The 490,531-nt window shown below is 45.5% G+C and overlaps 2 protein-coding genes across 9 annotated transcripts; both read right to left on the reverse strand.

Annotated features, from left to right (window-relative positions):
* Nucleotides 1-201,795: 201,795 nt before the first annotated feature.
* On the reverse strand, nt 201,796-215,304 carry LOC119170376 (uncharacterized). Of its 4 annotated transcripts, XR_012894398.1 has the most exons (9): nt 215,196-215,303; nt 214,147-214,276; nt 213,842-214,017; nt 212,893-213,049; nt 211,080-211,252; nt 210,355-210,387; nt 209,676-209,762; nt 208,320-209,537; nt 206,576-207,729 (listed from the first exon to the last, which is right to left on the reverse strand). XR_012894398.1 is itself a non-coding variant. In XM_075890311.1 (8 exons), coding segments are annotated over exons 3-8 (483 nt in total). In that variant the 5' UTR covers nt 213,844-214,017; nt 214,147-214,276; nt 215,196-215,303; the 3' UTR covers nt 206,576-209,506. The 4 variants fall into 4 exon arrangements, 2 of the variants coding, with proteins under 2 accessions (XP_075746426.1, XP_075746459.1); XM_075890311.1 differs by having other exon boundaries at nt 206,576-209,537; XR_012894401.1 differs by adding exons at nt 201,796-203,582; nt 203,873-203,986 and having other exon boundaries at nt 204,042-209,537; nt 209,676-211,252; nt 212,893-214,017; nt 215,196-215,304.
* An 18,058-nt stretch (nt 215,305-233,362) lies between these two features.
* LOC119178135 (tRNA (uracil-5-)-methyltransferase homolog B) lies at nt 233,363-461,209 on the reverse strand. Of its 5 annotated transcripts, none has more exons than XM_075890797.1 (15): nt 461,018-461,067; nt 457,702-457,848; nt 446,480-446,557; nt 446,094-446,148; nt 436,765-436,887; nt 410,418-410,517; nt 373,737-373,810; nt 338,033-338,179; nt 324,267-324,361; nt 320,589-320,706; nt 317,198-317,294; nt 303,258-303,359; nt 270,608-270,724; nt 246,182-246,281; nt 233,363-233,512 (listed from the first exon to the last, which is right to left on the reverse strand). In XM_075890797.1, the coding sequence occupies exons 4-15, from the start codon at nt 446,094-446,096 to the stop codon at nt 233,389-233,391; spliced, it is 1,200 nt and encodes a 399-aa protein (XP_075746912.1). In that variant the 5' UTR covers nt 446,097-446,148; nt 446,480-446,557; nt 457,702-457,848; nt 461,018-461,067; the 3' UTR covers nt 233,363-233,388. The 5 variants fall into 5 exon arrangements, with proteins under 5 accessions (XP_075746912.1, XP_075746860.1, XP_037285195.1 ...); XM_075890745.1 differs by lacking the exon at nt 461,018-461,067 and adding an exon at nt 460,578-460,594; XM_037429298.2 differs by lacking the exon at nt 446,480-446,557 and having other exon boundaries at nt 461,018-461,209.
* Nucleotides 461,210-490,531: the final 29,322 nt, after the last annotated feature.

Here is a 490,531-nt window from a genome sequence, read left to right on the forward strand (position 1 = left end):
GTAGAGTGGGGAGCAAGTGCAGACATGGAGGGCAAACGCTGCTGGCGGGGTCTGCTGCGTACCACCTCGGCTTAACAAAGAGGTGCGGCCACGGGCTGCATAGCCGGCACATGGGGAACAGGCATGGCTACAGGCTGCTGGTGGGCAGCGACGGGAACAGCCTGAGCTACCTCTTCGGCTATAACGTCGCGGTGTGGGGAGGGCAGACGAGAGGACGACGGCTGCGTCGTGAAGAGAATCAACGACAGCCGCCGAGCTACTTCTTCACGCACAAAGTCTTTGATCTCTTGCAGGGTTGTTGAGTAATCAGGAACAGAAGTAAGACTAGATAGTGAGTCAGCGTGTGAGGAAAATGGCCGAGTCTGGACGCGCTGCTTCCTCAACTCGTCGACACTTTGACATAAAGTCACAAGTTCCGCAACGGTGGCAGGATTGCGCTCCAGGATCATCTCAAGTGCACCATGATTTATTCCTCTGAGGATGTGTTGAATCTTCTCCGACTCAGGCATGATGGTGTTAACATGGTTGCAAAGACCAATAATGTTTTCGTTGTAACTGGTGAACGATTCAGATGACTTCTGTGCGCGAGTCCGCAAGCGTTGTTCGGCTCTGGACTTGCCGACAGCGGGTCGGCCGAAAACGTCAGCAAACGACGTTTTTAAGATGGAACACGTCGTAATGTCGTTTTTGTGGTTGTTATCCCACATTTCGGCCACGTCAGTGAGGTGAAAGATTACTTTAGTCAACTTGTCCGCGTCATTTCACTTGTTGTTTGCGCTCACCAGTTCGTAGTTAGCGAACCAGTCTTCCACGTCGGTCTCATCAGCTCCGCTAAGGACCTTGGGCTCTCGCAAACGAAGAACGCCGGGGTTGCTGGGGGATGGAGTGGAAGAGCCAGCTTGCGCGTTGTTGGTAGCCATGATGGGAGGTGGCGTTCGGTTGCGCAGCTCCAGGTTTAGGTGACAGCGAATGACAGTACCCAGTTCAGGCGACGGGAAATGTCAGCACCCTCCACCAATCGAAAAGGGGTTGATTGGCGACTGTTGCGACGGAGGTCCTAACGATGAACCACGATCGGGAAAGAGCAACGGTCAAGCAGATGCCGGTGATGATCAGCACGAGCCGAGTGAGAGAATCCCAGCACCCAGTACCCAAGAGCTGGCGATGTTGCTTGCCAACGATGCGTTTTCTTCTTTACAATTTATATATATATATATATATATATATATATATATATATATATATATATATATATATATATATATATATATATATATATATATATATATATATATGTATATATATATATATGTATATATATATATATATATATATATATATATATATATATATATATATATATATATATATATATATATATATATATATATATATATATATATATATAGACAAGAGACTTCATGCTGGGATTCAACTGTTTATTTGGGCGAACCTGTGCCCGGTAAACGGAAAGTCTGATTACAGTCGCAGTCTTGCACAGATAGCAGTGACAAGCGCAAGATAGCAGTGATCAACTACCGACAAGCGGCGAAATGCGTCGGCATTTATATTCTTGCCATAAAATGTTCAAGTGTTATTGCTGGCGGTGACGCAGGCTCTCGAATAATCTGTACAGTTCGCGGAGTGGACGTGATCTTATCGAAGTGATCTACTACAGTCCTGAAGCTTCTCGAAAACTGCAGGTGCAGTTTTAATGCATTGGAGCGATATCAAAACTTGAGAAATGAAATGTGGCATTGCCCCTCTCTGAAGAAGGCATCGTCCCTGATGCTTTACCTAAAGATATGTGGGGTTTAACGTCCCAAAACCACCATATGATTATGAGAGACGCCGTACTGGAGGGCTCCGGAAATTTCGACCACCTGGTGTTCTTTAACGTGCACCCAAATCTGAGCACACGGGCCTACAACATTTCCGCCTCCATCAGAAATGCTTTAACTAAAGATGAAGGTACAACAATAATGCAAGAAAGTACAATGAATAAATCACAATACAGCAATAACACAAAAAACACTGTTTCAGTTTGTAAACGCGCATGAAACGGCTTGAGGCGCGTGACATGGACGACTTCAGGTCGCGATCGGCGTCATTGAGAGTTTGTGATGCCGTCGGGGACAACCTCGTAATCAAGTGGGCCGAGACGTCGAACCACCCTGTATGGCCCGAAATACCGTCACAAAAGCTCTTCACTGAGTCCACGTAGGCGTATCAGCGTCCACACCCAAACACATTCACCGGGCTGGTATTCCATGAAGCGTCGTCGAAGATTGTAACGGCTGTCGGTCGTCTGTTGATTCTTGATACGGAGACGCGCGAGTTGTCGGGCTTCTTCGGCGTGTTGAAAGTACTCGCTCACATCGAGGTTTTTTTCGTCGGGGATGTTGGGTAACATTGCATCGAGCGTCGTTGCTGGGCTCCTCCCGTAGACCAATTTGTAAAGAGATATCTGCGTTGTCTCCTGCCCCGTCGTGTTGTTTGCGAAGCTCTCGTACAGAAAAATGGCGTCCCCCGTCTTGCGTTCGACATCGACGTACATTGCCAGCATGTCGGCGATCGTCTTGTTTAGCCACTCGGTGAGGCCGTTGGTCTGTGGATGGTACGCTGTCGTCCAGCGGTGGTTTGTCTGGCTGTATGCCAAGATCACTTGAGTTAGGTCAGCAGTAAATGCCGTTCCTCTGTCGGTGATGAGAACTTCCGGGGCACCGTGACGTAGGATGATATTTTCGAAGAACTTACCTACCTCAGATGCACTGCCTTTGGGCAGGGCTTTTGTCGGGGCGTAGTGAGTGAGGCAGTTGGTAGCTACCACGATCTACTTGTTTCCGAAAGCCGACGTCGGGAACGGCCCCAGTAGGTACATACCAATCTGTTGGAATGGTCGGCGAGGTGGTTCATTAGCTGCAGAAGTCCCGCTGGACTTGTCGGCGGTGTCTGGTGTCGCTGACAGTCCCGGCATATCCTCACATAACAAGTGACATCGGTGGTAAGACGTGGCTAGTAGTACCTTTCTTGTATCCTCGCGAGCGTGCGGGAAACACCGAGGTGTGCTGCTGTCGGACCGTCGTGTAGGACCTGCAGCAGTTCTGGTCGCAGAGCTGAAGGCACCATACTTGGCTCGAAGCGGTGAAAAGTTTTTCTTTTGGAGCAGACAATTTCGTGGGAAGAACGACGCAAGTGCGCGCTTGAATACCTTCGGCACTTTGGCGGTCCTGCTTTTCAGGTATTCAATTAAGGCCATAAGTTCCAAGTCGGCCCGCTATCGATCAGCGAAGTCGTCGGCAGTTGTCGTTCCCAAGAAGTAGTCGTCATCCGGGTCGTCGGGCGGTGGTTGGTCGACGGGCGCACAAGAAAGACAGTCGGCGTCGAACTGTTTCTTGCCGGACTTTCTTGCTGGACGACGGTAATGTCATATTCTTGAAGTCTGAGGCTCTATCGTGCAAGGAAACCTGAAGCTAGGTCCTTCAAGGTAGCTAGCCAACACAAGGCGTGGTGGTCACTCACAACTTAGAAGGGCCTGCCGTAGAGGTAGGAGTGAAATTTTGACGTAGCACAGATGGTGGCGAGGCACTCCTTTTCTGTTGTGGAATAATTGGCTTCTGCTTTGGATAGTGATCGGCGGGCGTAACCCTTTCAAGTCCGTGAGCCGTCCGCACAAGAAGGGCGCCGAGACCTATGCTACTCGCGTCAATGTGTATTTCTGTCACAGCGATTTTGTTGAAATGGGCAAGTAACGGAGACGTCTGGAAGCGTTGTTTAAGCTCCTGGAAAGCGTGTTCCTGCAGTGTTTTCCACTTGAACTCTACGTCGGCCTTGGTAAGATTAGTAAGGGGATCGGCGATGCGGGCGAAGTTTTTCACGAACCGGCTATATTAGGCATACAGGCACAGAAGTTGGCGCACCGCCTTTTTGCCAATGGGTGGCGGGAAGTCGGCGATGGCGGCTGTTTTTCGTGGATCCAGACAAACTCCAGGCTTCCTAATCACGTGCCCAAGGAACAAGAGCTCCTCGTACGCAAATCTGCACTTTCAGTGCGAGTCCGGACGTCTTGATGGCTTGAAGTGCTGACCCAAGGCACCGAAGATGCTCATCGAAACTCGAGGAAAACACGACGACGTCGTCCAAGTACACAAGGCAAGCCTGCCCCTTCAATCCTGCTAGTACTGTATTCATAACGCGTTGAAAAGTTGCAGGCGCTGAGCAAAGACCGAAGGGCCTCACCTTAAACTCGAAGAAGCCGTCCGGTGTTATAAACGCCGTCTTCTCTCGGTCTCTTTTGTCGACTTCAATTTGCCAATAGCCAGTCTTGAGGTTCATTGACGAAAAGTACTTGGCGTTATGGAGCCGATCCAGTGCGTCGTCAATTTGTGCGAGAGGATACACGTCCTTTTTTGTGATTTTGTTCAGGCGGAGATAATCGACGCAGAAACGTACGGTTCATTCTTTTTTCTTCACTTACACCACGGGGGACACCCATGGACTCTTCGATGACTGGATGATATCGTCCCGTAGCATTTCATCCACTTGTGTCTTTACGGCCTCGCGTTCTCGCGTCGAAACCCTGTACGGACCCTGACGGGGTGGTCTGGCATTTTCCTCGGTTATGATGAGATGTTTTGTGATTGGCGTCTGCCGAACTTTTGACAACGTTGAAGAGCAATCTTCGTATTGCAGCAGCAGAGTCGTGAGCTTTTCTTGCTTATGGTTTGGAAGGCTGGGATTGACCTTGAATGCTGAGGGAGGGGCTTGGTTTCTCTGAGCAGGTTCCGAAGAATCAGTGATGGTAAAAGCACTGGTGACTTCTACGATTTTTTCGATGTATGCGACCATCGTTTTTTCGTTCACGTGTTGGTATTAATTGCTGAAATTTGCGAGCATAACCGTTGCTTTGCCTCCCCCCAGCTCTGCAATTCCTCTTGCGACGCAAATATTGCGTTCGACCAACCAATGCTGACTGCCTTCAACGACGCCTTCCAAGTAAGGTCATTTAGAGGCGCTGACTGAAATAATGACGCTGGAGCGAGGCGGAATGGTGACTTGTTCTTCCAGCAGATTCAAAGCATGGTTTCCTGACGGCGTGCGCGGCGGTAGTGCTTATTTTGTGGATAACGTTATCGACTTTGTTCTTAGGTTGATTACAGCACCATGGAGGCATAAGAAGTTTATGGAAAGGATGACATCTCTCGAGCGACGCTGTAAGTCTGCAGGATAAATACGGCCATTAATGGTGACTCTCGCTGTGCAGATTCCTGCAGGCGTTATGAGATGAGCTCCGGTTTTGCGGATTTCGGGGCCTTCCCAAGCTGTCCTAACTTTCTTCAACTTCGCAGCGAACGGCCCACTGATGCCGGAATAGTCAGTTTTAGTATCGACGACAGCGGTCACACTCTGGCCGTCGATCAGAACGTCGAGGTCGCTAGTTCGCCGTCTCGCGTTACAGTTAGGGCGTGGCGTCGGGTCACGGCTGCGTCGTCTTGTTCCACTGCTTCCATGTTGCGTCGTCGGGTTACCTTCCGTAAGTGAGGTTTCGCCGTCAGGACTTTGCCTGGTTGGCGTCGTGTTCGGAAAGCTCCGTCACCGCGTCGTCGTCGTCGTCGGATCTCCGGTAGTTTGTCGCACAGCAACGGCACCTTCATCGGTTGCTGCCCTTAGTTTCCGGGCCAGGACACCGGGCCAGGTTACCAACCCCGCGTTGGGCCAGAGTACTGCCGGAGGTGCGACGGCATGCGGCGGCTGGGCGATGTGAACGGGAAGGACTTCATGGTGTCCACTGAGCTCCTGGCAGGTAGTCGGCGATGTCACGTGGCCTTTCCCCTGGTTGCGGACGTGGTGCATTGACGGTGAAGCCACGCAGTCCCGTCTGTCGGTACTGGCAACGACGGTAAGTGTTCCCGGCCTCGCCGCAGCGGTAGCAGAGCGGGCGGTTGTCAGGTGCACGCCAAACGTCGGTTTTCTTCGGCGCACTGCACTGGCCCGCTGGCGAACGGTAGGACGTCGGTGAGGGTGGTGGCGGCAGTGGTGTCTGGCTGCGGAAGTGCGATGGGATGGCGTTTTGGCATGGACGGGGAAGAGTTTCGTAGCACACTGCAGCGGCGTAGCTCATAGCTTCCGGCTTGGGCAGCAGTGCTTAGAAAATTTGAAGTGACTGCCGAACTTCCTCTCACACAATGTCGGCCATGGAATCCACTTGAGGCTGCGCCGAAGGCAACAGCTTGCGCAGCTCTTTCCGCACGATCACTCGCATCGTTTCACGCAGGTCTTCGGAGTCAATGGCTTGAGCAGCAGTGCCGTCTGGAGTCAGGTGACGGTTATACTGTCTGGTGCGCATGTCTAGGGTCTTTTCGATAGTTGTCACTTCGACTACAAATTCTTGGACGCTTTTCGGTGGATTTCTCATCGGTCCCGCGAAGAGCTCCTGTTTGACCCATTGCATGAGGAAACGAACTTTCTTATCCTCAGGGATGCCTGGGTCAGCGTGGCGGGATAGACGGGTCATTTCTTCTGTGACAATGGCAACATTTTCGTTTGGTAGCTGAACCCGGGGCTCTAGTAAAGCAGCGGCCCTCTCTTTTCGAGCGACGCTCGCCAACGTTTGCAAGAATGCGCCGCCGAAGACCTCACACATTTGAAGCGCGGATTCTTAATTTTCGAGCCAGGTCCTTGCGTTGTCTTCTAGGTAGAAGTACACAGGATGGAGCTTTTCTTCATTGTCCCAGTGGTTGAGGGCGGCCTGGCGGTCGTGTGCTTCTAGCCAGGTCTCCGGGTCTTCGAAGAATGATCCACGGAAAGTTGGTGCTTTCCTGAGTTGAAGCATGACGATCGCGGACTGGGACGCTGCGGTTGTCATTGTCGCTGCAGTCGAAATCATGGCCTTGCTCTTCCGCGCCTTGTCTTGCAGGGGCCCATACTCAGGTTTTAGACCTTGCTGTCGGCGGCGTGTTCTCTGCTCCTGGCTGGCGTCGGTGTCTTCTCCGCGACGTAGGCTGGGTTAACGGCTTGACGGTGGCGTCTGGTACATGAACGAACCAGCACCTCTACCAGATGTCACAGGGTCATGACGTGGCCAACGACAGGAGACTTTATCTTGGAATTCAACTGTTTACTTGGGCGAACCTGTGCCCGGTAAACGGAAAGTTTGATTACAGTCCTAGCCTTTCACAGATAGCAGTGAACGGAGCGTCGGCCGTCAATCAACTACCGACAAGCGGCGAGCTGAGTCGGCATTTATGCTCTTGCCATCGAATGTTCTAGCGTTATCGCTGGTGGTGACGCAGGTTCTGGAATAATCTGTACAGTTCGCGGAGTGGCCGTGATCTCATCGAAATGATCTACTACAGTCCTGAAGCTTTTTGAAAACTGCAGGCGCAGTTTGAGCTGAGAATAGTGTAATGTATTTGGGCGGTAACAAAACTTGAGAAATAGAACGTGGCAATATATATATATATATATATATATATATATATATATATATATATATATATATATATATATATATATATATATATATATATATATATATATATATATATATTGAATTAACTTGCAGATAGCACATAAGAAAAGGATCGTATTTACTAACGTTTCGGCCGTGGCACGGCCTTCGTCAGAGTAAGTAGGTATGATACAATGCAGCCGCTTTTATAGGCTCACGTGATGAACTCTCGGTATAGCAGCTAGGACAATCAAAGTAAAAAAATGGTAATCTGTCAGAACCTTGTGTTGACATGACTGACATGTGACGGGTGCATGAATATACAAGTCTCAAATTTCCTTGCGCATCGACACGCGGGGCACAGTATGGTTGGCTGGACATGCAAAAGAGCTCTGAAGTAAAGAAACCACGGTTGACTAATATACATTTTATTATACACAAAAATATTTTACTAATCTAAGAAGTCATGTTGTTATAGTGCGAGGCAGGTGAGCTTTCCTACGTTTTCATTGATACCTGAACGAATGGTGTTAAATTTATGGATCAAGAAGGATTCCCTCACTTCCCTATCGTGATTTGTCTTGAAACCGGACTGAATAATAGTGGCCCTAATTTTGTCGAAACCATGGCCAGGCATACTGACGTGCTTCGACAGCGGTACATTAGGGAGGCTTACGGCATGTGCACGGTGATTATTAAAACGAATTCTGAAACTTGTCTCTGTTTGACCTATGTACTGAGCTCCGCATGTTGAACACTCGAGAAGATAGATGACGTTTATACTATCACACGTGTAGTTCCCATTTATCTTTAAAGAAAAACTGGACGATGTACTTAAAACTGTTTTAGATGTCGTCATGTGCGCGCACACTTTGCAACGTGGTTTGTTGCAGGGATGACAGCCTTCATAATGTGAACACGTGGTATTAGATGAGGTTAGTAAATCACGAAGGTTCCGCGACCGTCGGTAGACCACGCGTGGTTGTTCTGTAAAGATTCCTTTGAGCCACTCGCTCTGTATTAATATGTTGAAATGTTTCTTTAAGATATGGTTCACATTTGGAGCTGAGGCCGCATGTGTCAAAATTAGATTAGTCCGCGAACAGTCTTTGGGTCTTTTGTTAGTACTCAGCAGGTCTGAACCCGCCGCGGTTGTCTAGTGGCTAAGGTACTCGGCTGCTGACCCGCAGGTCGCGGGTTCAAATCCCGGCTGCGGCGGCTGCATTTCCGATGGAGGCGGAAATGTCGAGGCCCGTGTGCTCAGATTTGGGTGCACGTTAAAGAACCCCAGGTGGTCAAAATTTCCAGAGCCCTTCACTACAGCGTCTCTCATAATCATATGGTGGTTTTGGGACGTTAAACACAACAAATCAATCAGCAGGTCTGAACGGTCAAGCTCTTCTGCACGTTTGATGGCCTCTGTGATTATGCTGGCCGGATAGCTCTGTTTTTCGAGCGCACTCCGAAGTTGTTCGCAGTGGCGGGAAAATTCGCTGCTATCAGAGCGTATTCTTTTAAAACGGACTGCTTGGCTGTAGGGAATACTAGTTTTGTTGTGTTTCACGTGACTACTGCTAAAGTGAAGATACTGCTGCCTATCCGTGGGTCTTCTGTAAAGATTAGTTATCAGCTTCCCGTTACGTAGAGTGACCATGAAATCAAGGAAGTTTATGTTCACAGGTGAATATGAGTGCGAAAAAGAAATCGCCGGATGGGCGTTGTTAAGATCTGCTATGAAAGAAAGAAGTTGCGATTCACTATGGTGCCAGATTAGGAAAATGTCGTCAATGAACCGCTTATAGTAAAATGGCTTATATTCACAATTTGCAAGAAGTTTGTTTTCAAGGAGTCCCATAAATATGTTTGCGTAGTTTGGTCCGATTCTTGTGCCCATAGATGTACCGCTAACTTGAACATAATGTGTCCCATCAAATTCGAAATTGTTAAGTTCAAGATGGAGCTTAAGCAACGTAGCTAACGTAGATGCAGAAACTGGTTTGTTGGCGTCGCAATCGTTGTACGCGCAGATAACTGCCTCGATGCCATCTGAGTGAGGGATATTAGTATATAGTGACGTGACATCTAACGAAACGAGAAACGAATTTTGAGGAACCTGTTGGTCAACAATATCTGATAGAAAGTGATTGGTATCTTTAATGTAAGAAGAAAAGCTGGACGGAATGGTGTTGATGAGGCTGTCTACATAACGGGAAAGGTTCTCGGTCACTGTTCCAATACCAGAAATTATCGGTCTACCGGGATTATCTCTCTTATGAATTTTGGGAAGAAGGTAAAACCTGCCAGCTACTGGGCTCAACGGTATTAGGGATTTCAGAGTGCCATAGCTCATTTCTTTATCATTAAAGAGCGCAGTCAAAGTATCACGAACAATATCTTTGAACTCGTTTGTTGGGTCATGATCTTACCGCTTGTAATATGATGCATCACTGAGCTGCCTATGGCCTTCGCTGATATATTTGCTTCTGTCCATTACAACAATGGCACCTCCTTTATCTGCAGGTTTTATAATTATGTCATTACGACTAGCGAGGGATTCAATTGCTTGTTGCTCTCTGTCAGTAAGGTTGCGGTGCAATGGTGTACGTTCTTTATATGCCTGCATGACATCGCGTTGTACAGCTCTGATATAAAGGTCCAGACATTTGTCTCTTTGGGAGGGGGGTGTCCAATGCTTGTAAGATGGCAATGATGAGCTATCGGTATGGTGAGCCGAGGACTGATCATAAAAGTACTCACGGAGGCGCATGTTACGTTCGAAATTGTGAAGATCCTTCACCAACTGAAATTCACTATAGCCTCCTGTTGCAGGGCAAAAATTAAGTTCTCGAGATAACACACTACGTTCCTCAATTGATAGATCTTAACATGACAAATTTATAATGTTATCCTGTCCAGAAGATTTACTTTCCAGCTCGGGCTGGCGCATTTCAGCTGTAGTTTGAATTCGTCGGGAGCATTCCTTTTTTCCTAAGTTGTCACGCGCGACCTTCTTTGACATTTTAGCATCCAGCTCGGCTAACTTCTGTGACCGATATAATTCGAGAGTTTTTAATTCTTCAGTCGTAAACTGAGAGGATTGCACAAGCTGTTTTTCCTGATTCCGCAAACCTTTTTCTGATGATTCATAATGGCTAATAAGTATGCTGGTTAGTTCAACAGACGCCCGATTTAAGGTGTTGTGCCACCTTGACAGATTTTTCAGCACCCAGTCATCCTACAACACAGTCAAACTCAAGAAACAACACCGCGCCGACAGCAACCTTTATCCTGACGAGCAAGCCTTCCGTAGGAGAGAACGTCACCTCGAAAGCATCACGCGCCCACATGAACAAGTTGCAATCTACACAGCCTACGTCTTGCCTACCACCGCCTGCGGTCGTTGCATCACTTTCGCCGTCTCAACCACGCTACGGACTCCGGAACAGGGGCACAACCACGAGAGGAACGAACTGACTAACACAACGCCAGCTGGGTGAGAGTACTTTATCTGTTGGCTCAATGAACTTTTTAAGGACCAGGAAGGTTATAGAAAAACGTACTCGTTGTGAATCGCACATTTCTATGCTTAGAATGTATGTCGCGGCAACAAGTGCTCCTGAAGGTTTACAACTAAAAGTGCAGCCGGCCACATCAGAGATGTCAAAGAAAAACACCTTAAATCGGGCGTCTGTTGAACTAACCAGCATACTTATTAGCCATTATGAATCATCAGAAAAAGGTCTGCGGAATCAGGAAAAACAGCTTGTGCAATCATCTCAGTTTACGACTGAAGAATTAAAAACTCTCGAATTATATCGGTCACAGAAGTTAGCCGAGCTGGATGCTAAAATGTCAAAGAAGGTCGCGCGTGACAACTTAGGAAAAAAGGAATGCTCCCGACGAATTCAAACTACAGCTGAAATGCGCCAGCCCGAGCTGGAAAGTAAATCTTCTGGACAGGATAACATTATAAATTTGTCATGTTAAGATCTATCAATTGAGGAACGTAGTGTGTTATCTCGAGAACTTAATTTTTGCCCTGCAACAGGAGGCTATAGTGAATTTCAGTTGGTGAAGGATCTTCACAATTTCGAACGTAACATGCGCCTCCGTGAGTACTTTTATGATCAGTCCTCGGCTCACCATACCGATAGCTCATCATTGCCATCTTACAAGCATTGGACACCCCCCTCCCAAAGAGACAAATGTCTGGACCTTTATATCAGAGCTGTACAACGCGATGTCATGCAGGCATATAAAGAACGTACACCATTGCACCGCAACCTTACTGACAGAGAGCAACAAGCAATTGAATCCCTCGCTAGTCGTAATGACATAATTATAAAACCTGCAGATAAAGGAGGTGCCATTGTTGTAATGGACAGAAGCAAATATATCAGCGAAGGCCATAGGCAGCTCAGTGATGCATCATATTACAAGCGGCAAGATCATGACCCAACAAACGAGTTCAAAGATATTGTTCGTGATACTTTGACTGCGCTCTTTAATAATAAAGAAATGAGCTATGGCACTCTGAAATCCCTAATACCATTGAGTCCAGTAGCTGCCAGGTTTTACCTTCTTCCCAAAATTTATAAGAGAGATAATCCCGGTAGACCGATGATTTCTGGTATTGGAACAGTGACTGAGAACCTTTCCCGTTATGTAGACAGCCTCATCAACACCATTCCGTCCAGCTTTTCTTCTTACATTAAAGATACCAATCACTTTCTATCAGATATTGTTGACCTACAGGTTCCTCAAAATTCGTTTCTCGTTACGTTAGATGTCACGTCACTATATGCTAATATCCCTCACTCAGATGGCATCGAGGCAGTTATCTGCGCGTACAACGATTGCGACGCCAACAAACCAGTTTCTGCATCTACGTTAGCTACGTTGCTTAAGCTCATTCTTGAACTTAACAATTTCGAATTTGATGGGACACATTATGTTCAAGTTAGCGGTACATCTATGGGCCCAAGAATCGGACCAAACTACGCAAACATATTTATGGGACTCCTTGAAAACAAATTTCTTGCAAATTGTGAATATAAGCCATTTTACTATAAGCGGTTCATTGACGACATTTTCCTAATCTGGCACCATAGTGAATCGCAACTTCTTTCTTTCATAGCAGATCTTAACAACGCCTATCCGGCGATTTCTTTTTCGCACTCATATTCACCTGTGAACATAAACTTCCTTGATGTCATGGTCACTCTACGTAACGGGAAGCTGATAACTAATCTTTGCAGAAAACCCACGGATAGGCAGCAGTATCTTCACTTTAGCAGTAGTCACGTGAAACACAACAAAACTAGTATTCCCTACAGCCAAGTAGTCCGTTTTAAAAGAATATGCTCTGATAGCAGCGAATTTTCCCGCCACTGCGAACAACTTCGGAGCGCGCTCGAAAAACAGAGCTATCCGGCCAGCATAATCACAGACGCCATCAAACGTGCAGAAGAGCTTGACCGTTCAGACCTGCTGAGTACTAACAAAAGACCCAAATACTGTTCGCGGACTAATCTAGTTTTGACACATGCGGCCTCAGCTCCAAATGTGAACCATATCTTAAAGAAACATTTCAACATATTAATACAGAGCGAGTGGCTCAAAGGAATCTTTACAGAACAACGACGCGTGGTCTACCGGCGGTCGTGGAACCTTCGTGATTTACTAACCTCATCTAAAACCACGTGTTCACATCATGAAGGCTGTCATCCCTGCAACAAACCACGTTGCAATGTGTGCGCGCACATGACGACATCTAAAACAGTTTTAGGTACATCGTCCAGTTTTTTTTAAGATAAATGGAACTGCACGTGTGATAGTATAAACGTCATCTATCTTCTCGAGTGTTCAACATGCGGAGCTCAGTACATAGGTCAAACAGAGACAAGTTTCAGAATTCGTTTTAATAATCACCGTGCACATGCCGTAAGCCTCCCTAATCTACCGCTGTCGAAGCACGTCAGTATGCCTGGCCATGGTTTCGACAAAATTAGGGCCAGTATTATCAAGTCCGGTTTCAAGACAAATCACGATAGGGAAGTGAGGGAATCCTTCCTAATCAATGAATTTAACACCATTCGTTCAGGTATCAATGAAAACGTAGGAAAGCTCACCTGCCTCGCACTATAACAACACGACTTCTTAGATTAGTAAAATATTTTAGTGTATAATAAAATGTATATTAGTCAACCGTGGTTTCTTTACTTCAGAGCTCTTTTGCATGTCCTGCCAACCATACTGTGCCCCGCGTGTCGATGCGCAAGGAAATTTGAGACTTGTATATTCATGCACCCGTCACATGTCAGTCATGTCAACACAAGGTTCTGACAGATTACCATTTTTTTACTTTGATTGTCGTAGCTGTTATACCGAGAGTTCATCACGTGAGCCTATAAAAGCGGCTGCATTGTATCATACCTACTTACTCTGACGAAGGCCGTGCCACGGCCGAAACGTTAGTAAATAAGATCCTTTTCTTATGTGCTATCTGCAAGTTAATTCAATATAGAAAATACCCGGACCTGTCGTGCCTTCCCTTCAAGTTCTATATATATATATATATATATTGTGTGTGTGTGTGTGTGTGTGTGTGTGTGTGTGTGTGTGTGTGTGTGTGTGTTTGACGCTATGATGAATGGGAGACGTGGCCTGCCTCATACGCATAGTTTACTCTACTCTCACTTCTTCCTCTGCCTCCACCAACCATCATTTCATACGTCACACAGTTCCCCCTCTCCCCGAAAGAAGGCATGGTTTACGAAAGACAAAGTAAACAAGAAGAGGTTAAAAAGTCACAAATGTCAAAATTCACAATTAGTTCTATGCTCCAGGGGAGTTCCGTAAACTTTCAAAGACAAGGGGAGAGCGCAGCAGTCCTGGTAACGCAGGAGTTCTGGTGGGCGAGGCTGGTGGTTGCGTCCTGGATAAGACGAAAATGTTTGGACGGGGAGATAGCGGTAATCACAACTGGCATTCTTGTGAAGAACGAACGAGGTTGAACATCTTGCAGAATCAACAGTTCCGATCTTGTTGGCATCGAATTCTTCGGCGTGGGTGATACACAGGGCGTGCAGGCAGCTTACGTGCGCGCTGATCAAAGTTGATTGGGCGCTGCCTGTGTTCCTGCCGAGTACAAGGGCTGCTTTTGTGGCTTTTGGAGGCTTTTCTATAGCAATGTCGCAGATGTTTTGATCGAACGTGCATTTTTAATCTCTGTTGGATAATGTATCCACGACGATGGGCATTTTTAAAATGTTCTTTTAGCCTTAAAAGTGGTTTTGATGAAGTTTTCTTTCGTCGTTGACAATGTTGAAGTACACGTTGATGTGGTTGTTTCTTGGTTTTGTCGGCTCGCTTGTGGTGTGACATTGATCGTGCTGTGTCAGGATTCTTAGCAAGTCCTCCGCAGGCTTCTACGACGCGAACCAATGCAGATGTTTCCGGCACAAAACAAAGTGGGGGTTTCGTGCACTTGAATCTTCTGTATTCATAAACCGTTCATTGTTGGTGGTTGCCTAAAGAGTACTTGTGTCATCACAAGTACTCTTCAGGTGGGGGCACGACACCGTTGAAGGGATGGGACGCTTACCGCTGCTGTATTTCGAGGTTGCGTTCCTCAGCGCTTGGTCGACTTGGCTTCTCGTATGGTGGCCGTGCAGTCTTGGCCATGAAGTTCCGCTCCCGCTTCTAAGCGTGCAGGGATGGTCAGAACTGGTTCTTTCGGCTACCGGCGGCCCGCGACACAGTTCTCTCGTGAACGCCATCGCAGAATATGACTCCGGATACAGCGGCCTGCCAAACAACACCTCGGTTACGTTCCTCGGCGACCTGCCTTCGAGGGTTCTCGAACATTGGCCGCGCTGCCTTGATTAGGCAGTTTCGTTTCTGAAAGTGCAAAGATGTCCACTTTTAGTTCCCTCGGTTACTGGCAGCTTGCAACATGGTTCACTCCCAGATGCTCTCGCAAGCCATGACGTAGGATATATAAGCCAGCCATGCTCCAATTCGGTTGGGCACGACACCGTTGAAGGGATGGGACGCTTACCGCTGCTGTATTTCGAGGTTGCGTTCCTCAGCGCTTGGTCGACTTGGCTTCTCGTATGGTGGCCGTGCAGTCTTGGCCATGAAGTTCCGCTCCCGCTTCTAAGCGTGCAGGGATGGTCAGAGCTGGTTCTTTCGGCTACCGGCGGCCCGCGACACAGTTCTCTCGTGAACGCCATCGCAGAATATGACTCCGGATACAGCGGCCTGCCAGACAACACCTCGGTTACGTTCCTCGGTGACCTGCCTTCGAGGGTTCTCGAACATTGGCCGCGCTGCCTTGATCAGGCAGTCTCGTTTCTGAAAGTGCAAAGATGGCCACTTTTGGTTCCCTCGGTTACTGGCAGCTGGTAACATGGTTCACTCCCAGATGCCCTCGCAAGCCATGACGTAGGATATATAAGCCAGCCATGCTCCAATTCGGTTGGGTGCGACGCCGTTGAAGAAATGGGACGCTTACGGCTGCTGTATTTCTAGCTTGGTTACTTCAAAGATGCTTCCTGTTTAAAAAGTAGCAATTACTGCCTTGTTGCGGTGTCGTGCCCTCCTGACCTGCGTGATAAGATATTCCGTACATTGCTGTTTCTTTCATGTCTGCGCCGGAAGTTTGCATCGTTGTTGTTGTTGATTTCAGGTGACATTGAATCTAATCCCGGCCCTGGCGTCGAGGAAACACTCGCAATTGTTCTTGACACAGTTCGTAAGCTAGAAGTGGGTCAGAGTACAATAATTGGTGAAATTAAGGGGCTAAAAGAAAAACAGGATGCCACTGATAAAGAAATCAAAAGCTTGACCATGAGAGTGGTCACTCTGGAAGCAAAGCTGGTTTCTAATGCCCCTCGGTCATCCAACTTTGCTGATGGTGCTAATGGTTCTACTTCTGATCCCCTTCAAGCAGTAGTATCAAGGTGTGATGAAGCGGAAAGTTGAATGCGACGGTTCAACTTTTGTTATTTGGAATTCCCGATGAGGACAAAGAAAGCTGAGAAACTTCTGAAAGTAAAATTATCGCCGTATGCTCAGATAAGTTAGCGATCACCACTACCAGTTCTCAATATGAACGTGTGCACCGGCTGGGTAAATTTGCTTCAAACAATTGTAGGCCGACAATTGCTAAGTTTACGTTTCTTTAAGGACAAACAAGCAATCCTCGCTGGTGCACATCGGCTGAAAAATACTGGCTTCTCTATTAGAGAAGATTTTTTACAAGCAACACGGCAAGCGCGGAGAAAACTGCTTCAGTTTGCTAGGGAACACAATGGTCCTTTCAAACTAAATGTTGACAAACTTCGTATCGATAATACTACATATATCTATGACACTTGTTCTGACACCGTGGTAACCGCTAGAAAGCTAGTTGCCGATGTAAGCAGTGCTAATTTTCAGCAGCCGTCTACTTCATGTTCTCCTTCACTTTCTGTATCATTTAGTAATATTCGCAGTTTGTTACCGAAACGTGTCTTGCTTGATTCCTATCTCAAGGACAGTAAATCAGATATTCTATTGCTAACCGAGACTTGGCTTCACGCTGACGTATGCGACACTGAGCTATATCATGCTTCAAATCAGTACTCCATTTATCGCTATGACCGGGCACATAAAAGGGGTGGCGGCGTGCTGTTAGCCATCAAACGAACTATATCTTCTTTCCTTGTCGATACTGACACTCCCCTTGATATAGTCTGGGTCACCTGTCCTACCTTAGCTGGAAAATTTTTGATGGGCGTATGCGATCGCCCTCCGTCCTCTGACTGCCTTTTCGTGTCTGAGCTTCACAGAAGTATTTCCGGGGCTCTTGACCTGTTTCCCACCAGAAAAATTTACTTCTTCGGTGATTTTAACTTTCCTGATATTAATTGGTCTCGCACGTGTTCTTCGAACAGTACGTCAAGCGAAATCATCGAACTATGTCTTGACTCTAATTTCACCCAGCTTGTCTCAGAGCCCACTCGCGATACAAATATTTTAGATCTTATTCTGACAACAGAGACACATACCATAAGTACAATTGTGCAATTAGATGGTTTTAGCGATTACAACCTTCTACAGTATTCAATTAATATTCCACTAAAGTTTCCGGGTGTCCAGAACAAGGTAATCAGGGATTATAGCAAGGCAAATTACAATCTAATGAACTCTGAACTTGATGTCTTCCTACACAATACATTTCTTCCCTCATTCACCAACAGGTCTGTTCAGAATAACTGGAATTCCTTTAGAAACATTATAGCGCTCCTCATAGATAAATATATTCCGCTAATAACAATCTCTAACGACAAATCCAACCCATGGTTTAGTCAATCGCTTAGATCACTCAGAAACAAAAAGAAAAGGCTATATGCTTCAACTAAAAGGTTATTATCTTCTAAGTCATAATGTATGTATAAAGACTGTTTAAAATCTTATTGTCTTGCGATTAGCGAAGCGAAAAAGAAATATTTTTCTGCCGACCTGTCTTCATTTTTACTGACTAACCTTAAAAAGTTTTGGCGTGCCATTTCGCCTGACCATGGCAGTGACATTGTTACATTACATAACACCGATAATGTTCCTGTCTCTGCATCTGAGTGTGCTTCAACCTTCAATTCGTTTTTTTTTTTGCTCGGTTTTTACTAATGAAGACTTTTCTTCGGTTCCCTGTGTCTCCAATCATGAGTACTGCTTCAGGTCTCCTATTATTGTTACTGTTGAAGGCATACCTAAACTTATACAAGGTCTAAAGCTGTATACATCGTGTGGTGTTGACAATATTAATTCCAAGGTACTTAAAATTACATCCGCTTCCTCCAGTCAAATTTTATGCCACATTTTTCAACAGTCTTTATCTTCTGGTCAACTCCCCACTGACTGGAATATAGCAAAGGTTATCCCGATATTCAAGGATGGTAACAAACACACACCTGGTAACTACCGCCCCATTTCGCTAACATGCATCTGTTGCAAGCTGCTTGAACACATCATCACCTCTCATATATACAGCCATCTTGAGTCAATTAACTTCTTTCTAAATCAGCATGGTTTTCAGAAAGCGTTATCTTGTGATACTCAGCTATTAGAATTTACGTATGATTTAATAACGGCATGAATAGTAATAAAATTGTCGACTGCATCTTTTTAGACTATGCGAAAGCATTTGACAGAGTTGCCCAGTGTCGCCTAATAGCTAAGCTGTCTCCAATTAAACTCGACTCATCAACATTATCTTGGCTTAGAAATTTTTTGTCCAATCAACAGCAGCTTACATTTGTCAATAACTTCAGCTCGTCTACTTCATTTGTTTCATCAGGTGTGCCCCAGGGCAGTGTAATATGCCCTCTTCTTTTTCTGATTTACATTAACGATTTGATTTTTTTCTTTATTATATATTAATAATTTGCCTTGTAACATTTCTTCCTCAATTTGTCTTTTCGTGATGACTGCGTAGTGTACAGAACTATTAACTCTGAAAAAGACCACGTACATTTACAAAAGGACCTCGACTTGAAAAATCAGTGGTGTGACCGTTGGCATATGACGCTTAACACATCTAAGTGCTGCGTACTTTCTTTCACCCATAGGAAATCGGTTTTTAACTTTTCTTACTCTATCTGTTCAGCTGTAATTCCCCGTTCATCTACATACAAATACCTTGGTGTCCATCTTCGTACTAATCTTGCCTGGTGTACTCACATCGACAAGATATGCGCGAAAGCAAACAGAACTCTGGAATTCTTGCGCCGGAATCTGCATCATTCCCCATCTACCATTCGGCAGCAGGCCTACCAAACGTTTGTACGTCCTCAGCTGGAATACGCTTCATCGATCTGGTCTCCGCATCAACAATACCTAATAGATAAACTGGAATCCATCCAAAATCGTGCAGCCCACTTCATCACTTCAATGTATAACCGCCACTTCAGCATCACCCAAATCAAACACGATATTGCCCTTACTAACTTGGATTCCCGCCGCTCTGTCACCCGTCTATGCCTCCTCCATAAGTACTACTACAACTCGTGGACCAGTCGTCTATCGCTTGACATTCCTTCGCGTACATCTAGTCGACTTCACAATCATCTCAGTTTCAGACGCATCTTCGGCAACACACAGTCATTCAATATTTCTGCATTGCCACGCGCCATCGCAGTTTGGAATAGCTTTCCGGATGAAATTGTTTCTTTGAGAGATCCGGCCAAACTTCGTGAGCTACTGCAAATTTATATGTTCTCTTCATTTTGTATAAAGATGCTTTATTTTTTTCATTTTGTATTTTGCTGCATTTGCTTATAGTGTTTGTTCTTCTCCCTTCCATTGTACAATTTTCTTTGTTTTCTTCGATATATTTCTTTTTATGCTTTATGTATTGTGACTTTTTCTTTAACCCCCTACTCAATGCTCCTCTGGGGCCTGTAGGCTAACATGAATAAATAAATAAAAGAAGTCGCACCTGCGCTTTTGTTTTTATTGTTGTCAGTGAGATTGTATATTGGATTCACGTCACTTTGATCTTGTGACTGATGAACACTAGACGCTTCTGCAGAAGACTTTCCTTCACAAGATGCTGACTGTGAATGCTTCGGTCTTTGTGGAACTGCTGAGCTGAATGCCAAGTCAGTTTGCAAAGTACGCATGCGGCATGAAGTATTAAATGCATCGCGGTCATCAATAGTGAATACAATTGTTTTATGCAGCGGAGAGTTAAGCATTGGAGATATTTCCGCGGATGAGGAACCAGGTCGAAGGTTGGGAAAACGAACGCGTGGTCTTTCCGTGAGCATGTGGCTAACTTCACCTGACGGGAATCGTAAATTCATGCTCTGTGCTCGAATGCGTGAAGTCTGCTTATGACTGCGATGCCTGAGTTTGAATGCACTGAGAGTGCGTATGCTAATCGAGTCTTCATTATGGTTTTGAAACCAGATGATCATTTTTTCTTTTATCTTTTGCTCGTCATTCTTGAATATGTGGGTGAGGTAAAATTTAAATGCCTCACTGGTGACGTAGTCGCTGAAGTTCGTAACCATTTCCCGTTCCGACCAAGATGCAGCGGTAGCATGGAGCTCGAACAGGTCGAACCAGCGCTGTACAGGTCCATCGTCCACTGCTCCGGTGTATTTGTGGATGGGAAGGTCAGTCGATTGTTCTGCCATGATGCCGGTAACTGCTTGCACCTGAGATCACCTCTTCTGTGGTCGATATTCAGTTGAGGCGTATAGTTGGTGGCTTCATGAATGATGCGTGGCTGATGAGCGGCGGCCAGATCTTCATCGTGCCGACTCATGTGATGCTATGATGAATGGCAGACGTGGCCTGGCTCATACGCCATGTTTATTCTATTCTCACTTCTTCTTCCTCTGCCTCTACCAACCATCGCTTCATATATATATATATATATATATATATATATATATATATATATATATATATATATATATATATATATATATATATATATATATATATAAATTGTGAAGAAGAAAGAGCGTCGTTGGCAAGCAACATCGCCACCGCTTGGGTACTGGGTGCTGGGCTTCGCTCGCTCGGCTCGTGCTGATCATCGCCGCCATCTGCTTGACCGTTGCTCTTGCACGATCGTGTTTCTTCGTAGAACCACCGTCGCAACAGTCGTCAATAAACCCTTTTTCAATTGGTGGAAGGTGCTGACATTCCCCGTCGCCTGAACCTGGGTGCTGCCATTCGCCGTCGCCTGAACCTGGAGCTGCGCAACCGAACGCTACCTCCCATCATGGCTACCAACAACGCGCAACCTGGCTCTTCCACTCCATCCCCCAGCAACCCCGGCGTTCTTCGTTTGCGAGAGCCTAAGGTCTTTAGCGGAGCTGATGAGACCGACGTGGAAGACTGGTTCGCTAACTATGAACTGGTGAGCGCTAACAACAAGTGGGATGACGCGGACAAATTGACTTACGTCATATTTTACCTCACTGACGTGGCCGAAATGTGGTATAACAACCACAAAAACGACATCACGACGTGGTCCATCTTTAAAACCTTGTTTGCTGACGTTTTTGGCCGACCCGCAGTCCGCAAGTCCAGAGCCGAACAACGCTTGCGGACTCGCGCACAAAAGCCAACAGAATCTTTCACCAGCTACATCGAAGACATTATTCGTCTTTGCAACCGTGTCAACACCACCATGCCCGAGTCGGAGAATATTAAACACATCCTCAACAGGATAAATGACGGTGCATATCAGCTGCTCCTTGCCCGTAATCCTGCCACCGTTGCGGAACTTGTCACTTTGTGTCAAAGTTTCGACGAGTTGAGCAAGCAGCGCGCCCTGACTCGCCCATTTTCCTCACACGCCGACTCACTCTCCAGTCTCACTTCTGTTCCCGACCACTCACCAACCCTGCCAGAGATTAAAGACTTTGTGCGTGAAGAAGTAGCTCGGCAACTGTCGTTGATTCCCTTCACGCAGCAGCCGCCATCCTCTCGTCTGCCCTCACCACTCCGCGACGTTATTGCAGAAGAGGTAGCTCAGGCTGTTCCCGTCGCTGCCCACCAGCAGCCTGTGGCCATGCCTGTTGCCCATGCGCCGGCTATGCAGCCCGTGGCCGCGCCCCTTACGTATGCCCAGGTGGTACGTAGCAGACCCCGCCAGCAGCATTTGCCACCCATGTCTTCAGTCGCTCCCCAATCCGCCCCATTTTCGACACCTTGGGCCGCACCACGAGTCAGCAATTCCTGGCGCACTCCTGACAATCGCCCGATCTGCTACGCCTGCGGTACTCCAGGACACGTGGCACGATATTGTCGCCGCCGCTTCCAACCACTCCGCGACGCTACTCGGCCGTTACCGTATGACCCACAGCCCATGAACATACCTGCTCCCTATCCCTCACCGCAGTATGGATGCACTAACTTTCCTGAGTCTCGGTCACACCAGCATCAAACTCACTCTCCCCGCTCCCCATCTCCTCGCAGGCGATCACTGTCCCCAATGCGTCCTAGACCCGCTTCCTCCAACCGGGAAAACTGAACGCCGCAGTTCCAGAGGCAAGAACTGCGCCGTCGTCGAAATGCTCAAGTCCTCGCACTTCACCAGCTAACGTCGTCGCTATATCTGTCGATGGTGTTTCTACCTTTGCCCTCGTCGACACAGGTGCTGCCGTTTCTGTTATAGCCGCCCAGCTCTGCCGCTCCCTACGCAAAGTGACCACGCCGCTCTCTGGACTATCGCTTCGTACAGCTAGCGCACAACAAGTTCGACCTCTTGGCACCTGTACGGCCCGCATATTCATCCAACGCTCTATGTACGTTGTCGAGTTCATCGTCCTTTCGGTGTGCTCGCATGACGTTATCCTCGGGTGGGACTTTCTGTCAAATCATCATGCCATCATCGACTGCGCACGCGCTGAAGTTCAATTTTCGCACCTGTGTGACGAACCTTTGCACGAAACCCTTGAGCGGTCGCCAAAACTTGTCGTGCGTGAGGACACTGAAATTCCGCCAGCCTCTCTTGCCGTTGTCCCGGTTTGCTGCGATGACTATAACGATGCTACAGTAATGTTTACACCTTCCGACATTTTCATGAGCCGCAGAGCCGTTTCCTTGCCTTTCGCTACACTCGACGTCACTGCGGGCCGAAGCAATATTTTCGTCCACAACCCCCTTTCTGCACCGCTTACGCTACTTGCCGGCGAATGTCTCGGTCGAGTGGAGTACCTCGATTCCTGTTTATTCCTTAACATGCCAGACGAATCGTGCAGTAGCGCCTCGACCGAACTTCATGCCCTTTCCCCACTGGAGTGCTCATCGAGTGACACCTTCTCGAGTTCCATCGCCGATACCTTAAGTGCCCATGAACGCGCCGAGCGTCTTAATCTCCTCCAGCACTTCGCGAATTCATTCGACGTTTCTCAGCCGCAGTTCGATAACACACACAGACGAAAGGTCTGTTCAAACAAAAGTCCAACTTCAGTGCTCGATCCGCTACACAGGCACGGCTGTCAGCAGCGTCACGCTACGTTGCGAGTGAACGAAAATACCGGTGAAGACAAATTTAACGAAATTGAATGTATTAGCAAGTAGGCAAACTGCGCGAGGCGCACCTAACGCGAAGCAATATGCTGTGTTGTCACTCGATGCATCAACCCCAGTTACCACGGTAGTGTTACCGCCCAAAACGAAAAAGAACCGAAACGAGCGACATGGACACCACGCCCTTGTTTTCCGTTCTCAGTCTTTTTGTGCAATAAGAAAAAAAAAGACAGTAAATGAACTACCAACATGCCCAAGCATATGCGTCTTCCCCATCTGACGACACTTTCCCCATCTGACGACATGCGCCGGCGTGGACGTGACATCGTCCACGTCGCCCGCCTTAAGCCATATTATAGCCCTCTGCCTCCAGACTCTTAGGTCGCCAGGATGGCTCTTTTTCGGCGGGGGCAAATTGTGAAGAAGAAAGAGCGTCGTTGGCAAGCAACATCGCCACCGCTTGGGTACTGGGTGCTGGGCTTCGCTCGCTCGGCTCGTGCTGATCATCGCCGCCATCTGCTTGACCGTTGCTCTTGCACGATCGTGTTTCTTCGTAGAACCACCGTCGCAACAGTCGTCAATAAACCCTTTTTCAATATATATATATATATATATATATATATATATATATATATATATATATATATATATATATATATATATATATATATATATATATATATATATATATATATATATATATATATATATATATATATATATATACCAAGCAGGAACCTGCTCGGTTCCTCTTCGCGGCAAGTTTTTTCACTCACTTTTCTTTCTTTACATTTACATTACAATTCGGTCTAATAACTTATACATTCTTTGGCATTATTGCCTGTTATATCTCATTATTATTGTGTCAAAATACGAAAAAAACGAGCCCTTAAGTATACACCTCTTTCCCTTATTCATTGACGGGGTCTCGTACTGGCAGACTTGGTGCCGTTAGGTTGTATATGAGGGACTATTGGTCAGCTGCCAGCTCGTAATACGTTGACGTGCTACGTGACGCCAAACAGGTTCTTAAAGAGTGCGCCACACTCGCCGCCCTGGCTACAGTTGGGGCTGCCTCACACTCTCACGTTTAATCTTCCATGTAAACCTATTAAAGTGCGGCAGCTGGGGCTAGTTGGTATGGCATGACGATAGTTATAGCGTGAGAACTAAACGACGACACAGAGACAAGAAGGACACGAGCGCTCGTGTCCTTCGTTTCTTTCTTGTCTCTGTGTCGTCGTTTTGTTCTCGTGCTATAACTATCGTCATGTCAATAAAGTAACTGGGGAGATAGCCCCCGTGGTAGCTCAGTGGTAGAGCATAGAACGCGTTCTTCGAAGGTCGCCGGTTCGGTTCCCGCGCACGAAATGTTATCTTTCCACCCACGTTTCTTTCTTCACTTTTACATTACAATTGGGTCTAATAACTTCCCCAATACATTACTTGGCATTATTATTATTGTTGTCTGTTAGATCTCCTTATTATTATGTCCAATTAGGGAAAAACAAGCCCTTAAGTATACACTTCTTTCCTATATATATCTACATACCTATATATTGTTATGACCGTCGTCAGTAGTCCCCATGCTGTCGCTGAGAAGCGTAGCCGGGCAGCGCTCCCACGCCTGGAACCCCAGTTTTCTCGAAACCAGCGTCCAGAGCTGACGGGGGAGCGGCGCTCTTTTAATCCTCAAACAAGTAGCCGACTGGCCGGCTGCCTACGCCCGCCAGGTAATGTCCCTGCTAGCCGGAGCATGAGACGTCATGGTGTTACGACGCCGTAAGCCGTTCCAGAGAGGACAACAAGGACAGCGTCTTCCTTGGAAGAAACGGCCGCCACAAATTGCCCTGCTAATTGAACGGACAGATCGGCGGACCGTTTGAATTCTGCGGTCAGGAGCTCGGGACCCTTCGACCAGTGGCACACACACGATGAGGAAGAGCCCCTCTGGCGCCACCTTGCAGTGCAGTGATCACGACTCAATATTCGATGTTCACGTGGGCCGTGCATGCTCCTACCCCTCGCCTGTTGTGTGTGTGTGATTGGTGTTCCACTCAAGAAGGAGGAGCCCGACGGGGCTTATAACGACGCCACAGAGTGCGGGACGTGGCTCTGAACTGTGTAATGGTTCAACCCCCATGTCCGTGGTTTGTAAACTCTTAACCTTTATATGCTGTAAATATGTGTAAATAGTGCCATAAACCTGTTTGTTTTTTTCGTATCCTCATCTTGTGAGCGTTCGTTTCCTCAACCCGAAGCTACACCACGCTACCACAAGAGACCGGGTAGACACCGGTCCACTACAACGGGTGCTCAGTGCTGGTATTCGAAGCAACTACGCGTCGAACAGCGCTGAGATCCGCAACAACTGGTTGGCAGCGGTGGAATCCACCACAACTGGTGGCAGCGGTGGGATACGAAGCTACAAGTGACAACAACAGTCGGCCCAAGGAAACCAGCTGGCTCGAGACATGGATCACGTAAGGGTGAGTGCTTGGCTTTTTTTTTTGAGTGAACCAGGTTCTAAAAAAGGGTAAATTTTAGAACTGGTAGTTAACTTTGCCGAAAGACTCAGTTTCGCCTTTTCGGGAAGTTTTTTGGAAGTAGCGAGCACTCAGTACGATCATGGACTTACGGGAGCTGCAGAAGTCAGACTTGTTGCTGTTGTGTGAGGAATTGGGGATTGATACAAAGGGTTTGGCACGAAAACCCATGATCACTCAAGCAATTAATGATTTGGGGTCTGATGATGAGCAACTAAGCGAAGAATGGGACCTCATCTTTGAAGTAAAGTTAAGAGCAGCTCAGATTGAAGGAAAGGGAGAAGACGAAAAACTAGACCTCGAGTTGGAGTTTTTCTAACAAGACTATGAGTTGAGTATAAGGTTGGGAACCCAGCGAGGAGTACTTCTTCTCGAAGATGAGGCAGAGTTCAAGATGTCTAGGTACATGCAGCCATATGAAGTATCATGGGATATGGGCCTGTATCTTAGACTGTTTGAACGAAAGTGTAGGCAACTGTCCAGTGAGCGAGACACGTGGTCTCAGAAGCTACTCACGGTTCTGCCCTGCGAGGCAGTGGATGTTGTTGCGCGACTCAGTGAGCAGCACGCGAACAACCACGAAGTTGTTAAAGCAGAGCTAATCAGGAGATTCGGAACTTCTGTTAGCAAAAAGAAAGAAAGACTCAGACCGGAGTTTGAAAACGAGGCGCGTCACAAATCACCGGAAGTTGAGGTGCGTCATGAAGCGTTTGAAACAGAGATCGCGCCAGTAAAGGGCCTGCGTATTCTAGAATCCATCAAGGTAGAGTATGCTGAGAACGAGGCCTTGGCGGGTCTGGAGGTAGGGACGATGTCGAAAGACGCTCCTTGCGTGGATGAGGAAGGTGCCAGCAGCCCTAACGGGCCCAGTAAGAAGCGGGAAACCTTTTTCGAGCCTCGAAAGGACGCTTCGATATCGTCAAATGTAGGCATGGTTAGCGGAGTGGCTGATGAGAGTAAGAACGCCATGCTTCAGCAGTGCAGCAATACCATCGAGGTGGTTTGCAAGCATCGCAGAAAAGGGACGAAGCGAAAGCATTCGGCTCTGCGTAAGCCTAGGGCAGATCTCACTCCATCTCGAGAAAGATGAAAAGCTAGGCCATTAATCCGTTTCAAGAAACGTCAATGGTGGCGTTCATGGAAGCACAAGTGGCGAGCCAGGCGTAGAGGGAGAAAAGGAGGTACGCCACCCCAACGCAGCGCACGGTTCAGTTCGACAACTTCGGGAAAGCGGCCTTTGCCGAAGGGTCAGAGTCGAAGGGGCAGAGTGGCTAAATACCGCGTAGGGGAGAACACAAAAGGAAAATGGCGCAGGTTTCACCCCTGCTTCTGGCGTCCCTTTCACACTCCTGAGGAAAGCCGGCCGAAGTGCAGAATGAGGCGTGACAATAGGACACAGCCTAGCATTCATGCGTTTTGTAGCCTCTGGCGTGTTCGAAAACCACCGGGACCGCGACCCCATCGTGTGCGATTCAGGCGAAACTGGTGTTGAAAAGTGGGCACGGTCAGTTTTAGTAATTGTTGCACGCGCGCGCTAAGTATGGTTCTTCAGTACAACATTGGAGATTTATGTTTGAGTCGTTTTAATTCTGTGTAGGTTACAAAATTCGGTTTAGAGTTTTCAGAAGGAAAACCGCCGAAGTAAAAGTCAAAGTGCTTTATTCATTTGTACGAAATACCGAGAAGGTAGAAACTGAACAAATTCCGTTTTTCTAGTGTTCTATAGGTTTAATGTAATGTCATATGCCTTCACTGCCATGGGGATTTGGCGTGAATGAGCATTTGAAGAAGAGATGTTAGCATAGGCTGAAGCATTTTGTAAAATGATTAAGCTTGGCGCGACACAGTGGAGTTGTCGTTGCGCGCTATGAGAATAATTGAAAACGCTCAGAAGAACTTAGTGCTTTTTTTAATCAAAGGCATTAGCAAAGGCAAGTAACTAACTGAACAAACCTGCTAGAAGGCGGTGTTTGTTACTTTTTTGTTGTTGTCTTCTTTGAAGAATGAATGATCGAGTGATCATGAGCAGATCATCAGGCTTTCTCTTACCATTGAGGTAGACGTTAGGTCACAGCTTAGCTTAAGCTTTCGGGAGGCTGGTGAGCTTCATGTCTCAGTAGTAGACGGTTATTGGCGGCCATGGACGAAGACGGACGTTAGGACAATTATAGCGCTCGCTGAATTCGAGTTTATTCATCGTTCGCGTACTTGAGCAATCCTCTCCGCAGGACAGAACCGATGAAAGTAGTCAGTGATTAAAAGGAGGAGGCAGCCTTCTTAAGTGAAGAGGTGATACTGATCGTAATCCGGTTTTGAGAGCTTTTGTTTACCACCAAGAATTAACGGTTCAGTGTTATGCGAGAGATCGAGGCCTAGGTGCCGTTCTATGTCAGGACGACAGTGGTAACAAGCAAAGCTGCGCTTTACTTGAGCCAGAAACTGGGCTCTCGTGAGATAACGTACTGCGCTTCAGGAAAGGAGTGCGCTTGCCTTGTGTTGGCCATTCATAGTTGCAGTTATCTCGGAGGTGCTAAATTTAAATTAGAGACAGACCATTGTCCCCTTACGTGGCTGCAAACCATGACATCGAAGAACAGTCGACTTGTGAGGTGGAGCTTGATTCTTCAAAAATATCATTTTGACATTAGGTATAAGGTCAAATTAAAGGGAAACGCTCACGCGCTCAGCCGCTCTTTCTAAACCATTCTGGGGTGCTCTTGATGTATTAAAATAGGTATTTTAGTTTTTTTGCTGCATCTTATTATGTGAATGTTTAAGGTCGCACGTTTGATTTCTCAGCACAAGTGAGTCCTGAGAATTTTGAGTGTGAGCCTTTTGTTAAAAGCTAGAGAAGAAAATTGGTCTGCCATCCCTCTTTTGGCTTGGTTTGTTCGAAGGGGGCCCAGTGCTTGCATGTGCATGTGGTCGAGTTTCAGAGATGCTGTCGAAGATTTCGGCAATTACCCAGACCATGCCACTAGCGAAGGCCATATTCCTGGCATTCAACTACGGACCCTTTCGTCGTCCCTGCGAGCAGCAGCGGTGACTGCTACCCTCCGTGACTCATCTGGCGAGGGGGAAGCTGTTATGACCGTCGTCAGTAGTCGCCATGCTGTCGCTGAGAAGCGTAGCCGGGCAGCGCTCCCACGCCTGGAACCCCAGTTCTCTCGGAACCAGCTTCCAGAGCTGACGGGGAAGCGGTGCTCTTTTAATCCTCAAACGAGTAGCCGACTGGCCGGCTGCCTACGCCCGCCAGGTATTGTCCCGGCTAGCCGGAGGAAGAGACGTCGTGGTCCCACGACGCCGTATGCCGTTCCAGAGAGTACAACAAAGACAGCGTCTTCCTTGGAAGAAACCGCGGCCGCCGCCACAAATTGCCCTGCTAATTGAGCGGACAGATCGGCGGACCGTTTGAAGTCTGCTGTCAGGAGCTCGGGACCCCTCGACCAGCGGCACACACACGATGAGGAAGAGCCCCTCTGGCGCCACCTTGCAGTGCAGTGGTCACGACTCAATATTGGATGTTCACGTGGGCCGTGCATGCTCGTACCCCTCGCCTGTTGTGTGTGTGTGATTGGTGTTCCACTCAAGAAGGAGGAGCCCGACAGGGCTTATAACGACGCCACAGAGTGCAAGACGTGGCTCTGAACTGTGTAACGGTTCAAGCACCATGCCCGTGGTTTGTGAACTCCTAACCTTTCTATGCTGCAAATAAGTGTAAATAGTGCCATAAACCTGTTTTTTTCCGTATCCCCATCTTGTGAGCGTTCGTTTCCTCAACCCGAAGCTACACCACGATACCACAAGAGACCGGGCAGAGCCGGGATCCGCAACAATACATATATATTCCGGGAACAAATTAGGTAAGTTGCCACCTTGCCTCTCCACTCGTGGTGAAGCAGTTAGTACGCCACTGGATGCGCACCCACAGGACACGTAGCGTCTCGAAAGTGTCTCTCATTGTGTGATTTTCTGTTGTGTGCTCTCTTATTACCAGTACAAACAGTACGCTGCAAACTGTCATCTGCTAAATGACGTCTCTCGCATACAGCGCTGCTGTAGCGGATTCAAGTTTTGTGTTTCACACGTTCTGCTGGCCCGTAGTGAGGCATAAAACTCGAGTGGTGTTTGACGAAACTTTCCTTCCACCATCACGGTACCAGTGCACATCTGCCGAAGATGCCATTATTTATGGTGACCACCATCTCATCCAATATTGTTGATCTTCCTCAACCTGCCAACTACAATTGGGATCATTTCTGTTTGATAGAGCATTTCGTACATTATTGTCATTTTACCTTTGTTTTTTCATTAAAGGCCATGCATATGTAGCCCCTATTTTGTGAAATATATGATCAAATGGGGAGTTACGCCAAAAATGTCATTTTTTGCAACAAGCAGCTATTAATCCACTGCCGGAAAACTCGTTTGCTCGAGCGAGCGATATTTATTGCAGAAGTCTTGGTTCCACAGAGCGCCAATTAAGTGAGGTGGGACCTAGAGGGGTTTTCGCATGGAGGAAAGGAATCCTTGGTCTTTGTACAAAGCTAACAGGCTAGGGGGACGCAAAAAACCACGTGCACGTCAACAAGTCTTTTCAACGAGGTTTTGTGGGCACTCCTGGGATCTCCTCGCCTGCGTTATAAATATGCGTGACCCCTTCGAAAAACGCCGCTGAAGCTCGAACACCAGCCTTGGTAATCCCGTACAAGTCTCCCCACGTTCCGTAGAAATGGTTCGCCAGGAGTTAGCGGCAGCCAGCACAAAACTCGTGACGCCGGGGGTGGTTGTTTGTTTACCTGAATAACGAAGGTATATTTAGTACGCCGTGGGGCGGCACGTGATTCGAAATTGATTTTAAATAAGTTCCGGGCGACAATATTTGTACTTTGTAGATGATGTCTGTGTCTACACAAATCTATCTGACAGGTTATCTCGCTTCCAAAATTTTGTTTCAGTATTCCCTTTAAGGGAAAGAAATGGCGCTGGTATGATGATACAGTGGTCTCACAAACAAACGAGACTCAAGCACTGCTCTCCAACCCACCGCTGGATGGATTGATATGGTTGTACTTTTTAGATTGGGTGGCGGACGCCACCTAGCCATAATACTTACTGAACCAGAAACTAGATTTATATTTTTTCCTTTAGGTAGTGAAGTTAAAGACTGGTACTTTGCAGTAAAGGACTTAATTTTCACTAATGCCTGGATTGTAGTCACCAATCAGATAACCTCCTCCTAGTTATATTTCTACCCGCTTAAACTCTATTTTGCCCTCCCTGTCTCTAAACCCCAGTGCTTTTAAAAACTCTGCGCCCTCCTCCTGAACTATGGGGTGAGCCCCATTGGCGCAACGGTGGGGGGGGGGGGTTAGAGGGTTGTAACCCCTCCCCAAAGGCCGACCTAACCCTCCTTTTATATGCCCTAATGTGCTTGTCGCCATGTCACCAACGTCAGTGGTGCACCGAAGGGGGTGGGAATCAGCGGTGTTGATTACCCCCACCAGAAGTCAACCCCCCCCCTCCCGTAAGTGCAGCCTTCCTTTCAAGTTGCTGTTTCAATCCAAGAAGAACCCAATGAAAACGAAATATCCGTCGGACATCTGAAACATTTCCGAACATCCGCGGACATCAATGGACTTGTGAAGGATAGCAAATGGACACCCATTACGATTTGAGTTAAATATGTCTCACAAGAGGTATCCTAAACATATCCTGTCTCAGACATCCGTAAAAAATGTAGTTACGTACACATTTTGTGTCCTCATTCTCCTTCTGACTGCGGCTTGGCGCCCATCGCACACTAAATGAAACTAGCTACATTTTGCTTCGCTCATAAATGATCATCGAGAGAAGTAAAAAAATCAGAAAAATATAGTTATTGTAAAATTCAATAAACAATAATGACGAGGTATATTTTAAGCAAACAAATTACGCATTTAGTTGAAAGTTCACGTCTTCAAAGCGAGTAATCTGTGTGCGTTAATGAATCACAAAAGCTCCGATCAGCTTTGTTTGTTTAAATACCACGTCGTCAGGCCCGTAACTAGGGGGAGGGTTGAGGGGGTTCTGACCCCCCCCCCCGAAATTTTTTTGATGCTTTAACTTTTCGGGTGATACTAAAATATTTACATGCCTTCACAGCGACCACCAGCTGCCAAAGTTACACTGCAACTTTCCTGGCATTGCTTCCCTCTTCCTTTCTTCAAACCTACCCTTTTACCAGAACACCTCAGCGCTCCCTCCCCCGCACGCGCACGTGCCCTATTTGTACAGCTTTGCACTTCGCGCTCGCGTTCCTTCGAGTCCTTTTTTTTCGTCTTTCACACCGTAGCAGCTCCTTTATTGATTCCAGATGCTTTCCTTGTGCAATGCCGCTGGAGAAGTTATCCGTCTGTGCAGACCGCATGTCTCGGCTTTGGGTTCTTACGAAAAGCGCGTCTACTTCTGTGAAGGTAAACAGTTCGACAGCAACGGCAACACCAACACGACGTGCGCAAATTTGCCAGGGAACGAAACCCCTAAGCGGAAAAACTCAGCGTCGCATTCCAAGGACGCAGGCTGCAGGGCAAACATTTCTCAAACTGTAGTCCTCGCCACCGAAACGAATCATCGAAGATGACATCTACTGAAAGACTGGCATATCCGAGCAACTTCGAACAACCATAACCACACGCAAGGAAATCTACCTCTTCTGTGCACAGAAGGTATATGCGCCTCCCTACAAAGCGCACAAAGCGAGGATACAGCTGGCACACAATCCGGCACCAGCGGTCAACTTTCACAGGAAAAAAAAAAACGCCGCCAAGCTGGGCTGCGCGCGGGAGTACAGAGGCTGGCGTCAGAGCCTACAAAGTACATTTTCGGGGGGTGACGGCTATTTAATTAGCGCAGCCCAGAGAGAATTATGCAGGCGCCCAGAGAGCCGTCTGTGAAAAGGTGACTTTTTCACAGGAACGGAGCAACACCTCCTTTCTGGACTGTATCACGGGAGTGCAAATGTCTCGGCAATGCATTCTTGGGGGTTCACGTATATTAAGGGGAGTATGCAGTGCCCATGTAGTCTTCTGTGAAAAAGTCTTTAAGTAGCGTTAATCCAGTTTGCTGCAGTTGGAGTACAATAATGGGCCTGCATTCACACCAGCTGTAGCAGCGTTCAAAAAACACATGCACCACGCGGTAGCCGGCACGTTCATCACACTTCTACATTCTAGCCACTGTAAAGAGGATAAGAGAGGAAGAAAACATCGCCCACCGTTCACGCCAGGCAGTCGAAACAGTCGCAAACGTCTTTTTGGAGCCACTGGCCACTTCTGTGTGCGTGCACAGGATTGCGGCAGCAAAATGAAAAGACTCTGCAACAACGAAGCATAGGAGTCTTGCGTCTTACTTCAAGAAAGTTCGAACCGATGAAGCGGACGGAGAAGAACCGCCTCCTTCGAAGGATAAAACTTCCCCCTCCTCAGCACTGGTGGAGAGCCAAGCGCGTCCGAACTTCTGTAGCGACTCACGAGAATGCACCGGTTTATATGAATCACCTGAGAACGAACACAAGCAGGACACACATGCCCGCCGGGAAATGATGGTGGCCGCAGTGCAACTCCAAGTGATCTTTGTTTTACAGTCAACGCTGGGCAAAGTGACGCCTTTACCACTGGGAAATACCCAATGAAGGTGAGTGGCATGGCACCTACACATTCTGGTTCGCCTCCACTCTGTGCGACGAGTGCGAATATTTTCGACTTGGGACTGTTTGTCTCGAAAAGCAATAATTTAAATGATCCAGAGACGATGGAGAAGCTGCTGCTCAATTCGTGGACCCCTTCGGCTAACTATGATTATCCAGCCACAGGGAAAAGGAATCTGAAGTTCCAACCTCACTGAGTAGATTGTTACCCATGGCTTGTTTATTCAGAGAAGCTTCAAGGAGCATTATGCAAATATTGCGTAGTCTTCGCAAGCAAGTGTACAGGAAAAGGGGAGCACCAGCGCTTGGGCTGTTTTGTAACTAAGGAGTTTACCAATTACAAGAAAGCCATGGACGCCTTTAAGAGCCACGCATCCAGCAGTTATCACGCCATGTCAACAACGCAATCGGAGAACTTTTTAGCAGTCCGGTCCCACTCAGAGCATGACATCTTAACACAACTTGACCACGGCCTTAAAAAGCAGGCGGAAGAAAACCGCAAGAACTTGCTGCCAATAATAGAAACAATCATTTTCTGTGGCAGGCAAGAAGTACCGCTTCACGGCACAGATGACTCTGGTCCGATAAATATGTCTGACGTGCTGCCATTCAAGAATGATGGAAATTTCCGTGCACTGCTTAGAATGAGAGCAAAATGTGGAGATGCCGCCTTGAGAGCTCACGTGGAAACATCTCCAGCGAATGCGGTGTACACGAGCCCAAAAATCGAAACTGAGTTGATCACCCTCTGTGGTAAAATAATACAAAGAAAGATAGTGGAAAACGTCAACTCAGGTTCGTGTTTTTTTTCAGTTATAGCTGACAAGGTCACTGATATATCTCGCACCGCCCACATTTCTCTATGTGTAAGGTACGTTGGACACGACACGTCGGGAGTGCCTATTCTGAAAGAAGATTTTGTAGATTTCGTTCCCGTGTACAATCTCACTGTCAAGGCGCTGGCGAGCACAATCTTGAACAGTTTTAGAGGTCATGGCTTTGACCTGAACCTACTTTGCGGGCAAGGATATGACGGCGTGGCATCAGTGAGCGGCCACCTTAACGGTGTTCAAGCCTTCATTCGTCAAACAGTGCCCAAAGCGTTTTACGTGCATTGTAGCGCCCACTCGTTGAACCCTGCTCTGCTTCACGCATGCAAACCCCCCAGCATCCGCACCTGTTTGGGAACTGTATCCTCAACCTGTACGTTTGTGAGAGCCTCACCACAGAGGACGAACCAACTGCGAGACAAAGTACAAGATTTAACACAAGAAAAAAGAAAATCAGTTCTCTTTTTTTGCCAAACAAGGTGGGTAGAGAGTCACGATGCACTTCAGCGTTTTCTTGAACTGTACGTGCCTGTTGTACAATTCCTCGAATATTTGGAAGAAGAGGCCGCGTCATCTGACACTTCATCAAAAGCTTCTCAACTGCTCAATGCCATTACAAAGCCCGAGTTTGTCGTTTCGCTTCAGATCTGTAGCGACCTTTTCTCTTTGACACTGCCACTTTGCAAGTTTCTTCAAAAAATTGACTGTGACTTGGCTCAAGCGTGCGATCACGTAAAGAATGTTATAGACGTTCTTTCCACAAAAAGGGCTAGTGCGGAAACGGAATTTATTAAGATTTTTTTGAAGTCGCTCTCTTTGCGGAAGATCACAAATGTAGAGATGGCCCTACCACGCATCACTGAAAGGCAGATGCAAAGAAGCAACGTATCTTCTGCTACTCCCGAAGAGTACTACCGGAGGAATGTGTATTTGCCTTTGCTGGCTGACTTCGAAAATCAATTAAGAGACCGGTTCGATGCCCATAAGAAGGTCGTGGTTGGCCTTAACATGCTGCGGCCGAAATTCTGCGCATCGGCTAGCCTTTCTAATATTGATGATGCAGTGCAGTTTTACCTTGGCGACATTCCCTCGGCTAATGTCATCGAGGCAGAGTTCACACTGTGGGTAAACAAACGCTGCCAGAATAAAGAAAAGAATCGCCCAGCTTGTGCTTTACAGGTCTTAGAGATGTGCAACCGCGACTTTTTTTCGAACATCCACAGCCTACTTTCTATCCTGGCGACTTTACCCGTGTCGACGTCGACCCCGGAACGGACTTTTTCCACACTGAGAAGGCTGAAGAGCTACCTTCGAAATCATATGAACAATGACGGATTGACCGGACTAGCACTGCTCAGCATTCATCGAGAACTTCAAGTGACCCCAGAACAAGTCCTCACTGAGTTTTGCAAGTTGCCGAGAAGGAAAAACTTCCTCGTTTAAACTTCCCTCTATGTTTCAAGAGTCGATTAAAAGCTAAACCCAGCTAGCCCAAGCTTCAACCCTTCTATCCTTTCGCAATTACGAGGAAACTATCCAGCAAGCAGAATGTGCGAACGGTAACAAGACGATCGGAATGTCAAGTGACTTGTTTGTTTGCTTGCATACATGCTGTCACGGGCTGCCATTTTGCGACCCAGCGAAAGGGCAAATTAACGGGCGCCACACTGCCCCGCTGACCGGTAGAACCGTTCGCTCATGAAAAGACTGGCCTTTAGTGCAGGGAAGTACTGAATGGGGTGTTCTTCTTCAAACGTTAGTCGCCGATGTTTGATCCTTTGTACCTACGGCGGCGTCGGCAGGGTCGTCAAAGGCCGCGATGCACCCCGAACTAGCTGTAGACTGCAAGACGCACCGGCTGAAACCAAGGAAACTGACCATTCGCACGGGCAAAACTGCTTGTGGACAAGCCGTATGAGAGAACCCCAACAGGTTGTCACTCTCGCTCAGTTGAGGACCCTCTCCTAATTAAAAAGGGATGTGGTCAATATATTTTAAGGGTGGAGTTTCTAACAATGAAACGCGCATAATTGGACCCATATAGATGTCTCTTTTCCCCCAGGACGAGAATGAGGGGACACGGAGGTTGATTTAAGAGCAGGATTTCGCCTTGCTAAGCAGTCTAGTTGCTGACCAACATGGTGTAGAAGGAGATCAAGAAGTATCCCTTAAGTGGTTGTGACTCCGTGTTGGCTGGCCACCTAAACGTAGCCATTCGTCTAGTTGTGACGCGAAATTAACGTCTGTAACGTAGGCATCGGTACCTGAATCTCGAGTAAGCTCAACCTGCCCGAGATCGGCTTCAAGCACTAGCCTCCCGGAAACACCAGCGCTGCAGCACCGCCGACATCGTAGTTGTGCCAGAACTCTCTCTGACTTCTCGCATCCGATCGTCGTGGACTCAACGCTTCCGGTCATCACAGGTATCCTTTCACCTGTTTATACCTTCGGACTTTCTCATCTGTAGTTTTATTGTTGGTTAGTTTTGTGTAGTTTGTAATAATTCTCTCTTGTAAGCTGATTTATTGATTTTATATGTATTTTGTTAGTTGGTATTAATATTCTACTAGATTCCTCTGCAATATTCCTAGATTCCTCTGCAGTGCTGCAATATCACTAGTGTTTTGTTTTTCCCCACATACGTCTCTGATCTCTTCACTGTCTCTGCTTACGTACGGAACGACCTAACCTGCTGTCATTCCCGTCACCGACTTCGCGCTGGCGACACTACAGTGGCAGCTTGTAACACATACATACCGTTTTTGTACCGCGGTTACATTGTGTTACTTCATCAGGAGCCGTTGGTCGCGGTGTCCCCGGCTTTGGTGGTGCTATTGTCCAAACTTATTTTCTTGCTTTAACCAGAATTCGAGGTTGACATACTAATTTCTTTATTTGGGTACAAATAATTGAAAAGTGCCATCGAATTATTACAAGTAAGCGGTGTACTTGTTTTATTCACGAAAATAAGCCAGTATAAATCTTAAAAATGGCAGCCGTTCTACACGCAAACCCCCCCCCCCCCTTCCCGAAAAAATTCCTGGGTACGGCCCTGACGTCATTCATGGAAGAACGAAGGAATAACTTAGGCGAAGCTTTATCCTATCTCAATGTATTCTGAGAAGTGTGGCAAAAGTGACGTCAAATTTATGGAATAAACAAACCGGTATAGGGCAAACAAAGCAGCAGACGCTGCGCGACGTGCCCTCAGCGCTGGTTCGCTTCTGCGCGGACTTAGAGCCCCGGCGTAAACTTAACGCGTATTGTGTGGTTTGCATGCAGAAAATGTTGCGAGCACACCTTCTCGAAACTCTTCGTGCGTGGCAGGCCCGAGCGCGGCGTGCTGAAATAATTCGTGGAGGGTTTTTATGCAACAGTACAGAAAGCACCGGTACGTGTCGTAATCAAAGTCATTCAGCCCCTGCATCATAGTAATCGAACTCACCCGGCAGTGACTTACGCGTTCTAATCGCCATAAGGCCTTTTTCCTATTCTCTCTCTTAGCCATTTCCCGATCTTCGGGCCGATTAGCAGTTCTTCGCTCGTATATAATGTCAGTGTGGCAATGCACGATTTTGAGAGCTTGCTTCGCAGCTATTCTGTGCAACGCCAGCCTAGTACTTGACTTACTTCACGTCGGTAAGAAGGCACAACTGTATTGTACATGCGATCGCGCACGTAAAGTTTGTAATTCCAGAGCACGTGCACACATTATAACACGCAGCGAGCGCGCCGTACAATACATACACATTTAGGCGATAACAAGAACAGTTTATTGCCCTTCCGTATGAACAACACAACTGGAAAAAACGCGACGCGATGCATACAACACTAAAACGAAAGGTCGCTCGTGTTCCAGCTCCGTTGACGCGATGAGTAAAAAACCAACGTAGCGTACAGCTGAGAGCTGCACATGCAAATACCATGCATTATTGATTGACAGGGAAGCGAACATACGTGAAAAGTACCACCAGGTACATCCGGCGGTGCACGCGATTCGCACCGAGAATACACTGCAGCTGGGCATCGCACAGCTTTCCTAAAACACACAAAAGAAGCAGCACCCATGCATTGACTCGCTGCCAATAGAGAACACCTACCACTCATAAAGTTCTACCACAAAACACCTATACACTATCATTTGGTTCTACCACAGAACACCTGTTCTACCACTCAGCCAGCGCCGCTTCGAAGGCTGCTGCGGCGGCTGCTCGCCGGAAATCGCGAAGTACTTATCGTCTTTACGGCTAGGAGGTAGTGCGGGTAGTACTCAAGGAGGTTTTATACTATGTCTTATAGAGTGGAGATGCTCCCCGATAAGTGATGCCGGTCGCCGCCATATTCGAAAAGGAAAGACTCGGAAGCAGACGACAAAGTGCGCTTCGTAGCTCCGCCCTCGCAGTGGCCTTTAGAGACTGTGACATGCTTTTGTAAAGCAGTTAGAGATTTTACAAGGCCATGGTGACTTCGTGTGTCACTTATGGCTGCACAAATAGCATCAAGACGACGCCTGGGATCACTTTTCACGTGTAAGTATTCTCGCTTCGTTCCCTGACGATCATTTGTTTTTTTTTCGCATATGCTGTTAAATTAGGAACAATATGAAAGGTGCGCATGCGTGTATTACCTGCGTATAGCTATATGGAAAGTAACTAGAAGCTTTAAATGCTCGCTGACACAACGTTGTTCATGAGTTTTAAGTTTATGGACAAAGCACTTGCGGTCTCTGGCTGTACGTATCAAACATTGGAACGAGTATAGGACGTCTGAATGCCCTTTGAATTCCAAGTTTTCTGGTGTTGTCTTACAAGGCAAGACTGACGGTGTACATGCATATTTTTGGCGAGTGAATATCGAATTCGGTGCATGTTTATTGAGAAATTCGCAAACATAGTAGAGAATAATTCCATGCCATGATTATCCGTGTTACTGGTTTCCGGGAGACAGTGCGCTGCGTTCTGCCTGGGAACGTGCTGTTCGAAGAAATAGTTGGAGGACTATGCACGGTGACCACCTCTGTTCTATTCACTTCGGAGAATGCTGCTTCGAAAGAACGGGGCAGACAATGACCAGACTGCGGCCTGAAAGTGCACCTTCGATTTTTCCTGCTTTCTGAGCGCTTCTGTAAAAACCTGTTTGTTTCTACCTCCTTGACGTAGCTTCAATATATTGTAGTCACAAAATTAAGTGATTGCATCTAAAACAAGATGACCCACCTTTCTGTTTTATCTTGCCGACGAAACCAAAATCAAAACGCCGATAGACGAGGTTGCCAAAATGAGTGAGTGCCGTTATATCAAACATCGAGCTACCTAGTTTCTAGGCTCTGAAGGCTGCGCCTTGTTGCCATGACAACACACATTGCCAACGGAAGTTGATAAATATTATGCATAACTAGCGCCACTGCAATCGTTCTTATAAACGGTTCATTTGGGGTGCGTCTTCTGGAGTTTTTCGGTTGCACGCGACATCGGTGCTTCGGTTTTGGTTCGACCTGTATATTGGTTAGAATTTGATAACGCTAGAAAAATTATTGGTGACTCCCAGTTTACTTAATTACCTCTCTTTTCTAACTTTAGCTTTAATTAATTCAACTTCCTTATATACTGTCTGGTAATCTACCGACACACACATACACCAGCCCATATATGAAAGAGGTGAGCAAGTGTCACGTTCCCCGAGGTCATGAGTATCTGCAGGTACATTTCTTAAAACCCCAATATATACTACAACCCTTTTGTAGCGCAATAGTGCGCCAGCAAGCTTGATATGCGAAGCATCCCTTGACAACACATTGATCTGAAAGCGTGCAGCTGACAATATTTGCATGAAATAATTTGTTTAATAGACAAGTAGCGGCATTTCTTCGTTGCTGCAACCTAAAAGTGGTTTCCATCTCTTTTTCTTTCATATCGTAGAACTGCAAACCAATGCGCCCAACACGCGCATTCAATTGCGATCTATGGCGGTTCCGCCCTGTTTTTCCTCCAGCAATATGACCGCGGGCGGCTTCACTTGCTCCTGTTGGCGGTGGCCGGGACTGCACTCCCTCCTTGGTAGCACTATTCTACAGTGTACTAGAAGGGGGCAGTGGAATGAATGAGGCGGCTGCACCGCATCTCGCCTAGAGTGTACTAAAAGTATTGAATGGCGTGACCGCGCCTCGCCGCGTGATCCCTTCCGCGTTGCTTGTTGCTGTGGCGCTGCAATCGAGTAGTACTGAAAAAGCCGCGTGCCGCAAGCAGGAACTGCTATGTGGTTCGGCTCCCCCATCGCGCTTTCTTGATGCAGATTTCTTCGTACCTGCCCGTAATTTATGTCTAGCACATGATACCATAGCCTTTGAAGTATGACACGCCAATCTACTGAATTCGGGCTCCAAAAAAAGCCCTTGTGAGAGATCGACAATAATTCAGAAAGTGCATGTCTTATACTGATTTCTTCTCTCTTAACTCTTTCTTTGTTGGTTAGGCATCTACAATATTCAGAATAACTGAGCTGATTTATTGGGAGTTAGAAGTGCTCAGAAAGCTGCGAGAATCAAAAGGAATTACTGTGTCAAACACGCGCAGAACCAGGAAGTCATAAGTAAAGAAGGGAGAGGAAGGAAATCTAAACCCTCTACACCACGAAATATTTTCGTAATTTAACTTTCGAGGGTATACTAAAATATTTACACGCATTCACAGCGACCACCAATAGCCAATACTTGTCGTTCTGCTGCTCCCCCCCTCCAATCCAAACAAAACAGAACAAAATAATTCTGGGTAGCCTTGCGCCGAACGTTTACAGTTGGCGAAGCTGATTATAGCGTGTCTTTGTACAAATGCGCGTGGTAAATTTCACCTTTTAGACAGCATGACGTCTTAAAACTGGTTCAAGTCTAACGTAATCCGCCTAGAAATGAATCTGTGCTAAGGGGCATTGCATGAATATGTTTAATGAGGCGGTGACGTTTCACTGAAATGCGTGTACCTATAATATATATATATATATATATATATATATATATATATATATATATATATATATATATATATATATATATATATATATATATATATATATATATATATATATATATATATATATATATTGTATCAAAGCATAGTGGCGCCAGTTCTGTGCCAGCGTGAAAGAAGACGTTGACGTCCGTGTGTGGCTCGTGCTTGCCTGGTTCCTGCCTGTACCAGCTTGTTGCGGCTAACGTTTCTGGAATAATAACCTGTGTTTTTACGCAACCTTGCTCGTTGCATTTGGTGGAAACGTGCTGGGTAACGTCCTGGAGCTCCGCAGCCGTAAGCTACCATCTCAGTCCACGATGACCGAGCGCGTCGATCCCCCACAAGGCTCTTCCACGCTGCCACCCGTCATGTGTTCTGGTGTACTTCGTCTGCGTGACCCACCAGTATACAACGGCACTGAAGATCAAGATGTCGAGGACTGGCTGGCAGAGTACGAGCATGCCAGCGCGATTAACAAGTGGGATGACCCTGCGAAGCTGATTCACGTCATCTTCTACTTGACGGATTTGGCCAACCTATGGTTCACCAACCACCAAGCCGACATCCCCACCTGGTCGGTTTTCAAAGAGGCCGTCACCTCGTTTTTCGGTCGTCCAGCCATGCGTAAGCTTCGCGCTGAACTGGGACTGCGGGGACGATTCCAGCGAAATGGTGAGAGCTTCACGAGCTGCATTGAGGATGTGATCAGCCTCTGTAGGCGAGTTGATGCCAGGATGACGGAGGCTGACAGAATAAAGAACATAATGAAAGGCATTGATGACAACGCTTTTCATATGCTTGTGGCCAAAGACCCACAGACCGTCACGGCCTTGATTCAGTTATGTCAAAGTTTCGATGAGCTGCGCAAGCAACGAGTTTCTACACGTCGCGCTAATACGCAGACAGCTGATATTTCGGCCTTGGAGTGCAAAAACAGTGGCTCCGACTACAGCGTGTTAATGCCTCAAATTCAACAGTACATCCGGGAGGAAGTGCTTGACAGCTCTCTCTTGTCGCCACCATCAACGAGACCCCCACAACACTGGACCACTCACTTCGCCGTGCTATTCAGACGCAAGTTGCCGAGGCTCTCCCTTCGCCCACATCCCCAATATCAGTGGCTGCACTGCTGACTTATGCAGAAGCCGTCCGCCGACCTTCTGCCCAACCGCCGCTCCCTTCATACAGTCCAGCCACTAACTACTACAGGTCACCAGTTTCAGTTTATCCGGTAAATCGGCCCATTCCACCAGCTCGAGCACCTGTCAACTCTTGGCGTACTCCGGATAACCGGCCCGTCTGCTACAACTGTGGTATTCCAGGACATGTCGCGCGCTACTGTCGTCGCCGTGGATTCTATTTTAATGATGTGCGGCATTCCGGCAACATACCTCGGCCATCAGAATCGCATGTGACACCTGATTCACATGACCCCCGCTCACGTCGACCAGACTTCAGCCGACGTCGATCTCCTTCACCCCGTCTTCGGTCTCCTTCCCCCATGCTTCGCCGTTCCAACCACGCCCAGGAGGAAAACTAACAGTCGCAGTTCCTGAGGCAAGAGCTGCGTTACCGACGAAATTTCCAAGGCCTCATCTATCGCCCCCTAACGAGATTGCGGTGTTTGTGGACGGTTTCGCCACAACTGCTCTTGTCGACACAGGTGCCGCTATTTGTATAATCAGTGAAGTGTTATGCCGCAAACTGAACAAAGTGATGACTCCACTGGTTGAAATTGTTTTACGCACGGCGAGTTCGCAACATGTCCAACCTTCTGCCACATGCACTGCTCGTGTTGTGATTCAAGGAGTGCTTTACCTCGTTGAATTTGTCGTCCTTCCGCATGCGTCTCATGAAATCATCCTGGGATGGAACTTTCTTTCCGCTAATCATGCGGTTGTCGACTGTGCTCGTGCTCAACTCGTTTTGTTTCCATTCAGCACGACATTCATAGATCTCCCTCGCTCACCCAAAAAGGTGATCGTTGCCGCTGACGTCGTCATTTCTGCTTTTTCGGTCACCGCGGTATCTCTTTTGTGCAACTCCGTTTCCGATTCAACTGCCCTATTTATGCCGTCACAAGAATGCGCTCGTCGCCGGAACCTTGTCGTCCCGTTTGCCGTCATAACACTTGCCGATAGCTCCAGTGCCGTGTACGTGTGCAATCCGTTCCCTTGTCCCGCTACCTTATTGCATGGCGAATGCATTGGGAGTCTTGACACTTATGATGACATCTTTCCTTTCGATGCCCGTTCTGGTACGACACCGATGTCCGTGGATGCTGTCACAGCTGGCACCGCGCCCTCACTACCTGACGAAGACGTTCTGTTGCGCAGCGTAGACACCGGCCTTACGCAAGACCAGCGCAATCAGCTCATTCAACTACTTGACCGTTTCCGCGCCTCCTTCGACCACGGACAACCTCTGTTGGGACGCACGTCAGTTGTCGCTCACCATATCGACACCGGTAATCATACTCCACTTCGTCAGCGCCCCTACCGCGTCTCGCAGGCCGAGCGTGACGTCATCACTCAACACGTCGACGAGATGCTGCAACGTGGTGTTATTCAGCACTCACACAGTCCTTGGGCTTCGCCAGTGGTCCTCGTGCGAAAAAAGGATGGCTCCATCAGGTTTTGCGTGGATTATCGTCGACTAAACAACATCACACGCAAGGATGTTTATCCCCTGCCACGCATTGATGACGCCTTGGATCGCCTTCAAGGTGCGGAGTTTTTCTCTTTACTGGATCTGCGCTCTGGATATTGTCAAGTACCAATGGCTGAACCAGACCGTCCAAAAACGGCGTTTGTGACCCCTGACGGCTTATATGAATTTAATGTAATGCCCTTCGGTCTTTGCAATGCGCCTGCGACTTTTGAAAGAATGATGGACAGTGTCCTCAGGGGACTTAAATGGCACATCTGTCTTTGCTATTTAGACGACATAGTTGTATTCTCGGCGAATTTCGAAACTCATCTTTCCCGTCTGGAACAAGTTCTCCAGTGCCTTACGGCAGCCGGGTTGCAACTTAACTTCAAGAAATGTCGTTTTGGCGCCCGCAAACTCACAATTTTCGGCCACGTCATTTCAAAAGAAGAAATATCGCCAGATCCTGCCAAACTGCGTGCCGTTGCCGAGTACCCCAAGCCTACTATCCTAAAGGAGCTTCGTAGTTTCATAGGCTTTTGTTCCTATTTTCGGCGTTTCATTCGCAATTTTGCCTCTATAATTGCCCCTCTGACTCAGCTTCTCTCCCGTAGCACGGACCTCTCTGGCTGGAATTTCCACTGCGATGAGGCATTCACGGCACTACGCCGGCTACTCATCTCTCCGCCAGTTCTCCGCCACTTCGATCCCAATGCACCCACTGAAATTCACACGGATGCAAGCGGTGTCGGCCTCGGTGCCATCCTCGCTCAACGCAAGGATGGCTGCGACGAGTACGTTGTCGCCTATACCAGCCGTACACTAACGAAGGCAGAGTCCAACTATTCCGTCACGGAAAAGGAGTGCTTGGCTATCATTTGGGCTATAGGAAAATTTCGCACCTACCTTTACGGACGCCAGTTTGATGTTGTCACAGACCACCATGCCTTATGCTGGTTAGCGTCCATGAAAGATCCTACTGGCCGCCTCGCTCGTTGGGCTTTACGCCTTCAGGAATACGATATATGTGTTGTTTATCGCTCAGGACGCAGACATTCAGACGCCGATGCACTATCCCGTTCTCCACTGCATCCTGACCTTGCCTGCTTATCAACTGCCATTTGCGATTCGTCATCGTTGAGCATCACTGACATGCCATCCGAACAGCGCAAGGATCCTTGGATCAATTCTTTGCTCGACGTCCTCTCTCACAGTTCGTTAGAAACGACTTCACGCTCCCTCTCTCGTCAAGCAAGACACTTTGCTGTCCGTGAAGGCTTGTTGTATCGCCGCAATTACGTGACGGACGGCCGTAGGTGGCTCCTTGTCATCCCTCGTCATTTGCGTTCGGACATCTGCGCTGCCTTTCACGATGACCGCCAGTGTGGCCACGCTGGAGTATTTAAGACTTACTCTCGCCTTCGTCTAAGATACTACTGGCGCGGCATGTATCGGCACGTTCGCCAGTACGTTCGGTCATGCACCACGTGCCAACGACGCAAGACGCCTTCTCACAGCACTGCTGGCCCTTTGCAACCCTTAACCTGCCCAGCGAGACCATTCGACCGCGTCGGAATTGATATTTATGGTCCTCTACCCAACTCTCTTCGAGGCAACCAGTATTATCGTCGCCGTGGATCATTTAACACGCTACGCTGAAACATCTGTGCTGCATGCTACCACTGCGAAAGACGTTGCGTCCTTTCTTCTTCACCATCTCATTTTGCGACACGGTGCACCTCGTGAATTACTCAGTGACCGTGGACGCGTGTTTCTCTCGAACGCCGTCGACGAACTACTCAAGGCATGTCGCACTGTCCATAGGAAATCCTTGGCATACCATCCCCAAACCAATGGCATGACAGAACGCTTTAACCGTACCCTTGGAGATATGCTTGCCATGTACGCCTCTGACGACCACACTAATTGGGACCAAGTGCTCCCTTTTGTCACGAACGCGTACAACTCTGCGCCACAGACAACTACTGGCTTTTCTCCTTTCTTCATTCTGTACGAACGTGAGCCATCATGCTCCATGGACACCATTCTCCCTTACAGGCCTGATGTTTCCGAAGCGACGCCTGTTTCCGAAGCAGCTGCTTATGCCGAAGAGTGTCGTCAACTCGCTCGCTCATTTATCGCACAAGACCAATCGCGCCAGAAAACTGACCACGATTCCTCTGCGTCTACTGTACACTATAACCCAAGAATGCTGGTTTGGCTCTGGGTCCCGTCTACCCCTCCCGGTCTTTACCCGAAGCTTTCGTCGAAATACCATGGCCCCTACCGTGTGGTGGGGCAAACATCTCCTGTCAACTATGAAGTTGAGCCCATTGATCCACCCTCGGACCAACGCTGCCGTGGGCGTGAAACAGTACACGTATCACGCCTCAAACCGTGCTATGACCCCCTTGTCGTGTCCTTTCCCTAGGTCGCTAGGTTGGCTCCTTTCTGCGCGGGGAGTAATTGTACCAAAGCATAGTGGCGCCAGCTCTGTGCCAGCGTGAAAGAAGACGTTGACGTCCGTGTGTGGCTCGTGCTTGCCTGGTTCCTGCCTGTACCAGCTTGTTGCGGCTAACGTTTCTGGAATAATAACCTGTGTTTTTACGCAACCTTGCTCGTTGCAATATATATATATGTATATATATATATATATGACGTATGAAGTGATGGTAGATATAGAAGCCGAGGAGGAAGAAGTGAAGAATAGAATAAACATGGAGTATGAGCCAGGCCACGTCGCTCACTCATCGTAGCATCACATGAGTCGACAGGATGAAGACCTCGCAACCACTTCATCGCCCGGCCATCATCATCGAAGACCTCAGCAAGACGCAGTGACCGAACGCCGACCACCAAGACCACCAAGCATCATGACAGCAGCATCAGAAGACCTTGACATCCCAAAGTACACCGGATCAGCGGACGACGGACTCGTACAGGACTGGTTCAACCTGTTCGAGCTCCATGCCGCCGCTGCATCATAGTCGGAACGGGAGATGGTTACAAACTTCGGCGACTACGTGACTGGTGAGGCATTCAAATTTTACCTTACCCACATCTTCGACAACGATGAATCGTGGCAGAAGATCAAAGAAGAGATGATCACTCGTTTTAACGACTATGACCAAGACCTACTTATTGCCAACCATCTGGAGAAAACCGCACACTATCGTCAATTCCCTAAGCAGTCCTCAAGCATTCGAAATCCCAACATGAATCGACAACTGCCACAAGAAGAAGTGGCACATGAGTTTACTTTCAGAAGACCATGCGCGTTTTGAGAAAAAACTAACCATCAAGCGCGCCTCCCTCCTGCACGAAAGCCGGCATTTCGCAAATCCTCACTCCAGCCTATGACGCGAGACGTTGTCCACCGACCTCATGCTCTTAATTATTCATCTCGCATATGCGGTCCACCACGCGGTTTTCCATCATGTGGTTGTTCAAGCGCTCCTATTGCTCACCATTCGCCTCTTAAGGACGCCGTGACCTCGGTAGACGACCTAACGCTTCACGAAAATACCCTGTCAAGCCATGCTCCTTCCGGACATGTTTATTCATCACAGTGCGGTGCACACACACTGGACAGTCGAAGCAAAGCAGAAGGCTCAGACGCATCGAACGTCGCAAGCTACCAGGTGCAAGAACCACTCTCAGTGAACTGCGAAGAAGCCCCTGAAGAGCTTCGTGTCGTCTCTGTGGCACCACCGACTTGCCAAAATCTGCAGTTAAAACCTGGTATTGCCACGTCACCTGTGGTATCCCCATACAGTGCTTACAGCTCCAAGAATTGAAAAAATGCAGAAGTAATACATACACCAAACCTCGCACGCAGCTGTCTGCCCGAAGCGTCCATACTGGAACACCTTACCGAATTCTTTGCAGAGCATAATGATTGCACATTGCCAACTATGCCCGATAAAAAAGACACCAGCTCACCACGCATCAGCTGTCTACAGGACGCGTCAAACTTCGAAGGAAATGAATGCCCGATTCCAGAAGGGGCGCCACTACAGCCTTCTCCTGAGCAGCACCAGCAAAGCAAGCAAAACGAAGTTCACCAACTCAGAAAACAACGAGAGAGACTACAACGAGGGCATCGGCGAACGCCAATTTCAATGGAAGCGCGTTCACCATTTGAAGAACATCGAAAAATAAGATCTCCAAACCAACAAGACGTCAGACACTTTCGGACAAAGAAAAGTCGCCAGAAACGCTTCCAGCGTCTGCTACTCCGCCGACTGCAACACAACAGAAAGCGCCGAGAAAGACGTGGAAGCACTGCTTGCAAACCGCAAGCACTCAGACACTCCATCACAGTCTGTCGAGAAGCGCGCAAGCAAGAAGCATCTGGATTGCACCTTTCACGGCAAAAAATACAGCCCCGACGACATCCGAGCTGCCGATGCAACAAGGCGTTCCAACCTTGGTCAGCCCGAACAAGAGTTCTAGCAGTACTGTCAGTATCCACGTGTATCCCGCTCTGTCCGGAACGCAACAGTCAGCCTCGCCCACCAGAGTTGTTATAGAGTTCACCGGACTGCTCCCTCGGGCTTGAAGATTTAAAGCGACAGTGGAACTCTGTCGGGACGTGATACTGCGAATTTGCACATTGTCTGTTTATTGGATTCTTCAATTTTTCGTAGGTTATAAACGGTGCCATCTTTCGGGGGGAGGGAGAATCGTGTGACGTATGAAGTGATGGTAGATAGAAGCCGAGGAGGAAGAAGTGAAGAATAGAATAAACATGGGGTATGAGCCAGGCCACGTCGCCCACTCATCGTAGCGTCATATATATATATATATATATATATATATATATATATATATATATATATATATATATATATATATATATATATATATATATATATATATATATATATATATATATATATTGTGGGCACTTGTTACTTGCATCGTCCTCATCCCTGCATGATCACAATCACCATCATCCGCTTGTCTCTTTGTCCTCATTGCCACTCTGGTTCATCATCATCGTCATCGTCTGTGTGCTGGCTCTGCCCGTTCGTTTTGCGAGGTCTTTCCTCAATTAAACGCTGTCGCAACCCAGACTACCAAGACTTCATACGTGGTGGAGGTGGATTTTCGGTCCTCTTACCTCCCGCAGCCCGCTCTACCCGCTGGAGCTTCGTTCAGGCCGTCGATTGCGCCCACTGTCAGGCAGCATGTCCCAGACCGAGCCTACCGGCGCTCATGTCATCAACCACGCACCGACGCAAGCTGCCCCTCCTATTTACATACACGGACATCAGCGGGAACCCCCGCTCTTCGCTGGTCGTCGTGGAGAAGACGTAGAAGATTGGCTCGACGACTACGACCGCGTAAGTGTCGCTAATCGGTGGGACGAGGCCGCCAAACTGCGTTATGTCCCATTTTATCTGACCGGAGTCGCAAAGACATGGTATTTTAACCACGTCATTGACTTACCCGACTGGGCTACCTTCCAGCAGCAGCTGCGACACGTTTTTGGCACCCCGGACGTTCGATCCGCCGTCGCGAAGAGGACACTTGATACTCGCCGACAACATCGCGGTGAATCGTATACTTCATACATCGAGGATGTCCTCGCACTCTGCCGGCGTGTCAATAAATCCATGCCGGAATCGGACAAAGTGTGCCACATATTGAAAGGCATTGGGCCTGTTGCCTTTAATGCACTCGCTGTGCAAAACCCAGCTACCATCGCTGATGTCGTGACGACATGCCAGCGCCTTGATGCGCTGTACTCCGTTCGCCTCCAACCAGACATTGGCGACCACCACTCCACGTCAGATGGCCACCTGCGCGACCTTATCCGGGACATTATACGCGAAGAATTGCGGTCCATGGGCTTCACACCTCCTACACCACGACCTACACAGCCTTCGGGGATGCCCTTACGTGACATCATCAGGGAGGAACTTACAACGCTGACCGGCGTTGCGCCTGTACAGCCACATGCTTCACGCCCCATAACCACGTACCCTGAAGTTGCTGCCGTGCCTCCCAGCGACGCCCACACGACATTGCCGCGTCCATCCTACGCGTCAGTTGCTGCCGCTCCCCCGGTCAACTACCATTCCGTACCCCCTGACCCTCCGGCCCACCTGACCGCGCTATCTACAGGTGCCCCGAATGTCTTCTATTCCCCACCGTGGCGCTCGTCTCGCCCTGTTTGCTACTACTGTGGCTATCGCGGCCACATATCTCGTTTCTGCCGAAAGCGCCAGCAAGATGAGCGTCGGAACGACGTGCGTGAACGGGATTTGTACGCCGGGGCGTCTTATCAAGGTCGGCGTTATTCGTCTCCCCCGCACCGTTCTCCATCTCCTCCTGCATCGACTGCACCACGAAACAGCCGAAACACGAGACGCCGCTCGCCTTCGCCCTTCCGCCGTTCCACTTCTCCACTTCGGCCCGCCTCATTCACCTCTGAAATTCATTCGGAAAACTAAGTGATGCAGTTTGTGGAGGAAAAACTGCATTCGGAATCAGAACTGAAATTCCTCCATCGGGCCCGTGTAACATGGTTTCTGTGGAAGTGGAAGGAGTGCGAGTCGATGCTTTGGTGGACACAGGTGCGACATTGTCTGTGATACGTGCTGATTTGTGTGAACATTTAAGGAAAGTAATGACGCCTTACGATGGCCCCACATTAGTTGCTGCCCAGGGGAACGTCATTCGCCCTTCCGCGTTTTGTACTGTGCGTGTTTTCATCGACGGCATTCGCCATCATGTCCAGTTTGCTGTCCTGTCCCGCTGCTCTCACCAACTAATTTTAGGGTGGGATTTTCTATCATCTGCTTCCGCGGCGATTTGTTGTGGAGAACGCGTCGTTCACCTTGCTGACACGGACTACATGCTTGACGACGACAATCAGAAGCCACTTCGTCTGGTCGCTGCGAAAGACATCGAACTGCCGCCACTACAAGAGCAAATTGTCAGCATTACGTCCAATGACATCTATCACGGGGATGTATTGGTCTCACCGTCACCACTTTGCGTTCGCAAAGGTATAGTTCTTCCGTCCGGTGTCGTTCGTTTTTGCAATGGCTCGGCACTTGTCACCGCTGTCAACTCTACACCGGAGAAGATCTTACTGCCACAGGGCACTACTGTGGCCCATGTTGCTGACTTCGAGCCTGTATTTGTCACGCCACTTCAGGTCATCACATCCAAAGAACCTTGCCTCGGTGAGCATGTTTCTTCCTCCGCCTTTACCACAGCTATCAGCAGCGAACTGACATATTCACAGAGGCAGCAGCTGCTCGCATTGTTACAGAAACATGCAAATTCATTCGACATTTGCTCGTCTAAGCTGGGCCGCACTAATACTACAGCACATCGAATTCAAACTGTTGGGACATCTATCGTACACCGCCGACCCTACCGCGTGTCTCTAACTGAAAGAAAAATTATAGAAGAAAACGTTGCGGACATGCTTAAACGGGAAGTCATCCGTCCTTCATCTAGCCCTTGGTCGTCTCCCATTGTTTTGGTCCGCAAAAAGGATGGCTCTGTGCGTTTTTGCGTGGACTACCGGGCGCTCAATAAGATCACACGCAAGGACGTGTACCCTATGCCACGCATTGACGACGCCCTTGATTCCCTACAAGGCGCGGAATTCTTTTCAAGCATCGACTTGCGTTCTGGGTACTGGCAGATTCCCATGCATGAAGACGATAAGCATAAAACGGCGTTTGCAACCCCCGACGGGCTATATGAATTCAACGTGATGCCTTTCGGGCTCTGCAACGCACCCGCGACTTTTGAGCGCATGATAGATACCGTGCTGCGCGGTCTGAAATGGAAAAGTTGCTTGTGCTACCTGGACGACATTATTATCTTTTCGTCAACGTTTCCTGAGCACCTAGAACGACTGGATCAAGTTCTGACGTGCCTTGCCGGCGCCGGGCTTCAAATAAACACTAAGAAATGCTCTTTCGCTAGCAAATCTATCAAGGTCTTAGGACATGTCGTTAGTAAAGATGGCATCCGGCCCGACCCTGACAAGATTTCTGCAGTCCTTCACTTTCCGCGTCCCGAAAAACCAAAGGAGCTTCGCAGTTTCCTTGGCCTCGCCTCCTATTTTCGCCGGTTTATACAGAACTTCGCTTCTATTGCTGCTCCATTACACCAACTACTCGTTTCGAACGTCCCCTTTCTGTGGTCTCAAGAATGTGAAACGGCATTCGAGCTGTTGAAGCGGTCACTCACGTCTGAACCTCTGCTCTGCCACTTTGACGAAGCCGCACCGACTATCCTTCATACCGACGCTAGCGGCCTTGGTATAGGAGCCGTTCTTCTACAACGCGACAAGTCTTCCCTAGAGAAAGTTGTTGCATATGCCAGTCGCGTACTCACCCCTGCTGAAAAGAACTACACTATAACTGAGCAAGAGTGTCTGGCTGTGGTTTGGTCGGTCCAGAAGTTCCGTCCCTATCTCCACGGCCGTCACTTCACAATCGTTACGGACCACCATGCCTTATGCTGGCTTTCTACACTGAAAAACTTGTCCGGACGCTTGGGTCGGTGGATACTACGCTTGCAGGAGTACGACTTTGACATAACTTACAAGTCAGGCAGAAAACATCGAGACGCCGATGCTTTATCTCGTTGCCCGCTTCCGACCACCCATATAAGCGTTGGTGAGAACTCAAACGCCACATCTACCAAAGTTCATACGCTCGCATCAATAATGCAACCCTTTTCGGACGAACAGGCAACATTTATCTCCCACCAGCGGTCCGATTCATACTGCAGACGCATGATGGACCACCTTTCGGGAGTTTCTCATCCACCAAACGCGCGACTCCGTCGTCAACTCCTGCACTTTAAGCTGGACAATGGGGTTCTCTACCGCCACGTCTACCACCCTGACGGTCAGCGCTGGGTTCCTGTACTGCCACGCTCTCTTCGACTTCAGGTGCTCGAAGCCTTCCACGACGACTTGACTGCTGGTCATCTTGGTTTTAAAAAAACTCTTGACCGCATTCGATGTCGTTATTACTGGCCTGGCCTTTCTTCTAGTGTAGCGCGGTACGTCGGTTCCTGCTACCCATGCCAGCGTCGTAAACTCCCCACGTCTGCACCTGCTGGACCTCTACAGCCACTTCCGTGCCCGTCAATGCCTTTCGAGGTTGTAGGTGTTGACCTTTACGGGCCTCTCCCCGTCACATCTGCTGGCAAACGATGGATAGTGACCGCCGTGGACCACCTGACACGATACGCTGAGACTTCCTCTGTTATTACAGGCTCAGCTGTGGAAGTTGCAGACTTTATTCTTCACGCAATAATACTGCGTCATGGGGCTCCTCGTGTACTGCTTAGTGATCGCGGCAAAGTGTTCCTGTCACAAATGGTAAATGAAGTACTCCGCGCTTCTGGAACTACTCACAAGACTGCTTCAAGCTACCACCCTCAGACAAATGGTCTTACAGAAAGATTTCACCGAACCCTTGCAGACATGATAGCCGTTTACGTCCAACCCGACCACAAAAACTGGGATACTCTTTTACCATTCCTGACATTCGCTTACAACACCGCCGTTCAGCGAACAACTTGCTACTCACCGTTTTATCTCGTGTATGGACGCACCCCGACTACCTTTCTCGACGTCTCCTTCTTTAGCAGCCATGGGGATTCGTGTCAGTCTTCTAGCGAAGAATACATTTCCCGCCTGGCTCAGTCTCGCCATCAGGCTCGCATCAATACTGAAGCGAGACAGCACGAGCGGAAGATCACCTATGACGAATCCCACCGCGTTGTGTTTTTCCAACCTGGTGACGAGGTGCTGCTTTTGACACCTATTCGCACTCCTGGTCTCTGTGACAAATTCCAACCACGCTTCATCGGGCCATACATTGTTTTAGAACAGACTTCGCCGGTTAATTATCGTGTGACACCACTCGTCGCCCCAACAGACCGCCGTTACCGCAGCACAGAGATTGTCCACGTTTGTCGCATGAAACCTTTCACGCGACGTTCCCTGTCACTTTGACTTATGGCGGCCAGGGTGTCCGCTTCCAAGTGGGGGGAATTAGTGTGGGCATTTGTTACTTGCATCGTCCTCATCCCTGCATGATCACAATCACCATCATCCGCTTGTCTCTTTGTCCTCATTGCCACTCTGGTTCATCATCATCGTCATCGTCTGTGTGCTGGCTCTGCCCGTTCGTTTTGCGAGGTCTTTCCTCAATTAAACGCTGTCGCAACCCAGACTACCAAGACTTCATAATATATATATATATATATATATATATATATATATATATTTTGTATATATGCTAGTAGCTATATATATATATATATATATATATATATATATATATATATATATATATAAGGGAAAGAAGTGTATACCTAAGGGCTCGTTTTTCCGTGTTTTAACACAATAATAATGAGATCTAACAGACAGTAATGCCAAGTAGTGTACAGGGTAAGTTATTAGAACCAGTTGAATGTTAATAATAAGAAAAAAAGTGGATGAAAAAAATAACCAACCATGAGCAGGAACCGAACCTACGACCTTCGAATAACGCGTTCGATGCTCTAACCACTGAGCTACCACAGCGGCCTTCCCTCCATCCACTTTTTTGGGGAGGTTTATATGTGAATCTAGAAGTAAGAGTGACAGTCAGCGCCATCTATAAGCTAAGCGACGAGTGTGAAAACACTCTTTTATGCGCATGTTTTGGCGTCACGTAGCACGTGAACTTATTATGAGTGGGCAGCTGATTAGTAGTCCCTCGTATACAACCTAATGACATCAAGTCTGCCTATACGAGACCCTCGTTTGATGAAATAAGGGAAAGAAGTGTATACCTAAGGGCTCGTTTTTCCTTGTTTCAACACAATATTAATGAAATCTAACAGACAGTAATGCCAAGTAATGTACAGGGGAAGTTATTAGAACCAATGCAATGTAAATAAGAAGAAACAAAAGGGGATGAAAAATAACCAGCCGTGAGCAGGAACCGAACCCACGACCTTTGAATAATGCGTTCGATGCTCTAACCACTGAGCTACCACAGCGGCCTTCCCGCCATCCACTTTTTTTGTTTATATGTGAGTTTAGAAGTAGGAGTGACAGTCAGCGCCATCTATAAGCCAAGCGACGAGTGTGAAAACACTCTTTTATGCGCATGTTTTGGTGCCACGTAGCACGTGAACTTATTGTGAGCGGGCAGCTGAATAATAGTTCCTCGTATACTACCTAACGAGACCAAGTCTGCCAGTACGAGACCCTCGTTTAATGAAATAAGGGAAAGAAGTGTATACCTAAGGGCTCATTTTTCCGTGTTTTAACACAATAATAATGAGATCTAGCAGACAGTAATGCCAAGTAATGTACAGGGGAAGTTATTAGAACCAATGGAATGTAAATGAGATGAAAGAAAAGTGGATGAAAAAATAACCAGCCGTGAGCAGGAAACAAACCTACGACCTTTCACCTCCTGCTCACGGCTGGTTATTTTTTCATCCACTTTTCTTTCTTACTATTTACATTCCATTGGTTCTAATAACTTCCCCTGTACATTACTTGGCATTACTGTTTGTTATATCTCATATACATATATATATATATATATATATATATATATATATATATATATATATATATATATATATATATATATATATATATACAGAAGAATAACTTTGGTTGCCGCAAGGTTATAAATATGAAAGTAGATGCGCTTTCACATAACAACTGTTTATTGTGCCGACCGTTCGACGGGAACTCGGTCTTTTTCAAGGCATAATACTATTTACACATGTTCCGTGTCTTCTTATAGCCTTTCGAGACAGGAGGAAAGGGGTCAAAAGAAAAGTAAAAAAAGGAAAAAAAGAAAGAAAAGAGAGAGAAAAAAAAAGAAGAAACAGCGAAACGGGAGGACAAACATTAAATAAAATATAGAAAATCTAGGAGAAAAAGAAAGCGCGACACGGCGTAATTAGAAAGGGGCAGCATTTCAACAGAGTAGGGCAGAGGTAGACGAGCAATGTCATCATTGTCAACAATACCTCCCCCGCACCCACTCTTCCCCATGTGAGCAGTGAGCCGCCGTTCTTGTTGGTGGAGGTGCGGGGTACCAGATGTCAGTGACGTGGCCGAAGACAGGAGACTTCGTGTTGGGATTTACCTGTTTATTTGGGCGAACCTGTGCCTGGTAAACGGAAAGTCCAATTACAGCAGCACTCTTGCACAGATAGCAGTCTCGGACTGATAGCGGCAAACGGAGCGTCGGCCTTCGATCAACAACTGGCAAGCGGCGAAGTGCGTCGGCATTTATACTCTTGCCGTCGAATGTTCTAGCGTTATCGCTGGCGGTGGCGTAGGTTCCAGAACAATCTGTGCCGTTCGCACAGTGGGCGTGATCTTATCGAAATGATCTACTACAGTCCGAAACCTTCTCGAAAACTGCAGGCGTGGTTTGCGCTGAGAATCGTGTGGTGTTTTGGGACGGTAACAAAAACTTGGGAAATGGAACGTGGCAATATGCCCGGTGATTACTTCCTCAATTTGTTTAGTAGCTATTTCAATTTGCCTTTCTGAATAAATTTTTTCTGTAGTTGCTCATCTTGTCTCCTTTGCGCTTTCACGGCTCTTCTAAAATTTAGCTGATACGTTTGTGATCGCTACCCAGACTTCTGGAGCCACATTCATCGATGTGCATTCCCCTGAGCCTATCATACATGCTATGTGACATCAGTACATAATCTATCGTCGACTGCAGCCTTTCTACCTCCCATGTTATTTGCCCTTCACACTTCTCAGTACTGTTGCAAATGATCAAATCATGCTTTTCATACATTTCCATGATTATTTTGCTTGTTGGGTCAGTATACCCATCTATACCTTCTATGTACACATTCATATCTTCTAGTATATTTACCTCGCACTCATCTTTTAATTCCTCACTGTCATTTGATATACACTCCACCATTGCCTGGTTTTTCTCTATGGCCTTTGCTCCCGTCCACAAGTACACCAAACCAAGGAGTGTCTTCAGCCCAGCTACTTTCATTCTTAACCATAAATGTTCCATGCATTCCTGCTTGACTCTTTGCCAACCCATACTTTTATGTATGAATGCACCAATTCCATCCCCCCTTTTTGCTGCCTTCTGTTCTATTGCAATATTCCCATACGTAGTCTGGATTGCAAGGTGGTTGCTCCATGTCCCGAAGATGCGTCTCCACAATCTCATATACCATCAGCTCCTCCTGCTTCAACTGCATTTCTATCTCTTCCCACTTCAACCTAATTTTGCAACCCTGCATGTTAATATAACCTACACCCTAAAAAAATGAGCGAATAAAAAGGGTGTCTTTTTGTCCCACAACAATAAACGTCATCTATATTACACCCTTGCGCTATTGCCCCGCGCCGGGTACATTTCGGTCACGATCTACATGCCCATTATCAGGGTTACATTGCATTCTCGATAGGAACGTGGCCAGCGCCGAGGTTTCAAGAAAGGAAGCGCACGCAAGCCTGATGACAATTATTGTTCTGGGACAAAAAGACACCCTTTTTACACAATACTTTTTAGAGTGTATGTCTGACTTCGCTCGGCCCTTCTGCTTACGTCGCTTTATCCTCCCACGGACTCCGTGTGGCTTGATTATTTATGCCCCTTCAGAACCATCTTTGGCTACACTGGTGGCCTCAGGGCTCTGGGTCCCCCTAAAAAGCTGTGGCTTGAAGACCCATCATATTACTGACCCTCCTGCCCATCGCACCACTATAGTGAACGCCATCCTGTGCAAAGTGTGAGCGCCGGGCTCCTACACGTCTTAGTTAACTGCCATTACGCTGTATCCGAGTTGCCGGCTCATAATCTTGATCACACAGTTCGCCTCCACTACCCTTCTTTCAATACCACGAGACTGCCCCAGACCTCTGCTACTGTGCATATGGTCACATGCACACTCCTAGAGGCTTCTCGGAGCTTGCGCATCCCATCCTCCAACTGTCTCTGAAGGTTACGATCCTTGCCTTTCAACACATCATTGAGCCCAGCATGAATAATGACTCTCTACAATAATGCTGTTCTCTACAACCTCCTGAGCTTTGGCCAGTGCATCCACCATGCGCTTCCCTGACTGAGCCGCCACCCTGGTTCTCCCACCTTCCTTCACTGTATTGAAGACGCCATCTCTAACCCAGGCCACGCTAGAGTCCCCCATTATTAGGACCCTTCTACACTCCAATCGCTGGCTTTCTTTTCGTGATGGGGCCCCTGTTTCTTTCACCTGCCGTCTGTCCTGTGTTCCTGCCCTGCTCGAAGACTGCCATGCCACCGAGCTGTACGTTCTCGGAGCCTCCGTGATGTGGCCAGACACTGCAGCCCCCTGACCTCTCCTCTTGCCTGTTCCTTTCCGCCTGGTGCCTTCTTCACTACCCACGCCTTCCGTCTAACACCGCTCGCGGCCGGGGCAAAGGGCCATTAGCTCCTTTACCCGCTGCTCGAGCTCAGTCTGCCCTTCCCGTTCTTCCCGCTACAGCCGGATGACTGTAGCGCCATGGTGAGCCATGGCACGAACTAATAGGAGTAGCCCCCTCGCCCCCCCCCCCGCTAGGTGGTTTTCTAACGACCCGCGCGGACTAGGTATACGAAATCGTGCGAACATCCCTAGGCACTTTAGTCCCTAGTGGTGTGCCCGCGCTGGCTAAAGCGGTGCGGGTATGTAAAGGCGCTACTGGCTATGTTAAGTGTCTTTCAGCTCTTCCTCTACTTTGGTGTTATGCGGCGGTTTGTATTATTGCGATATTATTCTTTGAGAATATGGTGATGCGTGAGTGCTGACTGTTCTGTCTGGACGTTAGTTCAGAATGCGTGGTGCGCTCTGAGGCACTTTCGTGAACGCTGCCACACGGGTACTTGCTGCATGTGGTCGCGCTGCACTGTATTTGATCCGGACCATGTAGCGGTGACTAATACTGGTTTTCCTTGAGAAATTTTGATCGCACGCAACAACTTTGTCACTGCTGCGCTGCACAACATCGAGTTTGGCGCAGATGCCCTGACCGCGATCACAAGTGTCTGTGTGACACCGGTGGTATGAATATCGCATCACTTCCACTACCCGCACAGGTAGTCGAAGTAGCATAAAGAAAAAAAAGAGCTGTGACCTCGAGATCCCCTGTCAGTGATCACACGTGAATGCTTATACCAAGTTATACCGTTCAAATCTATACACTTTTGTGGCCTCTACTTTTTTGGCTGCTGCTTACATGGCAATGCAAGAAAACAGCAGTCTATTATTTACATCAAAATTACGCAGAAACGGTGCATCATTATTAGGTAAGTCTCTAGAAAAGATTAAACGTCTGCAAAGAAGCCCATGTACACGTTCGGTCTTGCAAACAAGCTTATTGCTCCCGCTTTTGGCAAATTTTGTTGTTAGGGTTCTGCTGACATGAGCCACAGTGGACCACCACTTTTTACAGATATTGTATGATTGGTGTGTTAAGTGGTCACTTGTAAATTGCGATCTGCATAAAAAGCGAGTGTTTTGCCTACAGTGAAACTTTGGCATGATCACTTTTTGCTTATCACCTAAATCTTAACCTCGTCGTACATTGAAGGTGTCATCATCATCAGCCTGACTACGCCCACTGCAGGGCAAAAGCATACCCCGTGATCTGCCAATCAACCCGGTCTTATGCTTTTAGTTTCCATGTTATACCTGCAAACTTTTTAATCTCATTGACTCACCTAACTTTCTGTCTCCCCTTCGTGCGTTTGTTTTCTCTGGGAATCCAGTCAGTTACCCTTTATGAGCGGGTATCCTCCCTACGTGCAACGTGCCCGGCCCATGTTCATTTCTTCTTCTTGATTACAACTATGATATCCTTGACAGCCATTTGTTCCATAATCCACTCTGCTCTCTTCTTGTCTTTTAAGGTTACATATATCATTTTCCTTTCCTTCGCTCACTGGGTCATCCTCAATTTAAGCTCAACCTTCTTTGTAAGCCCCCAGGTTTCTGCTCCGTAGGTAAATACTGGCGAAATTCAGTTGTTTTATACCTTCCTCTTGAGGGTTAGTGGCAAATTACCATTCATGATTGGAGACTGCTTGCTGAATGTGATCAACCCCATCTTTATTTTTCTAGTTACTTCACTCTCATTCTTCGGCTTCGCAGTTAATACCTGTCCTAAGTAGGCATATTCCTTTACAACATCCAGCACCTCTCCACCTATCGCAAAGTGCTGTTTTCTGCCGAGACTGTAGCACGTTACTTTAGTTTTGTGCACATTAATTTTCAAACCTACTTTTATGCTTTCCATCTTCAGTTCTGTAATCGCGAGCTGTAATTCATCTCCTAAGTTACTCATCGAGGCAATGTCATCAGTGAATCACAGGTTACTAAGTTACCTTCTATTAACTGTTTTTCTTAATTCTTCCCAAGCTATGGTCCTGAAAACCTCCTGTAAACACGATTGATTGATATGTGGGGTTTAACGTCCCAAAACCACCATATGGTTATGAGAGACGCCGTAGTGGAGGGCTCCGGAAATTTCGACCACCTGGAGTTCTTTAACGTGCACCCAAATCTGAGCACACGGGCCTACAACATTTCTGCCTCCATCGGAAATGCAGCCGCCGCAGCCGGGATTCGAACCCGCGACCTGCGGGTCAACAGCCGAGTACCTTAGCCACTAGACCACCGCGGCGGGGCACCCTGTAAACACGAGATGAATAGCACTGGAGAGATTGTATTTCCCTGCCTTACACCCTTCTTTATTGGTATTCTGCCGCTTTCTTCACGGTGGCTGTGCATCTACTGTAGATTTCTTCCAGTATGTTTATATAGCATACTTCGATGCCCTGATTCAGTAGTGCCTGCATTACAGCTGATGTCTCGACTGAGTCAAACACCTTCAGAAACTCAGTGAATGTGACGTATAGGTGTTGATTGTATGTGAAAGTGTTGTTTGATATGTTTATGACACGCGATAACGTTAACATTATGGTACATTCCACAGTAGAGTTAAGTGCGGCGTATATCGGTTTGTGCATCTACTTTTCATGATATAGCAGTAATTTATTTTGGGCAAAAAATATCAGTTATGGTCTTGTTGCTTTTTTCCACTTCATAATGTAAATTATTTATGAAAATATCACATCTCATACATTAATAAAAGGACCAGGGCAGTGGAGGGCCTGGACACTTTGATCACGCAGTATTATATTGCAATTTTCAACTGCAAATCAAAGACCACTGCTTGGCATATTTAACGCATAATAAATTTTAATGTTGCAACATTTGTCTGTGTAAATTTTTGGTACTTAAAACATGCTCAGTTGATCAACAACAGCTGGTTCATTAGATTTTAAATAGCACCCAAATGGCACTCCATGCCTACTGATTACGCACAGCGTAATAGTATTTATCTAAAATATGTGGTGAGTATGTACCAAACAACAGCTGCAGCACTTTAAGCAAGTTATTTGCAGGTAAGTAAAAGCTGGAAGCACTTGATCACAGCACTATTCGAAGTCTGTCACTATGTACAGATCTTTTGTACTTGCATAAGTTTCTGTGCATGCAGGCTGATGCACAGCAAAGCAGAAGGAAGCTACGTTGCTCTCCATTAAAAGCACAATAAGATAATTCGATTTACCTCTTGCAGCCATACATTTTAACTAGTAAGTTTGTCTGGTTAGAGTTATTTGAGGAGGTGAAAGTACTTATGATCTTTAGATGCTATAACACCCCCTGAGGAGGCTTTGGTGGTCGAAAAGAAAATGCTTTTTTAGCAAAAAAAAAACAAGGCAAGGCTTCTCTTGATTGTGAATAAAAAAAGCCTTTGCTAGTCTTTGGCTTTTTTACTAGTCTTTGGCTTAGTCTTTGACCTCCTTCGCTAACACCGAGGTAGGTCAACTGTTTTTCTAGGTCTTAAGCTCTTTTGCTGACCTCCGAAAAATGTTATATTAAGGTCTATTTTTACTCTTTATATATCTTCTTTCCTATCCTTTCATAAGAAACTGCTAATACCTGAACATTAGATGTCTAGAAATTGAAAAACTTCTGAAGTCAAGATTGTCACAAATTATTCGAATTTTCTTCAGCGCGTCAGGATGGTGTCATAACATAGTGAACTTCACTGTAATGAATAGAGTATTTTCGCTTTAATTGAACAGGCACTGTTTTAATTGCCATGTATTCGCACAGATTGTCAAACACAGATGTCAAATGACCTAATAACAAATGCCTCAACTTAGTAAACAGGAAACTTGTATAATTCAAATGTGGTGTTTCATTGCATCTCATGAAGAGGGTAACATCATTCAGTAAAGCATTGCTGATGATCTCCATAAACATAGAACTAATTGAATTTAGGTAATTAGTATTGAGGTTCCACTTTGTTGCATGTACACATAGTAACACCATATTTATCTTCTTCTTCATGCCTGCGCATTTCATCCAAAGGCATGACGCTGCATTTCTACAGGTTGGTTATTCATATCGTACTGTAAGGGGTAAAGCGTTCAAAAAACTGGCGTCAGATCCCACTCGCCGTGTGCGTACGATTGCTGTTGACCTAATAAGTTGTATCGGGTGTTACTGTGAATGCATTGCGGCCATTATCAAAACGTGTTTAATGTGCTGTGGTGATACTGGGGAAAACCCTGGACCTCTCTCAGCTGAGCAGGAACAGAAAATGAGGCTATCGTGCAGATACAGTCATTGATTCAAACACAGACAGACATTCTTAACGAAATTCGTTCGCTTCGGTCTGACCAGCAGGCGATTGAATCAAAAGTTACGGAACTGGCTGCCAAGGTGGAACGCGCAGAAACGCGTGCCTCGCATTTACCGCCCTTAAAAGCGTCAATTTAAAATATGTCCACACGTGTTGAAACAACCATTTCATCACTGGCGGCATTGCACGATGGCCAAGATGATTTAGATAATCGATCGGTACTATAACAACTTGATAATTTATGGCCTTTTGAACACGGTAAACAAATCTTGGGCAGAATTCGAAGAAAAAGTCATTTCTTTTTTTTTCTGATAAACTAGATATCTCAATCAGTCAACATCCATTGAAAGAGTGCATCGATTGTGGAAGTACCAAGTAGAATCAACACGACCGCTGATTGTCAAATTCTTGTCATTCAAAGATAAACAACGAGTGCTTGCGGCTACTTCAAAGCTGAGGGAAACAAATTTTCCTATCAGCCAAGATTATTCGAAAAATGTCAGGATTGCTCGAAAGAAATTGGCTCAGTTTGCCCGTGACCACGGTGGTTCTTTTAAATTGAATTTCAATAAACTAATTATGGGACATGAAGTGCTTTTCTATGACAGTAAAAGTGGTTCTGTAATCCGGGCGGGCCAATAGTCATCACGAAATGCTCTCGAAAAGCGACTGCGCCAAGTAAACGACTTAAAGGTTATTGTTATAAACTGTCGCGGTATTAAAAACAAAAAAGAGCAGTTTGATTCGCTGTTAAATCTGGTTACCCCTGAAGTAGTGATTGGTACTGAATCTTCGTTGGACAGCACTAAAACTAACAACGAGATATTCACGTCAAATTACACAGTGTACCGCAAGGACCGTAACTCACGTGGTGGTGGTGTTTTCGTCATGGTTCACAGTAGTCTGAATTGTAGTCGTATTGAGGTTGAAAGTGCGTCATGTGAGACAGCCTGGTGCAAAGTCACCCTAGCTAATGGCACTTCGATAGCATTTGGGTCGTTTTACAGACCACCTGCTTCCAATACTCCTCAATGTATATTCGACCTAAATAACATACTACTGCCCTTAGATGCAACGTATACCGTTCTTGAAGGAGATTTCAACTTAACAAATAATGACTGGCTCAGTCAACAGCCGAAAATAACCACTTCGTTACCTATTTACTCTGCATTTTGTGCAATGATTAGTGCACATACCCTGTTCCAATTTGTACAAACTCGCACGAGAATAGCCCCAAATAGTGCAAATGTGCTAGACTTGTTGTTTTGTCCTGAACGCACTCTCATTAGTTCTGTTAATTTATTACCCGGTAAGCGACCATGAAATTGTTTTTGCACACATGTCTTGTGTTCTAAAGCGTTGCCATGTTCCTCCTTCGATACAGGTGCTCGAATATGATAGAGCTGATTATGCCTCACTATCACGGGAGCTTGACAAATGTCTGCCTTTTTTCAAACAGCACATTTCTGTTCTTGACATAGAATCTGCATGGAACCTATTGAAAACCAAACTTTTATCGCTCATAAAGTCATTCGTTCCGTCTCGAGTAATCACATCGAAGCGTCAGGCAGATAAACCATGGATTAGTTGAAATATTCGCGCATTGATAAATAAATAACATCGCCTGTATCGCAGGTACTGCAAATCGCCGAATCCAGACCTTTTCAGCAAGATGAAGGAACTCGGTAAAAATATAGCAAGAGAAATGCACGAGGCAGAAAGCGCGTATCTAGATGCAATGGGCGAAAAATTAAAAGCTAACCCAAAAAAAGTCTGGGAAAACGTCAGAACCAAGCGAACAACGAAGGATCTTAGTCCAGATATTATAGATGGCAATAATTATGCCGGTGACCTTAAATGAAAGGCTGAAAAGTTCAGTAACTACTTCGAATCTGTATTCGTACAGTCGATGCCCCAGGCCAGTGGCCTGAAAACTGTTTTGAACTTACCACAAATGAGTGATATATCCTTTCGCGAGCAGGGAATAATAACGCTACTACGAAAAGTGAATGTGAAGTCAGCCCCCGGACACGATCACATTTCAACTTATGTATTAAAGAATTGTGCTGCATCGTTTGCCCCTTCTGTAACGATTCTCTATCAAGAGTCATTTGATTCCGGTGCTTTACCGCTTGACTGGAAAATGCTAATGTAATTCCTATATTCAAAAGCGGCAATAACACACAGAGTAGAAACTACAGACCTATTTCACTAACTAGTGTTTCATGCAAGGTACTAGAGCATATCATTTACTCTAACCTAATGACTCATCTCCAAGAAAACAATTTTTTCACTTCAGTACAGCATGGTTTTAGGAGAGATTTCTCATGCGACACTCGATTGAGTTTTCTCATGATATAGCTCTGTCGATTAATAATGGCAAACAGATGGACTGTAGTTTCTTAGACTTCCAAAAAGCCTTCGACTCGGTAGCACACAATCTATAACTTGTAAAACTGTCGGCACTTAATATTGCTACGGCTCTTTTCCAGTGGATCGAGGCTTACCTTATTGACTGAAAACAGTGTGTTGTTCTTAACGGAACGACCTCCTTACATAAAATGGTCTTGTCAGGTGTTCCTCACAGATCTGTACTCGGGCCTCTCCTTTTTTTTATATTTATCAATGATATAGGCGAAGGAATATCAAGCCGTCTCAGATTAAATGCCGATGACTGTTGTCTTTACCGTGAAATCAATACTTTGAATGACAGTGTACAGCTACAAAGTGACCTCGACAAGGTACTACTATGGTGCAACACGTGGAATATGACGCTAAATTTTTCTAAATGTAACATTGTCAAGTTTTCTACAAAACGTCATACTTTGAATACGAAATACTATCTTGATGGCAAAAGCCTCACGATTGTACCCAGCTACAAATATTTAGGGGTTTTACACAAAAATGACTTTTCCTTTAAGAACCATATTGATTACGTAGCAGCGAAGGCTAGTCGGGTCCTGAACTTCCTAAGGCGGAACTTCAAGCAAGCTCCCCCTAAGTTAAAAGAAATTCTTTACTTTTCGAATGTTCGCACTATATTAGAATATGGATGTTCCGCTTGGGACTCCGGTACAAAGACATGTACCGGGGTCAATGTACATGTACCGGGGTTGACGAATTAGAGCGCATTCAAAAGCGTGCAGCACGATTTGTATCATCAAACTATGATTTCAGAAAAAGCTCTTCCGATATACGGGACAATCTTGGATGGCCGTCTTTGCAGGACAGGCGGAAATACATGCGCCTGAAACTGTTCCAAAAATTTTTTATAGGTGCAACAGGCTTAAGGAAAGAAACCTACATACTTGATCCTACCTATAGATCTGCCCGCGTAGACCATTCCTTGAAGGTTAGGAAATATAGTGTCGGATCAACCTATATAAACATTCTTTTTTTCCGAGGACAGCCCATGGCTGGAATTGTCTCTCGAATGAAGTTGTACCGTCGTTGCCGACTTCCTTTGATGAAGCCCTCGCAGAATGTTTGTTTAACTAGGTTGCACAAGACATGTGTGAGATATTTTGAACTTTAGCTCACCATTTACAGCTTCTGTCAAGTTGTGTTTTCTATTCTGTCTTTCTTATGAGGTTATGTATCTATAAAGGTAATTTATGTTTAAAAGTTAACTTTGATATGATGTTTTGTTGCTTTTTCGTGTTGTACAACCTGCATCAACTTCTTAGTAACGTGATGTTTAGTCTTTTTAAAATGTTATTTATGTTTAGAGTGCTGATGTTATATTTATTCTTACATAATGTTTGTTGCTTTTCATGTTGTTTAAACCACCTGTATTTTTTTCTTTTTGTTTCCCCCCTACAATAATGCCCAGTTGGGCGCAGTAGGTATCTGAATAAATAAATAAATAAATTTTAAACAATTGAACAACCCCGAAAGATGTATTATTATTGCCTCTTTTTGTCGTATTTCATTCCGACTTAGCATAGTGTTTGATGCTAGATGCCAAAAGATATTATTTGTCACATCTCCCATTCACCACACAGAGGTTTCTTTTTAAGCTATTGCTTAAGGCAGTGAGGTTATTCAGCATTGTACTGTAGAGCATATGAGATATACTGTTTGTTTGTACAGGACACTATACTATCGGTCGCATTTATATGCTTTTTTGGTCTACACATGTAGTTTTATAAATCGTCAGTGTAAATGCGACTGCTTTCATTTAAATATGAAGTAGTGCACTAAAAGAAAGAAAGTCTGCATCTCTATTCTTACCCTAAGGTAAATGAAAATGGTTCCGTGCCGTTAGGGGTGGATCCAGCCAATCATTTTAGGGGGAGGGGGGTTACTTAAAGTAACACCGGAGAGAAGTGCATGGTCATTACTTTTTTTGTTTTTTACTCGCTCAAAAACTCTATCATAGCATAAATACTATTAGTGTGTGCTCAAAGGAATCCCACCCATTTGTCCTAAATGCTGATAATAGGTGGACGGCAAGCACTGAAGAGAGGGTGAGGGGGTACTGACAGGATCTGGGAACAAGGCGATTACCTCTGGCACCCCCCTTCTAGATCCGCCACTGCGTCTATAACAGAATTGCTTCCAAACCTCAGGAGTCACATTATAATAGTTGTAATATGTTCTAGTGCCCTAGTTCAATTCACTCAGAGATATTATAAGGTCAAAATAATTAGGATTTCACTTGAAACAGTGCATTCTATAACGAGATTTTAGTTTTGCGACACGAAACCGTAGAACTTAATTTTATTATTTTTCTCTAAACCAGCATAGATGTACAATGCTCGCAAAACGCTGCTTCCAGTCTTTTTTTCATGTAAATGTGTGGTTCATCACAATTCATGGCATTATTTAGCAGTGTGATTTTTCAAAGCCTTCTCTACTGCCATGACCTTTTTTTCAAATTATACAAACCAGAAGACAAGTTCACCAGGAAACATTTACTGCATCGGAGGATGTTTGAAACCGTTGGTTATGTGTTCAAGTTGGCCCATACATACATCTTTTGCATATCAATAAAATTCTTCATCTTCCTTAGGCAAACTAATTCTAAATAATTGTGCATCAGTCATGCGGCTATACTGTCAAAGAAATAATGCTCAGGACAAATTGAAATCTTTAATAAAATGCACTGACAAGAAAATGTAAAGCTAGGCGTCTCTCATAATCATATGGTGGTTTTGAGACGTAAAACCCCACATATCACTAAAAATTATAAGGTAACCTTGTCTGAAAAAGTTACTTTGGTATTTACTACACGCCGCAAGGATCAATATGGATTCTCTGCACTTAGAGACAAGTGCAAATCTAGAAAAAAAGTGCACCATGAAACCAAACGAAAGAGCAGATAAACATTAATGCCACTGAGCACTTTTACCAAATATCCTATCCAAGATTGCAGCAAAATAAGCACCTGAAAACATATGCGCTAGTAATAACAACAGAACGCTCAGCTTGAGTTTTTTTATGCAGGAAAAATAAAGGAATTATGAAAACAACCCCGTGTTGAATGATGAAGCCAAGACAATGCTTTATTAGCAGTTTTTAAAATGCCTAACTTCTCGTTCGTTTTAATATTGTTCCTCACATAGCTCGTTGTGCACTTGGCTCTCGTTTAGTCCTTGGAATGTCCATTGAATGGCGGTGCTTCTATATGGGGAATATATGATAAAAAGATGCGAGATGGTGGGACTTGGAGTGTTGAATAGATGGACGAACGGACACACAGACAGATGCATGGATGGACACATGAACGGACGCAGGGGCGGATGCATGAAAGAACGCAGGGACGGGCGCACGAACAGGCGCATGGACGGTCACACAGACGGACGCATGGACGGACGAATGCTTTGCCCCACTCTCCATCATTCACTCCGTGGATATGCTGCCATTTTTCTAATAACAAGCACTTTTCCGTGACTGAAACACATCAACTGCTCTAAAACAAAATAATAATACGTGCATCATATTGCCACGTTCCATTTCACAAGTTTTTGTTATCGTTACGAAACACCACACGATTCTCGGCGCAAACCGCGCCTGCAGGTTTCGAGAAGGTTCCGGACTGTAGTAGATCATTTCGATAAGATCACGCCCACTGTGCGAACGGTACAGATTGTTCTGGAACCTACGCCACCGCCAGCGATAACGCTAGAACATTCGACGGCAAGGGTATAAATGCCGACGCGCTTCGCCGCTTGTCACTTGTTGATAAAAGGCCGATGCTCCGTTCGCCGCTATCCGTCTGAGACTGCTATCTGTGCGAGACTGCTGCTGTAATTGGACTTTCTCTTTACCGGGCACAGGTTCGCCCAAATAAACAGTTAAATCCCAACAAGAAGTCTCCTGTCTTCGGCCACGTCACGACCCCGTGACATTTGGTGGAGGTGCTGCTTCGTTCACGTACCGGACGCCCCCATCAAGCCGTGAACCCAGCCCACGTCGCGGAGAAGACACCGACGCCAACCAGGAGCAGCGAACAAGCCGCCGACAGCAAGGGCTACCACCGGAGTACAGGCTTCTACACGACAAGGCGCGGAAGACCAAGGCCATGACCGCGACTGCAGCGACAATGACAACCGCAGCGTCCCAGCCCACGATGGTCATGCATCAGCCCAGGGAACCACCAATTTTCCATGGGTCATCGTTCGAAGACCCGGAGTCCTGGCTAGAAACATACGACCGTGTGGCCGCCCTCAACCACTGGGACCATGACGAAAAGCTGCGTCGTGTGTTCTTCTATTTAGAAGACACCGCAAGGACCTGGCTCGAAAATCGGGAGTCCACGCTCCAAACGTGGGATGTTTTCTGCGTCGCATTCCTGCAAACGTTCGCGAGCGTCGCTCGAAAAGAGAGGGCCGCTGCTTTATTAGAGACCCGGGTTCAGCTACCAAATGAAAATGTCGCCATTTTCACAGAAGAAATGACCCGACTATTCCGTCACGCTGACCCAGACATGCCTGAGGAGAAAAAAGTTCGTTTCCTCATGCGAGGGGTCAGACAGGAGCTCTTCGCGGGGCCGATGAGAAACCCACCAAAAACCGTCAAAGAATTTGTAGCCGAAGCGACCACTATTGAAAAGACCCTGGACATGCGCACCAGACAGTATAATCGTCGCCTGACTGCAGACTGCGCTGCTGCTCAAGCCAGTAACTCCGCAGACCTGCGTGAAACGATCCGAGCGATCGTGCGGAAAGAGCTGCGCAAGCTGTTGCCTTCGGCGCAGCCTCAAGTGGATTCAATCGCCGACATTGTGCGAGAAGAAGTTCGGCAATCGCTTCGAATTCCCCACGCACCGCTGCCCGAGCCGGAAGCTATGAGCTACGCCGCTGAACCGCGCCACAACGCTCCTCCCCGTTCACGCCAAAACGCCGCCCCATCGCACTTCCGTCGACAGACGCCACCACTGCCACCACCCCCACTGACGTCATACCGTTCGCAAGCGGCCCAGCGCAGTGCACCGAGGAAGACTGACGTCTGGCGCACCCCTGACCATCGCCCGCTCTGCTACCACTGCGGCGAGGCCGGACACACATACCGCCGTTGCCAGTACCGATAGATGGGATTGCGTGGCTTCGCCGTCAATGCACCGCGCCCACAGCCAGGAGAACGACCACGTGACATCGCCGACTACCTGACAGGAACTCGGTGGACACCATGAAGCCCTTCGCGTTCGCCGTCGCCCAGCCGCTGCACGTCACCGCACCACCGACAGTACTCTGGCCCAACGCGGGGCCGGTCTCCTAGCCCGTATCCGGGAAACTAAGGGCAGCAACCGGTGGAGGTGCGGTTGCTGTGCGACGAACTACCGAAGATCCTCCGACGACGACGACGCCGCGACGGAGCTTTTTGAACACAACACCAACCAGGCAAAGCCCTGAAGGCAAAAGCTCACTTACCGAAGGCGGCCGGACGACGCAACATGGAAGCAGCGGAACAAGCCGACGCAGCCGTGACCCGACGCCACACCCTAACTGTAATGCGAGACGGCGAACTAGCGACCTCGACGTTCTTATCGACGGCCACAGTGTGACTGCTCTCGTCGATACTGGAGCCGACTATTCTGTCATCAGTGGGTCGTTCGCCGCGAAGTTAAAGAAAGTTAGGACAGCTTGGAAAGGCCCTGAAATCCGCACAGCCGGAGGTCATCTCGTAACGCCTGCAGGAATCTGCACAGCGAGAGTCACCATTAACGGCCATATTTTTCTTACAGACTTCGTAGTCCTACAGCGTTGCTCGAGAGATGTCATCCTTGGCATGGACTTCTTATGCCTCCATGGTGCTGTCATCAACCTAAAAACAAGGTCGATAACGTTATCCACAGAAGAAGCACTACCACCGCGCACGCTGTCAGGACACCATGCCTTCAATGTGCTGGAAGAACAAGTCACCATTCCACCTCGCTCAAGCGTCATTATTTCAGTCGGCGCTCCTAAATCACCTGACTTGGAAGGCGTCGTTGAAGGCAGTCAGCATCTGTTGGTCACCCGAAATATTTGCGTCGCAAGAGGAATTGCAGAGCTGCGGGGAAGCAAAGCAACGGTTATGCTCACGAATTTCAGCAATGAGTACAAACATGTGAACAAAGGAACAACGATCGCATACATCGAAGAAATTGTCGAAGCCACCAGTGCTTTCGCCCTCGCCGATTCTGCGGAACCTGCTCAGAGGAACCAAGCCCCTCCCATAGCTTTCGACGTCAATCCCAGACTTCCGAACGATAAGCAAGAACAGCTCAAGGCCCTGCTCCTGCAATACGAAGATTGCTTTTCGTCGTCATCGAAAATTCGGCAGACCCCAATCACAAAACATCGAATCATAACCGAAGAAAATGCCAGACCACTCCGTCAGAGTCCTTACAGGGTTTCGACGCGAGAACGTGAGGCAATGAAGAGACAAGTTGATGAAATGCTGCGAGATGACATTATCCAGCCGTCCAAGAGTCCGTGGGCATCCCCCGTGGTGTTAGTGAAGAAAAAGGATGGGACCCTACGTTTCTGCGTCGACTATCGCCGCCTGAACAAAATCACAAGAAAGGACGTGTATCCTCTCCCACGAATAGACGACGCACTTGATCGGCTCCATAACGCCAAGTACTTCTCGTCAATGGACCTCAAGACTGGCTATTGGCAAATCGAAGTCGACGAAAGAGACCGAGAGAAGACGGCGTTTATAACACCGGACGGCCTCTTCGAGTTTAAGGTGATGCCCTTCGGCCTTTGCTCAGCGCCTGCAACTTTTCAACACGTTATGGATACAGTACTGGCAGGATTGAAGTGGCAGACTTGCCTTGTGTACTTGGACGACGTCGTTGTGTTTTCCTCGAGTTTCGACGAGCATCTTCGGCGCCTTGAAGCTGTACTTCAAGCCATCAAGACGTCCGGACTCACACTGAAGCCAGAAAAGTGCAGATTTGCGTATGAGGAGCTCTTGTTTCTGGGGCACGTTATCAGCAAGTCTGGAGTTCGTCCCGATTCACGGAAAACAGCCGCCATCGCCGACTTCCCGCCGCCCACTGACAAGAAGGCCGTGCGCCGATTTCTGGGCCTGTGCGCCTATTATAGGCGGTTCGTGAAAAACTTCTCCCGCATCGCCGATCCTCTCACTAACCTTACCAAGGCCGACTTGGAGTTCAAGTGGGAAACGCCACAGGAACACGCTTTCCTGGAGCTTAAACATCGCCTCCAGACGCCTCCGTTACTTTCCCATTTCGACGAATTCGCCGAGACCGAAATACATACTGACGCAAGCAGCGTAGGTCTTGGCGCCGTTCTTGTGCAGACGGCTGACGGACTTGAAAGGGTTATTAGTTACGCCAGCCGATCGCTATCCAAAGCAGAAGCAAATTATTCCACAACAGAAAAGGAGTGCCTCGCCATCATCTGGGCTACGTCGAAATTTCGCCCCTACCTCTATGGCAGGCCCTTCAAAGTTGTGAGCGACCACCACGCCTTGTGTTGGCTAGCCACCTTGAAGGACCCTTCAGGTCGCCTCGCATGATGGAGCCTGAGACTTCAAGAATATGACATTACTGTCATTTACAAGTCCGGCAAAAAAACACTCCGACGCTGACTGTCTCTCTCGTGCACCTGTCGACCAACCGCTACCCGATGACTCGGATGACGACTACTTCTTGGGAACGATTACTACCGACGACTTCGCTGATCGACAGCGGGCCGACCCGGAACTTAAAGCCCTAGTAGAATACCTCGAAGGCAGGACCGCCGAAGTCCCGAAGGTATTCAAGCGCACACTTGCGTCGTTCTTTCTACGAAACGGTCTTCTACAAAAGAAAAACTTTTCACCGCTTCGAGCTAAGTACCTCCTTGTGGTGCCTTCAGCTCTGCGACCACAACTCCTGCAGGCCCTGCACGACGATCCGACGGCAGGGCACCTCGGTGTTTCCCGCACGCTCGCGAGGATACAAGAAAGGTACTACTGGCCACGTCTTACCACCGACGTCACTCGTTATGTGAGGACATGCCGGGACTGTCAGCGACGCAAGACACCGCCGACAAGGCCAGCGGGACTTCTGCAGCCAATTGATCCACCTTGCCGACCTTTCCAGCAGATTGGTATGGACCTACTGAGGCCGTTCCCGACGTCGGCTTTCGGAAACAAGTGGATCGTGGTAGCTACAGACTACCTCACCCGCTACGCCGAGACAAAAGCCCTGCCAAAAGACAGTGCATCCGAGGTAGCTAAGTTCTTCGTCGAAAATATCGACCTACGTCACGGCGCCCCGGAGGTCCTTATCACCGACAGAGGAACGGCATTCACTGCCGACTTAATTCAAGCAATCTTGGCATACAGCCAAACAAACCACCGCCGGACGACAGCGTACCACCCACAGACCAACGGCCTCACCGAGCGGCTTAACAAGACGATCGCCGACATGCTGTCAATGTACGTCGATGTAGAACACAAGACGTGGGACGCCATTCTTCCGTATGTGACCTTCGCATACAACACGGCGGTGCAGGAGACGACGCAGATATCTCCATACAAATTGGTCTACGGAAGGAGCCCGGCAACGACGCTCGATGCCATGTTACCCAACGTCACCGACGAAGAAAACCTCGATGTGAGCGAGTACCTTCAACGCGCCGAAGAAGCCCGACAACTTGCACGTCTCCGTATTAAGAATCAACAGACGACCGACAGCCACCGTTACAACCTTCGACGACGCTTCGTGGAATACCAGCCCGGTGAACGTGTTTGGGTGTGGACGCCGATACGCCGACATGGACTAAGTGAAAAGCTTCTGCGACGGTACTTCGGACCGTACAAGGTGGTTCGACGTCTCGGCCCACTTGATTACGAGGTTGTCCCCGACGGCATCACGAACTCTCAACGACGCCGATCGCGACCTGAAGTCGTCCATGTCGCGCGCCTCAAGCCGTTTCATGCACGTTAACAAACTGAAACAGTGTTTTTTATTATTGTTGTATTGTAATTTATTCATTGTACTTTCTTGCATTATTATTGTACCTTCATCTTTAGTTAAGGCATCGGGACGATGCCTTTTTTCAGAGGGGGGCAATGCCACGTTCCATTTCACAAGTTTTTGTTATCGTTACGAAACACCACACGATTCTCGGCGCAAACCACGCCTGCAGGTTTCGAGAAGGTTCCGGACTGTAGTAGATCATTTCGATAAGATCACGCCCACTGTGCGAACGGTACAGATTGTTCTGGAACCTACGCCACCGCCAGCGATAACGCTAGAACATTCGACGGCAAGGGTATATATGCCGACGCGCTTCGCCGCTTGTCAATTGTTGATCGAAGGCCGACGCTCCGTTCGCCGCTATCAGTCTGAGACTGCTATCTGTGCGAGACTGCTGCTGTAATTGGACTTTCTGTTTACCGGGCACAGGTTCGCCCAAATAAACAGTTAAATCCCAACAAGAAGTCTCCTGTCTTCGGCCACGTCACGACCCCGTGACAATATGTAGCAGAGTACTTCATTCGGAAGAAGCACCTTTCCGTGACTGTATTACAGCTGTTTTCTTATGAAGAAGTCTCCTACAAAAATCTTACGTTACATGTAAACGCAACCCTCCGTTCCAAGAACAGTGTATACGTAGGTCCTAATGATAGCAATAAACGTAAAACCGACACTGTTGCTGACTAATTTGATGTCATTTCAAGTCAATATTATATTTTGTGGGATGTACTGACCAGTGGTGCATCAAGAGGGCGAGCAGTAGGGGCGATTGCCTTCTTGAAGCTGTTGCCTGTACCCCCCACCCCCACCCCGTCGTTTTTCACTAGCGGAAATGCTGTGAGCCAGAATGTGTGGTTTTTATGCTGTGGTGGAGTTCTAGCGAATTCAGTAAATAAATATCAAAACTCCTCCTTCTCCATTTCTGTTCCAAGCGAATTACCAGGGGAAGATCAGCAAGGGTGAAGCGCTTGCTGATCTTCCCCTTGGGCTGACAGACCACAATATATACACATACTTGCATGAAGTGAAATAATGCACCGTGCTTGCGAAAGACACCACGCTAAAATAAAGGGCTGATGTTTGCACCTGGAATATAGATCGACAATAGTGTAGTGCATCCGGGTTGAAGGTAAACTATATATTCTTTAAAGGCAATTTTATATATCAATATCATATGCATCGCTAATATATTCACAGGTATTTTACCACTCACCATATGTGGACTCAATACATGCGGTTTATATACATATTGCACTGTTCATGTGATACCGTAGGCTTATGCGAATACTCGAGCATGACAAATGTTCAAATGAATATTAATGCATTTGAATTAATTTTGATTACAATATAGATTATAAAAAATTAGGTGCCCGAAATTACGTGCAACACATGTACATGTAATCCCCTGCAAAAAGAAGTTTCACTGCAGTATATAAGTGCTATGCCATGAAAACTTCTTGGCAGAAATAATTCGCACTACTGCAAAGCATTACTTTTATAGGGTAAATTGACATATTGCCCTCTAATCAATTTTTCGTTTTCAACTTTAAAAGATTGTTGTGCTGACTTATATGCTCTAAGTATAACAAATGTTAAAATGTAAAATATTGTACTAGTTATCACTTGCAATCTGCAGAAAGTCGATTTATGCTAGCACTATTTAAGGTTAATTGCACTTCCTTTGAACCAAAAAGACTAACATTTGCACGCGCCTTGTTTCACTTGAAAATAATATTGTGCAAGTTGGTTGGATGATGATGAACATGGCCATTTTTTATATGTGAAATACACTATTTGAATTCGATTTAAAAATATTCTAGCTAAATTACTATTCACTTTGATCTTAAAATTCGCTACTCGCAGAAGCCTACTATGATGTGCGAATTTGTAAATAAAGTACAACGAGGCTTGTTTTTCTGACCTGAACATATGTTCAAGCTCGGACAATGAATATACACATCTGTTTTTGTTTACCCAATACTTAACTGTGTATTCGATTCGCTATGCTGTAATTTAACCTGTAACGTAATGCAACTGACTACGTGCAATATTTAAAAAAAATATGGTAGTGCATGCTTTGCTTGAACTCTGTCTTGCGTTTCTTCAGCAGTTAAGTGGAAGCAGCTGCTGGTTCTGGTCAATAAACATTGCGACTCTGCTAGCTGGTCAAATGTTGCAGCATGTCTCTGTGAAAAGCGAATCTTTCTGCGGCATGCATTGCCCCAGATAACAGTGTCATTTCAAGTTCAGCACGTAGATTACAGTAAAGCAATAAAACGCCTCCTGTGGTAACATAGCCTGATATTTCTCAGCCGAACTCATAGCATTCACTATCCTTCCTACAAAGAGTGAGACAGTCCATAGACTGAAGTGTGCATACATACTAGTTCTTGCCAAATAAACTCTGAACATCCAGCCATTCTGAACATATACAGGTGGAATTTATTTCGCAAATTGCACCATGTCTAATGGTTTACCTGAAAAAAAACACAACAAACAAAAAATATTAGGACACGTCAACTAATGAAAGAAGGCAATCTTTTCCAAAACAAAATACTATTGCATATGCCTAGCAATAACAAATGAAACACATAAAGCGGCTCTAATGCATCCACAGTACAACCAAACTCGTCGAAGAATAAAAGACATGTATACCTAAAATGTCTGGACGAGTGAACAAAATTATCATTCAAAACAAAAAAGCTGATTGACTTCTGCGTGGATGCCACAAAAGGGAGACACTGAAGGGTGACCACGTTAAGCTTGATTGCTACACTGTCCTTTAGAGATCATAAATATGTAACTCCTAAAAGTACTTACAAAAAACTTCACTTCCTGTTTTTTCTGTAGCAATAAGTACAGTAAACCCTCGTAATAACGAAGTCAGCGGAACGGCGACAAAATTCAATATAAGCAGTGATTTGATATAAACTGCCTGATAAAAGGTAAGCAAGTACAGCCAAATTAGCTATGACAACTTCCCAGATGTGGTATCACGTGAAACATATCATTATTCACACACATAAAAGTCATTCAGCTATCTTTTCCGGGTGCTTTGGCTTGGCGCGAGGATTGCCTGCTGAGTTTATTGAGGCAAATTATGAAGTCATGGTCGCCGCTCGAGCCCTACACTCTATTTTGTAACAGACGAAGGCTCTTTTGCGTTTGTGCCATTGTTGGTATTTCACGGAGCTGTTAGTCTAGCGGCTCATCTTCCTCATCAGGGCTTCCAAGCAAGTTGACTATTTCGGCCGGCTAGTCGACTGGGGCTTTGCTGCCTTTCCCAGTATCAGCAAAGGAAATTTGTCCTCCCCTATCTTGTTAGCACCCAACAGCACTGTAATGCGTTCTTTTCTTTGTTTACATCCTGATAAAATTTCACCCTGTGTAGGGTGCACGCGCTTTTGAAATAGCTTGTAAAAGAATGCGGCCTCGTCCAAGTTGTAAATGTCTCTATCTGCGTACTGCTCAAGTAGGGTGCTCAACCGACGCTTGCGTCATCTGTCCACGACATCGTGGTCCACGGCTGCACCTTCACCAATGATCAATTTTAAGACACATCGTGCCACCTTTGAAATGTTCAAGCCAGCCCTTGCTGCACTTTAAAGCTTGCTTTCCCATTCAGGTGTCTAGGGCTTTGGATTCTGCAGTCTATACAGACCCATTTACAGGAAGGGTTGCACTTCTAATGCTTTTATACTATTCGAGAAGACTATTTCCATTTCATAGTACATAGAATCATGGTTGCACTTTCATTTCCTGAAAAATTCTCAAAGCTGTCCAGTACAGGATCCTTATTTAGAACAGTTGATATTGTTGCGGTGGTATTTCGAATTGTCTTGCGATTTCAGACCTTTGCCGGCCTTTTTTCTCGCATCTGACGTATCAGTTGAACTTTCTTCTCCAATGTCAGACACTTCCGAAACGGGCACCGGCGGTGCCAGTTTTATTCGGCTTGATTGCTCAATGTGTTCGCTCAAAAACAGGCAGCTTGATTTTGCCAAACTTTGTCTTACTGTACAATCAATGTTTCGAACATTTTGGATCATAACGCCTGCAAGTTGGAGCTGTTAAGCTGTACAGACCCCAGCTTCTGAGGATTCAGAAAATCTAGGCCCAAGAATGAATCTGCGGCTGAAGAGGCTCCATTTTTTATAACAGAGACATGACTTCACTTTACACAAAACAATTCGGAAAATTATTCCAGTACTCACTACACATGCAAGGTGTCAGGAGCTTTTCACATCGTGTCTCAGTCTTCAACTACATGAAATGTAATCCAGGCAATAAATCAAAAACAAAACCAGTGCTGACAATAAAGTGGAACCCCAATTATAGGATTTTCAGGGGATCACTCAAAACCGTCGTATAATTCGGATGTCATAAAACCAGATTTGATGATTTGTGGGGTTTAACGTCCCAAAACCATGTCATAAAACCAGAAAACCAAGAATACAGAGGGTGACACTGATCCTTACCAAAAAGAAAAAAGGGCACAGATTGCCTGAATAAGCCTACGGCATGACCTTGTGGCTCTGCAAGGAACGTACATTAAACCAGTTTTGCCAGTCGGAGCTAACGACATCATTACTTAGTTGAAGAAGGTGCAAGGAAATCTTTATTCTCAACCATAAAAAATATAGAATCTATCGGGCATATTTCCACCGATAAAGTCCGAGAAATGCCTGCATATGAAAATAAAGCTGAAACGGGGTTGCCAACTGCTTCTTGTCAGAAGAGTCAGGCAGAGTGTCATCTCTGTCAAATAATGGTGACGGACCATGAGTTCTAGTAGAAATATCATCAGCTGAGAAAATCTGTTGTTCTGTTGTTTTGCATCTCTAGTTAATTTACATATAGTCTCGTTTTACAACATATGGCAGTAATCACTCTAGACTAATTTCCGCAAAAAGCGATGAAACCAGAGGGCTCCCAGTTCAAATCATTATCGTACACATTGAGTTGGTCGAATTATCAGGAGTCTTTCCCGATAGAATAATACACAGGGCTGTGCCGGGACTAGGGTATCAGTTCCAAGTCGACGTTAGTTTGAATTAACAAGCCTTTATTGTATGAATCCTAATGCCACTCTGCTTTTGTACAACGGGAGGGGTGGCACACCAGGCAAATCTGAAAAAAAATTTCTTTCTTTTAATAAAGGGCAACTTGTGCAGAACATTTGTCTTCTTTCAATAAAAACTTCTTATGGTAAATCTCCTCACATTTCTGAATAACTTTGAATTATTCATGCAAACAATATTAAATAGCAAAGTATACACGCACAATAAGACTACAGAAGATCAGCAAATAACACCAGCAAAAGTCGGCTTACAGCATCAGTTCTTCAGCGCATGCAACTGCTGCACAAACTTCATTATCCTGTTGTCCACAGTGGTCCTTGATTTGCGGCCCTTAGAAAATTTACTGCCCCTTTCCGGGTTCATGTTAAACATCTTTCTGGAAGGTATGTAAATAAGTTAGCTGGTGATTTAGTTTGGTTACATGTAACATCAGTTCATACAATATAAAGTCACTAACGCGTTTCTTTCTGGTTTTGCAGCATCTCAAAGATGCTTTATTTTTTTTTAATTTTGAAGTGCTCATAATTTGTGATTTATAAAGATTCAATAGGCAATATTTAAAATGTAAAGTGCCATCTGTCAAGGCCATAAGCTCTATGCATGGGCACAAAATTGGAACCAGTTGCATGTCACTGCATCTCAGATGCTAGCTGCTGATTTTTTTTCTTTTCGTTTTGCAATAACTTCCCTACAGTTTGAGCACTATTCAGGTAACGAGGCAAGTGTGACAGTACCTAGAACAAAGTAACTTTGATTTTATTACCATATTATAGTCGAAAGATGTGGTGGGACTGCATGAAAAAAGAAGCTTAGCAAAAACTAGGCTTCTTTGTCTAAGCTTTCTTTTTTGTGTACCACAGTTAAACTATAATGAACATTTACCAGCCTGCTCAATTCGCCATGCTGCTTAGTAGTAGACAGCGGTAGTTGTCTATAAAAAAATATGATAGAGACCCCTGGCAATAATGTAGGATGACGTTGAGTACAGTTACCTCAAAGTAAACAGAAATGTTAAAGAGAACTAAAGCTTAAATGGAACAACTGCATGTAACATGATTAGTTTCGAACTTAGCTTTCAACCTTGTTGATCTCAATAAATGTAACTCCTACTTGATATAACATTTTTTTTCTGGTTCCTTCAAGTTCTGTTTAACATAGGCCTAATATATTCTTGTCTCAATGAAGTCTGTGGTTGACATTAACACTTTTATTGATATATTTCAAAATACAGGTATACAATGAAGTATTACTTGACTACCCACAAAGGCGAAGAACTCCCCACAAAACTAAGCCTCACAGACAAAAGCAACAATTCGGCATTTTGCTTTGCACCACAAGAAATTTCAAGCAGTGCCTAGCACAGTGATTATTCTCATTACAAACTAAAATTATTTAAATGTTGAAATGTGATCAACAGCACTTCTTCAAGTGCCAAATAACCATAATTTGTAGTCATGCATTATCAGACGCAAGAAATTGTATAATGTCCATAAAAATTTCTTTGGCCTTAATGTCTGTTGCATTTATTTCATTCCGTCTTACAAAAAATGAGCTCCTCGAAAAAATTCCCCTTCATTTGTTGTTTTCTATAAATGACTTGAAGCAGCACAAAAAAACAATGAGGGCAATAAGGGAACAAACCCAAAAGGACTAGTGCTAAACTGCCAACTGAATCGTTAGTGAAAGTTGATCCCTTATGTCTACGTCAGAACAACCCCTTGTCACAAAAAATTTCCAACATTATTCAAAGATAGAAGGCATAGGTATTGTTGTACTACCAGGTGGTTTTGAACAAAACGTCTATTATAATCATCCGGTACTGACAAATCTATCTTAAGCTTTAGCAAGATATTAGGCTTTCAAGATTCCTTATCAGATTTCAGAATTTCAAGAGTTACATGTTCCAAATTCTCAATATGTTTGTGAGAGACACTTTAGTGTACGGCTGCAGAAATTTGAACCACCTGAGGACCTTTAGTAGGCCCCTAAATCTAAGCAAATGAGCCTCCAGCATTATCGCCTTCATTTAAAATACAGCTTCCATGGCTGGAATTGGATCTCACAACCTGTAGGTCAGCAGTATAGCACCATAATCACTAGACCACTGTGGTGGATCAAGACACCGAGACTGATTGCATCATCAGCACATCTCACCTCTGAAGAAATTCCAGTGTTATCGTGACAGGGTCTGCATAAGCTAAGTTGAAAATGTAGTAGCTCAGAAGTAAAATACAGGTAGCCTCTGAAAAGTCCACAGCCTCGGTGAAAAGAAGCTGCTGTTTGCAGGCCACAAAGCATTCATTCTTCAAAATGCTTCCTGTGAAAAGATGGCAAACAAGCCAACGGATCGAAATCACTTCATTATTAATATAATCAATGCAATCTGAAACTTATAGCTGCTTTATCAAAAGGTTCCCACTAGATTTACTGCATCCAAAGCACTTGATCACAACATATGAATTAGGTTTCAAGCCAAGTGCAATTTTCTCATATGGCTGAATAGAACTTGTGTCACTGCAGATGGCTTACAGTTCCCAACAGAGAACTGAATGTTTGCACAATATACTAACATGATAGAGGCCCCTAAGAATAAAATAAGGTAATATTGAGTACAGTTAACTCCCAGTAAACAGAAAGTAAAACACTTGACTAAGAGGTCTTCCCACTTAACCATATAACTTCCTATTTAACTTCCGAAAATTGTACAAAATTGTAAAGATTTTACAATACACATCAATATGTCTATGCAATTCTGATTTTCAAATTATTATCATGCTGATTTCTGGAATTCACACAAAAATTTGAAAAGAAAAACTGCTGTTGAGTGCGGCTTTCACTCAATGAATGACGTGGTAATGGGTCACAGCATACTGAAACCTGAAGCTTTTTCATTATGCAATACATGGTAACACACTGAAAAGTGCTAAGAAGTTTATTGCGCAAATGGTCGGTTATCAGTGTTCACGCAATGCCACACATGTGCACTGCTCACGACATCACCGTCACTGCTGCTCTTGTCATCATCAGAAGCAATATGCCGGGTAAACGCATTGTCCGAGTCGCTGTCGACAACGAATATCAAAATGCCACTAATGCTGGCACTGGCATTCTTCTTGCAAAACAGCATTATGAAATGACTGTTGCCGAGATTAAAACACGCGTGAAAGGCACTAAACGTGGTTTTTGATAGACAACAACCACTGTGTACAGCTGAAAACTGCAAGCAAAGTAATTGACATCTGTGACGTGTCTTCGGCAGCGGTACATAATCACGTGATGAGTACCGTTTGAGGTCGGTGGAATAAAGGGGACCTGAAACCCTTTTTGAACATGGTCTCAAAACGCTGCCGATTCCTGACAACACGCGAGCTAAATAAGATAGCGTGGCACATGGCGTGGCACAATAAATAGCGTGGCACAATAAATTATCAAATTTAGCTAAACATTGCTCTCTCTTCTCAGCAAATGATGAAGCAAGCTCGAAAAGCACTCGTAGAAGGCCTTTTACCAGACATTGGGTGATTTGAACATGGCGCGCTCAGTCATTACAGGGATCGCCGCGGGAGGCCGTGACTTGTCCACGTGTGCACACGCGATCCCACTGAAAAAGCTGCGGTCAAAGAAAAAAGAAGTTCTCAATATCACGAGGCGTGAGTGGCGTATATTTATTGACCACGCCACCCCACCCCACCCCCACCCCCTGCTTAGCTTTCGGCGCTTTTGTCCGGACGAGAGAACAGAGAATGCGATTTCAGAGTGCATCAAACTTTTGTTCTTCTGCTCGTTCAGGAAGGACTCTTGAAATTCTTGCGGCATTGAATTCATGAAACAACAAAATCTTTTCGTGAATCTATATCATGGTTACTTCGAAAAAGTGTTTCAAGGCCCCTTTAAGTGTGACTTAAAAAATGACCAATTATACTGACTACATCAACTGATTGGTGAGGGCTTTTGGCTCTTAATTTCCAAAAATGCTGCTAAGCAGAATACAGACTCCCTCCCTCAGCAGCAGTGAAACTGATTTTAATGAGTCAGAGCTGTAACTGTGCCACAACCACGTTTGAAAAGATGACGAAGGGCTAATATAATGTGCAGCACATTCCCTTGCATTAACGCAGCTAAGCCTACAGATTCCCTCCCTCAGCAGCATTGAAACTGATTTTAATGAGTCACAGCTGTAACTGTGCCACAACCACGTTTCAAAAGATGACGAAGGGCTAATACAATGTGCAGCACATTCTCTTGCATTAACGCAGCTAAGCTTGCAACACTATACCTATTGGGAAACAGTGATCAAGTCTTCCTGCAGTCATAGCAGCAGCTGTTTTCTTGTGAGTGCAGCAAGCTGCACAGGAGATTCAAAAATCTGTTTCATTACTCACTGATGAACACTGTGGAGAGTACTTAGAGAGCTGATTTAGGTAGGTTCTTGTATGACTTTAGAGCTTTATGTGAAAAGCACCTCCACTTTTTCATAACTTGCATTGAAAGGCTCTACAGTGACAGATGCCCACCACAGATTTAGTTTAGATGGCTGTCATTTGCATAGCTGCATAGAAACAACTTTTGGCATAGATAGTGTCAAACGTCACATCTTTATATAAGCAGTCAATTGGACATGTGGTTTGCTACAAATGGGTACCACAGAGTAGTTAAGTGCACACAAATTCAATACGGTTTGTTAATGCAAATCGCTCCACCTTCTCCTCATGATGACAACTTGCAGCAGACAATGTACTACGTTGTCATTTCAACCAATCTTCTCACTTAAGCTAGCTAACGTGATGCAATGAATGTGCAGGCTGCTTGTGGTTATCACTGACAGGGTTTTCCACCACCAGAGCACATTAAAAGCTGTACTCACAAGTTAATCAAAATAAAAACAAAGAGTACCTGTTCAATACGCAAGACAAAAACACTTGTATCCTTTATATTCCTTGAGCACAGCCAGCAGAAACCCTAACCTAAGGAAAGAAACTCTTGTACATGGTCAGAAAAAGGAGCACATTATACTCTTTTCTGACATCGCAGTCATTCCTGCTCTCCTTACTATAAAGGGAGAAGATGTGGTGATAACATGTGAGGCAAATTCAATGCAAGTTAGGTGACGTAATTATTCGGACATATATAGCAATGCAATGTAAGCTCATATTTGAACATACCAAGTGCAATTATAGTAGGGGTGTGTGACAGTTCAAGGAGTTTTTTTGCGATGCTGGTTCCTTCCTGGAAAATAAAGAGGAGTACACTTGACCAATGTTAGGAGTACGTTTCCTCAAAAACGCATCTCAACATTTTGGACATTGCACTTGAGCAGATATAAAAGCGAAGCTGCTTATACCCGTCTTATATATTTGATCCTGCGGTGAAACTACCGGCATTATGAACAGGTAAGTTTACCACCAAATCAGCGCAATTCCCACTACTCGCTGCTACGTCCCACGTCATAGAAATGAGGTGTAGTGGTGTGCTGATGTACCTGTGGGCTCATACCCCCCCCCCCCCCTTAGATTAAGCCAACAGTACAAAAACGTCAAATTCACCCCTCAGCACGCTACGATTTATTGGTTATGACGAACCAGTCATCGCATCAGGGACGGCCGGCTAAGTTGGGTGGTGTTTTCAAACCAGAGGCATCTTAATTCTTTCATCTGTTTGTCATTATACTGAGTGCAGAAGTGACCCTATCATGACTGGAGACTGGCAGTGCAGCCATCGGCTGAGCTCTCTCAAGTGGTGCTCGTTGACGAAAACGTTGTGTGCGTCCCACAAGAGCGCGGGAACACTCCCACGTGCACTTCAAAGAACGCGTACCGGAGTCCAAGTGACACGCGGTCCGCGTCGCACACGAACGCTGTGACACGGAGTAGGCATTTCAAGAGAAGCGCGTGCACTGACAGAGGGGGATAAAAAGCGCGTCACATGTTTTATATGCAAGGAAGCTGCCGCGTAGCGTTCACCGCATCAAACGCTTGACAGTATCAGCAGCACCATCACAGTCTCGAGTTGAACTCGGGCCTTCTCAGAATCGTTTGTATCCGAGTTCACTCATCCATCAGTTTGATTGACAGAAGCCCGCGGCGAGTATCGAATCCGCCCACCACTTTTGCTTTTGCCGAGGAGCAGGGCTCACGTTGCAACGCCAGCGAGCGCATGGTTCATCTACCAGCTGTACTGCACAGACTATGCACACACGCACGCAGATGTAAAGGAAGCCACGTCGCTGCTATAAGGGAGGTATATAATAGCGCACCGCGAGCCCTTGCGGTGCGGTAGCTGTCCCTGCACATGCTTTGAAATGCGGGCCGCCGTTCGAGTTCGCGGCCCGCCTGCAGAAAATCCGAAATAGCGCGCGGCGACCGTGGCCCATGAGGCCCGCGAATTGCTGTGTGTAGCTTCCGTGCATTTGGGTTTCCGGTCGGGGTGAAAGTTTCCTCAGGAAGAGCAAACGCTATTCCGAAACTCATATGGCGCCCGCAACTAAAGCAACGCCCGCAGCACCTGCAAACGTTATTTTAAACCTCCCTATGATCTCATACTCCATTCAACCGCACTCACGACATATCCAATCACAGCCGCGTTGCCGCCAAGACGCGAGCACCCCTGGTGACCACTTTGTTTTAAATTTATTCGAAATACTTGATGGAACCGAAAGAATCAGCACGGGAGCGTTGCGTGAGCAGCCTAGCTGCCTTCGAGATTGAAAATTTGCATGCTGCAGGTGGAGCGAAAGAACCTGTGTGAAAGAGGACATACGCCCACGAACACGCCAGTGGGAGGCGCGTGTTGAGTTGGCACAATTACAGCACGACAATGACGCTAACGCACGGCACTGTTAAAATGTTGAGTGAGTAGTGGCGCTAACGTGCTCGCACGCGTTGTTTCCTTGATAACCACCGCAAATGTCCCACGTGTGTTTCTAACGCCATGCGCATTCGTGTAGCCATTTCTATCAACACGGCTATCACGCACTCCGCACTGTCATCGTGTCACAGCTACCGCAAGCGAGCTCGGAGCCAACTCGGCTGCCCGAGAAGCTCGGGCCATGCTGCATTGCACCCCAGGCCTGAAAAATTGGCGCACGCGTTCTGGGACGCGAAGCAGATCCATGGTGATCCTTTCCGTTCCCCGGTTGACTAATCACGGCGAGTTTCAACAGCTATGCCGTTCAGTATATTCAATAAAGAAAGGAGGGGGGACACGCGGGCAGGTGAGCATTAACATCATTTTATGCACCAGTATTCGCCTGTGAACAGATGTGATTCCGCAAGCAAAGGGAATTAAAGGGTGAGGAGGGATTGTCTATTTTGTTGAGAAACGGGATGGACAAGTTTAAGGGCAAACAAATATCATCGTTGACAACCCACTAACCATCGCGCGACCACGCGCGACCGTACATTGCAATACGTGGATGCTATAGCAAAAACTTTCTGAGAAACGAAACATAGAGAATGCTAGGTAAAGCAAAAAAGAAAATACACTTTATCCCCGAAAGGTGCCAGCACTTACTCGCTCTGCATGGACGAATACGGAGTTTTTCAAAAAGAAATGCAGTGCTGTAAACAAATAGCAACGACCACTTGCTATTGGCCTATTGGTCCTCTAAGGATATAACCTTTTCTGAACGTCTTAACGTCGTTCCATGGGGCACACCACAATAGCAGCCGCAATTGCAGACGAGGAGCTTCACACACACACACACACACACACACACACACACACACACACACAAAAGGCTCATTACAATCGGATAACATTTCAGTACAAGCCAGTGGTCGGATCAGAACGGGTTGTCAGGTTGGAAATGACGCCACCCACTACGTGATATTACACCTTTAATTATCTACCTGAAAGCATCACACACAGAAACTCGAAGAAATATGAGACAGCAGTTAGCAGATGAAAAAAACAACACAAGGTGTTTACATCAGAAGGTTTACAATGGGGTTGCGTGAAACCCATTATTGATAAAAACAAACAAGCAAACAAACGCCTTTTGTTTGATACAAACAAACAAGCAAACAAACACTACCTCCCATAACAACTGCTCCTTCCTATTTTTGGTGTGCATCGCCGCATGACAATTTTTTCATTGCAGCGAAGTTGACTTGTATTGCCTTTTCTCCGCGAAATGGCTAAAAAAACTCTGTTGTGGTTATCTACGGCATATGCACGCTGAAATATTTTTTCAATGTTCGCACATTTCAAGGCCAAACGTAGCTAGAAACAGGTGGAATTTGGCAGCAGACCACTCAACACATTGGCAAGCTGCTAAGATCGAATTGGCAACCTGAATTAATCCATAGCAGAGAGAAAGAAAAGGCACCTATTTCGCGCAGTATGTTGTGTTAGTTTATGACCTTTCAATCAATTCAAGGGGTCCTCATCACTTCCACTGGTTCACCAGGGCTCCAGGAAATATTCCGTGACTACGTGCACTGCCAGCAAAGCATACGCGTGTAACACGCGAAAATATAGCTCGAGGCATTTAGCCACATGTCACAACGGACAGTATAGTAGGCGTGCGCACGAAGGGCTCTAAGTCAGCCCCATACATAGACGTATAATGGGGAAGAGGGGTACTGCGACAAACCTCCCTCCCCGAAGGAGAAGCCTGCGCACACCTATAGATACAGCAACACGTACTTTTCTCTCAAGAAACACGTGTTTACGTCACTCAATGCACAGCGCCAGCTTGAACTGATAAACTCTGACCATTCTCAGCACAATACAAATACACAACGATGAGGCCACACGACACGTTCAGCTCAAACGTTAACAACCACCAACATGAAAAGTTAAGAACTCAACGGTTGACAATGTATAGTTTCGAATTGTTGTTGCCCAAAAGATAAACCTCCTAGCGCCGCTCTGGTCAGAGCAGTAAACAGTTTGGCAACAGGAACCTTATTTCACGCCATTCTATTACGGGCATTATGATTTTAATAAAGATAATACGCTTTGCTGATTCATTGCTAATTGATCGGGAGTGCTGCGCCTTGAGCCTTACTTAGATCACATACACGTTTCGCGTGCCTGTTATGTGGAATATCAATAGCAAAAGCCAAACTGAAGCACACGCACCTGCGGTAAAATTTCCAGTGAGTCCTGTCCTGAAGATCGTCAAACGTCGCTGCAGTCTCTTGCCTGAACGACGAAAACCTACACTCGAATAGATCGGACCGTGCGCCGAGGAGAGCCCGCACAACACGACCGAGACGAAAGGCGGGAAACGTTGATCACGTGACTTGGAGTCCGCCGCGACGCCCGCGCCATCTAATCCAGCGCCGGTGCCCGGTTGTTGAAGCGCTTGAAGTGGCTGTGCGCTGCCGCAAACGCGCGTTTTGCGCAAGAGGAGGATATGGTTCAGGGCAAAGCGTGTACTACCGCGCGCTGACGACGTTATCTCTGCGACATACTTTGTACCTTGACAGCGTCACGCCGTAAACTTGGTAGGCGTCATTATTACGTCGCGCTGTACGGCAACCACATCTTCGTCAACAACTGCTTTAAGTGCTCATTTTTTCGCAAGGTTACAAATGCATGGAATCAACTGTCCAACGATGTGGTGTTGCAGCCATCTCTGAATTTATTCATCTCCCATATTGTGCAACTAGCTTATTTTACTTTTCGTTGTGTTGATAACTGTATTTGAGGTGTTGCTTCAATTTTATATATACCTGCATATATTCTGTACCACACGTAGTTTGTTTTTCATTGTTTTGTTCGCCCTATTAGTTGTATCAAATATTTGTATTCCATCCTGCGAACATTCCTTAATGGGGTTGCAGTATTATAACTAAATAAGTAAGTAAATAATAATCACTCGCGCTGACTCAACACTTCCAGGAACAAGTGGAACGAAAAAAAGTGCCCATCTCACAATCTCCAAACAGTTTTCATTTGCAATTACGTGTTTTTAAATACTAAAGACAGGCGAACGTCAGTGCGGTACGTGCTTCCAATTTTGCTCCTTGTGGTAGGCGAGATCGTAAGGCGCGAATGCCCGCGACAGAACTGCAGTTAACAGAACGCCAGGTGATTGCGTTGTTTATCACATTGAACTTATTTTATTGTCCCAGGTGTTTAAGATTGTTTTCGCATAGCAATGCGTGCATCTGTGACCAACACACATTGCAGATCTTTTCTCATTCTTCATATACGCATCCAACTGTTTCACTTTTACTATTTATTTATTTTATTGATTCCAATATTTTTGCTGTACAAGATCGCTAAATCGAACTGCTTTTTAAAGCGTAGTGACGTTATATTCGCACAACATCGAAGCTGGCCGCGGCGGCCGCACTGAATTTCGTCTCGATAGAGGAGCTTGTGTAGGGTGAAATGTCAGTGTGCGTGGCAGAACACCAGGTGGACTAAAATTATGAAGCCGTTCACTACGACGTGACTCATAGCCATACAGTGGTCCCATGGACAGCCTTCCTGATTCTGACGAAACTTATACGCGCAGGTTTTTGGCTCAGAACAATGATTTCGAAAATAGTTTTAGAAAAAAAATATTGTTGATCGAAATGAAATGTATACAAATTGTGTCCACATAAACAAACAGCAAAAAATACTTTACTTCCAAGATCTTAAATTCTGAACTTGGAGAGTGCCTGACAAAATAGGATACAGTTCTTAATCACGATAAATATTCCCATGAAAGAAAAAGTGAAAATCTGTATTCATTTTGTTTTCCTTTGCTATCAAACGAGATAACCAGTAAAATACAGTAAACTTTAAAAAATACTACAATCATAAGATATAAGCCCGTACAATAAGCTTTTAACCGTTAATAATTGAGTAACATGAGCGAGAGTAAGATGTTCATTCAACTTTGAAGTTCGGCTTAGCGGCAGCGCAGAATGGGGTTGATTGTAGGTGTTCTCTTCGCGTGGCATTCTTACACTGCAATGAAACCACTTTCACAGAGAGTGGTAATACACGCTTATTCTATCTCTGGGAATACTGTGATGTTCTTTTGAGTATTCCTTGTGCACGAATATTTGCACATGTCTACTTCACTGCAAATAATACACGCAGACAGTCTGGCAGTATGTCAACACGACAGCTAAATATTATTTATTTCGCTGCTCTCGAGCGTGACATATTAAGGTAAATTTGTTGTATTGTGTCGCGTAATGTATGCGCATCGTCTGCGTTCTACCCGCGGTCCAAACCGTGTGATGAGGGAGGATATCAATTTGGACTTTATACGGAACATGACGGCGACGGCGACGCTGGTGGCAAGAACACGTCAAGAGTGGTCATATAATTGTTATTGCAATAAAAGTAGTCTGTAATGGTCTTTGGTTGGAAATTACTTTAACAGTGCAACCAACCTTATAACCACATTTAAAAATTACCCGCTACAACCAATATATCCGTGTTTGAATATACAACATATGTCCGTTGCCCTTTACGGCTATTTACGACATGTTTTCATAAAATAACAGGTGTCCGTGAGTATTACACCAGTATTTGCCGTGCGTTTGAAGGACATTTTTACAGTGTAGATATTTTTTTAAGTATTATTGATTCCATCTTCCATACCTATTGTGTCCAGTATTCCCCACAAGTCCTCTTGAACATCGCTATTGTACGCTCCCCTGATATTCAAGAATGCTAGTCACAGGGGCCTGTCTCCCTTTTTTGCTATTTCAATGCACTGTGTCAGTGAGAACAGATTTTCCTCCAAACTTTTTTGTTTCCGAAACCCATTTTGCAGTTCCCACAGCACCCCCTCCTACTCTATTCATACCTGCAATTTTTCCTTTATAATTTGCATCACCAGCCTGTAAACCACTAATGTCACTGTTATAGGCCGGTAGTTGTTTATGTCAGCTTTGTCCCCCTTTCTTTTATAGATCATGCTCATCTTGCTAAGTGTCCATCCATCAGGGACTTCCCCATTGATTATTGTTTTGCTCGCTGCCTCTCTCAGTCTGTTTAGCCTGCGGACCCAATTCCTTTATCAGCATAATTGGGATGCAGTCAGGGCCTGTTGATGTACTACCAGGAACCCTTCTCAGCCTTTTCCCACTCTCGTCACGAAAAGGGAGTCACTGCGCCACTTGATCTATCTTTGTCAATTGAGGTGCATAAGGCACTTCTTCGTTGAAAGTTTTCTGTCACCCTTGTTCCTATATACTAAATAGCTACCTCCCCTTCAAGCCTAACGCCTTGAGCTGTAGTTATAAACCTCTGCTCTAGGCTTGTCTTATTAGTTAGTGATTTTAGATGGTTCCAGAGTTTTGCAGCTGCCTTTTTATCCTGTTTATATACTTCTGCTAGCCACTGAGCCCCCTGTCTTCTAATCTTTTCACTGATCAGAAGGGATGCCAGCTTAAAAAGATGTCCCATTTTCTTTCAACATCATCTGTCGGTTCACCGTGCTGCTTAGCATGTCTGTGTCTTCTAGAGGCTTCCTGACATTTTGCTATGGCTCTCTTAACTTCCTCATCCCAGCAACTCTTGGGTTTGTCTCCTTTTCGGGGTGATTTGTCACGTGCCTTAGCAAGCTCTAACTCAGTCTAATTAAATTCGTGTATGTCCACGCTGTTTTATTATCCTCAGTGATTACTTACTCAATTTGTTTAGTAGCTATTTCTATTTGCCTCTCCGAATAAACATTTTGCTGTTGTTGCTCATCTTGTTTTCTTCCCACTTTCATTGCTGTATCAAAACTTCGCTTGATAAGTTGGTGATCACTACCCTGACTTCTGTAGCCATATTCACCTATGTGCTTTCCCCTGAGCCTTTCATACATTCTATGTGACATCAGCGCATAATCTATTGTCGACTACAGCCTTCCTACCTCCCATTTTATTTGCCCTTCACACTTCCCTGTACTGTTACAAATGATCAAGTAATGCCTTTCACACATATCCATGATCTTTTTGCCTGAAAGCAGCGTAGTAGCTTTCAGCGCCACGAGTAGCTGGTCAGACCCGGAAATGTCTTCAGCATAACTAAAATGACAAAATTTTTCTTTATGTTGCTGGGATTTGAACACGCACCCTAACGCTCCGAAAGCAAATATCTTTGCCACTAGGCTACACACCTATGCTTCCTTAAAGGGAATACATGTACAGTCTAACTAAACCATGTGTTTGTGCACCTTTCGTGCAATACAAATGCAGAAATACATTTTCTAGTCAGGCTTTACTAATTTTTGCGGTAAAGCATTAAACGTCCCCAGCGGGAGACGATGATGAAGAGCGAATATAAAAAATTACCGAAATCAATGAAGTTTCTTCTTTGAAATATTTGATGCTGAACTTGGCTTTCGATTTTCTTTCTGAGGCCGCTATTGCATGCCTTGAGAAAAAAGCAGAAGCGAGCATGGGTACGTCATCTAGCGGTTGGTCAGACCTTTTCTTGCTCTGCCACACTGGTTTTGTCAACTGCGCTAAAGAGTGAACCCCTTGCCTGGGTAAGGTATCGTCCCTCTCGTTGGCGTGGGGCTGCAAGAATTGTTGCGTCTGTGCGCCAAGTGGATGCAACGCTCTTGTCCGGGTAGGACCATTCACCCAAACCAAAGAGATTCCGTCCTAAGCCTCAGGGCGGGAACCCTACCAGAGTGAACGTAACTAGATGATGAAGGGTCGCTGAGTGTTACATACTCTGGGACATGGCGCTTTCAGGTGCCAAGCTCCCCTTCCTTTCTAACTACGGTAGGCTCGAGTGACCACTCTTTATGTAGTATATTTCTCCATGGTACATCGTAGTTTTTCCAGTTATAACTAATCCAGTTCTCCAAATATGTTTTGTTCATGCTGTGTGTGACACAGTAAACGAGCTTCTTGCTGGATCCTGTCAGTGACCACAAGGCAGAACAGTGCGACGAGGGAGTACAGTCGGTTTTTGCACACGCAAGAAAAACCACCGCCAGACTGGTACGAATGCTTGACTAGCAGTATTGCAATGACTTTTTTTAATGTGCGCATTTTGACAATCGTGATGCCAGGCGAATCAGGTGCGGTGCGCAGAACTTCCTGAAAAGTGAGAGTTCTCCCGGCGAGGTGTCCCGAAGAAGCACATTTTGGTTACTTTATGCCACGTTTTATATATAGGTGGCTGTAACTGGTCAAGCCTGAAATGTGCTTGAAGGTGCGTTGATTATACCCTCCAGCTGCTCTGTATAAGTGCATACGCACAAGTATTTGTAGCAACTGGCATGCACTAAACGCGGATTAGACGCACTCCTGGCGTTTCAACAAAAACCAACAAATCAACTCGCTTCGCAGATCTGCATCGACTTACGTCGACGGAGCTGCCCGAAAGCGTTCGCGTTAATAGTTCTATATATAGCTACACTTCAGGGTGTGCTTCATTTCGGATTGCACGGCTAAGTTGAAGAGAGTGAAACGGTTTTGTGTTATTTTACTGCTACGCAGCATTGCTCAGAAACTCGGTTGTTGCATTGAACGAGCCCCGCGAAACAATATTGGCCGACTTGGTGCCAACTGAAACGCTCCTCCTCTTCAGTTTATGTCCTGGCTACGATTTCGTCTTTCGTCACGGCGAGAATCCGGCTGGAGCCATATGCACATGCGTACTTGTTTTGAACCTTTTGCATAATAAATAGCACCACCAGCGATTTGCAAGAACACGTTTAAGGAACGCACCAATTACAGATGCGGATGGTAGAGAAAAGAAGGCGTAAGCGAGAGAGTGAAGAGAACCGCATCGAGAACAATGAGTGACGCTACCTTAGAAACTTGTTTCATCTAGGGACCTTAGTACCTCCATAGGAATTATAGAAAGTACTACCGTCCTAATCTGTAAGGATCTGTACTTTGTGTACTACCAGCCTAATCTGTAAAAGCAAGAGAGAAAGAAAGTTAACATTCACTCGTATAGACCGCTAACCACATCTGTGTTGTACAGCTCGGTTGGAGATGCAGGCAGTAAAATTAAAAATAGAACGTGGGCAGAGTAAAATGATATTTTGGAAGAACTTCAGAATAAATTGCGAATTGACAGGCGGCTAGACGATAACCTGTTTGATCTTACTCAGTGTACAGAAATATCTAAAACATTCACAGCATATTCCTGGAGTGATTGATGAAGAGTGGGGAGAAGGGTTTTATCTGTGAATGGTGAATCGTCTGTCTATCCATCTGTCTGCTTGTCCGCGCGTCCGTCTATTCATTCGTCCACACCTGCTGAGTGAGTCATCAAACTAGGCGCTCATGTACCACGGCGAGCTAGGAGGAACAGAACCACGGCCTGCCCGTCCATCTGTCTGTTTGTCCGTTCGTTCGTTCATCCGCACTTGCTGTGTGAGTCATCAAACTAGGCGGTCACGTAGCACAATGAGGGACAGACCCATGGCTTGTCCATCCGCCCATCTGTCCACCTATCTGTCCGTCTGTCCACACCTGCTGAGTGAGTCATCAAACTAGGCAGTCACGTACCACAACGAGCTATGAGGGACAGACCCACGGCTTTGGTAGTGTCGCTGTTAATAGAAAACAAGCCCTTATACTTAGCTTATCTGAACATCAATGTGGGGCATATGACAACGTTAATTAGGAAATTTTGTGTGATATAATTAAAAAAGTGGGCATAAGTGACGACCGTATACGTGCAGCTTTTGATAGATATATACGGAGCAAATACAGTTTGCGTAGAATTGGAAAAGGTAGGAATAATTCAAGATAAACTGGTGCGTGCAAATTAAATACAAGGTCACAGAAAATACGGGACAGGGATAAATGCGAACTTTCAGCTGAATTTTATTATTCGTCAACCATTAAATATATACTTACGAAAAGAACATAGTCACGTAACATGGTCACATGGTCAAAACCCAAAGAGCTTACAAGAAGCCGCGTAGAAACTTATGCTCACTATCAAATAAAAAAATGGACATGTCGCCAAAACAAACATTGTCTTTTACAGAAATATAAAAGGCTTCCAACAGTTTGCGTGCTGTGTTATCACTGCTACAAATTGAAATCTTAATCTCTCTGAAAATCGGTGAGCACCTCCAAGCTTGGCCATGCGCAGGCAAATAGGCCTTCCTGTTATTTCTAAGTGAAAGCTCACGCTTGTCCCTGTCTTATCTTTTCTGTGTCATTGTCTTCAATTTGCGCACACCAGTTTACCCTAAAATCTGAACCAACTTACCCAGCTGCAAGTTTTACAGTAGCAACGATAGCGTTAAAATTAGCAAGAGGCAGAGACAAGGACGTCCTCTGTCCCCACCGTTATTTATGCTGTACATGGTGCGGATGGAAAAAGGGCAAGAAGGTAGCAACATGGGCTTTAATCTGTCAACCAAACAGGCTGGCGCGATAGGTGAGCAGAAGCTTGTGGAGGAGCCAACATCTTTTGCGAGGTTGTTTGCACCTCATAACGCACATGTGTGGCGCAGAAGCCGCATTTAGGAGTCACAACTATTGAGCGGCTGGTGGCGTTGTGCTTGTGAGCGTTTATCGCCAACATCATCATCTTCATGGTTAAACAACGTTAGCACCAGCGGTCACGCCTGCTGGTAAGCCTTGGTGGTGGCGCGCAAGAAATAAGTTGGTCTCTGTTGACGTGGGCAGCATAAGTGGTAGTATATAGAGTAGTTCTGTGGCGTGGGGCGGTAGCGCGGACGGTTGCCTCCAGCGGTGGCTCTGCCGTAGACGGCTTTGCGGGCCGTCTGCAATGGGCCCACGTGATGGGTCAGGCGTTAGCGACACGGCCTTGTTTGACATGTTGTTTAGTGTTGTTTAATATTGTGTAAAGATGTCTTAGCGTGTTGATAACGATTGATGTTATAATAACTCTGCTGACGATATCGTCGATCAAAAAGTAGGTAAATAAAGGTGTGTTGTCTGGTTTGGATGGACCGCGTCGGCTGTGTCCGTTCGCGCAAGAGCATGGCACTCGCCACATCTAGACCCCGCAAGCTTCCAGGTCTTTTTTATGCTGATGATATTGTCCTATTTGTGAACGGTCAAGACATACAGCGGCCATCAGATTTATGGGGAAGGGAAGGCGAGGCTCTAGGACTAAAATTTCCTGCAATAAAGTGTGAATTTATGGTATTCAATGATTAAAAAGACAATACAGGGACAAGAAATACTGAGAAAAAGCGAGTAAAAGTGACTTGAAGTATGGGCGAATAAGGGAGATAGATCTATATATACAGGAAAAAAACATCGGCAGCAAAGGAAAAAGGAAGGCTGCAATAACGAAGCACAGAGCGTCATGGCAATACAGCAGGTACGAAGTCCTTCTAGGTATGCGGAAAGGGGTAATGGTTTCGGGGCTCACATTTGGTAACTCAGTGGCGTGCATGAAGTCAGAGGTGCAATCAAGAATGAATGAAATCAAAAGCACAGTGAGACGGCTCGCGTCGGGCGCTCACGGGGAGACGACGAATGAGGTGGTAAAGGGGGATATAAGATGGACAGGCTTTAAAGTAAGGAAAGCTCAGAGCAAAATGAGATTTGAGGAGAGGCTTAGTTAAACGAAGGAGAGTAGAAGGGCAGTGAAGGCGTTCAGGTATTTGCATAGAAAGAGCATGGACACAAAGTAGAGAAAAAGAACTAGGAAGCTGACCAGTAAACATACTGCTGGAAGTGTGTGTGATATATGGCAAACCATAAAACGCAAAATAAGCTCTTTCATGTCTAATAAACGTCTTGCATGGCTAATCGAAAGGGCTATGAGATGTCTTGGTCAAGGCATTTTATAGCGGCATACGGCAATCTGACCGTCGGATAGTTTTGCTAATGTCCCACTAGTTGTAATCTAAAAAAAAGTCTTGCAAGACAAGCTTTAGATGTTTTCGTTTTCTTGCTGTAGTAGCATTAGAAATGTAGAACAAGTCAGTGCAACATATTAGGAGGGCGTCAACTTGGGCTAGTTTGTTTCCAATACTTCTAAACTGTTGCACGTGAAAGATGTAGACAGGAACACAGAAAAGCCTGTCTGCATTGCTGTCTACGCCTTTCACGTGCAAAGGTTTACGAGTATGGCAAACCAACAAGTCCAAGTCAGCACCCTTCCAACTTGTTATAATGACTTCTTTTGCCTTTTCATTGCTGTGCTTCTCTCTGTGTTCCTGCACAAGAATTTGAGTAAGCTATTATGACATCTTTGGTTAGCAGCCTGATTACTACCACACAAAATAAAAGAAATAAGGAACCGGAAGCTCTTAACTGTCATTTTACTCGCATCTCGGTCAGCTGTCGCGCTGGTGACCAAGAAATTCAGCTATGTACTTGTATATTTACCCTATACTCACGGATCTACAGGCAAGCTTCTATTGAGCTGATAATAAATCTGATAGGCACATAATTGACACACTTCAGAATTCACTTTCACGTAATGGAACGAGCAGACATGCTCAAATGCAATAATTAATTCATGCTGTGTAATTAGGCTTTATTATAAATGAAGTAGAAATAAATTTTGCACGAAATTCAATTGATGGGGTGACAGCATAAATAATCTGAGCACGTAGCCCCAAATATTCAGCTTCTCTATCAATGTGCTCCAGGACTTGGGTTGCTACAGAGTCGGGCCTTGTAATGGACTCCATGTGCTGTGATTAAAAGTAGCAGTGAAGAAAAACTGCACTCAAGGAAAAGCAAGCAAACGAAATAAATTTTACATGTAAGTGTGGTAAGGCTTTTCAATAACAAGATATATGCTATTGTTCTAATATCTAATAAATTTATCTCTACCTTAAGCAATCCTGTGATCATGTGCTCCATGATGATGCCTAGAGAGAGAGAATAAAATGAGGTAAAGGCAGAGAGGTTAACCAGAAATCAGAGAATCCAGTTTGCTACCCTGCACTAAGGGAAGGGAGAATGGAGAAGAAAGATGGGAAAGAAAGTGAAGAGCGAAATAGACGCACAAAAAATTGTGAGCTGGGGTGCTATATCCTATACAATAAAGCCACTACAACGCAAAAGGTTCAATAAGGCCTTCACTGATTTTCTGTGCGAAGACAAATCATGTTGCCTTTCAAGCACTGATTATTCTGACAAAGGTCTGTCGTCATGGTGAGCTAATGCAGCAGCTAGCTGCCGCCTTTGCACGCCGTAAAGTAGGCAGTGACAAAGAACGAGCTCCATAGTTTCATCGCTGCTGCAATGACTGCAAGATATTTCAAATAAGAAGACCAGATACATCATGAAAATTCACTGTGTATTCAAAGTGGCAGACAAGATCATCAAATTTGTACTGATCGAGACACGCAGGCGTAGTTTTCAAAAAATACGAGCACGATTTATTTATTTATTTATTTATTTATTTATTTATTTATTTATTTATTTATTTATTCATTCATTCAATACTGCAAACTCGAGGTCCAATTAGGGTGGTAATACACATATGTGACGTATAAAGTGACACATACATATAAAATAATTGCGAAACAAATTAATAAAGGGCGAAGAAGGTTGTTTGGTAGGTTATTTCATTCATCACATGTATTAGTTAGACAGTTTCATTCACATATGCTTCTTGGAAGTACAAATACTTCAGTAGGTCTGTGCGAGCAAAATATGGGATCAAGGCCTTTGGGTGGTGGTGTCGGAAGGGCCGGCTACTAAGGGGTGTCAAATACGGGGATGGGTCTAGAGCTATTTTTTTGTTCAAAAGTTGATCAAGAAATTCTAATCTAGCTTTTTGTCTTCGCACCCGCAGTAAGGGAATGTTGTTGGCTAGCATTAAATCTGAGGGTGAGTCTACCTTGTAGTACTTCTTGAATATAAATCGAACAGGTTTTCTTTGAATACGCTCAAGAGTGTATACATTACGTTTTGTAAAAGGATCCCATACTATGCTCGCGTACTCTAGTTTTGGCCGCACAAGGGCTGTGTAACAAAGTAGTTTAACATTCGTGGGAGCACTTTGAAGTTTATGTTTAAGAAGACATAGTTTACGATTTAAGCACAAGATTGAACTACCCTTTTTTAAAGTGAGTGTGCAGAGTTATTAAGCACCTGTTTGAAAAATGCAGAGCCGCTGTTGTCTGGGTTGTGGACGGTGGACACTTCATACAAACTATTTCTGTGCAAACCATTTCTGTTGTCTTCCCTACCAAGCTTCCTTTGTACTGTTTCTCCACGAAAATGAAAATTCTCACTGACAATCATCATAGTACTCCAACATGTCAACATCACATCAGAGGAAATGTGTAACAGGCACTCATATGGAACGGCAGTGCAAACATTTAAGCTCTGGCTTACCATAATGCAGAAAAATGGCACCTAGGTAGCAACGCGTCAATAAAGAGAAAACGTTTATATAGAAAAAATGTAACAGTCGTTTCTTTGTCTAATGCAATACGCCCAGACATGGCACACTCATACGAGTCTTGCAACACATCACTTGAGGAGCCAAGCACAGTCCTCTTATGCGAGCTCAACTTGTAGAGGCAACTCTAATAATATCATATGATGCGACACCAACACGCGGACAAGAAGTCGATTCCGGTGTAGGCTTTCTGACCATATTGGCCGAACCTTGCTGGACGTTCCGGGGAGCGTGAAAGTCACATAACGGGCTCTACGACAACATTGAGTGTACGTCGCTTTTGTCGTCGAAATAAACCTTCCATAATTCTTTTAGATGCGAAGCAGCTTTTTGACTAGCCTGTGTAACACTGTTCCTCCGAATACGAACGCGCCGCGAGCCGCAGGTGCTGGCGTCGGGCTAAGAAGGTCGAGCCGCTGCGGTGTGTTGACGTCACTTTCTCCCTTGACTGCCACACGCTCGCCGCGACGCCCGCAGCTGCCGCCTCGTCTGTTCACTCGCAACACTGGCGTTACAATAAAAAGCAGTACTAGTTCCATGCAAGGGAAGAAAAAGCAACCATTTTAATCGAGTATAACTCAGGAGCGTATAATGTGGCACGCTTCAAACTTTGCTTGTTGATCGGGCTGCCATTTTTTTTTCTTCGCCAGTGCCCTCCATACATACAGCCTGCAAACTTCGAAGTACAGTAAGTTTTATGCACATGCGATTCTCTTGCAGAGGCATCGCAATTATAAGTGCTCTAATATAGACAGCGCGAATCTACAGCAAAAAAGCCCATTTGAGAATATATCCGTCAAAGCATTGACTTTGCCTCTCGTACATCTTGGCCCAACATTCCCGAATGAGTGCAAGGTTATATGAAAGCGCAAAAATATTTTTTCTCGCCACATGCGAGTTTCGCCAACAGTGCAGCATCCTTTTGATAGATTCTATGAGCGTCCCCTTTATAACGAGACGGCAACATGTGTGCTACCAGGCTCGCAAGAAAAAAAGAATGAAGATAAATCTTCCTTTTTGTATTGGTCTAATGCCTTATCCACTTCAATAAAATTGATCTTATTGTAACGAAGAAAAATATGAACTTAAGTTTTATCTCTCTGCTTTTTCAGACAGAATGACCCCATTTTCCCACTATTTCTGTCCTTTATCTCAACTTTTCTGCCACCAGTACTCTAACCGTCTCTTATTGTTTCTATCCCGGACGTGTTCAGCTTTTTATGTTTGTCCCTGAAACCCAAGGCCTCATGTAGGCTTGTATCGACACGTTTACCTGGGTGGGTATCGTCGCATTGAATAAGAGCATGTTCCATTCTTTTACTCCCCCACAGCATGTACGTTCTTCTTCTTCTTTATTGAATCTCATTTTATGAATACGCGTTCTGGGGCAACCTGACCTCGCTTCAAACAGTAAAGCACTTCCCCTTGAATTAGCGTAAAACCTCTCCGGCCTTAATTCATTTCGGCCGTTTTGATAGTTACTGAGAGCCGACTTCATTTTCATCGTTGTAATCGAATAAATCCTCTCCGCCTCTCTGACTTCTCACCTAATGCTTTTTGTTGCCGTGTCGCCAACAATGCCACCCATATATTTCCTGGTCAGCCTCCTAGTTCTTTTTCTCCACTTTGTGTCCACGGTCGTTTTATACAAATACCTGAACACCTTCCCAGTCCATCTACTCTCCTTCATTTCCCTAAGCCTCTCTTCAAACTTCATTTCGCTCTGAGCTTCCCTTAATTCAAAGCCTGTCCATCTTATATCCCCCTTTACCACCTCATTCGTCGTCTCCCCGTGAGCGCCCGACGCGAGCCGTCTCACTGTGCTTTTGGTTTACATTCATTCTTGATTGCACGTCTGACTTCGTGCGCACCCCTGAGTTCCCAAATGTAAGCTATGAAACCATTACGCCTTTCCACATACCTCAAAACACTTTCTAGTAATTGTATCCCCATAACGCTCTGTGCTTCGTTATTGCAGCATTTCTTTTTCCCCTGCCGATGTTTTTTTTCCTGTGTATATAGATCTATCTCCCTCATTTAACCATACTTCAAGGTACTTGTACGCGCTTACCCTTAGTATTTATTGGTTCATTATTGTTTTCGCAATCATTAAATACCATAAATCCACATATTATTGCATAAAATCCTAGCCCTAGAGCTTCGCCTTCTCTTCCACATACATCTGCCAGCCGCTGTATATTGTTTCGACTGTTCGCATATAAGATAATATCATCAGCATAAAATAGACCTGGAAGCTTCTGCTCACCTATCGCGTCAGCCTGTTTGTGTGACAGATTAAACCTAATGTTGCTACTTTTTAGCCCTTTTTCCATCCGCAACATCTACAGCATGAATAATAGAGGGGACAAAGGGTTGTTAATTTCAGCGCTGTCGTTGCTACTGATTCTTTCCCATTTAATGCAAACTGTATTTTCTCGGTATAATTTTCTCAAAAGCTGAATGCAGTCATCCCTCACACCCACTTGCTTCAATATATCACACAAAATTTCCTGATTAAAGTTATCAAAAGCCCCAACAATGTCCAGATAAGCTACGTATAGGCCTCTTTTCTAACTTAGCCATTTCTATACACAAAGTAAGATTGATTGATTGATTGATTGATCTGTGGGCTTTAACGTCCCAAAATCACCATTTGAATATGAGAGACGCCGTAGTGGAGGGCTCCGGAAATTGTGATGACCTCGGGTTCTTTAACGTGTGCTCAAATCTGAGCACACGGGCATACAGAATTTCGCCTCCATCAGAAATGCAGCCCCCACAGCCGGGATTCCATCCCGCGACCTGCGAATCAGCAGCCGATTACCTTAGCCACTAGACCACCACGGCGGGGCAAGAGTAAGAACAAACGGTTATCGTCTAACCACCTGTCGATTTGGAATTCAGAAGTTCTCCCGAAATATCATTTTGCTCTGCCCAAGTTTCTATTTTTAATTTTACTGTCGGCATCGCAAACCTGTATAGAACGGATGTAATGGCTAGCGGTCTGTACGAGAAAATGTTACCCTTTTCTTTCTTCACTTTATAGATTAAGTTCATTCTACTTTTCCGCCAAGTGTCTGGTATTCCCTTCTTCTGTAAGCTCTTTTCTACGGACTTCAGCAGTGCTTCTTTAGTGCTATGTCCTTGTTCGTAATGAGGCATACGGGAACCCCATCTCCGCCCGGAGTAGTGCGCTTGGGAATTTTTTCTTCGGCCATCTTCCAATTGAAATTCTGAAGTACTACCTCTTCCTCAGTTGCAGTCTTTTTCATACCGTATATACTCGCATAATGATCACAGTTTTTTTTTTTAAAAATTGACTCCAACTTCAGGATGCGATCATTACGCGGGGTAAATTTTCCGTGAAATATATTCAGACCACCGGAAACGCAAAAATGTCGCTAATCAGAATGGTTATGGTAGCTATCATGAACATAGCCAAAAATAAAAGTAAATTAACGCTTACCTTTGTAATAAAATGCACGCATTATGCAGGAGCTACATGCATGGCACACTGCCCTTCTATTTTTTACCTCTCTCACCCCCTAACGTTCAATCAAACTCCGAAGCATCACTGGCGTCAGTATCGTCGCCGCACGATTCCCTGTCGTAACCAGCCGTGTCGGCACTGTCCCACAGAGGGTCATCTTCCGTTCCGTCGAGCTCGTTGGAAATGCCAGTGACAGTCCATTCCGCCGCATGGAGCGTGTCGTCCAGCCGGAACTGGTGCGGAAGTCCTTTGTGGCTATTCCCAGCCTCCGAGAAACTGTGCATGCCTGCGTCCGTATCATGTCTGATGACACTGCATAACCGTCCTTGCGCATGTCCTTCACGTATTCGAGGACTGCCTTTTTAATGTCGGAGAACTTGCCAGAAAAAAAAACACTGCTGTGGGATGAACACAGGTCGACCAACCGGCGGCCGCCAGTGTAACAGTGCGGGATGTCAAAACAAGCATGGCGGCTGACGGAGCAAAGCACTCCTTAGATAGAGTAGAGTGTACTAGAACAAGGGGAGTGCCCGGAACGTCCGCAGCACCAATGCAGTAAAAGTGAAGCCCAAAGAGGGTCAATCCACTTGTGGCGCTGCGATCGCTAGTGTGTAATGTGTCATCGTTTTAGGAGCTGCGCGCAGTTCCACCGAAGTGGTCAAGGGGTAGAACGCTTGCTTCCCACTAAAAAGACCCAGGTTCAAATCGCAGATGTGGACAATAGACTTTTTTCTTAATTTTCCTTGCAGAGATGTATTGGTTGGTTTTTTTTTTAAATCTGGTTGCAATGGCTACATATTGCTACAAAAAATCCCACGAAATATGAATTAAAAAACTTGACAGTGAGCGCATTTATTTTTAGCGCCACCACACGGGATTCAACGAAAACTTGAAAGCATGGCTTCCGAAATTTTAGCGAATAAGAGAGAGAGTGTGTGTTGTCACTCGCCTGCGGTCACTGCCCGCTGGCTTGCAAAAAAAGAAAAACTGAATGTAAACGATCCTCGGTCGGCGGGCATGAAATTGCATTGGGATACACATGTACTTTTCTTGTACAACTGATCTGTGTGAACGTATACGTTTTATCTTTTAAAAGCATATTTAGCGGTGCACACTTTTTGCATACGACCGATTGTCTCTAGCGTTCATTTTAGAGATGGCGTGGCACGCAACAGTGCTTAAGACGGGACGCAAACTAGTGAGAATGACAGAGATTTCATGATCGTTCCAGTAGCGTACCAGCCAGGCCTGCCCATTAGAGTTGTGGAGGTAGCCTCCCGGAATCGGGTTTGCTGTCAATGGCACAATGGTGATTGCTGTGCGCGCGGCTGCTGACGAGCAGACCAACGTCGCATTTTGATGTCGTGGAAATGATAGAGGCCCGCGTTCTAGGATGTTGGCGCTAACAACCACCGGTGGTCATAATTTGCGGAGTGCTATACTGAATAGGGCAAGGCTCATGCGGTATATAGTTTTACCACGCAAAACCTTTGTTGTTGTTGTTGTTGTGGTTGTTGTTGTTGTTGTTGTTGTTGTTGTTGTTGTTGTTGTTGTTGTTGTTGTTGTTGTTGTTGTTGTTGTTGTTGTTGTTGTTGTTGTTGTTGTTGTTGTTGTTGTTGTTGTTGTTGTTGTTGTTGTTGTTGTTGTTGTTGTTGTTGTTGTTGTTGAAAGTGCGTTGGTTCTTTTCAGACGTGCAGCCTAAAATGGAGACATGAAATGATCCGTAGTTGCATGGAAACTACGGGAGTTTTCCTCGTCAGCCGTAAATGTGAGGTCTCGTAATCCTAAGTAGCATACTATGCTAAAGGCAAGCTAGTGGTCGGGGTTTGTTTTGCCTTTTTAGTGACGCATGTAAAAGACACGTAGCAAGCACATAGTAACGATTCATTCGTTCAACGCTTAACCACATAAGTTGTGTTCAACTGGCAGAGTCGTAGGTTTACTGCAAACAATGAATGAAAATTCTCTGTGAAAAGGTATATTTTCAGCCATGTGCCCCGTATATATGTCATGCTCGGGGGCCCGAACCTCTGACAGATCACTTTCTCTATTTTGTTTACTATCAGCGGCACATTTTTAGATACCGATTACTAGAAAATAAGTTGCTCTAAGCCACGTCACCAACCACCTATCGCGTTTTGTTGTCTGACAAGTACTTGAGCGCTTTATAAATATTTACACCGTGTACTCAGGAAGCAGTCCTTATATGTGGATATTAACTGTGATACAAAGAATGGCGATGCGTGATGAATATAGTGTTATTTTAAACCAAATTATGAAAGTTAATCGTCACCCGATTTTACTTCAAGAGGCGGTTGTATTTCAAAAAATCCTATGTTTGATGTGTTTTCAGATACAAGATTGTTTGCATATGGCGTGCTTCACCGACTTAGCGAGAAGTAGCAATAATTGATGACGTGGATGCCTTATCTGTGCACACAGCAGGCTAGTGAAATGTCAAACAGCCCTTGGCAGTTTCTAGACCACTCATGAAGATGTAATGATCAAGGATATCAAAGGCATTCGATGTTTAAGGAGCTATATAGCACAAACATCAAACATGCTCGCCGCATGCGACCAGCGGTGCGCCCAAAAATGTCGCGTCAGATAATTATTTCCTGTTTTCTCAATAAGTATGCATGATACGACTCAGACAATACTGGTCGCAAGATATCTCATGGTGCCACCATTTGCTGAAGCATAACCGAGAAAAAAAACTATATTGTCACTACGTCGAAACAGAGGTCTTGCGGCAGAAACTGAGACACCAGAAGCAGGTAGGTTCTTTTAATAGAACGCTCAAGAGAGTTCTTCTTTTTCATCCATTTCATTGTATTTTATGGCACATGCACAACTGTCATTGTCTTTCTTTTTGACAAGCACGTGACATTTGCCTCCCTCCGAAAGAGCCATCGTCCCGATGCGCAACCTAGGCGCTCTACCAGGCGTATGAAGTGGTCGCGTCAACTGGATAAATACGGTTTCATACGCACGACGTGTACGACTTCGGGTAAATGATTTTGACGCTTGGAACTACAGTCAGTGTCAAGAACAACTTCATAGTTCACGTCGTTCAAGCGTCGCGTGACGCTGTATGGGCCAAAGTATCGTCTTAGCAGTTTTTCCGACAGTCCACGTCGACGTATCGGAATCCAGACCCAGACCTTGTCGCCTGGTGTGTAGCTAATAAACTTGTGTCGGGGGTCGTACCGTTGTGCATCTTGATGCTGTTGATGACAGATGCGCACACGCGCGAGCTGTCTGGCTTCCTCGGCGCACTGAGTGAACTCTTCGGCGTCCACATGGATGTCGTAACACTCATGCGGCAACATGGCGTCCAACGTTGTCGTGACTTCGCGACCATAGATCAGACTGAACGGCGTCATTCCAGTGGTTTCTTGTCGAGCGGTATTATAGGCAAAGGTCACGTACGGCAATATCTGATCCCAGTTTTTATGCTCTGTGTCAACGTACATGCTGATCATGTCTGTGAGGGTCCTATTGAGGCGCTCTGTCAGTCCGTTTGTCTGCGGATGGTAAGCAGTTGTTTTCCGGTGAGCTGTACCGCTGAGTCTGAGAACCGACTCCAAAAGTTCTGCGGTGAAGGCGGGTCCTCTGTCTGTGATCACTGCTATCGGAGCGCCATGCCGAAGGACGATGTTTTCAATGAAGAACTGAGCGGCCTCTGCTGCTGTGCCGCGCTGCATAGCTTTAGTCTCCGCATATCGCGAGAGGTAATCGGTGGCCACGATTATCCATCTGTTACCTGCTGTGGAAGTTGGAAAGGGGCCCAGGAAATCCATTCCAATCAGAGTGAACGGCTTCGCTGGTGCTAGGACTGGATGTAAAAGACCGGCTGGCTTGCTAGGAGGTGCTTTGCGTCTTTGGCAGTCGGTGCAAGTTCGCACGTGATGGTTAACATCAGCGGGTAACTTTGGCAAGTAGTACTTGCATCGCAGTCGGCACAATGTTCGGGTGTAGCCTAGATGACCAGAAGTTCCTTCATCATGGCACGCTTCCATAATTTCTTTTCGAAGAGAGGCAGGCACGACGAGCAAGTGCGGGTTGCCGGTTGGTGAGAAGTTTCTCTTATAGAGAACATCGTTTCGCAAGCAAAAAGATGGCAGTCCTCAGGCAAATAACCGCGGCACGTCCTTACGTCGTCCTTCTAAATATTCAATGAGTGGTAGCAGCTCGGGGTCACTGCGCTGCTCCTGTGCAATAGTGGCCGTGTTGACGACTCCCAAGAATGCCACGTCGATGTTTTCGTCATCACGACCGACAGTCTCCACTGGCGACCGTGAGAGACAGTCGGCGTCGGTGTGCCGCTTCCCAGATTTATAGACGATGGTCATGTCGAACTCTTGAAGTCTTAGGCTCCAGCGTGCCAAACGGCCAGATGGATCTTTAAGGTTGGTGAGCCAGCACAAAGGGTGATGGTCGCTAACAACCTTGAAGGAGCGGCCGTACAAATATGGACGAAATTTGATGACCGCCCACACCACGGCGAGACACTCCTTCTCGGTAGTCGAGTAGTTCTCCTCCGTGCGAGAGAGAGTTCTGCTGGCGTAGGCTATTACTCTTTCACAGCCGTCTTGCCACTGCACCAGAACGGCACCCAGACCTACATTGCTGGCGTCAGTGTGAAGCGCTGTAGGGGCTTCCTGGTCGAAGTGCGCGAGGACTGGAGGTGTTTGCAGGCGTTGTCGTAGTTCATTGAACGCCATTTGCTGTTGTTCACCCCAAAAGAAGGTGACGTCCTCACGCGTGAGTCGTGTCAATGGCGCCGCAATAGACGAAAAGTCCTCAATAAATCGCCGGTAATAGGCACACAACCCTAAAAAGCGTCTCACGGCCTTTTTGTCGCATGGTGCAGGAAATTGCGCTACAGCGTCTATTTTGGCCGGGTCAGGTCGAACACCCTCGTGACTGACAACGTGGCCTAAGAAGTTGAGTTTTTTAAAACCAAAATGACATTTTTCCGGTTTTAAAGTAAGGCCGGCCGAACGTATGGCTTGGAGGACGGTGAATAAACGGCTGAGATGTTCCTCGAATGTTGCTGAAAATACAATAACATCGTCGAGATAGACCAAGCATGTTTGCCACTTCAGGCCTGATAGTACGGTGTCCATGAGACGTTGAAAAGTGGCTGGCGCCGAGCACAACCCAAAAGGAAGCACCTTAAATTCGTAGAGGCCGTCGGGCGTCACGAAGGCCGTTTTTTCACGATCTCTCTCGTCGACCTCTATCTGCCAGTAGCCGCTTCGGAGGTCCATTGAAGAGAAATAGCGCGCATGACGCAGCCGATCGAGTGAATCGTCTATGCGGCGCAGTGGATAGACGTCTTTCTTCGTGACTTGGTTCAACTTGCGATAATCAATACAGAAGCGCAAGCTGCCGTCTTTTTTCTTGACCAAAACCACGGGGGACGCCCAAGGACTTTTCGAAGGTTGTATGACGTCATCCACGAGCATCTTGTGTACTTGCTTCTGAATCTCCTCGCGCTCTTTCGGAGACACGCGGTAGGGGTTTTGCCGAATTGGTCGCGTGTTTTCTTCAGTAATGATGCGGTGCTTGGTCAATGGTGTTTGCTGTACCTTTGACGTACGCGAAAAGCAGTCTTCGAATTGGTGTACAAGTTTAAGCAAGCGCTTCCTATCAGAGGGCGGTAGCGTAGAGCAGATGTCCACCGACAAAGTTGTCGAGGCGGGGACAGCCGCGTCATCTGGTTGCAGGGTAAAACAATCCCCGGCTTGGTCTACATCGTCGTAGTAGGCAATTGCGGTACCCTTCTGGATTTGACGGCGCTCGTTGCTGAAGTTTGTGAGCAGCAATTCCGCCTGTCCACCAGTAAGCGCCAGGACGCCCCTCGCGATGGAAATGCATTGCGTGAACAAAAGAGTGACTATGTGCTCCGCTATCACATCTTTATAGCAAGGACACCCACTGGACACCGACACAAGGCAGCAGGATCTCGATGGGAGTGTCACATCGTCGGCTATTCGCAAACGGCCGCGTGGTTCCTCACTGCTGTTGTCGGCATAAGGATGAGCGCAAAACGTCACCATACGTTGAGGGATGTTGATAACAGCGCCATGATCTTGAAGAAAATCCATTCCTAAAATAAACTCTTTACAGCAGTCTGGCAACAGGACGAAAGTGGCCACGAAGCTAGAATCTCCGATGCGAAGTCTAGTGGTGCATTTACCCGTGGGTGTCATCAGCTGACCACCAGCACTCCTTATGTGCGGCCCTGTCCACGGTGTCTTGACCTTTCTGAGGCGGTCGGCGAGCTCTTGTCGCATGATTGAGAAGTCGGCGTCAGTGTCGACCAGTGCTGTAACGTGATGTCCGTCAATGAGAACGCTCAGATCGGCACGTACAACTTCTTCAGCATTATTATTCGTCGTCGTATTCATCGTCGTTGTCGTCATCCCTTCTTGCGATGATTGGGGGAACTTTTCAGTGTGTCGACGATTGGCAACCTTGCCCCCCGAGGTCGCATCAGTTAGTTTCCCCGGCGCGGGCTAGGCGAACGGCCTCTGGTGACGTCCGCGTAGCTCTGAGGGAAGTCACGGTGACGCGCAGGTGATGGAGATTGCCAGCGACGCGGTGGGTTTGCTTGAGCAGGCGATAGTTGATCGGCATCGTGGGCACGACGGTCTTCGGAGCGGAAAGAAGCGGGACGAGAAAAGTTCCCGAACCCAGAATCGCCGTGACGGCAATAGCGGGCAATGTGACCGGGTTCTCCGCAGCGGTAGCAAATAGGTCGACGGTCGGCCATGCGCCACAAGTCAGTTCGGCGAACTGGTGGTCGTCTCGTAGAATCTCGTTGCCGCCAAGGTACGGCAGTGGGTTGTGGCTGGAAGGGCGTCGCCACAAATGTCGGTGGACTACGACGGACCACATCAGCGTAGCTCGCTGGATGTGGCTCAGGATTTGGCGCGGGTGGTGCAATGGCTTGCCTCAACTCCTGGCGGACAATTTCGGCAACAGATGCGACTGGCGGTTGGGCAGGGGGAACGCAGAGGGCCCGAAGTTCCTCACGCAGTATTTCTCTAATTATTTGCCGCAGGAAACTTTCGCATACGGCAGTGTTCTGAGCTGCAGCACTTACTGCCGTGTGGTTCTGCAGGCGGTCAAAGTGTCGGCGTCGTTGTTGCAGTGCGCGCTCGATGACTGTTGCCTCTCTTATGAATTCATCTACAGTTGTAGGTGGATTTCTTACGAGGCCCGCAAACACTTGTTCCTTAACCCCCTGCTTTAGGTGACGCACCTTCTTCGCCTCGGGCATGTCAGGGTCAGCTCGTCGAAACAGACGGATCATACCCTCTGCGTACATGGCGGCTGTTTCGTTGGGTTTTTGCACGCGTGCCTCAATCACTTGCTGTGCGCGATCCCGTCGGTCCGAGTTCAAAAATGTAGCGAGGAGCTTTCGACGGAAGTCTTCCCAAGATTGGAATGTAGCCTCGCGGTTCTCATACCACGTGCGAGCGCTATCTTCCAGTGCGAAATATGCACGGCCAAGTTTGTGCTGTTCGCTCCAGTTGTTGGATACAGCGACCCGTTCGAACTGTTCGAGCCAGTCTTCGACATCCTCGTACTCTTCCCCACGGAAAACTTCAGGAACGCGAGGATGTTCAAGAGTTACCTGCGAGGGAAGAGTGGTCTGCGATGGCGGCATAACCGTGGATGTCGTAGGAGCTACCATGCTGGAAAGAGGCGTAACAGGTGTGGACTCTAGACTTAGGCCTAGTAGGTGCCGACTGAATCGGTGCACTGGAGTCGTGACGAGGGACTGAGTTTCTGGACTAGGTGAACGGGTCCGAGTAAGACTGTCCTGCATCAGGGTGTAGGCTCCAGCGCCTCTACCAGTGTCACGACGTCGAAACAGAGGTCTTGCGGCAGAAACTGAGACACCAGAAGCAGGTAGCTTCTTTTAATAGAACGCGCAAGAGAGTTCTTCTTTTTCATCCATTTCATTGTATTTTATGGCACATGCACAACTGTCATTGTCTTTCTTTTTGACAAGCACGTGACAATATTATGTCGGAATCGGCACACTGATTTTATTCACTTCGAAGATCAATATCGGTAGTTTTTTTAATCCTGACAATAAGTGCCTTTCATAAATAGCCCGCATAGAATATATGTGAAATATCTTCTTTCAATCGGCAACTATAGCTAACTGTTCACGCTCCCCCCAACCCTTCATGTCAACCTCCTACGCTACAGTGAAGAAGACCCTTGCCGGACTAAGTATCCCGACTGCAGCCTGCTGTGTGAGATGCATTTGGGATTCTTGTAATGTGGTCTGTAACCGTACTAAAACAATCCTAGATGTAAAAAAATAACACTGATCAGCACAATATCATGTTCATAGAAGAACAATCGAGGCATTTCACGATGCAATCGTGTATGTCTTTGAGAAAGCACCAGACAAAGTATTTATTCAACAGATAGCAAAAAAATGTATTATGAAGTGTTGGCTTGGAAGACCTTTATGAGGCCGGAGGAACCGGCAGCTGACACTAACGATGAACGAACCAAGATGATGATGCTAGGCGACAACGATGAGGATGCATGAGCAAGACATGATAATGATGATATGTACAGCTGAAGAGGATGGGTATACTAAATGCCCATGCTGATTCCCCCCACGTGAAAGCGGCCAGCCTGGCCGCGGCAAGTCAAGGGGACAAAGAACGTCGCATGAAGGGCTTCATACGGGAGACATGGACAACCTCAGTAGTTCGATAACGGCGATCTGCTGGGGGCGTCACGCGATAATTCACTGGTGAAGTCTCTTCAGGAACTGTGCACGGCCCGATAAACCGTGGCTGAAATTTGTCACACAAACCAGGTGTGCGAATAGGCGTCCAAAGGAGCACTTCGTCTCCAGGTTGAAAGGATACAGCACGATGCGATTCATCATAAACCAGCTTTCTCTCTTGCTGTCAGGCTTCAGTATTTATACGAGCACAGTGGCGGCACTGTGCAAGTCGTAAAACGTATTCCTCTGAAGAGGATGGAGATGTATTCACGTGGCAGGTAAAGAAAGAGACGTCCAGGAAAGAAGTATGGGAGCGTCCATAACCCAGGGAAAATGGTGAGCAGCCGGTTGTCCGCTGAATGGCCATATTATAGGCAAAAGTGACGAATGGTAGAACTTTATCCCAGTTGTTGTTGTCTAGTTGATTATAGGCGGCGATCATGTGAGCAAGAGTGCAGAGGAATCGTTCAGTGAGGCCGTTAGACTGAGGATGATGACTAGAGGCAGTCTTGTGAGTTGTACCGGAGGCGTGAAGAAGTTCGTTCACTAATTGTGAAAGGAAGGCCCTTAGACGATCACTGAGCAGTACACGTGGAGCACCATGACGCAGTATAATGGCTCGGAGGATGAAATCAGCAATTTCAGAAGCTGAACCGATAGTGACGGATTCCGTCTCGGCGTAGCGCGTCAAATGGTCAACGGCTGTTACTATCCGCCGGTTTCCAGCAGCACTGACTGGAAGGGGGCCATAAATATCGATGCCTACAACTTCGAATGGTGTGGCTGGGCACGGAAGAGGCTGTAGTGTACCGGCTGGAGCAGATGTGGGTAGTTTTCTACATTGGCAGGAAGTGCAGGACCCGACGTACCAAGCTACACTAGTGGTGATGTCTGGTCAATAAAAGCAACTTCGAAGGCGATCGTAGGATTTATGGTAACCAAGGTGACCAGCAGTCGGATGGTCATAAAGCGCTCTGAGGACTTCAGACTGAAGCGATCGGGGTAGAACGGGAACCCACTGCTGACCGTCAGGATGGTAAATTTTGCGGTACATCACCGAGTTGTCCAGCTTAAACTGCGAGAGTTGGCGACGGAGCCTCGCATTAGGTGGACGGGAACTACCAGTGAGGTAGCCTATAATACGTCGACAGTATGGGTCAGCCAGCTGTCGAGAAGGAAAATTGTGGGGGTCGTCTGAAGGCAGCTGGTCCATGGAGGCGAAAGAGGAAACCGCCGTAGACGTGGACTCCGAGGGTGTGTTGTGCAAAGTGATTGCGGAAACGCTGAGTGGAGCCGCTGGTGGTGGGCAGCGAGAAAGAGGATCAGCGTCACTATGCTTTCTGTCACACTTGTATATGATGTCAAAATCATACTCTTGGAGGTGTATAATCCAGTGGCCGAGACGTCCCGACAAGTGTTGAAAGCCAATATAAAGCGTGGTGGTCGGTCACAATAGTGAAATGGCGGCCGTGCAGATAAGGACAAAATTTCTGCACTGACCAAACAATGGCGAGGCACTCCTGCTCAGTGATCGTGTAGTTTCTTTCGGCTGTGGAGAGGACGCGGCTGGCGTATGCAACGACTTGCTCTCGCGAAGAGTTCTCGCGTTGCAGGAGCACGGCTCCTAAACCGCGGCCACTAGCGTCTGTGTGCAGGAAGGTCGGTGCATCATCGTGAAAATGAGAAAGTACAGGGTCGGTCGTGAGGGCACTCTTCAACCTGTCGAAAGCCGATTCACATTCCTGAGAAAACTGAAAGGGCACACCGGAAGCAAGTAGCTTATGTAGTGGTGCGGCTATGGAGGCAAAGTTTCGTATTAATCGCCGAAAGTTAGAGGTGAGACCAAGGAAACTTCACAGATCTTTCGGTTTTTCAGGGCGAGGGAAGCGAGGCACCGCAGCAGTTTGTCGGGGTCTGCATGAATTCCGTCCTTGCTCACAACATGACGGAGGACCTTGAAAGATCTGCTGGCTAAATGGCCTTCTTGGTGATAATTTGAAGACCAGCGCCCGCAAGGCAAGTCAGGGCCTCGTCCAAGCGTTGCAGATGTTGATTGATTGATTTGTGGGGTTTAACGTCCCAAAACCACGATATGATTATGAGAGACGCCGTAGTGGAGGACTCCGGAAATTTTGACCACCTGGGGTTCTTTAACGTGCACCCAAATCTGAGCACACGGGCCTACAACATTTCCGCCTCCATCGGAAATGCAGCCGCCGCAGCCGGGATTCGAACCCGCGCCCTGCGGGTCAGCAGCCGAGTACCTTAGCCACTAGACCACCGCGGCGGGGCGTTGCAGATGTTGAGGGAACGTCGATGAAAAGACAATAATGTCATTGAGGTAACATAGGCAAGTCTTCTATTTCAGGCCACGCAGCACGGTGTCAATCATGCGCTCAAAGTTGCGGGCGCATTGCATAGACCGAACGGCATAACATTGAATTCGTATAGGCCGTCCGGAGTTGCAAAGGCAGTTTTTTTTTCTTTATCATCTTCGTGCATGGGGATTCGCCAATAGCCGGAACGCAAGTAGAGGATTGAAAAGAATTGAGCTCCTAGTAAGGAATCGAGGGCGTCGTCGATGCGTGGCATAGGGTATACGTCCTTCCTAGTGATCTTATTGAGTGCTCGGTAATCGACGCAAAATCGTACGGAACCGTCTTTTGTACGCACGAGAACGATGGGAGATGACCAAGGAGTGGTTGACAGTCGGATTATCTCCCGTTGCAGCATATCGTCTACGTTTTCCTCAATTATTTTTCGTTTGGCTAGAGAGACGCGGTACAGACGGCGGTGCACATGACATGTTCCGTCGGTCTGAATATGATGCGCTGTAGCGGCTGTCTGGCCCAGCGTGGATGAATGAACGTCAGAGGAGTTTGCATGCTTTTTCAACAAATCAAGCAGCTGCTGCTTCCGTGAGTCTGTCAGGCCTTTGTTGATGGCTGCTGTAAAGGCAGAGGAAGCAGCATGATCTGCAGGATGGCCTTTAGAGGAGACAGGGGTAAGAGGCACGACGCACACAAGCTGCAGATCGGCCACGCAGGCGACAGTAGTGCCCCGTGGCAGTAAAATTTTATCTGGTGTGGTATTCCTAGCAGCGAGGACAGCTGATCCATTGTTGAAGCGAGTCACACCTGATGCGAGAGCTATGCTTTTATTAAGGCAACGGGGTGACGGAGTGACCAAAATGTCACCAGAGTCGACGTGGTTGGACAAAACTGTGACTAATTGATGTTCGTGTAGTGGTAACTGGATGTCTACAGCAGCGATGAGTCGAAGTGGCCTGTAGGTTTCGTCGCTGAGCAAGTGGTCTTTTTCAGTAAGATGGACGACACGTTGTGCACAACAAATAGCCGTGGAAGCAGAGGAACAAAAGTCCCAGCCTAAACTGAGTTCGTGGGAGCACGGGCATAGCACAGCAAATTCTATATGACGAAGAATGTCCTCGATTAGCACACGGGCAGTAAAGCGAGCGGAAGGGTGAATAATTGTTCTCTGGGCTGTAACCAGTGTTGGTCCATCATAAGGCGTCGTGACTTTTCGAATGCGGGTACAGAAATCAGCATGAATAATGTAAAACGCAGCCCCTGTGTCCACCAAAGCATCAACGTCCCCTCCCTCAGCTGTGACTGAAATCAAATTGTAAGGGCACGCTGGAGGAATTAGAGTCCTGTGTTGGAATGCAGTTTGTCCTCCAAAAGACTGCATCGCTTAGTTTTCCGGACGCCGATCAGAAGCGAGGGAAGCAGGCTGAAGAGAAGAGGAGCGACGGTAGGGCGACGGTGAACGGCGTCGGGTTGATCAATGACTACTGCGCAGTTCACCCGATGCTGGTGGAGATGGAGACCGACGTGGCGGTGACGAATAACGGCGGCCCTGGTACAAGGCTCCTGCGGTATAGTCCCGTTCGCGTATGTCGTACCCTCGACGCTCGTCTTGCTGGCGCTTGCGGCAAAAGCATGAAATGTGACCACGATAGCCGCAACAATAGCACGTAGGGCGAGTCGATCGCTAAGGAGGGTAGTAGCTTGGGTTAACTGCACCGGGAGAGGGAGTAGTGAGAGCGCCAGATGACGGCTCAGGTGGTGGTGACGGAAAGCTCGTGGGAAAGCTTGTAGGAGGTGCGGCAGCAACCGAAACGTACGTTCGTGGCGGCGACGTCGAGCTGACGGTGCCTGATGGTGCGGTGGCGGCATGCGAGAACGATGGGAGAGTACGAGGGACAGTGGGCTGGCGGGGGACCATGTGGGTCATGGACGTGAGCTCCTCCCTGATGACATCTCGCAATGACGTTGAAGAACACTGAATGTAACACACTGAAGGCAGTGTGAATCCCATTGATTCTAATTCTTCGCGTATAATCACCCTTATTGTGTCTCGTAGGTTTGGATCCGCGGTAATACTGGCCGCGTCACTGTCTGATAGTAGGAGCATAGACTCAAGTTCTTCGAGGCGCTGACAGGTTGTCGCAACGTCAGCAACGGTAGCCGGATTCTGGATTGCAAGGGCATTGAATGCGACGCGTGCGATCTCCTTAAGAAGCTGGCGTACTTTGTCTGACTCTGTCATTGATGTGTCGACCCAGCAGAAAAGTGAAAGAACATCCTCGATGTAGGATCTAAACGACTCCCCGATGTGATGTTTCCGAGTCGCGAGAGCTTTCTTTGCGAGAGCCGAACGAACAGCCAGTGTGCCAAAGACAAGGCGAAGCTGATCTTTGAAGGCTGACGAGTCGGGGATGTCGATGAAATGGTGAAGGAACCACGTCTTCGTGACACCCGTGAGGTAGAATGAGACGCGAGCGAGTTTGTAGCTGTTATCCCACCGGTTAGCAGCGCCGACACGTTCGAAATCGTCAAGCCATTCCTCCACATCTTCCCCGCGAATACCAGCGAAGGGATGGGGCTCACACTGGAGGCTGTTAATAACGTGAGAAAGAGCAGCACGTGGTGACGGAGTGGGAACGGCTGCAGCACCGACTTCATCTTGATGCGACATATTTCCGAACACCTGGCCCAAGCGGCGACCTGAACGTAGCTCCAGGGGTAGAGTGGTTGAGATGACGATAGGGGATCTAACAGCACGCTCCATTACGTATGAAGTCTTGGTTCGGAAGACCTTTATTAAGCCCGAGGAACCGGCAGCCGACAGCTACGATGAACGAACCAAGATGATGCTAGATGACAACGACGAGGATGCATGAGCAACGCATGATATTGATGATAATGTACAGGTGAAGAGGATGGGTATACTAAATGCCCACAGTATTATAATGGGTGGGAGCCAGCAAACAACGCGGAACAGAGCTTTTCTGGATCTTGTGCAGTCATATATGTCAAAAAATTGGAGAAAAAAAACTAACTTTGTCTGACCAGTTCTGCTAGTTTGCAGCACAATTATAACATCAAGAAAGTTTTTTTAAGTAATGGTTCATCACAATAGTTGTCAACATGTGTGACTGAAAAGGGAAGTTGAAGCAACTCAGCATCAACTTCTAACTTCAGGCTGTTCTTTTACCGAAATACAGCTTGCAAAATATAAAACACGCACTGCATGAGGACTCAATATGCTCATCGAAACCGAACTCTCAATGTGTTGTCTCCGACCTCATGTAATAAAGAAGAATAGCTTACCAACACATAATAAAACACACGCCACACAGGCCAAACTGTACGTGAGTTTCTCTGTAAAGTCGACATCTTCTTTCATTAGTTCACAAAAGGGCACGTGCATTTCTAACAATTGCATTTTTATGCCCACTGCTTTATTTATAAACGACGCTGGCTCTTTACGAGCACCTGCTCAGTTTTCTTTGTTGGGGAGACTTCCGCCTAGAAGGTTGTGCACGGTTCAAGGCTTTTATGACGAATCTCATCCTTGTCAGCACATAAAACCCTACCACTCGCTGAGTGACATGTTCACGGTGCTCCTCGCATCCAATCAGTTTCACTTTGTTCACCTTTAGGAGCTCTATGAGATCCATGATGCTGTCATGGTGCACGCGACGGGTGCTAAAACAATCGGTGAATGTGTCCTCAAGAAATCCAACAAAGTTCACCAAGGTCGAAGATGGGTACAAAAGGCCCCCGTAATCACACTGTTGGGTGAACTGCGCGATAGCGCTTTCAGATTCTCGCGAATTCAACAAGTCGTTTTCGCAAGCAGAACAGTGCAACGGCACGATGCATTTCCTCGCAACAAACCCGCTAATGTAATGGACCAGCCTGCGACCACTTCTGACGGACACGTATCCTTCACGGTGACTCTCATGTGGCATCACATCGTCGAACATATCGTTTTCATTGCTATTAAACTGAATTTCATTTAGTGCAGTAGTGAAGCCTGGGTTCTACGGTGGCGGTGGTGGGGGCGGGCACAGTCCAGAGGACAAAAGAGAGTCAAGTGTGTCAGGAGCCGCATCGCCCTAGTCCGGCAAGCGCACAAGGTTGCAAAAGCTGATGCATGACAATGTGTCGAGGAACTGCTGCGGTGTAGGATGATCGTTATTCCCGCTGCACTGCCGCACTATACCAAAAGTGTTCTCCAGGGGGCCTTGGTTCCGCCGGGTTGTCGTCAGGTGGGCATAACCTATTTCTGTCGTCAGATATTCTAGAAATAGCAAGGTGCTTTTGATGGTTACTCGAAACCCTGCTTCAGTGGACGGACTCAGGAAGCCCGCTTGCCTTTTGCGTGTGACTCTCATTCTGTCAAGTAAGCAAGATAGGTGTAGAGGCAGTCGACCGCACTCGAGTTCAACCGCAGCGCTACTCTAGCGCATCGAGAGGACATTATGGTGATGATGCTGTTTATCATCCTGCATAAAAGAGATGAAAGTAAGAAGAGCGTTACTCTATGCCCGTGTGCAAGATATTTTTAGCAGCAACGCGCAATGCACATGACACTGCATGTCATCGTGGGGATTCGTGGCTCATTATTCCAGGTGCATAAAGATGTTGCAAAATTAGTACGATATATTTATGCTGTTTTGTTTCTGGACAGAGGTACACTGTTCTAGTACAACTTAGCACGTGTAACGTTGCAAAATTTACTACTAAGTTTGCAAGAGACGCTGTGAGTTTGGGCGAGAAGAAACGCAGTAAATGTCACATGATATAATCTGCGTAGAGGAAACTTTGCTTTATATTTGTAAGCTTGACATTTTAGTAACATGTTCGAAAAACTTATAGGAGCGTTTTATGTGGTTTCGAGGCTTCCCTTGCAGCATGTTCGAAGTGTTCTGCAATATGCCGTTTCAGGTGACTCTGATGTATATACACACTCAGAACGGTACACTCACTCTAGTGTATATTGCTTGTTCAACTACTCAACTGTGCAAACAAATATTTCCTTCTACCTGACTTTTCAAACATATCCTAAGCATTGCTGCTGAGACCAACACAGTCAAGATATCGGACACACTTACTCAAAGAACCACAAAGTCACCTGTATGCAGTTGCGTCTTGATGGATCGAAATCTTGTTGGTAGAAGCGCAGACCACCGGTCACTTGTGGACCAAACAATTGGTAGGCGTAGGGGACGCGCATCTTTTCAAAGTTATTGGGATTGAGGTGGGCCTCCCGTATGCCATGCATCACGCGAAGTGTTACAATATTTCCATCCATCGCGTAGACGTCTTTGACAGCGTTCAAGGAGATCTGGAACATAAATCATACATGTAATTGAAACTCCTTCTATTGAAGTTATTGGGACGCTCAAATTATTTGGAAAAAAACCGGAAACTTTTAAACTTGAGGAAGTAATTTTATGACTCTTCAAGGCCTCAAATATTTAACGAGCTAGGCGACCAATAAATACTATCAAGTCACCGTTAATACCAACGATATAACCATGCGTATGCAAAAATTTGCTAGGGTGCACTGACATGAAGCTTCCTCTAATGCCGCCCGGACATAAATGGAACCGTTTCCAGTCGAGGTGGCATTGACGGGTTAATTCACGATATGCAAGGACGCGGTAAACGAATGAAGTTACTGTGTGAGCAGGGACGGATCCAGCCACTCATTTTAGGGGGGGGGGAGGGGGGGGAGGGGGAGGGGGGTCACCTGAAGTAACTTTGGAGAGGTGGGAGTAGTCATGAATTTTTTTGCTTTTGCTAGCAGAAAAACCTCTTCATTGCACAAATCATGTGAATATGTGCTCAAAGTGGTTTCACTAATTTGTCCTGATTGACGATATGAGATGAACTCCGAGCCCTATATTGAGAGGGAGGAGCGCCGAAAGATAATTTTTTGAAAGGTGATCGCCCCCCCCTCTTCACCCCCGCTCTGGATCTGCCACTGAGACCGATGCACAAGGTTGAGGTGGACGGTTATTGCCATGAAATCATGAAACCGACCATAGCCGCACGCTTCATGTGGTACGTAAAAGCTCGGCTACCGTGTCCAATGCGCAATGCCTGTAGGTTGCGTGCGGCTTCGTCAAACAAAAGCTAACGTGGTAAGAAGTACAGGCTTTCTCACTGAAGGCTGCCTGGGCGCTGCCATAGTCCTCTCTGTGGGCTGTTGTTAACCCCCCCCCCCCCACTACCCCAAAAGCAAAAAAAAAAGACTGCTGAGCATGAGACGTCGGATTTATTGCTCCCATGCAACAGCCCAGAAAGGACGGTATCCTACTCTCCATTAAAAAAAGAGGAGGTCTGTATACGTTATAGTGCGATAGCATGATCAAAGAACAAACTCTATCTACAAAATAAAAATATCCTCTGCTGCTAAATTGGGTTTGGCGGACAAATTCGTTCGCTAACTCTGGAACTTCGCCAAATCAAGTATATTATATATATATATATATATATATATATATATATATATATATATATATATATATATATATATATATATATATATATATATATATATATATATTACATATATATGACCGAAGTTTTTTCCGGCTACCTTAATAAAACTTATAAACTTCGAGAACACAGCCTTCTTTAGGGGATCTAAGCGAAATGTATATATCATTTCGCTTAGATCCTCCGAAAAATGCTGGTCCACCAGCCGAAACTGTTAAGGTTAAATAAATATTGTTTTGTTTCCTATACTGCACCATTCTAGAAGTACATATATTGTAGTGGAGCACACGCACCAACACGTATGCGCCTTCGGAAGATAACGAAAAGCCCCATGCTCTGCTTGCGCGAGAGCTTGTGGCGGGAACATTACGGAACAAGTAGATGACATGCTTAAATGTGGAGTCATACAGCCTTCTCAAAGCGCTTTGTCGTCACTCGTAATTCTGGTAAAGAAAAAAGACGACACCGTTCGATTTTGCGTGGACTATCGTCGCTTAAACAAGAATACAAAGAAAGATGTCTACCCGCTACCACGAATACCTGATGCTCTTGACTGTATACAAGGCGCTGAGTACTTTACATCCTTGGATCTACGTTCTGGGTATTGGCAGGTGCCAATGGCTAAATGTCATCGCCCTAAAACAGCCTTTTTAACGCCAGATGTCCTATATGAGTTCAAAGTCACGCCATTTGGGCTCTGCAACTCACCTGCCACATTTGAGCGCATGATCGATACAATCTTGCGTGCCCATAAGTGGAAAACTTGCTTGTGTTACCTGGACGACATCGTAGTCTTTTCAGTTGATTTCCCAACACATCTTGTTCGCCTCCACGAGATTCTGACGTGTCTAACTTCTGCAGGCCTACAACTTAACTCTAAAAAGTGCCACATGACTGCCCGAAACTAATTATCTTGGGACACGTCATCACAAGAGACGGTGTTCATCCGGAGCCCGATAAGCTTCGAGCTCTCGCTGACTTCCCAATGCCCACATCACTGAAAGCCCTAAGAAGTTTCGTTGGTCTCTACTCTTACTTTCGTCGCTTCGTGCGCAACTTCGCGTCCATCATCGCACCTCTGACTAGTCTGCTTCCCAACAGCAAAGGTATATCTGCATGGTCACCTGCACGTGACGACGCATTTCGCCAGCTGCGCCACCTGCTGACCTCACCACCTATTCTTCGCCACTACGACCCCACTGCTGCCACAGAAATTCACACTGATGCAGGAAGAAGAAGAAGTTGTCACAGAGAACAGCCTCTGCTTCGAGCTCTGTTAGTTTTCTAACTCTTTTGCCTAGACTTTTCAATAACTGACACACCTCGGAGGGGCGTTCCCTTTTAGAATGGGGGATCAAAACCCCCTCCAGCAACTGGGACCGGGCCGACCACATCATAGTGCGTCTGACACAAGTTCTCACCCCGGCCCAAGCGTGGTCCACGTTGAGAATTCTGATGACTCCTCCGTTGAAGATATGGCTTCGGACAGCGACTACGTGGTCGTACCAAGCCGACGCCTGAAGAGGAAAATCAGCCGGACATCGCCGACTGGCTGGCAAGCACAGACAAAGGCGAGTAGCATGCGGTCGTACACCATTTCGTATGTGCCGACATCAAACACAGACAACTTGAACTCTCTGAATAGGCAGAGTCTGTCAGAGTACTTTGATCTTATCGCTCCAGGGAAAGTCGTAGAAATACGCATAAATACTCGAAAGAACATACTGTCCGTGGAGGTCACTACGAAGGCTTTATTGGACACGCTGAAAGCGATTGTTCGATTAGGAAACATTCCGGTTCATGCAGTCTTCGCGTGTGACGAAGAAACGACAACAGGAGTTATATACGATGTGGATGAAGAGATAACAGACCCGAGTCTCGAGAAACTGCTGTCATTGTCGGCTCCCGTGCTTGGTTTCCACCGCTTTGGACACACGCGATGTGTCAAAGTAGTGTTTCAGTCGAAGACGTTACCCACACATGTAAAAATTTGGGTACGTGAGGCACTCTGTACGTCCTTACGTACCAAAACCTCTGCAAAGTCATAAATGCATGAAATTTGGGCACGTTAGTGCAGTTTGCAAGGGTGCAGTAACCTGCAAGCATTGCGGTGGCCTTCATGATGGTGATAACTGCAATGCTGTGGCCAAATGCCCAAACTGCTCAGGCGCCCACGACGCAACATCAAAGGAATGTCCCAAAATGAGGAATGAAATTAGTATCCTGAAGAAGATGGTTCGAGACCACTCCACTCACAGAGAAGCTGCAAGGGCTGTACGGTGCCGTAAACATCGTTCGCGACACCGACGCAAACGAAGCAGCAGTGCTCATAGCTTAACCAATTCGACACACAAAACCGTGCCCTCACCACCTACTAGCCTACTTTTGTCGGCCAGAAAGGAGGATACAGATGCTCAGATGCCAATACAGTCCACGCAAGTAGAATGTAACCAGTCATTGGCTCTCCCCACGTCGGAGACTCAGTGGCCTTCACTACCGTCAAGAGCTACGATAGCGCCATCATCACATAGTGCCCCTACCCCCAATGTAGAAAACAAGCAGATGGACAACGCAGATGTCAAGGCTATGCTTAAAAATTTGATGGGTTCGATGCGTAAGATTATCAGCAGCCTAAATACTCCCGCTGCTAAGGCGGCTGTGCAGCTACTTGAGGTTTTGGAGCCTCTTCTACTGGTTCTTCAGTAACTGAACATGGCACTGATATTTGAAGAACGCATGCGCCAGTCGCTTGTTATGCAATGGAATGCTCGTGGCCTACGCGGCCGTCTGTCAGACTTCAGACAATGGGTTTTTAAATATCGATTTCCTGTTATCGTTATATGTGAACCGAATATGGTTTCAACTTTTCGTATATCGGGATATATCCAGACTTGGTCCCGCAGTGATCAACGTACGAGCAAAGTTCTCGTTTATATACGCCGTGATTTGACGTTTTTGAGAAATGAAGTCGCGTCGCATACCAGCAATGATTACGTGAGCCTGACTATAACACATAAAAAGCGGACATTCTCAGTAATAGGAGGATACATACACCCAAGCGCACAGATGGACTGCTTCCACCTGGCGACCATTCTTAAAGCAGCACAAAGGCCACACATTGTGATCGGCGATTTTAATGCACACCATCCTCTCTGGGGTAGCACTACAACTAATTATCGCGGAAGGGATTCGGCCAAGTTTATATGCAACTATGGACTAAGCGTACTCAACGAAGTATCACCTACATTTGTTCGGGACACGTCCTACAGCAGCTGCCTCGACCTCTGTTTCGTTTCCAGAAGCCTCCTGTCTTCCGCATGTTGGTGCACAGATTTGGACACTCGTGGCAGTGACCACCTTCCAACCTAAGTTCAGTTCAGGTGGTTTCGCCGCAAACACGCACGCTACATCCGTCAAACCGACTGGACACTGTTCAAGGCAAGTCTGGCTGTGAGCACACGACTGATCCATCCGAGGTAGAGAACATCATTGCTTCTTCACTGCGTGACACAACCAAACAGGTTAACCTACCGATGCAGAGATCAGCAGTTGACTCCCAACACGAGGCCCTTCGTGCAATCCGTCGCCGTGCCGAACGCCGATACAGACGAACGAAGTCGCCTTCAGACCTTTCCGCCTGTCGTCTAGCTCAACGAGATGTTCTTCGGCATCTTGACAAGATTGACAGGCAACATTGGAGAAATTTCTGTGGATCTCTGGACCCCAGGCAACCTCTATCTAAGATCTGGCGGGTGGTTCGAAGTTTGCAGACAACTCCCCAACACCGGCAACCATTTCAAGCTGTTGCTCTGCATCAGGGACGGACAGAAGTTGAGATAGCCAGTGACTACTGTAGCCTCATCGTGGACACCACTGATGGTCTTGCCACTAATGAGCCTCTTACTACCATTGCGCCTCCATCGTCTGACGAGCGCCTTGAGATACATTTTACAATGCATGAGCTGGACGCTGCGATTTCTGCCTCCCGCCGATCATCGGCACCAGTACCTGACGGAATGACGTATGCTGGAATCAACCATCTTCATACAGAAGCACGACGTATCCTGTTATCTCATTATAACACCTCATGGGAGTCAGGAGAAGTCCCAGCTAATTGGAAATGCAGTCGCATTATTTCATTGCTTAAGCCGGGGAAGTGTCCTTATGCACTTTCCTCCTACCGACCAATCGCCTTAGCCAGCTGCGTCGGAAAAGAATGGTACTGTCAAGATTAGAGTGGCTTCTAGAGAAGAACAACTTCTTTCCTGCATTTATGAACGGCTTCAGAAGAGGCCGATCTGCCATTGATGGTGTGGTCGACTTGATCACCAGCGTTGAAGAGGAAAGAAGCCGACGCAGACTAGTGGCGGCGGTCTTCTTAGACATTAAGGGTGCCTACGATAATGTGCTGCATTATGCGATCGTTGACGCACTGGAAGATTTCGACATCGGTGGACGACTGTATGCTTGGATTTTTAGCTACCTTAGGGACCGCACCATTTACATGACGACAAATAACGGAGACACCGATCAATATAAGGTTCATCGTGGTGTTCCCCAAGGAAGAGTTCTCAGCCCAATTTTATTCAATGTCACAATGATCGGCCTAGCAGCAGAACTTCCCAGCACGGTTAAGATCAGTGCATACGCTGATGACATATGCATATGGGCACCCGGAACTACTCATCCGCAATTACGAGCTCGAATACAGCATGCAGTGACGATCACATTCAAATATCTACGACGTCAGGGGCTCACTCTTTCAATCGACAAATGCGCAGTGTTTGTGTTCACGCGCAAGCATATGTCGAAATACCCGATATTTATTAATGGGACAGCGATACCTGCCGTATCGCACCACAAGTTCCTTGGGGTTGTCGTACACAGAGATCTATCGTGGACGAGGCATGTCGCAGTACTTAAATCTAAATTCAAGAGCTTTGCTCTCGTTCTTCGCCACGTAGCAGGTGCAAGATGGGGCCCATCAGAATCATCGCTACTCCGATTGTACAATGCTCTATTTGTGGGATACATTCGATACAGCAAGCCGGTGCTCTCCAATATGAGACCTAGTTGTGTGAAGACGTTAGAGAGTGTTCAAGCTCAATGCTTACGAAGATGCTTGGGTCTACCGCGCTGTACTTCAACAAACGGGACAATCGCAGAGGCTCGGGCTTGTCCCATCAGTGTATACATGCTCTGCGAGCCACTTAGAGTTCACCTCCGATTGCTGAGCAGACACAGACAGCACCCACTGTCAGTACTACCGCCACTCACCCAGATTGCAGTTTCTCAAGCGTAATATCGCGGAATGAAAACATTATACCATCAAGATTTTCTCCGCCAAGTGTCCCTGCAGTGCCTCCATGGGTCCTGCCTAAACCACCTGTTTCTTTTACGATACCTGGAATCGCGAGGAAGTCGCTCATTTCTTCTGTTGGCCTCCGACAACTGACCCTCTATCACATTTATACAACGTACAGTGATTCTCTGCACGCGTACACCGACGGATTCACCACGCTGAACACCTCCGCCGCAGCCTTTGTCATCTCAGACATGGATATCGCTCGACGATTCAAAGCGGACCATAAAACCACATCAACTGCCGCAGAGCTTGTCGCTATCCGGGAGGCAATAAGATTTATTTCTTGAGAGCGACCTCGAGCCTGGACGATTTTTTGTGATGCCAAACCCGCTTTGCAAACCATTAATTGCATCATGAAGCAAGGTCCGTATTACAACTTGGCAATAGAAATCACAGAACTTATTCAGGTTGCTTCAACAAATGGTCATCTTATAACTTTCCAGTGAATTTCCGCTCATTGCGGCGTGATAGGAAACGAAGAGGCAGACGCTGAAGCTAAAAATGCCTTAAGCAGTGCCCCTGAAGTACGCATTGCGTTTTCACGAGCTGACACGAACGCCCTGCTTCGCTGCGTGATGCGCAGCTACACACTTCAGCACTGGATCAAACCGGAACGGCGACACCAGTGACTTCACAAATGGGACCCGGAAATGAGGTTCCGCATGCCCCCTAAATTGAAACGGCAACTCACAAGTATGATCCACCGCATTCGTCTTGGTGTAGCGTACACCAGACGTTATGCACATATCATCGGTCGCAGTGACACCGGTCCTAATTGTGAACACTGTGATGTGCCAGAAACACTTGAGCACATATTTTGTGTCTGCCCAGCATACGCACGTGAAAGACAAACACTGATTTCTTCTACTCAACTATATCGCAGTAGATCATTAACTGATGAGACCATGTTGGACCCTTGGCCGGACACGAAAAGTGCAACTGCGGTCACAAGAGCAGTTATAACCTTTTTGGAAACAACTGGACTATGTGCAAGGCTATGAAATGTGTCTCAGCTAGAAAAAACGCTACATACTCACCTCTCTATCTCACCATCGTCATCCATTAATCTTTCTTTTCCCCTTTCCCATTCCCCAGTGTAGAGTAGCAGGCTAGAGCAGGCTATCGCTCAGGCCGACCTCACTGCCTTTCTGTAAATAAACTTACCTTACCTTACAAACTGATGCAAGTGGCACTGGTCTTGGCGCAGTTTTGGCACAACAGAAAGGCACCTAAACCGAATACGTAGTCGCTTATGCAAGTCGCGCTCTCAAAGAGGCTGAATTGAATTACTCCGTGACAGAGAAAGAGTGTTTGGCCATAACCCGGGCGCTTATGAAGTTTCGCCCGTACCTTTACGGCCATCCTTTTGACGTTGTCACAGACCACCACGCTCTGTATTAACTGTCCACCTTGAAAGACCCTTCCGGACATCTGGGGCGTTGGGCACTTCGATTGCAGGAATACGCCATCCATGTCGTATATCGTTCCGGTCGCAAGCATGCAGACGCCGATGCACTTTCCCGATCGCCATTAACACCAGATGTGGCTTCTCTGTCACCCCCTTTTACCACCTTGTCACCACTCGACACCACTGACATGCTTCATGCTTTCAGAGCAGCGTAAAGACCCATACCTTGCCTTGTTAGTCTACTACCTTACCGATCCGTCTGCTGCCCCTTCCACGAGAGCGCTACGCCGGCAAGCAGCCCACTTTTCCTTACGAGACAACATTCTGTACCGCCGCAACTACATGCCTGGTGGTCGGAAGTGGCTCCTTGCTGTCCCAACTCATATGCGCTCTGACATCTGCATGAATTTCCATGCTGATCCCCAAAGTGCTCATGCAGGTGTCCTGAGAACTTACGAAAGGCTGCGCCAACGATATTACTGGCGAGGAATGTATCGCTTTGTGCAGAGATACGTTCAGTCTTGCACCAATTGCCAACAGAACAAGACACCTCCGCGGCACATTACTGACATGGTACAGCCGCTCCCGTGCCCGGCTCGCCCTTTCGACCGCGTGGGTATTGACCTCTATGGTCCCCTTCCATATAGTGGCTCTGGAAACCGGTGGATTACTGTCGGCGTCGATCATCTCACACGCTACGTTGAGACTGCAGCTCTACCGGCAGCGACCGCCCACGAAGTTGCACTCTTCATTCTCCGCAGCTTCATTCTACGCCATGGTGCTCCGCTGGAATTACTCAGTGATAGGGGTCAAGTGTTCCTGTCGGAGGTCATCCAAGCTATCTTCGCTGAATGCAACATCATCCACCGGAAATCTACCGCATACCATCCACAGACAAATGGTCTCACTGAGCGGTTCAACCGCACACTTGGCGCCATGCTGAGGATGTACACCTCCTCCGACCACACTAACTGGGACGCTGTATTGCCTTTTGTTACCTTCGCTTATAACTCCGTGACGCAAGCGACTACCGGTTTTTCCCCGTTCATTAATTGTACGGCCGCTAACCTTCCCACCCACTCGACACTATACTCCCGTACCACCCTGATGCATCTGTGTGCTCCCCGCTTTCGGAAGTCGCCAGATACGCTGAAGACTGCCGTCAGTTGGTTCGGTCTCTGACAAGTGAGGCTCAAGGTCTACAAAAGACTCGACATGACGACGTTCACCACATAGCTCCTACGTTTCGTGCTGGCTCCCTTGTGTGGCTTTGGGTGCCCCCGCACGTTCCTGGCCTGTCTACTAAACTGCTGGCCCGGTACCATGGTTCTTACCATGTCATTGACGCGACCTCCTCGGTGAATTATATCATCGAGCCACTAACACAATCACCAGATTTGCGCCGTCGAGGACGCGAGACCGTACACGTCGACCGTCTCAAGCCCTACTACGACCCCCTCATTGTGCCTACTCCCTGAGTCGCCAGGATGGCTACCCTTCACCCTGGGGTTATTGTAGTGGAGCATGCGCAGCAACGCGTATGCACCTTCGGAAGATAACGAAAAGCCCCGTCGTGCACTGCTTGCGCGAGAGCTTGTGCAGCCTTTGCCCGACTTGCTGTATGGCCATTTTTTGTTGCAACCTCGTTGCGACGTCTCTGCTCGAATAAACGTCATCACTTTATATATATATATATATATATCTATATATATATATATATATATATATATATATATATATATATATATATATATATATATATATATATATATTGTGAGCATCATTGCTCGTTTCATCTTTTCTTCTGTACATACTCATCATCACCACTCGTGTTTAGGTTGTGGCGCACATACTCGAGACAATAAAGAAGAGTCTTGAGGGTACCGGACGCCATCTTACAAGTGGAGGAGAGTGTTGCCCGATTCATGCGCCCTCTCGCGCTCTCGGACAACCCCAGCGTCTTGTAGAGCACATCCCTGGAGCTCCGTCCAGGCCGCCGCTTAAACGACCTGGGTTCGGTAATGTCGCAAGCCGACCAGCCCAGCGCAGCAGCTGCGCCACCGCTCCCACCGCCAAGAAACCCTTCTCACCTGGTCACCAGTCCTCAAAAGGATCCTCCGCTGTTCGCAGAGCTTCCGTGTGAAGACATGGAGGACTGGCTCGAGGAGTATGACCGCGTGAGTGCCATCAACAACTGGGATGAGATGAAACTCACCCACGTTGCATTCTACTTGAGCGGCGTCTCAAAAACGTGGTTTTTAAACCACGCTACAGATTTTTTTACATGGCCGGCCTTTACGCGCCAGCTCCGCCAGATTTTCGACAACCCGTCGGTGCGCTCGGATATCGCCAAGAAAAAACTTGGTGCTCGTGTTCAACGCCCCGGCGAGTTTTACACTTCTTACATTGAAGATGTTCTCGTCCTTTGCCACCGCATCGACAACCATACGGCGGAAAACGACCGTGTGCGCCACCAGCTAAAAGGCATTGCGACTGTCGCTTTTAATGCGCTTGTGGTGCAGAATCCCCAGACCGTAGCTGATGTTGTAGCTACCTGTCAGCGCCTCGAGGAGCTTCAAAACCACTCGGGTGCAACCTGATATGCCTGATCTCAGCTCGAGTCATGACACAACAGAGCTGCGTGCATCGATCCACTCTATCATCCACGAGAAACTTCATGCACAGGCTTCATCTCGCCACCTTGATATTCGAACGACGCCCCCTGCTACTAGTTTACGCGACATCGTGAGGGAGGAACTGGCCTTGATCACAGGCACACCATTTCCGAGCTCACATCCTGTGCCCATGCCAAGTTATGCTCACGTTGCTGCAACGACGCCGGCGCCCGACCAAAGCCTGGCCTCGATGACTGTCACACCTGTTCCGAGTTCATATCCTGTGGCCTCAACTGTCCTCCCTACTGTTCCAGCTCCTTGCCCATGCACTTCGGTACCATCAGATGCCTCAACTGCCGGCTATGCACCACCTGCGCCACCTGCGCCACCTTCACCTCTCAGCTACGCAGCTGTGGTCGCGCGGCCCCCACCGCACCCAGTATCCTTATCGGCTCCACCTCCTCCGGCCGCGCCTCCGGCTTACAGGCCCTCACCTCGCTTTTTCCGTCCATCTAATGAGTGGCGCACCCACGACAACCGTCCTATCTGCTTCGCGTGTAGCATCGCTGGCCACATTGCACGCTTCTGCCGCCGCCGTCCCACATTTGCGTACGCCTCATTTGGAACACCTACCTATGCATCACAGCAGGCCACCACGTCTGCACACGAACAAAGGCACTCTGACTCAGATCGTCGCCCATCAACTTCTCGTTTCCCATCTCCTCGTCGCCGATCGCCATCTCCTATGCGTCGTAGACCACCTCCTGAGGAGGGAAACTAATCAGTGCAGTTCCAGAGGCAAGAACTGCAACTTCTGCGCAATTGTCAAAGCCTCCATTTTCGCCGCAAAATGTTGTTGATGTCAATGTTGAGGGAGTCGCCACACAAGCGTTAATTGATACTGGGGCCGCCATTTCTGTGATGAACGCAAAACTTTGTCGCAAACTGAAGAAAGTGACCACATCTCTCTGTGGCATCGTGCTGTCCACGGCTAGCGCGCAATGCATTCAGCCCTCGGCTGTGTGTACGGCGCGCGTCGTCATCCAAGACATTTTGTACATCGTCCAATTTTTTGTACTACCATCTAGCTCTCATGACCTTATCCTGGGTTGGGATTTCTTATCAGGTCATGAAGCTATCATCGATTGTCGCCGTGCGGAAGTGTCCCTAGTGCCAAGTTGTGAATTTCCATCGCCCGACCATTCACCACTGCTCTGCAAACTCATCGCTGACGACGACATCACCTTGCCTCCGGAAGCTTCAGTCCCTATTAGCCTTTCGTGTGTGGCGCAACCTGACGCCACGGTGGTGTTTACGCCATCCCCTGTTTTTACTGAACGCAAGGGCATCGTGCTCCCATTTGCCGTTCTTACGATTGTGTCTGGTTTAACCGTAATGCTGGTTACCAACCACTGCAACTACCCCATTGGCTTGCTTCGTGGTGAAACGTTAGGATATGTGCAACCTGTCGACCATATCAATGATACTATTCTTCCCGACGAAACGCCATGTCACATTGCCGCAATCACTCAGGCGTCTGAGCCATCAAGCTCGCCAGCCTTCGACAATGCTATTGACGCAGACTTTCCCCCTTGCATCGCAGCCAACTTGTTGCTCTCCTTAACAAGTTTCGCTCTTCTTTCGACTTTCAGAAACCTGCTTGGGGCCTCACCACGACTGTCACTCATACTACTGACACCGGCTCACATTCGCCTCTGTGACAGCGTCTTTACCGCGTTTCTGCCGAAGAGCGCCGCGTCATTACGGAACAAGTAGATGACATGCTTAAACGTGGAGTCATGCAGCCTTCTCAAAGTGCTTGGTCGTCACCCGCGGTTCTGGTAAAGAAAAACGATGACATCGTTCGGTTTTGCGTAGACTATCGCCGCTTAAACTAGATTACAAAGAATGATGTCTACCCACTACCATGAATCGACGATGCTCTTGACTGTTCACAAGGTGCCGAGTACTTTACATCCTTGGATCTGCGTTCTGGGTATTGGCAGGTGCCAATGGCTGAATGTTATCGCCCTAAAAAAGCCTTTGTAACGCCGTATGGCCTATACGAGTTCAAAGTCATGCCATTTGGGCTCTGCAACGCACCTGCTACATTTGAGCGCATGATAGATACCATATCGCGTGCCCATAAGTGGAAAACTTCCTTGTGTTACCTAGATGACAATGTAGTCTTTTCAGCTGATTTCCCGACACATCTTCGTCGTCTCCACGAGCATCTGACGTGTCTAACTTCTGCAGGCCTACAACTTAACACCAAGAAGTGCCACTTCGCAGCCCGAATACTAACCATCTTGGGACACGTCATCACAAGAGACGGTGTTCTTCCGGATCCCGATAAGCTTCGAGCTGTCGCTGACTTCCAAACGCCCACATCACTGAAAGCCCTAAGAAGTTTCGTTGGTCTCTGCTCTTACTTTCGTCGCTTCGAGCGCAACTTCGCGTCCATCATCGCACATCTGACTAGTCTGCTTTCCAACAGCAAAGGTATATCACCATGGTCACCTGCACGTGACGACGCATTTCGCCAGCTGCTATGCCTGCTGACCTCACCACCTATTTTTCGCCACTACGACCCCACTGCTGCCACAGAAATTCAGACTGATGCAAGTGGCGCCGGTCTTGGCGCAGTTTTAGCACAACAGAAAGGCACCCAAACTGAAAACGTAGCCACTTATGCAAGTCGGGCTTTCAAGGAGGCTGAATTGAATTACTCCGTGACAGAGAAGGAGTGTTTGGAATCTGGGCGCTTACGAAGTTTCGCCCGTACCTTTACGGCCGTCCTTTTGACGTGGTCACAGACCACCACGCTCTATGTTAACTGTCCACCTTGAAAGACCCTTCCGGACATCTGGGGCGTTGGGCACTTCGATTGCAGCAATACGCCATCCCTGTCGTATATCGTTCCGGTCGCAAGCATGCGGACGCCAATGCACTTTCCCGATCGCCATTAACACAAGATATGGCTTCTCTGTCACCACTTTTTACCACATTGTCACCACTCGACACCACTGACATGCTTCATGCTTTCAGAGCAGCGTAAAGACCCATACCTTGCCTTGTTAGTCTACTACCTTACCGATCCGTCTGCTGCCCCTTCCACGAGAGCGCTACGCCGGCAAGCAGCCCACTTTTCCTTACGAGACAACATTCTGTACCGCCGCAACTACATGCCTGGTGGTCGGAAGTGGCTCCTTGCTGTCCCAACTCATATGCGCTCTGACATCTGCATGAATTTCCATGCAGATCCCCAAAGTGCTCACGCAGGTGTCCTGAGAACCTATGAAAGGCTGCGCCAACGACATTACTGGCGAGGAATGTATCGCTTTGTGCAGAGATACGTTCAGTCTTGCACCAATTGCCAACAGAACAAGACACCTCCGCGGCACCTTACTGGCATGGTACAGCCGCTCCCGTGACCGGCTTGCCCTTTCGACCGCGTGGGTATTGACCTCTATGGCCCCCTCCCATATAGTGGCTCTGGAAACCGGTGGATTATTGTCGGCGTCGATCATCTGACACGCTACGCTGAGACTGCAGCTCTACCGGCAGCGACCGCCCACGAAGTTGCACTCTTCGATCTCCGCAGCTTCATTCTACGCCATGGTGCTCCGCTGGAGTTACTCAGTGATAGGGGTCAAGTGATCCTGTCGGAGATCATCCAAGCTATCCTCGCTGAATGCAACATCATCCACCGGAAATCTACCGCATACCATCCACAGACAAATGGTCTCACTGGGCGGTTCAACCGCACACTTGGCGACAAGCTGAGGATGTACACCTCCTCCGACCACACTAACTGGGACGCTGTATTGCCTTTTGTTACCTTCGCTTATAACACCGCGACGCAAGCGACTACCGATTTTTCCCCGTTCTTTCTATTGTATGGCCGCGAACCTTCCCACCCACTCGACACTACACTCCCGTACCGCCCTGATGCATCTGTGGGCTCCCCGCTATCGGAAGTCGCCAGATACGCTGAAGGCTGCCGTCAGTTGACATGGTCTCTGACAAGTGAGGCTCAAGGTGTACAAAAGACTCGACATGACGACGTTCACCACATAGCTCCTACGTTTCGTGCTGGCTCCCTTGTGTGGCTTTGGGTGCCCCCGCGCGTTTCTGACCTGTCTTCTAAACTTCTGACCTGGTACCATGGTCAATAGTGTGTCATTGACGCGACTTCCTCGGTGAATTACATCATCGAGCCACTAACACAATCACCAGATTTGCGCCGTCAAGGACGCGAGACCGTACACGTCGACCGTCTCAAACCCTACTACGACCACCTCATTGTGCCTACTCCCTGAGTTGCCAGGATCAGTTGTTATGTGAAAGCGCGTCTACTTTCATATTTATAACCTTGCGGCAACCGAAGTTATTCTTCTGCATATAAGCCTTATATATATATATATATATATATATATATATATATATATATATATATATATATATATATATATATATATATATATATATATATATATATTATATATATATATATATATATATATATATATATATATTGTGAGCATAATTACTCGTTCCATGTACATACTCATCATCACTCCTGTTTAGGTTGCGGGGCACATACTCGAGACAATAAAAAAGAGTCTTGAGGGTACTGCACACCACCTTACAAGTGGTGGAGAGTGCTGCCCGATTCCTGCGTCCTTTCGCGCTCTCGGACAACCCCAGCGTCTTCTAGAGCACATTCCTGGAGCTCCGTTTAGGCCGCCGCTTAAACAACCTGGGTTCGGTAATGTCGTAAGCTGACCAGCCCAGCGCAGCAGCTGCGCGACCGCTCCCACCGCCAAGAAACCCTTCTCACCTGGTCACCAGCCCTCAAAAGGATCCTCCGCTGTTCGCAGGGCTTCCGGGTGAGGACGTGGAAGACTGGCTCGAGAAGTATGATTGCGTGAGTGCCATTAACAACTGGCATGAGCCTGCGAAACTCATCCACATTGCATTCTACTTGAGCGGTGTCGCAAAAACGTGGTTGTTAAACCACGCTAGAGATTTTTCGACATGGCCCGCCTTTACGCGCCAGCTCCGCCAGATTTTCGCCAACCCGTCAGTGCGCTCGGATATCACCAAGAAAATGCTTGGTGCACGTGTTCCACGCCCCGGCGTGTCTTACACTTCTTTCACTGAAGATGTACTCGCCCTTCGCCGCCGCATCGACAACCATAGGGCGGAAAACGACCGTGTGCGTCACCTGCTAAAAGACATTGCGACTGTCGCTTTTAATGCGCCTGTGGTGCAAAATCCCCAGACCGTAGCCGAGGTTGTAGCTGCCTGTCTGTGCCTCGAGGAGTTTCAAACCACTCGGGTGCAACCTGATATGCCTGATCTCAGCTCGAGTCATGACACAACAGAGCTACGTGCATTGATCCGCTCTATCATCCGCGGGGAACTTCATGCACAGGCTTCCCCTCGCCACCTTGGTATTCGAACGACGCCACCTGCTACTGGTTTACGCGACGTCGTTAGGGACGAACTGGCCTTGATCACAGGCACACCATTTTAAAGCTCACATCCTGTGCCCATGCCAAGTTATGCTTACGTTGCTGCAACGACGCCGGCGCCCGACCAAAGCCTGGCCTCGATGACTGTCACACCTGTTCCGAGTTCATATCCTGTGGCCATGCCAACTTATGCTCAGGTTGCTGCTAGGACACCTGCACCCAGCAAAGCCCGATGCAGCTACTAGCGCCCGATGTGCGTGGTTCGCTCAACTCGCTTGCACCGCGACCATCTTCCCAGCATTACAACACCTGGCGCGCTACAAGACCGACTTGCTTTTTTTGCGCCATCCGTGGTCATACTTCAAGGTTTTGCCGACGCCGTCAACAAGACGAAAGACGAAGCTACGGACGACTTCTACCCAACTGGACCACCTTATCGCCGACTGTATCAGAACAGCGCACGCCGGTCGCTGTCTCCGCAGAACTTTGCCTCAGTAGGCAGTTCCCATTTCTCACGTCGTCGCTCACCTTCACCGATGCGGCGTTCCTCCTCTCCCCTTCGACATTCTACTTCGATTCCCGACCGCCAACTGGAAAACTAAACAGTGCAGCTTCGGGAGGGAAAGCTGCATCTTTCGAACTGCGTCAAACTCTTCCAGACCACCCATCAAAGGTTTTATTGGTGTATGTTGAAGGTATACCGACAGAGGCACTACAAGACACAGGCGCATCACTTTCCGTAATTCGTGCAGACGTTTGTGCCTGCTTCAAAAAGTTAGGACGCCATACGATGGCCCTCTCCTTCGTTGCGCAGATGGAGTTCCTATTCAGCCTTCAAGTGTTTGCACAGTCTGCGTTTTCATAGATGGCATCCTTCACCACATTCAGTTTCTTGTACTTCCTTTGTGCACTCACACAGTCATTTTAGAATGGGACTTCCTTTTTTCGGCATCAGCTTTCATATCATGTTATCAGCGATTAATTCATATGTCAGCTACTGAGAGTTCATCTGATGTCGATCCATACAGCTTCCGTTTCGTTGCTGCCGCGGATTGTTTCATTTCGCCAGAAGATGAACGAATTCTCACGATCGCTTCGGATAATATATTTAACGGTCACGTGTTCATTGCTCCATCAGTTCGCTCCAAACCGGCGGGGCTTACCATTGCACCCAGCCTTGTGCGGTTTAATGACGGTAGGGCATTGTTCACCGCCTTGAACCCAACTTCTTCGCCAGTGATGCTGCCCCAGGGCACTGCTGTGAGCTGATTCGCTGACAGCGAGCCTTTTTCGTTGGTTCCTCTTCACGTAGAATCACCGCCTTTGTCTGCTACAACCGATACCAAGGCAACCACTGCTGCTTTAAATGCTACCATAAGTCCTCACCTCACTGCTGAGCAACAAAAAAAGACCTCTTAGACCTTCTCCAAAAGCACAGCTTTTCGTTCGACGTACATTCCATAGTTTTGGGCCGCACCTCTGTTGCAGAGCACAGCATTGAAACTGAAGGCAGCACCAGTGTGCGCCGCCACCCATACCGTCTTTCTTCGGCGGAACGGCAAATGATTGAGGAAAACGTCGGCGACATACTCAAACGGGATATTATTCGACCTTCACTCAGCTCTTCGTCGTCTCCTGTGGTATTGGTCCGGAAAAAGGATGGTTCTGTCCGCTTTTGTATTGATTACAGAGCGCTCAATAAGATAACGAAAAAAGATGTATATCCATTGCCACGCATAGATGATGCCCTGGGCTCCCTACAAGGCGCAGAATATTTCTCCAGCCTTGACCTTCGATGCGGGTATTGGCAAATACCTATGCGCCAAAGAGACAAGAAGAAAACAACGTTTGCAACGCCTGACGGGCTTTACGAGTTACGTCACGCCTTTTGGCTTATGTAACGCTCCAGCAACATTCGAGCGCTTTATAGATACTGTCTTACGTGGTCTCAAGTGGAAAACCTGCTTATGTTATTTGGACGACATCGTAATTTATTCTTCTACTTTTCCTCAGCAACTTAAGCGTTTGGCCGAAGTTATTACATGAATTTCGAACGCTGGGCTTCAGCTCAATACAAAGAAGTGCCACTTCGCCAGCAGAAGCATCTCAGTTTTGGGTCACCTTGTCCGCAAAGATGGCGTTCAACCCGACCCCGACAAGGTAGCTGCCGCAATTAATTTTCCAAATCCGGGCAATCAAAAACAATTGCGAAGTTTTGTGGGCCTGGCGTCTTCCTTAGCCACTTTATCAGTCACTATGCTGCCATTGCGGGGCCGTTACCCAAGCTTCTGACGTCAGGAACGGCCTTCACTTGGACTGACGAGTGCGAGTGTGCTTTCCAAGCCCTTAAACGTGCTTTGACATCAGACCCCGTCCTCCGTCACTTCGATGAGAGCACACCCAATTTCCTTCACACACATGCCAGCGGCCACGGAATCAGTGCCGTCCTCCTTCAGCGCGCCGACACTTCACGTGAGCGAGTAGTTGCGTATGCCAGCCGCGCACTAACACCTGTGGAGCAGAACTACTCGATAACAGAGCAGGAATGTCTTGCTGTCGTTTAGGCCATCCAGAAGTTTCGACCTTATCTGTATGGACGCCACTTCACTGTGATTACCGACCACCATGCCCTATGCTGGTTGTCCTCGCTGAAGAATTTCTCTGGGCGACTCGGTCACTGGATACTCCGTTTGCAAGAGTACACTTTTGACGTTGTGTGCAGGTCTGGCAAACAGCATCAGGATGCCGACGCTCTATCTCGCTGCCCTCTGCCACTTTCATCGCCAACCACGCATCTTTGATGCCCCTCAGGGGATCAAGCGGCTTCCTCTGCACTCATGTTATCGCCCCTGGCAGTTGCTGGGTCACTATCTTTAAACAGCAGCGCTCAGTTTGCCGCGTGCCAACGTGACGACCCATACTGTAACCGCATCATCGGGTACTTGCATGACTCGCCTTCTCCACCTAATGCCAGACTACGTCGTCAGCTACGGCAGTTCAAGCTAGACAACAATGTCCTGCAGCGCTATACTTACAATGTGGATGGGCATCGTTGGGTACCAGTAGTTCTCCGTTCACTGCGAAAACAAGTTCTCGAAGCACTCCACGACGACCCATCAGCTGGACACTTGGGATTCCAGAAGACCTACAACCGTGTTAGGAGCAGTTTCTTCTGGCCTGGTCTTTCTACCTTTGTGGCTAATTATGTCGCTTCTTGTGCACTGTGTCAACACCGGAAACGACCAACTTCTGTTCCTGCTGGATTATTAGAAGCCATAACATGTCCCGATACACCTTTTGTCGTTGTCGGAATAGACCTCGTCGGACCACTTCCCGTAACGCCAGCGGGCCACCGCTGGATCGTCACAGCCGTCGACCACCTCACACGATACGCGGAGACCGCTCCTCTACGCACTAGCTCCGCCTCCGACGTTGCCACCTTCTTTTTAGAAGCCATTGTGATCCGTCATAGTGCACCTCGCACATTGTTGAGTGACCGGGGCAAAGCCTTCATGTCGACAATTCTTGACGAAATTCTAAAAACTTGTGGCACAGTTCATAAGAACACATCCCTTTACGACCCGCAGGCAAATTGCCTGACAGAGCGATTCCACCGGACTCTAATTGACATGATATCTATGTACATCGAACCGAACCACGATAACTGGGACCAAATCTTGCCGTTCGTAACGTTTGCATACAACACCACTGCTCAACGAAACACCGGGTATCACCTTTCTTCCTCGTCTATGATCGTGCACCGACATTCACTATTGACGCCTCTTTCTTTAATGTAACGACAAAAACGACCACGACTACGCCAGAAAATTCCGTCTCCAGGCTCGCTGACGCACGGTAACGTGCTCCTCAACACAGAGGCCAGTCAACTAGACCACAAGCAACGCTATGACAGCTTTCGTCGAGACGTCACCTTCCGTCCTGGTGATGAAGTACTACTTTGGACGTTTGTTCGTACACTCGGATTGTGTGAAAAGTTTCAGTCACGCTTTCTCGGACCTTACATTGTTAGTGAACGAACATCTCCTGTCAATTACCTTGTCACTCCCGTCGAGGTTTCCTCGGACCGTCGTTACCGTGCATCCGAGATAGTTCAAGTTTCACGCCTTAAACCCTTTGTTCGCCATACCTTTCCCGCCTAAGTCTCGGCCGGGCCGGGTGCTCAAGTGCGCGGGGAAAATAAGTGTGAGCATCATTACTCGTTCCACCTTTTCATCTATATATATATATATATATATATATATCCACCTTTTCATCATATATATATATATATATATATATATATATATATATATATATATATATATATATATATTTGTTCACCTGCGCTGCTCATACATTAGGTGACGTCAAAAAAGCTGTTTTTTTATGCCTCGTGCCTGTTCCAATCACTCTTCCCCGTTTGTTTTCCCCAGCAGTAGTGTGCGAGTTCTATCTTAAATCGACGTTTATTCAATCAACCAACTGAACGCGAGGTATACATTTCACGACAAAGTGTATCCCCATAATAAAAACGCAAAAGTGATAGGGAAGCATTCGTTCAAGTTCTACAACTAATGCACAACAATAAAAAAACAGAAGAAAAAAGAATAAAAGGGAGCTGCAAAACCTACCAGGCCATCAGGAGTGTTGGAAGTCGTGGAGGAGCAAGTTGTTGCGAAGACCCTTTATGATATGAGGAAAGTCGGAAAGGAGGCGTACGTAGCGACTGCTGTCTTTGGGGTGCCTCATTCTGCATTGAATGTTCTCAGACGTTGCTTCAGTTCCCAGTACCTTCCCCATCTTTCTGTTCCAAGTCGCACCGTCGCAAGTGACAAAGTCCACGAAAAGATCTGCATCTTCTGCAAGTAATACAGCCTCCACCAGAATTTTCGCGAGGAGCTCTCCTTTAACGTTTCCGTGTGTTGCGAACACTGCTAGGACTTGCGTCCACTTGCCTCTGAAAGGTGCAAACATAATCACCATGCCATGGTTGCATGGCTCACTTTTATCTTTTTTTTATGTAAAACAGCCTAGATCAACCAAACCTTCAATAGTGGCGGAGGATGTGACTGACAAGTGTTCCGATAGTTTCAATTCATCAATTAGCAGTCATCTGTGTCACTTAACTACGTCCATCGATCTCGTCTTTCTTTTTTAGAGCACTCAGAACCCTTGTGCAGAAACCGAACCCTGTCTTGTACGAGTTCAGATATTTCCTCAACGTGTCTTCACTTGGTAGGACTAAGATCTTGTTGCTTGTTATGTATTTGTATAGCTTTGGACTTTTCATCTTCATGAGCAGACACTCTAAGATCCAAATCTCAGTGAATTTTAATTCCCTAGTACTCGCTCACTTAGAAGCACGGAAAAAATGTAGTGCTGCTTCTCTTTGCTTTGGAGGCATGTCACCAATACTTTCTTGAAAAGTGCCTTGTTTTATAGCTTTGTTCTGCTTCACCATATCTCTCAGTTTTAATTTCAAGTTTCAAGTTTTAATTTCAAGTTTGAGTCGGTGATTTTGCTGTCTCAAGTTTTTTGTTTAGCGACAAAGGGCTCGCTTTGCAGAAGTGGCACCAGTAGCAGCAGTGGTACCTATCACCTTGCATTTTTTTCCTGATCAGGGACAGCTTTGATTTGGCGCATGGTCGACATTTTATACCTGCACAGTTAAAAAAAAAGGTCTGACTACATGTTTACGCACCACAGAAAGACACACGAACACGCTTGCACACACAGACGCCTAACCACAAACACTAGCATTAACGCACACACCCTCATCCACCAAGCTTTCTCGATTTGAGAGGAGTAATGGGAAGAACATTAACTCACAATAATGTTAACCAGTGATAAATTTCACTCTTGTTCTTTTTCTTTTATTTTCGTGATATTAAATATATACAAGAAATGTAAACTTGTGCGATCTTTTTTTATATACCTATGTTATAAAAACATCGCTGGCCGTTAGCAATTACAACATGCAAATGGAAATAACATGTACATATTAATGCCGTTTCGATTAATACACTTTGGCAGCTCGATCAAAATAGCCATAAATTTTATCAAAACGACCCTTTCCTATACGCTTTAGTTTAGCCTCTGTCCGTATTGGTGAAGTATATAGACCTACTTTCCTACGTCAGGTACCACACCTTCACAGCTTCTGCTGTAAAACGCTTCTCCATGGCATCTGAATGGCATCTGCGTTTCCATGGCATCTGCGTTTTCTTTTTCGCAACTCTGTGAAGAAAATGCTCAATAAAACTGAAACTGAAACTAAACTGAAACTGAAGTTCCGTCCAGAGGCAAATGTCTCAATCGAACCACATGGGCCATCATGTGGTTCGTTTTTCTTTATGGCGCCAGGGCATAGAGAAGCTACGTCGTTTTTTTTTTCATGTGTGCCTCTGCCTGCGCAAAAGATAGACCCCGTTTTTCGTCGTAAGGACTGCCGTTTAGATGCGTTCGGCAGAGAAGCCCGTCTTCTTCTTGTTTCAGGAATATAACTTTGTCATGGGATATTTCCGGAGGTGGTATTAGCGTGGAGGTGACATAAAAGACACCATCAACATGCGGGAACAGAAAGGCTGCCCATCTGGAGGTTGACGGCATCGTCGGAAAAAGAAGGTCTCGTCTTCCTTCATTTGTGTTGCCGCCTTGTGTCTCCAACTTGCAGTCCATCACGGGATGCGCTGTCGACTTCACACACTTTGCATGCCTCTCTGTCAAGCTCGCAGCGCTAAAGGACCTTTTTTCTCTTCGCACTTGGCCGTTGATTGGCCCGGGGGCATCTTTTTTGGCATGCTGAAGATTTGTGGTATTATTGGTCTCCTGTCCCCCCCCCCCCCCCGTCGGGACGTTGTTGTGCGCTGAGTTTAGCAGGCACTGCTCCGACTGCAAGCTTTGGCTCGTCACGGGGCAACCTAACCTCTCTACCGCCTATAATGTGCACGAAGTCTCGAAATACATGATGCGGCTCGAAATGTGCATCGCAGACCACACTTGAAATTTTCATATGCCCTCTTGGCAAGCGTAAGCTGTATTCCCATTTCTCCCTCTGAGTCGGACATGTTGGAACCGCGAATAGCGAAGACTTAGTGCTTTCAGTCGATCCTCTGTAGGTAACCCTGCAGCCGGGCACACAGCAGTGGTTCTCCCGCGTCGGTTTCATTTGCGAAAAGATGTAATAGGGCGTGAGACTCTCACTTGTACAGAGGGGTCCACATTTGAAGGGGAACACGCGTGTCGTCTGCTCGGCTCCACCGTCGGCCCGCTGCGGCAACTATGAAGTTTCGCGCACGAGTGCTGTGAACGGCACTTTTTTTATCGTCTGCTACAAAATTATCAGCACGTTCACCTGTCTGTCCCCGCACACCTCTTGATCGATTTAATTAATGTTACAGGCCAATAGCTTTCGTCTTTTGTGTCAGCAGGAACACTGAAAACTCAGGCAGACCATCGCTGCTTTATCAATATTCAAACCTTTGCGATTTCCCGCCGCTCTGTCCTGTCTCAGCGCCCTGTCGCAGCGCTCTGTCCTGTCTCTTCCTTTCTTCCTGCCGTTGTTTGCGCTGTGTTTTTAACCCGCCGATCAAAGATTGTTTACTTTTAGTTTTTTTTTTGTGAGCCAGCGGGCGGCGACCGCAGGCGAGTGACAACACACACTCTTTCTCTCTCTTATTCGCTCAAGTCTCGGAAGCCATGCTTTTAAGTTTTTATTGAACCCCGTGTGGTGGCACTAAAAATAAATGCGCTCACTGTCAAGTTTTTTACTTCATATTTAGTGGGATTTTTTTGTAGCAATATGTAGCAATTGAAGCCAGATTTTTAAAAAAAACAACCAATACACGTCTGCAAAAAAATTAAGAAAAAAAGTCTATTGTCTACATCTTGGATTGGAACCTGGATTTTTTTAGTGGGAAGCAAGCATTCTATCCCTTGACCACTTCGGTGGAACTGCGCGCTGCTCTTAAAACGACGATATAATACACACTGCCGATCTCAGCGCCACAAGCGGATTGACTCTCTTTGGGCTTCCCTTTTCGGAGCTCGGTCCGTGCACTCCCCTTGTTCTAGTACACTCTAGATAGAGTGTACTAAAAGTTTTGAGTGGCGAGACCGCACTTCACTGCTTGACCCCTTCGAGGTTGCCCATAGCAGCGGCGCTGCAGTCGAATTGTACTGAGAGAGCCGCGCTCCGCGTGCAGGAACTGCTTTGCGTTTCGGCTCCTCGGTCATGCTTTCTTAATTCAAATTTCTTCGTACCTGCACATCATTCACGTCTAGCACATATGCCATAGTCCTTGAAATATGACAGGCCAATCTGATGAACTTCAGCTTCATAAGAGCCCTTGTAGAGATCAAAAATAATTCAGAAAAGGGGTGTCTTATAATGATTTTTCTGTCTTAACTCTTTCTTCGTTAGTTACGCGTCTACAACATATGGAATAACTGAGCCGATATATTCGAAGTTAGCTGCACTCAGAAAGCTATCAAATTAAAAAAAATACCACTTCAAGCACACAGAACCAGGAGGCAGTTAGTAGAGAGACAGGGGGAGGGAACGTGAACCCCCTACACCATGAAATTTTCTCGTAATTTAACTTTTAGGGTATACTAAAACATTTACACGCATTCACATTGACCACCAATTGCAAAAGTTAGTGGTTCTGCTTCACCCCCCCCCCCAAAAAAAATTCTGGGTGCTAGCTTTGCGCCGAAGGTTTACACATGGCGAAGCTGAGTATAGCGCGTGTCTGTACTCTGTACGAATGCGCAATGTGAATTTTACCTTTTCGACAGTATGAAGTCCTAAAACTAGTTCAAGTCTAACGTAGTCGGACGACAAATGCACCACATAAAAATAGCAGCTGTGCTAACGGCAATTGCATGGATATTGTTAATGGGGCGGTGGCGTGTGAATTAAATGCGTGTACTTGTCGATACGCACACACACACACACAATATATATATATATATATATATATATATATATATATATATATATATATATATATATATATATATATATATATATATATATATATATATATATATATATATATATATATAGTCCAGTAGATTCTCCGTGAGCGGTCACAACGTGGTTTATTTCGACGTTTTGGCCTAGAGTCTGGCCTTCATCAGGATTAAAGATACAGTTTGTTGGTGCTCAGCTTTATACAATCTCAATTCAGAGGGCAAGGAAAGAGGAAAAAAAGAAGAAGAAGAAAACAGAGAAGAAGAAGAGAAAAATATTATACGGTGGACTCCCCTCGGGCGCCCCCCTCCACTCTTCCCTCCACTTCGCCGTTCATCTCTCTCCCCCTTCTCCCCTTCACCTTTCTGATGTCAGCGGTCTGTGTATGTTTCCTTTCACTAACGCATTCCTCCCAATCAGACGGCGCCTCCTGGCACTGGCGGTTCGATGTGGGGCAAAAAAGAGCTTTTTTAGGAAGCCTTTAACTACTCTCTTTTAGGCAGTCCTAAGCCTTTAACTACTCGAAGTCCCGTAAACAATTCCTCGTAGAAGGAGGGGTGCCGTGTATTGTGGCAGAGGCTGGTAAGCGGGCATTTTAGGAAGTTCTAAACCTTTAACTACTCGGCGCCCTGTCAACATTTCGTCGTAAAGAGAGAGGTGCCTCGTATTGCGGTACAGGCTGGCAATCGGGCGCAATGCCAATTCCTTGCCCGTTTCTGGATTACGCGTGTAGTGGGGGCCTCCCGGCTGTGCACAGGGTTGCTGTTGGGCATGTCATGCATGGTACAATTGATTGGGTAGTAAAATAAAACAGAAAACAGACGACAGCTGCACTTAGAACGAGTAGTTACACTTGGAATTGTTTTGGGTTGTCCAGTGCCCTTCGCCGCTGCAGTGCCGTAAACTCAGTTACTATTTTGATTGTTGCCGTTATTGTTTTCCAATGCCTTAATTGCTGCAAGTGTACCAGGATTCTCATTTATTCCTCTATCGAGGGTGTTAAATCGGTGGATAAGGTATGACTCTCGTTGTTTACGTTCTCGATTTGATTTAGATCCCGTCTCTAAGAGCGTTACTGATAGTTTGTCGAATGCATGGTCGGGAAGATTGAGATGTTTTGATAGAGGTAGACTTAAGGCTGATTTTGCATGGGCTCTGTGATTATTGAAGCGAATCCTAAATGGTGTTCCTGTTTGTCCGATGTACTGCATACCACACACGTTGCATTCGAGTAGGTATACCACATTAGAGGAATCGCATGTTAGGTTTCCTCGTATGTTAATCGAAAACTTGGATTGCGTGCTCGTTGCTTTGTCTTTTTCTAGCATCGCCTTACATACAAGACATCGTGGCTCTAAACAAGGGCGGCATGAATTATTGGAGGGTGATGTGTTAATTTGGGAGTGGACAAGGGTGTCTTTGAGGTTACGTGGTCGTCGGTAAACGACACCTGGAGCGGATGGGAATGCACGTTTCAGACGTTCACTTTGTTTCAGAATGTTGTAATGTCGTTTAAGGATTTTGTTTACATTGGGGAAGTTTGTGCTGTAAGTCAAGCAGAGGTTTGTTCGTGCACCGCTTCAACCGGGACGCTCGTCAATTCAACGAGACAGTCAAGGCCTACTGCCGAAGACCCAGCAAGGTGTCATATATTGACTACCATACAATTCGAGCAGTTGCCACCAAGAAGCTTTCTTGCTGCGGATGAGCTTCATCCGAGTTTTATGGGTGTCGCTTTGATTGCCGAAACCCTCAAGAAAGCACTCGGTCGCGGAGACTTCGAAGCTACCACGGGGTGGTCGACTCAACCAGCAGCTCCCGTGAATATAAATTCAACACAACAAGACACCCACGAGAAGACTTCTGCATATCAACATACACCAGAAGCCCCACACCCACCCAACATTACAGATGAGTTCCCGACGATCAGCGAAACTGTGACTCCCGCGAGCCACAAGCACCCCCTCACCATCATCAACAGCGCACCACTACTAGGGGGGAAGTCTGCTGAACAGCCAAAACGCGTCCCTCCATTGCGGATGTCGAGACCAAAAGCACTGCACGACAGCACCACTACACCACTCCTCAAAGGGAAGCCTGCCGAACTACGAAACCGCGTCCCCCTATTGCAGACCCCGGAATTGCCAACGAACACGTTCGCCGGGAGCCCAACGCCGAAATCCTCCCTACAACGACGAAGGCCTGCCGAACATAACTACAACCTGCGCACCTCGTCAGTGCCATCCCCGCACCCAAAAGAAGATTGACTTCTGAAATGTAAGTCCAGCTCATCGCTTCCCAGTTGCAGTGCCACTTTCCTTAAAGCACGAAAACTTGCTGACAAACGAATTACAGATGAAATGCATAAATCAACATTGCAAGTGGACCTTCGTGCTAGAATAGCCCCCAAGGGTATGACACTCTCCCTCACACCAGCCGCTACAAATCTAGATTAACACGACCAAATAACATGAAAAAACGTCCTCCTTGAGGCATCTCTTAAATTAACAGAAATCGCTCTTAATCACAGTGATAAGCAGGTAAAGAAACTGATCGCTATGACCAACACCATTCTCCGCCACAACACTTTATCGAACGAAGAAATCACGCGATTAACAGAATTTGAACAGAATAAATACCAAGCCATCATTACCACAAAAATTCATAAACTCAAAATAGACCATGTGCCCAAACCCACGTTCCATGATATAGTTCCTTATCACTACAACACCACTACCCAGGAAATCACTAATGGTACAAACGAGCACCCATCTAGGAACACACCCTGTAACACTGTGGTTGTAAACTTATCGGACACGAGCTTGTCACCTGACGAAAAAAAACTGCTACCTAAGGGACTAAGCTTCTGCCCGACCACAAAATTTTTCGGTGAATTCCACTTGCTCCGAGACCTCGACAACTTCGCTCGAAGCTTAAGGTTGCGCGAATATTTCTTGGACAGGCCTTCTAACCACGAAACAATTCACTGCCGTAAATCAAATGATTGGACACCGAACAGTAATCGAGACAAGTGCTTGGACCTTCATATCACCGCAGTACAGAAAGATATAGCACAGGAATACCACAGACAGAAAGGAAACCGAGAAAACTTCACAAAATCTGAAAAAAATAAGTATAAAAAATTTGGCATCTAGGACAGACATAACAATAAAACCCGCTGACAAAGGAGGAGCAATTGTAGTCCTTAATACAACACACTACTTACAAGAAGCATACCGCCAACTAGACGACTCAAGATTTTACGAACGCCTCCCAGGTGATCCGACAGACGAATACAAACGTATCGTATCAATAGAACTAAAGAAACTGTTGTATGCAGAAAAGATAACCAACACTGACCACAAACTGATGCGAGCAGCATACCCTCGTCCAGGTCGCTTCTATATCCTCCCAAAAATTCACAAACCTGGTAACCCAGGTCGACCAATGATATCAGGCGTCGGTACAATAACTGTACACTCTAAGCCAAAAGGGAGCAACAGGGGTATAGGGGTTGCTCCTTTCAGGGAGCAATCGCATTGCCACTCCCATTACTGCCCTAAAAGGAGTAACTGCAGAGGGACGAACCGTTGCTCTCCTTTCAGTTCCTCCTTCGGGGGATGAACAGTCACTCCCTCCAGTTCCTCCTTGCGAACCAACACTTACTCCCACCAGTTGCTCCCTGCAGACCAACTATTACTCCCACCAGTTGCTCTTCTAAGAGCAACAGTTACTCTTTACCGTTCCTCCCACGTGTTCGCAGTTACTCTTTGAAAACCAACTGCACATGCTTCCAGTTACTCCTTGGGGAAATGAGTATTTATCTCGAGTATGCTTGTCACATGGTTAACACATGGCAAGAGCTCCTTGGAAGAGCACTGCTTGGATGCTTCTAACACAAAAAGTGGACAATATTGAAAGGAAAATAAATGCCTTATTATTCTTTTTATGAGGCGACGTGTGAGCACACGTAAAAGTAGACTTCGCCACACCACAGCCAGCACTAAACAAGCACCATAATACATCAAAGGTTTTCTGCGTAATCCGTGGAAAAACAATCTTGAATTTATAGCATAGGGCAGTCTGTGTCATCAATGGTGAGAGAAGGGCCACTTCTCCAATGCTGAAGGACTCAAGTTTCGCAGCTGGTGTTTCCATCAGGCTAGCGCAGCGGAATGTCACCACAGGCATATGTGAAGCATCTCATTGCTGCGAGAAAAAAATAGGCGTGTGAGGTTAAACATGCCAGAATCAATACATAATGAGTCACACACACTGCAGCAGCACTTACATTCTAGGATGTCTACTGCAAAACGAAATGTGAAAAAAAGGAAGGTTCGGCCAAACGTTACTTGGCAAGCCATATAAATGCTGATGTGGTAGATGCTTTTCACATGATGTCTCAGACAGCAGTATTCTGGAAGAAAATGTGCAGCGCCTCGACAAGGCATATTTGTAGCAGTTAAAGATACCCTTAGGTTCAGTTAACTTGTTTCCTATACACAGCTGAGTGACATTTCTAAGAGCCCATTCACCAATGGGCATTCTAAGTGAGATCATGTGTGTGGCAAATAACACGTACCGTCCGTTCAAGTTAAAATACTTATTTAGCTCATGCACATAGTTGCTCTCCATTCTACTGTTCTTTCATACGCTGCTGCATCTTGAATTGTGCAATACCTGTAGGCACAAGCCAAGCATGCAAAGCCTGCTTGAAAGCAACCATTTGCAGAAGCTACATGATAATCTTCAGTATATTTCTTTGTACCTGACGCAAACGACTGGACAAAACTATAGACAAATAAATGCAGACCGTGCTACCTTCCAAAAATGCTTTAAGTTTAGTAAACTAGGGTACATTTGTTCAATCGGTTGATGAGTCACAGTCACGAGATATGTGAACGAAACAATATATCTTAAGGCATGCACAGATATTCTGATTCTTTGTTTGACAGTGTCACAGATAGCTTGCCAATACATATATATCTGAGAGCAACAAGATGTGAAGCTTTTATTAGTTCAACGTCCTGTTGGTTCACAGCCAAACAGGTTACTGCTCTGTTAGACAAATTGGAATAAGCGCACCGTGGTTTCCAAAAAAAAGCATTATTAGAAGTTAACTCCCGGTGTGAATGTCTGCCTATTTATTTTGTACTGCCTTCTACATGTGCCACAAAGACATTTGTTGAGGATGTGCTACCAGTCAAGCCAAGATCGCATACTTGGTCAATGTGATGGAAATACAAACATTATAAACACTGCCACCTCTAGTAAGAGCATAACACTTCAGGATCTTGGAACAGCAAAGAGGTGCACAAGAAAGTTAAGCCCACTCTTGTAGAACTTTGAACGCGAATTTCTCAGAGTGGGGGAAATCAACATGCTGTGGCACTTTTAAACCCATGAAACATCTGCAGAAAACAGGGTAAAGGCAAGTCAAGAAACGCTGTTATGAAGGCCTGCGCATGGACAGCTTTGTGAATCTAGGCCCAAGTGTTATGCTTTGTGCAAGCCAAACTCCATGTAAATAGGGAAAGCGTATTTTTAGGAGCACCAGCGTAAACAAATCTTGGCAGTTGGCTTTCTAATACAAACAGCAATCCCTGCAATGAAAACATAAACATTTTATCTTAACGATAACAGTGTGAGCACAAACACGGGCGAGCGGAGCCATGTCAAATTGTCAGTGCCAGTGTAACCATGTGGCATGATAAACTATCCTCTGGCCAACACATGCACAGTTTGCCCCTAAAAAGCGATGCTTTCATATACGTAGTACAAAAAGTCTGCACTTACCAAAATTCACTTGCTTTCTGTACTTTAGCATCGATGGGAGCATCTTTATCTGCAGTATAACCAAATTTGTGTTATATCCCTGAAAAAAAAGTAGTAAAAGACATGCATAAATATTGTTTCATTTGGTAGCAGTGAAGTCAGGTTAAGAACAGCCAAGTGGGAATCATCCTAATTATGTGCATGCGGCACATCCAAAACGGCGTTATTGAGGTTGTCGAAATTTTCGTCGATTGGTATTAACGTCGATATGTGACTTCAACGGCATGTCAAGTTTTCACAGCGCATAAAGATTTAATGATGCAGAATAATGACAACGCTAACGAGAACATACAGCATTTTTGATTGTCTTTTACAATATTCAGTTTTGCGAAGGTTTTGCACGACTAAAAAATCTGAAAGATTTGGGTCATTCCCCCTCCAATTGTTCTGTCCATTTGTAAATTGCTCGCTTGATGGTACGCTTATGAAATAGTACGTTCAGCGCAGAGGTGAAGCAAGTGACGCAGTGATGTGGGCAGATTTTTTTTTTAGGCGTGCGGGGAGGGGGGGGGCGCTTATCTGAATTGAAGGCCGGGCAAGCGAATATGGTCGTGATTATGGGCTCCCTACGCCCGGCCTAAAAAAATTCTGTGCGCAACCGCCTGGCTATGCCAGTGAAGTGATACGACAATGGTTTGTTCACTTACTGATTTACATACACTTTACAGCTCTAAAAAATGCGGCCCAAGGTCCCAACACTCAGCCGTTGACGTTACATGAAGTCAATGGTAGAAAAGTGCCAGTATGAAGGCAGCTACAACCCCACCCCAATGTTTTTTCAATCGAGTTAGTGTTGCGAAAATGAACTTTTAACTGCAAAAGTACACTGGCACTGCAGTGGTGACAGGGGAAGCAAGAGGGTATGCAGGCGGTAATAATAGAGGTAAATTAGTCCGATACGGCTAGCAATGGATACGGTAAATAAGAAAGAGCAAATCATTTCTCTTTTAATAGCGCAACCACTCAACAAACTATTGTAAGAGCATTAAATGTTGCTGGAAATGCCACTCACCTGCACGCTGATGCATGCACAGTCCTTTGTCCGACGAGCGAACAGGCTTGCAGCTGTAGACGTGTTTACGATGTGTTTGTTCCAACCAGCAGCAAAATCCACAACAACTTCGCGCTCCATAAAGATAAATATACACTAACCTTCATCACGAATAAGTAGAAACGCAAATCTGCGACACACACACACACACGATCAAAACATAGCTCACAAGCTCGCATGTCCATGTGCTCGCCGACCACAGACCATATGAATATGAGTAGTGCGAACGCGAACCTAGTTGCGCCGAAAAAAAAAACGTCGAGCAGCGGCAGCACAAGCGTCAGCGCAATGCTTTCAGTGTGTTCTCCTAATAGACTTATAAAAAAAACTGAGGTACACTAAAACTCATAAATAAGTATAAAAAATTGAGTGTAATTTTTAATCAGTGCTAGTAAACATAAACACTGAATAAAAATTACTTTGTAAATTACATCGCTTACTACACTAGCGCCACACTTGTCGTGCGGGCGCAGATGGCGCAGATTTGTCATTCTGCCCTCAAACTACACGGTGAAGCGTGCTACTAAGGGTACGGCTGATGAAAAACATGTCTGGGTCCGCTTTTTTTTTTCTTCTCCGATATATCGGGGGGGGGGGGGGGGGGGGGGCTCTTTATGCATGTGTTTTGCTGCTTGATCGACTTTGACGCCCTTGCTTCGCGGACGAATGGCGTGTCTAGGCTTTTTTTATCGTTGTTTTGCACGTGTTTCGGCGTTCGGTCCGCTTTGACGTGCCAACTCTCCATTCTGCTGCTGCGTGTGTTAGGGATTTGCCATAGCTGTATTCTCAGGCCTTCGGTGTTCAGCCAGCGCTGCTATATTATTATCTGCGGATGCCAAAATAAATCACTGTTTTGGTTTGGTGAAGTTTGGCACACAGAACAAACAATAATCTGGCCCATGAATATCAATGTGGGTGGCATGCATATTTGTGTGCGGTGTCCTGCCGGGGAGTATCCGTTGCGTGACGAGAGCATTTACAGCGGTTCCTCCTTCCGTTGTTCCCTTACAAACTTAAGATGAATACAGTTGCTCCCCCACTCTCGAACAAGTCGGCCATCTTGTTCCGCTTGGTCTTTTCGGAGAGTAACAGTCGGTCTGAAGGAGTAAATACGGCCGTTGCTCCCATTTCGGCCGTTTTTGGCTTAGAGTGTACCCATATCAGGGTACGTGGACAAACTAATAAGCCACATTCCATGCACCCTCGCGTCGTACATAAAAGGCACCACACATTTTCTTCAAGACAGTGCAGGTCTCTGTGTGCCGAAAAACTCGTACTTGGTTACTCTTGATGTCTCTTCATTATATACAAATATTCCTCACGATGATGGCATAGCTGCATTACAAAACATGTACACAAACCATAGACAATCTAACAACCCAGATTTCTCTGCCATTGCGACTTTGACGAGGATGGTCCTCGAATTAAATACATTCGAGTTTAATCAAGAGTATTTTCGACAAATCAGCGGGACCGCTATGGGCACCAAAATGGCACCTAATTATGCCAACATATTTATGGGAAAGCTAGAATCTGAATTTCTTGCACAAAGTTCCTTGAAATCCATGTTATACAGAAGATACATAGACGACATCTTTCTTATTTGGACCCACAGCGAGGACGAACTTCTCAGCTTTATCGACACTTACAATGCTGTACATCCGAACATACACTTCACACACACATACTCGCAAGTTACCGTAAATTTTCTTGATGTTACCATAACGATAGAAGAAGAGAAGCTCTGTACAACCCTATATCACAAACCAACAAGTCGAACACAATACCTCCATTACCAAAGCGATCACAAACGCCACTGTAAAAACAATATTCCATACAGCCAGGCTCACCGGTTTAAGCGAATCTGCTCTAGAGACGCTGACTTTGACACGAGCTCAATGAGGCTAAAACTTATGCTCGAGAAACAAAAATACCCCCCACATTTAATTAATGACGCTGTTCAAAAAGCGAGAAAACTAAAGCGTGAAGACTTACTTATGAAGTGACCACCACGAGAAGACCCACAACGAACAAACCTCTGCTTGACTTACAGCACAAACTTCCCCAATGTAAACAAACTCCTTAAACGACATTACAACATTCTGAAATAAATTGAACGTCTGAAACGCGCATTCCCATCCGCTCCAGGCGTCGTTTACCGACGACCACGTAACCTCAAATACACCCTTGTCCACTCCCAAATTAACACATCACCCCCCAATAATTCATGCCGCCCTTGTTTAAAGCCACGATGTCTTGTATGTAAGGCGATGCGAGAAACAGACAAAGCAACCAGCACGCAATCCAAGTTTACGATTAACATACGAGGAAACCTAACATGTGATTCCTCTAATGTGGTATACCTACTCGAATGCAACGTGTGTGGTATGCAGTACATCGGACAAACAGGAACACCATTCAGGATTCGCTTCGATAATCACAGAGCCCATGCGAAATCAGCCTTAAGTCTACCTCTATCAAAACATCTCAATCTTCCCGACCATGCATTCGACAAACTATCAGTAACGCTCTTAGAGACGGGACTTAAATCAAATCGAGAACGTGAACAACGAGAGTCATACCTTATTCACCGATTTAACACCCTCGATAGAGGAATAAATGAGAATCCTGGTACACTTGCAGCAATTAAAGCATTACAAAACAATAACGGCAACAATGAAAATAGTAACTGAGTTCACAGCACTGCAGCTGCGAAGGGCACTGGACAACCCAAAACAATTCCAAGTGTAACTACTCTTCCTAAGTGCAGCTGTCGTCTGTTTTCTGTTTTATTTTACTACCCAATCAATTGTACCATGCATGACATGCCCAACAGCAACCCTGTGCACAGCCGGGAGGCCCCAACTACACGCGTAATCCAGAAACGGGCAAGGAATTGGCATTGCGCCCGCTTGCCAGCCTCTACCGCAATACGGGGCACCCCTCTTTTTACGACGAAATGTTGACAGGGCGCCGAGTAGTTAAAGGCTTAGAACTTCCTAAAATGCCCGCTTACCAGCCTCTGCCACAATACACGGCACCCCTCCTTCTACGACGAGTTGTTTACGGGACTCCGAGTAGTTAAATGCTTAGGACTTCCTAAAAAAGAGTAGCTAAAGGCTTAGGACTTCCTAAAAAAGCTCTTTTATGCCCCACACCGAACCGCCAGTGCCAGGAGGCGCCGTCTGACCGGGAGGAATGCGTTAGTGAAAGGAAACATACACAGACCGCTGACATCAGAAAGGTGAAGGGGAGAAGGTGGAGAGAGATGAACGGGGAAGGGGAGAAAAGAGTGGAGGGGGGCGCCCGAGGGGAGTCCACCGTATATTATTTTTCTCTTCTTCTTCTCTGTTTTCTTCTTTTTTCCCCTCTTTCCTTGCCCTCTGAATTGAGATTGTATAAAGCTGAGCACCAACAAACTGTATCTTTAATCCTGATGAAGGCCAGACTCTAGGCCGGAACGTCGAAATAAACCACGTTGTGATCACTCACGGAGGATCTACTGGACTATATGCAACGCTACGGCCACTCAACCACCATATCTGCCTATATATATATATATATATATATATATATATATATATATATATATATATATATATATATATATATATATATATATATATATATATACACTTCTTGTGTGTGTGTGTGTTTAGTGTGTACATATAAAATAAAGTTAAATATGCACTACTGTCTGCCTACACTTTTGACATTGCTGGCTTTCAAAGGCGTTACGCCAATAGTTTATTGGGAAAGCAGCCCAATTTGAGCTGTCGATATAAAATGAGAACTGGTTACAATGAATTTACGCAAACTAGCAGACGGGCAATATATAAAATTGGCACTTTTATTACGCTTGTGTTTTTTTGATATGTTCAATATGTAATAAGCCTTTCACAAAGCGATAATTATTATCTTCCGCAAAACTGGCATGATAAAATTGAGTCGTCACCGATATAAATGTCGTAACAGCGTTACTTATACTCGGGTTTCTCGTGAAACAATCGAGCGCATGTAGGCTCATATAAGGAACACTGTGCTCTGCATATCGTAGAGAATGCCGACAAAACGAGCGTGTCATTTAATAGCAGTATTGATACTTCTCCTCTCTTTGTAGTTCGCCAGTAGCCACTTATGACGTAACGCAGCTCAAAACGCTGCTTGAGTGAGAAGCTAGGCGGATCCGTGCAAATTCCGATTGACATTTTCTTTTTTTTGTGTGTGTGTGTGGGTGGGCAGGTTCTTTAAACAGTGAATGTATCGACGCAATTCCAGCGTGCCTGCATATTCACTCGTGCACCATGGCACGTAGCAGGTGCGTCCACTGATAAAGGCTCAGAAACACATTAAATGCGCTGAAAATGAGCTATTAGACGCTTTCGCAGGCTACGGCGCACACGCTCCCAATTCAGACGCACCTGAGATCTTCAGTACCATGGGACAACAGCGCCGCCGCTACTGTCACCCGCCGGAGAATCAGCCGAGATGCGGCGCGGCTGCCTCGTTCACTCCACTGCCCCCTTCTAGTACACTGTACCTTAGAGCCATAGAGTTTCCTAAAATTAACTACAGGTTTTCCCGCTCAATTTAATCCAAGCGCCAGCCAAATTAATCTAGGCGCCAGTCAATTTAATCCAGCCGCCACTGAAATTAATCCAGGTGCCATTCATTTTAATCCAGGTGCCACTGAAATTAATCCAACCGCCAGCCGATTTAATCCGGACGCCAGTGAATTTAATCCTGATGACATTGTGACTTCAAAACGACCCAGAATTTTCGGGAATGCGTGGAGTGAATAGCTTTGGAGTAAATTTAACATGGAAAAGCCATGAATGAGTCACTAGTGACACAATGCGACTCGCGCGACTTTATCACGCCTATCACCCGCGTAAGCACTATTCACACCTTCGACATGCATATCAAAGGAAAAGCCGTCCACACAGTAATAACTTGATACTTATTAACCAGGCCAATGATCTCATCACGAGTGACTTAGGTGACGTCCTAACGCATATCACCCACGCACGCACTGTCTTAACCTTCCATCATGCATATCAAATGAAACGTCTTCGAAAGGGCGGGATCTTGATACCTAAAACTCGGCCAAGTCACCTGATAACCAGTTCCTCAGGGGACGTCATCACAAATATCACCTGCACACGTAATTTACTCGCCTACCGACATGCATGCCAAACGAAACGTCTTTGAGAGAGCGATAACGTGTTACCTATGACTCGGCCAACTGACTTGATAACTTGTGATTTAGGTGACGTCATCACGCCTATCACCCACGCACGCAATGTCTAACCTGCCATCATGTATACCAAACGAAACGTCTTCGAGAGGCTAATAAATTGAACGCTGTCAATCGGCAGAGTGACGTGATCACTAGTGACTCGTGTGACGTCATCGCGCCTGACACCCACGCACGCAGCGTCTAACCTGAGTTCATACATATCAAATGAAACGTGTTTGAGAGAGTAATACTTGAGCGCTGTCACAAGGCCCAGTGACGTCATCACTAGTGACTGGCGTGACGTCATCTCGCCTAAGACTCACGCAAGCACTCTATAATGTGCCTTCATGCATATCAAACAAAACGTCTTTGAAAGGGTAATAACTTGAATGCTGGCACTAGGCCGCGTGACGTCATCACTAGTGACTCACGTGACGTCATTACGCCTATCACACGCACACGCAGTGTCCGAACCTGTCTTCATGCATATCAAACGAAATGTCTTTGAGAGAGTAATAACTTGAACGCTGTCAAAAGGCCCAGTGACGTCATCACTAGTGACTGGCGTGACGTCATCACGCCTATCACACACTCACGCAGTGTCCAAACCTGTCTTCATGCATATCGCACGAAATGTCTTTGAGAGAGTAATAACTTGAACGCTGTCACAAGGCCCAGTGACGTCATCACTAGTGACTGGCGTGACGTCATCATGCCTATCACACGCACACGCAGTGTCCAAACCTGTCTTCATGCATATCAAACGAAATGTCTTTGACAGAGTAATAACTTGAACGCTGTCACAAGGCGCAGTGACGTCATCACTAGTGACTGGCGTGACGTCATCATGCCTATCACACACGCACGTGGTGTCCTAACTTGTCTTCATGCATATCAAACGAAATGTCTTTGAGAGAGTAATAACTTGAACGCTGTCACAAGGCCCAGTGACGTCATCACTAGTGACTGGCGTGACGTCATCACGCCTGACACCCACGCACGCGGTGTCCTAACCTGTCTTCATGCATATCAAACGAAATGTATTTGAGAGAGTAATAACTTGAACGCTGTCACAAGGCCCAGTGACGTCATCACTAGTGACTGGCGTGACGTCATCATGCCTGACACCCACGCACGCGGTGTCCTAACCTGTCTTCATGCATATCAAACGAAATGTCTTTCAGAGAGTAATAACTTGAACGCTGTCACAAGGCACAGTGACATCATCACTAGTGACTGGCGTGACGTCATCATGCCTGACACCCACGCAAGCACTCTGTAACCCGCCTTCATGTATATCAAACGAAACGTCTTAGCGAGAGTAATAGCTTGAATGCTCTCACTAGGCCTAGCGACGTGAACACTAGTGACTCATGTGACGTCATCACGTCTATCACACACGCACGCGCTGTCCTAACCTGTTTTCATGCATATCGAACGAAACGTCTGTGAGAGAGCAATAATGTTATACTTATGACTCGGCCAACCGACTTGATCACTATTGACTCACGTGACGTCATCACGACTAACAGTCATGCAAGCACTCTCTAACGTGCTTTCATGAATATCAAACGAAACGTCATTGAGAGAACATTAACTTGAAGGCTATTGCAGGCAGCGTATGCTAGTAAAAAACTAAGTTCTCGCGCTGCACAGCCGTTCACCAGCTAACCGGTATACGTAGGCACCAGATCGCGCGTTTCGAATTCAGACAAAGGCGTCTTTACATGGCTTTTGTTTGACTTGACGCTTTTCTTGACTCGTGTAGATGCGATGGAAGCAACAGTACCTTCAAGCAGCAGTGTGGCACGACCCAACAACAGTGTCACATCGCTCGTTGAGGGCAGCGCTTCTCCTTCATTCAATAAATAGAAATAATGAAGTCGAAATAGCAATTAAGCATTTTACAACCATACTCAATTATGCAACATTCAACCGATACCCTCACCTCCCTGCGACACGTTTACTCCAGCTCGTCGTGTGGGTAGATGTACGCGTCTTTTTTGTTGCTTCTCGTGTTTCGTAGAATGCCTTGAAAATGCGGGCAGCCAGGCTGCAATACTGTGAACGGACAGGCGTTCTACACTAAACAGGCACGCTTATTCCAAGCACACTAACCTATAAGAAACGGCGTGGCGTAGAATGTAGAAAGGAAGGCACGAGTCAGCCACAGCATTGAATGGCGCATCAGCAAATGGCCAGTTGCAAATAGCAATAGTATGTATCTCAAGTATGGGGACTGCCCTCTATTACAACGGATTTGTTTCACAGGACAACCAGATGAAATAATTGTTGAGCCGAAGGAGTGGTAGACAAATCTTTTTGTAGCAAGCTTTGGAGCAGGCAGACCGTGCGTCTTATGCTTGATTAAGGATATACAGTGTTATGACTATAGCCGAATTATATGCAAACGCCTGTTTCGTTTCTTGCGCTCATATCGTGTCATTTTGACACGTGAGCACAAATTAGAGGGCGAGGAGAGCTTTTATAGTGCTTTTATAGTGCCTATATATACCTATTTCGGGCGTTGTAGCCTCAATTCGTATAGGTGCCTGTAAATGTCTGTTTTCAAAATCGATGCCTATATAAACGCTATTTAACCTGAAATTTTGCTTTCAAGTACCACTGAGCCCGGTATTCATGTTACCGGGCAAAATATAGGTTCCGGGACACTGTGTGGTGCAAGCTACTTTTTATTTCACGAGTTACGTTTAGAACTGTCAAACTCAGAAGGCATTTTAGCCAAGAGGGAGGTAGACTAGCCTCTACACATGTATACCATCCATGTCGCGTCGTCTGCTCAGCCTCTTTCCAGTGTGCGCTCAGATGCGTAGGGAGCAGGAGGTGCCTCTGTGCAGCGGCAGGAAGATGAAGAATGAGTGCGAAACTGTGGAGAGTCATCAGGGGAAGTAAGGAAGTAGAGTGCAGATAAAAAAAGCAATATCTATGTAGTTTTCGTTTTTTGTTTGTCATTTACATGTGGTGCCTCACTGGGTCACCTGAAAATATTTATTTAGGCAGTGGAAAATGTTGCCTGCCCAATGAAAAGGTTTGTGTCACTAGAAATTTTAATTTCTTTTTTAAGTACTGGAAATTTTAATTTTTAAGTACTGGAAATCTTGGTAAATGAGATCTTGAGCGCTCAGTGCACTCATTCCTTTACGCTTCTCAAAACTCTTAAGTTTGTGTAACGACCCTTAAAGTGTTCACAGACAGAAGAAAAATTGAGCCTGTGTGGTTAGGCCAAGTTAATACGCCGCAAAAAAAATCCTTCTGGCGCCTGGCACTCTGACTATTTTCGCATGTATAGCCCTTCTTAGCTATGGCACACAGAAAGAGACCCAGAAGCATATTTCTACGATGGTGCACACTTAACTGACCATGCTGAACTAGATATGGAGAGACCGTATTCTGCGAACCCCGCGGAAAAACGCATGTTTATGCTAAATCATTACCCGTTTGTACAATTATAAACTAGAACATTTTTGCTTGCTTTCATGTCGTAGAGACAGATAGCACACCTGTTTATTGGAAATTTTGAGTTTTGTCAAAGATTATTCTGCCTATATTCACAATTTTGGAAGCCTGAAAGAGTGTTTTGGCCACCTAATATTGGTGCCTAAATCCCGGTTTTTCAGTGCCTATAGAGCTGGCCTCTATAGTTACGACCTACCAGACATGTTTTCGCAACGCATCGTAGAAATATGCTTCTGGGTCTCTTTCTGTGTGCCATAGCTAAGAAGGGCTATACATGCGAAAATAGTCAGAGTGCCAGGCGCCAGAAGGATTTTTTTTGCGGCGTATTAACTTGGCCTAACCACACAGGCTCAATTTTTCTTCTGTCTGTGAACACTTTAAGGGTCGTTACACAAACTTAAGAGTTTTGAGAAGCGTAAAGGAATGAGTGCACTGAGCGCTCAAGATCTCATTTACCAAGATTTCCAGTACTTAAAAATTAAAATTTCCAGTACTTAAAAAAGAAATTAAAATTTCTAGTGACACAAACCTTTTCATTGGGCAGGCAACATTTTCCACTGCCTAAATAAATATTTTCAGGTGACCCAGTGAGGCACCACATGTAAATGACAAACAAAAAACGAAAACTACATAGATATTGCTTTTTTTTATCTACACTCTACTTCCTTACTTCCCCTGATGACTCTCCACAGTTTCGCACTCATTCTTCATCTTCCTGCCGCTGCACAGAGGCACCTCCTGCTCCTTACGCATCTGAGCGCACACTGGAAAGAGGCTGAGCAGACGACGCGACATAGATGGTATACATGTGTAGAGGCTAGTCTACCTCCCTCTTGGCTAAAATGCCTTCTGGGTTTGAGAGTTCTAAACGTAACTCCTGAAATAAAGAGTAGTTTGCACCACACAGTGTCCCGAAACCTATATTTCGCCCGGTAACATGAATACCGGGCTCAGTGGTACTTGAAAGCAAAATTTCAGGTTAAATAGCGTTTATATAGGCATCGATTTGGAAAACAGACATTTACAGGCACCTATACGAATTGAGGCTACAACGCCCGAAATAGGTATATATAGGCACTATAAAAGCACTATAAAAGCTCTCCTCGCCCTCTAATTTGTGCTCTAGTGTCAAAATGACACGATATGAGCACAAGAAACGAAACAGGCGTTTGCATATAATTCGGCTATAGTCATAACACTGTATATCCTTAATCAAGCATAAGACGCACGGTCTGCCTGCTCCAAAGCTTGCTACAAAAAGATTTGTCTACCACTCCTTCGGCTCAACAATTATTTCATCTGGTTGTCCTGTGAAACAAATCCGTTGTAATAGAGGGCAGTCCCCATACTTGAGATACATACTATTGCTATTTGCAACTGGCCATTTGCTGATGCGCCATTCAATGCTGTGGCTGACTCGTGCCTTCCTTTCTACATTCTACGCCACGCCGTTTCTTATAGGTTAGTGTGCTTGGAATAAGCGTGCCTGTTTAGTGTAGAACGCCTGTCCGTTCACAGTATTGCAGCCTGGCTGCCCGCATTTTCAAGGCATTCTACGAAACACGAGAAGCAACAAAAAAGACGCGTACATCTACCCACACGACGAGCTGGAGTAAACGTGTCGCAGGGAGGTGAGGGTATCGGTTGAATGTTGCATAATTGAGTATGGTTGTAAAATGCTTAATTGCTATTTCGACTTCATTATTTCTATTTATTGAATGAAGGAGAATCGCTGCCCTCAACGAGCGATGTGACACTGTTGTTGGGTCGTACCACACTGCTGCTTGAAGGTACTGTTGCTTCCATCGCATCTACACGAGTCAAGAAAAGCGTCAAGTCAAACAAAAGCCATGTAAAGACGCCTTTGACTGAATTCGAAACGCGCGATCTGGTGCCTACGTATACCGGTTAGCTGGTGAACGGCTGTGCAGCGCGAGAACTTAGTTTTTTACTAGCATACGCTGCCTGCAATGGCCTTCAAGTTAATGTTCTCTCAATGACGTTTCGTTTGATATTCATGAAAGCACGTTAGAGAGTGCTTGCATGACTGTTAGTCGTGATGACGTCACGTGAGTCAATAGTGATCAAGTCGGTTGGCCGAGTCATAAGTATAACATTATTGCTCTCTCACAGACGTTTCGTTCGATATGCATGAAAACAGGTTAGGACAGCGCGTGCGTGTGTGATAGACGTGATGACGTCACATGAGTCACTAGTGTTCACGTCGCTAGGCCTAGTGAGAGCATTCAAGTTATTACTCTCTCTAAGACGTTTCGTTTGATATACATGAAGGCGGGTTACAGAGTGCTTGCGTGGATGTCAGGCATGATGACGTCACGCCAGTCACTAGTGATGACGTCACTGGGCCTTGTGACAGCATTCAAGTTATTACTCTCTCTAAGACGTTTCGTTTGATATACATGAAGGCAGGTTACAGAGTGCTTGCGTGGGTGTCAGGCATGATGACGTCACGCCAGTCACTAGTGATGACGTCACTGGGCCTTGTGACAGCGTTCAAGTTATTACTCTCTCAAATACATTTCGTTTGATATGCATGAAGACAGGTTAGGACACCGCGTGCGTGGGTGTCAGGCGTGATGACGTCACGCCAGTCACTAGTGATGACGTCACTGGGCCTTGTGACAGCGTTCAAGTTATTACTCTCTCAAAGACATTTCGTTTGATATGCATGAAGACAAGTTAGGACACCACGTGCGTGTGTGATAGGCATGATGACGTCACGCCAGTCACTAGTGATGACGTCACTGCGCCTTGTGACAGTGTTCAAGTTATTACTCTGTCAAAGACATTTCGTTTGATATGCATGAAGACAGGTTAGGACACTGCGTGTGCGTGTGATAGGCATGATGACGTCACGCCAGTCACTAGTGATGACGTCACTGGGCCTTGTGACAGCGTTCAAGTTATTACTCTCTCAAATACATTTCGTTTGATATGCATGAAGACAGGTTAGGACACCGCGTGCGTGGGTGTCAGGCGTGATGACGTCACGCCAGTCACTAGTGATGACGTCACTGGGCCTTGTGACAGCGTTCAAGTTATTACTCTCTCAAAGACATTTCGTTTGATATGCATGAAGACAAGTTAGGACACCACGTGCGTGTGTGATAGGCATGATGACGTCACGCCAGTCACTAGTGATGACGTCACTGCGCCTTGTGACAGCGTTCAAGTTATTACTCTGTCAAAGACATTTCGTTTGATATGCATGAAGACAGGTTTGGACACTGCGTGTGCGTGTGATAGGCATGATGACGTCACGCCAGTCACTAGTGATGACGTCACTGGGCCTTGTGACAGCGTTCAAGTTATTACTCTCTCAAAGACATTTCGTTTGATATGCATGAAGACAGGTTTGGACACTGCGTGTGCGTGTGATAGGCGTAATGACGTCACGCCAGTCACTAGTGATGACGTCACTGGGCCTTGTGACAGCGTTCAAGTTATTACTCTCTCAAAGACATTTCGTTTGATATGCATGAAGACAGGTTAGGACACCGCGTGCGTGGGTGTCAGGCGTGATTACGTCACGCCAGTCACTAGTGATGACGTCACTGCGCCTTGTGACAGCGTTCAAGTTATTACTCTCTCAAAGACATTTCGTTTGATATGCATGAAGACAGGTTTGGACACTGCGTGCATGTGTGATAAGCGTGATGACGTCACGCCAGTCACTAGTGATGACGTCACTGGGCCTTGTGACAGCGTTCAAGTTATTACTCTCTCAAAGACATTTCGTTTGATATGCATGAAGACAGGTTTGGACACTGCGTGTGCGTGTGATAGGCGTAATGACGTCACGTGAGTCACTAGTGATGACGTCACGCGGCCTAGTGCCAGCGTTCAAGTTATTGCCCTTTCAAAGACGTTTTGTTTGATACGCATGAAGGCACATTATAGAGTGCTTGCGTGAGTCTTATGCGAGATGACGTCACGCCAGTCACTAGTGATGACGTCACTGGGCCTTGTGACAGCGTTCAAGTTATTACTCTCTCAAACACGTTTCATTTGATATGTATGAACTCAGGTTAGACGCTGCGTGCGTGGGTGTCAAACGCGATGACGTCACACGAGTCACTAGTGATCACGTCACTCTGCCGATTGACAGCGTTCAATTTATTAGCCTCTCGAAGACGTTTCGTTTGGTATACATGATGGCAGGTTAGACATTGCGTGCGTGGGTGATAGGCGTGATGACGTCACCTAAATCACAAGTTATCAAGTCAGTTGGCCGAGTCATAGGTAACACGTTATTGCTCTCTCAAAGACGTTTCGTTTGGCATGCATGTCGGTAGGCGAGTAAATTACGTGTGCGGGTGATATTTGTGATGACGTCCCCTGAGGAACTGGTTATCAGGTGACTTGGCCGAGTTTTAGGTATCAAGATCCCGCCCTTTTAAAGACGTTTCATTTGATATGCATGATGGAAGGTTAAGACAGTGCGTGCGTGGGTGATATGCGTTAGGACGTCACCTAAGTCACTCGTGATGAGATCATTGGCCTCGTTAATAAGTATCAAGTTATTACTGTGTGGACGGCTTTTCCTTTGATATGCATGTCGAAGGTGTGAATAGTGCTTACGCGGGTGATAGACGTGATAAAGTCGCGCGAGTCGCATTGTGTCACTAGTGACTCATTCATGGCTTTTCCCTGTTAAATTCACTCCAAAGCTATTCACTCCACGCATTCCCGAAAATTCTGGGTCGTTTTGAAGTCACAATGTCATCAGGATTAAATTCACTGGCGTCCGGATTAAATCGGCTGGCGGTTGGATTAATTTCAGTGGCACTTGGATTAAAATGAATGGCACCTGGATTAATTTCAGTGGCGGCTGGATTAAATTGACTGGCGCCTAGATTAATTTGGCTGGCGCTTGGATTAAATTGAGCGGGGAAACCTGTAGAGGCACGGAGGAAGGAAAGGTAGGAGAGGCCCTGACGTCACTAGTTTTAAAGCCGCGATGAAGCCGGAAGTCGGCCATATTGACTGGGAAAATTCACCTCTCTTGTTTACATATGAATGCGAAGCAAAAGGCGCGACTCCCTCTCTGTCTCAAAAAGCACGTGGCCTGCGCGCCGCGTGTGCTGGTGCTATCCGAAACCAATGGAACGGATTTCAACACGCTGTCCTTTCGCGATACGGTTGACGAATTCTCCGCGTATGGGTGTTGTACTCTTGCACTGCTTGCGTTTACGACAAACACGGCAAGTTATACGTCAAGTTTTTTCATATTTGATGTGTTCTTTGTCAAAGTAAAGATGATATTTCGGACATTGCCATGCGACGAACCAGGGCCGAAATTTGTACAGCTTCTTTCAGATCAATTTTTCCCCCTTTTGCGTTTCTTTTTAGGCTTTATGAAATTTTCGGTCAGGCTGTGGGCTAGACACAGTTTTCACGGACGCTGCAAATTCGGAGTACGCATACGCGCGCTCTCTCCGCGGTTTCCAGTTCAGACACCTGGTTACAACCACCACCGGAAGAAAATCGCGTAGCTAACAATGCGACACAAATAATGGATGCTGTGGAACACCTGCAGTACGCCACGGTTAGGTGCGAAGCCCATGAAAACGCCCACACTGCCGCTGGACCGCCTGAACGGTGCCGCACCGCACTACATCAACAATAACAAAACGCTGTCATTGTTCTCAGTGAATATAGCCGCTGTGATGCAAGTTCCGCCACATTTTTTACGCCCTGCACCGGCTGGGCATGCCCTCTCCTACCTTTCCTTCCGCCGTCACTAGAGGGTACTCTGGCGCTGCGATTGTTCAGCGACCATGGGTACAGTGTACTAGAAGGGGGCAGTGGAGTGAACGAGGCAGCCGCGCCGCATCTCGGCTGACTCTGCGGTGGGCGACAATAGCGGCAGCGCTGCAGTCGCAAGGTACTGAAGATCTCAGGAGCGTCTGCATTGGGAGCGCACGCGTCCGAGCCAGCGAAAACGCGTAATTGCTCGTTTTTAGCGCGTTTAATGCGTTTCTGAGCCTTTATCAGTGAACGCACCTGCTACGCGCATCGTTTACAAGTGAATATACAGGCATGCCGGAATTTCGTCGAGACATTCACTGTTTCAAGAGCCTGCCGACACAGAAAAAAAGACGTCAATCGGAATTTGCACGGATTCCCCTAGATGATTTTCAATGATAACGAAGGTAGTGATCTTAGAATACAGGAGGTCACGCTAGGGATAACACATAAATACAAATTTCTGGGCGTATGGATAAGCAATGGGACCGAGTACCTGAGGGAACACGAAATATACGTGACGACTAAAGATAACAGAAATGCAGCAGTGATGAAAAATAGTGCACTGTGGAATTATAATAGGTATGATGTTGTGAGAGGAATATCGAGAGGAATCATGGTTCCTGGTCTAACGTTCGGCAATGCAGTCCTGTGCATGAGATCAGAAGTTCCAGCAAGATTAAAAATTAAGCAACGTGGAATAGGTAGGCTTGCCTTAGGAGCTCACGGGAATACACCAAATCAGGGAGTACAAGGTGATATGGGATGGACATCATTTCAGGGCAGGGAAGCTAGCACAAGATAAAATTTGAGAAGCGATTGAGAGAAATGAGGGAGGAGCGTTGGGCTAGGAAGGTTTTCAGCTACTTGTATATGAAGAATGTCGATACAAAATGGAGGAAGCGAACTAGGAAATTGACTGGTAAATACTTGAAAAACAGCAGGGGGCCAAACCAAAAAGAACTATCGCTTAAGAAGGAAGTGAAGGAAACGGAGACTGACATGTGGAGAATAGGCATGATTAAGAAGTCCGCACTAGAGATCTATCGAACTTTTAAGCAGTAAATTGCCAAGGAAGGGATCTATGATAATACTTGGGGTAGTTCTCTGCCGTTTTAGGCCAGGACGGGTGTACTGCGAACCAAGACATATCGGGCCCAACACGAAGGAGTAGACACAGTATGCAATGTGCGTGGAAACGAGGAAGATACTGCCGAACACTTGAATATGTTCTGTAAAAGGCATCACCCTATAGTTCAAGATGATGGCGCAGAGTTTTTCAAAGCACTGGAGTTTAGGGACAGGAAGGGCAAAATAGACTTTAAGCGGGTAGACGTAACTAGAAGGAGGTTATCTGATTGGTGGCTGAAGTCAAGGCACGAGTGAAAATTAAATTCTTCACTGCAAAGTATGAATCCTCAACCTCACTATTTAAATGGAAAAAGAGATATTTCTAATGGTTAGTTCACTAAGTATTATGGTTAGGTGGCGTTAGCCGCCACCCGATCTAAAGGGTACAGCCACACCCATCCATCCATCATCTGATAGTTCGGTTCAGACTGTCACGGTGGATTGACGTGTTTTTTTTAGTGCTCCCGATCGACTGCGCAGATAATTTGTTTTGCATGTTTTGAGCTTGTTCTTATAATTATAGGGCAGCAGTTAAAATCCCTGTAGCACTTATTTTATTGTACGGCTTTTTTGGGGTTCAGTCACCAGGTATGTATTAGTTTGTGCGTGTGTGTGTGTGTTTAATTTTTTGCTGTTGTTTTTTTTTTCTTTTGCCACCCTGTGGGGAAAGTGCACGTACATTGAACACGTACATTTTTGTAGTAGAGCTTACACTTTCTCTTTTTCGTGGGGCAGGGCTCGAGTTTTGTAATTATTGAGTGAGACAAGTCATAGGGACCATTGGTGTCGGAAATGCATGGCTAAAAAGACAGTAAAGTGTTCAGGATGTAGGGTTGGTTTGAAAGTGGACCCAAGTGTAGAAGCGGAAGGAGAAGAGGCTGACGCAAAGTGTAGGCAATGTGAGGTCAAGGAAAAAATGGAGAAAATGATGGTTACTCAGAGTGACCTGCTGATGAGAATCACCGAGCTCGAGACTGCGTTGGCGACAGAGCAAGAGAAAACGAGGGCTATGGGAGGAAGGCTGAAGTCCGCCGAGGAAGCACTAGCCAAGGGGAACAGAGAAGCGGCCTACGGAGAGAACAATAGGGAACCGGCAACCAGAAAGGTAGAAAAGAAAGTGCAAGCAAGTTTGGAAAAAAACAGGTTGATTGATATTGATTGATATGTGAGTTTAACGTCCCAAAACCACTATATGATTATGAGAGACGCCGTAGTGGAGGGCTCCGGAAATTTAGACCATCTTGGAAAAAACAGGTTCAGCCGGTTCTTTATGAACTTGAACTTTATGATGAATAAACAACATACAGTAAAGAAAAACATGTTAGCAACATCTGGATCCTTAGCAGAATGCTAGTATGAATCCATGCAATTATAACATACATTATTTAGAGGCAGGAGAAAGAGTTGTATAATGAACGACATTTTAGTTTAAGATACAGATTGTTTCGATAAACATATCACTTATACACAGATACCGAACACATTGAAGAGGAAAAATCCAACTTATACACTACACTTTGAACACGTTTTCGGTTTGCATACTTAACGTAATACATCTAATATTTCTGTACATCTGGTAATAGCATTCCTGGTCAGCATACAAAACATTAGTTTAAAATCATGTCACTTTTCATCATTTCACGAAACTTATCAGTAGTCTAACAGAGCTCTTTGTAATGACGTTTGAGCATTAATGTGAAAGCATTATGTTGTTTCACTTCCACTGGTAGGTTATTCCACAATGACGTTCCAACACTATAAAGTCGTCTTTTGCCATAAGCATTTTTAACCAGTGGTTTTAGGAAATTACCACAATGACGGGCTCTTGTTTGCAATTGTGAGGGAATAAAAAGGGAGCGGTGAAGAGGGATATTGCATGTTAGAGACTTGTACGCCATTATTGTTGTTTTATAATTTTTACTAGTTGTAGAGGCATTACCTGGTACTGTCGAAATAGTGGTTTAGATGAGGCCATATAGTTTGCGTTTGATATAAATCGGATAGCACGTTTTTGCAGGACTATAAGTGGCTTTAGGTATGAATCGTATGTATGGCCCCAAGACTCAATACAATATGAGAGTTGGCTGTGAAATAGGGCAAAATATATTGTTCTTAAAGTTTCCGCATCGAAGTACTGGCGACATTTGAAAAGAGTATAGCAGACTGTCGCGAGTTTTTTGCAGAGAGAGTCTATATGCATTTTCCAGCTGAAATGATGATCCAACACAATTCCAAGGTATGTTAAGCTACTTACTCTTTCTATTGTTTCGCTCTCAGCCTGGAGCACACACGAATCCAAAGCAATAACATTGTATGGGGAATGAATTACCATATATTTTGTTTTACTAACATTTAAAGCCAATTTATTGGCTTGAAACCAATCACAGATTTGTTTCAATTCTTTGTTTGCCATGCTTAAGGCTCCATCGATGGACTCGTGTGCGCAAATGAGAGCAGTGTCATCAGCGTACATGACTGGGGTGAAGTTATGTAATATTGAAGGGAAGTCATTCATGTACAGAGAGAATAAAATAGGTCCCAATACCGATCCCTGCGGTACTCCCGATGTAATGGGCAAAAATCCTGAATTAGTGTTACAAAAATGAACCGTTTGTTGTCGGTTCGTAAGGTAGCTTCTAAAAAATTCCAGACTTCCCCCTCGTATGCCATACCGTTCTAATTTGTTGAGTAGTATATCATGATGTACGGTGTCGAAAGCTTTTCTAACGTCAATGAAGACACCAATCACTATCATGTTGTTGTTTAGGTAGGAATTGACCCTATCTGAAAGAAATAGCACTGCAGTGGAAGTGGATCAGTTGCTCCGAAAGCCATGTTGGTTATTTGTTAGTACAGACTCTCGATCGAGAAAATTTAGAAGCCGTTTCGAGATAAGTTTTTCGAACACTATATTTATGGAACTTAATACAGATATGGGGCGGTAGTTTTCGGGAAGGCTACGGTCTTGATTTTTGTGAATTGGAACAACCTTTGCGATTTTTAGCAAATCTGGGTAAGTTGACGTGTGAAATGCGAGATTAAAAATGTTTTCTAGAGGAGTACATAGAATGTCTATGAAGTTTTTAAGTATGAATGGTGATATCTCATCACACCCCGCACTATGTTTGCATGGCATAGCTTTAACGAGCGTTACGATTTCCGCAGGAGTTATGTCGATGTATCCAAAGGAATTGACAACTCTATCCGGAATCGTATCGACTAATACATCACGGCAGGAATTCGCAATTTCTTTACCAATGTTACAAAAGAACTGATTAAAAGTCGATACCAAAAATTCTGCTGATATTCCCATTATATATGTATCTGCCATAACGCATTGATTAGGAATAGGTTTTATAACAGAGTTTATAATTTTCCACGTTATCTTTCAATTTCCAGAGTTTTTTTGTAATTAGCTCAGAATAATATTGTTTTTTACGATTACAAGTAAACTGCGTTACCATGTTGCGGGCCACCCGAAATTTTTCTTCATAGTACAAGTTGCCCTTATTTTGTTTAACTTTTGTGTGCCAATAGTCTTTTTCCTTTACCAATTGTAAAATATCCTTGGTCATCCAAGGACAAATTGGCTCTTGGTGATACCTTTTTTGTACGGGATTTTGGATTGTGTAATCGCTTCTTTTATCTTATCACTCAGTGCGGCATATTGCTGATGAGAACCACCAGATTCTAGTATACTGTCATCAATTTCTAATAAGCGTTGTTTCAAACTGCAAAGATTAATCCTATTGCGGTACATCGTGGGTGTGTTCCTAATATTTTCAGATAAGGGAAAGAAAATGGCGGTTGGATAATGATCTGAGATGACTGTATGATAGATGTTGCACTGTCTGGTTGTAGTGTCGAAATTGCAAAGTATATCGTCAATTGAAGTTGATGAATTACGAATTGCCCTGGTGGTTCTTATAGAACATTATGGAAACCTTAAGAGTTTACAAGATGGAAGTATTCATTGTTTTCATTTTTCAAGGAGTCAATGTTAAAGTCACCACATATGATTATTTTTGAGTTGATGCTGGTAAAATATGCTAGTAATGCCTCGAAATGTTGCATGAAAGTTTGCATGTTTTCGTTCGGAGCACGATAGATAACAGCAATAAAAATGGAGGTTGAGTTCACAACAAGAAAGTCAAATTCCTGGAGATAAGAGTAAGAAAAATGAGGGACGAGTTCGCATTTGATGTTTGCTCTCTTAAATAGGCCAACACCTCCTCCTCGTGCGCGAGAATTTCTAGCAATAGAAGTGAATGAATAACCTGGGATATTCTGAACTTCACCTGATTTTAGCCAGGTCTCCGAAACAGCTATGAAATTGAATCGAAAAGAATTCACCTCTAGAAAAGAGCATAGTGCGTCAATATTTCTGTTCAGGCTGCGCACGTTGCATTGCATCAGAGAACAAATAGAAGTTTCACCGTTATCACTCGATAATTGATTCGTAGCCATCGTCGTGGGCGTTAGCAGATCTTCAAAAGATCTTCCTCAGTTTTAATATGTAGAACGCTTGAATTATCTGCTTTCCTTGCAAGAATTTTCCCGTTTGCAACCCAGGTATACTTCCATTTTTTCTCCTTTTTGCGTGCAGTAGCCTTACCAAGAAGCACCTTGTTTTCAATGCACAGATGTTCATTGATATAGACTGTTTCATTTCCTTCATGCCCAAAGTCTGACGGAACAAGCCTATGCCTTTTAGCAGCTTTCAAAACGTTATCTCGCACTGAGCGAGATACAAACTTTACGACCACGTTTGGCCTTTCTTTGTCCTTGCTCGTTACCCGGTGAATTACGTCTACATCTGCGCATGTCAGTGGAACATCTAGTTTCTTGCCAACTGCGACAATTGCATCAGCTAGTTTTTTCATTAGGCTTCCTGGGAAGGCCTTTGATTTCAAGGTTCTGTTGACGACTGTATTGCTTAATTTCAAGAAGCTCAGTCCGTGTTTTTTGTAGTTGCTCTTTTACGTAACCGTTTTCTTTCTTAAGTGTCGTTTGTTCATGTTTTACTCCCTCTAGTGTCGCTTTAAATTCTTCAAACTGTGTGTTCATAAATGACACTGAATTTTTGATTTCTTGTATATCTGCATACACTTTCGAGCTGAATGTGTCAAACTTACTACTTAGTTCCGCCACCATCTTAGCAACTTCTTTGACTGTCGTCATTTCTATAAAATGCACACACCGCAGGGCAGCCCAGACAATAAACTAACTAGAGTTAATGTGCAATGCACGTACCTGCAATAGCGATGACCAGAATCTTAGCCAGTGCTGGCGAAGCACACGTGCCTGGGCTGCCCGCAGTTATGCCAAGATCCAGTAACGACGTGCTTATATAACCAGGTGCTGGCCAGCCGGTGTCGCTCTTGTTGCTTCGGCGCTGCTGCTTAGTGCTTGCTGCGTCGTCGTATCTTGCGTAGATGCCGGCTCGATCAGCTTCCGCAAGGATCCATGAGGTAGGCGATTATGTCTGCAATAGCGATGACCAAAATCTTAGCCAGTGCTGGCGAAGCACACGTGCCTGGGCTGCCCGCAGTTATCAATAGTTCAATAGTCGCAAGGCCAAGCTTCAGCGAAGTAGTGGTGGGGCTGGGAGGGGACAAAACAGCCGGCGTCACAGGTGCAAGTAACCCCCAGGTGCAGGACGCTCCAGCTGAAAAGTCCCAGCATGTGATAATCGCCGGGGACTCGAATTTAAATCGATGCACAGACGACATCAAAGAGAGGGTGAGAGGTGACAAGAGGGTTCCAGTAAAGGCGTTCCCAGGACGCAAGATGGAAGCAGTCATGAGGAAAACGAGCGCAAAACTGAAAACTACAGCTGATAGACGAAACCTCGTAAATATTTCAGGCGGTTTAAACGATGTCTTAAATGAACATACAGCAGGACTAGCAACTACACTGGCGAAAGACGTCGATGACATGCGCGCCACTTCTCCTTAGGTACAGGTAGCGATATGCACGATACCGGAGGTAACGGTGCGTGATACCAACCTCCAAAGAGCGGTTGTCAACGCAAACCAAGAAATATTGCGGATGAGTCTAGAGAAAGGCTTTGAGGTGGTGGAAATAAACAGAGAGGTGCATAGGTGGGGTGGTTTTCAACGAGACAGAATTCACTTCGATGGGCGGCTAGGTCATGAGGTGGGTTGGTGTTCACAGGTCCCGTTAATTAGGGAGGCGATCGCCGGACTAATTCCAAGGGCCGAAGTATCAGTCCCCGAACCGCACCACGAAAGCGTGGACAATTTAGAAGTGGTCTTATTTGGTGCGCCAGCGGACGCTGGCTGTGGCCCAAAGAACAAGTCAGAGCCGAGAGTTGATAAACAAAACAAAATTATATTCTCAGTTATGCCAGATCAAAACGATACACAAGTGTGCACACTCGACAATAGCTGAATACAATGTGTCACCAATCAAACAATGTACTACACCGTACAATCAGCCACACTCGAAACAACGGACACAGACAACAATACGCACTTCAATGCAGTCGCATGCATCTAACGACCAAGACACTTAAAGGCTAACGAGTTAGAAAACTTATTCAGTCCAAAATTCTTGGAATAAAAGTCTGAATGATACTCTTCCGAGAATCACTCACTCAAACTCCAGTGTTGTCGTCGCTCCGCTACCTCCGAAGTTTCTCTTCCAAAAACACCTCGCGTCTTCAATTGACCGCTCTCCAGGCTCCAAACTTCTTCGCCGGAAACACGTCGGCTTCACACACGCAGCTGTTGCCACGCGTCTTCGCTCGATAGAGGTAGACACACACTCTTGCCTGTAGCTCGAGTCTTCACCCCTCAGGTGGAAATCCCCTTCTTCTCCTCCTTTGTCACGGAAGTCAAAAAGCTTCGCCCACAAGGCGGAACACCCTACGCACTCTGGCGCATGCTTTCTTCTTCTCCTGCTTTGTCACTAAGGACAAAACCTTCACCGACAGACGCGGCGAAAACCCCACGCACACTGGCGCTAACTTCCTTCTTCTCCTGCTCTACCATCTCGGCTGCTCGATTTAATACCTTCCGCGCGAGATTCCAGAAAGTTCTCGTCATTTCGTCGGCGCGCTACGCAGCGAAGGCTGGGGAAAGGCTGAGACGGTACGAGGGCCGTCCGCAAAAGATGACGCAACTCTGCATCACCACGCCCCTTTCCATCGAGAACTCTCTAGGGCTTGCTTGGCCGCCGATGCGAGGAGGTTCGTTGGCAAACCTGCGCTTCCGACGGGAGAGGCACATGCACCCGTGGAGTCTTTGGATGCTTGTTTTCTTTTTTTATCGTTGACCTCGAGGCATCCTCCCGGCGTTTCGTCGCGAGAATTTGGCGGCGCGGCCTTTTTGAGCGCTCGTTTTGTGACACTGCCCCGCACTTTAAGAGTATTATCTCATAATATTCAAAACCACACAAACGTGCGCGAACAGTCACCACACACTTAAAGACTGTAACATAGTCCGTTGCTCATTGCACGTCACATTCACAATAGAACACTCAATACAATTGTACATTGTAATTCAATCTCACAACACATGAAATATAACCACAGGTACATAAATACAACACTCCATCACATATTCCAAACCATACAAATGTACAAAGTTCTCTCATCACAACAATCGTACAATACTATACATCACATCACCGTAACAAACATTTTGACTCGCTCGACATACAGTTGTTACACAGGATAACACCCACATTAACACAACATATTGCACTCAGTACTGCCAAACACATTCCGATTCGACCTCACCACCTATCTCGTGTATTTCGAGATGCGCTTGCGTCCTTTCTTGTGGTGCTCGCTCGATCACTTCTTGTTTTTCCTCGTTCTTTTTCGGCGAGCCCTTTCCAACGACGGTATCTGATGCGGCGTCTCAGCCATCGTTGTCACTTCCCACATTGTTAACGGGTCATGCCATTCAACTGATCCTGTTCGGTTATTCACCCGCTTGTTCATGTCACAACATTGGGCCTGACCGACCGACTCCGTCATCCTTACACTGCCGGTCGGTTGAGATGGTGCCGATGTAAGTCCAGCTGCCCAGCACGTGAACTCATTCAATACGATGATGTTCTCATTCACTGTCTCTTGCGCCCAGGCTTCACCTTGGGCTCGAGTGAAATCCTTCACGGGATTTTTCTCCGCTGTATCTCGCGGTCCCTGTGTCGGCGGGGGCTCCATCTTCGGGTCTTCCCCCAAACGTTCTGGTTCGTTCAGCCCTCGCGCCCCGTCGATGTTTCCGATGACGAGGTCGTACAGGGGGGTCGCCATGCATAGCGCAGTAGCCTTCCCGCTGAAGTACGGAGTTTGAACCTCAATCTCTGCTTCGGGAAGCATCCGAACCGTACTGTCAATTAGGCATACTGATTTCGTTTTGCCTGTTAACTCACTTTCCCGCACCAAATTTCTTCGCACGATAACAGTGGAGCTACCGGTATCTCTTAACACCATAACCTTTTTGCCCGCAACTTTTCCAGGCAGCGTTGGCATTCCCTTCGTAACACCGGTTGGCTGTTTTGTCATTACAGCACCCACAATAGGAAGTTTCTCCCCATCTTTCAACTCTACGAATCCGTCGGTGACCGCATTACCATCGGATTTCGGTGCTGCTAGCACAAAGGATACCTGGTGAGTTTGACTCACTCCGTTACGACAAGCGTCTGCTTTGTGCCCAGTCTGACCACACTTGAAACATTTTACTACCATAGGGCTCGCAAAGTTAGTACGACAGTTCTTCGCGCGATGACCCACTCGGTTACACAGAAAACATCGTGGAACACTCTCCGGTGCACGCTTCTTTCGTTCGGGTGCCGAATTTTTCGAATCTTCGGAACACTCCTTCTTGACTTTGGCCAAATTTGTGCCACCTTGTGCTTCCAAGATTTGATCAGCCAATTCAAGCATGCCTTCAAGTGACTTAGCTCTCCTCTCTTTCAAATACAGCGACAGACTTGGGTGGCAACTAGTAAGAAATTCTCCTCTAAGCAGGAGCTCTCTAAGCTCATTGTACTCCTGCGCTGTCCCTGAAAGTTCAATCCATCTGTCGAAATAATGGCAAAGTCGGGAGGCGTACTGCGTAGCCGTCTCACCATCAGCTGGCTTTCCTGTCCGAAATCTGTCCAGGAAACTTTCCACAGTAAATCTAAATGGCTTCAGCAAAGCAGCTTTTACCTTTGCATAGTTGGCTGCATCAGTCAGCGTCAGCCTACCGTACACACTGAGCGCTTCACCACTAAAGCAAGTACTCAGAGCAGTTGCCCATTGATGTTGCGGCCAATTCTGGCTCCTTGCAATCGTCTCAAATCTGTGAAGGTACGCATCAAGGTCGTCCTTCCTTTCATCAAACGCTACAAGCAGCTTGCTTGGGTTGAACCGGAAGCCATGATCTTCCCGTTCGCTGCTTTCAACTCTAGCTTGGACGGGAGTTTCACTTCGGTGTTGCAAACGGAGCCGCTCGAGTTCCATCGCGTGCTGCCATTCCCTTTCCTCTCTTTCTTCTTTCAGCTGTCGCTCCTTTGCCTCTCTTTCTTCTCTCGCCCTTTCAGCGGCCAGATTTTCTCTCTCCAACTCCAACTTCAATAGTTGCTCTCTTTCTTTCTTGGCCCTCTCAGCTGCCAACCTCTCTCTCTCCACCGCTTCATTCTCCTTTTGGCTTACCCACTTCCGTAGTTCAGCGCCAGAAAGACCCATCTTCTCACCAAGAGCTACTAACTTTTCGAGATTCATTGTGTCTCGCAAATGAAGTCTTGCCGCGTGTAAAAAGTATTTGCCTAAATCAGTCTATCGGAACACTCCCCTGCACTCGTTAACGAGAACACTGCGCAACACACAAAATCGTTCCGATAGCAATATCAACAACTCGGGCTCTTTCTCACTACTTTGGACACACTGTGCACCAAAAGGTCTCGTCGTGGACGCCAGGTTAATTGTCACAGGTCCCGTTAATTAGGGAGGCAATCGCCGGGCTAATTCCAAGGGCCGAAGTATCGGCCCCTCGAACCGCACCACGAAAGCGTGGACAATTTAGAAGTGGTCCTATTTGGCGCACCAGCGGACGCCGGCTGTGGCCCAAAGAACAAGTCAGAACCGAGAGTTGATAAACAAAACAAAATTATATTCTCAGTTATGCCAGATCAAAACGATACACAAGTATGCACACTCGACAATAGCTGAATACAACGTGTCACCAATCAAACAATGTACTACACCGTACAATCAGCCACACTCGAAACAACAGACACAGACAACAATACGCACTACAATGCAGTCGCATGCACCTAACGACCAAGACACGTAAAAGCTAACGAGTTAGAAAACTTATTCAGTCCAAAATTCTTGGAATAAAAGTCTGAATGATACTCTTCCGAGAATCACTCACTCAAACTCCAGTGTTGTCGTCGCTCCGCTACCTCCGAAGTTTCTCTTCCAAAAACACCTCGCGTCTTCAATTGACCGCTCTCCAGGCTCCAAACTTCTTCGCCGGAAACACGTCGGCTTCACACACGCAGCTGTTGCCACGCGTCTTCGCTCGATAGAGGTAGACACACACTCTTGCCTGTAGCTCGAGTCTTCACCCCTCAGGTGGAAATCCCCTTCTTCTCCTCCTTTGTCACGGAAGACAAAAAGCTTCACCCACAAGGCGGAACACCCTACGCACTCTGGCGCATGCTTTCTTCTTCTCCTGCTTTGTCACTAAGGACAAAACCTTCACCGACAGACGCGCCGGAATACCCCACGCACACTGGCGCTAACTTCCTTCTTCTGCTGCTCTCCCAAATCGGCTGCTCGATTAAACACCTTCCGCGCGAGATCCCAGAAAGTTCTCATCATTTCGTCGGCGCGATACGCAGCGAAGGCTGGGGAAAGAATGAGACCGTACGAGGGCCGTCCGCGAATAATGACGCAACCCTGCATCACCACGCCCCTTTCCATTGAGAACTCTCTAGGGCTTGCTCGGCCGCCGATGCGAGGAGGTTCGTTGGCGAACCTACGCTTCCGAGGGGAGAGGGACGCGCGCCCAGGGAGTCTTTGGACGCTTGTTTTCTTTTTTTTATCGTTGACCTCGAGGCATCCTCCCGGCGTTTCGTCGCGTGAATTTGGCGGCGCGCCCTTTTTGAGCACTCGTTTTGTGACAATTGGCGACTTGCAGGACGCGCAGTAGCTTTTTTGGTGGGCAAGCAGGCCCTTCGGGGTGCAGGATAGCTAGTATCGAGGAAAACAACCAGGGAGACTCTTTGACAGGTGGTATGGACAGGTACGATTCCAAAGTGGCACTAGTATCCAAGATAGGTAGAGTCCGGGGTAGCAATAGGTGTCGCCACGAGCGCCGAGCCAATTCAGACATAGGGTATATTAACATGCAGGTTGGTAAGAACAGGCTAAAGTGGGAAGAGATAGAAGAACAGCTAAAGGAGGAGAGGCCGATGGTATACGATTTTGTAGAATACTTCTCAGGGACACGGAACAACCTCCTAACAATGCGGACTACGCGTGGAAATATTGTAATAGAACAGAAGGCAGCAGAAAGGGGGGTGGTATTTCATAAAAGTACAGACTGCCAAAGGGCCAAGCAGGAGTGCAAGTAACACTTATGGCTAAAAGGGAAAGTGGCAGGAAATATGACACTCCTTGGTTCGTGTACTTGTGGACGGGAACAAAAGCCAGAGAGGAAAACCAGGCAATGGTAGAGTGTATATCAAATTACATTCAGGAGTTAGGAGGAGAGTGCAAGATAATTATACTAGGAGATATGAATGCGCACATAGAAGATATTGATGGATATACCAACCCGACAGGCAAAATGATCATGGATATGTGTGAAAGGCTTGATCTGATCATTTGCAGCAGTACCAAGAAGTGTGAAGGGCAAATAACATGGGAGGTAGAAAGGCTGCAGTCGACGATTGATTACGCACTGATGCCACATAGGATGTATGATAAGCTCAGGGGAATGCACATAAATGAAGGGGACTCCAGAAGCCTGGGTAGTGATCACTAACGTATCAAGCTAAGTTTTGGAAGAGCAGCGAAAGTGGGAAGAAGACAAGATGAGCTGGAGAATTTTTATTCAGAAAGGCTAAGAGAAATAGCTACTAAATAAATTGAGAAAGTAATCATTGAAGATAATAAAACAGTGTGGACATACACAAATCTAATTAGCCTGTGTGGGCTAGAGCTTGCTAAGGCACGTGACAAGTCACCCCGGAAAAGAAGACACAAGCCCTAAAGTTGGTGGAATGAGGAAGTTGAGAGAGCCATAGCAAAACGTCAGGAAGCCTCTAGGGAACACAAACATGCTAAGCAGCGGGGTGAACCTACAGACGATGTTGAAAGAAAATGGGACATCTTTCTAAGCTCTAGAAAGGGAAGCATCCCTCCTGATCAATGATAAGATTAGAAGAAAAGGGGCTCAGTGGCTGGCAGAAGTACATAAAAAGGACAGAAAGGCAGCTGCAAAATTTTCGAACCATCTAAACTCCCTAACAAATGAAACAAATCTAGAGCACAGGTTTATACCTACAGCTAAAGGTGCTATGCTAGAAGGGGACGAAGCTATTGAATATGTAAGAACAAGGGTGGCAGAAAATTATCAACGAAGAAGTGCCTTATGCACCACAATAGAGAGAGATGGATCAAGTGTAGCCATGGCTCCATTTTCACAACGAGAGTGGGAAAGGGCAGAGAAGAGGGTTCCAAATAGTACATCAACAGGCCCAGATGGCAATCCAATTATGCTGATAAAGACATTGAGTCCGAAGTTTAAACAGACTTTGAGAGAGGCAGGGAGCAGAACTATAATCGATGGTGAAGTCCCTGGTGGATGGAAACTTAGCAGGATGAGCATGATCTATAAAGGAAAGGGGGACAAAGCTGACATAAACAACTACCGTCCTATAAAAGTGACATCAGTGGTCTACAGGCTGGCGATGCAGATTATAAAGGAAAGACTGCGGGCATGGATAGAGGATAAGAGGGTGCTGGGGAACTGCAGAATAGGTTTCGGAAACACAGCAGGTTGGAAGACAATCTGTTCTCACTGACGCAGTGCATCGAAATAGCAGAAAAGGAACACAGGCCCCTGTGGCTAGCATTTTTGGATATCAAGGGAGCGTACGATAGCTTGGTTCAAGAGGAATTGTGGGAAATACTGGACACACCAGGCGTGAGAGATGTGGTCACTAATAGTTTAAAGGATATCTTTAAAGGTAACAAGGTAATTATAAAGGGGGAAAACTGGCATCCAAGCCTGCAGAGAATAAAAGTGGACTTAGGCGGGAGTGTCCCCTCTCACCCTTATTATTCGTAATGTACCTACAAGAATTAGAGGCCGAATTAGAGAGATGTGGACTGGGCTTCATCCTCTTTATCGTCAAACAAGGAAAACTCATTGAACAGGCACTACCAGCATTGATGTACGCAGATGATATAGTGCTAATGGCCGACAAGAAGGAAGATTTGCAGAGATTGGTGGACATCTGCGGTAATAAGGGAGATAGGTCAGATTTGAGATTCAGTAAGGAAAAATCAGCAGTCATGACGTTTAATGACAATGAAGGTAGTGAGCTTAGAATACAGTAGGTCACGCTAGAGATAACAGATAAATACAAATATCTGGGCGTATGAATAAGCAATGAGGCCGAGTACCTAAGGGAACACGAAATATACGTGTCGACTAAAGGTAACAGGAATGCAACGGTAATGAAAAACAGGGCACTGTTGAATTACAATAGCTATGATGTTGTGAAAGGAATATGGAAAGAGGTCATGGTTCCTGGTCTGACGTTTGGCAATGCAGTGTTGTGCATGAGATCAGAAGTTCAAGCAATATTAGAAATTAAGCAACATGAAATAGGTAGGCTTGCCTTAGGAGCTCACGGGAATACACCAAATCAAGGAGTGCAAGTTTATATGGGATGGACATCATTTGAGGGCAGGGAAGCTAGCAGCAAGGTAAAATTTGAGAAGCGATTCAGAGAAATGAGGGAGGAGCGTTGGGCTAGGAAGGTATTCAGCTACTTGTACATGAAGAATGTCGATACAAAACGGCGGAAGCGAACCAGAAAATTGACTGGTAAATACTTGGACAGCAGCAGGGGGCCCAACCAAAAAGAATTATGCGTTGAGAAAAAGGTGAAGGAAGCTGAGACCGACATGTGGAGAATTGCCATGATTAGGAAGTCCGCACTAGAGATCTATCGAACTTTTAAGCAGGAAATTGCCAAGGAAAATATCTATGATAATACTCGGGGTAGTTCTCTACTGTTTGAGGCCAGGACGGGAGTATTGCGAACCAAGACATATTGGGCCATATACGAAGGGGTAGACACGGTATGCAGTGCGTGTGGAAAGGAAGAAGAAACTGCCGAACACTTCATAAGGTTCTGTAAAGGGCTTCACCCTATAGTTCAGGATGATGGCGCAGAGTTTGTCAAAGCACTGGGGTTTAGGGACAGTGAGGGCAAAATAGACTTAGAGCGGGTAGAATTAACTAGAAGGAGGTTGTCTGATTGGTGGCTGAAGTCAAGGCACGAGTGAAAATTAAACGCGTCACTGCAAAGTGCGAATCCTCAACCTTACTATTTAAGGAAAAAAATAAATGTAGTGTTTGGTTCATTGAGCATTACGGCTTGGTGGCGCTAGCCACCGCCCGATCTAAAGGGTACAGCCATATCCATCCAGCCATTCATCCATCCTTCTGTGTACATCAATGTACGCAGAAGGGAGTGGGAGAATATCAATGTACACTATATCATCTTCGTACATCAATGCTGGCACTACCAACATTGGTGTACGCAGATGATATAATGCTAATGGCCATCAACAAGGAAGATTTGCAGAGATTGGTGGACATCTGCGGTAATGAGGGAGATAGGTATGATTTCAGATTCAGTAAGGAAAAATCAGCGGTCATGATTTTTAATGGTAATGGAGGTAGTGAGCTTAAAATACAGGAGGTCACGCTAGAGATAACAGATAAATACAAATATGTGTGCATATGGGTAAGCAATGGGTCCGAGTACCTAAAGGAATACGATATATACGTGTCGACCAAAGGTAACAGGAATGCAACGGTAATGAAAAACAGGGCACAGTGGAATTACAATAGGTATGATGTTGTGAGAGGAATATGGAAAGGGGTCATGGTTCCTGGTCTGACGTTCGGCAGTGCGCTCTTGTGCATGAGATCAGAAGTTCAAGCAAGATTAGAAATTAAGCAACGTGGAATAGGTAGGCTTCCCTTAGGAGCTCACGGGAATACACCAAATCAGGGAATACTAGGTGATATGGGATGGACATCATTTAAGGGCAGAGAAGCTAGCAGCAAGATAATATTTGAGAAGCGATTGAGATAAATGGGGAAGGAGCGTTGAGCTAGGAAGGTATTCAGCTACTTGTACATGAAGAATGTCGATACAAAATGGCGGAAGCGAACCAGACAATTGACTCGTAAATACTTGGAAAACAGCAGGGGGCCAAACCAAAAAGAATTATCGGTTAAGAAGAAAGTAAAAGAAGCTGAGACCGATATGTGGCAATTGGTATGATTAAGAAGTCCGCACTAGAGATCTATCGAACTTTTAAGCAGGAAATTGCCAAGGAAAGGATCTATGATAATACGCGGGGTAGTTCCCAACTGTTTGAGGCCAGGACGAGAGTATTGCGAATGAAGACATATCGGGCCAAATACGAAGGGGTAGACACGGTACGCAGTGCGTGTGGAGAGGAAGAAGAAACTGCCGAACGCTTGATAATGTTCTGTAAAGGGCTTCACCATATAGTTCAGGATGATGGCGCAGAGTTTTTCAAAGCACTGGGGTTTAGGGACAGTGAGGGCGAAATAGACTTTAAGCGGGTAGAATTAACTAGAAGGAGGTTATCTGATTGGTGCCTAAAGTCAAGGCACGAGTGAAAATTAAACCCTTCACTGCAAAATACGAATCCTCAACCTCACTATTTAAGGGGGGAAAATAAATCTAGGTTTTCGTTCATTAAGTACTACGGCTTGGGGCGCTAGCCACCGCCCGATCTAAAGGGTACAGCCATATCCATCCATCCATTCATCCTTGCGTACGACGCTGCACTGGCGGCGCCGTAGACAGCCGCAGACGTGCTTGGAGAAATGCGCATTGGACCTCGTGCACGTGGTGACTGGAATCAAGGTACGCTGTTATATTTTCTTATCAGTCTTTACTCAGTGAGTGCAGTTCACTGTAGCGTATTACGCTTGAGATAGAGCCAAGCAGCATGCTCAGGTGACTTCGTTTGCATTGCGCGTTCAATTGTCATGACACATTGTTATGCCGAGTGCGCGATTTGCCGTTCTTCTCATTCTTTGTTTTGGTTCTCGTTTCTCGCACGGCCGCCTGTATCGGCGCGCGCCATGCTTATTTTATTTTTAATGTAAGTGCGTTTCGTCATCATCGACACTGCATAGCTATGTTCTGTGATAGAGCGCTGTCTTGAGAGCAACACGTTGTTGGAAAACTAAATTACGGTAATGCTAATGTTGTAGTCCTTTTCACCTTGCCGATGATAGGCAACATTTTTTGTGTGTGTGGACACGTCTCTTTGCATTCTGAAGTTTCCACAATACGACAGTGATGCGAATGCGACGTTCCTATTTAAGCGCAGGCCGCATGTAGGCGAATTTGAACGCGGAAGCGTAGCGACGCTTGTCGCCTGGGAATTAGCTAAGGGCCGCTCGCGCAATGACCACTTTCTCTTGTTTTGGTGTTGCTTGTCGTTTTCACGCGATAAAATTAATGCGCTCGTTTCGCAGTAACTCCGGTTTCGGTGTCTTCGGTTGTGGGCGAAAATTCGAGGTAGATGCAGTAACGATAGGTATTCACAGAGAAGTGAAGGCATGGTAGCAATTGAGCAGGTGGTGTGCGTGTGTTTGTGCGTGCGTGCGTGCGTGCGTGCGTGTGTGTGTGTGTGTGTGTGTGTGTGTGTGTGTGTGTGTGTGTGTGTGTGTGTGTGTGTGTGTGTGTGTGTGTGTGTGTGTGTGTGCGCGTGCATGCGCGCGCGCGCGGGGGTATCGCTGTCGCATTTAACTCTTAAAGTGAAGCTTTAAGCCCAAACTCCATAAGCGCGAAAATGCACGCGACAGCGACGAGCGACGCTATGAGCGACGAAACATGGCGTTCGCGCGACGTGTCGCGTGCTCGTTTTCGCGCGATCGCTCGGTTCTCCAGATTTGGAAACCGTCGCTCATCACCCGGAAGTGCTGGGCTCAAGCAGCCAATAGCGAAAAACCGGAAAAGACGAAGACTACATAGGTGCACGTGACCCTGCCCGAGTCACGTATGCGCAACAAAAAATAACGCAATGTTTATTACGCATGCGCATATAAAAAATGCTGCAAGGCAATAATAAACACTTTCCGTTCCATTACACAACAATATATCTTATTTTTAAATTGGAAACCGCTCGCTACGCGGTTTTCTTGGTGCGAGTTGACGGCCTCATGCCAGCAACAGTGGAATTCGCTCGCCGAAGTCGTCGCGTGAATGAGGTTTGCCTGCGCTAGCGACTGATCGCGCGAAGACGATCTACGTCGCGTCGCTCGTCGCTGTCGCGTGCATTTTCTGGCTTATGGAGTTTGGGCTTAAAGGTGCCCCAATTTTTGTCTCCATTATCGCGTGCATACTGTTTGCCCTTTAAGATTCGAACTAATCTAGCGGTTCTTTGGCTGAACGGCTGCTTATATGGCTTCCTGCGACTTGCATACATGTTTTCATATGCATATTCACGTTGTCATACGACACTGACTTAAGGCAAATAATTTGTTTTTTGGTCTACTTTGAGATTCCGTGTGTGATTTGCCGTCTTTTTTCAGAAACATGACGTACTGCAACTCAAGTACCAAGAAAAAGCTTGGTGTAAGCTTCCATGACTTTCCTGCAGACCGGGCTGTCCAGCAAAAGTGGCTTAAAGCCATATCCAGGAAAGATTTCATTCCAAACGACAAGTCCGCCAGTAGCGTCGTCTGCTCATTGCATTTTGTGGGCGATAACTACTCTTCTGATTCACCCAAGAGACGGCGTCTGAAGAGGACTGCTTTTCCTAGTGTCTTTCCTGGTTACCCCACCTATACGCAGCCGCAAATAACACAGAAGCGACAAAATTTGGAGCGGAAACAACCACCGTGTGCAGTTCCTGTAACGAAGGTCGTCCTTTGCACAGTGACAGTGTCGAAGGTTGCACACCAAGTGGCCGTGAAGAAAGCCACCAGCTGGTTCCATTGTGTGGGCTCGGCAGCAGCACGACGGGCAAGATGCTCAACAATCCATTTCTTTGTACGCTGCAGGTTCTTGCTTCACTTTTTGTGTCGCAATCTTCGGAGCATGGCTGTGCTTTGGATCCTCTACCGCTTCCTTTGTCCAGCGTTGTCGACTGCAGAGCATCAACGGAGGCTTATCAAGTGGCCTGCGACCGGTGTGAAGCGGAAGAATTCATCGTGCCGGTTGCGGTATCTTCTGCGCCGGCGCCTGCCTCAGGAACGGACTACCACGTGGTCCTACCAGCCCGTATAAAGTGCCTCACGTCAGCCATCCCCTCCAGTGGGCTCGGCAGCAGCACGACGGGCAAGATGCTCAACAATCCATTTCTTTGTACGCTGCAGGTTCTTGCTTCACTTTTTTGTGTCGCAATCTTCGGAGCATGGCTGTGCTTTGGATCCTTTACCACTTCCTTCGTCCAACGTTGTCGACTGCAGAGCATCAACGGAGGCTTATCAAGTGGCCTGCGACCGGTGTGAAGCGGAAGAATTCATCGTGCCGGTTGCGGTATCTTCTACGCCGGCGCCTGCCTCAGGAACGGACTACCACGGGGTCCTACCAGCCCGTATAAATTGCCTCACGTCAGCCATCCCCTCCAGTGGGCTCGGCAGCAGCACGACGGGCAAGATGCTCAACAATCCATTTCTTTGTACGCTGCAGGTTAGTCCCTATTCTTATGGCAAATGTTACCGTAGCGATGACCGCTTTTTGTTTCTGCTGCCGTGCCCACTGTGTGTTCTCAATTTACATTTCGATGTGTGCACTTTTGCTAAGAACTTGTTGATTTGCGGAGACGTTGAATCAAACCCTGGCCCCGGCGAGAAGGAAATGTTGGCTAAACTTCTTTCTGGTCAAACTGCTATGACAGCATCTATCAATGAAATTCTGAGTAAGCCAACGAAACTTGAGGCAGGTATCACGTCAGTTACAGAGCGTTTAAATGGCCTTGAAGTTCAGCTGTCTGCAATAAGTGCTTTGAAAACAGATATGTGTGCACTAAAGGGTACTGTAGTGAGACTAGAAAAAAACGTGTCGTATCTTTTGGGAAAGGTTGACGATTTAGAAAATAGGAGTAGAAAAAAGAACTTGATTCTGTACGGTATCGATAAAGACCCGTCTGAAACACCCGAAGAACTTGTCGATAAGATAAAAACGAATGTTTTCGAAGAGAAGCTTAAAATCTCGGTGAGCAGTATCGAAAGGTGCCACAGACTTGGCAAAAAGAACGAGAAAGCTCGCCCGGTTATAATTAAGCTCCTAGATTATCGTGACAAGGTGGAGATTTTGAAGTCGTGTCCAAAATTAAAAGGAACCCCGTTTTCGGTCTCGGAAGATTTTTCTAAGAAAGTGCGGGAAATTCGGAAAAAGCTCTGGCAGAGTTCTGCAGAAGAAAGAGAAGCTGGTAGTAAGGTCAAAATGATTTTTGATAAGCTAAGCATTGACAAGAAAATATACAGATGGGACGAAAAAAAAGGCAAGCGTTACAAGGTTTCCGGAAATTCCGAATGACTTCATAACAAAACGAAATCGCTTTTCATTATCTTAAACGTAAATTGCCGCAGCATTGTCAACAAATCAGTCCAGCTTGAGGGTCTCATACTGTCGCACGATGCCGATGTAGCCGTACTTACCGAAACGTGGTTAAGCAGTGAAATTTTTGATAGCGAATTTGTCCCAAAAGGCTATAACGTGTTCCGCAAGGACCGCGACCGAAGAGGAGGAGGAGTTGCGATACTTTTCAAGAACTCATTACATCCGCAACAATTGCCTGATATATTAGAAGTTGAGGGCATATTTTGCAAAGTCTATATAGGCAAAGTTCGTTATGTTATAGGTGCGCTTTATCGTCCCCCGAACTCTTCTGATAGTGTTCTGGATAAGCTTAGAACCTACTTGCGGCAAAATATAAAGCCACATGACAAACTCATCTTGTTAGGAGATTTTAACTTGCCTAATATTGACTGGGAAAATTTTTCTTTTCATTCTACTAGCAATGCTAATCACGAAATGCTAGATATTGTTTTTTCGTTCGATTTATTTATTTATTTATTTGTAGATACTGCAATCCCACATGAGGGATTATAGCAGGGTGGGAAGTACAATCATAAAATGTTCCTAGTTGAACAAGAACAAAATACGGAAGCAAAGTACCGTTCTCGGAATTACAAAAAAAAAGGAAAAACTGATATACAAAATTCACGAATACATGATCAACCATGGCGACAAAATACAATTCAAAATGTACAGGATAATAAATATTCCAGAAACAGAGTCACATACGCAAGGACTGGAAAAAAAAACACGGGTGATAATTCTACACAATTTCAAATATATACACATATATACATACATATACATACACACATATGCACACATATATATTATGCAGTTAAACACAAGGCAAACTTTTCAAGTGATGGCTGTAAAACAACGTCATTAGTTAGGTTGTTCCATTCCCCGACTGTTCTCGGAAAAAATGAATACGTGAAGCAGTTATTGCGTGTTTGAAAGGGCGTAATGGAGAGGTTATGGCGATGCCTTGTCGGATACCCAGAGGAGAAAGATAATAATTTGCTAGTGTCTATCTTATAGTGCTTCTTAATTAGTTGATATAAAAATTTGAGACGAGAAATTCGGTTTCTTTCAGTTATTGGTGGAAGATTAGCTCTCGCTAGCAGTGCACTAACAGATGTGCGACCATAACTGTTGTATATAAAACGGGCTGCCTTTCTTTGTATTTTTTCAATCTTCTTTTTATTAGTCAACGTAAAAGGATCCCATATAACGACTGCATAATCTAGAATGGGTAGAACTGTTGATTTGTACGCCAGCAAGCGCACAGTGGGAGTGGAGTGCTTGAAAACTCTCCTAAGAAATGAAAGTCTTGTGTTAGCACAAGCTGCAACATAATCGATATGCTTATTCCACTTCAAGTTGTTTGTGATGTAAACCCCTAGATACTTGTAATACTGCACCTCAGCAAGGTATATATTGTTACAGCAATATTGGAACAAGAGGGGCTCTTTTTTGTGTGATATGCGCATAAATACGGTTTTTTCAAAGTTTATGGGCATCTGCCAACTGTCGCACCAAGATTTAACTTTTTGAAATGCGGCATTTAACTTTATTTGGTCATTAGAATTTTTTACCTCGGAGTAAATAACGCAGTCGTCTGCATAGAGTTTTATGTTAACGGGTATGTCATTCACAATGTCATTGATATATAAAAGAAAAAGAAGCGGACCAAGTACCGAACCCTGGGGGACGCCAGATTCCACAGAAACCCTCTCAGAGCATTTATCTTTAAATACAACATATTGCTGCCGGCTATGAAGGTAAGATAAAATCCATTTAGTTAACTGCTTGTTTTTGAGTATGTTGTTTAGTTTGAAAATTAATTTTTTGTGAGAAACCTTATCAAACGCCTTTGAAAAATCCATAAAAATTGCGTCAGTCTGCTCACCATTATTAATTGTCAATGCAAAATCGTGAACGGTCTGAACTAATTGGGTACAAGTAGAGTAGCCTCTTCTGAATCCATGTTGAGACTCGGATAGGGCATTATGAGCAGTTAGAAATTCCGAAATATGATTATGAACTATATGCTCGAGCAACTTACAAACTGTTGACAATAGTGATATTGGCCTATAATTACTAATTTCATCTTTCTTACCCTTTTTATGAAGTGGTTTCACTTTGGCTGTCCTCCAATCGATTGGCAGCTGTCCTTCTTTCAACGATTTTGTAAAAAGAATGCAAAGATATTTGGCGACCCATTCAGCGTACCTTTTGAGAAAGGCATTGGGTATTTCGTCAGCACCACTAGATTTTTTTACATCAAGTTTCAAAAGCATGTTGAAAATTCCCTTTTCACTTACGGTAATGTCGGGCATCGGCGGTAATGGTGACACAAAATTAGGCAGTTTGTCATCGTCATTAGTAAAGCAGGACTGAAACTGCCTATTGAATGCATTTGCAATTTTTGTGGCATCAGTAATTTGGACACCATTAATGGTAAAAGCATCCACATCAGTGTAAGATGGGGAAATTGCTTGCCAAAACTTCTGCGGCGAACTAGTAATGAAACTAGGTAAAGAAACTGAAAAATATTTGTCTTTGTCAGCTGCAACTTGTGTTTTAACTTTGTGAGACAAATCTGAAATTTTGGATTCCAGGTTTACGCAGTCGCCTACAGATCGACGTTTTTTCTTTAACCTCTTTAATTTTCTCTGCAAATGTATAGTAGAACGACTTATCCAGGCATTCACACGTTTGTTTTTCTTGCGTATCAATGGCACAAATTGTTCAATACATTCATGTATAAGTTTTGTAAAAGAAGCCCAAAGATTGTGAACATTTGCATCAGTGCGAGAGAAATTATCTAGATGAAACGAAAGCACGTCTATTATAGCTTCGTCATCGGCTCTGGAAAAGTTTCGAAAATATGAAACTTCGTTAGCTTTGTCGACTTTAACATTGCTGAGGCTAAGGAAGACGGCCTGATGATCGGAAATTCCTGGCATGATTTGAGATGTGGCGTTCTCGAAAATGCTACCGCTTACGAAGAAAAGATCTAGTAGAGTCTTACTGCTATCCTGAATTCTTGTGAAGCCTTCAACAACTTGAGTAAGGTCAAAGGCAAAAGCAATATCAAGCATTGCCTCTCCTACCTTGTCATTACGACTTTTGGGGGACATTGTTAGCCAGTCAACATCAGGCAAATTGAAATCACCAGATAGGATTATCCGATCATCAGGTTTGACATGGTCACATAAATACTCCTTCAACACATCCATGGTAGAAGCATCAGAGTTAGGGGGTCTGTACATGGCACCAACAATATACCTAAGGCCGCCACTATAGACTTTGCAGAATAAACACTCAATGTAGGCAACTTCAGGCATCAAGAATACATTAAGCGCACTTTTGTAGATTATACAAACTCCACCACCCCTACTACCACGGTCTTTCCTGTAAACTCGGTATCCTGATGGAACGAATTCACTATCGTATATTTCATCACTGAGCCAAGTCTCAGTCAGTATAACAATATCAGGATCGTTAGCAATAATTAGCCCCTCAAGCTCTGTGCTTTTATTGACTACGCTCCCACAATTGATGTTAAGAAGTTTCAAGAATCGATCATCATTTTGCCTTTGTCAAACCCGCCTATCACTTTTCAGCCGAAAGCGGCATTTCTTGTCACTGTCCCAACCGTACATAACGCCGTTTACACTTAGCTTATCATAGATAAGCTTTATCTTAGCCCCTTTTTCCTTTTCGTCTTGAGCAGTTTTCCAAAGCATCCTTCGCTGCTCACGGACACGATGCGAAAAATCTTCCGCAATAGACAATGAAGTGCCTTTAAGTTTATGCGAAACTTTTAAAATTGACAGCTTTTCTTTATAATCCAGACACTTTATTACAATTGGACGATTTTTATTTTCCATACTGCGGCCTAACCTGCTCAATGCTAATTCGCTCAATGCTGCGGTCAGCATTGAGCGAATTCATATTCGCTCAATGCTGACCGCTTTAAGTCCCAGTTTATCTTCTACAATGTCCTTATTAAATTTCTTTTCCAATTCTTCATGTGTCTCATTCTTGGGTTCATAAAGACCATAGATGATTAGATTATTTCGGCGACTCCTATTTTCTAAATCATCTACTTTGTCCCTAAGCGCCACGAAGTTTCTATCAAGGTGGGACATTTGGTCTTCTAAGTTTTTAATCTTATCGCCCAATGTGGCCAGACTAGACAGCTGTTTCTCCATTGCCTCCATTCTGTCGCTTACTGAAGACAATTTCTTTTCTATCTTCTCATGAGAAGATTGCATAGATGCCATGGTTTCCATTATTTTTTGTTGTCCGGCCAGTAACTCACGCAACGTATCACTTTGGGAGGGACCGGGGTTTGTTGCAATGTCGCCACAGAGTAATAAACTTTTTGCTAGGATGAAAATATAAGTAACAACATTTAGTACAAAGTGTGGGCAAGGCAGCAGCAACAAATAAGGGTTGTCACTACGAAAACAATGCGATGGCCGGTTATCACCAACCTGAAGAACGAAGCAGATGGGATTACTGAGCATCCCGCCGGTAGTGCTGCTGCCTGGCCCACTGGGGTGGCTCGCCGGTTCACGCCCTTTTGTAGCTTCCAAGATGGACACGTGATGTGACGTCACCGAAGATGGTCGCAATGGCCATATTGCGGTGTGAGGACTTTTGATGCTGCTGATACCGTAGTCGGCAAGCGGCGATGGCTCCGGTCCATATCTGCGTAGCAGTTCGGCTTGCTTGATTCCAGGGAGGCAGCCGCGCTGTGATAGCCGATTTACTGCAGGTTGTTAAAGAATACACTAGAGAACTAAACGGTTCAAAATCTATCTTGGACTTATTCTTTTTGAGTGGCTCAATCCAAAACACGGCAATATGAGAAGTTATCAGCGGTATTTCGGATCACAGGGCAGTTTTGCTAACTTTTTTAGATATGTGTGTTGATCGCTGCTGTACAAAAACTTCCTTTCCGAATTTTTTCCGAGCTGACGATGAATCCATTCTGGATATCCTTGATTGTCATTACGATGATTTTAAACACTCGGGTAGCAGTGTGAATGATCTGTGGCTTACTTTTAAAGATATTGTCTTTGAATGCGTGGAGCGTTTCATACCGAAAATCGTTAAAAAAACTAAATGCCGGAACCCCTGGATTACAAGAGAAACGCTACATTTACAGCGAAAACTTAAACAAATAAAAAGCAAAAGAGCGAAATCTCATGATAAAGCTGCTTATACGCCGCTGATAGCTAACCTGTCGGGCGAACTAAAACTGCAAATTGCGCGCGACAAGGAAAGATACCACGAAACATCGCTTCCAACTTTTATCAAAACATCACCCGAGAAATTTCGGAGGCTGATCACGCCAACATCTCACTCGATTAACTCATTCACGATAAGCGGCCAAAGAACATGCAATGAAGAAATAGTTTGTTCCGCCTTCAACAACCACTTCAAGTCTGTTTTTACTTGTGATAACGGCATCCTTCCTGATTTTTCAATATCGCTCCCACCTATTCCAGACTTAGTCATTTCCGAGAATGGCATTTTAAACTAACTGCTGAATCTGGATGTTAAAAAATCAACCGGGCCAGATGGCATTCCAAATGCCTTCTTGAAGCGCTACGCAGAATGGTGTTCTCGCTATTTGTTTATTTTGTATACCCATTCGTTGAATGAGGGCCAACTGCCAGATGACTGGAAGATCGCCAAAATTAAGCCTTTACACAAAGCGGGAGACAAGTCATCTATTCCGAATTACCGACCGATTTCCCTTATATCAACATCATGTAAAATTCTAGAACACATTATTCATAAACATATAATTACGTTCCTTAATTCTCATAAAGTATTAACAAATGTTCAACATAGGTTCAGGCGGGGCTTTTCAACGAATACTCAATTAGTGGAAATTACGCATGACTTTGCTCAAGCAATTAACGAAGGGAAGCAGACGGATGCCATATTTATGGATTTTCAAAAAGCCTTTGATAAAGTTTCGCATGCTAAATTACTTCACAAATTAACTTGTATTCTACAAAACAAAAAGATCCTTGACTGAATAACAGCATATCTAACAAACAGGCGTCAATTTGTTACGGTAAAAAATACATCTTCTAAACACGCTCCTGTAAACTCAGGCGTTCCTCAAGGATCCGTCCTTGGGCCTCTTTTTTTTTTTGTTATATATAAATGATATCGTCACTGACCTTTCTTTTCACATTAGGTTGTACGCTGACGACTGTGTCTTATATGAAAAGATCACCTCAGTTGACGATCAAATTAAACTAAATCGGAACTTTCTAAAAGTAATTTTGTGGTGTGACAAATGGCAGATGCCTGTTAATTTTGCTAAAACAGTTTTTATGAGAATTACCCTTAAAAAATACCCTCTTTTGTTCCAGTACTCCACCAACAATACAATTCTGTCAGAAGTAACTCAATACAAGTACCTTGGTCTCTGGATTACAAAAAATCTATCCTGGTCAAAGCACATAGATTTTGTAGTAGCTAAATCTCTCCGTAAACTTTTTTTCCTAAGGCGTTCTTTAAGATCAACCACACCAAGTATTCGTCTTCTCGCGCACAATGCCATTATCCGTCCTATACTGGAGTATGCTGTAGTCATATGGGACCCGTTTACTCAGACTGATATCCAAAAACTTGAAAGGGTGCAAAAAAAGGTTGTTAGGTTCATTTATAACTCGTACGATCCTACTTCAATTACAAAACTTCTCTTGAAAAGCAAATTTCCAAACATTCCGGACCAAAATCGAATATTGCGCTTAAAATTTCTTTTCCAGTTAATAAAAGGTCACTATGCAGTTGACACATCACATATCGTTCACTTTTGATTGGGTTACGGAACAAGACAGAGACACAATCTTATTATCTCTCCATTGATGCAACGAACAAATTGTTTCAAATATTCTTTTTTTCCGAGGACTATCGTGGATTGGAACAATCCACATAACGATGTTGTTGCCCTAAATACATTGTCTGCATTTGAAGAGTCACTGCAGAAATGATTGTTATCTATGTTTGTACTTTGCTTTTTGTTTATTCTCTTGTCTCGAATAATCACTGCAGCTATCAGTTACATAAGTTTGTATTACATTTGTTTTTGATTGTTTGTTTGCCTGTTTCCACTGATGTTTATGTTTATGTTTTGTACCACCCCTGCTATGATCTTGTAAAAGATTGCAGTATCAATAAATAAATAAATAAATTGTCTGTGATCAGCTTACCCACGAGTTCTGAAACCTAGCTGGAGTCTGAAACTACTCATGACATACAGGCTATCCCCCAAAATATTGAGAATAGGCACCCAGTGAATTCAACAGGATACAGACCTCAAACTACAGATGAAATCGTCCCATGTCGGCTTTCCGACTTGCATAAAATAAATAAATAAACTAAACTATTTTATGATATACTATAAACTATTCTATTTTAAATAAACTATTCTGTGCATCGTGAACATGTAATGCTTGCAAATGCGCTTGAACACAAACATGGCAAGTACAAAATAAGACAATCATCATGGCATTCCTTCTATAGAAGGAATGCCAATGCACGAGCTTTACGTGCCATAGCGCCCTCGAAGCTGCTAGCGCACTCGAGCACCATTATCACGACAGGGACTGGCGCACACATGCACAAAAATAAATAATATAGCGATAGCCGCCGTCCATTCTTTTATGTGCGTTTTGTGAGGGTGGGGGAGGTGGTATGCTAACCCACGGTTACTATACAGCGATATTTTCAAGGCACCGCAAACCTTCCCGCATAGGTAGCAAAGGAATGGAGAGGTAGTAGGCGCGCGCCGTGGTGCGGCGAGAGCAGCGGCCATGCCCCTTTCTGCAATTAAGTCTTCTCCGTTCGAATGGGACGGCTGGAGCAACACCGCCGCACGCCCCGATCCAGGCGGCCGTTAGAGTGCCTAGAATATTCTCCTAGTGTCATGAACAGGCACCTTCCCCATCGGCGACTGGGAAATTGATTTGGATTCAGCGTTAGGGGGCGCTACTTGCAACTGGCACGTCAGTTTGCGTGCCGGCCGGGCCTTTCAACGTTGTGTCGGGTGGCGACTTGTCTGTGTGGTGAAGCGTGTTCTCGCTACGTTTCGAATATGTGCCGTGAATTCTCGTGCAGCGATTGTGTGTGACTATGCCTGAAAAAAAAAAGGAAGAACGTGCTTTGTGCCTTTGTGCAAAGGCGGGTACAAGTCTTTTAAGGAGAAGGTGTCTCTGTTCAGGGCTCCGGCAGACGCTGTTCGTCTTCAAGAATGGGCGCGAAACATCAAAAGAGGTGACAAAGTTCTAGACGAAACTTGTGTAGTGTGTTCTCGTCATTTTGATGATTGCTACATCCAAAGAACTTTCAAGCATGTCATCAACGGCGAGGACGTCGAATTCGACCGTGAACGACCATCGCTAACGCCGGACGCCGTTCCTACCATTTTCCCGGATGGCCCCGCTTACCTGACTAAACCAGTGCCTCGAAAAAGAAAAGAGAGGAATATTGCTGACTGCACAGCTCCGCCTGCTAAGCGTAAAGCGCCGAATGAACCCACGACTTCCCAGGCCTGTGACGATGCTGCCGCTGGCGAGGAAACAGCACAGGCGCCGCACCCGTTTCACAGCATAACGCCGCCGTCGGCATTTTGCAGCAAAATTTGCTTGCCCAGTAACCCAGAAGCATTGTGCTTCGCATGGCACTACAATACAGTGCCGGGTGACGTGTGCGTGTTGAAACACGTAGTGTTTTCGTCAAGCAAGGAAGTAGGTGCTGCAGATGGGTACCTTTGCAGTACTTACTGCCGCGGCATAAATGTGGAAGAGCACTATGTCAGCACCGAAACTGACGCACTCGCTTCGCTGAAAAGGGCCGACGATCTGCTTCTTTGTTGCGGCTGCGAAATTGAGCCTGCCGCTGGCACTAAGTGCGTCCGTTTCGGAAGCGGATGTTTTTCGCCCAAGTGCTTGGTTACTACGCAGGATGGGAAAGCTTGCTTGAGGTGCAAGTACCTGAGGAGACTGATAATAACATGGCATTTTACAGCCTCGCCAGACCCCCTAAAGGAGGTAACTCTCCTCCTGAACTGGTTACTGCTCTTTTAGAGCCTTCTGATGTGCCCGAACAAAAGGGAGCTCGTGTAACAGCCCTTGTTGATAGCCTTCTGGATGAAGGAAACCTGCCGCATGCTGAAGAAGTGCTGGAAAGGCATGCCTCCCTGCTTGACCATGATGGCATGGTAGAAGAAAAGAGCGATAGCCGGCTAATTTTCTATATAGCTGGCTATGTTGTGCGCAAATCTCTGAAAAAATTTCCATGCCCTGATTGTGCATCTTGTCTCTGCATTATGCCTCTGCAAGCAGAATCGAACTGTAATGCCACGCTGACGAATCAGTTCAACCATGGGGGCCTGCTCTACCCATCAGACGCTCTTGAAAAGCTCATCACAAAGCTTGAAAATTATTTCACTGTGTTTTTCAGCCGGAACAAGCTTCATGCCGAAAGCTTAGTTAGCTTCTTGTTTTTTCTTCAGGGTCATGAACTTGAAAAAGTTGGCTGCATTGAGCACGGTCGTAAGCTCACTACAGCGATTATTAAGTTTTACGCACTCACCAGACTGCACTTCTTCACGAAAGCAACAAATACGAGCCTGTCCTCTAAGCGAGAGAAGCAAAAGCTCTTGAAAATGCGGCGGTGTCAGTAAGGTGTTCAGTGCTGTTCATGTAAAAAATGTAAATAAGTTCCTGGTACAGTGGCTTTTGTAATTGAGAAATCTGGCATTGTGAATCTGTTAGGAGTTCGGAGCTGCCAAAGTGAAAAATGTAAATAAATTCTTGACACTGACTTCTGCAATAAATGTTGATATTGTAAATTGACATTTTGTATTGGTTTGTTTTTCTTTACTGCTGGTAACTCTTTCGCAGGGGGTCCTGTTCGCCAGTGGTTTTGTCTGGCGCACTGTCATTGCTATGGCATTATTTATTTTTCTGATTACTTCGAGGCGTGAAGGGCCAATCGAAGAGATAATGACCCTTGTACGTGGGTGCGTCCAGGCCTGCCACCGAGTGCAGGGAAAGTAAGTGTCCATAATACATTGTATATATAAAAAGTTGCGAGAAGAGGGTTTGTACACTGCCTGCGATTCTGCACATGACAACAAAGTCGCGACAGCAGCCTACGGGAGGGAATGGTGGTCGCGGATGAGGAGAGAAATATGTTATTTTTTGTGCTGAACAGTCGTACCGCTGGGAGCCCCTGGTTGGCCACCCCTTAATTACCGCAATTTAAAAAGTAGCATTGGTAACGCGCGAGCGGCCAATCTATGAAGAGGTGGCACGGCAGGAGGACACAAAATCTCAACAAGGCAGAGAGCTCGCATAGATTTCGTTCAAATTCACACGCTTTATTTACAGTCTGCATGGAAAACGCAGGATAACAAGGCAATCGCGTGCTAAGCCATGAAACCACCACTGCAATTTCAACGCAAAGCGTCTGCTCCGGCTTGCTGCCTCCCCAGCTTGCCGAAAGAGCAGCGCGCCAGAGAGCGGTACTGCCACCTGGCGGCTGTATCGCATACCGTTTCCCCTCGGCCGGCCTGTTCACGACACTAGGAGAAATATTCTAGGCACTCTACGGCCGTGAAGGAGGCATGCTGGTATTTCATCTCGCCGTGGAGCGACGCACAGGTTGCCACCGTGATCGGTCGAGAGCGCTTGCCAGCCGCTAGCACGGCACCTTTAGTCGCTTGCTCGTGTGCTCGCAAGTCGCAACTTCGGCGTTTTGCCTATTTGTACTTATTCGGGATTAATACGTGCCAATGTGACCATGCAACAGTGATGAGTAAACAGGAAAGGCACTGCTTTGCACCTGGATGCAATGCGGGATATGCTTCGACCCGCAAACAAGGGAAGAAAGCGTCTCTCTTCTCTGCTCCCGCCGACAATGAACAGAGCAAGACCTGGGAGCGTACGATTCCTCGCGCTGACAAACCACTGGAAAAGAACTGCGTTGTGTGCGAAGCTCATTTCGACGAAAGGTTCATCTGCCGTTGCTACAAGCATGTTATCAACGGGTTCTTAGCAACTTGGGAAAAAGCTGTATTTAAGGAGGGTGGGTTCCTGAGTGAATCAACTGCCGAAGGACACCACGTCTCTCTAAACAGCACCCTTGCCCTCCAGCACTATGTCACGAAAACCTTGGGCTATGAACATACAGGTTAAATATGGTCGGCTGTGAACACCACAAACTGGAAGTGACAAATCAGATAACTAGATTCTTTACACTTGATGACGTCTCGCCTCTGCCAAGATGCACTTGAAATCGTTTTGGAATTCTGAAGCGAATGTCTGGCTCGAATTATCCCCCTTCGCCGACACAATCTTTGATCTCTGTGACTTGCCTCAGTTTTTACAGTTTGGCACAGTCACTCCCAGTGCAAACATACCTTCTGGAGTTCCGAGCAGCCTTCTATGTCCGGACATCCACAATAATTCAATAAAATTGCAGAATAAGCTGGATGAGCTGCTAGATGGGGGGGGGGGCACCCTAATGATGTTTATGAAATTATTGTTGCTTGTGAAGCCCTCCCTGACTAGACTGACCTCATGGACGCAAATGTGACTCCCGGATCACTTATTACGTCAGTTTCTATGTGGCCCGGAAGATGGCGAAAAAAATCACAGCATATCCACGAGGTGAATGATGTTCAGTGGGCGAAGCTTCTGAGGGGAAATAATCGGTAAAACCGTGACTCTTCAGTGAAAGTTCGCCCACTACATCCTCAAGAAAGACGTGAGAAACACTGTGTGTGTATATATGCTCGTGTTGAGCTCGCCTGGTGCGTTTTGCAGACGCCTCACGAGCTCTCACTGCATCGGGGTCTGCCTGCCGATACGCGCGCTTTCTCGCCGCTTCCCGTTCTCTGACGTTTTGGAGATCCTCTTCGCGCAGCAGCCGTGCCGCTTCGCGTACGGCAGGGTCCTCGCGTCGTTGCCGTGACGCTTGGGCTTCTCGTTCTCGAACGCTGGGATCTTGGCGGCGGCGTAGCGCAGCCAGACGACACGCTTCGGCCTCCCACTCTCGTACGGCAGGATCTTGGCGGCGGCGTCGCACAGCTTCACGAAGCGTTTCTGCCTCGCGGGCTCACAGATCGGGATTCTGTATGCGAGCACGCGCTGCCGCCGCCTTGCGCGCTCGCCGTTCTGCGGCCTTAACCATCGGGCAACTCTGTGCGCGCGCCAACAGCGAACAGATTCTATTACAAACTAGAGGTGGCTACATACATACGCCAAGGATGGACAGACCCACACCTTAAGGAGCTTCGCCCCTAAAAGACGAAGTGCAACGGATGTAGCAGGTTGCTGCTTCACTCGGAATTCCAGCTTGCTTCCAGCAGAATCATGCTTTCTGTACCCGTTCGAGTCCTTAGCAGACCTGGTGAAAGCTATGGAAGATGCACTCACCTATTGCTTCAGTTTCAACGAGTTGAAAAGTGACAGCATAACAGACCTTATCTCTTGCCCGTCTGTGAAGAGGTTAAATATAGATAATTAGATTCTTTACACTGACCAGAATTCATTTTCTCTTGCTGGAGAAAATGCGTCCAATCAAAAAAGATAGAAAAAATGAAGTTCTTGAAGTTGAGACGTCTGACTTACCTGTCACAATATTAACTCAGCGAACAAGGCTTTATTTTATATTATTGTGCATTACTCACACTCTGCTGTTTCTTGGGATTTTGATATTGGCTTGTTCACATTGTTATAAATCCCCCATTAACAACTGTGATATCACTGTCTGGTTGTGTTCACATATGCAGAAATCAATTTTTTGTGAACTGGTTTGTGACTGTATCTATGTTTGCCAGTGAAATCTCAATGTGTTGTGTGTATGTATGCCCATTGTATCTTCGTATATTTACTGTTCTTTTTAGTAGCCTTATTCACTTGCTTTAGCTGAGTTTCATATAACTTGCAGTTTTCTTCACCCTAATGCAGATGCTGCGTTTATTTTCTTGTTGTTTTTTGCTTTCGCGAAAATAAATGCCTTGCTGGTAAAATTACACCTTGATTGTGTGAGTCATAAAAATAGTGGTTTGCGATACCTTTACGTGCTTTAAGACTTCACGGAGAACATTGCGGCATCAAATTTGAAAACTGCAAGTCACTTGATTCTCTATCTTCTAAGCTTCGTAGCTGATATACTACGAAGTGAATTGAAAACACTAGTTTTTAGTGCCAATACACGCTTTGCAGCGCGCTGCCAGAATTGTGACAGGTAGACTTTGTTACGATTCGCAGGGTAGCGTGAAATATTTGCAACGAAAAACGACTGATACGTGCGAGGAGGGGCATCTTGAAAACGACCGCAGCGCCGCTGCATCCGGATGAATTCTCCCGCGCTCTCCGGCGCGCCGATGCTGACACCTTTCCTTCTAGCCACCATAGCACGGCACTTCAGCGAGCATGGGAATGAGGGGTAGTCACGGAGGAAGGAAAGGCAGGAGAGGGCATACCAGCCGGCGCGCGGCGTAAAAAGTGTGGCGAAAATGACATCATGGTGGCCATATTCACTGAGCACAATGGCGGCGTTGCTGTGGTTACGTGTTGCGCAGTGGAGCTGGTCTAGCAGTGAGCGGCGGCATGTGTGCCTCCCCAGGTCTCGTGCTTAGCAGTGGCGGACAATATCCGTGCTTTGCGCCGCGTTATTGGTTACGAAGTGTTCTCCTGGCAGTTACTGTACTCTTAGCAACGTTTACAAATCCCTGTGTCCATCACGGGGTTTCAACAGTGCGTAGAACGAGTGCATATCCATGTGTCGTACGACGAAAGACGCGGATGAAGCAATTAGTGTTCAGCGAAATTGCGTTGGGCACAATGACGAAGCGGAACGATGACGAACGCCTTGCAGGTCAGTGACGATTGGGCAGTGCTCCGGCTTGTGACAACGAAAGGCGCTGTTGAGCCCAGCAAGACGCAATAAAGACCATATGCACATACGTAGTTTCGTGTTGTGTGTGTACAGTAACAGCTTGCATGTGCGTATTAAAACACCTTTCCTATTCCGCTTCGTATACTCTCCCCCAGCATTGCATGTAATCTCAGCGCAACAGCAACCGATTTCAAGTGTCACTTGCACTGTGCTCAAAGTCGAGGCGCCACGGTCGTAGAATGCTGACGCCGGTGAGTTTCCCGCGGAACACGGACACAGTGGCCGGGTGCTGCGTCGGCTATGTGGCGGAATGCAACCGTAGAAGGCGCACGACCGATCTTGTTGCCTGTCCAGTTGCTGAATTAATGGCGTGAAAACACTCGCCGTTGTCAGTGCATCTAGCGCGCGTTTCTAGTACTTGCTTCATAGAGAAATAAAAAAAAAGGTCAAGAGTGGACACTCCCGTAGACCCCAGCGGCCCAATCGACCCTAGCACACCTGGTGGTTGGTGAGAGCAAGTGGCGTGCGCTTCTTGTTTCGGTTTCACTGGCGCAAATTTTGAATTACTTTGCGTAACCGATGTTTGGCTATGACGAAAGTTCATGATTTTAGACCACTTTTCATCGCCCAAACGGATAGTTTTTGTAGGTCGTTTTGATTTAGCGATTCCCTGTTTTGTTTTGTTCAGTGGTTCGTGCGAATTGGTCGTGACGTAATTTTTATTTTGATTAAGTTATAATAAAATAGATGCAGGTAATGATAATTCACTACGGTTTTATTCATCGCGCTTGTTTTTTTTCTTTTGGAACAAGTGATCAATGTATATATCAGTCAAAGAGACAGAGTATCCGCAATGTTTTATTCAAAGACAAGGTAGAGTCTGAGAATATAAAAAGCACAATATGACAAAGGTAGACAACAAATGCATCTCGCCTTACAAATGAATTGTAACAAATATTGTAACAAATACAGAGAGAACACAGGCAACGCACACATCGCTAGAGTTGGCAGAAGCTGAGAAGCTGGTGAAGTATGACCGTATGACACACCGGGCCAGTGGGTAAGTAAGGATCTATGGCAAAAACACAGCGCACAATGCTAATGAAGAAGGAAGAAGTGACATATACACAGCAATGAAGTCGCGAATCACGCCTGGGGTTAACCGAAATAATGCATAAAAAAACAGCGCACAGAAACCACACGACACATTATAGCAGAAAGGCAAAGGTGCAGTGCAGAACAGCTATCCCAAAATTTAAAAAAGCAGACTTGATGCCTGCTTGTCCTCAGAAAGGTGCAGAACAGCTATCCCAAAATTTAAAAAAGCAGACTTGATGCCTGCTTGTCCTCAGAAAGGTAGGGCTTTGCAGCTTGCTCACTACGTGAAAGACAAACTTTATGATACAACACTGGCAGGTCTTGTGGCTCTTCTTATGCATCGCCTTCATCAAAAACTTCAGATCCCAAGTGATTTGCGTCTGGGTGTTGCTGTGATGCTTGCAAGGTAAAATAGATTGTAGTCATCACTTATCCAGAATTGTGGACCTTAATTGGTGCTACGAGAGCGGTATTACAAAGCTAATAAATAGCAGAAGGAAACCACTTTGGCTCATTATTTTTCACAAAGGCTCTACATCGTACGTTATCACTCACAAGCTATATAAAAATAAAATGGCAGCATCCGCAGCCCCATCAAACGCTACAAGTTTGGGTATTCCTTTGAAAATTTTGATGGGCGAGATGAGGAGGTTGATGAGAAGCTAAAATACGAAAAGCGTGATAACGTGAACCGTGCCCACTTCATACTGTGTTCTTTACCCGCTCGAAGACATTTCGACAAGCGGTTTTGTTATCGATATATTACTTGAGCTGAAGAGATAAAGCATACACAGTGACCAAGCGACCCACAGTAAAATGTACAGTTCGCCCGCATTTGCTACAAAAATACAGACAGGATACCCAACATTCTTTTTAAGGTTATGCAAATCACTTCGAGCGAATACACAGTGTCTCTACTCCTCATAGTGGGTAACCAAAACAATGTATGCAACGAAGGAGTGGTTAGTCCAGTTGAACTGAATGTAAGCATATAAGACCATAATGAAGTCTGCTGTAACGAAGTAATAACATAACAAAGCTATTGCAGGATTCAGCTCAACTCGAATACTTTAGTGTAAACCCGCCGCTAATTGCTAACCTTTGAACTTGTCAAGCTGTATGCCTGAGATTGAAGACTGGAACCTAACCCTATCTAAGTTTCGGTTCACAAAACGCACATGCCAACATAAACGAACCCGGCAAAACATATTCAGAAACTTCGCGCAACACCCAGCAGAGCAGAAATGAAAATCGCCAACACTTGTCTGATGGTGATACAAAACATCGCACACTTTCAGGTGATATGCGGTGGCCTCAATCTTGGCAAGAAAGTGAGATTCAAGTTGTTGTACGTATGCAAAAGCTGCTTCTGATGGCACAGTGAGATTCCCAAGAAGTTTGCTGGGGACGTGGTATGCTTTGAGCATTGTGAAATACTGGTGGGTCCGCTGTGCTGCTACTTTGGCTTGCAGATGTTTAATGGTCTGCTTGTACTTCATGGATGGAGACATTGTCGCTGGCACACAGGAACGCACTGCAATAAACAAAAAATGGATGTAAAAGCGAAGAAAAACTAATCCCATACGAGCACTTTCCTCGCTCTTTTAGACCCAAGGTGCACAATTTTCTGTGGTGCAAAGTTTTCGATTCCACTACCTAAAAACAAACCATTCACAATGTTGACAATGCACAAAAAAAATGAAAATCACTGAGAGCCCACCATTTTGTAAGTGCACACGTAGTGTCCTTTTGAGGATAGTTTCCTCAGAATGTCCTAAACATAAAATAGCACATTAAAAACAGCTGCAATAAAAGCATAGTCACCATTTTCTCTAGGGCACTCAGGCGTGGAGCTGTTGGCGGAGACGTCTTCTCGAGGGTCTTGTGAAGCTTGTTCAGTGCCTCGGACAGTGCTGTCGGAACAATCTTGCAAGCGGCCTGCGGAAGTCACTATATCAATCCACTCTGGTGTTGAAGTGAACATACAACTTACCGGTCACACAAGTTCCTTTTGTGACAGCTGAACGACTGGTTAAGGTTTTCTCCGGCAAGACGAAGTCAGCAGAAATTCTTTCACCAGCTACAAGGGAGCTGCCACCTGCAGAGGTTTGGTCAACAGTCAATTTGGGTAAAAAAAAGAAATCGCGACATTGAACGCACCCTGCTCATCGGGGCACCTCAATGTGTGGGAGCCGCTTTTTGAAGCCTCTACCGCAGGTCCTGAAGAAATGAAATTACGACAATGTGTCAGTAAGAGGCTTAAAATAACACAAACTGAAGCTCATCCGCACCTTGCAGTGCAGCTTCTGCAATCATGTTAAGGTTGGTGCACACCGGCGACTAGCCGCGGTCGCGCGACCATTTGCGACTGGCGACCAAACTGCGAGCGACGTTCACACCGGCAAGGATTCATGCGAGCGACCAGAAGTCGCAAACCCGGAGAGTCACGTACAGATCTCGTTATCAACGAGAACTTGGGCGACCGGCGACGATCAGCTGATCAGATACGGAGCCCGCTGAGCGCGATGCGTTTGTTTTTGACGGCTGTGTTTGCGTAGCGTTCTCCCGGCAGCATCATAGACTTCGAGTCGAGTGATGAAGAAGAGGTTGTGGCGGTGCTGATGTGCTCAGCCAACGTGTCAGCACAAAAGCCTTCAAAGCAAGCAAGGCGATGGTGGGTGAGACCGTCCCTTCGCTCGCGAGAAGTGGCCGTCCACACAGGGCGTCTGCTCTTGCGCTCGCACGACGAGGAGAATTTCCGAGAGTAAGTTTATGGTTGTTTTACGTGCTTATAAGATAGTGCATAACATGTTATCTCATTCTATTTTTGGTAGTTAGCTTCATGCGGATGCCGCCACGAACGTTCGATGCTGTGCTCGAACTGCTGCGCCCCGCAATATCCAAGCAGGACACAAACCACCGGCTTACAATTTCGGCGCACGACTGCCTGGCCATGACCATTAGGTAAGAGCGTGTGGTTTGAAGATTAATATGCTGTGGCTTGCGGCTGCGCTTCGCTCGTAAGGAAGTTTTGCTTGGGCGGATAGAACGAATTGCATTTATGACGTATGCGGGCTTGATGATGCAGTCGTTACGGCGGCCGGCAGTTTACGCGTAGGTGACGGGTTTGATTACGGCCGCATCGATCGCCTTTAGGTGGAGGCGAAATGCACTTAAGTTGGCGCGTTTGTTGCGCACGTACGTTAAGAATCTCAGGTGGTGAATATTTCAAAACCATCTGTTGTTGCTTATTGCGTAATCAGTACGTGGTTTCCGCTTGTAAAATCCCAGAAAATGGGATTCTGCGCTACACAATGACATTACATTGTGGACCGGTCAGTTCCCGTTTTCTGTTATCCTGATGCACAGGTACTATATAGAACGCAATTATTAATGATGTTATAAAATAAGTGAAACACAATCCTAAGCTTTGCGAGTACAATTATGCACAAATTGTTAGGACAAATTGATGTGCTGTTCGAGGCACTCAAAGAGTATTCATGCCAAAAATATTTTTCAGCATCGGGGAGGGAGGAGGTTCAACCAACCACCCTTTATGTATCTGCATGCACGACGGTGTGTGTTTGCACAAGTACACATGCGAAATTTCTCACAAACATAGGCAGTGTTTAACCCCTGCACCTTGCTACAATTATACGTATGTTCTGTTAAAATGACAGTGACTCAATACACTGTGGACAGTAGTGCAGTGGCAAAACGTATTGTGGACGGTAGCACATTGTGTGAAAGCAATTTGAACAATTGACTTGAGTGATGTACGTTTTGCGAAATAGGTTCTCCTTGAATTTACAGCTTTTCAGAAATCCATGCTAAGGAAATTGCTACAGGTACATTTAGGTTGCCCTTCTTCAACCTGAGTGATATGAGCACGTACGCTCTTCCATGAAAAGGTTGATGCATGCTTATGATTCGCTAAAATGTGTAGGCACAGAAATATTCACTGCATATACGACAGCTTGCAGAGTGCACAAGCAGTGCGACCGTTCGCGACCAGTTGCAAATGGTCGCGCGACCGCTCCTAGTCGCCGGTGTGCACCAGCCTTAATTTGGTTTAACTGTACAGGGCAATCGTTCTCTCAAAAGTGTACAATTGTTTTGTCCAAATGCGAGCAGTTACTGACCTTGGCTGCCATGAAACTTGACATATCGAAATTTCTAAAGTCAGTCAGCAAATATGCATTCTATCAGAAGCTGTGATGATGTCGTAGAAAATAGACAGCAGAGGTAGCACTCATTAATACATAAAAATGAGGAACACTTTGGCAATGTAGCGTCATGACTACGACACTGAAATGCAACTATGTGTGAGATTTTCAAGCTCAGCATGTTCCTTTTACAGTGTGTGTCTTCCATCATGGCTGTGCCGACAGAAATTTCACATGGCACTTATGCGTTGTAGGTATGCCAAGGAAGTGCGAGATAAATTGGCGCACTACTTCGTCACAGACGGTCAGGTGCCTTGGCAGGACAAAGTGGTGAACAGCACTTGAGGCGTACAAGGTGAAGGTGGGTTGTAAATGCATTTTATTGCTTACAGAACTTATGTACATAGCATCTTCTTAAGCTAAACAAAGAAGAAAAAAATCACCCGTGACACAACAGATACATTACAGGGAAAACTGTCATGTCCAAATATAACCATGAAAACACAAAAATAAATAATTCATGTTAAAATATTTGAGTTATTGCACGGTTATCGCTATAATTATCACAGAAATAAGTGGCCTTAAAGGGGTCATGACACCCAATTTTCAACCATAATGTGTGTTGCATGAGCTGATTCTTGTATGTTCACATACAAGCTGGTGAAATTCGAGCGATTTGGTCAAGCTGCTAATTTTTAATCGCATATTTTTATAAACGAGCTAGTCGCCTGACAGTTGGGCAATACTGATGCACTCACTATCCATGACATCACGAACCGCTTGCTCGACAAGCTGCTGCACAGTGTGCATTCTGGCAGACGGTCGTGTTTTGTCATCAGCTGCGTTTGCAATCAAATTTTTTTGCATTGTTGAACTCTCCACTAAAGCTAAATGACTTCCAGGGGTCGAAACATGGCTACTGTGTCAGCAATGTAGCGTTGGTACTTGCAGCAAATAATTTCGTGAATGTGCAATGCGTATACCATTTGCCACTGCTCCTTCGGCTTGTGACGTCGCGCACGCCATGACAAAATGGCGGTCACTTGTGGTAGGTTGAGTTTTAGGAGCCGAGCACTTCTACGGCATATTTTTGACTAAAATAATCTCTTAAGGCCCCTTTTCACACGTGTACTAGCACATTTTACTCTGTAGTTTTGTTTTTTGCTGACAACCGTCAATTGTTGAGTGACCAGTCATGACCCCTTTAAGTTAGGACTAGAAAAGTGAACACAAGATAAAAAAAGGTGGGTGTCATTGACTTTATATATATAAACACTTCAATTTGCTTCACTGCTCTGATGCAATTTTGCCTCTGCTTCATACAGCATAAGTTCTACTGCATGCATTACATCTTGTGCAATGTGCACTGGTAGCTCTCTGAGGGGTGCATCGGTACGTAGAGCGAAGAAACCAATGTTATCTTTTTTGATGACCCCCTTGTTCGCTCTGATGTGTTCAAGGTGCTCCATGCACGCTTGCGCCACAGCTTCATGGCTTGTGCCCTCTCCTGCATTGCTGCAAAGCAAGTGTGAATTGCGATTCATGCAAATGCTTTAAGGTTGCATTGTTACTTCATAAAGCACCATTTAGCAAAAAAAAACAGTGTGAGAACGACAAAGTAGAAACAGAAGAAACAATACAGAGCACTGACTTTCAGCTAATGTTTGTGATTTTCGGCACTAAGAAAGAAAAAAATATAGAGCAACTGAAGCAAATTAAATAGCACACTTAAAAGATAAATGTGTCAATAGGGCGTCTACTTCTCTGTGAGAAATAAATGGGCTTTTGATCTTTGAAACGGACACTTGTGTTTTGGGACAGGGTGCTGATGTTCTGATATTAACGTCTAAATATTACGGTAGTTACATGGGTTCTGTCTACCTTAGTATAAATGTGTCCACAATAAAAACATCAGTTTAAAGTCTGTGCTCTGTCCTGTTTCTTCTGTTTCTACCTTGTCGTTCTCACACTCTTTTTTGTTACTCTGTCTGTGTACCAACTTGACCGAGCGTGAACCTTATAAAGTTTTGTGTTTTGTAGCATGCGCAGGATTGTTAGAAAAAAATCTGCAAGTTTATCCTCTAAGAGTTAGGGGTATATCTCACCTAGCGCCCTCGCAGGTCCGTTGTCGTCTTCAAAGTTTCAAAGTTTCAAAGTTTATTTTTGCAGGAAAGAATAAAAAAAAATACAAAAACTTCCCTGCGGGAGGCAAAGACTAAAGGCTAAATAGCCTGACGAGGTCTTGACCTCCTGATACAGTCTGCATGACGAGCGTGACCTGCAGTGAATTATACATATTACTTAAATGTACAGAAAGTGATCCTTTTCGAAAAGTTGTGGTTGTGATCTCTTGCCAGGAGTACCTAAAATAATTTTTTTTGTTTACACACCGTTTTGATAGTGGCTGCTCTCTTGAGGTGGTTGCTGAAGCATCACCGCAGGAGGAGGCAGTATTATTATATAACTTATAAAGTGTTGCAATTGCATGTAGCAGAATCTGGTGTGAAAAATTGCATGTAGCAAAATCTGGTGCATGTAGCAGTTCAAAATAGGGCAGTCCGATTCATTTCTCGTAATTATAATTTCTCCTGCAGCGTAACACAACTTAAAATGGATTATTCATTTCAATTATTATCCACTCGCCGCAACATTTCTCTTTTATGCCTCTTTCATAAATACGTCAATAGCACTAAAATGACCAGACTTCCAATTGAACGACCCTCCTATTTATCAACTAGACTACACAACCGGCTTAGTTTCTCGCGCATGTACGGCAAAACGAACTCTTTTAACGCATCCGCTTTGCCTCGTGCCATCACGTTGTGGAATGATCTTCCCGATAACTTGGTATCTGACACTAACCCTGTTTCCTTCCGCAACAAATTGGTCTTACATTTTGGTTGATAATTTTATGTTCACAGCTTCGTTCTTGTATGTATATGACATTCATAATGCTGTGCAAAAAGTTTTTTTTCTAATGCGCTTATTGCCCCCTTATTTTTTGTGCTTTATTTTTGTTTGCTTAGGACGAACTGTTCACACTTCCTGTAAGCGCTTTCATGATTTTCCCAGTGTATTATACCACAATCTGTGCCAATTTAACTTACACGTATTGTACACTTCCTAACTGCTGCGTGCCATGAACTGCATCTTTCTTGTTTTTTGGTAACGATGTATGATGTCAATTTATACTTACTTATTTCTTGTTTATTTGTTACTCATGTCTCGAGCTTACGTTTTGGCACCTTTCGCCCTTTTACTTGTTGTACATGTCTTTGTTAGCCCCCCTTACTCAATGCCCTAACCAAGGGCCTGTAAGATACCTGTAAAAAAAAAAAAAAAAAAAATTAGGCACATTCTTCAAATGTGCTAGAACATGCATGTTTTTAAGATTTAATAGATTGGCTATCTATGCATGCCCTTCATTTGTCATTACTTAGGTGGATTCATAAAGGTTTTACTCATTGCTGCAGGTGTCGACACGAGTCTCCTCAGCCGTATCAGGGGTACGTTCCGGTTCCGCTGCATGTCTTGGCCGAGGCGGTGATCTGCAGTGATTAAAATTTCTTTCTATGTATTTGATGATGCCGCTAGTACATGAAAAGTTTTAGGCATTCTTTGGGAGTTAAAATGCCATTATGATTTCGCTCAACACGAAGTTTATTTTACACTTGTGTTACCTCTTGATTGAGCACTGCTGTATGGAAGGTGTGCATACAGAAGTTCATTGTGCCTATTATGTTAATAAAATGCTATGTAGGCTGCACATCTAAATGAGAACAAGAGATATTGTCACGGAGATGAAGTAAAAGTAATTGCAGCCTGTTGCTGATGAATACTTTGCTTTTTCAGAAATATTTGACGTTGTAAAATAACCACATTCACACAGAAACAATGCCTGTGCCCTCATGTATTTCGGTGTGCTTCTGTTCAGTGTTGAGTGCTGAATGTATTGAAAAAAATGCAGTGGTTTGGGCAAGCTAACGACCTGAACACCACCTTTCAAGCACGCTTGTATTTTTGATAATTTTGCAAAGTACAATCACCTAGTAATAAAAAATAATGTTTCTAGGTTCAAGTCCATGCATGTACAGCTTCAAGTGCATGCACATGGTACCGAAAATTTTTGTGCATGCTCACCTCTCGTTAGCCTCTTCTGCTGTGATGTGGCTGCTGCAAGAGAACATGCAATATGTGATTCTGTCAGTGCTATTGTGTGCATCTTTAGAGCATTTTCACTGTTTTGCTACAATATAAGTACTTATGCTGCATTCTTGTAATGAATATGTGCAATGCTTGTCTATGAACAGCCTCATGACACATGCAATAAGCGATCTCTTTAGATTTTTATATTTTGTATTAAGCCTTTCTTTTTTTGGTAAATGAGAGCCGAGAATGACACAGAAGTACACTCAATTCTTTCATTCTTACTGTTCTGTCTTCAATATTCTGTTTTGTGAAGCTGTCCACGTGCCACTTGTACGGTATGCTATATTTTTTGCGTTGTGCTGATGCATTGTGCTATGCTAACCAAAACATTTCATTTTCTGTTCAATGGACGGTAAGCATTATTCATTACCTTTGGTCAATGGCACTCATGTTGCACAGTATCCAGAAAGAATGATGCACTGAGTTATTCTTCGTAGCTGTAGCCACAGTTATTCGACATCAAAACAGCCCATTGCCATCATGTTCATGATCACATGCATGCCCACTGTGAATTACCTCTTGGGACTTCTATGTTTATGTGCAGTGTACTTATGTGTATTGATATGTGAGTATTTATGTGTATGTATAACAGTCATGTGAATTAAATCAACTTTTTTTTTGTTTAGTACTCAATAGTCAGCTAATATTGAACTTACGCCACAGGCTCAGACTCTCCTTCCATTAATTCAAGCATGGCCTCAAAATGGGGCCATTTTATTGTTGGAATGTCGGCTGCTCCGGCTCCACTTCTTTGTTTTTTCACGTATGTCGTGTTGTTTCTTTTTGAAGATATCACGCAGGTTCTTAAATCGTTTCTCAACAAGGACACCTGAAAACAAAACCCTTGCTGTAAGAATGTATTGTGCATACTGTATCGCTGATAAATTTTCTACTTTATTTCAGCACAATTGTGAGCGGTCTTTATTTTCTTTGCCCAGATCATTTTGGCTGCAGCACCCTAGAAATCTGAATATTGGGCAACAAAATGAATCGCATGCCATCTAAACTTAACTATTGGTAGGGGCTTAAACATTGCAAAACCACGACATGATTGAGGGAACCTGCAGCCGAGGGTTCCAGAAATGCTACCCACCTAGTGTTTTAGACCGTCCACCTACATGTGCACGACATCACAGCTGACGCAATGATTAGTTGCGCAAAGAGTTATGTACACTGTTTCTTGAAGGTAAGCATGTCTGCCAAGCTATTGTAACAAAGAGGCTGTTTATACTGTCGGAAATTGAAGTTCACTTGCAAAAAGTCTATTTCATGAACCAGCACATGATGTCTTTATCACCTTCACAGTGAAGCTTTCTAAGCATTACTGCATTGCGCAAAACTCCACAGGTGAGTATATACCATTGGTATCGGCCAAGCGCAACTGTCGTGTACAGCGGGAGCGATTGTTGTCAAACAAAAGCAAACATGTTAAATAACTTGAAAAGAAGAATGAAACTAACTAGAGCAAGATGACAATTTTCGAGAGAAAGAAATGCAACAAACATAGTATATGACTCAAAGTGTAACATAGAGAGAGCGAGAGGAAGGAAAATATAAGAAAATAAAGGGACCAAAACATGAAAACATACCAACACATAGAAGCAGACATGAAAAATTGACTTTAAAATATAGGAACAAAGAAAACAAACAAAAACGAGGCACAGTTGAAAGCGGAGAGATATAACCTCGGGGAATAAAATATATAGGCACCAATAGACAAAAACACAGGAGAGGAAAGGAGCAGTTGTGAAGAAATGAGGATTAGATTTGGGCCACATTACAGAGGAATAAATTCCCCCATCTGTGCTTTCCTTCAGTGTTCGCCCAGCCACTAGAACACTACCATATCTTTTTTTTTTTTACGATTGCATGTCATTTGGCATCAACAGCATGTCTGACTCCCAAATCCGGACATTTGAGAGTGCTGCTAAACATGTTTTTCATGTTTTAATTACACGCTCCTCTGTGGAGTGCACAAAATGCGCTCAAAGCAGAAGCTACTTTGCATTCTTTTTTAAAGCAGCACAACTGCAATGCATAGGCAAAATTAAAGCGTAACTCCCCCCCCCCCCCTCCCTCACCGCGCACTAGATATTATGCATTGCAAATGCCGCACGTTCACAAAAGCACACATTCCGTTCGCCAGACGATGACGTACAAACACAGCAAGGAGCATGCGCATGTGAGTTGGCAACTGCGAGCAGTATTTCGAACGTCTGAGCTTTATGATCAGCTATACAATGTTCTGTCACGTCGATTTCGATGTTAAACTCGGGAAGTCGCGAGAACAAACATGCACACAACTGCGCTCGCATACATCACAGTCAATACATCTCATGCAAACTAACCATGTAACCTTGCAGTACAAATACCAATATTTTCATTGTTCATTCATTGGCAACGCCAGCCATGCAGTACACACCTGTTTTTGCTTATATAGCTACTCAAACAAAAAATCTCGGTACTTACTCGACATGCCGAACATGCTTCGATCTGCCCAAGCCCGGTCCTTCTTTGTCCGATCTTTAAAAGAAGGGTGCCGCTTGTCATACAGATATGGGTACATTTTAGTCGCGTCGATGAGGAGCTCGGCCGACTACCCAAAGCTGGCCGTGGTGGCATTCGCCTGATGCGAGGAAGAATCCATGGAGGAACGTACGTGTCGTTCGTACCTCACGGCAGTAGGCAAGCGCAACGAGGAAAAAAAAACATACGAGGAGACCGGATGTAAACAAAGACTGACGTCACTTCTGGTCTTCGCTGATTGGTTAAACTGTTTTGCGACTGCAGTCGCGCGACCGAAAAATCGGTCAGGAAGCGACTGGCCCAAACAGTCGCTTTGCGACCGCTTGCGACCGTTCGCGACTGCTTGCGACCAGTCGCAAATGGTCGCGCGACCGCGACTAGTCGCCGGTGTGCACCAGCCTTTACAGTCACTATTTGAAGCGACGCTCAGAGAACGTGCATATATGTGCAGTTGGTACAAGTTACAAAGCTTGTAGCATGGGGAAACTTAAACAGCTCTTTCAAACGAATAAATTGGTCGAACGTGGAAGAAAAGAGAAGGCACCAACTAGGAAACAAGTAATTTGTGATTTTTGAAATTATCAACAGTGCCAGCTTTCACCGATGAAAGGTATATGTGCATGTGCACTCAGGCTTGAAGATAACGTGAAATATCCCTTTAAAGTCTTTCAAAACAAGTTGCGCAGGTCAAGAGCATCAAAAAACGACAGAAATGTAAAGCTGCTGTTAGGAAGATAATAGCCCACAATTCACAAAATTTAAGACTTTCCAAGTGTTACTTCTATAGTGAGGTTTCTCTATCGGCTACAAAAATCTTCGCGGTTAACTGTCGCCACTGATTCAATACAAGTGGCTGCTATTGCACATATTTGAGTTTCAGTCAATCACTTACATGGTGCAGCTGGTTGCACACTGGGAACAGCCATTCTTGTAAGCCTTGTGTGCCCAGGGTCCATGAAACTTTGAGCAGTAAAATGGTCGCTACAAACCCTGTACGTTGCGTACAATAGGCTGGCCGGCTTACTCAGGAGATCATCGTGTCCAGCATACTGCATCCATGCTTTCATCCTGCATTGGCAATGAACTATCAGCTGAAAGGGCAAGTACTTGAATAGTGATTTTTTATTGTTACCCTCACTGAGCAAGTACGAACAGTAAGCCTAAAGACATGCAAACCATACAAAAGCTTTAACACACCTGCCGTCCCGTGGTATGCGGAAGAAACTCGTCCCAGGCTTCTTGTGGGTTCTGCCATTGTTGAAGCACCACGATACACAGCAGTAGCTGCCGTAGCTTGGACCGCCAGATGGAATGGCATCAGCGCGGTCTGAAAATGTTAGTAAGTGGATGCTTTGCTGTCAAATTACGAAAAAGATATGTGCACGTCATAAGTGTACCAACAAACCCCTTTGAATGATTAGCTAATCAATGCACAATACAAAACCAGTGATACATCTCTGACCCATAAAACTCTGACTTACAAAGATATACGTCAAGACCACGTACAAAGATCTTCAGAAGTTTCCAGGCCGCTATCCCTAGTATTGCAATGGTATCGCGGCCTGGGAACTTTAGAACACCTTCGTACGTACGCAGTATCAGCAGTACATTGGGAAGAAAAATTGTAGTTGAAATTTGTGCGGTAAAATTATATTGGAAACGTCAAAAAAATTTGTGAGCAGCTTGCACTAGTGGCACAAGGCTAGCGAAGAAACGAAGATGATGGCCACTTGGCTAGTCCAGATTTGCCTCTGGCACACCAAGAATTATTCGTGTTCCGAGCCTTCGGGAAACGCGTCGTGAAGCATGCGAGGCCCAGCGAACGCTTCTCAATATTTTGCACCGAGCCACCGAGACTATGAGCTAGCTGCCCAGCTATGCTCAGCGCACAGACGCTCGCGTCCGTGGCAGACGCAGCACGCGTCGCCTCGGCTTGACGCCGTGCCGCCTTTGCTATACTGCATACGTTGCACAATGTTCCCGTCTAGCCGCTGCATAGAGCCACAAACTTTCTTTTTAGCGAACCTCCGCGTCCTTACAAGCTTCAGAAAAAGGTTACAACTGCGTGAATGAGACGCCACGTAAGAAACAAACTCGCACACACGAAGCGCAACGCGTGTGTGTGCATCTTTCTATGATTGTTTCATGGTGTCTTATTCGCGCAGGTGTGACCGTTTTCTGAAAAAATGACCCAACAAGCCCAACAACATGTCATTCAACAAGCTTCGCTTGAAAACCTGCCTCACCTGTTATCTCACGCACGAAAACGCCGACGCAGCCGACGTTGACAAAAGCGACGAAAGCTTCCCGCTGTCAGTCATGCATGGGCTTGTCGCTGGGTGGATGGTGTTTATGACAGTACGGCTGAAGAAAAATAATCGCGTAAGGTGTGTTGAATAAATTGTTTTTATGTATGAAGAACATACCAAATTTGGGCGTATAATTATTATTATGTAAAAACAATTCTGTTGCATTGATTATAACTGTTTTTTTTTTGCGCTTGCGCCCTCTGACGTTTGGTGAGAGCACTAGTTTGTTACGTAGTCGTGACGCACATCCTAAGGCCAGGTTTTGCGGAGTGTCCTCTCTTGTCTTTTCCTTTCGTTTGTTTGTTTGTATCCTCTAATTCATGGCTCGTACCCACTCTGGGGGATTGGTCAATTTCCTTTCTCTATGCTTGCTTCGTTGTCGGTGAGCTGCTACTCGCTGTTCATGCTTGGAAGAAATGATTTCGCTGAAGGCGTTGCGCTGGCCCAGAGTGCTGAGCCCCGTTCCATTAGTTTCGGATCGTCACGACACACGCGCTGCGCAGCCCACGTGCTTTTCGAGCCGGAGAGGGTGGTGGTGGTGGTTAGAAGATGAGAAAAGGCACCTAATTTCTGCAACCCGGTTGGGAGCACGGCGCAGTGCCTGTGAGCCGGAGAGAGAGTCACACCTTCTGCTTTACATTCGGATGTAAACAAGAGAGGAGAATTTGCCCAGTTAATATGGCCGACTTCTGGCTTCATCGCAGCTTCACAACGAGTGACGTCAGGGCCTCTCCTACCTATCTTTCCTGCGTGGGGATAGTACACACATTTGTCTAACCTTCGTACTTCTGGCCTGCTTTTGGCTCCGTGTGTGTTCGTGTGGCTTAGAGCTATTTTTTTTTTGCAAAACAAATATCAGCAAATGTTCAGCGGTCGCGCTTCACCATCTTATTTTTTTAAACTTACCTTTTTAAATCGGGTCACGAAGTTCAAAAGAGTTGAACCATTCTTTCAAAACAAAACCGAAACACAGCATTAAACGAAGCCGCAAGTACGATTGGTCACCCGCAAGTACGAAGACTAGGCAAATGTGTGTACTACTCATCATTCCCATAGTTGCTGAACGATCGCAGCGCCAGAGTCCACTCTAGTTAATTTTGGAAACTCTATGGCTCCACTACATCTTCAAGCTCACTATTCCTCCACCGTGCTCTAACTACAGCGTACTAGAAGAGGGCAGTGGGCACGGAGGAAGGAAAGGTGACTGGCACGGTTCCTCCGTGGTGACTGGTAAATACTTAGAAAACAGCAGGTGGCCAAACCAAAAAGAATTATCGGTTAAGAAAAAGGTGAAGGAAGTTGAGACCGATATGTGGAGAATTGGCATGATTAAGAAGTGCGCACTAGAGATCTATCGAACTTTTAAGCAGGAAATTACCAAGCAAAGGATCTATCATAATACTCGGGGTAGTTCTCTACTGTTTGAGGCCAGGACGGGAGTATTGCGAACCAAGATATATCGGGCCAACTACGAAGGGGTAGACACGGTATGCAGTGCGTGTAAAGAGGAAGAAGAAACTGCCGAACCATAGATGTACATGCGCCCCATCATGGAATTCGGCTGCATATTATTCTCGGGTGGCCCTGCTTATAAAACGAAACCTCTAGTTCTCTTGGAGCGAGAAGCACTGCGAATGTGTCTGGGACTCCCTAGATTTGTGGCTATCAACGTACTGTACCAGGAAGCGCGCCTGCCTACACTACTTTGTCGATTTCGAATTTTGACCGTACAAGCATTTTTAAAATTTTATAGCTTACAGGCAAGAAGATCTCAATATGCTTTTATCGCAAACCCAGACGCCTTCTTTCTTGCTCATTGGCCACGGTTTCACACACCTCAGATAATGTTTGTACAAAAAAATCTACAAAGTATAAATGTGAACATTAGAAATGTAATTGAGACTAATGACTCGAATTGTCATGTTATTATTGAGTATGATGATATATTCCCCCAAAACGCCAAATTACAATCCCTCAAATTTTTAAATAACATATTATTAGATTACTTGGAGCATGCAAAAACTAAAAATATAATAGCCACAGATGCTTTCGTAAATAATCAAAAGGCAGGTGTAGGCATTGCCTCTGATTTGCTTGACTGGTTCATTTCAGTGAGACTGCCTGATTTTACTCCAGTTTTTGAAGCGGAGCTCTTGGCGATTATTTTAGCTCTTCGAAAACTTCCATCAAATCAAAACAATGCAATAATAATGACGGATTCTCTTTAGGTTTGTGCAGCTCTGACAGCTTCAGAGAACTCTCGAATTCTAAGCACATTCAAAACATTAGTACCGCCGCAGTTGAGACTCCTGAGATTACTATGGGTTCCGGGTCACTGTGGATTAAGATTAAATGAATTGGCCGATTCCTTAGCACGAGCCGCACTTGATGGGCCAGTTTTGTCCATACTGCCAGATGTAGAATATATCACGGCTATAAGATATCGAAAATCAGCAATCTCCACTGATACGATAGAAAAAGTAATTACATGGACAGACTATAACCACCTCATGTTTCCATGGCAACCCCACTGGAGTCAGTCCAGAAAGCTCGAAGTCTTAATTACTAAATTTCGATGTCGTGTCCCCCCCCCCCCTAAACCTGTATCTACACAGAGCTGGTCAGACAACATCACCCCTCTGCGCATTCTGCGGAGAAATGGAATCACTAGATCATTATTTTTTTGTATTGTCGCCGCTACGAGATACTTAGAAAAAGGTTACTAGTTATGCCATTTCGGAAAATAGGCCCTAGATTGACGGCGGAAACGGCGCTAAGCTTTGGCGCCTCAGCTTTGGGACATTGCCACAGGGATGCTTTCAATGCCGTTTGCGATTATATTCAGGCAACTAAGCGTATACCTTTGTGATCTTCAATCAAAAAAAAAATATTTATTACTCTCAAGGGCAGAGTGAAGTAAACGCAGCTGAGTGGTAAACATAACACCTCAAATCTCAAAATTGCTCAACTTGATTTTTTTTTTTCGTTTTCTCTTTTTATGTTGTTTTTATTTTTACATTAGTCTTATTATAATACCAATTCATTGCCCATAGTTAAAATGATCACAGAAAAACTGCACTACACTTTCTTGGCCAATCCCCCTGAGTGGGTATGAGCCAACCTCCCAGGGAAACAAAACAAAAACAAAATAGCCTCCTTTATTTTCTGTGCCCGCGCAGTCAGTCCACCAGGCCCCTTCAGCCGCCTCCCGCATCCTCCTCTCATTTTGCGTCTGCTGTCCGCCAGGGGCGCTCGCATCCCAGAATCGAGAATCTAAACTCCCTAAGAAATGAGACGAGCCTAGAGCAGAGTTTTATAACTACAGCCCAAGGTGCTAGGTTAGAAGGGGACGAAGCTATTGAATATATAAGAACAAGGGTGACAGAAAAATTTCAACAAAGAAGTACTTTATGCACCACAATAGACAAGGACGAATAAAGTGGTGCAATGGCTCAATTTTCACAACAAGAGTGAGAAAGGGTTCCTGGTAGTACATCAACAGGCCCAGATGGCATTCCAATTAGGCTGATAAAGACATTAGGTCCGAAGTCTAAGCAGGCTTTGAGAGAGGCAGTGAGCAAAATAATAATCGATGGTGAAGTTCCCAATGGATGGAAACTTAGCAGGATGAGCATGATCTATAAAGGAAAGGGGGAAAAAGCTGACATAAACAACTACCGTCCTATAACAGTGACATCAGTGGTCTACAGGCTGGCGATGCAAATTATAAAGGAAAGACTGCAGGCGTGGATAGAGGATGAGGGGGTGCTGGGGGAACTGCAGAATGGGTTTCGGAAACACAGGAGGTTGGAAGACAATCTGTTCTCACTGACGCAGTGCATCGAAATAGCAGAAAAGGAACACAGGCCCCTGTGGCTAGCATTTTTGGATATCAAGGGAGCGTACGATAGCGTGGTTCAAGAGGAATTGTGGGGAATACTGGACACACTAGGCGTGGAACATGTAGTCACTAATCTTTTAAAGGGTATCTATAAAGGTAACAAGGTAGTTATAAAGTGGGAAAAACAGGTATCCAAGCCTGCAGAGGTAAAACGGGGGCTTAGGCAGGGGTGCCCCCTGTCACCCTTATTATTCATGATGTACCTACAAGGATTAGAGGCAAAATTAGAGGGAAGTGGACTGGGCTTCAACCTCTCTTTAGTCAAACAAGGAAAACTTATTGATCAGGCACTACCAGCATTAATGTACGCAGATGATATAGTGCTAATGGCCAACAACAAGGAAGATTTGCAGAGATTGATGGACATCTGCGGTAATGAGGGAGATAGGTTAGATTTTAGATTCAGTAAGGAAAAATCAGCAGTCATGATTTTCAATGACAACGAAGGTAGTGAGCTTAGAATACAGGAGGTCACGCTAGAGATAACAGATAAATACAAATATCTGGGCGTATGGATAAGCAATGGGACCGAGTATCTGAGGGAACACGAAATATACGTGACGACTAAAGGTAACAGGAATGCCGCAGTCATGAAAAATAGGGCACTGTGGAATTACAATAGGTATGATGTTGTGAGAGGAATATGGAAAGGGGTCATGGTTCCTGGGCTGACGTTCGGCAATGCGGTCTTGTGCATGAGATCAGAAGTTCAAGCAAGATTAGAAATTAAGCAACGTGGAATAGGTAGGCTTGCTTTAGGAGCTCACGGGAATACACCAAATCAGGGAGTACAAGGTGATATGGGATGGACATCATTTGAGGGCAGGGAAGCTAGCAGCAAGATAGAATTTGAGAAACGATTGAGAGAAATGGGGGAAGAGCGTTGGGCTAGGAAGGTTTTCAGCTACTTGTACATGAAGAATGCCGATACAAAATGGAGGAAGCGAACCAGGAAGTTGACTGGTAAATACTTAGAAAACAGCAGCTAGGTGGCCAAACCAAAAAGAACTATCGGTTAAGAAGAAAGTGAAGGAAACGGAGACTGACATGTGGAGAATGGGCATGATTAAGAAGTCCGCACTAGAGATCTATCGAACTTTTAAGCAGGAAATTGCCAAGGAAAGGATCTATGATAATACTCGGGGTAGTTCTCTACTGTTTGAGGCCAGGACGGGAGTACTGCGAACCAAGACATATCGGGCCAAATACGAAGGGGTAGACACAGTATGCAGTGCGTGTGGAGAGGAAGAAGAAACTGCCGAACACTTGATAATGTTCTGTAAAGGGCTTCACCCTATAGTTCAGGATGATGGCGCAGAGTTTTTCAAAGCACTGGGATTTAGGGACAGCGAGGGCAAAATAGACTTTAAGCGGGTAGACTTAACTAGAAGGAGGTTATCTGATTGGTGGCTAAAGTCAAGGCACGAGTGAAAATTAAACCCTTCACTGCGAAGTACGAATCCTCAACTTCATTACTTAAAGAAAAAAAAAGATAAATGTAATGGTTAGTTCACCAAGTATTACGGCTAGGTGGCGTTAGCCGCCGCCCGATCTAAAGGGTACAACCACATCCATCCATCCATCCATCCGAGTCGGCGCATTCAGCCGCGGCGACGCATCTCCAGAAAACCTTTGTTCGTGTCGCATACGTTTGCAACACCAATTATTTACGACCAAAACGATACGTAGTACTTTCAGCAAGTATAATTGTAACTGTTGCGTCATTGTGTTGCGTGAGCAGATGACACGCGGCATTAACTGAGTGCGTATAAACAAACAATGTCGTTTGTTCCCCGCGTTTGCACGGCCGTTGTCAAGCGCGGCTATCATTTTTCGCGCTTCTTTCTGGCAATACTTTTCCGCGCACCTATCTTCGCAGCGTAGTACTTTCAGCAAGTATGATATTTAACTGTTGCTTCATTGTGTTGCGTGAACAGATGACACGCGGCAATAAGTGAGTGCGTGTAAACAAACAACGTCGTTTGCACCTCGTGTTTGCAGGGCCGGTTTCATGCTTTGCTATCATTTTTCGCGCTTCTTTCTCGTGAGGCTTCTTTCTCGTGCGGAACATTTCCCGAGGGAAGCGTTAATAGCGCTATCAGAGAACCTGAGCGAGGGCAACGAACTACTTCCGACGCCAGATATAGCGGCTCTAGCTATGGTCGGAGGCTACCTGGCAAGAGCCATAGGTGAGAGGAGGCTATGGTCGAATACTTGATAATGTTTTGTAAAGGACTTCACCCTATAGTTCAGGATGATGGCGCAGAGTTTTTCAAAGCACTAGGGTTTAGGGACAGGAAAGGCAAAATAGAGTTTAAGCGGGTAAAATTAACTAGAAGGAGGTTATATGATTGGTGGTTAAAGTCAAGGCACGAGTGAAAATTAAAACCTTCACTGCAAAGTACGAATCCTCAATTTCAATATTTAAAGGGAAAAAAAATCTAGTTTTTGGTTCATTAAGTATTACGGCTTGGTGGCGCTAGCCACCGTCCGATTTAAAGCACGTGGATTTAAAGGGTACAGCCACAGAAAACCTACCTGATACAGCCATATCCACGGAGGAAGGAAAGGTTCCTTTCCTTCCTCCGTGGCCATATCCATCCATCCATCCATCCATCCATGAAACTTTGGGTACAGCGAACTGTACTTTGGGTGAGCGTGGCGGCTGAAAGTGCTGGCCATTTCTTACGCAGCAGCAGTTGTCGAGCGACATGCTATTGCTGTGGCCATTGTAGCGCCGAGTTTTTGCCGTCAGCTGTGAGCCGTACGCACCACTCAATAAATCGGTATGTGCTTTAGTGCCTCAGCCATGCCGCGATATCGGCAAAACCACTGCTACGCGCCTGGGTGCCAAACAGGCTATGTGTTCGTGAAGGGTGGGCCGAAGCTGTCGTTGTTTGGCGTCCCGAAGGATGAGAACAGGCGTAAACAATGGGAGAAGAGCCTGCGCAGATCGGACAAGCCCCTGGAAGACACCAGTGCAGTGTGCGAGCTTTACTTCGAACCGCGTTATGTGTTCAGAGTCTACGTGCATATTATTGAGGTAAAAGAAGTGCGGATACCTCGCGGGAGACCCATTCTTCGTGCTCGTTTATTCAGACATAAACACACAATGTGAATTATGTCCTCGAGCTTAGGCAAAAAATGACCCGTATACAATACAAATGCCCTTCCATTGAATAAACAACCCATTATTAAAAGAGACAAAGGTGCTACGAAGGTAAAATTCTAAATGTGACATGAAGTTGGAAACAGATATGCCAGAGCTATTGATAAAAGTTGTGCCCTCATGTTCCTTGATACAGTCCCTTACACAAGATAAAAGTTCATTATTAGGCACTGAATAAAAAAGATCCTCAACGTCAATTGAAAAAAGATAACTGATGTCACTTCTGGTTTTCAAGAAATCTATGACGTCATAGGAGCTTTTTGTTGCAAAAGAATCTACAAACACTAACGTATTTAAATTTTTCAAAAGATAGCGACTCACTTGCAGCTGCCAACTACCATTTTCTGTTACAATTGACCTGAACGGCATGTCAACTTTGTGCGTTTTTACATTGAAAAACACTTCCAAAGAAGTTTTCTTGCATTCAAAAACTGATTTAGCCAGATTGGCTAAATTAAAACTCTTGCACAATTCAACAGCACGACGTTTTACCTTTGACGCTGTTACAGTTGTAGACTCAAAATTCTTCATAATAGCAGAACTGGCTTTGTCCTGAAAACTGGAGATAGACATCACCAAAACTCCGAATTCTTTGTCCGCCTGAAGAAGGTAAAGTTCATGCTCCTAGAAGTATGAGATCTCTCGCCTATGGTCGACTTGGGACGGTCATTTCTACGGTTCCGCAAAAGTGAGTCAGCACCCTCAAGCAGGCAGCGCTCGCGATTTTCTTCGTTAGCACTGCGCTAAATGCCTCGGTTCAGGGCAAGCAATTCGTGGGCTGGTACCTTAGGAACAACGCTGAACTTTGGTCCATTCTTGAGCACCAAAGCAACCTTCTCAGGAAGAACCACGTTCCCAAGAACTCTTAAATTGTCCGGCATTGGTCGCTTGGTCTGGAGCTTGGGAAGTCGAACCAAGACGCACTGCCACCAGTACTCCGTTGTGTCTTTTGCTGAGCGACGAAAGAACCGCAGTTGTTCTTCAGCTATAATTCCTAGGAAACTCGAGAAACACCACAGTCGTAGCAGGTCATGGTATAGGCGTACTTGCCTCCAAAGTTCCGACTTAAGAATTTCGCAGATGCGTTTAGCGTGGCCAAACGAGGGTTGAACAGGACCTGAATAGCTGAATTGGCTCCTGCGTTGCACCTGTCCTTTGTAGCATTTTTTTGGCGTCTATTGATCGTGCTTTAGAAAATGCTGTTGATCCAGGAAAAGTCCCTAAGATTTTTAGATATGTGGACGATTTCCTCGTGACGTTAACTTCTACTAACCCTGTAACACACTCTAGTGAAGTAGATTTGGTTTTAAATCTGTTCCGACAAAATGGAAAACGCTTGATTTTTACGCATGAACTGCCAATTGACGAAAAATTGCAGTTTTTAGATATTAACCTGACTCTGGGCGAGGGTCATGTCTGTTGGAAGTTCAGCCCTAGAACGAGAAAAGGACTTCTTTCTTATGATTCTGCACACTCTAAGGTGGTGAAGAGGTCTATAGCTGCTATGTGTTTTCGTTGTGCGCTGTTCAAGTCATGCCAGCACACAGTGTTTGATAGTTTTTCCATTCAGGTATCACGGCTCACTGCAGCCAGGTTTCCTTGTTCGGACTTAGTCAGTGTGTCTGAAACATTGCTGCGGAGGCTGAAGCGGGAACGCAGGAGGCCAGAGCCATTGCAAGGACAGAGGAAAAGACTGCATGTTGTACCATACATGCACAAAATCTCCCACAACCTGAAAAAGGTTGCAAATCGGCACCATGTGCCTGTGGTTTTCTCTGCTCCAAATAAGCTCTTAGGGCTCTGTGCCCGCATTTCTTCGAGAGGTGCTAAGGGGGTGTGCGATAAGAAGCACGTAAAGCTGTTCCTGCGTTGTGCTGTGGGCACTGTTTATGAAATTCCCCTGAGTTGTGGCAAGGTCTATATCGGCCAGGCAGGGCGCTGTACAAATGACCGTCTAAGGGAGCATGCCTTATCAATTAGGAATGGAACAGGGTCTCATTTGCCCTTTCACTGTGCTTCGTGTGGCTGCATGCCGCAGTTCGATCGCACGCGAGTACTTGGAAGGAGCCGGGATGCGCTGGTGTGAGAGTTAATCGAAGCCTTTCACATAATGAAGAAAGGTGACTCGTGCGTCAGCGTGTCTTCAGTTGTGTTACATAACAGTGAATTCCAACTGTTGGGTCTAGATGTACTTTAGTTGGGTGCTACAAAGTGTCTGTCAGTCCTTTTTTCCTGGTTTTTCGTCGCATTTTTTGCGCAGGCTTGGGTGTGTTTGGTTTTTTTTGACGTCTCTACATTAGGCATATCTGTTTGTTGCTGGTTCCCAGATATCATGTTTGCAATTATCGGTTACTACATCATAAAAATGTTCATGCCTGCACGTGCGGTGAATGAAATGGTCTGCGCATGTCCTCCAAGAGCCTATATATTGTGAATGCTTCGTGAAAATAAACTTAGTTGTGAGTTGGCGCTCTTTCTGTCTCGTCTTTTTTTTTTTTTTCTCTTGGTCAACTTTGCGCCACGTATTTCAGCCTAATATGTACCAACTAGCCCAACATAACGTACTATTAATATTTCAGCTGCAATTTCATTTTATCATAGCAAAGGAACAAACTCAGCCAGCACGCCTGCATGTTAAAGCTCGGCTAGGAAGCGAGCGTGCACTGTTTTCTAATTATCTGGTGGAAGGCAGGGCACAATCTTGCTACAAAATCATTTTAGGTTAGGTCTATGCAGCATGTAACCGTGTATCTGGTCACTGTAATAATAATAATATTTAGGGTTTAACGTCCCAAAACCATTACATGATTGTGAGAGACGCCGAAGTGGAGGGCTCCGGAAATTTCGACCATCTTGGGTTCTTTAACCTGCACTTAGATCGAAGTATACAGCTGGTCACTGTATGAAACCGTATATTTTGACGGGTACACCATCCTTTAGGGCTCGGCGAGGTGTTATATTGGGGAAAATACAATGTGGCCTGAACAAATGTAGTGTTTGTCAAAATGTGCAAAGAACTCAAGCTCCCCCGACCTCAAGAAAAAAAATCATTAACTGCGTCGCACTAGAAAGGAGCAAGCATATCTGCATAAGCTGCCATCAGACTGACTTTCGGCAAATTTATCGCAAAATAAAGGAAATCATGGTAAACCGAGAGCAAGATACGCGATCAGTACAGTCGAAGAGAAGTCAATGCAAGCAAGTTTATAATAAATATAGAAAAAACGCGCGTCGCAAGTTGTACGAGCGGCGAGCAGCTTCTGCAGGCGAAGCTTCCATCAAAGATGCCTGTGACGCCACCTCTCCTATGCGACACCAACTGCGTCAGAGGAGCGGCGGAGTAAGCCCACTGCACTGTTCTGGTACACTGTAGCTCCGTGGAGTGCTTTGCTCCGTCATCCGCCATGTTTGTTATGACATCCCGCACTGTCGCAGCGGCGGCCGTCTGTTGGTCGACCTGTGTTCATCCCGCAGCAATGTTTTTTTTTTCTTGAGACCATGTTTTTTTGTGTGTGTTTGCATGTATGGATGGATGGATGTGGCTCTACCTTTTAGATCGGGCGGCGGCTAACGCCACCTAGCCTTAATACTTCGTTAACTAACGACTAGATTTATCTTTTTTTTTCTTTCAATTCACTTTACTTTTTGAATGTAGTACTTGTACTGTTAACAACCTTTGGTGTTTCTTCAAAAACCTTGTGTTGCAGTGCGTTCATGACTTCGTGCAAGAAAAAGCGAAAATAATAAAAAATGTTAGCTCATGGATTACTATGCCAGTTGTTCATTTGGGGCGAAAGGCAAACAGGATAAGAAAACAGCATTGTCAGAACACCACTCCGTCGATTATGCTTAAACTCAGTAACGTGCGTAAAGAATTAAAAGACAGTATCAAGGAAGCAAAAGATCAGCACTATAACGTCACTTTAGAAAACTTCTTGCTGTCATCGCCAGCAAAATTCTGGCAGCATTTTGCCCCAAACAAGAAGCGTTTTCATAATATATGTGTAAATGGGACTATCGTAACTAATAAAGCAACTATTGCAGAATCATTTAACACGTTTTTTTGTTGAGTGTTTGCTGATGACGATGGGAGAAGGCTATGTTCAAAAACGCTTCATGATATCCCACCAATAAGTGACCTTGCAATATCTGAAGAAGGAATCTTCTCTCTGCTTCTTAACATAGATCCCAAAAAGACGTCTGGTATTTATTTATTTATTTATTTATTTATTCATACTGCAATCCCTATTACAGAGATTTTAGCAGGGTGGTTACAGATATAATTTTCACAATGTTGGCACTCAAGATTGCATAAACCAAACAAACAAACAAAAAAAATAGAACAGCATGATGTAAACAATCAGGTCAAATTTGCTGCAAACAACTCTAAGGACGGCTCCATCACTTGGTTATTAGTTAATCCATTCCACGGAGTTACTGTACGAGAAAAAAAGGAATATTTGAAGCAGTTATTTCGGGACCGGAAAGGGGTTATTGTAAGTTGATGCCTTTGGCGGGTGGCGTACCCAGAAGAAAAGGAAATGATGTTGGAAACATCAAGCTTATAATTCCCTTTAATTATTTGGTAAAGAAATTGTAGTCGTATTAAACGATTTCTTTCGGTAACTGAAGGCTCATTGGCACGATGTAGGAGTTCAGTTATAGAGGTGCGTCCAAAGCTATTAAATATAAAGCGGACTGCCTTCTTCTGTACGTTTTCCAATTTAGTTATGTTAGCTTTAGTGAAGGGGTCCCAAACAATCACTCCATATTCTAACACTGGACGAATGATAGTTGATAGCATACCTAACGCGTTCCTTGTGAGGTATGCTGAATGGTGCTCGAAGTTTTTGTGCGTCATTTTTCACAAGTCACCGTCACATCGCACGCTTCCAGATGACTGGAAATTCGTAAAAATTATCCCTATACCCAAATCACCCAACACTTCTCTCGTGTCCGCCTATAGACCGATTTCCCTGCTTTGCTCATGTGCTAAGGTATTAGAACATATTATATTCAAGCATCTCTCAGTTCCTCTCGAAGAAAATAACTTAATCAATGACCGACAACACGGCTTTCGAAAAGGATTCTCAACCGTCACACAACTGTTGAAAACCGTTCATGACATTGCAGCTATTCTAGATAGGCAAGGCCAGATTGATATGATTTTACCAGACTGCGAAAAAGCATTTGATCGCGTGTCGCATCCAAAACTTCTCGCGAAACTTAAACCTGTACTAAAGAACAGTACATTAACTTCATGGATTGAGGCCTACCTTTCTTATCGAAATCAAATAGTTTCTATAGATAACGTGCAGTCTGATTCACGACCGGTGAAATCGGGAATCCCTCAGGGCTGTGTGCTAGGGCCACTTCTTTTTTTAATTTTTACAGACGACATTGCCAATGATATCCCGGTTTATGTTAAGTTATTTGCAGATGGTTGCATTGTTTACCAGGAAATACGTAGTGCAGACGACCGGGTTCTTTTAAACGCAGCGTCAACAAAAATATCTTCTTGGTGTGCACTGTCGCAAATGAAGATTAATGAAAAGAAAACGGTATCTATGACCGTTACGCGCAAGCGGCTTCCTTTGAAACACTCATATTACATCAATCGTCAAAAACTATCGATTGTTAAAACTTATAAATATTTGGGGGTTCTATTATGTGCAGATTTTAAGTGGAATGAGCATGTTGCCTACATTGAAACGAAAGCTTTACAGAAACTAGCATTTCTAAGACGTTCTTTGTGCAAATCTACCCAAAAATTAAAATTAATTGCGTATAAAACTTTTATCGATCCGATCCTCGAGTACTCATCTGTGGTTTGGGACCCTTATAGCCAAGTAAATATCAAAACACTTGAAATGATTCAAAGAAAAGCAATCCGATTTGTATATAATCGCTACAGTGCTCTTACGTCACCCAGTGAACTGTTAAAAAAAGCTGACTTGGATACATTGCAGGCAAGACGGCAACACGATCGATTGAAGTACATGTTTCTACTTTACCACGACAACCTACGCATAGACAAGCACGCGTACAAAAAAACGGTTCGCTGCCGATCAACTCACTCCGAGCATCCAAAAAAACTGAAGGAATATTCCTGTCAAACAAAAGCCTTTAAAAACTCATTTTTTACGTGCACTGTCACTGATTGGAATGCTCTTTCTGCCGATCTGGTGAACTGCGAAACCGTTCAGTTGTTCATAGAAAAACTTAAACACCAGCAACCCACTTGACTTCGATTTTTCTTTGCCCTTCGCCCTCTATTATTCCACCGTGCATCCTGAACAGGCTTGCATTTACGTTCCACTTTCTATCACTTTTTTCATATCAATGCGTTGTATTTTTGAAATTTTGCCTATTTTCGAACCGTTATATGACGTTTGTTTCTTAGTTCTGTATGAGCAGATGTTTGCCATCATAGTTTTTTTTTGTGTGTGTACGCGTAAACCTCTTCAATTGTGTAAGTACTGGCGTTTTACTTTGATGCACTAGTTCTACGTGACGTGTTTTCTTTCCTGTTGTATCTTCATATTTGTTTCCTTTTTTGTATCACCCACCCCTGCCTAAGGCCTCATGTGTGAGGCTAGCAGTACTTCTAAAATAAATAAATAAATAGTGAAGTTGAGCACTGGTACTTTGAAGTGAAGAATTTAATTTTCAATCGTGCCTTGACTTTAGCCACCAATCACATAACCTCCTTCTAGTTAAGCCTACTCGCTTAAAGTCTATTTTGCCCTCCCGGTCCCTAAACCCCAGTGCTTTGAAAAACTCTGTGCCAATATCCTGAATATACCGTAAAGCCCTTTACAGAACTTTATCAAGTGTTCCGCAGTTTCCTCCTCTCCACATGCACTGAATACCGTGTCTACCCCTTCGTATTTGGCCCGATATGTCTTGGTTCGCAATACTCCCGTCCTGGCCTCAAACAGTAGAGAACTACCCCGAGTATTATCATAGATTCTTTCTTTGGCAATTTCCTGCTTAAAAGTTCGATAGATCTCTAGTACGGACTTTTTAATCATGCCAACTCTCCACATGTCAGTCTCCGTTTCCTTCACTTTCTTCTTAACCGATAGTTCTTTTTGGTTTGGCCACCTGCTGTTTCCTAAGTATTTACCAGTCAATTTCGTAGTTTGCTTTTTCCATTTTGTATCTACATTCTTCATGTACAAGTAGCTGAAAAACTTCCTAGCCCAACGCTCCTCCCTCATTTCTCTCAATCACTTCTCAAATTTTATCGTGCTGCTAACTTCCCTGCCCTGAAATGATGTCCATCCCAGATCACCTTGTACTCCCCGATTTGGTGTAGTCCCATGAGCTCCTAAAGCAAGCCTACCTATTCCACGTTGCTTGATTTCTAATCTTGCTTGAACTTCTGATCTCATGCACAAGAGTGCATTGCCGAACGTTAGACCAGGAACCATGATTCCTTTCCATAATCCTCTCACAACATCATACCTATTGTAATTCCACAGTGCACTATTTTGTCATCACTGCTGCATTTCTGTTACCTTTAGTACTAAATTTCTGTTACCTGTTGATGTACTACTTGTGATTGTCTGTTGAAGTGCCGTTTTACCATGGGGCGGTATGCGAGCTTTACTGCCGCGGTCAAGCTGAAGGCGCTTAACTACGCGCATGAGCACGGCAACCGCGCTGCCGGCAGACATTTCGGCGTCGCCGAAATCCGGATGCGATATTGGAAAAAACTGCACGACATGCTCATGGCTACTAACAGCACGCGATGGGCTTTCTGCGAACCCAAATCTGGCAAGTTCCCCGACATTGAAAAGGCAATCCTAGAATACGTGAAGGAAATGCACAAGGACGGTTATGCAGTGTTATTAGACATGATACGGACGCAGGCATGCACAGTTTCCCGGAGGCTGGGAATAGCCACAAAGGACTTCCGCACCAGTTCTGGCTGGACAACACGCTTCATGCGGTAGAATGGGCTGTCGCTGGCATTTCCAACGCGCTCGACGGAAGATGGCCCTCTGTGGGACTGTGAAGACACTGCCGGTTCCGACAGGGAATCGTGCGGCGACGACACTGATGCCAGTGATGCTTCGGAGTCTGAATGAGTGTTAGGGTGTCAGAGAGGTAAAAAATAAAAGGGCAGTGTGCCATGCATGTAGCTCCTGCATAATGGGTGCATTTTATTACAAAGGTAAGCCTTAATTTACTTTTATTTTTGGTTACGTTCATGATAGCTACCGCAAAAATTCTGATCAGCGACCTTTTTGCGTTTCCGGTGCTCAGAATATTTTTTGACGGAAAATTTACCCCGCATAATGATCGCATCCCGAAGTTGTAGTCAATTTTTTGGAAAAAAAAAAAAAGAAGAAGTGAAGGGTAGATAACCATTTGTGCAGCGTTTCTTTTTTTCTTGCGCAGTAATACTTTTCTCAAGCAGTGTGATTCCACAAGAAATCGACACGGGTCCGAAAGTACATATTTTAGATTTGATTCTTTATATTATATTTTGTGCACATACCACCCAGTAGCCCGAAAGTGGCCTTCGTTCTTTTATTAACTGCATAATTTAGGAGGAAAAAAATATCGAAGTTAATTTGCATGGAGGGACCTATTTCGTCCCTTGTCATTATCAAAAGTTAATGACCACATAAAAACAAATATTAAGGCGACAATGGCAACTTTTTTCTAATACATGTGCGCATAATGAAGAGTAAGGCAGCATTGTTTAAAGCCTGTGTGCTGAAGCAAACTGTTTTTTTTTTTAATGTCTGTACAGGAGAAATTTTTTTAAGGTTGCTATATTTCAAACTTTTTTACTCTCAAGCTAAACTAGCTAGTGTTTCATAACTTGGTGACCTACAAAGTAATGCTTAAAACATTGTCAGTCAATATTGTAGCTGTACTACAAACACATATTTTTACAAATGGCCTCAAACATTGAATTTTGCTGACAATAAACCCTAGTGAAAAATCAATATTTAAAAAGCTCCATTTTCTATTTCTCTTAAAATCCCGCAAAAGGTCCTTCAAAGATGACAGAAGAAGAATATTAGAAAACATGTTGCATTATTTTATTTGCAGCGACAATACTACCGGTACAAGTTTCAGCTTTTTTAAGAAAGCACTTAGGCGATAAACACACGAAAATCGCGCTGAAAAAAAGTGAGATTGAGCTTCTGAGTCGTTTGAACGGTACGATACTTACAGAGGAAAAGCAATTTCAGCACTGTGAGGAACATATTTCAATAAAGGCGAATTTATGGTGCGCTTTACTCAGCTTTAACGCCGCAAAGCCAATACAGAGTGACACACTCTAAGGCAATCCATGCATATCTGCAGACAATGCGATATATTAAAATGCTCGAACACCAGCCTAGGGCCACGGAAAATAGAACATGAACAATAGGAGACTAGCCGCCTCCCCTATTCCCTCTTAAGCTAAGGAATGCATTGGACAAAAGTCATGGTGCGCTCAAAATGCTGCATTTTTTCCAGGTGACTTCCAGCAGCGCTTGACACTAACAAATCATGACCATGATTTGTATCGTTAGGTGAGTAACCAAATGCTCCGAAAACATAGGCCTGCAACACGTGGCAGCAATATGCACCAAAAAAATCTGAAAATAACGAATGGTTTCTAGGTAACCTGCATCAGCCTAGAGGATTTTAGACATTTTTTTTCATCCATAAGGCCATTTACGACACCAGTTCAGATGCCGGCTTAATCCCTCTCAAGCTTGCTGCTCTTAAAGGGCAGAGTGGGGTCTCGTGCTTTGCTAGGCTTTTCTAAACTAAGTTCCGTAGAAATCGCTGATTTCTTACCGTTTTGTATAGTTAAAACCCTATGATATCATACATTGTCTCCAAGAGGGGGCGCTATTTAATTGTTGAGCAAACAACCAGCGGAAGGATACCCTTAACCGTGTTCAGATTAAGGAGGTGGCAGCAGCATTACTAAATTTCAATATTCGTTACGCTTCCGTTGTTCCTTTCACGAGCCTATTCCCATTTAAGTGTACTAAACCAAAACGTTAAAAACAGATGACTGTTTTAGCTGCTTCATGCAAAAGCTTCAGTAACCGAGGTACCAATAAGTTGAGGGTCTCAAGCCTCAGCCTAATCGGGCACATTTAGGTATTTTCCAAGGGCATGCTCAAAACGGTGATTCCTGTTTACCAAATCTGCTGTTTTTTCTATGTGATCCCGTTCATACGACTCAGAAGTTCATGCCTACTTTTTTTCAGTCGTGCTTTATTACCTAAGTGCATCCTCGAAAAGCTGGAACTTCTACCTGTAGTATTGTCGTTGTAAATAAAATAATGCAACATATTTTTAATATTCTTTTTCTGTGATCTCCGAGAGATCTTTTGTGGGGTTTTAAGAAAAATCGGAGACAAGGTTTTATAAATAATAATTTTTCAATAGGGTTTACTGCCAGCGAAAGTTATGAGGCCATTTATAAAAATAAGTGTTTGAAGTACAGCTACAATATTGACTGGCAATATTGTAAACATTACGTTGTAATAGGTCACCAAGTTATAAAAAACTAGCTAGTTTAGATTAAGAGGAAAAAAATCTCAACTATCGCAACTTAAAAAAAAAATGTCACCTGTTCAGACATCTTTGAAAAACAGTTTGCTACAACACACAGGTTCCAAACAATGCTGCTTCGCTCTTCATTATGCACACATTTATTAGAAAAAAGATCGTCTTTGTCACCTTGATATTTGTGTTTTTATGTCGTCGTTTACTTTTGGGAATGAGAAGGGATGAAATTGGTCCCTCCATACAAAAAAATTTCGATATATTTTTTCATCTAAATTATGCAGTTAATAAAAGAACGAAGGTTCCTTTCGAGCTACTGGTTGGTATGTGCACAAAATATAAAATAAACAAACAAATCTAAATGATTAACTTTCAGACCTATGTCAATCTCTCGTGGAATCACCCAGCTATATTTTTTTCTAGGCGTGTACTTACAATGCTGCAATGAAGCCTCCCTCGCCACTTTTCTCAGTGTTGTGGTGGAAGAAAGACGCTGTCTTTCATATTCAACAGTCACACATAATTTATCTCGCAAAAAGAAACAACAACTCGCAGTGTCGAGTTTGTGGGAACATGTCGACTGGGCAGGCAAGCTGCAGCCGGAATGGCGGTCCCACCTTGTGAGCCTTGGGCCGGCGGTCACACAACCTGTGCAACAAGAAACATGTTTCGAGCGAGGCACTTGCTTCGTTGGTTTCCATAATGTGATGGTTACACTTCAGCTACAGTTTTTAGTGTCTTAACGTACTAGCTTAATCTTTGAGAAAATTTCACTGCAAGTGTACCGTTAATATTGGACCTAGATGTGTAGGGTCCAGTTATCTCTCGCAAATGCAAATTGTTTTGCCACCACCTAGCATTACCTTAGTTTTCTGCAAAGACATCTTTAACTTTACTTTAAAACGTTTTCCAGTTTAGGTGTTCACCGTCAAAAACTGAAGATTAGAGCGTCGTCTACAAACCATAGGTTGCTGTGATACAATTCTTCCGTCATTCTTTACTGCTGTTTCTCCCAAAAGTTTAAATACTTCCTCTAAACATTCAGTAAATGGACCGCTTTCTCAATCACAACTGTTGTGCTTTTTTTGAGGAGGAGCAGGGCAGCCGCAGAATCTATATTGCCTATGGTATTCACGTACAATTCATGTACTATACTCCATACCACCAAAACTGATGGCACCTCTGTAGAGTGCAGAGACTTTTCGAATAGCATTAAAGGGCATTTTGTACTCGCCAGTTTCGTCAATAGTATGTTTCACAACAAGGCACTGACTGCAGTCTTTCCTGAAGCCAGCATGCTCCCTCGGTTAATGGAAGTGTGGCTTTTATCCTGTGTGAATTTCTCTTTGTGATTGTTTTGTGCAATGCTGAAAGCATAAGACAAATTTCTGATTGGTCTTTAGTTCAAGTATTTTACATCTCCATTTTTGTGTATTTGTAAATTTATTGCCACTCTTTAAATCTCACTGGGACATTTAGATTTCTTACACATAATGAGTAAATATTGCACACTTCTCAAATGTAAAATCTTTTTCACCTTTGATAATCAAAGTCGGTTGCTGTGCCACGTACTCCAGTCGCCTTCCAACAGGACTGGCCCTGAAGTCTTTTCTAGCCTCATTAGCTCAAAACACCATTCACATTCTCAAAAAATTGCCTTGGACGACAAAGAATGTCTTGTTTCTTGTGCCGCCCAAAATCAATTTTAACTTACTGTATTTACTCGATTCTACCGCGCCCTTGATTGTAACGCGCACCCGGTTTCCACGACAAAAAAAAAATAATAATAAGACATCGATTGCAATGCGCACCCATTTTTCTCGTTGGCCCACACGATCACACCACTCGGGAAAAAGACTCCTTTCGGGAGTGTCTTCCGTTTAAATATGAGGCACGGGGGAAGCTTGTGCCTATCTGACGTGCAACGAAGCATTGCCGTCACTCTAGTTTTACCGTGGCCCGATGTCAGCACGCGAACTTACTTTGCCCCCTTCTTCTCGACGGTTGTGGTGCCAGGCATGTCGAAGTAATGAGGCGTCTGATCGGCATTCCCGATTTGCCCAAGCAGGGAGCCGTTGTTGTGCCGCAAGTTTAGGACGAACCTCTGAAAACTGAAGCTTTTCTTCGTACTCCTCCGGCAACTTTTGGCATATGCCCGTTTGCCTTCAGAGGGAAAAGCCTTTCCTCTTCATAAAGTTAGTTAGCCAGCACCTGCTGGCTTTGAACTGGCTCCGCATTAGCCCTTTTTCTAAAGCTAACTGCATAGCCCGCACTTGGAGCAGTTCTGTCGTCACGGGCCGCTGTGCCGCTCGATGCTCAAGCAGATACTCGGCGAGCAGCTCATCCATTTGCTGAAACCGACCCTGCTGTGGTCCACTAAAGCCTTTGCATGAATCTTTGACAATCTTCTGCTTTTGTTTCCGCCAGTCTCACACGCACGTTTCGGGAACTCCGAACGACCGCGATGCAGCCCGATTTACGTCCGTTTCGGCACACGCGATGACTTTTCTTTTAAAAGCGGCATCGTGGTGCACTCGTCGAGTTTTTGAAGTCGCCCCTTCCATGCCATCGATGCTAATACACACCAAGATGACGAACTTCTCAGCACACGTACGAAGTGCCACACATAGGAAACACATAGGCAGAAATGGCCGACGCACCATGCCGTCGCACGTAGGGGGCGGCCGTTTTGGAATGCCAATGGCAATAGAATGACCGTATTAATTTTTTTCGTACTCGATACTAACGCGCATGCGATTTATGAGCTTGCTTAACCGGAAAAAAGGTGAACGTTAGATTCGAGTAATTACGGTAACTACCAATAAATCTCGCCGTGAAATGCTAGTTATGCTCCACCTCTTGCTTTCATGGGATTGAGCGCAACTGAGGTTAACTGCCTTCCTTTTGACATTCGAAGCTCTTTTTGAATATAAAAAAAGAGGCAGAATCGGTTTTCTGTACATTTGTCACCATTTAACGTTCCTTTACAGCCTAGTAAATACGGCACTACTGGTACCTGTCGAATTCGATTGCAGGTGCTGCTAGGTACACAGCTAAAATAGTTCACGCCACCACTAGTGAGCATCAGACCATATTAGTATGTGTGCTTCTTTTTCTGTGTTTATGCGACCAGTTCTATACACACATAACCACTCCCTTGTGCAAGCTGCACACGAATGCATGGCAACATTCCCGATTATTCTTGCACGCAGCATAAACAACAGAGTTCATTCTGGGTAGTATAGACACTAACTAAAGCACTGGAATCTTTGATGCCTCACGTGTGGATGCTGATGGGCTTTACAGCTGATCAGATTACGGAAAAGTCCATGATTATGAATGCTGCTCTCATTGTACAAAGGAGATGGAAAGAAACTTTTTGTCCTGCTATGACCTAGGTGGCAGTAAGAATATGCTAAAATGATTTTGGATAGTGCCTCGCGTGTTGCTTATTTCACTTTTTTCCCTTTTTCGGGGAAAATTTTCCCTTTTTCGGGGAAAATTTTCCCTTTTTCGGGGAATTTTCGCCTGTCATATTGAACCGAAGGAAAAAGGGAATCTTCCTGATAATGCAGGGAATTTCAAGAATGGCTAAATCCTTCTATGACGACTGATAACTAGCTGTCACAGTGCACCTTCATCTGCTGTAATCGGTTCTGATGCATGCACCACGCAAGCATGGCTTTCGAGACTGATTTCTGATATTTGCGCGGAGCTATACTTAGTTCACTAGTGGTGTTAGACTTCAAGCCCACAGTGTGCAGCGTACTAACAGTATATGAAATAATAAAGTCATGCTTTTGTTGTGCAGCAGTGGAGGACGTAGTCGTGATTTAAAAAGTCGTTAGTACATGAGACACGTGTAATTATAGTATGTGTGTGCGTGGATGGGGGCAGAAATTAGTACTGTTGTGCAGAGAATTTCGCTGGAAATTTGGTCAACATTTGCAGGGAAAAATCCCCAAAACCGAGAATTTTCATGTCTCTGAATGGGAATTCTTCGGCGTAGTACAGAACATCAATGGCTGTATTCGGTTTTTGCCTACTAAGACTGTAGCGAATGCTCAGCACAAACCATGCCTGCAGCGTTCGAAAAGCTTCAGGACTGAACCAGATCATTTTGTTAAGACTGCGTGCTTGACACGAACATTACAGATTCTTTGGAACTTACGTGAACGCTAGTGATAACACTAGAACATTCGACAGCACATGTAAAAATGACGACTTGCATCACTACTTGTGTGTTTTACCTACGGCCAACACTCTGTTCGCTGCTATCAGTGCCAATGTGCGTCGCTGTGGTCTGACCTTCAGTTTCCCGGCCACAAAATCAGCCAAATAAAAAGTTTGTTTTTTAACACGCCAACTGTTGCCTTTGTCAACGCCACGACTACGTGACATCTGGAGTAGGTGCTGTTGGGTCACGTTCGGGATGCTCCGGTCAATCCGTGAACCCAGTCCAAGCCACCAAGAAGAAACCGACACCACCAAAGAGAGTCGAGCTAGCCACAGACTACAAGGACTGCCATTACAGTTGAGACTCTTGCCTAACAAGCCCAGCACCACGACTACAAAGACAACAGGAACCATGACAGCCGCTGTGTCACCTCAATGAGTCGTCATGAATCGACCGAGGGAACTGCTGACTTTCCATAAATCCCCTTGTGAAGACTGGAAAAGCTGGCTGGAAAAATATGACCGTATTGCCCAATTAAATAACTGTGACTTTGATGACAAGCTTCGCCACGTATAACTTCACCCTCAAAAATGGAGCCAGGATTTGGTTCGAGAACAGAGAGGGTACCGTGACTATGAGATCACTTTCGCGCCTCATTCCTGAGAACCTTCATTAGCGTTGCACATAAGGAAAAGTTTGAAACCCACCTGAAAAGCTATGCACAGCTCCCAAACGAAAACATCGGCATGTACACCATGAAATGAATCACCTGCTTCATCTCGCCGACTCTGCCATGTCTGAGGAGAAGAAGCTCTGTTTCCTGACGTGAGGAATCAAGCAAGAGCTGTTTGCAGGACTTGTTTGCAAACTGCCCAAAAGTGTCGATGAATTGCTGATGAAGGCTGCAACAATAGATAAAGCGCTTGAGATGTGGACAAGGCACAACAACCGCCACTTACCAACAACAGATTACACCGAAGTTCAATCCCTCAGCCCCGATGAACTGTGTGAAACCATTTAAGTGATCGTGTACTGAGCACAAGCAGCTCCTTCAACACGGCAGTCCTCTCACACTGGCGGCCGACTACCTTTGGCGCACACTCAAGTGGATTCAACCGCGTGAGTAAGTTTGGCAATCACTTGGAATTCCTGAAGCAACTGGCCCAGTCAGAAGCTATGAGCTTTGCCACTGCAGCGCGCGCGTCATGCGTGCGTCAGGATGCTGCCCCTGCAGTTCCGCTGCCAGACACTGCCACTGCCGCCGCAACCATTACTCACGTCCTATTGCCCTCTAGTTGGCCAACGCTACGCGTCACAAAAAGCCGAAGTTTGGCGTGCCCCTGACAACTAGCTGCTATGCTACCACTACGGAGAGGCTGGCCGCACCCACCACCATTGCCCGCACCGACAGATGGGCCTACGAGGTTTTAACGTCAATGCACCGTTTCCACAATGGGGTGAACGACCACACGACATCGTCGACCATCTCGCAGGAGCACAGCAAACACCTTGATGACCTTACGGTTCACAGTCTCCGGGCCGCTATGCCTCACTGCATCGCAGGCAGTACGTCAGCCATGCTCGGGGCTGATCTCTATGCCCTTAACAGGAAAACTAAGGGCAGCAGCTGATGGAAGTGCAATTGCTGTACGACAAAATGCAGAATATCCTCCGCCGACAGCCTGACAAAGTCTTGAAGAAAGAAAGTCGCATGCTGAAGGGTGCCTGTCGACGAAACTTCGGAGCCGAAAGAAGACCTCACGACACCATGTAGAAAAGGTGCAGCAAGTCAACATAGCCTAGATCTACCACCCCGAACAAACCGCAATGCGAAATGGCAAACAAGCAACCTCGACCCCTCTCGTCGACACTATTCTATCATCAGTGGGCCGTTCGTCGGCCAGCTGAAGAAAGTAAAGACCGCTTGGCATGAACCTGAAATCCCCGCAGGTGGAGGCTACCTGATAACGCCAGTTGGAATTTGCGCAACAAGAGTCATCTTCAATAACCAGACATATCCTGCGAGCTTTGTAATTCTACAACATTGCTCCAGGAATGTGATACCTCAGATGGACATCCTAAGCCACTACGGCATCATTATTGACCAGAGGTCTGAGTCAATAACGCTTTTCACAGAAAAAGCACTGTCACCGCACACGCTGTCAGGAAAGCACGCCTTTGAATGTGATGAAAGACTAAGTCACCATCCTTTCTCACTCCAGCGTCAGCATTTCTGTTGGCACTCAAAAGTCAACTGACATGCAAAGTGGAATGAAGGTGACCAGCACCTGTTGATCAACCACAAAATTTGCGTCGTCTGAAGAATAGCTGAGCTGCGAGGAGAGAACGCAACAGTGATGCTCACGAACTTCATCAACAAGTACACAAGTCAACATCATCAACAAGTACAACAAGCTAACTTTGAAGTACCCTTCAAGCCGTCTCACACGACAGAGTCTGAGACACCAAGAATTCCATGTTACCATCACTTGAGTGTCCAAACAAAAGCACTCTGACACTGACTGTCTGTCCCCTTCTCCAAATGACCCACCATCACAAGATGATAAGGACAGTGCCTACTTATTGGGAACCTTAGTCACCGATGACTTCACCAAACAACAGCGAGGCAATCCAGAACTCAAGAGCCTTGTATAATACCTCAAGAGCAAGACAACCGTTGATCCGAAGGCATTCAAACGAGGACTGGAGTCGTTTTTCTTGCAGAATCGCATAATCCTAAAGAAAAACTTCTCGCTACTATCTCTTTGTACAGTGAACTCCCGTTATAACGAACCTCAGATTAACGATTTTTTCAGATTAACGAATATTTCGGAAATCCCCTTCCAAATGTCCATTGGTTCAATGTAAAAATATTTCACTACTACGAATTTCAGAATAACGAATGTTTCAGAATAACGTATCAAATTTTATCACCCTGGTACCTTAAGAGCACTTCAAAATAACGAATTTCTGGCGTAAAAATAACAGCGACGAGGACACCAATGGCGAAGACGACGCTGAGACCGCGCCCGTTAGCCAACCAGAAGAATCGCTTTCCAACGCCGACATCATGGAATGCGTGCGAAAGATGCGCACTTACCTTGGCAGGTGCAGCAATGCCACCGAAGCAGAGCATAAGAATGTGGACAACTTCGAAGCGTTCGTCCTGCGGCAGTTGAGCGGCACCCGCCAGGCCAAGATCACCGACTTTTTCAAATAAACGTGCGCTCATTCCGGAATACTTCGCATTTTGTTTCTTTTCACGCTCGTCATAAAATCAAGCGTTTGCGGATGTGTACACAGCAAAGGTAGGCGACTCCTTTTGTTGCATTTACGATATTTAATGTGAATTTTCGATGTTTTCACTATAACGATATTTTAAAATAACGAACTATTTTCCGCGGTCCCTTCAAATTCGTTGTATCGAGATTTCACTGTAGCACCTACAGCGTTACATCCAGAAGTTATGGATGCTCTGCATGACTACCCAACACCTTGAATTTTCCTGCACGCTCGCGAAGATACAAGTACTATTGGCCTCACCTCACTGCCAACGTCACCTACTTTGTGAAAACTTGTCGAGATTGTCAGCCACGGAAGACACCGCCGACAAGGCCGACCGAACTTCTGCAGCCGATCAAGCCACCTTCCCGGCCCTTCCAGCAAATCGGCATGGACTTACTGGGGCCGTTCCCGATGTCTAATTCCAGAAACAAATGCATTGTTGTAGCCTTCGACTACCTCAACAGCTATGCGGAGACAAGGACCCTGCCCAAAGACAGTATGCGCAAGGTAGCATAGTTTTTCGTCGAGAACATTGTTCTACATTATGGCGCTAAAGACGTCCTTATTACCAACAGAGGTGTGGCCTTTACTGCAGACCTCACTTCTTCAGTCAGAGGATCAAGAGGTACTGCCAGACAAGTCACCGCTGGACCACCGCCTACCACCAACAGACCAACGGCCTCACCGAGCATCTAAATAAGACTATCGCTGACATGCTAGTCATGTAAGTCAACATCAAACACAAGACTTTGGATGCCATCCTTCTATACGTGACCCTCACATACAACACGGCTGTGCAAGAGGTGACACAGATGTCGCCATACAATCTGGTCTACAGAAGGCACCCGGCAACGACGCTATGGTGCCCAACGTCGCTGACGAAGGAAACCTCGACGACACCGTTTACCTTCAGCATGCTGAAGAAGCTTGACAACTCACCCGCCTGTGCATCAAGAATGAGTCGTTACCTTCGATGACATTTCATGAAATTCCAGCCTGGCGACCGGGTTTGGGTGTGGACGCCAATACGCCAACGTGGAGTTGGTGAAAAGCTTTTTCGGCGATACTTCGGTCAATACATAGTGTTTCAAAGTCTTGACGCTCTTGACTACGAGGTTATCCCAGATGGCATTATGAACTATCAACGGCGCCAAGCATGACCTGAAGTCGTCTATGTTGTGCACATCAAGCCATATTTAGCGCGGACCTGAGGAGTGTACTTTTTTATCGATATACTTTTTCACAAATGCTTATTGTTTATTGTACTTTCTTGCTTCATGGCTGTTATTTATTGTTGAATCCATCTTCCCCTTCTTGTTCTAATTTAAGCCCAGAGACCATGCTTTTTGGGAGAAGGTTATTGCCATGCATGTTTCTTGTTTTAGTTTTGCACTATTCTGCTTCTGCCTACAAAGGCTGTAAGCAACACTCAGTGCAAACTACACTTGCAGTGTTTGACAAGATTCAGGACTGTACTAGATCAATTTGTTAAGATTGAATGTATGACAATAACATTACAAATTCTTCTGGAACTTTAGTGGCTGCTAGCAATAACGCTAGCACGAGTATAAATGCTGACGTGCATCACTGCTTGTCAGTTTTATGGACGGCCGACACTGTTCATCGCTATCAGTGCCAGTGTCTATTGCTGTTGTCTGACCTTCAATTTCCCGGCTATAATTTTGGCAAAATAAAGAGTTTTTTCTTTGATAAGCGGACTTATGCCTTCGTTGATCACATGACCATGTGACAACAGTATCGTGGATGACCCTAGACCTTATGATACAGAATATTCCTTACCATACAGAATATATCTGCTGAAAAAGAAATGCGAAACAGCCAAAAATGTAGATGCCGCACCATCTACATTTCTTTCTATTCCCCCAGTATAGTGTGCAATGCTTGTATGCTGACTTATTTCCTGGGCACTTGTTTGCCTGAATGAAATGTTTAGTTTTCAGCAACCTGACTGCTGCTTTCTCCATTGCCACAACCACGTCCCCATAAGCAAAAGGTGCTTTTGTTCCGCTCAGTGAAAACAAAGGCATGCTTGCATTTTTTAGGTTAGAAAAATTTATAAATAAATAAAGTGTTTTTAACTTCACCATTAGTATACAGGTCATGAACTATGAACGCTAGCATAAGGTCATATGCACCTTCTACTGGGATCATATGCACCCCGTAAAATGGGCTGGGGGATAGCCGCCATGGTAGCTAAGTTGGTAGAGCATCAGATGCATTATTCGAAGGTCGCATGTTCAGTCCTTTGCCACAACAAGTTCTCTTTTCGTACACTTTTCTTTTATCATATTTCCATTACAATTATTTCTCGCACCCAGAAACAAAACGAGAGCTTGCTATGTTCGCCGAAGACGTAACCTGCAGACAGGTCTTGAGGGGTCAGAAGAAACAAAGTTACGATATCTCAGGCAAAGAGTAAAGGAGCAACTGTTTGCTGCGCTTATGAGAAATCCATCTACATCAGCAGCGGAGTCCACCAAAGCAGCCCCAGTGATTGATCGGACCCTAAAGCACTTATATCATTAAAATGACATGACAGGGTTCATACAGATTTCCAAAGCGAAAATTCAAAGATACTCAAGGACTTTCCAGGACCTGTAGCAAGATCTTCAAGGACTCAAAGCGGCATGCTAAGTTGGAATTTTGCCACTCTGAAATTTTCAAAGATGACCAATTTCATTACACTTCCAATAAATATATAGATATCGCAATCATGAAAAAAAAGAGCGTAGTCCTAATAACTTCTCACACCCTCTCCCACACTCTCCACAGAGAGAGGGCATGATGCCATGTCGAGAAGTTACGCGCTGATGGTCTTCAACGGGCATGTGTAGTCAGGCCTTAAAGGGGTCGTGCCACAATATTTGTGGCTTGCACGCTCTTTGTTGCAAGCTTTAATTATAGCTCTAATAAACACAATACATGCACCAAGATTAATTTGTTAATTTGTCGCCTTTTAATTTGTCGCCTTTTTGATATGAACAATTTTCAGTACCTGTTTGTGGCGACAGAGTTGGGTAGGTACGTAGCAGTGTAGCTGGCTTAGTCACGTGATCACAAAGCTTTGCAGGCGTCATGCTGAGTATTGTTAGCTCTTGCACACATGTGCCTCACAAGCACCTGTAAAACGAACTCGCCACTACCTGAAACAGCCGTGATGCTTTACCGGCATCTATGGGATGGAAGTCAGGAGGTCACTCACCTGACTACAGATCTGGTGTGAAGTCATTAAAACTTTCGTTGCCCTTCTTATAGAGCTACGTCAGTGCTGGATGCGCTCCCGATGGGCCTCGATTAGGAGAATGAGCATTTTGGTATACTTGGGAACTGACTTAAAATATATTCTTAAACCCACACGATGCTTGCTATAGCCTTGAAATTTAAGGGCACCACCCCATCAAGAGCGTCGGCTTGTGCTCAGTTGACACTTGCAGCACGTTGCTCAACAACCAAGAAGTAACGAATGTGACAGTGGTTAATTTACACTCATCTTGTGGACTCATCATCATCAGCACTCGTCCTGTACGGTTCATTTTCATGTGTCCTATGTGCTTGAGCGACGCGTTGCATGTATAGGGTTGCTTGGCCTTCTTCGCATGACATTCTGATTTCTTGCTATCACATTCACTGCTTCACCCTTGCTACAAACAAACTTTCTTTTCACATACACTTTTGCAAAATGGAAGCATGTGCACCCACGCCACATTACTGCTCCAGAAATGGGGAGTTTGACAGGTTGACGCACCGATGTTCCACATTTAAGCGGTCGCAATGTTGATATAATAGTGCACTGCTCAGAAAATTCCAGGATTTTCAAGGATGGCAAAAAACTCCAGGACTTTCAAGGGCCTTGAAATGCATTTTTCAAATTGAAGGGTTTTCAAGGATTTCAAGGACCTGTACGAACCATGCGTGATCAACTTTGTAGCGAGTATCTCCAGTATGACATTGGGAAACGACAAGTCCCTGTGGGAAGTCATCCAGAAAATACTGCGAGACGAGCTTTGCCAGCTCGGTTTAAATCCACCAACCGAACTAATGGCAGCTTTGTATTTTGTCGCTGATGTTGTACGAGAAGAGATCCGTCAGGCTATTTTTTAGTTTGGCTATGATAATATGCCATGGCATCTTATTTACGCTGATGCTCGTTAAACAACCCATCATCACACTTTCGACGCCGCCAACTTCAACGTCTAGGCCACCACCAACCTTGCATACAGAGCCGCTCTTATCGCTGTTGACTCTCCTAGTGCCCCCGATCTTCCCGTCATGAAGGCTGTCATATAGTCATCTGAACATCGCAACGTGGTTCCATGAAGAATCCCTGCTGTTCTACCAGCATCAAAAAACCGATTTGTGGTGCATCGCTGACTGACCCACGGTGTGCTTTCACTGTGGCGAAGCAGGGCACGTCTACAGAGTTTGTGGTAAACACGACGCTCAGGACTCAAATTTCCTTGCTGTCCTGATTATACTTTGCATGATGGTCGACCTACGTACGATGCTCCTATGAACATACCGCAACATGATTTGAACACACCACTGGAAGATTACGACACAAGTTTACATTCTGAATCTCTCCCTCGGTACAGTTGATCCAATTGTCACAGTTTTCCCAACATCACCAGGGGCAGGTCCCCTATACTTTCCTTGGCATCATCCTCTAATAGTTCTCCTTAATACTGTGTCTAACACAAGTATGAATGAATGAGAGCAGCTATTAACAAGCAGTCATTTATTGAGTAAGGTTGTTCATCAAAGTCATCACTCTTGGGAATCCCTGTTCTTCTTGAGCTCATCCTTGCCAAGAAAGACTGTCCACATGGTTTAATTTTCAGTAACTGGCATTTCTTGTCATTGCTCCTCTTCTGAAGACTTGCGTTACATTACCAAGTGACTGAAGTTTTCGCAAACATCATTGGCTCTGTATCTTCACAACAGCTACCCATAAGCCCCTGTTGTCATAACTACAAGCGAGAGGAATTTTTAAGTGAACCAGCGGTGAGAAGTGGAACTTACCCAATTTCTGTGGCACATATCCATTTATGATGAGTGGCCCCGTGGTGAGCCAATGAATCATAATACGACATATACTATATTACGGCAGCTCAACAAGATGGCTAGTTAGGAGAACAACGCTGGATACGTCGAAAAAAGTGGAGCAGCCACAGAAGAAGGAAATAATGAAAGCGACTCTTTTCATACAGGAGGAAGGCAAGGCATGGAGGAAGAATCTAGGACGGTCCTCATTTCGGTACCTTTGCATTCTCACTAAGTGCACCAGCTCTCAAGACACTGGCTGGAGCGTCACCTCTGCACAGAAGCATGGGAATGCCACCAGTGGTGCTGGTTCGGCGAACACTCCTAGGCGTAGCGGCCAAGACAACTGACTACAAACAGTGACTGACATCCCACGACTTTCTTGTTAGCCTGGCCACTTCATAGCTTCAATTTTTAAGCAATGAAGAAACCACTGACTCTTTTCTTTTTTCTTTAGCCACGTTACCTTCCACAGAAAAAATTTAAACTCCCCCTTTGTCATTTTGATTTGTAGATGTCCTTTCTAAGTTTCAATTGTTTGGAGCAATCTATTTGGCGGCAGGGCAGTTTGGACTAGTGCACTGCAACAGGTTAAATTTATTCAAGTATAATTACCCGCACTGTGACATAGCTTATCATATCTAGCAAATGCTACAAAATAGTCTACTAAACGGCAACCCCAACCATCACAGTTCACACATAAATTGTAAAGATGTGCCCCAATATCTAAACACTTAAGCTTGCATCAAGCAGCATGATGTCACCCATAGAAAGACAGTGTACAAATTACTCACTCAACAACATTGTCCATGGCTGCACCTTCAGGCTTACAGGAGATGTAGACCAAACGCTTGATTTGTTTGTACTCCCGTAGGGCTCGGACGGCACGTGTGTCTGACAAGACATGGACAGAGAGATTACGATTTTGTTATGGCAGACGAGAAATCCTTCAACACAGTGCAGCTACAGTCAATATTTCAACAAGACCACATTTTGAAATGTCTGCTCCAGTCACACCAAGCATTCAAGAATTTTTTCATTGCCTCAAGTTTCCATTTTCCCGTAAACTCTGCTGATAACATGCATAACTCTACGGCCAGCACTCATGCTAGGAACACTAAAGAAAAGAAGTAGGACTGAAATATAAAAAAAGACGCGTACCAAGATGCAAGAAAAATAAAAGAAGGGGCGTGCTTTCTGTTCTGTCCTTAATTTTTCTCCCTTAATGGTACGCGTCTTTTTTATAATTCAGTAAGCATGTACCAACTGCCCAACAAAAAGTTTCACTAGAGAAGCAGGAAGTTAAGGGCTTGTTTTTCTTTGTTAGACCCAATATTAATGAGAACTATCAGTCAATAATTCCAAGGAAACCACAGTGAAAATTATTAGCAGTAACTGCAATGTAAATGTGGAAAGAAAAAAAAGTGGACGAAAAGACAAGCTGTTGCTGGCAGGGGCCTGCGACCTTCACCAATTTGAAGGTCGCAGGTTCAATCCCAGACAGCGGCAAGTTATCTAGTATGCAAATAACGTTCCCTATAGCATGCAAATAAATCTACAGTACACAAATAGCATTCCCTGTACTTTCATTGACAACACTGACTTAGTTTTTAGGAACACAAGGTGGCACATGTACACTCACGTAATTTGAGACATTAGTACATTAATGCAACACCACTAAAGTATCAAGCTGGTTTTCAATGAGTGCATCATCTGTCTAGTTGCCCGCGCGTTTATTAGACCGACCAACTGAGTGACGATGATGATGAGAGAATGAGTGATGAAATATGGCATGCAGGTGTGATTAATTGTTCTGATATTGTATCTGAAATAAGTTTTGAGCTATCCGTTGTAGTTCTTGAGTTACAATACTCGAGAGACTCTCATTGTCATCCCAAAATTAGCCAATGAGACTTCAGTTCGTCAAGATTTCTGCACAATGAATCATTCCCAGGGGTGGAAGCGGGCTTAAGTCTTTTGGAGCAGCTTGGGAGCAGTAAGAGGGGAGTTTTGGAGCAGCTCTAGAGCGCCACAAGGTGTATTTTAGAGCACTGAAGTTTAGTTTTAGAGCGGATTTCCAGTGTCAAACATCACTCTTAATTAAAGTTTAAGTGGTTTTAACTAAACATCCAATACTAGTAAAGACACCACACTTACTCCAAATTGATATACATATATCCTTGTCTTCTGTGGACCGAGTGATAAAAAATGGCTTGAGCAGACAAACGTACAAAAACGTTTATCACTTGCTACATTTTGGCCAGGGTTTGACTTTCATGAAGGAATACCCCGATGAAGGTATTTCCTGATGAAGGCCGAAACGTAGAAATTAATAAATGTTTTCATACGTTCGTCTGCTCACACCTTTTTCTTATATATATATATATTGTTACGCTTGAAGGAGAATGTCGAAAGCTGAAAGGGGCCGTTAGGTTGTGAAGGTGAGCTCAGAAGCAGCCGACTATTTAGAGATCCTCCTAATCCTCTTCCTTTCTAACTCAGAGCGGCAAGCCCGTTCACCGTAGTCTTTGTTGTTTTTCGTCCATGTGTGCAACATTCCTCTTCGCGCAGACAAAGGCCACCGGATGAGTCAGTCTTCATTGTCTTCGCGTGTATAAATCCTGGCAGACAACATGGACCACATGGGTCTATTCAGCTCGTCGACCACTTGCCATGGGGTGAGCTATTACATAGGTGACCTTTGTGAGTCTGTCGACAATGACAAAAGATTCATTGTAAGTGGCCAAAAGCTTTTGGCATAACCCGCACTTGTGCATAGGAGTCCTCAACCACACCAAATCGCCATGGCGATAAGTCACAGGTCGGTGATGAATGTCATAGCGTGCTTTCCCTTTGTCTTGCGATGCCAATGTGCATAGTCGAGCTGTCACCGAAACAGAGGGTCTCGGTGACAGTGATGTTGCACAAAAAGGTAAGACTGTGTCGACTGTATGCCCGGGCAAATGTGCATATAGCGAGAAGGGCTATAACCTGTAGTCTCTTGCTTCGCGGTGTTGAACGCGTACGTAATGAACAGGAGTACATCATCCCAGTTCTTGTGGTCGGATGAGACATACATAGACACCATGTTAATAATCGGACGGTTGGCACGCTCCTTCAGCCTCTTAGTTTGGGGGTAGTATGGTAACGCAGGCGGGATTCACACAAACGAAGCAGCTCCTCCGCGACATCTTCTGTGAATTGTCGTCCACGATCACTGATGATCAAACGAGGTGGACCATGTCAGAGAATGACGTACTGTAGCAAGAACGACGAGATGCCACTGGCAGTTGCGGAGAGGATGGCCGTTGTGCGGCAGTAGTGTGTGTGGTAGTCGACGCAAACAATTATCTATCAGTTGCCCTTAGCCGATTTTGAAAATGGGCCCAGGAAGTCCATCCCCACTTGTTCAAAAGGTGCGCTTGGAGTTGGCATCGGCTGTAAAAGACTAGCTGGAGCAGTAGAGGGACGTTTGTGACACTGACACTGCATTCAGCTGGCTATATCAATCTCAGCGGATTTTGCATACCAGGCCAATAAAAATGTTCTTTAGTCCTGTGAAGTGATCGTGCCAAACCCAAATGTCCAGATGTAGAGCTGTCGTGCATGGCACTCATAATAACTTTTTCCAGACTCTCGGGCACCACCAGAAGGAAACGTACGCTACTGCTGCGGAGGTTTCACTTCAACAACAGTCAAGCACGCATATAGAAACGGTGTGCAGTAGTGGAAGCAGCTGCAGCGGCGAAGAGTGGTGCCAGTTTAGCGTTCTTTCACAGTTCTGCTTTGACACTGTGGTAGTCTGGGAAAGTAGGCAACACAGATGCTACAAGGTGGTCAAAGTCATTGGCGTCACAGTCCATTGTGCTAAGTGGCAAACGTGAAAGACAGTCCGCATTGGCATGTCGGCGACCACTCTTGTAAACGACGGTGAAACTGTATTGTTGCAACCAGAGTGTCCAGCTCGCAAGGCGGCCGCAAGGGTCGCAAAGATTGACAAGCCAACACAATTCAATGAGCGGTGGTCGGTGACGAGTGTGAATGCACGTCCACATAGGTAAGACCAAAACCGCTGAATTGCAAATACTGCCACCAGACATTCTTGTTCTGTGACAGTGTAATTTCACTCCAGTTTGCTTAGGGGGTGACTTGAGTATGCTATGACATGTTCGCGGACACTGTAGCGTTGGACTAGGATGGCTCTGATACCTATGCCGCTAGCATCCGTATGAAGTTCTGTCAGAGCAGAAGGACTGAAGTGCTGAAGGATGGGTCCTGATGTCAGCAGAAACTAGAACTAACGAAATAAAGAACCGCTCTCCTAAGTCCACTCAAAGAAATTGTCCTTTCGTAAGAGGCATGCGAGAGGATACGCTACGTTGACAAATTTCGAAATAAAGCGGTGGATGACGAATCAACATTTCTTGGGTCCAACATTGTTGGCAGTGCGCGCAGGCACCAGACGGGGCGGTTCCCTAGTTGCGGGACCCGTATGTATCCAGCAGCTCCTGGCCCCTGTCCGTTAGTGCACGCTGAGTCACTAGAACGGGGATGGATAACAAGGTCTCCCATCGATCAAGGGGTTGAGAATTCGGTGTGTCGGGAGGAAGGGACAGTGGTGGGTTCTTAAGTTCTGTGCACTCTGCCAAGATGTGTGGCAGAGTGCCATTTTATATTTTACAAAACGGACAGAGCGTGTAGTGTTCCGCAGGATACATGCGGTTCAACAGTACAAGATGTGCAAGCGATCCCGCCTGCGCTCGACGTAATATCGTCTGTTGTGTCCTGGTCAGGTCGGGGTGCGGTTGTGGTAGTCTGCACCTTCCCTCTCGGTACATCAGGGTAATGTCTCGAAAGCTGGTAATCGGGTGTGGTATCGTAATTACTCGAATCTAACGGGCACCTTTTTTCGGTTAAGCGAGTTCATAAATCGCATGCGCGTTAGAATCGAGTACACAAAAAAAATGAATACGGTCATTCTATTGCCATCGGCATATCCGAAATGGCCGCCCCCTACGTGCGTCGGCATGGCGCGTCGGCCATTTCTGCCTATTTGTTTCCCATGTGCAGCACTTCGAACGTGTGCTGAGGAGTTCGTCATCTTGTAGTGCATTAGCATCTACGGCATGGAAGGGCCGACTGCAAAAACTCGACGAGTGCACCACGATGCCGCTTTTAAAAGAAATGTCATCGCGTGTGCCAAAACGGACGGAAATCGGGCCGCATCGCGGTCGTTCGGAGTTCCCGAAACGTGCGTGCGGGACTGGCGGAAACAAAAGCAGAATATTGTCGACAGCAAACATTCAAGCAAAGGCTTCGGTGGACCATAGCAGGGTCGGTTTCCACAAATTGAAGAACTGCTCGGCGAGTATATGATTGAGCAGTGAGCGGCCCGTGACGACAGAACTGCTCCAAGTGCAGGCTATGCAATTAGCCTTAGAAAAAGGTCCAATGCGGAGCCAGTTTAAAGCGAGCAGGTGCTGGTTAACTAACTTTATGAAGAGGAATGGCTTTTCCCTCTGAAGGCAAACGGGCATATGCCAAAAGTTGCCGGAGGAGTACGAAGAAAAGCTTCACAGTTTTCAGAGGTTCATCCTAAACTTGCGGCACAACAACGGCTACCTGCTTGGGCAAATCGGGAATGCCGATCAGACGCCTCTTCGACATGCCTGGCACCACAACCGCCGAGAAGAAGGGGGCGAAGCAAGTTCGCGTGCTGACATCGGGCCACGGTAAAACTAGAGTGACGGCAATGCTTCGTTGCACGTCAGATAGGCCGAAGCTTCCCCCGTGCCTCATATTTAAACGGAAGACACTCCCGAAAGGAGTTGTTTTCCCGAGTGGTGTGATCGTGCGGGCCAACGAGAAAAATGGGTGCGCGTTGCAATCGATGACTTACTTTTTTTTTTTCCGTCGTGGAAACCGGGTGCGCGCTACAATCGAGGGCGCGGTAAAATTGAGTAAATACGGTAGCTCTTTCGGCTCATGCTCGGCCCAGATTGACATTTCTCGTGCATGATAGTCGGCAATGGTGCTGCTAGCTACCTGCGAGTGAGCTGGGACACACACTAGCTCTACGGCTCTTCCCGGAGGCTTGCATTTGGATAGAATGGCTCAGGCCGCGAATGAGATTACTCCCTTTCGGAAGCTTTCATAGGCTGTCTTTGAGTCGGTGACCACTGTGTCCACGCTTGGCTGTACGAGTGCGAGGGCCACAGCCACTTGGTACAAAGGCCCAGTAAACTACAAAGCTCCTTGAGGAAATGCCGGGCAATGAACGCCTCAACTGCAGCTGTCTTCTGGGGGTGAGGGTGGATTTCATTTTTGTCAACGAGATGCAAGAACAAGGGTCTGGCAGTCTCCAAAGTGGCATTTTCTTTTGTTTAAAACTAGGCCAGTCTTTCGGATGCAGTTCAAAACAATATCCAGACGCGAGTTGTGTTCACGGACATGCAGCCAAAGATGACAACGACGTCAAGGTAGCACATAGAGATGTTCCACCTCAAGCTATGCAGAATGGTGTCTATCAACCTCTCGAACGTTGCCGGAGCATCACATAGAATAAATGGCATTATGTTGACTTTAAAGAGCATATCAAAAGATACAAAGGCACTCTCTTTGTTCTCTAGGTGTATTAGAACTTGCCAATAGCCGGATCGTAAGTGCACGGAGGAAAAATAAGAGGCAAATGTAAGCAGTCGAATCATTTATACGTGGCAGTGGGTATACGTCTTTTTTAGTCACGGCATTCAGTTGGTGATAGTCGACGCAAAATCTCGAAGATCCATCTTTCTCCTTAACAAGGATCACGGCGCTGCCCATGAACTGGCTGACTCTTGTATCATTCCCTTTTGCATCATTTCCTGCACTTGATCACTGATAATTTGTTGTTCTGATGGAAAAACACGATATGGTTTTTGCCAAATGGAACTATCTCCGCCAGTGTTGATGATATAGCACGTTCGAGACATGGGGACAGTGGTTGTTTTGCCCTTATGCGCAAAGTCAAATACCGAAACTAGCTTCGACAGCATGTCCATTAAAGTTCGGCGCTCACTTGAGCTAAGCAACTTATCATTGCCATAAGCATCCCGTCTGAAGTGTAACAACCAGTTTTAGCACATTCTTCTGGCATGGCTATAAGTTCAGCCACTGATAAGGACCCGTGTTCTCTGCTGACCGAAGCTGATTTCAAACCGTCCGGTAGTACCACGGGTCATGAGGAACAGTTTACAGCCCATGGACTGGCCAGTTCGTCCGCCATGGATCGACACCTCACGATGCGGAACCAACATATTCTTCTTCACACAGTTTATGTGCATTGGCTCTACGCTCGCATCGAAGCTGTCAGAATTTGCACCGCCACACACAACAGGAGCATGCACGATGCACGGTAGATGACGTAGGTATGACCGTATCGCCCAAGACATACATAGTTTTTCAGCCGCAGGGGTTTCCACAAGTCCTGACGGCATCTGGCCACTCACAAAGACTTTTCCTGTGCGACAGTCTACAGTGGCACCACATCCTCGCAGGAAGTCCATGCCCAGAATGATGTCATGCGTCGACCGAGGAATAATTACGAACTCTGTTGTTATGATAAGGCTTCCCAAAAATACGTGAGCACTACACACACCAAAAAGACGCAACGGCTCTTCACTCACTCCATAGAACTTCGAAATTTCATCCGAAATTTCATCTCACGTAAAGACTGCTTTTCGCCCTAACACGTTTTAAAGAAAAGCACTCATCACGAAAATTGCCGCCCGTGTCCCCCAAGGTCATCACAGGCCTTCATCCACAAAAACACGCACTTTGTTTTTAAACCTCAACACAGTAAATATTTCTGTCAGAAGCAGGTTTCCAGTGACCTCACTTCGACCGGCCGTGCTGTCTAGTTTTCCGGTGGCGAAGAGAACGCTTTGCGAGGCAGGAGAACAATGAGCATGAGGTCGCGGTGGAGGCGTTAAACTCCTGTCAGATGCCAAGGAGTGGTTGTGGAAGTTGTTAGCCCAATAGTTGTCACCACATGGTATGTGGGCTGACCGCAAGACACCACGAGGCTGTTCGAAGGGTTGTGAAAAGTCAGATAGCTGGTCATACCATGGAGTCTCACCTGACGGTTGTTAAACTGCGATATGTGGCCCCGAACACTGCAAGAATACTAGCACACCGGCAGAGGTCGAAACGTTCGTCACTCATCAATGAATCGAGCATCATCATTTGTTCTTTTATAATGGTATGCTGGTCGGGTACGTCGTAATGAGACGTTCGTCGAGAAGGCATGTGCTGAGGGCGTCGGTCATACCGCGAAGCGAGAAATTGGGTTGTAACCCTTAATTGTGGGGCTAGGCTGTACTCCACAGTTGCCGTGCTCATCGTCAATTGCCATGGTGTTGAAGAAGGCACATCCATAGCCTCACGTGGCATACACAACTCAGGATGGTCACTGTCGAATAAGGCATTTCTCTGAGGGACAGTTCCTCGCGAACAATCTGTCAAATCGTAGAAAAAAAGGTCGAGGCCAGGATTTGTGTCATGTTATGACCGGCAGAACGAGGACATGACCTCCAAGAGACGCTCGTTAGTGTATCGTCCAAACGTGATACACATCCTGCAGAAACGCAAGCAGTGTCTGTGTGTCTTGCAGAGAACACACATGGGTGTCGCTGAGACGCGAAGTCGACGTCGAAGAAGGAGCGCGTGCATGAAGCAGGGATTATAAAAGGAGGTCTCTCTCTGGTTTTCGCTTGGGCTTGTCGTGTCTTGTGCAAAGGCGCGTCTCGACGCCCAGTCTATTGAACACCTGTAAATATGTAATTCAATCGTGTGTAGTTTGTGCGAGCAAGAAGCCTCGCAAGAGTTTCTCCTGCCTTGGCGCCTGGATAAAGGCCTATGCTCTATTCTTCGGTCACATCAGTCTACAGTGGCAACAGTTCTAACGTTAGGCAGCCGACCGAACTTGGGCACAATCCAATGCATTTTGAGCGTTTAAAACGTTCAGCAATGCTGAATGACGTCCAACACAGAACTAAGGCTTTCTTTTCCAATTAGACAATCGTACACGTCCTCAGCAATTCCTTTGAGCAGATGACCAACTTTTACTCTTCCGACATGGTAATGCACACCACATTGCACAGCACTAACACTTCTTCGATGTAAGTTGTGCATGTCTCACATGGTAGCTGTGCACTTGCCGACAGTGTTTGCTCAGCCCGCTTCTTTTTAGCAACCGAATCGCCGAAACACGCCCCTCTTCAACAAAAAGGTCCCAAGTCGTGAGTGTGTCCTCGTGATTTTCGTACCACACCAGTGTGGTGTCGATCAGGGAGAACACCACGCTGGTTAGCTAAGCGGCTGTATCCCAACCGTTGGACTTGCTCATTCACTTGTATTTGATGAGACAGGTGTCGACATCTTCTCCGAATTTTCCTACGAACGGCGGCGGTACTGAGTAGTACGGAAGCGAACTAGACGGTGCTGTCCTAGGAACGTCCGCTTCTTTAGGCATGTCGAAAGCAGTCATGGCAGATGGTTGGAGGCCGGCAAGTCGACGGCTTTATCGAAGCTGCAGCAGTGATCGTTCCGTAGTTGAAAGCACTTACTCAGCACCTCCACCACTCTGTTATGCTTGAAGGAGGCTGTCAAAGGCTGAGAGGGGCCGTTTATTAGGCCGTGAAGGTGAGCTAAAAAGTGGCCAACTAGTTGGAAACCTTCCCGATTCACTTCTTTCTTTAACTCGGAGCGGCAAGTGCGTTCATCGTAGTCTTCATTGTCTTCGTCCATGTGCGCAACAATATATATATCAAGCAAGTGTCCTCTGTGGATACAGTGCTAAGTCAAAATTAGTTTGAGCGGACAAACATATGAGAACATTTATTAATTCCTATGTTCCAGCTGGGGTCTGAAAACAAGTATATATATATATATATATATATATATATATATATATATATATATATATATATTCACCTTAGTCTCCATAGTCTTCGTCCATGTGCTCAACAATAAATATATCAGGCGAGTGCCTTCTGTGAATCCAGTGCTAAATAAAAATTGGTTTAAGTGGACGAACGTACCGTACAAAAACATTTATGAATTCCTATGTTTCAGCGAAGGTCTGGGAATATATATATAATATAGGCCGGGGTCCGGGAAAATATATATATATATACTGACAACATGAAAGGTGATAGTGCAGCAACTCAAAGAAAAGACATAAGCAATGCTTTGGACTAGAACTCAGATGAATGATGATTTATTGATCGATTTGTGGGGTTTAACGTCCAAAAACCACCATATGATTATGAGAAACGTCGTAGTGGAGGGCTCCGGAAATTTCAACCACCAGGGGTTCTTTAACGTGCACCCAAATCTGAGCAGGTGAGCCTACACCAATTTCGCCTCTATCACAAATGCAGCCGCCGCAGCGGGGATTCGATCCCGCGACCTGCGGGTCGATCCCGCAACCTGCGGGTATGCTCCACTACAGCAAAGTGTAGTGGAGCATATGCACCAACGCGTATGCGCCTTCGGAGGAGGACGAAAAGCCCATGTTCTGATTGCACGAGAGACTGTGCCGCCTTTGCCAGCCTTGTCGTACAGCCCTTTTCCGTTGCGACCTCGTTGTGACTTCTCTGGTTGAAAAAACCTCATCACATTTGGTGGAGGTTGCTGAGATCCCCAAGCAGACTTGGAGCTCTGCTCTCACAAGTTGGACGAGAGACCACCGCACAACATGACTGATGCAGTCGCCAACCAACCCACCCCAGCACAGCCAGCACCATCGGCTGCCCCATCTCCCTGCTCCGGTGCTACCTGTCAATGGGACCCTCCCATCTCAAGCGGCAGTCGGCAATGGTGAGCAAGGCGTTGAAGACTGGCTCTTTTTGTACAAATGGGAAAGCGCCAACGACAAGTGGGACGACGACTCTAAGCTCAACTACGTTATATTTTACTCGGCTTACATCGCGAAGCTTTGGTTTACAAACCGCGAAACTGACATCGCCAACTGATCCACCTTCAAGACCCTCGTGACCGAAGCGTTCGGCCAACCAGAGGTCCGCGAACTCCGCGCTGACCAGCATCTATGCCACCATGCATAGCAGCCTGGCGAGATGTTTCCTAGTTATATTGTGGATGTGCTCGACCTCTGCAGACGTGTTAACCCATCTATGCCCGAAGAAGAGAAAATTCGACACATTCTCAAAGGCAATCAGGATGGCGTATTCCAGATGTTGCTAGTGAAAAGCCCGACCACTGTGGTCATCCTTGTAAGCCTGTGCCAGAGCTTTGAAGAATTGCGCCGTCAGCGTTCCATCGCCCATCAGAGTGTCCCACCACCAGATACGATCTCGGCCATCGCACTCGCAAACGGCAACTTTCGCCAAGGAACTCTGTCCAACCAGATCAAAGACTTTATCAGGAAGGGAGTTGCCCGACAGCTCTTCTTGCTTCCACATAGCAACGCACCCACCGCAAGCCTGCTTTCGACACTGCAGCACGCCATATGAACTGAAAGTTGTGATGCCCTTTCCACAGTTACGGCCCTTTACCCACGCACTTCCCTGCCATCTCATACCTCGACTGTTGGCTACGCACCACCTGTGCCACCTTCACCTCTCAGCTATGCAGATGCAGTCGCGTGGCCCCCGTAGCATCCAGACTCCTTGTCGACACCACCTCCTCACACCTCTATTTTAGTTTACAGCCCCATTTCGCTTTTTCCGTCCATCTGATTCACCTATGACAACCGCCCTATCTGCATTGCATATGGCATTGCTGGCCATATTGCACGCCTCTGCCGCCGCCGTCCAACACCTGCGTACACCTCCTTTGGAACTCCTACCTACGCGCTGCAACATGCCACCATGTCTGCATCTGAAGAGAGGCACTTTGACTAGAATTGCCGCCCATCAACTGATCCCTCCTCGCCGATCGGTATCGCCTATGCGTCGTCGACCACCTTTTGAGAAGGGATACTAATCAGTGCAGTTCTGGAGGCAAGAACTGCAACTTCTGCGCAGTTCTCAAGGCCTCCATTTTCGCAGGAAAACGTTATTGGCATACATGCTGAGGGAGTTGCCGCAGTAGCACTTGTTGATACTGGGGCCGCCGTTTGTGTGATGAACAAAAACTTTTGTTGGAGACTCAAGAAAGTGACCACATCTCTCTGTGACATGGTGCTATCCATGGCAAAAGCGCAACGGATTCATCCCTCGGCTGTGCGTACGGCGTGCGTCATCATCCAGGACCTTCTGTACATTGTCCAATTTTTCGTTCTACCGTCTAGCTGGGTTGGGATTTTCTATCACGTCATGAAGCAGTCATTGATGGTTTGCGTGCGGAAGTGTCCCTTATGCCAACATGTGAATTTCAATTGCCCGACCGTTCTCCTCTGCCCTGCAAGCTCATCCTTGATGACGACACCAACTTGCCTCTGGAAGCTTCAATCCCTCTAACCCTTTCATGTGGTGCTCAACCTGACACCACTGTGGTGTTTATGCCATCTTCAGTGTTTACTGAAAACAAGGGCATCATTTTTCCATTTGCCGTTATCACAATTGCATCTGGTTCAACCATAATTTTGGTTGCCAACCACTGCAACTACCCCATTGGCTCGCTCGGTGGTGAAACTTTTGGATATGTACAACCTGTCGATCATATCGATTATCTTGATCTTAGCAATGAAACCCCATGTTGTCACATTGCAACAATCACTCATGCGCCTGGGCCATCAAGTTTGCCAGCCTTCGACAACGCCATTGACGCAGACCTTCCCCCTTCTTCTCGCCGCCAACTTAACATCTTTCCTTAACCTTAACCTTTTCCTTAACATCTTTCGATGTTCTTTCGACTTTCAGCAACCTTCGTAAGGCCGCACCATGACTCTCAGTCATACAGTCACCGGCTCACACTTGCCCCTGCGACAGCGTCCTTACCGAGTTTCCGTTAAAGAGCGCCACGTCATTACAAAACAAGTAGATGACATGTTTCAACGTGGAGTCATACAGCCTTCTCAACGCCCATGGTCATCACCTATGGTGCTGGTAAAAAAAAAAAAGATGGCACCATTTGATTTTGCCTTGAGTATCACAATTTAAACAAAATTACGAAAAAAGGATGTCTACCCGTTACCACGAATAGACGATGCTCTTGTCTGTTTACAAAGGGCCGAGTACTTTACATCCTTGTATCTGCGTTCTGGGTACTGGCAGGTGCCAATGGCTGAATGTGATTGCCCTAAAACAGCCTTTGTAACGCCCGATGACCTGTATGAGTTCAAACTCATGCCATTTGGGCTCTGCAACGCACCTCCGACATTTGAGCGCATGATCGATACCACCTTGTCAGGCCACAAGTGGAAGACTTGTTTGTGTTACCTGGACAACATCATAGTATATTCAGCTGATTTTCGGATGCACATTGGTAATCTGCACGAAATTCTCACGTGTCTAACTTCTGCAGGCCTATAATTTAACACCAAAAAGAGCCACTTCGCAGCACGCAAACTAACCATTTTGGGACATGTTATCTCAAAAGATGGTGTTTTTCTGGATCCCGATAAGCTTCAAGCTGTCCCGGAATTTCCAAAGCCCACATCGCTGAAAGTTCTCAGAAGTTTGGTAGGTCTCTGCTCCTACTTTCGCAACTTCGTGCATAACTTCGCATCCATCATCCCACCTTTGACGAGTATGTTTGCCACCAGCAAAGGTATATCAGCATGGTCACCTGGAAGCTGTGGCCCCTGTTGGCCTCACCACCTACCTTTCGTCACTACGACGCCACTGCTCTCACGGAAATTCACACCGATGCAAGTGACGTCAATCTTGGTGCAGTTCTGGCACAACAGAAAGGCACCCAAGCTGAATACGTAGTCCCTTATGCAAGCCGCGCTCTCAAGAAGGCAGAATTAAATTACTCCGTGACAGAGGAGTTTTTGTTGATAATCTGGGCGTTGACAAAGTTTCGCCTGTACCTTTATGGCCGTCCTTTCGACGTGGTCACAGACCACAACGCTCTTGTTGGCTTTACACCTTGAAACACTTGTCGGGATGCCTGGGCCATTGAGCACTGAAATTGCAGGAATACGATATTCTTATTGTATATTGTTCCGGTCACAAGCATGCAGATGCCGATTCACTTTCCCGCTCACCATTAATACCAGATGTCGCTTCTCTGTCACCCCTTTTTATCATCTTGTCACCACTCGGCATCACTGACATGCTTTTGGAGTAGCATAAAGACCCATACCTTGCCTTGTTACTAGACTACCTTACCGATCTGCCTGCTGTCCCTTCCACGAGAGCGCTACGCCGTCAAGCAGCCCACTCTTCCGTACCTCCGTAACTACATGAGGCGGTACGGAAGACTACGTACCGCCGCAACTACATGCCACGCTGACGGAAGTGGCTCTTTGCTGTCCCTCGTCATATGCACTCTGACATCTGCGTGAATTTTCATGCAGATACCTAAAGGGCTCACACCGGTGCCCTGAAAACCTACAAAAGGCTGCATCAGGGATATTACTGGCGAGGAATGTATCACTTTGTGCAGAAATACACTCAGTCTTGCACTACTTGCCAAGAAAACAAGACACTTCCGCGGCATCTCACTGGCATATTACAGCCGCTCCCGTGCACGGCTCGCCCATTTGACTGCGTGGGTATCGAGCTCTACGGCCTCCTCCCGTATAGTGGCTCTGAAAACCGATGGATTATTGTCAGCGTAGATTATCTGACACGCTACGCTGAGACTGCAGCTCTACCGGCAATGACTGCCCATGAAGTTGCACTCTTCATTCTACGCAGCTTCACTCTACACTATGGAGCTCCTAGGGAACTACTCAGTGATAGGGGTCACGTGTTCCTGTTGGAGGTCATCCAAGCTATCTACGCTGAATGCAATATCATCCAGCGGAAATCTACAACATACCATCCACAGACAAATGGTCTCCCCGAGCGGTTCAAGCGCACACTTCATAACATTCTGAGGATTTACACCTTCTCCGACCACACTAACTGGGACGCTGTACAATCTTTTGTTACCTTCGCTTTCAACACTGCGACGCAAAGAACTGACTTTTCCCTTTCATTTTATTGTACGGCAGCGAACCTTCCCACCCACTGGACACCATATTCCCGTACCGTCCTAATGAATTTGACTGCTATCCACTTTTTCAAGTCGCCAGATACGCTGAAGACTGGCTTCGGTTGGCTCTTTCTCTGACAAGTGAGGCTCAAGGTCGACAGAAGACTCAACATGACAACATTCATCACTCAGCTCCTACGTTTTGTGCTGGTTCCTTTGTGTGGCTCTGGGTGCCCCCGCACGTCCCTGGCCTTTCTTCTAAGTTTCTGGCGCGGTACTATGATCCGTACCGTGTCATTGACGTGACCTTGCCGGTGATTTACTTTGTTCAACCCCTAAAACAATCGCCTGACTTGCACCATCGAGGACGCAAGACCGCACACGTCAACTGCCTCAAGCCCTACTAGGACCCCCTCATTGTGCCTACTCCCCGAGCCACCAGGATGGCTACTCTTCACCCTGGAGGTAATGTAGTGGAGCATACTCACCAATCCATTTGCGCCTTTGGAGAACGATGAAAAGCCCGTGCTCTTATTGCGCGAGAGCCTGTGCTGCCTTTGCCAGCCTTGTCGTACGGCCCTTTTCTGTTGCGACCTCGTCGCAACTTCTCTGGTTAAATAAACCTCACCCCATGAGGAACAACCAGGTGTCACACAATGCGAATTTCGCAATGAGTGGGTCGTCGAATGTTCCAACCCAATACAAAAGCTTAATCTTGTTCACCTATTAACTGTGGCACATACCCACTGTGGGAGATTGTGGGAATTACAAAATCTTCTGACATAATTGTCCATCGTCGTCAGCCATAGCAGCAAAAATTGAACCTACGAACAGCGCAACCTAGAAGTAGCTACAGCCTAACTAGCCTAACTACGGGAGTGAAAAAACAAGTCAGTTATGCCCTACCAAATTGGCCAAGTTTGAAAGCATCAAAAATTGCACAAAATTCCTTGAAAGTGTGCAGCCTGTACTATGGTTCTCCAAAGAATGACGAAAAATGGTATAATGAATGCCTGTCTACTATACAATGATTTATAGCGTAGTGGGTCCCCTGAAAATGTGCTTGCAGCAGCTACCAAAGAAGTGTAAAGCCCAGAAAGGCTGCTTTTCCAGCTCTCGCTATCACAGTGCTGCAGGTTCCATGCAGGCCTGGAGTTGTTTTTTTTTTTTTTTTTTTTTGCGATAGGAATTATATGGAGACTCTCCGGGTTTTCGCCATCACCTCCATGTTCCACATAAACTCCAAGTGTTGGTAACATCCCCCGCGCATCGTACGTATTACCTGCCGGTAAAATCACGCAAGCGGGCACGAAGAGTGCTGCTCAAGCAGAGATTAAACAAAGCGGTCAATGTGTCCCTTGAAGGGTGCACGTGATAGCATCCAGCCATGAGCTAGATCTACCGTCAAACGCTCAAGCAGCGAGGAGACACACTGCCCTTCTTGAACGAGCATGAAAAGATGGTGGTGGGGGGCGGGGGTAAGAGCAGAGGTTGTTCTAGCAGTAGCTCTAAACTTTGATTTTATGGGCACGCTCACCATCGCTAGCGCGTGCGCACTATATCGACAAGCATTAGTTGTCAGCTTGTACACCCATCTACGTGGTGCGCTCCCATCAGGAAGAGGTCGTACAAAAAGAGCATTTCTGCCTGGGGCGACAAAACCTTTGCTCTTACACTAGCCCTTCGTATACAGCTACGTGATTTTCGATCCAAAAGAGCTAGCTGCCAGCCTTACTTTGTATTTTAATGAGGTCGTGATGTTAATGAAAACAGCTAATGCCATTTTCATGACCGAACTTCTATTTGGGTGCACCTGAGCCCGGTAAACTAATTGTTTCTGTACAAGCAATACATGCTGTACACTGATAGCAGGGAACCAGGTAGACCTGAACAACAACTTAAACAAAATTTTACTATGGTGTAATGAATGGCAGATGGTTCTAAACCCCGTAAAATCAGTTTGCATGAGCATAACAAGAAAAAAGGTACCTCTCAAATATAATTACAATATTGGTTCCCACGATCTAAAAAGGGTAACAGAATATAAATATTTAGGGCTAATATTCACTCCAGATTTGAGGTGGAATACTCACGTAGACGTCACCTGTAGAAAGGCAAACAAAACTCTATGGGGTCTGAGGCGAAGGTTACATGACGCAACACCCGAAGTAAAAAGTCTTGCGTACAAAATGCTAGTACGCCCAATAATTGAATATTGTAAAATAGTATGGGACCCTCATACCACCACTAACCTACATAAACTGGAGAAAGTTCAAAGAATGGCTGCCAGGTTTATATTCAATAAATATCAACGCATGCACTCTGCTTCCGATCTTTGCAACCGTGCAAACCTACAAGCCTTAGAACTTAGAACTAAGTATGACCGTTTGAAATTCCTATTCCTCATTATTCGTAGTCAGGTTAAAATCAACTCATTAGATTTCTTTGAAATTTCTCCAGATCCGCGCTCTAGACACAAACACACTTTATATATACAGCCACCAGCCACCCGAAACGACGCATTTAAATACAGCTTCTTTCCGAGGGCAATTAAAGAATGGAATGAACTACCAAACAAAGTCGCGATGTCTTCCTCTATCACGGCGTTTTCTGCAGCTTTAGAATCGCTTATTTTCTCCGAAATAGATGCGTCATAATTCACGATGTCAATGTATATTGCCTCTCGCTTTGTTAATTGTTGTTTTCTATGCGCAGAATGCAAGTGCACATGCCTGTGTTTAACTTTGTCTTTTAGTGTAAATACCTGTGTTCGCTGTATGTCTCTATTTTGTAACGTATTTCATGACCATTTCTTTCATTTGTTTTCCACTCCTGTAAAAACCCCAGCTGGGGTTGACAGTATTAATAAACAAACAAACAAACAAAACATGGAGCATTGGCTATCGATAATCTGCCAAGCAGTGAAGCATGTCAGCATGCGATTAGAGATTCCAGCATTATAACTAGCGGCTGCGTAATTTCCAGAAAGAACTCTAATGTATGCATTGAGCGCACTCTCAACGGAAAATTATCTAGATGGTTCTCAGTCACGCGGGCACGGTTGGCGCAAGGCAGCGTTACACATATAATGAACGATAACAAAAAAACAAACAAGAAAAGAAAGAGCGCATGTGGCATTATCATCACAACATTACAATTTGTTGCTATTATGTTCATAGCTTTGCTGGGGAAACAATTCTTTTTATAATTAAAAGAAAATTTTATAGTCGGTGGTCTCTTTCGAAGCACACGTGCTGCGCTCGGCGGTTGCTCGACAACAGTGTGGCGAGTCGTTTGCAACACCGCTGCCGCCTAACCGCTTCGCTGTTAAAAGATGAACTCGCATAATGAGGTTTGCACACAAATGCCACCTTAACAAGGTTCGCGCATTTAGTTCATGTGGAGCAAGGATCCATGCATTGTGGTAAGTTTACGCATGGTGCCAACGCCATGCATGAACCAAAATACGACGGAACCGAAATGGTTGTGGCTGCGTCATTTGTGTATCTAACGTGTTTTGCTTGGTCGAAGATAAGACTCTGCTAAATTTGGCGTTGCACGCACAAATCGTTGTTTAGATGCAGCTTGGTGCAGTAGGTTAGATAGGTGCAGAATGGTGCAACAGACCTTTTTGGAACCCACTAGCGCTGCCAACGGGCGTGCAAACGCTTGTGGGAAAAGTTCGTACGCTGCAGCAGCCGCCGCAACGAGCGCGCGGACTTCATGCTTCAACTTTCTGTTTGCACCGTGCCAGCGCTTCTCAAATCAAGTGAACTCGGCACGGTGTGACATATTACTGCACTCACAAACTGCATTGTTTGCGTGTGATGGCCTGCCCACAATTTGCACTTGTCCCCGTGTTCAACCAGCTGAGCAGCTCAGAAGCATCAGTTAATTCCTATTGTTCTTTGGCGTCAGTCCGCTTCAGGCATAAATAAAAAACAATACAACTTCATTGCCTAAAAGGGGAGAGCACTGTTCCTAAATTCACGGATGCAATAGGAATCAATGTCCTTTGACGCTGTTTACAAGTAAATTGTACGGTTCTGGGATATTTAAAGGGTGCTTTAGAAATAAGTGCAATTTATTAAAATAAAATACATTGACTAGACCACTGCGAAGTGCTCGCAGCATGTGCATCTACCAACTTCCCTTGGCACTGTAACTGCAGGTTGGAATAAAGGCAGAAAGAAACAACTACGACCAGGAAAGAAGTATGCACACCGGAAATGCTCACTCAAGACTGAATGGTTATCCCATGTGTTAACAAACATACATTAAAAAATGGGGGTGCATCGTGCATGTCATAAAGAGGTCCAAAAAGACTAACAACTGAAGCACGTGTTTACAGTTAATTAATAAAGTTAAGTTTTTCGTGTTGTAGCGATAGCGAAGGTTAACTGGCTCAAACAAGGTGTGGTGCTCTTTATGATGAGTTCAAGGTGAACGATTGGGGCAGTGGGTGATACATGATCAAAGAGTACTACGCGGTAGAAAACACGAACAGGAAAAAGACAAGGACAAGCGCAGACTATCAACTGAAAGTTTATTCATCCCGCATTGCATACATAAATAACAACCAGGAAAAAAGAGAAGAAAGACACACAGGAAGGAAAGTAGCATTTGAAAAAACGTCAGACTTCATATACGCGAAGCACGAGGCAGAATATCAGATAAATCACATGCATGCGCCATTTGCCAGAAATTGAAGCTCCTTATCTAGGAGGGCAAATGATGGTTTGCTCATGCAGTTGTCAGGTTCTTGGGCCATTCTCTCTGCTTCAACAATCATGCATGTGTGATCATCTTTCTGCCTGTACAATACAACTGTATTTTTATACAGCGCATGACAAAAACACCTGCTAACATGCTGAGCCAAGAAGCCCTCGTTGCGATTGCGAACATTGCGTGCGTGTTCGCGCAGACGCTCGTTGAGGCACCTCCCAGTCTGCCCAATGTAGCACGCACTACAGCACCGCACAACTTTCCCAGCTCGCCAAACTGACATGTGCGAACATTAAGCCCGAGTGTTCCTGCAATGTTAGGCACAAATCCCAGTTTGTCCAATGTGTCACGAATGTAGTATACAGGATTCCGCTATCATGTGGTGCAGACTGTGCAGAACGTATACATGAAATAACTGCAACATCCCTAGTTTCTTGGCAGGTGAAGGTTGTCCGAATTAATCTTTGTTTGCAGTGCGAATGAGCTGTTCACGAACCAATGCAATACGATAGAGCAGGACATCACGCCTTCTTGTAGCTGCTAACTTTTGCTCATGTGATGCGCCCAAGCTTTTTTTTTTTTCGCCGAGCATAAGTACGACATAATTATTCCTCATTGAACAATATTTGAATGCGCCAATGGAAATTCAATAGTGGTCTCACTCAATGCGGAGTATACCGCCAGTAAACATTCTGTGCAGGCACTTAAGTTTAAAGGGGCCATGCAACACTTTTTGAGCATGGTCAGAAAACTCTGCCGATCGGTAGTAGAGGCGCCCGACAACACGCGAGCCAAATAATATAGCGCGGCAGGTGGCTTAAAATTCACAACAACTGTCAAAGTCAGCTAGAAATTGCTTTCTCTTCTCTCGACAAATCACGGAAATAAGCCCAAAAATTACTCGTAGTAAGCCCATCTATCAGCCATTGGCTGATTTGAACATGGAACGCTCGGTCGTTATAGAGATCACCGCGGGAGGCCGCTACTTGTCCACGCATATGCGTGCGATCACACTGATAAAGCCGCGCATCCGAAAAAAAAAAGAGAGAGAGAGAGAATGTGCTCCAGGTCAGGAGGCGTGCATAACGTTTTTTGTTTGCCCCTCCCACCCCTCCTTGCTTAGCTTCCAGTGCTTTCGTCGGGACGAGAGAAGAGAGAATGCGATTGCAGCGTGTGACAAATCTTTGTGACCTCACTCGTACTGGACAGATTCTTAAAATTTTTGCGGCGTTGATTTTTTTTTAGGGAGTACGCTTTTCCAGTGAGTTAATTTTATGGTTACTAAAAAGGGTGTTTCAGGGCCCTTTTAAGCATATTATAGGAAACCGCAAATTATTAGAACTATGTATCTCGCATGTGAATTCTAGTTCCATTCCTTCGTCTTTAAACATGTTTAGAATGTGTTTACTTTTCCTTTTTTCAGCACCTGACTTGTCCATAAAAGTTTTAAAAATTCTACAACTGTAACACTTTTTTGCAGTCTTTTGTTAATGGCCCAATCAAACTGCAATGGTATTAAAAGCCATAGCACTTCATGAGCAGTTCATCGTTGAATAACTATACATTCAGTGTTCCAGCTCGCATTCCTCACGATAGCATGTTCTGACCACATGTATCGATACGCAACAACTCACATGCAGCTTATCTTCTATGCACACCCGTACAATGATACCTACACAGTCTGCGTTATTTGCAATGCCCACGGCCTATAGGTGGCGCGCCGTGCAATCTTAGATGGCTACGGAGGGATGATCAACCCGTGGACTCGCATAGGACAACATACGTCGTACAGACGTATTCCCCGTGCCGCTTTCACCGGATGAACTCTAGATCTTCAAATAAATCTATATTGGAACAAAATACTTTCCCAACTGCTGAATGTTCGCAACCTGATTTCTTGCCGCAGTGTGAAGGGTGGTGGTGTTACAAGAAAAACTATGTTTTTTTCTCATTTTGAGCTCGCTGAAGGAGATTACACCATAAATTTAATTAAAGTGACTTACGAGCCTAGAAAAAACATTAACGCAAGACGGAACGGGAAGTCCAACTCGCTGCTCGTGAACTAGAAGCTGATTGTTCATCGTCGCTGTCACTTTTAGCGTGTTGACAACCATCTACGTCCAGTGAAAAATCCTCAACGACAATACAGTTTCTTTAAACATCATTGCTGAGCAATCTGAGGAATTCTCTCCACCGAACGACTTCGATTGCACCAATAACGCATCATTGCCCAACCCCAACATGGCGTCACTAACCACGTTTATCTGAGTGCGGAGAACATTTCGCTCCGATGCCAGGCATGAAAGGAGGAATTGCTTGCAGTGTGCTGCCATCTATCAACGAATGTAAAAAACAAGCGGCGCAGCGTAGGTCAAGGTTTGAAAGTGCAAATCGTGAGCCTGCGCTACTTTCTGCTTGCAATGAATGTTATGGGATTCAAGCCCTACAAAAACACTGACAAATGCTATACGCATGTAAAACAAGGCGAGTTTCAGCTGCAAAGGTTAGACAATAACATTTAACTGTTCAACGTGGCTGCAGGAATTCTCGCAAAGCTGATATGTATTCTCTGCAAGCTATATTCAAAAGTGCAAGTTGCCATGTATTTTCACGATTTACTTCGCCTCTCCAACAGTGAATCAGATTTATAGTGTCACAGACAGCCTGGTATATTCACTGATGCATGCAACATACGAAGTGGTTTGTACTCGTTTTTTGCTCATGCGTTAACACTCAGGCTAGCACCACCGAACAAGAGAGCGTCTGCTTACTGATAATCCTTGAGAAGACGCTCCTGAATTCCGCTAGGCAGCGCGACAGTCTATGAACATTGCGAATTCATTTCACATTTCATGCGTAGATATACATGCAGGTCTGCGTTCGATCCCTATTCAATAAGGGGCGGCATGTTTTTTTCGTGTTATGCTCACACGGCGCCAACGAGCATTCGGCGGAGGAAGGACCGGTTCTCTCGGCGTACCAACTTCTCCCATAGTGCTTTGCGCGTCCGCGGCGCATTCTGGGATTGCTTGCAAATGCTCTATTGGCGCAGCACTTCCGCACCTGAATCTGTGCCGTAATGCTATTAGTTTACTTTTTAAATATTCAAATAAGCACACTAAACATCTTCGAATGTCCTGTACATATCATCTTACTAATAGCTTTTGCAAAGAGCCAATTATAAAAATCTGTATGATATGCAGACAAATATGAACAGCTTTATGGCACTCACCAAGGTTTCAGGTAGGCTTGTGCGAATATTCGAATGCCTCAAATATTTGAACGAATAACAGGGTATTAGAATTCACTTCGATTCAAACTTACATTATTTCAAATGTAGAAATATTGGCAAGGAACAAATAAATGTATATTATACCGAATGTACCTCCTGTAAAGATGGCTTCGCTGCAGTGTAGAAATGTTAAGCCGTAAAAGCATATATCCAGAAAAAATCTGCCCTGCTGCGAAGCCCTCCATCAAATTTAAAAAAAGCCCTGCAACACTTATTATGCACTCTCAGAAAACTCTGCTGATCGGTAGTCGAGGCTACCGAGAACACATGAGACAAATATTATAGCGCAGCACATTGGCCCGCAATTTACATTAAATTTTCAAAGTCAGCTAAAACTTGCTCTCTTCTTTCAGCAAATGTATCCACAAGCTCAAAAAGCACGTGCGACGTATTTTCTTTCCCCGTGCCATTACTCCCTTCTTAGCTTCCAATGTTTTCGTCGGAACGAGAAAAATGCGCTTGCAGCATATACTGCGCTCATACTGGACAGATTCTAAAATTTTTTGTGGCGGAGAATTCATGAGGCAATAAGCTTCTTTGGTAAATCCACTCCATGGCTACTTAAAAAAGTATACCAGGACCCTATTATATTAATATATAACCTAAAATCAATTCATTTTATTCAGCTGAAAAGCTTGTTAAGATGGCTTTTAAGCTCTAAGTATAATAAATTTTAAAATGTTACATACTTTAGGGGTTATGACTTGCATCCTGCCGAAAGTCAAATCCTGCAATGCTGCTACTACTTGAAGTTAATTTGACTTGCTTTGAGCGAAAAAAAAAAAGGCATTTGAATAGAGGCCCTATTTAAACTTCTTAAAATATTGTGCAGGTTAGTTAAGTTGTGATAATTATGCCGATTTTTCTTTATACATCATGTATACTATTTGAATTCGATTAGAAATTATTTGACCAAAATCACTATTCGCTTCGAATTCGCTTCAAACCTCAAATTCACTATTCGTACAAGCTTAGTCTCAGGATCTGAGTGCAAGAAATGAAATGGTTATATCTTCATTTGTTGTGAAATGACACAGGGATGACCGGTAACAAATGCTAAAAAAGATGTTCAAAGAAATGGAGCCATAAGCTAAGAAAACAGAACTCAGTTAGAAGGTGGTTTGATTTTTTGTTTGAAAAATGCAGTTTAGTGGCAATCTTGATCTCTGACCTGTCCTCTTACGATGATGTCAATATGATGGCACTGTGCCAAGAAAAAGCTGATGATGCGAGTTTTGTAAAGCCTGATTTTCTGATCGTTTTTGATCTCAGCACACTAGTAAAGTGCTTTTTCTTATGGCACATTCGGGTGGTCGTTTTCGAGCGCTCTCACCGTGTTTCGAAGTGGCGAATTCGGCAGCTATTAAGGCTTTACAACAAGACCCAGTAGGTATGCGAGTCATGTCCCTCCTTCCTGATCATGTGTTTGCCCGATTACTTTAGCGGCAGTGCTTAGTCGCTATTTTACGTAGATTTTTAAGAGCCGCCGGAGCGCTCGGAAACGACCAGTCGAATGTACCATTAACTTTCAGTGCTGAGTATTAGGATTGCAGAAAAAAAAGAATTTTTATCAAATTTGCCATTTCCGTAGCCACACCCCCTTTAACTAGAGTCTTTTGCAAAAGCATGGAATATGCCATGGCCTTTTCATTCTTGACAGAGTTTTTCTAAGGGGCTTTCATGTGGAGGGAGCCGTCATAATATCCATATTAACCTGAATAATGACAATTGCCATCTTTTTAGACTAGTGACAAAGTGACTCATAATAGACGCATGCACAACACACACGCACTACTCCTACCTAGTCGTTTTCAGTTTGTTCTAGTCCACTCATATAAATCCCTCGAGGCTCAGTATTGACATCACATGCCACAGTGCACCAGCCAACAACTGCTGTTATGCTAGCATTGAAAAGCAAAAGTCACAGTCCAAACACCCCTAATTTTTTCCTCATGCTGGCGAAAACTGGCGCAACCTGCTCCACAATGTCACTTGAAATTGTTGGACACTGTGCAAGCTTGTGTAATGCCGTAAATACTGCACTTTATAGCGCCAACATACTACCTACATGGGCGGTGAGCCCAGTAAAATTAGGAATGAGACGGAGACTTACTCAGCCCACCCCGACCTGGGTTGACAACAGCACAGAGCTCCTCAGCCACAAACTGGTGCCGTATCTTGGGCAGCAACACCTCGGCACGGCCTACCTGATACTGCACATTACTAATGCCTGCAAAAAAACACAGAAATGCCTGAAGAATGTTTTCCATGCTGCCTGGTTCAATGAATTTTACACACTGCTGAACTGATCATGATATCAAAGCAAAAATCATGAAAACTAAATAATTCACTGGTAATCCAAACCTCAGCATTTAAAAATCTGCAATTCGACTTTACTGGCAAAGTGCAAAGAACTTAAATTTTCATTTCTTCAACCTAACAGGCCCGTAACAAGCTGCTTTGGATTCCATGTCACTTCGAAAGCCTTCCCCTGCACACTAGAACTGCAGGACTGCAGGAATAAAAACTGCTTTTTCAAGAACGAGACATTGTTGACTAGTTGTCGGCTAGAATACAAGTGTCCTGAATACTTTACAAGCACTCAGCTGCACACTCACCTGCACATAGGTTTACATGAACCGAGAGATTAAGCGCTTCATAAAAACAAGCTTCAGAGGATATGCAATGATCCTTCCAAGGCTCCTAACTGCAATTCTGTGCACAACCTTTGAAACAGAAGCTTGATGACAATGAGTGGTCCGTGCCCCACAACATAAGCTAGTGTACGACGTTAAAAATGCGGTCTTATGTATGGATCAGTCTTGCCACAATGAAGCACGTACTCGTGTCGGTGTGCTTTTCGAGCTATGGTGTGCTTTTCAAAGACAATGCCTTGAACGATATTCATAGACCTATGTGGAGTGACTGTGGAATATTTCCAGAGGATGTCAGAATCAGAACTGCTTCCTGTCTCACAGTGCAAGTCGCAGGTCGCCACTGGCTATTTTAGAGCGCATGTAACCAAGTCCTGGTTTCTCTGTTTGATTTCTAGCTACCCAAAATGGTGAGACAGCTCCTGCTTTTCCATAAGACTGTACAATATGCATTACATGGTATTTCGGGAAGTGTTGTGGCTGCTTCATGTGCAACCTTTTTAGGTTACAATCAATTTTAAAGAAAATGCACTGAACATACCAGATGGCCTAAGTTTCGGCAGCAGTGCCAGCAGCTCCCATCAAGCCCAACAGGGTGACATAGCAGCAAATGCTGGGCAAATCCAGCCAACGCCGGTCGTACAACGCTTCTGTAACCTAATGTAGAATAACCAAGACTGGGTATCCACACACGGTTAACCCTTGCTGCTGAGAAACATGGAAGTAAGAAGAAGCGAAGAGGAGACAGGAAAAATCAGAGGTACTACTCGCCCCGTCTCTCCACAAATGTCGCACATTACGTGAAGAGTTTCTGGAAATGTCAGTGCCACAAAACATCGTTAACAAGGCCAGCTGGATTCCTGCAGCTGATTCAACAACCCTCGAGACTATTCCGACAGATAGGCATGGACCTGCTGAGCTCCTTTCCCAAGTCAACATCAGGCAACAAGTGGCTTATAGGGGCAACAGATTACCTGACACGATATGCCGAAGCGAAGCCCTTATCAAATAATACCACAGTGGAAGTCGCCAAATTTTTCATGGAATCCATTCTCCTGTGACACAGAGCCTCAGAGGTCCTCATCACAGACAGGCAAACAGCGCTTACAGCGAAGCTGACTCAGGCCATCCTACATTACAGTCGCACAAACCACCAGAGAGCAACTGCGTATTATCCGCAAACAAATGGTCTCACGGAATGCCTGAACAAGACCATACCGACATGCTCGTTATCTACGAAGACCCGCAGCACAAAACATGGGATTTGATTCTACCTTATGTGGTCTTTGCCTACAACACTGCAGTACAGGAGACCAGCAAAATTATGCCTTTTAAACTTATCCACGGGAGGGATGCCACCACTACTCTGGACACCATGCAAATGCCACCAGCGACAATGACCTAGATGTCGCCGCCTACTTCCAGCACGTGTTCAATTCGAGTTAATTGACAAATTGAATTGAACACGCTCTAAAAAACAGAGGAAGCGTCAAAGCAGTGAAGAGGAAACCTGGGATAGGCAAAAATCGGATGTACGCACTAAGGGACAAAGAAGGCAAAATAACTACCAATAACGGAGAAGAGGACGAAGTTGTTGCTGCTTGGCTAAGTAGCTCTGTCTGCATTTATCGTTATTTTTGTTTTTATTACGGCTCAACACTGCTCAAGATGTTGAACGACTCGAAAAGGTACCTGCCGTATCGGCGACCGACGGGTGCTGCGCAGCCCGCCACGTCGAAAGGTGCTAGAAGAAACGAAACAAGCATCAGTGAGAGCGCGGCCATGACCTCCCAAGGTGTGACACCAGATCAGAAGCACCAGCTGGTTTGTGCAAGCATACCTTACTACAAGCGACAACACAGCGTTGAATCAGAGGACGAATCAACTGTCGTCGGGAACCACAACAGGGCGAACCTCACAGATCTAGACATAGACGAGGGTGGTTTCCGCCTTGTGCGACATCGCAAAGACAGGGCGGTGGGCATTCCTGTGTTAATTGCTACAACATCCGAAAGAGCTATTTTGAGGCAAGTGAATCATATTGACCTATACTCGGAAATTGAAACTATTCTCGGTAGAGCCCAAGTAAAGAGACATTTCACAGCACAGGGAGCCCTGCTCTTGAATATAGAGACAGAACACCAAGCTAATACGCTTCTAGAGACCAACACTATCTACAGCCTTGCCATATCTGCCCATGTACCACAGAGCTACATGAAAAATACATGTGTGATGACGTTTATTCAAGCAGAGAAGTCGCAACGAGGTCGCAACGGAAAGTGGGCGTACGGCAAGTCTGGCAAAGGCGGCACAAACTCTCGCACAAGCAGAGCACGGGCTTTTCGTTGTCTTCCGAAGGCGCATACGCGTTGGTGCGTATGCTCCACTACAATACCCCCGGGGTGAAGGGTAGCCATCCTGACGACTCAGGGAGTAGGCACAATGAGGAGGTCGTAGTAGGGCTTGAGACGGTCGACGTGTACGGTCTCGCGCCCTCGACGGCGCAAATCTGATGATTGTGTTAATGGCTCGATGATGTAATTCACCGGCGAGGTTGCGTCAATGACTCGGTATGGACCATGGTACCATGCCAGAAGTTTAGAAGAGAGGCCAGGAACGTGCGGGGGTACCCAAAGCCACACAAGGGAGCCTGTACGAAACGTAGGCGCTATGTGATGAACGTCGTCATGTCGGGTTTTTTGTAGACCTTGAGCCTCACTTATCATAGACCGAGCCAACTGACGGCAGTCTTCAGCGTATCTGGCGACTTCCGAAAGCGGGGAGCACTCCGATGCATCAGGGCGGTACGGGAATATGGTTTCGAGTGGGTGGGAAGGTTCGCGGCCGTACAACAGAAAGAACGGGGGAAAACCGGTAGTCGCTTGCGTCGCGGTGTTGTAAGCGAAGGTAACAAATGGTAATACAGCGTCCCAGTTAGTGTGGTCGGAGGAGGTGTACATCCTCAGCATGTAGCCAAGTGTGCGGTTGAACCGCTCAGTAAGACCATTTGTCTGTGGATGGTATGCGGTAGATTTCCGGTGGGTAATGTAGCATTCAGCGAGGATAGCTTGGATGACCTCCGACAGAAACACTCGACCCCTATCAATGAGTAATTCCTGCGGAGCACCATGGCGTAGAATGAAGCCGCGGAGAATGAAGAGTGCAACTTCATGGGCGGTCGCTGCCGATAGAGCTGCAGTTTCAGCGTAGCGTGTCAGATGATCGACTCCGACAATAATCCACCGGTTTCCAGAGCTACTATATGGAAGGGGGCCATAGAGGTCTATACCCACGCGGTCGAATGGGCAAGCCGGGCACGGGAGCGGCTGTAACATGCCAGTAAGGTGCCGCGGAGGTGTCTTGTTCTGTTGGCAAGTGGTGCAAGACTGAACGTATTTCTGCACAAAGCGATACATTCCTCGCCAGTAATAGCGTTGGCGCAGCCTTTCGTAGGTTTTCAGGACACCTGCGTGAGCACTTTGGGGATCTGCATGGAAATTCATGCAGATGTCAGAGCGCATATGAGTTGGGACAGCAAGGAGCCACTTCCGACCACCAGGCATGTAGTTGCGGCGGTACAGAATGTTGTCTCGTAAGGAAAAGTGGGCTGCTTGCCGGCGTAGCGCTCTCGTGGAAGGGACAGCAGACGGATCGGTAAGGTAGTCGACTAACAAGGCAAGGTATGGGTCTTTACGCTGCTCCGAAAGCATGTCGGTGCTGTCGAGTGGTGACAAGGTGGTAAAAGGGGGTGACAGAGAAGCCACATCTGGTGTTAATGGCGATCGGGAAAGTGCATCGGCGTCCTCATGCTTGCGACCGGAACGATATATGACACGGATGTCGTATTCCTGCAATCGAAGTGCCCAACGCCCCAGACGTCCGGACGGGTCTTTCAAGGTGGACAGCCAACATAGGGCGTGGTGGTCTGTGACCACCTCGAAAGGATGGCCGTAAAGGTACGGGCGAAACTTCGTAAGCGCCCAGATTATGGCCAAACACTCCTTCTCTGTCACGGAGTAATTCAATTCAGCCTTCTTAAGAGCGCGACTTGCATAAGCGACTACGTATTCGATTTGGGTGCCTTTCCGTTGTGCCAAAACTGCGCCAAGACCAACGCCACTTGCACCAGTGTGAACTTCTGTGGCAGCAGTGGGGTCGTAGTGGCGAAGAATAGGTGGCGAGGTCAGCAGGCGGCGCAGCTGGTGAAATGCGTCGTCACATGCAGGTGACCATGCAGATATACCTTTGCTGTTGGAAAGCAGACTAGTCAGAGGTGCAATGATAGACGCGAAGTTGCGCACGAAGCGACGAAAGTAAGAGCAAAGACCAACGAAACTTCTTAGGGCTTTCAGTGATGTGGGCATTGGGAAGTCAGCGACAGCTCGAAGCTTATCGGGGTCCGGAAGAACACCGTCTCTTGTGATGACGTGTCCCAAGATGGTTAGTTTTCGGGCTGCGAAGTGGCACTTCTTGGTGTTAAGTTGTAGGCCTGCTAAAGCTAGACACGTCAGAATCTCGTGGAGAAGACAAAGATGTGTCGGGAAATCAGCTGAAAAGACTACGATGTCATCAAGGTAACACAAGCAAGTTTTCCACTTGTGGGCCCGCAATATGGTATCTATCATGCGCTCAAACGTCGCAGGCGCGTTGCAGAGCCCAAATGGCATGACTTTGAACTCATATAGGCCATCCGGCGTTACAAAGACTGTTTTAGGGCGATCACCTTCAGCCATTGGCACCTGCCAATACCCAGAACGCAGATCCAAGGATGTGAAGTACTCGGCGCCTTGTAAACAGTCAAGAGCATCGTATATTCGTGGTAGCAGGTAGACGTCTTTCTTTGTAATCTCGTTTAAGCGGCGATAGTCCAGGCAAAATCGAACGGTGCCATCTTTTTTCTTTACCAGAACCACGGGTGACGACCAAGCGCTTTGAGAAGGCTGTATGACTCCACGTTTAAGCATGTCATCTACTTGCTCCGTAATGACGCGGCGCTCTTCGGCAGAAACGCGGTAAGGACGCTGTCGCAGAGGCGAATGTGAGCCGGTGTCAATAGTATGAGTGACAGTCGTGGTGCGGCCCAAAGCAGGTTTCTGAAAGTCGAAAGAAGAGCGAAACTTGTTAAGGAGAGCAACAAGTTGGCTGCGATGCGAGGGGGGAAGGTCTGCGTCAATTGCATTGTCGAAGGCTGGCGAGCTTGATGGCTCAGACGCCTGAGTGATTGCGGCAATGTGACATGGCGTTTCGTCGGGAAGAATAGTATCATTGATATGGTCGACAGGTTGCACATATCCTAACGTTTCACCACGAAGCAAGCCAATGGGGTAGTTGCAGTGGTTGGTAACCAGCATTACGGTTAAACCAGACGCAATCGTAAGAACGGCAAATGGGAGCACGATGCCCTTGCGTTCAGTAAAAACAGGGGATGGCGTAAACACCACCGTGGCGTCAGGTTGCGCCACACATGAAAGGCTAATAGGGACTGAAGCTTCCGGAGGCAAGGTGATGTCGTCGTCAGCGATGAGTTTGCAGAGCAGTGGTGAATGGTCGGGCGATGGAAATTCACAACTTGGCACTAGGGACACTTCCGCACGGCGACAATCGATGATAGCTTCATGACCTGATAAGAAATCCCAACCCGGGATAAGGTCATGAGAGCAAGATGGTAGTACAAAAAATTGGACGATGTACAAAACGTCTTGGATGACGACGCGCGCCGTACACACAGCCGAGGGCTGAATGCATTGCGCGCTAGCCGTGGACAGCACGATGCCACAGAGAGATGTGGTCACTTTCTTCAGTTTGCGACAAAATTTTGCATTCATCACAGAAACGGCGGCCCCAGTATCAATTAACGCTTGTGTGGCAACTCCCTCAACATTGACATCAACAACATTTTGCGGCGAAAATGGAGGCCTTGACAATTGCGCAGAAGTTGCAGTTCTTGCCTCTGAAACTGCACTGATTAGTTTCCCTCCTCAGGAGGTGGTCTACGACGCATAGGAGATGACTTTCTTGGCGAACGTTGGCATTTGCGAGTGCGACAGCAGAGATCGAATCTGGTGGTGAGACACTCTGTCGGGCGATGGAATGCTGACGGCGTAATTCATCGAAGCTCTGGCACAGGCTTACGAGGATTGCCACCGAGGTCGGGCTTTTCGCTAGCAACATCTGGAATGCACCATCCTCAATGCCCTTGAGAATCTGCCGAATTTTCTCTTCTTCGTGCATAGATGGGTTAACACGCCTGCAGAGGTCGAGCACATCCTCAATGTAACTCGTAAACGTTTCGTTAGGTTGCTGGGCTCTGTGGCGCAAACGCTGGTCAGCGCGGAGCTTGCGGACCTCTGGTCGGCTGAACGCTTCTGTTACAAGGGTCTTAAAGGAGGACCAGTTGGCGATGGCGGTTTCGCGGTTGGTAAACCAAAGCTTAGCTACGTCTGCCAAGTAAAAGATAACGTAGGCGAGTTTAGAGTCCTCGTCCCACTTGTTGCTGGCGCTTACGCGTTCGTACAAGGAGAGCCAGTCTTCGACGTCTTGCTCACCACTTCCGCTGAAGATTGGTGGGTCCCACTGGCGAGTAGCGCCGGGGCAGGTAGACGGGGCAGCCGATGGTGCTGGCTGGGCTGGGACGGGCTGGTTGGCGACTGCGTCAGTCATGTTTGGCGGTAGTCTTTCAGGCAACTTGCGAGAGCGGAGCTCCAGGTTTGCTTGGGGATCTCAGCAGCCTTCACCGAATGTGATGACGTTTATTCGAGCAGAGAAGTCGCAACGAGGTGGCAACGGAAAGTGGGCGTACGGCAAGTCTGGCAAAGGCGGCACAAACTCTCGCCCAAGCAGAGCACGGGCTTTTCGTTGTCTTCCGAAGGCGCATACGCGTTGGTGCGTATGCTCCACTACACATGCATTATAAAAGGAGACCCAAGATGGTACTCGGACGAAGAGATGTTAACCTACCTGAGACCTCAGGGAGTATACCACGCAAGAAGAATCATACGAGTTCAAACCTCATCCTCCGAGTGGGAATCAAGGCGCACTGACTCTGTGGTTCTCACATTCGCTCCCAATTCAGAACGGCCAGAGAAGATCAACCTTGGCTTCACCAGACACGAGCTTACAGACTACGTGGAGACGCCCCTATGCTGTTTTAAATGTCAGCATTTTGGACATGTTGCTAAGCACTGTCGTGGGGAACAAAGCTGTAAGCGCTGTGGGGGGCCTCATGACTAAGACGTGTACAAGTAAAGAAAAACTTGTGTGTGAAAACTGTGGCGGCGACCACCCAGCTAGCTACAGCCGATGTCCAGCACGAACAGCTGCGCTGCGAAGAAATGAGACGTTTGTCCTCGGCCCGAAGACTGTGAACGAACCATCGTTCACAAAGAAGACGTTCGGCGCCCCACAACATGGCGGTTTGGACAACGAGTACGCAGGAAATTGCGCCTAAATCCAGCAAGAGCTGTTACTGAGTCAGAGAAAGTGCTCAACGCTGGTGAGAAATGTATCAAGAAAGAGTCCGCCAAGCGCACCTACACTGTTGCACTGAGCCCACCTCAAGTACCATCTGGAAGCAAACAGCAAGAAAACCTCGAGCACGTTATTCGCGCTCTGTTCACCGCACTACGTTCCCACGTCGCTAAGATGCCTGCGAGTTCAACGAAGGACATGTTGGAAGCAGTCCTGACTCTAGAGTCAGTGTTACTTTGCTCTGCTTGCACATACACACAGTAGAACAATTGCAATGTCTCGCCCACCTGGTCTATTTTGTCCTTCAAAAGTGCCCTTAATAATGCAATGGAACTGCGCCAGTCTTCTAAAACGTCTGTGCGAACTCAACCTTTTCCTGCGCGACATTCCAATACCGATTCTAGCCCTCTCCGAAGCCGGTCTACCGAATGCAAGGACGCTCTCAGGGTACACCCGACACGGCAACCCGAGCATAACGTCGTTTGCAAATGGAAGCGCAATGATATACATAAGGCGGGAAATACCTCACGTCGCCTTACCAGTGCAAGACCTCTGTTCCAACTCACTGGAAGTCGCTCAGGGGATTCACTGGAAGTCGCTCAGGGGAGTCACTCAGGGGACAAATTGCAACTTATGATTACGGAGTTAGACAGAGAGAGCAGAAAGATGGGTCTTAAAATTAATGTGCAGAAAACGAAAGTAATGTACAACAACCTCGGAAGAGAGCAGCACTTCGAAATAGGCAATAGTGCACTTCAAGTTGTAGAAAGACTATGTCTACTTAGGGCAGGTAATAACCGCGGAGCCGAACTATGAGATTGAATTAACTTGAAGAATAAGAATGGGGTGGAGCACGTTTGGCAAGCACTCTCAAATTATGACAGGTAAATTGCCACTATCCCTTAATAGGAAGGTATATAACAGCTGTATCTTGCTGGTACTTAGCTACGGAGCAGAAACCTAGAGACTTACAAAGAGGGTTCAGCTTAAATTGAGGACGACGCAACGAGCGATGGAAAGAAAAATGGTAGGTGTAACCTTAAGAAACAAGAAGAGAGCAGAGTGGATTAGGGAACAAACGGGGGTTAAGGATGTCATAGCTGAAATCAAGAAGAAAAAATGGACATGGGCCGGGCATGTAGCGCGTAGACAGGATAACCGCTGGTCGTTAATGGTAACTAACTGGATTCCCAGAGAAGGCAAGCGGGTTAGGGGAAGACAGAAGGTTAAGTGGGCAGACGAGATTAAGAAGTTTGCGGGTATAAATTGGCAGCAGCAAGCACAGGACCGGGTTAACTGGTGGAACATGGGAGAGGCCTTTGTCCGGCAGTGGACGTAGTCAGGCTGATGATGATGATGATGATGATGACTTCCAGCACGCAGAAAAAGCCTGGCAGGTTGCGCGGCTACGCATAGATGGCCAGCGGCGAATCGCTGTTACAACCTCCAAAGACGCGAAGTGCCATACAAGCCAGGTGACAGAGTATGAATTTAGACACCCACTCGCCGCTGTGAATTAGCTGAAAAACTCTTGCGCCATTATTTCGGCCAATACAAAGCAATTCATTGAGTCAGCCAACTGGACTACGTAGTGATTCCTGATGGTATTAGTGCATCTCGGGGATGCCGCGCATGACCAGAAGTAGTGCATGTTGTCCGTCTAAAGCCCCATCATGCACACTATAAGACACTTTGTCTTTGCACTTCTAGTTACATTTTTTTTGTGTGTGTGTACGTGTGTGATTCGTGCTTATTTCCGTGTTTACCTCTGTGCATGCAATCTTTTTAGCAATCGGGCAATGCTCTTTTTTTTAGAGGAGAATACGGTAATGCCGCAAAGCATTTTGTTGTTTGTTTTCTGCATGTCAGCCAACAGCTTTGTCTTTTTTGGTGGTATAGTCCAACCAACTTATAACGATCCAAGATATAACGATCTATCTGTTATAACGACCATATTTCGGTGCACTTACGGTTTTTCTCTTCTACTCTTTGAAACTGAGTCCACATACAGGGAACATTTTTCAAGGCTTCCTACTTTTACAATGAACACTTCCGACACGGTTGCGGTAAAAATATGATGCATACGAAGCGAAACAGAATTTTAAAACAGGCATTCTAAAACAAGTAATAGGTGCACGCTCATGTGTTCCCCGCTGTAGTTTGCTTGCGACGAAGATATCATAGACCACGGCAAGCACGACACGCAGATTTGGGGCATTGTGAGCAAGGAAGCTCACTTTCCAGATGTTTTTTTGCTGGTGGAGCGGATTTAAGAAAAAAAAGAACTGAAAAGAAATAAGAGCCAGCATGAAGACTTGCGGTCAGATTTCGCACGGCAAACTTTCCTGTCGGCATCTACGACCGCCGACAATTACCTAACAATGCCTTCGAACACAAAAAGCCATAAATGAGAGAAGTACAGTTAAAACATGGATATAACAAAATTGATGAATTCCCGGATAATTTGTTATAAAAAGGATTTTGTTATATGCAAGTTTAGCCCGAAAACTTGAAAGATAAACGCACAAATAAACAAAAGGGGACTGAAGGCAGAGCTAACCAAAAACACTCATCTTATAGTAAAAAACTACGTTATTATTGCGATGGCAATTGTATGGACACTTTCGGCGGGTTCTTGCCGTCACCGCCATGTTCCATAACATGACCCCGCACATCGTAACTTTCATGAGTGAGTAGAAGCGCGCGAGCGCTGCTGAATCAGAGATCAAAAGAGTCGGCACACCATATATCTCCTGAAAACTGCATAAGATAACATCTCCTGCGTGTTAGAACTGCTGTTGAATGCTCAAACAGAAACTAAACCACCCGTCTTGAACGAGCACATCTCCCTGGAGCGGCCATATTTGCTCACACCAGCATTTTGTATGAGTTCCACAATATCGGATCCGAAAGAATTGGCTGCAGGCCTTACTTCTTATAGCATTACAATTTTTTGCAATCGTGTTCATAGCACTGCATTCAACATGCCGTTATGTTGCCAGAACTAATTGGCTAATTGCGAAAGCTACCAGAATGCGAACTTGCGGCGTGGCACGAGACGAAAGCGCATTACGAGCTAACCTCCGAAGATCTGTTGTCACCGTGGTCATGGAAAGTTTCCATCAGCACCTAACCTGACATCCCCCCCGGTGGTGAGGATATGAAAAGTCACAGTTTCGCCGCAAACGCGAAGCAATGAATGCGATGGCAACAACTTGGAATGTAACGCTGAGAACGGCATGCAGATAGACAGATGCAGCGCACGGCTTACGCACGAATGATGCACGAAAACGGCATACGCAGGACGAGAACCAACTAACAAAGTTAATCGCTCGATACTTAACGGGCTGTTTAAACAAAAACGAGGCACGAAACGCAATCACAGGTGCAGATATGAGTGCTAACTAATAAGTGCCGCAGTTAATTTTGCTACTGCACTGTGTTGAAAAGTGCAATCTCTTCGCAAACCGTGCCTACCCAGCGAGCAAAGAGATCTTTGTGCGCCCGGCAACTAAACGCTATCATTCCGGTCAAAGTCGAAAACGCGTGACTCCCCCCCCCCCCCCAAAGATAAGCACGCGCACACACAAACCTCCAACCCTTCCACCCCACCCCACTCCACCCCAACTTCCGGTCGTGACGAGCTGCAGGGCGCCTAGCGCAGACGGCGTTTTTTCTTTTATATACATACATACATACATACATAGATAAATATATATATATATATATATATATATATATATATATATATATATATATATATATATATATATATACACACACACAGTCGAGCCCGCTTATAACGAACCTGAGCGTGACGCGGCATCCGTTCGCTGTATCCCGACGTTCGTAGTAAATGAAACACAGCTTTGAAAAAAATTGCAAGTGAAAACACAAACTTTTTTTTGCCCGAAAAAGTTCGTGATGCACGTGTTTCGAAGAGCAGAAGCGATAAGGGCGGTCTCGAGTTCATTTAAAACGGCAGGCTGCTCGTTCGACAAGGCCTGTGGCATAAGCTGCATGAAGCACTGCCTCCAAAGCTTTGTCATTCCTGCAATCCAATTCCTCCAAATCGCTCTCGCCACGTGCTTAATTAACAATGCCCCAATCCGTGCACGGTCCCGCAGTGTCGGCATCATCATCGGCCGTAATTAAATTATCGGAACAGATATCCCACCCGCTCTCGCAGGTCGGAGTGGACGACGCGCTGCCACAAATCACCGTCGCAGTGGTCCTGTTCGGAAGCTTCAGGCTCGGCATCAGGACCGACGTCGACGAAGTCGGCCTTGCGCACATGTAGGCATCACCGCCACCCACAAAATATTCACCATCTCCACAGCTGAATACCGGGACGCCCGAAGCGGCAAGTTGGCTGCCAGGTAACCAACAGCTACGCGCAAGCCCTCCGCAAAGCAGCACCTAACGCGCGGATTACGCTCAAGCCAAGCGGTCACATTTCCGACGATTTTTTGAGCAGCACGAAAAAGCATGCTAGTCCTCCCGTCGGCCATCATGACTACACACACACACAGCAAGAGCGAGCAACATGCGCACACACGACGCACATGCCAGAACGCGTGGAACAGCTGTGGGCGCATTTCCAGTCAGAAAACGAAACTAATTCCAACCAGCGTGGCAGGCGTCGCGGAGCGGTGGAGACGAGCAAAGGGGTTGTGATCAAGAGAGGTGAGCAGACTTGCGAGAGAAGGGCAAGGAGCTGCGATAAAGAGAGGGGAGAATGTGGTGGGAGGGTGACCTTGAAAACCAAAACACACGGGAAGGAGGCAGGTTGGGGAGCTTGCTTGAAAGGTCCGCGAAACTCACACGTAGAAAAACTTGGAAAGAGTGCCTGCGCGCGAGGAAGTCAAAGCATGGCCGCCTGGATCGGTGCGCGCGGCGGTGTTCGATGAATCGGCGGCCGTGGTCAAACAATTGTTTTGTTGTGCCGGCAGTTTGCGTGGCCTCACGAACTTCTATATTTCGCGATTCGTTCCGCGCAAATTAACAGCCGTTTTCGCGCTTCCGCACGCGCGCGCAATGCATGCTGAGCAGAGTGCAAAGTGAGCGAGATCGAGTCCTAAACACAAAACGAATCACAAATTAGTAGAGTCGGTGGGGTAGTGTACGCGCGTGCAATAGACGCAGACTATCGGATACAGTCAGTGGCCGATGATGTTGGCAAATGGCCTGGTCACTCCAGGTCGGCGACGCCAACGACAGTACTAGTGGTCAAAAACAGGGTCAATGGCCGACCGGTCTTCGAAAGATCGGTGGCAGTGTGAAAACACAGGCCTCGTCTGGCGAGGTGCTCGGAGTAGCGGGGGGACAAAGGACGGCGGGGTGCGTAACAGAAAGTGGTCGAGGAGAGCAGCAACTAGAGGGGCGCGGAGGCAGAATCGGCGTTTAATAATAAGAATGTATGGTCACTTCGCCGATGCCTGATCGGTGGTCAAAGTTGGTTTTAAGCAAAAGTTCGTTTTAAGTGGGGCCGTTATATGTGGGCACGACTTTATATATATATGCACGGTGAATGGCGGCGGCGGCAAAAAACAAAATTCAGCCGAGACTATCCATATATTTGCTATCACAATAAAAAAAAGACAAGATGAACGTCGTCGGGGCCACACCATGCGCAAGCAGTGAAACTGGACGCGCGCTCGCGGCGTTGGAAACGATGAGCAAACAACACAAACACAGACACGAATACCACGGAAAACCATTCGGTAAAGCGCCCTTCATAGGCGAGGCGGCCCCACATATGTGACGCTAACTAAAAGCGTGGCACTGCCAACACGCAAATGTAATTTCCTTTCTTTTTTGTCTTCTTTGTTTTGATTTTGGTTAAGAGTTGGGAGGGGCCCACTCGCGCATGCGCCTGCGACGGCGAGAGCGGCAGCCGTTCGGGCTTGTGGTATGCAGGCCCGCCTGCCCGCCTGGCGCACACCCGCGCGGAATAACGAGCGCTCGGCTCTCACATGGTGCGTTGCACGCGCTTCAGCCGCATCGTCGACGGCGGGGCAGCCTCAGAAGATGCACGCTCGTACCTAAATGCCAAAATGCGGAGCGAAATTCTTAGACTGTCCGTGGGAAAAATTGGTTATATCAAGGTTGTCACCCGCTGCTACTATTTTACATAGAGGTTGCAAATACATGTGCTTCTATGGAGCGACGACGGGGAATTGAAAAATTTCATTATATTGAGGAATTTGTTATATGGAGGTTCGTTATAAGCAGGTTTAACTGTAATAACTTTTGTCGCATAAAAGTTCACTGCGACACTCAACTCTCTGACACCACAATGTGCGGCAAAAGGTTTTCCACTTTTTGGTAACGGCAGAGACTAATCGATGAGTGATAACGACTTCCGTGTGGTTGTTGCGGTGCCTTAATGAATAAGCATAAAAAAAGCGATGGCGACTTGGCCGGTGGTGAAGAAAGTGCCATTTTGACTCATTGCCGACAAACTTATCATAGCCATCTGCAGATAGCTGCTCATCAGAGTGACGGTGGTACAAGTGCATCATGCAAGGCCGCTCGCACGCGTTGCCCGCAAATTATTTGTTGTTTTAAAGGAACAGGCTACTAGCCGCACCCGAGCATGATCCCGAGTGAAGCATGCGTGATGAATGCACAAACGCACATATACAGTAAACAGCAAGCGAACTGGCATGCAACAGCAAAAGCACAGTAAGCGACACGCTGCCCGCAACTAGCCAAGGGTGATCTGTTCGACGTGGTGGTACCACGCTTCAGTGGAATGATGTGAGTTCATTGCAAACATGGTTGAATTCACACATAAGCAAACGAGTGTCATTTAATTCTTTCATTACTGTGCGAAAATTATTGTTATTCATGTGTTTCGGAAAGATGGCTTTTGCCAGTTTAAAAAGTACTCCAGCACGCATTGCCCCATACCAAACTTTATGCACAATGAAATGCTCTTCCCTAAAAATATATGTTGTAGAGCAACAAAAATATCTTACGATGAACAAGAATGTGAAAAGTGTGAAATTTTCGGTCGCCAGCTGGTAAACAGTGGAATAAAAAGCCCTATAATTGCGAAAAAATTCAAGGCACAAAAAAAATCGAAATATACATTTTGTAGATAAATGACCCAGGAACAGTATAAAAATAATGAATGTTGTGCAAAATGTTTCTCTTCATATAGACAAACAAAATCAAAACCAAGGTGCTGCTTCATTGCTCATGCCATGCGGTGAAGCATTGGATAATTTTTCGTGAGACACATGTGTGCTCGTACACTTTCTCAGTAAATTTTTGTTTTCTTGTGAAAAGAGTTCACGTCCTCCTCCTCCCCTAAACACTTCGTCCCTCGCACCCCAGGGACGCAGCCAGTGCATCTCCTTTCAGAAGGGCACTCACTGCCACGTTTGTCAAAACGATTTTTCAGCACCCGCATTATGACCGATCTTTCATCTTGGGGGGGGGGCCTGCACAATAATCGGCATGTGTACACATGGGGTTCTATGGGACGGTAAACGAGAGTGAAAAAGAATTGCATTATAACTAGTTCTGCACTGTAGAAAACAGAATGAAGATGGAGCTCGAAGACGAGGAAGGAGAAGTGGCCAGGGGCACGCTCTGTATATTTTTTAAATCTCGTTCTGTCAACAATAAACTAAAGAAGTATCGATTCTGTGGTCTCTCTGGTCCTTCTGAAACATGGTGCCGTGACCAGGATATCTGAAGACAGACGCAAAGACTTCAACCCCATTCACACTAACGGGTTGAAGAACAAAAAGGCGGCGTCTGGCTCAACGACGAACCGCCGAGAGAAGGACCATGACCGATGACTGTTGACGACGCACATACATATGCAAGAGCTCTTTCAACGCGTTTTAAGCATGAATAAAGAGGTCCTATCGAAGAAGCGGAAGACTCTTTGAGCAAATGTGACAACGCTTACGAGTGAAATTGATAAGAAGATGGAAGAAGACGCCGATCAAGCGCAACTTATGATGCCTCTAAACCAAATGAAGAACATGTCACAGACGTTAAGACAAGTTAACAAACAGATTGAACTGCTCATCGAAGAAGAAGACGCGGAGGCAGAATTTCAAGGAGTTTTGCAGTATAAGATGAAGATCGTCGCCGCAAGGACAAAAATAGAGGGGCGATTACGTGAGTTAGAACAAGCGACGCAACTGACTACAAGAATATTCAAAGAACAGGCAAGCTCAGTGCAAGGTACTAACCAAATCTCGGAGACGCAAGAGCTTGTTAAGTTGCCACGTCTTGAAATGATCAAATTTGATGGGAAAAAAACAGCATGGCCAAGGTTTTGGCATCAGTTTGAGACATCGGTGCATAACAAATTGAACATGCCGAAGAATCAAAAATTTAATTACCTTTTGGCGTCTCTGAGCGGGGAGGCTGCGTCTCTAATAGAAGGTTTGCAGTTTTTTTTATCAGAATTACAAGCATGCAGTCGCTCTTCTGGAAGAGACCTTCGGACGACAAGATAATTTAAGAGAAACCTACATAAAAGAGCTAGCAAACGTAAAAGCAGTAAAGAGTTCTAAAGATGTAGATGGGTTGAAGAAACTCTTCCAAAAGTTGCAAGTGAACACACGAGCATTGCAGTCATTAGGAGTGGAAATGGATAATTACGCCACATTGGTAGCTCCTGTTATAAAATCTGCGCTACCGGTGGATATGAGGATTGAGATGAAAATGAAGGAGATAGAGAAAGGTGACAACAAACCAGTAACTACGGAATCGGGCTCAGCGTCAAGAGACAGCACGAGCAAGTTGAAAGAAATTACGGAGTTTTTAAAGATATATATTCGCAGCATAAAAGAAAAGAGAGAGGAGGAATACGACGTGACCCAGTCACTGCACAGTATAAGGCGGACTAAAACATCTACGTTTCAAAGCACCTCAATGAAAAAAAATGCCGCTTCTGAGAAATGACTGGACATTACACGGAAGATTGCAGAAAAAGCGTCACTATGCAACAGAAGAATGAAGCCTTGCAATGGGAGCGAAGGTGCTTCAGATGCACCAGACCTCACCACACGGTGAAGATATGCCGCGCTAACTTACCTTGCAAAACATTCAAGGGAAGGCATGCGACATCCATATGTCGACCACGTACGCCTGCAGAAAAGTCTGCACAGCAGCAAAGCGGGGATGATGTTGAGCAAGCACGTATAAGCCTGACCAGTTAGACACCAGCAAGTCCTGCAAAATGCACGCACAGCAGTCTGGTGAGCACAAGTGCATACTACTGCAGACAGCCTTTCCATGGATGGAGGGAGAAGACAGAGGGTGCTACGCACAAATTCTGCTGGACAATGGGAGCCAGAGGACATTCATCCTCAAAAGACTGTCAAGAAAACTAGCGTGCAAGGTAAAATGATCCGAAAGGATTACCGTAGGATCATTTGGAGGAGGAGAGATGGAAGTAGACATGAAAGTCGTCGAGGTCCGTGTGAGGAAGGACCCCACATCGGAGCGAGTCACGATTGAGGCACTGGAGATAGAAGTTATATCCTGTGACGTGCCACCATCACCACTGTAGACAATACACGAAAGAGCAAGATCGATGGAAATTTGTTTGGCTGATGACAGTGAGAAGACAGACAAAGAAATAAATAATATGGAAACTTCGATATTAATGGGAGCAGATTATTACTGGATTGTAGTAACTGGTTGCATTCGCGAGATTCATCCAAAAGTAATGGCAATAGAAACAATGTAGGGATGGACGGTCCAAGGTCCTGCAGGATTTCATTGTGTGCCAATGAAATCATCGACGGTTATGGCACTCAAGGTCAGTGCCAAGTTGGACACGATTGTTGACGAACTTCGGCGATTCTGGGACATGGAAAGCATGAGAATCAAGGAGAAACCAGCAACAAAGATGAGCGATGACCATGTGCTAGAGTATGTCTGACAAACAATGGAGTTCAAAGCAGGAAGATACCAAGTGTGGCTACCAAGGAAAGAAAACATAACATTGGGCGACAACAACACTATTGCAGAGAAGAAGCTTATCCAAGTGACAAGTTATACAAGGTTAAGATGACCTCCCAGCCTACAACAAAGCTATCCGAGAGGACTTCAAGCAAGAAATAGCAGAAAACGTCGAAGAAGATGCCGGATCAGATATACAGAACAAATTTGTATACTACATGCCGCATCAAGCGGTAACTAAGAAGGAACGAACAACGACAAAGATACGGATCCTCTTTGACGCATTGTCAAGCCAAAATCCAGGGGAATCCTTGAATGACAACTTGGAAAATGGGCCATACCTTAACCTCGACATCACAAGTTTGCTGATGAACTTTCGACACCACAAGATCGCCATGTCATCCGACATGGCAAAAACATTTTTACAGATCAAAATACACGGAAATGACCGAGACGCACTGCGATTTATGTGGTGGGAAAGAATACCCAGCGAAGAAATGCCAAGCCCGAAGATAAAAACATGGAGGATGATGAGGGTTACTGCCGGAACTACACCAAGTACCTTTCTTCTAGCGACCACAATTTAGCAACATTCGGATAAATTTGAAGAGAAATATCCTGCAGTTGTGGCGCAACTCCGGAAAGGAATCTATGTCAATGACGTCTTACTAGGAGACGTCGAATACTCGACATCGACAAATATATACAAAAAAGCACGAGACATTTTTCGTAATGCGGGAATTAATTTAAGAAAATGGACTTCAAATGACGCCGAACTAAGAAAACTATTTGACCAAGAAGGAGATAATCTGGATCGAGGGATAAGAAAAGAGGGACATATTAAGATTTCGGGACGGAAATGGAATTTTGTAGACGACGTGTTGAGCTTTCCCCGACACTATATGGCGAAATGACAAGAACATGAGACAACTCTCAAAAAGACAGGTTTTGAAAGCTTTAACAAGACTATACAACCCTCTAGGTTTTTTGACACCATTTTCAGTTAGAGCAAAAATATTGCTGCAAAAAATTTGGATGAAAATACTGAAATTGGACGACCCGTTACCAAACCAGCATCAATCAGCTTGGAAGGACTGGTCGAAAGAGCTTCAGCACTTAGATGACTTCACCATTAAAGGGCCAGTAAACAGCCCTGAGGTGCAAAAATTTTAAAAATAGATGTATGTGCAGTTATTCTTTGCAAACATCCTGCTGCAAGAATTTTGCGAATACGTGCTATATAAAAGAAGTTACAGGGGTTAGAACATCGGTTTAGGCTAGTTTCAAATTTTCGCACGGCCCCACCCCCTTCTCCCTTCCATGAAGGAGAAGGCATAGCCCATCGTCGCTACTCTGTCCACTTCGGCAACGTGACAACACGTCAGCAATGGACGTCATCGGCGAACTCGGTCAGTCGCAACACACTTCCGCTTGCTGCGAAGCGTGGTTCTTTGTTTACCGTTTGCCGCACCAGCCGCTGGTCAACCGTGTAAGCGTCAGATGCAAAGTGTCGACCACAAACAATCAGGTCCTTGACGTATGTCGCTAGATGGCCGATTCGCTTCAGCTATGCAACGCGCAGGGCCCCATCGTGAGGCACCCGGTGCCGATGCTTCTCCGCTGCCCAGTCACTCGTTTTGCAGCCGACGACAGAGCAACGCTTTTTACCCGTGTGGCTCATTTCAAAGGTGAAGTACGTTCGCACACGCGCACAGGCGCTGCAGTTGAGCGAGGAGTGTACACGTGCACGCGACAACTGTGAGGCTGGTTCTTTTACCGCAGTGCCCAGAAACAAGGGGCAGTTTCGTAGCACAGAAACTGATGTTGACTTCACTACTGTTTTTTCACACCCGATTTAGACCAATAGGCAAGCTGCGTGCTATGTCACTGCGCATGCAAGGGAGTCGCTCAGGCGTAGGAAAGATGTGCGGGAATTGTTTTTCGGAGTAGAGGCTCTGCGCGGCGTGCAGCGCTGTAATATTCAGAAAACGTGATCGCTGCCGTCTAATCTACGAATTGCCAAGCTTGTATGGGGGGTGTAAAAAAAAGTCAGAGCCTGTTTTCTGGCCCTTTAACAGATGCTATGACAACAGGCAAGCTGAAGTAAAAGCATCGACTCTACATGTGTTCTACGATGCAAGTCTAATGGCGTATGGAGCAGCAACATACACTGTAACATACTACTCCGATGGAAGCAATGAAGCCAACTTAATCATTACAAAAGGTAGAGTCGCTCCAATCAAAAAGATTACACTAGCAAGAATGGAGTTGTTGGCTGCCATAATATCAGTCAGATTGGCCAGTCATATAACTGAGAATTTCGTCAGGAAACTAAAGAGTGTGAAATTCTGGACTGACTCTCAAATTGCATTATGCTAGATAAAGTCAAACAAAATGAAAGATCTGTTTGTTCGCAACTGCAGAGCAGAAATCAAGAGCAAGTCCAACGAGAGTCAATGGGGCTATGTTAAATGTGATGAAAATCCTGCGGATTTGATGACAAGGGGGATGAAGACGAAACGTTTGCTGAACAGTGAATTATGGTGAAAAGGCCCCACGTCGATCAAGAATGAAAAACAGAGGCCTGATTATGACCCCATGCAAGAAGCGGACAGTGATGACAACAAAGATGATGAAAAGACCGTAGCGAGCTTAACTACCATCACGAGTCAAGAAAAAATAATTGATGTGAACAGGTTTGGATCATACAAGAAAGCGTTACGAGCTACTGCATGGGTAATGCGTTACATAGAAAACTGACAAAAAGAAAGAAAAACAGGTTCACTCACAGGAGAATTGGACAACGCAGAGTTTGTGCTGATAAAGCAGGAGCAGAAAACGTTATGGAATGCAGTGACACGAATATATGACAACATGAATCTGTACGGCACAAACATCTTCGAAGATGATCAAGGTGTCCTAAGAGTAAAAGGGAGGCTTCAGTGGAGTGATTTGAGCTTTGATGAGAAGCATCCTATAATTCTGCCAAGAGAGTCACTTTTCAGAACTCCTACTTCTGAATGCCCATCAAGTGCCAATGCACGGTGGCATTGGCGACATTGACACATCTAAGAACGAGGTTTAGAATTGTGCCTGGCCGACAGATGGTGAAATATGTTATAAAAAAAATGCATCACATGTAGGAGGTTTAATTATAGACCAATGGCTCAAGAAATTTCACCACTACTAGCTGACAGGATAATGCAGACGAGGCCATTCAACACAGTTGGTATAGACTCTGCTGGACCGCTAAATGCTCGAGAGGAGAAAAGCAACAAAATTACAAAGCTACAAATACAAGAGATTTGGACCGGCACCTTCGCCGACATGCGACTGACGCCTTTGCTGCTTGTGCAAGTATCTGCGTTGTTTTAGTGTTGAACGTTCCGTGAATCTACCTTCGACGAAGTAGGAGGGGTGACGCTGTGCTCCAGGACCGGCCTGTGCACAGCATCGGACATCACCTGGCTCCCGCCGGTAGTCGGTAACGTCGACGGACAGCCACTGTCCACGCACGACAGATGAAAGGACATCGGAAGCATCGTTCCGCCACGTTTTGCTGGCTGGGAACCACGTGATGAACCACGTGATGACCAAGAAGGCTACTTAAGCGAGCAACACTTTGCCACCGTACGATTTGGAGCCGGCACCTTCGCCGACATGCGACTGACGCTTTTGCTGCTTGTGTAGGTTAGTTGAAACTGTCCGTTTACGACTCGTAAATTTCTACTAGTTGTGCCGGCTCGACCCACTCTGGCAAGTGTGACGTTGCCTTGTTACAAGCAGGTCTATGGGAGGGGTGGGAAAAATTGTTCTTTTTTCTTAAGCAGAATGCTTTATCTTGCGTTGTTGTGGTTGCTATCAGGTGATGTTGAGCCAAATGCTGGCCCACGTGACACAGATAACTTGCTGAAAAACATCCGGGATGGCCAAGCTGCCGTTTTGAGTAAACTAGACTCCATCGATGCAAGACTTATGAAACATGAAACTTCAATGACAGAAATGAGCAAAAACTTAGATGACACTGAACGACAATTGCAAGAGGTCAGTAAATTGGTCTCCGATCAAGCCGATGTAATTAAATATCTCTTAGATAAAGTAAGAAAATTATAACTGAAGGTTGTGATTTAGAAAATCGAAGCCGTAGAAAAAACATTGTATTCTACGGTGTAGAGCATAATGATCAGTTTGAAACTTGGGACAAATCAGAGCAGCTGATTAATGATATTTGTAAATCTTATCTGGCCATTGAACTTAAAGCCGTTGAAAGGGAACATCGCGTCAGACGTTATGACAACAAAGCAAAACGGCCAATCATTGTAAGTCTTTCATCTTTTAAGGAAAAACAATTCTGTCAAACACCAGGAAACTTAAAGGGACCACGTACGGTATCGACGAAGATTACTGACCAGAAACGTGTGCTATCAGAAAAAAGCTATGGCAATATGCTAAAGTTAAGAAGGCCGATAAAAAAATAAAGTTAAACTGAGTTTTGATAAGCTCATCATGAATGGTAGGGCGTTTCACTGGGATAAAGAAAAGGTTGAGGTTGTCCCGTTTTGAGAACATGACCAATAAATAAAAGTAAAGCTCAAGAACACAAAGATATTGTTGTCTTTGTAGTTAATTGCAGAAGTGTAACAAATAAAGTAGACCAGCTTGCTGGATTGATAGAATCAGTAAAAACAGATATTGTAATGGGCACTGAATCTTGGCTCAAACCAACTATTAGAGATAGTGAGGTGTTTCCACAAGACTACGTGGTTTATCATAAAGATCGGCCGAGCATCAGAGGGGGCATTTTTATGCTTGTTCATACGACACTGCAGTCTAGCGCTCTAGATGTCTGTCACGAAGCTATCGAAACAGTGTGGTGCAAAATCGTGTTGCCTAATAACTCTAGTTTGATTGTTGGCTCGGTTTACCGTGTGCCGAACTCTGATCCGAGCGCAGTTTGTGCCTTGTCTGAGATAATCTCAGAAGCGTCTGGTGAAATGATATTGTTCGGTGGTGATCTTACTTTGCGGGATTTGTGTTGGCAGGATGATTATTGTGACATTGTTGCTCGTTGTACTGTGAACTCTGAAATGATGAAGATTGTAGACACATATGGCCTAGTACAATACGTAAGAGAACTAACACGTGGAGGTAATATCATAGATCTGTTGTTTTCAAGCGCACCTAATGTGTTACCCAAGCTCTTTAACAGTCGTGCCAGGAATTAGCGACCATTTGGCTGTTGTTGCGACCGTCAAAACCAAATTCAATGATTCAGTTTTTGTGAAAATAGAAACATTCTTTTATGATAAAGGAAATTCTGAAGGTATCAACCAAAAACTACTTCAATACCTACCAACGTTTCAATGCTTAGCAGACGACTGTAACATTCATGAACTGTGGAATATGTTTAAAGTGAAATTGGGTGAGCTTGTGAAGGAACATATACCACACGTACATTTTTCAAAGCTTAAAAAATGAAAAAAATTTTGGGTAACATCACCCATTATAAAATTATACAAAAAAGAAAACGGGTTTTCGCGAAGTATAAGAAAACGAACAGCAAGGCTCATTATGAGAGATTGGCACAATAATGCTTCATTACAAGCTCACTACTAAGATCGCAAAAGAAAATTATTTCAAGGGACTTATTGAAAGATTGAAAACCAATCCTAAGGATTTTTGAAAGTATTTAAAGGGGTGCGGATCAAGTGATCTCGGCATTCCAGAAATCATTTGCAATGACCAAATCGTAACGAACGACAAAGCAAAGGCAACATATCTAAATGACTTCTTTCATTCAGTATTTCTTCCAGCGAAACCCGACAGTATAATGACAGCTGCTAGCAATGCGTCACCTATGATGCAGGTGGAACTCGGCGTGTCTGGTATCAAAAAGTTATTGGAGCAATTGAACAAAACCAAGGCAGTTGGCCCTGACAGTATTTCACCTCGTGTGTTAAAGCGCTGCGCTGCGACGGTCTCCCTTTATCTTTTCGTTATCTTTACGCAGTCGCTTCGTGCTAGTGAATTGCCTTACAGAGAGCCCACGTTGTGCCAATTCATAAAGGGGGCTCGAAAAAAGATGTGCAGAATTGTAGGCCCGTCTCCCTGACATATATTGTATGCGAATTAATGCAGCATATCATTTACTCACACGCCTGCCAAGTTCAAGAATTCTGAACCCGGGAGATATCCGCAATGGGGGGGCATTAAAAAAATCAAGAACGAACAAACAAACAAAAACATGGCAAAAAACAAAAGGGGGTGAGAGGGGGGTCTCAATCGCAAGCGCCTACATCAGCGTTGCGGTCTTATAGTGGCTAGGAGTGGCCGAACACACGAGGGTCGAGTTTTTCACTAAGGTGAGAGTCTCAAAGGATCGACACAACTAGCAGAATCTTATTCAGTCAAAACAACTCGCATGTGTCTTCCTGGGAAAACGTGAACGAACAGGACGGCGCAGCTGGCTGCCGCAAAAACGCGGGTCAAAGCTTTGCTCACTGCTAGATACTTTTGACATGAATGCCAAAACGTGTCTGGCCCCTCTTTATTGCGATTGCAATTATATGGACAGTCCAGGCTGTTTTTTTGAGGTCACCCCCACCGTCGTCCTTCACCCTATATGTATACGAATCTATATATATAAGCACTCAAAGAAAAAAGCCACCCGCGCTCGGCGTCGAGCTCGTCGCGACGCACCGACGCGTGCTTATCTCTCACGTGTACATTGCCCCACACGCGCGCTTATCCTTTGGTAGGAGAATCGCATGCTTTCGGCTTTTACCAAAACGAAAGCATTAGTTGCCGGGCCCACAAAGGTCACTTCAGTCTCTGCACAGGCCCCTTTTGCGAAAACAGCATGCTTTTTATACACAGCGAGGTATATCTGGGACACTTGTTAGTTTGTACTCATGTGTACCTGTGATAACGTATTGTGCATTGTATTTGTTTAAACAGCGCTCTACATGTCGAGTAATAAACGCTGTTAGTTCGCTCTTGTCCTGAGAGTATCGTTTTCGTGCGTCATTTGTGTGCGAACAGCGCGCTGCACGTTTCGATCTGCTTGCCGTTCTCAGTGTGACAGTCAAAGTTGTTGCTGTCGCATTTATTGATTCGCCCTCGCGGGGAAACTATAACGTTTTTTATTTTTTACGTATTTAGTGCCTTTAGCCTACTGCAGCGTGCCCTCGGAGCTCATAGATCGCTATCACGTCGCTGCGACCGCGGTTTTGTGCGCGGCGGTTGTGGCAAACGGTAGTTCATTTCACAATCCCCATGCGCTTGGCTGCGCACGCGCCTTCAAAACTAAGTTGTTTTATGCCTACTATAGCATCTACTATAGAATCTGCCGCAGGTTTGTCCGCAGAGTTTGCCGAAAAGCAGCGTTGCTTTGACTGGTTGAGCGCACACTTTTGGGGTTCTCTCAGTCACGTCGTCGCCATACATGATCGTGTCAAGAGCGACCGCGGTTCCGTCCTCAGCAGTTGTGGCAACGACAATCACACGCACTGTAGTGCACCGGTCGCAAACGTACTTCCGAAGCTTCGAGAACGCTGCTCTCGGGCTTCGTTTGACAGTTTTCGTACTAAAGTTCGTATCACCCGCCGCGATTAGGAAATGTGTTTGAAACATTTGAATTGAGGCCCAATGAACATAGTAAAATTTGGCCGGGGAATTTAAGGATTCGTATCTGCTGCGGTTTCGCATCACTGAGATTATACTGTACGTTTACATGAACGCCTCTTAAACTCATTTATAATAAAATGGGGCAGGTTCGAGAAGCCTGGAGCAGATTTAGCTGCTTTTTTTGTCAATGCGGCCAGATCAGGCACAGAAATTTCGACTTCCAGGAGATTTTCATGACAACCGTACAACCAGAAAAAACGGTCAAGACCCGGGAGTCTCCCGGCCAATCTGGGAGACTTGGCAGGTACTCAGCCATCATGAGTCACCTCACCGAGAACAATACCCTAAATAAAGTACAGCATGGTTTTCGCAAGGGCTTGTCCTGCACTACACAACTTGTAGAATTCTATCACGATTTAGGAAGTGAAATTGATGCTGAGGGCCAGATAGATTGTTTGTTTTTAGATTTTCGAAATGCTTTCGACGCGGTTACGCATTCGCTGCTTATTCACAAACTGCAAATAGGTACACATAGAGAAGTTGTCAAATGGATTGAAAATTTTTTATTGGAGCGCGGGCAGTGTGTTGTTATTAATGGCAAAAAATCGAGTTATGCCAACGTCAACTCAGGAGTCCTTCAGGGCTCTGTATTGGGACCTGTATTATTTTTTATATACATAAATGATATAAATTTAGGTATTACGTCCTCCTTGTGACTGTTCGCAGATGACTGCGTGGTGTACCGAAGTATATATTACGACGATGATGCAACAGCGTTGCAGGGAGACTTGAATGAAATATATGATTGGTGTAAACAGTGGAACATGTGTTTAAACACGAAAAAGTGCATCCATATGTGTTTTACTAGAAAGAAAAAAACAACGATATATAACTATTCTATACATAAGGAGGTTCTTACCACAGTTAATGTCTTTAAGTACCTAGGCATTGTGTTTTCTGCTGACTGCTCATGGAATGAGCACATCAGTGAGACAGTTGGTAAGGCTGGACAGACGCTGAACTTCGTTCAACGAAACCTAAGATGTCGTGAAGTTGAATTAAAACGGAGTGCATTTACTACATGTGTTAGACCTATATTAGAGTACGCCTGCCAACTATGTAATCCATCGAAAGCCAGTCTTATTTCTCAAATAGAAGGTATCCAAAACAGAGCAGCCAGGTACGTATTGGGTAGGTACCATAGAATGGACAGTGTCACAAGGATGAAAAAAGAATTGAATGGGGAATTGTTGTCTTCACGAAGATGAAAGTTAAGACTAAAACTGTTTTTTCAAATATACAACAACAAGGTAGACATAAACAAAGATAATTATTTAAATACACCTTTTTATGTTTTAATGCGTAATGATCACAAACACAAAATTTGTGAATACCGGCCCAGGACGTGCATGTTTGCGAATTCTTTTTTTCCGAAGTGTGTAGGCGAATGGAACAAGCTCTCTGAAGAACAAGTCTGTTGTGTAAATGAAGATCTATTTGTATCACTGTTGTAAACCCCCCTGCTGTAACGTCCAAGGGCGATGCGGGGTAATTCTTGAATAAAGAAAAAGTTCTACAATGTGAGATTTACCTGTGCAGTGACAACAGCCGTACAACTAGAGTTGGTCAAGAGGATGTCATCAGAAGCGTTTATACAAGCATTACAAAGTTTCGTAGCTAGAAGAGGATTGTGCACAACAATTTACAGTGATAATGCAAGAGCATTCAAGAAATCTGAGAAAGAGGTGAACAAGATATTAAAGAAGGAAGATGAAAGGGTGCAACAGTATACTAGTAACCTGAAAATTTATGGGGAGGATTTTATGAAAGACTGATCAGAAGCTTTAAGACGTCCATGACAAAAACTATAGGTGCTCAACTTTTGGACGAAGAAGAACTACAAACTGTGGTTGTTGAAGCAGAAGGTGTAATTAACAAACGGCCTCTTACTTATGTGTATGATGATCCTAACGAGCCACAACCCATCACACCGGCGAACGTTATAGGAGGCAGGCAAGCAATGAACAAGCAGGAGGACAACAGAATAGAAGAATACAGTTTGCTGGATTACTGGGGTGCAAGAAAAGAGGCAATGATAACATGGTGGACCAGATAGAAAAAGAAGTACCTGAGGGAGCTTAAGTGTGCCAGCAGAAAAATAGAGGGTCACAGAAGTATAGAAGAAGGAGATGTACTTCTGCTTGGAGAAGAGCGAAAAGAAACAGTTGAAACTCTGCAAGGTTGAAAAGATTTTCCCAGCCATGGATAAACTAGCGAGAGCATGCTAGCTTCATACACCTGAAGAAAAACTGGTCAAGAGGCCGATTCAACTGTTGAATTCGCTCGAAGGTTGCTTCGGTTGAATCTGGTCGGCGGGAAGATGTAGAAAACAGAATGAAGTTGGAGCTCGAAGACGAGGAAGAAGTGGCCAGGCGCACGCTCTATATATTTTTTTAATCTCGTTCTGTCAATAATAAACCGAACATGTATCAGTTCTGCGGTCTTTCTGGTCCTTCTGAAACACTGCACTATAAGCAGTTATGGTATAAGTGGTCTGCACTGTATGTGGAATTGTTGAAGAAGGAGAGGCAAGACGGCAGTGATAAGCCCGTACCATGATCACAGCTTTATTTGGGATGCAGGCGTAAGCGGAGTCGCCGCTGCAGCGTCCAGCCAGGTTCCGAAGCTAAGCCGTTCTGCATTCTCGTGGCTCGCGCTTTCTGAGCCACGCGGCTTGGTTTTTTTTCGGCGTGGCCAGCTGGCCAAATCTAGAGTGGCGCTACATAGACCACCCCCTAGCGCTTTGCGCAATCGAAAACATATTTTAAAAAAGGGCAAATACTATATACATGAACAGCAATCTGTAAGGTGTCCATTGAGATGTCCAGGTTGTCAACGTGGAGTGGCCATCGGTAAGCAGTGGGTCTCCGGTGGGCGACTCTGGGAGAATCGCAGCGGGCGAGGGTTGCGAGGGATGGAAACTGCCGGTAGACATGCTGGTGGTCGGCAGTATGGGCGGGCTACGCACGTCTTGTGCCCCCGACGTAGGCGCTGGAATCTGGGATGACATCTCGATTGTCGTGTTGTGCTGCGTCCACAGTGCTGCCGTGAGTGCACAGGTTGACCGATGATGAAACGTGCCGTGATGTCCGCATGACGCGTTCTGTCGGGGTTGTGCTGCAGCGCAAGTTGTGTTGTGGCATTGGAGATGTAGCCTTGATGTGGCTGGTGGCACGAACGACACCGTCGTCTTTGAAACGATGGCAGGATAGAGGCCTAGCCCTGACCCGGTGTCGGCGTACTTGGGGCTAACGCGCTTGCATTTCCAGGACTTGACCATTGGCATGTCCGAGACTCGTTATAGGGAATGTCACGCAGAAGAGGTGCAGACACCGCAATAGGACTAGACTTTGAACCAGTGGTGGTGTTATTTTCTTGAAGGTTCGGTGACGAACAGCACGCGCTCAGGGCAGCATGTTGATTGACTGCTCAGCATACGCAGGTAAATGCAATCCTGGCTGGCCTGGTTCGTTGTACGTGGTCCTCACCGTTCAAGTGGGGTGCTCTGCGGTTGTGCCTGAGAAATCAACAGGCGGATCAGCTGGCTCATCTGTCATTGGCGATTCGGGAGCCTGTGCGGCAGGACAGGATTGTGGCAAGAATCCGAATGTGTCCAAAGTTGTAACCGGCGTCAAATCTGCCAAGGAGAGAGGTGGAAGTGGGCCTGGTGGCAGAACCAACTCCTTGGAAACAGGCAGCGGAGACACTAGGGTGATGGGCCTTTTGGTCGGAGGGCCGCTTGAAGTGACAGGGTGAGCTCCGTCAGTTGTGTAGCCGGTGGTTGTTGGCAGAGCGATAGTCTGGACGGACCATGGTGCGAGAGGCGTAGCTGACGCCATGCTGTCGCTTTTGCGAACTTTGAACTGCGAAGAAGGCTGGATTGTGGTTGGTAGAGAAGCGCCTTGTGTTCGGTCTGTACCTTGTCGGAGGCGGTGTTCAGTACCGCGAAACCGTAGTACGGTGTCCCGTAGTCCGTCATATAGGCGGGTGCTCCAAGAAAAATAGATGAGGCGTCGCTTGATGTCAAGTGGAAGAACATACTCCAGGACCTCGAGCATGAATTCTTGGAACCAGATTCTGTTGAGCTCTAAGGCAGCCTCGAACTCTTGGAACCATGACTTGATGTCGGAGGGGCGGAATGGTGGTAGAGGCGGGTCAAAGTGCGGCTGCAAGGCTTGAGCTGGCTGGAACATGGCCGCGAAGCTCAGTGGCCGCTGTGCAGCGCCGGTCGTTGGTCCGTGGTCATCACTTGTTGAAGAAGGAGAAGCGAGACGGCGGCGATCAGCCTGTGCCGAGGTCGCAGCTTTATTCGGGACGCAGGCGCAGGTGGAGTCGCCACTGCAGCGTCCAGCCAGGTTCTGAAGCTAGGCCGTTCTGCATTCCTTGTGACTCGTGCTTTCCGAGCCACGCGGCTCCCTTCTTTTTCGGCGTGGCCAGCTGGCCAAATCTAGTGTGGCGCTACATAAAGGTCACTGGAATGCTGTAGAGGAGGTGGCAGGGAGGCACGTTTAACAGAGATGGGCTGGCGACGCGAGCTCGTGGTGTACCTGGATGGCACCGACGCTGACACATCTTTGTCGCGCCGACCTGCGCAGCACTGATGATAACGACTGTGACGATGAATGTCGTGTGGGGTGTGCTGATCGATTTCAAGTTTTTCTGCGCTGTCTTTAGAGGTGTTTGGCGCCAAGTCGTGCATCGCAGACAGCCCAAGCTGTGCCAGGGCATAGTGCGACGTGTATGTGGATACGGGACCACCTTTTCCAGCCGGCACAGGAGAGCTTGGGTTCAGAACGGCATGATGGTCATATGTTTGCGTAGCAAGGAAGTCACAAGTGGGTAACTTGGACATGGGCATAACTTGAGCGTCATCTGAAGCCATTGCCATGCTGACAGTAGCTTGGCTACTGGCGTGGTAGACGGCAGCTAGTTCGGTTACGGTGCCACACATGGTGTCAGCGAACAGGTGACAGGTAGTGCTGGTTTGGGTGTCGCACACTGCGTCAGTAGGCGCTGAAAACGTCGTGTTCACCGGCGTGTTCAAAGGCGCCGACCGGTCAACCAAAGGCCGATCTTCGAGCGGTGTACGCTGCGATACGTTCGTGGAGTCATTTGTCATAGGACGGTCGTCTACCTCATTGTTGTGACATAGTGCAGGATGAGCTGCAGTCGATGAAAACCGCGAGGAAGGCTTGATCAGCGTTGATAAAGCAACTTTTGTGTGGCCGGTCTTTTGTAGGAGGCAATGTTCATAGCTGCAAAACCGTAGGACAGCACCCCGTAGTCCGTCATATGGGCAAAGGCTCCAAGAGTAATAGGTGAGGCGTCATTTGAGGTCAGGTGGAAAAACATACTCCAGGACCTCGAACATGAATTCTTGAAGCCAGATGCTGTTGAGCCTCGAACTCTTGAAACTATAACTCGACGCCGGTAATGCGAAACGGTGGCAGATGCGGGTCAAAGTGCGGCTGCAATGCTTGAGCTAGCTGGAACATGGCCGTAAAGCTCAGTGGCAGCGCCGGTCAATTGTCCGTTGGTCCGTGGTCACCATATGTTGAGGAACGAGAGGCGAGACGGCAGCGACGAGCCCGCGCCGAGGTCACATCTTTTATTTAGGACGTAGGCATAGGCGGAGTCGCCGCTGCAGCGTCTAGCCAGGCCAAGAGCTCAGCCGTTTCGAAATATTCTCGTGGCTCACACCCCATCTGCCATGCGGCACGCTTCTTTTCGGCATGGTCAGCTGGCCAAATCTAGCGTGGCGCTACAGCATCATTTGTAGAAAGAGCAGAGATTGGTCTTTTGCAGACTTTAGGAATTAATTGCCAATTCCAGGCCATGTGCTGCTCTGTAATGGTTAGCTCACATGTTCTCCGGAACCTCGACCAGCGATTGATAGCTTTTTTCTGGCCCTGCTAAAAAAGTGCCACAGGGCCTCTCTAACGTAATTAATCAGTACAAACTTGCCGAGTTCACTGTACTCAGTGAATTCCTGAAGGGACCTTATAACGGTTTTGATTATTCTTTAGAAACACAATGGGCCAGTAGACCAAGTTTTAAGGGTCGTTTACAGACTGATCTAAGCTTTTTGCAAAAACTGTGCAATTTTTTGCAATGCTTTAACACTGCAAGTCGCTGCCTATCACTGCGGCTCAGCCAGATGTGTTTTCAAAAGGCCATTCACAGTACAACATCCTCTTAATACATGTCATCACCCAGGCTACTGGTCTGATTGGCTGTGGAATGTGTGAAAGCAAGATCAGCTGGTATGATTGTGGCACCTGTCGGAGCAAATATCAACCACTCCACAATCTTAGTTTCTGTTACCTTCTGGCATGTGTGCAACTGGGCGCACTGTGCTATAATCTCTGAGATCACTCACAACCTGTCAGTGGGCAATCTTGGAGACCGTGAGCACACTTGACAGTTACAAAGCCATCAAGTGTGCTCATGAGGGTGCTGTGATTGCCAAAGATGCCAGCGTTTCTCATGAGTTGAGAAGGCAAGGCAAGGGTGAAAAAAAAGGGCATAGATATAACTGCCTGTAGTGGCCTCCATACATGGCACGTCGCTAAACTTGTGGTGTCAACGATTTGATGATGCTTGAGCCTAAAGGCTGACTAAACATCAAAAAAGTGTTTTAGGGTCCCTTAACACAACCCAGAGCCCAGTAGTGTCTCCCCCTCCCCCCTCCAGTTTTTTTTGTTTTTTTTTATCAGCATTAAGAAATAAACTAGCCTGGATTCACAAAAAACTGAAAGTGCATACGGCACAGAAAGGCACAACTATTTGGCAGTTCGAGACCATCTCATGTGAGGTCTCACCGTTACAGCCTGTTTTATCACTAATGCAAGATTTTCAGAGAGTGCTGAATTTCATATTCATTTGTGAATTAATTATGCACGTGCCTTATCTATGCAAGCTAGCTAAGAATATGATGAGGCACACACACTCTTCTAAGACCATTTGTCAAAGTGACCAGACAGCCTAGCTCAAAAAAGTTCTGAGCCATTCACTGACCATTGAGCTGAGCATTGTAATTGGCATCCTCGATAGCTTGTGTCGAGACATCCATGCCGAACACAGAGTGCAGTCGAGGTGCCAGCGTCAGCCCAATTGTGCCTGCATGTTTAGGAAACATTGACAATCCAACATTAGAAGGCACAGAAATGCAAAAGTGAAATACACAAGACCATTCTGAAACCGTAAGCTGCTCATGCCTCCGTGAATGCCCCGAACTCTCCAAGACAGAGTTTGCTTTTCCACGATATTAAAAATTAATAGTACTGAAAAGCCACAAACAACTTTGAGATAGCATTAAGAGATTAATTATGGCCCAGGTGCTCAAACTAGCGTGCATGAGCAGAGACTTTCGTGTGTGTGAGCACCATGTGACCGAGTTACGCATTCGAGAAGGCCTAGCTGACCGTTGAGTGCAGTATGTGGCCATGCAGTTATCCTAGCCTTGTATGTTGGCAAGCTCTGTCACGAGTTCCCTCGCTGATAGCGCGCCATGAGTATCCGAGTAGCAGATCAGTAAGTTTGCGCCTGGTTGAAGAAAATTTTGATAAGTTGATGTTGGAGTTAATTCAATCGAGAAAAATTTTAGCAAGCTCAAGCCCGAGTAAGCTTTAAGCCCAAAATATATTTCTTGAATGAGTCTTGAATAAACTCCATTCTTTTTGCTAATCTACGCTTGCAAGTTGGCTTTGTGACGTGGCATTGACGCAGAGAAAAGCTACCACTGAGGCATGCCACTTAAAGATTTGGGTGGCTGTACACGTATGCAGCACATCAAGAAACACAAGTGGACTTAGATGAATATCACACTATGAATGTGGAACTTGAGACAAATTTTATTCCACAGGAAGGGGCTTTTTTGCATGCAAGGAGGCATCCATTTGGTGGGAGATTTGCGTGCATGGACACCTTGGGGAGCTTTTGCTATAGAGTCAGTACATCAACTCTATGTTGGGCACAGTCATACACAACCATGCGAGATGGTTTGAGCTGGTTGATACTTTATACTGAATCATCATAAGTGCAAAAACTTACACAAATGGCGTCAAAAAACAAGGACGTGTGCTATATTTGAAAAGAGTTTTATTCCAAACAAGATCTCATTCTGAACTAACACAGGACAAATTTTAAACACGAGCAGGCACAGCACATTCACTCACCGTTGTTATTAATATTTTTAGAAATAGCAGCTTTTAAATGACTACCACTCAAAAGTGTTGGCATCTTGGGCTATGCACACCTTCCAAAGAAGCGCCACAGTACAAAATGCTTGCGCTGCAGTGTTCGAAGAGACACTAAAAAAAAAAAAACTACAGTCTAACTGGTTTATAACCAACTCGAAAGTGCCGCAATAATGGCCGTTATATCGGTAGTTCGTAATATATGAAACCGCCCATAAAAAAGGTCACGTAGTGGCCAATCCATTTATTTTTGTGCATATTTTTATTAAAAGGTGTGAGCGACCCTTTTGCTGACAAGTTAGGACTAATCGTGTGTTAAATGACACCCTATCCGATGATCTCACGTTGTTCTATTGAATCGCGGTACCGCCATGATGAACCAATCATCCCTGGCTAGTTGCGCGCAGTATGTTGCTTATTCTAGCTGCTCTCGCTGTCGCATGCTAGTTTGCTTGCAGTCCAATGCATGCGCGCATTTGTGTGTTCTTCGTGCATGATTCACTTGGGATCGGGTACGGTGTGGCAAGTAGCCTGTTCGTTTTTTGCAAGCAACATGTGCAAGCGGACTCGCACGAAAGGCACCATGACGCGCTTGTACCACCGTCACTCCGCCGAGCAGTTATCTGCAGATGACTGTGATAAGCTCGCTGACAGTGAGTCAAAATGGCACGCTCGTCGATGTCGGCCACTTTGCTATCGCTCTTTTTAAGGCTTTATGACGTGGGTTTTCGCCTTTGCTGCCAGGGCGTGGTTTTACACAAGCTTGGCAGGTTTTCGTTTATGATCTCCCGGTCGCGAAGGCAAACTTCGTATCACGCACGCTGTTTGTGGTTCCGTACTTGAGTGCAATCTTTTCGATGCCCAATCTTCAGGTCTTGGAAAAACTTCCCGCGACATCAAACGGAATGGCAGGCTAGGCCTACTCAGCATTTGTTGCACTTCGGCAGGAGTCGCATACCAAGTTACAGTTTGGTACAGAATCAACAAAACTCTTTGCGGCGGCTATTGTTAATGAAAACACGAATGGCACGGATAGCACTCGAATGGTGGCTCACAATTCAACTGTGATGTCTTTAAATCAGGTGCGCACCCATTAAATCGAAGGATTTGTGTGGTTCATTGCGTGAAATTCGGACGTGATTCAACATAGTTTCTGTGCAATGCGCATCATCGAGGCGGTCCGAGTAGTAGTCGGCGAATTACCGCAATAGTGCTTTATTTTGTTATATCCCCCCTTACCCCCTTCCGTGCTCATTTAAGGGGAGATGCTACTCGAAAAACGATTTTCTTTAATAAGAGTCTGAATTTAACACAAATTGGCATGCTAATAGAGTTTTTTCTCCTCTTTTCAAATATGTTATTTATTTTCATGTAGATTGCTTGGTTTTCTTTCTGCAGGTCAGATACTGCAAAATTATGGCCATTGTTATGCAACAATTCTGACCTATAAAAATTTGAGATAAAGCATGCAGATATAGCTGACTATGATCCTTTGGAACTGTAGAGTACAAAAAACTATATAAATTATGTGTGTAAAAAGGTGAAATACAATAATAAAATAGAAAAATTTACTATGGCTCCAGTTGCCAAGGGCTTTCAATGTTATGTAATTTTTGAAAAACATAATCAAGCAGCATTGACAATCTGAATAGATACTTGCACTCTATGGGCCTTCATCATGCTATGTGCAAAATTTCATAGAGGTATGACAATTCTAAGTATACGAACTAGCATGTATGAGAAGCACAGATCACACAAAACTGCAAAAGGAGAAAAACGCATTGGAAAGTTTGAAACCTTTTTTTTTTTTTATCACAGAGTTGTTAGAAATGCATATTCTTTGTCCATAATGTTCAACAGAACTTTGAAAAGCACTGCAAGTTACTAGAACTGTCCTGCAGCATAGGTTGTGCCCTCACGGTCCTTGCGAGCACTCTCTTCTAGCCGTGCCCTTTTCACTCCACGACGACGGTGGGCCCTTGCTTATGCTGTCAGACGCTCGGACATTCTCTTGATGCGCCTCGCATCGCGGGAATCACTGAAAGTAACTAGATCTCTAGATGGCAGTATGTTGAGCACTTCCAGGATGTGCTCGAAAGTAGCATGACCCTTGTTGAACCACAGGATTGCCATAGCTGCGGCAGTCTCGACAACCGTTCGGGAGACAAACTTAGTCTTGGGGCAAAGTAGCCAAATTTTGCTGTTCAGGGATTCCGATGCGTTCCGAAGCTCCTTGCATCGAGCAAGGAGCTTCTCATCCGTCAGCCGCTTATAAATGGGCAAAACAGCCAATCCCTGTGCTTTTGTCAGGAGAGATGTGTGGCGTGGTGCAGGTTCACCAAGTGCTTCAGCGCGTTGATGTTTGCACCACGACTCTGTTCCTGCAGGGCAAAACTTGTGGCTGCCAGCATTGTCAGTAGAGCATGAGTGGAAATACGAAGCCCATACTACAGTGTACATATCCCGTACACTCCCCCTGTTGCTTGTTATGGCAATCTGATAGTATGTTTGGAGCTTCTGAATGGCTGGCTCTTTCATTTTCTGCCCTCGTGGGGACGCTGCACATGCAGCGTCCGTAGCGCCGTGCCAAGTCTTTTGGCCACATGATTAGTGCAGTCTTCTTTTTCTATATTGACAGCACCATAGACTTTTGACTCTGCAACTGCACTATATGCTTTGCTGTCACCGTCACTCAAGAATGTCATAAAATGCAGTGGGGTGTCACAAGTCGATGTTCTCTGCCAAATGCACATTGCAGCCTCCGTTTCCATGGCATGGGAGGAACAGTCTGCATTTTTTTCACAGACTGAGCCATGGAATGCCTGCCACACTTCCTCGTCGGGGCCAATATCCTTGTGCCTACTGCATGTCAGGCAGGAATTTGATATGACCTCGAAGTCTAAGCAGAGGCCAGTATCTAAGGAGATAACCGCGCCAATCCCGTTGTGGCTTTTGTGGCCCTCTTCTGCCAAGTGCCATCGAACATAACAGTCACATCAGTTTCGCCTGCTACTTCTTTCGTCAACTCTCTGGATCAGCGCAAGTTTTCACTCACAGCTGCCATGGCAGCGGTGTGCACCTTCTTTGCTATCGAAAAAAATCCTCGGTGGTGCATTGGCTTTGGGAGTCCAATAATGGAGCAAAATCTCGACAATTGCTCATGCCCAATGCCGACAGCGTGTGCAGCCACCACCGCCTTCACATTTACAGCGAAACTATCTCGGGAGCTCCCACTGTCGTGCCGTTGGCTCACTCGGCTGCTGCCGTCCGCCGTAACACGCAGTGACGTATAGGAGCACGAAAGAACAGTCGCTGAGCATTCGCTGTTTTCGCAATGAAGTTCGAGGAGCGACGAAAGTCTCTTGCGCTTTTCTGCCGGCTCCCAAACGGCAAGTTTTTGAATACAGCAAGCAGGGCATGCCGCACCTGCCACAAGTGCCGCCAGCAAGAGGGTGTCGCACAAAACTGTCGTTGCACAAACCTCATGGCACTGTCTTTCGTCTTTTTTGAAGAAGCCGAGCTTCTTTTCCGAAGCCCTGACGAAAGAAAGCGCAGCGTCAATCCCTTCATCGCAGCCACTGTCGCTCGCGCACTCGTCGATGCCGCCGTCAGGCCTAGCACACGTAGGCGCGTTCTCGTTCATCGCCGTCGTTCGGGGCGCTTTACGCCGCCTTCCCTTGAACTTATGCTTCGTTCGAAACTTCTGCGGTCTCACGTTTCACTTTTTCGGGCTTGTCATCGCGGAAATATGCGTAGACGAGCAGAAAAGCAGACGGACCAAATGCCGATGGCCGCCACCAACACAGCTGACAACACGGAGGAAGGAAAAAGGTCTCCATGGCTGACAATGACTCGGTAGCCAATGGCGATGCGGCTTAGGGTGCCGCGCCTTTCAAACCGTTCAAACCACGTGATAAAAAGGCCTCTTTTTATTTTTTTTGCCCAGGTACGAAACTGGCGGTCGTCGGAGCTGTAAGAAGAAGGCCGGACGCAACTTTTCCAACCGATCGCGATGGCGGGCGGCACTGCGACGGTACAGTGAACTAGAATACTTTGTAGTGGCAAAAGCGCCCCCCTGCTCGTGAGTCTCAGGAAGCTGCCGGCCGCGGGCGGCGCTGGCGTAGTAATCGCGAGGTGCTGCTGCGGGGATTTGGGCATCTTTCGAACAGCTGCGCAAGCTTCTTCCCTTTCTTTCTCCGTTGCATCGCACTTTAAAAAAATGGGCAGCTACAATCGACTAACCTGGCGAACGGTTTTGCGTGCTGAGATTATGTACTGAACGCTTTGCGAGCCTGTGCTTCACTGTGAAGAGCAGCATCATGTGCAGCTCCCGTCGACTTCGCAACGTAGCGTTGGACGGGCTTTTTTTTTTTTTTTTGTAGTAAGCCTCGTGTTTTTTCAGAGCACCTCAGCTTCAAATCACGGATATCTGATCTGAATTCTTTGTCATTAACGTGCCACGAGCCACGACTGGTGACGCCCTTGACCAGAGTAGCAATTTAGCGGCTCGAACCACAATGTTTGTCTCGATTATCGGCCTTCTGGTGTATTATGGACGGCATTCCATTTCAAATGTGTGCCGTAAGCGGTACTCGTTTTTCAGTAGAGCAGGACTTCTTGCTGTTGGTTCACATGCGGACAACTTTTGCACGACTACACTAGTTTGTAGACCAAACAGATAGCCCTGTCAGCACCGCTTTCAGCACTTGGAGTCCCACAATATTTTAGCCAGGAGAATAGTTATTATAAAGAAGAGGCTGTGTGACAAAATGGCAAATGAAAGAAATATTTCGGCAACACTTGATACAACATTTATTTAGGTTGTAACTACATGCCAAATGAACTAATCAAGTGAGATGTCAAACAAAAATAACCAGCTAGAAAGCAAAAACTGATCACAAGCACAGTACAATGCAAGACACAGGCAGTCTACTTTTCACACAATAAAAAAAAAAGACAGGAATATACACATATACTTAAAATATTTCAAAGGAAATTTCAAAGACAATGGTGCGGCTATGAACAAATCAGGTGCAAAATTAAAACGGCTTGCCAGGTTGCGCGAATTGCCATTACGACTGCAATAAATGAAACGGGCAGTCTACTTTTCACTTATCACAGTACAGTAAACATACTAGGAACGTTTTAACAATTACGGGGGTGCATATAGAACTTTCCAAAAATGTGACGGTGAAAGTTTAGTTGAAGTTCTGTTAATGTGTTCTTGAACTTTCTGTTGAACTTTGCGAAAGTTCCCATCACCACTTGAATAGCACAATAGACAGCATCCTCCAAAAGCTTGTTATCCTGGCTCACCAACACTAGAAGCCTCCTGTTCACACCTGTCAAAACCTTCAGCTCTAAAGGCAGCTCATATTGCACATGGCAGCGACCTCCCCTCTTGCACTGCTATTTAACTTTCTAGCCCTCCTCCAACCCTTCTGCTGCAGTGCTCCCTTCCCGGCTAGCACTCCAATGTTCTGTACAATTTTGTGGACCTTACAATGATGTTGAGTACCTCATGTATTCCATGAAACAGAGATCTAAGGCTTTCACATTAAAAACATTTTAACATAAAGCTATACATTAAAAATTTATACAATGACAAACAACGATGTGACTATGAAAAAATAAAATGTCAAACAGAAATAGCTCACTAGATAACAAAAAAAAACAATTGTCAGAAGTTCAATACATCAAACAAGCATTCTACCTTACACGTAGTGAAGTAAAAATACCAGAAATACATTAAGAGGGTCTTGATGACAAATAAAACTGTTAAATTGCAAAGAACTAGGCGTTTGTAACAGACAGACTCCAAATGAATTCTGCAAAAGCACAGAATTATTGCACAGTAAGTTATGACAACAGTACGTATAAAAATACAAGAATGGCACAGAGAAAATGGATAAACAAACACGATTCCCCTGCAGACATATGAATGCTGAAATGGGGGCAAGAGCAGTCTATGTACAGCGGCTAAGTTTCAGGTATTTTGCCGTTTCCCGCTTCTGCATCCTGGCTCGGTTGAGTGATTTTACGAAAAAGTGCAGCCGAGTGGTAATGAAAAATGCCACCATCTTAGCAGTAAGCATTTCAGCGTGGTCAGTACATCCAACACGGTGCTGTGGTCGGGATTTGATTAGCCAAATTACATCCATGATGCTTTCGTGATGAAGCTCTTGTGCACTGAAGCAACCCGTGAAAAGGTTCTCCAGGTTTTTTAGGAACCTAAATAGGAAACCCGACGGGTACAGCAGGCCGCCATTATCCTTTAGCTGAGTTAGCTGAGCAGCTTGAAGGTTTTTGATGTCGTTTTTGTCTGCAAGCAGAATGTTTTTACAAGCATCACAGTTGGTTTTGGCCAAGAACTTCCGTGCTACATATCCAGCAACGTAAAAAATTAGCCGCTCATCACTTTTGGCAGACACACAAGCAACATGATCTGGTGCAGCTTTCTCAATGCTGTTCAATGCCAGTTCAGCACTGCAAAGATCCCCATCAGCAATCAGCTGGTCCAGCAGAAACTGTTTGGTACGGTCATCCCCACCGGCAGCATCAGCCCCAAGCAGTGCAGCCAAAATGCCTGGCTCTGCATTCCCGTGTGACACAGATTTGGCAAAGCTGTAAAAACTCAAGCAAGAAACTGTAATCAAAAACTGCTGGGGTGTGGGGTGAGTATTACAGCCTGACGACTGCCGTGCAATGCCAAAAAAGTTCTCAGCTGGGTCCTGGCTCAGCCTTGATGTCATGATGAACTTGTACGCGAGTTGTTGGCTCAGGTAGTCCAGCAGCGACAGGACACTTGCAATGGTGACCCTCAATCCAACTGCGGTAGACTCGGACAAAAAGCGGCCCCACTTTTCGGCTCGGCCTTCGTTTTTCGCTTGACACAAGTTTTCTGCTACATAAACCTCCCATTCAACAAGGTAGGCTAGAAATGACAGCAGCTTATCCATGGCAGCTGAGTCAGGACGAAGAGCCTTTGCGGGGAATCGAGATGACATTATCTCGATAAGGTCTCTCATCATGCTGAACTACATAGAGCACACAATAAGATTTTAAAACAGTTAGCCAAGAGGTTGGAAGGTTCATTTGCAGCGAAAGGTAAATAAAAACAAAAAAGTGAAATATAAGTATGCTCCTAACAGCTTGTATACATGTGGAGCAGTACTTGAGGCAATAAACTTACCCGAAAAAGGTCAAGACAGGCTGGATGCTCGCGCATTTGGCCTCAACATCATTTTTGTAGAGACGAAGGCCATTTAGAACCGTGTCACTGAAGAGTTGGAAGGCGTAGGTAACCCTCATTTTCTCAAAGTTGTTGGGCTGAGTGTGGCGGGTTGTGATACCGGGCATGGCTTGAAGAGTCACGTTCGAGCCATCAAGTGTCAAAGCCTCTTTTACAGGACGAAGCGATACCTGCATGGAAAAACAAAATGCTTCATAAGACACTGCAGTGCTGTGTTTTTATGTTTCCTGGGGATAAAAACATTCTCATATTGATAAAGGCATAAATTTTTGTACTTACTGGTCCTGTTGGAGTGGTGAAGTCTGCTTGGAGTAGCCCATTCCTGATGCATTTGACAAGATGTGGGAAGTCAGAAATGGAATGAAGTGACCGCTTGTTGTCCACTGGATGTTGCACTTTGCATTTTGTGCTAGATGCAGTCGCGTAAATGCCCATCGTGGACCACATGTTTCGATTCCAGGTCGCACCGTCGGATGTTATGAAATCAACAAATAGCCCAGCCTTTTCCGCTAGAATCACTGCCTCCAGCATCACTTTCGAGAGCAAATTTCCTTTCATGTTGCCCTGCGTGGCAAAAGAAGCAAGTATTTGGGTCCACTCGCCAATGAACGGCACAAACATTATGACCATCCCATGGTCAGCCACTTTATGCTTGTCACTGCTGGGGGTGAACTGGCCCATGTCCACGAAGCCTTGTATGTGCCCTGACGATGAGACTGACAGATTCTTGGACAGTTTCATTTCGTCAACGATGAGCCCTCCGTGCCTTTTGAAGGCATCCATGGAAGACGCTTTCTGCTTGAGCATGCTCATCACTTTGGCATTAAAGCCAAATCCCGTCCTGTACGACCTGAGATACTTCTGAAGAGTAACCTTGCTCGGCAAAACAAGAACTTTCTGCCTCCGCATATCCTCGTAAAGCTTTGGCCCTTTCATGCGCATGATGAGGCATTCCAAAATCCACTCCTTCGAGTACATCATCCCTCTAACACTCTTCCTCTTCGCAGCCTTGAACATGTGTAGAACTCCCCCCAAGCAGCCTCTTGCTGCTTTGGGGGGAGTTCTTTAATTCGGCCAAGGAAAGTCTCATCACTTAGCCTGGAGTTTTCTTCTTTCATGGCTCGTACTTGGCCTGCCAGGGTACACAAGCGTGAAGCAATTCGCTTTGTCTTCTGATTGGTCATTCGCAGGTTGTGAGACAAGTTATGCGTGACACGTTTTTTCTTCAACTTGGACTTCCGTGCCAGCAGCGACTTTCGCAAATAGCGACAATGAACACAGATGGTTCCTGAAAAACGTAAAACATAAAATAAGCCACTTCCTTACTTCGAACTATTTGCAAGACATGGAAACAAGGGCTAACAGATAATTGGAGGAAAAATAAACTCCAGAGCTATTACAAAGTGGGTAATAGCTAACAGGTCCTGACTAGTGTTATTTCCCTTTAATGCAGGTTGCTTTAGATACAAAGGCTATGCTTAGGTTATGAAAAAAAAGTAGCAGGCTATGTTAGCTAGAACAGATAGTACATTGTTTCTTATTAAAAATATTAACACACACCTTTGACTGTCACCATTCCAAGACAGTTCTTGCTGAACACGCCGTCACTCGCGGGGGTGAGGGTGCGCTTCATCTTCTCGGTCAGGTTCTGAGCAAGGCCGTCATAAGCGTCTTTGCTCATAGCGCTTGAACAAAGCAATGCAGTGTCAACTTCTTGAAATATGTTCGTTGCTTCAAGAAGGGAGGTGATTTTGCCGTACTTCTTTTCTCTCGCACCGAGATAACAGCTTGCCACAACATCACTGTGGGGTTTAACGTCCCAAAACCACTCTATGATTATGAGAGACGCCGTAGTGGAGGGCTCCGGAAATTTAGACCACCTGGGGTTCTTTAACGTGCACCCAAATCTGAGCACACGGGCCTACAACATTTCCGCCTCCATCGGAAATGCAGCCGCCGCAGCCGGGATTCGAACCCGCGCCCTGCGGGTCAGCAGCCGAGTACCTTAGCCACTAGACCACCGCGGCGGGGCTACACACATCACTGTTGCTATCTAAGCTGAAACAGATCACTTTCTCGTGGGAGACACTGAAAGGCTGTTTTGTTGTGCGTGTAGTGGCATACACAAGGAGATCAAGGTCTGGAGTGGTCAGTTTCGTCCACAGCCTTGAAACACTTAAGCAGGTGGCAAGGTCCCTTAAGTCACCTGATTTGAGCGGGCTCGCTTGCATGTTTTCGGCAGGGCTCGTGTTCGGGTCAGAATTCTCTTCGCCGAGCAAGCTCGCTTCGTGCTCATCGCGACGAGAGAGACGAACTTTCTTCGCCGATCCAGACGTAGAAACTAAGCAGCGCTTTCGCTCGGGCCTTGGTTTTTTCACAGATGTGGAAAGGTATGCGGGCAGGTCAGGTAAAAACGTTGGCACTGCATTTGCAGTAAGACCAGGCTTTCCTCGAGCGATTCGTACCTCCTTGCCACCGATGATGTGGACATAATCACGAACGACAAAATGGTCTGCAAAGTGTTTTTCACAAACCGCGGATGTGTCCGTTAGAGGTTTGTCTTTCCTCTTGAGGTTCCGCTCCCAAACCTTTCGTCGGTCTTCGTCCTTTGGTGCCGAAAAGAGCGAAATCTTCCGCCCGTTTTCAACGCGATGGCCGGAGTAGCCTGACCGGCAACCCGGGGCGAAACAGTGCGTATCTGTCTTCTTTTTCTTGTTCATGGTGGTACCGAGAACGTTTTCTTCCAGCACAGAAAAAAGATACAAGAAGAATCGAAAGCCACAGCAGCAAAGCGCCCTGATAGCAGTCAACTCGCCGGTCGAGCCTGCCTGGCTGGCCTCGCGAATCTGACTGCAGCACTACGCGCGGCGGACAGCTTTTTTCGTCACAGCGCCTCCTATAGACGCCCGCTTCGCTCTTGCCACTAAAAACCTTCTAGTTCACTGTAGCGACGGGGAGCAGCGCGCAGTCAAAGATGACCAATATCGGCGCAAATTCACGAAATTTTGAGCCACCACGATGCCTTCATACACATTTTTTTGCATTTTGCGGTTCGAATTTAGTTTTGAAATTTTCACAGATGAAAGAAGAAAGTTTAAAGATTACAATGCAATAAAAATCAGAAATACGAGAAATTTCGCTAAAAACGCGATTTTTCGACTCGCATCTCCCCTTAATTGGCAATGCAGGTCTTTGGATGTTGAATTTTTATAACATTCAGAAATTTAAATGGTTGTAGGCACCATGCATCGCGTTGATGCGAGACTGCATGCTCAACACTATTTGTGCAATAACGACTACCGCTTCTTGCAATTATGGCTTGCATTTGAAGGCATTGTTGTTTTATTGTCGGCGGTCATAGATGGTAAGAACTGCTCTTCCTGCTTCACGATATGTTTTTTGCGCCTCAGTCTTCTGCACCAAGTATGCGCCAACTAGCCCAAAACCAGATCCTTTTGGCGTCAGAAAAGTTTGCTGTGCGTGACTGCAATTCTCCATACTGCCTCCTATAGTGTCTTTTTGTTTTTTTCCCTTCACTTCTGTGCTGCCGATAAAGAAACGTCTGTCTCTGGATTTCGTGCCGAATGGTTGCACCCCCGGGATCTCCGACGACAGCGTAGCTCTGGTCGACTGGCTTGCCCTATGTCATCTCCTGCCGCTGACAAGAGCTCTCACTGAGTGGTGCCCCGTCCTCGGACTCCTGCGACCGTGTCCATCTTTCCTATCTTCTCCTTATTTCCGTTTGTAGGTCTCTCTGTCCCTGCCCCATCTCTATACCTATCCCTTTAATTAATCCTCCCTATCTCTTTACAGGAGGTTTTCAGAAGCCTAGAATGGGAACAGTTAGGGATAAGAGTTAATGGAGAGTACCTTAGTAACCTGCGCTTCGCCGATGACATTGCATTGCTGAGTAACTCAGGGGACAAATTGCAACTCATGATTACAGAGTTAGACAAGCAGAGCAGAAAAGTGGGTCTTAAAATTAATCTGCAGAAAACGAAAGTAATGTACAACAACCTCGGAAAAGAGCAGCGCTTCGAGATAGGTAATAGTGCACTTCAAGTTGTAAAAGGCTATGCTACTTAGGGCAGGTAATAACCGCAGAGCCGAACCACGAGATTAATGTAACTAGAAGAATAAAAATGAGGTGGAGCACATTCGGCAAGCACTCTCAAATTATGACAGGTAGATTGCCACTATCCCTCAAAAGGAAGGTATATAACAGCTGTATCTTGCCGGTACTTAGCTATGGAGCAGAAACCTGGGGACTTACACAGAGGGTTCAGCTTAAATTGAGGACAACGCAGCGAGCAATGGAAAGAAAAATGGTAGGTGTAACCTTAAGAGACGAGAAGAGAGCAGAGTGGATTAGGGAACAAACGGGGGTTAAGGATGTCATAGCTGAAATCAAGAAGAAGAAATGGAAATGGGCCGGGCATGTAGCGCGTAGACAGGATAACCGCTGGTCATTAAGGGTAACTAACTGGATTCCCAGAGAAGAGAAGCGGGTTAGGGGGAGACAGAAGGTTAAGTGGGCAGACGAGATTAAGAAGTTTGTGGGTATAAATTGGCAGCAGCAAGCACAGGACCGGGTTAACTGGCGGAACATGGGAGAGACCTTTGTCCTGCAGTGGACGTAGTCAGGCTGATGATGATGATGATGATCCCTTTTAATCCCTCCTTACCACTATCCCTCGTGAGCCACTGTTTAGCTGTCGCACTATGATGAAGACAGTTACAGGGCTCACTTTTATTTTCTTTCCCCTCTCTTAAGAATCGCTTACACAAGTGAGCGACCTCACTCGTGACGTCCGAAATCTGCGTGCGATGCACACACAAGCGCGTCTATCACATACTTCAGAAAGCTCGTTTTGACTTGTTTTTTCACTTCGTAAGCGCTATATTTTTGCCCCGACTGTGTCAAAAATGTTCGTTGCAAAGGTAGGAGGCTTTGAAAAATGTTCGCTGTACATATGTGGACCTAGTTTGGCATGGGAAAATCGTAAGTGCACCGAAATATGGTCGTTATACTTGGGATCGTTATAAGTGGGTAGGACTGTATTTGTCACCTATTAGTAAAGTAAAGTATCACATTCCTGGAAGCATCACTCTTACCGCAAGATGATGTTCGGTAAGCAAGAAAACGAGTGAAAAAAAGAAAAGAAAGTGAGTGGAAATACCACCTTGAGATTTCCACACCAAACACTGTGACATCATAGATTTTGAGGCCATCTGCTGGGCCCTATGTAGTTTCTAATTGGTAAAAATTAAGTACATTGTCATTTTTGGGTGCCAAGGACTTGACATACCAAGTTTTTGAAAATTTCATCAAGTCTATCAATAAAAAATGACGTTACGTGCGAAATTTACAAACGAAACTTCGACCTTGGTTGTCCCTGCTAATAATGAATTTACAATAGCAAAACTTGTGGCATTAGAGTTCTCAGAGCACCAATGTTTCCTTTGGTGTCATTTTATAGCATCGTAATAGAGAGCAGTTCACTCACCTGTTCCACAGCAAACATCGAGCAGGGTGTCCTGAGGCTTTAGATGGAGCAATTGTCGCACAGCATCATACATATATGTTGCCACTGGGCTATTTACCTGCAACATAGTTAGAATTAGCCACTAACTTTGCCATATAAACACTTTTTATTTTGTTTGGCTGTTTCATTATCCAGACATTAAAAGATTAAAATTTACTACACTCACATCATATAAGCCAGTATAAGAAGTATAACAAACTTAAAAAAATTCTATGTCACGGTAACATGTTCAATTAACCATTAAATGGGGCTTTGTGGCAGCACAGATTTTCTCTGGAAAGGTGTATTCTGATGCAGTGAAACAAATTTTATAGGGGGTTACATGTGAACTGATCTGCACTTTTCACTCATTTCGAATGCCTAGAAATCACCATTAAATTAAATTTGAACTCGCTACTACTTGTTCAAATATTCGCACAAGCTAATTTGCAAGAAATGCCACAAATCATTATAACTTTGCAAGCAGCAATGCACCCACTAAACCATGATTTATCACAAGTGCAGAAACTGGGAATGCATAACAGACGAGTTGGATGAGTTTCATTACAATCTTCAGTTTTTTGTCGTGAAAGTAGAGAAACTAAGTGAAAGCAAATAAAACAAAAGATATGTAATTTTACAAAAAAAAAAGACCTTGCATTTTCCGATTCGCATCTCCCTTTAATGCTAAAACAACTGAGCAATGTGACTGTCTCATAAAGTCCTCCATCGCCACGAGGGAGCTGTGGCCCTCTTCTTTGTCCTCTCGCCTAAATGAAGCATCAATAATGGCATCCTCTGACACCATCGTGACTACCGTAATAACCGAAATAGTATAGGTGGAAACTTTTTAGTATTTTCTTCCAGGAAACAGCCACAAAAAATATACGCCCATCTTATATATCGGTCATTGGTAGAAAGACTCTTAAAGTCTGACCACTATGGGCAGCTGAAGTCAGCTGCCTTCATCACCATCAATAGCGTTGCTTTGTTTACTACAAGCCTTGTGCTGTGTGCTGAGGGGCAACCTCATTTTGTGTTGTTGTTGTTGTCTTGTGAATGTGTTTGGGCAGTGAGCTGCTTTTTTCTTGCTCTGGACTGGTGGCCAATGACTGTTTTTTGTAGTGTTTAAGAAAAAGCGATCGAGTTCACCAAGGCATGAAGAAATCTGGTCTGAAGTGCATGAAAGATGCGGTGGCATGTTAGTACCCGTGAACACGAGCAGGAGCCGTGAGGTAGAAACAATAACACAAAGTTTATTCTTGCCCGAGTGTTTTCGTCCCTCCAATTTCGCCAGATGCCATTTCTTTGTTGCTTCCTGCGATGCCGGCAGCTCTGGTTACAGCGGCACGTATGATCAGTAGGCGGATCGAGTGCACCACAGAAGCATTCACTATTGGTGGACACTGCGGAATCACATGGATCAAACGAAACTGTTTTCGTGCCAGACCACAGCGTATCTAGAGTTGGAGACAAAGGTAGCAGAGTTTATCCAGGAGCCGCGCTCGTGTCGCGATTGTTGTCAATGACGTTACAGTGCATCCAAATTGAGGCTGTCAAGACGGTTCTGATGTTTTACGAAGATAATGCTTGAGCCTACCTTTTGCCTTTCTGCCATGTGGAACCTACATCTAAGCACATGTAAATAAACGACATTTTGACTCTTCGCCAATTGAAACTGCGTTTCTTTCACGGTAAAGGCATCTTTAGATACCTCGGCTGTTCCACGTACTTTTTTAAATTTTAGTAGCCTAAGTCAGGGGTGTGGAAGTTCTGATCCGATCCATATTAGAGTTGTTACGGTATGTCAATGTTTCTTTCCTATCCTTTTTTTTGACTGCTTCCTTTTCTGAGTTTTAAACTAGTATATCAGTGATGCCACATCGTAAGTCAAAGGCAGGCTAATTCCCGAGGCTATTTGTGCAAAGCTTCAAGGAGGAAGCGTTGTGACAGGACACACCTGGCCCCTCTGCCTAAAGAGAGCGTAAAATTTGTCTTATGCTGAATAATAAGGCTTGTGCGAATACTAAATGTTAGGCTTGAAGAAAACCATTATTTGGTCAATTTAATTCGAATCGACTTCAAATAGTACACATCACATATTATTAATAAAAATAGAGCGTATTTGCGATGACTCAATTAAACTGCACAATACTCCTTCAAAAATTGAAAAAAAAAGCACTAGAAGCAAAAGCTGGGCTAGTTGGTGGTTCATGCTTCTATGTAAAAACAGCGCAAACATAGCGACACAGACGGAAGAAGAGACGGCACAGCGCTGAACTTGCAACTAAAATTTATTTGAGGGAATACACATATATCAGTCGTAGGACCTAGTCACGCAGCACACCATAGTGTCTGCGCCACAGAGTAAACAGAGTACAAAATGTACTAATCATGGGGAAAAGCTACCCATGTGCAAACACCCAAGAACAAACCTACTGGCAAAACATGCGAAACAGTCCATTAAAAAAAAAAAGAGAAGGGGGCGGGTTGACCTTAACTTTATGTCTGGCAGTCCCATGCCGCCAATTTACCACGGAATGTATTCAGCGCTACCAGGTTAAAGTGATTATTACTTTTTGTGGACTGTTGCGCATGTTTTTGCCAGTACGTTTGTTTTTTTTCCTTCTTTTTTTTTTTCGGGTGTTTATACATGCAGCTTTTTGCCATGATTAGATCTTTTTTGTACTCTGTTTGCTCTGCGGCCCAGATGCTATGGTGTGCCACATGATTAGGTTTTGTGCTTGATATATGTGTGTTCCGCCGAATAAATTTTCGTTGAGAGTTCAGTGCTGTGTCATCTCTTCCTCAGTCTTTGTCTATATTTTTGCGCTGTATGCTGTTCAAGCCTAAAACAAGGCCCATGCAAATGTGATTCTTCCCGATTCAAAGGAAGTGGAAGAAACTTTGAACGGTAGAAGAATTTGACTTTCGATACCCCATGAAATGAGTCAAGTTTTAAAATCTATTATACTTCGAGCATATAAGCTGGTAGAAGAAGCTCCTAAATTTAAAAAAATCATGAAATAATGTGAGAGTACACATTCATTTACCTTGAAGTGGGGCTTCATGGCAGTGCAAATTTCCCTTGGATAAGTGTATTTTCTGTACCCCACCCCTCTATTGCGGTGAAACCATCTTTACAAGAAGGTTGCATATAGACAAATATTAATTTGTATGCTCATTTCGAACGCTTCGAAATTTCCGATAATTTATATTCAAATCAAAGTGAATTGAAATACTGCAATATTAATTCAAATGTTAGCACAAGCTTAATACCTATGAAAGAATATAGTATCAGCCTTTTCCCTATTGGGGGAACTGATTGGTGAAGCTTACATTCATAAAGCAACAAAGGAAGAGGTAGGCCCACCTGGAAAAAGGACTCGGGTGAGATGCGGAAGCGCACGCCCCCCAGCATCTCTTCGAAGTGAGGCTGACCATGAAGCAGCTCAAAGGGTGCCTGGGCATGCGTGCATCGGCTGTGGCGGCTGCAAGCATTTCAAAACAGTCCCTTCAAGGCCCAGACAGGAACAGGCCACCTTAAATGGGCACAAGCATAAACTTTTGTGGTCAAGATAGCCTGCAGGATTGATTCTCATGAACATGCTTATATTACCCTCAGCGGTGGTGTGTACACATCAACTTTAGAGCCGTGTTACGTTCTGCGCATTTCTTCAAACTAGCTTTAAATGCAATGTGCACATTTGTGCAAGCTTCCTGGGTGGACAACTAGCGGTCAATTAACTTCAGTGTGCTGCAAAGGATCACTTGCCGAAGACACTACCATGTCCGATAATCATTCCAACGTCCCACATACCAGGACCATTGTCAAAAGTATTTTGCCTTCACTTGACATGAGTACAACCAAGAAACAAACTGTGCACTTGTTTTATGCCTAATATTCTATTGTTATGCAAGAGTTGAAGCTCACTGATTGTAAAATAATAAGGTATTTAATAAAAGCTAATTAGAATTAACTACTGAAAACTCACATAAAACAATACATTCCTTTATTTTTGTCACCAGTAAAAGGGCATGAGGCATGTGCCAAACGACAGAATGTGATGATCGTCCGTGACCCCACGATGGTGCGCACTGTGGGTGACCTGAGCTGTGGTGGAAAACTCCCAGAAAATGAGGTGTCATTGTTCTGTGGGGGCTTCGAGCTGCAAAGATCAGGGAGGTCAGCGTGGTTAAAGTAATGGAAGCAGTAGCCACCCGGTCCTGAAGACTGTTGGTGTGAGAGGCCTGGGGAGTGGATATATCCACCTTGGGAGACCCGAATGAGGCTGCCCAGACTTGCCACACCTCTTCTCAGCAATTCTCAGTGGGCCTACAGCTCTTCCACTTCACGCCTGAACAGCAGTGATCCACACCACAGTCATTCATTCGAATTTCCCGTTATCAGTTGGGTCTGGCGACAGAATGGTGCCCTTGACGAGTTAGGCCTAACCGAGCTACACCGAAGACGACTGAGACACCAATGATGAAGACAAGCAGCTTATTGATTGGAAGCAACTGACGGCGATTTTAGGAGCTAGAGGAGTACGTTGATGACGGACTCAACGAACTGTTGACACGGCAAAATGCACAGAGTCAATGTGGTGAACCATGTAAGATGGTTTGGTTACCGAGACGCCATATTGGCTAGATACCAGCTAGGGCTAGAGGTGGACTTGAACTGGATAATGGTCAATTCTGGTTTGATTATGTACAGTATGGCCCACTGTTACGGGGAACACGCAAACGCCTGGCCAGCAGCACGAATCAGTGGCAAGATTTGTAAATGTGGTGCACGCGCACAAAAGCACAAAGGCGGTGCTTGTTGGGTTTCGTCGGCTACTTTCCGCCCCTGCGCTTTTGAAGCACTTTCATTCTCTCGCATAGCAATTCTAGTCGCCGCTGGTATGCTGATAATCAGCAGGCACACAAAAGACCCAGGTTGTTTCTTGCTGTGGTATCTCACTAGTTCTCAACCTACTATGCGATTCATGCCCAAAGCGGTAGAATTTTGAAAAAAGGCGATACAAAATGAAAAGCCATGCCATTATATTTAGAAGCATATTAATAAACAGTTATTATAATAAATCTTGGGGTTTAACATCGCAGAACAGCGGTATAATTATGAGCGACGCAAAGAAAAGCTCGTTACGACTAATCACATGAGCACCGTCACAGTCTTCAGTGGCTTGTTTATCACAAAGCACACTGACTGGATTCGTTAGTGTAGAGTTCGACTATGAGAAGCCTTTCATTCTCAGGTACCCTGGCCATGCCAACTCTAAGAGCTGGCACCACCAAAAATTCGTTCAACGAAGAATTACGCCTCCAGCTGCGGAGTTCTGTGAAATCGATAAGAAAGCACTTCACTTGCGTAGCCTGTCACTCTGAATGCTCACCAAAAGTTTAGCCATAAGCTTTGCACAATGCTCGAACGAGCCAGCCACCTTTGATAACAGACAAGGAAATTGGTTCTTGATGCAACGAGCGTAGCCGGCTCCTCCTAACCACAAAAACATAGCACGACGTAAGCGTGCACCGAGCTCAATACTCGGCGACAGCTTTTCTTGACATTGGAGCGAAGGCTACGTAGGCAGGGCCTCCGCTCATTTGTGTTACTACGCAAGTAGTCCGGCAGCTGGCAGCCGATTTCGGTTCCAGTTTCGGTTTTTGCTTGCTCGCTGCGCTAGTGTGTTTATTATAGCAAAATGTATGCATGCAAAATGGGAACGTCAGAGTTAAACTTTGATGAGAGTGTATACATGCAGCTAGTTACTGTGCTGTTTATATACTGGTACATATAAAATTTTCCGTTGTTCAGAACATTTTCCCAGCATTATTCAGCCTTTATAACAGTGAAGTTTAGGTTCCGTGTTCAGCCCAGTATATACGGGTATGCGCCACACGTGATCGAATGTTAACGTTTACGGTATTGAGCCCTGGTACAGGCGAAATGGAAGGCCGGTTGCGGCATGATCCGGCCACGGGCCTGTCTTGTTTCAGTTTTGCTGTATTCGGTTTACGCCCTCAAAGGCTGTCAGCAACGATCGGCGAAGACTGCGCCTCAGTGTTTGAGAAGCCTCACAATTGTTGTAGATCGTTGTTAAGATTGCACGCAAGACGCAAACAGTGAAGCTTATTTCAGAGCTTGCGCGGCCACCAGTGATAAGGCTGGAAAGTTCGATGCGTGATGTATAAAAGACGGCGCGTCCCAACGATGAGCAGCTTTTCCACGGCCGATGCTGTGCTCACCGCTGCAAGAGCAAGCAGCAGACGCAGCCGGCGTGTGGAAAACGTGGTGCCGTCCAAGAAATAAAAAAGAAAAAAAAAACTAGGGCGCACGATGACTTCTTTTCCATGAACAGCGTCCCATACTTGTTCTATCCTTATAATGAAGAAAGTTTTATTTATTCGGGCCAAGTAGCTATTAGAATCAGAAAATAAAATAGGTACTATTTCCTGGCGCGTGCGCATGCAGGCGGTTCGGCTCTATAGCTTCCACAGTGCTGTCAAGAAAAGCTGTCGCCGAGTATAGGGCGAAGAAGTAGCAGACGACGCAGAGCACGAATGGTCCTTGCGATTTTTTGCGCATGCTCTGCGTCTTCGAATGTCGCCAGCACTTAGCGCCCCGCGGAGCGACGGCCACACGCTCGCGTATTGCCCCTAACAGTGGACTGTACTGTGCATGTTTTGTTTGAGTTAATTTTGAGTGTTTGCAAGTGTGTGTTTGCTTATCATTTATGTGTGATAAATTGTGTTTGTATTGTTACCACAATCTCCCGTCTCTCTCTCCATCTATCTCAGCTGCAAACACTCCCGAGATAATCTCAGCAATTTTCTTTCTTCCCATGTAATACTGGGTGCCTTAAAATCATGTCATACAGGTGTGACACATTTACAGACATTGCATCGCAATTTATGCCTGAAGAGGATATAATTTGAAAATATCAACAGCGAACAACAGCAGCATCTTTGCACTAGCCCCCTGGCCAGTGCACAGATGCCGCTTCCCCCGATTCTGTTCAAAGTCACTTGCAACCAAACTGACCAGGCCTGGAAGTAGAGGGATGACAGGCAGCAGTCCTGACCAGGGCCACGAACAAAGTGCTCCACCAGGCCTTGCTTCTCACGTGAAAGCTCCTCCTGCATCATTCCATTGGGCACAACCCATGAGCATTCCACATCTGAGAGATGAAAACAAAGGACTTAGAAGAACCAACATGACTTAACAGACTGTTGGTACGGATCCTTTAGAAGACACAGCTCTTAAAGAACACAAAAATACATAATCTGGTTGGGAATAATAGTAGTCAAAAGGGTAAAACAAAACGCCGACCAAAAAGCACTTTAAAAATAACAGATGTTCTGGCTCCCATCGGGGGCCTTATTCGCAATAAATCATTGATTGTGAACAAGGCCCCCATACGTCTGTTATTCTTAAAGTACTTTTTGCTTGGCGTCTTCCTTTCACCTCTTCCCCAAAGGCATACAAATTTAATGTTTTCAAATCTCATACACGTTTTCCATAATCAGGGGTGGAAATAGATTGTACCCAGACAACACAAACACAACCTCAGGACGTCCTCAGTATGCATCCGTGAGGACAATATGACGCCCTCAGAATGTCCTCTTATGGTACTAGAAAGGCGCTAGTCCCGTCCCCTTGTCCATACACATAACAACCTCAGCACGTCCTCAAAACAACAATTCAGGACTTTTTCAGAATCTTTTCAGAACAACGATAGCGTGGCCGGTTTGGTACTGTGGCCAGGTATACTACTTATGATTTACTTCTTTCATAATATTTCCATACCTCAAAAGAAAAACACCTGCAAGGTCTCGAGTATATATACTGTATCAATCAACAGAGAGGTGACAGTGCTGGATTATTAAAGTAAAACAAACAAAGCTTGTTGACTGAAATTTATTTATTTAACAGTAATTATTCAGAATTGACAGCTTTGTCAGGCATTCGAGTACGCGTCAAGTCTGAAAAAAAGAAAAGCAGCATCAGGGCGGTCAACACAGCTCAATCAACTACGTTTGTAATCTTCCTTGAAAGTTTGACACAGTGTCCTTATCATCACGTGTATCGCGTCCAATGGACTCACTAGTATTAGAGGCTGCGCTCTGACAGACTATCAGTGCACTCGACATGGGCGTTGACTTGACCGAGGTCGGGCCATGTGTCAGATGCAGAAGTCGATCCTTTCACATTGTGACCAGGCTGCTTCGAAGCCCAATTGATCTCGATTGTCTGTTGTTCCAGGCTGCTTCGAACCACACCTCGCTGCGGTCGGCTGGTGACAATGCATCCATGATCAGTCTGAATGATGAGCAGCCCAGTGCACCCATCAACACGGCAATTTACCTACCGTCATCACCTACGACTTACACTCTCACACATATCTTACTTTTAACCATGCACACAAACAACAAAGGACACGAACCTTCACTAGTTCACAGCACTTTCTCTGACAGGGCCGCAGCTGCCATTTTGACAGTCAGTTGGCTTGGAATGGCTTGGCGATTTGACTATATAGAATGGTGCCGCATAGGCAATGGTTTCCAGCTGCTAGTTTGTTATTACGCGTAACAGCGGAGTATAATTCTAATTTAAGGCTGTGACTTTAGGAACACACTGTATAAATGGACATTTCGCAATACCGTGTTCAATACCTAAGCCAATTGATTTTGTGTGTCTCATAAAGCGCAACGCATAATTTGAAATATTTTTGCAAAAAAAAACGAGGTGAAAATATACAATAACTTTATGACTGTAAGAAGCAAACTCGTGGAGAAAGTTTTCACGAATAAAATGCATCTACTTGGTGCGCAAAGGTCTTCAGGAATTATATCTAAGTGCTCAGTGCAATGCTTTTGTCATCCCCAAAAGATCCTTAACAGGCCCTTTTCCGGACCAATTGTTGTCCTCAGAAATCACTCGAAAAGACGTTTCCGGGGCAAACCAGCTTGCGTCGTCCTCAGTAAGTACTAAGGTCAATGAGAGCTGTACGAGGACGATTGTACCATATGAGGACGACCTAAGCACATCGAGTGTTGTCTGGGTAGTGTTTCCGAGCAGATCAGAGAGCAGGAATAATGCTGTTTGGAGCAGCTTCGATGCAGTAAAATTGGAGTGTTGGAGCAGCTTCAGAGCACCATAAGGTTTGTTTTGGAGCAAAGTAACTTAGTTTTGGAGCAATTTTCTAGGGTCGAACATCATTGTCAATCAAAATTATTGCTGGTAAATAAACATTCCAATGGTTTTCATATATAAACATTTAGTACTAATGAGATAACCATACTTACTACCTACAAATGCATGAGTATGTGCATGCATCCATGTTCCTATCATTAAACATCACAACTGGCAAAGAAATAACTCGGAAAAAAGAAATAAGCGATGCTTATGCTTTGTTTTGATGACCGTTAGATAATTGTGGCACAATTCGCTTGGCGGATGATTGCTTTTTTTCCCCAAGCTAACCAAATAAGCTACTCTGCTCATCTGTGCTCGTCTAGAGTAAAGTGGGGACAAGCAATACACATGGCAAATCCGTGCGCCCGATACAACCAGCCGCCGGGCAGCGTGAGAGTGGACAGCATAAGTGCCACTCTGCTCACAACTAACCAGGAGATGATAGAGTCCACACAACTGTTTCCGTGTTTTAATGAAACTGTCAGTTGTAGCTTAGTATCAGATCTCTGTGGAGATGCGCAGATATGTGTCGCAGAAAGCCAATAGTGTCCGTTCTGCCACTACTTGAGTCGCCGCGTATCCTGGACCCTGTATTAGTTTTAAAATGCTCCTTGGCGTCGTCACTGCGCTCTATGAAACGATCATGCAAGAGTGACAGCCCAGTATCTTTTCTTCACTTTGGCAAAAATAAAATAAAAATAAAAACGAATGAAAAGACTCTGATGGGCACATTGGGCAACATCTGCTGTGAGAGATCGAACATGCATGTCCGAATGATATTTTTGTTTTGTCTGTTTTTTTTTTTTCAAATGTTATGTGGGTATTTTTAAGATGCACGGAACCTAAAATATAATTTCCAGAAACTGATCGTAGCATGCCAAAAAAATGTTTGAAGGTGGCGGTACGTGCATCTCACTATTGCTTCCCACAACATTTCCCGATTTTGCAAGCAAATTAAATGCTCATTGTAAACAATGTGTCAAAAGTGTTTCCTTCTTGTTTTATTAAACATCACAGTAAATTGCAGTCATGCTTTCCTTAAGCTGTCTGCAGAAACAAAAAATTCTAATGAAATGGCAAACTCAGTCTACATGAAAAAAGTTTGGTAGCTTTGATGTCCCTTGGCATAATTTCTTATTTCACACAAAAATTTTTAAAAAGTGCCAATATACAGCATCATCTTTTTTTTCCTAAATTCAGCATGATAGAAGAAAAAAAATAGTTTAAAAAGTGGATTTTTTCAAAAAGGTCACTTTAAAAAAAGAAAACGGTTCCAATTCCAATCAAAATTTTTTATAGAAGTTCACTTATGTCACTCAATACAAGGTTTTAATCTTATATGTACTCATTTGCTTTATTCAAAAAATAGAGCGGGCCGAAGTGGTCCTTGATAAGGGTGCTTGGTTCACGGCCCTCATTGGTTGTCCATAAGCCTGCATTCTACTAAAACCTCCAATTCTCATTTTTTGCAGCAGCAGAAGAACATCATTCCAATAGCTTGAATTGAACAAAACTATATTGAGGATTTAGTGGAGTTAGGGTGCCACCAGTGCGCCAGGCCAGAGGACAGCTGCCCAGCGATAATGCATGCCCGGTTTGCAGCCAACAACGCCAACATTATTTTGTCGTTGGGACCGTGCAAAGCATCGCGAGAAGATGTTTTGGATGACCTTGCCAAAACCAGCCAGGCACACACAGTACAACTTGTGTGATCGGCGCCAAGAAACCCTTATCTGCCGGCTTCCATATTGAGCAGCTGTGCTGTTATAGAGGGGTTTTCTCACTGCCTGTTTCCCTTGCAGCCCATGCAGCAGATACGGGGACCTTCAACCACGTAGTGCAATGCACAGCCTAAATAAGCTTTTGGAGGCATTACCTCAGCCATTTACCCAGCCATTTATGCTGTCTCCAGTTATCACTTCTTCCACGTTGCACTCAGATAACTTCTTCCTGTATATTATCTCGACAATATGGCTGTTTGAAAACGTGAAGCTCTTGTATTACGTTGCAAAACCACTACATCATTATGAGAGATGCTGCAGCAGGGGGCTCCGAAAATTTCGAACCTCTGTTAATCATGAACGTGCACCTAAATTTATGGTCCATCACGTCTACCACTGTCACCATCAAAATGCAACCTTCATGACCTGGATAGAGAACTGCACAGGGGCACCAGTGGCACCAGATGGACTTCATGCGACACACAGGATTGGCTACACGTTATCAGAGCAAAAGCTTTAGACAGTCCTCTGCTTGAAACATGAAACTACGAGGCGTTCATGAGTGATGGCAGCGCAGTAGGAGAAGCGACAGAACGAGTGCGGCGCTGTTCAGTGCAAACGTCTTGACTTAGTATAGTTGTTCACTATACGTGATGAATCGGGCACATAGCTCAGACCAAGTATAAATATGTGCCGATTATTTACGTGGTCACAAGATGAAGATGACTAGAAAAATAAATTTTCGTTGCATAAGCTTTTTGTATGTTGCGTCTCTGTGAAATCTGCTGTTGGAGGGTCAAGCTATTTGTGACACCGACGAGGTGTGCCAGCACTGTATTACACACCTCATGGAAATCCTCTCTTCACTTAATGAGAAGTGCGATTAAGCAGGCCAGACATTCCTTCAGGGAGAAAAAGCTAAGGGCAACTTGAACAGGTGCGTCCACCTTTACTCCAGTGTTTCACTGCTAAAGCTCCCGTCTTCCATTCAGAAACACATCAGACAGTCTTACAGAAAGAAAAAAAGAGGTCCACATTTACACATCAGACAGTCTTACAGAAAGAAAAAAAGAGGTCCACATTTAATGCGCCGTGGTGACGAAGATTCGTTCCGCTTTAAGCAATGCACAACGAAGTGTCAGCACAGCTGTATCACATATGAGAAGTTGTCGATTATGCAATGAATGGTTCAACAGCTTGAAGCAAGCGTATGAGGCTTTAGATTGCTATCAAGAGCCCCTCCTTCTTTTAACTATTGTGCCACCAGAAATTGAGAACAAACGCATCCAAGAGGCAATCCCAGCTGCCACAACATACATGCTCCAAAAGGCTCAAAACTGCCACGAGAAGCACATGGTGTATAGCCAGATTTCGATCCTTACACGGGGTCAAGGCTGAGCCCATTCGATGTGCAGGCTGCACTTGAGTATTTCACCAAGAATGAACTTGAGTACTCTCGGCAGAGCCTGAATAAGAAGGATGTTATGTGCGTCATCATGAATGGTCAGACAGAGTATGTTTCAAAGTGGTTCATGACCCACTCAGTACGTAAAACTTTTCAGATTTTCAAAGATGCGCACCTCGAAACTGTGATTGGCCTGTCAGAGTTTTACAGCCTGCGTCCAAAAGTTTGTTGCTCGCACAAAAACATGATGTTTGCCTTTGTTGTGCTAATGCAAATCTTTGCCTCTCTGCACTCGAGAATGCATCTGGTAGAGAAATGTCACTGGAAGGCATAAAAGAACTGTGCCTTTGCGGCTCCAAAACAGCAGATTTTATGTTGGGCAAGTGCAAATGCTGTCTATGGACTAAAAGCCTCACCTTGACTAATATCCGAATGCTTGACGAGTACAAAATTACATTTGCTGAGTGGGAAAATGGCAATATGATAAAGAAGACGTCTCCAACCCTTTTCCTGAAAAAGCTCGTCAAACAAGTGGCCAAATGAATTCCCCACGATTACATGTGCTGCACTTAAGCAGTGGCTATTCATGAAGTGAAGATGTGCAAGCAGCGTGCAAGCATTCTTCCGCATTTTGATTTAGCAGAAAACTTTAATGTCCTGCTCTGAAACTAAACGCAGTCGTACCATTGGCATAAAAATCAAATCTCCATCTTCACCTGTGTCGCCACAAGACTAAAAGCCCCATGCATTTTTGCTGTCATAAGCAACGATATGCACCATGACGCAGCACATGCCTGTTACGCCCTAGGTAGAGTGCATGAAATTTCATATGAGAAAGCACTCATATACTGTCACGCGACATATGCCAGTGGTGGTGCAGCGAGCCATTTTAAAAATAGGTATCAACTTTATGAGTTGTGTCGCACCAAGTGCACATCCTCAAAGTGGCTGCTTGCCACTACCGGGCATGAAAAGAATGCCTGTGACGGAGTGGGTGGACTCGTTAAGCATTAAGCATCCCTGCACAACCTCGGGTCTGGAAGCATCGAATCCATTCAGTCAGCCTATGAGATAGTATCTCAACTCAACAACAAGCTGAAGAATGTCATGGAATGTGTGGATGTGAGCGCCCGATTGATCAAGTGGATATGTGTTGCTCGTTGCGAGAACTGCCACTGGCTAGCTGAGAGAAATCAAACCTTTCTGGGTGGTAACTTTAATAAACTCTTTCGAGCGCCACAAGAAGTGTCCCCTTCTGCTTTGAATTTGAGAATACAAAGCAAAAAGCACATTCTCAGTCATTGCCACAATAAGAGACGCATGTAGATCTTTCTTAGTTTGTACCAACCATTGCCTGCTATTTTTCTTCTTTTTTTAGGATAATACATAAATATTCACAAGCTGAAAGGTGACATCACAGTACTGAAGGCCTTCGGCAAGGCCACTTTGGCCCACTGTATTTTGTGAACAAAGCAAATGAAGACATATAATATTGAAACCATGTATTGAGTGACATAAGCAGACTTCAATAAAATATTTTGGTTAAAAATTCGGACTGGGAATTTTTTACTTTCTTTTTCAAAAATGAGCTTTTTTTGAAAAAACTCGCTTCTTTAACTATTTTTTTTTCTTTCATCACACCACGCCTAGGAAAACAATATTTTGCAGGAACGTTGAAAAGATATCGCTCTATATTGACACTCCCTTTTAAATTTTTACGTGAAACATAAAATGCGCAAATGTGCATCAAAGATAAACTTTTTCATTGTAACGCACTATTCAATGAACTCTTTTAATAGGCTAGCCTAGGCAGGGCGAACTTGTTCCCGAGAATAATAACACAGCTAGATTGTCTCGAGGATTCACTTCTGCCTCTTCTACGTTCTTCTTTTTTTCCAACACGGTTCACGCGCAGCTGGGTCCCGCAGGCTCGTGCGTCGCAAACCATCTAGAGGGCACAAGTATCGGCTAGCGCGCGTAATTTGAAGTCACATTGTGTCATTGCCCCTCTTTCCAGAGTGCATCGTTCCGATGCTTGTGTTGAGCTGGTTGCATGGCAGTCATTCACAAACCCTCGTCGGGGATGTCGTTAACGTCAAAGAACGTATCTTCGGCGTTTGATTGCCTGTCGTGATATGGTTTCATCCTGACGACATGCACAGTTTCCGTGCGATGCCGCCGTCGGGATGAAATATCCTGTCCCTCTGGCATAACTTCGTAGTTGAGCGAGCCGACGCGGCGGAGCACTCTGTACGGACCGAAATAACGGCGAAGCAGTTTTTCTGACAGGCCACGTATTTGTACAGGAATCCACACCCATACTCTGTCTCCTGGTGCGTACTGGACGTCTCTTCTTCGCAGATTGTATCGATGCGTGTCGGTTTTCTGCTGTTGGAGAATGCGATATCGTGCCAGCTGTCTGGCTTCTTCTGCTCTTTGTATGTAGTCATGAACGTCATAGCAATTCTCGGGCGTCTCGTCAATAGGTAACATTGCATCTAAAGGTGTCGTTACCGTCCAGCCAAAAACAAGTTGGAATAGCGTCATCCGTGTTGTCTCTTGCATCGCAGTGTTATAGGCGAATGTTGCATAGGGTAATATTTTATCCCAAGTACGGTGTTCTATATCAACGTACATTGACAACATATCAGCCAGCGTTCTATTGAGCCGTTCCATAAGACCATTTGCTTGAAAATGATATGCCGTCGTTTTCCTATGACTGGTGTGCGTCAATTTCATAATACATTTCATCAGGTCGGCTGTAAATGCAGTCCCTCGGTCCGTGATCAACGCTTTTGGAGCTCCGTGCCACAGTACGATGTTGGAGACGAAGCTACTTCAACGGCTGATCCTTTACCAAGAGTCGCTGTCTCGGCATATCTGGTTAAATAGTCGGTCGCAACTATTACCCACCGTTTTCCCGATGACGACGTAGGAAATGGGCCCAGTAAGTCCAATCCCACTTGTGTGAATGGGGCTTCTGGTGGTTTTATCGGTTGAAGAAGACCTGCTGGTTTTAGCGGTGGCGTTTTACGTCTTTGGCAGTCCCGGCAGGTTCTGACATAGTGTCGTACAGAGCTAAGCAACTTCGGCCAGTAGTATTTAGTGCGGATGCGTGCTAACGTTCTGCTTACTCCTAAGTGTCCAGCTGATGGATCGTCGAGGCAAGCCTCCAAAATCTCTGGTCGCAGAGGTGAAGGGACGACAAGCAGGAATGTCGCTGTATTGTTGTCAAAGTTCCTTTTATACAGGATGTTGTTTCGTAGGACGAACGCTGACAAGCCGCGGACAAAAGGTCGTGGAACAATGACAGACTGTCCTTGTAGGTACTTGATCAAGAGGAGTATCTCAGGGTCGGATCGCTGCTGATGTGCCATCTCTGATGGTGTCACAGCTCCCAAGAAAATAAAATCTTCACCATCCTCGGTGGAAGCACAGGCAGCAGGTTGAATCGGAGCACGTGACAAGCAGTCCGCATCACTGTGCTTGCGACCTGACTTGTACATAAGCGTGATATCATACTCCTGTAACCGCAAGCTCCATCGTGCAAGCCGTCCACATGGGTCCTTGAGATTAGCCAGCCAGCATAGCAAATGATGGTCGCTTATAGCTCGAAAAGGCCTACAATATAAATATGGTTGAAACTTGCTGATAGCCCATACCACGGCAAGGCATTCTTTCTCGGTCACTGAGTAATTCACCTCAGCTTTCGAAAGAGTGCGACTGGCATACGCAATGACTCGTTCTTGTTCGTTTTGCCATTGGATGAGCACGGCTCCAAGACCTAAATTGCTTGCATCCGTGTGGATATCGGTTTCCACTTTTTCGTCACAATGCGCCAGAACAGGATGGCTTTGAAGGCACTTTCGTAGTTCATTGAAGGCATCCTCTTGTTCGGCAAGCCATACACGAAAGGCATTTCCTCTTTTGTCAGCCGCGTCAGTGGTTCAGCAATTCGTGAAAATTTTTTAACGAACTGTCGATAATAGGCGCAGAGACCTGACAATCGCCTAACAGCCTTTTTGTCTGTTGGCTTCGGATATCTTGCTACGGCCTCAGTTTTTGCAAGGTCTGGGCGGACGCCTTCTGCACTGATGACAAGGCCGAGAAAAAAGAGCTCACGGAAGCCAAAATGACATTTCTGCGGTTTTATCGTCAAGTCCGCCGATTTGATCGCCGTGAGCACAGCCCGGAGCCTTTCCAAATGTTGCTCGAAGGTAGCAGAACAGACTACGACATCGTCGAGATAAAACAGAAACGACTGCCATTTCAGACCACAAAGCACTGTGTCCATCATCCATTGGAATGTAGCGGGTGCTGAACAAAGGCCAAAAGAGAGTACCTTGAACTCGTATAAACCGTCCGGTGTCACAAACGCTGTCTTTTCGCGATCTCTTTCATCAACTTCTATCTGCCAATACCCACTTTTAAGATCCAATGAGGAAAAATGCCTGGCATTTCGCAGCCTATCCAGAGTGTCATCAATTCTTGGCAGAGGATAAACATCCCGTTTGGTGACGGCATTCAGCTTTTGATATCAACGCAGAAACGTAAAGTTTGGTCTTTTTTCTTCACAAGAACAACAGGTGATGCCCATGGACTTGATGAAAGCTGAATTACATCGTCTTTGAGCATTTCTTTAACCTTATTACCAATAGCTTCTCTTTCTCTTGGTGACACTCGGTAGGGATGCTGGTGTATTGGCCTCACTGACTCGTAGACAATGATGCGATGTTTGGCGATAGGAGTTCTTCGAACCTTAGATGACAACGAGAAACATTCGGCGAATTCCCTTAAAAGACCCTCTATTTGCTCTTTTTCGCTTGGTAGTAGGCCTGGCTCGATGTCGATGGCTGCAAGGACAGACTCCACGTCTTCGAAATCAGACTCATTGGTTTCGAAAGTGCGCAGCTCCGTAACCTGGACGAAATCATTCAGACTGGCGATGACGGTTCCTTTTGCAACGTGCTGCACCTCATTTCCAAAGTTTGTGAGTAGAACATTTGCACATCTGTCATGTAACTTAACAAGGCCGCATGCCATGCAGATCCCTTTTTGGAATAGTAAGGCAGTGTTGTTGTCAGCAAATCCTTCGAAATCACTGAATGCTTTGTTGGTTACTGCGACAGATATGCTCGATCTTGGCGGCACCATGACGCTATCATCTGCAATACAAAGGTCGTATACGTTTTCTTCCGTTTCAAAGGTAGCAATCGCGTGCCTAGTCGAGAATGAGACGGAAGATTCTCGCAAATTCATTACAGCGCCTTTAGCTCGTAAGAAATCCATGCCGATAATCAAGTCTCTTGAGCATTCCGGCAGCACAATAAAACTGGCGACGTACGTGAAACCCCGTATTCCGATTCTTGCTGTGCATATTCCAGTAGGGTCGATGAGGTGCCCTCCTGCTGTGCGAACCTGTGGTCCCTTCCAAGGAGTCAGCACTTTCTTCAGTATTTTAGAAAGTCCGCTACTCATCACTGAATAATCTGTGCCGGTATCTACCAGTCCGATGACTTCGTAGCTGTCAACGAACACACGTAAATCAGAAGCAACGTCACTATCGAAGCACCGGTTTCTGAATAGGTCGTCGTTCAGAGTCAGCAATGAAGGTTTTTCTGCATTAGCGTCGACAGCGGCCTTGTCTCCACAGGTCGCTGACTCTAGTTTTCCCAGCGCGGGCTTGGGGAACGAGACCTTGGGGAGATTGCTCAAGGTCGAGGGCTAGGCGATCTATACCTCCCCGTTGTTGTTGCACGAGGTTGGCGTCGTTGGAAGCCACTTGAGGCTTGTCGACCTAACAGGTATTCTTCAATTTCGAAGGGACGTTCACCATTTTGTGGTCGAGGTGCATTAACAGGACAACCACATAGTCCTGCCTGGCGGTAGTGGCACGTTCGGTAGAGATGACCAGGCTCCCCACAGTGGTAACGCAGCGGTATCCTGTCGGGAGTGCGCCAGACATCGATCTTCCTTAGTCTCCTCTCTGGCGTTGGCTGCAGGGTGCTCAATGGCATCGGGTACTGCATAGGTGTAGCCGCCGCGACGTCTGCACGTCCTGGAGGTCCTCGTAGTAGCACATCAGCATACGTCATTCTCGTCTTCTGTTGTAGTGGCGGCCCTCGCTGTGCGTTGCTCGAAAGTTCGCGTACCACCTGCCTGACCTCCTCACGGATCACATCGGCCAGAGACGAAAGCATTGGAGTGTTCTGGTCAAGACGCTGCTTCTGCAGCTCTTCTCGCACAACAGACCGCACCAGCTCGCGTAGTGCTTCCATGCCGTTACCGAAGACTGGTGGCAAAATGTCCAAGGAAGTAACGATCGCATCCCGGTTGTATAACCTTGCTCGCTGTTGTAGAGTCCTTTCCATTGTAGTCGCCTCGAAACGAAACTCGGCGACGGTGCGCGGCGGGCTTCGAATTAGTCCGGCAAAGAGTTCTTGCTTCACGCCTCGCATCAGATGGCGCAGCTTCCTGTCTTCGCTCATATTTGAGTCCGCTCGGCGGAATAGGCGAGACATGTCTTCCAGATACATGGCGACAGTTTCGTTATTTTGCTGATTTCTTGTCTGGAGCGCAGCTTCAGCTCTCTCTTAGCGGTCTGTGTTCGGGAAAGCAGCGAGCAGCTCCCGTCGAAAATCATTCCACGACCAGAAGTTAGCTTCGTGGCTTTCATACCACGTCCGTGCGCTATCTTCCAGTGCGAAGTAAACACTTCCAAGTTTGCGCTCTTCCCCATATCCGTTAGCCTTTGCGACACGTTCAAAGTGTTCAAGCCAGTCCTCTAAGTCCTCGTAGCTTTCGCTGTGGAAAGGCTTTGGTAGCATTGGCTGGTTTACTACAATGTTGGCTGGAGTGACCTGAGCTGCCATGTCGGTTGCGTACCCGTTCACAGCCATTGATGTTCCAAAGGAAGTCGATAAAGGTGAAAACTCAGGACCCTCACCACGTAGGCGTCGACTACAGCGCTGATGAACAGGCGTCAGCTCGTTGGGTCAAAATCGCTGTGGTTCTGGACTGTGCTACGTCACTCGAGAGGGGCTTGGCATCACACCCAGCACTTCCACCAGATTTGTAACGCACTCTTCAATAAACTCTTTTAATAGGCTAACCTAGGCAGGGCGAACTTATGCCCAAGAATGATAACACAGCTAGATTGTCTCGAGGATTCACTTTTGCCTCTTCTACGTTCTTTTTTTCTAACACGGTTTGCGCGCACCTGGGTCCCGCAGGCTCGTGCGTCGCAAACCATCTAAAGGGCACAAGTATCGGCTAGCGCGCGTAATTTGAAGTCACATTGTGTCATTATTTTGACCGAGTTTGCCATCTTTTCAGAATTTCTTTGTTTCTGCAGACACCTTAAAAAAAGCGTGGATGTAATTCCCCGAGATGCGTATTAACACAAGAAAAAAAATTTTGACACAACGTTTTCAGTGCACATTTAATTCACCTGTAAAATCGGGAAATGTGGCAAGCTGTAGCGACACGCGAGTGCCACCACTTTCAAACATTTTTTTGGAGTGCTGGAATCAGTTTTTGGAAATAAAATTTTGGTTACGCGCACCTGCACTATACTCACATAACATTGAAAAATGAAAACAAAACAAAAATATTGTCCGGACGCGCATGTTTGATCTCTCTTGGAATCACCTTGCGGTAGAGTAGTATTTGCTTAGTACTGGCGGCTATGGCGCACGTCAGAAGATGCCCATTTGTACTTGTAAACGTGCACTGCCCTTTTGTGCGTGATAATGCTGCTTTCCCGGCTGGTACAAATAAATTATTGAGGTGCCGCTGCATTACTAGATAATCCACAGTTACTCATGTTGGTGTCACCACTTTTGCTGAGAAACCAGAGTGACATCAGTGATGAGAGGAGCACTAGCAAGCCCAATAAATGAACCGAATGACAAGGTGATCATTATTGAACATGTAATTGAACTACACTAGATATGGATGCAGCCACATCTTTTGTATAGCTAATGCTTAGCGTTGCTCAGTCAACTATAATAATCGGCTAGATTTGGCCATTTATGCTTCCAATCGACAATTATCGAGGAATTTGCCGTTTGTGAACAGCCTGGCACAGCAAGTCAGATTGGCGCAACACTTATACCCCTGCACAATGAAAGCATATCCCTCAAGTATTGTGTGTCTTTTCCAGAAAGGAGATGGGGCTCTTCTAAAAACTGGGATGCCTGTCACAGCATCTTCCTGAATGACCCAGCCCAGCGAGACCATGCTCATAGTGCTTTTGGCCCCACCAGAATGCCTTCAAAAAAAGCCGAGGTCATGACCAAGACAAACAAGCACAAGTAAATCAGGTTTGGCAACTAAGAAATGGGCAGAACCAACAGTTACACCTTACACCTCTTTTTTGCTCTTCCCTGCAGACATAGGTGTGCGCATAGGCGTGGGCAGTCGCTCCCCCCTGCCCGCCTTTTCTTATACTATTTAAAGAAGGTTACCAAGGGGCGGCATCTTACAGGTGACAGCTGCTGTGGATGCATGACGACAATGGCCATCAGCTGCCCAGCAGAATTGGAACGCACGACCAGTTGCTTCCAGTAGCCCTGGAAGTTGCTTTCGTAGCAACCAGGCAGCGGGGAGCACTGAATATACTCCTGGAATGACTGCAAGAGAGAATAAGTGCAATGATAATTTCCAACTATGCAAATTTGCCAATAAGCTCACTGGCATGCCTTCAGAACTGTGTCACCCTTAAAATTTATGTAGGTGCTCCAAACAACAAAGGTTGCTCAGGCCCAGAAAAATGCTGTAAGGCAGGCAGAGAGTAAATCTTCATGAGCTAAATGGCGAATTGACTTATTCAGCCTGCTCACGTGAGCTTCAATGCACAAGCAAGCACAGCGATACATGTCCAGGGGCCCATCCCAAAGCTCATTGCCAAACCCTCAAGTATGAAAAAAAAAAGCCTCTCCCTAATGACTTCACTGCGTACTGCGACCACTGACTTGCAAATTTCACTAGTGAGCCACCAATGGCCAAGTTGCAGAATCGAAAAAGAAGTTGTTTCTGCAGGTAAAATTTCTATATTTATTTTCAGAGAATGAAACTCTTTGTTGCAATACTAGCCTGGAAATCATTGTTGCGGTTCTAAAACCTGTGCCTGAGTTAAATTTCCAAGACGTTCCCATCTAGACTCGTGGTGTTTTCAATTCGATAGCATTAAACAGCTCGTTTCGCAGAAATTCCAGCATTGGCATCGTTAGTTGCGAGCTAAAAATTGTCCTCTTGTGTGTGACCGAAAAATTTAGAGAGATGCAAACAAAATAAATAATAGAAATTTCCGGATTCGAGTAAGTATCGAACCCAGGCTGTATGTGTGGCAAGCAGGTGTTCTACCCCACAGCCATACACCTGCTGAGAAATACAGTTAAAATAACATTCATGCTTTACAAACACACACATTCTGTATACAGGCTGCAAAACGGAACATGTAATATCGCAATAATGTTGTGTGGCACAAGCATACAATTTCATCGAGTGTGACATTATCACGACAACTTTGTGGTTTAAAGCGAACACAAAAGGGCAACGTTACATTACTTATACGTGCATAGCAAGTTTTAAACGATTTCAGACACATAATTGCTCAGGGTTTAAAGTATCTTACACAGAATGCAGCCATATGCCAAAGCTTCACTGACACCTGTGAAACTCATGTGAAATTCTATGAAAGTGAAGGTGGCTGCAAAAGCACTTTTTTTTTTTTTGCTGTCATACAACCATGCCCTTGTGATGCTGGCAGCATAGATGTAATGCCTGCCATGAATGGTCCCCTGAAAATATGTTCCTTCTTTATAAGCCACCTCCAAAAGGAGGTCACTCCTTTTCTGGCAAGAAGTAAAAATATTAAAAGCTCATTTTTCTTTGTTAGACACATTATCAATGAGAACTAACAAGCAATGATAACCAGGAAAGTATAGGGGATGTTATTAGCAGCAATTGCAACATAAATGTGATGAAAATAGAATGGACGAAAACATAACTAAGCGCCAACAGGTACCGAGCCTACAACCTTCGAATAACGAAAATGTGATACTTTGTGCTCCACTATCATGATCTGGCTTTGAGAGGTCCTCAAGCCATTTGAATGATTGGTCGGAGACTGCACATGCTGCATGTAAATCAATACTACAAATATATAAAAGATAAGCACAGAACACATTACTGTCAACTTCGAAGCCCATTTCATATTCGTCACATAGCAATAATTATTTTGTTTTTAAAGGCACCGTAGCAAAGTTGTGAAATACATTAACTCTATTCTAAGGAATGTACTTCCTTAGTATTTCCACGGCAGGTGTGATTTTGTTATAATGAGGTTTGAGTGTACCTAGCACAATTCAATGACTCTGAGCTACTGACAGTGCTGCTTCTCAATTCACTTGCACAATTTTAAATTACATGCTCTCTATTGAAATAAATAGTGATGATGATACTAGTAAAGCTGTATACAGATCACTACCATGTTGTGTTTGAAAAAAAAAATACCACAGCTGGCAAATGTTGACTAGGCTATGTACATAGCTAACGATAAGCAATACCCACAGGCAAACAAATGACATTCAGTAGATAAGGCGTTAGGTTCCTCATGACAATGTTGTTTTTTTTATTGCCCTGACACAAGTGTAAACTTGATGACAATTTAGTTAACAAAGACTTTCTAAATCTGTAATTTCAGGTTAGGATGCAAAGTGCCGACAACTATTAATTAGTACGACACCAAGTCTTTACTTCCACATGCGATTCTCTTATGTGCAGTCGAAACCGTAAGGGTTCATAAAAAAAATTAATCAAGTGAGCTGGCGACACATTCTTTATTCTTTATTCAATGATTACCCTGCTCAGCCCGAAGGCGCTGCAGCAGGGGGGTTACAATGTTGAGAAAAACACATCTTCATTTATGCAGCACACTTGTTCATTAAGTAAGCAATTCCATTTTCTAATGGAACTAACAAAAAATGAATTAGCATACAAATTAGATCTGGCATGGCACTCTAGAATTTTGAAACAATGATCATTTCGCGAAGAAATATGAGGACTGTGAAGGTAATTTTCTTTTCGAACGGCGGTTTTATTGTGAAATATTTGGTACAAGAGCATTAAAATATTTGGTACGAGAGCTTTAGCCGTAGTTTTTTCCAACGTGACGAACGTAATTCCCATCCTAACTCATTTTTCATATTGGTGCAACTGTCATTTCTTGAGTACCGACTTTAAAGAAACCTTGCAGCTCTATTTTGTATTGTTTCAAGCTTGTCACTTAAAGTACTTTGCCAGGGGTCCCACACAACACAAGCGTATTCAAGCATAGGCCGAATGTATGTTGAATACGCCGTTGATTTTAAACATGCCAGCGCGAGAATTGAAGGTGCTAAGAAGGGGCGGGTGGTGGAAAGTGTTCCATTTCGCATCTTAGCATTGCCGATTCTTTCCCATGTAAGTGCTGGACTACAACAGGTGTGCTCGTCCCTGGTGTGACTGTAGTAGTCACTCTTAGCAAGCGAATTGTGACACAGCTTCTTTGCCAAACCTTAGTGACGGCAACAGAAAATGAAGCCAGGGAAAGCCCACAGGGGACATTATTTGTAGCTTTCCTAATTATGGTGTTGCAATTACGACAAATGGAAAGGCAAAAGAATAGAAAAACAACTTTTCTGCCGATCGATGACGAACAAACAACCAGTAGACCTTCGGCTGCGTAAATAAAATACACTTAAACCTCAATATAACGGAACTGGATAGAACGAAGTAATTGAAAAATAGGTCTGTCACACATACAGCATTGAAAATATATGTTTACAATAAATATTTGGATATAACGAAGTATTTCCGTGGCAGGTGTGATTTTGTTATAATGAGGTTTGAGTGTACTAGCACAATTCAATGACTCTGAGCTACTGACAGTTCTGCTTCTCAATTCACTTGCACAATTTTAAATTACATGCTCTCTATTGAAATCAATAGTGATGAAAATGTTTGACGCATATGAAATATGAGGGGCATTTAACATGCTGTATGGGCTGTTAAAAGTCTACCAAATGCAGTCTCTGTGGTGCAGTAGTAAAGGTCACTTAAACATCTAAATTTCATGACATTTGATCTGACAATCTAATTAGAAGCAACCTTTCAAATGATCAATTTTGGTTGATTAATAAAATATAAACCTGCACCACTCTAATCTGCTTGTGTTCAGGTATAGTGAAATGTGAAAGTAAGTACAATATTGTGCCATTAGCTTCAGTTTGTGTTTTGAAGTATTGTAACCAACCACAGCAACTTCCACCATTACACATTGAAAAAAGATACACTGACTAGGTGAGAGGTGTTAGATTACCCTGTACACTTTTTCATGCGATACAACATCCCCACTATCTATTTCTTACACAATCGTTTCCTGCTACGTTTATGGCACTCCAACATAAACTTGAAAAACAACTGATTTAACGAAACAGCCTGTCTACATAAAAACACAGCTACTCACAATACCCGTCACGGTAAAGTATGGTTTGTACCCCAATCATGAACAAATTGTGGCATGCAAATTATGAGAAACAAATTACCGAGATTTCTGAATTCACTTGAGAATTCTAGATTTCAAACCTTTAACATAACATGGTTTTAGCTGGTTTCGCTTATTCGGTCACTTTCGTAGCTTTTTTGTTGTAGTATGAATTGTATGCATTATATTGTCCGCGTTATGCATTTTCTGCGTGTATATTATTTTGCCCTTTCAGAATACTCTGTACCTCTGTCTCACACCTGCTATAGTCTCTGTTCGAGACTGCAGTATCAATAAATAAATAAATAAATAAATAAATAAGAAGTGTGCTTGATCATGCTGTAAAATCACATTGTCGGACGAGTGACTGTTTCCTCACTTGTACTTATATTTATGCATTGTACATTATTCTGTTTTTTTATTGCATTATTTATTTATTTATTTATTTATTTATTTATTTATTTATTTATTTATTTATTTATTGATATACCCTCAAGACTCGGAGGGCGTTACACAGAGGGTGGGCACAATACGAAAGCGGCAAAAGTTATAATAACAGCATTAAAGGAAATAGAACAAATCACAATGGTGAAGAAAAATGAAAAAAAACTAAAGACATGAGCAGGCAAAGAACAGTAGCCTACAGTCACACCATCAAGTGTTTTGAAACTGGTGACTTGAACAGCCCTTGATCCTTAGTGGGAGCAATGGAGGGGGTAAGGTGGTTCCAATCTCAGCTTGTCTTGAGAAGATTGCAGAAAATGGTTCGTGGGGCAAAAGGGAATGGCTACTTTATTCCAGTGGTCAACACGAGATGAAAAATATGCAGGCTCCCCGATTAATTTCTCTCTAAGTACTTGATTATGAAAGAAAATTTTGTGGAAGAGTGACAGACGAAATATTGTTCTTCTAGTGGCCGGATCAGGAAGTTATAGAGCAGATTTCGTTAAGGTCACGCTGGCAGTCTGAGCATAGTTGTTAAGAAAAAAGCGGGCTGAGCAGTTTTGGACAACTTCTAAAGCTTCCATTAAATGTTGATTGAGCTGGGTTCCAAATCGCAGATGCGTATTCTAATTTTGGTCAGACTAATGTTTGGTACAGCTGTAATTTGAGGTGTGGGGGTGCTTGGCGAAAGTTCCTGCCGAGCAAACCAAGAGAACGGTTGGCAATGTTAATATTGTATGTAATGTGATATGACAGTTTGTTTTATTGGGTTGATAGTTTTCCGAAATATTGATGGGTTAGTAGACAATAATGAGAGAAATGTAGTATTAAAGCAGTTCTACCTGGCATTTTTTATGGAAAAGCGATACGCAGAAAGAGCATCACGATAAGCCTGCCAACAAAATACATTGCTGGAGAGTTTAGCCGAGCAGAAGAGGCGTTTCCTCTTATTTACGTCTTTTTAATTTTGTGGTGAACCACGGCGATCTCTGCTTTTTTTATATTATTTGAAGCAGCATATGTCTACCAATCAATAAAGCAACTTTGTCTTTAAAACAACACCGATTCTGCTCGACTGATCGGTCAATAAAAAACAGGCATATAGTTAAAAATAAACTGCTCAAGTTCCACGTGTATTGCAGCGTAGTCCCCCTTTTGGTAGTTTCTTATGGTCTTGGTGACCTTAGTTCGGGGTGAAATATCAATATTTAAAGTAAATTGTAGGCAGCAGTGGCCATTAACACCAGAAAAACAAGTGAGCGAGTTCAGTAAGCATGGTGTCGTAGTCATGTCAGTTATGTAATTTATGCCATTCATTGTATATGAAATGCCGATTCTTAAAACTCAATGATGCCATCTCTGGCACCTGCTGCCACCATATAACACCGGGGGCTGCGAGCTTCTCAAGCTGCCTATTCCCCTTGAAATGTTGGAGTGACGCCCTATTACATTTGACATCGAAGTGGGGACTTGGCTCTTAACCATGCTGCAGTGGCCACTACTCCTGTGTGCGGATCCACTGCTTCAGGAATGAACTTTGTCAAAGGAACCGCCTTGCAAAGGTCAATCAATGCCTACAGCAAATGTTTTCGAGTGCAATTATGAACTTGGTTTAGTTGCGGCCCAATCAACAAGGCCAAGAAGTCTGCCGGTTGGCCGCCAAGCTCACCGATACCACTGACCGCATAGCTGGTAGGAAAGTGAAACTATATGTGTGAGTGTTCTCGCTGGTCAACTACAATTTTTATTGTATGATTCTAACTAGTTTGGGTGTTTACTTTCATATTTCAGTGAGTGTGCTTTCTCCATCCTCTGTAAGTATGTAGATAAAGCTTGTGAAACGTCACACCATCTCATCGAGTGTTAGGCGGCATATGAAACAGGCCACGTTGAATGCGCGGACGTGGCCTTCAACTAAGATCGCATCACTACTGCGGTTCTGATCCTGCAAACAAGTGGACTTACGAACCCGCCACACTATGTCTCAGTGCCAATCGAGTTCATGGCGTATAGTGAACATTCAGTTTTCCTGTACACTGTGTGTTACAAACGAATATTTTTTTTTTCTCCGCGAAGAGAGTTGCACAATAGTAAAGCACTGCTCTGTGCTTCCGTGTGCTTCTTCTGCCTGTCAAGAGGGTGTAAACTTTCACAACTATCCTCAGGATAAGGGCATGCCTGCCCTTATACGTAGAATATTTTTTTTCTGCAGTGCATTGCTAATGAAAGTGAAAATGAGTGAATGTGTGATAATCGCTGTATAATGCCGGTGTCACACTGGCACTTTTAATAACGATCAGAACCAGTCTGGATTAAGCACAACCCGGCTTAGGTGCTGCTACACGGTCACTTTAATTGTGATCAGGTTCGATCAAGATCAGGACTGTCACGATCCGCGCAGATCACGATTTAGCTGACGTCCACACTCCCTGGCCAAGCTTGGTGAATGCACAACAAACAAGAAAATCAAGCAGAGTGCATTACAATGACATTTAAAAAGTCAGCTTTCATAAAAAAAATGCTAAACTGTTGAAGCATAATTTGAAACAATACTATTTACATATTTTCAGATTTGTATAGACCCTATGTAGTTATGGGAGAAGCAGATGATAAGCCGACTACCGTTGCCTTCAGTCCTTAGTTCAATTGTTGCACCATCGCAGGAGTTGGAGCACCTCAAAGCGAATTAAAACTATAAGTGTTGCCAGCTTTTCGGCTATGTCGCGGCGTATAAAGAGACTTGCAAATGAGTTTTGCAAAAACTCTGGAAGGTGGCGGAAGGGTTAAAAAGTTCCTTGTGGTTTCCTTGTGGCTACAAACAGGTGGTTGTCTTCTTTACCTTTCATATGAAGAGACATGTACATTACAGTGAACTTTCAGTAAACAAAAGTGCTGCTTAAATAGAACAACTGCTTGTGATATGATTGCCCAATGAAAACACAATAGCCGCTGGACATCCAAAACAACTCCAAACATTTGCGGACATCAACGGACCTGTGAAGAATAGCAAATAGACACCCATTTCAATTTGAGTTAAATGTGTCCCACAAGGAATATCCTAAACATATCCTGTCTCAGACATCCATAAAAATGTAGTTCCGTACACATTCACTGTTCTCAACCTGCTTCGGATTGCGGCTTGGCACCCACCGCACGCAAAATAAAACTAGCTACATTTTACTTCACTCAAAAATGATCATCGAGTGAAGTAATAAAAAAAACAGAAAAATATAAATATTGTCAAATCGAATAAACAATAATGACGAAGTGTATTTTCAGCATATAAATTAGGTATTAAATTGAAATTTCACATCTTCAAAACGGGAAAGCTGTGCACATTAGTGAATCACAAAAATTCCGACCAACTTCGTTTGTTTAAACACTGCACTACTTCATTAGTCTTTCAAAACCTGAAACAATGCAAAAAAATATAACTGTTACTTAATTTCAGTATTAAACTTATGAGATTTTGTTAAATACAACATATGAATTTTGAATTTACTAAATTTTAGCAGAACAATCTGCCGTAGTTGTGTTGTTTCAGGCCTTTTATTATAAGCAGCTGTGTTGTCGTAGTCGTCGTAATAGCCAGTTGCATTGCATTAAATGTCCATAAAAACGGTGACACAGCATATCCACGGAGTGAATGATGATGAGTGGGACAAAGCGTTCGACGGTCTGTCCATGCTTGTGTGCGTCCCTGTGTGCATCCATCCGTCCGTTCGCACGCTTCACCCCACTCGTAATCATTCACCTCATTATTATGCTGTGATTTTTTTCTCGGCTATTCGTGTGTTGCTTCAAAGTGAAGCTGTCATCAATATGATGAATTCCTTTGTTAGAAACAAAAAGAAAGTTGAAGCCTTTAACCTTTTTATACAAAATTGTGTCAGGGAAAGTTGCCTTAAATGTACCTTATTCGTTCAGCCAGTCACTGCTAGAAATAGCCGCCATAAAATGATTGATCCTTGGCACCCATATTTGCACCAACTAATGCTTACAAATACAGTTATCTTATCAGAACAGTTGATGAATGCAATTCACTGCCTCATGAGATTTTTGGGCTGACAACTTTGCTGTGTCGCTGAAACGTTATCTACTTAGTGATTAGAGTGTTCAAATGTGTTATAAGTTTTGTAGCTGTCTCACAGACATGTGACCTCTGTTGGCATATAGATACTTTTTTTTTTTGCTGTTACGAGTCACTTGATGTTTCTTAATGCCCCTCCTGCCTGGACCAAAATGCTGGTCTGCAGTATTTCTAAGAAAATGAATAAAATAAATAAAAATATTTCGCTCATACTTCTTCACCTCGCACGCACCTCGGCAATCGTCAAAATGCACAACTGTAGTTTGCTTTTGCTGCGAACAATTACGAGGGATGACACAGATTCTCTATTACGCTTTTTGTGACTGTTAGGATTGGTTTCCGAGAACGTTTGTTGGAGAAAACAAATGAATGAATGAATAGAGATTACACTAATTGGCACTCGTTTCCGTAAGGGTATTTATTTTGTTATTTGTTTTTTAAGAGAAAGTTAACCCACAAAAATTATGAGAAGGATGCGGTCCATCGAAAGAAACAAAGAAATGCAGAGACGGAATGAAAAAAAAAGCTATAGCACAGTGATAGCGAGTGAGCCATTTTCTAGGAGACCATGGCCGCAATCTTTTGGTCATGCCTGCATAAGCATGTCTTCTATTCCCCAATAATAAACTATATTATCTTTTATACCAGTGTCACATGGGTACTTCTGACCGGAATCAGTCAGTCTGGGTAGGATTTTTTGGTCGCTATCGACATGCAGATTATGATGACATTCCTGATGCAGAGTTTCTCCTCTCACAAGTAACCCGATCGCTAGTTTCTTTGACGAAAACGTGAAATCACAGTTCTAATTAATCATTTTTTTTTATAGTTCTGTTATTCTGGTAGATGAGTCACTATTGGTGACACTTAATCGTATTGACATTGCTCAAAGCCTTTCTTGAGTTTGGAGACCACTGTGCAAAGCTACTTTAACACCAAGATGATGAACACATGGCTAAACGATCCACCACCCACAAAGTCATTGCAATATGTGGCGCTGTAAGTACCTGTGTCGTACATTGGCACACAAGCGCGAAAAACAATTTGAACACAGAGGAACCTGCCACAAGAGAAGCAGCACCAGATGCAAACGTACAGTTATCATGTGGCAGACAAACATCCGAATCATAGAACTCCCCATAAAAATTTTTATTTACTTAGCATGCCCCACTTATACAACTGTTGGAAGAAGCAAAGCTTTTAATAAATGGTTGCCTCAGTGTTCTAAACTTTACTATCACCATTTAAAAATATTCCAGCACTACTGTGGCACTCAAGCTGCCGCAAATAAACCACCTCCATTAAATTTTGCGGCGTGCCCACAGGAGCGTCGGCGAAAAATGACGCCGCACGTACTGCAAGCGGCCGAGGAGAATCGAGGAGAAAAGGCGCGTGGAGGAGTCTGCCATTACTTTCCCAAAATCAAAGATCAAAGGGCCTTACGTGATATCGCCGTTATCCGCACAGGCTCTTCGGCTGTTGTCAATTAGTAGGTGTTCTCTGCTATTGTAGGGAAATTATCTGGATAAATAATCAATGTGTATCTATTATTGCGGCAAAAAAAAAATGGGCAGGGTTCTGTCTGGCGCTGGCAACTGAGATATGTTACACCAAACAGAACCTTGCCAAAAAATTTTCTATGCGCTTGATTGTAGTGGTGGTTAGACCACGCTTTCGATGAAGACAGCGGTCTTCAACCACACTCACATGATGAATGTTGTGAATGACGAAAATGGCAGCTTTTACACTGCTCTTATGCAAAGTAGGCACTGGATTTACGCGTTCATCCTGGAAATGAAAACGCACTAAGTAATAGTGTTGTTTGTTGTGTTCTTGATACTTTGGGTAACTCAGCACTCGTTTAATTTGGATAATTTTACTTGTATCGTGACAGTCAAATTAACAAGTTTTTATTACTTTAATGCTTTTTGTGCCTGCCACTGACAAAGATGCGCAGAACAGGCTGAAAAAAAAAAAAACTTTATATCACTTTTGCCGGTTTGGGGAAGCTGGGGGGAGGGGACTGTTTCTGTCAAATATAGGATAAAGTTTCAATAGTCTCAAACTGCTGAGACTTTCAGGACACAATCCTGTAATGACAAGCAGACGTGCGGATCTAACTTACATTCAGAAAAGCTTGTGTGGGGGCTAGTTGGAACAAACTGCAGGAAAAGGCTGCACTGCAAAGTTTAGGACGAAAAACTGGACTGGCACAGGGAAAGCGCATCTAACAACTGAAGTTTATGGAAACAAATAGCAAAAAAAAGGGCGGGGGGTGGAGTAACACACAAGAATGTGGGCACTGCAAGCAAACCACGCATGATCCTATCGGGGTGCTATCTATGCTGTATTACATGTTCTTTTATCAAGCTTTTTTAAAAACATTTCTAAAAAATAAAAGCACGAGTAATACAGCAGAGATGTTACTTCACCCAACCCCCCTTTTTTTTTGCTATTTGTTTCCATAAACTTCAGTTGTTAGATGCACTTTCCCAGTGCCAGTCCAGTTTTTCGTCCTCAACTTTGCAGTGCAGCCTTTTCCTGCAGTGAAAATCTAAATATTTAAAGGTTTTAGCACTGAAATGCATGTGCACTTTTTTTACTGGATCAATTTATGTACTAGCATGTTGCTTCTCTCTGCAAGTGTTGTGTTTTGTTGCTTTTACAGAAAACACGTTGGAAAAAAAAATTTTGTGAGATTAGCTTGCCAGACACGGTCAAGAGAATGAAAAGAGACGTGCTTTCGGATAAGGTGCCTACAAATTACATTTGGCAAGGTGCCGCTTCAGAAGACAGCAGGCTGCCAAGTCCTGCTTGGTATGATGCTTTCAGCATGGCTTTACTTCTTCAAGAAAATGTCTCTATCACCCATTATATAATTGCTGGCATACTTGGACAGCACATTTAGCTGCTCAACACCTGACTTTTGAGATCTGATTATGGTGGCTTATGTGAACTGCAATTAAGCATACAAACAAGAGTGCCTTTTAACTCAATAGTTTTGACAATTAAGTGGAGGAAAAAGCGTTAGTAAGCCGGACAAGTTTGTTGTTCAGACAAATGCCCATTATTCAAGTGTTGTTCTTGCACTCTTTTTATGATCGAGAGATAGCACAATGGGAACCTTCAAGCAAAATATGATGCATGAGACGCAATAATCCTAGATGATGAATTGACTCTCAAATTAAACACACACACACAGACACACACAAACACACAGATATATTGTCATAAAATTGTGACGTGGCCAAAGGCTGTATGTTGAGATCTAAGTGTTTATTTGGGCGAACCTGTGCCCAGTTAACGGAAAGTCAAATTCGATTTATAATTTGATATGTGAGGTTTAACGTCCCAAAACCACCATATGATTATGATAGACGCTGTAGTGGAGGGCTCTGGAAATTTCGACCACCTGGAGTTCTTTGACATGCACCCAAATCTCAGCACACGGGCCTACAGCATTTTCGCCTCCATCGGAAATACAGCCACCACAGCCGGGATTCGATCCCACACGGCCTGCAGGTCAGCAACCGAGTACCTTTGGCCCTAAACCACCGCGGCAGGGCGGAAAGTCAGATTCCAGTAGCAGTCTTGCACTGATAGCAGCGAACGGAGCGTCGGCTATCGATCAACTGACATGCGGCGAAGCATGTCGGCATTTATACACTCGCCATAGAATGTTCTAGAGTTATCGCTAGCGGCGACATTGGTTCCAGAATAATCTGCGACGTTCTCGAAGTGGACGTAAGCTTAACAAAACGATCTACTAAAGCCTCAAAACTACTCCAACATTGTAGGCGCGGTTCGCGCTGAATATAGTGTAACAAAGCCATAAAAAAACTTGAGAAAAGGAACATGGCAATATATATATATATATATATATATATATATATGTATATGATATCTGTAATGATGTACTTCACCTTTGCAGCATGCCAGGATTCTAGTGTTGTGTTGTGGTTTTTATTCTGCTCTGTGCACAACAAAGATGGGTTCTAACCTTTTGCAAATTGCCTATGCCATTGTAAAATGTTCTTCTGTATTTCAATTGGTTTCCGCTTACAGATGCACAAAACCAGATGTGTTGTTTCACAGATTTATAATATCGGAAATGTGTTTTTGTGGTGATCACCTTTCATTGAGCAAAACGAGGTTTGTGTGGCCAACTACGTGTACTACTTCTAATAAGGTAGGGTCATCTTTGTATTTTTTTGTTGATGGTGGAAATATTCTGCCTTTGTGCCATTCTAAGCAGGCTTCTTGAATTTAGCGCAGAAAGTGCTGATGCCAGCTCCCACTGTCCAGAGGTACTGCTCTTCACCTTTTGTCAAAGAACATAATTTTGCACGTTATACTCTGGAGTTTCACTTTCAAAAAATATAATGAATTATGTGCTATAATCAAGGACGTTATATCAACTTTTACCCCCTGGGTAGTACGATATGCTTTACAACGAAAGCACGTCGGCACAATGGCACTAAGCCTGTTCGTTGCGATAGTATTACTTTGCTGCTAACCTGAAGATCGTGGGTGCAATCCTCGCAGTGGCAGTCCCATTCGGATGAAGGTAAATAAAATGCTAAAGGCCACTGTGTGATATCTGTGCACGTTAAACACCACTTTCAAATGGTAAAAATTGCCAGAGCCCTCCACTATGGCAACCTCATAATCATATCATGGCATATAATTAATATTATTGTAGTAGTTGTTATGTCTCCATCAAAATGTGGTTCCATCAGCTCTGACTTAATCCCGCCATCTCATGCTGAGTATCAGATCGCCTTAGCTGTCTGAGCCAGTGCACCATGTGGGAATACGTTGTTGTGTAGAGAACTTCACTTTCCGAATGTGTGTGAGTGACAGCAAGCTTAGATTTTGTTTTTATCAGTCACTTTCAATAACTTTTGCTCTCTATGACAGTTTTCCTGTGAATGGCATGCGTGTAGCAGGAAAATAGCATTTTATAGAGGCATTTGCTTTCTTTGCATTTGCTTAAAGGAAACCTCCTAATTTAACACGTCACCTCCAAGGAAACAGGAAGACGTTGGGGCGCCAGTTGAAGACATGAAATTGGCACGACTCTAATGAATATGACATTCTCCAGGGGCAGGTCATGTACTGTTTTGTTATATCACAGCTTCTTTATCTCTAGTTTGTAGTATCTTCCGCACATGTCGATACATATTTCTTTAATATTCAATTCCAGTTTACACGTAACTTAAACATGTATGTATGCAACATCTAGTCACATTGCGCAATATACATGTTTTCTGTGCTATGTGCCTAAATAAAAAGGTGTGTATGCAATACACTTGATTCAATGTTTCTCTAGCACAAGTGAACGTTTAGCATTTTATGTTGCCATCTGTCAAATTTCATTTAATGAAAGTGTTGCAACTTCAGAAGTTTAAATCACGCAGAAGTTTTTCTATGCTTTGAGGTGCTAATTTGATTGATTGATTTGTGGGGTTTAACGTCCCAAAACCACCATATGATTATGAGAGACGCCGTAGTGGAGGGCTCCGGAAATTTTGACCACCTGGGGTTCTTTAACGTGCACTCAAATCTGAGCACACGGGCCTCGACATTTCCGCCTCCATCGGAAATGCAGCCGCCGCAGCCGGGATTCGAACCCGCGCCCTGCGGGTCAGCAGCCGAGTACCTTAGCCACTAGACCACCGCGGCGGGGCCGAGGTGCTAATTTGATTAGTTCTTTTCAAAAATCCACTTTGGTAAAAAAATTGTGTGTGCTTTAGTCTAATGTTATTAATATCAGTGCATGTCCAGAACAACTAATTAATTTAGCATCTGAAAGGACAGCATAACTTATTCATGCCTTGAACTTCTGACATTTCAACATCAGAGAGTAAAAAAAAACACTATAGAAGATAGAAGACACCCTGAATAAAAGACATCCTTTATTCTCCCTCTCATGTACACAGCGTGTCCTTCGGGACTTGCAAGAGATAACCCTGGGTTCAGGAAAGTGCGGCCAAATCTACCTGCAAGGGATGTCCGCTGCTGTTGTTTTGGAAATGCAGTCGATAACTGTTATCATGTTAGGGGTGTCCTGTGGACGTCCCTAGCATGTCATTGTTGTCACTGTGTGGTTTCATACTTGAATGTAGCCACCTAATTCACCTCTCAGTAAATGGAACTCTTGTTAAATGGAAGGCAATTTCCTGGTCCCTTCAGGTTCCGTTTACTGAGAATATACTGTACTTGACCATTGCGAGGAGGAGCTGGGAGGCGCTAAAATGAAACTCTGGCACCTATAATGAGATTGCCGCTTTGCCGCTATGACTGAATGCCATGAAAAACAAAAATGAGCGGACCCTAAACCTTCGCCTTTAGGAGTTGAATGCGACAGCAACGTCTTGTTCCTAGTGTGTCCTTCAAACACTTAGTGCATGAAACCTTTTCAAATTTGCTATGCACCCACTTCGTGGCCTCATGGGAATAGGCACAGTAGCGTGTGTGCTTTTTGAAGTGGGGCACCGGCTTTCAACCACGGAGCCATTATGACAATCACCTACTCTGACGCCCGTTGGCAATGGACGCTTGTACCACGCATTATTACTGCAATATTTCATGTTGCACTGTGAAGCATGTGCGATGGAGTGTGCGGAATTTAAAGTGGTTGCAGCGCGCGAAACTTGAAACGGACGGGACGAGCAGGATTTAAAGTGCGCGCCATGAACCATGTTGGAATCGGTACCACTGGAGTGTTTCCTCGAGAACGGCGTAAGCAGTTTGCCCGTCGCGCTTTTGCCCACTGATGGTGGAGCCATTCGGTTGAGTGAAACGGAGGTGTTTCAAGAAGAACTTCACAACATAAGCGGTCATTTTCTGGACATCTCAGAGGTGAGGCGTTTCGGCAAGACTGGCATACTATGCAGGTCTTAAAATATTCAATGCTTAACAAACTTACTGGCCGCCACGAGATTTGTGTTCATTGCTGTTCGCGCTTTTATCCCCCTCATCTTGCTTGCGTGAAAGGCATTGTTCGTGGTGTTCCAACTAACATTAGTCTTACAGCATTCTTAAAGATGGTCTCTCCAGCTGGCGTGATATCTGTCTACAGATGCACCAGACCTGTAGGTGACACGCGAGTCCCTAATGAAAGCATCATCGTTACCTTTGCCAGTCTCGCACGCCCCTCTGAGCTGAAGGCCTGGCCTTATCTATTCCGTGTAGAGGCCTTGACACCTCGCCCATTGCAATGCCGTAACTGCTGGCGATTCTGCCATAGCGCTAATGTTTGCAGGTCCTCAATGAGATGTGCGAATTGCGTTGGGGCACATGCCGCATCAGATTGTCAGGTAGAATACTGCAGGTGTTGCCTATGTGATGGAGCACACATAGCCACGGACAATAGCTGCCCTGCTCAAGAACCTGAAACACAAATTCTAGATATAATGGAGAAACACCGTTGTTCTCGGTCTGAAGCAACATCCTTCATTAAAGAGCGCGAAGTAGGGTACGCTGCTGCTACGGCACGCCAGTGTGGGTCTATTGAAACGACGGTCACTTCCGCAGTGTCGGCAGCGATAGATAAGGCCATGCCAATGATTATGGAACGGCTTTTCAACACCTTTGCTGAAGGTCTGACCGAGATGCTCGCCACCAGGTTAAACAGCCTTATTACCTTCTTCGCTGCACACACTGTCACGGTCCAGGGTGAAGCTGAGCATCTCGCAATGAACAAAATGATCGGTGTCAAGAAGATCTTCCCCCAGAAAAGCTCGTCAGCTCTGAGTCGCCGACCACTGTGGGGCCCAGTGGGTCGTTTGGTGACATGAGGCTTGATAATATCATTCATAAACGAAGCAGTGCTCCATTGTCTCCAACCAGTTTGCCAATGTCAAAACCTAAAGATGTTACTACTGATAGCAACAACGAGCAGGACGTTTTGCGTTGTGCAGTCGAGTCAACTATATTAGGTCCATCGTAGTGCCTGTAAAAGTTCTCCAGTGGAATTGTCGTTCTGTATCTTCTGCTTACATAGATCTTAATTATCTCATACAGCAAACAAATCCTAATATATTTTACTTCAACAGTCTGGCTTTCAATAAACCAAACATTTACTCTGAAATATTTTCGAACTTTTATACTGGATCGGCCAGGTAGGGGAGGTGGATTATTGGCCCTAATATCTTCAAAAATGTATTATCATGTTACTGTAACTTTTGAACAAATTTGTCCGGATTGTGAATTGTTAAGAATAGATTGTTTGTTACCTGACTCCAACAGTATTACAGTGATTAATGCGTAGTTTCCAAATGGAGTAAGACGCACAGATCACCTAGATTGTGTTATCAAGAATTCTTTGTCAAATTCAATTTTATTGGCAGGGGATTTTAACTCGCATCACACTTCTTGGGGGTTTAAAACAGATGGCTATGGCGATAGATAGTGGAATTGGTTGCAGGATAATAATTTTTGCTGTCATAACTCTGGACAAGTTAGTTTTCTACGCGGGATAAGCTCATCAACATTAGACCTAACTTTTTCATGTGACCAGTTTATAATTTCATTGTGGGAAACGTTTGATAATGGACGAGTAGTGATCATGTACCGATTACGTACAAAATAATGCTACCACCACTTACTTCTTGTATCCGGCAACAACGGTTCACCAACTATAAAATTTATAAAACTGTTTTAAACTCTGCCATTCCTCTCGTCATTGAGAGGACGTGTCGGACAGCAAGGAGCTGTTTCAGTAGTAGCGTGTCTAAGTGACTCTGTTCAGCCGGCAGAGTTTTCTGTTAAGTACGGCAGCACACCGTCAAATTCAGCTTGGTGGAATGAAGATTGTACGCTTGCGTATAGGCAACGTAATGCTGCTTGGAAACGTTTACGCCACAACCATACTTCGAAAAATTGGGTTGACTATAAATTCCACGCAGCACTGTTTAAGCGTACAGTTCCTATAGCTAAATATAAACACAAATCTGACTTACATTAACATTTATACAAACCTGATAAAAGATCTGCCCTATACAGGTTTCTACAGAACAAAAAATCAACGCAGGTAGCAACATATTCGCATTCAGTAGTGCTGTCTCCTAAAGAGACAATTGATTTGTTAGAGGGCATCGCAAAAGGACTTGAAGCGTGTTTCGCTTCGTCATGCTTGAGACCTATGACACTCAAAAGCTCAACCTTGGACTTTCGGGAAGTCACTATGGCGGAACTTGCAGATGTCATACTAATTGTAAATCAAGCGGCTCCCGTTCCAGATCAGATTACAAACTCTATGATTAAATTCATATTTAATTCCCATCCGGATGAGCTTTTAAATATTGTTAACCGCTCCTTACAGCACACATGGATTCCAAGCGCATGGAATTGCTAAAGTTGTGTTGCTGTGAAAAAATCTAAGCCTCAGATATGTCCTGGATAACATTCAGCCAATTTGGCTTACTTCAAACTTAGTTAAAATGATTGAAAAAATTCTTCATAGAAGGCTCAGTGAATTCATCGCTCGTCAGGACATCCTTTCACCAAGGCAAGTAGGATTTAGACAAGGGTGCTTTATATGGTCGGCTCATGTTGATTTGGAAAGCCGAATTCGCCTTGCAAAAGTATCTGGTGAGCTTTCTGCATTAGTCACGTTAGATATTGCAAAAGCCTACGATAGTGTGGAACACAGTACAATATTTCAAGATTAGTGGACTGTGAGGTGCCCAAGTACATTATATCTTGGGTTCAGGAGTTTATCTTTGAGAGACAGTTCTTTTGTTGCCACGGGGGAATTACTTCTGCCTCATATAAGCAAACAAGAGGTGTTCCGCAAAGATCAGTTCTGTCGCTTCTTTTATTTAATATCTTATTATCATCCATTCCCGTTCATAAAAATGTTCCTCTTTACGTCGTCGCCGATGATATTGCTTTTTTCTCGTCATCCCGAGATATCAATAGTTTGTATCAAATCTTACAGTCATATTTCAGTGAGCTTGAGGTATGGCTTGGCGGGCTGTCTTTTTCACTTAATGTTAGCAAATGTGCTCTGCTTGTATTCCCGCTATCCGTTCTCATATTTATTTCACTGCATTATCGAAATGATCCGATTCCACAAGTAACAGCACTGAAATATCTTGGCATTGTTTATGTTGACAATTTAAATTGGCAGCAACAAATAGCATCAAACACCCGTAAAGCAGAAAGCGCTCTAGGATTGCTACGCCGGTTTTGCAATAAGAATTCAGGGATGCGAAGGAATACATTACTTATGATATACAAACTTTACGAACGACCAATTCTGGAGTTTGGTTGCGTTCCGTTTTCTGGAAGTGCCGAGTACAAATTAATACCTCTTATATTGCTAGAAAGGCAAGCTCTGCGGCTGTGTCTCGAGCTACCTAGGTGAAACGCGAATAGCGTGCTTTATTTGGAAGCTCGAATCATTCCTCTTGATACTAGATTTCGACAGCTTACTGTGCAAACATTTCTAAAACTCTCCGATGCGCCCCTCTTCTGTTCACAGACAGTTTTCATCAAATATCCAGTTTCTTTAAGTGCCCGTGGTGTCGTTATCAAAGACCCCAAGTCATTTTCGTCGAGTCTCTGTTATCAAATCTTCATGTTTCCCTTTAGAATTTAACTCCCCAAACCCTATGCTCGGTGCCAGTTGACTTAATTTTCAATGATATTTTTCCGAAAAATACCAAGTTACTCCTAAAGCATGTTCTGGAGGGCCTCCTTCAAGACCATCTCAGTCATTTTCCCAATTACGTAGTAATTTGGACGGATGCAACGCAAAATCTTCAGAAGGCTGCAGTAGGTATTTTTTCTGATCAGCTTAATTAGTCTTTTGCACTTCAATTGCCTGACTTCACACCAATTTATCTCGCAGAATTCCTAGCTATTACATTGGCTCTTCGAAAACAAAATTCTCAGCAATTAAAAGCTATTATTATTTCGGATGCTTTGTCTGTATATACACATCTAACGTCCACATAGCAGTCTCCTCTTCTCAGGATATTTTGGTCTCCCACACCGCATGGCCTATCAGAAGTTTGTTTTATTTGGGTCCCCGGGCATGCTGGAATTGTGCTAAATGAAATTGCTGATTCGCTCACTTCAGCATCTTTCGATTTGCCAGTGGTGCTAGTAGCTCCACAGTTTCCTTTTATTACTGCCGAACGATTCAAACACCTGGTAATCTTAAAAATCAACGAAACATCGCTCCTGCAATCTGAAGAATTTCAGCACTTGCAATTCACATGGAACACCGCAAAATGCCTTTCCCGTCAATGTGAGGTGACCTTCACAAGCTTTCACTGTAGAGTTCCTCGGTTAAATTTTCATCTCCACAAATCAGGATTTACTATACCTTACCTATGTGCAGTTTGCAATGAACCGGAAACAATAGATCACTTTCTTCTCACATGCCGCTTCTTCGCCGCACTGCGCCGAATAATTCTTGAGAGACCAATTGGTATGCTCCGATTGCCAGTTAATACATCCACCCTATTATCGTTAAGAGCCAGTCAGTTGGGTGCGGGCCGCAATGCTATTCTGTCAGCGCTACATAAATTCATTCAGGCAACCGGAAGGATACGCTGCTAGTGGTACTACCACATATATCCAATTTTTTGTCCCCCTTCTTTATTCTTGCTAATTTGTTTTACATATTCTAGTTTATCGAATTCTTCTGCACTTTTTTACGTTTTTTCAAAGGGACATTATTATTCTTCTTATCTAATTTCTCTCTTTTATTTAGCAAGCATTGTACAAAAAATATCTATTATAAGGTACAGTGTGGCCGATCCCCCTTATGGGTATGAGCCAAGATCTTCTAGGCGACAAGACAAGACAAGGAAGAGCAGCCAAGCATCAGGGCAGACGAGTTTTGGACCCGAGCCAAGGCTGATACCTCCATCGTCCGGTGACCTGAGGGGCTTCAGAACAACCAGGCAGCGCTGACATTCCCGTGCCCGTCGACAAGTCTGAGCTGTAGAACTTCAAGCTCGAGCTCAGGCGAGGCTGTCTGGCTGTGACTCGACCTCGAGGCCAGTAAGTGAAATGCAGCGTCAGCTGGTGCAGTGTCCACCGGCAGCCTAGGAAGGCTGCTTCTCCTTCGGTCCGTGTATCTGCCCAATGCCAACTACGACGACAACAGCATCTACCCCGTGCTTCGTGCCCAGGCTCCTATACAACGATGTGGGTGAGACGCCACTCCTTTGACGTTCCGTGACCCACTCTGTGTAGAAACTGAGTGCTTAGGACTTGTGTTTAGGGACTAATATACAGCTGCTTTACAGTGCTTCATAAAGAAAGCAACAGAATAGCAATCAAGAAGGGTGTAAGGTAAGGGGATACCAACTCCCCAATGCTATTTACTGCGTGCTTACAGGAGGTTTTCAGAGGCCTGGAATGGGAACAGTTAGGGATAAGAGTTCATAGAGTACCTTAGTAACCTGTGCTTTGCTGATGACATTGCATTGCTGAGTTACTCAGGGGACAAATTGCAACTCATGATTACGGAGTTAGACAGGGAGAGCAGAAAGATGGGTCTTAAAATTAATCTGCAGAAAACGAAAGTAATGTACAACAACCTCAGAAGAGAGCAGCGCTTCGAGATAGGTAATAGTGCACTTCAAGTTGTAGAAGAGTATGTCTACTTAGGGCGGGTAATAGCCGCGTAGCCGAACCACGAGATTGAAGTAACTAGAAGAATAAGAATGGGGTGGAGCACACTTGGCAAGCACTCTCAAATTATGACAGGTAGATTGCCACTATCCCTTAAGAGAAAGGTATATAACAGCTGTATGTTGCGGTACTTAGCTACGGAGCAGAAACTTGAAGGCTTACAAAGAGGGCTCAGCTTAAATTGAGGACGACGCAGCGAGCAATGGAAAGAAAAATGATAGGTGTAACCTTAAGAGACAAGAAGAGAGCAGAGTGGATTAGGGAAGAAACGGGGGTTAAAGATATCATAGTTGAAATCAAGAAAAGGAAATGGACATGGGCCGGGCATGTAGCGCATAGACAGGATAACCACTGGTCATTAAGGGTAACTAACTGGATCCCCAGAGAAGGAAAGCAGGTTAGGGGAGACAGAAGGTTAGGTGGGCCGATTAGATTAATAAGTTTGCGGGTATAAATTGGCAGCCGCAAGCACAGGACCGGGTTAACTGGCGGAACATGAGAGAGGCCTTTGTCCTGCAGTGGACGTAGTCAGGCTTATGATGATACAGCTGCTGTATTTCTATGTAACTGTATCCGAGAGATATGGCTCGTTATATTTCGAATTAAGTGGTCATAAGCTATTGCCATTAAATGTTTCAGTAGTAAATGTTTCAGTAGTAAATGTTTGCTTCAAACAGACTCGTCCTTCGGGAAGTGTCCTGAGGTGGCTCCTCGGACCTCTGAAGTCGAACCTGCATGTTGTGCCAAACAAGAACCACAACGTTACAGCATGTGTACAGGATGCATGTGTTTTTGAAGCATGAAAGCTACTTTCACTGCATTTCCAAGCACAGCAAGTTCTTTTTACTCTTTTCAGAAGCAGAGGCATGGCCGTGTCATAGAACATCTGCTTGCCACGCAAATGACTCGGGTTTGATCCCCACTTGGACCCAATCAACCCTGGTTCAGTCGCCATTCTGCTGCACGATATTTGATCTTTTATTTATTTTATTTGCATGATTCTCGATTTTTCAGTGATGTATAACATGACATTTTTCGCTGACAACCATTGAAACTGATGCCAGAACTTCTGCGAAACAAGCTCTTTAACGCTATCGCTTTAAAAGTGAATGTTTAGAATATCGCAAAGCAAAACTGTGGTTCGGCCTGGTTGGAACATACTTGTCTAGAAGTTTTTGCACAGGCATACGGGGACAAAGATGATAAACACAAATGGGCACAATCTAACAACTAGTTAATTTTTTGGAAATGTTCACGATAAGAAAACAGAAGCAATAATGGAAGCGTATTACAGTGACGAGGTGAAAAAAAAGTGTGTTAGCCATTCATCCGTTGCCTTGCTTGAAAAATGTGTTATCGTGTTTGTGCATAGGGGGGCTGACGCAGACGCGCTTCGCTATCAGCGGTGACCCAGACTCGGACGGTTGGGCCTCGTGACGTCAATGCTCGGTGTGATAGTGGCTCGATCATGTATATAAGCAACCGCCCCTTTTCCTTCCTGGTTGTAAAACAGTTGGTTGTGTGACCGAATAAACAAGTGTTGCACTTAGCCACCGTGTACTGCCTGCCGGTCTCGCCCCTGTTTAGACGAAGATATAATAGTGGCGACGAGGATGGGATCCGTGTGAATCTGCACTGCCAACAGACGCCAGGCACTTTTGGGAGCGGAAGACTTCAACATGGCAGCGGCTGGCAAGTTCGAACCCTTCCTCGAGGACGGAGACGAGTATTTCGAATCGTACATCGAGCGGTTCGAGCACTTCCTTCGGGCGACCAAGGTGAGCGACGACCTCAAAGTTTCAGTCCCGGTTACCGCTATTGGGAAGAAAACCTATCGCACGCTGAAAAATCTATTAGCTGCCGCGAAGCCCGAGGAGAAAGAATATGCGCAACTAATTCAAGCCCTCAAGAAGCATTATGCTCTGGAACCCATGGTCATAGCGGAACGTTTCCGATTCAACCGCCGGATTCAGCAGGACACAAAACCGGTGGCGGGCTTTGCGTTGGAATTGAAGAGTCTGGCTGCCTCCTGCAATTTCGGGGCATTTTTGGATGAAGCTTTGCGGGACTGTTTCGTTGCCGGGCTGAAAGACGAGACAACGCAAGCAGAGCTTCTGAAGAGGGCCACACTGACGTTTGCAGAGGCGTGCGAACTAGCCCGAAGTATTGAACTAGCCCGTTCCGAGACAAAGAAATTCCAGCCGGAGGGGCAAGAACTGGGTGTCCACGCCGTACAACGACAAGCTCTGAGTTCAAGGTCGGGACAGCCGCGTGGAGACTACACGGGAACCAGAGCAACAAAAGAAACAACTGGTTGGGCTTGCTACGGCTGCGGAGCCACCTCCCAGACCGACAAAAGGTGCCCGTTCAGGAAATACCGCTGCCGCGCATGCAAACGAGTGGGCCACTTGGCAAGAGCGTGCCGATCGTCCGCCAGCACAGCGCACTATGCGGAGGACAGTAGTGGTGAGGACAATATTTTGCTACAGAATGTATTTTCCTGTGACTAGAGGGTCCGAAACTATACTGTAAACGTACGGGTCGGGGGTCGTAATGTGCCGATGCAGATAGATATGGGCGCGTCTGTTTCTATCGTCCCCGAGACTCTCTATCAGCGACACTGGGCCGGGCGACCGTTGTTGCCTTGTAGCATAAAGCTAAAAGCCTATGGGGGAACGCCGTTAGCGGTTCTGGGCAAGCTGATGATGCCAGTAGAGCACAACAACCAGACAGCGACGCTGCCTCTGATCGTGGTCCGCACGTTGCAAAAGAGTGAGACTGCATTGCTAGGGCAAGACTGGTTGGAATCTCTTAAATTGGATTGGTTGAGTGTGAGTGGGGTGGGGATCGATCGAGCAGCTAGCTTGCTTGAAAGGTTCTCGGAAGTGTTTGAACCAGAGCTCGGACAGATAACGGATTGTCAAGTAAGCTTGTTGCTCAAGGATGGCACAACACCGGTCTTTTGTAAACTTCGACCGGTGCCCTTCGCACTCCGAGATCCCGTTTCCCAACAATTGAGGGCCTGGCAGAACGCAGGGGTGATTGTTCCCGTCCTAAAAAGCAACTAAGCCATTCCACTGGTGGTGGTTCCAAAAGGAGACAAAACGGTCAGGATTTGCGGAGACTACAGAATGACGGTGAATCCCTGCTTGCACACCGATCATTATCCGCTGCCAGTCATGGAAGATTTGTTTGTAGCCTTGCATGGGTGCAAATATTTCACTGTGCTTGACCTTTCAACCGCATATCAGCAGCTGCAGTTGCACCCTGACTTGCAGTCTTTGCTCACGATAAATAAGCACATGGGGCTGTTTAAGTTTATGCGCCTACCGTATGGGATAACCAGTGCACCCTCGATATTCCAGGCAGTCATGGACGATGTTCTAGGAGGCCTAGATAAAGTCGCCTGCTACCTGGATGATGTGTTGATTGCCGGGGAAAGTTTTGAGGAGTGTTGGGAAAAGGTGGAAAGCGTGCTGACAAGGTTCAAGAAACGAGGCATTAAATTGAGCAAAGAAAAGTGCAAGTTTTTCTAAACATCGGTGTCGTATCTGGGTCACGTGCTGGACGAAAATGGCATTCGGCCATCTGAGGATAAGGTGCGCGCTATCAAAGACGCGCCGACACCCAAGAACAAACAGGAGCTTCGAGCATATTTGGGTATGCTCAATTTTTATGCCAAATTCGTTCCGAACATGTCATCAGAGCTGAAACCATTGTTCGAGTTGTTGGGCGAAAATGTTAAGTGGCAATGGACGGATAGGGTGGCGGATACTTTTAAGATATCTAAGGATTGGCTTATGCATCCCAGAGTACTAACATACTAAAATCCGGATCTGGAACTGGGTATCGTATGCGACGCCTTGGCATATCGACTAGGGGCAATTTTATTCCATAAAATCGCGGGGGTCGAAAGACCGATAGCGTTCGCATCGAGGACACTAAGTCAGTCAGAGCAAGGCTACGCCCACCTGGAGAAAGAGGCTCTTGCAGTTATTTTCGGTCTAAAGAAGTTCCATAAATTTTTGTTTGGTCGAAAATTTTCCGTTTATTCAGATCACCAACCTCTGGTTGGAATTTTCGGGCATGGCAAGCCAATCCCTACAATGGCAGCAGCACGGATACAGCGGTGGGCCTTAATCCTTGCAGCGTATGACTACCGATGGGTCTACCGAAAGGCAAGCAAAATCCAAAATGCCGATGCCCTTTCACGGCTACCGCTCCGAGACAAAGCAGAGGAGTCGGAGGGCGTTTATTTCTTTTCGGTGCTGGATGAGGCTCCATTGTCGGCAAAGGAAATCAGATCGGAAACGCGTAAAGATCGATTGCTGTCCAAAGTGTTGTTTTTTACGCAGAACGGGTGGCCTGTGCCTGTGTCGGACGACAATCTTTCACCATAGTTCGTTCGCCGTAACGAACTGTCGGTAGACCAAGAGTACGTAACATGGGGCTATCGCGTGGTTATACCAGCTTCGTTGCGACAGAAGGTTCTAGAAATGCTGCACGAAGGTCACCCAGGGATGACTAGAATGAAAATGCTGTCAAGGAGCCATGTCTGGTGGCCTCGCTTAACGCTAGACATAGAGGAAGCGGTGAAAGAGTGCATCACTTGTCAGTTGTCACAGAATGCGGCAGCTAGAGTGCCACTAATGTCATGGGGCTTGCCAACATGTAGATGGCAGCGAGTTCATCTAGATTTTGCGCAAAGGGACCAGCATTACTTTTTGGTCCTAATAGATGCTCATTCGAAGTGCGTTGAGGTGTTTGTCATGACAACAACAACAAGTGAAAAGACGGTAGAGAAATTGCGAGGTGTTTTTGCGGCCTACGGACTACCAGAGGAGATCGTAACCGACAACGGTCCCCAATTCACATCGCAGCACTTCGGAACATTCCTGAGCAGGAATGGAATTCGTCATTCCAAATCTCCTCCCTATCACCCAGCTTCGAATGATAGCGCCGAACGGTGCGTTCAGACCGTCAAGAAGGACTTGTTTAAACAGATACTAGACGAAGAAAGAAAAGGAGACAAGAAGTCAATACAACATTGCATAGACCAATTTCTCTTCAGTTATCGCAACACCCCGTCCAGCACCACTGGTGAGACCCCGGCCCAGATCTTCTTGTCGTGGCAGCCAAGAACCAGGCTGAGTCTGCTGCACCCGAAAATGGAACAACGCATGCGCCAAAGGGGAGAGCAGGCGAAGCTCCACGTAGACCAGAAACGAGGGCCATGGAGAGACTTTAGGGAAGGCGACCAGGTTTTGGTAAAAGGGCTCCGCCCGGACGACGACAAATGGCTGTTGGGTACAATTGCTCAGCGGTGCAGCGCATGCACGTACATTGTTCGCGTCGGAGATGAAGACCGATACGTTCACGCTGATAACCTGCGACTGCGTACATTTCAGGAGAACCGGAGCTGGCTTAAGGCGGCGGGAACAGTGCTGGACAGGCCGAGAGTGAAAAACAAAGGTCCGCTCTTCAGGGACACTAGAGAGCCCACCTCGACCAGCACGCCTGCTCGGCTCAACGATCAGGAACAACCAGCATCGAACTTGACGTCACCAGCTGCTGAATCGGCAGGGCCTTCTACCGAGCCTTCTTCGGGCCTTCTACACGACAGCGGGCCGGCGCTAGACAGTGGTCTCCAGAACGGCGACCCCTCGAGACAATCAACACCGCAGCTTCGACGTTCTATCCAGTTTAGGCGACCTCCAGACTGTTCGTGCCATGAGACGAAACCTCTGGGGGGAGAGGAGTGTTGTGTTATCGTGTTTGTGCATAGGGGGGCTGACGCAGACGCGCTTCGCTATCAGCGGTGACCCTGACTCGGACGGTTGGGCTTCGTGACGTCAATGCTCGGTGTGATAGTGGCTCGATCATGTATATAAGCAACCGCCCCTTTTCCTTCCTGGTTGTAAAACAGTTGGTTGTGTGACCGAATAAACATGTGTTGCACTTAGCCACCGTGTGCTGCCTGCCGGTCTCGCCCCTGTTTAGACGAAGATATAATAAATTTCGCTTGTCTCTGTCCATTGAGCATGTAATCACAAGTTGTGCCACGTGTTCTGTTCAAATATTTTTTTGACTAGATTGCACAGATCTGAGGTTTTTAAGTGAAGGTTTTCAAAAAAAATAAGCCAGTGGTTAGATTGTGCCCATATGTTTCTCATCATTGTCCCTGTGTGCCTGAGCACAAAACTTCAAGGAGGATATCACACAGAAATACAGGCAAGTGCAAGGAAAACTACATCGAATGATGGATTTATAAAACTACTTTAGTAGAGGCACATAATGTTTTATTTTCATATGTTTCTTGTACGAATGACGTTCCAGATAAAGGCCTCTATAGAAGTATATTATACGCTGTTTTTCTTTCAATGACATGTGAATGTTAGATATTATTTCTAGTGTTAGAGTATGTACAGTACGTACGCCCCCATTAATTTAGCTCAACAGCCATCATATGTCATTAAAAGAGCAGCAATTTTGCACTTTTTTGTGGCACTTATTTCGCTAGTGCAGCCAAACATTCACGACGCCTGGTGCCAAAAGCAGACAGCAGAAAGCATGACTGCCTGCATTACCAAGTGTCAACGATGCCTGATGTTCGAATAGAAATGCAACAAGCGTAAAGCTTTTCTTTTTAGCTTACAAACAAGCTAAACAGAATGTACAAAGAAAAGGAGTTGATAAACAACCTGCACATTGTGTTCCTTGTATTCTAGAAGATTTTAGACATGACACTTGGTACACTTCGTCTGATTCAAGTTCGAACCGGATAAGCTTGGACCGTGTAGCACAAATACGATCTGGCAATGAATGTGGCTAGTAAAAATTGTTTGAGTTGACACCGGAAATAATGTATTGAAGTGCTTGATTGAATAGTTGATGGAAGTGAATTTTAAGCTAAAATTGCAGTAAACAATGCTGTCATTTTACTGTAGTTAGTATCTATTTCTGGAAGCAGGAGGTTACTATTTTCAGAAAAGTGTAATTATTATTATTGTGAAAATGTATTAGGGTAATTATGTCAGTTGTAATGTCACCTGTTCTACTTCTGAATAACAAAACACCAAGTTGAGTTGAAAAGTGGAGGTGATAGGTGAAATTTCAAGAGTGCTAAATATGGGTACTGCTTACGCAGTGTATGAACTATGAGTGATGATATGGATTTCTGAAGGTGAATGATGGATGCTAGATGAGTGGTGTACGTGTTGGCCCAGAATGAAATGCAGTAATTAAGATGACTGCGAATAAATGCATAGTAAAGTGATTTGAGAATGTGTTGCTGAAAACAATGTCTAGAGTGAATGAGTATGCGAATTCCAAAAGCATCCTTCTTGATGACGGAATTTATATGAAAGTTAAATTTAAGGTGAGGATCTAATGTTACACTTACAAAAGCAATGACCTTTGATGGTGTAATGATGCAGCTATCTATGTATATTTCCGGATTTATTGTCACGTTTTAAGATGCGACTGAAATAACATGAAAGTTGTTTTAAATGGGTTGATTTTCAATATGTTGTTATTGTACCATGAAACAAGATTCCCAACATCCGAGTTTAATTTTGATAGCATATTGGTGAGATCTTTGTCACTGGAAAATATTGTAGTATCATCAGCATAAAGGATGCAGTTAAAAAAAGTACACGATGATGATAATTCATTAATGTAGATGAGAAATAACAAATGTCCCGAAATTGAGCCTTGAAGAACTCCCTAGTCAGTTGTCATTGGAAAGGATAAAACACCGCTGCAGTTCACAACTTGGGCCCTGTTAGAAAGGTAACTTTGTAGAAATGCTAAAGTAGGCCCACAAATTCCTAGGGATTCAAGTTTAGCAAACAAAATAGAGTTGGTAATGATATAAAATGCTTTAGTTAAGTCAATAAATACCGCCACTGTCCATAGGCCTTTATCTATAAACTGTTTTAAGCTGTCAGTTAGTTTTATTAGTGATAATTTGGTAGACCGCTTAGCATGAAAACCAAACTGCTTAGGTGACAAAAGATTAAATTTGGTTAAGTAGTCACTAAGGTGATTAACAATGACTTTCTCAATAACCTTACTAAAAAATGGGAGGAAGGTTATTGGGCGATAATTAGAGAAAACTTTTCGGTCTCCCTTTTTAAATACAGGTGTTACCTTTCCTTGTTTAAGGATAGTAGCTAAAACACCAGAACGAAATGCAGTGTTTCTGAAAAAACAGATGATAAATCGAGGGGCAACAAGTTTGATTTTGGAGGAGTAAATTGAGTCTAGGTCACATCCTGTTGTTTTCAAACTTTTTATAGTGCGTAGAACTTCATCAGGTGATGTGGGTTTCAAAAAAAAAAAGTAAGACAAGCGAGGAAATAAAGGCAATGTAGTGACAGTCGATACAGAGTTATTAAAAAATGATTCGTTAAATGAATTGTCGATAGCGAAGGGGTTGGTTATAGTGCTGGTGACGTCCAAAAACACAATTGGAAGTGTAATTAATCGACGTAGCGCGTTAGAATCATAGGACAAGGGACGGGACAGAAGAGAGCGCTTACTTCCAACAAAATTTTATTTCGAGGAGCGTACATATATATGCTCACGAAATTCGAATACAACAGACAAACAGATGAAAAACCCTCTATTGCCATGCACTAAAAACTTATGATCTCAAAAACGACAATTCTTTATCACAAAGACCGAGAGAAGGAGTGCTGACGCAGTTCAGCCCTAATCTACTAATCCTTTCTGCTTCAATAATTTCCCTTGTCACTTTATCTTTGTTTCTTCCTATGATTACCGTACCATGAAAAAGTTGTTTACAGCCACACGTGCTGCAATGTAGTGCCAAAAAACCATCTCAACCATTTTTTACGTTGCAAGCGTGTTCGGGGAGCCGGTCATTAATACACCTGCCAGTTTGTCCTATGTAGTGTTTACCGCATGAAAGAGGTATCTGATAGATTACAAATTGCGCGCATGTGACAAACAGTGTTAAGTGCTTTTTAGAGCATCCCGGTTTTGCATGTGAAACGACTTTTATACACAAGTACGAGAGCTTTTTCGGGGCAGAAAACACCACCTTTACATTGGCCCGCTCCCCAACCTTTTTCAAGTTGTGGGAGATTCCATGCAGATAAGGCTCTACGGCAAGCTTCTGACGTCTTACTGGCTCAACATGAGGGAGAGCTTGCTGCAAGGACTGAAGCTTCTTGACCAGAATTCCCGCGACGGAAACCTGTACGTGAGAGGGGTAGCCAACGTCCAGAAGTCGTTCTGCTTGTTCCTTGAAACTAGCTGCCATCAGATGTGGACAAGACTTCTGTAAGGCGTTACTAAAGCACATGTTTACAATGCCTCGTTTTACGAGCTTAGTATGGGCGGAGTGGTACGGAAGCAAGGGTTTGTTACTCCTCGGTTTGTACGTCCCACAAATGTGGTCTAGGTGAAAAATGAGAGCGATATCTAAAAATCTTCCCTTCCCTTCCCTTGTCCTATGATTCTAACATGCTACGTCGATTAATTATGTCTTACCAACATGCCCAACTTTATACTATAGTTGGAAGTGTGTCTGGCTGATGAAGATGTAAAAATTACTTATTACGTTCCAGTTCTTTCTACAGCCATTCCCATTCATTTCTCAAGCACTTTATTTTGATAGTAGGTTCGTTTAGCTTTTTTAAGTAGGACAGTAAGGTTTTGTGAATACACTTTAGACCAGGCACGAAGAGACAAGTTGAATGACTGCAGCATTACTTCACGTCTCAGTAATCTTGGTTCAGTGAGAACGATGTCACGAAGTAGTTTATATTAATACCACACAGGGCCATCACCTGGGAATCGAAACATAACAAATAGCTATTGCTGATTATACGTAATGCACACAGCGCCAGAGTAATAAACATGGCAAAGGCAAGCTGTGTCAAGTCTTCGTTCATGCATGTGGCATAAAGAAAAGGTGAAAGAGTTCTGCCTTTTGCTTAAGTGTCTGCACTGCCTTAGGTGAAAACCTTTGGCAAATGTGCCCTAAGGCAGCAGCAGGTTTTGCTTATGAATTTATGACAAGCAGTCCACTAGGTGTGCGCTTGTCTTCCTGAGTAAGCTACATGCATATGAACATCAACCAAATAAAGCCATGGTGTCAAATATTCTGTGCTGCTCAGCTGCACTCACGAGGCGCCCTTACCGAAGGGTGCGTCGTCTTCTTTCTGTCTAGGGGGCTTTGCGGCAAGTTTTGGGACGGCACCACACCTAGTGTAGGTCGCCTACGCTCATAACCCGAGTGCAATAAATGACTGAAGTACTGGTGAGGCACTTAAGCACGGTTACAAGCTTATCAAAGAGTGGTGCGTACGGCATGTATTGCCGAAGTTACTGTCAGCAAAGTGTTGGCTGCACACAGTTAATAAAGGCATGGGGCGCTTTCCCATTCTGAGCTTGACTATCCACTCCTTCAAGTCCTTTGAATAGTTGTGAAAGCGAATGCCCTTTTCACCGGCGGACGAAATACACTAAGGCACAGAGCAGTACTTCACTATTGTGCAGACTCGCCGCGGAGACAAGCGGTCACAGTACTAAGAAACAAAGTACCATGCTTCTAAAATGAACACAAAAAGCAGTGACTTGCAGTTTTTCAAACAGCATCCGTACCAACTATACAGAAGATAACCAAGTGAATTACATATTCGTTGAGTTTTACCATGACAGTGCTTTCTACACAGCGCCGGGCCTACGTAGCAGATAAAAGCGCATGAATTCCCGCTTTGACGCCATACAGGTGTGGTTGGCAGGGCTGCGGTTGGTCACACACCAGGTGAATAGCAGTTTTTATCTTGATCCCTACCATTGTGTAATGACATTTACAATAAAAATAAATCAATAAATCAATAAATAAATCATCTGAGGTCTAGAATTTGAAGTGATGTTTGTCATGTCAAAGCCATGGCAAATTTTAGTGAATTTTGCCAAAATGCGATTGAGAAATAACCTGCCATGTGTTGACTATTTTAGGTTGTATTTTTCTGAAAAGAAATTTTACAGGTGATCAAAATAGTTTACTGCAGCTTTTTAATACACAAATGTGTAAAGCCAGAGAAGCTTTGGAAAAGAAATCAGGAAGAGCTTTTTGTGTCAGTATTACTCCGAACTGAAAAATGTTCAATAGTACTCAGAGTGTAGTGTTCTTTGAAACACGAGTCTATGCACAGTGCCTCATCGCCGTCTGCACACATAGCAAGCACTTCCCTGTTTTCTTCTTGAAGTAATGAGTTGTGCTGGCACACACATGGCTTTGCTGCGAGTGGCAGCATTGGGCACAGTGAATTCGGTAATGAAGGAAAATGAGAATAATAAAACTTCGATTATATGTCATCCGGTTTCGCGGCGAACAGTATTTCTTGCCGAGTGGTTTGGTCCCTGCGAAATCCCCATAAAAGTATAATGTATTAAAAACTTTGGTTATACAGTACGATGCATTTTAAACCGACCCCATATCTTATGACGACTTTCAGATTCTATCCGAAAAAAAAAAAAAAACACCTTTACTCAAATCAATTGTCACGCAAATATTCACGAGTGCAAAATGTGAACTTGTATTCCTCTGGGTCGACGATTACAACAGTAGAGAGACAGAATGTATTCTTAGAATGGAAAATTTTTTCTCCTGGAAATTCATGTGCTTCTAGATAAGCCTCAATTGCATGCGTATGTATCTGGGATCGTTACCTAGTCAGGCTCTTATACACACAAGAATAGCTTTAGCTGGATGAAAAGCGCATATTTTCGAATCCTCGGCCCGTCGAAACCTTTCCTGATCGACATGCAGCTGATCTCCTGCCTGAGTCATACTCGCAGTTACAGGCTTGCAAGGCTGAGTGCCACTGCTTCAAATCTTAGTTTTCTTTATTATACGACGGTTTCGCGTAGTCCCCTGAAAGTCGTATAATCGAGGTTCCACTGTACCTCGTGAGTGTCAGCGATAAACAAGTTAAGAACCTCACCAATAAACATGGAAATAAACTTTTATTGTCCCTGCAAGAGAGGGTCGATAAAGTTTTGCACGCCTCCACTGTGATTATGATGACTTGGTATATGGCGCGGTGATTTGGGTATATGGCGTCATTTCTCTAGAAAAGTTCAGGTAATCTTTAGCTGACTTAGAATTGATTGTAAATTCCAAGCCGCATGCTACACTACAATGGTTGGTTCATATGTTCTCTCGAGGCTCGACAATCGATCGACAGCCTTTTTTGACAATGTTGAAAAAGTGTTGCCGGGCCCCTTTAAAATCATGCTAAAATAATTCTCGCATGATTTATTTTACAGGCTGTATATATGCACTGCACTGAGGAAGCTTTGGTGTCGAGAATACACATTTCTCAGTCGAATGAGTTCTAGCGAAGGCATTATTGATAAATGTCATTAGGCAAATGCCACCTACTTTGCCTGTGTGATATTGTGCAAATGGCATTATATCTTAAAGCCTTAAGATTAATGCCACTTTCTGTGTCTATGTGGCTCGGGCATAACCCTTTTTCTCCTTGACACCAAACAGAGTTTGAACAGCTTTATGATGTTGGTTATTCCCGTCAAAACGAAACAAGATGGGCAATACAGTCGAACATGGATATATCGAACCCACATATATCGAATTATTGGGTATATTGAACTCGTAAGTTAACCCCTTAAAGTTACCATGTAAAAGTATATAAATTCGCACTTTTATACCAAACGATATTTTTACCCACCTCTGGATATATTGCACGCTGCATAAGCTGGAAGGTGCGCTTTGGCACTTTCCGCGCCCCGCAATCTTTGCGTGGCACCACGCCTTCGCCAAAACCTGAAATTCTTAAAAAAGATAAGGGCAAGAGGGCTCGGACTACACCATGACTGCACAATCTCCAACTTGCGGAACGGCTTTTTTTTTTTTTTTTGCTTCTCTTTCTCTCTCTCATGCTTTTTCCACGTGTCCGTCGGCTCGGAGAGCAGCAACGAAGGAGCCGATGTCCTTCTCTTTTGGCCTTTTATTTTATTTTTTGTTGTTATTTTGCGAGTTTTGATCAGCACAACCACAGCGCGCGCCTTTTGCTGTTGCCCTCGCAGGTGGCCATTGCCTTGCAAGCGCTTTGTTGCGACCGTTGTCGCGTGGCCTACGTACCACCGCATGTGCAGCATTTCTCTTTTATGTGCGCAGTGTGAAAACCTGCTGCGGACTCCTCGAATTGTCGATTTCTCGTGTAGCTATGGCCAGCGTAAAGAAGCACAAGACCCTTCACTTTGCAATGAAGTTGAAGGCTACTCCGCGTGTTAAGGCGGGCGAGAAATGTTGGACTGTCGCGGACGACTTTGGCATACCACGGAGCATTCTGAGTACCTTGTTGAAGAACAAAGCAGATATTAAGCGGTGCGATTTAAGCAATTTAAGCAGTGCTACAACATCGTTGGCAAAACCATTTCTGGCCAAAGCGAAGCTGTCAGCAGCCAGGACATTCAGCAGTAAATGACGAAGCAGTGGCCAAATATCTCTGCGAAGTTTTCTCCCACGGAGATCTTCAATGTCTGGCGAGACGTGCAGATGAACACAGTGGTCAACTGCTTCCACAAGGCAGGCTTCGAGACAGCGGAATTTGTGGAAACCGGTGAAGATGACAGCAAGCGCATAGATGACGCATTTCGCGAGTTGACGTTCCGCTTCCCGGCAGCAGTTTCACACGAAGTGTCTGCGGACGACTTTGTGGAAGCGGACTGCTATGTCCAGGCTGTTGCAAGCCTCGATAATGAGGACATAGTAGCTGCGGTCACAGGGACCCATGATGCACAGGCCAACAGCTCATGTGATGAGGAGGATCTTCCGGATGAGGCGCTGGCTATACGCGCATACTCCGCCGCTGAAGTGGCGGCAGCGTTTGGCGTAATTCGTTGTTGTATTAGCCACATGGAGGGAACTGGGCTGTCGTCACACCTGGATAGCCTTGATAAGATCGAGACTAGCGTCTTCAACATTTAAAAAACGAAAAAAGAGGCCAAGATAGGCGATTTTTTTCACGCAAATAAATCATTCTGTTACGACATGTGTGCAGAATTAGTTGTCATTCTTGAATGGGCCTATTGTAAGCGATGATTCGCTACTGGTAAGCTCTTGAGGCCTGTATTTCCTTATATCGAATTTTTCATATAGTATCCAACTAACTCGCAATCCCCTTCGAGTTCGATATATCCGTGTTCAACTGTATACGCATCATAGGGTAGCCAGCCGGTATGAAAACTGGCTAACATCCCTGTCCTTCCGCTTATTCCTTCCTTCCTTTCTTCTTTGACAAGGCACAGGATGAGCAAAGAGAGCTAGCACTGCTTGAATTGACGTCACACTTGGCGCCGTTAGATTCCAAAGATGGTGTTTCATTCCATGTGCTGCATCAACTTTATTGCGGTTTCTGTGGTGACTTGCTCAACATGCTGCCAGCTCTACACAAGCACTCACCTTGGCTACTTGCTTGTGACTGTCCTTGCACACTACGATGTGCTCGGGGCTCACACACACTACACGGTCCAGATCTGCGCACAACATAGGTAGGCACCATTATAGGCACTTCCAGTCATCAATTTTCCGGAATAACACACACTACATGGTCCAGATCTGCGCAAAACATAGGCAGGCATCATTATAGGCACTTCCGGTCATCAATTTTCTGGGCTCACACACACTACACGGTCCAGATCTGTGCACAACATAGGTAGGCACCATAAGTAGGCACTTCCGGTCATCAATTTTCTTAACGGCATCATTGGAAACTGTTTAGAGGCACTTTCATACGTGCTGTACCAAAGTAAATTTCTGTGAAGTCTTGAAAGAAAGGTGAATCGGAAGGTAAGGCCTGTAGTATGCAGCAAAAGCTGTTGAAACAGCTCTCATTGCAACTGCCGACGCTGACGATTGGGGGCTCCGTCCGTTCAAAAATAAACTTTTTGCATTGCACACTCAAGCTTATCGGAACAATCTAAAATAATTGGGAAATGTTCGACGTACTGACACGGCATGTGCAAGACCGTGGTTATATGTGTAATATACGTGTATTACATGACAATAGAAAAAGCAGCATGCATGCCAATATAGACACTATGCTTAAAATACGTTTACTTTGCTGGCCTGTCATGAAAGATATTCCTATTTCTGCATGAAAGCTATACCCAATTTACTCAAAAAATCCTCACACTCGCATAATTTTCTACCCCCCCCCCCCCTATTGCCCAACAAGAATAAGATTCTTTTCCCGCGAGTAATTACTGCTGCAGTTCTTGTGTTTACACTAATGTCGTCTACTTCTTTCAACCACTGATGATGACAGTGTAGAACAGCCTAGCACCATCTCTGAAGCACCATGCATAATATCTACACATGGAGACCCAATCCAATTTAGGCCATGCCAAAGTCACAAGTACGCAGAGCGATGTGTTAGTGTTAGTAGTGCTTGTCCATTTAGCTTCGATGCAGCGTGTCTTGTGCATGCTCTGTGGTTGCGCTATAGATCAATACGAAAACTACACGGCTGCTTTCAAGTATTTTAGAAGAACGTCTTGCTGGACAAGTTGGTGCACAACTGTTATGAGAATCGTTGCACATTTGATCAGATAATTACAGGAAAGACAGAGTAAATGGAGGGAACACAAACTCATTTTACCCATTTCGTCACTGCATATATGTGCACATTTTTTCCACATGTTCCAAATATATAGAAGGAAAAGAAGGGAAAATAGAGAGGAGGAAAAGCAACTCAAGATCAAAAGCTGCACAGTAAATTAATTTCTGCATTATACAGAGCAACAGGAGTGCCACTTATGCAATTGTCACAGAAACTTAAACCCCTGGTACACTGGACGTTCTAATGTCATTTGGTTCGAAGGTCATTTGGCGCAATGAATGTCATTCGATATGAGCTGGTGCTTCAAAGGAAAAAGTAAAGTCATTCGTTCGTGGTACTGTCGTGTAGCCAGCACGGCGACACGTGAAAGTAATCACGCTACACCACTGTACGATCCATGACACTAACCCAGTTTAATCAGCGAGTTTCGTTTATATACACACGAGCGCAGTGGCGCCATCTATTGTGAGTCCAATGACTCAGAAGGCCATCTGGTGTAAATGCACAACACTACATCTACCCCCTCCCTTGATAATAGAACACAGATTATGTGCATAGAAAAGAAACAGTCACTACCCGTGACAGAAAACTATAGTAAGTCTCTCCTGTAAACAAGTCACTGCACATAGTCCCCGAGTCTCTGGTGGTCTTCACTCCCGTTTAGAGCGATGAAGGGGCACCGGCTGCTCTTCTGGCTGATGGACGACCTCTGGTTCGTCGGCACGATCAGCACCCAGTCCTGCGGTCGTGTTCCCCGTTGGTGGAGGCCGTGATGAGCTTGGCGTATGAGGAGGCAGTGCTGACCCCCCCCGGAAACTGTGCAGCTTCCTGTATTGGGATATTTTGGGTCGTGTGGCTCTTTGCCTTCGAGGACGGTTTTCGTGCTGTGGCGTTTCCTGCCGACCCGTCTGTCTCGATGTCCGCCCACAGCGGTTGTTGTCTTGCCCCCGTTTCTTCGTGAACAGCTTCATGGGGTACAGCCGACAGTTGGGAGGCATTCCAGGTACGGCCGTCCTCCAAGTGGAATGACCATCGTCCTACTCGCCTCAGTATTTTGAGTGGAGCCCCAAAACTAGGAGTGCCTTTTATTCCAGGTACCGGGCGTTTCACTCGCACATAGGCCCCCACTTTAAATTTGGGCTCACGGCTGCTCTTCGCTTGTCTGCATACGCTTTATTTCTTTGTTGGTATTTGCAGACACGACGACGAAGTCTACGCAGTTCACGGGCGGGATGGGTGCCGAAATCCGCTGATGGCTGGCCAACAACATCTAATGATGTCCTCATGTGGCGGCCATGAAGCAACACTGCTGGAGAGATGCCAGTGGCGCTGTGGGGTGTGGCTCGGTAAATACCCAGGTACTCTATAACTGTGGTCTTGATTGGTCGCTGCTCTAGGAGAGCTAGTTGTACATACGATTTCAAGACCCTGTTGAATCTTTCCACTAAGCCATTGGCTTGAGGGTGGTAAACTGCCGAGAAGAAATGCTTGATGCCCCTGTCTGCAAGGAAGCACTCGAATTCAGTCGACGTAAACTGTCGGCTGTGGTCTGAGACTAGTTCAGTCGGGTAACCCTCTCGCGCAAAGACAGCAAGCAGAAAGTGGATCACCGTGCGAGAAGTGATGTCACTGCAGAACGCAATCTCTGGCCATCTGGAGAAGTAGTCCACTACCACGATGACAAATCGACAGTCGGCCGGTGCACGTTCAAAGGGGCCCATGATGTCTATTGATATTTTGTCCCAAGGCCTGTCAGGAAGCGGGACAGGCTGTAGTGGGGCTTGCCAATTCTTGACACTCTTGTCCGAGGCTTGACAGGCGCTGCAACTCCGGACGGCGGCCTCCACATGCTTGTCAAGGCAAGGCCACCAGTACTTCTCCCTGATGCGCTGCTTAGTCTTCACAATTCCCGGGTGTGACTCATGAGCTAACTGGATGAATGTATCCCTTAGCTTGGCCGGCGCTACAACGCGTTCTGTGCGCAGAAGCAACCCATCTACTACCGAGAGCTCGTCTCGTATTTCGTAGTACGGAGTCAGTTCTGCGGCAAGTCTTTTCCTTGTTGGCCATGAAGACTGGATAAATTGCATTACCTGCCGTAGTATGTCATCCTCCGCGGTAGCAACCTGAAGATTTTCCTGATGTACAGACGATGTAACCAAGAACACAACCTCTTCACCAACATGGAAGCCCCCTTCTGTGTCTGGCACGGGCAGTCTGGACAAGGCATCTGCTACCTGGTTGTGGGCTCCGCTGCGGTACTGTATTTTGAAGTTGTAGCGCAGCTGTCGTGCGGTCGACCTTGCAATACGAAGTGGCTGCTGTCCTGTGCTACGGGATGAGAGCAGTGCCACCAAAGCCTGGTGATCCGTCAGTAGAGTAAATGATCTGCCCCAGAGGTAAACGTGCCACTTCTCGCAGGCCCACAGACAGGCAAGGGCCTCGCGCTCTCCGGCAGAGTATTTTCGTTCTGTCTCTGTTAATGTCCGCAATGCAAATGCCACAGTACGCACATGGGACCCCTCCACTTGCTGCAGTATGGCACCGAGACCGTACGCAGAGGCATCTGTTGCGACAATGACAAGTAGCGTCGGGTCAAACATTCGGAGGACCTTGTGCGATGCTAGAAGTCTTTTTACTCCCGCGAAGCTCTCTTTCGCAGCGTCATCCCAGTCGAAGTGCACGTCTTTGCGAAGTAGATGGCGCATTGGCTCTACTTGCTCTGCCAGTCGCGGCACGAATTTGGAATAGTATTCAACTAGCCCCAAAAAGGAGCGTAGCGTGGCTGCATCTCTAGGCGCAGGAGCATTGATGATTGCATCAATCTTGGTCTGGAGCGGTGCTATACCCTCTGCGCTGACGCGATGTCCTAAAAACGACAGCTCCGACGTGTTGAAGACGCATTTTTCGTTGAGCTTGAGCCCAGCTTCTGCTATTCGTTCCAGCACTTGCTCCAAGTTTTGCCTGTGTTCACTCTCCGTCTTGCCAAAAATGATTACGTCATCCAAGTAGCATAAGACCACTTTGCAACCTTCAAGAATTTTCGTCATGATCTGCTGAAACGCAGCTGGTGCCGATGCCAACCCGAAGCAGACCCTCTTGAATCTAAAGAGGCCATCGTGAGTTATAAATGAAGTTAGGTCCCTGCTGTCTGGGTGCAGCACAACCTGGTAGTAGGCTGATGCCAGGTCCACCTTGAAAAAGCAGCGGGCTCCATTGAGGGCATGAAGCAACTCCTCCATATGAGGCAAAGGGAAGTTGTCTGCTGCTATAGCTTTGTTGGGTTCCCGGAGATCGACACACAGTCGAATGCTACCATCTGCTTTGCGGGCTGCTACAATAGGAGATACCCACTCGGAAGCATTGACTCTCTCAATGACATCAGCAACAAGTAGCTTCTCAATCTCGTCAAAGACTGGCTGGCGGACTGAAAATGGTAGGGGTCACAGCTTTTTTTGTGCGACTGGTGCGATGGAAGTTTTCACCTTAACTCTGTGTTGCACCCCTCTTACAAGTCCCAGGCCAGGCAAAAACAAGTGGCCAAACTTGGTTTACAGTGTTGGCGGCATTCCAAACTTGGGAGGGCCAAGGGGTTTTTCATGCCTGGGGCTTTGGGGAAGGCCTGAACTCATTGCTGGAAGCTCTCGGCATTCCTGTGTGCACATTTGCAGGCAGCGCAATTCCTCTCCCATGATGCGAAGGCCAAGGGCTTGAACAGCATCCAGGCCAAGGAGAGATGTACCACATGGCGTAACATGAAAAGTTACAATGGCTTCTTTCCCCTTGTATGTGACTATGGCGTGAAATGACCCGAGAACGGGAATCTTCCTGCGCGAAAAATCCAGCAATGTAAGATGGGAACTTGTCAGTTGTACTGCGTTTGTGAACAAGCCTTGGAATTGGTGCTCACCCATAATAGACACGGCCGAGCCTGTGTCCACCAAAAAGTTCATGGTATGCACCCGTGTCGTCGCGGTACTTGACGCGACATTGACATCCACGTAGACGCCTGTGCTCTTATCAGTACGGACCGCCAAGATGCTAATGACACTGGTAGCATCCTCTTCCGGAACAATTTCCTGGACCTCTGCAGAATACCCTTCTCGGCCGTGACGGTAGCTGCGACATGCTCTCTTAAAATGGCCGCGGCGTCCGCAGGCAAAACGTGCTACCGCGTGCAGGACATTCCGTAGGCGAACACCGTGCTGTGCCACAGTTTTCGCAGGCATTTACATTTCTAGGCCCGGGGACAGCAGCGGCGGCGGCATTCATATCAGGTGAAGGTGCGCTGTACGCGCGTGAGCAGCTGAAGTGGCGACGGCCCGGGAGGCGTGTGCCATTATTGCCGTTATCTCATCGATCGTGCCTGGCTGAGCTGTGTCGCAACTGCTGCTGAATGCGCTGCACAGGATTGGCAAAGGCTTTGGATTCACGCTGGGTTTGCTCACGAAGCCGTGCTACCTCGACAGCATGATCGAACGTAAGGTTATCGCCCTCCAGCAGCAATCGCTCTCGTAGCCGCGGGCACGTGACGCCTGCTACGAACTGTTCACACAGGTTTTCGTCCGCTTGAGTGGCGAAATTGCAAAGAGCTGCTAACTCCCGAAGCGCTACGGCGAAATCAGTGATGGGCTCACCCTGCAGTTGACGACGCTCCCGGAATCGATGGTGTTGAAGGCGGACGTTGCAAGGGGTGGCGAAATGCTTCGAAAGCATCTCAACGGCTACGTCGTACTCATCAGCTGGGCATAGGGCTTCTGTGGTCATGTCTTGCATTCCAGTAGGTGCAGTGGTTCCGATGATTCTAGCGGCGGCATCTGGCGTGGCCGTGACACCGGGTGCAGCACTCGTTATCTCTGCCTTGGTTTGCGTCGTACTAGGTGGAAGCGCGTCGAAAATGCGCTGTCCTTCCGTCCCAAGACAGTGCAGCAGGAGGGCTCGGCGACAGGGTGCGGATAGCTCGTTCGCTCCGGACGCTAGCAGAAACCTTTCGAACAGTCGTAACCATCGAGCCCATGGCACATCGGGCGTGCTGGGGGTGGCCAAAAAAGGAGGAGGTGGCAAAATGCCCGTGGAAGCCATCCTCGTCGCCAGAATGTCGTGTAGCCGGCACGGCGACACGTGAAAGTAACCATGCTACACCACTGTACGATCCATGACACTAACCCAGTTTAATCAGCGAATATCATTTATATACACACGAGCACAGTGGCGCCATCTATCGTGAGTCCAATGACTCAAAAGGCCATCTGGTGTAAACGCACAACACTACACGTACCAATGTCGATAATTTAGAAATAAAGTCAGAAAAGTTGAGTAAGGTAACTGCAGCGTGGTATAAAACGTTATTTTTTTAAAAGACATGCAGGGAGTTGTTTCACTAAAACAAACACACATAGAAATTTAGTATTAGAATACTTCTGGCCACTACAAGACAACACTAGCCTTAGCCTTTAGCCGCAGCTGATAGAATGAACACAGGCAACATGGCAGACATGGCAGTGCCATTGAACAACAACGCTAAGCTGCAGCAACTAAAGCACTTAGTTGCTGTCTACTTGGCGTTTCGAGAGAAGCGCGTTAGCCAGAGGAAGAGGCTTTAGTACGAGATAAACGAAGAATGTAGACGCAGGGACAACATTCAGCGGCGCATCTAAACGAACGAATTCGCTAATGCATTGATCATTCGCCGGGAACATTGAACCTTCCAAAGAAACGAACGATGGTGTGAAGATACGCAGCCAAACCTTTGAGACCGTCACTTCAAACAAGCCTTTGGTGTATCATCCTCTACATTTAGGCATTTGGTGGAAGCCTGCGAATGTGTGTTAGAACGCCGGACAACAAGATTGAGAAAGCCCATTTCCGTAGAAAAGAGAGTGGCGGTGGGACTTTACCGGTTGTGTTCGAGTGCAGAAGACAGAAATATTGCGCATATTTTAGGAATCTGCAGATTCACAGTGAACGCACTCTATAAAGATTTTTGCAAGGCTGTAATTTGCCAACTAGAACGCGAGTGGCTCCAAATGATCCGGCAGGATGACATGAAAGAACATATTAAGAAATTTTTCGCTTTCAGCGGGTTTCCACAGAGCATAGGTGCCCTCTACGGCTGCCACTTTTGTGTGTTACCACCCAAAGAACATGCGGTGGATGGTAAGCATCACTACAAAGAATGGTAACCCGAAAGTTGTTTTGGTTTAAAGGCTTTTGATCAGCCCAGCTTCAGCCTTCTCTATGTTTTAGGAGAAATTCAAATTTTCACGTGGTTGTTTAGTCTAAAATTTGCAAGTACTTCAAATGAATACATAGATGTATAAAATAAAAGTATGACAGAAGTATGCAAGTGAAATATTCAATTGAGCTTTCTTCTTATTCTGGTTGCCTATTCAAGTTTCACAGTCAGGGTATTTCAGTGACCGATTTATTAATGTGGAATATATTTTGATGTTAGGAGGGCACAAAACTACTGCTTTACATTAGTGCAGAAGTCTTATAATGACTCTAAAGAAGTGCAGATGCTTGTATCACTTTGTCAGGAAGTTATTTTGCATGTTACTGTAGTGCAAGTGCAGCATAAAAACAGGTATTAATACATGTCTCCTTTGCAGGTACAGCACAGTACTGCTTGCAGTGGCCGATCATATGTACCGTTTTCGGTATATCAACAGTGGAGCCCCTGGCAGGTGCCACATTGCCAACGTGTATGCAAGGTCAAATCTGTCGAAGATGGTTGACGGTAGGTGCCTGTAATTACCCGTGGCTGTGATTGAGAGCGACAAGGTGCAGCCAATAATACTGTGTGACCAGGCTTTTCCTCTAGCAACAAACCTGCTCAAGTCATTTCCTAATGTGTCGCCAAACACAGAGGAAGCTACATTCAACTATAATTTATAAGGACTAGAAGTATTGTCGAAAATGCATTCGGAAGACTGAAGGCGCGCTTCAGAATTGTAACAAAAAGAATGGAATGTACCTTGGCAAATGCGAAGCTCGCCATCAGGGCATCATGTACTTTACACAACATATGTGAAGGCTTTAGGAACACCACGGAACAGTAGAAGCAAAAAGCCTGTGTCTTCGATGCTCTGTATGAGCAGCCATCGCACACTACAACTGCATCCAGTGATGCAGGTGATGTAGTTAGGGAGCTCTTGCGCAGTGCTTTTGGAAGTTGAAACAGAACCCATAACTCTTAGACGTCACAAAGGTTTGATTATTTGACTGATATGTGGGGTGTAACTTTTCAAAACTACAGTATGATTATGAGAGATGCCATAGTAGAAGGCTCTGGAAATTTTGACCAGCTGGGGTTCTTTAACGTGCACCCAAATCTGGGCACACAGGCCTACAGCATCGTCACCTCCATCGAAAATGCAGCCGACACAGCCAGGATTCAATCCCGCGACCTGCGGGTCAGCAGCCGAGTACCTTGGCTACTATACCATTGTGGCGGGGTTGTCAGAGAGGTTTGCGATTCTCACTGGTGTCAGAAGAAAAATATCCTATGACTGACTTTGAAGGAACGACGCCTCGGGTGGTTTTCCACACAAGCAGCAAAAGTCACCTGTTGGGAAAGTGTGCAAACCACGAAAGAATTCGGCTGCTATGGCAGTGGACGTTTAACCAGTCAATTGTGATCGGTGTCACAAATCTTGTGGAGTCCGCGTTTGAGGTGTGTCCCACGTAATAAACTAAGTCAACTATAACACCAGGCACCGTCATCATTTACCTGAAGTGGTGAGACCATCTGCAGTGCCCCATAAATTCCCTGACGAGCACATCAACCTGGCATGGTCCTTACGGAACTTTTGTGTGTGTGTTTTTTTTTCTGTTTTTAATTTATCATTGCCTGTTTCTTGCAACTTTTTAATTCACATGCCGTGCTGTCTGTTTTTCTCTTCTGTACTTGTAGTGTTATTCATTCAGTGCATACTGTTTTGTGCCCTTTTTTATTTTTCATAATGCATATTTTTGTCTTCCTCTTCATTGATTTTGTTAGCTCTTGACATTGACGTTGTTCTAATTGAATGCTTGTTTGTTCTCTGTACAAAGCATGCGTCATTCAACGCGAACACCAGTACACGTGCGACCCTGCATGGGTCAACCGGCCATCAACACTTCCAAATACACCACTTCAAGGCAGGCCTAAGCTTAAGTCTGTCGCAGCACCGTTGCTAGACCAGCCTCACAGAAGTGTGTGTCGGACATGAAGGTACACCAAGCTGTGGAGTAGGTGTTAGCTAGGGTTTATATATTTGTTTAAAGTAGATCTTGGTGATGTAACGCTCCTGTAAAGATCACTTCAATAAGTGCAGACAACATAAATACTGTTTACTTACAATGATACATATACAATTAGCTTCCGGCCATCTTTTTGAGCACAAATATGAGCTGCTCTTCATGATCCCCTGCTGCCTGGTCTCATTTTAGTTGTCTCTCATGCAGTTGCAGCTTTTTATTTTGAGAACGCTTCAAAGAGAGGCGCAGCTGCCGCTGCTCCTCGATAAGCTCGGACATCAGCATTTGCTGCGGTGACTGCTTCTTGTTGAACTGCCGCTGCTTTGTTTTTTCTGCAGCTGGTGTTGCTGTTGTCTCTTCGCTCGTTCCTGTATCTGCACCTTCTATTAGACTGCCGCTGGCTTCCATTTCTTGTGTTGCTGGGGGGTCTGTCACCTGTACAGAAATTTCGTCGCCCCCCAAGGTAACATCCGCCTACTCACATGTGCTACCCATCTCTATATCCCTTATGATCTGAAAAAGAAACAATAAATACATTGAAAATGAAAGTGGTCTGCCTATATTTATTTGTGTATTCCTGATTTAAGAATTGTCAACTTTGCAAAACCAGCACAAGAAAGGCATTACATCAAAACTTACAAACTACTCTATAAAGTTAATACTCATAATACTGTAGCTATTATTAATGAAAGAAGTGTACAAGGGCTCGTTTTTTTGTTAGACACAATAGTATGTTCTACTGCATGCTAACACATTTTGACTATAACTTGAATCCAATTCAGAAAATAAGATGAAAGTTTTTCTGAGCAGGAAACCTGATTTTTTTAATGTATGGATGTAACCACTACACAACCACATTACAAAGACAACTGCCATCATTTTACTCAGCTGCTCCACTGCGCTGCTGTCACTGCATGCCATTTCGTGCAGCAGGCTTACATCATTCATAGGCAGTGGTTGCAGAAATCTGTTGATCTCCCCGTAGTAGGGCCACGTAATCTTACCCTTTTTTCTTGATGATGTCTCTGCAATAACAAGGGTGAAATTCAAGGCATGTTTACACTACACTGTCAACATAAACAAGTGAACATTTTCGATCAGCTGCTACGCACTCAAGTCGCTCGCTTGGACAATATTCATTCTAGCTTTCTTGAAATGTGTTCAGAACAATGAGAGTAGTAATATAGTCATGCCGAGCTCTCTGAATCTGCTAGGACTCCATCAATCCCATGCACTCAGAAAAGCCTCCAAGCGAAAACATTGAGACGTGCATTCACTTCATCCACGATGTGACGAGAAAAAAAATGAATGAAAAAAATACAAGTCGCGCCTATTGAAGTTCTCTAGAACGCGAAGTCATAGAGGCTCCCATGGCAGTTAGTGATGCGACAGCAGGCTCAGAAAAAACAAGACCGTTCCGCCTTTGTCAATTTAAAAGTGCTGTTTTTCACATTTATGCGCGATAACTGCTTGCAAAGGAGCAGTGCACAGTACAGTTACTTAATTTTTGATAAGTTCATAAATATGTGCAGCGTGTAAAAGAAAAAGTCACACTTACCTGTACTTGTTCCCCAGGTTTTCAATTTTTGTCTTCATCTTTTTCAGGGTCTTCTCGATTTTAAGTTTGCACAACTCCTCAACAATCCGGGCATACACTTGGCTTTACGCAGGCCGCTCAGATTATTTTGCCATAGCCTTATCAAAGCAAGCGTCTCCGTCTGGATCCAGTGCGCTTGTGGAGCTGATGCCATTGCCAAAAGCACACAAGCTCGTCGGCCTGTATTTGTTTACATTAAGGCCGACCACGCCGTCGGCCGGAAACCTGCGAGTAGTCTCTATACCACTGAGATCGGGAGTACAAACGTTTTGCGACAGCCTTTCACACACACAACTGCTTTCGTTAAGATCTAAAAAAAAAAACTCAAAATTTATAGGGTGTTTGCATTATTCCCTCTCAAATTGAAAATGATGAGCCACATTTCAAGTAGTCTGTGGAGTTGAAAGTATACATTCGGTGCTAGTGCGATGGTGAATGCATTTCTATAACTCATTCCATTCTAATGACATTATCACTGTGTAACAGCCACATAATCTTATTAGGTGTGAATGTCATTCTGTTCGAATGACATTAAAACCTCCAGTGTGGCAAGGGTAGTTGTTACACAGTTTTCAAAGAAATTATCGAAAGCAGTGGCACTTCAGTCAAACCTTCTGTTTGCAAGAGACAGAAAATATAGAGTCGTACCTCATTCACAAGTTTAATACACTCCAGCCAGTAGGCCTAAATGTTTATAAAAGAACTCCTGAATCCATTCGGTACAAACACAAAGAACACCGTTGCGAGTTAAGCTCTCCGCCTAGAAATTTCGAACTTGCCATTGTTAACTTCTGACAACTGGTTCGACATTGGGACTCAGCGACACGAGTACATCCTTACCTCCCCAACGCTTCCTTATTTTCTTTTTATTCACAGAATGGTACCTGTTTGTTTTTCACTCATACACTTCGTCCCAGGAACCCCCCTCCCTTGCTCTTTCACACCCCCATACCCAATGTTGCCCCTTCCCCTCCTTTGTTAGGATGGGGGAGAAGGTGTGAAGCGTAGACAAACTAACGCTAAAGAATCGGTGCTTTCACCAAGCGCATCAGTCTTTTGCATAAGATCATAATCTGTCTCTACGATAAAGGTAATTATGAAGCAATCAATAGTGAATTTCAACAGTTCTACAAGGAAAGATGACATTGAAGTTTGCCACCGGTTGCCTACGCGGAGTGCCGATTCTGACCCTAACATTTTAGTCGTTTTCAACAACCGTGCTAAGCGAGATGCTATCGTCGAAAGGGCCAGAAAAAGTAGGTTCACTGCAGCAGACATCGGCTACACGAAAAAGCAGCCGGTCTATATTAATGAGCACCTCTGCCCGCGGCTGAAGAAGCTGCTTGGGATGACCATAGCAAAAAAACGGGAACTGAACTGGCGCTTTGCGTGGGCCAAAGGTGGCAAAGTTTTCGCGCGGCAAACGGAAACATCACGCATTGTGCGGATTGCATGTGAAATTGACCTAGAAAAAATGGTCGACCAAACGCCTACTAGCTAATTGCACACTTGTGAGTGCCACTTTCTGCATTTTACTTCGTTGTTGTGATAAATTATGCTTTATAAACTGGATATTTCGAACCATGGCGACTATCTGAAATTTTTACACTTAAATGCGCAGTCCGCGAGGAATAAATACGACGAGTTGACTTTGTTTTTTGATGCATTTTCTTTTAACTTCGATGTAATAATGTTATCAGAAACTTGGTACAAATATGCTGACGACGTACTTAGCGTTCCCGGATATCAAACTTTCTTCTTAAACAGACCTACACGTCGTGGTGGAGGCGTGCTGCAGCTGGTATCGAATGAGCTGTCATGCACGATGCTACCAGAATTCTGCCTTATAGCGCCAGACTATGAAGTTTTAAGCGTGCAATGTAAAAAATATGTTTTCGTTGTTTTATACCGCCCGCCAAACGGAAATATCGACGCATGCCTTCTTTTTCTCGAAAGGCTGCTAAGTTTCATCTGCCTAAACGACCTGTACCTCGCGATAGGTGGTGACTTCAACGTTAACCTTTTGCAAAATACCAAATGCGCGCGTGATCTACAACTTATTTTTCAGTCATTTCATTGTAGAAATGTGATAACAACACCTACGCGCCTTAGCAGCACTTCCGATAGCCTCCTTGACCTTTTTATAACAAACTGCACTATCGAAGACACGAAAGCAGGTACTATCGTAGCTGACATGGGTGATCATTTGCCAATCTATATGTTCTGTCCATTCAGTGCATCTTCTGGGGGTGCTCGTCACTCCAAGACTTTTCTTGTCCAGGAAATAAACTATAAAACGCTAAGCATGTTCCGTAACGAAATTGGAAACGTAGATTGGACAACCGTGTTTCACTGTAATGACCCTGATAGAGCATATAGCACGTTCCTACACATTTTGAAAGGTATCTATGAGAAGTGTTTTAAGTTTAGAACCGTACAAAAATGTGCGAAAGGTCGCAAACCTTGGCTTAATAACGAGTGCGCAGTCATGATACGCAAAAAGAACTTACTATATAATAATTTTGTCAAAACAAGGGACCCATGTGAGTTTGCGGCATTCAAGAAATATCGCAACCAGGTAACAAAGTTCTTGAGACATACTAAAAAAGTTTATTTTGAAAACCTTTTCAGTCAAATAAGTAGTCGGAGCGACTTGCTTTGGCGCGAAATTAACCAGTTGTTAAACCGCAACAACCGCCAGATTGCTGAGCTTGAGCTAATACATAATCACAGGGTCATAAAAGGCGTAGAACTTGCAGATCAGTTTAACGATTATTTTACTAGTCTGGAAAAAAGCGATTTTAATATTGCCGCGACTGAATTTTTAGGTCCGCGCAATGCATACACAGCTTTTTTTGCGCCCACAACTTCCGATGAAGTCTTCCAAACTTTTATGTCCTTAAAAAATAGCAAAGCACGTGACATAAACGGGTTACAGATAAGACCGATAAAGTTTGTGGCTGACATCTTATCACCTGCACTTACTCACATTTTTAATCTTTCAATATGTGCCGGAATCTTTCCTCAGGAAATGCAATGCGCGAAAGTTAGCGTCATTTTCAAATCTGGTGACAGAAATGTATTCTCGAATTATCGGCCAGTGTCTGTTCTCCCTGTTATATCAAAAGGATTGGAAAAAATTATTTGCAAAAGAATAACGGCTTTCTGCGATAAACACTCGATTATAACAGCGCAACAGTACGGTTTCCGTGAAGGAATGTCAACAGAACTTGCCCTACTAACACAAAAAGAGTTAATCTTGAACAGTTTTGAAAATAAACAATTTATGTTGGGTATCTTTGTTGACTATTCTAAGGCGTTTGACCGCCTGAATCACCGCACTTTATTTACAAAACTAGAACATTACGGATTTCGTGGCACTCCTCTTGAGTTAATAATTTCGTATCTAAAGCACAGAAGGCAATGCGTTGCCATCATGTCAGAACAATCTACACTACAAAAAATAACTCAAGGAGTACCGCAAGGTAGCATACTGGGGCCCATACTATTCAACATTTATATCAATGATATAACAAATATTTCTAATGACGCTGACTTCATAGTTTATGCAGATGACACCAGCATTTTCTTGAGATCAAGTGACATAAGTACTCTCTCGGTCATCTCTAACAGTGCACTGAAATGCTTAGCCGAATGGAGTTTCGTTAATTCATTAAAACTGAATACAGCAAAAACTAAGGCGGTCCTTTTCACCCCGCCGCAACGACATGATCTTAAAGATTTCAGATTGGAGCTTGGATCTGCTCGCATAGAACTTGCATCAAACGTCAAAACCTTGGGAGTTGTTTTTAACAATCATCTCATTTGGAATGATCATGTTGATCACATTGCCACCCGTTTAGCGAAAGCCTGTGGGGTGCTCTGTAGACTGCGCTATACTTTACCGAGGAGCGTTAAACGCATGATTTATAACGCCCTATTTTCCCCTCACTTAACGTATTGTCAGTTAGTATGGGGTGACACTACAAAAGTCAATTTACATAGGTTGAGTGTGCTTCAGAAAAGAGCAGTTCGTCACATAGCAAATGTTCAGTATGATGCCAATACTGGAGAACTATTTTCCACCCTTAAGATCTGCCCCCTCGAAAATTTCTATAACGTTAACCTCGCTTTAAAATGCCAAAAATACTTCCGATGCAACAACCATAGTTTTTTGTTATTATGCAAGCTGACTATACCTAAAGCTATCTCATATAACATAAGGGAGAGAGACAGATGGCTCATACCTTTTTCGCGAACGAAATATGGGATGAGCAGTCTGTCATACCTTGTGCCACGCTTGCTCAACGAATTTGAAAGAAATGGCATTTGCATACAAAGATCTTCAAGAAGTGCAATAAAACGGTATGTGGGTGAGCACTTATCTTCAAAGTAGTAGTGCGCGTTACGTTAAGTTATTTTTTATCAAAAAATTTGCCTGTTATACAAGCTTCTCAGTTTGTTAAGATGTTTACATACATGATGCATAATGGTCTTTATTGCGCATACAAATTTTGTACATCTCATTTGTGCGAAATAACCTGTGTATTCCATTATTCTACATTATTTCCGCTTGCGTTATGCACTGTTTCATGATTTTTCTGCTAGATGTGATAACCGAAAATGTTTAATAGAAATGTGAAATTAGAGATGTTTAAATGCATGGTAGGTTGTTTTTGGCTGTCGAGAATTGGGGCAAGGACCTTTGTCAAGCTGCTGTATAGCAGCTTTTTGTTCTTGTCCTCGTGTTCATTATCTTGCTGTAATGAATGCCAAATAAAAAATTGAAAAAAATTGATTGATTGATTGAATATGAAGCAACATTTCAACAGTGCGACAGTCATGAACTCTCTCCTCTTTTCAAAGAAAAAATAGCATATCTGACCGGTAGATACATTCCAACATTATCAATCAATGCTAATTGTCACAAACAATGACACCCGAAAAATCTTAAAAGACTAGAAATCAAGAAAAAGATACTTTTTCGTCAGGCTAAACAAAACCCAATGTACCACTCATAGGGAAAGTACTATGAACAGAACGTGCCTATCTTGCAGCAATCCGTCAAAGCAACTTCACCTTCTTTCACTACGACCTGGCTGAGATGATTCGTGAAAATGCTAAGAAATTTTGGCAAACCATCAAGCCATAGTAAACTTGCACTACCGTATTTACTCGCGTTATCCTTGCATTTGCATAATTTTCTCACCCCCCATCGCCCGACAAAAATACGATTTCTTTTTTCCTCGCGTAATTATCGCACCCCCAAAAATTGCCGCAATAATGTCGTCTGCTCGTTCCAGCCACTGATGATATAGCGTGCGTCGTCTGGCGCCATCTCCTAAGCATAGAGTGTACTATTATTGCACTGAGATTCAATCCGATCCAATACAAGCCAAAGTGGCAAGTGCGCGTTGCGGCGTAATTTGTACGTTGCGTCTGTAATCTGTTACGTTATGGGCCGATACTAAAGCTACACGGCTGCTTTCAAGTTGAAAGTGATTGATCATGCACTAAACAACGGCAACTGGGCAGAAAAAACGTATACCAAAAAAACTTCATTTGAGCTGCCACCCGCCGCACAGAGCAACAGAGGATACGAAAACCCCAATCAACCTTAATTGGCAGCCCCCCGAAACGCGTACCGGTTTCATACGCTCAGGGTAGAGTGTACTAGAAGTGTTAAGTGGCCTGATCGCGCCTCGCCGCCCGATCCTTTCAGTGTTGCCCGCAGTGGCGGTGCTGCAGTCTAACAGTACTGACAGAGCTGCGCGCCGCGCGAAGGAACTGCCATGCGCTTCGGCTCCTCTTTGGTGCTTCCTTGGTGCAGATTTTTCGTACCTGGCCATCACTCATGTCTAGCACATGATGCCAAAGCCCTTGAACTATGACGTGCCCATCTATTGTATTTGAGGTCTATAAAAGCTTTTGTGAGAGATCAAAAATAATTCAGGAAGGGTGTGTATTATACTGATTTCATCTCTCTTGACTTTTTTTCGATGGTTAGGTGTCAACAATATTCAGAAAAACTGAGTCGATTTATTGGAAGTTAGCTGTGCTCAGAAAGCTGTGAGATTAAAAACCAATACTGTCACACACACGCAGAACCAGAAAGCCTTAGTAAAGAGGGAAGAGAAAGGGAATCTGAACCTCTATACCACGAAATGTTTTCGTAATTTAACTTTTCAGGGTATACTAAAATATTTACATGCACTCACAGTGACCACCAAGTGCCAAAGTTAGGCGTCCTGCTGCACACCCCACTCCCTAGAAAAAAAAAAAGAAGAAATCTGCCATGGGTGGCCCTGCGCAAATAGTTTACAGTTGGCGAAGCTAACATAGCATGTCTCTACAAATGTGCGCACTGTAGAATGTACCTTGTCGACAGTATGAGGTCTCAAAGTAGTTCAAGTCTAACGTAATCGGACAAGAAATGCATCGCCTAAAAATAGTAGCTGTGCTAAGGGGCATTGCATGAATATATATATACATATATATATATATATATATATATAGGTGTAGCGAGGAAAGAAGCGCACTGGCTCCGAAGTAAAAACGGAAGTGTGACCAATCAGTGGTCACACTGACGAAGGCTGGCCCACCAGCTGAAACGTATGTGATTAATAAAAGTGTTTCCTCGTAAGTCGTGCTTTCACGCTTCCGTATATATATATATATATATATTGCCACGTTCCATTTCACAAGTTTTTGTTATCATTCCGAAACACCACACGATTCTCGGCGCAAACCGCGCCTGCAGGTTTCGAGAAGGTTCCGGACTATAGTAGATCATTTCGATAAGATCACGCCCACTGTGCGAACGGTACAGATTGTTCTGGAACCTACGCCACCGCCAGCGATAACGCTAGAACATTCGACGGCAAGAGTATAAATGCCGACGCGCTTCGCCGCTTGTCAGTTGTTGATCGAAGGCCGACGCTGCGTTCGCCGCTATCAGTCCGAGACTGCTATCTGTGCAAGACTGCTGCTGTGATTAGACTTTCCCTTTACCGGGCACAGGTTCGCCCAAATAAACAGTTAAATCCCAACACGAAGTTTCCTGTCTTTGGCCACATCACGACCCCGTGACATCTGGTGGAGGTGCTGCTTCGTTCATGTACCGGACGCCCCCGTCAAGCCGTGAACCCAGCCCCTGTCGCGGAGAAGACACCGACGCCAACCAAGAGCAGCGAACGAGCCGCCAACAGCAAGGTCTCTCACCGGGGTACGGCCTTCTACAAGACAAGGCGCGGAAGACCAAGACCATGACCTCGACTGCAGCGACAATGACAACCGGAGCGTCCCAGCCCGCGATCGTCATTCATCAACCCAGGGAACCACCAAGGTTCCATGGCTCATCGTTTGAAGACCCGGAAACCTGGCTAGAAACATACGACCGTGTGGCCGCCCTCAACCACTGGGACAACGAAGAAAAGCTCCGTCGTGTGTACTTCTACCTGGAAGACACCGCAAGGACCTGGCTAGAGAATCGGGAGTCCACGCTCCGAACGTGGCATGTCTTCTGCGGCGCATTTCTGCAAACTTTCGCAAGCGTCGCTCGCAAAGAGAGGGCCACTGCTCTACTCGAGACCCGGGTTCAGCTACCAAATGAAAAGGTTGGAATTTTCACAAAGGAGATGACCCGCCTATTCCGTCACGCTGACCCAGACATGCCTGAGGAAAAGAAAGTTCGTTTCCTCATGCGAGGGGTCAAACAGGAGCTCTTCGCGGGACTAATGAGGAATCCACCGAACACCGTCCAAGAATTTGTATCCGAAGCGACCACCATCGAAAAAACCCTTGACATGCGCACCAGACAGTATAATCGTCGCCTAACTCCAGAATGCGCTGCTGCTCAAGCCAGTGACTCCGACGACCTGTGTGAAGCGATCCGAGCGATCATGCGAAAAGAGCTGCGCAAACTGTTGCCTTCGGCGCAGCCTCAAGTGGATTCGATCGCCGACATTGTGCGAGAAGAAGTCCGGCAATCGCTTCGAATTCCCGAAACACCGCCGCCCGAGCCAGAAACTATGAGCTACGCCGCTGCAGTGCGCCACAACGCTCCTCCCCGTCCACGCCAGAACGCCGCCCCGTCACACTTCCGTCGCCAGACACCACCGCCGCCACCACCCCAACCAACGTCCTACCGTTCCCCAGCGGGCCAGCGCAGTGCACCGAGGAAAACGGACGTTTGGCGTGCACCTGACAACCGCCCGCTCTGCTACCACTGCGGCGAGGCCGGGCACACATACCGCCGTTGCCAGTACCGACAGATGGGATTGCCTGGCTTCGCCGTCAATGCACCGCGTCCGCAGCCAGGAGATCGGCCACGTGACATCGCCGACTACCTGGCAGGAACTCAATGGACACCACGAAGTCCTTCCCATTTGCCGTCGCCCAGCCGCCGCATGTCACCGCACCCCCGGCAGTACTCTGGCCCAACGCGGGGCCGGTCTCCTAGCCCGTATCCGGGAAACTAAGGGCAGCAACCAATGGAGGTGCGGTTGCTGTGCGACGAACTACCGAAGATCCTCCGACGACGACGACGACGCGACGGAGCTTTTTGAACACAACACCAACCAGGCAAAGCCCTGAAGGAAAAAGCTCACTTACCGAAGGTGGCCGGACGACGCAACATGGAAGCAGCGGAACAAGGCGACGCAGCCGTGACCCGATGCCACGCCCTAACTGTAATGCGAGACGGCGAACTAGCGACATCGACGTTCTTATCGACGGCCACAGTGTGACTGCTCTCGTCGATACTGGAGCCGACTATTCTGTCATCAGTGGGTCGTTCGCCGTGAAGTTAAAGAAAGTTAGGACAGCTTGGAAAGGCCCTGAAATCCGCACAGCTGGAGGTCATCTCGTAACGCCTGCAGGAATCTGCACAGCGAGAGTCATCATTAACGGCCGTATTTATCCTACAGACTTCGTAGTCCTACAGCGTTGCTCGAGAGATGTCATCCTTGGCATGGACTTCTTATGCCTCCATGGTGCTGTCATCAACATAAAAACAAGGTCGATAACGTTATCCACAGAAGAAGCACTAACGCCGCGCACGCCGTCAGGACACCATGCCTTGAATGTGCTGGAAGAACAAGTCACCATTCCGCCTCGCACAAGCGTCATTACTTCAGTCGGCGCTCCTAAATCACCTGACTTGGAAGGCGTCGTTGAAGGCAGTCAGCATCTGTTGGTCACGCGAAATATTTGCGTCGCAAGAGGAATTGCAGAGCTGCGGGGAGGCAAAGCAACGGTTATGCTCACGAATTTCAGCAATGAGTACAAACATGTGAACAAAGGAACAACGGTCGCATACATCGAAGAAATTGTCGAAGCCACCAGTGCTTTCGCCCTCGCCGATTCTGCGGAACCTGCTCAGAGAAACCAAGCCCCTCCCATAGCTTTCGACGTCAATCCCAGACTTCCGAACGATAAGCAAGAACAGCTCAAGGCCCTGCTCCTGCAATACGAAGATTGCTTTTCGTCGTCATCGAAAATTCGGCAGACCCCAATCACGAAACATCGAATCATAACCGAAGAAAATGCCAGACCACTCCGTCAGAGTCCGTACAGGGTTTCGACGCGAGAACGTGAGCCAATGAAGAGACAAGTTGATGAAATGCTGCGAGATGACATTATCCAGCCGTCCAAGAGTCCGTGGGCATCCCCCGTGGTGTTAGTGAAGAAAAAGGATGGGACCCTACGTTTCTGCGTCGATTATCGCCCCCTGAAGAAAATCACAAGAAAGGACGTGTATCCTCTCCCACGAATAGACGACGCCCTTGATCGGCTCCATACCGCCAAGTACTTCTCGTCAATGGACCTCAAGACTGGCTATTGGCAAATCGAAGTCGACGAAAGAGACCGAGAGAAGACGGCGTTTATAACACCGGACGGCCTCTTCGAGTTTAAGGTAATGCCCTTCGGCCTTTGCTCAGCACCTGCAACTTTTCAACGTGTTATGGATACAGTACTGGCAGGATAGAAGTGGCAGACTTGCCTTGTGTACTTGGACGACGTCGTCGTGTTTTCCTCGAGTTTCGACGAGCATCTTCGGCACCTTGAAGCTGTACTTCAAGCCATCAAGACGTCCGGACTCACACTGAAGCCAGAAAAGTGCAGATTTGCGTATGAGGAGCTCTTGTTTCTGGGGCACGTTATCAGCAAGTCTGGAGTTCGTCCCGATCCACGGAAAACAGCCGCCATCGCCGACTTCCCGCCGCCCACTGACAAGAAGGCCGTGCGCCTATTATAGGCGGTTCGTGAAAAACTTCGCCCGCATCGCCGATCCTCTCACTAACCTTACCAAGGCCGACTCGGAGTTCAAGTGGGAAACGCGACAGGAACACGCTCTCCAGGAGCTTAAACATCGCCTCCAGACGCCTCCGTTACTTGCCCATTTCGACGAATTCGCCGAGACAGAAATACATACTGACGCAAGCAGCGTAGGTCTTGGCGCCGTTCTTGTGCAGAGGGCTGACGGACTTGAAAGGGTTAGCCGATCGCTATCCAAAGCAGAAGCAAATTATTCCACAACAGAAAAGGAGTGCCTCGCCATCATCTGGGCTACGTCGAAATTTCGCCCCTACCTCTACGGCAGGCCCTTCAAAGTTGTGAGCGACAACCACGCCTTGTGTTGGCTAGCCACCTTGAAGGACCCTTCAGGTCGCCTCGCACGATGGAGCCTGAGACTTCAAGAATATGACATTACTGTCATTTACAAGTCCGGCAAAAAACACTCCGACGCTGACTGTCTCTCTCGTGCGCCTGTCGACCAACCGCTACCCGACGACTCGGATGACGACTACTTCTTGGAAACTATAACTACCGACGACTTCGCTGAACAATAACGGGCCGACCTGGAACTTAAGGCCCTAATAGAATACCTCGAAGGCAGGACCGCCGAAGTCCCGAAGGTATTCAAGCGCGCACTTGCGTCATTCTTCCTGCAAAACGGTCCTCTCCAAAAGAAAAACTTTTCACCGCTTCGAGCCAAGTACCTCCTTGTGATGCCTTCGGCTCTGCGACCAGAACTCCGCAGGCCCTGCACGACGATCCGACGGCAGGGCACCTCGGTGTTTCCCGCACGCTCGCGAGGATACAAGAAAGGTACTACTGGCCACGTCTTACCACCGACGTCACTCATTATGTGAGGACATGCCGGGACTGTCAGCGACGCAAGACACCGCCGACAAGGCCAGCGGGACTTCTGCAGCCAATTGGTCCACCTTGCCGACCTTTCCAGCAGATTGGTATGGACCTACTGAGGCCGTTCCCGACGTCGGCTTTCGGAAACAAGTGGATCGTGGTAGCTACCGACTACCTCACCCGCTACGCCGAGACAAAAGCCCTGCCAAAAGACAGTGCATCCGAGGTAGCTAAGTTCTTCGTCGAAAATATCGACCTACGTCACGGCGCCCCGGAGGTCCTTATCACCGACAGAGGAACGGCATTCACTGCCGACTTAATTCAAGCAATCTTGGCATACAGCCAAACAAACCACCGCCGGACGACAGCGTACCACCCACAGACCAACGGCCTCACCGAGCGGCTTAACAAGACGACCGCCGACATGCTGTCAATGTACGTCGATGTCGAACACAAGACGTGGGACGCCATTCTTCCGTATGTGACCTTCGCATACAACACGGCGGTGCAGGAGACGACACAGATATCTCCATACAAATTGGTCTACGGAAGGAGCCCGGCAACGACGCTCGATGCCATGTTACCCAACGTCACCGACAAAGAAAACCTCGATGTGAGCGAGTACCTTCAACGTGCCGAAGAAGCCTGACAACTTGCGCGTCTTCGTATCAAGAATCAACAGACGACCGACAGCCACCGTTACAACCTTCGATGACGCCTCGTGGAATACCAGTCCGGTGAACGTGTTTGGGTGTGGACGCCGATACGCCGACGTGGACTAAGTGAAAAGCTTCTGCGACGGTACTTCGGACCGTACAAGGTGGTTCGACGTCTCGGCCCACTTGATTACGAGGTTGTCCCCGACGGCATCACGAACTCTCAATGACGCCGATCGCGACCTGAAGTCGTCCATGTCGCGCGCCTCAAGCCGTTTCATGCACGTTAACTAACTGAAACAGTGTTTTTTTGTATTATTGTTGTATTGTAATTTATTCATTGTACTTTCTTGCGTTATTATTGTACCTTCATCTTTAGTTAAAGCATCGGGACGATGCCTTTCTTTTCGGAGGGGGGCAATGCCACGTTCCATTTCACAAGTTTTTGTTCTCGTTCCGAAACACCACACGATTCTCGGCGCAAACCGCGCCTGCAGGTTTCGAGAAGGTTCAGGACTGTAGTAGATCATTTCGATAAGATCACGCCCACTGTGCGAACGGTACAGATTGTTCTGGAACCTACGCCACCGCCAGCGATAACGCTAGAACATTCGACGGCAAGGGTATAAATGCCAAAGCGCTTCGCCGCTTGTCAGTTGTTGATCGAAGGCCGACGCTGCGTTCGCCGCTATCAGTCCGAGACTGCTATCTGTGCAAGACTGCTGCTGTAATTAGACTTTCCCTTTACCGGGCACAGGTTCGCCCAAATAAACAGTTAAATCCCAACACGAAGTTTCCTGTCTTTGGCCACGTCACGACCCCGTGACAATATATATATATATATATATATATATATATATATATATATATATATATATATATATATATATATATATATATATATATATAAGGAAGTTATATTTCTCAAAACAAGGTGCCCCACTGCCTGCCAACACTTCTTATACTTAATAATAGCACTGAGCTTATAATACAAAACGTTGTCATAAACTTGCTCGCTTGCAATGGCGTTATGCCAATGGAATATTTGGAAAGCAGCACGATTTAAGCTGTCGATACAAAATGAGAACAGGTTGCAATGAATTCCCGCAGATTAACAGACGGGCTATATATACAATTGGCAATCTTTAATATGTTTGTGTGTTTGTTTAATAGGTTTAATATGTAATAAGCCTTTTGGAAAGCAATAATTATTATCTTCCACAAAACTGGCGTGATAAAACAGAGTCGTCACCGATTAATGTTGTTAGAACGTTAGTTATACTCGGTTTTTTTTTTTCAATTCAATTTTCAAAATTTGTTTTGTTGTTTTCTTGTACAAGACACAAGAAACAAAAGGATGTTGGGGCTAAAGGCATATAGCCTGACAGAGGACCCAACACCCTTGTACACAGTTCGTACATCAAAGAAATAAGAATAAAAAACAGCTTTCGCGGCATCCAGACCTTCATGAACAAAAGAAGCAACAAAGCAAAGAATAGCTGACAAAAATATCAGGTTACATTGAATCTTACTGATTATACAAATCTTGTAACATACTTACTACATAACATACTTAAATAACAATCACTCAGGAAGGAATCAGACTAGAACATTAGAGACATGTGATACATACCATTATAATCTATAGTTAATAAAATACATGCAGTACAAGATTTCCATCGCCCGACTACTACCGTTGCTAACATCAGTATTTTTTAGGATCCATCAAAAAGTATGTTTTCCTGCATTAGCACTTCTTTAACTTGTACCTTAAATGCTTTTTCTGTACAGTCAAAATTAAGCTTATGTTCTAATTTGTTTAATATGCAAGTTGTTTGACGGGTAAAAGTTTGTTTACCATAATTTGTTCTTGTTCGTTGTGGACGGCGTAAGATTTGGCGGATCGGATAACTGTGTTGTCTAGCTCCTTCGTTGGGCTCATACAGTTTTCTGCTGTATATGATTTGCAATATTTTCATATAATAGACTTGATCGGCACGAAGCATATGATATCTTTGAAATAAAAGTGCTGTCCTCAAGTTTGCGTAGTTTCCTTGGTGTTTGCAGTATATGCGAAGAACCCTTTTTTGTAGAAGTACAAGTTTCTTGTAGTTAGTTTTGGTAGTTGTTCCCCACACCAGGGCGCCATAGCACAGCTTAGAATAAAAAAGGCAGAAGGGAAGCAGTCGAGCGCATGTAGTTTTTCGGGAAGCAGTCGAGCGCATGTAGGCTCATATGAGGAACACTGTGCTCTGGATATCATAGAGACTGCTGACAAAACAAGCGTATGATTTAATCACGGTTTTGATACTTCTCCTCTCTTTATAGTTCGCCAGTAGCCACTTACGATGTACCGTAGTTCAAAGTGCTGGTTGAGTAAGAAGCTAGACGGATCCGTGCTAATTGCGATTGACATTTTTGTGTGTGTGTGTGGGTCGGCAGGCTCTTGAAACAGTGAATGTATTGACGCAATTTCGGCGTGCCTGCATATTCACTCGTGCACCATGGCGCGTAGCAGGTGCGTCCCCTAATAAAGGCTTAGAAATGCATTAAACGCGCTAAAAACGAGCAATTACATGCTTTCGCAGGCTCGGACTCGCGCGCTCCCAATGCAGACGTTTTTGACATTTTCAGTACCATTGGACTACAGCGCCGCCGCTACTGTCACCCGCTGAAGAATCAGCCGAGATGCGGCGCGGCCGCCTCGTTCACTCCACTGCCCCCTTCTAGTACACTGTACTCAGAGAACCAGCGAGATGTTGGCACTTATCTTCAAGAGGGAAGGGGTTCGCATCGCGCACGTGCCGTCGTGTACGCTGGGCCGCCTCCTCCCCCGCCTGAAAGACCGGCCAACAATGGACAGGACCCCCGGTGTCATTTACAAAATTCTTTGCACCGAGGGCCCCTCTACGTATATCGGCGAGACGAAAAAACTACCGGAACGACTGAAGCAAGATGCCAACGATGTGTGGAAGCTCTACAAACAGCGCAGCACAGTCCCCGAACATGTTGAGACGTTGGATCACCGAATAAATTTCGACGCAACGGCCATTCTTGAAAGCGAGCCGAACTGGAGGAGAAGGTTATTACTCTTGTCGTGGCACATACAAAGGACAGCCAATAACATCAACTGCTCCCTTCGAACCCTTCCCCGAGTGTATACACATGGACTACACTTCACGGCAAAACGAGAGAGAGAGAGGGGGGGGGGTCATAGACGCTGCTGCTACGCGTTCACCCCTGAGGAAGAAACCAAGTCGGTTTCGAATTGTCAGGTTTCTTCAAAACTTTTGGTTAGAGTCTAAATTATCTCCCACTATAATCAACTTCCTTGATGCTAACAATTTTTTTAAGCAGTCCCGGCATGGGTTACACAATCACATAGCTGCCTCTTTTCGGGACCTACACCTGAATCTAGACGCTACCATTCAAAAAGATAAAATTGTTCTTGCTTTTGTGAAAGCATTCTACAGAGTAGCTTATCAGTGCTTACTACAATAAAACTCTCACAAAGAAATCTGCATCCTGGAGTTGTAACATGAATTGAGCAATTTCTTACTAACTTCCTGCAGTCATGGTGCGTAATTAACTCTGAACCTCTTCCAGCAGGATCAGGCATGCCTTAGGCTCCCTACTTTTTCTAATATACATAAGTGACTTACCATTACACGTTACTTGCAAAATCCAGGTTTTATGATGGTTATTTATTGTTCAGTTAACAATACTGACCATTTTGCTCTTCAACAGTACTTGAAAAACATTCAAGATTGGTGTTAATGCCGGTTAATAGTTTTAAATACTAGTAAACGCAAAAATAATGCCATTTTCTCGTCGCTCTAACACGTTAGAATTCCAATATAAAATACATAGTAAATCTGCCACTGGAGGTGGTACTTAGGTGTGATGACATCTAGTAACCTCGACTAGTGAGCACAAATGACAAATGTAATCTCATCAGCTAACAAAATGTTTGGGTTTTTACGACGACAATTACACAGCGCTCCCCAGCATGTCGAACTACAAGCTTACAAGACACTAATACTGCCCAAACTAGAGTACGCAACAGCCATTTGGAATCCTCGCCAGATTTTCCTTACAAACGCGTTTGAGCCCTTTCAGAATCGTGTCATTCGTTTCATCCATTCTGATATTTCATATGATATCAACGTAACAACTTTAAAAGCAGAATCTGGCTTACAAACACTTTCCAATCACCGTCTCATTGCTAGTTTACCATTATTCCAACAGTTATACCACAGCACACTAAATTAAGCACCGTATATTTTGCCATCATCCTGCATATCATATCGTATAGGCCACCCCTTAAACGTTGCCCATCCTCATGCTCGTGCTGTGACCTTCGCGTCTTTTTTTCCTCGAGCAGCCAAGGACTCGAATGATCTGAGTAAGGATATTACTAACTCAAACCCATCTGCTTTCATGGAAGCAGTCACATCATAATATACCATGCAACAAAATGTTCACCTTGTTGTATATCTTGTAGCCCACCCCTTATGTAATACCCCCGGTGGAGTCTTTAAGGAAGACAAGTCTACTTGTGGAAACGTCGACTCGATAAAACCTGTAAAATATTGTCACGAGCAAAACAAGACCTACAGCCAGGAGTTCACCTGAACCAGAGCAACGAAAATGTTCTCTTCTTCTTCTCAGCCCAAAATGAGTATGAGCCACAGCGGCTTGTTCATTAATGGTGGCATTACCTCCTTTCCCAAGACGCATCGTCTCGATGCTGTACATGAAGGAGAAAAAAGAAAATGATATAAAAACTACTATGCAAGCAAAATGAATGGTGTAAGGTGGAATAACGTAGTCGGTTGTGGAGTCAAATGAGAAATAAGAAAAATTGGAAAGAATGTAAGGAAAAGACGACACAAAAAGAAAGACGCGAAGTTACCAATAAAGTCAGTCACTCCACTGGTGATTCACAGCACGAAAAGTATGGTTTGAGCCGTGAAATGCGAATGACTTCAGTTTGCGGGGTGCAACAGGACATCTCAAACGCCTTCTGGGAGAACCTCGTAAGTAACGTCGCTGAGACATCGTACGACCTTGTAAGGGCTGAAGTAGCGGCGAAGAAGCTTTTCTGTACGGCCACGCTGTCGGATAGGGTTCCACACCCAGACTTCATCACCAGGCTTGAAAATAATTTCACGGCGACGAAGACTGCAGCGGCGTGCGTTCGCGGTTTGGTGATATTGAATGCGGTGACGAGCAAGTTCACGGGCCTCTTCTGCACACTGCGCGAATTTGGCGGCATCCCTGTGGTATATTCCTAAGATGTCGGGCAGTAGCATGGCATCGAGCATCGTCGTGACCTCACGACCGTGGACTAAGCAAAATGTGTGAAACCGGTACTTTCTTGAACAGCAGTGTTACACGCAAAAGTTATGTAAGGAAGGATGGCATCCCAGTTCTTTTGATCGATGTCCACATACACTGACAGCACATCTGCAATTGTCTTATAGAGTCGGTCAGTCAGCCTGTTAGCTTGCGGGTGCTAAGCCGTTGTTTTATGATGTTCCGTGCCACTTAATTGCAGGACTTCCTGCCGCATCTCTGCGGTGAAAGCTGCCCCACGATCAGTTATGACGTTAGCTGGCGCACCGTGACGTAAGACGATGCTGTTAACGAGAAATTGGGCGACGTTTGCTGCGGTTGCTTTTTGGAAGTGCCTTTGTTTCACAGAAGTGTGTTAAGTAGTCAGTAGCAACCGCAATCCACCGGTTTCCAGGTGAAGACGTGGGGTATGACCCCTGCAAGTCCATGCCAGTATGATGAAAGGGCGCTTTTGGTGGGCCTATTGGTTGCAGTAGTCCCGCTAGTCGTAAAAGTTGAATCTTACGTCGCTGACAGTCGCGACATGGGCAAACATAGTGCTTCACAGTCTTTGTGAGATGTGGCCAGTAGTAAGAGTGTTGAATCCGTTGCAGCGTGCGTGTATAGCCGAGGTGTCCGGATGATGGCTCGTCATGACACGCACAAAAAATGTCACTACGAAGCGTAGTTGGCGCAACAAGCAGATACGTAGCTTGTGTAGGATGGAAGTTCTTTTTATAAAGCACTCTATCTCGGAAACAAAAGGAGGATAGCGAGCGCGCAAAGCTTCGAGGAGGGTGGGAATTGCGCCCTTCCAGGTAGTCAACAAGCAGGATGAGCTCCGAGTCCTGACACTGTTGCTCAGCGAAGCTGGTTGCTGATACGGCAGAAAGAAAAGTGTCGTCGTCTTCAAGGTCAGCGTTTGCATTTTCGACTGGTGCACATGAAAGACAGTCGGCGTCAATGTGGTTCCGCTCAGATTTGTGGACGATGGTGACATCAAGATCTTGTAGCCGAAGGCTCCATCGTGCTAGACGACCTGAGGGATCTTTGAGATTCGCAAGCCAACAAAGGGAATGATGGGCGCTAACTACCCTGCATGGGCGGCCATACAAGTATGGGTGGAACTTTGTTATGGCCCAGACAACAGCGAGGCATTCCTTTTGGGTTGCAGAATAGTTTTTCTGCGCTGGGGCTAACGTTCTGCTTGCATAAGCAATCACGCGCTCTATGCCATTATGCCACTGAACTAATACCGCTCCTAATCCAACGTTGGTGGCGTCAGTGTGTAATTCCGTGTCGGTGCTTTCATAAACATGACCCAGTACAGGCGGAGCCTGGAGAAGGTTTCGGAGGGTGTCGAACACATGGCGCTGATCCGGACCCCAAACAAACGAGACACCGTCTTTTGTAAGCTTGTTGAGGGGTTCAGCAATCTTCAAAAAGTTTTTGACAAAGAGCCTGTAATACGCACAGAGCCCCAGAAATCGGCGCAGGTCGTGCTTATTTGTGGGCACGGGAAAGGCAGCAACGGCACGGGTTTTCTCCAGATCTGGGCGGATGCCAGCACAACATACAACGTGACCAAGAAACTTCAGTTCTTCATATCCAAAATTACATTTCTCGGGTTTGAGAGAAAGCCCCGCTGTTCTGATTGCCTGAAGAACTGCCTAAAGGCGTTGGACGTGTTGTTCAAACGTGTCTGCAAAGACCAGGACGTCATCAAGGTAAACAAGACATGATTGCCATTTGAGCCCCAGGAGAACCGTATCCATCATTCTTTGGAAAGTAGCTGGCGCTGAGCATAGACCGAAAGGCAACACTTTAAACTCGTACAGGCCGTCGGGAGTAATAAAAGCCGTGCTAATCCACTGCAATTTGCCAGTAGCCACAATGCAAATCCATGAAGGAAAAATATTTAGCATTGCGTATATGGTCCAACGAGTCATCTATCCGGGGTAGAGGATAAACGTCCTTTCTGGTGACCTTGTTCAGTTTACGGTAATCAACGAAAAAGCCCCACGTACCATTCTTCTTCTTTACTAGCACAATTGGCAAAGCCCAGGGACTGGTCAATGACTAGATGACGTCGTCCTGAAGCATCTGCTGGACTTGGTCACGTATAGCGTTTTGCTCTTTTTGAGACACCCTATAGATATGTTGTCAGATGGGTCTCTCGGTGGGTTCCGTGATGATATGATGCTGAGCAAGTCGTGTCTGTTTAACCTTTGATGTAGTGGCAAAGCAGTCTTGAAATGAGCAGAGTATACACAAAAGGCTTTCTTGTTGAGCCGAAGTAGTCTCTCATTTACGTCGAGAGTGCTCGCGAAGTCAGGGTGGCCATTCAATGAAAATGAAGCTGACGAGGACGAACCATCGGCATCAGCAAGTTCTCCACAATATGCAATGGCAGTGTGTCTGGTTAGGTGGTGATATTCGTCGCTGAAGTTCGTGACTAGCATGTGAACATGCCTGTTGCTAGGCTGAATGATTCCTCGGGCAACACAGATTTGTCGTGAAATAAGGAGAGACAAATTGACCTCTGCAATTACCGCGTCAGGCACGTCCTGTCCCAATTTTACTTTGACAAAGAGGCTGCTTCGAGGTGGGAGAGTCAGAGAATCGTCGGTAACACGGAGCGCTCTTTTCCGGAATTGCGTACTGTCAGTTGCAGCGCAAAAGGAATCCTCAAACAACACAAGTAATTCACGGAGGTCGATGACGGCACCATGTTTACGAAGAAAGTCTATTCCTAGAATGACTGGTCGAGAGCACACACGCAATACGAGGAAAGAGCCTGCAAGTTTTCATGTACGTATTCGAATGCGTGCCGTGCACATACCAGTAGGGCATCACCAGATAGACACCTGCCATGCGCGACTGGAGTGTTTGCCACAGTGTGGTAACCTTCCTCAGTTCAGATGCGAGTGTAACGCTCATTACAGAATAGTCGGCGCCGGTGTCGACGAGGGCGTTGACAGCATGATTGTCGCCAAAGACGGCGATTTCGGCAGAAACAATCTTTCTATATTCGGAGAACACTGTAGAAACAGAATGGTCCTCATCGGGTCGTTGCGTCGAAGGAGGGTTTTTGACAGTTCGCCGGACTGTGACTTCACCCCCAGAAGTCGCCAATCCTAGTTTCCCCAGCGGGAACTTGGTGACCGGCTCCTGAAAGGAGCGGAAGACATGAGAGCAAACTGGGTGACGTAGACCGGTGAGGCGATGGTGATCTCGACTGGTGGTGCTGAATAGTCGAAGGAGTTTGCTGGCCCATGAGATAGGCTTCGATTTCGCGGGGACGCTCACCATAGCATGGGCATCGAGCGTCAGGATGGAAGCCACGGAGACCTAGTTGCCGGTATTGACAGTTCCGGTATACGTGACCCGCTTCGCCGCAGTGATAGCAGAGCTCGGAAACCTTGAGGCGAGAGGTGGGCTCGAAGCTGTGTCCTGAAATGATTGCATAGCCTGGTACCTTGGCCGCATAGCAGGATCTGCAGCCGGTGGCGCAGGGGATTGCAATGTCGCTGCGCATGTCAGGACTGGGGCCTCGGGAATGATTGGTGCGACACAGGTGGATGCGATCCCACTGCCTAAAGCTGTCGCGATTCGTCCCGAATGATACTTCGAATGAAGTCTGCGAGGGCCTGTCTCTCACTGTCAGAGCCGATAGAGCATGCGGTGGCCGGGATCTGGTGTTCGTATTGTGACGACCGCTGCTGCAGAGTACGTTCCATCGTGGTTGCCTCACTGATGAACTTGGCAACTGTTGTCAGTGGATTGCGCACTAGCCCAGTGAAAAGCTGATCTTTTACTCCACGCATCAAATGCCACGCCTTTTTTTCCTCCAGCATGGCAGGGTCCGCGCACCTGAAGAGCCGAAGTATGTCCTCGACAAACATGTATACTCGTTTGTTCGGACGCTGGTTTCTGCAGGACATGGCTTTTTCAGCCCTCTCCTTCATCTCGTCGTTGCGACAGGCGTCACAAAGCTGTCGGCTTAACTCTTGCCAGGTTGCAAAGGAGCCCTCGTGGTTCTCGTACCACGTCTTTGCAGAATCTTCCAAGTAGAAGTAAACTCAGCGCAGCTTGGAAACATTGTCCCTTTCGTTGATACTGGCAACCCGATCAAAGTGTTCAAGCCAGTCATCAACATCCTCAAAGATGTCTCCATAAAACGGCTTTGGTGTCTGTGGCGCATAAAAATTATGCGTGAGAAGAGAACCATGGGCATCGCTGGTTTGGACCGCCTGGCTTGTCATCGGAGTTGCCATCTTTCTGGGTGTCCATGCCAAGGAACCAAATTCAGAGGGGTAACCGACGCAGGCGGCGGCTGCTTTTTGCTCTGGGAGATGTAGCTGTCTCCAAGATGGCCAACACAGCCGAAGTAAACGTACCCAGCACCTCCGCCAGTTATGTCAGGAGCAAAGCAAGACCTACAGCCAGGAGTTCACCTGAACCAGAGCAACGAAAGTGTTCTCTTATTCTTCTCAGCACAAAATGAGTATGAGCCACAGCGGCTCGTTCATCAATGGTGGCAATATGTTACATCATAAGAGAAGATGCAATTAAGTAGAGTTAATCTGCAGCCTAGCGAAATGAAATTCCTGTTGTATATATAGGCTTTTACGCTCATTTTGTGCCATGACAATTCGTAGAGCGTAGTTTACTTCCGACAAACTTTTTATGCCACTAAGTTTTTACAGTTCTGAGCCACTGATGGCTCATATTACTCCAAATTAACTATATGTTGCAAATAACTATCAAGAAAGTATGTATAAAACATTTTGATTCCCAAGAAAAATTGTAATATAAAATTTCTCAGAATCCTTAACCATACTAACTGCTTACTTTAGGTTTGTATCAAAATTTAAAGGAAATACTTTCCCCCTTCACATGTTAAGGAATATGTGGGCAAAATTTCATGCCAATCGGGCTATCAGGTGTACCAAAATCATGATATATCCAAACTCTAGAAGTTGTTTAAAAATAGATCTTGAAAAAAATGCATACTAGAGGTATCAGTGAAAGCTCACCTATGCGGAAAAGATATATTTTTAAAGATTATTCTTTCCGTCATAGGAGCTTGACAATCATAGTTATTTTGAGCATGCGGCTTTATTATACCCCTCATGTGCAATGCAATGGCAAGCAGCCAGGTGACTATTCTTAGAGGACTCTGACAATGAGCACTTTTTAGTTCTTTAGTTGCTACCTCGCGCTCTTTAAAAGCAATTTTACCCTCCTTCGAGTTTACTACAATCTTCGATTCTTTTTTTGTTGTTAAAGCAGAAAAACTAAACTTGTGAAAGCACATAAAAACTATAACTACGTGATTTTGAAAAAGAAAACACGTTTTTCGACTCACCTTTCAGCTTATAATCTACTAAACTCCGAGCATATAAGCCGGTTAACAAGCTTTAAATAAAAAAAAAATAATGATGAATTGATGTGAAAGCTATATATATGGCCATATAACCTTCAAGTGTTAAAAAAAGTTGCGTCACTGAAACTCAAAGCCATGACCATCGGCAGCCGAGCGCTGTGCCACGGTTGCATACTTTGGAGGCTACACAAATGCGTTTTATTGCATCTCGCAGTTTCCCCTCAGAGTGCTCTTGCTCAGCAGGGTGCAGCACAACCGTGGCCTCCACAATTAGATTCTGCAACATATTGTTGCTAGGTGCCTGTACAATTAGGCACGTTTCCCAAATGGAGAAGTGCAATTTGGCAATGCCTTAACGCACCAAAAGATGGTGCCCAAACATCAGCATCGCTCATAGGGGCGTACGGCTGGGCCAGGTGGCGCACCGGAGCGATACTAGCAGCGCTGCGCGCGGCGGAGAACCGCCCTAGTTGGCCGCAGGCATACCGAGCTGCCGTGCCGCCGCTGCTGGTTTTCAATGGCGAGTAACACGTTGGCGTTCTATTGCGGCTTTGATTTTGATTAGGAATGCGTTCGCTCGATTCCTCTTCTCATCGTGGATTCGTGATTGATTGATTGATTATGAGGTTTAACGTGCCGACGCTACACAGACGACGGGGCGCGCCGTAGTGCAGGGTTCCGGATTAATTTTGACCACCTGAGGATCTTTAACGTGTGCCGAAAGCTCAAACACACGGGCGTTGTTGCTTTTCGCCTGCGTCATGAAAGCGGCCGCCGCGGCCGGCAACCGAACCTGCTTTCTTGACATACCCTGGTTTCGTGAACTTCTCCTCCTCCTATCTCTACTGTTAAACCGAGTAAAAGCTGATTAGTTTCATGCTAGCAGCGTTGCATTCTTCGTGAAAGTAACACCGAAATTGCAATTTCTATGCATTTGCAAGAGGCTGAGAAAAAATGCAGTCTCGAAGTCTTTCTTTTTACTTTCCATACACAGCTATCTGAATGTTTCTAGAGCCGTTCGAAGTTCGAATGTAGTTCGAAGAAAAACAATTATACATGGTGAGCTACATGCCACCGGTCACATAGCCTGCGATCTGCACGTTGTAAGACAACTAACCGCGACGCAAGTCAATGTGAACTGCTGAGCGTCGACTTCCACCTCCGTCAAGAGCAGCGAGCCCTGCTCCAAGGCTTTGGATTGCGCATTCGCGTCTAGCGAGCAGTCGGCCTCCGACGCGTTCGACAGCACGTCCACGGGTGAGGATTCCTCGGGTGGATGAGGCGACGTCAAATTTCTAGCAGCTGATCGACTCCACTTTGCCCACCTGCGGTAAAAGCAGGGCGAGTATAAATCAGTGCAAAATCTGGCTGATTCTACCCTTCATTTTACCTTTCGTGTCTGTCACCGCTTACCCGCCGCTTTTTGTAAACATCCGGAAACAGAGTCGGCAGGTAGGCTGGGTTGGCCTGGTTCTCGCTCTTCGCATTGTTCACAAAGTGCCTGCTGCATATTCGTGTGTTTTTTTGCGGGAGCCACGGGGAGCCATCAGAGCTATTAGAAAGCAAGGTAATTTAGTGCAGTTCAGCTACTGAATGACAGGAGAAAGACAGAGAAACGGTCACTCACTTTTTCCGCCGCACAGCCCTAATCCAGGCTTCTCGGCGGTCTGTCTCGTACCACTTGCCGGGAAACGAATAAAACCTGACGATGGGCTCTTTTCCCTTCGTGTTTGCGACGCTGTTGTGGCACCCAACTACACAACAATATTTAGAACCCGGTCTTTTCCTCTTAGGCGCGCTAGTTTTCATCACGGCGAAGCAGCAAGCAGCGTACTCCAAGCGAATCTGCGGACGAGCGCGCCCCGTGTGCGGCAATGAATTGGAGCAAAGGCCGCCAGGGGAGGAAACGGCGCTGCACGCGCGCGGCGAAACTTGAGCCGTACGCCCCTATAGCATCCATCGACGTTGAACACAGCTCTGCGACATGCACCTGTCTTCCCTAGCTCCAACACCACATTCAGTTATGCTTGCCCCAAGAAAATTACCCCCTCACTACAGGGAGATCTGATGCGCAGTGCACCTATACAGTAAAGAAATAAAGGAGCACACTTTGGAAAATTGTATATTCCTTTACTTGTTTACATCTCGGCTGCAGCATGGCCTTCGTGCCACGGCGGTAATGTAAAAGAGTAAAGGAATATCCAATTTTCAGAAGCGTGCTCCTTTATTTTTTTACTGTATGTATATATATATTATACATACAGTAAGAAAATTGCCCCCTCACTACAGGGGAGATCCGATGCGCATTGCGTCTCCCTCTAGCCCGGCTGTGGTGTTCAACTCGTCAACATGAGGCTAAATGTCGACCTTAGCCCAAGGTCTGCATCCTATCAGTGCTGCTTTTCTGTCTGTGACACCACACTGCTTGAAAAACAACTCATGTTGAATTCCAATGGCAAGTCGGAGCAGCTGATGTACACTGTGAGCGAGCACTAGACTCTGCCGTAGAGCAACGCCTCCAAATCTGCGATTAGAACACAATCTGCACTGCCGGAGCAGGCATGGGGCGCAAGGTAGAAGCAGAAGTCTTTGAGTTGCCCAGGGTACCTTGCGTGTAGTATTCCATTCAGCTAATTCCACTTTCAAATTATTTGTACACAGTGGTCAAAGTCTGGTCCACCAGACGAAACGTTAGTGAAAATAGAAAGTGCCAAACTAACGAAAGTCTTTATTCCCCATTCCTGTCTATTATGGTCTGCATGTTCTTTTTCCCCACTATATATATATATACATATATATATATATATATATATATATATATATATATATATATATATATATATATATATATATATATATATATATATATATACGTATATATAAAGAGAGAGAACTAACAATGTGGAAGAGCAAGTCGGGCACAGCCGCTTTTGGGAAAATGAAAACTTTTCGTCTATGGTCTGGTCAAAGACCTGTTGATGTTTACAGCTCAAGAGCAAGTAAAGGAAATCAAAGGTATTGTGCCTAAGATTTTCATGTCCACAGTGAACTGCCTAAAAACTGATGCATAAATTTTGTGCTAACAAAGAATGACGACAAAGCATTGCATCTATGAAGTGTAAAGAGTTCTCTTTTGAAAAGCACAACTCACCAGCCGGACTGCCCACCAGGAAGCCCACTGTCTTGGGCTCACCATTGGGCCCCTGGCGGATGGAGAACTCATCCTTGTTGCGGTAGCCTTCGATGACCGGCTGCGAGGACAGCATGCTACGGTTACGCACTAGCAAGACATCAAGGCACACCGCACGGGCTATGGGTAACATGAACAAGGCAAAGCGGAATTCATGCTATATCAGTTAAACTATACATCAATTCCTAGAATTAGTAAAGTACATTTTGTTCAGAAACATCAAGTAAGGTACGCAAGAATTTCTAGATTCGTAGTGTAATGTATGCAACTTCAACAAGATGGCACTGTGCACATCACCACATTATCAGAGAAACTGTCACTAAGAACTCCAGAGGACTCCTGTCGCTTCAGAAAGCACTTGCTAAGGTGGCACACGACCATGCTAGGGTTGCTTAAGTAACCAGCTGTCAGTTAACAATTATGTCGTTACAGTCTAGCCACTCAACCACATCACGGTGGCAGCTACGAGATACTTGACCACGCAAGTAAAAGTTAGCAAAATACACCAGCAATACAGTGCCTAGTACACATAACTTTGCCGCGTGTGGCCTTGTCGACAGGCCCCATAGCTCGGCAGGCACCTTCACTCAACCCACTTGTGATTGAATGGCAGCCTGGTTTTTTGTAACCCGAGCTGGGAAAACAGTTTTTCTTGAGATTGCAAGAATAACTCAGGGCTAAAAAAGCAAGGCAATGAAAGGGAAATCAGCAGCCCTATTTGGAAAATAGGGGCAAGCAAAGCTTTGCTTGTGCCAGACTACTTGGCTTACCGTCTTTCTATATTTCACTGAAAATGGTGCTTGACTGCCAACCCGAAGGGCACACTATCAAACCCGAGTAGCATTTTGATGGAGGCAAAATGCTAGAGGCTTGTGTTCTCGGTTTTAGGTGCACGTAAAAAAACCCCTGGCGGTTGAAATTACAGAAGCACTTCACTATGTTGTCTCTCTTATCGGGGTTTTGGGACATAAAACCTTCACAATTATGACACTTATGAGTTTCCTTCCACTATGCCGGGCATTTGACTTTTATTCATATGCTGAGCAGTGCAATACTTCTGTTACGAGAGGCAACAACAATGGTTATGCATTCATCTCTAGGTAACAGTAAAACCGCTGAATGGACAAGTTTGTGATTTATGATTACTAGAAATACGAGTGTGTAATGTGAGGAAACCACGAATTGCCTCGTCCAATAAAAACCTTGTGTTTTTGGATGGTGGCAGATACTGCAGGCGTTAAAGGGGTAGTGCCATCAAATTTTGAGGCTAAAACAAGCCTCTTGTGGGTTTACTCTCTATGCTAGGACACTCCACACGAACGGTCGGACACCGCAAACGTTTAGAATATATTTTAATTCGCCTCCAAAGTGTACCAAAATGCTCATTCTCCCGACTTAAGCCCAATGCACGCATGTTCACAACGATCGTAGCTCTGTAAGAAGATCTGTAGTGAGTGTAGGTGTGTGCAAGTGTTCCCTCCACGGTGAACAAAAGTTCATTACAGTGCACCCCCTCGCTATTATGTCAGTGCTTGGGTCTGCCTTCACACCCCCTCCCTATTAAGTCAATGTGTGGGACTGTGTTTGCACCCCCCCCCCCCCCTTCTCGTAGGTGACTATGAAAGTGACTGCCCCTTACCCCCCTCCCATGCGCATGCCTATTGTAGTGAGGTGAGTTACCTTCCGAAACCTCCACCACGTATGTACCAAGCTTGGCAAAGTCACGACTGCTACAAGTTTGTTTTGCAGGTGCTTGTGCGGCACGTGTGTGCGAGAAAGCCAGCAAGATTATAATCACCAGGACATGCGTCACAGCCTTGTGTGGCCACGTGACCAAGCTATACTTCCACTTCACAGCCCGATTCGGCGCCCAGAAGCCTAAACCGAAAACTTTCCACATAGCAAAGGCGATATCAATTAATTTAGCGAGAATGAATGAATCTTGGTGCGTGTATCATGGTTCCTGGAGCTATAGAAAATGCTTGCAGCAAAGAATGCACATATCATAAAAATAGTGGCACCACCCCTTTAAGCAATTTCTGCAAGGCAAAGCGAGCTTTGGCAAGGTGGGACAGCAATATTTTTTATCAGTTTATTGTGCTGCTTTTGTTGTGTGTGATGATAGAGCTTGTAGTATATATAGTATACAGGTTGTCCTAGATATCTCACAGCATGATTTAAAGATAGAGGAACGGCGTTACATGAACGGTGCATATTGTCCCTGTTTGCTGTAGTAGCCACTACTAACTTTTTCCTAAATGGCAATTAATTAGTCTCAATTATATTTATGACTCCTTAAGTACTTCCCTAATTATTAAGATGTCACTGAGGCAGATGTGCGCATGTTGAAACAATATCTGTCTGTGTTACTTTCAACAGCATACTAACTGTGATTCACAGCATACACAGGTGATTCAAGTGCTTTATTCTTGCGTTTAATTTTTTTTTCCCTCACTGAGGTGCTCTGATCGCTCGTTTTAATATGGCTCCTACCATTGCATTGCTTTTTAAAGATTTTGAAGACTTTAAGGCGTTAATTGAAAGAAAATTAGCTGCCATTCAAAAGACGTTAGAATCGGTAAAATATGCAGTGACTGAGTGCCATCCTGCAAGTGTGAACAATCTGAAATCTGAGGTTGATTTGAGTGATTGATTTGTGGGGTTTAACGTCCCAAAATCACCATTTGATTATGAGAGACGCCGTAGTGGAAGGCTCCGGAAATTTTGACCACCTGGGGTTCTTTAACGTGCACCCAAATCTGAGTACACGCGCCTACAACATTTCCGCCTCCATCGGAAATGCAGCCGCCGCAGCCGGGAATCGAACCCGCGACCTGCGGGTCAGCAGCCGAGTACCTTAGCCACTAGACCACCGCGGCGGGGCTGAAATCTGAGGTTGATGACATAAACAAAGCCATGAATTTCATGAGCAGCAAGTTTGAAGCTGCCAAAATCGGAAAACAGTGGCCTTATATCTGACCACAAGCACCTGAAAGAAAATAATCAGACACTGCTGCAAAGGATTGGCCATCTGGAACAGCATTTCCACCTCAATAATTTGGAAACAAGAGGTGTTTCAACAACACAAGGCAAAAACTGCAGAAACATTGTTGAGCTTCTCGGTGAAAAAGTCGGTTGCCCTGTTAAACCTGAGGACATCGGCACTGTACACAGAGTACCAACACGTGGCACAATTAAGAAAAACATATTTGTGCGCTTTTGCTCGTGCAACAAGCGCACCGAGTTTCTGAAATAGGCTCCCAAGTCGTGGCCAAAAACAGACTTTCTCGGTTTTTTGGGAGCACAAGAAAAACCAATATACGTCAATGAGCCCCTGACGTCTGATAATAAGTGGCTGTTTTCTAAAGCACTTGCTCTCAAGAAACAAATAAAGTGGGCTTTTTTGTGGACTGACAATTGTGTTATTAAGGAAAGACAAGCTCTTGATAGTGTGGTGCACAGAATTGTCAGTGACGTTGATCTGCATCTGTTCAACGCATAGGCGTGAAATAATGTTCAGCTTGAAAAAAAAAAAAAGCATAATGGCTTATTTCCTTCCAAGTGACTTTTCTCATTTCTTCGCACATAACATTTCTTTGCAGAACTGGGGCTTTTATTCAATACATTTTAATTCTCGTAGTCTGCCTAAGAATCATGACAGTTTTACCGCTTTACTAGCTCCCCTTAATCATCATTTCTCGGTTATCTATTGCTTCGGAACTTGCCTGTCACGTGGTCATGGTGACTAGTATGGCTTTCCCAGTTATACAAGCGAATATTGTCACCGTACTGATGATATTCATGGCGGTTCCACTATTTTTATATCAAAGAACATTTTGTATAAAAGGCGTTATGATTTAAATTCAACTGTTGCACAATGTGAATCTTTTTGGCTGGAAATTGATCGGTTGGGTCTTTGTCAGAATCAATCAAAAACTATTTTTGCTGCTGTCTATCGATCCCCTTCCAGTGACCCCTCTGGTTTTTGTAATGCTTTTCACCACTTGCTTGATAAACTTACTGCTGAGCCCAAGAATATAATAATTATGAGTGATATGAACTTTAATTTACTAGATTCCTCTAGCCATTCTGCCCTCGAGTATACATGTTTTTATAGCTTTGGGTTTAAATCGCTAATGTCTGTACCAACACACTGTTCTGATGATGGCTTACAGTCATTAATCGATTACACCGTCACAAACATTGATGACGTCAGTCAAAGTTGTAATTGCGAGTGATATACCAATCACTTTCCTGTATTCCTATATTTTGAACAGGTAATCACTCGTAGCAGCGTAATACCTTAAAGGTATCACATTTATTCGGACAAGTACTGCATGCTCATTGCCGATGAACATTGGTCCAGTGAATATGCCGCAAATGATTCTGAAGAGGCCTTGACCAGGTTCTACAGCACTGTTTATTCAGCAGTTGAGCGTTCAACCACATTGCAATCATCTAACAGACGCTACTTTGCCCAGCGGTGCCCTTGGTTATCTGATTTACTGATACGATCTCTTCGCAAGAGAGAGAACTTATATAAAAAGATGAAACATCAGATTTTTATTTTCCACTTGAAAGCACGCTATAAAACTTACTCCAGCACATTGACTACACTGTCAAGAAAGGTGAAACAATGTTATTATAAGCGGGAGTATTGTGGAAAAAAATGACAGCTTTTAAAAGAATTTTTAAATTCTGCCCAGAGGGTGACAACGTCACCCTCACTGTGGCCAGTGACGTAGCCAACCCCTTTAATGTATACTTTTCTAATAGCCTTGCAATTGCCTTCTCTTCAGACTATGTTCCTCCATTTTCTCACAGTCCTCAGCCGATGTTTCTTTTTCCTACTTGTGCTTCTGAAACTTGCTAAATTATTTCAGGATTAAAAGCTACTGGAACTGGGTTAGACAACATCCACTCAAAACACATTCAGCTTGTAAGATCTTTTGTTGCTCCTATATTAAGCAACATTTTTTACCGCTGTTTCAAAAATGGCATTTTGCTGATAAATAAAAGTTGCGAAGGTAGTGCCAGTATTAAAAAAAAAGCGACCCCCTTAGCGTGTGCAATTACAGGCCCATATCCGTCCTTCCCTTCCTAGATAAAACATTAAAAGAACTAATTGAAGTAAGAATATTAAGAATATCTAAATATTGTGGCGGTACAATGCGAATAAAACACAGATACACCTTGGGACGACGAAAGCAGCGTGCCCTCAACAGCTGAGCCACAAGATCGTCTTCTTCGACCTCGAGAGAAGCTAGAGGCCCACTACCTCGTGCCCACTAAATGCCCCATCATCGTTATCGTCCACATGTAGACACGCGTCATTTGCCTCTCTGTGAAAGAACATCGCCCCGATGCGCAGACTGTAATGCAGTTTTTTTGCTAAAGTAAAGTATCACGCAATCACTCGCTGACCTAAGGCTTCATGCGGACTACGTGAACAAGTTCAGGATGATGCTGGCGACGCCTAGTACTATACGAACAGTCGGGAACAACTTCGTAAGTGACATCGCTCAGTCGTCGCATACGGTCCAAAGTATCTTCTTAAGAGTTTTTCGAAAAGTCCTCGTTTTCGTACGGGCGTCCAAACCCATACTTTGTCGCCGGCTTGGTAGACAACTGTTCTGCGGTGAGCATTGTAGCGGCCTGCATCGTAGCCTTGCTGCTGGCTGATCCGTAAACGTGCAAGTTGCCTAGCTTCTTCTGCACGTTCCGTAAACGTGTCGGCGTTCGGGACGATGTCGTCGCCTTCGTGCGGTAACATTGCATCTAACATGGTTCGTACTTCCCGTCCATGAACGAGGCTGAAAGGTGTCATGCGGGTCGTTTCTTGCTTGGCCGTGTTGTATGCAAAGAATATGTAAGGCAAGATTGTATGCCAATTTTTGTGTTCGACGTCTACGTACATCGAAAGCATGTCTTCAATGGTTTTGCTTAGACGCTCTGTCAGCCCATTCGTTTGTGGGTGGTATGCGGTGGTCTTATGATGCGTTGTTCCACTCAGCATCAAAACATGGTCTAAAAGAGCTGCTGTAAATGCGGTTCCTCTATCTGTGATTATGACGGTTGGTGCACCATGCCTCAGTACAATATTCTCGATAAAAATCTTGCCACCTCCGCTGCTGTACCTTTCTGGATAGCCTTTGTCTCGGCATAATGGGTCAAATAATCCGTCGCGACGATAACCCATCGGTTGCCTGCAGTAGAAGTAGGGAGTGGGCCCAAAATGTCCATGCCGATCTGGTGGAATGGAGTCATTGGGACCTGTACGGGTTGCAGGAGGCCAGCTGGTTTATTTGGCGGTGACTTGCGTCGCTGGCAGTCGAGACAGGTACGAACGTGGTGCTTCACGGCTGTGGTTAGTCTTGGCCAGTAATACCTTTGCTGTACCCTGGCCAACGTTCTTGTGTAACCCAAGTGGCCAGAGGTAACCTCGTTGTGGCATGCTTTCAGTACTTCGGTGCGAAGGGCTGCTGGGATGATGAGTAGATAGGCAGATCCCGTCGACGAAAAATCTCTTTTGTAGAGTACTCCGCCACGTAAACAAAATGATGACAACGCTCTTGCGAAAACTCTTGGCGCCTTTCGAGATCTGCCATCAGAGTAGTTAATTAAGCCAAGCAACTCAGCGTCGTCTCGTTGTTGCTGCGCAATGGTGGTCGTGTCGAGGATACCGAGAAATGATGTTTCCTCCTCCTGGGTAGGGTTGGCGACTTAATGGGTGAACGGGACAAACAGTCGGCGTCCATATGTCGCTTCCCTGACTTATGTACAACTGCCATATCAAATTCCTGCAGCCTGAGACTCCAATGCGCTAAACGAACGGTAGGGTCTTTAAGATTAGTTAACCAACACAGTGAGTGGTGGTCGCTAATTACTTTGAAGGGGCGGCCATATAAATACGGACGAAATTTTGTAACCGCCCATACCACGGCGAAACATTCCTTCTCAGTCATGGAGTAATTAGCCTCAGCACGTGTTAACCTTCTGCTTGCGTAAGTGATTACCCTTTCTGTGCCCTCTTGCTGCTGCACAAGCACAGCTCCCAGACCAACATTGCTAGCATCGGTGTGAAGGATCGTAGGGGCTCTCTCGTCGAAGTGGGCAAGGACGGGGGGTGTTTGTAGTCGCTGGCGAAGATCGTTAAAAGCAGCCTCCTCTTCGTTATTCCACCAAAGGCGACGTCGTCTCTCGTGAGGCGAGTTAGTGGTGATGCTATGCGTGTGAAGTCCGCGATAAATCGTTGATAATATGCGCAGAGGCCGAGAAAGCGTCTGACAGCCTTTTTATCGGTCGGCATAGGGAACTGTTTTACGGCTGCGATTTTTTCAGGATCGGGACGAACACCAGCATGACTGACGACATGACCAAGAAATCGCAGCTCTTCGTAGCAAAAGTGGCACTTCTCAGGCTTCAACGTCAGGCCGCCAGACTGTATGGCTCGTAAGACCACCTCAAGCCTTTCAAGGTGCTCGTCAAATGTCGCGGTAAACACTATGGCGTCGTCCAGATATACTAAGCATGTTTTCCACTTCAACCCAGAAAGCACGGTATCCATGAGTCTTTGAAAGGTAGCAAGGGCTGAGCACAAACCGAATGGCAAGACCTTAAGCAAATTTAACATACTTTCCCCTCGTCAGTTTGATTTCAGGGGTGGTCTTTCCACTGATACTGTAATTACATGTTTCACTGACAAAATCAGGTCATTCGTTGATATTGATAACATCTCAGGATCTGTCTTTGTCGACTTTACTAAAGCATTCAATAGTATTGATCATTTGGTTCTATTTCCTAAACTTGAATACTGTGACAAAACTGGTCCCGTATTAACGCTATTAGAGAGCTTTCTTCTTAATAAGTTTCAGGTGGTCTCGGTCAATAACTTTACATCCAGTCCCAACCCCATTACTAGATGTGTTCCTCAAGGTTCGATTTTGGGTTCGTAATTACTTTTAATATTTATAAATGATTTGAGCGTTGCCTGAATTATTCTTCTTGTTTACTTTACGCTGATGATATGACTCTCTTTTCTCATCACTTGTATTCTGCGACTCTCGTGTCCAGACTTCAAGCTGACCTTAATTCTCTTGTTGACTGATGCAACCTATAATAGAATATTGAATATTACTTCCAAAACCTGTTTTGTGCTTTTTCATTCACCGAACAAAAAACAAGCATTGATTCTACACCATTTTGTGAATTCGGTAGTTATTCCTATATGTGATCATGTGTCATTTTTATGAGTTATAATGGACGCACATATGAAACTTCAGCAACATATCAATTCTATTTGTAAAAATATTTCATACGGTATCAGGATATTGGCCAAGTCACGAATGCGTTTTAACATTGACACTCTGAAGGAATTGCATTATGCATTCATACAGTCATCTCAGTTATTGCATTACATCACGGGGTAATTCATATTCAGTGCACATTTGGTCATTAGTGGTATTGCAAAAACAAGCGATGCGACTCATAACTTCACGTCAGATGCCATCGCATCCTATTTTTTGCCCCCCCCCCCCCCCCCCCCCCAGCTTGATGTATTACCCATCTGTCAAATGTATGTTTATAATGTGTGTGTTTTGTTTTTCAAGGTTTTCACCGCACCATCATTATCGACATATTTTCTACTGTCTTATTGAATATTCCCAATAAAACTAAATTTACAGTTGCCAATAACCTGTTATTACCTAAAGTTTACTCTAATTATGGGAAAATTAGCATTGTTTTTTCATCAGTTTCATTATGAAATTCTTTACCTTGTGATGTTGAAGATTTAATGCACATTCATGTTTTTAAGACGAAATCAAAAAAATGTCTATTAAATATATAACTGCTGCATTTTCTAAATTTCCTATATCTTGCTTTGTTTGTAACAAAAGTTAGGAATACTAATCTAAACACTTCGAAATGTCCTTGTTACTAGAATTTCGTTGTTCGTATCTCAGCTTTTTCTTTGTATTAACATAAGAGGCCCCGCGTCACCTGCGGTTAGCTACCTTGGGACCTCCTCCTGCATATTTACTTGCAATGTACTACATTTTTATGACGCCAATAAAGAAAAACTAATTGATTCCTTTTTGCTAATAAAGAAAGCCCACAATATATAAAAAATAAGACGTGACTGCGCTCCTACTAGCAAAAGAAAGCAGCGCCCTCAAAAACGCTTAGTGTCAGCAACCACCTTGCTTTTTTCCTTTGCCAAAGACAGCGTTCCACATATTGCAAAGCTACGGGTTGGGCGCCGACAACGTGTGCCGCAACTTTGCAGGAATTCATTTCGCTTGATTATGTGTCATTATCCCTATTCATATCTCGCAGCCAGCTGTTCTCATTGATAAAGTGGCTGGAACACTGTTCTGATTACAACCTGTCTAAGATGACAGGGGAAGTGGCTAGTGTGATGGGTATTTTTTCTTTCTACATTTTTTTCATTGATACTGGCCAAAAGTGACCTTGTCCGAAGGCACTACTTACATATGCATGCAGTAGTCTAGCCACGTGTTACTTTTTATATTTCGCGTGCTCAGGGGTGGAAGTGGACTTTAGTGTTTCGAAGCAGTTCAGGGAGCAATAATAATGCTGTTTTGGGACAGCTTTGGTGCAGCAAAATGGGAGTTTTTCAGCAGGTTCGCAGCACAAAAAGGTGGGTTTTGGAGCAATGCAAGTTAGTTTTGAAGCAACTTTCTAGGGTCAAACATCCTCGTCAATCAAAGTTAAAAATTTGTTGTGCGTGTGTGTGTTCTCATCATTAAACATTACATGCGACAGAAAAATACCTCGGAGAAAACAAGAAATAGGCGATGCTTATCTCGTTTTTATGACTGCTATATAATCGTGGCGCACTTCGCTTGGCGGAAGTTTGTTATCCCCATGCTAATTATACAAGCTGCTCTGCTCATCTGTGCTCGCTCTAGATGAAAAATCACATGAAAAATCCACGCACACGGAGCCGCACGAAGCGAGCCGCCCGGCAGCGATGGCGTAGGCAGCATAGGCACCGTGCTGCACTCGGAGCAGAGATGATCGAGTCCACCCAACCACTCCGTGTTTGATTGAATCTGTCAGTTGTCGCTTAGTATCAGATCGCAGTAGAGAAGCGCGCGCGCGCGTGTGTGTGTATGTGTGTGTGTGTGCGTGTGTGTGTGTGTGTGTGTGTGTGTTTGTGTGTGTGTGTGTGCGTGCGTGCGTGTGCGTGTGTGTTAATTTCTTCCTCCACCTCGACTAGCTTCTATACTAGCTAAGAAGGGAAGATGTTTTAGGTTCGGAATGGGCCCCTTCGATGACTCCAGTGCACGGTGACAGCGCGAAGGAAGAGCCGTAGTCCGGTGAAGAGACGCTTTATTGGAACCTCCGCTCTTCATTTCAGATTCAAACATCCTTTTTTCAACCCTCGGTTGAACAAAGAGTCTTCACACAAACAAATCACATGTTGGGACTCGCATCATCACAACCAATCACAAAAACACTTTCATAATAGGCACTACATTGATAAAAACCACGTTACCAAATAATACACGCAAAGGAATAGGCCCTCCGCATGTGACACACGCATCTCAACAACAACAACACAACGAAAAATGCCTGGTACAACAAACTAAATACTTTCACATCACGCCGGAACTATTAGTCTCTTCGACACACTTAACATCACACATAACACTTAAACGTGCAATGCAAACTCCTGTAAAGTGATTCAATTTACAGAAGCTACTTGAGTGGCTATACAACAACAAGAACAACGAAAAAAAACTCAACCATATGAAACAGACAAAACACCACCTTGCCTCTAAACAGTTACAATCACTGAATCCAATCATCAGCCGAGACCCGAAAGAGCATCAGCAGCCTTGTTCAGTGTGCCTTTAGTATGAACAATTTCTATGTCATACACGAGTCAGAAAAGTCAACGGATCATGATCAGTCATTATTTTGACCTTTGTGCCAAATAACCATGTTCCCAAGGGCTCTAGCGCCCACACAATTGCATACGCTTCTTGTTCAATCGTGGACTACTTTTGTTGCGACGGGCTCAATTTCTTACTGAGGAATGCAACTGGTTGTTCATGTTCACCTATCCTTTGGGAAAGGCACGCCCCAATTGCCGTTTTCGATGCATCCGTGGCCAAACAAAATGATTTGCTGGAGTCTGGTACTGCCATCCCAGAAATTGACACAAGAGCCTCTTTAACTGAATCAAACGCAACCTGAGCCTCCGAGTTCCACGGCAGAGTGTTCGGAACTTTTTTGTTTGTGAGTGCCGTCAGTGGCAACACGAGCCTTCAATAGTGCGGCACGTAGTACCGGTAGTAGTTTAGAAGCCCCAGCACACTCCTTGGTTTACGTTTTGTGATAGGAGGCTTGAGCCATTGTATAGCGCGTACTCTGTCATAGTCCGGAGCATGTACACCTGACCCCACCACATGCTCAAGATACTTTACTTACGGCTGGGAAAACTTGCATTTCAATGGGTTTACCGTGAGACCTGCTTCCTTAATGGTTCGCAATACTGCCTGCAAATGGCACATGTAATCTTACCAAGTCTCCGAAAATATGGCTATATCGTCAACGTACGCACACGTATACGAACAAAGGTTGCTTAGCAACTCAATTACCACTCACTGGAAAGTAGCCACTGAATTGCGCAACTCGTAAGGCATTACCTTCCATGCATACAAGCCACTGAGCGTTGAAAAGGCTGTCAACCTTTGCGATTCTTCATCTAGCGGTATTCGCCAATACCCGCGGGTCATATCCAAGACTGATATGTATTTTGCCCTAGCTATGGAGTACAGGAGCTCGGTCACATTTCTTATGGGAAACTGGTCAGGTTCTGTGATCACGTTCAAGCACCTGTAATCTATACATATTCTAATGAATCCGTCCTGTTTAGCCGCACATACCCCTGGGTGGGCAACTGCACTCTGCACCGGGTAGATAAAGTCCCACGCTAGCAAGTCGTGCATCTGCTGCTCAACTTCCGCCCTTAAAGCCATTGGTACTTTGTAGATATGTGGTCGTGTTTGCTTAGTGCCAGGTGATAATATGATTTTGTGCTCACCCAGTTTACTTCGGTGAGGCTGTTCCGACATAACCTCTCTGTATTCCTTAAGAATTGCATTGAGTTCTTCGCTTTGTCCCGAACTCAGGTCATTTACCAGTAAGGTCACGCAAATTTGTTCGCAAGAGCTGACAGCCTGTGGTGCCATCTCGATGTTTCCGAACTTGGCGTCGGCCTCGAATACCACCACTTGGCGCGCGCGTGATAGTGATGGAGCTTATTAGCATGGACTAACCTCTCGGCCCACGCTGCGTCCACTATAACGTAACTGTCTGTCCGAGTTTTCTCCTTGACACCCACGGGTCCTTGCCACTTTGGCTGTAGTTTGCTGCCGCCCTCACTCTGCATGACGAAGACCTGATCCCCTACCGAAAAGTCCTTCCGTGAGGAGCGAAGGTTATACCTCTGTGCATAGAGTTTCTAGATTTCACCACTGCACTCATCCACTACTTTCGCGGCCTCACTCATCTGTTGTCTGAGCTTTTTCAGATATACAGCGGCCGGTTTGCTTAGTCCGATCCGAGGAGTCTACTTGCCCATCTACGATTTGCAGAGAATGCTCAGGGGTCCATGTGATGCGTGCCCATACATTAGTTCGAACGGTGACTTCCCAGTCATCTCAAGCACCACCTCGCAGTATGCCCACAGTAAGCAAGGCACGAATCGGTCCCAATCTCTACTGTGAGTGTCAATCCCATGCCGCAGCATCCCCTTGAAAGTACCATTCCAACGCTCTACGATACAGTTACTTTGCGGGTGGTCGGGCGTAGCAAACCTTATTTTCACTCCCAACCTCTCCATCAGCTCTGCGGTTAGTCTGACAGTAAAATTTGTCCCCTGGTCGCTGCATATGAGCTCAGGCGTTCCGCAGCGACAAATACCTTGATTAGCGCCTGACACGTTGCCTTAGCTGTCAATGCTAGCCGTGGAATTACCTCTGCCCATCGTGTACATAGATCAACAACGCTTAATGCATATTTTTGACCTCGTGAAGAAGGAGGCTCCAGAGGACCTATGCAGTCGATATAGATTACCTCAAAAGGTGTTTGCGGTCTGTTCAGAGGTGTTATTGGCACCCGGTCAGTTTTTAGTTTCCGCGCATGCACCTGGCACCCGTGATAGCTCTGACAATGGAGCTTCACATCTGATCCCATTGATGGCCAGTAAAAAAACGCCTTAATGCGCTTCTTTCTTTTCTTTTCCGAAAAGTGACCACCACAAGCACTGTCGTGCACTAACTCTAACACCCCCATTCGGCGCGACTTTGGTACCACTAATTGAAGACATTGTCTCCCACCCAACTTCTCTTTGTGATAAAGCAACTGGCCATCGATTACCATACTGTGTGACCCATTTCTTGCTTGCAGCCAAGCATCGACCAGCAACTCATCGCATTTTTGCTCTTGAGCGAAAGAATTCTCAGTGACCGGACCAAGCCGCCCGCTTTCCGCCGTGTTATCTTGCACCGCAGATTTCTGATTTTCCGATTGCCCTTGCTCCAGATTTGACATGCAATTAATGGTCTGCAGCTCAAATTCCCTTGCGTCCCTCTCCTCATCTGCTTTCTCTTCTAACGAGGAGTTCCCCTCAACCTCAGTGTTAGCCTCCTGTCCGCAAATAGGTATTTTTTCCGCTGCGTGCTGCACGGCTTTAGAGCTAGGGTTGGAACATGGAGACGCCTGCTCTGGCTTTCCAAGTGGCAAACGGCGCTCCGGCACAGTTTCCAGTGCTGCACAGCTCATCGCCTCATACTCCTGCAGATCACTCATTAACTCCTGGCGACAGTGGCAAAGGCACTCATAATCCTCCTGAGTAAGAAGTACGGATGCACTGGTGCTTAACTTATCACTTACTGCACAAAGCAGTGGCACACGCTGTGTAGCGCTATCTGATGAGTGTGAGAGATTGAGAGGCACGTACATTAGGCGCGCTGTAACACCCTGTCCAAAAGCGTCAGCTAGCCTTATTGTGCCACTGCTCTCACGCAAAAACTCAGTGGATACCTCATTCGCCCGTATCACCGTTATATCCACACCTGAATCAACTCGCGCGAAACAGGGTTTGTCTTCCACAAAAATGTCAAGACGCGGGTCTCTCATGAGTGAGTTTTTCACGACGGCAGGGTGTCATGACGATGTAGCTCGGCTCTCAAATGACCGCTCATTCTGGGCAGCTACGCAAGTAATTTCTGCTTTATTAGCAGCTGTGTCACGTGAGAGCTCGCAATCACTTTGGAAGTGACCCTGCCGTTCGCATCGAAAACATACTCTTGAACTAACGCCGAAATTAGCACTAGCCGATGATTTGGCTTGCGACCTATAATTAGAATTTCCTGGCCCATCATTGCGGTAGCTGCCCTGCCTGCCGCTGCCGAGGCTTTCTTCGAAATTGGCGGCTACACCCACAATATCCCTGGGCCTCAACCAACCCTTTACTTCCTGCTGAGTTACCAGCAAGCGGAGATCATCTGGCATTAACTGTTTTAGCCTGTCCGTTATCAGCAACTCCTGAAGACCTTCAAATGTCTCCACTTCTCTACTTCTAACGTAGTAAGATGCGCCATCACTTGGTTCCACGACTCGCCTTCCTCACTTTTGATTTCCACAAACATACTGCGGTACTCGCTTGGAGTCATACGCAGCTCCTTTAACATTCTAGACTTCAAATCCGAGTACGGCATCACCCCAGCCTCTGCCTGATTGGCGACAAACGTGCGCATCTTGTCGCTTGAAAATGGCAGCATAATCGTACCCTGTATTTCCTCGGGTATGCTCAATGCCACAAAGAGAGCGTCCACATGTTTGAACCAAGCGGGAATCATAGGCTCATTAGTGTGCATAGGTGCTAAGATTGCTTTCAGCTCTTTCGTGTACTGTGCGATACTAGAATGCTGGTTCCAGTTTTCCGGCTTCTCTGACAAGGCACACGATGACTTCACTTTCTCTAGCTCAAGCTTGAGCTTTAACACTTCAATCTCAAGCAGCAACTCGTGGGTGCGATCCGATTCATTCACACTGTCACCTTCCATGACATCTCGCTCTCAATCCGCCATCTCCCAAAGTGTGCCTGAACGCAAGTGCATTCAGCTAAAAAAAAAAATTGGGGGCCCCGAGAGTGCACAAAGCAGGCCTCACCTTGCAGTGATGCTTAGCCCGATGAACTTGACAGTATATAGAACTGCGTCCATCTCATCACCAACGCTATGTGCGATGACCACTTACAATGCAACAGGTCTCTGCCCGGTCACCCCTGTCGCTGACTCAGTCTGTCACATCGACTGCCCTGCTGCTCTGCTCCTGAAGCAGCACCCTGCAGCGCCTCTCCGGTGAGTCCGTCGCTCAGTGACGACCTTTGGCTCTGCTCTCGTTCAGTGACACGCAGTACTGCCGAACTCCAGGCTCCAATGTTGACCGGCAGGCTCGTACCGAATGTCAATGCTGCTTCTTGAAGCACAACAGCAGGTCCCGAAGTGGTGAGCGTCTTGACAGCTTCCCAGACTTCAGCGCCTCCCTCGCTGCGAGCTCTCCACTTCGCATCGACTGCGCCAGTTAATTTCCTCCTCCTCGACTAGCTTCTACACTAACAAAGGAGAGCAGATGTTTCAGGTTCTGAATGGGTTCTCTCGATGACACGAGTGCACGGTGGCAGCGCAAAGGAAGAGCCGTAGTTCGATGAAGAGACGCTTTATTGCAGCCTCCGGCGTTTGCCCGAGTCCAAGCCCGAACCTCCGCTCTTCATTTCAGATTCAAACATCCTTTTTTCAACCCTCAGTTGAACAAAGAGTCTTCACACAAACCAATCACATGTTGGGACTCGCATCATCACAACCAATCACAGAAACACTTTCATAACAGGCACTACATTGATAAAAACCACGTTACCAAATAATACATGCAAAGGGATAGGTTCTCCGCGTGTGACACTCTCTCCCATGCCAGGCCGTGCTGCCTCCGTCGGCCGACTTCCGTCGGCAGCCGTTCCCACGCTTGAGTCCCATCAGCCTTTCATTGCTTCGTAGAAGCCTCCTTAAGAGCGGCGAGTATACCGTTGGGTTCTGTGCGGTTACCAAGTCTGCATGCGAAAGCGAGGCGTCCCGACATCCTAACAGCACTCGGTAATGACGTACAGCGGGGGAGGATATGCTCGTCTCCCTGCCGCCACTATGTCTGGGTCAGCCAAGTGGTCGCGTTCCCGCGTCATTCTCAATGGCACGCGTGCACGCCAATAATGGCTTCAACTCGGACGGCGACACCTGGCCTGCTTCTTGCCAGACACTCTTCGGAGTAAGCTTTCCCCTTCTAATCCCGAACGGGGGCAACCTTGACAGCTCCGCTCGTGAACCGCATGAATGAAGAAGTCTGCTTCCTTCCTTTCCCGTGCTCGGGTCTTCTGCGTTCGCCTTCACGGAAACGATCAGCTTTGCTAGTTGACGGGTCGGGAACTGGCTCTGCGCTCTGTATCAGCCGGAATTGATTGCGCTACACACAAGACGCCCGTAATCGGTGCCTCATACTAAATATATATATATATATTTATATATAATACTGCGAACCTTTCAAGGTTCGCAGTATTGTCCAAATAAAATAAAATAAATAAATAAAATATATATATATATATATATATATATATATATATATATATATATATATATATATATATATATATATATATATATATATATATATATATATATATATATAAGAAAGCCAATAATGTCCGTTTTGTCGCTATCTTAGTCGCTGCATATCCCGGGTGCTATAATAGTTTCGAAATGCTCTTTGATGTCGCCACTACGCATTATAAAACTCTCGTGTGAGAATGCCAGCTGAGTGTCGTTTTTGAAACTTTGTCAAAAATGTAAAAAGAAAAAAAACTTTCTGATTGGTACTTTAGGCCACAACTGTGGTGGTACTGTATTTGTTTATTGGTGGCGATGGCGTACGTCAGGAGATGAACATTTGTGCTTCTTAACGCGCACTGCAACTTAGTGCATGATCATGCACTAAACGCCCACATGCTGCGTTTCCGATTGGTACAAATTGAAGCAAGTGAATGTTTTTCGAAAAATAAACAAGTTGTTAGATTGCGCCCATTTGTCTTCCTTTCTGTGTTCCTGAGTGCTTGCACAAAAATTTCTCAAGACAGACAAATTATCGAGGTTTCACTGCATTACTAATTGCAGTTACTCATGTTGGTGCTACCACTTTTGCGGGAAAACCACGGCGATAACAGCGATGGGACGAGCACTAGAATGAACTAAATTATGCAATCATGATCAAACACGTGATCAAACTTCACTGGATATGGATGCGGCCGTGTCCTCTGTGTAGCCAACACTCAGTGTTGCTCAGTCGACGATAATAATTGGCTACATTAAGCGGCTTACGCTTACACTCGACAATTATCGCAGAAACTGTCGTTTAGGTGCAACCTGGCGCAGCAGGTCAGATTGGCACAGAATGGCACAATTGGCGCAGCACTTGCACCCCCTGCGCGCTTTCGTTATCACAATGAAAAAATGAGCACGCTATTAGTGCGCTGCTGAAAGTAGCAAAAACATATGTCGTTTTAACATGCACACATCTGCCTCAATGACATTTCGATAAATAGGTGAGTGATTCTTGAGCTATAAATATAGTAATGCATAATTACTCAATTGTAATTAACAAACAATTAGTAGAGGCTGCTACACTATACTGGCGACAATATGCACTAGGTTTGGTTCCTTTTTTTTTAATCATGCTGCGTGATAATTTACGCACCCTGTGAGTGTGTGTGTGTGTGTGCACACACACCCAAACTGTATATAATTGCGTAATACTTGCACGAGCACTATTCTCGCACCTTCCACATTGCCCAACAAAAATAACATTTTTTTTTTCTGCAAGTAATTATCGCGCTCCGAAATATGTATTCCAGCAAACAAATCATCTGTTCCTTAACCACTGACAATGATAGTGCACGACAGCCTGGCGCCGTCTCTTAAGCATTATACGTGGTATCAATGCACGTAGCCGCAATCTAATCCAAACCAAGCCCAAAGTAGAAAGAGTGCGTTGCGGTATGATGTTGTGTCGGTTCTGTGGTTATGGGGTGATACGAAATCTACACAGCTGCTTTCAAGTTTACAGTGATTGTTCATGCACTAAACAGCGGCAAAAGGGCCGTCGGTAGGCACTTTGAAGACGACGAGTTTGGTGTTTGCTACTGGAGGGCCTTACGTGTACCCAAGACTGGGATAGATGGTAAAACTTATTTTGTCAGAAGGAAACTATGGACGATTCTGCATTAGATGGTCATCAGCCCAATGTTCATGATGTATACACTAACCTTTCGTGGGCTCCCGTTGCACAACAAATGCTAACACTGCGCCCGCAACACCTGCAAGCTTTGCGTACAGTACTCTAAAACTTTCTATTTGCTTGCAGCTTTTCAGTCTCAAAAATCATGCCTTGCGGTGAACCTGTGGTTTTATTGCTAAGGTAAGTCTTGATTAGTATTCTCAAAGCTTGCAGTTGCTAACGTGAGAATTCCAATTCGCGACCACTTCGTCTTTTTTTTTTTCATCTTTTATCTCTGCCTGTTTCTTCTCAAATGCTTTCAAGTGGTAGGGGAGGGAAAGCACTTGAGGGAAGAGTTTCCCCTTAGTGGGTTGGCTCTTTATCTTTCATCACCACCTGCTTCATCTCAATGGCCTTCAAGTGGTAGGGAGCGTAAGCACCTACCACTTGAAGGCCATTGAGAAGAAACAGGCAGGAACGAAAGATGAAGAGCCGACCAATTAAGGGAAAACTCTTCCCTCAAGTGCTTACGCTCCCCTACCACTTGAGGGTCATTGAGACAGGCGGAGATGAAAGATGAAGAGCCAACACAGGAGGAGGGACATCTTCTCTCAAGCGCGGGGTGCGGGCTCCTTTCACCTACCGCGGCAACTATTTTGGGTAGCCCGACGCACGTCGAGAAGCGGCCAGCACAGGATCAGAACCAGATGGGGACTTCCAACGACCTTTGGCTGTGCACAGTCTGGTTTTGTTGTTCACAGTTCACAGTCTTGCTTGCGTTCTTCTTCGTTATTTCAAAACTTTCTGTAATGTCGTTTGTTTTTTTTCTTCTTTTTTTTTTGGTTTTTCTAGCTTTGTCGCAATCTCGCAAACGAGAGGAACGTGGCAAAGCGAGAGGAACGTGGCAGCATGTAAGTTTGAATGTGGACGCTGGTTTAACTCATCCCCTGACAGAAGGAGGACACCTCCTGAAACTGTTGGGAAATAAATATATGTATCATTGTTTGATTGCTGATGCTTCTATTGTATTATAACTAGAGACCAGATTATAGGCAAATGCCTATTTTGTTTCTTGCATTCCTACCGTGCCATTTTGACATACGAGTACAAATTAGAGGGTAACAAGAGCTTTTATAGTGTTTTTATAGTGCCTATAAATGCCTATTTTGAATGTTGATGCTTAAATTCCTATAAGTGCATATAAATGCCTGCTTTCTAAATCGGTGCCTATTTAATTTCAAATTTAGCTTTCAAGTACCGCTGGACTCTGGTATTCATGTTACACGGCAAAATTGAGCTTTCTGAATACTATGGGGTGCAACATATACTCCATCTCATTTGTTACTTTCAGCACTGTCAAGCCTACAAGCCTTTTTAGCCAATAGGAAGGTCAATGAGCCTCAACACATGTATTCATCCCCGTCGTGTCGTCTGCTCGGCATCTCTCTGGCATCTGCTCGCTTGCCTAGGGAGCAGGAGGTGCTTCTGTGCAGCGGCTGGATGATGAAGAACGAATGCGAAACTGTGGAGCGTCATCAGGGGAAAGTGAAGAGTAAATAAAAAAACAATATCATGCAGTCTTGTATCACTAGATTTTTTTAATTGGTTCATTACAAGCTGTGACAGCACGATGTGAGGAGCTGAGCTTGAAACCTTTGCCACACACTTGATGTAGACTTCGCAAGCCCAATTCCTTCCCTGCCCCATATAGTATCGGAGCAACTCGGAGCTGGAGTTGACACGACACAGATTCATCAACACGTCATGCGCACAGAAGGTTACAATCGCACGACATGCCCATGCCAGGTCGTGCAGGCAAGCGGTGCACTGTCATTTTGACGTTCTCTGCATTGTGCTCCCTATTTCTGTGGGATGGATGCGTGCACGTTTGGAGAGGCTGACATGGATCACGTATCCTTACTACGATACACAGCCTCGCACCGCTGCAACTCCTCTATGAGATGATGCACTAGAAACACACCAAGCGTTGTGAATGCTGGCACTACAGTGCAGTCCACTTATAACGATATCGAGAAAACCTAAAAATATGATCGTTATAACCGGTGATCGTTATATCTGGACTGCCACCAAAAAATCGTCGCCGGACGTACCTTTTGTAGCTCCCGGCTTCATTTCGCTATTTTCACCAATTAATAAATATTGTAGATAGTAGGATGTCAAAACAAGACTTTATTTCTTACTCCGAAGAACGCATCACGGGTTCGCTGAGGAAGAGAGACTGACCGACGGCGGGGTGGGAGCAGTGGGAGGAAGAAAGCACAGCCAGAGGTACACAGCCGGAATGGCAACGAGGCCCCGCCCCGATGCCGCCGCGCCGCTTTGCTTTTCGCTTTTTTTATTTTCTCTCTCTCTTTCCCGCTTACGTTCGGCAAGCTACGAGTAGCTTGCCGGCTTGCCGTTGTAGAAGGCGGGGAGCCGCGGAGCGCGGCGCTTTGCTTTTCGCATTTTTTTTTTAAATTTCTCTCAGCCTCTCCGCGGTCGACGCGTGGCGAGGCGCAAAACGTGACACAGCTGGCGCCATCTGTAGCGCGTCGCGCCAACTCGCGATGCTCTCCTCGGCTTTTTGAACAGCCGGGACGCGCTGCCGGCGCTGTGCTGCAGTGGCGGCAGATACGTACTCGCCTACGCTAACTATTCGTCTTGTCTCGGCATAGTTCGTTTCAGAGGAACTTATCAATCTAAATGTTACGATTATTCTGAATGAAACATGCCGTCCACGGCAAACTTTTCATCGTTGTATCCGATATGCGGTGGATAACATATCGTTATATATGGTTTTTTTCCCCATAGCCCCAATGCATGAAATGAGACTGTTAAGTCGACCCATCGTTATAACCGATATATCGTTATATGTGGTATCGTTATAAGTGGACTGCACTGTAGCACAATGCGAGAAGAGTGAGAACACCAAGGCAAATGAAGTGGAAGCAGCTTAGTCTCGCATCTCACTCGATACGAAGTTAGAAAAATAATGCGCATAGATTCCATCTGTGTATTCTAGTATTTCTGTCAACCTTCATATTTATATTCAGGCAGCAGATTGCACAAATTACACACGTCGTCTTGAATAGTTCTCACAAATTACACACGTCGTCTTTAATAGTTCTCACAGCACCACAGACAACTTCGACGTATGCAGGACCAATCCATCCCTTCCACCATGTTAGGGCGCACGCCCATGAGATGAAGGCCAAGCGGTGTCCAGTCTGGCATTTCATTTATTCATGGCGCGCGTAGCACTGCAAATCTTGGCAGATGAGATCGTGAGCATCCAGTGCATGCATTCCTCTTCACTTCTCAAAATTATTTTAACACGCATAAGGGCAATTTAGAGTGTTTACAGACAGAAGAAAATTGTGCCTAGCGGTTATACCAAGTTAATATGAGGCAAAAAGACTTTCCTGGCCTATTGCGCTCTGGATATTTGAACCTGTGTAGCCTTTTTCAACCATGCCAAAAAGAGAGAGACCCAGAATCATGTTTATTCGTCGGTGGACACTTCACTCACCATGCTGGACTAAAAATGGAGCGACCGTATTCCGTAAACCCTGTGGGAAAAAAATGCATGGCTATGCTAAACCATTACGCCTTTGTATCATCATAAACTAAAACACTTTTGTTTGCTTTCCTGTCGTAGACACAGATCCCACACATATTCCTTCGAAAATCTGGGTTTTGTAAAAGTTTATTGTGCCTATATCCGGCCTCTAGTTATAACCCATATCTTCGCGAAGCCAAGCTGGGCCATTGAAATATTACTCTCCATGTATATATATATATATATATGTGACGCTATGATGAGTCGGAGACGTGGCCTGGCTCATACGCCATGTTTATTTCGTTCTCACTTCTTCCTCCTCTACTTCTACCAATCATCGCTTCATACGTCACACGATTCCCCCTCCCCCCGAAAGAAGGCATGGATTACGAACAAGGAAAAGTACACAAGGAGAGGTTGAGAAGTCACAAATGTCAAAATGCACAATTGGTTTCATGGCCCCGTGGTGTTCCGTAAACTCGCAAAACTTCAGGAAAGAGTGCAGCAGTCCAGTTAACGCAGGAGTTCTGGTGGGCGAGGCTGATGGTTGCGTCCTGGATAATACAAGAATGCTTTGGACGTGGAGATAGCGGAAATCACAGCCGGCATTCTTGTGAAGAACAAACGAGGTTCGAACACCTTGCAGAATGGACAGTTCGGATATCGTAGGCATGGGATTCTTCGTCGTGGCACAGGTCGTGCAGGCAGCTTGCGTGCGCGTTGATCGAGGTTGATTGGGCGCTGCCTGTGTTTCTGCCGAGTACAAGGGGTGCTTTTGTGGCTTTTGCAAATTTTTCTATGGCAATGTCGCAGATGGTTTGATGGAAGGCACATTCTTGATCTTTGGTGGAGAATGTATCCACGACGATGGGCCTTTTTGAAATGTTCTTTGAGCCTTAAAAGCGGTTTTGATGAGGTTTCCTTTCGTCGTTGACAATGTTGAAGTATACGTTGACGTTGTAGTTTCTTGGTTTCGTCGACTTGCTTGTGGTGTGACATTGATCGTGCTTTGTCAGGATTCTTAGCAAGTCCTTTGCAGGCTTCTACGACGTGAACCAATGCAGATATTTCCGGCACAAAACAATGTGCGGGGTTTCGTGCACTTGAATATTCTGTATTAATAAATCGTTCATTGTTGGTGGTTGCCTGAAGATTACTTGTGTCATCAGAAGTCGCACCTCTTCTTTTGTTTTCATTGTTGGCAGTGAGGTTGTATACTGGATTCACGTCACTTCGATCTTGTAATTGATTAACACTAGACGCTTCTGCAGAAGACTTTCCTTCACAAGATGCTAATTGTGAATGCTTCTGTCTTTGTGGCACTGCTGAGCTGAATGCCAAGTCAGTTTGCAAAGTACACATGTGGCATGAAGTATTAAATGCATCTCGGTCATTAATAGTGGATTCAATTCTTTTATGCAGCGGTGAGTTGAGCATTGATGATATATCCGCGGATGAGGAACCAGGTGGAAGGTTGGGAACACGACCACGTGGTCTTTCCGTGAGCATGTGGCTAACTTCACCTGATGGGAATTGTAAATTCATGCTCTGTGCTCGAGTGCGTGAAGGCTGCTTATGACTGCGATGACTGTGTTTGAATGCACTGAGAGTGCGTGTGCTAATCAAATCTTCACTATAGTTTTGAAACCAGATGATCATTCCTTCTTTTATCTTTTGCCAAGACTCGTCGTTGTCGAATATGTGGGTGAGGTAAAACTTAAATGCCTCACCGGTGACATAGTCGCTGAAGTTCGTAACCATCTCCCGTTCCGACCAAGATGCAGCGGTAGCGTGGAGCTCGAACAGGTCGAACCAGTCCTGTACAGGTCCATCGTCCACTGCTCCGGTGTACTTGGGGATGGGAAGGTCGGTCGATGGTTCTGCCATGATGCCGGTAACTGCTTGCGCCTGAGATCACCTCTTCTGTGGTCGATATTCAGTTGAGGCGTATTGCTGGTGGCTTCATGAATGATGTGTGGCTGGTTGATGACGTGGCCGCCAGGTCTTCATCCTGTCGACTTGTGTGACGCTATGATGAGTCGGAGACGTGGCCTGGCTCATACGCCATGTTTATTTCGTTCTCACTTCTTCCTCCTCTACTTCTACCAATCATCGCTTCATACGTCACATATATATATATATATATATATATATATATATATATATATATATATATATATATATATATATATGAAAGGTGCTTTTATGGCCGCTTCATGAAAAGCACACACAGGGGTTTGGCCTGCCACGTCGCGTGGATTTGTATGGGCGCAGCTGTGAAAAGGAAGTTGACAGCTGCTGCCGCTTTTTTTTTTTTTTTGTGAGGGCACTAATAGCTTGGGGCCACTCTCACCCGGGAAGCCAGCATGAATTAGTTGAGGACGACGTCTCTGTATAAGTCAGAGAGATCTCGCTTCTCGCGTGCTCGCTTTTTGTGCACACACGCGGTAGTGCAGACCTGTTGAGATTCTTGTCATGTTACATGTGATACTATGCCGCACTACTGTTGTGTGCCGCTGTGTAATACGAATACTAGAAGAGACCCATTAATCCGATACCACAAGTTTCGGTGCAATGCAGAGTGCCATAAAACACGCCTGAAAAACATTTCTTACCAGGTATCAAGAAGAAGAGGAAGCCCTTGGGAGCTAAGGCCTTTGGTGTGTTTGCCACACTTCACCAACAATGACCATGAGAAGTGAACGAAGCTGAAGATATTGCTTTCAACAGCTGTTCCCGGTGTCTTCCTAAACCACTCAAGAGTATATGCATGAAAAAAACGAACAAACACAGGGCCGGAAACGACGTCGAAGAACTTGTGGGGGTGTTTTTGATACAGTGGAAGAAGCAACGGCTGATCGTGAAGAATTAGGGCATGCAAGAGCAGGTGCAGTTGCCTCAGTTTCTTCTGAGAGAAATGAGTGACAAGAACTCGGAGGCGACGGTGGAAATGAATCCCAGAAATTTTTTTTCCTTTTCGACAAAGCATGCGAAACAACGCTCAACATTGTGAACATGTTGAATTAAGCAAAAAAACAGTGCAAAAAAGACTGAGCACTGGCTCACGATGAAAATTAAACGTCAACAAGACGCGCTTCAGAAACTGCAGGAAGAGCATATGACATAATGAGACAGTGACTTCAACACTATGATGACAGTAAAGAAATACAAGACTTTGTGGAGTTGCTCAAATCAGCCAACGAATATAACAAAAGAGCTTTTTTTTATCATTAGCCAAGGTATGCGATTTCGGTAGCAAATAACCTAAATATGTCGAAACACGAGGTCTGTTAAAAAATATTCAATCTTAATTTTTTGTAAACATTTGATAAATTTAAAACAAGCGTGCTTGCGCCGGTGTACCTTGAGCCTTCATGCGCATGCGGGAATACTTTCTCGCCTCCTGAAAACATCAGTCGCTGGGACGAAGTGAGTGAGACAGTGTGCAGTGCAGTCGTCGGTTTTTTTATTGTGAAGAAATTGACGGAGCAACTGGGGCCCCGCTACTGCATCAAATTTTGCCAGAAACTGGGTAACAGACAAGTGGGAACCATTCAAAAAACGGCATTCGGTGACAATGCTATGAGCAGCACACAGATTGAGGGGTCACACAGCTGGTTTAAAAACCGCCACACATTGTTGGAGTGTGAGTCATGCTCCAGAAATGACTAAGTCATTGCCAAAGTGAACGCTGTAGTGATGTGATACTGTCCTGTTTATTATACAAGAAATTGCGGAACAGGTGGGCATCAGCACTTTGTTAAACAGGTCACAAGCACATATTTTATTTGTGTCCTTTGAACTTGCCATGTTCCCGAAAAAAAAACTCGAATTTTGCAACTTTATTCAATACTGCTCATGAGAAAAGTCCTCGAACAATAGATATTATAAGTAAGTCACTATTTTGTCAGTTAGATCACTTCGTTATGTTGCCACAAATACCATTTTATCAAGTGGTTTTCAAAAACATCTTTTGAAAAAAAATTGTTCTTGACGCCCCCTAGCTCAGTTGGCGCCATACTACAGACTCTCATAAATAGGTAGGAAAATTTTTGGCAACGGAAATAAACGACCAGGGCAAGTATTAGACTTTGAGAGACACGTGGAAATAATTTCACCCATATTTGTGACAGTTGAAAAAATGCTGGATGATTCGGCATGGAATGACCCTATTGTTCCTTAATTTGTAAGTTTCAATTATACATGGTACTTTCGTTCTAATTGTGGAATGATATTGTTTTTACGTTTCTTCCACTCGTGTAATAGCCCTATGTAAGGACTGACAATATCTGTAACTAAACAAATAAACAAATGAATTTGCTTTGAATGTAAAATTCACTACTCACACAAGCCTAATAAATATGCTGACTTTAACACAGTGTAAACGCTCACCGAAGGCAGCACAGGCCGCACCGGGCACGGCAGACCTTTGGGGTCCGTAGGAAATGCAACCTCCACTTTGCGCAGCTTCTGCCCCAGGCGCTGCAACTGCTTGCACACATCTTGGTACTTGAACTGAAATATCATTCACCTTTGCTTCAGCACAGTGCACACTTTAAAGGCCCCCACCTACAGATACGCACAATTTCAAGCATTTATTTTGTTCCCAAAGCTGTATTTCCAGAGTGATTTCCAGACTTGAAATAACGCAGAGAGCAGACACAAAGACGGGACAAAAAAGAAAAAGAGTGCAGTCTTTTTTGTCCCATCTTGCACTCCCTTTTATCTAAAAACAATGCACAAACTCACTCAGTAAAGCATTCTTTCAACTGCAAAACATCGAGCATTTAGGGCCAAGATAAATTTTTAAAAATACACGTTGCCTGGCTGTGACTACGAAGAAGGCAGCAGTCAAATGATAAAAGCAAAACCCTTTAGTGAGCGAACTTATGCCTTGTAATTTGAGTAATGCTCACTGTACAAACACCCACAACACAACAATAACGGCAGTCGTTTGTAATCTGATCCAGCGACTCGTCTATTTCTTCAGTGCCTGGGTGGAGAAGGGGAGCGCAATGAGAAAAGGTCGTCAGCTATTAATACCGCTTTTAGTCGCCAGGCGCCACCACAGGAGTATATCTGCCGACACATCGTCTCTCGCGCAAAGGAATGCCGTGGCTGCATTCAAAGCTGCTATACGGTTCCATTCTCAGCTGTATTTGCACTGTTTAAAGTATAATGAAAACCTGTAAACTAGAATCATGAAGCAGTTGTCGTTCTGGGTGCCCAGCCCATTTCAAAGCCATTTGTCATTTGCGACTACTTCATCGAGGCAAGTCATCTGTCAGGCCAATACCAGAGAGCGCATGCCAGTGATCTGCGAAAGATTGTTTTGCCACCATCATGTTCACTTGACTGAGAGTTGGTTTTACAGCCAAAGCTGTTATGAGATCACAACTCGGATCACACGCAGTTGTCTGCCGCCGCCAGCGGTGTCCGTAACCACATCCCATAAAATTAGAAAAAAAAACCTAGCACTAAAGACAAAGTGGGGCTCGAACCCGGGTCCGCTGGGTGCTAGCCCAGAATTCTACCACTGAGCTACACTGGTGCTTGTGACTTGTTGGCAAACTTACCTTTGGCAGGTCGGGAAAGCAATCACGTTAATACAACTTATAAAGCGTTTTAAAAGAGCGAAAGAACAACCAGTCGTCGCACAATGCTAATTTTTTTTATTTACTTATTTGAACATACTGCAGGCTTTTCACGGCCCATGCAAGAGTGGGGACGAGAAGATACATACTAAGCATCGGAAGAAAATACATACCGGAAGAACAAGAAAGAAGATATATTGTCACACAGCTCATAATTCAAAATAGACATACTGTATTAAGTTCATAAATGATTGAATAGTGTTACAGCACACAATATTGTTGTCTGGTCCATTCCAATGGTGGACAGCTGACGGAAAAAGGGAATGTTTGTGAGCGTTAACACGACTGAAAGGTTGGTGGATAGTTTTGGATTGGTTCAGTCATGGGTGTTTGGGCGGGTCTAGCAGGTAATGAGATCGCAATATGCGGGATTGACCATCACATAATTGGTAAAGAAATTTTAGTCGCGAGATAATTCTGCGTTGGGAAAGAGGTTTTAAGTTTGCCCTTGCGAGCAAGTCTGCAGAATTGGATTGCCTCGAGAAGTCTGAATATACAAATCGAACTGCCAATTTTTTGCATTCTTTCTATTTTATTCATGAGGTGCTTTTGATGTAGACTCCAGATGAGTTTGGCGTACTTTAAACATGGCATAATTAGTGTTTTGTATGCATCAAGTTTAAGGTGTGATGGTGCAGAGTGCAATTTTCTCCTCAGGAAGGATAGCCTCCTCTCCGCTTTACGACATATGGCTAAAACATGTGGTTCCCAGTTGAGGTTCGATGAGAAAGTAACGCCTAAGTATTTTACTTGGTCGCTTTTGTCGATAGTTCTGTTTCCTATAGTAAAGTTAAGGGGGTTGGTCTTATTTGTGAATGAAATGAAGTGTGTTTTGCTTGTGTTTAATTTCATGCCCCAAATCGCACCAGGAATAGATCATTTGCAATGAATTGTTCAGGTTAACTTGATCGCTTGAGTTGTGTACGACTGTGTACACGACACAGTCATCTGCGAATAGTCGCATTTGAACAGGATTGTTAACAGAAAATTGAATGCCGTTAATAAACATTAAAAACAAAATTGGGGCAAGTACCGATCCATGAGGTACTCCCGAGTAAACAAACGTAAAGAGTGGGCCGCCCAATGCTTCAGCCAATTACAAAAGCTTGTTCTTGTTACCCTATTCAAATCAATTAGCCGATGATGCAGCCCGCTCAGCCCATGAAGAAACCCGTGTAATCCCAATTCCTTTATCAAGGAATGACGCAGCAAGACAACTTTACCTGCTGGCTCGAGATCTCACATGCACGTTCTGGTCGTCTACCAGCTTCTAAAGGTGTCAATTTTATGAACTGGATCCTTCGCTCAAGCTAAAGCTACCATCACAACTTTCCCGCTCCGATGCGACACTGTTATGCCGCCTTTGGTTGGGTGTTGCATTTACAAAGGTGTACTCTTTTCGTATTGGTATGGCAGACACTCCTACATGCGACTACTGCGGAGCTGAAGAGACCATCGAACACGTCCTGTGCAGCTGCGCTTGCTACGACACACAGCGATGCCAGCTCCGGATGGTTTTGAATCGACTTGACCCCGGACCATTTTGTGTGCAGAAGATACTAGGATCTTGGGCATCTGCCTCAGTTGCGCAGAAAGCAACTAAAGCACTGCTACTTTACCTTAAGTCAACAAACCTGAGCGATCGCCTGTAGACTGTGTGTGCTCCCCGAGTGTGCTCGTGATTGTGTGTACCTTCTCATCTTTCTGCAACCTCTTTTCTCCCCTTTATCCCTTCCCCAGTGCAGGGTAGCAAACCGGATGTGCGTCTGGTTAACCTCCCTGCCTTTCCTTGCATCTTTATCTCTCTCTCTATCTCTGTTACCCTATTAACTATGGGGCATACCCACTTCAGCGATAATTCCTCACCGTCGTCAAACACTGCATCAACAATTGGCACGAAACTTCCTTGCAAGTGTTTAGCAGATACCACACTCTTTAGAAGAATGACAAAAAATAGCATAGCGAATGCCGGCCTACTACCCAAAAGTTTATTATTAATGTATTAATGCCCTAGTGGGTATCCAGCAAGTGCGCTTGCAGTAGTTACCTAATGAGTGTTTTGAAAAGGCTCTGAAAATCTGCTCTTCTATCCTGCGCTGTGACTGTGCTGCGCCCTACCGTGCAGGCTTGGCATTTTTTTCGACTCACTGAAAATCAATTTTTGACAGCACCATTCGCCAGGAGGTAATACTTAAAGCTCGGGTGCCTAATGTTCCCTGATGCTTGCTGCTGTCTAGAGGTGTAGCGAGTTATACGCAAGCACTGTAGCTATGCGCTAAATAGCACAAAATGCCATTAGATTGCTTCCAGGGTGCACCCGTGATCACCCGTTCCCTTCGTACAGTTTTTGAGTACTACATGTGTTGCCAATGACAGAGAGCACATCTGCTAGAAAATGAACTATGCCAGGCGATTTCACCCTTTCAAGTTTTAAGAGCTTCTGACCAGGCCCCTTAACGAATTTTAGTTAGACTTTGGCAGTTGTTGTGAGTCCAATTAAGAGCATTATGCCACAAGAATTTTTTTCCATTGATTCATTACAAGCTGAGAAAACTGGTATTTTGAAGCGGTGCAAAATCACGGTGTGAGGAGAGGAGCTTGAAACTATTGTCACTCGACCTGCGTAGCCTTCACAAGCCAAACCTTTTTCCTATCCTCTAGAGCATCCCAGCGAAAGAAACAGGTCATGCGGACGTCAGGGCACGTGCGCATTACGAGCCCGAGCAATGCATGTGGTGTTGTTTTGCTGACCAGCGTTATTTTGTGGTCAAATTCCAGCCCATAATCAAGCTTGCAACTTATTACCAAGCACGAAAACTGCGACATTTCACTGACACTAGAGTGGCGGGATCGTGGGCCATTGTCGTATTAAGGTTTAGTTGGACGTGGTAGAATAAATTAGCATAACGAGGGCTCAAACATGCCAGAAGATTATTTTAGTTTCTAGGGCTGGCATCTGCTAAATTTGTTGCTCAATTTATTACTGCAGGAGCGTGAATGCATGCGAAACGAATGCACACTAGCCCCGCATATCACTGCAATTCATGAGAACAAAGTAAAAGAGACGCAAACATTCCCTTTGCGTGTCTCATTATTTCGTCAAGTTTCATTCATCTATTCAAGCGAAAAATTCCTCAAGCTACACATGTCGTGACAAATTATTTTTGCCGTATCACGTGCCACTGCGCTGTTAATAATGTCAGAGCACAGTCGTTTTCGTAGAGGACTGACGTCACAGCACTACCGTTTGGTAGTGCTGTGACGTAGAACAATTCTGCCATATACGTCGTCCCCTCATTTTCTGGGCGTGAGCGCTTGAGAAAAAGGGCAAAGGGCATTCATCTTGAAATTTGACCCATTTCTACGGCGCTTGAGATTGCGAATTTTGGCAGACACTATCGTGAACGCCCAGTGTACGCATTGCGCTTGCCATGTCAAAATAGTCAAACCTGGTGAGAGGCCCTAAATAGTGAAATTGTGGTGGTACGAAAAACACACGAACAAAAAAACAGCTGCATATGCCATGCAATTCCTGCAACCATGGCGAATGTTTTGAACCGGCGCTATTGTTAAAGTCTAAAGGCCAGCTTACAACTTCAGCCAATGTGACAGCAGTGAAAAATGCGGCCTGTTGTGAGTTGCTTAAGCTCATTTGGCATTTGACGAATTGTTGTCGGCTGTAGGGGGTCCGTCCTATGTACGGCTGACACAGAAGCCTAGCTAACGTTCCAGCCACACACAGTCGTACCGTGCACAATTAATGTCCCCTTTCTGTAGATTGAGTCATAGCAGCTACACGGGTTTGGGCGAATAAGGCAACAGGCTAGATCAACAAACAACACTTTATTGCTATACACTAGCAATAACGCGTAAAAGTCGCGTAGACAGACTTCAGATAACAAAAGTGTAGACGCTTAAACCTCGGTCGTTGTTGTCCTTGGCTCGCAGGGGGTTCCAGGTTCGTCCTTCCTCTTTGGTGGCCGGCGTCAGAGAGAGCCTCCGGCCGTCACCACGCTAGTTTTCTTCACTATCCCGGTTTATCCTTCCCTGACAAAAATTCGTTTCTTCCCTGATGGAGGGGAAACCTGTTCCGCAGTTCGGGAAAGAGTAATCGCGAGCGCCGGTCCCGGGGTGTCCCATCCTTTCGCAAGAGGCTTTACTGACTTGTGTCTTGAAGGGACAGTCATGTCATCGCAACTAGGCTGTCACGCTGCCGTAAAATGGAAAGGGTGGCTGGGCGCACGTGCTCCCCCACGAGGCTCAGCATCTGGCTCCTCGGCCCTGCTTTTCTTTTTTTCTTCCCTCTGGCCTCTTCAGCAGTGAGAAAAGCAGAGGCCTAATGGTAGTTGACCTGAATGCTTTTAATGCACAGGGCACCCTGCTCAGCCTTAAGCATGCATTCATTACGACAATGCACATGATAATTTGCTTGTCTTGCCAATAGCTCATGTGCTGCCCATGGGTTTCCATTCGGCTTCAAAATATAATGTTAGCATTGCACACGGCAGTGATCATGATGCAATGCTTCTACTGATAGACTCATTCGTTGACTGTTCAGACACAGTGCAATGACGTTTAGTGACACTAACTGCCATGCTTGCAAACATGAAGAGTATTCCATTCAGCTTCGAAATATAATGTTAGCATTGCACACGGCAGTGATCATGATGCAATGCTTCTACTGATAGACTCATTCGTTGACTGTTCAGACACAGTGCAATGACGTTTAGTGATACTAACTGCCATGCTTGCAAACATGAAGAGTAGATTTGCACAGTCACTTCTTATGAAGTATAAAATATTTGGCTTGTAAATGATGGTAACACATTCGAGTGTAGTTCGAAAATATATTAGGTATTGAAAGACCAATTATATCACCCAGGTTTCGCACAGGTTTTCAAGGCGAAAATTCAAAGATATTTAAAGACTTTCCAGGATCTGTCACAAGTTTTTCAAGAACTCATAGTGGCATGCAACATTGGAATTTCATCGTATAAAATTATCAAAAATGACGCATATTATTGCACTTACAATAAAAATGCATTTTGCATTTACAACAAAAACATCTAGTCTTAAAAATTTCTCCAGGGCAGATTTTTTCAGCATAGGCTTGAAATTATTCAAATGCACCGAAAACATCCTGTGCAGCGTTATTTAGTATGAGTAAATGTATATCTTAATGGTACAACAACAAGTAGCCTGGATCACTTTGCAAGTCTTAAACAGTAAAAAAAAAAAGCTCACAACACAGTGTACTCTTACAACAGCGGCTGAGATTTCTCCACTGTATACTCTGTAAAGTTCATCAAACATATTCCAAACATTAAGCTTAATGTTATTTGACTTACACAAAGATTGACAAACATGTACGAGGCATAAACTTGATTTCATGTGCGAGGAGCGGTAGCGGCAGGGTCACTTCACGCTTAAAAGCATGCAGCATATGCTAAACTTTATGTTCACCCCCCCCCCCCCCCCCCCCCGCCCCCAACTAGTGTGGAAGGGAAGTACAGGAGGCTAGCTGAAAGGCGCGAAGCGTTGTGCTGGAGAGGATGGAAAGCTATGCAAGCACAGATTTCACCTTCGTAGCTGGTCTGCTTGGCTGTTTCAGACCCGGTAGCAGTGGCGACATAGGGGGGAGAAAGTATGTCTCTTGCTGGGTGACAAGTTCGGTCAGTTTATCTAGAGCCCCTCTTCAGTGTGGGCTAGACCTGATTTCTTTTTCACCTGCTCATGCAGCTTAAACTGAGAATTTCAGCAGTTACCTTCGGTAAGTGCAGTGCTGTGCACCTACGCAGGATAACCGTAGCTGCACAACTGAGAGAACATTTCGATATCACCACTGTGCACACAGCGTGTAAAATGCACATGATGTTTTTGTGTGGTTTCTAACACGTTCACTACTGCTGCACACAATCACCAGTCATAAATATGTGGAACATCATACAGTAGCCCAAAATCATATCAGTAGGCTGAAGCCGCACCGAAACCGCGACGCTTGCCTCGATAATGCCTCAGTGGTGAGTGACGTGGTGCAGAGGTGTCGGTGAAATTACGCCGTCTCTGTGCAATTGAAACGGCAGAGGGGAACTTGTAGGTCGAACAACTCAGAGGCCGTACTCCATGCGCAGCAGTTCTCAAGAACACAAAACAAAATTTAAAAGCGTTAGGTTGTGCACAAGTAACAGCTATGACAGTTGTTACTTCACACTCATCCTGTGCACACCTGCGCATTCTTTTCGAGCATCCATCTTTGTGCTTAAGCAGCACCTTACAAATGTCAAGCAGTGACAGTTCGTTACCTTTCATCCTGTGTGTGTTATTTTCGTGCGTCCTTCATGCTTAAGTGGAGCACTGCATGTGCAGAGTTACTTGCTGTTGTTTATGAAACATTGTTGCTATCACTTTCAATGCTTCGCCATCTCCACAAAACTGACTTTTTTTTAACGTGCAGTGCAATTCTGCACACTAGAACCGCGTGCGCCCACACCGCACTACTGCTTCGTAAATGGGGAGTCTGACAGATTGACATGCCAATCCACTGTGCTTAGAAGGCCGCAATGTAGATATGAGAATGCACTGCTCAGGATTATCAAGGATTTTTAAGGACGGAAAAAATTCCAGGACTTTTAAGGGCCTTGAAAAGACATTTTTCTAATTCAATGGTTTTGAAGGATTTCAAGGACCTGAACGCACTCTGACCGGCTGATTACTGAAATAAACCTCCCCTGAACACCAGCTGCAGCAGCACTTTCACGGAACGACAGCCGTACAGTGTAGTATCAAGAGGGACATGGGCCCCAAAATCTTTTTTTTAATTTTTGGCTCCATCTCAAGTAAACCTCACTATATGAGGTAGTTTTTTTTCCAAATCTTCAATTTGTTTTTTTAATAGCTCGAGTGGTTCAAGTGTTTTTTTAATAGCTCGCCTGGTTCACTTAGCTTCATCATCAAAAGCAAAAATTAATCACCTACGGCATCCAGTGTTGCCTTGTGTCAGCGGCGTCAACATGATCTTAGTGATACAAGATATCATGATTACGTGAAAACGTCGTCATGCGACGTCCAAGTTAATAAAATGGTCTGACATATATGAAGGTCACACAACGTGACGTCATCACATTACATTTTGGCATGGTCTAAATGGGCAGATCACCAATCACAATCACAGTGCATAACCAGATGAGGGGCAGAAAGCTAGCATTGTCTGCAACCTTTGATGCAGTACGAAAACCACATTGGGCACAGAAATATATTGGTGGGAAGCAGGAAACGTTCAATACATTGAATGGGAAGAAAAAGAAGATGGTTTTCATTTTTCCGTCGTCTACGGTGAATCGAGCAGAGAACCTGTGTGTTTTTTTGTTTATAACTAATGAGAAATAAAAAAAGACAATCTGATTTCTTTCCGTTTGGTATGCAAAGATGTACACAACAGTATGACATACTGATGTATGCAAATGGTGAGGTTGCAAAAGCCTAAAAGAGAAAACAAAACGTGAACGTGAACTCATTGGCTTATACACATCTAGGATAGAATATTTCAGCGTTATTGTTGGTGGCTGTGTTAAAGCCACAATAAACTATTTTTGTTAATGTGACCAGACCACACTCAGATATTTTTATTTCTAAGAGATTTTTCTGTCAACTGTACAAACCTAAGAAATGGTCCAAATGTGGGAGTCTACTAAAAAAATTCGGGACATTTGGTTGGTATACTTTCAACCAGTCCACATTTTTACGGTGAGTGAAGCGTTGGCGACGCCGCCTTTTGTGTGCTCTTATGCTATGTTGTTTGAGTGTTTGGTAATTTTGTGTAATGATGACTTAGCCTGTTGATAACGATTTATGGATCATTCGGCAGTCGATATCGTCGTTGTAAATTAGTTAAATAAATGTATGTGGTTTGGTTTGTACCGACCGCGTCTTCTGTGTCCGTTCACTCCGAGAGCGTGGCGTGGTGCTCGCTCGCTAATTAGAGACCCCGCAACGTAAACCAAGAAATGGTGTAGGTTCAAAAGACTATGCATTTGGAGAGAAGAGGAAGCTATGAACAGAGTGGCTCACCATCAACTGTTTCTTGTAGGGATGTCGCCAAAGGGGTGTCACAGAGTAGGCTAGCCTGCACAATCACATGCCAGAATCAACAGCCACTTATTCGTTGAAGGGACAGCTCATCTGCCAACAAAGGCAGACTTAACAAAGGCTCACCCAGATGATCTGCCAAGAGCTTTCACATGCGGCAACTATATTCATTAAAAGAAGCAAGGGCACACTGAAGTACGTGCTACACAAAACGTATGTCTCCAAGAGCAGCCAGTGGTATTAGTCAAGAGAAATTGCGATTATTGAAAGCAAGTCCATATCTCAAACTGGCTTGGCAATAGAATACTCGCACATTGAATACATTATTTAGGCACAAGCAGGCAGCAAATAGCAAACTATTCACATACCATTTTCAGAAAGCATTCAGTTGCAGAAAAGGAAAATATCCAGCTCTAGTTTGAAGCTTGGCACGAGTACCACGAGACCTGAAGCCATTTTAGAACAGAGGTATCACTTGCGTACCAGATAAGTGCAGGTTTACATAATGTTGCAACAACTGTACCGAAGCTAAAAAGTTAATTTCTAGATTGGCAATGACATGCATTACTTTCTAATGTCACATTTTGCTAGCAACAACTACTCCAGAATTATGTACATGTGTCAGTATCCCCGCTCCCACCCCTCCAAAAAAAAATAAATAAAGGTTGAAGCATGTCCTCCAAAGTGCAACAGTGGCATATCTATAAGTGAATGCAAATGGCCTGCTACCACTGAGGGAACCAAAGGTATGATAGTATGAAGAGTGTAGCAGGGTATTTCATAAATTCGTTTTGAGAATTTTTATTGCACTCGTTACCCTGGCACATATGGATTGAAAGGGCATTGTTACCACCTCAAAAGACTGCACCAGCCTAGTGAGTCTCTCATGGAGTGGGCTAAGGCACTCGCTGCCCACAATGCATGATATCATTTGGTATGCTGATTGAACAGGTGAGGCACACACACTGGAACTGCCCTTTCTGTGCGGAAAGCGCTTGTGGGATCTGAACGCTCTCGGAACAGACACAATAGATGCACATTTATCAACAGCTTTTACATCAGTGAGCTCACCCGTCGAATGTAACGAATAACTAGTTACACAACAAATAACCTAATATATAATGTCATTACAACACACAGAGGACATAGCACATAAAGTGTACCATAAAACTGATGTCGCTGACACCTAACTCATCATGAAGGGTAACAAGCTGTGGAATCAATCTCCATGGCCCTTTTGCAAGAAATTTCAGGTTGTGCACTAAACACAACCAAAGGTTGTCGCATGTTATGTGCCTTAAATTTATATGAGTTAGCAGACTCTACATTGCAGCTCTTTTTCATCATTCAGCTTTGTTTGTGTGTACACACTTTTCTTCCATATTCTGTCTCAAGCTTCAAGAGGATGCTTTTTCACAGAGCTTCATCAATTTACCAAGTCCCAGATCACTCCCCGGAGGCCCGCGGACGCCTTGGCTCATAGGCGGCTACGCCACATGCATGTGATCCAAAAGTCCCGAGCCAGTCCAAACGGCCTCTGGCCGTTTGCGCGCTTGATGCTGTCTGCGCCCGCTGTGGCGTCTGCTATGCCGTCCTCTCCCGCCATGGCTGTGACACGGGCCACAAAGCTGACCTAATTCCAACCTAAACAGAAGTTAGGTAGTGAATTACACCTATTTCTGTTGTGATGTGACTTACTGTAAGTGAATTATTTGAGCACGCACACATCGTAGACCCGCACGGTTGTTCCACCGCTGTTTCACCAGGCGAGTATATCACGTGTTTGCCCGACCTTCAGAGATATGCACATGCTCAACGTCATTCAGACCACCTATGACAAGGACAGGGTGCGCAAACAATGCGAAGTTCACAAACATGCGAGAAGTAGACAGAAAAGCAAAGAGAGAGCAAGAGCACGTCAAAAATTTTCGTGTCCAACTTAATATGGCCGCAATGGCATGCGCTTTGCGCTGTCGGCTGCCATGTGCCCGCAAGAAATCGTTCGGACAGTCCCGGGCCGCCCACAGGCCACCAGGCACGAGAGAAACGAACATGTGTCCAAGCGATCTCGGACCAGTGGGCGGAGCTTCCGGTTGGTCCCCGAGAAAAACGAATGTGGCGACAGGCGTGCATTGTCACGCGGGTTTCTTTTTCTATTTTCATGTCACTAACCCAATGTATGAACTATCACTGCCTCACATGCACTGCGCCGTAATGTTGACCGTTCGTGGTTATTGTAGAAGAAGAAAAGAAAAATGGAAGGACACAAAGGTTAGTCAGTTCTCACACCAACTTGCTACCCTGTGCTGGGAAAAAAAGAATAAAAGATTACGAGAGAAAATTTTAGATGCCTAAAACACAACAAGAACAAAGAAGCACAGAGAAAGAGCGTCACACTTGCAGCAGATTAGGCATTTGCCAAAGAACCACAGAAAGTATTTACACTGTGCCACATATGTGCACACAACAATGCCTCACGTAAAATTAAAATCACTATTGTACACAATCAATTCGTTTTCCTAATGAGGTAAGAACTAGCCCAACAACAACTACATTTAAAGAATCAAATATAATCGAAACATAATGTTACAAAAAAGAGGAGTGGAGGGAGAACAATAATACGAGGAATGACACTGCTTAAAGAGAAATGCAATTTGACAAACACAAGTTCTTTTCCTAAATTTACATAGTTTGTGTTATAGTGAAGCCTTGTAACTACAGTATAAACCACTTATAACGTAAGTCGCGGGAGTCGCAAAAAAAAAGGTTACACCTCACCGCACAAAACGTCCGGGTGGCCTGAACCTGGGCCAGCAACTTTGCAGGGTTTTTTGTTGTTGTTTTTTTCGATCCATCCGTCCGTCCGCACTATAAGCGGTACCACACTTTAACCAAAACAGCCTTTTTCAAGGCCCCCGCATATTGGCAAAACGTGTTGAGCATACAGCTTCGTGTGCCCGAGAATCGAAACATGTGATGTGTGGTGCTTATAAACATTTAAATTTGCAGATGTCAAAAAAAATAACATCCTAAGACACGCGTTTCCAACGACATGAACGCAAAAAGAGGGGAGAGAGTCTAAAATTTAAACGAAAGCACCATAGCGAATTCGCCAAATTCTTCTAAGACCGCCTCAATTATGCGCATTACACAAAAACTATGTTGAGTCACGTCCAAAATTTTACATGCTGAAAGACTCCAATCATTCGACTTCCCGGGTGCGCACATAATTTTGAGACCTTGCAATCGAATCGCGAGCCAACATTCGAGCGCTACACGTGCCACTCTCATTTTCGTTAATGTTATGTATCTCTTCCCATCAAGTGAAGCCACATTTTCGTTGATTCTGTATCAAACCACAACTTATATAGCATGCGACCGCTACCGAAACGCAAGAATGTCAATCAGGCCTAGTGTGGCGTTTGGTATGTGGTCGCAGGAAGTTTGACCAAGACTTGAAAACCCGGCGTTGAAAAGATCTCACTCAAGCACTGAACAAGGAACAGTGTGCGTGATATAAAGTTTACGTTCACGGCCGGGAGATCAACGACAAAAACCTGAAACGCTTATAATGTAGACAGCGCACTGGCAACAAAAGTGAAAGCCTGCGTCATAAAGCCGTAAAAAGATAGCAAATGCGATTTCTGTAGCAAGCTCAATTACGACAACCCTTCACCAGACAGGAAACTGTTAAGCGCAGCTGATAAGGACCGGATCCCACGGGAGCCACACTAGCGACGCTAGTAAACAGCGGCGTCAGTGCCGGGGGCAAAGGCTTATCCGTGGCCGAGGCAACCACCTTTTTTTTCCTCTTTTCTTTTTGTTCCCTTCAGCCTTCCTTCGTTTAATCCGCGTCCCCCCCTCCTTCATAGGGACCTCGTCGCTCGCTCCCCAGCGGCGCACCCAGCGCACCCTTCTTCAGACGCGCAATCGCTACCGCATTTGTCACAAAGATTTTCTAGCAACTGTATTATAAGTTTATAACCGGTCTGTCAGCGTGGGGGACTGCACAATAAGATGTATGGGTATACATGAGGTTTTATGGGAGGGTAAAAGAGAGTAAAAAAAGACTTCATTGTAACCGGTTCTGCACTTAAAGGGGTTATATCGTAAATGGTCGACACTGTAAACAGTGGGCCGTCCTCTCCAGCGCCTTCTCTCTTCGAAGAAGAAAAGCAGCTCACTCACATATAGGCTACTACAAAAGATTTCTTGGCCGATACCCCAGAGTGGGTATGTGCCAGTGTTCACAGGCAACATACAAATAGGCAGAAAGTCCGTTCTTGCCTTGACTGTCGCTGTCGTGCATCTTCGTCGAGTGCCTGCCAATAAACGTCTTGATAATTTGGTGAAAAGTGCTGATAATGTGGTGAAAAGTGCGACCTGCATCTCCCTTAAGGGGAGATGCAGGTCGAAAAACGGCAATTTTTTTCAAAATTACCGATTTTTTATTTTTGCCTGTTTTTTTATAAGATTAGTACCTCTACTGTTATGAAAAAAAAAATAGAGGTCGAGACTTAACAGGAAATGCTTTAAAATTGCATCTAAAGAGCACAATGTGCCTGTTAAAAGATCCAAAGTGTGCAGTCTTCGAGCACATTGCCGCCGATAATGCACCACCGCTCGCCATTGTTGATCGCATGAGTCGAAGAGTCTAGCTTCACTCTTCAAATACCAACAGTTTCTCTCGCTAATGCAGCGCAAGAAATCATAAAAATAAGCACTCTTCTGCACGTTTTTTGAGTGCCGTGACTGGCTTATCACGTGGTACGTATGGGAGACCGCCATTGGCCGCTGCGCGCCTGTATGTGCTGTGAAACCTATTTGCGGAGTCCATGTCTTGCCAAGCAGCGCAGCTGAACAATACTTTTCTCGTGTAATTATCTCCGTTATGAATGAAAAAAGGAATTGCTCGCAAGTGAAAGCCGTTGTGCGGCATGCTCTGTAGGAATAGGCTACAAGCAGCTGGTCCAATTTGCAGCAGTTAATTTGTTGGCTTGCAAAAGCCAATGCGTCAAAAGTTATTCACACCCGCCAGCCGGAAAGTGTGTGATGCGGCAATGAATGACATCAGCGCCAATCTTGCGAGGTCGAAAGAGCTCGCAATGAGAGAACTTAGCAGGGACGACATTGCCATTAGGTACGACGGTATGTGGCACAAACATGGCCGCAAAATGGCATGACACTGGACTTAGTTTGGATTTCGCAGTCCTGTCGAACTTCTTCCTAGCTTGCAGTTGACACAAGGCTCTGCCAGATGGAGCGGAAGTTTGGCAAGCGTTTCATGGCCCTGTCTGTGAGGAGTCTGTTCGAAGAAGACGAGAGGGACAAACTCATGGTGCTGACGTATTTCAGTCTCAGTGGCCACTACAAGAAGGATTGTTCTTTTTGGTGTGCAAACTTCATCAGATTTAATGATATCTCTCATAAATGAAAATTCAATTTTAACTTTAAAAGCTCGTTTTTCTCAAGACGCAAATTTTGCCATTTTTCCCAATGTGCCCCTCTTTTTTCGGGCACTTTTAGCGCTCGGATCTGCATGAAATTTTGCTCAAATTTTTTGCAAAGTACGACAAATGCAATTATCGAGTTTAAATTTCAATATTTCATTGTATAATAAAAAAATTGTATGCAAACCTTTACTAGGGTAGGTGAAATGTGGACTTTTTAGGTCTATTATTTTTCACGCGTATTACATATTTTGTATGTGTTTCCTAATTAGTTACTTGCATTCTACACTTTATTTTAAACATTATGAACTATGCATAGTAAAAAATTACAGAAATTTAGGGACGAAAAGAATTGAGCAAAAGGGTTAAGGTTTTTAGTTTGTCATGTTGTGAGCTAAATGTATGCAACTTGCAAGAAAACTAATTATATATTTGAAATCAGCATAAAAAGTTCCATAAACAGCTCAAGTTTCATTGCTCTGGGGTGAATATTTAAAAAAAAAGTGTATTCGAGTAGCATCTCCCTTTAAAACAAATTTATTCCACATTCGATGCCTTTGGAGCTTTGATCTCGTACAACGCCTTCTACCATGCCCCAAGACGCTGCTCAGCAAACGCTTTTTCCGGGGCTGACACCATGTCCCAATGTCCTCCGCATCCACAACCCTCTTGTCTTCACTGGCACGAATGGCACCGACGTCCAGGACTGGCTCACCATTTATGAAACCGTGAGCATCCCCAATCACTGGTACGAGGCAGGCAAACTCAGCAACCTGATTTTCTACCTTGCGGGTGTGGCTGGCATGTGGTATGACAACCATGCACTTGCTTTCCCAACTTGGTCCGCTTTTGAGACCACCGTCGTCGACATGTTGAGCCGTCCTCCTATTTGTAAGCTAAAAGCAAAACAGCGGTTGCGTGAACGAGCTCACCAGACCGGTGAGTCCTTCACTAAGATCGAGGACATTTTTAACTTGTGCAAAAAAGTAGCCAAGAGCGTGCCGAAGTCACCACTCATGTTCTGAAAGGCATCGCCGACAATGCCTTCCCCATGCTGAACAGCATTTTGACTGTGTTGAACAGCAACTTGCTGAACAGCCATCAACTACACTTCTGCCTCCCCTCCACCGAGCAATTCACCAAATTTACTCAAATATAGGTCAACCTTTTTTTCCCGAAAATGTTGTTCATAACCAGCTATTGACCTATATACTCATGACCAAAGAATTTCGACCTATGTTCACGATCAAACCAACCAAAAGCGCTGAGCTTGTGGCATTCAACTGCCGTACCCGCTGTTCTCCAAGCGGTTCTTACTGCATATGCATGTTCTATACCATAAAATCTGAAATAAAGACCCCCGTCCTCCTTTCTGACTACCTAATAATTGAGAAAAAAAGTTATTTATGTAATAGCGGCCTTTGTCCTTGTGCATCCCCCAGGGTGGCACATACACGACATGTCACCGGTGGCACATACACGACAGGGGATAGACGGGTATGTGCCACAGGGGAAGAAGAGAGACGATCACACCACTACGATCCTGATGAAAAAATGCGAGATAGCGGTACTTAGAGTGTTCACTAGATGGTCAAACGGACGGATGCATGGATAGACAGACAGACAAGCAAACGGACAGATGGACGGATGCACGGACAGACGGATGCGTAGATGGACGGACAGAAGGATGGATGCACGGACAGACGGAAAGCGCGGACGATCTGACAGACGCTTCGCCCCACTCATTATCATTCACTCCATGGATATGCTGTAATTTTTCTACAGCTGCTCTATCATCCCCTGATGTATTTGGCTCCTCCATTACCGAATACCTTAGACCAGTTCAGCATTCACAGCTTCTGGGCCTGTTGGAAGAATTTCCAACACAAGAATTTCCATTTTTCCTTTTGATGTCACTCAACCTCTCCTCGGCCGCGAATCCGCCGTTAGGCATCACGTCGACACAGGCACCCAACCACCACTGATGCAGTGCCCATATCACGTATCTCCCAAAGAACGTCGTGTATTCAACGAGCAAGTTGACGACATGCTTCGACGCAATGTTATTCAACTTTTTAACAGCGTCTGGGCGTCTCCTGTCGTTCTCGTTGCAAAGAAGGATGGTTCTGTGCGGACTACCAAAGACTCAACAAGATCACTTATAAGGACGTTTATCCACTACCGCGAATAGATGATGTGATTGAATAGATGATGGCGAGCACAGAATTCTTCCAGATCCAGTCAACCTTCGGGCCGTGACTGAGTTCCCAGAGCCGACATTTGTGGAGGAATTGCGCAGTTTTGTAGGACTGTGTTCCTGCTTTCTGTGCTTCATTCAAAATTTCACGACCACGATGTCACCGCTGACGAAGTTCCTGGGCAGTAACGGGCCTCTCCATTCGTGGTCGTCACACTGCGACGACGCTTTCGTAATGCTCCAGTGTTTGGTTGTGTTCTAGTAACAGCGCGACAATTTCAGGAAGAGACAAAAAGGACAGAGAAGAGCACTGACTGTCAACCGTATTTTATTGAAGGAGCTACGACCGCTTTTATACAGAGTACAAAAAACACAGTATTCATGCGCGATGATACATGTGTGACCATGATAATATAATCTTAACTGAGAAAAGAATACTCTCTTTCGGAAAGGGTAAGTGAAGGTGTACTGATGCATTGATCCTTGGCCTTCCTGATAAAAAATGCTTCTAAAACCTCTCATTTTTGTTCTTGCTTTTTTTTTTAAGTGTTTTATGAAACATGGGACTGCACTTATATTCTTTACAGTGTACAGCCATGAGACTACCATAGCCATTCTTAACATTTGACGCATGCTGTTTTGCTCGATCATTAAAGCATTGCCCCGTTTGTCCTATGTTTACTTTTTAACATGTCAACGGTATCTGATACACGACATTAGATTGGCATTCAGTATACCTATTCTCGTGACGGATGGTGCAAGACTGACTATTCCTGTTGCTGTACATACACTTTTGAAAGCTTGCAAGGTGCGGAAAACAACAAGTTAATTTTATATGTGCTCGCTTTTTTCTTTAAGTTGTGCGAAAGCTTATGTACGTACGGTATAACATGCAAAGGTCTTTGGTCATTCTGTTTTTCTCTTGGTCCTGTTTTGTTTATCTTAACTTTCTACAGGAGGGTTTCCCAAATGGGTATGATGATGCTGTTGGGATACCCAGCATCTTTTAGTTTTTTAATCTGATTTTTAAGGCTGACCTCACCCTTGTGCTCACATGACTTCTGAAGGGTGGCCAAACACATGGTGACGATTCCTCTATTTACTAATTTTGAATGCACACTATCAAAGGCGGGACATACTTAGCACTCCTGGGCTGATAGCACCAGCAAGTATGGGCATTATCAGAAAAAGAAAGCTGAATGTCTAAAACCTAGATATCATTGTCTTTTGGCAATTCAAATGTTAATTTGAGCCCCCAAGAGTGCTCTTTGAAGACGTTGAGCACAGCTTCAAGGTTGTCATTAAAACAAATATGTCCAGTTTTTTCTACAAGCACAAGGTACAGCAATCAACATAGCAATACACCCTGAGTACTGGTACACATGCAAGGCTGGAAGAAATGCTTTTGTCAATCACAGATAAGATGTCATAAAGAAGTGGGGCCAATGATGAACCTATATATATATGCCAGTGCGTTGGATTAAGAATTGCCCATCGTACTTGATGGTAGTCAAACTGAGATAAAATTCCAAAAGTGTAATAAAATTGTCAGAGTTCATGCCTATAATATCCTGAAAGTGCATCTCCTGTTTTTTAAAACACTTCTTCACAGCAAAAATAAGGCTATCACAAGGAACAGAGTAACAGAGGTTCACAACGTCTGCTGAAAATCCCACCACATTGCAGCAAAAACTTTCCCCCAGTTTCTGGACCAAGTCAGAGGAGCTTCTTATGAGAAACAAATCTTGAAAAGTCAATTTTTTCAAATTGTCCTGAAGAAATATTCCTACATATTTGAACATCCTTTCAGAGTATTCGTTTCGAAGACAACATCATGGCAGCAACATGTCCAGCAATTTATTTTTCACTTGTCCCCGTCTATTCTTTTCTGTTGTCTTTCGTCAGCATTTGCGCACACCAGGTTACCCAGAAAGAAGAAGTCATGCTTCTTTAACCACTAAAAGTATCAGTGAAGTATTACTTTACATAATCTAATTTCTTTTGAGCTTCGCCACAGCTTTCCGTCTGAACGTGGCCATTCAGCCTGCGGTTAAATTTCAAAGCACAAGAATGGCTGGCTTCGCGACGAGCTGAAGCGCGGCCGTAACTGTAGCAGATGACGAACGAGCACTTCCCACAGCGCTCACTGCTCCTGCGTGAAACTAGTTGCCGCCGTGAGCCCGCGGTGGCGCTTTGCAGACGACACGCGCTCCGGTGTTCCCTTTAACAGGGGACCCCTCTGTATGTCGCTGCCGATCACACGAATTGGGATGCCATTCTACCGTTCGTCACCTATGCCTATAATACAGCCTCTCGGAGCCCTGCTGGTTTTTCTCTTTTCTTTTTGTTATATGAAAGGTACCCTTCGCATACCATCGACACGATGCTTCTATACAAGCCGGATCCATCCTAGTGTGAGCCTATTTCTGACATAGCAGCTTGCTGAAGAGTGTCGATAGCTTGCAAAGTCCTTTAAAACACATGAGCAAGAGCAGCAGAAAAGCATTCACACTGACACCAGCACTTCTGTGCCCACATTCTTGCCTGGAGTACTTGTCTGGCTTTCGATCCCTACCGCTGCAACTGGCCTTTCTTCAAAACAGTTGCACAAATGTGAAGGCCCGTACCGTGTCGTTGAATGCACTTCCCGAGGGAACTACTGATCAAACCCATCGAACCATCTTCGGACATGCGCTGTCAAGGGTGCGACATTGTCGATGTGCCAGGCCTACCATGACCCTCTCATAGTAACCATCTGTTAGGTCGCCAGGTGACTACCTTTTCGTACCCGGGGTAATTGTAGCGAAGTCTTGGAACTATACAGAGGATGGTCCTCTCCAGCTTTTTCTAGTGGGTCACCCTATTCATAGGAAAAAGAGCAGCTCGTGCAGAGAGTCGGTCTCCCCCTTGACTGTTACTGTCGTGCATCTTGCCGAGTGCCTGCTAATAAACTTCTTAACAGTGTTTTTATTTACTTTCACTAGTTTTGTTTCTCTACTTTTACAACAAAAAAAATGGAATACTATCATTAAACATTAAGTAGGTTAAAGTTGAGATGAATACTAAAACTAAAGAAAGCTTATTGTCTCGATTTCCTGGAAATTGTCACCTGGCTGCTTGCCATTGCATTTGGCACGGGGAGTTCACCAAAGCCACATACCCAAATAACCATGACACTCTCATGATGGAAGAAAAGAGATTAAAGAGCACATCATAGCCACACAGATAAGCTTTCATTCTTTTATTTCGCATGTCTAAAAGCCGACGAGCCTTTCCGCTGATCAGATTATTTGACTTTTGACAACTGAATGCACTGGCATCATTGCACTTTGAGCGTCAGTCGCTTTCTGGGCAGACATTCACCCAATTAAGAGTTTGATGTTTACTGGCTGCAGCTGCTTTCTTCACTCTCCCGGCAATATGACATTTTTACCCAGTCATAGCTGTACTGCTGGTGATGGGTGCCATCAAGCCTGAGACTCTGAAGCAATTTATGTCAATTTTACCATAATTGTACATTAAAGACCCTTTGGTGCAGGAACAGAACCACTGAGATCTCATTACTTTTCCAGACAACATCGCACGGCTTAAAGCCAAGCAGCCACACTACGGCATTATCCAGCTCTCTTTCTGTGTGCATCGTCCAAACAGAACAACCAACCCCGCAGCCATCACTGACATTATTTCTTCAGTATCTACTCGTTGTGCAATCAACATGCCCTTTATGTTACACCCCCTAGAGGGGTTCATAAGAGCTAAAGATGAATACCCTGAGCATCCCCAATCATTCAGATTGCATAGCAGGCCATTACATGCAGCATACGAGTTCACCAATGACCAATTTGATATCAAATGTATGATGGAGTTCATTTCAAAACAACACACCATTTATATTGCCCTTTGTGTAAAACAAATATTCCAAATTTCCTTTGAACAAACTTACTTGTCAAACTTGGTTTCCTCCTCAACGTGGAATTTCTTGCCCAGACTTTCCAGACAAGCACCGTCGTTTTTTTTAATTTTCAGCTGCTTCAGCTCAGCGGGCGGTGCCTCATTCAAGCCATTGTCCTTGTCAAACAGAGGAACCACTCTGCAAGTACAAAGGACTCGTGTACACCGTTTTAGGACAAACATTTCTGCACAGACTTTGATTAGATTATGAGCTCATTCGTTTATATTGGCTGCACCAAGAGGAAAGAAGTGCCTGTCTGTCTTTATTTCTATTTCTCTCTTCCTTTCTATGCTAAGCGTCTTTCTTTCTCACAGCCTTTATATGGAGGGTTTAGACCCCACTCTGTGAAGAATTTTTTGCGCTGAAACTGTATACTTTACTCCGGAGCAGTTTCGTCTCCGTAGGCTAAAAACAAAACACCAAGCTCCTAAACCATTGACAGTCATTCGCGCACGTGTGAATCTCGGCTAGCAGGTGCGTGCATCCCTTGCATTTTCACCTCAGACGTTGAGAAGAAGTGCTTGGGGGGGAGGGGATAGTACAGATGAGTTGACGAATGCGCATGCGCTGTAGATATGCACAACTGCCAAACCACAACTAAATTTCAAACCGTGCATGTTTTACAGGCCGATTCTCAAATTGCAGGCAAACGGCGTAGGTCTCCTTCTTTGGAATCAGGCATACAATATAGAACTCACTATTTATTGCAATGGTGGAGGCCAAGTACGGCCTATTGCCAATCCTCTGTGAATTTTTTTTTTCCTTTAAATAAAGTTGTTTCTCTCTCTCTCTCTCTCTTTCTGTTGCAATAAAGAAAAGCATAAAACAAGTGTCCCAACCATATGCTGGACAAGGTGCATATGAACAACGGGAAGACCTTCTCACGCATTGCCAGTAAAAAATAAGTTGCAGCAGCTTTGGACTTCACACAAGGGCTTCAATGATGTCAAACAGCCCTTTCTTTTGGCCGCATGCCTTTTCCGCTTTCCTATTAGAAGGGAGACCCATCCAGCAACTTGTTCAGTTCATTCGAGGACCATAGAAATTAAAAGCAACAGAAGAATGGCAAGAATACAATGCTTGACAAAAGGAACAAATTCATTTGCCTGAAAGGGTTGGGAAACAAATCACGGTCTACTACAGCGACTGCAAAGCGATTATCACTGACATTACTTCAACGTAATAATGAAACGTATCAAGACCACCACACATCAGCAAGTGATTTGCTGGAAATTCATGTGACCAGTTTCTTTTGTCAAGAACTTCCCTCTTTCTGCACTCGCCTCTCACCCCGAAAAGCTTGCACATATCTTTTGTGTCTGAGCAGAAGATCAAGAAGGCAAATCGTGATGAGAGTTTTCTGAATAAACCACATCCCCCCGCCGTGGTGGTCTAGTGGCTTAGGTACTCAGCTGCTGACCCGTACGTCGGGGGACCAAATGTCCGCTGCAGCGGCTGCATTTCCGATGGAGGCGGAAATAATGTAGGCCCGTGTGCTCAGATTTGGGTGCACGTTGAAGAACCCCAGGTGGCCAAAATTTCCAGAGCCCTCCACTACGGCATTTCTGATAATTATACGGTGGTTTTGAGACGTTAAGCCCCACATATTATTAGTATTATTACTGAATACACTACACAGCCTGCTGAAAACCTTAACAACTACGCTGTTGAAAGAAAATCCTTTAAATATTTTAGAAACTACGTGGTGCGATATTTCGTGCTGGTAGGACTAGCACGCTATAATTTCATACTTACATTGGCACAGCTCTGCCTTGCAAGAGACAGTGAGAACCTGATTTTAACATGCCTTCTTCTGCAACTTATCATTGCTACAGTAGCATGCAATAAGGTACACACAGGAAAAACTAAAAAAAAAACTGAATATTCACTGACAACAGCATAAAAATAAAGCTGGTAAAAAAAGTCTTCTACTTTGTAAAATAAACAAGTGATAGTATCTAAAAAATGTAGCCTAATAATTCTGTCAAGTTCCATCAAGGCTATTTTCAACACATCGCGGCAGAAGACTCTTTGCCAGGCTTAGAGTTTTTTTTTTTTTCTCTGATGCGCAACATTTCAAAACATTTCATTAGTAACTTACTGATTTTTAGTATTTGTATGCCTTCTGAAATTGGACAAACTGGAGCGAGTTCAGACAACACAGTCCAACAACATATCTCAGCAGCAATGCTTTTCTCACCAGCTTTGCATGGGCCAAATTAAACACCAACACGGCCTTATTGCCATGCAGAGAATATGACCAACATACCCATGACACCATAAACTGTCTTTGCCATTACAAATAGAAGGTGCAGGCATTCAGTGACCCTCATGAATTTTGTCAAGTTGTCCAAAAGCTCAAAATCATCCACACACTGAAATACCTGGGGAAGTTTGAGCACCCCCTCCCCCTCTAGATTGAATCATTCAGTTATGCTGGAACGATGAAGCACTGTTGAATGAATATAGTGTTTTCTTTTCCTACTGCCACCAACTGTCTTGAGTAACATTCTACATTCTTTTGTATCATTTAGCAGCACCATACTATAGTCAAGCTAAAGCAGTTTTTTAAAGCAAAAACATGCAAAATTTGTAGATCATGCCAATACTGTGATAAAATTCTCGGTGCGCCATAATGTATATATCCTGCAGTCTGGTCTCGAATTCTTGATTGAATTGAAGAATTCTTGAAATTCTTGAAACCAGGTGTGCAGCAGCCAAAATACACCTCGGAGAAATTTTTGAGGCAGCAAAATATTACTTTTGGAGCATTAAAGTGTAAATTTTCAGCAAGTTACAGGAATAAAAAAATATGCAATTTTTTTCACAAGATACCATATTCGGAGCAGCATAAAAACAAGGCTTACATTCAGAAACAAAATCTGTATAAACCATTCGACATCACCTAAATTGTGCAGTGGCCCCGCCGCGGTGGTCTGATGCGGCAGTGGTATGAGAGACGCCGTAGTGGAGGGCTCCGGAAATTTCGACCACCTGGGGTTCTTTTAAGTGCACCCAAATCTGAACACACGGGCCTACAACATTTCCGCCTCTATCGGAAATGCAGCCGCCGCTGCCGAGATTCGATCCCGCGACCTGCGGGTCAGCAGCCGAGTACCTTAGCCACTAGACCACCACGGCGGGGCATGACTTCACTGCTGGGTGCTGGAATTGGTTAAAAGTGGATTCTGCAAAACCAAAATACCCGGTATCTGTCATAACCGGTTTGACAGCACAGCGGTTGAAGGAGTACTGCTCGACAGTAGTAATGGGCAGAGAAACAGCAGAGCATTCATCGCCTTCTCACCTCCGAGCCGCGGTTCGAAGCGACCGCTGTAGGCGTGTTTTGCCACAAAAACACTTTAATCTGGAAACACCGAAGACTAGTCTGGCTAATAACGCATCCATATCAAGTGTTCAGGGCATTCACAGCGGACAGCGGCAAATGCCCAAACCATGCATGGCCCACACCATGCTAATGTGTTCTAGAACACTATAACTAGGGAAAGTGTGCAGACCGCGCCGCTCCGCGATGCATCGAAAAGAGAACTCTAGGGGGCGCTGACACCCGCTTACACGTCGAGAAGCGACGCGAAGCCTCACGGGAGCATAGAAAGGCAAAAAAGGAGAAGCGGCCGCAGGACGAAGTCAAAAAAATATGGGAAATATATTTAGAGAAAAAATCCCTTGTACAGAAATTGGTAGAGGCAAAAATTAAAGGTGAAAGTGAACGCTGGATGACAGAGATACACGAAAAAAAGGAGGCCGCGCCTAGGATTTTTTGGAGCCACATAAAGGCGCTAGGTAGGAAGTCTGTCACAACGCAACAACATATTCTAGATGAAGGAGGAAATCAATTGGAAGGGTACGAAGCGCTAGGTTACATCCAAAAGGTAACAGCCGATTCGTTTCAAAAGAGCGTCCAGGGGATCTCCCCGGTGAGTAAAAGTGTGGCGGAGAAAGCAACAGAGGAAGAGCTAGTACTTGATAATTTCAACTGGAAAAAGGCCGAAGGAAAAATTCCAAAGCGCACTGCCGCGGGTTTAGATGGGATTCCCGTTAGCCTCATTAACGAACTAGGACATAACACTAAAGAAGCATTGTTAAAAGCAGTAGAAAAAAGCTTAAAGGACGGACAAATACCGGACAGTTGGCGACAAAGTAGAATGAACTTAATCTATAAAGGCAAGGGAGAAAAGGACAAGATTCGCTCGTATAGACCACTAACCATTACATCGGTACTATACAGGATGGCGATGCAAGCAGTAAAAATGAAAATAGAAACATGGGCCGAACATAACGATATTTTGGGAGAACTTCAGAACGGATTTCGAGTCGACAGGCGGTTAGACGATAACCTGTTTGTTCTCACTCAGTGTATAGAAATATCCAAAATAGAGAATAGGCCCTTGTACGTGGCTTTTCTAGACATCACTGGGGCATACGACAACGTTAATCAGGAAATTTTGTGGGATATATTGAAAGGAATGGGCATGGGCGACGACTGTATACAGCTTTTGAGGGAGATATACCGAGAAAATACAGTTTGCATAGAGTGGGAAGGAATGCGTAGCAAAGAGAACGTTGAGGTTAGCAGGGGTCTGAGACAGGGATGTCCTTTGTCCCCGCTGTTATTCATGCTGTACATGGTGAGTATGGAAAAAGCGCTAGAAGGTAGCAACATTGGTTTTAATCTGTCACACAAACAGGGCGGCATGATGATTGAGCAGAAGCTTCCAGGTTTATTTTATGCGGACGATATCGTCTTATTTGCGGACAGTCGAGATGATATACAGCAGCTGGCGAATATGCGGAAGGGAAGGTGAAGCTCTTGGACTAGGATTCAGTGTAACGAAGTGTGGATTGATGGTATTCAATGATCCTTGTGATCAGACGGTGTCCATACAAGGCCAAGAAATACCGAGGGTAAGTGAATACAAGTACCTTGGAGTATGGGTAAATGAGAGTGATAGATACATGGAGGTACAGGAAAAAGCCTCGGCAGCAAAAGGAAAGAGGAATGCGGCAATAATGAAGCACAGAGCGTTGTGGGGATACAATAGGTATGAGGTGCTTCGAGGTCTGTGGAAGGGTGTAATGGTTCCAGGGCTTACTTTTGGGAACTCAGTGGTGTGCATGAGGGCAGAGGTGCAATCGGGAATGGATGTCAATCAAAGGACTGTGGGACGCCTCGCGTTGGGTGCTCACGGGAAGACGACAAACGAGGCTGTAAAGGGCGATATGGGGTGGGCAGGTTTTGAGGCGAGGGAAGCGCAGAGCAAAATAAGGTTCGAAGAAAGGCTAAGAAATATGAAGGAGAGTAGATGGGCAGAGAAGGTGTTCCGTTATTTGTATAGGAAGAGCGTGGACACACAGTGGAGAAAAAGAACTAGAAGACTCACTAGTAAATATACGGCTGGTATTGTGAGCCATATGTCAACAAAGAGCGTTAAGGGAAAAGTCAGGGAGGCGGAGAGGATTTACTGGATGGCAGCTATGGAGAAAAAACCGGCTTTGAGTAACTACCGAAAGGGCAAAAATGAAATAAGGAGGGAGGCATTTTACGATAATTCAAGGGGAAGCGCTTTACTGTTTGAAGCGAGATCGGGTTGCCTTAGAACGCGTAGTTATAAAGCAAGATTCAGTAAAGAAGAAGAACAATGCACATGCTGCGGGAAAGATAAGGAAACGGCGGAGCATGTTCTGATTGAATGTGGAGATATCCACCCAGGTGTACGTTTGGGCACGAGCCTACAGGAAGCCTTGGGTTTTAGGGACAACAATGGAAAGCTGAACACACCCGCGATTGAAATAAGTAAGAGACGGTTAGAGTATTGGTGGCAGAAAATTAGAGAGAACGGACAAAAATAAATATTGGAAAAATAAAATATGGACAGTGTGCCGTAAATGGCAGAGAACTTAAGCTGAAAATTTACCTTTTTTTCCATTAAGATAGAATTTATCGAAGTAGAGGCATTAGGCCAACATAAAAAGAAAAAAAGGTTTTTTTTTTTTTTTGTCGAGCCTGGTGGCATACTTGTCACCACCCCGTTATAAAGGGGACGCTCATAGCATCCATCCATCCATCCATCCACGTCCGCTCACCGTGTAGTCGTCTGCTTGTCGCGCAGCTAGTCGGCCGTTATTTAGCACCGTGCGTTTAAATTCCACTGTCTTCATTCTGCTACGTGCACATGTAATTGCATCTCCATTTGCCAGCTATGATTGTTGGGCCAGTGTGAATTAAGAATGTCGGGAAGCAATGTTTTTTTTTTTTTTGCCGTGACTTGTTGAAACAGATCACTTTTGGATCTCGCGCTTTTATTTTTTAATCGTGGTTTCTATAACTTGTGGACACGGCAACAATTTCAGTCCAAATTTTAATCGCAGACGCTATCGAGCTTCTGGTTCATCCAAAGATCCATGGATTGTAGTGCCGAAATCGAAGGTGACGGTGCTTGCCGAGCACGCGGCGTTCAAGAATGAGTGATTAAAATGTGCTCTTGTTATAGCTGCACCTTCGTTTGCATGATTTTTTTTTGCTTGAAGTGTTTATTCGGTTGTTCTTCTTTTGTGCGCTAAACGCAAGCCTCTGCTGCAAAAATATTTTACTCCACAAATGAGAGGCAATGAAACATCGAATGAATTGCGAAATTGCAGTCTGAACTGTTTTTTTTTTTTCAATTTAGAACAAACCAGGGGCGTAGCCAGCGTGTGGCACTCCGGGCCCGTGAACCCCCTCACCATCCGAAATTTTTTGGAGCCCGTTCCTGCGTTGAGCGGCGTCGCCGTTGGCGATGTAACCGATGGACATGAAAAAAAAAATAGATGAAAAGGAGAAAATAATACCGAGGCTGGAATGAGATTTGAACCCAGGCCCTCTGCGTGGCAGTCCAGTATACTACTACAGAGCCACGCTGGGTTTTGTTTTCTTTATTGGCCGTTTTGACTTATAACAAACACAAAAGAAAAATATATTCACAATAAAACAATCGGATGAAAAAAAATCAGTCTTGAGAGCTAAACAGAGAAAAAGGAAAAGACGAAAGCCTGAAACGCGTTCACGAAAAAGACTCTATACAGGCATGATGTAGAGCAAGGAGTCGCATTAGATAACAAGCAGTGATCACACAATACTAATTGCGCAACGAGTGTGTGGTATAATGCTTCCCACCCAACTCAATGTGCTCAGCCATAATTCTTCATCGTCCTCGGCCACATGCACCTTCAACAAAGGGTACAGAACACTTCACAGATGTGTAGCGGATACCTCGCTCATCCGCTGAAAGAAGAATAATGGCGTGGTGAGTGCCGTCTTTCTTCACAAAAATTATGATTTATGGCTTAGTTGATAGATTGCGGAAAGCCCAAACTTCAAACAGAAGTGGCCTTTCAAAACACGAAGCTGCGCTCAAAATTTGCATTAGGCAGTATCGATCATCAGTGAATTTTTCAGATTTGGGTGCACGTTAAAGAACCCCAGGTGGTAGAAATTTCCGGAGCCCTTCACTACGGCGTCTCTCATAATCATATGGTGGTTTTCGGACGTTAAACCCCACATATCAATCAGTGAATTTTTCGCCATAGCATACAGAGCACAAAATGACACTCGAACACATTGGCCAGCCCGGCCCACACTTCAGATAAAAAGGGTGCCCCCCCCCCCCCCTGATAACATTTCTGGCTACGCCCCTTGGAACAAACATATTACACACTGTAAAAAAAAAGGACAAGAGCAAGCACACTAAAGGTCCAGCAAGAGTCTCTGACATTCAAGTCGTTCTTCTAAGTTTCAAGTGCTTCCTTCTTTCGCTCGCTGAAGCTCGTTCTCTGTTGAGGGACTTAGTAAAAAAATGAAGCCTGGTTAGAAGAAAAAACTTGATCACGTTGTTTGTCAGCTCGTCTTGATGTGTGTGACACCCAACGCGGGGAACATTCTTCATGATCTGCAAAACTTCAGTCATGCTGTCTCGCTGAAGATTGTTCCAGCTGAACCACATCGTAAAAACATCTTCCAAAGCTTCAATAAATGCAAAGAACTCGACGGAAGGGTACAGAAGACCTCCTTGGTCGCAGAAATCCGTAAACGAAGAAATACGCCACTGTTGAAATACGTCCGCTTCTTTGGGCACGCCGAACAACGAGACTTTTTCTTTGCACGACTTGTACCCGCTCTTGCAACCGGGTACAAAACAGTGACTCTGTCGTCGGCTCATCACTGCTTCTCAAGGCATCATTTAAATGAAGAAAACAACACGAAAGGCACGCACAACGCACGCAGTCCAGCATGCACACATGTGCTTCTCGTGGCGGCCTGACGTGGATGGATGGATGGATGCTATGAGCGTCCCCTTTATAACGGGGTGGTGACAAGTATGCCACCAGGCTCGACAAAAAAAAACATTTTTTCTTTTTTTTTATGTTGGCCTAATGCCTCTACTTCGATAAATTCTATCTTAATGGAAAAAAAGGTAAATTTTCAGCTTAAGTTCTCTGCCATTTACGGCACACTGTCCATATTTTATTTTTCCAATATTTATTTTTGTCCTTTCTCTCTAATTTTCTGCCACCAATACTCTAACCGTCTCTTACTTATTTCAATCGCGGGTGTGTTCAGCTTTCCATTGTTGTCCCTAAAACCCAAGGCTTCCTGTAGGCTCGTGCCCAAACGTACACCTGGGTGGATATCTCCACATTCAATCAGAACATGCTCCGCCGTTTCCTTATCTTTCCCGCAGCATGTGCATTGTTCTTCTTCTTTACTGAATCTTGCTTTATAACTACGCGTTCTAAGGCAACCCGATCTCGCTTCAAACAGTAAAGCGCTTCCCCTTGAATTATCGTGTAAGCGGGAGAGCGCGCCACCTAGCGGATACATCGCCAAGCTGCCTCTAGGGTTCCCATACGCGCCGCTTGGCGGTAATCACACTTCAAATATTCTAGGCACTGTACTATAACAATGCGGCCAGAGAACGTTTGATACAAGGGCGCTGCCATTTTTCATTTTGATGGTGATGATGATAGGTGTAGTCAATTACAGCATAGAGTTATTGTATGAATTTCAATGCAGTTAGAGCTAATACTCTAATGAAGATAAATAATAAATATGCACTTTATATTTCGTTAGTTTGCCCTACGCCATCAGTATATATTAAGGCAGCGTCTCCTGCACGACGCAGCAGCCAGCCCCACACCATAGAGTTTCCTAAAATTAACTAGAGTCACTTATACTGCAGATCACTTATACCAGATTGCGCTGTGCAGTTCCACAACTAAATTATTACCTTAACAAAGCTCGGCTCAAGGCGTAACCGCTATGCATTTGGTGCAACGAAATTGAAACACTTGAACATTTCTTTTTACTCTGTCATCGTTATTCTTATCACAGAAAAAGATTTTTAGTAGCCCCATTACAAAAGCTAGGAATACAAGTAAATCTACCAGTAATTTTATCACTTGGCGGAACATCATTTGGTTACCGCCACAGGGACGTATGCTCCGCTGTGTTTGATTACATCAACGCAACTAAAAGATTACCGTGCTAGTGAACCCCTATCTTTTCAGATCTTTAGTTTATAATTCGTAGTTATGTCTTTCAAAAACAATAGATGGTTTGAACACTTGCTCAGCAAACATTTTTGTTTTTTGGTAGTATTTTTTAAGCTACTTTTTCAGATTGGCTTCATTTTCATTTTAGTTTCATTTAAGTATCCTGCCGCCCGGTTCTTGGCCCATCCCCCTTTGTCGGTAAGCGCCATCCATCAGAGGTTATCAGCATCAACTAGAGGCACAGAGGAATGGGAGCTGGTCTAGCCAAAGAACATCTACCAGTTGGTCTCGCAGTGAGCGGCCGCGGCTGGCGGTGGCTTGAGTGCCTCCCCAGGTCTCGTGGCATGCTCTGCGCCGCGTTATTAGTTACGCAGTGTTCTCCTGGCAGTTACTGTACCCTTAGCAGCGTTTACAAATCCCTTTGTCCATCATGGGGTTTCAACAGTGCGTAGAACGAGTGCATATCCATATGTCGTGCGGCGGATGATGTAGTTAGTGTTCAGCGAAATTGCGTTGGGCACCATGACGAAGCTGGACGACGACGACCGCCTTGCAGATCAGTGACGGTTGAGCAGTTCTCCGCTCGTGAAGCAGTTCCAGCTCAGTGGTTCGACTGTGAGGCTTGACTGTGAAGAAGCTGCCCGGGCTCAGGATCGGGCGGCAGTATCCTTATTGTTCTTTGAGAGTTCGTTATTTTCCGGTAACTGTATTGGTCTTTCTCAGCTGAAGCGAGTCATTCGATCTTGATGTCATTTTCTTCCCCCGACCAAGGGCACTCCCCTTGGTTAGCTTCCACTCCCGCCAAGGATTGGCCGATAGACTATTTGTTACGCAGTGGAGCGAGAAGTGTCCCTGTGGTGCTGGTACTTACAGATGGGGGCAGTATTCCGATGAAGAACCCAAAGGCGATTCAAGTGGAGCTTCGAAAAGCCACTTCGCATCTCCAGGAGATCACTCAGGTCCGCCAGTTTGGTCGCGGAGGCATCCTGTGCTGTTTCGCAGATCAGGAATGCATTCGTGAGCTCCTGCAATGTTCCGAATTCGCAGCGCATCCGGCAAGCCCACTTATTCCGGCACACCTCGCATGCTCGAAAGGATTAGTCCGCGGTGTAGACACAAACCTGACACCTGCAGAAGTGCTCGATTTGTTTACGGTGGCGGGTGTAATTTCAGTGTACAGTGCACCCGTACAATTGACAACATAAAATCCCCAACGGAATCAGTGATATTGACCTTTTTAGGAACAGTCCGACCTTCCGAAATTAAGGCATGGCCTCTGATCTGTAAGGTAGAGCCACTTTCCCCCAAACCCCTGCAGTGTTTGAAATTTTGGCGATATGGACATAGCGTCAGAGGGTGCCGATCAGTTTTTAGATGCCGTTAGTGTGGTGAAAATTATGACAGCCGCAAGTGCAGCTCTGAGAAAGAGAGGTGCGGCTTATGTAATGGGGCGCACCCTGCAGACTCCGCAGACTGTGCGGCAAAAGAAAGGGAGCTTGCCATATTGGATATTGTAGAACGCAAGCGGTGCTCTCGGAGAGAAGCCGTTGCAGAAATACAGGAGAGATCCAAAGGATATGCAGGTGTTGCAGCACGTAATACCACCACCATGGATGCATCTCTCGCAACATCCATCGCAGAGGCCGTAGAGAAGGCTATGGAAAAGGCAATGGAACGCCTCGCAAACAACCTTTTTGAAAGCTTGGCACAATTGGTTTCCAATCAACTATCTCAAATTCTAGGTGTAGCATCTACGAACGATTGGGCTCCTCAGACATCATTAGTATCGCAGCGTACGGAAATAGAAAGTGCGACAACACGTCAGCGAGTGGTTTCTCCTGAGGCAGGGACTTCCAAAACAACGGAAGACGGTGATCTTACGGATGATTCGGAAGCATGTGCAGATATGGATATGGACTCTCATAAGGCTCTGAAGCGAACCCGACCTCCCCAATAAAAAAACTCTTCGCATAATTCGAAATCTAAAAAGTATCTATCCAAAAAAAAAAGAATTCTTTGAGAACATGTCTAAGAAAGACTTTTTGCGAAAGGACATTTTGGACCAAGCAGTTTCTGCGACGTTTCTGTCGTCAAAATAGGTTCACTAACCATATTACAGTGGAATTGCAGATCTATATTTTCCGCAGCCACAGACCTATCATACCTTTCTTCACAACTTTTCCCGGATATTATATCACTGCAAGAAACCTGGCTTTCAACCAGCCAGAAGTTTTACCTAAAAAATTATCGGCTATTTCGATTGGACCGACCTAGCAGAGGTGGTGGGCTTGCTGTCTTGATAGCAACTAGGTTTAGTCACAAAGCTACGATCTCTTATCGTTGTGTGACTCCACATTGCGAAATTTTGATAGTAGACATAATATTACCAGAAGCTTCTCCCTTGTCGTTTGTAAATGCGTATTTCCCAGCCGGGGTGCAAGACACAAGAAGTCTGGACGATATGTTCTCTGCCTGCAGAAAGGATATATTAATCACTGGAGACTTCAATTCACATCATGTGGCCTGGGGTTTTAAAACAGATTTAAGCGGAAAACGCTTGTGGGAATAGGCTATTGACAAGAATTTATCTTGTTTAAATTCGCAATCTGCTACTTTTGTCCGAGGTCTCTCTAAATCTGTAATTGACTTGACATTTTCAAGCTCATCTCTAAATATATGTTCGTGGCAAACCTTAGACTGTGCTACTAACAGTGACCACTTGCCTATTAGTTTTGTACTGAACTTTTCAAGAATACATGTCGCCGAAAAGGCCCGCTCATTCCTCAACTATAGAATATTAGAAAAAGACTTGAGGGCTACTTTTGATCACCGCAAGGACATACAAGGTGGCATTAGGGCTATGAGTCTTTGTGCAGTGTTAAAAAGATCAGTAAAAGACGCAATGTTTAAATTAGGCTCGGCCACAAGAGGTTCTTTTAGTCCATGGTGGACTGAAGAGTGCATGAGGAGCTATAGAAAATGGAAAGCAGCATGGAAACAACTGCTGGTCAACCAATGTCCAAAAAATTGGTGTGATTATAAATTCGCAGCAGCAGACTTCAAACGCACAGTAAGTACAGCAAAAGATGGTTATAATATGAAACAACATGAGTATCTTTCTAGGGCTAAAAACAAAAAAAGCGCTCTTCAGATTTTTAAGATCTCAAAAGATGTTACCACCCGCTGAAAATACTGACTCTTCTGTTCTTTCCATCCGTGAGCTCTCTGATTTAGTAGAAAATATTACTAAAGGGCTCCAAGATAGATTTATGTCAACTATACCACTGCACATTGTGAACCTAATGGCAGGCGAGGATTTCGAGGAGGTTACTTTAGATGAGCTGGCAGAGATAATAAGGCACTTATCTCCTTCGGCACCTGGACCAGACGGGGTAACAAATGCAATGATAAAAGTAATATTCGAGATTTGTCCAACTGAAGTACTTAATCTGGTGAATTTTTCTTTGACAAAAGCTTAGATACCTGTGGAATAGAAGCTGTCTAAAGTCATTCCACTTCTTAAAAAGCAGGAAAAAGGATACGCCTTGGACAATGTAAGGCCGAGATCACTCACGTCAAATCTGGTTAAGCTAATTGAAAGAGTTTTGAATGCCTGGGTAATGAAGTATATTAATAATAACGCAATATTAAACCCCAGTCAAATTGGTTTTAGATCCGGTTGCTCAATATGGTGTGCGCATGTTGATTTAGAGAGCCGAATACAACTGGCTCGGCGTCGGCGCCAATACTGTGCTTTAGTTACTCTGGATTTGGCTAAAGCGTACGATAGGGTTGAGCATTCAATTTTATTAAAACAGATGGAATATCACCACTTTCCCAACTACATCACTGTGTGGGTGTCGGAGTTTTTAAGAGGGAGAGAATATTACTGCTTTAAAGATGGGTACTCATCGAATAGATATAAGCAGTCACGTGGCGTACCACAGGGGGCTGTCCTGTCGCCAGTTTTATTTAACATTTTCTTAAGCTCCATTCCATCAACTAAGGATATTCAGTTGTATGTGTACGCGGACGATATTGCTTTCTTTGAAAGTAATACCGACCTTCAATCATTATACCAGAGTCTACAAAATTATCTCAATATGATAGAAAGATGGCTTAAAAATAATCATATGACCTTGAACGTGAAGAAAAGTGTGCTTCTTGCATTCTATTTTCTGCAGCCTATCAACATCTCGTTAATGTATAGTAATGAGCTCATTCCGCAGGCGAATTCTCTTAAATATTTGGGCATCATATATAATGGCACATTAAATTGGAGAAGTCACATTGATGATGTGTACTCCAAGGCAACACGGGCCATGGGGTGGCTACAGAAGCTTGCAAACCGTAAAGCGGGTTTAAGAAGAGATGTGCTAATAATGATATATAAACTTTATGTGCGGCCCATCACGGAATTCGGATGTGTATTATTTTCTGGCAGCGCAGCTTATAAAATGAGACCCCTAATACTGCTGGAAAGAGAAGCGTTGCGTTTGTGTCTGGGTCTACCAAAGTTTGTTGCAAATAACGTGTTGTATATGGAAGCTCGCCTACCTTCTCTGCTAAACAGGTTTAAAATTCTTACAGTGCAAGCATTCTTAAAGATATACAGTTCACACCAAAGACTCTCATTTTACGCTTTCATTCAAGAACCAACTTTATTTTTCGAAACCCATTGGTCGCGACTACACACCCCGCAAATAGTATTTGCACAAGCGCTACTACAGCAATTGAATGTAACAATTAAACATATTGGTCCAATACATAACCTAAAGTCAATGCTTAGCATACAATTCGATGATACATTTCCTCATAACGCAAAACAATTGGCATATAGGTATTTAAATTACCAGTTAGCAGATTATCTAGCTCACCTAGAGATAAGCAATATCATAGCGACTGATGCATCTGTGTGAAAAGAAAAGGCTGGGGTTGGCATCTTCTCTCCTTCTTTGGACTGGTCCTTTTCGATTCGACTCCCAGATTATACCCCGGTATTCATTGCAGAATTATTGGCCATTGTTCTTGCCCTACGCAAATTGGCCTCAAGCGAATCATTAGCAGTTATCATTACAGATTCGTTATCAGTTTGTAATGCACTTTCTGCGGCAGTAAATTCAGAGCTGATGAATACGTTTCGGCATTTAGTACCGAAAACGTAAAAAACTGCATTTTCTATGGGTACCAGGCCACCGCGGATTATATTTGAACGAAATGGCGGACTCTTTAGCAGCAGTATTCCTGGGTGGGCGCACCATCCAAGTTTTGCCAGATACGGCTTACGTAACCGCGCTAAGGTTCCGAAACGCTTGCCCGCAATGGGGAAAAGGTAAATTTGGATAAATTCAAAAATTTCGAGCATTTGAGTTATTGCTGGAATAAACAGTGGTTTACATCTCGCCAGTTAGAGGTCACTTATACCAGATTGCGCTGTGCAGTTCCACAACTAAATTATTACTTTAAGAAAGCTCGGCTCAAGGCGTCACCGCTATGCATTTGGTGCAACGAAATTGAAACAATTGAACATTTCTTTTTATTCTGTCATCGTTATTCTTATCAGAAAAAAAAAAGATTTTTAGTAGCCCCATTACAAAAGCTAGGAATACAAGTAAATCTACCAATAATTTTATCACTTGGCGGAACTTCGTTTCGTTACGGCCACAGGGATGTATGCTCCGCTGTGTTTGATTAAATCAACGCAACTAAAAGATTACCGTGTTAGTGAACCCCTATCTTTTCAGATCTTTAGTTTATAATTCGTAGTTATGTCTTTCAAAAACAAACGATGGTTTGACCGCTTGCTCAGCAAACATTTTTGTTTTTTGGTAGTAATATTTTAAGCTACTTTTTCAGATTGGCTTTATTTTCATTTTAGTTTCATTTAAGTATCCTGCCGCCCGGTTCTTGGCCCATACCCCTTTGTGGGTAAGCGCCATCCATCAGAGGCCATCAGCATCAGTTCTCCTGCTTGTGACAACGGACGACGCTGTTGGGCCCAGCAAGACGCTATGAGGACCATGTACACATCCGTAGTTTCGTGTTGTGTGTGTACAGTAAAAACTTGGACGTGCGTATTAAAACACCTATTTTCTGTTCCGCTTCGTACACTCTTCACCAGCATTGCATGTAATCTCAACGTAACATCAACCGCGTTCAAGTGTCACTTGCGACACTGGCCGGTTTAAACTAGTCTACAATGGCCACTGCAAGTAACGTTGCTTAGTAATCATTATCCCATATCTGCACCATGCTCAAAGTTACCACGGTCGCAGAATGCTGACGCCGGTAAATTTCACCCAGAACACGGACACAGTGGCCGGTCGCTGCGTCGGCCGCGTGGCGAAATGCTACCGTAGAAGGCGCACGACCGATCGTGTTGTTTGTACAGCTGCTGAATTAATGACGTGAAAACACTCGCCGTTATCAATGCATCTAGCGCACGTTCTTTTGTAGTTTCTTCGTTGTCGGCGAGCCGTTACTCGGACAAAATGATTTCGCCGAAGGTGTCCCGCTGGCTCAGAGTGATGAGCCCCGTTCCATTAGTTTCGGATAATCACGACACACGCGCTGCGCAGCCCACGTGCTTTTCGAGCCGGAGAGAGAGTTGCACCTTCTGCTTTACCACGGAGGAAGGAAAGGTTACCTTCCTCCGTGTGCTTTAGCAACGCCTCCTCTAGAAAGATGCATGAGGAATGGCTTGCGCTCCCAGCGGAGTTGGCCTGCCTTCAGTTTTAAACAATTTCTGCGCAGGGGCGCTCGCGAACGACACTATCATCAGAGGTTCAGTTCAGAGGTTCAAAGGTTCAGTTCGGGCTGTCAAGGTGGATGGACGTGTTTTTTGAGCGCTCCGGATTGACTGCGCAGATAAGTGTTTTTGCATGTTTTGAGCTTGTCTTTATAACTATAAGGCAGCGGTTGAAATCTTCGTAGCACTTATTTTATGGTACGGCTTTTTTTTTCGGGGGCCAGACACCAGGTATTTATTAGTTAGTGCGGGTGTGTGTGTTTGAAATTTTGTTGTTGTTGTTGTTTTTTCTTTTGCCACCCCGTGCGGGAGGTGCGCGTACATTGAACACGCAAATTTTTGTAGTAGAGCTTAGACTTTCTTTTTTTTCGAAGTGCAGGGCTCGAGTTTAGTAATTATCGAGTACAGGGACAATTGGTGTCAGAAAGGCATGGTTAAAAAGACTGTAAAGTGTTCAGGATGTGGAGTGGGTTTGAAAGTGGACCCAAGCGTAGAAGCGGATGGAGAAGAGGCTGACGCGAAGTGTAGGCAATGTGAGGTCGAGGAAAAAATGGAAAAAATGATGGTTGCCCAGAGTGAACTGCTGATGAGAATCGCCGAGCTCGAGACTGCGTTGGCGACAGAGCAAGAGAAAACGAGGGCAATGGGAGAAAGACTGAAGTCCGCCGAGGAAGCGCTAGCGAAGCTGAACAAAGAAGCGACCTACCGAGAAAACAGTAGGGAACCGGCAACCAGAACGGTGGAGAAGGAAAAGCAAGCAAGTTTGGAAAAAACAGGTTTAGCCGGTTCAACTGTCGCAAGGCCCAGCTTCAGCGAGGTAGTGGTGGGGCAGGGAAGGAACAAAGCAGCCGGCGTCAAAGGTGCAAGTAGCCCCCAGGTGCAGAATGCTCCAGCTGAAAAGTCACAGCATGTGATAATCGCCGGGGACTCGAATTTAAATCGGTGCACAGAAGCCATCAAAGAGAGGGTAAGAGCTGACTAGAGGGTTGCAGTAGGGGCGTTCCCAGGACGCAAGCTGGAAGCAGTCATGAGGCAAGCGAGCGCAAAGCTCAAAACGGCAGCTGATAGACGAAACCTCGTGATAATTTCAGGCGGTTTAAACGATGTCCTCTACGAAGATGCAGCTGGACTAGCAGCCACACTGGCGAAAGGCGTCGATGACATGCGCGCCACTTCTCCTAAGGTACAGGTAGTGATATGCACAATACCGGAGGTACCGGTGCGTGATAGCAACCTGCAAAGAGCGGTGGTCAACGCAAACCAATGGGTATGGCGGATGAGTCGAGAGAAAGGCTTTGAGGTGGTGGAAATAAACAGAGAGGTGCATAGTTGGGGGGGTTTTCAACGAGACAGAATTCACTTCGATGGGCGGCTAGGTCATGAGGTGGGTTGGCGACTTGCAGGACGCGCAGTAGCTTTTTTGGGGGGCAAGCGAGCCCTTCGGGGTGCAGGATAGCTAGTAACGAGGAAAACAACCAGGGAGACTCTTCGACAGGTGGTATGGACAGATACGATTCCAAAGTGGCACCAATATCTAAGATAGGTAGAGTCCGGGGCATAAATAGGCGTAGCCACGAGCGCCGAGCCAATTCAGACATAGGGTATATTACATGCAGGGTGGTAGGAAAAGGCTGAAGTGGGAAGAGATAGAAGAACAGCTAGAGGAAGAGAGGCCGATGGTATACGGTTTTGTAGAAACCAATCTCAGGAACATGGAACAACCTCCGAACAATCCGGACTACGCGTGGGAATATTGTAATAGAACAGAAGGCAGCAGAAAGGGGGGTGGTATTGGGGCATTCATTCATAAAAGTACAGACTGGCAAAGGGTCAAGCAGGAGTGCAAGGAACATTTATGGCTAAAAGGGAAAGTGGCAGGTCAAATGACACTCCTTGGCTTCGTGTACTTGTGGACGGGAGCAAAGGCCAGAGAGGAAAACCAGGCAATGGTTGAATGTATATCAAAGGACATTCAGGAGTTAGGAAGAGAGTGCGAGATGATTATACTAGGAGACATGAATGCGCACATAGAAGATATAGATGGGTATACCGACCCGACAGGCAAAATGATCATGGATATGTGTGAAAGGCTTGATTTGATCATTTGCAACAGTACCGAAAAGTGTGAAGGGCAAATAACATGGGAGGTAGGAAGGCTTCAGTCGACGATGGATTATGCACTGATGTCACATAGGATGTATGATAAGCTCACGGGAATGCACATAGATGAAGGTGGCTCCAGAAGTCTGGGTAGCGATCACAAACGTATCAAGCTAAGTTTTGGAAGAGCAGTGAAAGTGGGAAGGAGACAAGATGAGCAACTACAGTAAAATTTTTATTCAGAAAGGCAAATTGAAATACCCACTAAACAAATTGAGAAAGTAATCACGGAGGATAATAAGACAGTGTGGACATACACGAATCTAATTAGACTCTTTGAGCTAGAGCTTGCTAAGACGCGTGACAAGTCACCCCGGAAAAGAAGACACAAACCCAAAAGTTGGTGGGATGAGGAAGTTAAGAGAGCCATAGCAAAACGTCCGGAAGCCTCTAGGGAACACAGACATGCTAAGCAGCGGGGTGAACCGACAGAGGCTGTTGACAGAAAATGGGCAACCTTTCTAAGCTGTAGAAGAGATTCATCCCTTTTGATCAATGAAAAGATTAGAAGGAAGGGAGCTCAGTTGCTGGCAGAAGTACATAAAGAGATAGAAAGGCAGCTGCGAAATTTTGGAACCATCTAAACTCCCTCAGAAATGAGACGAGCCTAGAGCAGAGTTTTATAACTACAGCCCAAGGTGTTAGGCTAGAAGGGCGCGAAGCTATTGAATATATAAGAACAAGGGTGACAGAAAAATTTAAACAAGGAAGTACTTTATGCACCACAATAGACAAGGACGAATCAAGTGGTACAATGGCTCCATTTTCACAACAAGAGTGGGAAAGGGCTGAGAAAATGGTTCCTAGTAGTACATCAACAGGCCCAGATGGTATTCCAATTAGGCTGATAAAGACATTAGGTCCGAAGTCTAAGAAGGCTTTGAGAGAGGCAGTGAGCACAATAATAATCGATGGTGAAGTTCCCGATGGATGGAAACTTAGCAGGATTAGCATGATCTATAAAGGAAAGGGGGACAAAGCTGACATAAACAACTACCGTCCTATAACAGTGACATCAGTGGTATACAGGCTGGCGATGCAGATTATAAAGGAAAGACTGCAGGCGTGGATAGAGGATGAGGGGGTGCTGGGAGAACTGCGGAATGGTTTTCGGAAACACAGGAGGTTGGAAGACAATCTGTTCTCACTGACGCAGTGCATCGAAATAGCAGAAAAGGAACACAGGCCCCTGTGGCTAGCATTTTTGGATATCAAGGGAGCGTACGATAGTGCGGTTCAAGAGAAATTGTGGGAAATACTGGACACACTAGGCGTGGAACATGTAGTCACTAATCTTTTAAAGGGTATCTATAAAGGTAACAAGGTAGTTATAAAGTGGGAAAAACAGGTATCCAAGCCTGCAGAGGTAAAACGCGGGCTTAGGCAGGGGTGCCCCCCGTCACCCTTATTATTCATGATGTACCTACAAGGATTAGAGGCAAAATTAGAGGGAAGTGGACTGGGCTTCAACCTCTCTTTAGTCAAACAAGGAAAACTTATTGATCAGGCACTACCAGCATTAATGTACGCAGATGATATAGTGCTAATGGCCAACAACAAGGAAGATTTGCAGAGATTGATGGACATCTGCGGTAATGAGGGAGATAGGTTAGATTTTAGATTCAGTAAGGAAAAATCAGCAGTCATGATTTTCAATGACAACGAAGGTAGTGAGCTTAGAATACAGGAGGTCACGCTAGAGATAACAGACAAATACAAATATCTGGGCGTATGGATAAGCAATGGGACCGAGTATCTGAGGGAACACGAAATATACGTGACGACTAAAGGTAACAGGAATGCAGCAGTCATGAAAAATAGGGCACTGTGGAATTACAATAGGTATGATGTTGTGAGAGGAATATGGAAAGGGGTCATGGTTCCTGGGCTGACGTTCGGCAATGCGGTCTTGTGCATGTGATCAGAAGTTCAAGCAAGATTAGAAATTAAGCAACTTGGAATATATAGGCTTGCTTTAGGAGCTCACGGGAATACACTAAATTAGGGAGTACAAGGTGATATGGGATGGACATCATTTGAGAGCAGGGAAGCTAGCAGCAAGATAAAATTTCAGAAACGATTGAGAGAAATGGGGGAAGAGCGTTGGGCTAGGAAGGTTTTCAGCTACTTGTACATGAAGAATGTCGATACAAAATGGAGGAAGCGAACCAGGAAGTTGACTGGTAAATACTTAGAAAACAGCAGGTGGCCAAACCAAAAATAACTATCGGTTAAGAAAAAAGTGAAGGAAACGGAGACTGACATGTGGAGAATGGACATGATTAAGAAGTCTGCACTAGAGATCTATCGAACTTTTAAGCAGGAAATTGCAAAGGAAATTATCTATGATAATACTCGGGGTAGTTCTCTACTGTTTGAGGCCAGGACGGGAGTACTGCGAACCAAGACATATCGGGCCAAATACGAAGGGGTAGACACAGTATGCAGTGCGTGTGGAGAGGAAGAAGAAACTGCCGAACACTTGATAATGGTCTGTAAAGGGCTTGACCCTATAGTTCAGAATGATGGCACAGAGTTTTTCAAAGCACTGGGGTTTAGGGACCGGGAGGGCAAAATAAACTTTAAGCGGGTAGACTTAACTAGAAGGAGGTTATCTGATTGGTGGCTAAAGCCAAGGCACGAGTGAAAATTAAACTCTTCACTGCAAAATACGAATCTTCAAACTCACTTTTTAAGGAAAATAAATAAATATTGTTTTTGGTTCATTAGGTATTACGGCTTGGTGGCGCTAGCCACCGCCCGATCTAAAGGGTACAGCCATATTCATCCATTCATCTATCCATCCATCCATCATTTGAAAAACCCAGAGTTTTTCAAAGCACTTGAGTTTAGGGACAGGAAGGGCAAAATAGGCTTTAAGTGGGTAGAATTAACTAGAAGGAGGTTATCTGATTGGTGGCTAAAGTCAAGGCACGAGTGAAAAATTAAACCCCTCACTGCAAAGTACGAATCCTCAACCTCACTCTTTAAAAGGAAAAAAAAGAAATCTAGGTTTTGGGTCATTAAGTGTTGCGGCTTGAAGGCGCTAGCCACCGCCCAATCTAAAGGGTACGGCCAGATCCATTCATCCATCATCACGACGGCGGGCGACATTCCTCCATGGCGGGCGGTATTAATGGTACCAGTAGAGTGTACTAGAAGAGGTCGAGTGGCGCGACCGCCGCTGTTTTCCTGAAGCTCCGTACGCGGTTGCGATAGAGGGCGCTACGAGCAATCCGGCTTGGTCGCGCATCGCTCGCGCGGTCGTGCGTTGCCGGGCTTCTGCGCCTTTGGCGACACGTGCGACGGCCAGTTTCTTACCGGTGTACGGCTATAGATTTATACTGTCAGAGTAGCATTAAAAATGGTGTTTCCACACGATAATCAGGCTTTCGCCTCATAATATTGCCCCTAAATGTTGCTGCACTGGTTTCGCGGCTCTGAGCGTCTGCTACGGTGACGCGCGAATGCGCCCCTTGCGTAGGTTCTTCGCGATTCCATTTTTTTAGTCTTTTTACCAATTGAGAGAAACTGTCAAGTCCGCGTGCTGTCCGTCTCATTGTGCATGGCCGCAGTAAAGCGAAGCTGTAAATAGCAGTTCAAATTGGAATGAATGTCGTGAGCGAAAGCTATGCGTGTGCTTTTGTCACAACGCCTCGGCTACGGGAAGGAATGCTTTAAATAACGATGCTAATAGAAAACTGCTTTTTCTTACACCCATATTAAAAGGACAACAGCGATGTCTGCGTCCCTTAGCTTTTTATTGGATCAGCAGCAAATATACAAATATTGTTCAATGTGTAGAAACAAGCAGCTGTAATTTAGCCAAAGGGTAAAGCCAGGCATAAACCAACGCGGTTTTTTTTCACCTGTCAACAGCATATTAAATGTGTTTACAGACACGACAAAATAAAAATAAAGATGTTTAAAATCGGCTGCTATATACAAAGAAATATCAGTCACACACACTATGCATAAAGATACATTTTAAATGAAAACAAAATAAAAATAAAGATGCTTAAAACTTATTGCTTTACATATATACAAAGAAGTATCACTGTTACACTGGCTATGTACACAGATAAACTTCAAAGTACAAAAAAATCACTGTAAATACTATGTACAAAAAAAACTGTTACAGGTATGTGACAGGTCGAGTGGAGCACTCAGCTGTACGGGAATCCTACACGCACCTACGGAGCTTTAGGTGCTGCAGCCTCCTGCGCCGTTCTTCCTTAGCTCTATTGATTCCTTTAACCAAAAAGTGCAATCGAGTGACAACATAAAATTTTACCACATGAGACTTCACTGCTTTTGCATGTTGAGCACAGCCACGGGGTCTCCCTTCAACCCTGACCAGATGCAGCACATCTAAAATGCTATCACTTCGCAGTTCATTAGTGCTGAAGCAGTCTGTAAATGTGTCTTCTAAATAGCTAACGAAGTCAAACAGCTCCTTAGACGGGTACAACAAACCGCCTTTGTCGCAAAAGTTCGTAAAAGCCGAACACTCATGTTCCTTCCCTTCTGAAGCTGGAACAAGCAGTGAAGTACGACAAGCAGTGCATCCTGACTTCTGCACACACTTTCTAGCAGCATATCCAGCCATGTAATATGCTAGGCGAGAGTCACTTTTTTTCCCACAAGGCTGTAATGCTCAGTTGGGGCAGCAATACTGTCATGGCAGGCAGCGCTTTCTATCACGTCAAGATCTCCTTGAGCGATGTGGTCATCAATTGTTTGCTGCAGGCTTGTTGCATCTGCCGAGTGTGCATCTCCAGTGTCGAGCAGTGATGTAAGCACCAATGGTGTAACGCTCGCACCGTGCACTGGCTTAGCTAGGCTATAGTAGCTCAGGCAGTTGACAGCAATTAAGAACTGCTCTGGGGTCGGATACTCATTACAGCCCGACGACTGCCGCACAACTCCAAACAAGTTCTCGAGTGGATCTTGGCTTAGGTTACTCGTCATCAAATACCTGTAGCTTAGTTCTGTGGTAACATAGTCCAGTAAAGAAAGCACACTGGACAGCGTAACCCTCAGGCCAGTAGCTGTCTGCATGCTAAGGAACCCGACGCCCTTGCCGACATGCTGCTCCCATTTGTCAATGTAGTCTAGAAAACTGGAGAGCGCAGAACTACCACTTGAGTGTGGCCAAAGAGCCTCGGACTTGGATTTGGAGGTCATCAGTTTGATGAGAACACGCAGTCCCCGTCGCCTTCGCTGCAAATTGCAATGGCCCGGCGGCGGACGCGAAGGAAATTTCCAAGCCGCCTCGATCGCAGCGCCCCCACGCTAACTTTCCGCAGTTCGGGCTTCGCCAGATAGCGTAGGCGGCGCCCGGCGATCGCGCCACTCAACCTATTCTAGTACACTCTAGTACCAGTTAAGCGTTTTTTATCTGCGGCCCATAGGAGCGCATCAGTCGAGAGTTGTTTGAGACCTGCAACTGTGCATTACTGTTTCGGAGGCTATGCAAAGTGTTGCGTTGTTGCAGCGTCCGCCACAGGTGACGTTAGTGACCGAGAACATTTTAAAATGAAGGAGGAAAGGGTGTGGCAGCTGTTTTTCTTCTCATGCGGCAGGCATCTTTCTAGAGGAGGCGTTGGCTTTACATTCGGATGTAAACAAAACAGGAGAATTTGCCCAGTCAGTATGGCTGACTCCTGGCTTCATCGCAGCTTCACAACGAGTGACGTCAGGGCACGGAGGAAGGAAAGGTAGGAGAGGCCCTGACCATAAAATATATTAGGAAACTCTATGGCCCTGACGCACGGAGGAAGGAAAGAGCTAAGGAGAGGGCATGCCCAGCCGGCGTAGGGCGTAAAAAATGTGGCGGAAACGACATCATGGCGGCCATACTCAGTAGGCACAATGGCGGCGCTGTTATGGTTACGTGTTGCGCAGTGAAGCTATGGTGGCTAGAAGGGGAAGGTGACGCCAAGGGCCGGTCAAAAGCGATGCGCCGTTTCATGCCTGGCGCACGGTGGCGCTGCTTGTCGTAGTTCGATGCCCGCTTGGCCGCTCGCTCTACGGCTGGGCGCGTGGCGGAAGCGCAAATTAGAAGTTCGCCGCACGCGCAAGTCTAATTTTACTAAGCACGCAAGTGGCCTTAAGTGGCATATACTTCGGAACTCGTACTGAGCACGTCGAAGTGTTCTATTCCGATACGCATGACCGATGCAATCCCGAACGGCACTGATCCCTCGCTTCCGACTTCCATGCTCTACTCCACACTTCCCATTTTGCACTCGACGTTAGTTTCAATAAAATACAAGGAAGAGACCATACCCGCTGTTTGCATGAGTACACAAAGCATAAAAACGATTTATTTTTTCCAATCCGAACAACTGACAAGAAATCAATAACTGCACGTAAACAGAAAGCGTCTGTATCTGCGACTGCAGCACATCACTTTAACTAATAAAAGAAAGACTGTTCAGTTTTTAAGTACAGATTATTTTTTTGCAAATTTAGAACACATTTTACTGAAAGCAAAATAAAAACATGAAGTCTGCAATTGGGAGAAAAGGTAAAAGCGCTTCACTTCATTGAAAACATGCACAAATACAATAAAAACGTTTGCATTTGAGTACGGCACCAATTCATCTCGACGACAAAAAAAAGTCAGTCATGTTCATACATTTTCAACTATGGTGATCACTTTTGAACATATTTACACAACTCACACAAAGGCTGCATTGAAAGTAGAGTGAGGAAAAGCAACTAATCCACTCAATTCACAGCACTCTTCTTAGTTTTAGCATCTTCATCTTCTTATGCTTGTCACCTTGGCTGGCATTCTGAGTTTTCACAAGAAAATGCAGCCTGGTGAGGACGTAGAATTTGATGACCTTGTTTGTGAGTTCCGTGTTGGGGTCGGGGCAGCCCACGACGGTCAACTTAGCCAACTGCAAAAATGAGATCAAGTCCAGGATACTGTCACTTTTGATCTCCTTGATGCTGATGCAACGTGTGAATGCGTTCTCAAGCGAAGTCACCAGGTCATTCAGCTTGGTTGATGGATGCAGCAGGCCACCCCTGTTCACTGCATTGGTGAGGCATGCTGCGGCTGGCAGTGACCCATCGTTCTGTCGCAGGAGCTGTGCACAGCAGTCGGTGCACTTTGTGGTTGCGATGCTTTTCCTTGCCACATAGCCGCCAATGTAATAGATGAGCTTTGAGTCACTGGCTTCCACTACCATGTCAGTGTGGTCAAGCCCACACCCGCTGAGGACTTCACGTGCTTCACAGAGGTTGCCTATGTCTAGCAGTTCATCGATCCTCCTATGAGACGTGGTGCCCATTGCACCCTCGGTGTCTATCAGGTTCCTTAGCACTCCTGAAGATGCATTGGCATGTGACGGTGACTTGGCAAGATTTTGGAAGGTCAGAGTATTAATGGAAATGAGGAACTGGCTGGGCGACGGGTGATCATTAGACCCAGACATTTGCCTAACAATTCCAAAGACCCTTTCCATCGGATCTTGGCACAACCGGCTTGTCATGAGGTACTTGTAATTCAATTTCGTTGTCACGTACTCCAGAAGGAGTAGGGTGCTTGAGAGCGTGACGCGAAGTCCTTCTGCGGTGGTTTGGCTAAGGAAGCCAGCTGACCCCTTTTTTTCAGACTTTTTTTCACACTTTTTTTCCCACAGGTCCAAGTAAGCCAAGAAGCTTTCAATGCAGGCTTTGTGGGCATTACCGGGCCTGAGTGCACCTGAACTACACCTAGAAGTCATGGCCTCAATAAGATTTCGCATCCTTTCTACAAAGTTGACAGTGGGAAATTGGTCTCCATGTTTCTCTTCAATATCTTCTCTGTAGAGAAAAAGGCCACGGAGGACTTCATCACTGAACAGCAAAAATGCGTAGTTGACCCTCATAGCCTCAAAACCAGTAGGCCGAACCACGGACTTACTGACGTGTGGCATTGCCTCGAGCGTGGTGCTACGACTTTCATCAGAGTTTCGGGCACAGTCTATACCGTCAACATCAGCGTGCCCTTCTGGAAGCTCAAAGCCTGTGCGAACAAAGCTGTTCCTCACGCATTTGACGAGATGCGGGAAGTCTGATACAAAGTAAAGGAAACGCTCGGAGTCACTGGGGTGCTTTCTTCTGCACACAGTTTTTTCCTTCGTTCCAACCACACCAAATGAATGCCACATGGCCCGATTCCATGAAGCTCCGTCACACGTTACGAAATCCACGTGGAGCCCAGCATTCTCGCACAGTACGAAACACTCCAGGATTATTTTGGCTTGAGTCTCTGCTTTAACATTGCTATGCGAGGCAAATACTCCAATAATCTGATGCCACTTCCCACTGAAGGGCTGGAACATCACCACCAGTCCATGATCACATGTAAGTGAGCGCTTGGCTTCAGGTGTGAATTTCCCGAGGTCAACGAAGCCTTCAATGCTGCCATCCGAAGCAAGACTCAAGTTTTCCGATAGCTTCATTTCATCGATGAGTAGGCCACCGTGGCACTGAAACGGGTCCATCGACTTTGTTTTTTTCTTTTAAAGCAGCAAAAACTTTGCTGCTGAGGCCAAAGCCACTTCTGAACTTCTTCAAGTAGCGCCGAAGACACGTACGTATGGAAGAACCATGATCTTATGCTTTCTTATGGGCTCATAGAGCCGTGGACTCTTCATGCACATGACTTCACACTCAAGCACTCATTCAGAGTCATATTTCATTCCTTTGGTGCTTTTGCGCTTCGCCGCTGCTAGGCATACTCTTACCTGCTGCTGCTGCTTTGAGGGCAGGGATTTGATGGCATCCACAAACACCGAGGAATCTTCACTTGCATTTTTCCTTTTTAGTTTCTCGATGTTCAACTTCACTCTCAGAATTTTCGATTTCGTCCTCTTCAGTTGCATGCTCCAAATCTTCAGCTTGTATGAAAGGGGCCGGGTGCAAGCATGTGCCTTCCTTCGTTTGTAGGAGGCCTGGTTGAGCAGTAGCTTCCTTAGGTATCTACACTGTGGGCAGGCTTTGCCTAGTTCTTGTGCCACTCCGGGGCAAGACATGCTGAAAGTCTTCCCACCACAGGTCTTTTCTTGGCGTTTGGGATTAGCAGCGAACACGCCCTTTTCGCCGAATCCTTTGCACGGTATCAGAGAATCCGCTTCCGCAAGCAGCTCTTGCGCCATTGCAGTGCTACTGACCTGTACGTTCTTCACTACCGTGGCTTGAACGGAAACTTTCGCTTGAACGCTGCACTCGTTTGCAGTGAAGAGAACGACTTTTTCTAAGGCGAGGTTACCGTTATTCATGGCACAAACTGTGAATGCTGTAGCACTGTCTGCCCTCAGCGATCCTGAGCTTCGCCGAATAGGCACTTGGTGGTTCACAACTCGCGATATCAAGCGCGGTTGGAGAGTTGGAAAAGCTTCCGTCTTCATGGGAGTCGGCAGCGTTGTCATGCACAGAGGCGCTTCCTTCACACCGCGGAATCTTTGCAGGTAGGCCCCCCGTAGACGTCCTCGACGTTCTTTTCTGGGGCGGTTTCTTCGATAAATACGCAGGGACGTTCGGATAAACGGTGGGGATTGCATTATCCGTAAGCTTAGGTCGGTCACGAGGAATTCGCACTGTCTCACCGTTGATAGTGTGCGTGAAAAACCGCACGAGGTACTGTTCGTCGAAATGCAGCTCACAAAGAACTGAGGTTGCTTCCAGTGGTTTGTCCGCACGTGGCACTGCTCGCTGCCAGGCTTTGAAGCGTTCAGGGTCTTTGGGCACAGAAAACAACGACACTTGCCGACCGGACTTCCTCGCAGAGACGTAGCCCGAAGAACAGCCGGGCGCGAAGCAGTGCGTCTGCGACGCTTTCCGTTTCACGCCAGAGCTCATTGCGCTTTAGATCACCGCACTCAGTACTGACTGGAAATAAGTTTGTGCGACATGCTTGTCACACAAAAAGCGACGAACTCAGCCTGTAAGGCACAAAGAAACACGTGCGCGAAACGGTAAACAAACGACGGAAGAAACAGCGCCAACCCCCTCGCTTCACTTTCGACAGGCATCGAAGAGCTGGCCGGAGCGCCACCCCGGCTACCGCGGCCGTGTCATGAAACGACGAATCGCTTTCCCTGCGGCGGCGCATGGGCGCTGACGCCACCTCCCCCTTATAGCCACCATAGTGAAGCTGGTCTAGTGAAGCTGGTGAGCGGCCGCGGCTGGTGGCGGAATGTGTGCCTCCCCTGTCTCGTGCTGAGCCGTGGCGGACAATATCTGTGCTCTGCGCCGCGTTATTGGTTACGCAGTGTTCGTCTGGCTGTTACATTACTCTTAGCAACGTTTACAAATCTCTTTGTCCATCACGGGGTTTCAACAGTGCGTAGAACAAGTGCATATCCATGTGTCGTGCGGCGGATGACGCGGATGAAGCAGTTAGTGTTCAGCGAAATTGCGTTGGGCACCATGACGAAGCTGAATGACGACGAACGCCTTGCAGGTCAGTGACGGTTGAGCACTGCTCCTGCTTGTGACAACGGACGACGCTGTTGAGCCCAGCAAGACACCGTGAGGACCATGTGCACATACGTAGTTTCGTGTTGTGTGTGTACAGTAACAACTTGCATGAGCGTATTAAAACACCTTTTCTGTTCCGCTTGGTACACTTTCCACCAGCATTGCATGTAATCTCAACGTAACAGCAACCACGTTCAACTGTCACTAGCACCGTGCTCAAAGTCACCACGGTCGCAGAATGCTGACGCAGGTGAGTTTCACGCGGAACACGGACACAGTGGCAGGACGCTGCGTCCGTCGCGTGGCGGAATGCAACCGTAGAAGGCGCACGACCGATCGTGTTGTCTGTACAGTTGCTGAATTAATGACGTGAAAGCACTCGCCGTTGTCAGTGCATCTAGCGCGCGTTCTTTCGTAGTTGCTTCGTTGTCAGTGAGCTGTTACTCTTTGTTATTACTCGGACGAAGCGATTTAGCCGAAGGTGTCCCGCTGGCTCTGAGTGATGAGCCCAGTTCCATTAGTTTCGGATCGTCACGACACACGCGCTGCGCAGCCCACGTGCTTTCCGAGCCGGAAAGGGAGTCGCGCCTTCTGCTTCGCATTCATATGTAAACAAGAGAGGAGAATTTGCCTACTCAATATGGCCGACTTCCGGCTTCATCGCGGCTTCACAACGAGTGACGTCAGGGCCTCTCCTTACCTTTTCCTTCCTCCGTGGCCCTGACGCATGGAGGAAGGAAAAATATAGGAGAGGCCCTATCCTATCCCAATGCATTGCGAGAAGTGTGGCGGAAGTCACGTCAAAAATATGGGGCAAACCAACCCGTATGGGGCAAACAAAACAGCAGACGCTCCTCGGTGTGGATTCGTTCTTCCGCAGATTCGAAGGTTCGTTGAAATTAGACGATTGATTTGCAGTCTGTACGTTGTGAAATTTTGTAAGTATACATTCACCTGACTCTTCGTGGTTAAAAGGCCTGGCGTTGCGGGCCGAATGCTGCGAGGAGCGACATTGTGCCACCGTCCAGATTGTCGAAATCACGGGGGAGGCCGTAATAAAAATGCATTCAGCGCCTGCCGCATCGTGTTCGAACTTACTTGAAAGAACTTTTGCCTTCTTCATTTGACCGCATTTCAAGAGGTGACGGATAATCTATTGGAAATTATGGTGGGCGTTAGAGAATTTGTTAATATGGTTGATTGGGCGAGTTGGTGATACACGACTGTTTGGAAATGAGAGCGCACTACTTAGACGCTGTCTTTCTGTCCGCGTCTAAGTAGTGCGCTCTCATTTCAAGACATTCACGTTAAAGAATATTTTTTTTCTTTTCACGTCGCCCAATCTTGCGATCGAGTGGCCGAACAGCCAGGAGTACGCTGTACGTGCATTTGCGAAGTGCGTGCGGCACTGAATTATCTTCAGCGCCGATTTAGTGAATGGTCACCGCAACTCCGACATGCGCGTAATCGACCTCTTTGGTCCAAAAGGTGGTGTATGCGCACACCGCATAATAAGTCTACACAGTATGAGAACAAAATATTTATTGCACTTTAGTGTATTCAGCGCCACGTATACTGAGCAGGAAACGATACAAACAGCGATTCATTGTGTGTGCAGTACTCCGACTAAAGAGAAAAAAGGGAGAAAACGATAAAGAAGTAATAGGTCCACAATCAGTGTATCAGATATAAGTTACAAGATTTCGTGGACAATCCCCCAGAGTATATGTGTCAGTGCTCACAGGCAACGAACAGCATAGAAAAAATTTCTTATCAACCAGTGTCCTACTAATTGGAGCAATTACAAGTACGCTAATGCATGCAGTGTTTAAAAGAACTGTTTCTATGGTTGAATCTCGACAGTAAACGATACAAACAGTGACTCATTATGTGTGCAGTACCTCCAGCTGAGGAGAAAAAAAAAAGGAAATGCTGACAACGTAATAGGGTTCACAATCAGTGTATCATATATAAATGACTACAAGCTTTCATGGCTAATCCCCCAGAGTTGGTATGGACCAGTGCTCACAGGCAACAAACAAACAGCATAGAAAAAAACTTCTTATCAACCAGTGCCCTACTAATTGGGCTATTACAAATATACCAAAGCAATGTTTCAAAAAGCTCTTATCGTGGTGAAATCTCGACAGGAAACGATACAAACAGCAATTCATCATGTGTACAGTACCTCTGGTTGAAGAAAAAAAAAACGCTGAAAAAGTAATGAACAAAACCATTATGCACTTCTTTTATAATGCTGGCATTACAACATACATGCTAAATGCTACTTGAGGTGTCTCCTCAAGATCTCCTTAATCTCGTCAACCATTCACTTGGGAAGGGCTGGATTCCTCCATTCCTCCAAACTGAAGAATCGCAAAAATAATTCTCTTGCTTAAAAAAAAAAAGAGCGGGTGCACATATCAATTACATAAGGCCGATTGCATTAACCTCTCATGTTATAAAATAATTGAAACAGCTTTATATTTTAGAATCTATAAATTATTTCAAACAACTCATTACTGAGCCTTTGTTAGATAAGATTTCGACCTGGATGTTTTATATGGGATACACATATAGATTTAGAGGGATTCATCAAGCTTGCTCATCACAGGTATCAATTTTCAACATTATTATCAATATATTTCGCTCAGGCATATGACAGTGTTGAACACGCTATCCTGCTCAATTCATTAGAAAGCTCGCACTTCCTGGGACATATTGTTAATTTGGTGTGCAAGTTTCTAATGGTTAAGGACATTTTATTTTTGCCACAGAGGTATATCTGCCCCAATATATCACCAGTACAGAGTGGTTCCTCAAGGTTCCATTCTCTCTCCCGTTCTATTTAATATTTTATTATTAAGTTCAGTCCCAATTCACAATAATGTCCATGTGTACATATATGCAGACGACATTGCGTTCTTCACTGCTGCAAGGGATATTATTTCTTTGCACGCAGCTTACAGTCACAATTAGGATAATTAGAATTATGGTTCCAACATATTCGATTGTATCTACTCTTCTACTTTAATCGTACTTGACCTTAGGATTGTTAAATTTCATATTCCCTAGATATCTATTTTATTCATTTTCCTTAATAAAATTTAATATTCTTTTCTCCTCAATATAACAACCGCCAGTTAAATGGCCAATCCCCCGTAGTGGGTACGAGCCAAACATAAAGCAAGCAAACAAGATAGAGCAAGTCAAGCACTGTCTCCTTTGTGTCTTTTCTATAAAGATGAGTAAACAATTAGTCATTAATCTCTTTCCCGTCACCTGTACACGTCATTGAGGAGAAGATTCATAGCAACACCTTTTCGAAACTTGGGTCTGGAAATATCTGAATCAGTTGTTCTGTAATTTGGCCCCACTACTCTGGGCTACAGTCACAGGGATGTTTACTACACCATAGAAAAGTTTATCAGTCAGACTTAAAGATTATTAAATTCTTCACCCTTTTAAATATTTCAATACTAATATTCTGTAAATATGTTTGTTGTATTAACTATTCCTAACTTATACAAAAAGTATTGGAAGGAAGCACTTGAAAAAAAAAATCATCTAACAGCCAATCCTCTGCATTGGGTAAGAGCCATAAGAAGAGGTGAAGAAGAAGAAGCTAGAAGTTAGTGTGACATAGGTCACATTCAAAACATTAGTACTCCCACAGTTGAGACTCCTGAGGTTACTATGGGTTCTGGGACACGGTGGATTAAGATTAAATGCCCGCAGGGGCGCCTGCGCAAGTAGGCGTTTGGTGTGTAGCGACACCACGGACCCGAGCTAACGGGGGAGTTTTGACTCCCTCCCATGCCTAGCCGTGCGTGGCTTTGCCGTGTCCGGGGAAAAGGGGATCCTGGGGGTTGAGCCGACGCT

Source organism: Rhipicephalus microplus, chromosome 1 (genome assembly GCF_043290135.1).
Source record: "Rhipicephalus microplus isolate Deutch F79 chromosome 1, USDA_Rmic, whole genome shotgun sequence".
Lineage (NCBI taxonomy): Eukaryota > Metazoa > Arthropoda > Arachnida > Ixodida > Ixodidae > Rhipicephalus > Rhipicephalus microplus.

Coding starts and splice junctions, on each gene's coding strand:
- LOC119178135 (XM_037429298.2), bottom strand. CDS start 461,118: ATGGATGCGTTATTAGCCAGACTAGTCTTCGGTGTTTCCAGATTAAAG. Junction 246,282..270,607: donor CCCAGGTCGGGGTGGGCTGA/GTAAGTCTCCGT, acceptor ATGTCTTGTCAG/ACACACGTGCCGTCCGAGCC. Junction 233,513..246,181: donor GCCATGGACAATGTTGTTGA/GTGAGTAATTTG, acceptor CTTGTTGCACAG/GTTGTGTGACCGCCGGCCCA.
- LOC119170376 (XM_075890311.1), bottom strand. Junction 211,253..212,892: donor AAGCATGTTCGGCATGTCGA/GTAAGTACCGAG, acceptor TTTTGTTTTCAG/GTGTCCTTGTTGAGAAACGA. Junction 209,538..209,675: donor GTCGACACCTGCAGCAATGA/GTAAAACCTTTA, acceptor TTTTTTTTACAG/GTATCTTACAGGCCCTTGGT.